Here is a 456293-nt window from a genome sequence, read left to right as displayed (position 1 = left end):
CTCCCAGGAGGGAGCAAAACGAGGCGTCCAAACCCCAGCGGTGCGGGCAGGGAGCTCCTCTGCTGCCTGCGCTGCAGCTCAGCCCCCGCCAAGGAGCAACACCGGCTCCTTCCCGAAGAAAAAGCACGGCCAGGAGCTCTGCCGTGTGTGTCTTGTGCACTAGGGAGAGAATTTCTTTGGCTGACACAACACTTAAGCGGGTGACAGAGCCATTCCCTGCTTTTTCACCAGTCTGTAAAGACCATGAATGCAGGAAAGCCTTTTATTTTTCCTCTGAAGAAATGAAAGATGTGCAGCTCAGGAATGCAATTGCTTGCTATTTTTTCCTATGGACGCTGGAGCCAGCAACATTTTGATTCTGGGCTCCCTAATGTCAGCAGCCACTGCGGCAGCGAGCAAGCTGCTCCGTGCCAGCCAAGCCCTCGGGGATCGGTGCGGGATCCTGAGCCAGAGCCCAGGACCGCTCACCCCTTCTCACCAGCTGCACGGCCGCTGCATCTCTGTGCAATATTTGGATGGGTGCAACACTTGCAAAACAAGATCCCAAGCCTTGGAGTTTGTATTTCACTCTAGTCGGTGGGGTGATGTTGGGTTTTCAGAGCTGGGAAGGGGAGCAGGAGGCAGCCCAACCAGCCGGTCCCTGCCACAGGGCGCTGGACCTGTTCTGCAGTGCCATGCCGACACGATGGCGCGGCCACCGGCTCCCGCCGAGAAAGGTCTGAGCCACCTCAAGCTTGGCCCGGTGCAGGAGCCTCCTTTTGAAACCCATTGACAACAACAAGCATCAACTGCTGCAGGAAAGGCCCGGCAGGGAACGAGCAGCCAGGACTTCACGCTTAGGAGCTGCAGAGCTCCCTGAACTCCTCACCAGCCTGGCAGAACCCAGCCTGCCACAACGCAGCCTGCCCCCCCCGCCCTTGCAAGCTGCCTGCTACGGCCCAGCCTGCGCCTGCAGCAAGCCCTCCCAGACCATGGCACGGCTGCTGGCGCGGCAGTCCCGGGGTCCACTGAGGAACTACACCCGCCCGCACCTCGAAAACGATCAGTGCCACCCCCCCCCAGATCCCTGCTCACTGCCTTTGCGTGACAGGCCGTAGGGAAAGCTTACCCATGGTGCCCATGCAGACCCTTCAGGGTGAGTTCCATCTTCTGGCAGGGGTTTCTCGACACCCGTGCCCAAAGCCTTTCTATTGAGCAGAAGGCTCCCAGGAGTACATTCTCTGTACAGAATCACCTGCAGAGATACAACCTATTTACAGGCTTTTCTGGTAACAGCTCGGTCAGAATTTGCTGATTCTTCACCTGATCTTGATCTCTGGTCAGGGCCTCCCTGGGCAGAGGGAGCGTTTCCATCTCTCCCACCTACCACAATCACCATTTGGCGCAGCAAAGCAGTGTCCGGAGTTCCCTGTCCCGCAACAGCCCTTGTTTTAAAAAAAAAAAAAAAAAAAAGGTTGAATTTTGATTTACAAACTCATTTCTATACACTAGTGCTCAGCGCCTCAGAGCAGAAATTGTCGTGACATTTTTATGCTGGTTTGAGGTCCTCCAGCTTGTTGACTGATTGAGTACCCAAGCCTTGAGAGCTCCTGAAGCTTGGAGGAACTTTGCTAAACAGCAGCTGCTATGGCTGAAATTCAAAGCAATGTGTCAGCAGTGCTTGGAGGAGGAGGAGGCAGAGGAGCAAGAGGAGGAGGAGGAGGAGGAGGAGGAGGAGGAGGAGGAGGAGGAGGAAGAGGAGGAGGAAGAGGAGGAGGGCATTTTCAGTTGCCCATCCAGAAGTTGCAGCAGGAAGACGGGCTGGCAGTTTGGTACGTGGGTGAGATCTGTCCTTCTGCATGTTGGCACCGTAGAGCTTTGTAACAAAGTCGCTTTACGACACAACGGCAGTCCCTGGGGACTCCGCTTGCGCGGGATGCGTGGCTCAGCTGTAGGCTTCAAGACACCCATCAGGACATTCCTGAGCGCCTGTCACAAGGGCCAACTCTGTAATCTCTATTACCGTGACTTCACTAGGGCTGACTGGATAAAAGAAGTGCAGAAGGGAGTAACCATGGGATTAGGGGCAGGGGAGGGACTTTCTTTGCTTTGACTTTCTTTTATCCTCTACTTTTTAATTTTTCTTAGCAACCTCTTAATCCATGGTTTGGTTGGCTTGCTCCTGTGTTCAGAGCAGGAACGTGCTTGTGCAAAGGCACTCAGAAAGAGCAGGGGAAGTTCTCCGAAGGTTTTCTGTGGAGCAAGCACTGCCCTGAAGGGAATTTCAGCCAAATTTCTTACCATTTACTGAAATTCATCTCACGATCACACCCTTAAGACCTCAAAGGTCATGGGCGACTCCATTGGTGCCGCAAAGCGGGGCTCCTCACCTAATGGGGGTGCTCCTACAGCCCGGCCTTGCCCCATGCACTGGGGTGCAGGGTATCCGCTCCACGTCAGCCAAGCGGGACTGATCGTGCCCAGCTTCGGAAGAGCCCTCCGAGATGCCTGCGTACTTCCTAAGGGGAACTGTATGGGCACAGCGAGAAAGCAGCATAACTCCTGCCGCTCTTTAAGGACCCTAATGAAAATGCTCTCCCTTTGAGATAGAGTCAGTCCTTACTTACGCAAAAAAATAATCCTCCTGTGGATTTCAGGAAAGTATCCGAAACCAAACGTTTGTGAGAGGCATCCTAGAAATGTTAATGAGCACATGTGTCTGCAATGGAAAGTTTAATTCCTTTCTGTCTCTTTGGCCACTGGTTTCTTTTGGCAGTTGTTGGCTCAAACTCTTGTCTTCCTCTGCTCGGTGAATGCTGGCCATGCCATACTCCCCTCCTGACCTTGCTTCAGGGAAATACTGTTTTCTTCTTGCATGCAGCTGCTTTTCTTACCCTAGTCTTCTCTCAGCGCTTCTCTGCTTCAGTCCTGCCTTTTCCTTCATACAGACCTGGGCTTTTTTTTTTAGTTTCCTGACCTTTTCGGGTTGGGCTAACCTCTGTCCTTGTCTTGCACCACGTCTGTGCTCCTGCCTCCATACATTTCTTCTCTTGGGTCTTACCCCGAAGCCCCTTGGCCAAGTTCAGCAGGTGGTCGGCAGTTCATCCAAGCCCCCGGATGGAATGGGGGGGCTAAGGCTAAGCCCTGCATTACCCCCCACAATGCAGGGCCGTGTGTCCCAGCACCTGGAGCTCCCCGATTTGAAATGGGCTCACCTAGGTCAGAAAATTAAAATGCAGGCCCCTAAAATTCGGTGCCTGATAGCACTGGGTTAGATAGATAGTCTCAATTGCTTGATCCTTATCTCCAGATACACGATCTTCTCTTTTCTGGCCTTACCTCCCTTCTACGCCAAATGCTCTTCCTAAACCTGCCCCTCATTGATGGCTTCCTCCACCGGTGTCCTCTTCAGCAGCGATGGCTCAGCACAGCTCTTCTCTCCATGCCTCTCCCCACCATGGCCAAACCTTTCCCAGACACTGCCACTCTCACTGGAAGCCCTTCCCTGTCGTGCTGCTTCCACCGGCTTCGTCCCCTCCTTCAGCCCCCTCCACAGGACACCCCCTGCCGTGAAGCCTCTCATCGTTAATCTACCAAAGCATGAAATCAAAGCAAGATCAACTTTGTGCCTTTAGGATCAGCCCATTAACTGGCCATAGACGTAAAACATTTTGCAATCATTTTAAAAATTATTATTAGTTGTGTTGTTGGATCCCTGGGGCAAAGACTGGTTTCTTTCTGCGGGTGGATCATACAGAAGACAACAGGGCTTTGGCATTTAAGAAATCTTGGCCATGAAGACCAGAAAGAGGTACAAGAGTGCTCCTGTACTGATTTTGACTGGTGTGACACAGTACAACCTGCTTAGGCCATCAGTCTATGGCTGACCTTCAATGCCGTGCAGTTTCCAGCATCAGGACGCACGCCAACACTGTATAGAAATGGGCTGATGCTGGTTTGCTGGGTGAGAAGGGGAGAGCCGCTGTTTCTAAGATGTTGACCTCAGTGAGGTACAGCACAAATGAGGCAAGATTTCAGAGGATTTTTGGACCAGCTTTAAAGTGATACCCCTCAAAAGAGAACAGGAAAACCCTGGGAAGGAAAGCCTGTTTATCTAAATCATGGCATGGTGAGAGCTTTTGGGAAGGCGGGCTGCCAAATGAAGCACTCCTGATACCAAAAAATAGCTCAGGTTAAGCTTTTAAATTTTATCCCCAAATGAAGTGATTCATTTCTACATTCAGAATGTAGAATCTGGTTACATTTTTTTTTTCCCTCCTCAAATCTCAGCCAGTTTTAAGCAAAAAGTTCTTCTATTAAAACAAACAAAAAATGCAGAATCAGGGTTGGCGCTTGCCCTGGGGACCGCGGCGCCCATCCCCGCTGGGATGACCTTCCCGGGCTTCCCCTCTCCCCCCGCCAGCGCCCAGCCCCGGCCCCCACACCAGCGGCTCGCCCCGCGCAGAAGCCGCAGCGGGATTCGTATCCCCAGGGTTGCAGGGAGGGGTCTGCGACCGCTCAGGCTGACGGCAAAAAGCGGTGGTGGAGAAAGCCAGAAGTTCCCCCAAACCCATCTCTCCTGCGATTCCGTTCGCGAGGTGACCAGTGAGAATTTGTTGTTGATCTCTGTGCATGTCCCTCCCTCCCTCTGTAATGATAATGCTGCATAAAGCAAATTTTCGTGTTGAAAACCACACACAAAAAGCTGCAAGGTCTTTTATCAAGCTTTTTTCCAGTTCTTACCTTGTTAGCATCAACCTGATAATGAATAAATTATACTGTTCTTATTGTGCATGAAATTATTCTTCTATCCCTACTAAATTTTTTTTTGTTGAGCTTCCCCACCAGCTTTTCAGCGCTATAGCCACCATTTGCCAAAATAATTTGTAAGATGTGTACTTTTGACCTTTTAAAAATCCTCCTCATCATGAGCACAAAACATCAAAACCCTTTCCGTTTTTATAAAACGATTCATAAAATTGCATGAGGAACTACTTGCTGTTCTGTCGTCCTCTTCCTTCTGCCGCCCGTAACTCACCCTCGCCCTCCCACAATTTTTCAGTTGCACTCTTTGCTCTGGAAAACTGGGGAAAAATGGGTCCTCTAACCTGCACCCGCCTCTTGGGATGAGCAACCTGAAGTCGGAGCCATTGGAGACAGCATTTGTACCTTGAACTTCTCAGCTGGGCCACCAAAGAAACAAGGACTCAGAATTTCACCCTCTGAAATCACATTTGGAAAATCAGAGCTAGGGCCAAAACCCTTCTCCGAGGCCGCTGCTGCTCAGCGGCCGGGAGCCGGCTCTGCCGTCAGGGTGTTTGTGGCAAGGCCCAATGGAAACAGGCAGATCACGTCTCCTAGGGGTTTCATCCGGTCGCCCACGGCTTCTGAATTGCTGCGGGGGTTCTGGCCCCACGTGTGACCAAGCAGTGAGCCGTGTTACCTCCACTGGCAGAAAAGCCCCAGCAGAGACCGAACACCTGGGTCAATAACGTAAGCGACTGATGAGCAGTATGCCGGTACCAAGACCTTGCAACAAAAGTGATAAGTGACAAATTGGAGGAGTTTTACAGTACTAATGCTTGTTATTGCTTCTCACAAAATGTTACCAAGCTTACAATAATCTTTACACTTTCAGCAAAAATGTGAACAGTATATTTGAATATATTAAAAAGAATTAAAAAAACATTTCACAAAAAACATTTGTTGCCATATGAAAGTCTTTCAGCAATAAATGCCCACACCAGTATTTAAACATTGTTAAAAGTATAATGATTTGTACTAATAAATTATGCAACAAGAGAGGTAAACAAAATAAAATTACAGTATAGCTCTCCGTGTTCCTCCACCGAGCGTCCACAGCTCTCGGAAGCTCCATTTTAGATGACTAATTAAGAAACCGATATTTTCAGAGCAACAAAAATAAAAGCTTTTATTTGTTCATTTGAATATAAAACAGGCGTTATCACAGATGTACAAAGCGTACTGGTGGTTTAACATACAAGAAGGTTGCTGTCCTTTGCACATAAAAATTTTTGTTTGAAACTGTGATTGGCTGAGTTACATGAATTTCTCTAACCAGTCACCACACTCTATGAAATAACGCTGCTAACATTCAACTGATAAAAGGGACAGTCTTCCCTTGGGTAAAGTGTCAAGCAGGATTAAATATATATAATAAACAAGCACCATGAGGAATCTGCTCCTGTTTGATTAGTTTTGTGTTTAAATGTTCATTGTGTACCCTCTTTTTTTGTGCATGTGCATCAAGTTGATTACATGGTTTTGTCTGACTCCAAAAGCACAAGGTCACAAGACAAACATTTTATACATTCTCATGAATGGTTTATCTACAGTACAATTTCTAATACAGAACAATCCTTCTTTATTGCTCAGTCTGATGGTGCTTAAATGTTTCCTTCCTTTTGCTTGCACAACAAAACCAGAAACTCAGTTTATCATTTCTCTTAACTCAGGATTTAACAACCACGGATGACAGGTTGCAGAAGAGAGCTGTTACTAACTGCGTTTCACAACTGCATTGCAGTTCTTTTATTCTCTACGAATGCAAAGTTGACTTCGTGAAGGTTAAAGTGATGCTTTGAACGACAGCGAGATTTGTTTTGCAGTACTGAGATCAGCGATAGCAGGACTTCACAAGTTAGTTCACACACTGCAATTATGTTTGTAATCAATCAACATCTTGTCTGAAACCTTACAACAACTTGCCATTAAGAACAGATTTTATTCTTTTTAGGGAGCAGAAAATGAATCTGACAAAATATAGGATTGGTCTGCAGAGCATGAACAGGGCTATTCACAGGACGGTGAAGGCGGAAAGGATGGCCTGAAAGAAAACGCGTCTGACGTGGCAAGATGCTCTGTACTGTACATGCAGACTACAACGTCCCTACCTTTTAAAAAGATTTTAAACACCCAGCATTGAGACTCCCTTATACGTGATATAAACATGATTACATTTGCCCTGCAACAACCTTCGTCATGCATATCCGGTAATGAGAGCCAGCACAGGAACGGCGTTTGGGACAATAAGAAAAGCATTCTTGGACTGCAGCTGGTAAATCCCACTCTGGATCACAAACAGGTCAATTCAGTTACACCACAGGAAGGAAGGGGAGGGTTTTAAAAAAAGGGGCAGGGGCTGCAAGGAAGACAACAGAACTGGGGAATCAAACCTCTCTTGTATCCAAAGGTAGTAAAATGAAGGCAGCTGTGATGCATGTTTTCCTACTCTTCTCCCACGATGGCCTCAGATCGGAGGCCGCGGGACTCCTCCGTTCTTTGAACAGGCAGATGGGTTCCTCTGATGTTTTAATGCGTTCAGGGACTAGTTAGCAGATGCACAATTCGTGCCGAATCGGTTGTAGTGACTGTACGCTCCGCTCTGTTAAGGAATAAATTAAAGACCATCGAAACAATCGTTTCCTGTAAATGTAAACTGGATGCATTGGCCACCGAGCTACGTGTCCTAGCTGAGAGGCAAACCGATAACTCTGTGCAAATAACCCCAAAACTTTTCCTTATAGCAATAAAAACACCAACTAAAACAATGAAAAAAATTGTGCAACAAAGTTCTGCAGCTAGACAACAGTGCTATTCCTCAACCTGCCTTTTCTACGTCTAACAAGTGTATGCACATGCCAGCACGAATATTTATTGTTGCCTCCATGGCAAAGAAAAGAAAATTATTGTAGTGCATTTTTAGTCTTAAATTCATTCACTGCCTTAAAGGCAGCAATAATTCCACTTGCTGGTATCTAGAGGATTCTTTTCGACAGGGATACTTAGCAATCCAGGATTGCTTTTTTTTCCAAAAATTTGTGAGTAACATTTGATTATCTACAGTGGGAGACACCATGCAAGTGACAAGTACTGCATTTTAAACTTTAAAATCTTTTGTCATTAGTGAATTTATATTTCATATATATATATTTGATGTGATACTATCCACTCAAGATAATACAACACTTTGTTTTTATATTAGCAAACATTTCAAGACTTTAATATTCTTGAATGTTTTTTCTCTTTTATACTTCTAAAGAGATCAAAATAAATTAAACGTTTTGTACATAATTACAGAAGAAGTAGTTAACTTATTTTATCTTTTTAGTTTAGTACAAAGATATTTGCAAGTTCATTGCCGAAATACACCTTATTTATAAATTTCTTCCATTCTAATGCTAACAGCAAAGGCTCTCTGGCCTTTGGGCTTTCAGCATCTCCGACAGAAAGCTGCAAGATTTCTAATTGAAAGGTGCTACTTTGGGTATTCTCCTCGTACCACTACATAGTTTCCTAAGATGTGGGATCTAAAATGGCTTACGTTAGTAACGGATCTGTATTCATCAGCTTTTATGACATATTAAAACAAATGACAAAAACAATTATTTGTATTAGTATGCAAATTGTTTTAAAAGAATCCATTTGGAGGGCAGAATAAAAAAAAAAATCTACTTCAGCTTACTTAATGTAAAATACAAGCCACATTTACTCAAAAAGCAGTATTGTCCAATAAGCAAAAAGAAAAAAGTTTAAAATGGGCTTTTCCAACACACTGAAGGGCCTCACCCCATAGTCCTTCTTTTCTAAAATTTAGTGGTAAAAGAAAACATTTCACATTTTATTTCCTGCCAATCGTGACTGCTTTGAAAAGTCATAATAGAAACAGTTCCATTCTGATGAGTGTCAGCATCTTATCTGCACACTTTTTTAGTGGACACCAAAAAATTTTATACATCTATAGTAAAGTCCATGGAAGCTTTAAGGTACAAGACTACATGTTGTAGGCCACATAGATGGGATCTAGCTGGTCTGCCAAAAATCCATCTCGTAGGTGCATACGTTGTTTCTCTCCACGGGAGTTGATAGGAATTACACCAATGTCCACAACCACCACCACCCCTACAATCAGATAGTGTTCCTCCAGGACCACGTTGGTGACCAAAGGAACCAGGTCCAAAGCTTCTTGCTCCGATCCATCCAGCTCAACTACAACGACTAATAAATTTGTCCAGGTAAACACCGCACTGGAACGAAACAAAAAATAATATTAGTGATGTTTTTTTTTTTTTTACCCATTTTATTTTTTACCCTTTTCATTCCACCTTGGTTACCTTTTGTTTCAACTCCTAGGGCTCCTTCTGTATGCTCACTGCAAAGCCTAAGTAGCAAGAGAGAACAAGTCTGCACGCAGGGGCAGAAGAACAGCCCCGCTAGCTCTCACTTTAATATTGCTGCAATACTAAGTATTGGGCTAAACTTTACAGAAACTCGAGTCTAATCCTTGCCATCATGTAAGGAGGTAGTAAGACAACGTGCGGCTCCTTCTGAAGCCAGAGAACTGTCACAGCACTGCTGTGTTCATGAAGGCATGCATGAGCAATGTGTGGGTGGAGGTATCTTCTCTGGGCTTTTTTGAAGAGCAGCCCAGAAGAGCAAAGGAGGTTAAAAGAAAAGGCACCAAAAGGAACAGCAGGAACATAGTCCGAGCTGAAAGATCTTTGGGATAAACTCGCCTAGTGAAGGGGTGCGGAGCCCTGGGGACGTTTGCATGGCATACTGCAGGCTGCACAGATGTCCCCGGGCGGCCGGGGAGGGGGATCTCACTTGCACGGTGTGAGGCTAACATGGCTACGTGCCTTCTGGACTGGGCTGGCTGCTGTCCAGGCAGGTCAGAGCTCAGCACAAAAGAGCTGCAATTCTTCTGGACCAATTGGTTTATACAGAAATAAGCAGTGTCTCCATCTGTTTTATTTCGGCTGTGTTTTATTTCTGTTGGGTTTAAGGGGACAGGAGTTTTTACATTCCTTATTAACAGGTGAGATGGTCAGGGGAACACCATTACCACCAGTATCTCCTCTTTACTAAAAGAACTTTGGAAGACTCCAAAATGTTGGTTAAGCCCTTGAGCCGAAGCAGGTAAATTTTGGTTTCTGCTATTGTACATCTTTTGTGGCTAAGGATAATGCATTTATCCTTCCAAACGGAGGCTGGGAGGGTATGAAAGTCTGGTGTATGCTTCCCTCCATCCTCCTCCCTACCTCTCAAATGTCTCCAAAGCCTCTGAAGTCTCCCAGGAGGTCAGCAGGACTGAGGCTCCACAAAGAGCAATCTCATTCTTCCTTGCAGGTGTTTAAGACACAGATGATGGTTATTTCATCCTCTAACTTATTCCATAGCATAAATAATAATATTCTACACATGTAACTCATACATCAAGCCCTGTACTTTACCCTCCTTTACCTTATAAAATCAGGGGATAATTTCTCAGAACTGTCTTGAGCATAACCATCTGAAAGTTAGAATATATTATGTATATAAGCCAACTTCAAAAAGAGCTACTTACCCTAAGGTCAACGCTTGATTGAGACAGAAGTGCCCTGTTTTAGTCTACTAAGACAATTCTGAAAATCCCTGTACTTTGGAAACATGTCTTACTTTGCCCAAAAGTTAGCTATGAAAATGTGCTCTATGTTGATGCTTAACAGAATGGATTTTAGGAGAAAAGTACTTACTATTAAAAAAAATAAATTCATTTTCAGATCCTGCCAAAGTACTATTTGATTGAATTCTTATGTGCTTATTGATCTGGAAAACTAATGGGCAGCCAAAGCAAGGCTGTGCAGGCTCCTTTTGACTTAGTACTGCTACGAAATTAATTTTAATTTGTAATTATGTTTTCACAGACATTCTAGTAAGTTTTGATTGATGCTGAATATTAATAAAGTGAAGTATCAGTCTGCACAGGTGACCATCTCCAGAGAGGCCCTAGAATTTTTATGGATTGCTGTACAACCGTCTCTCTTAGTATTATATATATTTTAACAAAAAAGCCTGAGGAGGTTTTATTAAAATATAAGTTAGCACTTGAAACCATGCCTTAAACCTACTGCTAGCTTGTTCCTTGGGAAAGCAATTAATGGCAAGATTCAGGAGCAGGTCCCCAAAACATGGCTTAAGAGAAGTTAGTTTGTCTGAGTTCAGAAGACTGATTTCCAAAACCTTCATGAAGTTTCTTTTAGGTCCTAGAGCCACTGGTACTCCTAAGAGGGCTTCAATTTAATTTAAAACTAATTTCATATGTCATGATTCTAACTCACTGGTGACCGCTGTAAGTAAAAGGAAATACTGCCCTTTATGTTCTCATCCATTGAGATGAAGATATATTGGCCAGCATGTATCACTTAGGAACACGCTAACTTTCTAGCCCTGATGAACCAAAAAAAAAGCCAAACAAAAACCTAGGGACCCAGGAAGGCTGCACTTTCTCAAGAAATTACAGAGCCACACCCAACAGATGCAACACTGAGCTGGGAACGGCCCCTCCTGCTGCTTCCATCCCACCAAACGCTTCAGGAAAAGCAAGGAAGCTGTTGAAACGCCTCCAGAGAAAGAGGCCCATAATGGTTTTCTTCTCCACATATCTTGTGTAGCTTTACCTATTTGTCACTATGCAGAAAGAGAAAACCACTTCTTAGCAAATTCCAGGCAGCTATGTTCTGTTCCTCTTTCAAGGCTTTGAAGTTTAAATGAGTCAACAATGTGCTTTAATTAAAACACATACACATACATTATTTCTCAAAATACTCTGCAGTATTAAAAACACTTTCAAAAATGCCTGGTGTAGTTATACATCACAGTAAAAACAGACTATGCCACTCTCTTGCTTGTTATGTATTGAGACATGGGAGGCCCAGAGTCAGAGGTTGTTGATTTTGTGCTAAAATTTCTTAAAAGACAAGAATAATTTTAAATGACCTTTTAGATCTGATCCTCAATGACAGAAGTTGCACAGCAGGATCACATGTCAATCAACAAGTCACCACTTTCCTCAATAGTGTCAAACGTTACAAAATGAGCACGTGTTTCTTGGAAGCTGAGGCTATTTTTACAATCTATCGACTGGACATACCCAGTACCTTTGGTTTGCAACAGGTATCGATGCAGTTAAATCCTTAATGGGTCACTGCAACCGAAACAACAGTGGCCTCCAACAAGAACAGAGGCTCATGCCTCCGTCCAAAGGCAGGCATATACAAAGTATATACAAAAAGAAAGATTTAACTGGCTATTGCATAGTCAAGGGGTGTTTCACAAAGACAAGAGGAGGATTGCTAAGAGAAACTGAAAGAGAACTTAAGTCAAGGACAGTCAGGACTAGGACTATGGATGAAAACTCCATGATGGTGGCTTGAGAGCGCTATTAGGCAGAGCACTGGTTAGGAAGATGCTGGGAACTGTGAGCAAACCAGATGATGTTGCTCTGATCTACTGTGTGTCCATTTTCTGCAGGGACCACGAGAGAAACATTGAACTCATCAGCGATCTCTCTTCTTTGAGGAAAAAACAACCCTGAAGACTTTCAATTTTGGCCTTTGGGCAAAGGGTAGGAATAGTACAGCGTGTTTTCTGGTATCTCACTCATGTGCCTTGGACATTATCACCCAACTACTGGGAAGAGTTAAAGCACTGAGAATTATTTGCATGTACTTCTGCCTTCTTGCAGAAATTCAGTGGCCTTTTCCTTCGGTCCTCCCAGCTTACCCTAACTGTTTTTCAGTTACCACTATCCCACTCAGGATTTCCATGATAATGGAAGGAAAAGGATCCTCGAAGGAAAAGGATCCTCAAAGGTCTTGAAAAAAGGAACATAATTTAAGCATTTTTGGCCACTGAAACCCCTGATGACCATTTCTGCAGTGTGATGTGGCTACTTCATTCACTGCCCATGAGCAGTGAACTTTCAGAACACACAAATCTCTGACGAACAAGTACTGCCGAACACATTGATTTATGTATCTGTGGCCATCCTATAATAGAGCTGTCCCTAAATAGCTTGATCTAAAAACTTCCCATCCGCTGCTGATACTGATCTGACACATTTTCAAGGAGAATTTCACAGCATCCTTAAAGTGTTCACGCTGGTCTGTGTGAGGACACAGAATCTGCCAGCCTGTGTAATGGCTAGCTGGCACAAGACCATACCAGCAGTGGCGATGCTCTAGGGAGGAGGCAATAAGGCAAAACCTCAGTTACAGTCAACCAAGCAATTAACTGCCTTAATTTTAACAGATATTTAAGAAAAAAGCAGGGTGTTTTGACTAAAGAAACCAGTCTGGTTGCTGTGCTTCATTATTAAGTTTACTGCTCCAGGCCACACCTTTGCAGCCAGGACCGAAAAGAAAAATGGAGAGTCACGTCTTATACTCACTAAATTGCTCTAGCTGTTGCGACAGGTTCGTTTTGGTTGAAAGGAGAAGAGCTGCGCTGAGGTTATATCAAAACAAAACAACTACCTGACTCAGTCTGCTGATGCAAGAATAATGAAAAGCAATTTATTCTCATGTCGGCCTCAAGAAATGATTACCTGCTGTGTGCATTTGATGATGCGATACATTGATTAAGACAACATCATTATTAACTCCTTGATGTACTGCTTCAATTTCCATTGTGACCTTGATTTGATCACTGCTTGATTTATTAACAGTGTGTTCACTAATAAAGTTTATTAGTGTGTCCATTTATTTGAAATGTTTGCTCGCTTACTCCTTCTAATAACAACACTCCTAAAGCTCGCACTCATACCAGTTTGCTTTTCCTGGTTAGAATATAAATCTCCAACTCCAAGACACAGCTACTGACCTACCTGAGAGCTGCTTGGCTTTCTCAAATTAAAAGTTTAATCTTTCACTTGTACTTAAAACCACACAGAAAAAAGAAACATATTGAATGATCTTAGCAGAAAACAGTCCTTCCTGATTAAAACTGTTTGTGGAAAGTTTCATCCTAAGGACATATTTACAGCTGGGTTATAAATCCTGTGACCATCCTGACAGGCCATTTCCTCGATCAATTGCAATATCCAAGCAAAATCCCCAGACATTATAGATATTTCAGCTTTATATAAGGGCCCCGGTGTTATATAATCCTTACCATTCTGTGATGCTCTTGTGTGCTCTAATTACAGAGGTTTCAATATCGATCGGATGGTATCTCATCCCTCGTAACTCCATGGCTTCATCTAATGCACCCACAACATAAAGTGCATCATGGCGTTCTGGTTGTAAGGAAAAAAATATAAATGATCCTGTTCTCCAGCACATTAAATTACAAAAATGTTCACATTAATAAATAAGTAAAATAAGTATAACACTTATACGTTATCCTCGAATTTCTGAAACCCTAAAGCGATTTCCGAACTAATGAGAATTTTCCACTACTGGAGTGCAATGCAGAGCAGAAAGCAGAAGAAAGGAAGGCAGGAACACTATTCCCATTTGAAGAAGAGAAAGGTAGAAGTCTTTATCCAAAGACAGCAGCATAAATTCCTGTTTTTCTCCCAGGCTGATGCAGAATAGACTCATTCTTTTCTAAGGCACTCTAAATAGACAATAAGCTCCTTGTTTTTCTCTCTTTCTTTTGAAAGAGAAAGGATGGATCTGACCCTAACAGTATGGATGATGTTCTTCCAGTAGCTTTGAGATGGTCAGTACTGATGCTTAAGGTGTATTAGAAAGGTGTTTATCAATAAACTAGAAATACGTGCTACGTGCCAGATAGCAAATTGCTCATTCAGACAAATGGCAAGCTCTGGAGCATAATGCTCTTATAGTACTAATTTTTACTGGCTAAAGAAACAAATGAGGCTGAAATGACACTTTTAAAACGACATTAGGCTGATAATAAATGACTGCATGTTATCCATAAAGAAATAATATTCCCTAACAGACTTAAAAGCAGATAACTGGCTCTTTTTACATTAATTTAGATAGTGGCACAGTGGTAGTGTAACGGCAATGTAGCCTCTACCAGTAATAAAGGGCAGAGAACTTTCTGCACTGGGAGCTAAAAGTGGGAAGAGAACGGAGACTTAGCAACTCTTTGCCACGAGAAGATTTAAGCTATTTGGCTGCTTAAGTTGCAATATCCTCAGAGAATCCTGAATTTTCTCAAGGCTGGGCTATCATTATGAAATGAAAAAAGCCTGCGCAACTGCAAGTAAATCTCTTCAGGAAGATGCTAACATAAGGACATGAGCAGCAGTTGTAATCCACAGTGATTACTAAAATGCTTTCAGATTTGATGAATTCACTCTTTGGCTGAAGAGTGGCTCTTCTAATTGCACTGACACCGGGGCCCTGAGATCACTCCTGGAGGTGCTCCCAGCATTGCTAGAAACCATACTTTGCCAACAGCCTTGACTGCCACCTCAGCCAGCCGCCGCTCATGGCACGTGCTCTGCAAAAATCACAGGAAAGTAACGTTTTCCCAAGCAGAGACTTTGTGTGCCTGGCAGTGCTGGTTTGCTTACATGTGTACACGAGATAAGGAATGTCATAAAAACAAGTAATGAAATCCTGTACCTTCCCGACAGAAATCTAAACACCCCGTAGCTTCTCCTGCAGGCTACTGCTTGTTTTACATTTCAGTAGCCATCCCTGCAGGTTTCAAAACAGGGAAATTTGAGGAATTTTGACAGCTTCTGTAAATAAGTTTGTAACAGAGGACTTATCAAAGAAGGTGGTCATCACAGGAGGGACAGGGCTCAGACTCATGACAAGGCTTTTTCTGTCTGCACGAATGCATTCCTGCAGATAGGACTGCAAGAGCAAATGATGGCATTTTAAGCTGCATTTCATATTTTTCAAGCTGAAGCACTTGGCACATTAACAGTGCCAACAAGCCACTGGTGGAGGGGATTTATAGCACCTGAGGTACAGCAAAGGAAAAGCGACTGCTTCAGCAGGGAAATCTCGCCCTCTGTTTCATTTTCTGATTATTTTAACTAAGGCTTTTTTGCCATTCTGCAGGTTTCACAGATTGAACACATCAAGTAATGCAGGCCAAGAGACACGGTGCCAGCCTCAAAATAATCCAAATTACATGCATAGGCCTAGATGATGAGAACCCTCTTACCTCCGTTTGCATCTGTGAGTTCTGTTCTTCTCAGGAACCCCAGATAGCCAGTTCGAGCCCAAATAGTCTGTGTGTCTCCAAAGCTGAGTCTTGAATTAAAATGATCTGATTGCAAAGATTCATCTCCATAGATGGTAAAATATCCACTGGCATTGTGAGTGCTGTGAACCCATATCTAAGTTAAAAGCAATTATACTGGTATTAATTAAAGTAGCTTTCCAGAATGAAGCATTATTGAAAATTCTTGATGTAAATATTTTTAGTCATAGCTAGATAATACTATAATGCCTTTTAACGCTGTTTCTGAACCTGTGACTGACGCAGTTTTAGGCACAGAGACCCCAATCTAACCTCGCTCAAGTCGGAGTGCAGATCTGAGCCGTGCCTGGGGCAGAGGGACGCTGGACTCATGGCTGCGGGGACACCTGCCTTGCAGCCCTCTGGCCCCAGGTTAGCCAAAGACCTCCACAGCCTCCCTGAACGGCTCCGCTAGCTCTGAGGTCTGCTTGGTTATGGCAATTTTCAGAAGAGCCTATACACCAGTGCTCTTTCCACAGTCCCCCGCTCACGGTTCAGTGTATTCACTCCAGCAGGGCATCCTCCGTGAACACCAGACAGACAGATTATTTTAAAGGGTGAGACCAGGGACCTTCACCTATGGAGAAGGATTCATTTCATCTAACTCAAGGCATCATGGAAATTTTTACGATTTCATAGTAATGAAATCTTAGAGATGAATCTCACAAATTAGATTGTAGTTTTAATTATGACTAAGCAAATTCTTCATTTTGTTAATTAGATCTTTAATTGCTCATTGAAAATAACTTTTTTTTTCTCTCTCTAGAAACATAAAATAAATTGGAAAAACATATAGCCTTGCTCATCTCAGCTAATGAGAGTACTTCAGTGCGTTGAAGCACAATGATTATAAAGAGAATAGCACTAGAAAACCATCTAGCTGAAATTAGACTAACCAATAAACTTATTTTTTCCTGTAAGTTTCCATCAGAATTAGTGAAGCACCAAGTAGAAAATACAGTTAGAAAAAGCAGATTTTTTTCAATTTTTTAACAAACTCGAGCTATTTTTAGTATTTATCAAGTATGTTACTAACAATTTCAATAATGATACAAATATCATGCTACACACTAAGATCTGTAGAATTCACAATTTTCTCGACTGGGCATTTGATAAGATGTATTAGAGGAAACCACTGGCAAACACGATGATAGCTTTTTATCTCTGCAATTTAGTTCAGAGCGTACAGAGGTTAAGTTTTCATGACTCACCTCACCAAGATGAGAATCTCCTAAGGGTCCCTTTGTTTCTGGATTAGCAATAATGATACGTACTCCTGGGAGGATCTATTGAAAGAAAACATGAGGCAGTAAGAAAGCAGATACCAGCTTATGCAATCATATGCTGACTCTTTGTCCCCAAAAAACTTTCATTAGAAACTAGAAGAAATCCTTGAAAAGTTAAAGTAGACTTATAACATAAAAAATTAAAATAGCCCATAGATGTAATAAATTCTGAGATAACTGGGAAATGCTACAAAACCTCTTCTCTTTGTGAAAGCTGTTCCATCATTAAAAACTCCTCAGAAATCAAATGTTCAACTACGATACAAAAATCCTACCAAATGGCCCAAGTCTCTCTGAGAGTATATACTTGAATAGAAAAAAAAAAACAAACCAAACACTGGCCACATGAAACTTTGGCCTGAAACAAAAAGAAAGCCAGAGGCACCATGCAATCTCCCCAGAATGAGGCCCTGCCAATGACTTCATGTAATGGACATTCAGCCACTACAGAGGTGGGCAGATGTTGAACCCTAAAATAGAAAAAGGAGCATCCTCTGTCCGTGTTTCCAAAGTTATGGTTAGGAAGCTTGACATGAGCATCCACAGCGTCAAGGGCAGTCAGTGAGCAGGGAGCGCCTCGGTGGCTCAGTGCCGCAGTGATGGCACCTCTCCTTTCTCCCAAAGGCAGAGCACGCTCAGCAGCAGGCCTCAGTCACCAGCGCACAGCCAGGGACAGAGCTGAGAGCAGCACCCCTATCTCTGTGTGCAGGTCCCGTGTCCTCACCCTGTCCCCACAGCGATGCCACCCACCAGGGACGGTCCCTCTGCAGGAATCAGTAGCCTATGAGTACAGCGTTGGTAACCTCAGACCAGTTCTCAGTGGAGGTGGGTCTACATCGATAAAACTGCCTTCACTAGTGGCACATCTGTTGGCTGTTCAAAGTGAGATGTGGAGGATGAAATACCTTCTTTTTGCATGAAAGAAGGAAATGCTTTTTGCATGAGAGGGAGGTACAGCTTCTGAGAGCGCAGTAATGCATCAGTTACTGCCATCGTGCTGTAAGCTCAACAGTAAAGAAAGGTCTTCAGTCTGCACGGCTGATAAAGCCTTCCTCAACACTACATTCACGTAAAAATGAACAGAAACGGAAATTTACTAAAAATATTTACCATAAAAGGTACATTTAAATCTTCTTTCAGTACTTACTTTTCCTGACTCCATGAGGGGCAAACTATGTGGAGATCCTCTTTCGACTAAACGAACTCTGTAAAATACATGTAAAAATAATATGCATAATACATGGTTGTGTTTATTCGCTTTTCATTAACATTTATTTCTAAAAGGAATGGTTAATGGTCACAGAGATTAATGTTATTTTTGGAACAGATGAAGCTTATATCCTGTAGAACAAATTGGGCCCAATACTTAATCTTAGTCAAGACTTATGGCTGGGAAAATAATGAAAAAAAGATGTGTGTGAACGTTTTCTTAAATATTAAATTCTTCAAATGTATTTAGTGCCTTTTATTTGTTTTTGATAAGACTTTGGTAAATGGAATTCCATGCACAAATTTATTCGCAACAAGAGGGATCTAAAATACTGATTTCCCCCAAGAACATCATAAATGCCAGGGCACAGACACAAAAGCATGTGAGCTTAGTGAGCAACCACATTCCAGGAGTAGCTAGCAGTTAAAATTGAAGTCACATTGACATAACTCAGAACCTGGCCTCAACTTCAAATCTGCATTTGCAATCTTTTAATTATTTTCAATGGACAGTGGTTGATAAACAATTTAATATATTAAAAAAAAAAAAATCATTTAATGAAAAATGTTATTACTGCTGAGGTCAGACCCCTTCTCCGAGTGTGGCTTTCTGGTCCTCTCTCTTCCTTTCTTAGATACCTTATTTTCCCAATAAAGAAACAGAAATGGCAGCTCTCCTTCAGTGGTGTGATGGTCTGGAAGGAAATTCCTCATTTAACCTTAGAAAAGTACTCAGCGGGTTAGAATGAAAGAGACTTTGAAGTTCTAAAATAGCTGATGATCTCAGCCAGTAGATGGTGAAGAAAATTTGGTAACATCTAGGCATTCCTGTATCCTAAGTGAGATAACTTAGAAGTTCTAACAGCCCATGAAAACCTTAAACTTCCACTCCTGAACATTTTTCACAATCCACTTAACCAAGCTAAATCTGGACTTCGATCAAAAGAGCTGTTCTTACCTCTTTCCTTCCCTCAGCCCTGTGATTAGAAAGAAAAAAAAAAACAACACAAGATGCCTAAAACCAACCCTGTAAAAGGTAAAGATGAAACATCAGAAGAGAGGAAGACATAGCTAGGAGTGGATGGGTGGAGAACTGGATCTAGTTAAACTGATCATAAAACTGCAGTCTTGTTAGGAGCAGTCACGACAGATCTTTTTCGGACTGTTTTGAGGTCTTTTTATAGACAGAGTGCAGTGCTCCGTTTGGGAAAGGAGGGATGAGACACAGAGAGACCTCAGCTAGAGGTCCCTTTGGAGAATAACAAAGCTTTGGCAAGTTCAGCCCCTAAACATAAAGGAGATGGAAAAAGATCATAATCTTTTTTTTTTTTTTTTTTTTTTTTACTATTCTTTTGCTCCAGAAGTCTTCTATAAAAGCTGGGACTGTCGAGGTCAAGGCAGGAATAGTCAACAGTATTTTATCTGCAGTTCTGGGAAGTCTCTCAACCATGATGGATGGGGCAGGGCTAAGCCCTGAGGCATTGCACATCAGTGTGAACAGTTCCTCGCACTAACAGAAGGAGATACAACCCAAATACCCAGCAATTTCCAAGTCATTTTGAGAGGAAAAGGATGAAAAGTGCCCTACAAGGGGCACTGCCTGGAGCAGGCTCGGTTAGGCAGCTGCAGCCTGACCTGCTCTCCTGCAAGGTGCACAACAGGAATCACCTTCCAACGTCTGTTCAGCTGCCACAAAACTCCCAGAACAGAGCCTGAAGCACTAATTACCACTTCTGTGTGCTACCTTTAATGCTATACTGCCCTTGTTTTACACTGTATTGCTCTCTTAAACCTCTGTTGTGCTACAGGTGTGCACACACGCGCCCGTGTTTTCTACAACATTTTCTGTTGAACCTCCCACCAGCTGAAGAGCAGTAGGGCCACCACTGGATTCACAGCAAATGCAGTGAAGCTACAACATCCATCTGTTCAACCAGGGACACAGAGACGGGGCAGCAGAAACCCCGGCCACAGAAGCTTCACTATAAGGTGTACAGGCAAGGCTAAATTAATGTTACTCTGGAAAGGGTATGTCTAGATAAGTCACACTTGCGTTGCTGTTCAAATGGCAAGCCAAATCATAGGTATTTAGGAGTATGCAGCAAAGGCTTTAAAAATAACTCTGTGCATATGGAAACAAAATGAAATATTGCAAAAAACAGTTGTTAACTATACCTATATTTCTGCCTTTTTATATATATCTTTGTTCTGTAAAATCCACGTTAGTGTAGAAATAGAAAATGCCTTTAACTGAGTTCTTCCAAACAACTGACATCTCCAACCTTTAGCCATGTATTGGCAGACAGGTAGCTGTTCTTAGAACTAGTCATCATCTCAACCACTTGCTATCTCCTTTAACAGACAAGAGTTATCTTATTTATTATTTACCAACATTTGTCAAATACAGAAAATCTTAAAAAGGCAGAAATACAGGCATAGTCAGGAAGTACTTTATTTGAATTTAAGATTGGTTTAAAAAAGATTTCGATCTGGATAACAGTAGCAAAACACCTCTGGGGCAGGAAAAGCGTATGTCAGAGCTGTCCAGCTGCCCCGAGGTACTGCTGGCCTCTGCTCCCTTCCCCTTACTAAGACATGCCTCAGTGAAGTGTTGCTGAACTCCAGGCCCAGCAGAAATCACATATAATAAAGCTATGCATTCAATAGTCAATGAAGTGACTACTGGATACGAATCAACATTCATAAATCTGACCATCTCTTTGCTTTCAGCATCTGTGCTTCCCACCTTGTTCTTATTAGCACTAGCATATTCTTCTAGTTCCCTTCTCCGCCTGTTTCCTTTAACCTTGTCTGATTTCTTAGCACATGACGATCCAGAAGGCGCAATTTCTCAGTTTCCAATTCTGTTAAACCTCTCCCACTCTGTGCTTTTCGCCTCGCGTCCCTACAGAGTTATCACGGCAGCGCACTAAACATAGAAACGGCATCTCCTGGAGGTTTTCTGCGAGGGCCCTGCTAGAGCTCAAAAACTTGGGACTCCTTTTTAAAAAGTTTCTGCTAAGCTCACAATCCATTTGGGAACATACTGTTAAACCTCTAACAACTCTGAAATAAGAAAAGATATTTTGCCACAAAGAGATTTCAAAAAAATAGAAGTAAAACATTAGATTCTGGTGTTACCGACTCCTATGTGCATACTTAATTTTAAGTGCGTAATAGTCTTATTAACTCTACTGGGACTAGTACTGTGAATAAATTATGGACATTAGGCAATAATTTTTAAAATGAGTCCTACTGTGCCTCAGCATAAAATAATTCAATTGTTCCCACTCTTCCCCAAGAGATTTCCGTTTTTCCACTGACAAACACAGACTGCAGACACGATTGAAAACTTTGCTTTCCCTCTCGAGTGAGCAGCATCGCTATCAAGGCTGGTCTGGCAGGCAAGGGAAAAAGGCAGAGCACAGGGCCCACCAGACCCTTGAAAAACGACGCCTCTGAATCACCCAGGTGATGCTGGCAAAGAAACCCACGGCTCCCTGCAGCCTTCTCAGGACAATGGTAGTAAACCTTCTCCAAATTCACAAATAATCATAACGTGCTCCCAGACAGCAGAGGTCTAGAAAAGGCAAGTCCTGTTTCTCTGCAGTGCTCCAGCCATTCTTTGTTGGGAGGGAAAACAATCTCTTACGAAGTGAGTACAGAGCCTTCCCGCTGCTTGCTGCTGCCTTCGCGTCCTGCTGGGAAGGGCAGAGGAGAACACGGCAGTAGAGCCAGCCTGGGCAAAGAGCCTGAAAATCAAGTGGATGGGAGAAAAATGCTGCCCTTGGGCGTGAAAGCTACTTTTGCACCTTCTGGTGGTTTGCAGCCAAGCTGAGAGGGAAAACATAAATGAGTGACCCAATCTAGGGCAGACACAGAGTTTCTCTCCCACCAAAATGTCTCCCTGGAGGGGAGAGGCAGAAGATGTTTAAGAATTGTTGCGCTGTTACAAAGCTATTAGCAATGATGATACACAACAAATATGTAATATTTACATAGTATAGTATAGGAGAGTATAATTTTTAGAATGTTTTTCACTGCATCCTAAGAATTAATCTTTTTTCTTAAAAAAAATCTCTAGCTGGAGCTGTACAGTTGAGAAAGCTGCCTATGTTTCAAAGTCTGGCTACTGGGATTTAATAAGGAATGCAGCTATAACACCAGTATGTGCTAAACTTCTTTTCTTGTTACAATTTAATACGTTGGACAGATTTCATCTCCTTTAAATCAAACACTTACTATAGAAAAGTAGGAGTGAAATCTGACTTTAGAATGAAAACTGGCAAGCAATAACTAACTGGGCACTGTAATCACTGTGCAACAAAGGGGGTATCGAAATACAGTAACAACGTGTTTCTGCCCAACTATCTTATATGAAACTGCAAATTTTGTTTATGCTCCTTTTTAGAACTGGTCTGTTCGGTGATTAAAACTCACCAAAATATATTCCACAGCTTGCTAGTATTTCACACTAATCAGAGAGTTTGTCAGCGGAGCTATTAACTATTGCTTTGGGAACCTGCAGGGGCTGGAGCGTGCAGAGTGGTACTAACCAATGTTACGATGCCAAACTGGGCAAACCTTCAAATCTGGCTGTGCTGTTGCTCTGAGGAAGACTTTGGGTTCTGTGATTCTAACAGAGATGGAAAGAAGCTGTGAGGTCATCCAAGTCTCGCTCCCTGCCAAAAAAAGACTGTTCCCTGCAGTGCACTTTTGAGTGCTTTGTGTACTCCTGTTACAGTATTCCGCATGATGGGGCTTCTTCCACTTCCCTCCAGAATTTATTTCTCAGCTGAATGTATTTCATAGTCAGGAAGCTTTTTAATCTGTGATGCTTGGCAGGAACTGTTCTTAGCTTCCTCTTGTTATTTCTAACTAGCTCTCCACGTCCAATTCAAAGGAGTTTTTCCCACTGTCCCCTTTCTTTTTAAATATAAGTCAGCTAAAGAATTTGCCTTTTACCCTAACACTTGGCCAAACCCCACATCTTGAACTTCTTTCTTCCCTTTAGAGCCATTCCTACAAGCTGAGCCACGGTAACTGCCCTCCTCCTCCTTGCCAGCATCTCCCGCTGTTAGCCAGGCTTGGGCACTGAAGCACTGCACCTTCCATCCTCTCAAGCTCTTGTTTCCCTGTCTACCCTACCAACCCTTTCCCCTGTCTTGAGCGATCTGTTCTCACACCATGTCACTTTGCCGTCATGCCAGCTTGGAAGTCCAGCTTTCTGGTTTCTTTAATAGTAGCTATTTTGCACACCAGTTTCTTTCAGTAGCTGTTTTGGGATGCTGCTACTCTTGAAAACTTCCAGCAAGAAAACCTAGAGGAAATCAGATGGGATGCAATGCATATACAACCTAATATATATCGAAAATACACTGTATATAAGTCCCCTCCTTGCCCATAGCCTTTCTGTGGCAGAAAGAAGCAGCTGATGGTCTCTCTGGTTTCATTACAGCCTATTTCTTAAGTTTTCCTGCTGATTGTCATCTTACATCAGATGTTGAGCTTGTGGGGAAAAAGTGGATATTTTCTTATCCTGCAAGAAACTGATGTTTTGAAAATTTTTGTGTATTACACTGGAACAAAAAGGGAAATATGGAAAGAAGCTGTAAATGGAATCTGAAAAAAAATGTTGCAGGTCAGAAAAAGAGGTTATTTATGTTTAGTGTTTCAGGGTTTTTGTTCTGTTTTGAAATGTAAGCTAATTAACTCTCCAAACTGAAAATGCTTTAATCACCGTCACGAGCAAAAGTTCAAAAGTTAAAGTAGGGTGTTTTGACCACGTTGAGAATCCTATCTTTCTCCTTAAGCTGAAAAAGGTCTGTCAAAACTGACTCTTCTGATTTCAACACAACAGTCTTTTCTGGTGAAAAAAAGACAACCAGCTAATTCATTAGAAATTTTAACCAAAATCTGATTGTAAGGCATTTAATGCCAGAGAGCACATATGCTTTCATGTAGCAATATCCACAGCACAGTGATTTCCCAGTTCCGCCTCAAATAGCTAGGAACTATTGCCATGAACCATTGCCATCATCAACACCTTTCAGCTATACATTGCTGTCTAATGTTGAGATGGTGCCTGGGTAAGACTGATGGTGGGAAAGGGCTGATGCAGCCTGTTCCGATTTTTTATAGTTAGGGGAAAGATGGGCACTGTAGGTAACAGTGGGATCCTGGACTGGGGTCAGGGCTCTTTGACACTCAAGACTTTCAGTGCATCTTCTCTTTACTCAAATATTTCTACATAAACTATTCCAGAATTTACAAGTCAATGAGCTTATTCTACCAAAAATGCAAATACAGATCAAAGAACATAAGCTCTGCCTTCCAAAATGACATACCCAGTTCAAATAGCCAGATCAGAAAAGCAGGAAAATGGCATACCTGAACAGTTAGGCTGAAGGGAAAATCTAGATAATGAAGACGAGTGTCCCTGCATCATCCTGGTCTCCTCAGAGCAGTTTTCCACCCATCACATGACAAATTCAGATAATGGATAAATACAACTGAGACTGAACAAGGGAGTTTTGGATTGAGGCAAACTTTAGCCAACAAAATGAATGACCATTAAATCTTCTGTATGTCTAGGACATATTTTAATCCTGTTAATTCGATAATCAACAAGTTCAGTTAAAGAATTAGCACTAAATCACTTCTTTTAATGTAAAGACTTTTCTTCAACATAAACCGAAATTACACTTAATGTCTCAAATTCCCTGAGGTCAAAAGCAAACAGCCTCCAATCCTTCAGATGGCTGAAAAAAGCAGCAGAAAAGGTTACACAAGGATTGAAGACAGTTCAGAAACTTGTAAAGGGATTGAAATGAGGCAGGAACTCTGGTTCAGGAAGCGAATATTCAAAGCTTCAGAGATTAAAAAAGTAATAGCAATTTGATCATATAAGACTATGGGAATACGTAAAAAAACTAAGCCATGTTTATGTCTGTTTTCAACCTTGGAATACTTTAAAATGTTCAGCTTTCATTCTATGTGAACTACATTAAGTTTGTTTAAATTAACTTTGCACATTGTGTAAAGCACAACGCACAACTATTTCAAATGAATGCAATGGGCAGGGACTCCGCAGAATTTGCTCTCCCTCTTGGCCCTACCTCACACCTACCCTGCCCCATCAGGCACAGCATCACCTTTCTCTGTGCCTCCGGTTCGTATTTGCAAAAACAGGCATAAAGCTGCTCTCAGCTGTTATCTTTTTATTTAGATTACAAACCTCCCAGGACACGGTGTTTATCACTGATTGTTTTTACAGCACTTTTCATAATCACAATTGTGATCTGATGATTCCGTTTAATGCCATATGCTTTTTCTATTTTGTAATGCTTTATCTTCCCAGTTCTAATTGAGAAAAAGAGACTCCACACATAGGGAAAACTTTCATTACAACAAACTTGGGATCTGAAAACTTCCTCATCTAATCCAATTAGCTTATTTGTTGTTAACAAACGATGGAAATAATTTCAGCTTCCCCAATGCAATATTAATATTCTACATTCACACAATGTAATCAAAGGCGGAATTTCTGAAATCAAGTCACTCTCTTTCACCTTCCCCCTTATCTTGCTACAACCTTCAAAATTCACACCACCAGCTGACTCACCCTGCATTTTTGGGGAAGAACTTGCAGAAAGTTCCCTCTCCTTAACAACCACCAGGGACATTTCCTGTGCATGGAAAACTTCAACACATGGAGCTATTTTTTCAGTTGCATTAAAACCGCAGATTACCGCTCTGAAGAAAAGGTTAGTGGTGCCATGAGCAGCAGGGCCTTGTACACCTGAAGGCACTGAAATGGGACTCTCATTTTCACAGGAGACTTATTGGGAACCCTGGCTGAGCTTCACAAGACTCTTCACATAAGTAAGCTCATCTTCTGCAAACAGACATTTCTAGTATATGCAATATTAAGAAGGATATGTGAGGCTTGAACGAACATATTAAGAGCTATTGAAGAGAGCCATTTAAAAGGATATTACATCTCTAACCAAGTTAGTGACAGATCCTTATATAAATATAGGATGCTTTTACTGTTCTTCAGAGCTCTCCTTCCCAATCCTAACCATTCAGTATTCCTACAGCCAGAGACTCCATGACAACAGGAGCCAAACGAGTGCCTGAGGCTAGCGAAGCTGGAGTGGGTCCCAAAGGTGCCGGAGCCCATTTCTCAGGGGTAACCGCCAGCACAGCACCCTCTGCTGAATTATTTGTCGCAAAAAACTGTGAGCGTGTGGGATAGCAAAGGCCCTGTCCTCCCCCAAAGGCTGGCAAGAGAAGAGGCGAAAGGAAAGAGGGATGGAAAGCACTTAGGAAGCTCCATCTCTTACAGCACACCACAGGCTGTGGCTAGGTCTGCAGAAGCTACAAAGGCTCACTCCAAATTTTACATGTATTCATTAAGTATTTTTCCTTCCAAAGCAGATGCCTCTATTGTGAAATGCACTCTAAGGTAGCAGTATGGGAAAGCAGCACTTTGTCCTCCACTACTGAAACAGTAAAGGTACTCTATGTTGATCACTCTTGGCATTTTTCAAGAATCACTGTTTAGTGCTCCATTAGTAGCATAGACCAAAATGAGGGGAAAAAAGCAAATTATGCTTCAGAATACACTACCGTAAAAATAAAACACATAATACATTTTATCTGTAAAGAAAATGGAAGAATGAAAATTCCATTTTTTTAAGACATTCCAGTAACTGTATGGTTAGACTCATGGCGAATTCTGGGAGAGAGAAAGAAAGAAGTATGGCTCGTAGGGGAAAAAAAGGAAGAAGTTTTAATAAATCTTCCTCAGAAATGTGGGCGGCCATCTTGCTTTATCAATTCCCAGCTTCTGTAAGGAGCATGATTGAAAGAGAAGGACCTGTAACACCAAAGCAGCTCAGTATACTCTGAAATGGGGAATTCCCTGGTTTTTTTTAACAGCATCAGAGATCCTTCAATCATCAAAAATGTTGGTGTATTTTAATAAGCTGCAATATTATTTGGAAATTCAAAACTGGTTTGTAAAAAGAAACAAAAATGGAACTGTTTTCCATCTGGTTCTTTTACTCACGTTTGAAGAATCACATGCAAATGGCACTTGCAAACAATTACACAAACATACAACCGCAGTGCACCTACTTTCCTGGAAAGCTATGGCTTTTTGTTTTCCCTTTGTCTTCATCTTACTTGGTACACATGACAGTATTCTCTTTCCCCTAAGCCCTCCAGGGAAATATAACTGGAATTTCTTGATTTGTAGTTAAAGTATGCTAAACCACATCCTCTTTCAAAAGCCACATTTAGCGCCAACTCTCATTGTCCTGTTCCACTAAAATCATAATGGTCTGATCCCTTGAAGATGACTTTATCAAGGAAGAAATAGATGTGTTTCAAGGGAGGAATACTTCAAGAGCTAGTAATCTTGCCTTAGAAAGTGCAGAAATTGCTTTGTAGGGCTCCCATCCCCCTAGGTTAGTCTCACAGCTCAGACTGATCGGGACAAGAGGGGGTGACTTCCCATCTGAAAGTTATTGGATGTTTGTCCCTTTCTCCTGCCCTGCAACAGAAGTTGCTTTATGCCTGGAAACATGAAGCATCTTTCAAAGCTCTTAAAATAAGTACACTTACAAATTTTGTTGTAACTCTGGATCCTCATATGTAAACAGTGCAATCCCTTAGACAATATTTGCTCTTCCGTTTCCCAGGTCATCAGCTTTATTCCTAATCACTGACTATCCAGCACACAAAGGTTGAACAAGCCTCTTGGTTAGTTCCCCGACGCAGGCAGGACCAGCAAGAGAGAACCTTTCCTCTACTATGGACAGACTGGGACTTCTCCTCTAAGTCAGAATTGGAAGCGTTGTTATGATGCTTATCAGCCCGAATTAACTTTTCTTTCTGGGAGACTTCTTTCCCATAGATCAGAAACAGTGCCAAGAGGATTTCTGAGACAGCAGTGTTTGCATGGCAGAAATAAACCACAACGCTGCTAAAAGGCCAAGGCTGTATCTTCTGGGCAAAAACATGAAGAACACGGAGGGTTTTGCCAGTACCATGACAGACAGCTTAAACTCACTAATGAGTTGCTAAAGCAACAGCCAATCTAAAAAAAAAAAAAGCATGGGTGATGTGCGAAACTTGGAATTGGGGCCACTCATATGAGAAGATCCTAGAAGCTTGGGATGACCGGAATGGCACTGCTGGAGGTAGTACTTGACAATTCAATTTGTAAATGAGCTTAAATGTGTATAAAGCACTGCTGGCTTTCTGAGGCCCATGACTTGTGAGGTCTATGTTTTGAACAGTTCACCAGGTATATAGCACTTCAAACCTCAAAATACTCTACACACTTTACCTACCAAATCTCACAGCAAGGGAAAAGGTGGCTGGGTGTAAAAGGGGGCAATAATAGATTTTAACTACTCCTTTGGACTCCACACAGAGCGAATAATTGAGGGCTGGAATTTTCTGTAACCTGTGACTGGGCTCTGTACGCTGTAACCCATTACAAGAGCTGGAAAAAGCACTGCTGTCCAGCGCATCAGGGAGCGCTCTTCAAAGTTTCTCTTTTGCTACCATTGGCAAATGGCTTTCAAGTATGATTAATCAATTAAAGTTTCAGAAAAGGTAACTATTTTACTGTCACTTGCCATTAGCGTGCCTCCTTCTGACATATCTCCCCTCCAGTCCCTTTTCCCTACTACGTGACTATAATGGTTATCCTCCATGCCGTGACTGTGCTACCGAGCACTGCTGCAGCTATAGCTTAGACAATAATTTAGCTAAGTAGTTCTTTTGTCTGGTAACCCTTTAATAAGGGTCTTTTTCAAGGTAGATGGAGTAGAAGTGTTTGAGAATTAGGAAAAAAACTCCCGTGGCTTTGTTGCTTGGTATTAACCAAAACAATGTATACACAACATGAAAGTTTCAGTAAAATATGGAGGAGAAGGATAAACAATTGACAGCCAGAATAAAAGGCTATTTTTCTTTTACTGCATGAAGTCTGAAATGCTGGAATATATTAAAATGAAGCCAAAGCCTTAACTGATTGCTTTTGACAGAGCCTGCATTTGAGACTGGGCTCAGCATATAAGCAATCTACAAAAATAAACCCTAAGTAACTGTTTTCACATATCTTTGAAACGCTACAAGTGTTCCCTTCTTTTCTTGGGGAATGAGATTCAGAATTTCCACCCTCTGAAATCCCCTTTGTCAAGGAGGCAATGCCTGAGCAAGTCTGACGGAAGTTCCGAGAACTCTGAATAACCCCGAAGTCCAAAACAAAAAATATGATTTAGCACAACATACGAATGACTTCCTAAGAAATCAAGTCTGCTAATGACAGAAGTATATACAAGGGTCACTTCTTTTTAAGAGATACACTAATTTGCATCACTCCAAGAAGATGTCAGTGACCACATAAGAAGAGAAGACACCTATTTGTACAGCTCCACAAACTGCTTGTACAGAGGGTAATCAGATTAAAATAATTATTCTAATGATGGAAAGGGAGTATTTCAATGAGAGACTATGGATACCTCAAGCCACACATTGAATGACAGCCAGACTAAAAACTTAATAACTTGAACCCAAATACATCTTGGTGCTTCTAGTCTATCTGGCAATATCCTACATCTGGATTTGGCTCCCTCTTTGGTGCCAGCTGCCTCACCATGTCTGTGACCAAGAAACTATCCAAGCAGCTCACCATTACATGTAGCTCAAAAAGAAATCTAGTAAACCACAGAAGGGTTTAATAAATGAAATCCTCCATTTTTCTAATCCTACTGAAAAAAATACAGACTTAACTAGATGAAATCAAATAATTTAAATGATCATTTAATGCACCTATTATTTCACCAAAGGGAATACTGGAATTTAAAGGCAGGATCAGAAGGATATGAGGGGTAAGGATGCCTGCATATATGAAACTAGAGATGGTATCAAATAAAGCTGAGAATAGTGTTTACTAAGACTGGCTGAAAGTCTTCATTCTTGCCTTGTTTGGTATAAAATGTGGATGTAGTTAAGTAATCAGCTTAAATACAATTTATAGTCAAAATAAGGGGAAACTGCCTATTACAAATACATGCAAAATGATACAAAAATCTTCATCAATACCTATGTGACTTGATTAGTGGCTCTCTCCCCCTAGAAGTCTAAGCCTCCACTCCATCAGAGCTCATAAGCCGTCACTACCTGCTACTGAACAAGAAGACTGGTGACATTTTTAATTGCTTTTGGAGGTAGACAGATCGCACTGAATTTGTTTCCTTTTACTTTTTTGTCCTTTTAAAATAAACTCTAATATCAAAGTAGATCTTTCCTTGCCCCACTTAGAGCAGGACAGTGATTTTCATCATCTTTTTTCTTTATGGATAAGGTTTTGCTATAGAAGAGAATATCAGGATGCAAGGGGATGTTTGTCTTTACAGGATTTGCAGCAAGTTTCAACTTTAGAAGAAGATCAATGGTCTCCCTCAGCCATCACCAGATGGATCCTTCAGCTCACTAATTAAAACTTCTGAGGGAATCCTCTATACAACATTTTAAATATGAAAGATACAGAAATGCAGAAAAAAAAATTCCCATGTGAAAAATTTGAGCAAAAATTCAAAGCAGTCAAAATATTTCAACATTTTCATGATATTTTATTTCTTATTCATACCAGGTTAGTTTCAAATTTAAGGTAACTTCAAAATTTAAACTAGCAGGTTAAAACAGTAACATTTTGAAAACAGTTTTGAATGATTCTTAAAAAAAAATGTTTTCGCATATTTGCAAATATATTGAAACATTTGAGAATCCAGCCTGACCTCCTGAAGAACACTTAAAACTATTTTTGCCCTGTCTATGTGAAAGGAAGATTTACTTTGGAATACACATGCGGTCTATTCTCAGTGTGATGAAGTGGCTTGTTTTGCCAATTAATAATTTTTCTACCAAGGACTAACCTGCTGTTAAGGTTGAGGACGCTGTGAAATTTTTATGCTAATATCAGAGATGTATTTTTTGTTGGATATTTTTAATTTTATAAACGCAGGTACATATTGTTGTAGAACATCCTGGATAAAAGGGATGCTCAGACTTTACATTTACATCTTTACTGCTACAAAAGCATGTAAGTGTTACAAAAGCCAACGTCTTTCAAGTATATGGTGTATATATCATCAAGTATGATGAGAAAAAGGTCTCTCTGTCTTTTTTATTTTCCAAGCACTTCTCAGCTTTTAGCATATTTAGGTATCTTGTGCTTAACCACCTGAAAAGCTTTCTGAGGAGAACATAACTGGTCTAAAATGATGATGGAGTGATCTGAAAACCACCAGTTTAGACAGTGGGACAAGAATATGAATGTATTTATTCTATTCCTTTTTCTTGCTGGGGGGGGGGGGGGGGGGGCGGGGCAGGATAAAGTTGTTTTCCCAGAAGCAGCGGCAGAGAAATGTAGCCAACAACCCAACGGGGTGCTCACGCCTGGAGTTTTGGTGCATTTGCCCTCCCGGCAGATGCATGCGGGCACACTTACACGACCCGCGTTGCACAGTGAGTCAGCAACTGGGACCAGCCATACTGTGCCAGCACAGCCTGCTGCAAAGCATTAATCCACCTATTTTGCCTTTTGGATGTGAATTAACCTCTCTAAACTGCATTGCACTGCAGTGCAGGGGCATATCAGCCACTTGGGGCTAACTCAGGGGTCTTCTCCTGTTTTTTTATTAAACAGCCCAGGTGGGATTGCCTGTCTTTGCTCACTCTTTTGTGGCCATCCTGAGGACACTCTGATTTTTAGAAAATCAGTGAGATGCCGAGTACAACAATACTGACGTATTGTCACCAAGAGCAAGCCAGAGCTGTATACTCTTGCTATTACGATGTTGCTCAGTTTCCCAACAGAGGTGTCTAATGCCATTTGAGACAGCACAGGGTGCTTGGGACATCACATTAGTGCTAGCAAATACAACATGAGCTCTATGGGAGACCCTGCTGGAGTAGCTGTAGCATCTAAACCTGCACTAGATGCTCACAGCTAGGCAATCAAGCCTTTTTCCAGTATCATAACTGATGCCAGCCGCTGACTGAGTGGTTGCATGCCTTGGCACAAGTTTGCTGAACCTCCAGGTGAGCCCAGTCCCAGCCATTTCCCTCAGCTGGCAACTATGGCCAGAGTTGCAGAGTCCCAGCAGCTAAACCAGTGGGCTGGCGGCTCAAAACCATACAGAGGCACACACAAAAAGGTGTTTGAGAACCTCCAACTTGACCTAAGAAGCAAACCATCCAAATCCAGTGAGAGCTGGGAGGAAATGTCTAGTTTGGTTGAACGACCACCCCATGATCTCTACCCACGTTGCACACAGCACAGGTATTTTGATCTAAACTCCTATCAAACAACGACATTTTCATAAGCTGTGAAGTATGCAAACACATAATTACCGGATGAGCTTGAAATAGTTGTATTCAAACTGATTATTAATTTTTATTTGCAGCAACTAGAAAGTGTTATCATGCCAAGAAAAAAAAAATGTTGTCTTTTTCAAATTCTAGAAAACATCTTCTAAAATATAAAATATGAAAAAAAATTTCTCACATTAAGTGTACATATTGTTAGGGGACTGGCTGACCTGCAAAGCCTCAGTGGGTTGTTACTATACAGTCTCACAGCTATGTACAGCAATCTTTCAGTTACTGTTAAGCAATAGTGACATTCAGTTCCACTAAAATGGTTAGAAAAAGCAAGTGTGAAGAGACTATGCCAAATAAAGTTGTTTTCTCCCCTAATTTATGACCCATGATTCTAATTCTAAATTCCACAGGACTGAGTAAATGAGGCACAGCTTTAATCCATCAAATTAAAATCTACATTACCACAATCTGAGAAGCCAACTCTTAAGATCATCTTTCATGTTCTGTAGAATTAGTCACTAAATATAAATTAATACACTGCAAAGTCTGATCTCAATAATGATGCCTACTTCTTAATGGCATGCTAAGGCAGGGAAATAGAATATCCATGGTTTACACAGTTTTTATGGACAGTAAATCTTATTTCCTCTATATAAATATACACAAATTTATTTTTATTGTTTATAATTTTTATTAACAACTGTGAATATTATGTTCTCTTTCTATATATATTTGTTTCTACATACTTCCCTTCCAATGAATATTCTATTAATTTCTTTCTCCTCTCAGAAAAAATAATTCCAAATAAGGAATTAACCTATGTTTGCTTTTTTCTTTCCCCTCTATAGCTACAACTTTATTTTCAGTGATTCATTAGCTCTTTCTCCTGCACTTGAATGATGCTTACATGCTATCTACATTGTGTTCAACTTAGCTTCAACCATTTCAGAGCTCTGAGATTAGAGCAAACACTAATCGTACATAAGTCTCAGTTCACTGTTTCCATTAAAAAATAAACATCTGATTTCCCAAATTATTCATATAAGCTTTCTTCCTCATCAATACACAAAGAAAGGTACCTCAAAGGTCAATTCATCCCATGCTGGTGCACGTCTGAGATAGCTGCGATACACTGGTGGTGTGCATGCCTTTCCAGTGACCGCAGAAGGAGCCTAGGAGACCGCTTTAGGCTGGAGGAGATCTGTCCTGGTCACAGTGTTTGCTCTGCTCTTAGGCAAAGAAATGCTCCACTTTTCATTTCTTTTTTACAACATAAAGCATTCAACTTCTCAAGTAAATCTCCTTTCGAAAGTGCAATGCAGAGAGGGTAAGCTCACATAACAATAACACCTTAAAAAAAAAAAGCCTTTTTTTTCACTGGGTTGGGTATGAGCATGGACTGTGCCTACACTACTGCAGTTGCTGGGCCAGGAAGACCAAGTTTTCTATGGCTTGGTCATGCAGACAGTAGTATCCCAAAGGATGGATCAGACATGATCATTATCGTTGGTAACATTGTGTGCAAAAGGAATAAAGAAATGGTGAGAGAGTCAAGTATCTTGCAGTTCCTTTCTTCCACCTGCCAAACTCCACGTGCTACAAGAAAATATCTGTATGTATGTCTGACTTAACTACCCAGAGGATAATTTGGGCCTGCAGTGCCCTGAGGTCTGCACTCTGCAAGCTGAGTCGTTCACTTTGATATAGCCAAAGTTGGTATTCACCTAAGGGGAACAAATTAGCTCTTAAGCTTTTAGGAAGGATGAAAGAAAAAGAACAAAAAAAAAAAAAAGAAAGAAAAAAAAGCCCTATTTGGATAATAATTTTTTAAGGTACCAGGGCTGGTGTATGCTGTCAATTAAATGTTCATCTTTTCCAGAGTTAACAGAAAACTTTTGGCTTTGTTAAAATTTTGTAAAGAGATTACCTGCTAGCCTTTTGACCAGAGTACTGGAAAACTGAAATATATGTGCATGGGTATTTTCTAAAGTTACACATAAAATCACAAGTTTCCCTCCAACCAGAAGATTTCAGACATCTCCTTAATACCACTAGCGGTAAATTTTAATTCTCGCTTTTTGTATATGTCTAACATTACAGACAGAACTAGAAAATGCCCACAGTTACAGAATGTGGTTGCTCACAATGGCTAAAGTCAATAATCCATTGCCTCGTAGTCCTGCAGCATGAAGAATTACAGCAAAATGCCCCCAAGGTCTCCCCGCTGGATAACAGTTGCCAACCCAGGAGAAACACCCCTGTGAAGCTAAGAGGCCCAAAGGGACTCCATTTCTTAGGGACCAGCTAGGCTGCACCACCTGAAACAAGTGTCATGAAACCCTGAATGCAATAAAAGCAGGGAATTTTGTTAGTCTTTGCAATGGCTATGTCAGATGCTTCAGTTTTATCAATGGTAAAATTAACTAACCAGCTAGTAAAAAAATCTATGTCTGCTCGCTGGTAGGAGCTAGCACAAATTATTTATGAGGATAACAAAGGTTTTCAGGGACCAGGAGGTGTGCTGAAGTAGATCTCCTTCTAGAAGCTCTGTTAATTGTGTGTAGAGAAAAAGAAAAAGGTGGTTCCGACCTGTCATGCCTCAGTGCCCTCATATCAACATACACTGTGGTGGGATCTGGTCCAGATGTTCCCTGTAAACAACAACATCAGCTAATCAGAACCTGAAGGCTGGGAGGAGAAAAGAGCTTTACCCCCCAAATAACCAAATGTTCATTTCACTGCTAATTATGCTAATCAAATGACAAGTTATATTTAAGCTATTCATCAAACAAAGCTCAGCTTTATAGAATCAGAAAGAGCACTGGGAAAACATACCTACCGTCAGGTACTTGTTACCTTGGGGTTCGGAAAAACATCAAGCGGCCATACTACTTAACCAAACACATGTCAACATAGGTTTTATTTGCTACGAAAGGCCAAGTAATCAGCACGTGGATACATACAAAAAATGTTAAACACGTTTTGCCATATAAAGGAACGCGGAAATTGCTGAGGAGACACAGTTTAATGGCAGAAGCACATGGTCAGGAATGTGAAGCATGGTTTACTGAGAGTCTTCCATACATGCAACAGAGAATATACTTGAAGCTAAAGATAGTAAAGGTAGCACGCATGACATGAACCAACGTGGATTGAAGGTCTGTAAGCAATTATTCTGTTTCTTTTCAGTCTTCCACTGCATAATTTAAATCCTTGCTTTATGTCACAATATTTAGTTACTTGAAAAGCAGTAGACTAATTTTAGTTTCCTTTCATACAGAGATGATACAGTCTTTTAGGCCCTTCCACCCACAGCTTTGCTGCAGTTTTGTAACCTGCTATGATCTTCCCTTATCTGAAACGTCAAACTCATCACCACCGAACATCACGTGAATTGTCAATGCTCTAGTCTAGGGCTCGTTTCTCTGCTGCATACCTCACGTCACTGCTAAGCAGGAAGATAAAAGAAAAGCACAACTTCATTTTGAGACACTGGAACTTTGGAATTTTTTTTTTTCCAGCAGATAAATTCACCTAACCCTGGCAATCTACAGATACAGGAACTCCTTTATCAGTTATTTAGATGTTTACTACTTAAAACAGCAGACAGCATCAACTCCCAATGATTTCTGTCCCTTTTTGGATACATTATAGAGTACAATTCTTCACGCTAGGAGTGTCTAGGGCTCAATTTTGCATTTCTGCAATGCTGGCTGGTAGTTCCACAAGTTGTGGAGCACTAAAAACTGCAATGGAGTTCCACAAATAGATAATTTTTGTATCTAGAGGGGGATAGAGTTATCACTACCAATTGATACTTACTGTACAGATACTCATAGTGACCCACCACCAGAGGAGAAAAAGAGTAATAGAGCTGCACATGCATGTTAGCCTCTTTAGCTTGTTATACACAATACAAGATACAATATCCTCTCTAGCTATTAACGACACGATTTTCAGTCTACTAGTAAACTCAGCAGTGTAACAGACTAGTGCTGAGTGGAGAACTTATTTGAAATATATGCAATGTTAAAAAAAAAACAAAACCAAGGAAAAATTGGTTATCTTTAATAATAAAACTAAACCTGAATTGATTTATAAAATAATGGAAACAGTCAAGTTTGAAAATCAAAGACAATCACTATGGTATTTGTTATTTTCAGTGTGAATGAAATAGTTACAACAGACAGCTAATATTTGATGAAACCTGCATCCAGATAAGCTATACTGGACTTGTTCATAATTTCATAGAAGGATCTGAAAATCCCCAAATCTCCAGACTCAATTTCTAGTCTGTCCCACTGTTGGAAGCTGATAGGTGGGTATTGAGGGAACATGAAAATCCCCTACCTGCTCGGCCAGCTTCCCCAGCCTGTGAGGCTATAGCAGCAGGAATAGCAGGGATGAGGGAGAGAAGGAAAGAAGGTAACACAAGACGAAAATAATAATAAAAAAATGGGAATGAAGGGTGGGAGGAAAAAAAAAAGAGGAGAATGCAAAAAGCAGGGAGTAAAATAAAAAGAAAAACAATGTCAAATACAGGAATCTTACAAATTAACCATTATACCATTAAAGGTTAAAAAAAGTAAAAAATGAGGTGTCAACATTTTAGTAGAGCAACAGAAGAGACAGCTGTAGACTGCTAACCTTGGACGAACAGACTTAAATGGTTTTAGGACACTACAGACAACGTTGTTAGTGGAAAACATGTGTCTAGAATACTGTGGGGTTTTTTTTTTTGGTGTTTTTTTTTTTTGGTGAAGAAGTCAGTAAACATTATGGCCCTGCTATTTTAATGTGCATCCATTGAGACAGGGGTTCCAGGTCTGCCATTTCACTACTAAAAGGAGTTTGTAAGCGATGTCCTCTGGAAATCAAAAGCAAGCTCTCTTTTTGGAAAAAAAAAAATTAGTATACAACGGAGAAAGATACTTACACCTTGTTTCATACAGATTAACCTGCTCCTAAAGTGAAATAAAATCAAGGCTTTGTGCACAGCCTAATTACTAGAAGACCATAACTAAATGGAGGAACTTCATAGTTCAACAATTCTTCTTTCTTAGTCTATTTGCCATGATAAACAGTGTAATATGTATAAAGAACGGTAAAATTAAAAGCCGATAAAAACCCATCAGTTCTCCACCACCATCGATAACACAGCAAAGAGACAAAACACAGTGGTGACTAGTCCTAAGCTGCCACTGTCACGTGGAGCATCTAACACCAGATGGCTGCAGTGGGACTCGCCCTACAGCTTGTGACAATAAACAGCTCTGAGCTGGCATCCCACATCCCCCTCATCGAACTTCTGAATTCCAGCAAAGTTAAAAGACTACAGGAAGCTGCCACAGAAGCATCTTAAAATAGGTTTATTTTGGATGCGGGGGAAGATGAAGCATTTAAAAAAATAGGATGGATCTGCTTATTACATTGCTGCCCCAAAATAGAAATATTACTAATAATCCAGGTTGAACACTGCAGTGTAACTGCAAGAAAGCAGGAGAACTGCTGAAATCCATCCGTTATATAATTCATTGCTTGTGACTATACTGCAGGTCCCGAGAGGACTTTGAGAGTACCAGAGCCTCATACGGCTTTTAACTAAGGAAGGGCTTGAGAAACAGCAGCTGAAGTCTCAGCATCGTCCTTTTGCGGCCAGCTGCAGCTGAGATACTCTGAAAGTGTTTCAAAAGAAGCAGAATCTTAGCCAAGACCAGAGTGACTGACTCAATTTATCTTATTTTGTGAGAGAGAGATAGAGAGCACCTGTAACGCTGGTCACCGGAAAAAAACAACATGACTTCTGTTTTATCTGTTACTTACTAAGGACAGGTTAGATAGTGTTCAAGGAAATAAAATGGGCCAAATGTCATTTTCTGTCTGAAAACGGGTATATCACAAGTCACATCCCTTGTACTAAAAATACATCTTCTGGCCATGCACAGGTTGCCACCAGTGAACCATCCCTGGTCTGTACAAACCTCTGCAACGTGCCAGGCTTTTATTCTCTGGGAAAACATTGCAGGTCAAAACTGCACAGAGAACCCAACAAGTCAGCAGCAGGGATGACCATGTGCCAGCACTCAGCCTGTACCTGAATTCCACTGAAGTCAAAGGCCAAGCTGCATGCTCTCCCCTGCTTCCCTCCCTAGAGTTAAAAACTAGGAACTAGGCAATTGAAAGTCCTAAGAATTTAAAAATAACTGTTGTTTTGGGTTTTGTTTTGCTGTCTAAGGATGTGGCCTCAATGTTTACTCCGAGTCTGCTTCTGCTCCAGCGATGCTCAGAAATGAAGTTTTGATGTACACTTAACAATCTCACGTACACAAGCACAGCAGCTGGAGCTGTGAAAAGAACTTCACGGCATGACTCATAGTAAAGGTGGGAAAACACAGAATCTGAGGGAACTCACCCAGAGCTGTACTACATTGCTAAGTGTGAATCATACCTCTGATAAATTGCACGGTCTCCTGTCACACTCTTCACAGAGCTATCCCTTAGTACTTTTGATATGGAAGATCCTCAAAAAGTGTGATCTATCACTAAGTAAAAAGAAACATTAGCTTTAAGCCCTAAATTTACTAACAAAGTTCCCTTTGCTACACGGTGAAGGAAGGATTCATTTCATATAACCAGCCAACGAAGAAGAAAGTGTGCAGTATAGGGTAGGAAGTACCTCCTGAGATAGGCTGAATGATGCTCTCCCTGGAAGTATTTCTTTGGCTCTGCTGACTATAGATGGATATTGAATAACTCACTTAACCTTGCCATCTAACTTAAAGGTGACGTAAAAGAAGCAAGATGAATTCTGCTCTCCTATCCTAGCTTGGGCAGATTTGTTAGTACATTTTCAGAGTCGACTAAGGAAAATGAACAACTTCTAGAAGTTTTTCCTCAACTGAAATTGAGTAGCAGGTTGAATAAAATGAAAATATTTATTTCAAGTGTTTAAATGGAAATTAGCTAAAATCCTAGAGAACCATCTGTGCTGTTGTAAGAAACAGGCTACTTTTTGTATCTATTTTTCTCTCTTTCTTGAGAATGCCAAGATGCTAGTTAATGAGAATTAAAATATGCTGGATGCAATCTTTTCATCTCAGAAATCCCTGGACTATTATCTGTGCCTATACAGCCATAAAAGGTCAGATATTAATGGTATTTAAGTGCCTAAAGGTGGAGAGAATTATTTATTTTCAAAAGCGTACCTCTAAAAATCTAGTCCAAAATGATTACATCAAAAGAAACATAGTAAATCTGCTCTAAATTTGAGAGGAAATGAATACAAATGACAATGCATTAGTCTGTCAGTGGCTTAATCCTGAAATTAAGATCCATTTGGTAGACTAAGGCTCTTCTGTACCAACAGGATTATCACAATGGTTTGCTTTTTAAAGTAATCTTTAATAAAAGTTCAAATTCTGCTATCAAGTTTTTATATACACACACACAGACACACATACACATGTACATTCACGCGCCCCCCCCCCCCCCCCCCTTCTTTTTGGAGGGGGCAACAACAGTAAAAGCTTTTTGGAAAAATCAGGATACCTTCCCCTTGAAACACTTGAGTCTTAAATTTGTCCAAAAAATTGGAAATGAAGTGAAGAAGGTATCAAAGATCATATCCAAGCTGCGTTAGGGGCAGCCCACAGAGAAGAAAGCCTGGATACGTTTTTTGCTGGTAAGGGTCAATAGCTGAATACTGAGATATGTTTAGAAAGGTGATTAGCAAATACATATTTTAGAAAGACTGTAGAGTAGGCTGGATCACAGTTATCCGTGTGGAAGATGCTGTTCCAGGAACCACACACTGATCTCATGGATGACACAACTTGGAAGAAAAAAAGCAAAGGCAGATGCTATTGACTCCAACATCTTTAGGAGTATTTTTATGCAGTGTGAAGAATCCAGAAATCATGACCCATTTCTGGAACATACTGGAGACAATGCTAATTTCAGGAACATTGTTGACCAAGGATTAAAATTCATTCTGTTCCTCAGCCCAAAAAACAGAACAGCCCACAAGCTATTCCAGAATATCACTAGCCATAAACTTTCAGACAGTTTGGAAAGAGCATTCAGTCTAATTCAGTATCCAGTCTTTGGCAGTGTCTACTACCAGATGCTTCAAAGGATGCAATCCTGTATCTTTATATTCTCTATCAAAATGACATGTTTTGTGGTGAAGCTTGTAAGTAACATCTTCAGTAATTTTTCAAGCCCCTTTAAAACTTGCCAAACTACCCTTGGCTTAAATGCTTCAAAACCCATTCCACTTGAAATGGTACATTACTAAATATAGCTTGTTCTGAAATGGCTTTTCTTCATTCCACACTAGACAGTGTATGGCTTTTAGTCTGTCCTATGGACTGAGATGCAACATCTTAGTAGAACTCAGTGAAGCCTGACACTAAGCTATATCATCAGCCAGGCTCCTAATCACCTCACTCAAGGCTCTCATTCTGTGCTGTTCTTAAAGTCATAGTCAGTATTAATAATATTCCTTTAGAGAGTTACCCGCTTTTACAGTTTGATTCAATAACTCTTTCAAGAATTTCTGTCAAGAACCATCTAAGAAGCAAACTTCAGCTAAGGAGTTAACACAATCAAAAGGCAAATATACATAGTCAAGCAAAAATCCAGCCTAACTCCATGCTGATTAGGACTTCCAGTTTTTCTGAGTGTGTTCAGCTTTCCTGCACGTTTATAGTGGGTTGACCCAGACAGCAGCTACGCACCGACCCAGCTGCTCGCTCGCTCCCCTCCCAGCGGGACAGGGGAGAGAACAGGAAAAACAAAAGTGAGAAAAGCAGTGGGTCGAGATTAAGACAGTTTAATAAGGAAGAAAAGAGGAAAAAAACCCAAGTGATGCAAAAGCAATCACTCACCACCTCCCACAAGCAGAACAATGCCCAGACAAGCCAGTCTCTGAGCAATGGCTACTTTGGAAGATCACTCCCTCCTTTTTTAATGCTGAGCATGACATTATATGGTATGGGATATCCCAGGTCAGCTGGGGTCAGCTGTCCCAGCCATGTCCCCTCCCAGCCTCCTGCTCTCCCCCAGCCTGCTCGCTGGGGGCAGTGGGGTGGTGGTGCGGTGGGCAGAGTGAGAAATGGGGAGAGCCTGGATGCTGTGCAGCACTGCTCAGCAATAGCTACACCACTGGTGTGCTATCAACATTGTTTCAGTCACAAATCCAAAACACAGCTCCCTACGAGCTGCTACAAAAAAAGTTAACTCCATCCCAGGCAGACCCAGTACAATATTACTTCCAACGAGGCATACTTGGGCATTGAACCTGACTTACTGCTGCTTAGTGTCATTCCCTGGTTTTATTATGTACTGAACAAATGACTTATCTCGTAAGTGAAACAGCCACCACAAACAGTCCAGAGATCACTGCAAGTCTTAAATGGAGATGTTCATTAGTGGCAAGCAAACTTTTGCAGCTAATCTGTCCTTGTTATCTACAGCATCCTTCAGGTCTGGTCGCTCCACGGACCAGAAGCCAGAGAAGTTCAGTTATTTTTCAGAAGTAGCTCCACTACAGCTGCAGGGGAGAGCTGACGGGCCCCATCCTGACCTGTCAGGAAAGTCAGCGCAGTCGGCCATGAAGGTGTGCCATCACTTGCCATCACCTTCCCCTCATCTGTAAAAGACATCCCATGGGCACTTCAAAATGGCTAAAGATACAGGAGCAAATTAGAAAACTATTGTTACCAAGTAACCAGCTCACCTCTTTCTCTGTTGTCCCTTTCTACGTGAGGGAAAGCTGCCAGTGTCCTTGCTGCCTGCTGTGCCCCTCCCAGCCAAGCGTTTAAGCTTGGCTGGGTTGCTGACTGGGAAAGCACACCAGCCTGCACCTGCTAACTGGCCTAAACTGGTACCGTTCAAATTGCGCTGCCTCGGTTGGGAGTGCCTAAAGATTTCTTAGATGTTTTCTGAGTTGTCCTCTCTGCCTTGTCATCACCCAGGACTCTAGATATGGAGAAAGAAATGAAGAGGCCTGTATTCTTGCAAAGAAACATTCAGTAGAAGAGATTTCAAAACATCAGTCAGTACTTTTTGTATCAAATCCATGACAGAAATATGGGGGAAGATGCTGCTTGAGTTCATAGACATTTCTAACCTACCAGATGTATTTTTCTCTCAAGACTATTTATTAGGTTTTATTAGGGTAAAACTGTTTTGAAGGACTCAAGCGCTGCTTTTGAGACTACAGGAGATTTTCTTAAACTTTTATTCCTGAAGAATATTTATGGCAGCAATTACAGAATGTCAAACTAAAGAAATCCACCTCTGGGACACAGAATGACTTTTAACCCTGCTCAGCTTTGCCTTGTCATATGTTTGATAATAATAATAATAATAATAATAATTAAAGTAACCCTGGGCTGAAGGGATACTCTGCTGGTAGTCAGAGAGAAAGCAAGCAGTACTGGAGATGTGGCATACCTCCTGTATTCATATTCTGGTGACATGCTGAACTACAAGGCCACTTTTAGCCAAGGCCTGATGAAAGCCAGGAGTCTTTAGTGACGCTGAAAAGGGCAAGAGGCTAATGCAGGCATAATACACAGACATACAGGTCTGTGCTGATCCCATCATCCGTATTTGTGACATTTTTTGGATAAAATAAAAAAATCTTTACATTGACAATCAGGAAAAGAATAGCAAATTCCTTATTTATAGTGTCACTGAGAAGATCTGTTACGGCTTCCACTCCTGAGGAATTACGCATGTTACAGTCATAAGAAATCCTTTAATGTAAATTGGAGGTAACTGCCAGATTTGAAATGTGGGATGCGCCATATAGCGTACAGGCAAGTTATACCGAGGAGACAGTGACTTTGAAGAGGTTAGAGACATGGTAGGTGACCAAATGGATATGGAACTTCCCAGCCAATGCAGCTGCCAATGCAGAAGATGATTCATGTATTATTTAAAAAGACTATTAAGTCAGAAATCATATTACATCTGAGTAGGACACCTGTGGCATTATTACAGGAATAATATGTGAAGTTCTGATACCAGATTTGGAAGGACAGAAAGAGACCAGGAGTCATAAAAATGAGACACAGATCAGGAAAGCATGTCTTAGGGTTCTTTATCTATTTATCAAAGACTAAGATGTGTATTAGAGTCATGACAGAAATATGATTCTTTAGTCTAGATTAGAAAAATGTAATAAAATAAAAAATGGCTGCATCTAATGCTAGATAAATTTAAACTAGAAATAAGGCAAAATTAATTAAAAATTGAACACCTTATAAAAAGTTAGCTTTCATCACTTGAAGTCCTGAAAGATAAAATAATATACTGTAGATCAGCCTGAAACTATTTGCTCGGTGTAGTTATTGAGTGAAAACCTAGAGGCTATTCAGAAATTCAGAACAGATAGCTACAGTGCTCCACCTGTCCTTAAAATCATGATTCAATAAAGAATCCTGGAGAATACAAGTTAAATCCTACATTATCCCTGGGTACTTTCTTCTGATTAGTGGATCAAAACAGAATGAAAGAGATGTAGCAAAATAATTTCCCATTGTAAGCAATAAACTGTGTGCAGAAAATATCTATCTAGTTAATTAAGTAATGGTTAGAATTATTTTATAAACTGAAGGAATCCATTTTGTAACGTACTAAAATAAGCACTAGGAAACCGGATTTTACATTACATGAGTAAATACTATTGTTGGAGTACATTCTGTCACTACCATGCGCTTTTCTGCATTACTGTATTCATGGGCAGAATAAATGCTATGAGTGCAACATGAGAGGGATGAATAGTTGACAAAGTAACAGAAATTTACTACCTGTATATACAGGAACATTAAGTACCACATGCATTTTCTTAATATGTCTACAACCAAGCAGTCAAAGGAAATACAATGAATGCTTCCTATTGAAAAACATTTTCTTAAAACAAGCTTAAGGAGTGAAAAATCTTACCTGTAAACATATCGCCAGGTTAACTCTACAGCCGAGTGATGTGCTGACAGCCCGTGGATGGAGACCAAGGTCTTTAAATAATTTTGAAAAGGACTGAGTAAGAGCTATCCGAGGTCGTTCTTCAGCCACTACTACACATGTCCGTACACGTGAAAGGTCCAGTCCCCTTGCCTAAAAAGAAGTTAAAATGTAACAAAGGCCACAAATGGGCAGATTTAATGAAAAACAGTTAGTAGTACTTAAGTGTATTATGAAGGTATTATGATTCAAGAGGAACAGTGGAATAAAGGCTAAGGTGCCCATATAATTTCCATCTTCCCTGGAGGCTGGATGGCCAGATGACAGTCTAATAGCTGTAGAAGAGCAGACATACTCGCTTGTCATCTCAACATTAGCACATAGGAAGAGATGGGTATGCTAGTTCTGAAGGGAGGGAATGCTATTTCCCAATATTAATTCAGAAAGCCAGTGAAAAATAGCAAAGAGGAAGCAGTGTCTGGCCTTGGAAAAACTGATTAGGAAATTATTAAGCGAGGATGGTAAGGGCTGGAGACATCATAAATATCAGTATCCCAAGATCTAATTAATTTCAGTAGCATAGTGGAAATTCTAGATGGAAATGTAACTGGCTACCTGGCTTTTAATTCTGGTGAAAAAAAGAAGAAGATACACACCTCCCCTCCTCCCCATACAATGAGGACAATCCAGTGAAAACAATATGGTACTTTTAGGTACGTGATTATTTAACTACAGGGGCCAAACCCAAACTATTACTGCATATAATCAGGGAATTCATAAAACATAATATACAATATAATACTCCTTGGGGCTCTTGGACGTTTACACCTCTGTTTTCCAACACTTGCCTATCAACACAGGCTGCAACATGGATCAGAAAGCTTAGGTAAATAAAAGCCTTTCCTTCATGTTTAAAAGCCTTGTGATCTGAAAGAGAATGGCTGATACTCATATATAGCCTCTGGCAAGGAATAACACGGGTTCTGTGGAAGCTGCCCTTGCCCTCTGATGATTTTCTCCTCGGAGCAGACATTTAGCGCAGCCGTTCAGGGCAGGGAAGGCTCTCAACCACCACTGTGCAGATGGCAGGTTGTGCAGGACGACAGAATTACTCACCTTCAGTGACTCTGTTTGCGAACCGAGTCCCTTAGTACAAAGCTCCATGACCGAATAGGAACAAAAAGTGTCTCTCACTTTGTACTGACTCACAGCAAGAAGCCACAGAGCGGGATTGGTCTCCAGTTCTGAGGGGGGAATCAAAATAGACTGGTGTCCTGAATAAACGCTGTAAAGACACAAGATTCGTTAATGCATGCTAAATGTCTGTGTCCACAGATGTTTACAAGCTATGGGGTACTAGAATATAAAGTTTATCACAGCGCTGGATGAACCATGTAATGTCTTACAGTGCTCTACAGGTCTTACAGTGCTCTACAGGTGCTCTACTGTTTAACCAGTGCTCTACAGGTTAAACATGAAGTTTAACTCTGTTATTTGCTATACCTTCAGAGTCTATGAGGAAGCATGAGGAATGCTGGCAGAACATGCTCCTGAAATACTAACTTACTCAAAATGCCTGTGGACTTTGCTATTAGAACTGTACCTAAGAGAGCAAAATAGCTTGGTTATTAATGGTGCTAATAAACAGTATTATAATATCAACAAAAATTATGTGTTGCTAACAAATAATTAAGATTGAGTAATTACCATTTTAAGACACCTTGATTAAAAGAGTACTTGATTGCTTAATATGGAAATAACCTCTCTCCTGCTGAGGCAAGCAAGAGGTTTGCAACCATTTTCAAGGGAGTAAATCTGGCCCCAATTTAACAATCCTTGTGGCTTTAAATTTCTTCTGTGAAAGTTTTATGAACTTTTAAAACCCAAATACACTACATCTCGTTTACTGGATACCCAGTGAGCATAAGTATTGAGAAAAGACACTTATCAGGGTCCCTGAAGGAAAAATTTATGTCAGAGCTAATTTCTCTGGTACCCAAGATTCTCCCCAAGGGAAAAAAATATTCCCAGTTTGATGTCTTTATTTCCCGTGGGTCCTGTGTTGTTCACTCATCTCAGACAGGCAGATTTACCATCAGTTTTACAGTCCCCCTCACATCTTAATTTGTGATTTGTAGAACGGTCATAGCATAAAACCCCCAATCACAGAAGTTCTGAGAAAGGACCATAAAGCCCCAGAGATTTATGATGCACATGAGAGAAATTCATTTGTGAATTGAAAACTTGAAATTCCAGCTTGGTAAAGTAAAGCTGACATTTTTGAATCCAAGCGCCCGAGGTAAGACACGAAATGGAGCTTTATTTTCAGGAATATGAGCATCTCTCTAACATTTGACATTAGGAAGAAGATACACACCTTTGCAGTTCTTGAAGATGGGCTGCTCACACAGCCTCCCTCCTTGGTGAGTGAGTGCCCCCACTCCGCCCAAACCCAGAGGAGAGTGCCTTCAAAAGCTGTGCAATTTAGAACCAGGTTTGTGTGACCTGGACGTCTTCACTTGGTATGACAAAGGCATAAAACGCATAGAAGTCCAGCCACAATAGCAGTTAATAATCCAAATAGTTTAAGTTTCTGCTGGAGTATGAGCCAGAGAATGTCATGGAATATATATGAACTACAGTTCAAATAATTTCATTTATCATACAGTAAATATTTTATCTTTGACTGCTTGTCCACATTTATGCCACTCTTGATGATTCATGACCAGTGACTTGCCAGGAAGCGATGTGTTCTTGGATACGGTTGACATAACGACTATAGCACAGGATGGTCAAATGAAGCATTATGCTTATATGTTGCTTTTATGGAATCAGAATAAAGTACGACTGAACCTTGACCATGTGCTTCATAAACAAGTGAAAAGAGATGTTGGCAAAGTTACCCAAACCTCAAAGGAGTATGCCCTGAGCTCAAGCGACAGATCAAACCCAGCAAGGGAGTAGTAACAGTTTTTACTATAAATATTACTTCATTCTTTCTTTTTCAGCCAATTCTATGAAGTTTTTCAGAGAAGACCAAAAGGTCTTAGTTCTTCACAAATTTAAGGTTAGGGCACCACAAACGATCAAGGTGTATGATATGTGTGGTAAATAAACAATTCTTACAAACGGGAAGCTGTAACCACTCGAGTAAGAACATGGGATGGGCTCCAAACTGTCCAAATACAGGATACAGAGACTCAGCATCAAACCCTTCCCTCCGTCCCTGAACTCCTCTAGTTGATGCAACCACTATCAGGAGAAAAAAAAAATCTGCACTATAATAAACAAGCTGCCAGGGGGTCAAACGTGGGAGAATTACTATTATTCAGAACCACATTAAATCCCTTAAGTGTCACTTATTCAACTGGGCAGACCATCCCAAAATAAAAACAAAATCAAAAGAACGAACTTTATCGCTGTACTGAAAAGTGCCCACAGAAACTCCACAGGAATAAGGGAGGAAAAAGCCGCATTGCTTTCAGTAGAAGAACAGAAAATTGATTCCAAGTGCACTTTACCAGGAAATGGTCCAAAATGGTGGCATTTGGGAATACAAATTTACACCAAACACAAATCTTTGCAAACTCAAACAAATCTCAGCAACACTAATGAGTGGGGCTGAACTGTCTCCCTCTCTTGATCAACTTATGCTGGACAGGTAAGAAAGATACTTGTGTTTGCTCTTAATCTCCCGCCAACAGCCATGCAGCAAAGCATGAAGATTTGGATGGAAAATAACCCCAGCTTCTCCAGATTGAGGGAAACAAACACTCTTATGATCAGACGTGGACTAAAACAATCACTCCGATTAGACAGAAACAAATGAAGATGTTGCTAGTACCTTTTCTGAGTTTTCGAATCCCTCAGAAATGCTGAGGAGCTCAGAATTAAACTGCAGAGCAGCAGGAAATATCTAACAGGAAGGAAACTTTCTGTGGTGCAGAACCTCAGACATGTGCTGCTCCTGTCGACAGTACATAAACCTACAGAAAGATGATACCGTGCCTGGAAACTTGATGACCAACACAGGCTTTGCCTACCGAGCTGTGGTTCAGTAACCCATGCATATCATCCGATTTGCTAGAGCAGTTGGTGGAGCTAGGAGAAGGACTGCAAAGACATATTTCTGGGGTGAATGTGCCACTTCCACAGCTGAAGTGGTTTATGCAGCACCTGGCCACCACGATGTCAGACATAACTTGGCTCATCTCCCTGAATCAATCTGAGAAACATTACGTAGGTTTTGTGAAAGACTCCAAGCAACAAAACGTTCCTCGTAGCCACATATCCTTACAAACTTGCAGCCTTTATACTTCCATGTTAACCCCTGAGAAGCTGTACGTCACCAATGTTTTGGTGGAGAGAAGCTGAGAAAAGAGAGACACCCCCTTGTACAGCTGGTTGAAGCATTTCTACAACTCTGGTGGTTTCAAATCACTGTGAGATGTTAGAAGGTGTTTGCTTAGTATGGATGCCGACAATCAAGCAGAGGACCACGTGCTTGAACAGACTGCAGTTGTGGAAGGCTGCAGAACACAGCCTAAAAGTGAACACAACTGCAGCTGGATAAAGCTAGATATGTTCCCAAACCTATAGGAAGTTGTGTCAATGCTGTCTCTATGTAATTCTAGGTATGGCAGAGATGTATGGTAGGTACATCTAGGTATGGTACATTCTAGACATGGCAGAGTTAATCCTGAAACTGAGGCACTGAACAAACAGTTCCATCTCACCTTCTTGAAACATTAGATAGTCATCAAGAGATGGTTACGCTGTCAGCTTTGCTATTCTCATACTGGAAGCAACACAATTGTGAAGAACACTGTGGTATCAGGGGGATCAGATGGGATATTAGGAAAAGTTGGGGGTTTAAATATAAATTGTGGAAGCTAAAATTACCATTCTGAAATAGCAACAATATATGGTATATTGGAGCAGGTGCAAGAATTTAGTTACATAAATACCGGGAAGGAACTGAAGCAAGATCGTTTCTTCCACTGCTGTAGAAATCTGTTGTCACAAAAGTAACTCCGTCTCCTGATACAAGTCTTATACCAGGAGCAGACACAGTGCAGAACTGCAGGGACTACCTGACAGACCTGGACATCTGTTTATCAGTCTCCACCATTTTTAGAAAATGCAAAAGGAGTGGGCAAGAAAGAAGACAAAAAAGGAGAGTGACTATAGAGCACCCCCCCATCATCTTGTGACAATGACTTTTGGGATGCAGACGCAGAGTGAAATGCAGGGGTAGCTGAGGTGGGAGACCACCTTTTAGAAATGCTGTCTCCTTTAGGGGAGCAATCTGGGGAAAAATAAAGTACTGACGTGGTGGACAAAGCCTTGGATCTTGGCAGTAAGTGAAAATCCTTGTCTGCCTGCACTGAGCAAGGGCTGCCCAAGGACAGGAATACTCCAGTTAAATGCACCAGGATGTATTTTGGTATGACGGCGCCATCTGATCACACCACCGGTTCCACTGCCTGGCAGGCTGTTTTGGCAGCAGACCGAGATGCCTGGAAGGACATCTTGGCAATTAACTGTTCCACTGAATCAGAGATTGACCCCATGTTGTACTGAGGCAGATTAACAGTAAAGTCTGAGGTTTTATTATAGTTCCAGAAATTTCAGCAGGGCAATAAATGCTGACAAATGGCAACTGCAATTTGGACTTGTATTCTGGCAGGCTACTGACCCGCCGTTGCCCTTACTTCTGGTGTCCTTCTCAGGTGATAGGAGCTGCTTTCCCACTTAACTGCAGGAGGCAGGTAGGTACTGCTGAGTCTTATGAGTATATGCAATTTTTTTCTGCATTTCTGCAGATGATATTTGGCGTTTGGTGATGAGGGACAGGTACGGGAATTGGGCATTTGGTAGGGCCTGAAATAATTGAGTTGCCACGCACATAATTCCAAGTCTGTGAAAAGAGTCTGCTTGCTGAGGGAACCTGAATTGGACGGAGCAAAAGCCTTCACAATCATCTAGACCACAGTCTGTAGCAAGGAAGGTACAGACCACAGAGGAGAGTGTTTAGGCATATGTCTGACCTAGGCTTCATAGGACTTGGGCCAAAATAAAATCTTCAGTTCTCCTGGAGACCCATTACATGCACAAAAAAGGGGCTTCTGGAAAACAAGTAAAGGAATTCAGACCACCTGCAGGGTCCAAAGATGCCCAGCTGGTAGACAGTGCACTAAGATCATGGCTGCACACGGTAAGCAGATAAGCAATCAGTACTGGCGAGGCAGAGATATCTCACAAAGAAGTTTAACTAATGTACAGCAAAAGGGATCATTGTGTAGGGCACGCAAATTTTCCCAGAAAGGAAAGGACCTCAACCATACACCTTGAGAGGCTTCTAGTGCTGAGAATAGGTGCAACTTAAACATCTTTACATCTTCCACATCAGAGTACTGGGAGCCAGTGAGAGTGGTGCCATAACCCAGCACCCTGCTTTAACCCAAGCTCTGGTGCTGGTACCCCAGTCAGATATCCCTAAGTCTTTGGTTAACATTGAAATCCCAGTATTTTGTTCCCGTACTGCCTGCACTGCCTGCTGGGACCGTGCTGTCTGCCCAGGATGAGAGCCAGAGGTGACTTGAACTTCTTGATACTACTGATTCCTCCAAAAGCTTCACCCTCCTCCTTTCAGAGGAGTGTTTCAGAAATCTCCGAGCCTCGCAAGGGAAGCTTTCTAACATGGCTCTGGGCTGCTACTGGGCACCTCTGAACTGATGTGTAACTTGTCACTGGGAAGTGTGTTGCTGGTGGCTCCTGAGCACACACACATGACCCAGCAGCACCAGCAGTGGAAATCATACTGGTCAGAACTTGGGTTGCTCAGTGCCATTCAAACACAAAGTCCCTTTATCTAAATACTTCAAAGCAGGCAAGCAAATTCTAAACATTTGGCCACTGTTTCCTTTTTGTATTGAAGAGAAAAGAGAGATGGCCATCTTGCCCTGCACACAGAAACCACAGCCTAAGGTTAATTAAATGATACAGATGGCAGTGTCATTTCTGTTGGCGTTGGCATTAGACATCAGACATCCTAAGGCAGGCAGAGGCTAAACATGTCCAGCTTAGTTGATTACAGTACAGTTTGTATTTGTAAGCCATTGCTCAGATGTGAGCACCACTCAGGTGGTGCCTCAGCATCACCTCTCCTGCCCCAGTTACTCCCCCATGTGAGGGCAGCTCTACAGAGCCGGTGGAGTCGGTCTGTCAACACATTGCAGAACTCGCATATCAAGGTAAGTCAGGGCTTTCAGCTGCTGTTGAACCTTCTAGACTTGAGACAGGTTTAACATACCTATTGGAATGTGGAAGAAATGCAAATTGCCTCTTCCACAAATTGCCACTGGCTAAAGACTTTGAGGGAAACATGCACACGGCAGTGTGTGGGCAGAGGCACCTTTATGTTCCTCCTGCCCCTGTTATGCACTTTGCAACACATAGAAAGATGGCTATGTTCATATCCTTCACTTCCCATGCCAGAATTATTCTTTTCTGATGTGGCATTTAGGGTTCTTTATGCAGTCTTGCCTTTAATTTGCTGTAAATGGGCTGGAGATTAGGTGAAATCATAGAATCGTTAAGGTTGGAAAAGACCCTTAAGATCATTGAGTCCAACCGTTAACCTACCACTGCCAAGTCCACCACTAAACCATGTCCTCGAGCGCCACGTCTACCTGTCTTTTAAATACCTCCAGGGATGGGGACTCAACCACTTCCCTGGGCAGCCTCTTCCAATGCCTGACTGCCCTTTCAGTGAAGAAGTTTTTCCTAATGTCTAACCTAAACTTCCCCTGGTGCAGCTTGAGGCCGTTTCCTCTCGTCCTATCGCTTGTTACTAGGGAGAAGAGACTGACCCCCACCTCGCTACAACCTCCTGTCAGGTAGTTGTAGAGAGCAATAAGGTCTCCCCTCAGCCTCCTCTTCTCCAGACTAAACAACCCCAGCTCCCTCAGCCGCTCCTCATAAGACTTGTGCTCCAGACCCTTCACCAGCTTCGTTGCCCTTCTTTGGACACGCTCCAGCACCTCAATGTCCTTCTTGTAGTGAGGGGCCCAAAACTGAACACAGTACTCGAGGTGCGGCCTCACCAGTGCTGAGTACAGGGGCACCATCACCTCCCTGGTCCTGCTGGCCACACTGTTCCTGATACAAGTCAGGATGCCATTGGCCCTCTTGGCCACCTGAGCACACTGCTGCCTCATATTCAGCTGGCCGTCGACCAGCACCCCCAGGTCCTTTTCTGCCAGGCAGCTCTCCAGCCACTCCTCCCCAGTGCTCATGCCTGCCAGGTATCTTCAAGTTAGCCTAAAAAATCTAATAATAGTTAATGAGTCCTAGCAGACTTAAGTTTTCCAAAATGCAGTTCTCGTGTTAATGCTGCAATTCCTTGGTTACTTCTTGCATAATTCCACATATTTGGTTAATAAGAAACCTTGCAGCCTCTTGCTGCAGAAGCTACCCAGCAGCACCATGGGGGACTTCAGCTTGTGGCTGTTGAACAGAGACAGCAGGAGCAGGACAGGAGAAAGCCACTTCTTTGCACCTTACCTGGAAAGCCTTCCCAGGACCATTTTACAGCATTCAAACTATTTATTTATTATTTATGTGGCCACTGTGGACCGGAAAATTCAGTTCCCCTGGTTCAGTCTGAGTCTTCCTGACTTGTACTATTACAATCTCAGTTTCTGAGAATATATATATAATTTATTTAAAATTATTAATGTACTTAATTTTAATTTCAGCAAGGACAATTCTATCTTCCAGTAGTAAAAGCAGAACTGCAATATGGGCTGGCTTAGCTGGGCTAAAATGGAAGGAAAATTCTTATTCTATTGCATCACTCAGCAACTATCAATTAAGTAAATCCTCACTAACGAACTGTAGAATGCTCTATTCTGCCCCAGAGTGAGCAGCATTAAGATAGGGACATCTTAATTTCAGGAAGCATTTATGAACAATAGGATTTAGTATTGATTGTTTTACATTGGAGGACACTTAATTTTTTTTTTCTTTCAAAGTCTGTAATACATTTTAAAATGTAATGCAATGCAAGTCAGAATACTAGGATTACCCTCTCAGAATGGATGAATGAGATTATTAAAGAGAAAAACGCAAAAATGATGTATTCTTTTATTGAGTCATTAGTAAGAACTTGTTAAAATTAGGAAGTCTGGGGTTTGTGAACTCACATGGGGCTGATGACTGCTGCCACACGCAGGACGTGCTGTTCAATGACAAAGGTTCCAAGGAAACCCTGCTGGAGCATGCAGCCAGTTTAGAGGGAACGTGGTAAATCCCATTTTTTTAATGTATTGCTCTGCTTTGCAAGGTTTCTTTTCTTTATTATTTTATACCCTTTAGGCCATAAAATAATAAATTTTTTAAAAATAAAAACTTTGCAAAACTATGCAATATATTCCGAACTTACCAAATGGCTGGCTCCATGCTCCAGCAGCTTTCCTAAGTAGCTTTGACCTCACAGAATGGGGCATTCTGGGGCACCGCAGTGGAGCAGGCCAGCACAACGTCTAAGCACCTACAATGGGGATAAAAGGTTAGTTTTTCTTTCATTCCTCAGTTAATGCCTCCTTTGGTCTAGTTAATGAAGGGATTAAAATGTACTTGTCATTTTAACTGCACCCAGCACAGCAGGTTGCTTTCTCTGCCTGCTGGGCTCCTAAAACGAAGAGTTCCTATTTGACTCTCAAAACCCCCTACCTGATCAAAAATTGAAGATCTAACTTCATTTCCATATGGCACTAGAAGTATTAATTTAGTTAATGGGAGTGACAGACAATCATAACTTTACAGTAGAATCCTCTGAGGTAGAAATCTGGGCTGTAAAATGTTGAGGAGGATTTGGGTATGCTAAACAACACAGAGTAAAATGCAAAATTGCAAAGTTTTAAGTTATGAAGAGTAAGAGTCTAATAACCTCCAGGATGTATTTTTTGCTATCACATCAAATAATACTCATTGCTAAAATAGTAATGAAATGGAAATTAAGTTTGTAAGTGGAATTAATGAAGCTGTATCTCATGTCAGCTTTCTCTAAATGACAGTCACAATTCAAGCAGCCTGCAATTTTTCTGGTTTTGTAGGAACAGGAGATCAGTGGTAAAGAAGAGATTGACATGATGGTTCATAAGATTAGTGTTGCTGGACTGATCTCAATTCCTTCAACTCCCTCGTTTCCTTTCTCTTTTTTGAAAATGGCATAAAATTTTCTATTCCTTCTATAAGCTACAGAGGGGCACAGACCTTGATTGCTTTCTCCCAAAGGCTTGCTGCTTTATTCACTTGCCAGTCATAAACAATCTTCTCCTCCTAAAAGGCTGAATACTATCAGTATTGGGAAGGAGCTAGGGGCAGCAAGTGCTTATTTGTTGCAAATATGGTTCTGGAAGAAACAAAAATTTCTGTATTCAGGAGAGTCATGTGCATCACAAATTACTTGGGTTTTGGACAGGTCAACATTTATCTGTATTTTACAGCTCTATCATGATGTCCCATAGAAGTTATTCTTGGATGCTCCATGTCCCAACCTCATTCCATAAAATAATATACTCCTTAGCTGAACTCTCCCATGCTGCTCTACAGTCCATCCCTGGTCTCACTGAATGCATCATGGCAGATTTGGATTAGCCCCCAGCAGAGCGAAGGCCTAACAGTGTTGACATCAGGGCATGCTGGAACACATAAGTCTATATAGGAAATACTCAACTGACTTAAAAAATCAACATTTTAAAAATTTAACTTAAACAGAGTGATTTAATTAAAATCTCAAAGTTTCTGAAAGGTTTTCTGAGTTTTCTTGCAGCCTCAATATTTTTATTTTTGTGTTGGGGAAATAAGATGTTGAAAAAAAAAGATCTTTCGAAACAAAGAAATCTCTAATCCCTATGTAAAATCTGAAATAATATTAGGGCAAGTATAGTTTAAATCAAGAAAGACTGATCAAGAATGAATAAGATAATATTGTAAATCTTCGGCCCATTTAATATTTAATAACAAATATTTTAAAAGGGCAACAAAACAGGCCAATAGCCCACTTTTAAATAAACAATACTTGCTGAAAACAAATTGTTGCAGTTGTTACCAAATAATGCTTCCTTCAGGTATTTAGTAAATTGGTAAAAAGTTTATCCAGAGTATTTTTATTGCCCCAGGTTATCTTCATTTTAGCAACTAAAAATAGCAGTACTGCCAACACCAAAGACCTTTCTATGGAGGGAGCAAAGATGTTGGACTACTGTGATTCTAAGATGTCTTCATGAAAATGTGCTCCATTAACACTCTCATAGCTCTTCCCCTTTGCCTCTGCATCAAACCAGCTAACTTAAAAAAAAAAAAAAAAGGAAAGAAAAAAATCGATGGAACTGCTTTCAGTGCTGAACTGTAACTTCCCTGGAGCACAGAGATTGACAAAATTGTTTAATTTCTAAACTTCTGATTAACAAAAAAAGCTGATTCTCATTTCACTAGATTTTTTTTTTTCTGATAGCTTTGCTACTGCCATAGAAGTATCCTTCTGCAAGAAAACACACTTTCATGTCTCTGCAAAAATCACATCCATAAGTCCCACAAATGAGGAAGTCCCCGATGTCCACTCGTGCTTTCATATTAGAGAATGAAAAAGAGGACACCAGGAAACCACTTCCTTAAGGTAATATTGGTAGAGCACTGCCTTCATGAAAGAAAACTAGCCAGACTCCGCAGAGACAGCAGTAAAGCAGCTGGAAGTCCATAAGCAGCCGTGTTGATGCTCTGCACTCCTAAGTCTAAATACCTATGGCCATGCCCAGCTCAAACAAAGCGTATTTTCCGAACAGCCCTCTCCATATAGCTTCCAGCAATTCCAATTGCCTATGTCAGTCCCAGAGGTACTGTCTGTTCTTACCATCCTTTTATCACTCACATCATCTGGTTTGTTGTGTTATGGTACAACGGAAACCGTATTTTAAAAGGTTGAGAAGAAACCTCACCTGCAGAGGCACCAGAGGACAAACCCAAGTCCACAGTAGGGGTCCAAGCAGATAGCGACTTCTCTGGAGGGATAAAGCTCACACTGCAGCTTAATAGAACGACAAAAGGCACTAGTGGCTGCATGAGACATCTGAAAGACAACAGCAAAGTAATTAAAATGATCAACTATGTCATTCGGAAGGCTCATTCCCAAACTGTGCCAAGTGCTCAAATCAGTTACAGGATAAAGAAAACAAATAAATATTGACTTTCTGCTCAGTGTAAACACACTTGTGATTTATATCTAAGGAAACATAATTTTCCTTCAAGAGGGCATCCAAATAACCGTGAAAGGGGAGGGGAGACAGAATGAATGATAAGCTTGAAGTGATTCAGGGAGAAAGCTGTGAGTGGTTTAAAGATGTGCTCCAAGCTGTATGCAAACCTAATGATAACAAGCTAAACTTTCTGGGAGAACAAAGGAATGAATGACTGCAGGATCTGAAAGTAATTTGAAGTATTTTGTTGATCATCGGTAACATATTTCTAAGTACATATTTAATAATATATTTAACAATATATTTAATGATAAATAAAAAATGCCAACGCACTTTTTAAATTGAAGAGGATTTTGCATGCAAAATGTTATTAAGGACCTAATCATTTGGCGATAAAGATCCCCAATAAACTTAGCAAAGGTTCTTCATGTCTGCATGTTATCTCCTATGCGAGAAATAGGCTCTTAAAAATCTTGGTAAGAAAGCTCTCAGAGAGAAAACAAGCAGAAAATAGAAACAAAAAACCTGATCAAAAGGAAATTCTCCTGATTTTTTTTTTTTCTAGTGTTAGGATGTTTCCCACACTCACCCATCCTGCCTTAGAAGTTCTAACTAGAGTGGGAACAGAATTACATCTTTTAATCTTTGTCCTGTCTGTTAATAACAAGAAAGATACTCGTGTTAGAAAGACAGCCTGGACAGGATTTAACTCATCTAACCTTTGATACCTGCCACATACTGAGCTAGTTGCCTTATATACTGTTAGAGGCAGTGGAGGGGAACAGGCACTTAGAAGGTAAAATTTATTTGATCTCAAGGTAAACAGAGGAATAAAGCTCCAGAAGTGACTTTTTCTCTGTTGCCAATGAGAGCCATAACTGAAGCTGGATATGTTCCAAGTGATGCACAAAGACCAGCTCAAAACAGGTGTCCACATGGCGATCATCTACAGTTTGCAGAGATTAATTCTACTCCAGCTGAATCAAGACAACTTTTTCACACAGGATTAAACTGAACTCTGTAGGGCCAGAACTGATGTTATTCTGTGAATTTTGACACCATACTGGGTGCAAGCTAGTGAAAAAGTTGAGAGTAAACATAAGTGGAATCTATTACTTCCAAAGTGATTACAAAGCATTTAGCAACTTTTCAGAAGCCACATAAATTGTTTAGCCATTTTTTTAATTTAGCATCACTGCATTATGAATATAAGCCTTGTGGCCTCTTATAATCCTTTTATAATTAATTAATCACTAGTGATGATCTAGTAGATCTGTTTACATAAACGTGTTCAGTCAGTGATCGGGACGCTTAGTGACCCAGATATCAGAAGCTAATCAGGAATTCCTTGAGATTTATCTGGATTTCCCTTTAGCCACATTAAGAAAAGGTTCTTTGACTTGCCCTGGCTTTGACTGTCCTTGAAGCTCTCCAAATACTGACTTTGCATAGTTAGTACTCATTTCTGCAAGCCTGATAAGGTGGAATTCAGACCTGCTTTAATATGGATGACTCCATCTGGAACAATCGTTTAAGGCTCCCTTTGGAAGAAATGAAGGCTTATGTGACATTCACCCCATTCAAAAACAGATGTTTCACTTAAGTCAGATAAATTACACCCTAAAAGTCCCTGCTTCTTTCTGTTGATTCTTGAGGAGCCCAATGACTAGTGCACGTCTGTAGGCTATCTGTAGCTATCGTAGCTATTTAAAGTTAGATGAAATGAATCTTCCAGGAGTGTCCAATATGTGACCTTCAGCAAGCTCAGCCATTTAACCATCAGTCAATCTTGGGCTGGTCACTTCACTGCTCTGTCCTTCAGATTCTCCATCTGAAAACTGGGAAAATAATGTTTTCTTTCTCATAAATTATGCTGACAGCTTCTGAAAACAGATGCATGATGCCAAAGAGTATGAGGGATTCAATACAGGCCATAAGTGTGATACATCAGCAAAATTGCTGAGGTAATCATAATCCTTAGATATGCAACAGATAGGAGTAAGGAAGTAACAGGTAAGAGTAAGAGAGTGATTTTACCTCTGCCTGCGTGTTGGTGAAACCAACACTGGAATAATATGTATGTTAGCAGCTAGAAAAGACAGCTTTGATAAATTGAGGCTAGAGGGTTGGAGAAAATGCCAGAACAGAGATTTAAAGAGCTCAGGATGTCTAAGTTTATCAAACAAATCCATCAATGAATTTTTTTTGCTGATTAGTATTGTACCAAGTGAATATACCAGAGACATCGGCAGTTCCCTTAATAGCATGAAGAAGAGAATATACTGAAAACCAATGGGCAGCAGTTGAGTTGCAATAAAGAGCAAACAGGGATGGGCACTGGAACAAGTAGAAAAGGGATGACCAGGTCTCATTTTCTTCATAAAAAGGAAAGAATAGATGCTTCAGTTGAAGAACACTTCAGGCAGACAAGCTACTGGGCTATCCGCAGGGGTATCGGAATTAAATTTTTAGTCTGAGAAGGAGGAGCAGGGCTAAACTTGCCACACACAGTACCGTAGTGAGTACAGAAGAACTAATTTCATGTTAATGGAATCAAATAATGACTGCAAGGGAGGAAGCAATTCAATCTATAACCAAAAATCAAGAGGAGTGACAAATCAGGAGCAACGTACCACCTGCCAGCCAGGCGTGATAGCAGGAATGCCAGCTTTAACAAGAAGTCCCTACCTTTACCCCTGCTAGCATGCCAGTTGTGGAGACACTGAAGTCAAGGTAAGCAAGCGTTTCAGGGTTAGAAGGTTTGTAGATCTGTGCAGGCCGCTTCTTTGGCAAATCGTCTAGTGAAAATACAGAAAGAAAACGTGTGTATCTTACTCCCATGACAGATAGACCTCTGAGTGCTTGACAAATACCACGACAAAAGACGACACAGAGGTCCCCTAGCCTTAGTACTCACCTGTATCTAGTACCGGAGGCCACGTTCTGACATCCACTGCTGCTGCCGCCTCTCGTGACCGTAACAATTTACATATTAATTGTGTAGTCATTAAGCAGGCAGAGCGGCTTACCTAGGAATTTAAGAAATAAATAATAACGCAATGGGGTACTGATTAATTCTCCCATGAAAATGAGCAAGACCATGATTTATTTTCTGCCAGAACAGGACACAGGTATATTAGTCTTATGTTTTCCAATTAGGAGGTGGAAAGATGCACAAAAAATGCAGCTCACAAAGCAGACAAAGTCATGTGAGTTTTACAAATTACATGAAAATTACACTTGGAGAAGAGTGTTGTAATGAAACTAAAGGCACCTTAATAGTGAGAACGTGACTTTTCCAACGCATTATATCAGTTATCAACCCAGAATGCCAGTACGGAAGACTGTACCCAAAACATTTCCTATGTGATGGTAATATATCTTGGTTTATTAACAATATTTTCACATAAACCAAAACTAGCCTGACATTTATATGAGTAATTTTACTATCTTAAGTCAATTTTATGTTAGCCATATATTCCTGATTCCTGTGCTAGTGATAAACCACTGGGAACTCTTCTGATACCAGCAGAATAGCTCTAGACCAAAAATTGTGCAGGTGGCACTAAGAAATGAAATGGTAAGTTTACTGCAAATACCATCTGCACTGAATTTTAGATGACATATGTTGAAGGTATTCTCCTTTCAGATTTGCTATTTTTAAAAACACATAAGTAGCACCTACAAGAATATTTCTTACTGATTATAAAAATTAATATATTTAAGGAAATATTCACACAAACATAAATATGAACACTGTTAATCACTGAAGACAGTACAGAAGAAAAACTGAAAAGGCTGAAAAACTGAAAATTCTTCTTTTCCTCAAACTTTGAGAATCTGTGCAAATATTGCTAAGAGCATTTTTTTCTTTAAGGAATCCGAGACATTTCATTGCACACTGAATTTCCAATGTTCAACCTAAGGAAATCAGTAACCATATGGACATTAAATTTTACCACTGAGCAAGAGATCAGCTTCTGTTGACAGTAATCTCATGGAGGTCAACTTTATAGAGCACATGAGGCAATCAGGAGCATACAAGCACTGATCCAAGCTCTACTTCTCTAACCCCATGATTTCCCTGTATGGCCAATCGAAATATTTCAAGCTAAAAGTGAAGACAAATGAAGCCACCGCAGCATCCCTCAATCCAGTCATGTCACTGCCATGGCAAGGCAAGGTAATTCTTACATAGCTAACTTTAATCTATGAAAATCTTGATTTGGGACATAGTAGAGCCATAAAAGAAAAGGAATTTCAAGAGTTGGTGGTTACTAGCCCTCTCAGGAATTATATTATCTGGAAGATCAGGAGGTTTATTAAAATACAGAATGTCCAGACCTAGCGAATAGCAAATCTGAGGTAAACATGTAGGGACAGTGGGAAGGAGAAAGAAGACATCTTAGCTATGTTAGCAACTGCTCGAGATGTGACTCAGTAATGTTTAGTTATATTTTACTACTACGAGCTCATCACCAAAACACAATTATGTAAGCCAAATTTTTCTCAGATGTCATTCTTACTGATTCAAGAGGTGCTCTGTAGACGACATACAGCATGTCAGAGCAGGCTTTGACCCCATCACACCGGGAAATTTATATGATTGCATTGGCAATGAAGGAACAGCCTCAATATTTTAATTTCTACAAGGTCATCCCTCTCCAAAATGAAAGAAAATCTTGTGTAAAACAGAGCTGAGAGGCTTTTAAGTCAAACTGGCATTAATACGGCTAATACATTTCAACATTTTATTTAAAGCTGCTCTATTGAAGGGAAAACGACTACAAGTCAACTTAGGCCTCTCCTAGTTTTCCATCATTAAACCAAACAGATCTAGTTTGGCTATTAAACATCAAAGGAAAAATAAAATAACACATTTTACATCACTTCTATAATTTTTACAACTGATGTTTAAAAACTGTAAGTGCCAAAATATTAAAGAATGAGAACCCTGAAGACAATAGGACAATTTCTCATACCTCTACTGATACTTTGTGGCATCTGATGCCATAAGGAAGCCACAAATTATAACTATCTCTAGTACTTACTACTTGAAAATATCAACATTAATTAGAAATGTTAAAATCACATTTGTTTCAACTTGTTTTTTCAGAGACTCAGAATTCCATTCAATAGATTAGAAACTGCCAGATGTAAAAGGCTATGTCTTTGCAATCATTTTATTTCCCTCAGTAACAAGCACAATGCAGTTATTTATATGCAACAAAGACTAAACATTATTAGATAAAGTCAAAATAGCAAAAGAAAGCATTGAATGAAAAAGTCTGAGTAACACTTCTATGGATGAAACAAAATACCGACCAACATCTTCACAACAGAACTTTGAAATTGCTTCAAACTGCAAAACAATTTTATGTACGGAGCTGAGCACAAATCACCATCAGGTCAAGCTAAGCCTTCCATTGGGATTTTTCTCAATAGTCAGTGTAGCGTTGCCAGGTGAGGAATCCTACCATTCTTGGCATATAGCTAAATAGAAGAATGCACTTCAAATATATTTCCTAAAAGGAGCAGCATAACTGTGGCAAAATGTGACAGTGGAAGTCAGAAGGTTGTTTGCTGTCAAGCAGCGTTGACCCTGCAACACACTGCAGTCCTGAGTCTTTGGAAGGAATACAACTCTTCAACCTACACCACCACTCACTTAAGGTACCGCTCCTAAAGACTACGCAAATCCACTGCCCATTTAATCTATTTGTGCACTTTCAGGTGCCTGCTCACCTCCACAATCATCTTCACTGTAGGTAACGTGGTAGCTATGTTCTGGGGATGTGGAGGTCGAACTGTTATTGGCACACAGCCTGCATACAGGCATCCGTAAAATGCGGCAATCAGGTCTATTCCTGCATGAAGAAAAACAAAAATCCTCCCCTGAAAACCAAATAATTTAATCACAGACACTTATGTCAGCATAAATATTACTTGGAACTCAACTCAGAAGGTTAAATGAGCGACTAAGCCCTTTAACAGACTTCTTTTTCAGCCCCTTGTCAGTATTTGTTCAGCTTCACTGATTCCTTTCAATTGTACTGTTCTTCTGAGCATGAAAAACCAAAGGCGACACACAAAGCTGCAGCCAGATATCATCATTTAGGTGAACTTCACTTTTATGATCAGGAAGTAACCTGTTAAAAAGACTGATTTCTACCGATTAATTATCTTCCTAAATTTACATTTATAGACAAATGAGTCTACAAGAAAAGGGATGCCCCAGCAAAAGGACGAAGTAGGACGATGTCTGTTCCTATCAGCCACAGAAGGAACTGGAGACTTCGTTAAATACTGTCTTTCTCATGCTATTTTTAACCTCAGATATGGAGCTTTGACTCACCTACTCGAAATTTTACAGTAAAAAAGGGAGTCATGATTTTGAAATCCTGCTTCTAACATAAAAATAGGTGTTGTTCTACATAAAAATTGACTGCAGGTGACAGATTGTGGACAGCACACTTCAGGCTATCTAAGGAGGCTGAACAGATGACAGCACAAAGATCCTGTGAATACTGCGGTTTGGCCATGATAAGATGACAATGGGGACCGTTTTATTTTTTCAGTGGAAAAGGATCTGGAGTACTGATAAGTTATTGTTCCTTCAATAAAATGCTTTATTCTTGGGAAATGAAATACAGAAAATAAAACCTGAAGTTTAAAATACTAGTCTTCTATTGTGGAAAAGGTTTTCTCATATTAACCGTTGAAAAATTACTCCTATAAAGATTTAACCAGTATCTTGCAGCCCTTACAAACCAAATATCACAATACAGGCCTTAAATCACACTGTTTATTTCACCAATGGACAAGAAGTTTTAAACATAAAAAAGCAGCACTAGATCAGAAATAATTTCAAGCAAATGTCAAACATGGTACCAGTTAACACAAGCTTAAAAGCCCTTATGCCAAAGGATGAAAACTCAAGCTACAGAGAGCTGTCTAGGTTAAAGAAGTATAGAGAAAATAGTGATTATAATTTGCTAATTCTTAATCATCTCCTATTTATTCATCATATTTCTGCTCTAAAAAAACATTAATTACTTCCTAGGTATTGCTGCTTTACCCTCATGAAACGCAGCACTTCCAAGAAGGAATTCAACAGGTGCATCTAAGAACACTCAGCAGATGGAATATTTTAGCAGAACTGTATGCTCATAAAATAGTGTATTTCCAGCAAATGAAAAGAAAAGCAGTAACTAAATTTGACTGCTTGTAAGAGACAGGTTTTATAAACAGAGGTTAATCTTAATCTGAACCCAAAGAAATAATATCTATGAGCATATGCAAAGAGAAATTCTTTTAAGCATGTTCAACTAAGTTCAAAGAAATGTGCATAAGGCATATATTTCGTGTTTTGCCAATTAACATGGTTTACAGTTGGTAAGACCCCCAGTGCAGCACAGTTCTAAAGGATCTTGATAAACATTTGGGACTACCAAGGTACTGAACATGGCAGTTCTTTACCTGGTGGGTAAACCAAAGCCACATGGTCTCCATCTTGTAAATGTCCCCTTTCCATCAACATGACAGCTATCTTCTCAGCTCGCTTATGTAGCTGGACACATGTTAGCGAGTTGGCTATTGTTCCCTGCACAGGAAGAAAGGTAAATGTCACAGAAGATAATGCAATGTGCTGAAACTCTATTTTCTGCTGCATGTTAGAAGTTACTGGATGAGGTGCAGCCACAATAAGTCATGCAATCAACTTAAATATGGAAACCTTCGGCCTTACGCCAAACTGTAGTTGGAAAGAAAAAAGACGTTTGTCAAGCAGCGGAACGTTTTCCATTCCCCTCTCTGTACCTTCTGCCCTCAATGGTGTTTTCTCTCTAGCCAAAGGAGTACAGTAGTACGCTAATATCCTGCCCATGTAACCTGTACTCCTTCCCTTGCTATACAGGCAGCATTCCTGCTACAGCCAGGAAAGTGCCTTTATGGTGTCTGCAGCAATCTGGAGAATCTGTGGAGAGCAACCCTGAAAATTGCACTTCGTTGTCTGCATGCTGGAAGGAAGCCAAATGGCACAGCAGAAAGATTTTAAAAGACAAGAGATGAAAGACAGAGGAGAAAACAATACTTTGTGATGGGGAAAAGAATTAGTCTGGAACAAAAGCTAAGCACATGCATATAAATGAAACAGAAAAGAAAAGCATTTGTTGAATTTTAGTAACTCTGGTCAGCATGAAAAAAAAGGGGAAGTGACAATGCACTACAGTTTGGCAATTCAAATAGTGCTATAGTGTTTTAAATTGGATGAGTGTTATGGTTCTCGCATTCCCTAAAAATATGTATGTGTGTATATATGCACACACACAAATACACTTTTAGAGAAATAAATACATCTGTATCACAAAATTCACTACCACAGTTGACACCTCAGAAGAGAAGTCTAAAAGTGAACATGCAGGACAGACTGACTGCCTAAGGCTGGTCTGGCAAGGTCTGGGCTGAGATAAAGGGACAGGGCAGTACGGGAAGGGCTGCATCTCTCTGCCTGTGTACCTGTTCTGCGGAAAAAGAGGACTTCAGTCTCCAGTACTGCTATGATATACCTGGCACCTATCACAAGCACTAAGTTCAATTAAAATCAGAGAAGCTGAAGAAATCGGGGAAAAAAAAAAGTAAGAAAATACATACACTTAAAAAGAACAATGTATCAAAAATGCAATGCAATGCAATAAAAAATATTGTATCTCTGTCCTTATTAAGAGAGAAAGCAATAGGGTCTTCTGTTTTAAATAAATATTCTTTACACTCTATTTTAACAAGGCAAAAAATAGTAAGTGTTTGGCTTGATTGCTCGTTTCTATCCACCATCACCACCCCACACACCACTGCAGTATTTATTGACCACAAGCTTCAGAGAGGAGAGTGCAGTTTGATAAAGGTCTAGCGTTGGAAGTAGTGGCATGTTACCAGGCATCACTTGGCATTTACAAACTTTCTAACAAACTATACACAAACTCAAACACTGCCAACAAAGAGGACAAACCTAACTGAAAATAAGAAGGGCAAAGTCAGGGCTTAGTATTCCTCTTCACAATCTTCAGCAACCACACTTACTGCAATGCACTTCAGGCAATTTTAATCAGTCTTCTGAACAATGCGGAGATCATTTCACTACGAAAGCTTCCTCTAAAGACATAAGCAACTATATGGATGCTGGACGAGAGATGGCTTCCATCTGTCCAGCCCTAAATATGGCCAAAGTGACCTGAGGTCTTGGTGTCCTTGTCACTGTAGACCTGCCAGTAGGAACGTGCTTAAACTCTTCATTCCTTCTTTCAAAAAATTGCCTGTTTGCATAGTCATGGGAAGAAGGACCTTTTATATCCCCATGTACATCAGAAGCACAGGCCCCACTGACACAGAAAGGGAATTGCTGCAAATCATGTGAATTTGTGCAAAACTTGTTTACATTTAAGACTTCTGGCACTTGCTGCACGTGAACCAGCGGAAAGATAGTGTTTATGTGAAGTGCAGGGAAGGAGAATCCTGCTGTTGGACAAGAATCACTGGCAAGCACCAGGCAACTATTCCCTTCGGGTCTTTTATACAAGGTGTCCTGCAGAGTAAAGGTGTTGCAATCCTTCATGACACACACTAAAAACAATGCACTGCTCTAATTTTAGAAATATTCCAAATTCTTAAAAAGCTTGGGTTACAGGAAAAAACTAATCTCAGTGGATTTCTATTAGTCATCCGCTGCAAGATGCCTGGATGTTTTAGAACAAAGTGTACAGACAATGTGCAAGGAAGACAAAAAGGGAAAAGTTACAAACCAGAACTAAAATTCAAGACGGGCATTATAACTTGCCCAGGCTAAAAGCCACCAAACCTGTCACTCCTTTCCATAAAACGTTAAATCTCTCCACAAAGCATTACATCTCTCAAACAAATTTCATATAAGATACTCCACAAAGAGAGTATTAAAGGAGCAGAGAAACTGAATTTCAAAATTCAACTATTTTTCACTTCTATGGAATGATAAATTATTTTGTTCATCTTTGTTTTCCACATTGTGTCCTTCCCTCCCACTGTTTGAACCCTTCTGCCAGCATGGGAAGTCTGGCTTTCTTTAAAGCTCAAAAGCAACAGCCTGTGTGGATATCACTGTCTCTTTCTCGCAGCATCATTGCTCCTAACTTACAGGACTGAACAATGCACAATTTTAATGGTGTAATATTGACTCTATAAACAGCATTGCCTCTCAAGTTTTCTACTTTGCCACAGACAACTACATTACTACTTCACTATTATCTGTCACGTTGCACATGTTCACAGAATATTAGCTATTAACCTGAATTTAAAAAAGGTCATTTAATGACTTACTGGTAGCCTCAAACTGAACTTTGGTACCAGAATGGTAATATGGGCTGGGGAAGCATATCCTGACCACAGTAAGTGGTCATTTCCAAGAGGTTCACAAACTACTGGAGGTTTAAGAACCCATCCAAGTTGCGTAGGGACCACATGGGCTGAGACAACACCAGCTACTCCAGGTGGCCCAGGGGAATAGCACTATTCCAGGTCCCTCCTCTCTTGGAGACCCTCACACACTATGCATGTTTCCCAGTTTTGACAGATGTGTCTAGATGCACTGCGGTGGGATGGTTTGGAATCAGACTTTCATTCTCTACAGTGGTCTTGGGATTTACTGGTTTGTCATCTACAGTCATCTAGGAAAAACTACACTCTTAGTAAAGCCAAATTCTATACCACGTGACATGCATTAATTCATTTTTGATAAGCAATGAAATGCTGTGCCAAGCTGGCACCTCATGTAAGCTATGCAGAGAGATTTATTAGTGATCCTCTACAGACCTGGTTGGATTCTAGACGTACCTCTCCTCCTCTTCACCTTCTTTCCCCATTCTCACACCTCCCCCAGATGGTCCACTCTCAAAACCAACAATCATTGTTTTATTTAGGGAAAATGCTTTGATTTTGCCAAGCTTGTGCTTTTCGAATTGGAAATCAGGATGGTGAGCAGTATTAAATACTACGCTTCAGTACAGGAATGATGAGTGTTGAAAGAGATTTGCAGTGTCAGCTCACCCACAACATATATGTGGTGGAAAAAGAAATGAGAAACGTGTAAGACGCGCTGTCTGATACAAAAGCAATCTATATTTTGACAACTGGCAATGATTATTCTCTTTTCCTCTCTGCCTCAGTGAACATTAAATATAGCAGCTGAGTATTAATGGGAAAAGAAACAGAAAGGTTGCGTTCTGCCACAGCATGAGCAGGTGCAGCTGAAATACCAGTGTGCCATTTTCCATACCGCAGCCTGTTGGAGTAACGGTCTGAGTTTCTTACCCTGCAGTTGAGTAGAGTGTAAAGCACATGGTCAGGAGTGGTCTGAGCTCTCCACTGTAACACTTCTGAGAGGAAGAGGAACTAAAATAAAGCAGAGTGATAGTCATGACACTAAATAACTTTTTGGGTTTAAAAACCAGATAACTATTTTTGCTAGTTTAGCTATGTCTTTCTTATTTATATGCTGCATTTTACATCAATACCCAGAAGCCCTAAGCATGAATTAATTTTCTTGTCACCACACATATTTATAGCAAGGTGCTTTTGCACGGTAGCAGCAGCCTCTCTGGAAGTGAAACCACTGCTGGGATTATGATATATTGCTACATATACTTTCAAAGCAATAAACTGGTTCTTACCGATCTCTCTGAATTTAAGCACAATTTTAATTCTTTAGCTTTTTCTTACTATGAATATATAAATATTTATACAGCTTAGAATGTATTAATTTAATTACTCACAAAAGCCCCCAAAAGAGCTGAATTTCAAGTTAATTTTACAGGATCAAAATCAGGACCATATACGCAAACAAAATTCCCTGGATTCCACTTGAACTAGTAAAAAAGATATAAGAGAGGGTGATTTCTGGTAGAAGCCCCATTAACACTTTCCACCATATTTGTTCTGTTGTCCCATGTACACTTATTAAAAAAAATCCATAGAGATTAAATGCAGTGATCCTCCCTCACGTCTACTTTATATTTATCTGTAAAGGGGGTTCTGAAATATTTTAGTGAGAATTAGAAAAAGCAATCAACAAATTCTCCAATAATACTACTACTACGTACTGCTAAGTGTCCTGATGCTAACTAGCTAAATATAAGCCATACTGGAAAAGTTTAGCTTACCTTTCTGGCTTGGTCATTATCTTCTATTTGCCCCAGATCTCTACCACTGGCCTGTGCAATTCTTTTTCCAGAGACCAAGTTCCCCACCATCACAGAGGCAGGGCCAATTTCTAGAATAAATAGAAATGTGCTAAGTGCAATAAAAATCCTTTGCTTGTGGATGAAAAATTATTTTTATGTCTTTTGCATTACATGATATTTTTCTCATTGCTATCCACAATACCAAACCTTCAGCGCAGCTGTGTTGATACAAACTTTGGCTGATGGACCAGAAGTAGCTGGAAGATATGTAGGCCTGGATTCATTCTCTCTAAACATATCTAACTGAGGAGCCCATTTAGCATGGGCTCTCTACAGCTAGAGACACATCCTGTCTGCCTTGATATAGGGAATCTTTGGAAAATTCAGCTCCTAATTTAGGCATGTCCATTCAGGTGCGTAAAACCAGATGAGATGTACCCAGGCTTCAGGGACAATGTTCCTACTTCTCTCTTCTGTTCCCTAGGCTAAGTTGCATCTCTATTAGCAGTTCTGTAATGCTATAGACGTGAAGTGACAAGGATTAGGAAGGCAGATGGTGCTTATGATAAAATACATGCAAGCCCTTTAGCACAAGGTAGAGACTGAAGAAAAATAATTTAACTTTGGAAGAAAGGAAGATGTCAAGGCTGATGCTTCTCCATGAGGTGGATTTCACTGATGTTTTGTTGCTGCCATTAGGGAAAAATACCTGTCTCACAGATACCATTTATGCTCACATTATCATTTGTTTTCTGCTTCTCCAACGTGGATTACTGATTAACTGAAACTTATACCAGGCTTTACTTCTAGTCTATGATGTCCAAGCTTCGTCTCAGCGATGGTAAGTGGTATAAGTGTCAAAATAGAAGATGTCTAAGTAATCAGATAATGTACAATAAATAACATCTACAGACCACCCTGCTTTAAAAAGATGAAAGCAATATATCCTCTGGGTATGTCACAACTACGCGAAACGGGAGAATGTGATGCTATCAGTTTGGTTTCTGTGCTCCTGGCATTGTTTTACCATAGTGATATATAATGTACGCATAACTTACCCGTAAGTTTCTCCATTGCACTGATCCTAATTCTGTGATTACTTTGCAACAAGGAAATACCAAAGTGAGCACTGCAGTTGAAGGCTTCATTGCTTTTGTTAAGTTAGTGGAAGTCACTGTTAGCCTCTGACAGTCCCAGTATCCACAAACTAAGATTATGGTTTTGATTTCTGAGACATATCTCCAAGGGTTTTAAATAAATAAACAATCTGACGGTTTTGGCAAATTTGCATTGAATTCATGATGGACAGTCCCCATATTCGAGATCCAGAGGGTAAAAACACTTCATATTCCAAGCTAGTTTTCAAAGTGGAAAGCAACCAACACTTAGTCTAACGTAGCTGAATTCAGGTCTTAAGCCTGAGGCTACAGATCCAGAAATCCTTGAAATTAATCTGAGTACTAAAATCTGCAATTGGATTCAAAGTAAAAAAAATCTGCTAAAAAGGTTCTCATTCATTGGGCATGAACAAGCAGTGACTGGACTACAGCAGCCTACAAGGGCTTTCTTGGTGATTTGAGTCAGTGCCTTGCTGTACCATTTCATCTAATATTCTTCAAAAAGTGTGGCAGAACTTCTGAAGAACCATCTCAATACTAGTTAGAGTTTTCCCTCAAATACACCTGCTGTAAGAATAATCCAGAACCTCCCTACTCAGGTGAAAAACTTTATCCTCATTCATGACCAGTTTTTAAGTATTTGCTCTTTTTCCAACACTTGTTTAGTGTCAACAGTCCTCTTCCTCTCTACTTCTACTTTACAAACTCAGCCTTCAAATAAGCCAAGATTTTATCTTTCTCTGTTTCGGTCTCAGTCCATCCTCTTTAAACAGAACTGACGAGGAATTTACAAAGAAGGTGTGGTCTCAGCAGTGCCTTGTAGAGTGATAAAAATGTCTTCATCTTTACTGAACTTAGGTTTTTGGAGCATTTTTCCTTGCAGTCTTTGTGAAGGTACTTCTAGCTTCTGCCAAAACCAACAATGTCCTTAACACACCTGGAATATTTAACAGGAACAGCTGACCGAGCTGATTCTCACCTGCATTAACAGCTACTTGATTTTGCTCCATACAGTACCATGAACACACAGCATTAAGTCACGGTCCCTTTGCCTTCACTCATCTTACCTGGTTGTTTTTGCCTTGGTTTAGGCAGGTTTGTTACACACGTGTGGGGACACATCAGCACATTACAAGGATGCAGTGATCCTTCCAAGAAGAGCTGTTTGGTTTCTGACAGGTGTATTCCTCCCAGCGGCGTCTTGGGAAGCGTGTTTGCTGGTACAAGTGCTAAGCAGTAGACTCCCACTTGATGAATACTGTCAATAGCCTAAAAAAAGCAGGAAGTCGATTTTAATGAAAGGCTAATTTTTCATCATTCTAATAAGCACATGTTGTTCTGAGTTACTGCATAAAACAACCCTAATAATTAACTGGCAATGGAAAGACACTTCAGCAATGTCAGTGATAAGGAGGTTCTTTTCAGCGGGAACAGGTGGATGGAAATGTAACACTCATGTTATTGCACTCATTCCAGAAGATTAAAAAGCAAAAAAGACCCCGGTGATGCATACATAGAAATCTATTAAGAAATTCTACCTAGGCATTCCTTAGATTTTAACTGGCACACTTCTCAGAATTAAAGTTCAAAGGATTCCTATCAACTTAACATCCAGTCCATCTTGCAGAGCAAAGAAAAATTTCAAAAGTTGAATGTATATCACCATGTACCTACTGATGTATGTAGCTTTTAATTTTTTAAATTTTTCTAAGATAATAACTGTTTCACTCCCTGATTACTGTGTAAAAGATCCACAGGTAGGAATGGGAATTGGTACAATGTAAGGGAAAACTACGAAACTATCCACTTGAAAAAATATCTGTTTAATGAAAACCTGAAAAATAAGCATCTTTGAATCTTACAATAACCTTGTTCATTGTCTGACAAGTGGAGTAAACTGCATCACCTCCAAAAAATCTATAATGTACAGTATCTATGTAATTCATTTAGTTAAACATGAATATCCATGCACTTAAGATTTTAATTCCATACACATTTTAACTGGTTATTTTCCTTACGTTGGTAACAAAAATTGCAGCAAGTGAGTCAGAAAAACAACTTCAGACATCCAAGCAGACTGAGAAACAACTTACAGACAGCATCTCTAATGAGTAGTTAAATGTTCAAAAATATAATTTACTTAACCTGCATTTGAATTTTTAACTGTGAGAAAAGTGAAGGCATACATCTGTTACCTTGAAGATACAATCTATATTCTGAGAATCATTTATAGTTATGTACTTAAGTGTAGACCAATAAATTACTGATTACTTCTACAGAGCCTCTAAGTAATGCTTTGCTTTTGGCTTCTGTTTGCTTCATTTTTTATTTGATTGCAAAATTTCATAAGAAAGAATAATAAAGCAGTTACTCATTTCACAAACATTGCAGTTTTAGTAGTGGTAGATCTCACGGTAGCATTGTAAGACCTCGCTGATGGTCTACATACACCTTAACTGAAAGATCAGCAATAGCAAGATATATATGACAGCCAACACACAACGTCTCATGTTTCTGGCAAAAACCATCATAGCCTCCTAATCATAATGTTATTTGTAGGTTCTGAAAAGCAGTGATAAATCATGGGATCCTCACCTGACATCAGCTTGAAGGAAAACTGTTACGGAGCAAGTAACCACCCTTATTCAAATGTATGACAGTGTGGCTCTGAGAGTTGGTGAATGAAAAGCAATACTCAGCTGGGGTGAGATGAGAACTGTTATATATAATGATTCCCCAGTGACTTCCGAACTGTATCCTTTGATAGCTACCTCTGCAGCACAAGGCTTGATAAAATGTCATGGATCATTCAAAACTGCCACCTTTCACACTTTGGAATTTGGCATTGAGGCAGGGCATGACTTTGTTTCACAAGCATGAGTCTTAATGAAGTGAGCCGTAAAATTTTGTGAGAGAGGAGTACCAGTCAATTTCAATACTGCTGTCTTTTATGCCTCTAGATGAGATGGCTTGGTTTTTGAATTTACTCTGTCCAGCCAGAAGTAAACACAGTATCTGCAATCTTTATCCCTCTGTTTCATTGAGAAAATGGACTAGAGATACCAGGACTTGCAGAGTCCAGATTGCTACATTGTTCAAGCTAAGAAAACATCCCATTCTGACAAAATTCTCCAGGCAGACACTCTCCAGTTCCGCAGTAGATCTCCCAGCTTTGCCTAGTCCTGTCAAGTCCTGCCAGTGCACTGGCACTGGTAAAACGAACATCCAGTCTGCCAGGTAGAGGAACCCCAACTCTGCCTGAAGAGTCAGATCAGTTTGCAGCAGTCTGGGGGATGAATGAGTACCTAGGATCCATCTGACTGAACTCCTGGGTGACCTGGGATCTTCACTCACACAGTCGCTAAAAAACCATACTCCTCCACTACTCCCAAGACACTCTCTACCCAGCCTGACCACTCCCCCCCAACCATGCCTCTGCTAAAACCCATAGACGCAGTCCAACATAGTCCCATACACAGAGCAGCTCTACCATCCTTCACCCCTCTGCTGAGCCAGAACAAGGTGCAACCCACTGGAAACAAGTCCAGCAAATCGACGGAGCTCAACTCTAGCGAAGAGATGCAGGGACACAGCAAGGCACAGCAGAAGCAGGCAGCGTAGGGCAGGGCTGGCCCAGGGCAGCACACGCAGGACGTCAGATGAGTCTCACAAATATCATCAGAAATGAGTAGGAATTTGGTAGTTTGTTATCGTGGACATCACTGAGAGTCATGACACAAGTGTGGTATTGCTATGTTGCTCATCACTAGCAGATGATTCAGATACAACTGGTTACCACTTCCTGACATCTGTTATTAAAAATCTGATCGGGAAGGAGGTATAATGCATCCTGCATGTTCCTGGCTTCTGTCCTCCATCTCCGCTCTCAGCTGAAGTGGAACCAGAAACTTCTTGTCACACAGTGATGCATGCCAGAGTTGCAGACTTCACACATGGGTGATAAAAGCAGCCACACATATGTGTACTTTGATATATGGCCTACCACCCCCAGACACTGCTGTGACTTGATCATACTCAGAAGAATAGGACTGACTTTTGGCAGGAGCAACTTGACACCAGACTCCCACAGTGTTCAGTACTGAATTCTACTGGCTATGATGGTGTAAGACATGATTTCTGTAAAAGTCACAAAAATGCACAGCTGACAAAACTGGAGAAGCATTAAGTCTAGAATTCCAACCTTTTTTTTAGGAGCTTGTTACTTGATAAAAATTACCAAAGCATGGGCAATCAGAAAGCCTCTCCTTCTAAAACAGGTTGCCCTACGTGTTACTAGGTGCTTCAAAAGCTTTCTGTGTGATGGACAAGCTAAAGGTTCTAGCTTTTCTTGGTAATAATTTAGATCTACTGTGAATATGAGATGCCTCTAGCTGTATGAAATGTAGTTATCTTCTAAATCAAGAGAGCAGACAAACCTGTCTTGAGATGGATGAAAGCTTATTTGTTCAGTCTCTTCAAGGATACGGTAGACAGATTCCCTTTCTTATTCAGTACAAAGCAATAATGAATAAAAACATCTTCTCTGAATTGTGTGGGATCTTTTTCTTTGGCTCTTGGGTAAAGCAAAAAAGATGTTTGCAATATTTTTATCTGAGAATTGTCCTTGAGGAAGGACAGAAAGGAAGGTAAGCAGGGGAAGTGGAACTAACAAGTGACCAGCTGTAGATAAAGCTGAGATGACTCCACAAGGTAGCAACAGACTGACTTCATTTGACTACATCTCCATTAAACCTATTGCTTTTGAGTGAGAATTAGCTTAACCATGGAGATGGAAGAGATGGAAGATGACTGCTATCTAAAGTATTTAATTTTTTGTGTGTGGACACTCAAGTTGAAAAAACTTTGAGTATGGTAATGATATTGTCTTAACTTGGACTGCTATATGTAAGGAGAAGGTCAGAATGTTTTAGTATTCAGTAGCTTCTGTCTTCCGGTCAAAGTGTCCACACCACCACTGAGGTGGGTTTTATCACAGCGGTATGTGCCTTGCATGATCCACCAGACAGCTGGAATGGGAATCCTTGCAATAGGTGTCCTTTATGCAGATAGCCTCACTGTAGATACCTAAATCTGAGCTGATCAATCACTCCCCTTCATTTCAGTGAAGAGAAATCGGCATTCTTAGGCTGTGTTTTGTTCAGTTTATTTTAGCTACCAACATGGTGCACTAGAAATACATTATTCTCTCCCACTGATTAAAAAAAAAATCTGGAGATCTAGCTCAGATACGTATATCTACTTTTGATTAGGTCAACTCCATACCAGTGTCAATAACTGTTTAGTAAGAGACTTTTGACAGTACGAGTATATAATACATTCATTCATTACTCTTTTGAAGTAATGAATGACTATATCCTTATGAACCATACACTACTCTCTCCTTGCTATTACTTACTCCAATTCATCCCTGTTTTCTTACAGCATTTTGATTAGGAAAAGGCTCACTCTTTGGATACGTGTGGCCTAAACAGGCACTGTCACTCAGAAGAATCTAATTTTGTGCTCATTAGGTGCAAGTGCAACTGAAGGTGGACTTACAATTATTCAAAGACAAATGTCAGTTACCTTGGGGGCCTGAAAGATCAATAAAAAGAATATAAAGCAGGAAAAAATAGCTTCCAAACGTACATAAAGAGCATTACCTGGAGAACTCTACTCATCCATTGAAAACTGTCTTCCTCTGTGGAATCTGGCCTTTGCTCAGCAACAATAACTATCCTTTCATCGTGCAGCACGCTCACTGAAAACACTGCTATTCTATAGAAGAGAAGAAGAGAAGAGTATTTAGTGCCAGGACAGATGGAAAAACCTGTCTTCTAAGTTAACTCTCCATAACTATGATTTTGTTATTTATTACCCAGACAACTGGTGCATCGATTAGTATTTTATTTATGGGGAAAAAGCAACAAGAGCAGTTTTGGGTAACTTCTGGAGGAGAAATAGGGGGGTTTCTTCTAGAATCATGTAAATATAGGCATCATGTCACAGCAGGGCTGGAGAAGTGAACCTTCTTGGGGTAAGAAAACCACTACATTTGGGTCACACCGAGGCTGCTGTTACACTGTTGTATAACAGCCAGCATAAGCACCTTCTTTGGCCCTATCTTAGAAGAAAATAATTGCAATGTCATTTTGTGAGAGGTCTGCCATGTGATCACATGTGAGTGCGTGTTACTGCATTGGGCTCTTCAGAAGTCTTAGATGTCTCCTGCTCAGTTTCAGCACCTTAGGAAGGTCACACAAGGAACCACTGTCGTATTCAAGAACTTCAGTGTTAGGCACATTGGAAATGCTGCACTTGGAGAACTAGGATTCTGTTGAGTCAACACCTTCAGAATTAACCAACTGTTCAACAGGAAATTTTAATAATCACAGTTTCAAACCGTAGTATCTGCCTCCACACTGTCTTAGGTTTCCCTCTGCTCTCTCCTGGTTCTAGCCATATAAATAGCAATGTAGGGAAACCACAAAGAAGTTTCATATCATTGCTACTTTACTGATACCAGCAGCTTTCAGAAAGCCCAGTGCAGATTAAGCACTGCCTTCTGAAAGCATTTTGGGTCACTTACACCTGTTCTAAGCAAAATAAGGATTTCTACATAATATAAGAAAAGAAAGGATCAAACCTTCCCCTGTAGACAAATTTCATTGGTTCCACAGCCAGTGCTGTTGCTACAATGTCATCAGCATTATGTCTTCTTCCACTGACAACCATCAAACCATCCATTTTGCCAATTACAAAGACAAGTCCACCTGGTCCTATAAAGCCTAGCAGTCCAGTCCTTATGAAAGGATATTCAGTGATAGGGCCACCAGAACTGGTCATAGGAAACACCTGTAAGAGAGAGAAACACAGTCTTCAATTCTGTACACAGATATCATGCTGTGAAATATTTCAGGCATGCTCTCTCAGATGGCTCTGCTGGAATGAAGTAAATAGGTCGCTGGTGATGCTCTTTACTCTTCACTGACCATGAAGGGAGTGTCAAGAAACTCCTAGACTAGTCTGCGTAATTTTCAGTGCCTGAGTTCCAGCAAGTTCAATCCCACTCTGTTTACCACACACATTTTCCCTAACCATGGCTCTGAAAATCATTTATGACCTTAAAAAATATATAAATCAACATAAACAGTATTGAACAACAAAAAAAAACCAAAACAGTGTGCAGCCTGCAGCTAACCTGAGATGCTATATATAGGTACCTGAGAGATTAAATTGTAAACATTACAGTAGAGGTTCTTTTCAATACCTCGTGCTCATTTCCAGCACAGTATAGAGAAATAAGCAGGCTAGAAGTGAAGCTATTTTAAGGTACTGTACATTAATGAGTCTTGCAGCTGACCACATTTTTATCTAAGGCCAATTAAGTCCTCTCAATACCAATGATAATGCCTTCTGTAGCATGTCTAAAAGTGAAAATACAGCCCTATACAGAGCCTCTCTAAATGTCTGAACATCAGACACATACATGACTTCCACAGGATAGATTTCTACCGCTTTTCCTATCCTAACTAGCACAGTGTTATCCTTCTGGCACATGAGCTACTTTGAGCTGCATTCTGACACAACCACACTTTCCTACCATTGCTTCTTTAACCTAAAACAGCCTAAAGGCAAGTTATGTAACACAATGGCAAGTGGAAGACCATGGCTATATGGTGTCCTTCAAGGCTCATGTAAAAAGAAAGGTCAAATTCTGCTGCCAGATGCCCATGGGTGACTCTTACTGAACAGATTTAATGCTTATAAATCCTCAGCCATAATTCATTTCAGGAATGCAAAACTCTCTGACTCTCTAATACCTGCAACATGAATTACACAGTAAAACAGAAAAGAGGCCCACTTGGAGAGGGCTCCTAAGAACATGCTTAACTTTAAAAATGAGTGGTCCTGCTCACTCAATGGCAATTTATTTGCTTACCATTAGGAGTAAGTCTAAATCAGTCTAAATATGCTGTTAAACTGCAGACCCAGTTATGAATTATGAATGATTTTATAATTACAGCAAGTACTACAAAATGAATGTAGAGTACCTTTCTACCCTGAAATACGTCAGATCCAGGATTACCATTCACACTGAGTATTGCCAATTGTACTTGTAGCACAGTAATTAGCTATGAACAAATTTCAGGTCACAATAGCATAGTAGGATTCCTGGCTTCAATAGCAGGATGGCCAGTCGTACCCACTAGTCTCCATTAATTATTTAATGTACAGTGTTTACAACATTCAGATCTGCATTTTGCAGGAGATATTAGTCACGTTTGGTCTATTAAAAATGGTAATATCAGAGCATTTTTTAAGGGAAATGTAAATGTATTTTTCTTTTTTCTCAAGTATTAAAAAAGGATCAGAACTTAATAAAGAGCTCAATGTTTTTCAGTATTTCTCTGATTTGTTCAGCCTTTCATACTGGCATCAGCAGAAGTTAATGATAACAAGTGAGCAGGTACAACAAAGCTATCAATACAGCTCTCTGCACTGGAGCTGAAACCTACTGGAAAACAGATTCCACAAAGCAAAAAGGCTTTCACCTAAGGCAATTCAAACAAAAGCAGGTGGGGACTAATTAGGAAAAGGTATCTTTGCTATTCAGATACCTCTTGAAGACTACATCTGTCAGGATTCTGTATAAATGCAAGCCTTTAATGCCGGCTGCGTTGTGGAAATGTTGGAAACTGCTTTTTAAAGATACCCAGCAGCCTTACCACTGTTGCAACAATCAAATTCTGCACGTAGCTAGCTTGTAGACTTGTACGGTATTGCCTTTGGAACTTTGTCTTTCTTCCTGCTTTCCGTCTCATAGTTTCAGCCCCTGGTATCTTCTTTCAAAATGAAAGTAAAAGCTCTTCAGTGCCAAAACTAAACCCACATAAAGATCTGCTATTGCACTTAATGAAATGGGCTTCAGTGCAGATTATCTGGCTAGGGTACCTAAGGTCCCAAGCCACAGGCGCTGATTATTACTGCTATTCTGATATTATTACTATCAATACTTTATGTGAAATATTATCCTGAAACAGAAAAAGTTAAAAAGGAAGGATTTTTATATAGCATTTTTTGGACAGCTTACCTCAAAAGTATTTTTGGTCATGCCCGAGAGTCCGTAATATGATGTACCCGTTGCAATAGCACATACACAAAGTTCTCCTATCTCATCTGTTTTACAGAGCTGAGGAATTCCATCTGGCTTCACCGAACACATTATAGCTAGAGGGAGAGCAAAGGACTTTAAAAAATATTATAAAATGAACTACAGAATAATATAAATGCTGTGAGAAACACATCATGGTGGAGTTGACATAAACAAATTATACGTAGACTCTAGTGTCTAACAATTGTTTTCTCAAACATTAAGGTGTTCAGCGTTACATTATCAAATGTTATTTATATTATAAACAATACTTACACAAAGAATGCAAAGATCTTTATGTAAACTTAGTCTTCACACTGGTAACAAAACCTAATTTGCCTTGTGCTCCAAAATTTCAGTTGATCTGTAATATTGCTGTGACGTGATTGTGTTCCCAATTCTGCATACTGAAGCCCAGATTTGCCGCAGTCAGTGCAAAATGAAATAACCTAATGGAGTACTTGATAATAATCATACTGCCAGGGAGGCAGGCAACCAGGAAAACCACCTCTCACAAAGTAGCAAGTAACACCGTATGAAAGATCAAGATACTCTAGGAGACTAGTATGGTTGTTTTACTAAGAATTTATCAGAGCTCAGACTCCCTCTCACTGGTCTTATGGGACTGCAGAGAGAGCAAGAGCTAAACGGGAGGGATTAGGAATCACTGGTCTGAGGAAGAAGCACTATTTTACGTGTGAGCCATGTGAATAAGAATCAAGTATGCTGCTTTAGCTGCAATCCCTGGAGTAGAAGTCCAACATGTGTAAATTTTGCAGTTGGAAAGAGGATATGATGAACAAGGGAGACCAAAAATGAATCAGCATGTCTTTTAAATACAAGTGTAAAGAATCTTTAATGACCTTTCTCTCACTCTGAGGATAAACAGGAGCATGTACTTCTATTAAAAGGATCAGAATGTAGAACGAAGTGCAAGATGGCATGTCTATAATAATACCCTATATGATAACTATTAGACAACAACCAATCTTATCTTCCTTTATTTTAAGTAGTCCAACTGAAATTTTATAAGATGCATCATTATGTTTTATTCCTTTGGTGCATAAGAGACATCCTCTTATGAAAAACTCCAGTATTATCCTTTTCTAGTCTCTGTAACATCTCATTTAAAATCTAGCTCTTATGAAAAATCTTATCTTCATATTTAGAAGCACTGACTTCAGTTTGAATTTATCAAATGAACTGTTCAGTCATACCTCCTCTTTCTAATAACTGGGTGATAGCACAAGATCTTTGGAAAAACATTCTGCAAGCCTTCAGATAGCAATTTTGTTGGTCCTTAGCACAGGTTATGAAAACTTCCACTATCTAGTCTCATCTGGGTCAGGCTTATGGATATTTATAGCCTCCAGACATCGGAATCCAACTTGCTTATTTTCTGTACGAGTATCTCACAGTTAAGGAATGGATGTTCTGATGTGATGACAGGTTGTTTAAAGCACGCCGCTAATGCGAGTAAAGACAGCCACAGAGGTAAACAGAGAGAAGAAATCTAGGGATTTCCAAACTATCAAGTTTTACAAGGTAATGCTTTTGGACTAAAACGCTTTCAAGTACACATCTTCTAATCCCAAAGCTTGCTGTCTAACAGCAAAGTACGCCCACCTATGACTTTTTAGAGCTAATTACTTAAACTGATGAATCATAATAAATTTCAAAGAAAGTTCCTTACCTCCTGGCATCACTAAACCAACATCCTGGACAGTCAGAACAGAAAGCTTTTCTTCAGAGTCCACTCGAATCACTCCATAAGTGAGACCATGCATGGACAGAACTCCTCTGCCTGGTGGCTGATTGCTGTCATCTGTTGGCCTGCAACCATGGGTTATAACATCAGTGCACCATCAGGCAGACAGAAGCATTTACTTATTTTTAATGGACTATTATTGCAAATATTTCTCTATTTGAGTTTAAAAGTTCACCTTCTTTTTTCCCCTATTAGACCTGACAGAATCCTGTTTTTCAGTCATTTCTGAGTAATTATTTCTGTCAGCTCTCCCACTCAGTAGCCACCCACATATATGGGGCTGCAGAGATGAAAGTAAGACCTAACATTTACCCAAAACAACTTGTATTTAATTTTCAGATAGATTTAGAGAGATTGTTTGATTACCCAAGTAAAGGCCTTTTGTCTTGTTTTAAAGATACCAAAAGGCAGTGCAAACGATGTGGAGGGAAACTGCACTCTAAATATTTGGAACTGATCAGTAAATAACTTGATAAACTCTCTGTATGTTACCTACTTTGGGGCAACCTAGGAAACCAAACTCACCTGCCAGACTAAAAGCCTAACTCTAGCACACTGCTATCAAAGCCAAGATGAGAATACAAGTATGCTGTGTTTAAATCACAGATATGACTTCCCACTCTCAGTACTTAAGCATTTAAAATTACTAAACAGAAGAAATTAGGTTGTCATAAATTCACTGCCAAGTATCTGTGGAAGCTGCAAGGACTTTACCATCTTTAGTTTAGTGCATATAATTGAATTCTTCCTATTCTAATTTACGCCATGAAAATTAAAACAAATTACACCTTAATCAGTCATGGTCAAAATGCTGTGGATGCAGCCTCTTTGTAACGCCTCAGTTTGCTCAGATTCACTGCCGACACGCTGTACAATTCCACAGCATCAGCACAAACTGTCTGTCAACTTGTTTCAATATAAAACCGCCTGCTGTATCAGTAGATACAATTATACATATGTAGAGCGTGGCTTGAGCAAACCAATGTTGATGTATGCAAGTTATTAAGTGAAGGGAATATGTCAGGGCTTTTCATGTCAGGCAAGATTCTTATACTGTCCTGCATTTTAAAATTCAAAACCAGAAGGTAACGTGATGCTGATTTGAGTGTGGATAATGCACCCATGTAGCGCAGCCAGACTCCAGCCATTTTCAAGATGGATAAACAGCCAATATTTAGATCAAGATTCTGCATTTTTCCTAAATAGTCCATCATAACACAACTATTTTTTAACAGCTAATGTCCTTTTATATGACATTTCTCCTCTACTATGCTTGAAATACTAGATGGGCCTTAGCCAATCATGCTCATGTAAGCCTTGCAGTGATCGGCACTATAAATTTCAATTAATAGGTTTTACGAGGCATATTTCTCAAGTGACATTGTCAACAAAGAAGGATGTGGGCACGCTTGAAAACGCATTAGAGCATAACAAATGGTGCTAGTAAACAAGCAGCTGTGATAAATAACATTCCCATCCTGCGAAAGGAACTTTCAGCAACATTATTGATCAACTGCCTCTCACCCTTGCTCCCCAAAACACACATTTTACTGCTCATGAGAAGAAAGGTCTCCCGCAGGCACACGCAGCTTCTCACAACCTCTAGTAGTAGAGGCCATCTAGACTCCCATCACATACATTTTCTTGCATTACTTAGCACATCCAAAGACTACTAAAAAGAAGAGCGGGCGCACGGTTGAAAGACGCTGGCTGTGAACAGGGCGGGGGTGGCAGGGAGGGAAGCTGGAGGCACGGGGCCTGCCAGGATCATGGCGGCGGACTTCTCAATAGAGCTACGCTTGTGTGGCCTGGTTGAGAGAACAGCTTTGCCTGGGTTAGCAAGAAGTGCCGTGCAATGGAAGCAGGCGTGCAGAAGGAAAGAGTCGGTGCTGAGGAACTGGGGTCCACAGAGCAGGCATTTCAGAGCTGCTATTTCAGAGTACTTTTGGTATCCTGGTAGTCTGAGGTGGATCCTTGAATGAGACACCAGACAACCACGCTCGAGTCTCCTCTTGCGGGCAACTAGCTGTCTGACACCGAATGGGAATGCAGAGGACCAGGACAGAGGGGTGAGGTGGGGAGCTAAGCACCTGACAGCGCCTATACATCCTCTTAGAAAGTATCTTGTCAGCAATAATCCTGCAATATATGGTATCTTATTTTGTTCTGTGCGTGATATCCACATGGGAACAACCCTAAAACAAGTATCTCGGCCAAGCAGAAGGACAGAAATCACTTGGAAAGAAGATGAAATATAAATAACCCCATTCCAATGTATTTATAATTTATTTTTAAGTTCACATTTTTAATTTTCTTTACACATTCAATATTTCTAATACTGAATTTGGAATTCTGTAAGATTGCTTGCTAGACAAAGACAAATCCTTTGATTAAAGTAGGAGCAACTAAACAAAGGTATAATTCCACCTACTTCATATACTCAATAAACGTAGCTTAAACCACCAGACAAACCTACCCCTTTAGTTTCCTTAACCATGAAAGAGGGACAATGTACATCTACTTCAAAGCTAATTTGTTCATACTGAGAATCTGTAGAGAATTTTGAGAACAGTTGCTACTACCATTTACAGATACAATCTATTTTACCACCTTTTTTTGCCAGTTGTTTAAATGGGAAAAGACGTATTCTTAAAGTTTTGCACTCCCTTAAGCAAGTGGGTGCAGACTAATATGCAATAAACTAAAAGGAAATACCATAAAGAATTATTTGCATGACACATTCCTTTAAATATGAGGCTTCATGATTCAGCTCTAAGGCTAAAGTACCTATTAATCTATTGCTGACTGCCTTTTCTAAACTATAAGGGTATTTCAACTGTGAACTGGTTTTGTTACTCTTCCTTGTAGGAAAATCAGTAAAAATACACCATAGATTTTGAAAGAGTCGGAGCATTACCAGGGAGTTCTCTGGATCTGTGCTCTGCAGGGAGTCATTTTAATGCATACTTCAGCTGTAACTCTTTGGAACTTGTATGATAATGACTTTACTGTCAGTGGAGATGGCTTGAATAAAATGAAAAATACTAAAGCTCCCAAGTTCAGCTGGTGTTATCCTACCATTAAACAGACTTCAAAAAAAAGAGGTACATGTTCAGTAACATTCACTGTAGTAAGAACTTCTCTGTAATTACACAGCGAGGCATTGAAGATAAAAATGCCTTTTTTTTTTTGAATTATCTGCTATTTTATGTGCTAATAATTTTTTTTTTATGTGAGCTCTCAACGCTAGTTAATTTGAAGATGAATCTCTAGTGCTTCAGATGGCTACAAGCATAGTTTAAGTCTAGAAAGGGCATGCCAGCCATCGCATGTTGAGATACAGTGAGTTCTCCCACTTCATCACCTGTGATCTGGGACAGGTTTTCCAGGGCTAGCACAGGAAATGAAAACCCTCTCCCGTTAATCAGTGCTCAGCACAAGCGACGTCTGCTGCCCATCCACCTCCTCTCTGCACTTACAAGCACGAGCTCATTCCAAGGGAGTGAAGGTCTGCACAGCCTATGGCAGGGAAACTCATCGCAAGGGAAAAACAATGTACTCCTTGGTATAAAGCTGAGAACAGGCCAGTGGAGCTGAATGAAGGGCTCTCTGAGATCCTGTAGTTCACAGAAAGGCAACTAACCTGGACAGGATAAGTCCCTGATGGATAGCTTTCAGATGTTTTAAGCTAATAATGAGGTGGCTGAAAGTTAACCACACTCTTGGCCTCATGTCTTTCTTCCTGTGATGTTTTGTTGGAAAACTAATTGAAAATCTAGTTAAATTTCACTTGGACAGTGTATTTTAAACTTTGTGGCAGGAAGTATTTTATTTTTATGCTATTACAGTGCTTTACACTTTTATGCTGCATGTTTTAACATGTGAAACAATTATAAATGGCTGCAGACATCTGAACTTAAAAACAAAGTGCCTACTGTTCAAGGTATAAGTTTTGGAAAACTCTGCCAAAACAGACAACAGTTATGCCATTTACTGTATGCTACAACACTCATCACAGCTGGCTGCTGCATACTGACATTCACGTACATAAGGCTTAACAGTTCTATTAGAATTTATCAATTTTATTTCTATACCCAAATCTCCCAGACTCAAAGGGCATTTCCAGACGATTACTGAGTCTATGAATGGTTAAAAAGTGCCAGTCAGCCAAAAACAACCTGCAGAATGTCGTAATTCTTTAAACAGACTACTTTAAAGCATGATTTTCCTCGATAGCAATTCCACTTAAATTCCCACATTTTAATTATTTTTATGCTTACGGTAGCATTTTTCCACTTCGTTTTACAGAATTAGCTTTTGCATTTCAGTCTGTTTCATTTAAAATTAGATAAAATTACAGAAATGAGAACTATATTATAAAGCTCTCTGAAGTTAAATTATTACTCTACAAATTCTTCTTGCATGTCTGCTTTGGACCTAAACAAAATGAAAACTAAAAATGTCATTCAGAACTTAAGTATGCAGATTCATACTTGAATAATTTTTTCATTTCTTTTCAAATTACCACATATATTCTACAGTGGGTCTATTTCCACTGGTGTAACACAGTACCTTCGAATAGCCACAGTGAGAGCTTCCGGTGAACTAGCACAGGGACAAATGACCTCCTGTCTTAGACCTTTACTTTGGAAGACATTGAGAAATGCATCACAGGAAGAAATAGACCCTGGGGTAAAGAAAAAAAAATGAGAGGAGAAAAATAATCTGATTTCTGAAGTGATACTATTCAAACTGCAAACTTACTATTGAATATACAGGCTTTTCAGGAAAAAAAAATTTAAAAAGGACCCGTGTCCACTGGGAAAGAAGTCATAGCTGCTACAGCTATATATATGTATATACAGTTGTGTATGCATACAGAGAATAAAGACTAATTTTCGAGCCTAAAGTCCTTTCACTATGCTTACGTGGAAAAGCTATTGCAGTTTTCTTTTTTAGGATGAGGCAAATTAACGATTTAATTCAGAAACTTGAAGCAAACTACTACAAACAAGCAGAACACCTATATGTTGGTACATTAAATAATATAGAGAAACAGTTCATGCGATTAATTGTCATGAACTGATCCAGATGTGGTTCTCTAGAGTAGTATAAGTATTCCTCTAAAATTCTCAGTTACTTCTGCATCTGAGCACCATCATTCAGAAGAAACTTTCTGATCCTTTCTATAGCTTAAGGTTATTTACTTCAGTCTTTATACATGACTGTCACGTTAAACAAAACTGGATTTACTGCAACTTACGTTATGTGGAATACCAAGTTTGCTTCAGGATTAGCTAAAGAAAAATATATTTTAAAAACATCCAAAATTAATTACTGTTTCCATAAGTATCATATAGTTTGCAGTAGAAAAAGCCTATACTTTGTAAATATTTTAGCTAAGATGACTGAAGATTGAAACTTTAAATGCAAGACAGAAAACACTTCCTGTTCTCTACTGGACTGCAGAAGCAAAGCTTACATGGGTTTGCACCATCAGCCACTATCAGCATACGCAGTGAGGAAAGGTTGATGTCTCTCTGATCCCGATGTGCCACCAATGCCCAGTGCATGTCTCTGGATTTTACACAGGCAACTTTTGCTGCAGTAAGAATGGGAAGATTACTAATACACCATATAAAAGCTGTACAGCTGTATTATCAATTTGTACTTTTGATTTTGACTATCAAGCATACTTTTGTATATTCTTGTTCCTTACCTTTGTATTGACAGACTTTTTGTATCCATGACAGTGGATTCACTTTCATTAAAGAGTATGGAATACTTATAACATGCATCATGTTCATGACACTCTGTAATCAAATAAGATAAATGAGTTTTATACAACAATCGTGGTAATTATTTATATTGTGTTATGGGCAGGGGCATCTATACAAATCACTCTATGCTTGTTTTATTGTCAATGCTGGCATTTATCTTTTCCTATCTGGCTATCTACATTAAGATGAAACAGACACCCATTTTCTAATGCTTTAATTAAGGATTAAGGATTTAGACTAATCAGATCATAATTTTGAAGCGGTACTGAAAAAAATGAAACAGATTTTCTTTCTGTTTATACTCTAAGTGATTCACTTTAAATAGAAAAAATAAAAAAACATTGGATGAACAATGTCTGCATGTTTGCTATGTAGGTTAATATTATCCCTAAGCCTGCTAAACTTCAGTATATATAAAGACTCTTTACTCAAAAGGACAAGTAACAGCAACATATCTGTCTAAAGAAATCCATCTCTGTGAAGACTGAAAAACTACTAATGGTAGCGGGGCACAAATTATTTAAAAGACAGTAGACAGAGAAACTGGAGTCACAGATTAAGCAGGGATCAATTTATTTTAACAGAAAATAAATGAAGTTGTTGCTAGTCATTCTCCAGGTGGGCTAATTCCAGTATTTTCAACAAGGTCATGAAAAGTTGCAGGAAGTTTAGAAAAAGCAGCTGAGTGAAACCAATGACATCCAAACCCGATCTCTCAGTCTGAGGCAGTCAATTGCTTTAGTGATTTCTCAGTGTTACTACTAAACAAACAGCCTGTAAATGAGCTGCTGCTTTACTTCTGTTACCGTTTGGAAACATCTTCTGAGAGCAACGCGTCTCCACTCATAGCAGCACAGGTTAAATACAGTATTTGTTTTGGAAAACCTAGGCTTAAGAAAGATTGAGTGTCCGAGTGGATTAGTCATCTAAACACTTGTAGAAGTGCAAAAGATAGTTCTCCTTTCAGTCTGGCACAAGCGTAGGTACAGGAAAAGCACTTACAGGCAAGTGATGAAAAACATAAAGTTCATACCAAGATTAATAGCAAAGGAAGGCATAGAAAAGCTCTATTAGATGGTTGCTTTCAACTTCAGTGATAAAGATGGTTTTTTAACATGAGATACTTATGGGCGTTAAGCCTAATAGATTGTTTCTGCTTCAGAAGTGTTATTACTGCCCTTTGATATTAAGAACAGTATAACACTGCATGGGAAAAGTATATCGGATCCCTGGGAATCATAGCATGTACATCCTGGGACCCCAAAACAGTGCCCTTCAAAGCTTCCTATCTGTTCTTAAAATGATCAGTGAATAGTAAGTATTTTGTCAGTCACTGATTGCAGCAGCACCTTTAGAAGCAATTCTTAAAAATATGTCAGTTGCCTCCCATGTCAATCGAGGAAGACATTCAAACAGCAAGTAGACAATTTATGCGATTTAAAGTATCAGAAATGCTTTAATGTTAGCAAAACCACTTGTTGGTGGAAGTTTTGATAGAGAAGCTAGTCAGTGACAATATAGCTATGCCATGGGATCATATCCTTACAGAGGCAGGTACTAATTTAAATTGTTTCTGCTATAAAGTCTGATCTCAAAATCACGCATCAGTAGGATCAGAATAACATGGTAAGAATGGGGCCAGAGTACTTGACATGATGCATAAAAATACATTTGCATCTTTACCATGCTCATTATGGGTAATGTGCACTAACAGAAGATAATGGGTTTAAGTCACTTATTTTCTGCTTTCAAAGCATAAAAATTTCTATTAGAAGAAACTGTAGGACATCCCAGTTTGTGACAGTAATAAGCATACTAAGTTAGTTTATTTTCAAATACTCACACAAAATAAAAAAACATACTTACTGTAAGAATCCCATGCCATAAACCAACATCCTTCTTGAAATCTAATACATTCACAATTGTTTCAGCTGTCCAACAAAAACAAAACAGAGTTTATTTTTTAGAACATGGCATTGACCCAAAGCAAACCCACTCAAAGGAAGGAAACCTCAGTATAACGTGACTGATGACCTCAAAGCTTAACTTTCATAGTAAGTCTCCACTGCAGGATTTCTACTGGCTAGGACATTATTTGTACCTCTCACAAAGATATTTTAAACGTGTACATATTTTCTAAAACCAATGAAAAAAAAAAATCAGGTTTTCAAATCTAGAAGCCTTTGACACAGATCTATGTAAAACATAAGACAGGAGCCTGATGAGAAACAAATTACAATTTACACTCGATTTTATGTATGAAGCAAGGGAAGCGTACTGCATACCTTCTGTGTATCCACATGCCTGGGTCAGAGCTTGGCAGTGCGTCAGCAGTGCAATCCTTGTCACAGTCACCCCAAGCACGCTTCCATCTTTACATGTTTTGTACTGAAAAGAAATAAGCAGGGAAAGTCAATGTGCAATAGTTGTCCTATTTCCATTATTTAATAGCTACGTTTAAAGTGTTTCCTATGTAGGTGAATGATGGACACATCTAATGACTCTAATTTAAGAGGGCAACAGTATCGAGGAGTTTGTGAGGCATTTTTTTGTTAAAAGACACTTTTTTCAGATAGGTTTTCTCTTCTTGAGTGAAGCTTCCCAGGTTTGATATCAGAAACACATCTGCTGTTTGAATACAGGCATTATGGAAAAATAATTCTAACAATTCTGATCACATTAATGACTAAAGAACTGGCCAGATTTAGCAGATAATAACCTAGTTCAGTCTGCTCAGTGTTCACATTAGATTTTATAGGCCAACCAATAAACCTGAGCTTCTTCCTTCTGTGTCTTATAAGGCATGGGATAAGAGCTGACCACAGCATCCTTGCTGGGTGCTGTTATAATAATCTATAAGTATACAGTCTGAAAGACACAGGCTATTTGATCAGAAGAATATGAAAGAGTCATGAGAAAGCAGCATAAAAAAGAGGTGGGAGATCATTGCTGATGATTGCAGTAATTTTTGCAACTTTATGCAAGAGTCTGAAAACTATCAGTGGCAATTAAAGCAAATCTTTCTCCATGATGATGATAATCAGCAAGATTGAAAATGAAGGTATCTCTCCTTCCCTATCCCAGTGTTCTGACTTCACAGATAGGAAATACCTTTGCTCCATTCACTTGAACTTACTCCCTTTGAATAATAATTTAAATTCAATACTAACATCACTGAATTTGAGGCATTTGAGTTTGTCTATGCAGAAGTGGGGAAAAAAGAATGGGGAAAAAAATAAAAGAGAAAAATTAAACTTAACAGCATTGCTAATTTTCCCTTCCTGAAGCTGATCTTTTGGGGGGAGTGTGACTCACAAAGCAGTAAGTCACAGGGAAGCATTTGAACAAGAAGTTCCTTCTCTTTCAAAGGGTCTGAAGGTAGTGATATGAGAACTGAAGCTTCACTGTGAAACTTGCCGTCTATCCATCTCAAGACTAGTGGGCAAGCCCACGCTGTGAACGAGACTGAGATTGGTTAAGGCAAATTTAATATAATATTGTGGCAGCCACAGAGATGACACAAAAACATTAACGTTAGAAACCCCCAAAATGCAATTTAACATTTCATTAACTTTCCTGAAATCAATATGCAGTATAATTTATTAGAAAATATTACTTATTAACAGGCTAAAACAGGATGTTCTTTGCTTCTGTGACTAGTGAATGAATAATGATGTTTACCTAATCCAGAAGTGCCATATGCAATGATTCGAGGAGAAGATGCATCTTCATTAACTCACCTCAATGTAAGCTGTGTCATTGTTTGCATCCTTGATGTGTGGGAACCAGTCACGAGGTGGCTTGGAGAGGTGTTTAGACTCTGTGACAAACCACAGCAGCTTTGGCCAGCCTGAGGTACAAAGAAAAGCCAGCTTTTGTCGCATTTCTGCCGGATAAGACAAGACAAAACTCTTCTCTGCCAGCATTTTTTTGTTTTCCCAAATGCCTGTGTCACCATTACCTAAACATTGCTTCTTTTAAACCTCAGAGTAGCATGGAAAAGAAGATTTTCCAGAACTGCTTTCTTAACACGGCTATCGTGACCTTCTCAGACAATCCCTGAAGAAATGGCTGGGCAGTTTAAACTGTTATTGACCCAAATAGTTTATTACCACTCTCCTGTCAGAGGTTACTGTCCCTACCACTTAGCTACAGGACTGAACCATACACATACTTCTCATCTACTACAGTCATAAAGTCTGTTGGTTTAATTTCGCTTGTGGCCACAGATGATCTCAGCAGCCGAGCTGAGCCAGCGGAGAAGCAGATGAGGAGCACTCGCACTGCTCGGCAGCCATGAGGTGGGAGCAGCGATCTCTACCAGCCAGCGACACACAGCCGGGGCAATCGCGTCCCAGCAGCCACGGCTGCTCCTGTGGCAAGTGTTTCATCACGGGCCTGATCCTCACCCACTACAACTGAACAAGTGCAACGACTGTTATTGTAGGAAATGGCCCATGATATCCATGATAAGCAAGGGTTAGCTTACCTTTAAACTGTGGTATCTCCCCTGTGGGGCTTTTAGGCAGTCCTTTATGGCATGCGTCGCTAGTCAAGGCCACAGTAACTCCACAGCTTCCAAGCAAAAAGCCTATTTGTTGACTTCCTGCATCCTAAGAGATGACAAAATAAAAGCAATATACAGAATTGATTAGAAGTGATTACAGGCTGAAAACGTTATCGTCCTTTGGCACATTACCTTGAGAGGAAAACAGTTTCTTTCCTTTAAGCAACTTAGCTGATTAGCAAAACTCATTTGTGCATTGACAAAGGAATCCCACAACCTAGATATCCTCTCATTTGTAACAACATAAATCATAAAGAGAACTGAAGCCATCAGATGGTGCCTGCTCTCACATCTCTACAGAAATGATGATGAGGGGCTGGGAGGAGCGGCTGATAACGCCAGAGGGTCGTGCTATCCAGAGGGACCCTGGAGAAATGGGCTGACAGGAATCTCACAAAGTTTGACAAAGGCAAATGCAAAGTCCTGCAGCTAGGGAGGAACAACCCCCTGCACCAGCACAGGCTGGGGGCTGACTGGCTGGAAAGCAGCTTTGTAGTAAAACACCTGGGGGTCCTGGTGGACAACAAGTTGAACGTGAGCCAGCAATGTGCCCTTGCACAAAGAAGGCAAACAGTAACCTGGGCCGTGTTAGGCAAAGTATTGCCGGTAGGCTGAGGGAGGTGATCCTTCCCCTCTACTCAGCACTGGTGAGGCACATCTCAAGCACTGGGTCCAGTTCTGGGCTTCCAAGTACAAGACATGGAACTACTGGACAGAGTCCAGCAAAGGGCCACTGTGATAATTAAGGGACTGGAGCATCTCTCCTATGAGGAAAGACTGAAAGAGCTGGGACTGCTCCGCCTCGAGAAGAGAAGGCTCGGGGAGAGATCTCATCAATGTCTACAAACATCTGAAGGGAGGGTGTAAAGAAGAGCGAGCCAGGCTCTTTTCAGTGGTGCCCAGTGACAGGACCAGAGGCATTGAGCAGAAACTGAAACAGGAGGTTCCCTCTGAACATCAGGAAACACTTTTCTACTGTGAGGGTGACTGGCACAGGTTGCCCAGAGAGGCTGTGGAGTCTCCATCCTTGGAGATATTCAAAAGCCACCTGGACATAGTCCTGGACAACCTCCTCTAGGTGTCCCTCCTTGAGCAGGGGAGCTGGACCAGACGACCTTCAGAGGTCTCTGCCAACCTCAACCATTCTGTGATTCTGTGATGATTCCAGGAAATAATACGGATTATAGATGCTTCCACCTGGAGAAAGCTTTCAACTCTTAAGATGTTATGATGGGCATACAGTGGTGACAGTATCACTATTTATGCTGATCTAACCTGATCTGTCAATAACCATTTCATTGAGTAGTTACAGACACATTTCAGGAGCACTACAAATAGTCAAGTGCCCATTAGAGAAAGCACATTACATTTTACTTTCATCAAGGGGATATAGGCAGTGAGGCTAAAAAGTCATGTAATGATTTTCAAGTCTAGGCCATAGCTGTTCTTTAAGAGATGCTGTGCTTCTACAGCATTATGTCTGCTTTACGTATAGTGTCTTGTCATGATTCTTTCATGAACTTTACATCTATCCACTAGGGTCTTCAACAGAGCAAAGCTCTAGATGTAAATGCACATAGAAGTATTAACCCTTTCTTCACAGAATGATTCTAAAGAAAATAGCCTATGGAGTCTTAAAAGATCAAGTTAAAATATCTTTCAAATCAACCATGAAGCACACTTAACCATGGGAGCAACCAGAAATACAGAACAGTTGCCTTAATCTATTGATTTATGCAAAGCAAAACTGTATGATGGAAAGAAAGCCCCAAGGCCTATCTGACTAATTTTTAATGCAATTTTTATGTAGTCAAATAAAGCCATCTAAAATGGGGAAGCAATGAGATCAGAGGAAAAACAAAAGCTTATTTGTTTTCCATACCACCTCAAAATATGTATATGGCACCAATTATCAGAACTTTGAACAAACAGTGTGAGACAATAAACTGATCTGTCAAAACTATGCTATGTAACTCCTACCACCCAGAATTACTGCATTTGCTTTTGCTTACTATAACCAGAATGCATATGAAACCAGGAAAAAATGATGAGGTACTTTTTCAGGAAAGCTTTTTAAAATTAAGCTTGTGCATCATCTTTTCCAATAAAAAAACAGACAAGGAGAGTACCCTTTGAACAACAGGTAATAATACTGGTGTATCCATGAACAACATTTTGGGGAGCACATTGTCGACCCCACCGTACCTGCACCAGTGGGGCTTCCAGGACAAAAAGGGCTTTGTCAAGCATTACTGTACTCACTGACTCTTGTGTTAGCTGGTCCATATCTACGTTGTCAAACCCCTGGGACAAGTGCTTAGCCAGATTGGATCCTGGTTCCACATTAGGATGAGACCTGGTGTCTCCACTCTTGGAGTGCACTCAACAGAACGAAATGTGGGTGCCTGACCAGTGCAGGAGAGATGGCTCTCCTTGGAGGGCCCTCAGAAGGAATGGCAGGAAGATGAGGGCTGGAGTGCTCCATGGAGAACATCACTCCTTTGGCAAGACACAGCCACTGAGACCTGCTACTCTACCATGTATAAAGGGAGGTCATCAGTTTCTTAAAATATCAGATCCATACTACCATTACCCAAAATTTCCCACTAAATTCAATCTAAAAAATGGTTACCAATGTATGTATATGTATGAATTTCTAACTACCAATTAAAACAAATTTTGCACATAATTTTCATAACTCAATGCAGCAACTGCATCACCCTCAATTTTAAATTAAAAATAAAATCTTGTTATAACTGTATGCCCTATAAAAGACTGCTAGTGAACTGTTTCACAACTGTAGCAAGAAAATGCTGATTCTCAAGCAATCAAACTCCATTTAATGCAGGACTTTATAAGCAGAAACTAACCTAATAAATTCCATTAAGAAATCTAACATACGTAAACCAGTAGAAAGTGTGGACCTTAGAGCATCAGCCTATCATGGCCCTGGGGGATGCATCAGTTACAAAATGATCTGTCAAGCTTTTCTCATAGCAAAACAAAACAGAAGGAAAAGGAAACTTGTATTAACAGTTGGAGTTTTTTAGATATCACAAGAAAGAATGACTATGCTTCCACTTAGTACCGTATCAACTGGTTTAGAGCATGTCCCCATAAATACTACTCATTCATTTGCAGTAGTTCACACACAAGCCGGGAGAATAATGACGAGATTTCTTAATACAATCTACTCACATGTCACAGTTTCTAATAGCACACTCTTTTACATCAGGACATCCCCATCTCAAATAGCATTAAAATCTTCACCCCAATCTTTTCTGTACTTTTAAGTCTTTCATTTGAAAGGACAACATGGCTAAACAATTATGTGATGCAACACTTACCACAGGAGATTGGAAGAATTTCACAATGCATGGACAATATCCAGTGTGTTTTACAGACTTTCAAATCCTATACCCTGCCCTTGGTGTCCACACTAAATCCTGCCTTGCAAGAAAAAAACAAATCAAGATGCTGAAGTAGAGGTACTGTGATAGACACTGTTCTCAATGGCCATGGGAGCTCCAGCTGAGGATCTTACAGTACGAACACAACAAAGCTTTCTGGCAGTCTGCTGGTCTGTGTCCATCATTCCCACTTTCAGTCTCAGTCTCACACCTCCTAACTAGTTACCACCACCTCCTGCCCTCTTCTGGTGGCTTCATCCTGACTTAAAAGCAAAAAGTACTGCAGAGAACAGAGACATGAAGAAGGGGTCGACATCCCTTGCCCCATGCAGGTGCCCCTGTGATACCTGCTGCCCCACAGAAGCAATTGTTTCTAACTACTCAAGTGGTGCTGAGCTACTGGACTGACAGCCAGGAGGTGGAAGATCTGAAACCATCTCAAGCCGAGAGCCTTATACATCCCACAGACACACCGCAACCTTACCTACACACTCAAGCACGTAAATATAATAGCCTTCGCTGTTCCTCACACCTCAGCATGACAGGCCCAGAGCAGTGAGGACCTTGGGTAAAACTTGTAAGTTTGAAAAATGAAATTTGAGTTGAAAACGCAGTCATTTGCATGAAGCAGTCAAAGCTTCCACGTGGGCCAGGAAAAAAAGACTACTGACTTTAAAGGCATTGACTATTTCAGATTTCAGAGACAAGTTATCAGCATCCCTTCTGAGTAACGTAAAATGAATGCTGAAAACTGCTTTGTAAGTAGAAAAAAAAAAAGAAACCAAATCATCTGCTGCCGAAAAAAAAAAGATCTTTCTCCCCCCTTAAATAAAATCACTCTCCTGCTTGTAAAGGGAATAGATTTTCAGGACACACTGTTTTGTCAGCAGTTTTATTTGCTATTTTGGTAGCTCATGCTAATCTGCTACCTTGGCAACCCCCCCACTTGCCACACTTTATTTTGCTGAATTTTGTGGGGGTAGAAAAAACCTCAGGGAGCCAGTGGAGACCAGGTGAAACAATTCAACCAACGCAGTCCCAACCGCAGATGGGGATAGACCTGCCAGCGATGCTCATCGTCAAATCCTCCACAATTCACAGTTTGAAATGACACGTAATGCAGGTGGAAGGCAAAAGACAGAGCTGAGGTATTGTAGCATGAGGTTTGAGACCAATTGCTGACTTTGGAACTATCATTTTACATTTCTTGAAGGCACAACACTTGCTGAGGTACAAAAAATGAGGTCTGCATAGCTTTAGACTGTGTCTGCACACACCTAGAGAGATCAATCTTTCAGATGAAGCGAGCCGGAAATCCTCTCTGCTGTAGGTAACCATTCAAGGTTCTCTAAAGACTTTTATTAAAGGTTCCCTAAAGGTTTTCGCTAGTACTTGGAGGCAAATCGTCTTCTTCCTGCTGCAGAGAGTGATAATTCATTGTCAGGATAAAAAAATCCCACGTGTGGTTGCATTTCAGCATGCTGTTAATGTCATTTCTGTAATGCTTTGTGAGAGTATCTGTGTGAAGGAAAACAATTATGATCCTTTCTCTGTGAGTGAGACTGCATGTCCTTATCTAATAAGGAAGGAAGGAAGAGACAGCCTGTGCAAAGGTTGGCCTGATGAAGGTTACTCCTGTCCACTTGCAAATCCCAGACTGCTTTCAAAATGAGAATTATGTGGGGAAGCATGGCAGACTGAAGTAATCTTGTTTTCTGTTACAATGCTTCTTTGAGCTCCATTTGCCCTAACAAAATTTTGCTGGTAAAGAACAAATAGGGCAACCATCAGATGTAAAGGCCAAGCATCACCAGTTCTGAAGCGAAAGTGAAAAGGCATCAAGGAAACCCTCTATTGTTAAAACACAAATATCAAAGACCTTAATAAAAATGGAACACAAAGCAGATGCAATTTTCATAACCAACTTTAAGATGAAGAAACCAGCTGTCTCCTCAGACAGAGCTTTGGTATCTGGCTGTAATTTGCACGTGAAATCTGCAACTATGAGCAGTCTTAATGTCCAAAAGTCTTAATGAAAGCAAGACAATGGTTATTTTTCACAGGGGACACTGCATGAAATGTGATATGCTCTCTAGGAAACTACCATTGCCTAAACTCAAAAACATGAAAAGAAAATGCAGACTTTAAAGGATCTGAGATTCACTGTGGCCAACTCAGCAAAGACCTCTGCTGAGTGCCTAGCTGCCAAAGTAGATGAAGAGGGAAGGATGGGCACAGGGCTTACAGGGATCCAGCGGTGTGCACCAGGGGCTCAGTGGGGCTGAGGGAACTTGTATTCTTTGGAGGGACTGGAAAACTATGTCACCAAAAAGAAAATACTAACATTTTATGCATATTTAAATCCAGCGGAGAAAGAGATGCATTGTCAAAAGACCTTCAAAAGTATGTAGAGCTCCAGTGTTTCTGGCACACTACAGCCCAACGATGAGTAAAGCTGAGAGGAAACAAAGCTCATTTTATCTCAGGCCCTGAAACACTAGGAAAGGCGTCAAGTTGTATTTCCATTGGAATACAATTCTGCCTTCAAATGGAAGACAAGACTGGGATAATTTCACTGTCTTTAAAGAGACATATCTCTCTGGCTACTGTTAAAGCTTTAATAACCTAACTTCTCAGGATTTAATAAAAAGAGCTCCTGAAAAACAGGTTTTACCCTGTATGAGGCATCCTTTAAAAAAAATGAAGTGTCCCTGAGTGGGTATCCCCAGATTTCCTATGACGATATACAGGCACATTCTCCCAGTCACCCTGCCAGAGCCAGCATCTGGAAGAGCACAGAAATGCGTGCTGGAAGCACACACAGCATTAAATCTAACAGGCTAGGAAACAGTGTTTTGACTGAGAAATACATTTTTACATGCTTTCATGTCATACCCTGCTACAAATGATAAAGAGGCCATAAAGATCTATGTGGGATCGCTTTGTTCGTATATTCACAGCATGTGATTGAGCATAACTACGAATGTGCTTGGAGGACAAATATGTTATTCTAAGATTAAAACTGATTAGCTCCCCTGACTGTATCAGAGCAGAATAATAATAATGTTCATGGCACCCATCAAATGGAAAAAAGCATTAACCTAACTAATCTAAAGGAAAAGAAATCAAAACCATATTTTAAAATCTTTTCATAAGGGAAATAATAAATCGCTATTTGAACTAGAACTTAACATGTTGAAAATCCTGTATCATTACTTTGATGGCATATTCTATGATATATAGTTTGCAATTCACATCATATCACACATACAACGAAACAATTTGTAATACTCCAGCTTCAGACAAGATTAACAAAAGTGGCAGCTCAGAAGGAAGAGACGTTGGTGGGAACATACTATTTGCTAATGTTTGGGAAACATAGAATATTTGGAAAGAGGGACACTATTCTGGAAGAACATAGCCTATAATCCAAGGGATGAGGATTAGTTATAAAAATTTTGGGGAGTGTTCACGATACAGGCATTTCAGTGGTATTAATGCAGGGAAAGAAGAAGAAATACAACACACAGCTTGTTCTGTCATTACAATGACCATGGAACCCCTGACTGCTGCTTCTAGAATAAAGAGTTAGTTTTGATGTACTTAAAAAAAAGCCTGGGATTTCAGTTTTTAATTTTAGATCTGATTTCCCAAGTCTAAAGAGCCAAAACCATGCTAACGTGAATGCCAATTTCCAGGTCTTTGCTGAACACAAGAGAGAATTTTGGATATAAACCTAAACTAGAGAATGCTGCGTGGTTGCTGGGTATTCAGGCATCCATCCCAGATGCCACGTCAGACAGGTCTCCTGAAGTCCTTGGGGGAAGTACAACTAATGCGAGGTGTTCTGTCAACACAAAGTTGGGATACAGAAGAAAAGAGCAAGGAGATGGACCCTCACCTAATAATGAACCAGAAAAAAACCCTGCCAAAATCTTAAAAAAAACCCAGTCATGCTACGAAGAAAAGGTAATGCACACAAAATCTATGGGCTGGTAACACAAAAGCCTTTACTTCCATATGGATATAGATGTCTGCAGAGTAACATGTAAGCCGAAAGGCTATCTGGCTGCAAACATTACTGTTCAATTTTAAACTGCCAGGCACAAAAAATTTGCATAGAGCTGTGAAAAACTCTTCTTTATGAAAATGCAGAACAGTATTAAAGCTGCTAATATTAATTTAATATTAAAAATGTGCTCATAATATAACTCCCTGAAATAGCTCATCCTGTATCAGCTTATTATTCTTTAAGTCTGTATTAGCCTATAATATAATTGTCAGTCTATTTGTTAGTTCGCATCTCTGTCTTCCAAAAAGCAAACCAAAAAATGTCCACTGCCAGAAAGTACTGAAGCATGTAGAAAAGAGAACAAATAATGGAAAAGCATAAAAGAACAGTCTAGGCCATTGTGTGATGACACGAATGACATCTTCCCACGGATGCCAGAAGCAATCTGCTGCCGTTTGACCAAGCAGAGGTATTCCTTCTGGGACGACCTAGAACACGATTTTCATCTCATTGTTTCCACCCCAGTTCCCATTGCATATAAACAAATGCAAAAATATTTGCAATAGTATATGCTGTGAGATTGCATAGTGTTATTCATAGATCATGTTGCTTTTCTAACTCTACCACTGACATCTCTCTTATTGTTTTATTAATCTGATATTTAAACATTATGGAATGATCTTGGCAACAGTTAACAGCCTAAGTCTGTAGATATTCCTTTATATTAATATATATATGCATGTGTAAGTGTGTATTTATATATCCATATATATTTTTTTAAAAAATTACTCAAGAGGTTCAGCCAAATTAGGGTAAGTTATTAATTTGACACGGAGTATTTACTTGGACAGCTGGATTTTATAGTTTACTGGATGGATGTGGTATCAGATGTTCCAAAATAAATCAAATTTACATCTATCCCTGTACTTTAAAATGTCATTAAACCTTGGGAAATAGTAAAAAGGGAAAGACATATTAGAATTTTATCCCTCAAATCCATGTTGCTTCTTTCCTTTGTAGAACGAAAGCAGACGTACTCATGTGAACACTCCCTATGATCTTAAAATGTACACAGTCTGCTCGCGTATTTTTGTTGATGCATTTAAAATCTATGTTTTATATTGAAATAATGCACCACGTTATGCAACTGCCTCAAACTATCTTACGGTACTGCACTCACATGTGAAAGCACGGTGATAGCTTGACGCAAACATGCTGTATTTCTACTAAAATCATTATCCTCATTCTGTAGTCATGTCCACCTCTCAGTGCTCTCAAATACAATATTTTACAAATAAAATAGCAAAACCTTATTCCCCAAAGCAGGTAGACTAGTTGAGGTCCCATCCTCTCTCCTTGCATGGCCTTTCTAGCTCACCTGCATCTTTCCTCTAGTCTTAGCCAATTAAGCTGGGGCACCTCCTGTCTCCTCTTTCCCTTGGTTCCCAGTGCCTCTCCTTCTGCTCAGCTACTCACGTCTGCTCAGCTGGATCATGGCCTTTTGTTGTCTGATCCACTCACGTTCCCCCATCTCTCTCTACTCCTTCACCAGTTCAGCACCTTCCTCCAGCCACCACCCCTTCTCTCCCTGCCAGCTTCTGGTTTCATCATGGCAAGGGCCCACTACAGATGTTGGCCAGGGCATGTGGGAACATAATGGAGAAATGACGAGATCAACTCGGCTCCTCAGAGATGAGGAAGGATCAAACGTGTTCAGCTGGGAAGGAATCTCCAGATATTTCTAGCTCTTAAATTGCTAAAAGCCTTTATGAGGGCTTAGAGACTTGTTTTCATGGGTTTTCATTTGAAAGGCAGGTTACTTGCCCATGAAACAAAGATTTGAGCTTCTGCTCCAGGGTGCTGTGACACCAGAGCATTTCAAAGAAAAGCCCTTGACAATTGAAAAATTGAAAATGTGAGCAAAGCAATAAATTTCCCCAGCCCTTTCCTTGGAAACACCTCATGGCTTCACTCAACATTTTCCAAAAGAATTCAGTTTAAAGAAGAAAGCTTGTAAGGATTAAAGGACACACTTTGTGTGGACAATTCCAGACCAAATAATTAAAGTAAGGCATTATTAGTGCTAGCTAATAAAGAAGGGATTATATAAGGGGATATTTGGGAGAACCTGACAACAGGCATTGTGGCCAGCCATGGTAAAACTGAGGGGATATGACCAAGTAACTTGCAATGAATAAATACATTTTGCTGTATTTACAGCCTTCAAGGCATACATGCTCAGAAAAAAATGCAAGTTCAGCAGCGTCAGTGTAAGCTTCCCAGCTGTGGCTCACCAACACCACTGAGCCCCCTCCCCTCGCTGCCCCCAGGCATCCTTTCTGGCTGGAACTGCTGTACCTGGCTACTAACACTTCCCTAGGATACATGGCTGAATCTCTGAACGAACACTGGATGTGAAAGGCTTTTGATTAGCAATGGTCAGTTTTCTCTATGGATGTATGTTCTGCGGCAAGAATTCCCAAACTTAATTAGTTCAAGTGCCACCCTTGGCGGAGATGACCGTGGTGACAGAAGCTTCGGGATACATATGCACATATAGATACAGGAGAAGGCATATCCATAACTGCTTTGAAGTAGCATACACAGCACTAGTGGCATTATAACATAGCTTGGGTTGCAGGGACAGGTGGAAAACCAGCAGTTGTTGCCAATGATTCTTTGTCAGTGGCCAACACCAGAATGCTTTGAGAGGCTACAAAGATAATCCATCTAGGACTGGCAGAGCTGTTCTCTCGGAAAATTTTTCTCTCATTTTCCAGACGGACCTGCATCTGCTGAAATTGCAAGCACATCTTCAGATTTTCCATCACAGAAAAGAAGGAACTATATATAACTCACCACACAGCACTATCTTTGTATCCTCAGATTCAGAGCTAGTTAACCTCAAAAATGTACTCAAAAGCTATGTTCAGTTGTGATTTGTTCTGACATAAGTTTTAAAATGCAGTATAGAGAAGAAATTCAGTTTCCTACCTTTCTTGTAAGTGGCACTTCAATAGGGACGGGGACAACTTCTGCAAGCAGGCAGCCATAAAATGCCACCATGAAAGCAGCCGGATCGTTGTTAGGAAATACAAGTGTTACCTGAAACAAAAAGACATATGTTAAAACTGTTTTATACCAGCTTTCAGATAATGATAATTGGAGTTTCCATGCTTCCTTTTGGAGACAGATGATTACCGAAACATTTCTATGATAACTATTTAAATACGTAATGAAAGACGAATGAAGAATCAGAAGGAATTTATTGTGATAGATATTCCTTTTGTGAACATTTTCCCTTATGATGCAGTTAAATATTTTCATGCTGCATTGTTTCCTACATTGACAATACCTTTCATCTGGTTCTCAATTTACTGATTGCTTTACAGATGTTAAATAACCATGTAAATGGAATTAACAGAATTTTACATTCTAATTTAATAATTTGCTTGTAGTTACTGAAAACAAGGTGGATCTGTGACCAATTCAGATCACGCAGACTTACTCTGCCATTATGTCAATCATGAACACATTATGTTTTGTCACCCTGTGTTTTGCCTCATTTTAGGATTGGACTGTTGTCCAAGTGCAGAAGTTTCTGTGTACTTGGAGAACACAAATAGCTGATACCTAGAGAAGCAAACGGCACATCCAGACCTGGGCATGTAGCATGCCAACCTAGGCCTGGATTTGTTATTAGGGCTAGGGCTAGGGAACTATTTTGATAAAAGAATGCCAGGAAAAGATAAAATGTCATAGCAAATCACCTGTATGCTCTGGGTGCCCTTCCTCCCCCAGTGTGACGAACTGTGCAGCTGACTTCTGCGGGCACTGCAGACAAAGTCTTAGATCCTCCAGGGGCAAAGGGGAAGGAGAGGCGAGAGCACACAGTCTCGCTGAGGATCCAGCAACTTCAAGAGTCCGCGACTCTCCTTGCAAGGGCAGGGAAGACTACTGCTCTCACTTACTGGTGAACGACCTCAGTCACTAGATCCTGTCTACATTTTTGTTCTGCTTCAGTCAGATGGACGTTTGCAGCTCATGTCTTAAAACAGCTGTAATGCAGCTGGTAACTATCTTGCACAGTCAAATGAAGTGGCATGCAAAAGGCATGGTGAATGACTTCGAACTTAATTCCTTTGGGCTTGCATATAGGATCAGAGTGTATTATTACAGCATCTTAAAATTTGCTGAAACTACTTAATAACTCTTGAGTTTTGACTGCTCTGACATCCATAGGAGCTCTGTGTTTCAGTCTCTTGAAAGAAAATCATCATGTTTTCATATATGCTCCAAGGTTCAGTTACTGGAGATAGTGTTTCCAGTGATTTCATATGGCTTCAAAGATAGTTGCCTCCCATAGATTAACTCGATTTCTTCAAACTAGAAGAAATCTAACCAGCCTTGTCCAAGTAGGTCCAAAATATCTCTGTTTTTAAGCTGAAGCCTGAAGCCTGTAACTTCAGAATTGTTTAGAGAAACTTCAGAGAAAATACATTGCTACTTTATCTGTACGCTTGCACATGAAACAATCCAACTGCTGGAGATGGCTGTGCAGAGCTTACCGTATGTCTTCTCCATGCACATACCATAAACAGCCTCAAGGGAAACGGAAAGGAAGGGATTTTGCTAGGTGCACTGAGGGGATGGTAGAGTTTGCTGAGCCCAGCAAACATCTGAAAGATGTTGAAAGATCCCAAAAGATACTTTGAGGACTGTTGGTTTTTGTGTTGGCCTTTGTTTACATACATGCAGTGAAGGTTTGGCTGGGAATCTTTGCAAAGGAGCTGACAGAGGTGAAAAAATCTCACTGAAGTCCAGTGGGAATGAGGCATTAACTTCCCCTCCAAAAAACATTAATCACTAACAGACCCGTACCAAATAAATAAATAACGTGTGTAAAACCAAAAAGGGATAAGGCTGAAGGAAAACAAAACATAGAGTCTATATTACCAGACAAGAATCTGGTTATCTAGTAGATATTACAGAGGGCAAGCTTAATTTCCAGGCAGCTGTCTGGGGTGACACAAGGTTAAATTTCTGAAGTGACTATAGAATGCAAATGCAGCTCGTTGTGTACTATAATAATACCAGAAACAGGGAATCAAATGCAGACACATTCACCTACTTTTTGGCTCAGACAAAGCACAAGAGTGATGTAATGGTAGTTATGAAAAATAGAGATTGTATTGATAGAAGATGCTTTTAAAGGGAAAAAGGCCTTTCTGAATTTTATATAATATTAACATAAGGAAACAATTACACTCTTATTTAGAAAAGACCAGAAATACATGTCTGTATTTCATTTAGTATTTAAAAACTACCTTTAACTGTTGTCACACAAAATACATTACTTAGAATAAAAAGCCATCTTCAAAGAGGTCAGAAAGCTTTTATGTTATTACAACAGGGGGATAACAGCCAGAATAACAGCCTAGAACATCAGATGTACACTAACACCTCATCTTCAACATGAAGTGGCTTCCAGTGATCATGTTTCTGTTACACAGGGATGCTAGGCAAGATGTTTTTACAATGCAAAGCATATGCTTTCAGCACTCGGCTATAAATGTTTGTTTCACTGTAATCTAGGTGGACTTATTTTAGAAAAGCTGCAATTTGTTTTTTGTGTGTCCTGCACTAGCTAAACTTCCAGCTTTCAGCCTGAATTATCCACAAATCCTTTCTTAATGTTAGGAGATGCCAGTGGCTGCTGCAGCGAACGAATACGAAGATGGGCAGTTAGCACACAACAGATAGGGAGAGATGCACGCTGCCCATATGTGAACTTTATTCCTTTTGGAGCTTTCTGGGTGGATTGTTTTGATGTGTACACTTGAACAACTTGTTTCTTCTGCTGTTGCTTAGAGACACGCTTGTATATCAAGCAAAAGAGATTCTTCAGATCCTACTCCTGGCTGAACGCTATTGTAGGAAGTAATTTAGATTAAGGATCTAGAGATCCTTTAGTTAAATTCTTTATGATTTATTTCAAAAAGAGACATAGGAGAGACTGTCAGGTTTCATTTTTTAAAATTTTTTTTCTTCTTTTTTTCTTTTGGGAAGCGTTATTGCATGCTCTCATTTTTGAAGCCCTAAGAAACGTGTAATGCAAACAGACATGTTTCTCACGTGTGGCACAAGAGGACCAAGTGAACCAACAGTTTGAGAACTGCTATCAGACCCTGGGGGAGGAAGACTTAATCCCACCCTCACAACTCTAAGCACTAAGGCAGGACTAAAATTTGCATTTCTGACAAATTCGTTCTGGAATGTCCATCCCACGGCTTAAAGCCAACCTGGTATGGGACCTGTGGAAATTTCTATACACGCTCTGGCAGAGAAAAGGGGTAGCAGGCTTGGCCAGCCTTGACAGAGGAAGCGGTAGGTTTGTAAGTACGTCAGTAGCAAAACCATAGGATGTTCTTGTTTTCATTTAAGAACTTCAAGGGTTACCTCTATAACCCTTGCTCTCTGTGGACTTTATCCACTCACCTAGATTCAGCCTCTAGCAGTAGCTGCATCAGAGTCAGGAACCAGGAAGGGAAATATTCTCCATGTTACCGCTCAGCGTAATTTATTTATTTAACTGGCTGCCAAAATGTGCTTACTTTGCTTGTCTTTGTCCTCCACAATGCTTCCCTTGCTTCTACCATCTCAACAACTACAAAGTCATTAGTAAGGAAGTTTTTTACCCACATGACACCTCCAGGCTCCAAAAGCAAGCTTTTGCTAAACAGACTGCTGTTCTATGTCCAAAAATCACTTTCCATGGGAATGTTTATTGTTGGTGTTGCCAGGACTTCAAGTTACCATTCAGTAAGTACCAGCTCAGCTTATTTATTATGCAATTCAAAACATCTGTCTGAATGATCAGTCTTTTTCTGAGCAAAAGGCAGATTTCACCCTCCCAACATTTTACTTCATTAATTTCCTCTGAGCACCACAAATACCTCATTCTCTCTTTGTCAACATGGGATCTGAATTATTACTAATTAAAAATCATTGAGATACTCACCCTGTCTCCAGGTCGTACCATTGGTTCTTGTTTTGTGCCTAATTTATGTAGTATATTGTAAGCAACCTTCATACTTCTGGTCCAAAGTTTGCCTATTAACACAAAATTTGTGAAATTAATTTTAAAGTTCTTCTTATGTTTTACAAGATTATTCAAAGGAAAGAATACCTAAGCAGTGAAAAAAAAATAGTAGGGGCATTATTAGTTTTCCAACTAAACATGACAACACTACCAGGACTAGTGCCAATATTCAAATACCCATCAGAAGCTTTCTTTGAACTTCTTTTTTTCAGGACAGCAGCATTTTTAAGAAGAAAATTAAAAGTAAGAATGGAACATCATCAAGTCCAGACAGATCACTCTAACACCCTTAGCTGCAGCAAGCTGGGCAAGCCGCGTTTCAGCCCAGGCTGACCTCCAAGGGAAAGACTCGGGTTTCATGATGGCACTTCTCCCACCCCAAGTCACCAAGGGGAAAAGGAAAGGAGTCCCAAGAAGCAGAGACAAGGAAAAAAAACCAACTAACAGAAAACACCCCGCAGCAAAAGGGGCACACTGAAGCAGCAGGGACCCTCTCATCCTTAGCACACCCGTATGCTGCATTTCACTTTTAATTCTGGGCCTTCTTCCATTTAACTTGGCTTTTTCTTCTCACCCCCTCCCATATCCTCCCTTCCCTCAGTTTCATTTCACTCGCCTCAGGTATCTTTCCATTTAACCACCTCTCTTCTCCCTTGCTTCACCTCTCCACCTCTGCACTTAGCTAATCCTCATCAAGACCTTACCCCAATATTCTGTAAAGAAAAAAGTCTCTCATCAAAAGACCTTGTTGGCCACGTTACATGCCTTTCATTAATCCTTCAAGTGACTGGCATCTTCCAGCTACGCAAGCTCTTTCAGATTGCCTTTGTTTAGAGACCTCGTTACTTCCATTTGAACAATACCGACCGTAACAGCCCTTGTTCCTGGCTGGCCCCTGGGTACTGTCTTTAAGCAGTATTCAGTCTGACAGTAACAAATCTTTAATTCATGCCCACCAATAACTTAAACGATAATAGGTTCTGACAACAGATTACCTATGGGGTTCAGCAGTTCAGGCTCCCAAACAGGCAGTATTGCTATTTATAACTAAGCCAAGCAGTTGTTAATAATAAGTTCCCCCACATCCTGGTTATAAAATGCAACACTATTGAATTATTTTTAAGTGCAAATCTGATGTAAATGTAACGTACGATGAGAAGGCCAGATTTTCTTTTTTTCCTCTTAAGGAAAATTGGAAGGATCACTGCTGCTTGTTACTAAGAAAGTACTAAATGCAATTACTTCTTATGAAAACGGTAATATTGTATCATCAAACTATGTTTTGCGAAGTTTTTAATTTATTTAAAATTACTCCAGTATTTGCATGCTGAACCGCCTCAATGCTCAGAAATAAACATGACTCAATTCTCTTCCACTAGAAACTCAGTGTGGATACAGGAGTGCATCTGCAGGGTTAACCCTCACAGCACTATGGCAGAACCACCTGCATTTGATGGAAAGAAAGTCTTTAAAAGCATCCCTGCTGCTACAGTCAACAATTAAACTTGACAAGCGAGTAGGATAAAAACAAGGATGCCTTAAGAAAGCAAATATTCTTTTTCTTAAAAGTTTCCAACACTGAAGTTTCAGTGACAACAAACTTAAAAGAGCAATTAGTAATGATACAGAAAACTGGAGAATGGAAATCAAAAGCCTAGCAGAAGTTCTGAATTGCAAGAAAGAACCATCTTTACACAAAACACTTGCAAGCCTGGAATGAACATTGCGTTTTTAATCTCTTTTCTGAGAGACATAAGGGGCTGCTGTGAAAAGTTCTGTCTGAGCTATGGAGATTAAATCTGTTACAAGTCTTACATTTGCATTTGTGGCATATTCACCCTATTTTTTCATCTATATCAAATGTGCCATCTTACAATATTTTCTTCAAAATCTAAGGGCTATTTATGTTAAGATGCCTTCTTTCAGAAGTACCTGGGTACTCAGTACAACCATCTCCACGTAAGTGCTCTGAGTAAATGCAGAAATTAAGTTTTCTCAAAGACTAAGAAAATTTAAAGGAGTACTTTCTAGTAAAGTTTTAAATAATTAATCCTTTAAATACATTTTTTCATGATGCTGTTTTATTGTCAAAATTCTGTGTCAGCTTCTGAAACATAGAGCATATAAGGCTGCCTCCCTAATTCCTCACCTTTCTGTTTAAATACACTTTGAACTACACAAAAAATGTCCATAACATTTCCTAACGGCCAGAAAAGACTTGAATTTTCTGTCACCACAGCCCTTTCCCGCTCTGTTCACTGGTGCGATACCAAACTACGTTAATTAGCCGAGCTAACTGCATGTGCGTATTGGGTATGAAACTGTGCAAAACTGGAACAAAGCAGCTTGTTTGCATTCAGCTGGGAAGGAGCTGGAGTGCACGGTCTCTCCTGCGGCCCTTAAAAGCTCCAGCACTTTGCTCTCACCCTTGCAGGCTCTGCCTGCCCCTGGCTGCTGCCGCCTCTGCTCCAGCGTGGGCAGCGGCAGACGGCGCAGGCCGAGCCCGCAGGGCACCCTCGCAAGCAGGCAAAGTCCATGCAGATCTTCAACTGGATCGTGTTCAACAGGAAGCCTGTAATTTTTCTTCCAGGGTATATAGCTACGTTCCAAAAAATAAATAAAAAACAGGGTTACAAAGGGAGCAGTAATCCAGAAGCTGGAGCCAGGAATGTGTGAATCATCAGGGCCCGATCCGTGGCTGCTGGATGGGGCACAAGCCCAGAGGTGGACAGAACCGTGTGTTTATTTTGCCACCTTCGCTGTTTGGCCCCTGCAACATCACTAAGAAATACAAAGGACTCCACAACCGCAGGCTAAAAGCCCTCAGTAACAGAGGACATTATAAAGAAGGAAATCTTTGAAGCACTTCCTTCCTTGGTTCTGCCTCGGTTGCAATTCAGTGTAATTCTTCCTTTGCAAACTTGAGAGATTAGACATGGCTGGGAAAAAGCCGATTGCTAGAACCTCTCCCACAACCCCAATGCTGCGACCTTGCCGCAACTTCCACGCAGTGCCGTGGCGAGGCGGCCAGCTGTGCTTCACCCACGGCTTTCGCTCTCCGGCAGGGCTTACGCCGCCGGGCTGGCCCTCCTGTGGGGTACGCAGGCTTCCTCGCGCGGGCTGCGGCCGACTTCTGGCTGTTTGGGGCCGCTGAGGATACGTCCCGTTGTCCTCAGCCAGAGTGCGATGAAGCACTGGTCCTCCTCAGATAAACACACTGCCGTTAATCTTGAAGTTCTTGCATTTGGCTCGAAGACAGGAGGGCAGATGTAGGAAACCCAAGCAACAGTTTTATTTAGTAGCGAGTGGACCAGCCCGTGTGCCAGCTCAGTGCCAGAGCTCCTTTTGCTGCAGCAGACAGCTGCCCTCCCTGCCATTTCTCCAGGTGAAGACCAGAGCCCATGAGCCCTTCTCTTCTTCACCTTCCCGCCCGCATCCCCGCTGCAGCGGGGTCCTTTTGAACGACACTCCCACCTGCCTCGCCAGCGACAGGATTTGTCCCTGCCAGGCTCTGATCTGCTCACCAGCCATACGTGAGCAGCTACTTTCTTGCATTTAAAAATGAAGAATTGCTAAGTCATCTGCAGACATAAGTCAGTAGCGAGAGATTTGAGTGTCCAGTGGTGTTTCAGGCATGAGGGTACTCTCCAGCAGGGGCCCGGGCCTCTGCAGACCCCGTGCCGTGCCTGCCAGTCACACACATACATCGTGGTAATGTGGGGCACTTGACGTTTAAGCACCTGAATTACCCCTCAGTTTTCAGGTCACAAAACTACTTCCCAAACAAAGCAAACTAGTAGGTGTCCACAGAAGAGTTTCCCAAGTTGATTTTGGAAAACGAAAACCCAACAACATCCAGTTAACACACACCTCACCGCTACTGCAAATTATAACCTTGTTCCTACCTCCCATCAAGCTGCTAATTGTGGTGCTGCTTTCCAAAATCTTGCATAACTCCACGAGATGGTAAGCAATTAAGCTTTCCTCTGCATCTATCATTGCCTAACTTATAATTGCTTACTGAAAGCACTGAAATAAATCTTCTTCTAAAGAGGATCGTATATTCCTTAGCCACTTCTGTCACTGCCCTAGCAGCGTGTTTACGCAGGGAGGCGAAGTCACCTTTAATGCTCTTCACACACTTGCAAACTAAGCTGAGTGTTCCCGCTGCCCAGCAAGTATCAGCAAGCACCGCTACGCCTCTGAAGCCGAGCCATACCCAGCAGACATGGAGTACGCAGATACTCTCAGCGGGACAGGATGGAAAACAGCATCTTGCTTTCTGGCAGCTGTGACAAACACTGTTAACACCTGTGTGGGGCAAGTCCCTTTTCTTTTGCTGCTGGAATTTTGATTTAGTTGAATTGTAGCAAATCTACACCAGCAACCACATATTTTACATTTCATTTGTATTCAGTCTTGTTCTTTTCTTAACAGCCTATTCAGAGGGCCGCATCTTTTACCAACTAAAATTTAGCAAGCCGGCGTGAGTTAATAGCCAGTCCCATCTGGTTAAGCAACACATTATGAGGGTAAAGGAAACCACCAGGTCTTAAAAACCACACAAAAAGGGATCAGTTAACAAAAATTAGATCCTTTCCACATGACGCTGAAGTAAATCCCCTTCCACTTCCTTCGTAAATCTGTAAAAGGACTATACGTTTGTGTCGAATGTAAAGAAGGTTATAAGAGAAAAGCTGTATCAGGGAGAAGACTCAGACAGAAAACAAACCACACTCCATGTCCTTATCGTCTTCAGGACGCTTTTCAGAACCACACAGCACTAGCTCAACAAAACCAAACCAGTGGTTGCTTACCAATCTCCGTGCACAGCAACTGTGAGACTGCCAAAGTTTAACTGCAAATAATTGTGTCAAATATTCATTTTCTCAATATCACAGTATGACAATTCTTATATTAAACAGAAACAAGAGTATTGATTAAACCTGGTGTAAATGGCAAACTTCCTAATGCTATGCAGGTAAAGGGGCACTTTTTCTGCTTTGCAAAACAACAGTTGCAGTTCTGCTGCTCCGCTAACCCTTTCTTCATAAGCTCTTTAGATCCATCCTGAGCAGCAAATGAAGTTGTTGTCTTTTGGGAGAAAAAATCCAAAGAAAAAGAACAAAGATGTTCTGTTGCAGAGAATAAAAGACTGCAAACATACTCAGAATAGAGGTAACCTTGCTATTACAGTGCTTGATACTCCAGTCTTAATCATAGATTGTAATACAGATTTTTTTAAAGTCATTTTCTGTCTTTTTATTAAAGAAAAAAAGGATTGAAGTATTAAACAATCATAAGATCGATATCTGTCTAGGGACTTGAACTATGACTATCCATACTTCTGCAAGCGCGGAGTTATTTCAGAGATCAGGACAGTCTGGTTATGTAGCTACTTGGTCAGAAGAGTCCCGACTCCCTCCCTCTCCTCCTGATTGATTGTGAAATTCCTGGCCTAGGAGATTCTGGCCGCAGGAGGACGCGGGGGGCTGGGTCGCACACCAGGTGCAGCACGGCTTGGGGTTGGCTGTTTTCGGTCTGTTGTGAAGTTTCAGCCATCTCAGGGTGTCTCCAGTATAAGCTACATCACCTCTGCTAAGGCAGCATGACTTTGGTCTCAAAGTGTTTACAGTTGCGTTTTTTTTTATGGACAATTTATTTGAAAACAACGCCATTTTTCAGACATTTCTTTCTCCACAGAATCCAAATGGATAAAGAAAAAATACTTCTCTATCCAGAGAGCCTTCTCTGCTCTTTTTTGCTAGGCTTGCTGTCTCCAACGGGCCTCCGACGTGCGAAACAATACATCGGAGCTACTGAGAATCGTTTTTAAAAAATCTGATTACAGAAAGTGTTAGATAAAGGAAATGAGATTCTTTGAATCAGATGTAGTTAACTGGTACTCGTTTTGTTGTTTTTAATAATGGTTACAATAAGAAAGCTCAAAACTTGCTCATTCCCAAATTACTTTCCACTTTTTACTTTTTCCCCAGCCTTTCTGATTCTTCTTAGAATAATCATTTTAAGTAAGAAAAGTAAGTGTGATAGCGTAAGTACTATATAGGATTTAATTGTCCTTTATTCACATTTCTCCTCTAAGAAATCACTAAGCACTTCATTATTAATACCAACAATACCAAAACCAGATGCCTGACTACTCTGATTAACTTTGTCTGAGCCAGAAATTGTCTTCCTTTTCCTCAAAGAACATATTAGGTTTCTAGTCAGAGTTCAGACTTACATAAAACCCGATAAAGACATCTTTCCTTCCCATATCTCAGACATTTCAATTTATGCATATTCAGTGATTTGATTTATAAAGGGATTGTGAATAACTTAACTTAGATGTTCTCCACTTAACCAAGTTCCCAGAGGAACAAAATATTTAAGAAATAAGTAATATTCATAGTTTTTCATTCACTAGAAAGAGTGTAAGAGTTTTGAGCACATTAAATAAAGATTACAGCTGGGGCACTGAGAACTTCAAGAACTGAGGCAATCCGCTTCAAAAACTTGGTTGAAAAAAAGATCAAGTCTACGAGTGCAGTTTTTCATTTCTTCTATCTACAGTAATCTGAGACACATGGAGAAAAAAAGTCCTGATGTGCTATGAAGACAAAAAGCTCAAAAAACATGCCAAAAAAGACACAGGAGATATAAGGCATTACAAATCAGATGAATTCCTGCAGAGAAATGGGAAGGCAGAGATGATTTTAAGCAACAGCTGAAAGAATAACTTCTTTAAAACTAGTTCCCCTTATGGCACAACAGCACATCATGATCTAGAGCACTCACCACTTAAATCCACACTAACTGTATCATATCCACATCAGCCACTGTTAGGTAGGGAAATTCATTCCAGTAAATCACATGAGGTCTTATTGCACCAATCTACGGCTGTCTGCCACAGCATAGCATAGCTTGGCCATCAGTCTGGATGTCCTGTCTCTGGACAGGACAGCAAAAGAGTTGTGAGGAAGGCTTTGGAGAAGGAGAATTTTGTGGACTCTCAGAGAGCCCCTTTTCAGCACGCAAGGCCACCGAGGGAAGTATGAAAGCATCCTGGAGACATGCAAGAGGCCAACACTGCGTTTTTCAGGGCCAGAGATAGCCTGCTGTAAGAATCAAGACTAAGGTGACAGATGGGATGAGACTTAACCATGTAGATGCAGCAGAAGGTCTGCATTTGAAAAGATTTGCTCCCAAAATAACCTGCGAGGTTTAGACACAGAACAGCTGTACAAAACTAAAGACATGTCTGGGTCATGTATGATGAGTTACAGCCTGAGTGGTGGGCACGATGGCAATATTGTCTGCAATGATCCACAAAGGAAGAGATAAACTTGCTTGGTGTTAAGGGAATAAGTACTCTTGCTCAGACGGGCTATGACCTAGCGGACAGCTACAGAGACGCTCCTGGAATCCTGTTTGGAAAGATGGAAAGAAGGCTGGAATAAGCAGGCAAACCTGCAATTCATCCATGCAGAGGCCAGAAATTGGAGAAGATGCTGTGTATGAAAAAAGTAGGGATCAAACGACATCATGTAGAAGCCTCCTCTTATCCGGAAAGCTGGAGGATGAATGAAGAGGATTTCCATGAAGACACAAGAGGGTGTGAGAAAAGGCTGATGCAGAAACAGTAAACAGAGGTAAAATATTCAGGAAGAGGTGCATAGTGACCATGTTGGTAACATGTTAAAGACTGAACCTCTAGAAACAGAATTATTCTTAAAACTCTTGGAATATTTGTCAAAATTGTGAACACATGAAAAATCCTGGTAATGGTGTTTCCTTAAATTGGCAAAGAACCTGAGTAAAACTGTGAGGTACAAACTCAGAGGCTACTTAAAGTCCTCAATGTTGATATTTTAAAGTTTTAGTCATCTGATCATAGCATGCACACAAGGAAATGAAGCGTCACGTTAATACCATGTGGTAGGACTGTGGGTTAAGCTCATCTTTCAAAAGTTTATTACCACCAGGGCCAGTCGAACTATGCACAGGGATAAAAATTAATGAATAAGAGTGTCTTTGCTGAGTTCAAGGCTTAATGTCTATTAATGTTCAACTTTAAAAAATGCCATGCCCACAGTTGCTAGAAAATACTACAGACACAAAAGGTAGAATAGCTACAGCAAAATCATTCATAAAGTCACCAGTAAAATGGCAGGTGGCTGTAATGTTAATGATTTTTCAAAAGTGAATGGACATTTCCCATGAAGAAGAATGTCAGCTTGAAATCTAGCTGGCAGAGAAGAATTCACTGAATCTTTTATGAAATGTTTTTGTTTGTAATTTCTTTTATCTATAAAAAGAAGGAAAAAAAAAAGAAAAAAATAATTGATTTTTTCTGACCTCAGGAAACTACTGAAAGGCAGCAGCAAAAACCATATCCTAGAGTGCTGTCAAATGAAATTAATGAAAACATGAATTTTAGTCCCATTTTTCTCAGGATTTGGACAATGTAGAATAGGTGTTTGGAAAGAGTTAGCTTAGGATAGAGAAGCAGGCTAGGTGGCTCTGCGAGCCATGTGGCTGAGTTCCTCAGGTTGATTTGCTCAGCCTCCAGCCCTTCAGGCAAAGCAGGACATATGCTCAGACTCTCTGGACAGAATCCCATATTCAGAAGAATGGTCTGATTCTCACTAACATCTTAATTTTCTTTCCTGTCCAATTTATTTAGGGCATTCAGTAGATGATATGAATTGCTCTTCTGCAAACATGTAATTGCAAACTTCAAAATTCTTCTCTAGTTCCAAGTAAATGTCCTTAAGGAAGAAAAACATTGATCAACGGTGAATCATATATTTACCCCCTAATTTAAGGAACTTCTTAACTCTAAGGTACCTGAAGGGAAAATATTTCATGCATGACCTTCAGTTGCAAAGGTTCTGTTATGCTTTAAAAGCCTTTAACTATATTTGCAATGCCAAAGTTGCAGCAGGCATGTTTTTGGCCAGGGACCATCACTCAGTCTGACTCCTGAATGGAAAGGAGCATTCAGCACTGAACAAAACAGACAGACCTCTATAACACAGCATGTAAAAACATTCTCTGCACAGAACTCTAGGTCCCTGAGAAGGCAGAAATAAAAAAAGCAAAATAATTTTTTATATCCGTATCAATAGCATACAGAAATGTTCCAACTTGCTTTCAAAGTTTGACCATTATTCATAATAATTCCTTTGAACATCTCCCAAATGTCCCCTGAACATCTCAAAATTAGAAGCTATATGGGAGCTACTTGTCAGAGATAGCGTTATGTTTATTTTTATTTGTCCTTTCTTGGTTGAAATAGATTGTCAGGCAGTACACATTGAATTATATCAACATACCAAAGATCACACTGAAATATATCCTGGCAAATCTGTCTCAAGGGGGTATATTTGCTAGCTGTACAGCTACGCATCAGGAGGAATAATTCAAATCACACTTACTACAATGTCAGCAAAACACGGTAAAAAAATCCTATTTTAACTTCTTCAGGAAGCTGTTGAATTTTTGTATACCAGATTCTGCTTTTGCAGAACAAAGCCCAGGCAATATCCAAAGGCAATGGATTTAGACGTTAATCTTCAGGAAAATCTGCCCTAGGATGTATCTCTATGTAAAAGGTGGTTTTAATTTATGATCTGTGATTCCACGAGTGTATCTATTCAGCTTTTTTCCTTTTTGTGAAATAAATCATACTATAACATCTCAGCAATCCATACTCAGACACCAACAGCTTCAGAATTGTCTTACCCTACTCAGAAATGGAAAAGATGCATCATTGGAGGGCGTTTTTCACTATATTTTTGCATCAGAGGGCTTTTTTCATTATATTCATGCATTTACTATACACATAGACGCTGTATAGAATATATAATAGCACAAGGAGTTTGAAGAGTGCTCACCGTAAGTGAGAATATACAGTGGTTTTCCATTGGTATCCATAGTGGTTAGGCAAGGAGCTTTCGGTGAGATGGTCCCCCATCGCTGCAAAGCTGCTTCCAGAGAAGGCGGCCAATTTGTAACCACACCTAATTGCTCCCCACGCATAGCCAACATCTGAGCTCCTTCTGGCTTTGGCTGGTTTGGATCTGGCTGTTGAACTTATGATTATGAAAAGATATACAGTTACCATGTAAATTCTATACCTTGTGTACACCTGTGTAACCAAGAGAATAAGTTACCTTTGCAAAATATCTTGGAAATAATAACATGTTAGAAGGTATTGAGAAGCAACAGAGAAATAGAACAGAATAATTATCTTTTAACTTTACCAGAGATGAAGCAACTGAAACATCTCAGGAACACACGTGCTTATCCTTACACTAGCTCTACAAGCAGGGAAAGAAACTGCTGAGGCAACATGCATATATTTATCTTTGAAATAATCAACCTTTCTTTATTCCTAAAGAGACATGGAGAATACTTTTTCCTAGCAAAAATGCAGTAATGAGATGAACCGCAGAACTACTGAAAAAATGTACTTTAACAAGTCATCAGTAACAGATTGATTTAAGTCATGTTCTGTTACAGTGCTTTCTTACAAACTACTATGAAGACTATGTAAATCTCCGCATCCTGGCAAATCTTCATTCTCAAAGCACTGGCTTCCTTAAAAAAAAATCCATTTATTGACTTTATCCTTTTTTCTATCTTACATTTAGTTCATTTTTTCGATGTTTCTGTTACCAAGAATGTGTAAAACATTTCACATGCTCCCTCGCTGACAGTTTTTCTCATATTGGTGTTCAAAAGCAATGGCTGTAACCCACACCTGAATGTAAAAAAAAAGCAAAGCTTCCCTCCACTCTCTTCTGTTGTTTCTTTGCAAGCAGAACCAGGAGCTGAGCAAACAAGAGACTTTTGACTCTACAGCACTACGTCCAAGCTCACTACAACCAGATTCCACTGAATACCGATGCTTTTTGGTACTTGCCAGTAAAAGGAGGGCTCACTTAGCTTTCGCGAAAGTCAATGTGCGAGACAAACATTTTACAGAGTTTTAATAAGAGATCCCCAAACCTTTTGAAAAACAGTCATTTTACCTTCTAACAATTCCTCAAAGTCATCTACAAAGAACTCTCGTAATGGTGGTCGTTTGGGCCGTTTTAGTGTATTGACCAGCTGCTGAATCTTTGCTGACACTCTGCTGCTCACTGGTACTCCTGCAGGACAGGGATCAATGGAGACATCAGTCGACCGCTACGCTGAACGCCACCAGATGTTAAGTGGGGTAAGAAAAAGTCTAGGACTGCAAGGCCACCACAACTACAGTTTCATGCCATACCGTGACTCAAGTATGCAACATTAAGACATTAAGATCATTTCAGCAAAAAGGAACAATGATGCCTAGTTTAAATACAAACAATACAACAATGTCAGAGTGAGCTTGCAAAATTGGAGGCGAAACAGCACATAGACTGAGGGAGAGAAGCACAGTGAAAAAACCCTTCCTACAGCAAATGTCAGTAACCTTAGAGAACTCTTCCAGGTGGCGTTGGCAATGGTCAGTGAGAAGACAGGCGTTGGCTCTCCCCACGATCACTGGTCATACCAACGTTGTCTGACTAGACTGCAGCTCAGCAAGGAGTGTGGCTCATAGGCTCTGCCCCATCATTTATTCTGGGTTGCTCTTTACACTGTAGTGGACATCTGTCTAGTATCCATCTTAAACATGGTTCACATCTTTGTATTACTTCAGCATGACCCTGTATTCTCTGAACAACCCTACAGCCAATCCCACCAGCCAGCGATCTCCAAAGGGAGCACGCTTGCCCATACAGCACTTTAAAAAACACAATTCTGAACAGGAGCGTGGGGCAAGGGGCACTTTTATAATATAATCCCATCAATCACCTCCCCCTTCCCTTTCCCTAGTCGAGTGCAAAGCCTCTGCAATGTTCATGTCATCTGTTCCTGAACTAATAGCTTCCTGTCACTGCATTGCAGGAATTTCACCTTCTTACCCTTCCATAAGTTTGGCTCCAAAACTTTTACCAAGTGTTTTTTAGAGCTGAAGCTGCTAAGTTTAGATGCGACACACTTGGTCAACAATTCCACACCTTGCTGAAATATTGTTTAGTACGTTTTAGAAAAGAGGAGCAGTAAATAAGAAAGGGTTTACAAATAACTGTTTTTCAAAAAAAAATATACTCAGAAAATAAAACTTCAAACATGTCACTTTTCAAGATGTAGCCATCCTAGCATGTCACTTTCTTTGCCATTTAAAAAACAGACTAGCTGTAACCAGGCAGCATGATAAAAGCAGATCTAAAGAGAGTCACTGCTTTCTTTTGCCAAACAATTTCTACAGGGAATCAGCTCTGCTGATTAAGAAGTATTTCTCTATGTCGGCTTCATTTATACCAGTTTATTTTAGGACTGTAAAGATGCTGCAATTTTGTACGTGTTTATAAGTGAAATGTGCTCAGGAGAAACAAAGAGCAGATGCATACAGGAGCCACTAAAAGGGTTACGATACTCAAAAAAACCCCAGTTTTGCTTTGTGACATACCATCACCAGTCTCCATAAGTTCAGCGTTTCCATACTTCGGTGCCACCCGTGCCGTTGATCCTTGCGGTCTTTCTACTTGTATTGAGTGTTCTGAGGTGTAAGTGGTAACATCTGGAGGGGCAGAATGATTTTCTGTGAAAAATAAGTTAAAAGGTTTAACCGTGTACCTCTAGTGTTGAAGGGCAGAAAAGCAAAGGGGAGAGGAAAGGATACCATTTGATTTTTTTTTCCCCAACATCTAAACAGGCGTCAAAGTTAATGCACAAAATGAACGTATACAACTATAATGTACAGCATGATTTTAATAAATAAAGTTTCTACTGATTAAAACAGGGGCTGTATATCTGTAATCATATAAGCAATAGACTAAAAAAAGATACAATTAGGTTGTAGGTTCTCCACTGACATTTAATTTTATACTAAGTTAAAGCTTGTGAACAGCCTCAAAAAGAAAAGACCCAGACAAATATACTTCTGATAGATTATTGCGTCAGTTTTTCTAAATAAAAAGAATACAGCATGTTGTCAATCACTTGCAAGTGCCAATGCATATCCCTTTTATAACATCTGTATTTTGAAAAGGCCAATTTTAGTTAAGAAAGGAATTTTTTCATATATTAGGAAAAAAATCAATCATAGCAGGGTTGGAATCCAGGGGAAAGAAATAAAAGGTAAAGAAACATGAACTTTGCATTCTGCATGGACACTTGCTTGTCTACTATTCTTAGACAGAGCTATTTCAATTCTTCCGCATAACAAAGACTTGTCTTCCAGAAGGCAAACACAATTTGGTCTGACTCATGCCAGCAACGCCAAACAGCTCCACAGAGCTAATCTTTCTCTTTCATAGCCTGGTAACTCAGCAGGCTACCACAGTTTGTTTTCCCATGTTTTCAAGCCTGCACCTGTATTACCTACGTATTTGTACTATTTTTATGGGTTGTCTCATAATTTTTTTCCAGGTTTTTATCAGCATTAGAGTAGATGGAGATAAATACCACGAGCAAATAACAACTTCTCTCTCGATTGACATAAATGATCCCCAGCAGCCTCTGAGATACAAAAGAAGGCATGTCTTCATTCTGCTGCCGCTGAAGTGAAGAGGAATGCACTCAATTTTACAATAGGGTAAGAGTCTTTAAAAATGCAAAAATTCTGTAAAAACTTCATCTTGTTCCAATACTATTTTCAAGTCATGCTTTTTATTACATCTGCCCTATAAGCATTATGGTGCCGTAACTCTACTGTAACACCAACTTCTACAGTAAATTTCACCTTACATGTAATTATAAAGCATCTTCATGAGTCTTGAACTTTGGATCATTGTAATTCTTGTGCATTCAATCCCAGATTCATGCACCATCAACACAGATAACTAATTTTTATGGCTACGCATACAGTACCAGGATGCTATATTAGATGCCTATTTTGCATACTTCTCATTTGAAGGTAGCATTTTAAGGACAATCATAATGAAAAATCAAGACATGATATTAATGTCTGTAGTTGTTATTTAATGTTTATATTCATGAACATCGTAAGGACTCAACCTTATCACTCAACCACAGTACCTGGTTGAGGAAAACATGAGATGGCTTTTATCGTGCAACTCAAAAACATCTTGCATCCTACACACGTCCAGTCGAGCCTTTTGAGTCTGATCACATCCATTGTTATAATGTTACTGAAACAAACACCTTATATTATGCTATAAGTGACCAGCTGAAGTGTAATAGCTCAGACAACGAAGCTTATGCTGGTAATTGTTTGAATAATGTCTTCATTTTAGATGTCTTGTCATTATCAACTATTTTAGACTCAGCACAATTTTTGGCCTTTCTTGCTAAGTGGCGAGAGCTTTTTATAGATCATGATTGAATTACCCAATAACTAAGTCAATTAAAAAATGCTGATGTTTATCTTTTTATCTTTTACTTATAATGCAGTTCTGCTATGCAAATAAAAGAGGAGATCATGACTAAGAAAATAATTGTACTTAGTCAGCTATTAGTAACATGAGAAAGTATTTTTAAAGTTAGCTGTAATTGTTTACATCTTTCCAGTGAAGTATTTCCATCTTTCAGACTTTACAAGGCAAACTGAATTGGAGTTAAAGTATCTCTTTTTCAGGTTTTAGCACTGAGATGAATTTTTTTTAATGCGTGGGAAAGAAGATACGTGATCCAAAGCACCGCAGAGCAGAGATGCTCTCCCTTCAGATCTATAAACTTGAAACCAAATACTTCTTTGTACCACATGGTGCCGAGTAGCATGAAATAACATGAGAAAGAAGCTTCTTGCTCTTTTGTAAAAGGGTTTCCTTTTGAACAAGCAGCACTGGCACTTGAAATTACCTAAAAGAAACTCTCTTCCCAAGGCGGCCACCACTGGCTGGCCAAAGAGTGAGGCTTTAGCACCCTGGCTGCCCATCTGCTAGTTACATTTCCATTAAGGAGAACCCTTATGTAGCAGAAGAGAAACATTAAGGTTTGTCTTGCCGTGTTCCTTTATAGTATCTGCTATAACAGATGTCTTACCATGGCAATATCTACAGCTGTAGGTTTCATCCATTAGATTTACAAATCCTCAGTCGGTTCCCTTCTCAGAGTCAGCCTTGGAGAAATGAAGTCATGCAGACAAAAATTTGGTCTGAATGACTTCTAAAGATAAAGATAATTGTTATGTTATGTGAAATGTACCCTTTTTTGTATAGAACAGTCAATCCAGGCTTAGACTGTGGACACAATCTGTATAGAGCTGTTTGGTCTTATGTCAGGTAACTTGAAGCACTGTTTGAGGTTCAGTTAAGAATAATGATCCTGACACATCTGTTGACTAAAAAGTAGAAACTGTGACAGCTGCATGACTTCAAAGCATTTCCTCCATCAAACATACATATTTGCGTCACCTCCTCTTCCCATCTCTTCCAGTATTCTTGCACTAGAAGATCACAGACAGAACAGCTGTTTCCAGTTAAGGCTCTCTTCATTTCTGCCACTGGAGTGATATAATTTACCCCATTTCATGAAAATCGTAAAGAACTAACAATGCAGAGCACATTCACATAGGGACAGAGTGTGTGCATTGACAGAGCCCCATGTTTGAGAAGAAGCGAAGAGGTGGAGGAATACTTTCCAGTGGACATTTGGAAGCACTCACAAGCACCGTGTATTTTTAAAGTCTCCGGGAACTCAAAAAGCATCCCTGCAATACTAAAAGAAAATGTAGCTTTATCTCCTGAACGAGCTGGCTGTTCTGGTTGTCAGGGAAGGGAAATCCAGAGTCAGAGCTGTGGCTTTTTCCATTAGCTGGGTTTCTGCCATATTGATGTCTGGGTGACAGAGAGCATTTTAAACTAGTCTCCTGTATTATAAGTTAATAATCACCCTCAGAACACATAAGAATTTTAAGGTTGTCAGAGAACTATCAGTCATGCCTTATCACACATGTTTTTATATTTACTTTATTAGAAATCTATGTAGCCTTTAATTTGGATAGAGGCCTTTGATTTTCAAACAGAAACATATTTGAAGCATATAAAAGAAACATTAAATGCGCCTACAGGATCAAAATTTTGTAGTGAGATGTTTAACTTTTTATATAAATTTACAATCATAGGTAAGCGCTGTGCGGTTTTCATTACATGAACTTTTCGAGCTTTGGGATGTGCTTTCTCTCCTTGATGTTTATATACGTACAGATCCAAAAAACATAATACAGTCAAATGAAAGCTTAAAGACCTTAGAAATATATACAGTACTGACCCAAAGATGGGTCAGAACATTAGACATTTTTTAGAGATTTCACTGGTTTGACCTCTAAGTTCAAGAACTACCCAACACAACCGTGATACCTATGCCAAACTAGAGATCCTCCCTGGAGCTTAGTACAGACACCTGATTGTCTTAAAACTGAGAATAAATATTTAAAAGATATCTGTCCTAAACTAGAACTTTGGCCATAATAGAGCAGCAGCAGCCAAATTAAATGAACGGTATAACATTAAAAGCATGTAATATCTTATGCAAATTATCTAAATGATCCACAAAGCTGAACTCTGATTATATTATAGCCAAAGCTTTTTATCAAATCCCTTCTGAGGACTGCATTACAGTACTTAAACTGGAAAAATCTCCCTTTGATTCTGTGATGCACTCTGGAGGTCAAATCCTAGTGGATATTAGAATGGAGGGCTTTTTTTGGTTATCATTAAAGGTCTTTCCTGTTGCCCCTTAAATTTGTATTTATCAAAATTGGCATCTTCAGAGTATGGCAGTATGTCCTTACATATTTACAGATGAGTACTCTCTTGCAGGCTGATCTGTCTCTGGAGAACAACTCCCTGGACCAAACAAACATCAAGCCATAGGAATATATGTTCTTTATGATCCAGAACAAATTGTCTCCAGTAGCTGAGGAGCTTCAGAGAACAGGATTATTCTTCTCTGCCACCTTCTCTCCTACCGAAGAGGATTATTCATCTACGATCACTGGCACGCTGCCTCTGAAAAAGCAAGGCTATCTGTGGGAATACTTCACATCTATTACCTCTTAGAATACATTTAAATGCAAAATCCACCTCTTCGGATTTTAAAAAAACAAAAGAGTCATTTAATTTTGAATTCTTACAGAAAGCAGCTCACCATGAAGAAATACTTCTTATAGTTATCATCTGTACAGCTTCTCTTACATTTCCAGTGATCTTAGCAATGACTGATGGTAACTTTGAGATCACAGTCTCAATCTGTTAGCAGGTATCACTTACATTTTGTATCCAAATGACCTTTACATTACTACATCACAACTACTGTCCAACTAGAAATGCAATTTAAGGTATCTTATTGTCAGAACGAATAAAAATATGTATACACTGAGGTAAGCTTAACTGCTTCCTTCAAAGGAGGGATCTTTCCAGTCAACAACAACAAGGCAAAATAAACCAAGAAGCAGTATGTTTCCTCTTCTGCAGAATACTGCCATCTTAAATTAGCTCTATAAATGCTGTATTATTTACCACAAACTCAGTGATTATAAAAGAAGACTTACTGTGCCAGATTTAAAATTACTGAAATGTCACATTATAAAGAAGCTATATTTAAAGACACATTAAGACTTGGTGTGTGAGTAATGCAACCTTTTAGAGTTTGGATAAATTTAATTCTCCATGCTATAATTTCCTCTAGCATTTCAAGATGAAGTCACAGAAAATAACCAAATGCAATGATTAATGTGTTCAGAAGTATATGTGTTTCTAAAACAAGGTTCTAAGCTATTCATTTAGCATGAATTTAAGAATACAATAGAAATTCTTCTCCTGACTGCAATTCAGCAATTCCAGACCACAGTGAGAGGATTAGTTATCTGAAAATACAGGTGTTGCATCAAGGTATACTAAGAGAAAAAAAAAGGGATATGGACTACTGTTCCAGCACATAAAATCAGAAACATTTAAGATGCTTTCATGTATCTCATTACATATACTTGAAAAGGAAGGATCAGTCACACAAAACAGCATTTCATATGTGTAGCAGAACAGTAGCAAGGTTGCTTTATCTGTTCCAGTATAGATTCCAACAGATTTTCAGTGAGACAACCCAAAATACACAGCCCCAGCAAGAATGCACCCAAGGCAGATTCCTCGTATGATAAACAGCAGTTACTGGAGAATGAAGGGAAAACAAGCCTTGCTTTCCACATGCCTAATCGAATAGCTGCCTCATTTTAATGAAGACTAATGTCAATGGCACAATATTCAGAAATAATTAATGTCTGTGAAGCTTAGTCCTAATGGAAAGAAAGCTTTGGCTTCCTAGGATCTTTCCAAAGGATATAAACAAGCTACTAATAATAATACCAACAGATCTCTTCTCCAAAGGTATATAACAGACTTTCCCAAGGACTATAATAGCTAGATATCCCAGCCCAAGTATTCTATATTCAATTAAGGGCAGAAAAAATATGTTTAAGAGGACCTACTGTTAACAGAATTATCAAAAATCACTCAAAACTATGTAATTAAAGTGGTGTGGCAGTAGGGGAAACTCATGCGCAAGCAATTCCTAATGCTGCATGCACGGAGTTTCCTTACTGATGGATCCTACAGAGATGTTTTTAGTGCTAAGCAATGGAACTTGGAACTAATGGAACAATGGAACTAAGCAACTGCACATTTTAAGATATTTGGGAGCCAACACCTAGACCCTGTTTGCCGCAACATAAATCTACCCCCAAATCTAAATTGCTGTTTTTTTTTATTTTCTCATGAAATAAGAACATAGGATTATCACTCCATATAATATATGTAAATAGCAAAAAGGAAAGAAGAAAAAGCACAGGAAAGACTTTTATAACACTTCATATAGCAGTATCAGCTGAATGTGAGAGACAAAACTCATGTTAAACTGGACATATTCGAAATGTCCGTATACTAACCTATATGCGTTTGAGCCATAACATCAGCTAGTCTGTGTGCAGCACCACTGCCTCCACTTTGTGTCGAGGAGGAGGAAGTGGTTGACGTGGTAGAGCCGTGGATCGCTTGACTGATCCAATGTTCCATGTTTATACTCCCCTGACTTGAGGTGGGAGTTCCCTGGGAGTCGCCCTGTACGGAGCCTTCATCTTCTGAACCAGAAGAAGTATCTAGTAATTAAAAACGGCCTGTTAACTTGCAGTGCTTTTGGGTTTTCTTAATAGAAATAAGAAATGTTCATATTACAAATCCATAACTGCCATTAAGAGAAACTCATGAAGGTAGGCAAACATAGTAACAAAAGGCTGTAATACTGAAAGCCCTGAAGCGAAGTCAATTGCTAACTGCACCCTGAGAGACCTTTCCTGCTCTAAGGCCATGGCTTGTGTATTATCGTACAAAAATAAGGGTAATAAAAGAGGCTTCCCTTATAATGTGGCTTGAGAATGTTCTGAAGATATCCAACCATTTATTAACAGTACAGAATACCCAAAATACTCTCCCAAGCTCACTCCACAAAGTCTGTGAAAAACTTCTCCAATTGTAGAAAGCCCACCCCTCAGTGAGAAATGGAATCCCAGCTGGATTCAGCAAGTATGAGAATGCATAAGATGTGGGGCATTTTCACAGTCTAGTAGGTAAAAGAGCAGATAAATTCAAAAAGGAATGGCATGACTCATTGTAAAGACAATGTTCCATTATAGCGTTGAATTAACTAAAAACTTGAAAGAAACTTTGAGTCACAGAAAATATGACAAGCTGGCCATAGTTAGGTCCTCATAAGACCAAAAGGACCAATGCAAGTTGAGGTACCACCAAAGGCAAAGCAATCATGCAAACTGCCCCAGTTGACTTTCCAACCATTCAGTTTACCTTTTCCTCTTCAAACATACGTCAATGTGTGCTTCATACCTCAGTGTGCTTCAAACAACATTTCCATTACTACCTATGCAGGCAGATTATTAGTTCATAGCAGCACAGAGAACCATTTTTAACATTCTCATAAAATACACAGAGATGCTCACCTGGAGGTGTGTAGGCATCCATTGATGTTTGGACCACCAATGAACGTCGTTTTGAGGGCATGGGGACTGCCATTTTCCTTTCTTTATGTTTAGCAAGGGCTGCCTGAACTGCTTCTGTGTGGACATCTGGAAGAAAGAGAGATTTCAAGCTAGCATTCAGACAGAAGCGGGCTGTTTGTGCATTCGGCGCACCTGCGCGCAGGTTCATCTATATGCCAGCTAGGCTGACAACGCGCATGGAATGATGAAAGGCCAGGAACGCATGGGATCTCAGAGGGACTGTGTGAGTTCTCTTCACTGTAGAAAAAGAAGCTATAGTGAAAAGTGCTGTACCAACAAACAAGTCCTTTGAGCTGTATGATATTCCCAGAATAGTGTTGCAGTATTTGAAGAGTAGGAACTCTGCTTCCCCAGAGCAAACCGCGGTTTCGCCAAGAGCTGTTACTTCAGCAACCATTACTGTTTTCAGTGAAAGTGTGGTGTATTAACATTGCCCGTTTTTTAAATGAATGAGGTTTCCAATTTACACAAAAGTCACATAGACTAAGTGAACAGGAACATGTGCTTGAAAGGTAAGAGGTATGTGAAATGTCACAACAGAAATGGCAGCAGGTCCCCCTTTCCCAAATCCTACTCCTGCCTCCTTCACTTGGCTTTATTTTCAGAAAAGTAAGTATTACGTAGGGTTGGCCTGAGGTGGAATGAAAAAAAAAGCACAAGGCCTTGTGCTTTTTCTGAGCACAGGCCTTGTGCTTCGCAGGCGTGTGCTACACACAGCTCACACCAGCCCGCTCTAAAGCACCCAACAGATCCCTTCTCCATGGGGACACCCCCAGTGAGGAGTTTCTCTACCCTTCATCTGTACATACAGCTGCCTGCCTCCCCAAGTCTGAAAAAGGCCATTTATCATGTCTAAAGGACACTAGCGACATGTTTTACTTTGATGAATTACTTTGTTTTGTGCAACTCTTTTACTTACTACCATAACTATACATTGAAATAAGTCTGCCTTTAGTTTACTACCTTGCACTGTTGGTCTGTGTATTTCTGTGCTTTTGGGACAAGATGAACATGAGGAGACTGTATGCAAAACACATGGCAGCCAACACAAGTCACTTATGGACAAGGAAGCTGCCACAGGCCGACCGTCTGGCACACCACTGGAAGCACCTTAGACATTGCCTTTTAACAAGTCGCCGTTAGTCAGCTGTAGAAAAGGCAGCAAGTTGTGCGCACTATTTAGCTGTTCCATTTGTGAAGTCAGAGCGTGGTGAAGCAGGGTTAATCCAGAGTGATCCCACTTCTGCTGCTGAATCTGTTTGAAGACCACCCTTATAGGCTGGTTTGGCAGTGCACAGCCTCTTTCCTACTCCTGTGTCGATGTGGTGGCAGCTCTGAACAGGCAATGTTCCCCAAGAAAAGCAACAGGGAAGAGAAGAGTATATATATTTTTATTTAAAGAGCTGTTGGATCAATCACATCAGTATAAGTAACTTCTTTTAAGTCACAGCTGGGAAGGATGACTAGAAGCATTAGATGATACACTCTGCTGATAAGCTGCTATGTCTCATTTTTAATAATAGTGTTCCCTATCTTCTGCCAGGGTTTAAGCACCTCTCAGTGGCAAGACTGCAGAGAAGAGTAAGTCTAAGAAAAAGAATGTTATCAGCTGCTTCTGTGAGTTATGTTTTGCTTTTGTTTTAAATCATGAAGAGGATGAGCACGTCAGCAAAAGCAAAACAAGAAAAGCAAACAGCAAAGCTAGAAAAGCATACTCAAAAGATAAAAGAACCGTGTGGCTGACGGACCAAAACGGAGGAAGATTGCAATGCTAACATCAAACCAGAAAACAATTTCTCTCCTGTCAAGTCCTTATTTTAAAGTAGAAAGTTTTCGGACTTTCTTATAATTAAAACCTGATGAAAAGTTTAAGTGAAAAGTATCAGGCTAAGAAAATAAACAATGTAAGTCTTCACCTAACAGCATGTCCCCAAGATAAATTCCTACCTGCTCTCTCCACACCAATGCCAATAACGTATACAAGACTGAACATGCTCACTAATAGTTTGCGTTTCTTATCCAACAAACAGGTAAAATTCTTGGTTTTCCTTCAAAGGATAGCAATTAGATATCAAGCAGTAAAAAAATGAGCTTTCCCTTTTTTAAAAAAACAAAACTCTACAGCAATTTTTGGAAGAGAATAAATTTTGCTGATCAAGACAGGAAGAATTATTTGTGTATTATTGTTTTTAGGTTTGTTTTTTTACTGTAAGTATTAGGAGGGAAATGAGGTGTAACTCAAATTCTTCAAAAGTTTTTTAAAGGAGGATAGCCAACAGAAAATCATTATTAAAATGCTTAGTGACAGCTGGACACTGAATCAGAACTTGCGAATTCTTTGATTTCTTTTTTGATGCTTTTTTGATATAAGAAAGTAAACTCATCAGCTTAATTAAAAAACACTCTGCAGGGTTTTGATTTTCAAATGAGTCCACGGGAGTCCAGGAATTGAATTGTTTTCTTAATAAAGCACATGCCTGATATGTTTATTTGTAATGGGTTACTGTGGAATAAACCAAATTAGAGATTACTAAAAAAAGAAAACCCCAAAACCCCACAGGAAAGCCAAAACAATGGAAAAGATAAGAAACTCTGAATAAACACGAGGGAAGCTGACTGGGGAGAAGGAACACGCACACCTGCTCCCAGCCCGGCCTGCAAGGGCAACTGTTCTGAAGGCATCACTCAGAGCAGGGGGGCTACTAAGAAAAACAAGACACATGCCTAGAAAAGGCTGAGGACAGACAGTCCAGATATGGTCCAGGGACTATCAGCAAGAGCTTACAGGCTTTTAGGGGAGAGGAAAAAAAGGCAGCAGGAACAGTCAAGCTTGGATGAAAAATCTTTTCACAGCATTCTCTGCCAGCAATAAAACTCTTGGCTGAACAAAGTGTGTCTAAGCATATAAAGAAAGGTTAAGGATTAGCTAAAGAATGAGTAACAGCCTACATAGTTTGTATGGTCTTATTTTTGAATGAAAGACTGTAGATGGGTTCTGAAGATGCTCTTCAACCTGTTTTGACAGTCTTTATACAGTATAGAGTTGGACTTGTTAACCTAATGAACAGCATTCAAGCCCTTCATACCTAGAGACGAAGTCCCAAAGTATTGAGAAATCAGAGAGGTGAGGGAAAGCCAGACTAATAATTAAGAATTACACTTGAGAACAACTCACAGGTTACAACATCTATCCTGTAACCACAGCACAACAGTAAGTAGGTTTGTTCTCACCAAATACCAGCTTCAGGTATGCACTTCCCATACACATGCTTTGCCTTTCTCTAGGTTTTTGCTTTGCTTTTCTGCTCTACAAGCCAACTTTGATGATGTATATCACAAGGAATGTTAATCAAAATACAACTAATAATGTCTTTTCATAATTTTATGAAGCATGAATTCAAACCTAAACTGAAACATACATTCCTCACCGAAGTGTGACCCTGGTGATTTGCTTCTCATCAATTCAACCAAGACTGTGGCAGCTCTTTGCCTTTATCTTGGTGAAAGATAGGCTATGGTGTCCATCGTATTGTATGTGACCCATTCTCTCCCACTGCTTGCCCACAATCTGTCCCTAGCAGCTACTGAAAAAATACAAGGAGACTTGTAATAGGAATTTCTACTATAGTAATTGGAAGCTCCTTGTTCACTAAAGGAAGGAAACGACATTTGTGATACACACTGGGACAAAGCACAATGAGGGTAAGAACACATATCCAGGTTCCCTCGGGACAGGATACTGCTTATCCCCCTGAATCCCATCAGCACAAAGCAGTTTGTATTCTCCACATACCACACAGAGCATCAGCAGAGAACATCGCATTAGAATTTCAAACTGACTCTGGCAGGGTGATGCCCCTTGTCTTGCAGGTCTGACAGAAGTGTCTGAACTGTCTTCTCTATCTACCCTAGCACGCTCAGGCTAACTGAATTCATCATATTGTGATCGAGCATCGCTTTAAAACATGGATTTCTTGTTAAATTTTCCTGAAAAAAATTGTTCCAAGTATGAAGATTTTGTGCAGAAACACTACACAGTTACGAGCTTTCATTAAAAAAAAAAAAATCAACAAAACCCCTACCTCTCTTTCCTCATAGTGTGGCATGCTACAAGTTCTCACCTACTATAAACTTCTGACAGAGTTTCAAACACAGATACACCTTGATGTAGGTGCACTCAAGCCTTCTGAAAAAGTCCCGGGTCTAAGTGGAAAGAAAATGCTTTTAGGCGAAATGTTCTTTCATGTAGAAGTCTGTGACATTCTAACTACACTGTTAGAGCTGATAAAACGACTCCAGGTCCTGACCCATCAAAGCACTCCTATAGGTAACAAAATCTTTATACTCTTCCCACCTGGCTTTTCCACAAGAAAGTCTCAATGGAAAATCTAGAGCACAGAGTAAAATATCATCACTACCTACAGTAGTAGGAACCAATGTACAGTTCCTTATCTGCTGTTGTCCTCCACTGTTTTAGGTTGGCCAACCATATGTTGAATCTAATTTGTGAGTCTGTACTCAAGAAATCGGTAGATGGGAAAGAGTAAAGTGACATGGTTGGGAAAGCTAATTGCTTAACTTGTGCTGTTGCAATCAACCCAGTGTTCAGTATTCAACCTGACACACATTTCTTATAGGCTGCCTGATAATACTTAGAAAACTTCAGACAAAACAGCTCTGTCCCCAGTCTTCTCTGTTGCATTCAAGCATTTTTATTTGTTTATTCTCTCCCTTTACTTTCTATCACAGGATAGAGAGGGCAAGCATACTTCTGGGAGCAAAGTCAGTAAGTGAAATACAAAGGAAGTGGAACTGTAAAAACAAGCACGTGGCAGGGAGAAAGTTTCCCTTCAAGGAGCTAACGATCTATTAAACAAGAGATGAGGCCTCAAAACAAAGGGCAGAGAAATTAAAACTGGCATAAAGAATAAGAGTCCATAAGCTCAGACTCCCAGAGCGATGGCCCATGGCTTTGGCCACTGTGCTCCATAATCAGAAATGCTCATCTATTGCAAATAGAGGTAAATTCCTCATTCCATCAGCAGGACGAATTGCCCAGCTTTCCCAGAAGGTGCTCTGCTTAGCACAGTCACTCTTTTCATCTGGTTTATCTCGTAACTTGGCACAATATTGTGCTCCTTGTTTAACTGAAAAGGCTTAGGAAAAAACCCAACCCACTAACATACATTACTACACAGCACCAGCTTGATATGGACACTGTGTTCTCCATGGTCTTTCCCAGCTTTATCCCTCAGTGTGATCTAATGGCTGCACGTTCAACACATCAGTGCATTTGATTGTCCATGGAAAAGGGAACAAGCCCACCTCTCTGCTTCTGTGGAACAAAGTGACAACCTACCTGCGCCGGCATGCTGCTCCGAGGGGATCCTCCGGGGCACAACAAACCAGCGGGAGACCGGAGAGCCGGTGGCTGGCACAGAGCCCAGCCGGAGGGACGAGCCTGTGCTCAGACTACTCATTTAAAATGCATGGCGATGGGGCAGGGAGCGACCTATTCTCAAGAGGGAGAACTGGGTGACAGAAGACCTGAGGGAGATAACTCTGTTAAGTGCTGATAGGTGGGCAGTGTGGATAGACGTGCATACACGTGTTCAAAGCTTAAATAATAATGCCCAGAAAAATAGAAGCAAACATTGTTAATTACAGATTGCTCATACTGTTGACCCCTTTTTCACCGTGTTCTTTAACCATTTATTCCCTACTTTTTTGATGACGTGGCATGTAATATCTTTTTTGTTTGGGGAGGCCATTTTTTCTTTAGTCAGAAGTTAGGTTGGCACATAGAAGAGAGCCTGGCCAGGATTTTTTTGTCTGGTTTGTATTGGCTCTGGGATAAGAAAAGTCTCTTCTGAACTTCTACTGAAGTCTTTTCTGTAGAACATGCCTTCTCTCCTCCTTGCAGAAACATATGCATACTTAGAACAAGTAGTGACTTTCCTCTGTGACAAGCTGTCCTCTCCTAGCTCTTTACTTTGGGGAAGGCAGTATGTACAATCCTTCTAGGCTCAGATGAGCTCCACAAGCAAATCAGCCTTCCTTTCCTGAAGCAAGGAAGAAATTGCTGTGTGACGAAGAAGGTCAGCCATCTCCTGGTCCGCATGCGGAGCCATGCTGCGGAATCTCGTGTTTCTTCACAGCTGCCAGAAGAGCACTCTTCTGAGTGGGCATCCTCGTTTGGCATGGAGCATAATCCCGACTCGCCCTTCCCCTGACACCCTATGAACAGGGACGTCCCATTCCCTACTTGGGCCAGATACAGTGTCCTTGAAAGCTGAACTGTAGCTGAGACATTTGAAATATGCTGCATACTTCCTAGTCCTCCCACAGACTTTTGCAGCTTTTAGCACGAGAATGAGTTTGCTCCTTTTTGTTCATCTCTTTTTTAAAAAACAAAAACCTATTCAACATATTACAGTTGCATTCTTCCTCGATATGGAGGGGTTGTTAAAATTTTTTTCCTGTATGAGTTTAACATGCCTCAGTGGCTTCCTTTATTCTGTATTAGCTGCATTCGCTCCATAGGCATGTCAAACATTCAGCATACTGTAAGCCAAGTGATACCTCCTCACGGATCAGGGATCTGGGTGTTAGTTCTGCATGGATCACGAAACAGGGCACTCCTCCCATGGTAAACATCAGCTACATCGAAATTTTCCACATTATAAAACCGTTCTTTGCACCCCTTGCATAAAATGCTTCAGCACACAAAAGAAAAACAGCGTCTTCTTTTGTACTTAAATCAGGTCTTGCAGTTGTGTGTCAAGTAGTTCTCTTGCATCTTAATTTATCACGCAGCCCTGTTTCTTTTTAAGATAAGAAATCAGACTTGCTGTAGATAGGAGTCGCGCATTGCTAGAATCAAAATAGCAGAGGTCTGTTTCTACCTATGTTTCAGAAAAAATATATTACTTCTGCTGTTTTTGCTCAAGTCATCAGTTTCCCAGTAATTATAAAGCCTTGATACCCAATCACCAGCTGTTTAAGAAACACAAATATGGAAAAACAAGCTGCTGCCTCATTTTTGCTGTACAGATGCAGAATTATCTAACAGAGTCCCTACCATCCTCTGCAGCCTGGTTTTCCAGTTCTGAAGTACTGGTATTTCCATCCCTCCCTTCAGGGGACTTATCCCTGGAAGAATCAAACTGCTGGGGGACATACCTAGATGTGATCTGAATTCATCCATTTCATCTGTTTGTTCCTTTTGCCTCGTGTAATTCCTCTCCCCTGAGCTATTTTTGTCTTTTTTTGATTTAGCCTTTGGAAACAATCTTTCTTCCTTTGCTTTAGTAGACAAGTCCTGGTAACATGACGATATGACTGGGAGCAAGACCGGCCCAAGGACTCCAAGAAGGTTTAGCATCCTTGCTTTTTACAGGATAGTCCACAAACACAACTGATTCACTAGCAGAATGGCAGATAATAGATCAAGAAGGTTGATGCTCTGCACTAATGAATTGAGAATGCCAAATGATTTTTAATAAGAGGTTATTAATGTACATATAATACATATTTATGTCTTATTTATATTGCAGTAGAGGATCAGCCCTGAAGTCAGACATTTAACAAATAAGTAAAACCACAAATAAGTCTCCGTCTCAGGGAAGCCAGCATCTGGGGTGGCATCAAGGAAAGCAGCTGGAAGAAGAGGCAGAGAGGCGGCTTGCAGGAGGCAACAGGGGCAAGGGCAGTTACTGCTGCATCGACACACAGTGCAACAGAAGAATCCTAACAGCTTCTGAGTTATTACAGGGAGGCAGCTGATACTGTGGGAAAACAGCACTATCAAACCAGCACTATCAAAGGTGAATTTTGGCTGAAAATTCTAGATAAGACAATGCTAAGTATAGCAATAGTATGCTAAGTAATTATACAGAGGAAAGGCTGGCAATTGCTGTCTTACAGGAAACTAGTAGTTGAAAGTCTCTTATGAGTTTAATCAGACCTTTGTTGTAGCTACCATGGAAACGAAGGATATACTGAGAATTCATTTCCTAATACGTGGCCTGTAAATACTCTGAGTAGAGATAATTTGGTAGCTACATCTATTGGAAATGCAATCAGGACGTATTAAATAGGGTGAGACACGGTAAATGTGGTATCATCAGAACAGATTATAGTTAGGCTTTGTCTTTTGATTGTCCTGGGCTGACAGCACTGACTTATTTTCAGGCAGATATGGGGCAAGTGATTTCATAAAAATTGCTGTGTTCATCCAACACAGATCAGTCCTTGGAAAATCATCTCACCCCTGGGAACGTGAAAGTAAGTGAGTCCATATAACAACGGATCTTTGCTAAGGGTGATGCTGTAATGAAGCCATCTCAGAATACTTCCACAATCGCTCTGGGTATTAAGATAGGAAAGCACATAGCCCGAACACTGTGACACCTAATTTCTCTCCAGCTGCAAGCAGGTGTGCTATTAATTCTGAAATATGGCATTCCCAACACAGTGAATACTCGACTGAATGCAAGAACATCTGCTCTAAGACGACACTCAATTATACAAGGGCTGTGGAGGTTACTAACAGAAATAAACTGTTGCTTACATTTCAAAAAACAATTCAAGTGTCTAAGTTTCAGTCTTTGGGATGTTTAAACTATATATACTGGGCCTCTGATTTTACTGGGAACTGGGGATACATGGATATGCAGGGGAAAGTTCTGCTGTCTTTTCATGAATTCAGGGCCAAATTTTGTTGACCTGCACAACTTTTGACAATGAAAAGTCAGCATTTAGAAGACATCTGCACTCCCATGAACGTGCCACTGAAAAAGGCCTGGCTCCTCTAGGATGCTGCATCCAACAAACTCCACGGGTGCAGGAAACTGCGCTCGGTGCGTGCCGCAAAGGGCTGTGCTGTGCCATCCTTCAGCCACTGCCGAGTCCCTCCCAGGCATCTTCTGGCCACCTCCCCGTGCACACGTGAAGAAGCTAGAAGCTTTGCATGTTCTCATGTGGTCAGGAAGCTTAACTCTAAGGAAGAAAAGCATGGCTGTCATCTCCCACTTTGGATGGCAGTGGTGATAATCCATAATTCTGGGTGGAAGGAAGGGAAAAGCTGAATATGCAGTTGGGAAAGCTGTATGGGCAGGCTGTGAAACACAGAGGTGATGTGATGGAAACAGAGGACCGAAACAGGAGACTGAACTCTTCGTGACTCCACTGCTAGTTTTGCTGAAAGGCACAGCTTTTGCTTTGCTTTGGATTCTTCAGCTATTATAATAAAGTTGATTTTTAAATGTTTTTCCCTAAACTCTGAGGTTTAAAACTATATTAACTCTACTCATACATGAAATAAAAAACCAACATGCAGGCCTCCCACTAATAATTTCCATCCCTCCATTTATTTATTATCTCATTTGTAATGCAATCTGGAAGTCAGCTTCACATAGTGACTTCATCTCAGGCCCCCTTATTGTGCGATCTGAAGTAAATCAACTTTGTATTTGTTTCTCTCTGGAGATCCTTGAGTAATTTTCCTCAAGAGTTCTGCAATTATCCTTACAAATTTTTCTGCTGGGTCAAAAGCAAGGATGTGGTCATATAAATTACATCTTTGCAGAAGTTTTTCTTCAACCTCTTTTTTGTCCTGATTGAGTTGTAGCTTGAAACTAAGTTTGTAAGTGAGCTAAATCAAATAGGAGATTAATTAATTTCTGAATACGTGTGTCTGCAGCCAGGTTAATTAATTCAGATTAATGTTTCCAAGTATCCCTCACTCACCTGAAGGGTTAATAAATTCTTTGTTTTATGATGAGCCACCTTAATATATATATGTAGTCTTGTCTTGATACATAGCACATTCATCATGTTTTTCTTTCTCCTTGTTCTCTAGAGTAACATTAGATTATAAGGGTTCATTAAAAATGATTCCTCAAATCTTCCTGTTCCATCCTTTCCTCTACCATGCACTACAACTCTCATATTCTCATTGCATAATTCTTTTTTGTCAGTTCTGGCAAGATTGCAGAAGGAAATCTTGAATGTCCTCTCAAAAATGCAGAATATAAGCTACCCATATATTTAAAAATCACTATGAGGTAAGCTGTAAACATGCAACATGTCAGCAACCTTTGCTACGGTTCGTACACACACTTACCTCATGGTAAATGAGAACAAATACATGGTAAGGCAGGTACCGAAGCTGCTACAGCAGAGTGGCTCAGCTACCTAGGGTCTGGTGCCAACGTCTCCTCGAGGATTTGGGTCTACAGGGAATGTTCTTTTATTGCTAACTCCCTTATTTCAAAAGCCTAGCCTGGGATGATTTGTTTTGAAGTTTAATGATTTCATGCTCAGTATGAGCTGTTCAGTCTTTTCCCTATTGAATCACAGTGTGGGAAAGGTGGATCAGGAATTTGAGCCAGGAGAGTCGTAGTTAGGATGTGTTTGTTTTGGCAGTATCTCCAAAAATCTCCTATATTAAGATGTCTTTTAAAAGAAGTGCTGAGTGCGCCTAGAAAACGAGCTGTTCTCTGCAGCGGTGGGATCTCTGGGGCAGGGGTTGGCAGCCCTCCAAGAATGGTGTACCAGACTGTTTTTTTCTTTCTCATCTTCCGAAGTTAAATGAATGTGAAAAAAATCAGCAAGAGTGAGTGGGAGACAGGAGGTACTCCCTCCTGAGAGCCCGGGTACCGCAGCCACCTTACCAGCAGTACCCTTCCTCCATGCTACCAGCTGAGAGATGCTGAGCCCACATATGGTATTTCTCAAAATACTCCATCCCTCGGCTCCCAGCTCTGTGCTCATGCACTGCTGTGCCTTTCAAAATCTGTCCACATAGTTCATGTAGCACATGTGCTCTCATCTGCTGGTCTTTCCTCTAGGACACCATGAACCCTTAGAGATAGAGGCAGTGCAATTTCACTTGTGCTGCTACTTCCCACATCATTTCTGACATCTGGAAAACCCAGTTTTTAGAGCTCACTGGTCTCGTTTTTCTTAAGCATAACACTTGCTCCAGGCAGTGCAGAACACTGGTCATCTCCAAGTCCTCTTAGAGACCTCACGACAAACAAGGGACTTAATAAACTTGGCCCAACCCACCTGTCATATCCTCATCTCATCAGTGGAGAATTCTACAGCAGAAATCATAGAGCCAAGAGCTGCTATCTCATTCCTAATACATGCATGTGCATTTGAACATATTACACCGCATTCCCTATCATTTAATGTTGATTTTTTTTTACATTTTAATTTTTATTGGTGCATACTTTTTGTATATTTATGTCATCCCTTTTTTTTTTTTTTTTAACTGACTGGTACGGAAACAGTAGAAGCCAGGTCCTGGCACATCAGAAGGTGCTCTGGTTTTCAGCATTGGTCTGGAGAAGTGAAGCTTTTTGTTCTGGCATAATCTAAAGGCCACAGGGGTGTCCCTTTGGAAAAACGAAGTTGGTAAGGGTCTGACGTTTCATTTTGCCATGTGTTGAACACCCAGCTGAAGGAGGATAATATACTTGTTCTCTGGAGAGGAGTTAAAACAGATGCTGAAGGTCTCTGAAGGAGAGTTGCTCTCTGAACCCTGCAGGCCATGACTGGCTGAGAAACGCAGATCTGGGGGAGATTTATCGTGATCAAGAAAACAATTTCTGATCACGAGGGTCTGCCCAGTTTACCCATGGGGTATTTCGTTCGGACCTGCCACAGCAGCAGAGGCTGCTGTATTGTGCTGCAGCCTTTATGTGGCAGTAGAGCCCAGCTCTGCTTCAGGACACCAGGACAGCCAGCCACAGCCAAGGGGCCGAACTCCAGGAGCAGTATCACTTCAGGGCTACACTGTGGAGTGGTTACAGATCACCATTTTAAGCATCAAACCAGTAAGACTGTTCTTCCAAAAGCAAGACACCCTATATATTGGTATTTTAAATAATGATGGCAGAAGGTTCAGGTCCTTCTATGAGGGATTTCAATGTCAGCAAGAGCAGAATGTAGCCAATGCTAACGAGGGAGCGAACAGGTCCCCAGTGACTGTATGAAAGACATGTAGGACCAACATCCTCTGCAAATCTCAGTATTCAACTGAGTTAGTTCATTTAGACAGCATGGTAAGACTGTGAAAGCTAAGGCACTCAGGTTACCTACTTGTTTACTCCACCACGTAATTCCTGTCTCCTTATCTCAACACATGATACCAAATCCATGGATTTGCAGCTTCCAAAAGTACCTGAGAAACCTACTTTCTAAACTGCACTACGGAAACAAAGCTGTATGTTCAACTGCAGCTACATCTACGTGACCATTATTAACTTCGTACTCAAGCCTGTGCCTGATTTTGCCGTCACATCAAGTCAGATGCTGACACCTATTCTGCATGCAGAGGAAGAAGTGAAGTGCAAGCCAGTTTTCCTTTGACTGGGTTTTCTTGCCTGAAAAGCCACTGGCCAGAAAAGCCTCTTGGCAACAGTTACTGATCCAGCCTACAGCAACATTTGGCTTCAGCATCATCTTGAGCCCCCAGATAAAGTTATAGTACAGGCACAGGCTAAGGAATGGCAGCTGCTAAGAGAAAAACATTGCCGTGATCTACATTTGGCAAACCTTTCCAAATCTTGTTTCTAAGTGAGTAAATACTAGGAGAATTTTTATATTCAGCAGTAAACAAACAAAAAAATGCTTTTGAATTAATATCAGCCAAATTAGCTGCCACATCTGTATGAAGTAAATAATATAGCTTAAGCCTGCACTGATTCAATTACTACACTTATAGCATTATCTATTTCTTTAGACATCCAAAAAACGATCAAAGAAGTTGACATTTTGAAACATGATTTCAGGATCCCTTCCTGTATAGAAAGAAGCAGGCAGAAAATTTTAAACCTTTTTGGTTTTAAAGAATTAGACTAAATTCCCAATGTAGGCTCAATTCTAAAATCAAATTATCTTAAAACACAAAATGTACCAGGAACGTTTAGGGAAAAAATACCTTCCATAAACTCAGAGTCAATTTTATTTAGAATATAAAAATCATAGAAACCAGGTTTTCAAAATTATAGTGCTGAAAAATTCTGTTACAACATTAATGAAATGATAATAATAAAAAAGACTGAAGTCAGAAAATAGGTAGGGATTTAAAATGTCACAGTCTGACATTTCCCATAATAAAAGAGCATAAGTTGAAGGTGATATTAGTGGCAGCAATGATTTTGAGTCTCCAAAGAGAGTTCATTAAACAATCTTCGCTGACATCTAAATTTATGTAAAAAGCAAAGGCATGGAAGGAGAGTTGGATGACTTTCAGATGTTAGACTTCCAATTAGGAAAACCTTACCAAAAAGAGACAGAAAAGGACTTTGATCAGAGTTGGAGTAGAGTATTTGTGTGGAGATGTTAATTGAAATAAATTGTGCAAAAAAAACTACGGAAGGGAAATGTTTTCCTAGAAGTGAATTACTTATTGGTTAAAGACTGTGAATTCATTTTGTTTTGGGCCTTTTCCAAGAAGATGTGCCAAATATGATAACAAGCACTGAAACTGGGTAACAGCTAGGATCTAATAATCACAATATGATCAGAGCAGAGATGCTGAAGTATTAAGCACAGCAAAACAAGAAGCGAAACAAAGGCGTCTACCTGAAGCAAATCTGAATCTGAAGACAAGGTAAGCAGAAAGGAATCTGACTTGCAAGTTTGTAACCTGCAGTAAGAGAGTACGAGTCATGGGACCAAGAAAGAAATAGACTTCTGATCTCACAGGGACAAGGCACAGAAGGGGAGAACATAATTCAGGGTAGGAACATTGCACTGCAACTTAGCAAAGCTCCTCTGAAACTAAATCTACAGAAGATGATCTGATAACTTTTCAAAATTGAAATGGACGTTCACATTTACCTTCATTGACATTTGCTACATACACTCTCCTTTTGAGTGAGTGAAGATGCAGTAGCTGTTCAAACCAATTTGTTGGGGAGCTCGGTGACTTGTTGAGGAGTCATGCTGTACAGCAATCAAGGTAGGAACTCAAAGCCCTGCCATAAGCCCCCAAAATACTGTCAAGCTTTCCAGTTTTAGCACCAAGGACATTTTCAGGGCAGCAAAAGAGATCCGAATTTACACCATAGTCCTGACACTCCTAAGATGACACTCTTGCACTAGTAACAAGCAACCCTTTGCACTCAATTCCTTACTTTTCCTCTCAGCAACACAGTTGTGTCTTTATTATATATATATATCTCTCATTACAACACTTCGCCCCATTCCTAAGGCAGGACCTTATGTACCACTTCACTGAACAAACGCCTTCCCTTTAAGGCAGCAGGCAACGACTGAAACCAAGAAGCAGCAACACCAACTCAGAGCACTCCTGGGGTATCAGGAGAGGCACACAGGGAAGATGTGCGTGATGTCTCCTTTCGCCCATCCCCAACCTGACTCAACACTTCAGTTTACAAATGGCAAGCATAGCTCAAGCAGACGACTTTCAACGCACAGTCACATATACATGTTTTTAACAGAACTGCTCTGGAGAATCACAGCTTGAAGGTTTTGAGGACCATGGGTTGCACACCCACAAACTAGACAACTTCAGGTATAGTATTTTTACCTGTTTAAAAACCCTGGGTAGAAATCAGACAATTTTTAGTGTAATGTGGGAGAAGCTTCTAGGAGCTTATATATCAAGGAATTATTATGCAGATTCCACAACCATTATTCAGCAAAAAACTGGCAACATCTACAGTGTGAACCCAAGGTTTCCGAGGGGAGAGGGGAGTGTTTCAAATTTATCAGAATGGTCTGCTCACACATGAACTTTCTCTGCCAACATTTATTGTTTCATTTCCCTTTAAATGGGACCAGCAAGCTCTTTGACTAATGGAATGAATCAGAGGTATGTTACAAAAGGTTTAATAAGGAGTTCTCTATAATTTTCCAGTTGTGTCAGCACAGTGCATCTGACTGTGTCCAGCAAGATGCATCTCTCAAACGCAATCCAGAACTTCCACGGTTGGCTCCTCTGTGCTCTCCACAACCATCAGTCCCTGGCTCCTGACTCTCAGCTCCCAAGTGTCTCTCTGCCACAACGGCTGATGGGTGCTGCTGTCTGTAACTCCCTTACTCTGCAGCTGCAAGAGAGGCAGCAGCAGACAAACCAGCCCGTGGCCTCTGGCTGTCATCTGAGAAGGGCGCTCGTACTGCAGCAGTGCCTGCAGCAGTTGAAACAACAACTGAGCACACCTACCCTTCATCCAGTTAAGGTGTAGTACATGCAGTTTACGCCTTCGAAGGTAAGAGTAAAGAAGTTTCAGAGCTCACTTTTTCTTCAGTTATAAAACAACCACTTCCTTCACTTTGTGTTGTATCTGGAGCAGCATCGTGAAGAGATTTGGATCCCATTCATTGGGAAATGAGATTTTACCCTTTTGTTCAGCTCCGAAATTAATTTTATCTTCCCTTTATCAGTGCTTCTATTTAGGGCATAATGATGTTCCCAACTTGCTATACTTCAAATTAAATATTTTTCTTATGGTATTCACCAAACTAGAATCGGTACGTTAAAACCCAGCTGTGCCACAGAACCACAGACCGGTGGAGGTCAGCAGGAACCTCTGGAGATCATCCAGCCCAACTCCCTGCTCAAAGCAGGGTCACCTACAGCAGACTGCTTGGAGCCATGTCCAGTGGGGTTTTGATTAGCTCCGAGGATGGAGACACCACAACCTCTCTGGGCAGCCTGTGCCAGTGCTTAACGACTCTTAGAGTAAAAAAGTTTTCCTTATGCTTAAATGGAATTTTTCATATTTCAGTTTGTGCCTACTGTCTCTTGTCCTGTCACTGAGCACCACTGAGAAAAGTCTGTCTCCATCTTCTTTACTTCCCCCATTAGGTACTTACACACATGGATAAGATCCCCCTTAGCCTTCTCTTCTCCAGGCTGCACAACCTCGGCTTTCACAGCCTCTCCTCACATATCAGAGGCTCTGTTCCTTAATCATCTTTGTGGTCTTTTGCTGGACTCACTCCAGTACATCCATCTCTCTCTTGTACTGGGGAGCCCAGCACTGGACCCAGCACTCCAGGTGTGCCGCACCAGTGCTGAGCAGAGGGGAAGGATCACCTCCCTTGACCTGCTGGCAGCACTCCTCCTAGTGCGGCCCAGGAGGCTGTTGGCTTTCTTTGCCATAAGAGCGCCTTGCTGGCTCATGTTTACCTTGTTGACCACGAGGACTTTGCTGCCAAGCTGCTTTCCAGCCAGTGGGCCCCCAGCCCGTCCAAGTGCGTGGGGTTATTCCTCCCCAGGGGCAGGACTTTGCACTTCCCTTTGTCAAACTTCACTAGATTCCTGTTTGCCCACTCTCCAGCCTCTGAATGTCCAGATCCCTCTGAATGGCAGTACACCTATCATCTGGTGTATCAACCACTCCTCCCAATTTGGTCTCTGCAAATGTGTGAAAGGTGCACTCTGTTGCACCAGCAAGGCCACTAATGAAGCTATTAAGCAGTACTGGAGCCAGTATTTACTCCTAGAGTACACCACTAGAGCCTGGTGTCCAGCTGGACTTTGTGCTGCTAATCCTAACCCTCTAAACTCAACACTTCAGCCAATTTTCAGTCTACCTCACTATCCATTTATCTAATCCATAGCTCACCAGTTTGTCAATGAGGATGTTACAAGAGACACTGTCAAAAGCCTTACTGAAGTCAAGGTATACAACATTCACTGCTCTTCTCTCAACCTCCAAGGCAGTCATCTCATTGTAGAAGGCTATTTGGTTGGTCAAGCATGGACTGACCAGCCTAATAAGGGGACTTCATAAATCCATGCTGACTACTCCCAATCACCTCCTTGTCCTTCATATATTTAGAAACAGTTTCCAGTATTATTTGCTCCACCATCTTCTCAGAGATCAAGGTGAGGCTTGTACATGTCCAGGTTGTTCAAATGTTCCCTGTTCTCATCCTCCTTCACGGAGGATAGGTTTTCATTGCTCAAGACTTTCCCACTGGTCTCAGGGGCCTTGGATTCCTGAAGGAAAGTCTCACCAGTAAAGACCAAGGCAAAGAAGACATTAAGTATCTTGGCCTTTTCCATACCCTTTGACACCCGGTCCCCTGCCCCATTCAGCAGTGGGCCACATTTTCCCTAGTCTTCCTTTTGCTGCTGATGTGCCTGTAGAAGCCCTCCTTGTTGCCCTTCACATTCATTGCCAGATGCAATTCCAGATGTACTTTGGCTTTGTAACTCCACCCCTGCATGCTTGGCTGGTGTCTCTGTATTCATACAATATTTCCCATGTATAGCTACTACATGAGTTTACAACAAAATTCTTCTTAAAAAACCAAAGAACAGAACCAGCATTTTCAAATTTTCATTCCAATTCTGTGGTCTTCAGTTCTACTTACCCGATCTATAGCGCTCATCCCGTGACCCTGAGGACCTGCGACGGTGGTATCGAGAGGAAGAGGACGGAGTGACAGGAGTTCGACGTTCTTGTGGTAATGCCTGGTCCACCCCTGCATTAATAAAAAAAAAAAAAACAAAAACCCAAGCTCATTCTGACTGAATTCCAGAAGTTAATAGAGAAGAGAAGTTCAGCTTACACTAGAAGTAGAAAATGAACATTCAGTGGCTAAACCATGTCATGTCAACTGGTTACACAGTACTTGCCTCTGGTAAGCTTTTCTGGTTTGGTTATTTTCCTGGTTCTCTCTAAGACAACCTTTTTCCAGGATCACAGACTACATAAAAAGGGCATACAGACAGCAAGCTTGGTGGTGTTTTTTTTTTTTTTCCAAAACAGGTGACCTTTCATAAACTAGTATTCAGGAAATATTTTAATGTGCTAATAAAAGGCAGACACCATTCCAATGGATCTTGAAGCTTTCCTGCAAATTTGTTGAAAAACAGTTCCTAAGAAGACTTAGCCAGTGGCTATTATCTAAAACCTCATGCGGCTGGAAGATATAGGCTGGTGACAACACAACACTAACCTATGGAAATGAGATACCCTGTGGGAAGGGAACTATATTAATATCTATAGGCATTTTCAGCTACCAAGGGCCAGAAAGTAAACAATAACTGCACCAAACCAGGCTGAAAATAGTAATCTGTTCCAGCAAAAAAATAAAAATAACTCAGCCTTATATACCTGCAGCATCTCAATATGCTGGGCCTAAACATCCAGTATTTAAGATTCAAACCTTGTATTCATCCCTCTCCCATAGCAAATTTGCTTTTTCAAAAAAATAGGTATTTTCTTGAAGGCTCCTTCAATGACAGTAGTGGTATAACAGCAGCATTGTATATAAACACTTCTAGAAACTAATGTTCCTTGACAACTTCCAGAGAAGACTGAAGTGAATTACTTACACAGGAAAATTCAAACAAACAATGGGAAAAGAAAGCAAACCTGCATCTGTTAATAGTGGCATAATATGCTGCCCTGCTCTCTTCCAGAGAAGAACCTGAGCAGACAGGCCCAGTAGGAGATGCGTTCAGCTCAGAGCTAACAAAGTACAGGGCGTTAGGCACTGTGATGAACAGGGGCAAAAACCCAGGAGTACCTAAAGAAATGGAATGAATTCTTTCCTATTATTTTTTGCCTTTAAAAAGTAGTTACACGCTATGTGTAACTGTAGGTACAGAAGTAAAACTGGCCTCTTGCACTTAGGGTTGACGGTAAGAAAGATCTGTTAAAATTACTTAATTAAATGATTAATAATTAAGTATTCAAATGGATGACTAATAAATTGCAATTGGATTCAGCAAAACAGTGCTTGGAAATATGTTCATATTTTTCGATTAAAACACAATGTAAAAATTCTCCACTACTGTTTCTGAACTATGCAATGACTGCTTATTGGAGAGGGATAAGAGTCTACTTTTGTGGAAACAAGAATTTTTATGTAGAATAGAGACCAACTGAAAATGATATGTTGAGGTCCCTCAGTCTCAATTACGTTTCAATGGACTCTTTAAAAAGCATCTTTTAAAAAAAGTTGGCATTGTACACTTATTTCTTTGTGAAAAAACTGAACTCAAAATACAGCTTCTCTCTTAAATCTTTGGAATATCAGCAATGTCAAGTCTGCTTTGATTCTGTGGAGAAGTGGCTGGTTGCCTAAAAAACATACTTGGAGTACAGTCTCATAGGCATATAAAAGACAGAGTGAATCCATAAATTTTCTTCTACTCAGATTGTGATTAGTAATTCGTACTCTTAAATCACATAAAATGTCTTCATTTAAATGCTCTTTCAGTGCTGTATAATCTCACTTGCCCTCAAGCCTTTATATTCTTTAAGGCAGGTGAACCGAACCTAACTTCTGAATCATTGAAATGATCAGAAGAAATATTTTCGCCTCATTTGTATATTTAGACTTTTTCTTTCTTTATCAGGTCACCCTGAGAACCAGCAGTATAAAGTTAACAATAAAATTAATTTTGATTGAAAATCTCCAAAAAATTATGTTTCAGTCTGTACAAGATGCTAACCACCATTACTCATCTCAGTCCCTATCCATATTGTCAGGAATGAGATACTTTCTGGAAATGACATATATTTACAAAAATCCTAAAAAAACACACCCAAAAAATGTGTGCCTAAAATTGCTCTGTGCCACAGAGGTTTTGTGAAGAAAGCAGTGCCGTAGCTTGCCATGGACAATAACTTCTGTAGGGCAATGGCACATGGAGAAGAACAAACAAAGATAATTTAGGTGTTGCTATTGAAGTACAATGTCATGGAAAAGGGCATTAAACATGTCCTTCCAACAACGAAGCCACAAGCAATAGGCTTTTGAGACACGGAGGGGAAATGAAATTGTGAGGAAAAGCACCAGTTACAAAAGGGTGCGCAGCTGCTGTAGGAAGGAGACCTTCCAGGTAGACCTGAAAGCTGTTGGACAAAATGCCTTCAAGCCCGTGGTTTCCTTCTGCTGGCCACTTGGCTATGAGACACCTCAGGTCTCTCAGTCTCTACTTCTGCAGCTGTGGGCAGCGCACAAAGCTCTTTTTCCAGGTGTAAAAAAGACAGTGCAGGTTTGGTAGCCTCAAGCCCTGACCCTGCCGTTGCAGAAGACAGCAGGACACCCAGCTGGGCAGGCAGCACTGCCGCCCCCAGCACTCGAGCTCGTCCCTCCTCCGGGTCACTGTGGAGAATACACTGCTACTTGTTCTTACTACAGATACAGAAACCACTCCTCTGATCTTAAAATTGAGACATTTTAAGTAGTTTACCTCCCTCCTACTTTGTACGTGTGTGTTTGTTCCATTAAGCAAATCTGTTCTGACACAATGGGTAATACGCAGTTTTTTCTTACAGTTAGGAAAGAGGCAGCCCCGACATCCTACACTGGTAGTCATTTAAGGCCACAGCAAACTAAATGAGAGTATCAAAATATCTTCTGCTTTTATGAGCTCTGGGGATCATTTCATGGCTTTACTTCCCACTTTCCCATAAACGTAAAAACAGTGAATAAACCTCTACCCAAGTACGGAGCAGGACGTGTGAATTTGGCTCACCGATAGCATGGATTTACATGCGGAAGTTAATTCTGCACTAAAATACAGAGGAGAAGCTCTCCATCAGCCATCTGTGCGGAGACCTCTCTCCGTACTAAGTTCCTTTAACGTGAGAAAACACAAGGCATCTCCCCGCTTTGGAGAGAGCGTGAGAAACCTGACGACGGCTCCTGACTGAAGGGGCTGGAGCAGGAGGTAGCTGGCACCGCCTGGACTCACCCCTTCTCTTCCCGTGCACCCGCTCCCTCGCACAGCACCAGCGATGGTGTGAGACAAAGTACACAATAGCGAGAACCTACACGCTGCCATTCCTGAGTGATGGGTAGGAGTAAAAGCCATACAGAATAACGAATACCATGAAATCAGTGAAGTGTTGCCATAAATAGCGAAGCGGTGTTAACAGCAGAATTGTTCACCTCCATGAAGGCTCTGGCAATACAGTGCAGTAACAAGCATCTTTTTTTTTTTTCCACTTCTACTTCTGAACATAACTAAACCCCCAAAATTGATAGCTTTCACAGCCAGCACACAGGGTCTGTGAGTTAAGTGCTAATGCTTGTTCAAGTGCAGCTTCGCCCAGATGCATTTGTGAATCGGTGGAAGTGGTGGCATAATGGGCTTTGAGAAGTCATACTTGGATCGATTCCTAAATTTCAGGAGGCGGCAGAGCAATGAATGGCTTTCATAAAAGAAAGGACAGTGTCACGCCAGCGCCCTGTGCGCAGACACAATCACAGTCACTGTCAAGCTGGCATCATTCTTAATAACGCCATAGTCCACCCCAGTCTTGCGGCTAAAGCAGGGCTTTAAAAGCCAAGCATAATTAGCACTAATGACCGTCTCGTTATAAGTCATGAAGAATTTTAGTAAAATATATATGCCTGGAACACAGTTATTTTATATAAAAGGCAGAGAAATCAGTGCTTTGTGTTCATCACATTACACATAAGCATTACTAGGTGCACTGGAGCAAACAGCCACGTTCTTAATACAAACGTTAGTGGGTTTATCTAATGCTGCTTATGTGGGATTCAGCTTGCAGATTAAGATACCTATATTTAGGTGCCTACCCATTATGAAAAACAGAGGCCAGGACTCAGGAGTCTAAACAGAGGTGTCCAATGTCTTTTCAGATGTTGTGGACGATGGTACCTGGCTTGACCAGGATGGCACGCAAGCCCTCTAAGCCCTGTTTTATACATGCTCGCTCTGTGCAGGTGTCTCTGATGCTGTAGGAAATCCTGAACAGTATTAGACACCCATCTTCAGGCAACTCCATGAGCCCCGTGAAGCCTCGAGAGCTACGCAGGTGGTCAGTGGAGGTATCTGCTTTGGAATAAGCTGAAAAGCTCTCTGGGTTTCATCAACTGAATTAACGGTGTCTCTTCACTTAAGAATGGGAGCTTAAATACCAAGTTCATAGGCAGACAACTTAATGCAGATATCTCAATCTACAAATCCTAATCTGCAAGCTGGATCCTGCCTTGACTGTATCTAGCTAAAAATGCAAGAGCCTCAGGAAGGCTATTTAAGCAATATCACTGCAAGCTGGATAGTTTTATTTTTAAGTGCATGGAAGGCACAAAACTGTCAGCTGGAAGCAGGCTTCACCTCTTTCCTTCGGGGTTTGTTTGTTTTTTTTTTTCCTTCACCTCTTTGTTCCTCCCTTATTTATTACTTCTTTTTGTAGCTAAATTGCAGTGCTATGTGCTGATAATGAGGCAATAGCTGCACTGCCCTCTCCAACAGAGGACAATTGTTTCCTTAATGACAGCTGACAAGTTGCTTTGATGTATCTCTTATTCCTATGTCTGTGTCAAATTTTTGAATCTAAAAATATTTAAAAGCCAAAATGTCTAATTGACAAGAAATAGAAGGCATTCTTAGACACAGGCTACATTTACTGTTCTAAAACTAACTTCCAGTGTGCGACCCCAGGAGAGAGAGCTGTAGGATAAACCCAGCACCTCCAGGGCTGTGGGAAGGAAGGCAAACAGTGTGTGCAGTGCAGTTTTAAGAAACAGTATTTACATTCAGTTCAAAGTATTTCCTGAGCTTCTAGCAATGGCTGGTGGCTCAGCTTTAAAAGCAAAGCCAGGTGATGAACACACCGTGTATTTTGTAAACAGGTTAAATGTCACACCACCCCCAGGGAACTTGTTACTTAGCCTGGCATTTCACTCTTCCCATCAAATGTACATCTAAGCAATGGATTCACTGGAGAAGCCAAAGGAGATTTAAAATGCGATGCTCCCAACCAAAGACATCCAGGAAAGTAGAGCCTCTTTCTGCTAGATAAATATGGAGAAAATGGAATTTCTGATTAGATATGTTTAATTAACAATCTTTCCTTCACAGGTGAGCTTTCACACTCATTCCTGCACTTGGTTCTGATTTCAATCAGTGCACATACTTCAAATTGATCTTCTTCTTTCCTTATTACAATCTCCATCTTGCCTTCCAGCATTTCCTTGCAAACTCTAGCTTTCAGTTCAAGCTTAGCATGGCTATCGTGGGCTTCTTTTTTCTCCCCATTACCTCAGAGATGGTGGACATCACATCACAGCTCCAATTCACATGTGATGTTTGATTTCCATTTCTCTTAGATAGCCCCCACAGCCTCAGTGTACCTCAGTGTATTCGAAGATTCTTTTAAGGGAGTATGTAGAAAAAGGCTACCCATCCACATCGCAAACACATTCACCAACGTGCTGGTCCACTTACACTGCCAGCAGTTTAACATCCATCCTTCACAAATTTGCTGCAGACAAATTCGGGCAGTATTGTGAATTCCAGCAGTTTCTGATTTTGACAGTGGCACCCAGCTCTTCACATGCCTCCACTGGCTCCAACTCCTCTGCTCCAGCACAGGCAAGCTTTGTTTCAAGGCCCTCAGAGGTATCTCCCCTTTCTACCCGGCATTGCTCGCCTCTGACTGAGCCATCTTTTGTCACCCGTTTGTCCCATTTTTAGACAAACATCTTCATGTTTCGTCCTATGCTCTTATGTTTCACAGATGGTCTTCATGAACATCGACAGGTATTTCATTGAAATTCTTCAAATTCTTTGAAAAACACCCTGACTCTGATGTGTACTAAAAATATCCTCCCCAAAAAACCAATCACGCTGAGTGCTGAAACCACTACCCGCATTACTAACTGATTTCATCATGGACTCATTTCTTCCCTGACACCCATTTTTTGGCCTTACTATTAGGGTGTAAAGTCTTTCAAGGAAGGTATTTTTTGCTCTGTGTTGGAACAAGTTTTAATATTATGAGGTCTTACTACAGGATAGGAAACAGAGGTGCCATTAAAAAATAAAGAATGCATAAAACGATAAAACGATAACTGGGCTCTCAGACAGCACGGCAAAAGCAAAGCAGTAACCATCACGCTTTAAGTGATGGCATCAAGGGGTGGTTCTCAGATGCTTTCAGAACCTTGCTTTTTAACCAAACTAGGCTCTGCAAGGCATCCACCAATTCAATCCAAAACTCTTTTTGAAAAACAAGACTTACTAAGCATTCATCTAGTGCCAGTTTCTCATCTGTGAAAGATCTGTCACGTTGTCTTCAGAAATGCGTCCATGAGTTATGCAATGCATATGCCTTTCAATGAGATCCACGTTCTCAACACACATACATGCTTTGAAATGCTCCATCATGGTTATCCCTTGACAAAATCTTTAAGAATTAGGAAGGCAGATGTGATAGGAATACTCATTATTAATAAAGTGAATACTTGAGGGGTTTTTTTCGATTCCAGAATCAAGCTTTGTTTAAACATTTCCTTGTAATCTTTGCAATCCAAATAATGTTGCAATCCAAATAACGTCTGTGGAAAAGAAAATGAAATTGTAATCGCCAAGTTTACTTTGAGTGCCCAAAGGGCTAGCAGCAGGAATAGTTGAAAGCAAATGTATGCACACATACACATAGAAAAGTATGCAAATGTATGCACACATTACAGAGAGAGAGATATATAAATATATGTCATGTTAATAACAGAGGCTACGGAAATTGGTTCCTGTAATTCAACAGAAAATTGTTCCTTCATAAGGTAAAGGGATCGTCTGTGCGAATGTATTATCTTCTCTGCACTGCGTAGCTTGATATCTCCCCGTGCTGGTGCTGTTGGGGCTCCAGCAGCGGGAGAGGCAGCGATCTGTCTCCAGGCCTGTGAAAGGAGCAGCAGGTGCCTTTTAAACACCGCATCTCACAGGTTTATTAGCCGTAATAAATAAAGCACTGGTGACTGGTCTACATGGTTACACTACAAATAGAGCTACACTGGTGGTACCAATGATGGGAAATTACAGAAAGTAATCTAGTGTAGACACAGCACTTGATTAAGAGAGAAGGAACCACCCATGTCTAAGCTGTCAGAAGCAAAGCTTAATTGATAACAACATCGTCTCTGTTCTGTGAATGAATGATCAAATTTCCTGGCACAAGACTGGAAGCAAACTGGGCAAAAACACAGCTTACGGGGGATGCAGGTAATTTAGTTATTTTTCTTCTAGGGAGGGTTTTTCTCTTAATAGTGTGCACGCAGCTGTCCACATGTTATCTTACCCAGAACTGACTGATCTAATCAAGATAATCTTCAGAAAGATATTCTGAAATAAATGCTTGTTTAAGTGGTTATTCTTTCAGCTCTTGGCTGTCAGGGCTCCTCTACAGAGGCAGTAAGAGAAAGGTCACAGCACAAGAGAGACTGGGATATACGTGCAGATATAAAGGTCCGGGTTCACTATCAGTTTTAGATGTCTGACATATGGGCATGCTACGAAAAGAAAAACTAGTCTGTGCACAGAACCTCTCCAGCTACAAACTGACATCCTGAGAAAGCGTTTTGAGGAAACAAAGCTGTACTTTTGTCTCCCTAAGTTAAAGCAGGTGGGGATTTAATGGGAAAGAAAAAGGGGGCTCGCCCTATCCCTTCTCCCATTAACACTGCCAAACACAGCATATCCATTCCGGATTTCTGGATGTTCGACAGCCTGGCTGGAACAGTCCAAATGTCCTTTGCATATGTGCAGTCTGTGCAGCATCTGGATGCATCAGATCTATTGTGCATGCACTGCGGAGTCAACTTGCAGATGTGCAGCAGATCCAGCACGTTCCCCCGTGTGTCAGACACTGTACGTTTGCTGTACAGCATATGTGACAATATACTCTCTGGGATTGTCCTGTCAAAAACGGGGAGCCTAACAGTGAACTCCCACATCACCTGGTACAGTATCGACCACATGGCTGCCCAACTTCCCCTTTCGGATTAGGATTACACCCATTCCTGAAAAGTAACAGCTCTCCCTTTCTAAAATGACAGTATCCCAATGAGCACAACAAACTCTTGCCTAGAAAGGTTGGACTAGATGATCCTTGAGGTCCCTTCCAAGCTGGTATCCTATGATTCTATGAAAAAGACCTCTGGTATATATCTATATATACATATATGTGTGTTTATATATGTATATAGCCAACCCTTCTACTGCCTACATTTAGCACTTACATGATTTTGTATCATTAATTCTGTTAAACCTGAAATTGCAATTTAAATTTAATCATTCTCATTTTGCAAAAATCTTGGGCCGAGGAAGTTAATCATGTCAGACTGAGGGAACCTGACTTAGAGCAGCCCCACGTAAGAGGACAAATACAACCACCACAGCTGGAATCCGATATGGATCTCCTCTATAGTATTATGGCAAATTGGTTTGAAAATGAGCAGGAAAGGGTATCTCAAAGGGATCATCTTTTTACAGGTATGTCTTGTGCTGACAGAACTGCAAATCCAATCTTCTCTCTAGCCATCTCCTACACCGTGTCTGGACTGCCTTGTGGGAGCGTGGACAAGCGCACAGGCAAAAGTGCGATGCCCTCCATGTGCCCACATGGTTAGCAAGAGAAAATCTGGTGTCTTGAGGGGCTGTGAATCCTCTGCAGCCTTGCTACAAAGCCAGGGAGTAGGAGCAGACTGCCTGTTACCAGCCGCAGGTCAGCCCCCGGAGGCAGGACAGGTATCTGCACAGCTATGCAGGCATGGCTGGGCCATGCCTTGCCTGTCCGCACTGCAGACAAGTAGCCCTGAAGAATGCTCTTCCTCTGGTCTGCTCTACCAGCCCGATGCCTGCTCCTAAAAGTCAGTCTGCTTCTGAATGGTTTGGATGAGAGCGGAGCTCAGGCAGAGATCTCTACTGGAAAATAGCACAGAATTAGGGGTGCTTAGATTTTTTACAGCTTCCTCCGGATTCTGGTGGGCTTGGACCTGTCCAGAGCTCTATAAAAAGGCAGTGCCAAAAAGGGAATTAGAAACACATGCCTTCCTGTGTTTCGCCAGCTTATTGTATGAAACCTCCTCCAAAGTATCCACGCTATGGAAGCTAGAGAGACGTTAACATGTTCAAATGTTACTAAGGAGTATTCCTTCTCCCTTCCCATCACTGCACTCTTAGGCAGATAAAAGTCAGGAACGGCCTTCCAGATGTTGTCCTTTGGTTGTCCTGCCTTGTCACTGGCAGCTCCTAGTCTATCATATCGATGTAGGTGTCTGCCAGAGGCTTCCAGATGAGGCACAGTTACAGACAGATATGGACTGGAAAAGATACATTCATTGTGCTCACCAAAACGAAAATAAAAGAGAGGCCGGTTTCCTGCCGTGCTGGCTGCTCTCTCTCTAGCGGCCGCTTCCCGGATGTCACAGACACCAATGTTGGCAGTGCGGAGCATTCTTCTGGCAGCTCCTTCACTGTGTTGCAGTCTACACCGTACCGCGGCAGCTCCATTCGCTGCTGTAACAAGTTGAAAAAAACTAATTAATTCACGTTTAGTTTTTTTACATTTGTTACAGCAACGAATGGAGCTGCTGCCCCCATGCAGTAGAGCACACACGCACACGCACGCACAGACACCACAGGACACTCACGGAGCCAACGCGGGTCAATGTTCCACTCTGCCAACATGGGCGTTAGTAATGTTAGCAAAGGTGCAGCGAGAGGACTGGATGTCCCAACAGAGGGGAACTGCCTTTGGATTGCCTTTAGTTTGTTGAACGCCGTCACAGAATGCAAATCCCTGCCCTTCCCCAATGTCTCCAATCCCAGCGGAAGAGCCATGTCCATTTCCATATTGTTTTAAAATATCTCTAAAACATCTATTCCCTTTTAACAGCAAGATCCAAGACTGCCAAAGCTTATAAATTCTTGCAGTTTCCCCATCAAAACAGATTACAAGCAAAAAAATGACTAATTTGGTCATGTGATTGTTCAGATATTAACAGAGGCTTACAAAAGGCAGCATATGTTTTGTTATCCTATTTCTTCCTGGAAAGGATTCATCTCCCCCTTCCTAGTGAGCAGGGACCTCAAGCCGTTCAGATGAGTAAAGTCTCAGAAGGAGAATATCAAATTGACCTGTTTCAAGTTTTGTCCAAAAGGTAACACAACAAAACAAACAAAAAGTACAAACACAGCAAAGACCCAAGCACAAATAAGATCCGTTTCTGGAGGAAAATACTTCAAAACAGTAGAAGCAGTGTCTTCCACTATAATAAAATAATTCATTTAGCCATCAGCTAAACGATTGAGCTTGATCTACGTACAAGAAAACAGTGGACAATATCTCAGTACTTTTCCCCTTCATCCTATTATAATCTTCCTTCACTCATCCACATCCCACATTCCCAGTGCAGGATCTTCCGGGAAGTGGTAGAGCAGAAAGCATTCCCTCCATTTCTTCCCATCTTTAAAACAGTGCTAAATCAGCTACATCCTCAATCATGACCTCTTCGCATTATTGAACGGACCCCACTATAGGACTGGCTTACAGAGATCCCTCTGCTTCTCCTTACACCAGAAAACTTTAATATCACAACAGAGACCTTGAAAGATAAACCTCGGAGGGTCCTCCACCTTCTCTCTTTCATCATTACGTGCATGATGAATCTCCAGCAGTTTCAGCCACGGATACAGCTTGACCAGAAGACTATGAGCTTTCTGGAGAAAGAGCTGTATTTTCTTGTGTGAAGAAAAAAAAGGCACAACTAACTGTATAACCAAATACTGGTACCAACCGCACTGCTGTGTTGAGGATTACTGTGAGGCAACAGTCTCTCCATAACTCAGTAAAACTAAGTAAGTCTCATGAGAACATACTGTGAAGACTACTGTATGTCTGATAGTCTGGTCAGACCAATAAATACCCAGAAATTTAATAACTGCACCTCTGGTATTGTAATTCTGTTGATTTCATTTGTTTCGTTCTCTAATGGCTCCCAATGGTTAGGAAATGTCACAGACACCCTCAAATCAGGCTGTATCACTTGAGAAAATGGAAGTGTCTGTAACACTGATCTCTTTTGTGGAGCTCCCACCAGCAGAGCAGACCAAGTGAAATCCAAACGCACAAAAATACCATTCTGCTATGGAGCTAGCTAACATATATATACACATCTTAAGAAGAGAGAACAAGGCAGTGCCTCCACACATGAGCAGTTTAAATAGAAAACCATCAACTCCACCATAAAGGCAGGATTTTGTAAAAGAAGGAGGAAACTAGTTCCCAGGCCGGCAACAAAAACAGGGCTCAGAGGACAGCCAAGCCCAAGTGGAGCCTCCGTAAGGTGAGTGAGATGCCACGAGTGTGTGGGGTACGCTCCTCTGAGGCCAACACAAAATGGAGGCCTACACCAATACCTACAACTACATATTCAACTTCACGATCCAGTGCCTCAGAAGAGTGAAAGAACTCTGAAGAGTTCTTACAGAGAGAGAGAGGAAATAATTTCAATGAACCAATACATTATTAAATTTAGTTTGAAGATATTTTTACACCTTTTGGGCAGGTACGTGCAACCCATCCCTCCACACTGAGACCAGGTATCTATAAAGGATTGGTTGCCCATGCATTATAGGACAAGCTGAACTCTAGGGATGTTGCTGGTCTCTCTAGGGTCTTCAAAAGGGAGATCTGGACAGAAAACCCAGGAATGGAGTAAGGTACAAACTCCAAGGTTCTCTTCCACTCTTGTGTATGCCTCTGTTCAGAAAGCTTTACATGGCTGAGGTCTCAATGAGTTAGGACATCACGTTTTCCTCTGTATTTTTGCATTACTGCTAACAAACAATGCCCCTCTAACGAGCCTAGGCTGATTTTATTTTCCAGACATGACTGCCAAACCCACAGCAACGTATGTAAAAAATGTACACACACATCAAAGCGGACATATATATAAAAATATACATAAAATGGATGGAATAAGCTTTTTCTGCATAATAGCTTTGTTTCTGCCACATATACTTCTTCAGAGATGCAGATTTTTACTGTGGCAACTATCAGTACACTTGACATCTTCATCTATCGCAAGCACAGATACACGTACCGGGAGGCTGTGGCAGGTAGGCCCCAATTAATTTTGATCTCTTCTTTTCATATCCCTTCTGTGTGATGTCACCTGCCAAGAAAAGAAAAGGAAAATCAATAAGACGTGGATAAAGTCAATGTCTAGCTGCTTAATGGCAGCACCATCAGCTTAGCCACCACTGCACTGTTTGTCTGTCTTGGCAATTATAATGAACAAATGAAAAGCACAGTATGATCATTCCACCCAGAAAAAACTCATTTACGCCAGAGCCATCCTGACAAGTAAATACCCAGCCTTGATGTATTCCAGCACCAGAGTCCAGAAGCACAGAGTTTTAAAACCATTTTGAGATGCTGTCACACAAGCTTTCAAAAGCTACAATGACCTTCATTAGGTTAATAAACAATGGATTATATGGAGTGCGTGGGCCTGTGGTGGCTGGCAAAACACATCACTGATTAGCATTTTCTATCATTAATGGGATTTTTCTAATCAAGCATGTAAGGCACAAAAGACTTGAAACTGCTGCTATATCATTTCTGCAATATAAATGTTTTAGCTGATTTCTAAGCAGTACTGAGAGGAACAAAACCAAACCAAATCTACCACAGATCCACTAGAAAATAGTAGCATAAAGACTCTTTGTCTGATTTTCCAACTAAATCTCAAAAAAAATTTTGGAGACAAATGTTTGAATTTCATAAATTCAATTCAAGACTCTTCACTGTGTCTGCAGTTTCCTCAGATAACTTTTTCTAATGTAAGGATAAAAAATATTTTTTCTGTGAAAGTTTCCTACAAGAAAGTTATTAGATAGATAATAGGTATGTAAAACAAAATATATACTTTTAGTCTTGTTAGAGTTCAGGAGAGGTTTGGCATTTAAGTCGTGATACAGTCCTAGCTCTGGAGCTCTAGATCTACCTTTAATGATTAAAATACTCATTCATGTATAATTAAAATATCCAGATTCTTCCTTCCAAATGTGTGATCACAGATGCATACATATATACGTATGTATTAAATTCAATACAAGCTACTTCGGATGCTAAAAAGAGTGATAGGTTTTACAATTATAATATTTTTGAAATAACACCATATTCCCCACCCTTCCAATAAGCATATCTGCTATTGTGAGACTCATCATGCAGTTAAAGTTGAGTTGCAACACTGGACTTGTATGCTTGTAAAAGGTTGATGGCTTAGGAGGGCAGAAACCACAGAAAGAAGTGGAGCTTTGGTGGTAATGTCCAGCTAGATACTGCAACGCGCATCTGTTCATGCTCTTCCATCCCTATGTTCAACCTTCACCTAAGCAGACCATTTGCCAAGAGAACTACATACTCATTTCAATCCCAGCTGCTCTGGTAAATGGATGCTAAATCATCACCAATGTATAGACAGAGCTTCCTGTGGGTTAGTCTGAAATCAGTAACTACATGAAAACACCTTTGGATGCTGTTCCTTGATGAAAGACCTTTTCTTGAGGATGGTTCCAATAAGCAGTAAGGAGGCAAAATTCTCCAAGCCTCTCTGCCAGTGTCCTCAGCCAACCTCTCGCCCCTGGTTAAAAAACTGTTCTTAAAATAACACCTATCCTCTTCGCTACCATATCTCAAACTGCTCTACAAAAGAAGTCAACTAAAATATCTGTGTTTTTAAATGAGGAAAGTGAGAGTGAAGCACTTCAAATGATAACCGTCCCATATTTACCCAGGGAAGAAGTGGCAGACTTGGCAAGAGGACCTAAGCCTTTAAAGTTCAAACCCACTGACTCTTCAAGCACATTTCTTCCGATTTTGAATACTTCTGGCATGTGTTCAAACTAGTGAAACAAGCTCCCTCTCCATTGTAATCACCAGCTTCTCACAAACCAGACAGTAACTCTAGATACCACTTCATTAAAATGTCTTAATGAAAAAATGTGCTTATTTCTCTTTGAAAATTATAAAATATGAACAATTTTTTCTTTTAAAGTTTTGCTAAACAAAATGCCATTAATTTACTGTGCTCATCAATACCAAATTCTTATGCATTCCAGACACATCTCGATTTGAATAAAAATTTGATTTTATTAGTCTACTATGGCTCTTAAAGGAGAACAGAGATCTCCTATGGAGAACCACCGCTCCACTGTGGTATGTGCGAGCTGGCAATGCCATTGTAAATATAAAACTATTAACAATAGGTGGTTAACTATTGGCTACTCTTCCACACGCATGGTAGTACATACACATGCAAATCCATACTGCAAGCTATACATTCTAGACATTGCTCATGGAACCTGTGCCCATTCTTGCAATACAAGTTTCTTCCACTAGTTGCTAAACCTATAGTGTCCTTAATGGGAAGAAATGCAGGGGACAAGCCATTTCTTTGATACCGAAGTGGGAAAGATAACGACCAAGTGTTATCTCCTGTCAATAACAAGTTTTCATTCAAATCAGCATCCAGACTCACTCTTTTGAAGTTCACCATGTTAAGGATTATTCTGAGAAGGAGCAATGATGACTGCTTCCCAAGCCCATTGTCTCCACCAAAAAATCACCAATAAAATGATTTTTTGAGACAATTTAGTATGAAAATATTTCAACTCCCAGCAGCAGACAGCAAAATCATTTAGAATTATCACTAATCTTTCCATAATCATGTCCATCATTGCCCTGGTAATGAAATCTAAAAAACATGTAAAAGCGAAATATAAAATCACCAAAAAATGTTCATTGTACCATCACTATTACCATTCTGAGGCGGAAGGAAGTCAACTGTATCATATAGTCTGGGGAAGTGCACGAAAGCGCTTTATTTATCAGGATTAATGGTGTTTGTTTGTATTAATTTGTATTTTTTCAGGTAGACTGGCTTCAGAATATGAACGATAGCTGAATTACCATTAAAATATTATTACAATATATGCAAAACTATGGCATTTCAAAGCTATGTTGAACTCATTGTATAAGCTCCTTATATATACTAAACACAGCTCACCAAAAGTTAAGTGAGCTTAAACTCTGCTCTCATCATCCATTACCATTCACTCATTTTTTTAAACACAGCATTAAGACCTTTGGTCTATGTCCTTCATTCCTTTGCAAATTAATGCAATAATTTTACAAGTATCCTATGAGGAACAAACCTCTTTTCAGTTATGTCCACCTAACTCATGCTCTTCCACAGTACAATATTGAATTTAGGTTTGGCTTTTGGAGAGTATCAACAGGATTACCTAAACTATACTTCCTTGCCATAAGAATACAGGATTTATGCTACATTTCCCTTTTTAATTAACCTTCCTCTCTCGAGAAGCCAGCAGACTCTCAGGACTTCGCTGCATGCATTCAAAGTCCAACTCAAAAGACAGGAGGGAGAAGGGTCTCTCCCACAATGTCTTTTGAGCAGACAGTACGTGTTAGTTTTTCTATTTCCTCCAAGAACAAACTCTTCAAAGCCCCTGGACATTTCGACCTCCTCGTTGCATCTCTCTCTAGCTTTCTTCTCATGACACCTTTGCCTACTTTTGTGTGGCATTTCCAAGCCACGTTGCAATGCTGCACAGCACAGCTCGGGGAGGTAAGCCGGTATAAGCAGGGGACAAGGCCGGCAGCGGATTATAGGAAAAAGGCCAGGCCGTGGATGGAGGGATGATGAAAAGACTCCAGCACTAAGGACACGCAGGAGCAGAGGGAGCACATGGCTGCAGGGAGCTTTGGGGACGGGTCTCCCTGGGACAAGACACCACCACATAACACCAGGCAGCTGAAAGGTGGCACCTCTGTTTAGCAGCTCCCTGCAGCCCTGTGCTCTGTCTGCCTGTCTCCTTCCTTGGCTCTTGCCCCATCCCCTAGCCCTGGCTCTGCTCTGGAGCACTCTGCCCTGCTTCGCTGCTTCTCAGCTTCATCCCACAGCTGGTCCCCAGGCCCTTCTCCTCCTCCTCCTCCTCACTCCCTTCCTCCCAGGCTGCATTCACTTCACTGCACTCAAGGTTTTCAGCCTCCTACTTGCATCAGCATTCTCCAGGTTTTTTTCCTCTGGACATGTTGCTCTTTTTCTCCTCATCTCCACTGGTGATTTGACAGGTTTCCACCATCGGAGGGCCACAGATGTATACCCTGGAGGGGTGTCAGCAGGGGAGAGCAAAGCACGAGCCTGAGCGATCTGAACTCACCAAGAGTGAGCAAATTTTACCCTGATTTTTTCCCCATCCATATTTAAAATCGACTGTCAAGGACTGCTGAACAACAGGCATGCAGTACACTGATCCTCTTGCCACAAAACAAGTTCATTTCTTATTTCTGCTCTTCCAGAGTCTCTTCAGGCACAAGAGGGAAAACGCCACTTTTTCAATGAAAGGGAGAGGACAAACGAAAGACCATCCAACCCTCCAAGGAGGCAGGTTGCCCGGTTGAGTGAGTACAGGACCAGGGCTCTGGCACTCCGTAATCCTATTCCCATCTCTTTATTTGTGATTTGTGCCCCTGTTCCTGCAACTTCCCGAGTTGCAGATGTCAATGCTCTCCTACATCGGCGCTCACAGACAACAAGTATTTTGTAGCTATATTTAGCAAAGCCCCGCTGTAGTGTAAGTTCATTCGACTCTGCTCACCACAACTGCTGCTGTTTGCATTATATCCTCCGTTTTCTTCGAAAATTTACTCTATTTTTCTCTTCCCTTCAACAGTGTTGGATTTCTGCCTCTTTACAAAGACGATGAGGCAAAGCCGGGGGAGGCGGGTCAGAGCAAGGCACGCACAGCACACACGCTCATCGCCAGGGAGGAAGGACCGCCAGGTAACAGACAGCCTCTTGGGACACCCCACGTTGTACAAGACATTTTGAGGAAGAAGAAATTCCTGTAAATGTTGAAATCATTCCTGTTATCCTATCCCCTCTCCTGGCCCTTCCATGAGTCAGCTCCATCCATTTATATGTCACGTCCTAGACTGATTACAGAATTACACCTTAAAATGAAAATAATAAAAAGTCACATTTTAGGTAATCAGCAAAATATTGACTTTTTAGCATTTTGTTAGTGGGAGGGTTATTAAATGTCAAAATACTTCCACATGAAAAATCTGTCCATTACCACCCTTCTTTAAAGCACTTAAACTTCAAAAGCTGAGAGTGGTTAGAAACGCTGGTACCATAGACAAGTAAGGTGCTGTGCTACTTTCATGGAAGTAAACTGCTAAAGTCAATACAGTATAAAAGTTTCCTTTTCAATTGAAATATATATTAGCTGATCTATTATCACTTCCTGAACACAAACATGTCCAGTCCTGATGGACGGCTACCATGATATACAACGTAAATTTATTCAAGCAAAAGATAATTGCATTATATGGGGGGGAAACTAAACCAAACCCAACACAAGATAAATTTCACCAAATATTTCCTTTTTCCTGGAAGATGGCAGTACTTCTTACTGCTCTCAGTCTTTTAGGACACAGCACAGGTGAAAAGCTAATGATAAAACTAGGGACTACAATCACCTTGTTCAGTGCGGTGAAAACTCAGTTCCATTTTCAGTGATCTCGAAGCCTGACTGATGCTGCTGGTTTTCACTACACATGCATGTTTCGAAATGAAATTTCAGACCGGGACTTTGAATTAGTTTAAGGCACTTATGGAAAAATCTGCCACGGGAAATAATGCAATCAATAACTCCTCTCAAACACAGACTAACAGAGAGCTCACCGGTGAGTGCCTTTCCTTTGCCCATGATTTTCTGCCCTCTAAAGATTCAATTTTCTGTACGACTTGTTTATTGCTGATGACTCAAATTCAGTGTCAGCATCTTGGCAAGAGGGATTTGAATGAAACAAAGCTCCTCATAAAGAGAACTGTGACTCATTTACTTCTCCCACTCATGATGCAGACAGTCTCCCTGTCTGGTCTCCCAAAAATACGCCAAGAGACAAAGGATTTCATTTTGGATAGTGCAAGTACAGAGACATCAAAACTGCACAAATATATCTCATGTGAACACAAAAATATATCAGGAGCCGTTTTCTTTTCCAATGTCTTTTAAAAAAGATGTTTAACCTCATCAGCAGCTTAGAAAACTACTCAGAGCTATGACGAAGAAACAAATGGTAAACTATGGCACTGGGCAGAAAAATTTTTAATGGGATCCCACACTTCTACTGCAAACAGTATCATAAATTACAGTACAGCTCAAGTGCCTTTAAGGGGAGTATGCTGTAGCTTAAAGGTTTCAATGATAATTTTACCCACATATAGCTGAATTCTTTTTTTTCCCCAAGGATACATTTTGTTCCTGTATTTTGCAAGCAAAGCAGAAAATGGCTGACTTTCAATGACAGACAAGCAAGAGGGCTCCACGTGTACTTTACAGCTTATAATGTTTTCTGAAGTGGCTTCTAATTCGGGAAAAAATATTTAAACAGATCATGCTATTAACAGATAAGATAAACTATATTAGCACTGTTAAAGTAACAGATACAAGGTCTTTTGAATTTTAAAAGTATTCCTGTTCAAAACAAATACTTTCTTCCCATTCTTTGCTAGACAAATATCTGTTGTATAATCTGCTAAGTTCTTAGTTTTAATTCAAATTCTACATTTTAAAACAAGTAAGTGAGTAGTAAATCATTTTACATAGAAGATATTTTTGAGTATCTCCACCTCGAATCCCAGAAGACCCCTTCACGACTTTCCCCACTTACTTTCTGGTCCCAAAGTCTTCAGCACATTTTTCCAATACCCAAAATCCTCCTGGGCTTCAAAAGAAAGAAGAAAGAAAAAAAACAGAAAACCCTCCCCCCAAAAAGAACCCCCAAACACCTAATTTAAGCCAATGAAAACAATCCTGGGGATTTTCTGACTCAGACTTTCTCCCGTTGGGCCGAGCTGAGGACCAGCGGCGGCTGCCAGCGGCGTGGCGGCAGGCCAGGGGCCGGGCGTGCTGCTGGAGACCCCGCGCCTTTGAAGCCGGAGAACTGTGTGGTCCTCGGGCATCCCGGAGCTCCCCCAGAATGCAGTATTTGCGCGGCACTACTTTTATGGCCTGGATTATTGTAAAGTAAACAGAGGCTGGTTGAACAGTGAAGGTTTCCATTCTCAGTGTCAAGAGTTTATTTCATTATTTAAAGCTTTAACGAACACTTTATATAATGAAAGCAATCCTTGCCATTTTTGGAATTTTATGGCTGTTAGGACCCTTCATAATGTTGTTTTCCTTCCTTTATTGCTTTATAAGGCTTATAGGGCACCCTTGAAGTGTATATCCTTTTTGCAGCTGCTGGAAGCTCATTTTTCATCTCTCCACTCGCTTTCCTGTTGCCTATGAGGCATTTGCCTGTTCTAGTTATTCTCCCTGTCTCCAACACAAACTGTGCAGAGTCAGATCTTGCTCAAGATAAAAATAAAATACAATTCTGAAAAGTATGCCTAAGGAAACATTCCTGATAAATGTTATTTAATAGACAGGCTTTATATTTCAAGTTAGAAATGTTCCCTAAAGAAAGATAATTACAGCAGTAATTCCACTTATCATTATTTAGAATTTACAGTTCAGAGCAAATAAGACATTTCCACAAATGCTGCGCTGCACTGGGTACTCCACAAATTTGTGTCCTGATTTTCCCAGCCCTTGAAAATGTTTTGGAGAAAAAAAAATGGGAGGAGAAGGAATCCTGACGGAGTAGGTACAGTACAGTAGATGTATAAAACCAAATCGAAAATACATCATCCGAACCAGTCTGTAAGCATATCTCCTCCTCTGGGCAGAAGAATATACCCAGGCTTTCCAAAAGGAAAAACGTGCAATACCTAAGTAAAATGATAAAATTGATTAATAGGGAAATTTCTTATTTTGCCGCTTCTCTAGGAAGCAGCCTATGAAAAAACTCTCTTGCTTGTGACCTTGTATTTTTAACTACTTATTTTTTCACTGCTTTGAGTATTACTAATTTTAACCAAAAAAGTCCAAATGGGTTAATCTTCTTGGAAGAGAATGCAAATCTTCTAAAAAGCTACAGATTTCTAAATCCGTCATCCATAATTTTGCTTCCAGTCTTTTGATGCACCACAGTATGACTGCAGAGCTCTTCCCAAATTTCAATTTAGAACAGAAATCTGGAACTGCTATTTTCATATGCTGGAAAAAAAATAAAAGAACAGCTTTTTACTTGATACATTGCAACTTCTTCCCTTTTGACTTGGGTTCACCATAAAGCTTTTGTGTTTGAGATTAGTTATGCTAGTCAATAATAGAAGTGTTTCAGCACTATCTAAAATCATTTTATTTTACCTTAATGTGGGTTAAAGACATTACGTTGATTGAAAAAATAGGTATTTAGAGCAGTTGTACTATAGTATTAGAATGCCAAAATGTCCAAATCTCTTCCCACAGTTTTTGTAAAAATAGAACCTCTTCTGAGCAAAAAAACCCTTCATGCAAATGCAAATTTCCACATACTTTGTCAGCTGGATGCAAACGCAGAAAAGCCCAGATTTCTTAACTACCACCAGGGAAACTGAAGCAGGAATACTCCTGTTCAAACAATCAGAAGACCGCTAATGGTTGTGGAAGAATATTGAGGAATTGTAAGTAGTCGTGAACAGGGACTTGAATTACCGTAATGACTATGCTGAGTGACCATAATGTCTTTAAAAATGCATCACTTGGGAGATCATCGCTCTCAATAATCTGGTCTACCATTTTAGTACACCATGTTTTGTTACATGACACATATGATTTTGAAGAATTAAAAAAAAGTAAATCATTTATGAAGGGAACATAAGTGTCTTCCATGACAATATTCACATTTTTCTTTTGAATGATAGTACTTAATTTACTAAGTCCAGTTAATAAGTTACTTCCTACTACTCTTAATTCAACCCCCTCCATCACAAACTCCAGCGTTCAAGAATCATAAACACCTATTGCCCATAAATGCCTGATATACCCATCATCTGCTTTCGTATTTCCACCAGTTGAGATGCAACCCTACCACAAGCTGAGTGCTCAAGCATAGTTAATGTGAACCATGTTATGTGGTTCTCGAGGAAGCCTTCAGACATCTGCAAGTTCTGATAAGCAATTCTCCCAACAACCTAACCCACACCCCTGTTACCTCCATCCAGGCACCAGTAACTCTCGTTCTTTTTTTAAGCTTCCAAACAAGAGTAAAATAACTTTAGTTTCTTTAAAAGAAAATATAAATATACAAACATATTCATTTTAAAAGCATACAAAAGGGAATGACCTCCTCAGACACCCAGTCCAACATCCTGCTATGCAAGAACAGCAGATCAAAGTGAACACCCTTCCTCTGATTGATGAGCGCTCCAGCAACAACATTAAACAGTTGCTTACATCTTCTCTGTCTCAGCAGATTTCTAACTGTTCTGTGCAAAATAAAATTACTTTATTTAGAGTTCCCTTCTTAGAATGTCCTCTGAGAGATGGTTATCTATGGATTTACTTAAGAGGTGAGATGTTGTTTCAGATCTCCTGTGGAGGAGAAAGGGAATTTAGTTTGACATGCTCTAACACGTGCATTAAATGAAGGCATCTTCTCCAGTTGTATTTTGTGAGACTGGCTGGAGATGGTCCACAGCATAGAGTAAGCCACCTAAATTTCCCAAAACCACACCTCTTTCTGCGGTATTTCTTCTTGGCTTTCAATTACGTTCTTGCTAAGATGGCTGTGATGGACCCAAATGTTATTTTACCTGGAAATATAGGTTTCACTAAGCGGAAGAGCAGTTACAACTTAGATGCAGCAAGAGTTAGCATTCAGGTGCACCTTATGGATCTAATCAACATTCTCTCACCCATATCCCACAGTCCAAAAAACCCAAAACAGGTATAAAATGGTGTTACTCTTCTATCTCTCACACAGTGGAAAAGTAATTCTGATATTATTGCTAGAAACAGAAAACACCACACTCAGAAATTTCTGAACTGTAACACCATAGTACATACATATTGATGCTGTCGTTCCAAGGAAACTTGTTCATAATTTTGTGCCTTGGAACGTCACTTTAGCACAACATTAGACACCAGCTCCGAAGCAGATCACCTAAGTACTGCTTCTGTCCCGCAGCGGGTCGGTGGCGAACTGCTGACCGCGGAGACAGAACATGGAGGCTGCACGCGGAATAAGAGGAGCAACCTGAAAGTGATGCCTTCACTGAAGCAGCATTGTGGAGGGAAGGACTATACTTTTATTCATAAACCTCACTGCTCACTTTCATTTGAAGAAAAACTGACCTCCCATTTTACTAAACTTATCCTTCAGGAGATCTTAAAAGGTGTCAGACAGGTACATGGCAACTTCTGGGTCACTGAGTCCAGTCCTCCGTATTGCAGGAGAGCATGGCAAACACCTTCAGAAAATAATGTAGTTCCATCTGGAACCAAATTCAGCTGGACTCCTATTTTTATTCCAAGCTGTTACAGCATTCTCTTTACCTTTTTTGCAACTTTTCCACTGATCTGCATCTTTTCAACTTGAAACAATTGTTTTCCATTTAACCCTGTACCACAGGCTTTCCTGGCCTCCAGACAGACAAACTTCATTTGTCTAAAAAAGTGAGCTACCTTAACAAAGCAAGAGATCAGGCCAGTCTTGTACAGCCTATCTTATCAAAGATAACTCAGATCGTATTTTATCAAGTTTTCCATTTACCTTCCTGTCTTTCATTAAATTTCTTTCAAAATGCACCTGAAGTATCCCATTCCATTAAAATCAGACATGTGGCTCAGATCACCTCTTCTTCCCATTCCTAAACTTCATTACTAGTCACTACTCGTAAATCTCGTAATGCCACTTATTGAGAATTACAAATTCTTGCCACTGGACTTTCCCCCACCAGTGTTTTTGCTTTTAGCATTCTAGTGCTGATATTATCTAGTTGCCTACTTCAGCAAATTAAACTTTTTTCTTCTGTTGTTATTAATATATAATAACGACTATCCAAACTGTTTCTGAAAAGATAAAGGCTTCCCAAACTGCACAGTTCCTGGAAGTATTTGTTTTCCTACTGACCTGAGATAACTAAATATTCACTGCAATTAATTTGCAATTCAAGGAAAACCCAGTTCTGATTTTTAACCAAATCTGGGCCTCAAAACTAAGGAAGATGTATGCAGAACAAATTGATCTATCTCCCATTATAAATATTAGAAAATGCCTGTCCTGGTAATACAGAGTAAATGAAATCTGTCTCTGGTCTCAAGAAATCAAAAAAATTAATCCTTATTTCACAGCTTGCAAATGCAATTTAGGCTGATATTTTAAAATACATTTTGTTGACAGCTTATTTGATCCAACAGCCAGATACAATAAAACAAACAGCTATTTAAAGGCATCTGCAATACACAAACCGCAATACATGTTAATAAGGTGCAAGATCACTTCATCTTTTCTATGTAAAAAACTACATTTCAAGACTGTCACTAGCATAATTTTTGCATGAACCAAAGTACTGAAATTCCACTCTTAAAAGAAACAACTTAAAATGTATTCATGCCATTTCCCCATTTTGTTCCAGAAGGACCTCAAAAAGCAAGATGAATTAACATCATCTGGTTACTCAACTCGATTCCAAGCGTGTTACTCAAAGAACAGAAAAGCCCAAAAGCAGCTCTCTGTTCTCCCGTTATGTGGGCAAAGTATTTATGAAGCACTGAAAATATGCATCCTTTGACTCAAGGACTTCTATTACCCAAAGGCTGACTCAGATCCTAACTCTCTTAAGCCTGCAAAACAACTCGAAAGGAAAAATAGTTGCATACCTTCAATTACCTCAAGACACAATCGATGTCCCTCTTCTCCACAGCTTTCACAATATTTGAGAATTCTATTTTTTCCCTGCTGTAGCACCTCTGAAGGCTCCTAAAGGTCTGTGACATTATTATAGACCTAATGTGACAGCTCATACTGATGTTAGCACACAGCAGCTGTTCTCATAGGAGGCATTACCCTCCAGTGCCTGTGAAATATGGCTCTTGGAAATCTGCATGCTCCCGCGAGGTCCGAGCCACACACTTCTATGCAGCTGGAAAACCAGATCTCCGTACTCTCATCCTTCTTATTTTTCTCCATTTCCAGCTTACAACTACTCTTGATAAAGATACAGAAATTTGCTGTGGCAAGCAGATGTGTCTTTTCGTCCTCAGTTCATGATTTATTTCATATGTTAATAAGGTTATTCTGTGATTTCTGTAGCTTTTTCCCTCAGATTTCAAAAATGAAAAAATATTTCAAACACGAAAGAAGCCACTGCTTTCACATCTCTGTTATGTTCTTTCATGCAACATAGAGTTCTTTAAGAAAAAAAAGCTGGAATTAAATCATAGCTATACTTAATAAAATAAAAGCAAGCAAACTTTTACTGAGTGGTCTTCATTTTCATCTCTACTAGAAGCCAAAACTAGCAATGCCTTTCTAACACACAGGCGTTAGCAAAGGTCATTTCCCAAGATGATAAAGTTCAACACTTGAGTTTGGCTTTCACGGAAAGGGCTGGTGGTTTGGAAGCAGAAGTTTTTGAGAAAGCCCATGAATGCATGTTTGTATTGATATGTCAAAACAGATATTGTTCTGCTCTTGTTCTTCAATTGTCACGAGCTGACAGGTAGCTAATTACTATCGCAAATGCTTCTTAATTCACTGGTTTGCAGGAACTCCCGTTGTGGCTTACTTCGTTTTGTGAATCAGTAGGCAAATTGGCAAACATGCCAGCCTGAGGACTGAAGGAACACCAATAACATACCTTACAAAAGCCATCAGTCCATTTGTTTTTATGATCACAATACAGCTATACTTTAGAAGTGCCAATAAAGATTACTTAACATGCAGAAAAGCAACAAGAGACCTCATTTAATACTCTGTTATTAAGTCCTAGCTGGGAAATCGGACTAGCAGAGCCTGGGAAGGTAGCCATTTTAAAGAAATTAAGAACGTAAGAATTAACGTAGGATTTACAACCTCTTGTAAATATACAGAAAACACTTTCAGCATAATTCAGATAGCACGTACACGTAGATTGTTTTGGACAGAAATGCACGTGACCAACATGCACACAGCAGCTATCAGCCTTCCAACTTGTACACTGAAATCCAAGATCCTCAGTCCTGCAGTTGTGTCTTCAAGCACCTGTTTGGCCACCAAATACTGCTGATCCGAGTGTCCAGACTGGGCGGGCAACTGTCCACTTAAACCTGACAAAGCCATGGCTGAAGTATCAGCTGAAGCTGCACCTTTGCTTGCTGTCCTGTGCCAGCAGACCCATACGTCCAAACAGACCTCCTCTGACTGTAAGTCCACATCAGCAAAGGAATACAGACACTCAGATCAGCTGGTGGCCCAGGTAATGCTTAAGAAATAACCTGATAATCCTGAAATACTAGGCACAAGCATCGCTTTTATTTCCTTCTGCTTATTTCTTATCCAGACTTGGTATTTTACTCATTCCTCCCTTCTTCTTTCCAGTGGGCTCTGATGCAGTCAGGCTGTGTCAGAATCACATTTTCAGTGATCTTCATTCTTTTCTCGCCTCTGCTTCAGGTCATGGGTGGCCGTGTCCGGGTGGCCACGCACCACCTGAGCCCTGGCTGGCCACACTCAGAACTGATGACCCTAGAGCTGCATTGCAAAGGTCTTTAATCACTCCTTTGCTGTTTAATGCTCACAAGGCTTATCATCCTTTTTTAATTTACCTTTATTAATCATCTGCAATCTCAGCTATTGCTCATCCTAACATCCTCATGGATCAGCTGCTGTCCAGGAAAGGCTTTCCAGAGCCGAGGCCAACATCAGACCTCGCAACTGCTCCCTTCTGCACACAATCTGGGAAGTTTCACTGTCTGGCCCCCAAAGGAATGCCTCGCGGTTTTTATCTGATGTCACCACTGCTGTATGATTTCTTATCATGGTAGTACTGCAAAGCCCATTTCCCCATCTGAATGTTTCCATTTTCACTACGATCTTCATTTTTATAATTCAAACATGGACAGCACAACTAGAATCAGATGCTTTCATTAACTAAAAGGTGATTCCCACCCTACTTATATGATTAAAATAGTGAGAGGCATCTGAAAACCTGTATGTGTAAGATGGGAAGATACAGCATCTTTGTGTATTCCAGAAAACAAATAATGGCTTTTGCCACATCTCTAATAACGTCATGCTTTGGACGTCTGAAGAGGTAGTTACTAATTTTTACTGCTGGAAGAGTGTAAGAAATGCAGGGATGATCACACTGGATCCCGTCCAGTGTCAGAAACAGAGGAATGGTCACACTGGATCCCTTCCAATGCTCTTTCATATCCTTCAGCCCTTACGGTTGTTGCTACTTAGAGGACAGAGTAAGGTAAAAAGGTTGAAGTGGAAAATATAAATAATCTATCCTCCTTCTCCTCGCCGTGTCACTTGATCAAAAGCTATTAGAGACTCACCGAAACCTCAGAGCACGACATCGCAAAAACCTTCTGGCATTCACTGCTACAGCTCAGAGGATCTTTTGCTGCCCAAATAAACCTGGAATCCCGTTTTGAATCTTGCTCAAGTCTTGGCTGAAGTCTTGGCCTCAATAACTTTCTATGAAGAATTAATTCCACAATGTAATTACACTTGGTGTGAATTTGCCAACTTTTAAGTTAATTAAATATCCCCCTACCCTCTGCCATAAAAAATTTATGACATACCTTCTCTGCAGCATTCATTATTTGACACACTTTTGTCAGTTCCTCCTCATTTGGCTCCTTGCAAGGTAATTAATTCCAGATTTTCAACACACTTTAGATACAGATTTTTTCCACACCATTCATCATTCTCATCCCGCTATCACAGCGACAGGCCGGTTCCCTCGCGGGTAAGGCGAGGCGCTGGGTAGCGCAGGGAGAAGCACTCAGCATGATGCTCCAGCCTGTGGCTTCCCAGTGCTCCCAGTCTGCAGCTCCCAGCCACCAGCCCTGCACAGCGCTGCCCACTCACCCCAACTACTGACACCCATGTTCACGTCTCTCTACTGACATGACTGCTTCCATCTAAAAAACCCTAAATACGAACCTTTATCCCACAGTGAGTTTTACACAACATATTATCAGCTCCCAAAAGCAGAGATAAGTAACATTTAACTGAGAAAACTTGATGACCTGAGTTTACAGTAAGGTTAAGCACTCAGGCAGTCCAAGGCCAGAGGTTTAAAAGAAAAACAAAGATTATTCATCCTGACACATAGATCTCACACAGAACATGTCTGGAGTACTGCATACATCAGAATACAAACAAAACTTCTTTAAAATGTATAATATTATATGTATTCTTTAAATCTATATTACATACACTTCTATATTAATAAAAGCTTCCCTTATGATGCTTGCGATTTTAGTACCGTTAATCATTATATCGTCATTAGGACTGAGTTATTCTGTTGGTCGGTTGTTTTTTTCTGCTTTACATTCCCCTTCTGTTTGCCTTGGCTACCTCGTTCAGACTTTGAAGGGCTCTCATGTAAAAACCACGTTTTCTTTAGGACAGCACAACCTTTTTGGTTCTTTTCAAACATTATGCTACCCTAAGACACTCTCTGGATTGAAGCAGAGTGGTTTGAACATCCACTTCAGTCTAAGCCTATCATCTCGTTTGAAAATATTAAAACCAGAAGAATGAGAGAGTTGAAGAGATTGCGAAGAGAAAGACGTATTTTTGCTTCCTCAAGTTAGAAAGAAGACTTTAGCTAATAAAAGAAAGAATCCCTTTTTCTCTTGTTCTTGTTAGGATTCTGTTCCAAATCTTTCAACAGCAAAAATAACATTACATGCACCACACTCTTACTAACGCCTTCCCTACAACTTCTCTTCAAGAAGTGGTTAATGTAGTGGCTAATGTACAAATATTTCTAAATATCTTAGTATTCTGTGATTTTAAATCTGGTAAGCATATACAGTTTCCGTTTCTTTATTTCTCTGAAATGCAATACATATATATATATATATATAAAAAATGTATATAATACAGGGGACTGAAACTAGAGAGGCCCGAGAGCTGAAACTAGAGAGAGCAATGTAGCAGTCCAAAACAGACCAACAGCACATCTTCTCCCCAGTGAGTATCAGTTTATTTCTTATTTAAGAAGCTGGAAGAAACAGCTTCCATTTAAATCTAAAAAGCAATGCAGCCAAGCCTCTACACCCAAAATATGTGCTGGTTTCTTTAGACATGGCTACTCCTATACAAGAGTTCTGCACAAATCCAGGATTACTTTAAAAAGTCAAATGCAAATGTTATATCAATGAGCACCAATGTGAAACTAGTACCCATCTCAATAAACTGCAGGAATAAATTCCTGAAGGCCTTCATTTTTCAACTTGCATGTGCACTGGTATTTAAATATTTGTCTTATGTAAAGGTTTCTGAGCCTCCTTTTGCACAAAATTATGCTACAACATAAAATCACTAACTAACTCTTTGGACTCGTAAATGCTGAAAGGGCTCAAAATACGAGAGGATACTAAAGCTGCAACTAGGGTCATGTATACTGCAGGCATGTCCAGGTAAGACTGGCTGATGCCTTGAAAAATTTGGGTGAATTTGGCTCTGTAGGTACCTTTACCTACCAGTGGGCCACTGCTGGTAATAGCGGACTAGGGGAAGGAGCATGAACAACAAGGAAGTCCAAATTAAAAAAAAATATATACTGACTACTATGTTTTTATTGGGTTAAGTTCCTGCCTGCCAAAAGAGCTGTAAAGCTAACAGCTCCTAGGAACAAACATTGTAATGTCTTTCTGTTAAATTATATCAATTTACAAAACTGAGACTCTGACTTCTTCAGACGGAGAAACCACCATGTTTCAGCGCTGACCTATTCTGCAGTTTCAGGTGCGCTGTCAGAGCCGTGTTGGGTCACACAGAGCGCGGGAGAGCACTTTACTCTGCAGCTTCTGCGTACCGCTGTAATATAAAGAATGCGGAATAACAAACAGCACATTTGTACCTCCACTATGAAAAAACACTTGCCCTGAATTTTATAAACCAGGCTGTGTATACACTTTTACTCTTTAACCTCTGCAAGCTGTATGTCAAATAGCCCCTTAAAAATCACACGTTTTTGCAAAGTCAGGCACTGCATAATGGCTTACTTCAGAAGTTACACTCTGCATACATATGTATGAAGAAATTACAGAAAAAAACAGCTCAGCTTATTTGTCTTTTGGTCACCTAATCAAAAAGGTGATTGAATTCATTTTTACCATATCAATGAAGTCACTGGAGAGCAATCACTTTTTTTTTTCCATGTGACAGATGAATGACCTTCACCATGGACTCAAAAGTAATGAAAGACAAGCCCATGTTTCTCCCAGGTACACCAAGGCCATGGTTCACTTCTGCTTGTGTATGTAGGGAATACTAGACGTATTGCAGTAACACTCGCTCTCTTTCCACTCTCAGAGTATATAAAAGGGTGAGACAAGAAGGATGCCGGCTATGCATGATCAGGAGACAGAACAAGGTATCCTTCATTTCCCAAGGGAAGTCACTGCCCTGATAAGGCCAAAGTATTTAATGCTACAAGTGAAGATTACAGGGTGGGACACAGACCTTAGTTAAAATACATCAAAACCCCAACATGCATCCCTGAAATTCAACTCCGTAACTTGTTTGACCACAAGACTACTACCATAGGTCTGTCCCAAGCCTCACTACCACCTTCTCTCCTCCAAAACTTAGTGTTTGATACCTTCCTTGTTGTTTTATGAATTATTCTTCCCCGTAAGAGTCAATTCAATGTACTTTCTTCAGGACTATACCAGAGTGCATCCACAACTTTCCAGAGTCCTCTCTTCTTGACCTTATCTCTTTGTTGTACAGAAAATGGCACTTCTTGCTTTTATCTCAGAATTTGCCAGGTCCCTGCTGGAGCCTCCCCTGGGTCGCAGTGATGTTATCACTCGGGATTACACAGGAGCTGAACTTCCACATCCAAACCTGCAGGCAGGCACTGCTTTAAACCGCGAGGTTCCACACGAAGCCGAACCTCGGTGACCTGTCTGCCTTGTGACCCTTTCTCCCCTTCATCTGTCCTCCTGAAGCAGGAACCCTGGCAGTCTCCCTCCTCATGCAGCAACCGCAGGGCATGGCTAACCTGGATCTTCAGAGATGGATTCACTACGTATTGCTCCCACGCAGCGTGCTTGCACAGTTTCCAGCAAATCTGCTAACTGTGGTAAATCCTAGAAGGATCCTTACCTGGGTACCCCACCAACACAGGACTAATACAATCTGGTAAAACTTGGGCTGCAGCCTCCTGCAAAGCTATGGGCTGCGTTGGCTATCTGATAAGAGTGGGAAGTAATATAATAATGGAATATAAATACATACATTCCATTATATATTTATTAGATATTAAAAATAAGGAGATAAATAAATAACAAATTAACGCATTAAACATAATAAACTGAAATAAGTAAATTAGTAATGGAAATTCCTGTTACAGTTGTCAGACATTGAGGAATCCTAAAATACAGAGCCATAGTGAACTTAAAAATAGAGCAAAACTACTTTATGTTCTAGGACAGCAAGGAAAGGGGGAACAGGGGGAACCTAGATGTAACCTAGATGTAACCTAGATGTAACCTTGGGACTCAAATGGCATTTAAACCACCTACAGCTCCTCCTTTTAACCTCAACCTGTTCTCTTTCAGCTACAAGCAGATAACCTCCAGTCTGCTCCCGCTTTACTCCAGGCACTGCTGAGCCGGCCGATCTGAAAGACATTAAAAGCAGCTCTGCTGCTGCTCCCTTCTTAAATTTAAAAGCAAGACACAGGATGAATTCTTTGGTTCTGGCTGAGAAAAATGAGCTGCATGAGTAGAGAGTTCAGGAGAGCGATGGAGATGGATTGCAGATCTGTAAACCTCAGCAAACAACACTTTTCCTCTTTTGTTCATGAAAATTCAAAAGGTTGCAAAGCTTCAAGAACAATGTTACATTGGACAACATGGAGGTTGGCTGTGTTCTCGTTTATACAAACCTAATTTAGTATTACATTTCATCTTTCAGCTACAGCCTCTGTTTCTTGCAAGCAGTAATCCCAGTACGGACTTTAAAAAAAGCCCCTGAAAGCTCAGCTTTCTGTGTACTGCTGTGTAGTTACTTGCATCTGTAATTTGCTCTCACGGAAATAAATGCTAATGTCCTAGAAAAATGTGACTTAGTTTTGTGATGTGAATGAGTTTTCCTACGTATATCTCTCTATACAATTTATATGTTCTTCTTCCTAAAAAATAGAAACTACTACTGCATTCTAGTTCCAGTTCCAGAGTGAATACTGAGATTTATACTCCAAATTTTACCATGGCGTGACACAAAGCAATCCCTCTAACTTCCCCTCCCAATTTTACTAACAACAGAAGTCTTTTGACCACGTTACACTCAGCATTTAAGATGGATGCAAAAAGATGGATGCACTTACTAAATGTTAAATAAAAAGTAAATGGAACTCTAGATAGTGAAAAGACATTTCCGCATACTTCACAAACCCACATAAGAAACCCTTGGTCATAGGTGCAGGAGGCTTTGACATGTTACTCATCACAATTTTATCTCATAAGAAGAAAAACAAGGAAGATGATTTATCCCCAAACTCCTACTTCTTTGGCACCCAACCATAGGCAAACCGATGGCAAATCACCATTTTACATAAATCTTCCTTTAGTTGCTCCAGAGAAAGAACAGGGAAATTCGGGGGGGGGGGGGGGGGGGGGGGAATCATTCTTTAAAGGAGGGAACTACACTACAAATAATTTTATAGAAGCAACAGTATGCCTTCCTAAAGCAACTAATACAGAAAATATTTCACCTTTTTTCATTTGCACGCATACATAGGTCCTGTTAAGTGGCACAGGGATGGAGTTTTGATTAAATTCTTTCTCAAAGCACATACCACCCACATATTGCAAAAGCCATGGAAATTATCAGCTCAACACATCCATCTACCCATCTATCATTTCGATGAGGTGCCTGATATGCAGTAGCCCTTGTCTCCTTCAGTTTGAGGCCAGAGTGCAGGATCATTTTCATTGCTCTTCTGTATATGACAGTGGCAATATCCCATTTCTAATGTTTTCACCTAAAGTAGTGAGTGATTATCAACAACATCATAGCACCATTATCTTCTTGTTATACTTATTTTAGTACATGAGGAAATAAAATAAGTGTGACTTGCCAAAAGTCATGTAGGCAGTCCATGGCAGTGAAGAGAACTGAAGGTAGATCTCCAGGTAGTGCGTTACCCATTCTATTAAATTACCCTTTAAAAAAAGTAGAAGATTCCTAAGAACATGATCTCCTTTCTAATGATTACATGGATCCTGCATTCCCTCTTTCTTGCTTTCATAGGTCACCAGGCTATGCAAACAGCTTGTTCCATATAAGCAAAAAAGACAGCTTAGAAAACGTGTGTTAAGTTTGGCTGGACTGAGATTGTACATCTTTTTCAAGTATAGAGGCTGACAATTGTTTGGGCCTCACTGATTTTCTTTCTGACCTACATGGTCTTTTTGATTAATATCTGACAATGCTCTTCTGCAGTCCTGGCAAGGTTGGTTGCATATCATTACAAGCTCACCCATGCTTTTGTTGGGGAAAAGCTATAGGGTGAAGAGCAAATCCATTCATGATAGAGATTCACATCTTTGAAGAAAGGAAGAAAGGACCTGTCCCAAGAGGTTGCATTCAAACCTCTCCTCCATAGAGAATGACGTTAAATACTGAGCTGTGGTAAACACCATAGTCTGGCAAAACAACATTAAAACAACATGAAAAATTACCTCTACTCATCTCTTTTATATAATAATGTACCCACTGCAGTTCAAGAAGAGTGAATTGTTGGAATTAAGCCTATGAAATATAATTAGAAGTAACCAGAAGCTAATACCAAACAGATACTAGGAATTATTAGGAGAGAATGGGGAACCTCATACCTACGACATCATATAAATTCGTGGTGATCCCCATCCTGCGGTGCACTTAGGGGCAGTCACCTCACCTCTGAGAGGACATATCAAGGGGATAATAACAGTGAGGATGAACAGACCTGTGGAAACATTTCTGTAAACTGAAAGTCTATGAAGACAAGTTTCCTCCAGGAAATATGACAGATTTCTTTAAAATCACGAACAGCAGACACTTGGCGATACAACGGTTTCCCATTTAGCAAAATAGGAAATATAGGTACCCCAAGGAAAGTATCAAGAAGCAGATTTAAAAGAAATTTTTAAAAAATAAGTGCTTTTCTACATAGCACGTAACTCCCATATGGAACTGATTGCTCCAGCATGTTGTAAAGGACAACAGTAAGATTAGTTACAAAAAGGAATACTCACATCTATAGAAAAAGGAGGTCCAGACATATGTTGGACTGGACATAAAATGACTTATGCCTCTCATTTTCAGAAACTAGGAGGCTCTATGAGGGGCAGAATCACATTATACCTGAAATATGCTATATTTTACCCCTAATCATCCATAACTGGTGGGTGATGGAGCAGAGACAGGCTACTGATGAGATGAACGATTTCAGCAATGCAGTACAGCTGTTGCAGTGGAGTTGTCAGATCTCCCGGCTCCTCTCCTCTACTGAACCTGCTTTCAGCCATGGCACAGTGCAGAAGCTGCTGTTCGCACTGGCTTGTCTTCTCCTTAAAATGGATAAATATCAACTGTCATCGACCAGGGAGTCTCATCAAGAAGCCTGCAGCCCCCAGCAGATACCAGTTTAGAAGAACCACTGTAGTGGATCTCGGGGACTGTTTGGAGCGCACGAGAAGGCTGTCACCTGGGGCCTCCTCCATCATCTCTCCTCATCAGTGTGTGTGAGGTCAATGGCGAAAAGAAATGAGTGACGTGGCTACGTGGACAGCAATGTCAAACTGCCAGGACTCAGTTTAAGAAGGAGCAGGAACAAAGAGCAGTCTGTTTTCTCCACGTTGTCTCCACAAAGGAATAATTTCTCCCCTTCCCTTGGAGATGACGTAATTCAAGCTTTCAGTCTCCCAAAAAGTGGGGAGTTGGAGGGACATGTGGATATTCATGTCATTCTGGGCGCAAACGTTTCATTAAGCAAGAAGACAAATCATATGAATTAGGCACAGCAATTCCTGCTACATTTGTATGATTTGTCTTGATGCATGCAAAGCAGTAGCATGGGTACTTTTGGCAAATGAAGGAGAATATAAATTAAAGTATATATTAATCACACATTGTACGTGCAATCTAAACTAGCAGGTATGTTCATTTTATATATGAACATATTCCTGAAGCTGTAGGATACTAATTTAAAAGACAAGCAATTCAAAGCTTCCTTGGTTGACACTGCAGGTAATGAGATTTTTTTCCCCTGGCATCTTGTGTTTCATCTTACCTCATAACTAAATAATTTAGTGTATTTTTAAATATATATATAAGCATTCTAAACAGTAAGCTGTGTATGACCTACTTATTTTGAGTTTCCAATTTAAAAATAGATATTCCAGGAAAAAAATATTTCCTACGCAACTGTCAACAGAAGGAAGTTGATTTAATCCATGAAACAAAGACTTGTGAAGGTGAGACACATGCACCAGTAATCATGAGAAATCTTTTGAACTGCAGTACTAATTCTGAGAAATGAGTTTTCAATTAAAAAACAACATTTCCCGTGTGACTCTCATCAGTCGCTAAAGCACATGACAGCTTCAGCCAATATCAGTGTGGTGGCTGTGACAGGTCACCCCCCCAAAGGATGTTGAATGTGCAACTCGTATATAATTGGCTTGATTGTAGGTATTTGCATATATATAAAACACAGGCTGATGTGAAGACGTCATCAGCATGAAACGGAGGTGGTTGCACTCTCCATGCATGACCAAAGCTGTGAGGACACTCAAAAACTTCAACGCAATAAGCGTTTTTAACACTTTCACAACCTCTGCTGAGTGCACGAATAGGCTGATGGGACAGTAATGGAAGCTGGATCATCTGTGGGTTTTATTACTGCTACATATTTACTCTGTCCATGCCTTTCTTCCCTCCCAGTAAAAAAAAAATAAAAAAATAAATCAGCTGAGTCAATTATAAAGGATTTCAAGGCTGTTGGAAAACGGTCCAAGTGCTTAAATTACAAGAGGCTTCTAAAAGGCCCTTTGAAGTCTGCAGAGGAAGTCTCTGGAGCCTCCACGGCAGCGCCTCTGAAAGCATGCCTGCGGACAGGGAGCGCGACCGCTCTGTGGGAAAATCACCCAAGGAACTGGTCAGAAGGTTGGAAGAAAAAGAAGGAGAAAAAAAAGTGGTTAAATACAGTGGGTAGCCAGTCTGGAAGCCCCTCTCCCTCACTGCTGAGTGACAAGACAGGTCAGGATAAATCCCCTGCCACCTCTGAAATGCTCAGGCACAGGATCACCGGTAAAGGAAGCCCCACGTCTGACACACGCATCCCATGAGCAAACCTCCTCGCTCTTTCCAAAAACAAGAGAGGCCTGGGAATGCCTTTTTCTGCTGTAAAATCTCTGCTTAAAACAAAAAACCTAGCAAACCAATACGAATTTATACTGTTTTTTGAGCAGGCAACATTGAGGAAGGTATAATCATCTTAAGCAGGCGTATGGAGCCCTGCAACGTGTGCAGAAGGGGCTTCTTGGGTACCACTGATTTAGAATAAAGCTCCCACAAGGAAAGGAAATCCTTCCCTTGTTGCTTTATGCAGTCCACTGACATGGCTTTTTAATTTTCTGGAGATCCACAAGTCTTCACACCCACATGCAAACGTACTCTATTCCTGCATGTGAAGCACAAGTTCAAGTATCTTTGCACCTGGCTGCTGTGCCAGTGCCCACATAACCATCATGAGAGTTGTTGGGCGCAGAACTATTCGAAAAAGGGAAATAGTTGAATATAACTTGACTGCATTGCATGGTATAGTTTGGAGTGAGCATGTTTAGGAAGCATAGATGTGTGCTCAGAGTTATCTGAGACTGGAAATACTAGAACTAAAAGGAGTTAGAAATGAAGTGGAGCTGATTTCACTGGTATTAGAGCACTTAAAAAAAAAATTACATCTCCTTCCTGTATGTAGGATAGATGCTGTTGGATCAGGATTTTTCCGCATTACAGAACTTAAAAATGGTGTACCTCACAAACTTAAAATCCATGGGATTTGGAATATTTCTAGAATATATAGATTCGTTTGATATAGTTTGCCAACCCCTTTTACATTTTACTTGAAAACATAAAATACAAGCCACAGCGGAGTGGGCAACTGAAGTAAAATGAAAACTACAACTACTGCCAAGTTCAAGAGAGTTTGATTTTGAAAAATAAAGAGAGAAACCTAAAAGCCCAGTCCTGGGTTTTCTTGTTAAGAAAGTGAGTGATTTTCCAGGCTGCACTGGATTTAAGATTTTAACAAAAATACGCCAGACAGCAATAACAAGGTTACAGTCAGGAACATTAAAGTTTTTAAGCAAGCAAAAGAAAGCTATAAACCATTACCAAAATATTTGTCTAGAAGGTTTAAAATGGAGAGCATGCATTTATCAGACACTGAAGCATGATTTCCAGCCTACATTTCAGAAACAAAATGGTAAAGCATTTCCAAAATGTCTCATGACTAGCTCTACCAAGGAACAAAAGGTGAAACCATGCAAAGGGATATCCTATCTCTCTGCATCTCTAGATCAAAAAAAATGGGGAGTTATTACAGAAAGAGATTTGGATAAGTAAGCAATTAAAATAAATGTTTTAGATAAACTTTTTTTGAGTCAATGGTTTCAGAAATGTGAAGTTAAATGACACTTCAGAAATTGTTTGACCTCCCTCATTTCTGTGGAAGACTAAAATAGAAGCTTACGGTTTCAGAGTTGTCTCAGAAACATTATTTTGCCTACACAATTTTTGCCTTTTTATTGCAATGCAATAAAAATAACCCCTTATCTAATATAGAAAAAAGGTGCAGAAGTATTTCAGATAGTCACTAACCCTTCTTACAAGTGGTTCACTGCAATAAAATGTTAAAATAGGAAGGCATGATGCAATTTTACATGGTGAAGAACTGCCCACCTGCCAGCACCTTCTGCAGGCAGAGAGGACCATGGAGTCAACATGAAGCCCAGGAATTCTGCAGGGAGAAAACTCAACTAGTACCCACTGGAATTAAAAAATAAGTTCGTGTGGTGTCCATGTGTTTCCACATCTAAAGCTCTAAAATTGCTTCAATGATTGTTCAAAACTGCAATTTCACATTCCCCCTTCAAGCGCTGCGCCGGGAGCAGGTGTGGGTACCCCTCCCCACAGTGACAACCGGGGTCTTGCAAAAGCCCACGCCAGAGCCTGACACAAAGGCTTTCAGGGGAGCCAGGAAAATATCGATGTGTGCTCTTGCTGTATGCTTGTGCATGCACATGTGGTTATTGTGCTGGGAATTTAAATCAAATAAGAAGTTTAGTGCATTCTGCCTGTGAAGCCTCCAGCAAATTCAGCAGTGGCTGCAGAACAGCAGTCTCCAACGGCGTTTGCAGCGCTGCGCGTACAGGGCCGGGGCACGAGCTGCGGCACGGGGCCGCTGCGGGTGCCAGCTGGCAGGCTCTGGCGCGGTGGCAGGGACGGGTGGGATGACAGCACGCAACAGGGCTCGCTTCCACCAGGCATCGGGGACGAGGCACTCGGTTTTGCTCCTTCAGCACTATGCAGCACCCTCACCTGCCTCGTGCCTTCTTCAGGGTACCGAACACATAGGCAAAAATCCTTCCTTACTGAGCTTCAATGCAGCCCTCCTGTTCCAGCCCTTCGAACCGGGGCAAGAAGACCAGCAACACAGAGAGGTACACAAATAATCCTGCCGTTGGGCCAGGGAGGACCAAAGGAGCCCAAGCACCAAACGCTATGGGGCAGGAGATGGCCAGCCGGCTCCAGCAGGACAGTCCCTGCTCCTGCTGCCGTCTGCCACGCAGGCAGCACCAGAAAAGAGCAGGCAAGAATTTACAGTTGTTATCATGGAAATTTCCCACAGTAGCTTTTACCACAGGGTAACAATAGGGTCCCATGAGAAATTAAAGCTTATTTCAGCTGGGTGATTTGCCAGCTTGGAACACAATGGACCTCTTTAGCAAAGGCGAGGTGTAATTTGCAGCTTTCTGCAACCGGGAAGGATGGTCCTTTCTCCAGAGCCTGTGTTTAACTGAGGGCATGATAACTGGGGGATACAACAGCCCCAGCAGGAATGCACAGCTCCCTCCATCACACACAGGGGACAACCTTGAACCACAGGCCAGAGAAACAATAGCTTCTGCTTGGGAACAATGCTGCCTTGATCGCCCCAAAACTGATGGCTCCCTGTGACCCAGCGCAGGTTTCTCCCTCTGTCACACGAGACAGAGCCCCAGTGTGCCCGTTGTTGGCACGACCTTTCCCAAACAGAAGCCCAGTCAACTTGCGGAGTCTCTGGGTCAGCTGCCTTTGCTGAGGGCACGGGGAAAACAAGGAAAATGCCAGCTCGCAGCCCCGCTGTGAGTGCCTGATGTCACCGGTGGGATCTGGCCAGTGCCGGACCCTCCCCGCTGCAGCTCTTGGGGAGTTGCACTGTGGAATAAAAGCGCGTGGAGGAGTCGCGTGCTGAAGCAAACTAGGACCGGAGCTGCTCCCTGCAGTATTGTTTAGAGCCCAGGTGAGGAGAAGAGTAGGAAGAACCCTCAACATCTTCCCTTCCAAAAATGGGATCGATACTGATCGATACTGATGAACTCAAAATTGAAGCGAGGCTAACCAAAGGTCTGCCGTCCTTTTCTGACAAACCTGAACCTGATTTATTCGATCTGGGCTATGTCCAGTTTCTGTACTGAAATCATACAAAAGCTGCAAATTTGGGAGAATTTAAATTTGCGTTCATTCAATTCCAGAGCGAAACAGAGTAGATGAGCATATATGCAGTGGAAATGATTCATTTCCAAACATCCCTGCAAAGGCCACCCCTCCAGCTGGCTCTGCTCAGAAGCCCTCGGGAACATGACAGAAGTCCCAATACACGACACAGCCTGCATCGCTCACAGTCTCCCTAAAACAGTACTTCCAACTCACGTCCAATGAAAGGTCCTTTCAGTACAGCTCTTCTCCACCAAACAAACCGACAGAAAACAAATTAACTTGCAGGAAACAAAGTTAGAGAGAATACAAACCTGGGTGTTTGTCAAAGTCGCGTGGCAGTGCCAGCAGTGCCACCAAACAGTGACCTTGACATCCATTACGTGCTCGCATCTGCAGTTTAACATGCATGACTTCCACAGAGGTCAATTATTCAAAAGCAAAACGTACAGTGCCTCTTTTCTTCAGTTATTGTTTGGCTTTATAGCATTTACATATAGCCCACTATCAATCCCATCCCCAAAAGAATTTGTTCTCTATTAGCAAGAAGAAGATGCATGCAAGAGAACCACAGTCTTTGGTCCTGTCTTCAACCTGGGTCACCTATCTTTGCAATTTTAAAACTTCATATGTGTAAGCCTGATGACTGAACTAAATACTATTTTAGAAGTCACAGATCAAGATTTCTGCTTTAGATTTTACATCCCAGTGCTTTGATTTATTTACTGGGCATTGCAATGAATTCTTTATAACAGTTAATTGCCATGTTGCTACTTATTCTTTTTGTGCGTGGTACTTGAACTGTTTTAATGACTTCAATGTAATATATATTCGAATAGCCAGTGATAAGCCAAGCACCTGTAAGACTCGTGCCAAACCAAACAACTTCTGGCCTTGAGCCAAAAATCTACTTGGTCTCCATAATTTACTGCAACGTTCATTTTAAGTTCAGTGTTCTTCCACCAACTGACAGTTGGGTTGTTTAGGTTTTTTTTTAATTTGTTCCTTCAGGTGCAGAGGAGGTTTCATCAAATTCAACCATGGCTGAAAAGACACGGAATTAACGTCTCTTGAACTTCCAAGTGCTAAAAGGTGAAATAACATTTATGCTTTGTGTATCCGCCTGATTTTTCACATTAGCATATCTGTGGGTTTTATCAATTTTTCTATTGTGCTCATTTTGCAAACATTCTATGCTTGCTTAATAGTTTGTAAACAGAGGTAATTAGTTGACAACAAACATGATTGCAGTTAAGCATGCAGGAAATTATTTTCAAGATCGGGACCCAAATCAGTTAAGCTTAGTTCAGGTCATTGCTAATAAAATTTTAAAGCCCCACTATTTTTATGGATGCCTTTGAAATAAACTCTCTTACTTCTCTTTGATCTTCTTTGTTCCCTTCACCCTACTGCTTTCCTGGTGACACTCAAAAGCAGAAGTCTGCATTTTTTTAGGTAGCAACAGTGTAAAATTTATCCACAGCTTTCTATGCTGAAAAATAAAATTATTAAAATGGTGGCTCAGAACTTATTGCCCTCCCTTCCCCATATTGCAATAAAAAGTTTTTCCTTAGAGTAACAATATAAAAGCAATACAGCTCTTTATTTCATCGAGTTGGCAGCTGCATATACGTCTTTAGACTCGTTAAGAAAGAAGATTCGTGGGAAAGTGGTAGCAATGTATTTCTTCACTCTATATGACAATACTTCTTTACAGCAGGACAATGCTGTTGTATCTGTATATATATCACTTCTCTCAAATTTCTACCCTCTTTTCAGACCACTTTTTTGTGTGCATGTTTATTATGTTGGGTGTTGCATAGCATTGCTCAATTTATGTCTGCCTTGGTCTGTACATATGGCAAGCAAGTATATTATTGAAAATTATATTTACAGTAACATGAATATTGAATTTATTCTCCCCTCTACCGAGCACAGCTTGTGAAATCTAATGTTTCTTTTCCCACTAACCACTAAGACATTTGTGCTCCAAATCTTCTGTCCATTTAAAAATAAATGAATGATAAGAAATTACAATGTAGTTATTATATTAAGTCTTCCTGTTTTATTAGAAAGGAAAAAAACATAGGCATACCAGGGCTGGAGAACAACACGGACAATCATGTACAGTATCCCACAGCCTGAAGTATCTATACTACCAGAGATGTTTAATGAGAAGAGTCTACAAAATACTTACTCCACTCCTCCTCTGTCCACTACCACGTCTTCTCTTACACCTCACATGGTTCAAACATAAAGAAACCATTCTTAATACTTTTTTTTTAGAGGAAATGTCCTCTTAGGAAGGAAGCCAGGTGACCACGGGGGTCAAGGGACTCTTCAGACCCATTTCCCTGTGGTGTTCTAGCACCCGCGCCCCTTTTTGCCCTGTACTTTCTGCAACAGCACTGGCAGAGGATGGCAGCTGTTTTCCATCACGGAACAGACAAGGCGTACACAACAGTAGAAAATCGATGAAAACACAGTCTTTAAGCTATTAAAAAGTAGATGTTATTACTAAAGGCATCAGGGTGAATGTGAAAAAAAAAAAAAAAGGAGAGTATGCGTAATTAAAAGGCTGCCCCTCATTCATGAGGTTTGAAAGCAAGAAAAAGCACCTTCCTCAAGGCTAGGAAGCATGTTTTATGGAACAGATGCATTATTTGTGTAAAGAAGCACCACGTGCTCCTCGCTGAGAGCTGGTAGCGACAACTAGGTGTAGATCCAGAGGCTCCGACAACTCTCCACAGCCAAAGCAACACTTGCCAGCTGAGGGTTTCTGCTTTGGCCTATACACAGGTTGTACGGATAGAGTCTTCTGGCCCGTTTTCCCCCCAAGAGTCACTCCCACTTCAAAATATGTACAAAGCTTGGTTCAAAATTCTTTGCATATTTGCAAAAATACAGGCTTATTATGCATTAAAGGTTGCTTCCATCATCCAATTTCTAAACAAATTTGAAAATAAAAATAAATGTTCACGTAGCTGCACATTTGACAGGTGCACCGATATTTAAAATTGTAGCCTCTCATGTTTTTAAGGAGCTTTCAAAGCAGCAAACTTCCTCAGGAAACTAAATATAGTATAGGCGTCAGTGAAGAAACCTTTACGTTTACCCTTGTGCTTCAAAGTCAGACCGAGCAGTGCTCCAGAGCCAGCCACTTTTGTTTCGGTCCAATTCAGCAAGACGCTGATGTTACTCGATCTAGTGTAAAGTGTACAGCTGGTCAGAGAGTGTTCTGCCAGCCGGTAAAAACAAAACCAAAACCCTTTATTTTCAGTTGAAAACAGAAAGCCTAAGAAATGTTTATCTGGCAAAAAAAAAAAAAAAAAACAAACAACCTTTTTTTTTTTTTTTTTATTCAGCTTGACATTTCGGCAGGGGAGCGTTCTGCCCTATGCACGGGCACGAGGCTGCCGCGCTCCCCTGTGCAGAGGCAAGCCGAGCTGGTCCCTGGTCATTACAACGCTGCTCCGTGGAAGCAACCCTGGTGCAGATGGAAAATCACAGGCATGCTCTCCGGTAGTACACAGTATGCCGTGACAGCCTTGGAGTGCCACAGCAAACTCCCAAGCGGAGATCTCCACGTTTAAAACCCGAAGAAAGCCATCAGGAAACCTTCCCTCCTAATCATAGAATCATTAAGGTTGGAAAAGACCCTTATGATCATCGAGTCCAACCATTAACCCAGCACTGCCAAGTCCACCACTAAACCATGTCCTCAAGCACCACGTCTACCCTTCTTTTAAATACCTCCAGGGATGGAGACTCAACCACTTCCCTGGGCAGCCTGTTCCAATGCTTGACCGCCCTTTCAGTGAAGAAGTTTTTCCTAATATCCAACCTAAACGTCCCCTGGCGCAGCTTGAGGCCGTTTCCTCTCGTCCTATCGCTGGTTACTAGGGAGAAGAGATCGACCCCCACCTCGCTACAACCTCCTTTCAGGTAGTTGTAGAGAGCAATAAGGTCTCCCCTCAGCCTCCTCTTCTCCAGGCTAAACAACCCCAGCTCCCTCAGCCGCTCCCCATAAGACTTGTGCTCCAGACCCTTCACCAACTTTGTTGCCCTTCTCTGGACACGCTCCAGCACCTAAGCCATGATGGGAAGGGAAGCCCGCAAAGGAGTTCAGCTGGAGGTTTGCTTTTTCTCCCTCACCCTTTGGCTGGTGTGAATAAACTCCAAGAGGGGGGAGACCCTCCGCAAGGGGAACGTCCACCTGGCCACCAGACTTCTCCTCCCAGGCAATGGAGGGAGGCTCTGGGAGTGGGGCCGGACCCTGCTGCGGCGGGGAGGAGAAGGCAGAGCCGATGGGAGGCATCACCCCTGCTGCTCAGGCACACCACCCCAGCCTTTCCACCACCAGCCTCTATTTAAAGCTTAACACTCAAATTTAAACGCGTTTTCCTCCCCCAGCATACATCATTTTGAAAAGCACAAACCCATTTGCAAGTTTTTTCTACGTTTTTCTTTTCATTGTCACCATTTAAGGGGACGGAGGGGAGTGGGAGCACCTGTGTGTGGGAGGAGAGGAGGAGCGAACGCTTTGCCCTTTCCAAGCGCTCCCTGATTTTGTCTACCCCACACTGGGATGTCAAAGCCGGTGATATATATGTAGCAGGACAGGTTTCTCCAGGGCTCTGCCCTGCACACAGCGTTCAGCAGTTTGTGAGAGGAAATCAATAAGAACTCTCCCTCGGCGCTCCGCTCCCCTGTATTCCCGCATTTCCCTCTATAGTGTATGCACTTATGCAAAAAGCGCAGTCCTTTGTACGATTAGTCCCCCCACGAAAGCCATTACCGTATCCGAACAGTGGAAGGTGACATCGATAACTAAAGCTACAGAAATAGCTTTCATAGCTCGGCAAAAGAAATACAGGCAAACGAAATATTCCAGCTCAGCCCCATTTCATCATTCCTGATGCTCTTCTGATCATAAAACACTGGATCCATTGCTATATTTTCACGCTGCTAGATTACCAGACATGCGTGTCTGAAACACAAAATACCCTTTCCAGTGGCATAAGCCCAGTAGTCATCAGACAGGTCTCCCTGTCACACTGTAGCCTTTAGATAGCGGACTCTGAAATGCCAACACCCATCCCTCTTATTCTTTCCATCGCTGTTTCCCATAGGGTGGCTTTATCTGCTGGGACAGCTCGGTATTTTTCCCAAAGAAGCAGCTAATATTGTTTACTCTGTCATTTATCTTTGTCCTTTTGAAAACAATTTTTTTCCATTATGCATTTTCTATTGATATTATTCTCTATTGTAGCCATCATATGGTCAATAACAGTATTTTTCTTAGTCTTTTTTGTAATTCTATCTCATTTAGGTTTTCCACATTCATTTAACTCTTTCCTATTTTTCAGTAAGTTCTGGCATCGGTATCTCTACATACTCCTTGTAACACAACTGGTGCCAAATGACACAATTCCAAGCAAAACTTGTAAGATATACTCCTGTTAATTTTTTCTTTGTCTATATGTAATTAGAAAGCAAGAAGAATTAGGAGCCACCGTGGCTGGGATGACCTGATGAGACAAGTGCCGGCTGGCCACAGGGCAGTCACAGAGGCAGACATGGGACAAGCAGCCGGCATATCCCAGTATTTTTTTATGTTGGACATTCAAATAAGACCCTTCTTTCCAGTGAGTTTCTTTCTTGAAGCGCTAAACTAATTGAGAGGAATGGAACAAAGCATGAAGAGGAGATAGCCTGGGCTCCAGCCCCACTGCGGATGGGATAGCCTGGAAAGCGATGGATGAAACCCAGGAAAAATCCCCCGCCTTGGGCCAGCGGCCCTGCAGCCCCCGTGGGGAGAGAGGCTGCTCACAAAGCCTGTGGTTCGGCAGGGCAGGCTGGCTGTACAGCCTCTTCAATGGATCGACTCTATATTCTCTGAAGGGAGGATGCATATGCTCGCAGAGGGAAGAGAAACCGTGCCCCAGAAGCAGCCAGGCCCTGGCCAGCGCTGTATTTTATCTGCTGGATTTCTTTAGTTCAACCCAACCTTCTTCTTGAAGGTCTGTGCATTTAAAGGCAGCCGTCTGCTGATCTGCAACAATTACAATTCAATTATTTGTGAAGTCTGATAAAAAAACCTAGTAATATGTAAGCTTCTCTTATGTGCACAAAAAAAAGCCAGTAAAAAGAGTAACCGGGCAATATCTAATGACCCCAAGAGGACGAGGAAAAAGAAGTTATCAGTTGGCCGGTGAAAGCATTAAGCAGTGAAAACAAATTATAAACTTACTTCAGTATTGTGGACACACAGACAAAAGCCAGATGTTGGTACAATAAACACCACAATCACTGGAATTAAGAGCAGAAACATTCAGATTTCAATCGAAATACCAACGTTTCACTTCACCATGCAGATGTTTAACCTTCCAGGCTTTACCCTGCTGTCATTTTGTCTTTGAAAGGACAGAAATGCTAAAGCAGAAAGCTTTTCTGCCTCACCAGCTTCAAAACATACTTGTTCAACGGTCCCGTTATGCAAAACTTTGGAAAACTCATTTCCCTGCCAGCAGATCGCTGGTAGCCGGCTGACGGGATTTAACCTCTCCGCTGCCAGATACGTGACCAGAGCACTTGCAGGCAGAACTGGTGCGTCAAGGGACTGCCTCCGGCCACCGCTGCGCGGGCCCTCCCTCACAACACCTCCGACTGCAGCACAGCGGCAGGCATCGATGCATTGTGACTTACCCCGGGTTTATTCCAGAAGAACAAAACTTAAAACGTGGCTCAAACTCTTTATAGATCGGTTATCAAAATCATTCACAGTCCATCATGAAAAGAAATCGCATATTTTACTTTTAAAACTGTGAATCGAGGTATTTTGCGCATGTCCAAAGACTTCACTCCCACTGGGGGTTTCACTTCTGAGAGCTCGGTACGGGGCAGCAGCCGCCCCCAGCCCTGCCTGCTCGCTGCCGGACTCCCGGCAGAGCAAGCCACCAGGCACCTAGAAAATGTAACTAATAATTTTAATTCAACCCAAACGTTGCTTTGCCCCATCTCTCCCTTGAATAGTATGTCCTAATGTGCCACTTTGTTCTTCTCTCTCCCACGTTATTTATTCCATAAAGAAGTCTGCTCTGGGAGACACAGAAACCCAAAGCAAGTCAAGCAACTGCATTTCTCAGGTGGAAGGCATGCTAGGTGCATCAGAGGTGCAATTCTAACAAGCCTTGGTCATTTTTCAGGCTACGTTTTTTTAGTCAAGATATATTAGTCAGCTTCACTGGAAAATTAAAAGAAATTAATTTGGGTTCAGGTGAGAGGGCTGTTGACTTGTTTTCTTCACACAGATTTCATTTAATGGTTTCGGCATTTGTAGTCAGAGAGTAAAATTGGGTTTTATATGCTTAGGGCCTCAAATTATGATGCATTGTCTGGACAGCAGAAAGATTTGAAGGAGATGCTGTCACCTATCACTGCTTATTTAACGCAATATGGCAGCAGGGACCAAAGAGAAGGCATTTGCCCACCGGTACTAAATGGAAGAGTTTGAACTTTAAAGTTTGCTGAGATAATCCCCTCTGCGCAAGCTCCCGGTGGCAATCCACTGCGGGCACTGACGTCTTTGGTGTCTCACCGAAACAGAAATACCTGTGTTGGAAATGAAAAGCAGCCAACAGGGAAGAAGAAAAAGATGTAGTGCTTACGAAACTATTAAAGGCATTTAAATAGCCATGCAAGCAGCCCTTTCAGTTCTATACAATATCAAAAATTAGGTGACACGGTACCATAAAAATTAAAATCTCATCAAAAGAAACACCTTAGGAAAGAAGCGAGTAGATAGATTAACTGGTAGTGAACTAAGCAAGTTAGATGTTTTCTGAAACTCTGGAAGGCAAAGGTTGCCTGTAAACACAAAAGCAACACAATCACCAGTAAGCGGCAATGCCACCTTATTTGCCAGTTCATAGTTACGTGGACCACAAACACATTAAAGAATGAGTATAAAAGCCTGGTGAGATGTGTATTCAAAGGGAGAAAGGCAGAGCTCCGTTGCTGGAAGGAGGGGCAGGAGGCACTTCAGGCTGTGGGACCGCAGCCACCGGAGCTCCTGGAGGCTTCGCACCCACGGCCTCTCCGACACCTACGTCTGGGATTTTACAGATTTCAATTTTCAAGTAACTCTAAATTTCCCCTCTGCTGCACTTCAGAAACGAAGGTGTGGAGTTGTTGTAATTTGGTCCTGAGATCGGATTCATGATACTTAATTTTAGCCGTATATATGCTTGACATTTGTTCTGCAGTAATGACTGATGCTTCCTCTAGAATCAGCAGTAAGAGACAGGCACTTTCAGCTGGTGATTCACTGGATCCTAAAATAGGTTCATAAAACAGGAATCTCCAGGGATGATTCAATCCACATCCACTGACTAGGACTGAACTTAGCAGCTAAAGTTAAATGAAATAAATCCCATTCGAACTCACCAATTGCAGCACAAGAATATCTGCCAACCAGAGAATAAGAGATGAAGCCAAGGAAAGGAGATATAGTGAAAAAGCTTCATTTTGGGGCATGTTTCATCGGCTAATACTTGGGATTTTTTGAGTCATGCAGCTACACTCCACGTAGAACAACCATCTGATTTCTTTCTGTTCTGATAAACTGCCTACACATCCAGTTTTCCTTCTCAAAAAGCAACCAATTCCTAAAGAAGATGTCATATTGCTTACTACTTTTTCTTCCCAGATCTAGGTTGATCTGGCAAGTGTGTGCTGTCCTCCTAACCTTGGAAGAAACTGTACAGATTCCCCCTTCCTTGGGAAACCTTAAAAAAAAACCCAACGTGAACTCAGCCTAATGCCTCCCAATGCACAAATGTGAAGATGTCTGTTTAAGTCCGCTAGTCAAACTTCTCATAAATTACAGTGGCAGAACAAATGCATTTTAAAGAAATTACAAAAATATTAAAATGTATTACTAAAAGTAGACTATATTCGACTACAGCTACCCACCTCAACAATGACTGTCTTCATTTTATGTACCAGGGTAGAACATTTCATTAAGAAGGTTTATTACATACAATTAGCATTCATTTCCTCTTGGAAAGCTAACTCTTTAATCACACAATATGTAAAAGGCCATAGGAAAGATAAGAAAATAAGTAATACAATCAGATCACTCATAACACAACATCTATTTTAAATTTCTAGGGATATAGAATTAGAAACAAAGTCATAAAACTTTTACGAATACATAACTTACTTCTATGGAACTAAAATGAAAATATTGAAGAGTGTAACCAACTATTTAATTTCAGGGGACTTCTTCTCTACAGATGTCCATGCAAAAGTCAGGCCTACATGCAAAGCAACACAAACCTCTACATTTCTCTTCCTTTACGTAACTTTAGGTGAGACAGGATTTTTTTTTGTGCATTTTTTTCTTCTTTTTTTTTTTAAAAAAAAAACCAGCTTTGCATATAACAAACTGTATTTTCTGAAATATAAAAAGGCTGAAGGATTAACAGATTAAGCAAAATAAAAGGAAGCATTAAGTATCATCAAAAGAGAAGAAACAGTCAACAAAATCGTAAAGTGAGAGATTGTTCCACCCGATACTGGCAATGGTGAACATCCACCATCAATAAATGAACTCCTGGGACCTACTAACACTGCACTGATGGAAAATTAATGGGCCTTGCACAGACCTCTTGGCTGCAAAGGCTGAGCATCACAGCAAAGGATCTTCCTTCCACAAACAAGACACATGATACAAACTCAAAGATCTCATTGTATAATCTCTGGCAGACAAGACCTTCACGGATTTTTTCTTTTAATATGCATAAAATGTTTTACAGAATACACTGTAGGCATGTTTCTTCAAAATGCCACGAAACAAACCATTTGAAAAGGTGCTGAAAATTCACCATCTCCAAAAAGAAAGCCAGATATACATAAGAAAAGAAAAACAACCTCTGACAAAAAGATTACAAGGCAGTAAAATATGTATATAAACCGAAGCCAGTACATGCTTCTGAGGCAAAGCTGCACCCAGTGGTAGGGAAGCATCCATCCTCCCGAGCCCCCTGGGAGCACCCCCAGCCAGAGCCGCCTGGCCTGGGGACCTCGCTAACTGTCCCCAGCAGCGTTCTTCAAATGCAATGAGATGTGGCCAGATGGCTTGAACGCATGTCTAGGACCCAACAACTCTGCTGGAACCAGAAAAATAACCTCTTCTGAGTAGTACGCAGCAATCTCAACTATCCAGAGAGAAATGGTGCTGCTGAGTACAAAAAAAGCACTTCCCACCCGTTATTACCCTGTAATACCATGTATTTTTTCTACACTTTGGAAAGTACTCCCTATTCAGGGAAGTCACATGGCAGCTGTTATTAAAATTTGACCGCTGTGATATTAAGATAATAGTTTTTGACACAGCCATACTAAATGTCATTCCTCATTCTTCCATGTCACTACCAGTAAATCAATACCAGAAACTAATTTATTGCTGGCAGAAAAGTCCTCCTGTCTTTTGACTGACATAAATTAATGAGCTAAATAACATCAAATTATCTGAAGTCAACTGCTATTTGCATTAGTCCTACAGAGGTCACAAAGCAGACAGTATGCATACCGGCAAAGTCCCATACCAACAGCAAAGTTTAGTTTACATGTAAAATATAAAACAGGCTATTTTTATTACCAGGAGTTTTACATTCCTCCTCTGCTTCAACAGGCTGATCGTGCTCTGGCTTCACCAGGGCTACGCTGACACCACTGCAGTCAACAGTGTGACGTGTCAGATACGAATCGCATTGGAAAAAAAGCATAAAATGCATAGCTAAGGGCTGAGCCTTGGGAAAAAAAAATCGTAACGTTGCAAAGGATTGGCAGTATTCTGCTGAATTAGAGCTGCAGCTCGCACTTGCAGTTTGGCTGTCCATAAATAGCAGAGCAGCCGCACCGGGCAGCCACCAGAGGCTTTCTCAGACAGCAACCGTACACCGTCCAGCCTGCAAAAATTAAAACCCTTCTGCCATCTCCAACTCGCCAGAGCTCCTTCTCCTCTCCTGCAGCTTTGCTGACCACCCCCAAAGACTGTCCAGCCCCCCAGCGCCGTCTATGGCTGAGGATGCTTATGCTATGTCAAGTACAATCCTTCAAAGAGGGATAATAAACACCATACCCCCCCCCCGCCCCAGCCCCGAGCCTTAAATATCCGTTTTTGTATAAAAATAGAGAAGATGTTTTGTAGCAGGTGACTGGCTGATTTGTTTGGAGGAGTGTATGACAACCTTGAAGCTACGAAAGGAGCCTTCACGCCCACGGCCTGTCCCTAATTAAGGGAGAAATAAGTCCTCCTGTCACGTAGGCCCCAGCCACACAAAGAACTCCCGTATGACGTAGAAGACAGCACACTTAGATGAAAGGGAAATTCAAAAGGCAGCACAGCCCGGTTTTCTTCCCGGCACCATCAAAAAGGAAGGAAGAAAAATGTCAAAGAGCAGCGGCAGGCAGAGGCCGAGCTCACCAGAAGCATACCTGCTTCACAGAAGACTTGTGGGTCCAAACAACTTCTTGGTTCCTTGCAAGTATTTTGGCCTGGTACAAGCTGTTAACGTCATACCACAAAACATCCCCCAACTTTAATTTTTTCTACGTAAGTTAGAAACAACTGTTGACAGAAAATCCAACAAATATTCTTTTTTTTTTTTTTAAATACTAAACCTCAAACTGCAGGATTTTAGCATATTAATACACATTCAGACAGAAGTGTTGCAAACAGAACGAAACCACTCCTGATTGAATGTTAGCGTACAAGCAATTCTGCCTAAAATAAAAGAAGCTACCATCTTGATTTAGCAAGCACTTGTCTCTGCTTTATTAAATTATGGAGATGTCTACGCAGAAACACTTTTGCACCCTGAAGAACAGCTTGTTATATCTAACTACACCAGCTGACCGAACCTCGATGTCCTTGGCAATTACATAGCCTTTGTTAAAATATATCATAATCACAGTCACGTATTTTGGCAAAACACCCCAGACGTCAATGCAGAGAGGAGATTTGTATACTTTCACAGATTAATCCATTTTCTGTAGCTGCTCACTTCGCTGACGCTTTATTTCCATGCATTTGCCGTGCAGCACTTTGCCGTCACCCTTGCAAGAGCTCACTCTGCCCAGTAACTCCATTTGCCCCTGCCTGTGCAAACAGTTTTCCAGTCTCCTTCGCAAGCCATGGGTTGCATGCCACGGCTTGGGTTTTGCTTTAAATAATTCAGTTCTCAGTTGTTTCCTTAAAGGAGAACTGGGAAGTAAAGGGGTTTTTCTCCACTTGAAGCTCAAGGAAACCCGTGTGTATAAACCCAGAGGCTCATCACATGGGTTGCGTCTGCAGCAAAATGGGTGGAGGATACTACGTACTGCATGTAAACCTATAAAAATTATGCAGTCCTTTAGAAGCCTAACGTGAGCCGGGGAAAAAGTACAAAAGAGAAGAGAAAATGAAGAGTGATTTTGTGCCAGGAAAGGCAGAAGCCGGAGAGAGGGGTCCCAGAAATGACAGCCAGCACCACGCAATGACAGAAAGGAAGCTGAGGGTGAAGGTGGCAGCTGCTGGGGTACTGCCTGGGGCGAACAAGAAGAAGGATTAAAAAATAATTCTCTCTGGTAAGTTAAAACTGGGAGGAATGGAAGGCCCCAAGAAAGAAAGCATCAGCTCTCTCACCCCTGATGCAGGTCCCATGGACCATCGTCTCTAAAGCCCTTCCCAGACAACTCTCTGCCCAGCAGTAATGTTTTTTCTTTGGAGCAAATGAAAAACTGAACCTGAAGCACTGCTGCCTGCAAGCTCTTGAATGTAGCAAACACGACTGATACTGGCCGTGTTTTTTTCACGATCAAAAAACATCCTATAGATATATAACAGGGTATCCAAGTGTAAGCAAAACTTGAAAAAGGTCTAGCTAATTTTAGCTCAAAAGAGACAACTTCAACCCCAAAGCAATCATGTGCTCCTCTACAGCCTTTCCTCTCCCAGTACTCACATTTTTTTCCAGTTCCCTCTGCACAAAAGTAGCCTTAATCCCCCACGCTTCCTGAATGCCCCATTAAATACAAGTTATTCTACAACCTTTACACATCACGTAGTTTAAAATGTCATTAAACTCAAGAGCGAGCTTTCCCTACCGTCGGTTTCTCAGACTTATGGTTTGCAGTAGCAATGTTGAGTAGGTAGCACTGAGCAGGGCTGTGTATTAATAAATTTGTTCAGCAAATGTTCAGTTTAAGATCCAAGTACCAGATGCATCATTCATTACTCCAAATGAAATTACTCACAGAACTTAAAAATATGTGCAAGACTTCTGCAACAAACAGCAGAATATAGCCCGTCATTTGCTCTTCATGCTAAATTAATAATCTACACAATTAAATGCTTGCAATTAACAGGCGTTTATTATTTTTGCAGTGTATTTCTGTAATTGCTAATGTAGTACAAAAATCCTGAAAACTGTCTGGGGGTTCATTTGAGGGATTTATTAAAACAAGCCTTACAACAAGTATCACCAAAATGGAACAATGTCTACAGGAGAAAAACTACAGACATTTAATTACTGAGCAAGGTTTTAATCAAACCTCTCCATTTTCCTTCACGATAACAAAAGAGATGTTTCGGCACTGGGCCAGGAAAATAACTGTAAATTTACATGTTCCTCGCTTCCGAAGAAAAAAGGTTAAAAATTCATTTTTAGCTCAATGTAGTAATTATTTAAAATCTCTGACACGAACTCTTGAAATGTTAAATGTATTTGAAATTTAAATGTGAAACAAGAGGAAAAAATGGGATAACATTGAAAAAAGACCATTTCTCTTCCCCACAGGCTCTTTACGGATTACTATTTTTCATAACATCAGGTGAACAGATTCCCAAAATATAGTCAAAATGTGGTATGTTTTTCAGATCCCCATGATCGGCTCTCCCTGGGTCACCGATCCTGCAGCCATCTCAGCCCCGCGCAGAAAGCCTTGGCACAAATTTTGCACACCACTGACTTCCAGTCAAGGAGTTTTCAAATTTTCATAAAACTTTTTGCATTTCTTCTGTTGCGGTGCAATTTAACTCATTGGCTAAGTTAAAGAAAACTTTCCGATAGTGGGAACGGTCTAAACGCTATTGCCTCATTTTAAAATACATTAAAATCTATGACCATATAAGTTATCTGTTGACCGTTTAAGTACATTTAGTCATACATACATATTCAGCCACATCTGGCCTACAATATTGTATTCTTCCATCTGTAGGCTCTGTTTGAAAACTGTATGAACTAAGCCAACTGCAAACCTCTTTTCTGCAGGTATTGTCAGCAGTTCAGAATTCCCCCATCCCACAGATAGAGATGATGGTTGTAACTGGTATGAAGCACAGAAATGAAGTACAAAAGCTTCCCAAAAAACAATTTGCTTACAAATTTTGCAATGCCGTTCCATGCTTTCTACAATATACAGACTTAGAAGTATCATTCCGTTCTTCTGTTCTTGAATCACTAAGGTAACATCATTAGTCTTTATTTTATTTATTTATTTATTTATTCATGCATTCATTTATTTTAGGAGCAAAGTGAGCCTTTTTCTAAGTAGAGTAACAAGGAAGAAAATTTTAAGAAAAATGAAGGGAAAAATTTGCCTAGCATCATAATAACTTGAGTTCACACATTTTTTGACAATCACTGTGTACATATTTATCAGGAAGATTTTAAATAATTCAAACAAAAATGATGTCACTCCAAATATAACGCGTATCAAGAATGCAATGCTTGGCCAATGGCTTTGAGAATAAAGCTCTAAGCTGTAACCTGAGTTCTGAAAGAAAAGAAAATCAGCGAAAGTAGTATTACTGCAACTATTACACCTCCATCTCCCAGAAACCTCCAGCAGTTACACCTTGTGTGTTCAAGTGAGTTATCTCCACTCTCATGACTAATTTGCAAAAGCGACTGAGGCTCCCTTGGGTGGGAAAGACTCATTCCCACAGACAATTTTTCCTCCGTTACTGCGCATTAACGGGTTTTGTACATTTAAATGTAGAAAAAAGTATAATCTTTAGGAAAGGCAATAGATGGGAGTAAATCTCTAAACCGGACATCAGTAGTAAACTGATCGAGTAGATCATCTCAGCGAGCATTGACTGGCAACGCAGCACTCTGCGGAGCCTAACGCCGTGGGCAGCGCATGTTCCCCCATCCCAGGGGATACCCATCTTTCTTCAGAGTAGCTTTCCACTTCCAGTCTTAACTGTCCTCTTCCTTCCTTTGCAGAAACGCCATCATTTGGCTGTTCCCATGACCTGCTTACTCAGTAGTGCATCTCTTCCTTCTGGAAGCAACTTAACACTATCTAGTGATAAAAAGCTAAAAGCAGACAAAGAATGCTTGATACGGACTGCAGGTGAAAAGACGTTTGGAAATAAGACAGATTTTATGAGTATTCTAATGTATCTGCAGCAAAATGGTGTATGCCTACATTCAGCTAACAGGAAACTGGCTGCAGTTTACTTTAAAATAACAATACTGGAAAAATAATATGAGATGAAGAAGCAGAAGGCCAAGTGAAAAGAGTTAAATCTGTGGTGCTTTAAAAAAGCATACATGAACTGCAAGACAGCCATCCTGACAGAGGCCGTAATGCTCCGGGACAGTATTCCCGCTCCACCACTGGCACCAACAGAGAAAGATGCTTAAGCTCATGCTTAACTTCAAGCCCTCAGCTGACCCCAGTAGCTACAGTTTATCAGTTTGACAGCCTGCCATTCCAACTCAGCTGACAACAGCCAAGTACAAGCACAATATTCACATGCTTAAAATTAGTCCTGCTCAAGTGCTTCGAGGTATTGGTTCCATATGCAATCTCATCATTTAATTAAACCACCATGTTGCTCAGGTCATAGGTATTTATGAGCACCAAAGAAGGTCTAAACGACTGTCACAACTTATTCGTCTGTTCCTAAAAATATAGCAGGAAGACGGTTTAAATTGCCAAAATGTTATGAACAATTTCGATGCATTTACCAGTTCTCACTATGTCAGATAGTTGCTGTCAACTGAGTCTGAGCGTATCAGCCAGCCAAACGGATAGCAGATATCAAGGCACCACAGAAAATGTTCTTGCGTGCTGCTATGGATGGTATGTATTGCGCGGCACTGTTACACCTCACGTGGTTAGATAGGACCAGGCAGTACATTTAGAAGTGTTAAAAGTTAATACATTTGTCAAATATCACGTGGTGGTCTCTTTGGCCGGCTTAGCTCTTGTAAAGCCATCTTGCCTAAAAAGTGGCTTGGTTTAAAGTTCTGCTTTTTACCTTGGCACGGTCTAAATTCCTACAAGTTAGCGTTCACGCCTGTGTAAATTTATTCCTGCAAGTTCAGAAGACGCAGATGCCTGTTGGAGGGGGAGATTAAAAGTATAGTCTAAATCAGAGCTCATGATTGCTGCTAGCAGTGGATCAGGAATGAAACGCCATCAGTCACAAAACCTGCATGCTTTGAGTTTAACCTCCTGTAGGACCCGGCCCTTTCCTTCCTGAAGGGGCAACAAACCAAAAATCGCGGCTTCTTCATTTCCCTGATTAAAATGTATTTCATCAAAACACACTGAATCTGAAAAACAGGATATCAAGGTGCTAGCAGCAGTTCATTGCACTGGAACAGGGGTGAAATTGCATCAGAGCACACTGGTGAGCTGGCTGTGTTAGAGCTGCGCACAACCTGGTGGTGCGTACCTATATTCAGGTCATTTTATGTGCTTTCTAAACCCCATAAAAGATTTTTTTTCTGTTTTTCTAACTTAGAACATATTAATAAAAGTTTATAATAGGATTTTGCAGCTCAGGAGAACGTAGAAGAGTCAAGTGTGTGCTCACTTTGTAAGAAACTGGTTTTGGTTTTGTTGTATTTTATGTATTTTAATTTCATAAATTTTACTAGAAAAAAGTTTTTTTCCAATGAAAAATCCTATTTAAGTGAAAAATTGTATTTAGAATTGTTTATTACAATTGCATTTTGCTATAATACTATCACACACTACACCAATAAAATATAATCACATCTTGTCCGAGCTCTACTTTAACTTACGTTTCTAAAGCAATCCTTGTGTGGGCACTTCTTTTACAACTTGCTTTTTGCCTGGAATAAATATGAAAACCGCTTAAGAGCTCAGATTTGCAAACACCTAGCGCACTTCTATGGAGATCTTTTGAAGATGAAGGCGGGCTGGCCGAGTCTGCTGCCCTGAGCTGGCCAGACGTCAGGCAACTCTACCTGCAGATGGGGTAGCCATGTTAACGCCGTGCGTCGCAGAACTCCTCCAGCTGCCCGGCAGGCAGGGTGTACGGTCAGCGGAGTCTGATCCTGCACCGCCAACATACCCCCTGAAGCAGTTCTCAACTAAAAACTAATAGTTATTGCTCTGGAAATGCATTCTTTAGCTTATACTTCCTACTCGAAAATGAAACCCAAATTTCTTCTCTTCCACTGCTAAGCAAAGTTTTAGCAAAAAAAAAACCCCAACAATGGAACCATATGGGGAGCAGAAAAACTGACCACAAACATTTTTTCTTAATTCAGGATCACCTAAATGATCAATGGGACATAAATTATTTGTGAGGCTAGCTATTTCTGTAAACACTACTGAATGTTAATCAAAGGCATAGCAAAAAGCCCATGAAAAACAGTACAAAATAATTTCCCCTAACCTACTTCAGTCACTGACTTCCTAGCTGTTTCTTCTAGTGGAAATAAAAATATGTCTATGTGCGTCATTTTGCAACTCATGTTGATGATTTAAACTAATCATACTTTACACATTCAAGGTAACTCCAAAGTGTCATGATATTTTCTGTATATGCTGCAACACTCAGGCAAAGTGTGGTGTATTAAAAATGGTATGTATGCTTTCCTTTATTACATCTTTACTTCATTTTGGTTTAACATTACTTTATATATTTTTCTATTATAGGATGCTGTTCATGGATATATCCACAGCTCCACAATCTTGCAACACAAACTCCAGGGAGAAGCTTTCAAAATGCGAAGCAAACAGTCAGCCACTCCGCTAGCGTTTACAAAATAATACTGATTTTATGGAAAACAATCAAAATAGGTGAAGAAACCACTGTTCCGCATACAACAGATTTGACACGGCAGAACTAAACATTCCTTCACCTTCCTCGGGCAAGTCCTTTGCCTGCCCAGAATCTCAGCGTCAGAGGCACTTGGGAAGAGGAATGGAAACCTCGGTTCATACGAACTGTATGACTTCCCCTCCGCAGGGCACACGATGCCTCGTCCAGGGCTCTCGATGTTAAGTAAGGACTGTGACCAGCATCTCTGCTGCGGCAGAGGGAAATGACGCATCGAGTATTAAAACTGTTCCCCTCACGAGCCTATTTTTGCTAAAACAACTTTAAAAATAACTGGACACTTATAATTTGAATGAAATGCAAGCCAATGACCCTGGAAAAAATACACAGGCCCATAATTTGATACAGCAAAATATGTGCTCTCTTTCTGTAGAAGTGTTCAATACACTATTGCTAAAAATATGAATTTTGCCGTTTATCTACTTCAGACACATTAAGATTATCTTAAGATAATATTTTTCTTTTTTTTTTTTTAATGATCAATAAGAGCTAAAATATAATTTTGATTCGTTCACTTGTAGCTGAAGAGGAAAGCACATTTGGTTTTCATTAGATTATTGGCCTTTGTCAAAACTTGCTAAACCAATTCTGAATCCTCTCCTGTTTCAGAACGCCTTGAGGCCCTCTGTAATTAGGGTACTGCTGGCGTCCTGAGGGGCAAAAGGAAAATTGCTGGTTTAGAGCACCCATAGCCAAGGTCCCTTTTGGTGGCAGTGTGCAGAAAATCCATCATCTTACTTGCTATCCACGTTTCAAGGAAATAATACTTTCATAAATGTCTGAAAGAGTCCAAACTTTAATTAGCTTAGAAAAGAAAAAAAGTTAGTTCTATTGTGCTGTAAACTGGGATTTCCAACTGCAGAGGGACCTGGACATCCAATATGTGTCCCGAAGTGCTATGGTATCTGTCCGCGTTGCTCCAATAAACAATATATTACAATTCTGGCTGTTGCCATCTGGCAAAACTGTTTGAGTCTAAATTTCATAAATCACCATCACTCTTAATTATTTGGGGCATATTCTGTAAGCATACAACTTACCAGAGCTAATAATATGATTTACTGTATCTAAATTAGATTCATTTCGCTGAGAAATCTTGGAAGTCACTGCACAGTTCAGGTCTTTAACACAAGTCAGTATGCATGTCATAACTTAGATTAGCTGATAAACATGTTTTCTGTACTAACTGCTTACGGTTGTTTTCCCTTCAGCTTCTTTTAAAGTTTCACAGGAACAGAAAAGTTGGAGCTAAGCTTCATCCCTTACCACTCAAGAGCACACTCGCTAGCACACAATGCAACCCAGTGCTGCATCCACATATTCTATGTCTATATTTACATTTGTATTTATATATTTACATTTACACTATATTTAATAAAAATTTAATACCAACATTAAACAATAAACACCACGTGTACACATGGACTACACACACACAACTATGTCTGCTGTTCTTCTCAGATCCTAGAAGAACAGCAACTTCCAAAGTGTCAAGTTAAAAGAATATTATTTAGTGATACAAATCAAAACCTGATGAATAGTTTTACAGATGGTTTTGGAGTCATCGCCTGGTCAAGCAAATACACCCTTCTCTGCCCAATTCTTGCCTTGGTGCAACTTGGCTTCTCGTGATGTCTGCACACTTTTAAGTGTGCACGGTCGCCTAAGTATCGTTTTCAATTTCAATAAAAGCATGTATATAAGGATTAGAGTGTTATGAACACTGCAGTGCAGATCTAAATAACTCAGTCTGCCAAACTAGTGTTACTATGGAAACAAAACTAATGTACTGTGACCACAGCTCCGACTGCATTACTTAAGACCATCTGGTTAAAACAAATATTTCTGTGGCACAGTATTTGTTCTTAATTGTGTACTGATCATTTTTCTTTTTTTTTTAACATACACAAATATATTACATTTTATATATGGGGTTTTTTTGTATTATTGTACTCTGTTCTCACAATGCTGTTATTTGATTTTAGTTCTATTTAACATGCTTATGAATAAACCCATGTCTCTAAGTTAATCAAGGCTGGATGAAGGTAAATGGCCTGACGTTCCCCCTTCTTTTGCACCGTGCTTTAGACGAGGTATCTTTTCATACTCCTGCATCACAGTACCACTGAAGAAACGCTTTACACCATTCATCCCCCACTGGGAACGCAACCACGTTGAAAAGCGAAGCCTAGCAGTGAGCGGCACAGCTCCCATCCACCGAGTTCCAGCTTCTTGATTGCACTGCAGGTGAACGGCACCTTTCAAGTCCATCGGCAGCTCCTCCGGCAGCTCCTTGCTAGCAAGAGGCAGAGCGCTTCCAAACTGCTTTGCTGCTCCGAAGCATTTTTCAGACTAATAACTCATTCCCCGCCTCTAGCCTGGAGAAGTTTAATATTCTGAACCGGCATGTGTCACCACAGATACTGTTCTGACAAGAAATAAAATGCAGCTAAATGCAGATTGATCAGGTTGTCAGAAATACCAACACAGAAAGGTGAGGACCACCTTTCCTATTTGTTTCTAAAACTGGAAATCTATTTTATTCCATGGAAAACAGTAAATTAACCAACAGTTGAACTAGTTAACAAGTAGACCCATTTCTTATTTCAGTGCTTCTACAGAACTGCAATACTCCGTTCCTACTTAACAGGGACAGGGAATATATATGTATTATATATATAATACATATATTTAATATATATTGCCCTTTCTAGTTCAGATCTATTAAAATAATTAGGTGTCCACCAAAAAATGAAAAAGCCCCACAATGCAAGTTTGCCTAATTTGTGCAAGCTCCACAGAGTAACCACGTTTCGCAAAGACAGGCTTCCAGGCTGCAGCCTTGACCTGCACTATCAGTTTGAGGACAGATGACTTGGGAAAAATTGAACACAGTTGGGTTTTCCCATGATGAAAGGAGCTAAATGTTGTCCATTATGACAACTAAATATGATTTTCTGCCTGCCACAGTCCCTGGCCATAGAGGTAACATTCATTCTTTTGGGCTCAGCTTGAGGGTTTCTTAAAAATACGATTTTGAGAAGCAAATTTATTGCACCACGGATTATATCCACGCTGCCGGAGGTGTGAAAAGTGCACGGGTTAACACCGGCGAGGTGACCTGCATCTTCTTTGGGCCGCTTTGCTGCATAGAGCCTGTGAGACCTGCAGCCAGGAGGGGAGGGGGCTCTGCCCCGGGACGGCCGGGAGCCACCGCTCCCCTTCTGTCGGCAGGAGCTGGTGCTCCATCAGCGCAGCTGGAGAGCACTTCGGGCAAGGGCTGTGGTAAGCGCACAGCAGCTTTAAGGAATTGTGGATGATATTTTAAAGAAAACTCAGAGCAATTAATCTACTGCTATGTTTGTTTGCATGTCTACCTACACAGACATACTCTCATGGTATGTGGGAACTTGTAAGGTCTCAAATTACATGAGGTGTTGTATACTGATCTTGAAAACCATAGCAGAAAGTTAAGAATTTAGCTAGGGCCTCCACCATTTCATGAAATATATATCTAAGGAAAATATTAATGTGCTAAACTATGTGCTTCCGAATGCCACCACTGGAAATGGAAGAAAAGCAGCTCCCAGTACAAGAGCTCCTCCAGATCCCCCAGGGCAATGCTTTTTGGAACAACCTTTCCTCAATCCTGCCGCTATTTCACTTTTATTTCTAATTGAGAAGATGACTGGGAGATTATTCTTTTAAAGATCACGAATGTTAAGGCAGCATAATCGTGTCAGTTCATGATTACAACCGAGTATCAGATTGCCAACCACGTATCACTCAAGCATGTCTCATCATTAAGAAATCGGTAATTGCAGCAGGACAAGATTGGAGGAATCAGCCAATGTCTCTAGCAAAAAAAATCTATGTCGCCATTTATCAGATGGATATAGGAAAGTGAACATCAAATTCTGGCTAGAGGCACCAAGAAAACAGGCCGGGAGCTACATGCAATATAATTAAGAGGTGATTACAGAAGACCTTTACCTACAGCACGGCACGCAAAGCGCCACACCTCCCCGCGCCACACGCAGATCATCCTTCTGCCAGGAGCTCCTCATTTGGCTGCGAGGAAGGTATTCTCACAGGGGACGTTTCCAAAGGGATCTGCTAGCGAGGCGGGAGCCGCCAGCCTCCCTTCTGCAGCCAACAGCTACGCAAGCGCGCGACCAGCGTCGCTGGCTGCGGGCAGGGAGCTGGCTCTGCACCGTGGGGCAGCAAGTGCCACCCGTGGACCTGCCCCGGCCTCTACTCCGTTCCTCTTGGGTGAGCTTCAAAGAAGATATTAAAGTAAACTTGCTCCTCCACCTCTGATAATTAATGATGGAGTTGCTGCCATCTGATGGCTTAGCGAAGAGACAGGAAATAGGAGAGAGGAGCAATTCTGACTGCAAGACAGTGTTAAAAGCTGAATTGTGTTTGGCTGACAGAACAAAAAAAGTAAAAGAAGTCCTGTGATACAGATGATCTGAGGGTAGATAACTAAGAGAGCCTTACTTCACAGGATGGGGAAAACGTCCAGCAGTTTTTATTGTCTTTCCAAGGCCACATAAATACTCAGAATACTTAACAAAAGAAATCCTGTTATACTTAACTATGCTTCCATTAACGACCAACATAGTTTATGCAAGATAATGGTGATTTAATTACATGCCACCTCTTAGTATGAGCTTCACAAAATTAAACTATGATCAGCATCTTTTCCACTACTCGCCCAGTCCCAGTTCCTAGCAGAAACCTGCTCACGAGCTCTGTCTAAAGGAAGGAAGTAGGGAAGAGCTGGTGTCTGGGCTCTGAACTGGTTGAAAAATCAGCTGGGGGGGGGTGGGGGGGTGGTGTCCTTTGGGATACAGCATCTGGATGTCGAACATGGCAGAGGAAGAAAGGTAGGGGGGGAAAAACCAAATGCAGCAGGTCTCCACGTCTTCCCCCTCCCCACCCAGGGGAGAGCCGCAACGCAACAGAGTTGCCTTGAAACTAAATTTATCAGATCAAATTTCTCTGGACTTAGAATATCCTACAGATCCCTCAAGCCCATTAAAGGTATTTCTGCTTTTAGCATATTGGAACATGAATGTGACCGTATTTATGGTCCGCTTTGGCATGCATCCCAGTACTGCATGTGATGACAAAATCAGATCAGCTCTGATTTCTCCTTCGGACACTCTGCTTTGATGTGATGAGCATCCATATGAGAAGTCCCATATTTCATTCCACCCAATGTTTCAGGTGGCCTCCCCAGTCGTGAGGATGATGAAAATAAGAAATCCTGTGGGCAGAGCGCGAGGCGAGCACCAAGCCCGCCTGGCCTGCCCGGGTCTCCAGTCTCTGCCATGCAGGGCAGCCGCAGGGCAAGCTGGACCCACGCCGCCCGCTCCCCGGCCCTCCAGCCACGGCTGCAGCCGGCCTCGCCGGCAGGGACCTTCAACTTCCCTGGAGACAACACAGACAACCCTTCCCAGCCTTCGGCCGTCTGCTCTACCACCTCCGACCCTTGCACCTTCCGCCTCCCTTTCCCTCGCTCTGGCTCTAAATCTCACTCCAAATTCCTTGTATTTAAGGGAAAATATTTCAGAAAAGCACCATGATTGCAACCTATCTTCAGAGTCCACACCTTCATATCCCATGGAGGTGTGAGCATACGCACACATGTGGATGACCACACTGCAACGACTTTTGCATCGTTGCCCTCTCTTTTCCTCTTCTCTCTGCTGCTTCTCATTACCTAAATTTAGACTGCAGGCCCTTCAGTCCAGATAGCATGTCTTGTCATGTCTAGGAGACAAACTTATTTCTGTCCCGCCTTCCACGTTCACGGACCTTTCTTCCTCTTTGCATACTCTCCATGTACATGTCACTGCCAACAGCTTGATTAACACTGTTTCTGGCCACATTTTCTTTGGTGAGGGATAAGGACAAACAACACAGTGAAAGTAAAGGAGTATCTGCACTAAAAAAGTACTTTATAAGATTAACGTCACTGGATTTGTACTTCAAGGGTTTCAGATACTACCATATTACAGTTGCTTCCTTTGCAAAATAAAATGTATTTTCACCCGACAGCCAGAACCTAGGCCTCCGCCTGGACTCAAACTCAACTTGTTTCTCTCTATCGTATGTCAAGAATAGTTCTACCTGCACAGAACATCCCTCCGGTTGCACTTGGACGTATACACAGCACTAAGGGTTTTTAATAGGATTACTATGGTGTTCCTGGGGTTAAAAGAGAATAGAGTCACACATGAATAGCTGAGGACTGAAGTCTATGTGCAGATAAATAGAAAAAAAATTCAGAATTCGTAAGTAGCAATTCTATGGAGTAAAACTTCTTAATAAACAAAAGACATGGGGTTTAGAAATTACATACACATATACGAATTTTTAGCTCCCCTATTTTCACTTTTTAGGTATATGCAAATATCTGCAGATTCCTAACTTTGAAAATCAGTCACAATCTCACAGACCAGTATATGGAAATTTTCCTTATTTTAATAATAAAATGGAAACACAGAATTTCTAGTAACTTCTAATATCTGTAAGTAAATATAGTAAGTACAGTAAATGCCTGTTTAAGCAAAAAAATCTGGATATCCTAACTCAGAAGTCTACCCGTGGACCACCCATTATTTAATAACATGCCTTTGGCACACACTGTTGATTCTTGTTAAAAATACTTTCTTTAAGAGAGAAAAGGATTAACAAAAAGTTAAATCTTCAGTGCTTGACACGTGAAGATCACCAAGGAAACCGTAATTATTTGACTCAAAGAGAACAGTGCTTAGATTTAAGGATGAAGCATGCACAGGATTCTTCAGGAGCTTTGTTTTGTTTGCGTTGAAATGCAGCATGTCCAAACCCATCTCTCCGACTTCTAAAATGTATTTATTAAATACTTAACATACTTGTGCACTTCAATACATACAAAGATGACCCAAATGTGTAGGTACTAATGAAGACTATTTATGACAGTCTTCCCAAACACAGCTTCTTTCTCCCTAAATCATGTGTTTGGGGCACCGCTTGTGTACTCCTACTGGGAAACTCCACCTCAGCAGCCTGGACCACAGCTCCAGCTCCATCTGAGGGAAAAGCAGCCACATTGGTCTAATTTACAGCCTGGTCTATATTTGTCTATATCCCACTGCATTCAAATATGTTGTCTTTAAAAATACACTTTTTTTTGCTAATTTTTTCCTTTTCTTTCAAATAAAACACTTTCCAAATGGATTGTGAATCTAAAAGCTCTTCATGCCTACCCAACCTTAATTTTCCTGTAAATTCTTTGCTGTTAGGTTGACAATCTAAATGCATTTTTTAAAGAAATTTCACTACTTCAATGTTTGATGCTTAAATTTTACACACCGCACTTTTATATAAAAAAAAAGAAAAAATATCAGATGTCTCTCCTTGAACCTTTCAGTTAAATCCCGAAGCGACACACCCAGGGAGTTACCTTCTTGAAGCATGAAACACAATTTGGGTAATTACAGGCATGTCCAAGTGTCCAGAGGTATCTATTTCTGACTGTTAACATTCCAGAGAGCTTTTGCTCTATTATAAACTTGAGCTCTGCCACATAGTTACCAAGTTACCATAGTAAGCAAGAACTATTTGATATCATAAACTGCAACAGCATTTTAATTTTGCTAGAATTGACCGAAATGGCTCCAGCAAGTCCTGATCTGCAGTCTGATTCAACCAAAGTGTTCATGTTATCCTAAATTAGGTCTTGAGTAGACTACTAACAAGAAATGCAGATACCTGCCCTTGGACTATCTCCATGGTTCAAATACCTAAACGGCGAACAGCTGCAACCCTTTCACCCATACATTAACAGAATAATCTGTATTTAAAAACACACACCCTGATCCTAACAGGAGGAGTACAACCTGATGGCAGAAGTAATGTAAGGAATAATGGAAAGAAAGTGGAGAAGGGGAGTCAAAGTGACCAGAAAAAATAAAATGTAAGCAGATAAAGGTAAATATGGGCAATACTTTTTAAACAGACTGAAAGAAAACACTCACATTACTTGTTTTTTCCTCCACTCTCCTTGGCCAAAATTTCTTGCTCGGTACTTGTAATTCACATACATTGCACAAAATATTCGTATGATCATCATTCTAGCATATAGCGTTAAATGTGTCCACGTGGGTGTTGGTCTCAAAGCTTTGCCCCGCCCCGGTGCTGAGCAATCACACCTACTTTTAGACACAATCCTGCCCATTCATTTCAGCAAAAGAGATTAGCGGTGAGCCTCAGCCCTGGGAACAGCTGCTAAAGGGAAGGAGCGATGGCAACAGGAGCCCGGTCCCTGTCACCAACAGGATGGACACATAAACTCAAAGATGTCATGTTAGCGACAAATCAGATCTACTGATTAATGACTGCCAAAATAATCTCCATTTGCTAGATGACACGTAAATTAGTATTCACCCCAGAAAGAGAGAGATCAAACTGGGGTGAGTGTGTCCACATACCTGAGCTGCAGAGTTGGGGCCTCTGATGAAGACTGACTCTCAACCAGACAGTATGGTGACCACGGTGGTACATGCCATATTTGGAGCACCCATCATCAAGCATGTAACATGACTACAAAAGGAATTATTTCTGTAAAGTTATCTTTCTCATGAACTCGAACTACGACTTTTTCATACTGGTTGGATTAGGTTTTTGGGGTGGGAGGAGAACAGCAGAGGATTAAGAGTCCCTTATTTGAGACACAGATCTTTTCTTTAAGTCAGATGGCCAAACTGGAGAGACAGGGACTAGAAAAGTGGGCATAGCAGGTGGAAAATTGCCTGTATCCTTGACTCAAAGGATGGTGACCAGGGGTACAAAGTCCAACTAGTGGCCAGTTTCTAGCGGTGTCTCTGAGGGACTGACATCGGGGCCAATACTGTTGAATGTCTTCATGAATAACCTGAACAGCGGGACAGAGTACGCACGCCCTCAGCAAGTTAGTGGATGGCACCAAGCTGGCTGTCAGTATGCTGGAGGGCAGGGCTGTTATTCAGCAGGACCTCAAGAGGCTGGAGGAATGGTCTGATAGGAGCCTCCTGCAGTGCAGTAATGACAAGTATGAAGTCCTGCATCCCATATGGAATAACCCTATGGAAATATATGAAGTGGGGACCGACTGGCAAGCAAGCAGCTTTGCCAAAAAAAAACCTGAGGGTTTTGGTGAACTAAAGTGGGAAACACGAGTCAGCTGTATGCCCTTGTGGCAAAGAAGGATGACTGCACACGGGCTGTATTAGCAAGTGTAGCCAGCAGGCTTACGGAAATTATTATTTCCCTCTATCTGGCATTTCTGACAATTTTTCTAGAATATTGCGCCCAGTCTCAAACAAGACTGTAAGAGGAGTGCCACAGAAAGCCAGACTGAGTCTGATGTTTTAATCTGATCAGCTTCACTGCATCAATTAATGATATTCCAGCCTACAGACCTGCATCAGGAAGAAGGTGGCTCTGTGGAACACTCAGAAAACAGCAAGTTTGGTACTGATTCCTCAAGATAGTACTAAGAAAAATCTTTTACAGAATTTGGAATTTTTGTTTTGATTTCTGCAACACTTCTATTTACTTCTTCCAGCTGTTTGTATCCAAAAGTATTCTATTCAAATGTTTGCACAGAGCAAAAGTTGAGCTGATGGCTATGGCTTCTCCAATCATGGACCATAAGGTGTTGCAGAACAATCATCTGATCAAGAAAATAGAAATAACATGTTATTTATGCAATCAACCATATAGCCAGTCTCTCAGAATTGTAAAGATTAACCATCCTATGCAACAGGTGTAATGAATTATTCCTGAGTTATTCCCAGGATTTAAACTGTGTACGAAACCATGTGAAAAACAATTACAAGTGGCAGGCAGGAAGGGAAAACAATGAAAATATTTTCTTCCTATACTATTTCTGAACACTAAAATGGCCTGAGTTCTATTAATTAGATGTTCACAGTAATTCCTTCATGCAAATTGATTCATAACACTGTTGCCAAATCTTTCAGCCACAAACAGGTCATTCACATAACAGCACAGCTCTGTTTATCTTGGCCACCCCGCCAGCATCAGAAGCACAGGCAGTATAGCCAAAGCTGAATGAGGGTTTCCACATTTTTTATTGAGAAACTCAATTTTTAAAATTTCCCTAACATCAGTAATAAGAAAGCAATTACTTTATTTTATGTGCTGCAATACTGCTACTGTCAGCATTAAAAAATAATCTTGGCTTCATCCTCCAAATGATGAGATTGATATACAACATGCTCAAGTTCCTCCTCCTGTACTTCTTAACTTCTAGCGTATGCCAAAGTCCTATTTTCAAAATTTTCTCCACACCTTGAGGGTTATTGATTTACTTAAAAGGACAGAGGGGGGGGGGGTGAGATTCTCACGTAACCACCGGCGCACAGGGAAGTAAACCAAAAAGGAAAAGGCACAGGGTCCCACCCCACCTGCTGAAGTCACCGGTGATTTGCCGCAAGGATTGCACTGCAAGGAAGATCAGGAAGGTTGCCAACGTGGCAGTTAAATACAGAAGCAGCCTTCATCAAGGAAGATCCTCCATTACCTATCGAGTGCTCACATGTATACTCAATCCTTCTGTTACACACTGATCTACAGTAACTGTTCAATGGCAGTGAGCATCAGTACCTAAAACTCAAGAAGAGGAAATAATTAATTTGCTGTGGCTCACTGAGAATTTTGCCAAAACATCAGTTAATACTCTGTTACAGTCACTGCTGCGTAAAAAAAAAAGCGGTCTTCAGTAATGACAAAAAAGCAAAACCGTCTTCCATAAAAAACACAAATAACATACTCTAAAAATTACTTTTTCTGCTCTAGTTTAAAAACGTGATTAAAACTGTATTTCTGTTTGAGTGAATGCACGTACATTAGTACAGGATTTGTTGCATTGAATTCCTGAGCTCAGCAACACTTGAATACATTGCACGGCGTGGCAGAAACCAGAACGCAGGCGGAACAAGAAAACTCGCATTTCTCATAGGGCAGAGCATGTTCTCAGGCAGTTCATTCACACATTGGTGGTCTACACCCCAGCTTACCTTCCACAGCATGTGCCCAAACCTTACATGTAATAAATAAAACTGGATTAAATGAAGACCGTTCCTAGTGCATCCTGAAATGGATGGCAAAGCTTTCCTTGAGAATGGACGGGATTAAGCCTTCTTCTCACAACTGATCCATAAAAGGCTGGTACAAAATTATCAAAGCTAGTTCAAAACCCTTTCCTTGCATGAACATCCTGTACAACCTTAAGAAATCACATCACCTCTCCTTTGGATTTTGCTCTCTGGCTGTGAATAATGGCGTTTTTCCATTACCTATTACCTGAGCTCCATTACAACAGTAATTACATTATCATTTGCAAGACGCTCACATGCTACAGAGCCGTGGGCCAGAAAAGCATTACATCTGGGGAGATAGCTGAAATATTTACAAAGGAAGACGCCCCCTCTTACCCCAAGAAATAAACAGCGGTCGTCACAGACAGACTGAGGCCTCATTTCAATTTCTGTTCGTATGCCACTGTTTTAACAGTAATGAAGAGATGCTGTGTGAGGCAAATGAGTTTGATATTTATTTGCTCCTATTTAGAAAAAAAAAAAGAGTCGCACAAATTGGTGACTGGTATTGGGAAAATGCATTGAAACAACTCCTGGTAAACATCAGGAGACTCTGCCCATCTGGCCCCAGCTACTCCAGTGCATTCAATGCTGCCGGGAATCCAAATCCGTAATTACAGCTACCCGGTGCACGGAATACCCACACTCCTTTGCCTTCTATTTTCTGTAGTCACAAGCTAAAGCTTGTCCTGCAGCTGGCCGCTTCCTCCAGAGCCCACAAAGCCCCAGCCATGCGCTGCGTACACGACGGGGCACCCAGAGCCTTCGGGGACCAGCGCCGAGATGCCCCGCTTTGGCTCCTGCCTCCTTGCCAGTGCCCGGCCAGTCCTCACATCCCTCCCACAGCCTCCCCCATGCCCTGCGAAAGCTCTGGGGACAGCACAGGGCTGGCTCCTCACAGAGACCACGTTCCTGAAAATCCAGTGCCGTGCAAGAAGACGGCCTGTTATTTCAAGTGATCAAATCATTCGTTATTATGGGGCAGCCCAATGCCAACAGTGTACTGCAGCCACAGTGACCTTGTGCCGGCTGAGAATATAGCAAATAGGGAGCATGAAAGCATTTTGACCAGACATCTGAGATGCAGCAATGATGGAACGCAACTCTTTCACTTAGATTAATTGCCAGCAGCGTTAATGAAATGCAAGTATATAACTTATGGCACAAAACACTAGAAGTATTGACCTGACAAAGGGAGATATTTACTCAGTCATAAAGGGCTAGAAATAAAACTAGGTTTTGTAACATACAGTAGCTAGCGCAGAAGCACGGCTCCTTCGGGATACTTCAACTTGAAGAGCAATAATTTGAGTTACCTAGCAGGTAACTGCAGACAGCGCAACAGCCTCTCCTCCTCTTCTGTGACTCCTGGCTCGGCAGCTGGCCCCTTTGCTTTTCTGGTAGAGCTGCCAAAACATTTGGAGGAATCCCCTTCCCAAATACAAAGCTCACGGCTCTGACCTAATCTCACCTGGAAATCTGCTCTGACTACAGTCAGTAGACTATCTGCTAAATACCATAAGTACAGAAGGCAAATTTTCCCTGTCTGAGTTTATCAGTGCAAATAGCCATTTTTTTAAGATGCGTTCATTGCTGGAACCTATGCAACTACAGCAAGGGTCACGGAAGCACGGTGATAGCTAGACATAATCTTAGACACAGATGATCAATAAGTGTGCCTGGTACTCCTCAACCCTACCTCCCCTTCCTGAAAATGGGTACATGACATGGAGAAGCCAGGAACACATGCACTACAAGTGCTATCGCTAATAGCTCTGACAAATGCTTCTGCCTGGGAAGAACAGCAATGGATGCTGCAGTATCTCAAGCACACAAAAGTGCTTTCTGTTGGTCAGATTCTATAGGAAAAATACATTTTACCAGGGAAGTTATTTCAAAAGAATGCAGCAACTTGTGGATTAGGAAAAAGAAAATCCCTGCAAAAGTAAATTTTCCACTTTTGTCAGTAGAAAAACCTGGCTGTTGCATTTCATTGCAACACTGTCTGTGGAGTGTCTGGCATTATATTCTGAAATTCTATTATTAGTCTTTCATTGCCGCAGACGTCTCAGCTGGTATCAAGGCCCTACTCTGCGGGATGTATAAATGTAAAGAGACATCAAGTTGGGTTAGGGAAAGAAAAAAGTAGAAGTTTTGAATAGGAGAAAAACATTGGTGACAGGACAGAAACTACAGGGACTACTGCAGAATTGCCTTGGTTCATCAGTATTTTCATCTTTACATACTTCATTGGCATATAACTATATGTGATGTGTGTTACAATGTGATATTTTGTAATTCTAAGATTAGAGAATTCCTGGTTTCAGCATCCCATCACATAAAATAACGATGCCCTAAAATAAAAATCTATTCCTGATGTTTGTAAGCATGGCCGTAAGTGTATGTTTATTTCCTTCGCTTCAAGCTTTGCAGAACAATTGCTGCAATTTTCTCAGTGAAGTAGAAAACAAAGAATTAGTATCAAACGTTGGGAGATCAATTTTCACAGACCCCATTGCTTGATAATTTAAATGCTAAGTACTGCAGCCAATTAGTCTAGACTGAAGTATCTGAGGGGGGCAAAATTTAGGTTAACAAATACTGAATAATATTATCCGAATAATATGGAGCAGACTTCCTGCAAAGATAGATTTTGAATCTGCCCATTATACAAAACAGGTGCAAAGAGTGCGTGGGAGAGGTGAATTCATCCCTCCCCTCAATGGCAGTATAAAATAAAATTAGGATATAAAATTTGGGGGTGTCTCATGGGGCAGTTTTTAATTATATACTTAGCAGCATCTTTGCATATAATCATTACCTCAGCCTCCTCATTTGCATGTATATATTCTTTTGTGCCATGATCAAAGAACAAAGGTTAAATCCTTCTGAAACTCTATTCAAGCAATGAAAATTGAAAACAGCTATTTTGAGGCTTTGGACTTTTTTGTGTTTTTCAACTGTCTGTATAATCTGCTTAAAATTCTGGTTACTTATTAAATCAAGTATTTGTAGTGTGACACTTAAGACAATTGCAGAACATAGGTGAACTAGCGGAGTTTTAAGGAGGATCCTTCCAATGGGACCTCCCATGGAAGAGGGAGAAACACAACGAGGTCTCCCGCGGGGACCCTGGCTGGCTGCCAGAGGACTCCTACCAGATCTTCACTCCTCCCATTCTACTCCCGCACCCAGTTTTGGTTTGCAAGGAAGGGTTTGGTATGGAAAAACCAAGGCCGCTGTCTCGTCCTCAGCTGCCATGCTCATGGCACACAAACGGAGTCCCCTCTCTGTCCTGACAGCAGTGGGCAAACATCCAGCCTCGGCGCCTGGGGTAGGCGAGAACCGACGGAGGGGCAGAGCCATCCTCGTGTCAGTGAGGACTGATGGGACTGTGTCTGCTAGGGCGATGGGGCTGCTTTTCATCACTGCCTTCCTGCTCCAGAGAATGTCCGGTTTGCGAGTTTTTCTTCTTCCTCTGTTGCTACTAGCTGACCTGAACGTACATCAAGCTGCGTGTTACGGCCATTCAGTATTCCTGGCTACCTCTGTGGAAGTCCTCCATGCCCACTTAGCATTCCTGTTTTGTGTTTGGGCTTAGGGTTAATGGTGAAAATAACCTACGTACTGCAAACTTCCTCCTTTTTTCTAAATAGAACCTGGCAGGACCTGACCAAGGATTTAAAACTCTAGAATAAGACATGGGGAGATAAATTACTGAGTAAATGAAGCCCTACAAAGTACATGGTATGGGAACAACTCAGCAATTCCTCATATTAACAAAACCCGGACAGATGTATTTCTGTAACGCATCCAGCTGATCCTTGTGACACATCACCGAAGACAAGAGAATATTGAGATACAGGGTGCCGACACACAAGTAACACATTCCCAGAGGAAGTATTCCAGGATTCATCTAGACACCAGATCCCTAAATTCACCTGCCATCCCAACCTCCCAAACTGACTCAAATGCCAACTGCTGGAGAAAACCTCTTCCTTCTTCTAAACACAGGTTCCTGAAGGAATAGCCACTGAAGGCTGCGGAAGATTTTGTTTCTGGCCTAGTAACCACTTTTCAGTAAAGAAAATTGTTATCAGTTTAAACTGAGCTCCTTTGCAGCCCTGTAGAAATTTTCTGTCACTGAAAAGATATCAGGTCAGCTCTTCCCTCCAACCTGCTGATGATCTGACATCATGGAATGAAAATACTCCCTTTCTGTCCCAGACACACAATCTTTAATATCAGTTATGAACACCTAGACAAACCCTAGTAGTCTTCAAAGAAACAAAATGAGACTTAATTAGTGCATGCTCACTTTTAAACCTATTAAAAATTACTGTAAGCAAGCTGTAGCGGCTGCCCTTACTTTGTGACAGCAGAGGCCCGGGTTGCAGCTTCTGGAGCTCAGTACTGTCTGGTTCATAAACACAGGCAGAAGGTACAAGGGGGATTTTTTTTAACTTTAATGTTTTGCAACCCTTCTCCAAAGCTACTGTAAAGCCCTGTGTTCCGTAATAGTGGCTGTTAGCAGTATGCAAATTACACCAAATACTTCACCGTACTGTAAATGTTTTCAAAATCTTTAAGTTTTACCTCTCTTTATTACTACTTGGTATCACTACTGTTCAAAGTAACACCTGGTAATGACAGAGAAATTACAACGCTAATAAAATCTTCTTTCAGGGAGGTTTTGCCAGTGGTCCATTTTAGAAACTGCTCCTTCTCCTTCCCTCAGCTTGTAATTTTCATGCCCTGCTAGCTATAAAACAAAGATATGCTTAATTCAATCTTTCCACTCACCAGAATTGAAAACCTCAAAAGAAAGAAGTTTTATCTTGAAAGGATACTGTTCACCCTGACAAAAAACTGCATTAGCAAAAGTACTGCTATATAAGCCACAGTTACGTAGTTTTCTGAAGCACATACTCACTTAACAATGATCAATGATATATGGTAGAGATGGGAAAAAAACTGAGTTTGAGCCAGATCAGGAGTTAAAATAATGAAGATTTAACATTAGGAGTATTTGACCATTTTTGTGATTTTTATATATGATTTAAGACACTGTCTTTTCAAATAGATAAATTTGCTAACCATTGCTTATACAGTTTTATAGAAATATTCCATAAGAAAGGTTTGTTCTTCTACAAACACACAGTGTTTTTATGATCACAAGTTTAGATTATAGCAGATCTAGAGCTCTCAGCACCCCAACTAGGACTGTAGTCATGCAAACATGTTTTTCAACTGGAGAAGACACAGAAGCAACCCAACAGCACAGCGTGTTTGCAACAGGCCCTGGCAAAAGCAAGGCCACCAGCATGGTCTCGGCGTGAATAAAGCAAACCACGCTTTGGGCTACATCAGGAGGAGCATGGCCAGCAGACCACGGGACGATCCCCACTGACTCATCCCACTTGGGCCACACTGTGACCATTTTCAGGCCTCTCCCAGTTCAACAGGCATGAGGAAGAGGGGAAGAGGGTCCAGTAGATAACTGGGACCTGAGGCACATCATCAGCAAATGGAGGGAGCTGGCCCTGTTTGGAGAGGGGAAGATGAAGCTGGGGTAGTGGCCTGCAACTATTCCAAAGGACCTTATCATGCACATACATATGGAGAGATGCACAGAAATTATACTAGCCCTTTGTAAATTAGAGGAGCAAAACAAAGTCATAAACTCGTCAGTAGGCCACAAGGGCTACGACAAGGAATCCTTGCTTCATAAAATCGTTGTATTAATAAGGCTAATTCCATCCTGAGCACAGGAACAGTGTGCCAGCAGGGCACTCCAGCACTGGAAAGCTGCAGCAACTATTTCTGTTGCACCACAGCCCATTACGAAGAGGATGGCAGAGTTCAGCCTTTCTCAACAGATCCGTGGCTTAGGTTTGCCACAAGATGTATCTAAAATTTCAGTTACCAAAGGGCTATTGGGATTTTCACTGATAGCTAATTGTTTCCCATTATGCACACATAAAAAGCTGCATAATGGGTGAATTGACTGGAAAATAGTGTAACGCAAGAAAAAAATGTTTTTGACTAGTAATAGGCTCTAGAGAGCTCTTCACTGGACATATGTTTTATCCTTTTACGCTGGAAGTCCTCTGGATAAATTGATTCAGTTCAGGTTTAGCCTACATCAGATTTGCTGGGGACAAAGTGAGGATGATTCAGGGGTGACACTCTGAGATACACTGTTCAGCTTCAGCCTCTTCTGCTGTCTTCCTTTGAAAGAGTTGGACAGTAGGAACGAGCAGCAGAGGAGGACGCCCAGCAGGATGCAGAACACCAGGTGAGGCTCTCTGTCTACGATGCTCAACATTAACAGCTTCTTGGAAAGAAAGAAGAATTTGAACAACATCCTATTGCTGTCATGCTCTGCCAAGGTACTATTTTGGATGGGGATGTTGGAGCATTTCTTTTTACTCCACCAACTCTGTCCTTTCAAGAAATGTTTCCACCATATGGCAGAAGTAGTCGCTTACAAAATCACAGAAAAAGTCATCTGGATATTCAGTCAACTGCTGTTTCCAGAAATGATGGCATCCTCAGTCATACAGGAAAAAGGCAGTAAAAGTAGGGCTTCACCTGCAAGTCCAAAGGCCCTCTGGCATCCTGGCCTCTTCAAAAGAGTAGCTGAAACTAGGTTAAAATCTTCAATTACAACATGGCAATTCACTGAATATACGGACTATGAGGTTAAAAAACACCCAGTTGCTGTATTTGCTCCTTTCCATCTAAATACCAAAGGTCTGATTTTTATAATTATGGTCTGCACACACAGACACCACCCTCCACCTGAAGGAGGGCTGCAGAGCAGCTCAGTGACATCTGAAAACCAAACTACTTATCAAAGGAACACCATATAAAACAATAATAAAAAAAATTACCTGAAGGGCAGCATGCCATGCTGCTCTACACTACTGGAGTACTACTCTCACCGTAAATCCTTTTCCCCTCTTTGTTCCCCTTAACAACTACCAGTATGTTTTTCCCCCGATGACTGCAAAGGCAGGCAGGCGTGTGTCTCCTGCCTTCCAACACCATTTCAGTGGTTCAGGCTGCCTGTGCAGCCCCTGCATTTCACCGCATCGCTCCTGCTTCCTTCAGCGCTTGCCTCCTATGTTCCCAGGAAAAGAAGCTCAGCTACAGTGCACTGCAGCACACAAATTTGATACAACTAACAAATTTATTTTATGTGGAATAACAAAACATAGACACATAGGAAAAAATGGAGAGAATAAAGCCAAAGGAGCTGACATTGTAGGAAGGCAGAAGTTTACAAAATATACTTTCATTTAAGTACAATTCAAATCCCTTCATAAAGCATATAAACAAACAAAAAAAATTCAAAGTGATACAATGCAGTGTAATTCAAGCCTCATGTTGCAGACACTAAAAGATCAGCGACGAAGCAGATGCCTTATGTGGCTGTTTCACTACCCTGTGCATAGAAAGCGACTTAGAAAAATATGCTCAAAATTTGCACTTTTTCTTCTTCACAATGGCAGAATTTTATTCTGATGATCCTTCATCATTTCAGAAAAAAGCAAGTGCCAAAAAATGCATAGTAAGAGGAAACTAATTAGAGCTTGTACCTATGTAGAAAACAGAATTAGATCTCTTAAATAATTAAAGGTATCTCTAAAAGGCAGTTTTGCTTATCATTATCCAAAAATCAGATTATATTGCAGCTGAGATTAATATTTTAGTATCTGAATGGAAACGAATGTCTATTAAAACTGTGTGATGGCCTAAGGCTTTATAAATAACCACGTCCCCTCTTTGCCAGTTGCAGCGATGACTACGGATTCAGCATGCTAAGTTATTCCATCACAAGTCACACACTCGCGGGAGCACTGCAAAGTGAAGATCAAGGTTAAATAGTTAGCAGGGATTTCGAAGCGGGAAGATGGCCGTGTGACTTTGCAGCTCTGACAGGCTTTAACTGAGGAAAATGTAGTATATAAGGAATCAGGTGTTACTGATGTTCTTCACGGGAGAATTTTTTTAATTAGATACAAAGCATTTCACGTGTTAAGAGGCCAACCAGAAAAGTCAAGAGTTCACATCAAAAGGTGTGCTGTTTCTATAGGCCCTCACATTAAATGTTAGAGAACAGATACTTTACCCCCAAATTCCTTGCTCACGCTCATCTGATCTGGAAATCTTTCCTGCACTGAAACCCTAACGCAGGCAACTTTTAAAAAGACTCAATACGAGTATTTTCATTAGAAGGTGTGCAGCTGCTCTGCAGTATTTCCCTAAAAAATAGCACCGTTCTCATGAATGGTTTCCCGATGTGAGCTGATTAATATTTCAGCTAACGGTACTGTCCCAAACTTCGCCTGGCATTTCCTCCCTCGAACAGCTACACTGAAAATGCATTTTCATAATCCAGGCACGAAGGTGACTTCTGCCGAGTGGAGGAAGGGAGACTGGAGCCTGACGGGGTGCCGGCTCCCCTTGGCTCGATTCAGGGGCCAGAAAAGCCACTCAGCTAGACCGTGTCTTACAGAGAGCTGAAGGAGAGAGGCCAGGACACTTCATACTGGGATTTTTCCCAGGTTTAACTCTGTATATTCATCCGCAGCTTCCCATGAATCAAGGTAAAGTCGAGACTGCCTGGCGTGGCTGCAAACCTGGTAGCAGGTACAGGCTTGAGTTCTGTCCGAGCCTTTTCTCCAGGCAGATTCCATCTGTCCTTCCCACCCCCCATCTCCTACCTTATCCGAACAGTCCCAATATTTGCTTTGAGCAGGCTCCGTACTGCCTCCCAGAAAGGTACCTCTTTAGAGGTTTAAAAACTTGGCAAAAATTGGGATATACTTTCACAGGAAAAGCGGGGGGGGGAGAGTAAAACCCTGTTATGGGTTACTGGTATGTCAAAAAAGCATGGTTTTAATGGGCAAGACGACATTCTTCCTTGCTCTTTATTTCAGAACTAGCTTGAACAGCTTTGGAAGCAGTTTTTGCACTGGCAGCTGTTACCAGTGGAAATTTTGGGGTAGCCAAAATTAAAGGAAGCTCTGCTACAGCTTCCAATGGTATTTCCATTAGTTTTATTACCCCTATCTCTACCTAACACAACGCCCTTAAAAATCATTAAAAACACTAAAATGCCTCTAATTTCCTTCTCTGAGTAAGGAAGCACACAACATTAACCAAAAAGAATTTCTTTAACCAAAATGACACTTTGGACATCTCATTATAATTTGACAACCACTTCGTCTGCCTTCTAATCAACACCCTCTACGTTTCTAACTACACATAACACAAGGCAGCTGGGGATGACCCATGTTTACATTTTCTAAGCCTAATTTGCTCTGTTTTCTGAACTGTTAGAAATGAGAGCTGCTAAGGACCTAAAAAAAAAGTTATTATTTGTTTCTAAATGGTTATCAGAGGAAGACAAGCCTCAGAGCACTCCAACCTCAATAACTACTGCCAGAGTTGTTTCCGCCCATTAGCGGTTGTCAACAGATTGGTTTTACTTAACTGGCAGCCTCACTCAGCTTCACCGAACAGCATTTCCCTGGAAAACAAACAACGTTTGCAAACCTTCACGTGAAGAAAATTAACACGATGGCTGCAGTAACATGCATCTCAAAAATGAAATGTAATCTGCTCACAGAACTTCAGGATATATTTTTGGTCTTCTACTTTTTTAGTAATTCCTGTCGTCCAGCCATGTATTCGAACTGGTAAGAACAATACAATCAACATCCTGAGACAGCAGAATTTTGCATGAAATACATAAATAAAATTAAAATGTTGAAAAATAACTTTTTTTTTTTCCTAAGTATAGCTCCAACTTTTTCTCTAAGTAGATCAAGAGTACTTTGACACAGCAGATCATAATAAGGCACAGAGGAAAACAGCTTTTCAAAAAGAAAAGGAAATCAGACTATCCCAAACATCTCCCTTACCTGCTGGACTATTTATTTCACAACCAGAGCAGAGAAAATGGTTAGGTTGTCAGACCACCAAGCTACTACACTTGTGATTTTGCTCATTTCTCTTGCTGTGACAGAAAGCTACTGGAAAACCTATGGTGATTTATTTCCAAAATTGAAACTTAATTGAAATGGAATTGAAATTAAAGGAGGAGAAAGATGAAGTGAGCTATGGCAGAGGTATCCCTGCCCTTTACGCATACTGCGTCCTGGGATGCCTTGCAAGCAGAATTCTGCCCAGGCTTCGCACAGCAATGTGAATGCTCGGCACCGGGCTGGAGACTGAAGCTCTCCTTAGGTACCTGGGGGAGGGCAGGCAGCCTCTCCCTCTCCTTTTCCCTCTCCTTCTCCTTTTCCCTCTCCCTCTCCTTTTCCCTCTCCTTCTCCTTTTCCCTCTCCCTCTCCTTTTCCCTCTCCTTCTCCTTTTCCCTCTCCTTCTCCTTTTCCCTCTCCCTCTCCTTCTCCCTCTCCCTCTCCCTGGTGATGCCTGGCAGTCAGAGAGGAGACAGAGGCACCCATCATGGCACAGCTCTGCACAGGTTTCTCTCAGTAGCCTGAGAAATTGCTGTTTTCCCCTTAGATTTAGAATATATTTTTTTTTTACTTCTGTTATAATCAGTGTTTTTAGCCTCATGAACAAAGCCTGGGGTGAAGAAAAGGGAAGGGTTTGGTGGAGGAGGATGCTTTTGGGGTAATGGGGTTTGATAGCTGGACCAACGAGTGTCTGCTATTAGTATATGCTCTCACGTGTATTAAAGGGGGAATACAACCAAGCCAGTAACACAGCAACTAGTGGCTACGGGGAGCAGTGTCCCCAAGCAGATGGAGATGCCTGTCCTGCTCCATGCAGCGCCTGGGTCTGGGCTCAGAAGCTTGCTCAGAAGCAAAAGAGGCTTAGTTCCCTCCTCGTGCTTCACGTACGCCATTTCTTTACAGAAACAGTGTCTGCAGATGAATGTTGGTTGCCAAAAATGCGATAAATTTAAACAGACAGGCTCTCATAATTACCAGAGAAATATGTATACAAAGGAGGGAAGTGAACTATGCTCCATGAAAAGAAAAAAAAAAAAAAACAAACCCAAACACCACATACAAAAACAAGACAAAGGAAGCTGTTGTTGAAATGAGAATTGCCAGTTCCCAAAGCATTTGATTTTCTGTTTCCCCTTAGGCTTTAGGAGTGTAACTGAATACCATTTGCTGTAAAAATAAAATAATTCTGTATTTCTTCTGTCATTCTGGGACAGAGAAAAATAAAAAATCAGCCTCTCCTCCAACCCTCCTCCCCGCCCCAAGCAGCACACATGAATCTAAAGACAAGGTAATTGCCTATCTGAAAATACCTGAACTCGGGAAAAGTATTGCACAACTACTAAAGGCATGGAGTTGTCCTACTGCACAGCATCTACGCACCAATAGTACAAATTAATAACCAAAAACCTGTTACACCCCGCTGCTTCAGAATCAAAATACAGGACTTTTTGTTGCAGGCATAGCGCAGCAGAGCAGTAGGTCAGCCTGAAAGGCCACATTCAAACTCCAGCTATCATGAAGGAGCTATCTTTAAACGAACAACACTGAAAGATTCAACTGGAATATTTTTATCATGTTTCTTAACCCTCCCTCTTTTGAGGGTTTTGCACTTTGCAGCCGGCGGTGCCTCCCTGCCCTGCCCCAACGTCCCGCGGCAAACCGCCGTCCCAAACACGAAGGCAGCAGCATCCCGTTTCCACGTGGCCGGACCAGCTCTCCCATCATCTTGACAACACTTGCTATATCCCATGCTTATCGTTTGCCATTATCTCTCCACTGAAAGCTGATTTCAGAAAAATTACTTTTTCACCTCTTGGTTCCTTCCACTGTAAATCATTAACAAGAACTTGTTTATTTTCTGACCTCATCCAACTTTACTTTTTTTTTTTTTAAACAATTCCTTCTTTTTTTTTAAATTACACCTTGAAGCAACTCTGAATCTAACAGGTACCATTTAGCACCTCTGTGAACAGCAGAAAATTATATTGCTATTTCTCTCCAGCGAAGTTTTCTATTTTATTTCAGGTTCATTGTTAGGATTTTCAAGAGAATCCCACTCTACTCAATAGATACGCGTACAGGTTTTACAGGCATTTTTGTTTCAAATAATGTACCTAACACACCACTTCAAAATGATGCTGGTATGCCAAAAATGCAGTACTACTGGAACTTTGAAACTATTTCATAATGCATTCATGAAAGAAACTGGATCACAAAAAATGTTATTGCTATTACCTGTGAAAATCATTACTGTGAGGCCTAACGACTGCATTAAAGCAGCATCACACGCTAACGGAAAACCTTTCAAATACATTGGCTGCTAATAACAAGTCAGCCTGTGCCAGCACGTACCACATATTAACCACAATGATTTCCTTTTCTTGACAGAAATCTCTCCACAGAAATTTGCTCTACACTAATGCCTAAAACTTGATTTGTAATGGTACAGATGAGACATAAACAAAATGAGTTTATCTGCTCAGAAAAAAACATTTCAAGGCCAACCCAATGGTTTCAAGATGCATTAGAAAAGAGCTAATTCTGCAAATGCAATGCCTTTTATTCTTCTGAGTTTCAGAGGAATGCTTTGCTGACATTTCTAACTTGCACGCTTGTTTTTCAGCTCGCTTCAAAAATGGCTAATCAATCACAAAAATCACCCTGTTCAGAATCTGTGATCTTGCGATGCCCAACAGACAGGCGGGTTTGCATGCTCCCGAGCAAAACATTTGCACATTAATTTGCAAGGTCTACAAAATTTGGAAATCTTCTGACTGACACATATTGCACAAGAACAGAAATTCTCTTTACACGGATTACATCATATATTGCTCAGGCTCTTTGCCCCAAAATGGCAAATTTCATGAATTGGTAAGAATTATTTTTAACCTTCACACTTGTAGACTGAACACAGTAAGTGCAGTTTTCTCGGAGCATAAATTGGTTAATAGCACGAAATACGATGTTTTGGTACGTTCACACAAGAGCATCAAAGGTTGATTTCACTTTTTAATATTGGAAGGATATGTTTATTACGTTGCTTTGTTAAAATATTTTGGCACGTATCTGGCAGAAATTTGAGATGAAATACATAACATTGATGTAATGACATTTTCTGTGAAACATAAAATAATCTGGCACACTCTTCTCTCCATCATACAAGAAGAAATTCAACTACAATATCTCTACTAGATATATAATACTCTCTGAATTAAACATAAGTATTTGAAATCTTCTTCCTTTTCTAGTTAAAAAAAAAAAAAAAAAAAACAGAACTAAACCAAGAAATCCAGTTTACATTGACAGCTTTATAAAGTTGTTTGGATATATTACCAATTTCTCTTCCTAGATCCACAGTCACATATTATAAATCTTTAGGAAACACAGCAAAGAAGTAGTAAAAAAAGTGCACAACTGCAGAACGCAAAGAAAGTATCCTCCGAGGCAGGGAACTGAACATCCAGAGCTTGTCTGGTTCTGATGGTTTTCAGCTCCACAGAGCTTCTTTGATTTAGCCTTTGGAAGCTGCTGTGGGAGGTATTATCTATTTGACGGAGATTTCTTTCTCCAGATTGTAGCCAAAAAAAGATGACAAGAGGGAAAAAAAGATGACGAGAGGGAAAAAAAGAAAAAAGTAAATCTCATGTAAACAGCCTCAGAAGATGAGATTTACAAAAGAAGAAACCTGCCAGCCACAAAGTAAATGACACTGTATTTATTCTGAAACAGAATTAAAATGAATAGCGTCATTAACTGCATCTGCTAAGAAGTTAGCCAGCTTCTGTATAGAATGAATTTCTGCTAAGGAAGACTCCTCCTTGCCTGCGTCTCGGCCATGGAGTTTGTGTGATAGAAACACATGCTGACTGTGGTCTCTTGTTTCAGACAACTGAAGAAGACAGAATTCAAAGAGAGAAACGTGCTAAAATGGGTTCACCACAAGAAAAGGATTATACAACCTTAGATATAATTTATACACTCAATGAAGAGGGATAAAAAGAGGAATGAAGGCATGCAACAAATGACTCATACATATATACGAGAAAAAGCTCACCACTTCAAAACCCAATAATAAACAATTTACTCCCATTATATTATATTGCCGGGACTGCCAAGCAAGTCCATAGATATTAATAAAATTATGTAATTGTTTAGACTGGAATGAAACACGGCAATAACTAAAATACTTTGCAGATGGGATCCAAGACTATTAAGTCTGCTCTTGATTCTAAGTTTGCTCTTAGACACTCTGACCATGTGTCTAAAAGCAAACAGAACAGGCTTTTTATTTAACTTATTCTTAAAAACTGATACTATAAAGCCCAAGTAAAGCAAAAGGAATACAAATCTACTCCCAAGTTGCTGGGCAGAGAGGGAGGGTTGAGCTTGTTTCTGTCTTTTTCAGTTACTCAGGAATCACATAAACAGCCCTTAATGTTTTTTCGTTTTCAGAGCAGTACAGGACAACTTCACTGTAGGAGAAACATGGAGGCATCTTCGTCTAAACAACGAAACTGCAACAGGCTGTGTCCTGTACCTACCCTATGGCTGTGGGATAATAAAGTAAAACCAAATAAAAGTAACAGCATCTTTGACAGAAAAGGAGGAATTATTTTAAAATTAACATTTGAAATTTCAGTTGAAAAAATATGGTCAGACAGAAGGATAAAGTGCATTTCTTCCCGGACTACAGAGAACCAAACAAACTCCTGAACATGTGCTTCAGAGGCAGCAGAACAGTAACCGTGTGTCCCAGCCGATGAATGACCCACGCAGACTTATCCCTGGTGTTACTTAGCAATAGCTTATTCAGTCTCCTCTTTGAATAAAGAAAGCTAGTCAGCAATCAAGGGGTTAAATCCCTCTTCTCATCTTCCTCCTCTCCTCAGCTTCCCACACAAGACCGAACCTATTTCATAAATGAGAGCTGTCCTCCTACGTAAGGTTTATATTAATGGAATCACTCTTCGAGGATCGCAGGCTCCATCTATCCCGGCACATTAAGCAGTGCCAGGGAATGTTCCCGGGAGAAGGAACCTGATCATCTACACTCTCACGGAGGGAGATGGTCCCCGGCAGCGCCTGGCCCCAAACCAAGCGGCGCTCTCCCAAGCCAATCTCTGGCCCAGCTCCGGAGGGAGCTCTGCCCACCCATCAGCTGGGATGAGACCAACCCGTTCTGGAGTGTAAGAGATTCAGCGGTGCTCGCTGGGGCTCCTCCGTGCCAGCTGGCCCCACTGCCAGAGCAGCCGCAGCGTTTTCGTGCACCAACAAATCCCAACAGCAGACCACCAGCATCACGCAGGGTGTGCCAGCCTTGGATCGCCAACTGGCTTACATTTAGGTGTCTGTAACAGTCTAATGTACCACTGCTGGAGAGCAGAACCAGCTCCAACAGTACGTGGTCCCCACAAGTTAGCTTCTCCCCTGACTACGGACACAAATCACTGTCAGTGTTTCCAGCAGAGACGACGCACTGTAACATCGGCAAGTGATCTCCTGTGATCCAGGGAAAAATACCTGTAATCAACTTGGTAGCTTTAAAAACCCCATAAGTTTAACTCTGGGAAATGTATTCTATTTCTAGTTAGCACACAAGTCTGAGTGATATAAAAGTACACCATTATTTAAAGGGGACTTTATGAACGCAGAACACAGGCTGTAAGTACGGCTGCCTTCTACAGCTGCACCGAGCAGCGGGACCCTGAGTTTCAGCAAAGGCATTCAAAAATGCCTAGATTATAACTCTTTAAAATGACAAATGAAGTTCATTTCTATGCCTTTCTGCACGCCACAATACTTTGCTGTACGTAGGAAAGCTCAGACATGCCTTTAAATGTGCTACTGGATTTGATTCTATTGTTTCAATAAAATACAAACGTTAAGGGAGCAAGACAAGCAACCGGAGGGCGTTACTCTCCTCACCAGCCAATGCTGCATGTCCTGGAGCTTGCAGGACTCAAACCTGTATCACTCCTAGGTCTCTCATCCATCTCCCGTGGTCAGATGTCTACAAAAGCTAACTCGGGAGAAGCTTCCAGTAGGTCCAGGTTTAACACTAATTTCTGGCATCGTTTTCCTTAGCAGCTGGAGTGAAGGACAGAGGGGCAAGCCACAGACACAGGGACCTCAGATACAGTAGGTGAAGGCGTAAAATCCACATTCAGCCTGTGTTTCCCTCCCTTTGGACTGGACTAGCTGAGCACTGGTGGTACCACAGACAGTCAGGAAAAGACCGGCATTTCAGCTGACGGGCTCGAATATTGCAAGTGGTGTAACTGTGCAGACTCAGGCCGCAGGACAAGCACCAAGGTATTCTGGTTTTTGACAGATGAGATGCAAAAGTTGAAGGTATTACTGCCAAGTCTTCCCATCGTTTCCCAAAGCCTTCATTTAGCCCTTCTGCTGGAGGTGGCAAAACCAACGGGGCGTGCGCCCCAGCCGAGGTACCAGTATCTCAAACTCTCCCCGCGTCCTTCACCAGAGCTCGGCTGCCAACAGCCTTTCTTAGCTCCGCAGAGCATCCGACACTGGCTTCCCTCCTCCGGGGCTGCAGTGCTGGCGGTGCCTGATCTAGCGGGTTTCAAGGAGAGCTGGGTATCTCCTACAGAAACCCACCCTCTGTAATTAGAGTCAGTGATGAAGATGCAGCTCTCAAGACAGAGAGGGCAATTAATTACCAGAATCTACTTTGCTGGCTTTAAGTATCACACCAAACATATTAACACCTTTTCTTTGACACTACGCAGTGTAAAAGGCAGCACTATATTATGTATGTTTGGATCAGAACGCTCAATCAATACAAGTAGAAGACAAGAACATTAAGTAAAAGCAAAGATAATTTGAAAAATATGATCTAAAAATCAAACTCAGAGTGAAATGGAGTTTTTATCTTCCAGATGACTGGTATAACACGAACTGACTTGTAACTCATCTGACAAGATGGATTACAGCTGGCCCCTTATCTCTTGGCCTGCTTAGCAACATGAAAGGAAAAGAAAAACAATGCATTAATTGATGGTGGAGAACGTTTTTCTTCCTAATGGTTTCCAGCCAGAATTTTTGAGCTTGAGCCATTTCCCAAATAATGGCTAGCATTTGTGTACACATTTCTTTCTTTCATGTGACAAGGAAATGTAATTTTTCTTTGAAAACATACTCATTAAGGAAGCAAACCCCTTCCCCCCCACAGAAGCCTTTGCACCCCATTCATAAGTGTGACACAGTATAATCACTTTAAAAGTCTGGAGGAACCGCAGATCCTTTGAAAACTCCCACAGCAGAGGCGCAGCCTTGTGCCTACTCTCCGATGCCCTCTATTAGATCAGGTCTACACAGTATTTTAAGGTTATTTGCAATGCAATAACCATCAGAGATCTCAATCAGGTTGAGAGTTATTCTAGGAAATACAAAAAAAAAATCAAAGAAACTAATGATTATCACAAATAATTGAAAGAAGCAGGCATCATTAATACAGTCATAATATTACACAGGTCGATTATGTGCTCAGAAGTCACTTGGAAGTATTTATTTTCTCTGATAGAAGCTTTTCAGCTCAGTGTCACAGAGCTCTTTCAAGAAAAGGAAATGCACTAAGGGAGCTGCAAATGATTGTGCGTTACTTCTGACCAGCCTCAGCGCTCGGGGAGATGGGAGTTGCAGGGATGACGGTGGATGAAATTCAGTATGGGGGATGAGAAGCCATGCACGCTGGCTGAGGCACCTGAAATTCTCCTGTCTACTAACATGCAGATCCTCAGAAGACAAACTCAACCGCACAAAGGCTCAGTGAAAGTCTCTAGCCACTGCATGCTATGCCTATTAGAAACAGAAAGCAAATACCTAGAGAAAAGATAAAATCAAGATAGCGTGTCCTGTAAGTTTGTGCCACGCTGTCTGTGATGTCTTGGGTTAAACAAATGTGTCTGCTTGAGCCTCATTTTTCTTGCCCTCCATTGAGATACGGCTCAGACCACAGAGGTCCAGCAGAGAGTACGACATCTGTCCGACACAGGGGCCTGAGCTGTTGCCAGAACAGAGACAATTTAGCACAAGACCAGAAGAAATTATGATTTTTTTTCTGTTACAGCAGAAACTGCTCGGTCTACCTGCTTGGGCTGCACCCCAGGAGAGGCTTAGTTAAAACAAAAGACAACTGCAATGGAGTTCCTTGCCTGAGACTGAAGCTGGAGTTCGGTTTTACAAGGAAACAGACACATTATGAATGTGCACGCATACACAGTTAATTTAAACCCAGCCTGAAAATGGGGAGCTGAAAGATGCTCCATCATGGAAGCACTCCCAGCAGTGCTGCCGTGACAAGCACTCCCTACCTGACCGGGCAGGCCGGGATGTTGAACGCCCGTCCCTTAAAGCAAAGACAAGCCCGATGCTATACATCAAGTCCTATTATTTTATTTGTAACCCCAGTACTGAGATGCGTACTAGCTATGTGTGGCAAGGTACACTTTCCTACTCTCTCACTGAGGTATCAAGGGAAAGCCTTCAGTGATCATCGATAATTATCACATAAGGCTGGAGGCCTCCCATGAGAAGGAGCCAAGCAGCCACCAACTCTTCCATCATGTAGGATCAAAAACTGGGGATCCAAGAAAATCCAGTCCTCTTCTGCAGTGCATCCCAGAAGACACTATAAGTTGGGAAAGCCTCAGAGAATGCAGTATTTTCCAGGTATCTAAGAAACACACTTATTCCTGTCAGCAACTCTCTGAAATATTTAAAGGTTCATTTTCGAGAGTAATAAATATATTTCATAACCATCCCAAAGGAGTGTTTCCTCTTCACTGAAGCTACTGTACTTGGCAAAGAAGCGGTGTGACATTTTTTCCCCAAAGGCTTTGGAGTGATAAATGATAGCTAAAATGAAATTTTCTTTTAGACTTAGCAGAGCAGGCTTTAGGAAGCAAGCTTTGGATTAAAAAGTCCAAAATTTAAAAATCCTGAAATGTAAATGTTCACTTATTTGAGACAGAGCCATGGCTGACTCACAGAGAATAAACCATTTTAAAGCAAAGTCCCAGACAACTCTTTGGTATGAAAGAACTGAGGGATCAGAGACATCCTCTTACTGCCTTTCACAGAATAAACTTCCCTCTGAAGATGCACCATAAACTAAACAAAGATAATCTTATTAAAATATTAAGATATTTCATTGATATTGAGTTGTATTCAGATACTGAAAGAACCGAGTTCAAATATCACTCAGTCCACTCTAGAAACATGCTTGTTCTTGAATGAGCTCACTTGACGTACATGTAGAAAGAGTAACACTAAAATTATCGGTCTGAGGGGTTTGCCATTTTGAGAATCTAGAAATGACAAGTTAACCCCAAAAATCTTAAGTTTAGGACACAAAATTATGAAGGTTTAAAAAAAAAAAAAATCCAGTCGGATTATTTCTCTTGTGGTTTTGAACTGTTACCTATACACTTGAGTCATGTTCTCAAAAGTTTTAATGCAAAAATAACTTTGTTTTGGTTTTAATGGAAACAAATGCAATCTCACAATTTACCAGGCTGGCTAGGTGTTGAGAAAAATGTTCCAAAACTTCACATTTAACTCTTCTTGACAGCTTGGTGTGGAATTTAAGTATATTCAAAAACTGCATTGACCCGTGACAACCTTATTGAAATGGCACTACTTATGTCTCCCAGGTTCCTGTGAAAAAAGCCTGACCTACATGAGCCGCATTACGGTCACTCGGACTAAACTTAGTTCTGGATCTGGCGTCTCACATTTTCTTAGAGAGTGAAGCCCTGGCTGCAAACTGAGGATGCCGGTCAGTCATTCCAAAGGGTGGCAGCAGCTTGCGACAGCACCCAGCGTCAGCGAATTTGTGAGATTGACCTCCAGGTCCGAAGCTGAGGATCAGGACTATAGAGCAATATGGGAATTCATCTTTTCAGTACCCTCTAAGTGAAATAACAGGATACACAATGGTTGATTACACTGGAAAAATGTACTTCTAAAAACATTTTAGCAAAGGTTTGACTTCCTTAATATATAGTAATTTTTAAGCCTACACAACAAATTTACGAGAGGCAAAATCTTCAGCTTTGACTACTGTAGTCACCAATATCCTGAGCTGCAACTGGAGAATCAAACAATTGGCAAAAGAACGTTACTCTTTTTAAAAAAACCCACATCAGCTAAACAGAGCTTCATCCTTACACACAGAGTAACAAGTACTAATACATTTTTTTTGTTCCCACTAGAGTAATATTAGAATAAAAAGTCAGTGCCCCTAATATCCTTTTGGATTCATTTCACGGGTATCCCTTCCACTCCCACTCTCCTAGCAGAACTCAGCAACTATGAAAATAACCGAAGTCAAATGTTTTCTATTTTCTAACCTGGAAACATCTGCCACCCTGAAAGACATTTTCACAGGTGATTGAATGACGCAGGGGAGCGGTTAATCAGATACAGAGCATTTCACCACTTGGTCACTGGTTCCAATCCAGACCCAAATTGATAGTGCATGGTTTTTTTTTTTTTAAAAAAAGAAAAATAAAAACCACCAAAAAAGCCCAAAGTTTCCAGCAGCTGTTCAGTAGTATTTATTATACTCCCCGGTAACAACCAACTATTTGTACAATCTCCCTGTACAAAATGCGGCATTAAAATAAAACCTCAGCCAAATTACTAACATTTCAGTCCAGAGATTATTCACATGCCTAAAGTCTCCCTTCTTGGAGAATTAAGACCAAGACATGTGTTTCTTCCCAAATGGCCATGCTTTTATACCAGAAGCTGCTGAACTTCAGCAACATTCAGACTGTGGCTCTGGGCTGCATCCTTCTATCAGTTATAATCTGTACTTTCACGTGATATACATCATGAGGGTCTAATGCACACAACCAACAACAGACTACGTTCATCTACAGTCAGACTTACGTGTTGAGTCCTACGGACTCTGTTCAGTGCAAAGTCCTCATAAAACTTAACGCCAAACGTAAGGCTGCTGCTGACCTGGCTCTCCGGAGGCTCCGCTCGGCTGCCGGCTGACCCAGTCCCTGGCTCCCCTCCCCGTGCCTGCCTTCACCAGTGCACTAGTGATAATTGTTCCCAGTTTTTCCATACAACACCCAACTATGAATGAATGTTCCTAAGTGCTGGGTCATCTTATACAAAGCACAGAATGGGAAACACACTTTAGTCACCACTTGGTATTCCTGAGAGTGGTGACGAGCACATGAACACACCCAGCTAAGTAGGAGCAGAGCCCATAAATTTCTGTCAGTGCTGTGCTTATAAGAAAGGGCAGGAGACGTCTTATTTCGGGGCAGGGTTCCCATTACCCTCAGAAGCAGACAGAGGTACCACGTACAGAAAACACTTGATACTTGACATTGAATTACTGCAGTAGCTGGATGGCATATGCAAGTCAAGCGACTTCAGAAATTGTGCCTGAGCACTGCGATCCCACAGAACCACCGTGCACCGTGTCTGGGGACACGGCCGGAGGCAGCATTCACATGCACAACCCCAGCACTGCTTGGAAGCTGGTTTTTCGTTTGTTTGTTTGTTTGTTTGTTGTTCCAGGAGCTCAGAATGACTAACTCGGCAGTCCCTGTTTGCAGTCAGTCTTATAACAGCTCTTAGATGCGTGAACTGCCCATTTAGGTCAATTTTTTTCTACCTGGGATTTCAAGGTAACATTTACATGCCCTAAATATGAATTCCTTAGTATACTTTAAGCACAATTAGGTAATCAAGCACAGCCATAGTAATATACTTCAGCCAAGCAGCCATTAACTACTGGGAGCAGCAGCATTAGCAGTTGGGAGTTTATTTTTGGGAACAATGCGAAAACCTTTCTCCTGATCCATAACCAATCCCATTGGAGAGCAGACACAAAACCAGAGAGAAATTAATATTAAATGAGAAATGACAATGAGACAAAAAAGGAGACGTGACATAAAGAAGCAAAAATTTTAACCAGAAGATAAATCTACTGAATGTCAGAGAGAAGAAAGCAAGAAAGAGGGAAGCAGAAAGATTATCCATAATTCTTTAAACGGCACTGGAGACATTTTGAATAGTTACATTTTAATGAAGTAAGAAATAATTGGACGAAATTATATGACCTGTGTGATACAAGTGAGCAGACTAGAGGATCTAAGGTTGCTTTCCAGCTTTAAAATCTAAAAACCTATGAACAGAAAAGGAAAGAAGCTGGAATGGTAGCAACGGAGAGCGAGCTATGCAAAAATTGTTATTTCAGGCAGAGAAAACATATTGCCAAAAATAGTAAGAAAACATGTCTGACATATGCATATACATGCTCTGTTCTCCACTACCCACATCAGTACTTATGGATTTAATGTATAATTTGGCAGGAAAAAATCCAACACAAAAGGATACACTGGGTCCCAAGGGAATGGTTTCACAAGTGCCAACAAACTTACACCATGTGAAACAGGGAAATCCTCAGCCATGGTGGGTCTTCGGCCCTGTCCAGATAGTGACAGCAAGGGCACAGCCCAATCCAGTTCCTTGGACTTTCGGCGGTATCTTCCTCAGCAGCCTCAGCCTCGCTCCGCAGCGCACGGTGTGCAAGAGCCGGCCACCGCCAAGGCAAGGGCTGGCCCAAGACCAAGTTGTTCCAGCTATTCACAGCTGCTGGATACTCCCTTGGGATCCAGGGACAGCTGGCACAGGTTGGGCAGCCAGCATTTCTCAATAAACAAAGAAAAATGTAACGGGGAAAATAAAGATCAAGATTTCTAACAAAATCACAGCCAGCTTCACCGTAACAGCAGCAACCAGCTTCGTTGTGTTACGTAAACCAGAGAGGAGCACCGGACACTTCTCTGGAGAGTTTGGACATGAAAACTGCTACACGAGTATGAACTGTCACTGCTGGTACCCTTCAACTCGGTATTTTTATCACACATTATGAGGAAATTTATCTTTGACGTTAAAAAGAAATACTGCATGCAAAGCAACGCTTACAAAGCTATTTTGCTGCTGGCTTCTGTGACAACTACAGCAGATGTATTCATATAACAAAGACTCAGGCTTTTTGGAAAGCATGCTCCTACACCTGTAAGAGATGCTCCTGTAGGGCTAAGACTGAAGAAGACCCAACACCAGAACTGTACACCAAGGGCAGCCCAAGTAAATCACCACGGTGCAACTACAGTGATGTGAAAACCCAGCTGCTTTCACCAAAGAGCTCTGATATTCCCTCTGAGTAACCCACCTCACTACGAAATCTCTAGCACCAAGTCTTCCTCCATGAAGCTCCTGCTGATTTCCTACACCACCTACCACAATACAAGTCTCCAGCTGCAAGGTTTGCCATAGCCTGTCCTACACAAAGTAGCAAACGTAATACTTCAGAAATCGCCCAAAATACACAATAAAATCATCACAGCATTTTATTAAATCAAACCTTTACGATTATAATTGTGCAGCTCACTGTATAGCAATTAAAAGCAAGTACCACAGAAGCCATTGCCTATGCTGTGCCTACATAGACCAATATATGCAAAAGCCTGCAACTCATGAAGGTACAGTCACAGGAACAAAGAAAACGGAACAGAACCAGGAACCAAACTCCCACGTGTTTGCATTTTTCAGCTAATCTTGCCAATAATAGCTCAATTGTTTCCTTACAGAGAACTGCAGGGAGAGTTAATTATCAAAGTAAAACTTAATGCTTTTAAGGCTGGGGGCGGAGGGGGGGGGGGAACCTTCCTTAATTTCCTAGCCTTCAGCACAAGGACTGTACTTAGAAACAGAGATCTCAAATTAAACCTTTGGTGTCATTGGAGATTTGAAAGCTATCGCTCTCCTTTTTTCTTTTTCCCAGGTCACCCACCATCACCACAACACACCAGCTCCCAAGAAAAGCAAGCAGTGATTTCTGAATCGCTGACGTAACTTGTCTTACAGTAAGAGGGGGTCATGAAAATCAAGAAAAAAGCCTTGACTCTCCAATGCCAGTATTGAAATGAAAGTGCCATTCATGGACAACTGGCCTTCTATCTTGGTCTCCATTCCTGCTACAAGGCAAGAGCCTACTAACTCCCACACTCGCTAACAAGACTTGTAAGCCGTCTTACATTCAGGTTATTTATTTGAGTAGTCTGGATAGTGGACCAAAGATGTGGCAACTGTAACTTCAGTGCGATGGCCAAAGCTACAAGACACTCAGTATGGTGAGCTGGTACAGTTAGTCTCACAACAGTAAGAGCCAAATCACATCAGACTTCAGACAGCTCTGAAAACAAATGAGAAAATATGGAGGGGTTTTTTCCCCTTTGGTTCTAGATTTAAAACCATTCAGCCACAAAACCTGCAGAGCTGGGAAACGAACTTAAAATTATACACTTGCAAATTCAAGAATGTAGATGGGGTTCTGATGCTTAGCTGTATTTAATTTCTGCCCACTAGCTCTGATGTGATATGGCATACTGAATAAAAAAAAAAAAGGCAGAAGATTTCTACTTTCTTTCTATTGAAAAAGAAAGAAATCTTTCCCATGTTCTCGAGCATGCCATCTATGGAAATGCACAAGTAAACAGCAAAATAATTATAACAGTAGTAGTCTTAAAATGATTCATTTATTTATGATGAATAAAACATGATGGAGAGCTGTCATAAAAAAACAGAGAGATCTAATCTCGTAAGACACACAAGTGCATTCCCTGTTATGTCAGTAAGAATAAACAGCCCTGTGCAAAACCCAATGAATTTACTGGGGCTTAAGTGCCCGTCATAGAAGAAAAAAATTACTTATGATTGCTTCTTTCACAGACAAAATGAAGGAGAGGAAAGGAGGAGAAGAATGAGTAATGGCAGAAAACATGAGGAATATTCACAAATGTAAATTCAAATTCAGAATTATACTCTTTATTTTTCCATACGTTTTCATGGATAAATGAAAAAAAATGAATATTTCTGACCCCACAGGAAAACTGCATAGAGCATGGTCTTTCTGCCGAAAAAACCTGATTCTGAAAGAGATCTCTATTAATCTGCTTTCAGCAAACGGGAAATTTAATGGACATAAGGGGTCGCTTGCATCCTAGAATTTGTGGTATTTTATCCATTCTTAGCTTGTTCTGTTACTTGTTTTCTCAGTGGTTCAGTATGAAAAGAAGCAATCACACACACAAAAATACAGAATGGGCAACAACTGGTTTTCTGCAGGACACGTATTACTAATTTCATGCAACTGCACAACAGCTAATCACCACATTTTAGAAATACAAACAGGTATTTAGCCTGCAAAGTACCCGAATAATCCTTCCATGTTCAGCTTTGCAAGACCTCACGTGAAACCTGGCAATCAGCTCTGGGCACTGTACGTTAACTCAGCACCTACTAAGACAGTCTGGAGTTACTCAACAAGGAACAGCAGAGGTCCAGAAAGCTTCATCTGTGCCCTATTTAGCGTCCAGGTAAAGTCCGTATAAATCAACCAAAAGATACATACGCAGCTGATGCCAGCTGAGACAGAGGACCGGACTGGACCACCTCTCTAGGTCAATCCAAACCCTATTTCCTAAGAACATGAACAGTCTAGTCCCTTTCTGCAATCCCAGGTGAACTGGTTTTGATCTAAGGGCTTTAAACCTCAAAAAAACCACTTTTTCTATTACTACTATAAATTCAATGGCCATTGCACTATACCTGCCTATAGATCTCAGCAATACAGCTGTACACCAAGCAGTTGCTAAAGCCCAACTTCTCAAAATGAGCAATTACCACATTGCATATGAGATAAAATACAGAACTACAAAGACAAATAGCGATGGCTCCAGTAACATTTTATATCCATGTAAGGAGTGAGATGATTCCTGACATCTGAAAATCTTTCGACAAGCAGTTCCACCTAAGAAAACAGAAGAAGGAACTACTTTAATATATTCTGGGGAGAAAAAGAACTATTTCTTAAATTCATAGTTAGCAAAGTCCTACTTTATTTGTGAAGGTTTGCTCCTAGCCACAGGAAAACCAGTCTCGTGGTCTTAACAGTGTGCTGATGTTCAGAAAACCAGCTATGAGAAAACCACCCTTTCTTAATAGACATGCTCTGCATGTGAACATCCATATTAGCTCTGGTTGCTTTAGGGATTAAAATTACTTTTCTACTCATTTGCAGCTCTTTGCAATGCAAAATCCAACACAAACTGAAAGCAGGAACTAGACTGTTTCTGGCTCATACATCATTAGACCTGTTAGTTAAACTCCAGTCGCAGAGCTGCTATTCCGTGTTGGAATGCGTGAGCCATGAAAAACACGGCCTGACATTCAATTTATAGGGTTGGCACTTTGGCATCTGGAGACAGGGAAAATTGTTCCTAGATGATGCATATTTCAGCTAGAAGTCATTAAATGGCCTTGAATAAGGAATGCCATTTTCAAAGAACCAGTATTCAGATTTTTGTCACATATTAGGCATTCCTTTAACCTACAAAATTTCCCCTCAAGTGTTTTGGTTTTTTTTACAGTCGTACATTCAATTTCTAGAAAAGAGCAACCAAGAAAGCATGTTGGCCAAAATGCTCTATTTTGACAATAAACCAGTAACTGTTAAAATAAGAAACTGAATGCACAGCTCTCTAGACACTGGTCTGCAGCATACAGTTCCGTGAGTCTAAAGTAATCTGTTATATGAAAGAAATACTTTATCAGATAATTAAACTTCTTATTCTGCACTAGTAAAAAGAGACTCGGTAAGAAATCAAATCTGGACTGACGTCTGCAGGGACTTTTTCAAATAAATAGTTGCTGTAGAAAATTTACGTGCTTATTACAGTTACAAAGACTTGTGATTTCCTCAAGGACTTGAAATGTTAAATTATTCCCCCCACTGGTTCTAGTTTCCATTATTTTTGACTGCTCCAAGAGAATAAACAGGTGACTTTGCTCATTGCTCCAGCCGTGTGACACCATTAGACTGACCAAAATTAATAAATAACAAAAGATGTAACGAGGAAGAAAGAACACAGGAACTGGCTTTAATTGGGATCACTACGTTCGGCAGAACTGAAGGAAGGCTATAATAGAAGAAACGGCTCGAGAGGAAAGTACAAAGGAGTCAGGATCTGGCAGGCAAATGTGATACACATGTGGTGAGGCAGCCTGTCATCCATCTTCCTAGATGGAGATCTCTTTGTTGTTCTGCTGGGGACGTTTGTAGATGTCCAGCTTGCAAGGCGTGCAAGACAGAACTGGTGCGCATCTAACAAAAATAGTTAGGTTTGTAAAACCCAAAGAGGTGGCGGGACCAGCCCTGAAAAGAGGGATGCTCTCGGTTGTCAGGGTAACGTGATCACCCCAGACAACACAGACGTCACAGGAATCTGCAGCACACGCTGGGTACCCAGGAATACGAGTCCTCCTGCTTCCCCCCTGGTAATTAAGGCACAGAGGGATGCAGGTAACTGTTGCTAAGGTGTGGCTCAGGGTTTTACTTAGCAGTCCAAGAAAACCAAGAACACGGCTGACGCTTAGAAAACAGTCTTACTGGTGTTACCCATGCAACTTTCCAACATAAATAAAATGAATCAATGGATAGCAGAAAAACAAAGTAGAAAGGTAAGGAGCGATCCTTTTGTTAAATGTAGAGGTGTCCAGCAAATGTGGTCAGATCTAATGACACACAGAATACTACTATGATTTTCTTTTTCTTTAGAGGAACACTGATGTAGCTCTTTGCTTTCATTGGATCAGAAGCCCGTTGTGTACATTCTCCTAAGAAGTTAATGCACAGTTTTCCAAGTTTCCAAGACATTCAAAGACAGCAGCCTGACCTCTGGATGAGTACATTGCCTTCTCCATCAAACCAACAGACTTCAAATCACAGCTCAGCTGCAAATATACAAAGATTCAAAAGATGTGCAATTGAATAAATGACCAGATGAACAAGTTTTGCTTGTGTGCCTTGCTAATGATCGATCCCATTAGCAAACAAACTCAAGTCATATGGCTGACTAAAACAAAAATGTGCACTTTTTGAGGAATTTTTACTAATGAAAGTAATTACACATTCTTAACAGTCACTGATCCCACAGCATTACCAATACGCGTTTACAGATTGCTCTTCTATTGCAGTCTGCTCACTTGGTGTTTTGGACAGGTATTTCCCTGAAACCATTTTCAGAAACCTATCCAGCTGAAAAGAATTCCCATGGAGTAGAAAGTGTTAAAAATTCCAGACTTTGAATATTACAGTTGATGAGAACAGCCTTGTGGTTTTTTAATCTTACTCTATGTTACTGCTGTTGGTTTTTTTCCTTCCTAAAAAAAACTGTATTTAAACCACTTTGTTTAAATCACTCTAGAGGTTAGACCAGCTCTTAAGCATTATGCGGTGATTAAAACATTCAGTCACCAAATGGGATACACATTAGTGCTTGTGCAGAAGAAAGAAATAATATGATTTTTAAAAAAATCAGGTAAAACTAAGTTTATTTGTTCATTGTTCTGGTATTAGAAGACAATTTATACTCAGCAAGGATTAAGGGACATGGAGATTTAAAAAACGTAAGTGGAGGAAAGCCTAAGGAAAAAAAGGTGGAAAACATTACTCTTAATTCAGAGTAGCAAACTGTACAATCAATGTAGGTTAAAATCTATTCTTTTACTCCCAACCATGGCTGGGACCTATTTGCAGGCAATTTTGCAATGCAGCCTTTCCCCAGCCGGTGAAAGATTTTGGTTCTTCATTCCCAAAGCCCAAGAAACCTAAGTGCACTCATCTTTCCCTCTTTCCTCCCTTGGTACATAATAATCTGGCTGGTTTATATTTAGGTTGATAGGTCATGTATGACAAAGTCTTTCCACCATAATTTCACAGTCAATACTAAAACGCCAGCAAACTTTCTCTGTTTTACTTGAAACTGAGTTGGTGTTGCTAGCATAAATATTTACTTTATATCCATAAACACACATACACCTTCTCCACACACACCCTTGTGACCATTATGTAGATACATAGCTCATATTACCCATCTACAAATAAAGGGATTTTTCAACTTATAACTTGAAATGTCTATTAGCAGATGTAGGAAACCAACGACATGAAACATCAGCTGGCACTGAAGCTACGTAGAAAACAGCCATACCCTCAGCTAATATCTTGCTTTGCATAATTTACAGATTATTTACAATCTCAGGTTTGCTTCATCAATATGGGAACAGCATATTTAGGCACGTTTCCCACATTTAAGCAGCAAACGCCTCTTGTTCTCCCGGTGCCGTGCACATCCCTCCCTGCCTCAGCTCAGCCGCCCCTCTCCCCCCAGCCGCACGCCCCCGAGCTGCTCGGGACGAAACCCCCGGGGTTTCATTAGCGCTGCCGCCCAATGAAGCGCAGAAGGCTCGCGATAGCCACAAAACATCAACGGAGTTAACATATGAGTCAGATAACAGATGTAAGGTACAAAGAACATTCAGTTTGTGTTTTATATCAACCATCACATGCATTTAAGACAAATAATACAGAAATAGTTTTAATATATCTTTTGCATACTTCATGTTAAAAAGCTTTTAAAATCTCTTGCAATTACTGCTCACCCTGTGATCAAAAATACAAACAGAACTCAGGCAAGGCCAAGCGTCATTTTAAATTAAGTTTAAAATCTACATCAAATACCTCTCTGGTGCTGTTTAGGTGATAACAGATTATGATCTTTTTTAAAAAGTCATATTGTTTTCAATTCCACTTGACTAACATCAGACAAGAAAAGCAGCTCAACACCTTTCTTCAAGGAGCTCTGCCATCACCCGGCACAAGGCAGGTGGGGATTACAGGCAATGTGAACCAGAGTTCAAGATGCCCCTACAATAACACGAAAGCAGAGATGGATCTCAAAAGCTCTCTGGATTTCTGGCTGCCCTTACAACTTCCTATCTCAAGTAAAAGTAGACCTTTGTCTCCATGCTTGGCTACACAAAATGAAATTACCTCAAAATTTTAGGAATTAGAAAATTAAGACGTTACAGTTTGTATTAAGTTCTTCACAGGCAAAAAAAAAAAAAAAAAAAAAAAAAAAAAAAGGTGAGAGTCCAAATCTCATCAAGTTAATTCCTTAACTGTGACTTTTGGTGAGCTTCCCTGAAGCTGTTTCTTTTTCCTTTCTTTTCTGTCGCAGAACAGCATTTGAGGAAGCTGAAGTTTATCTGTAGGATGCGCCAGTGTATACACATAGGCAATTAGCTCAGAAAACTTTATAGGTGATCTCAATATTCATTTGTGAGCAAGGTCAGGTATGACTGTCATCTCTTCCTGAATTCTTGGATACTTACTGGATTCCCGAATAAGAATGCACAGGCTATAACAGAAATTTACTGAAGTCAAAGAACTGGAAATTAGACATATTTGAAGGAATCAGATGGTTATGAAGCTTATACACAGAGTCAGTGATATAATGATTTTTGTGACTCAACGTAAAATTCCCAGGCTTCAGTTGAAGGACTTATCCTAAATAGCCTATTGCAGAAGGACATGTATTCATAATCCAGAAGAAAAAAGTAAGTTCGGTAAGCTTGCACAGACATAACTCAGGCCAGGATTAGGCTAAATATATCTAATATTGGTTTAAAAAATATCTACCACCAAATCTTCATTTGCATCCGTCTTCACTTCTGAGAAAGTGCTGTAGAAATCATTCCTGAAATCACCATCTCTGGACAAAATCCCACTGATTTCCACTAATTGGTTCACATGAATCCAGATTCCTCTACGCACTCTAAGTAACTGGCCTCAATTGCCGAATTTATTATGCTTTCCATAAAAAAAATTACCCCGGCGCAAGTGGCAGCAGTGACCCTTCATATTTTTGTTACCAGCTGCAGAAGGGTACTAGCTGGAGAGCTGGGCGGAAAGCAGCGTCCGGCCACTGCGCTGCCTTGGGGTTGTGATTTTATTCCACAGCCAACCCCTCCTCCTTCTGCCCACCAGGTCTGTCTTTCTTGCTCCGCTATGGGCTTCGCACCTTCCTGGTTTTGCCAATTCCTGACTACTCAAGGCTTCTCCTTTTCCTACTAAAACCTCAAGAGCTAAAAGTTAATTATCAACCATTTATCTCCGTGACGTTACGGGTATATTATGTATGCATTCAAGTATGTCTGTAGGACATTCCAGGATCAAGGATGATCTCTGCCTCCCCCTTTCAAACACAGAAATAATCAATGCAAATACTTTAGTAGTAACGCCATAGCCATTCATCATTCCTGATCTTAAAACTAAGATCTCTGCTTTGAAGTGGCGATAGGTTAAATGACAGTACCGGCCCCCTCAGTAATTATGTCCCTTTTATAGCACGTTTTCTGGTATACAACAGCTGGTTTTATTATTATTAATGCTGCACATTGGCTACAAAAAAATCTGACCTGAATGGGATAAAACCAAACCAGCTGTTTCATCTCCTTTCATCTATCCACATCTCAAAGGGGGCTTTGTGCACCATCGGTTTCCACCGAAGAGCTGAAAAATCACATGTCACAACAGGGGCCCGATGTATGTGGGTCATCTAATAACCGGCAATCCAGACCCCGCCGACGGAAATCTCTGCCCAGCCGTCCTCCCCCGCTTAATCTCACCAGGCTGAACTGGCGCGGCGGAAAACAACGAGCACTCGCTCCACTTAATTTCTACAGTGAATAAATAAAGAAAGGAGACGGCCAGCGTGTTCAGTTGTAGAACCCGCCCTCAATGTCCAGATAAGCAGTAGGATTGGGGCGGGGGGAAGGGTTTTAGTCCCCCAAATTAGAAAAGCAAAACCCAGACGCTAACTTAGATCCATTACATTGCTTCTGCACACAATACAGAAATCACTCTCCTTTTCCACTGCAGAAAATGACTTCTCCCAGCCGTCTCCCTCGCAGCCTCCGTAGTTACCCTGGTTCTGCACACCATACTTCCGTCACCAAAGGAGATACATCAGCGCTGCCCACCACCTCAAGATGACAAAAGCTCAAAACCAGAACATTTTAATTACAGATCTCTCTTAATTTCACTTGCAAAGAATAATTAGAGAGCAAAAGAAGCCCACACAAAAACATCCCACAGCCACTCTGTGGAGTTCACCGAGGTTCACCCATAGCTCCCATTTAATGATCCCCGACGTGATTACTGGTAAAGCCTGGAACCAGAACAATTCCATTTTACAGAAAGACATTAAGGACAAACTTGATTCACTAAGACACTGCAATGGTTAATTAGTGCAGCTTTGACTGGAGATGACATTGCTAGTACCAGAAGATTACACATGTGAAGTACATTTCAAGATATTATTTAGCCACGGCTCCAACACGGCTGACTTTTCAGGCTTCTTCTCAAACACCAGTAATTACATTTTAACGAAAAGCCATTCAATACATCACTTTTTGCAGCCTGAAAAAAATTAATCATTCAAATAGACGTTTATTTCCAACAGCAATAACTATTAAAATAGGGTGCAAAGAACAGACATGAGCAGTATTACACATGCTGCTGTGTTTCCTATATTTTACGTTGTCGCTATAACAATTAACAATATGGTACCTCATACATTCTTTAGTGAGGTAAGGCATCAGTCAACTTTGCAATGGAGCACAGCTGTTAACTGACAAATTCAGTGCATCAGTAGTTGCACGCTGCCTGGAGGGCAGTCCTGACTTTGAACAGCCAGGGCTACGCTGAGAACTCGACAGCCCACCGGAGCGTGGGGCTGCCCAGGGCAAATCCAAGGGCAAATCCAGGCGTTGGGCAAGCCCAGAGCACAGTGTCACCAGGTGGCCCTCCGCTCCCGCACCAGCTCCAGTGGGACCGGCAAGATTTTGGTGGCCTTTCACCAGCGGGAGCCTCTGGAGCACGTGAGTGCAACAGAGCCCAGCAGAAATGGGGCGTCTTTCACCCAGAAGCACCCTGGCACAGGGACAGTATCCCCCGAAACTAGGCAGGAGTGAAGAGCCTGGAGGGAAACGATGGGATACTGAAGTGCAAACACCCAGAAGAAGGCGAGGAATTAGCCTCAAGAGAAAATGTCGAATCGAAATCCTCTCTCCTCTTCAGCCCAGGACACGCAACACCAGGGAACTGCACCAACTCTGCGGCGCAGCATTTCCCCTTCCACGGAAAAGTGCCTAGTGAAAAATATTCCTGTAAAACTTTTATTATGGCAAAGACCATGCAGCTCCAAGCCTCAACGCCAGGGCTGCTCCGAGTTTTGTTTGGATCGGAGGGCAGGATTTTCCTCCTGCCTCTCTACACCGCAGCGTGACAGTACAAAAGCTTTCCTCAGAGTAACAACGGGATGCACTTGCCTGTAAATGAAGAAAATTGCATTCACACCATTATACCCATGAGAGAGCCACATGTCTTTGTTAATTAGCATTATTTACATAAAATGCGATTTCGGCAGCAAGTCGGCTTTGTACAACTGGCCTTAAACTAACAGGCCTGCCGCAGGGCAATGCAGAACTTCACACCGCTCGAGATCTCCTCATTTCAGGGCTGAAACTATCAGAAGGCCTGCTCGCACTTCGGGTGACGTGGCATCAAAAGTGTCCTTAATGGGACCAAGCTGGAGCACAACAGTACTCAAACTTCTAATTAAAATATTTACTGTACCAGTTATTGTGCAATTTTATCAGTTGCAGCACTTCTATGCAGTCTGTCATCTCAAGTTTAGTGTTAATGGTTCAAATAATAATTACAAAAATGGTTTAAATAATAATTACCAAAAATAACTTATTTGGAGAAATGACCTAATAAACATTATGAACAACTTCTTTGAGATACTTCTGATACACTGCAAAGATTAATCCCCAAGTAGGGGAAAAACAAAGCAAAGCAAACCACTTGCACAGCCCCGCTGGAGTAATTCCTCTGCACTAATCGTTCTTTGCAGAATCAAGGATTTAGTGTTACAACTCATGATGTTCTATTAAAGCCTTGGAGACAGCAGAAACTCTTTAAAATACATGTTATTATAAAAATGTCAATACTGTAACTAAAAAGGACAAATAAAAAACTAGTTGTAACAGATTTTAATTTAATCTGAACTAGCCATAAATTTGCAACTGACTCGTTTTTAGCATTATGTAGACAATGAAGGTGCACAACAAACTGCAATCGTATCAGAATTCAGAATTAGAAACAAAACATTTAAAAGTATCATGAAGAGCTGCTAAAGTTTTGATGATGGGTATAAAGATAACAGTAAACAATTTCCAACTTGGCAGAACAGCTCAACACAATCTGTTATGGAGATTAAACACTTGGAAGCGTATCTGCACATACCTGTATTGCCACATAACAAAAACACAGACAGATGTAAAAATTTGTAACATCCGATGTTTCCATTAGCTACTTTTATCTTACAAATATGTGTGCTGTGTAATATATGAAAGCATCAAGGATAAAATACACGGTCCCTCTTCTGGGGGCAGTACCATTCACTCAAAAGTTAAGATTTTCATAGCTCTAATGGAGTCTTAAAAGGGTATATAATCCAACCAGCTTACATGCACGCACATTTCCCTCTCTAACCGTCTCAAATCCAAGCTACAGCCATAGGAAATGAGGATTAAAGATCAAGGCAGGCTCCAGCCTCTGCTGCCAACAGGTGGGCAGAGGCAACGCGTGAACCCTGGACTCCAGCTCCAAAGGTGGCCTCTGACAACGCGCAGCTGCCAGTTTCTTCTGCAACCCGCTACGCAAATGTAATGAGTCTTGGAATGCCTGCAAGGTCAGACTTGGCTACTGCTGGCCATCCACACCGGAGCTGTGCACCCCGCTGCAACGTGGAGGAGCCAGGTCCCCCCCCCGGTGCAACCCCCTGCCCCACAGCGCGCACCAAGGCGGAGGTGAGTCAACCTTGGCAAGCACCTACTTCCCTCCATTGACCATAAATAGAGCCAGAACGACCGGTTCAGGCAGAGTCACCTCAAAGTTGGACATCTGAGTGAAGGTGGATGAATCCTACTCGGCACCTCTGAGTCACGGTTCCTCCCCGGTTTTTCACCCGAGGCTGCACAACCATGTAACACCCACAGGCAGGACTTAAAATTACATCCTGGCCCAGAGCGATCTGTAAAATGGGGGACACAAAATTTGACAGTTTTATCATAAATAGCCCTTAGGCCTTCTAAAAAGAAGCCATGCGAGGAAAACAATTACTGCCGGATAACCGTATGTTTTAATGGGAGTGCAGATCTCCACTGAAAATTAACTTTAAAATTATATTGTAGGGATATGTTTATTGCTCCTCAGCGATAAAAATAAAACTATCATTTAATTTGACTGCCAGGGCTGAAACCTCCATCAAGGCACCAGAGCTGCCATCTCCCTGGTTTACCCAGCACCGTCAGCCCCATTGCTAACGCCGCATTAGCTTTGCAATCCTAAGAGAAGTAAAAGTCATGCTAAAAATTGCTTTGGTGACAAAAATAAGTAGCTGATACTTGAAGCTGCAGAGAGAAAGCATTTCTGTTGTAACAATTTTATGCTGTCATTTTAACAGACTATAAATAGATTTTAAAATATTTACTGAAGGCCAAATTCTGCAAAGCTGAAGTTACCCAGCGGCGTTATGCAAGAAAGGACTGCAGAACAGAGCACTAAATGGGGCTGATAATACAGCTCTAGAAATAATATCTTCCATTCACATGCATTCCACTTTTTTTTCTCAGTTTCTTAAACTGATGAATTTGCACTGATATTTTTCTCTTCAAACGGTACCCAGAAATCTCTAGTATCTGATGATGATGAGTTGGAATGAAAACTGGCAATTGCGGCCCCTTTATGCCCGTCTTCCCTCCCTCGCCTAAAAAAGGTTTTGCTATAAACTCAACCAAAAATTATAGAAGGGCAGATTTAACTGAAATATTCTTCAAAGATGATGAATTAAAATCTCTCTGAAATACTTACATCATTGTCATTTAATTTCATCGAAAAGAGTTACAGTACTTGAAGTATTTTGGTAAGTATAATGGATGAGTGATCTGCCGACACGGAACGGAGACAAGCTGGGTCAGGCGTTTCTGCCAGCTGCCCGTCCTCCTGCCTGCCTGCCTGGGGTCCCGCGCTCCCAGCTCCCCAGGCTGCTAAAAGAAACTCTTGAATTTATCCTGCGTATTCAGGCACAGTAACGTCAGTGGCACGGACAACAAAACAGCAGGTTGCTCTTGTATGCCACATTTTACTCTTAAATGAAGACAGCCCTTGCTTTTAGGCCTACAACCAAGCATACTGCAATTTCTTTACTATAGTAATAATAATAGCAGAATATATCCAAAGCCAGCAGAAAGAAAGTTATCAATAGTAACTCCATGGTACAATTCATTTTTCTCAGAGCACAAGGAAGTTTTTCCCCACCCACACAGTTTCCCACCAGCACAGAAGACGTGTTCAATGGCACAGGTGGAAACAGTCTCCAAAGCCAGGTGAAAACAGAAACAAGACCCCTCACCATTAACTTTCCCCTTTATTTCTTCTACCTCCATACAGTAAGGGACCAGGGCAAGCAGCCAGGCAAGGGCTCACAGCAGAAAAACCTGCCCAAACCACAGGACCCCAGATGCTGTTCCTGGGAGCTCTGTAGGGACCCGCAGGATTTGCTGGCCACGTCCACCTCCCCCTGCAAAGCCATAGATGTTACCAGCAGAGGAGAGGGGATGCTCCGGTCCTCAACTGTAAGAGTAGTTCTAATTATCTCTCAAAAAAATCTCATTTATCTCCAAAAAATCTCATTTAAACCTCAACGGTGTTGTTAAACCACCATGATTTGCTTGCCTACCAGACAGAACTTCCAGGCTGCTCTCCGTGACCTACCCTAAATGGTGATGAGTGTGCCCAAACCCTTCTGGTTTTTGCCTTCAGGTGGAACAGCATTTGACTCAGAGGGATCAAACACCCATCCTTCGCTCAGCACTGGCAACAGTAAGTGAAATGCTTAAGTGCAAATGCCCGTCTTGAGACAATCCAGTTTTGGGGTTTTGCCTCAAACAGATGAACATCTAGCCTTTGGTATGGTGTTTCAACTAGTGGTATATCAAGGTCAGATGATGCCAGGGAATATAATAAAAACCAGAAAGTATTTCTAAATCACCGTTTCACACAACAGCCTATTGAAAGAGGATATAAAGTCTGACTCACTGTAATCTTCATACATTTAATGGATTTTTCCACACTCCAGTTGGGCTCCATACCAACAGGAAGAAGGTTATTTTCCTCAGTGAAGATCATTAACAATTCATATGCAGCAGTTTCTACCATATGTGGCTCGTCAGCTGACTGCCTTGATCTGTTAACCAGTCTGGTGGTGGGGTTCTTTTAGCTTAAACGAGGAGCACATTATTTTATACTTTTAATAGTATTACAGAGAATGATACTGAAGTCAGTTGCTGTGAAAGAAATGTTGCTTTTATTCAGAAACATGGTTGTTTAATCATCCTCTACCTAAACGTGTTGCTCACTTTTTTCCCTTTTTCCTGTATGCTTGCGGGGGAAGAAATAGATGTGGGAGGACATTTGCAAGACATATAAAAAGCTTCAGAAGTTTCCAATTGGTACCATGCACTGATAAAACCTTGTTTCAATTGGCTAGAAAACAAGATGAGAGAAAAGGGGGAAAGTCCGTAGTAAAGAACAGTTTTCTCACCTCCTTCCCATCACTGCTTAGTTCGCTGAGAAAGAGGTGAAAAAGTCTCTTTCCATCTACATAGAAAAGGCTCTGTTTTAATCAAATACTTTAGAAAATTTACAGATTTCAAAGCATTTTTCTACAAATCCCAGCACTATCTCTACTGCATTTCCTCCCTGCAATGAATCATCATTTTTTAAGCATGCAATTTTTGGTTAAATATGAGCAATTAGAGGAAACACAGCAAAAGAGGAAATCATGATTCCATGTCAGCCTTATGCAAAGTTACCGTTACTGAAATCAATGAAATTATTATTGTGTGGAATGAGAAAAAAATGTGTGATACATTCCTCCAAGCTATTTACATTTTGTGCTCAATCTTAGACGAAGATACTTTCACCGGTACACAAGACTGGTCAACAGTCCAGCAAAATTGTAAATTACTGATGGTACCCCTGCTCCCGCAGTCAAATACATGCTAAAGTATAAAGTGCTGTATTCTGGAACTTTTGTTGATACAGTACTGACTTCATCTTTTCCCTAATACATATAAATTATAGTCATTTATTCAATGAAATTATATTTTAAATGTGTATATCAAATCTGTTCATCTCAGAGTCCCAGAGCAGTCTATATGTATCACACAAGCAAAATTTACTTTGCCAAGGAAATAAAAACCTCTGCAAAAGAAAGCACCAAGAGCAACCAATGCATCCATGCAATCAGATGGTTTGGCCCAGAACAGATCTGTTTTCAGAAAACAGTGACAGATCAAATATGACCTTCAGTTATTATGTCTACTCTCCAGCTTTCTAATCCTATTGTATGAAACCTGTATCTACTTCAGAAAGAAGGTAATCTGAATTATTCCAAACCCAGTATTTAATGGTTTCTACACTGATAGGAAAACACACAAGTTCCTAAGCTGTATAAAGATACTGCCAGAAAATAAGCAAAGGAATTTTGGCCATTTTTCTATAACATTCAAACAGCCAGAAATACAAATTTTACAAACACAGCAAAGAACCATAAAGAACCATTCCAGCTGTGTTTGTTTTGAGAAGAAACTTGTTTTAAAATAATACTTAATCATGCACTCACAACCAGAAGGACAGGGGGAAGGTCTAGCACAGGCGACTCCAGGGTTCTGCTCCTCACCTCCCATGCAGTTTGGAGCAAACGATTAACCTCCACAGCATGCTCAACACCTCTCGCTTTCCATTTGCCTATGGGGATTTGAAATTCAGCTACAAAGCTGAGACGTGACAGCATTTTTAGTTTAATGCTGCTCTAGAGAAGTGAAACCTGAGTTTAAGATTTTAATATTTTATTAAGATTCTTCTTACCCTGTTCAAGGGATTGGTCCAGAGATTAGTATGAAATATTTTTTCTGCCTTAGATACCAATAGAAATTTGAGTATACTAATTATTTACATGTGGTGTTGTTCGAACGCTTCATTGGCATAGACAGCCCAGCTACCTACCTGCATCTTTCAGGTGTTGTTCTTAGATGGCACTAACAACGAGCTTGCTGTATTACCAAATATCTATCTTCAAAATAAAAAAATAAATCCTGACAATCCTGGGAAGTTGAATATATCATTATGATATCAAGACTTAAGGAATTTGTTTTATGGCCCAGTAATAACACGGCATATTGTTAGCAAGATGCAATCAGCTTAGTGGTCACAGGAAGAGAGGGGAAATCAAGTAAGATTCTTTCCCTGAAAGGAAAAGATGACTTGACAAAGACAGTAATCAAGGGTTATTTTGTAAATGGATTGGCTGATGCTTTCAAAGGCATCAAAAAGGCTTAAGTTATTTAAGATAAAAGATTCTAGTAAATAAAAATGATACTGTTTCATTTATAAATCCTTTTCTTCTCAATGTCATTTGTAATTAAAGTGGATATTATAATATACACATAACATATAAAAAAATCTCTTCTGGCCTTATTTGTGGAAAATTTAAAACCTGTTCCTCTTTCTAACGAAACAAATGAAAGTAATATTTCTATTCCAGTAAAATAGTACTGATCTGTAAAAACGGTAGGACTTTTTTTTCCTTTTTCTCTTAGCACTGAGATTTATTTCCGGTTTGACTGCATATTCAAGAAACACTGAAGAAATTATTTCAGTGGGACTGAAGGAAGGAAATTAGCCAAGAACCGGGGGCCAGCTTCTACAAAGGTTTCATGGATTTGAGATTTCCTTTCTGATGGATTGATGCTGATACACTTTGAACCCGTTTAGAATTACATGTTCTTTTATCCCTACACAGCCGAGTAGCTTCAGCTATAGTAGCCATCGGCTTCCGAGCTGGAATGAGTAGCAGAGAAAGGCAGAAGACTACCTTGATCATGCAAACAAAAGCATGTTTAAATAAGATATGATCAGTACTGTAAAAAGGGAAAAATGTGAGCTAGAGGAGGCAATGTTTTTACAGGTAGCCGACCTCCAGAAGGGAAATACCATCCTGAGGTCTCATATTAGACAATGCATCTGATAACAAAACGATGCTTAAGAGCTGTCCTAAAATTACAAAGCCTCCAAACCTTTATGCGATATTGTTGAAGTATTTGCAAGATCTGATTCACTGATTCCAAGTGCAACCCCCTTCTGCTTCAGCTCACCAGCTGAAAACACATCCCCATGACAACCCGGGAGCCGCGGAGGAGGGCTCAACACCCAACCTGCTGCGAAGCAGTGCTGAAGCCCTCCTCCAAAGCAGGAATGTGCCAACACACGAGCGCGTGTTTTCTCTCCCTCCTATGGGGCCCATACATGTGTGTCACCCTGGATTAGAAAATTAAACTCAGAATGGCATTAGGTGCACGCCAACAACCTTAACAGTTAACTTTTTAAGTTCAACAGTGACAAAACCATTTCTGCAATCTAGTATGTTGCTCATGTGTGTGCAGGCTGGTGGAAACGTTATTTCACAGCCCAAATGTCTGTCTCCTGCTTGAGCAGAATCAATGACCGACCCAAACTTGCAGTATGAATCCATTACATCTTAGACAAGGGAAGCTGGTTTTCCTCCTCGACGATATGCAGAAGTCTGCTAATGGTAAGGCTTGAGTTGAACAAAACATTAGTTCTACAGCTGCATTTGTCTAGATCAACACTGCAGACAGATTATATTAATTTCACCACTAAAAGCAAAATAATTAGCTACATTTATCACAAACGACATCAAGCACTGTGTATCTCAGCAGTGGTGCTGCTGGTTCAATTATCCTGCCCCTGTCTGTTACATAAGCTCCACTTGGCAGCTCCAGGTGATACAGGGACAACTCAAATTCACGCCACTTTTGAAGTCTACGTTATAGCACAGAGAGAGAGAAAAACATGTTGGGAAAAATCAGGAGAACGGCCTGCTGTATTACTTTGCAGTAGTTTCACTTCAGTCATTTCATAAACTTAGTCTCATCAGCCACTTCGGGCAAGGAATAAATGGGTTTGGCAGTCAGAGTTACCTCAGCATTGAAACGATCCCTGGTTAAAATAAAATACGATTGTAACAAGCTCAAGGTAGTTGGTACTTGTGTGCACCATTTCATCCTCACCAAACACAATAATTATCTCGCATGGTGAAATCCCAGCTGAAAAGAAACCAAGAGCAATACCTCATTACCTTGAGGCCATGGTGACCTTTAATTCTCCTAAAAAGACTCCACAAATCCTGTTAAAACAGAGTCCGTTTATTACAAAATTATGATGAGCACATACGACTTGCCACATTTTTTTTCCTGACTATTGTTTCCAGAAATTGGTTCTGGAAAACAAATCCTACCAACGTAGTCTTCAGGGGCTGGCAGGCTCACAGTTCAGCTCTTCCCAGAGAGCATAAAATCACAATCAACAGTGTTCAGCTGGCATTTAGTGTCAGCTATGCAGAGACAAAGCTGTTGTTCGAGTATTGCATAGCTATTGCTGCTTAGCTCTTAAAAATTTGTGTTTAGAACTAAAATACAAGATTGAAATCTGATATTTTTTCATCATCTGTCCTGGCAATTTGTTCTGGTTTGTGTGCATCATACTTTCTACTATTTCTTAATTTGGTAGTCTGTTGCTGAATAAGTTCACAGTATTCATTAATTCATACCAATTATACAGTGTAATCAATGGCAACAATAGTTCTCACTGGGAAATCAGGATCCACCTCTTCAGCATCTTCCATATCCCTTCTCCCTTCCCTCTCCATATTCATATTCATCACCTATCGCGTGAGCCACACAAGGAACGAGGGCACTCAGTGGGCCAAAGCCACTTGCAAGAACAGGCTGCCAAAGCTGGTTACTGCAATTTAGAGTGACATTGCTATACACGTGCTCTTCAGAGGCCTGATAGGACACACCAGCTTAAAAGCTGCAGGCACCTCAAAGCACCTCCCAGGAACCGGCACGCAGACCCACAGCATCCCTGCCATCTTCGGGGAGCTGCCCCAGCTCCCAGCCGTGGCTGGGACCTGATACCCACGCTCAGGGAGAGCCCACGCGCTACCTGCGCCCAGCTGCCTGCAAATCCCATCTGTCTCTTTGATGAGCGATTGCACATTCTTTCTAGGAAAGATTTTAGGACAACTGCCAAAACAGACTTCTTTCATTGTTTCTGCCTCACGCTGTCACCACAGGGACACATGGGATGGCTGGAGATGGGGACCTACCACAGAGCAAATACGCGTACCTGGGACTTCCCACTGGACATACAACCAGCGCTGTTTGACAGGGCAGTACAAGCTGGCAAAAACAGGCCGAGAAGCCACCCAGGGAGCCAGTACTGCTCTACACAACAGCGCGGAGTCGGTGCCACCATCTCACATCACGTATTCATGTCGCCCCATCAAGTGCCGTAGCCTGCATGGGCTGTTTTGAATGCTGCACCAAGTGCATTCTGGGGTGAAAGTCTAATTTTTCAAGGCAGATTAGACACACAAGGACTCACATTAATTACAGGTTCTGGGCACTAATCCACAAAGACAGGTGCAGAAACCACAAGTTTACTGCTGCTTCGAGAGTTCTGCGACGGCAAGCCAGAATCACTACATCCTCCCATCCCAGGGATACAAGCCCCTCTGTGTCTAAACAAGAAGAGCGAAGCAGCACAAAAAAGCAAACATTCACATATGAGTACTGTTCGGAACTTAACTCTGAGAGGAAGGCTGCTGGCCCTGTTACAAACCCCTCTTCTGGCCTTCTTCAGACTTTGTATTTACTGCATGTATTCATTTTATCACAGAAATAAGAGGTGAGCTTTACCATTGAAATGAGCAGTCTAAAACACACAGGATTTTTTTAGGGAAAGTTTCTATTAGCTCCCTTTAAAGAGTCAGAACGGGCTAAAATGGCATTCCTGCTAGCGAGTTGCACTGGTGTGCTGCAAGAAAAGTACCTTCCAATACCAACAACAAAAAATTTCTTCATGAGAGGCTGCTCACCTTTAGACTCTACCAGATAAAGCTTGGAGGACTTGTCTGAAAAGCTTACTGGGTTCTGCGTTCCCATCACCTGCCCCTGCACTGGGGTGAATGGGAAAAATCTGAGAAGACTTTCTGCAGGCTTTCCTGCTTTTACTGAGACCGAGAGACCCAATTATATGGCCCTTCTTCTGGTTGAGTAAACACAACTCCCTCTGAGGCCAAAAAATCTAATTTGGATCATTAGGCAGAGGCATTGCTACTGAAGAAAATAAGATGTTTCTCTCCTCCAGCAGCTGAGCTCAATGCCATGTTCCCAGCCTTTGCCAGCTCAGAAAACACCACCAGTTTCAGGTCTCCAGCTGACTGCCAAGCCGGACACACAACACAGTCTCTATTCTGAAGACAAGGCATGCGTGAAGATCCCATGCACGGCCTTCATCCCTTCCCGCTGCTGAAACACATCCAAGATGGAGGACAAGAGGTATCTCCAAGGAAAGGTAGCCAAGGCTGAATAGTGCCTATGTTTACACTGTGCCAAAGCAACAAATGCCAAACCTGCCAATGTATCTCCATATTAAATCTCCCTACTCCTCCATCGTAACACGTTCATGAATCCTACACATGTACATCCTAGAATCCTATCTTATAAACCCAATGGGATCTAAGTCTTCCTCACCAAAACTTTAGGGGTGCTATTAACCAATTACTACTCACTTGAATGAATTCCCACAGGCATCTGAAGGGACAAAAAGAGTTACCAGTGGGAGAACATATTTCACAATCACCGAATCCCTTTTCTCTCCCTCCTGACCCACAGGCAAGACCTTGGAAGTATTTTCAAAACAAACCAATATCACCACAGAACCTAAAATGAATGATTTTGACCACTAAAAGCTGCAGATTGGCACATTATAACTTCCTATACACCCTTCTCTCAACCAGCCCCTTAATATGTTTTCAATTATGTAAATAATTTACATAATTATTTTAAATTCAGTATGGTTTTTTCAACTGGTCAAAATTAGCATTAACTTGAGAAATTCTGCTGTCACGATCATTTAATTTCTGTACTCTCTGTTAAGGCAACTCCCTAAGCCTCTCCGGTTTCAATAGCTTAGTTTGATTCACCTAGGGCAAATCTAGGGCAAATTTTAGTGTAATCTGGAACCTAAAAGGCATTCTGAACCCAGTAATTTTACTAGTATTTCAACAGCATGGTTGGAAAGTGCAAACATACAAGACAAATACAAACTCAAGTCCAAAACGTCTGAACTGTGTACAACAGCTACAATCCAGGCACAAGCAATCCACTGTGCTGCAGCATCTCTCATTCCAAACCTTTCTTTGCAGGGAATTATGTAATGTTTCTTCATCCAAAACATATTCGTCTACTCCTTTTCCACCTAACCATGCCCAGCCCACTGGGACTATAGAGTTTACACAAACCTCGCAAGTGCTCATAAAGTACCAATTATAATCTGGTCTTTTTTTATTTCCCCTGTTTTCCCATCTCCTTTTTTAGGAGATGGGCCAGAAGCTCTTCAAAAGGATCTAGTTACTTTACAACAGTCCCTTTCAAGTCAGGAAGAGATAGAGATGGCCTTCGGTGATTTCTTGTGTTCAAGGGATGCCAGCTCAGAGAACAATTGTGAATGGCTGAAAGACTGACTTAAAAACATCTTGATAAACAAATAAACCACTAACCCTTAAATGACTTTGTTTGCCAGTAAGTAAATGCATTTAGCTTTCCAAAGCTGAAATGCTAAAGATGCAAATGTTCATTAAAATCTAAAGGCACTATAATCAATACAAGACACAATATTAGTTAAATTAGCATATTCTAGAGCTCAAAAGGACAAATGGATCTAAGAATCTGCATTTTTGTTTAAATTGCGTAGCATGCAAAATTCAGCTGCTTACAAGCCAAACACTATGTGCCTCATCAATACAAAATTGTCCCAATGAAGTCAATAAAAATATTTTTGTAATAAAATAAAAATAATTCAGCTCTATGTTAACAGATAACTTCTCTCCACCCAGGGAAAAACACTTTTTTCTTTAAATATCACATCAAAATGTAAATTAAGCAGTGGGCTGGTGCCTGCCATGTAGTTTAAATGGAGAAAACCGAGGCAGATTTCATTTTGAATGCCAAGAAGCCAGGATGCCTTTTGTAGATTTGAGAAAATACAATACCAAAGTACCAGTATGACTTACCCAGTGAGTAACTGGTACTTCAAGACACTGTAGGCAGTGCAGATGCTACAGCAGTGTTCAGGAACATCCTTACAAGCACCTATCCAAAACAGTACCTTTTCTTTCAATGGCAGCAGCAGCATCAAGGTCTTACATGTTCTCCGGGTCTCCTCTTATTGCCCCAAGAGGGCGCGGAAGGTGAAATGCCTGCGACCCTCCCTCAGCTCCCCACCACACACTGCGGTGGCAGTGGGGGTCTCCGAAAAGCAGCGACAGATGCCAGCTCTCAGGATGAACACACAGGACCTGTGGGCAGTACAGCTTCTGCAGGGCAAGTAGCCATCTTTTTGCCTTCCAGCCCCCCATCAGCATGCATCACCCTGGCAGTGACAGGCCAACAGTACCCTTTAGGATGACAGAGATAAAGAGTTTCTGCTGTATTTATAGAATATTGATTACAGGGTTGCTTTCCCAAATTGGTGATTGAAATCAGCAGCTAAGAGGAGGGCAGCATGCTGGACAGTGGGCCCTCATTATACAAATTTGTGATCCAGTGCCAATCCTGAAGCAGACAGAGAATATTGTCTGCACCGTGCTGAAAACAACCTTGATGTCCAGTGGGAGAGCTGTTAATTTGGTGAGTGGCACTCTGTTATTCCTTTCAGTATCTTCTGTGCTGAAATCTCTTGATATAGTATGTCTGACTACAGCTGAACGCACTGATGGTACCCACAGTGTGGTCCACGTGGCAGAATGAAGTAGTACCTTGGGTATGTCCAGCAATTCCTTTATTGCCAAGGGACAAGTGTGCCCTCAGAAAGCGGAGGGGCAGGCCACTTAACTTGCACACAGCAATGAACTCTAGCCATATCTCACACCTTGTCCCTGTATAGGGATGTTTAACTCAGTACCTAAAGTTTCATGTATTTCTGGGCAACACACAAAACAGTTCCAGAGCAGGCCTTATGAGTTTCCCTCCAACCAGCATGCAAATATGTAAATACCTTGTACGAAACTTCTGTTCCTACAACAATAAAATACAACCCCACAAGCTGTAAGGGCTGTGAAATGAACTTTAATCACGCTAGAGCCAAGACTGCCCTCTTAATACCATACGTGGTCAAAGGCCTTTGGATGTTGGACTGGAATGGACATCAGACTGAAGCCCCCCTGGGTTGAGAGGAAGGGCTCCCCAGATACCCCTGCGGCGGGCAAAGCGGCGGTGGCCGGCGGAGCAGTCCCTGTCCACGGCATTGGCGCTGCCAACCCCGCCGGCCTGCCGGGAGCACCCCGACCTGGCGCACCTTGGGTGGCATCCGGGATGAATGCGCCTTTCGAGCTGCACGCTGACCAAAACAGCTCCCAGCAAGTTTGGAACTGGGAATATGCTGGTTCTTTCTTCTTCTTTTCTGGACATGTTAGGAACCCAGGAATAAAAGAATATACCCAGCAATGATCCCAGATGCAGGCCAGCCATGAACAAATACTCTGGGTTTTGTTATTTTCCCTTCTAGTAAGCAAGTCCTGTAAGAGAATCAGCTATGATGCATCCCTGTGCTGCATCTATCCACAGACTATCAGTCTGAAGTTGGATAGCTGTAAAATCTGTAAAGCAGCTTTTGGAACTGAAAGGTCCCTGAAGTCTGAAGTAAAAGGACTTATTCTGACTGTAACAAACAAATCTTACTCCAACTCTAACAAAGGAACCCATTCTTTCTTGCATAAAAAGCCATATATTTAAAAAAGAAATCCTTCTCTACTTTGGTGGTTATATATACAGTTATATATACCTCACCTTGAGCACTGTGTGCAGTTTTGGGCGTCACAGTACAAAAAGGGTACAAAGCTACGAGAGAGTGTCCAGAGGAGAGCCACAAAGGCAGTGAAGGGATTAGAGGTGAAACCGTACGAGGAGCGGCTGAAGTCCCTTGGCCTGTTCAGCCTGGAGAAGAGGAGACTGAGGGGAGACCTCATCGTGGTCTACAGCTTCCTCACGAGGGAAGGAGGAGGGGCAGGCGCTGATCTCTTCTCCCTGGTGACCAATGACAGAACCCAAGGGAACGGCAGGAAGATATCCCAGGGGAGGTGTAGGTTGGACATTAGGAAAAGGTTCTTCACCCAGAGGGTGGTGGAGCACTGGAACAGGCTGCCCTGAGAGGCAGTCACGGCGCCAAGCCTGACAACATTCAAGAAGCATTTGGACAACACCCTCAGACATAGGGTGTGATTTTTGGGGTTGTCCTATGCAGGGACAGGAGTTGGACTTGATGATCCTTGTGGGTCCCTTCCAACTCAGGACATTCTATGATTCTGTGATTCTATGAGTACTTAAAATAACTCGTAACTAAAATCCACTTATCAAGTTACTTGGATTTCTACAACACATAAAAGTTCTAGTCAGAATTCGTGTCCCATTTTTCCATTGTCTGGCAATAGAAAGAGTCACTGAGTCAATCCATCTGGGGCCTGATCAGAAACCTTATTAAAATCAATAGTGAGATTCTCTGGTTAGGATGTCTCAGTTTTGTCAAATGAATCCATCTCATTAATCTGTTTTCCACTTCTAGACAATGGATAGAGACAGGCACTCCTGGGCTACAATTCACTTGGCCCTCAGATGTCTAAAAAATGATGAATTGTGTCCAAGAAAAAAACTATACTTCTCCCTTGATTACATAAGGATCCTAGTACGATTTGATCAGAGGTAGACACCTAAACTCCTATCTATCATTACACAAGATGATTCACAGCTTCAGTAGCTTTGACAGACTCTACTCCAACACCTCTGTGCAGCCCTTAGCCAAAATAAACCAATATTCTCCATTCAATTGCCAGGACCCACCATGGCTGACCATCCTGCTGCTTGGCACAGTAACAACTAAATGTACTCTTTCAGTTCTACTGCTAAGTTGGGGCAGAGCTATCACAACCAGGTAGGAACCACAGCCCTTTGTCCTATGGGAAGTCTCTTTTGTGTTCTATATTAAAAAAAAACATTTCAAAATGTTATACAGAAGAAAAATGCCAAGACAGAAACATATTGTTTCAAATGTAATTTTTTCAAATTAAATTCTACATAGAATCCAAGTTCTAATGTCTTGGAGTGAAAATTTCTGGCCAAGTAGCAGGAATGCATGAAAATCCCAGCTCGTGACAAACCACACTGTGGTCTCCTCCTTCGTGTGATCTGGGTGATCCTACAGCATAGCAGCACACAGGCAGGCTGCCTTTCACAAGACAGGCAAGCAGGTTACCGCCAAAGTTAAAGCAGCTTGCCTACATTTTGCTCAGAGACTCATCAGAACCTACGCAACGAGGTCTCCTGGTTACATTTGGGTTTTTTCTACATTTCCTAAAAAGTCTCTCTTCTTTGGTTGGTTGGTAAGAGTCCTATAGCTAAGTACTCTCATCTCATTCTGAAATAAAGGTGTGCCACTGGCCCTGAGCAAAACCATGCAGGATTAAACGCGGCACACAGCACTAGTACAGCAGGCAGGAATCCACATAATCAAGAGACAGGAGACACGGAGCCAGTGAAATAAATACAGGATACAGTGATGAACCCTAATCAAGTCCGGCATGATGCTGATTAATGGGACCAACCTGGGGATAGCAGAATCCTAAACACTGGGTTCGTTTCATCAGCAGGATTAATATACGTATTTCGCTTTTCTTATCAATTCATTACACGGTGTTACCGTGAGCTTTTAGTGACTTTCAAGTCTAAATGCAAAATGATTACATAATTGATGCAGTTTGCTTTCACACAGATAGCTTCATATAGAAGCGCTAGCTATTCTTATCAGGCAGTGCTTCTGGACATATCTATATGGAGAATATTCGCTCCAGAAGCTTACACAATTATGCTTCTGCAATGTCACAACAGCCAACAGGGTAGTCAGCATACGGCATATTTCCGCATACTTCTAAGAAACAGGTGAAAGGATGCACACAGCTTAGAAAAACTAAACAGTTCAACAAAAACCATAGGCATAATTCTCCCTTTCATTCTTTCTAAATTAATACTTGAAAGATGCCGAGCATCTGCATTTCTTGTCAACAGCAGTGGAGCTAGAGTGCTCTCAAAAGACATTTATCACCTGGTGGAATAAGGAGTATATTCTTTGCGTGATGACCTGAAGAGGCCTTATCCTCCAAGATGCCAAGTGCTTCCTGGGGTTTGAAAGTGACTCTTGTGTAGCCATGAGATCTGTCAACACTGCGATACACACGCCTTCCCTTCCCCGCTTCCCCTCTTGCAATGTCTGCTCACCGGCACTTTCTCTGAAGCTGGACTGTAAAGTCCTTTGGGTAAAAATTGTTTCTTTTGATACATTTGTGTAACAAACTGGAGTAACTGGGCCTGATGCTGACTGTATTAAACCGAAATAAATATCAGCACTGCAGATTTATATGGCTCCTTCAGGAGAGATTAATTAGAACAATTCATATTATGACAGGGCTCTAAATGTCTTCTTCTGTCTCACCTCAAATGTCACCAAGGTGGCTCAAACTAGATATATCATTTTATTTTCTACCCTACCTGTTCATACCTGGGGGAGATAATAATGCATCTCATGTACCAGCTTTCATTTCTCATGTCTATTTATATTGTAAACTCCTATGACAGCTATTGCCTCTTAGTCTTACTTTCCACAACACAACAGTGGCTTGAACTACACGCTACTAAATTAATTAAGAAAGAATCTACACCATTTATTACCTCCAGACCAGAAGAATGGCCAAGATGGCTCCGCAAGACTAGACGTCTATGGCAGTATACTCCATTAGAGGAAACGGCCTAGATAAAACCATAAAAGATGTACCAGAAAGACTGGAGGGGGGAAGGAAAGAGGATGCCAACGCAGTAACCAGTCAACCTGAAAGTCCCCTGAAGGTTAACTATTGACACTGGTGATAACAAATACCACTCTGCTCCAAAAGCCCTGACAGAGGTCCTAGGAAGCCAACACATTTTTTTACGTTAAATTCTCAGATTGCACATAAAACTTCAGGAAATTGGAAGATTTCTTCTGTTGGCTAGGAACATCATCACCATGCATCGGGATTTGATAGCATTAAAACAACGGGTCTTGCACTGGCTTGAATACATTATAAAAGTTAACAGCTCCACTTAAATAATGAAGTGTCGTAATACCCCTGGCGAAACACTAATCTATGCGGTGAAAGCCAGGCAAGAAGGAAAATGTGTCTTACCACATAGTAAATAGATTTTAAGTGTTTAGTAAACCTTTATAAACAACAGGATTTGAATGTAACAAAGAATCGGCACTGAGGAATGGGAGGCTGAGGAAGCGCGTCCCACCTGGGAGCCTGAGGGCTCACCCTGTGCAAGGACACGGGATGCACGACGTTTCGCCCTCATCCTCAGGGGAGACAGGACTAATGGCTGGGATGCAAACAGCGCATGAGGAACCGAACCTCCTCTGCTCTTGGAGGCCCTCGGCCTGATGTAAAGAGGAGTGGATGGAGCTGAGGCCACCCTCGCCTGAGTGGGTGTAAAGTCCTGAAACCACCTGCCATGGGTAGGGTAGGGTAGGGTAGGGTAGGGTAGGGTAGGCTAGGCTAGGCTAGGCTAGGCTAGGCTAGGCTAGGCTAGGCAAGGAAAGGCAAGGCAAAGCAAGGCAAAGCAAGCAAGCTTGTTGGGTGGTCGAAGAGAAGGGAGAAGAGGCTGGGTCACGTGCATCAAGGCCTACTGCTCAGCCACCTTTAAATTTAAGAGACATCAGTTTTCATGACGAGGACGCAGTCAAACAAGCTAGCTAAAACATAAGGGCCCCTTGCAACTATGGACGTAGTACAGATGGTAAAAATGGCACAGTTAACTATACGCAAATGTAAAATCAGGGATTTAATTGCCCCAATAATCAAAGAGGTAAAAATTACTCTTTAGAAAACATATTTCAGGTTCTGTTACAGACAGACAGGTATTATCTGCGAAAATCTGTAATGTCTCAGTTACTAATGCCACAGAGACCAGACTAGCTTCTCAGCTGTAAAGTCTGGCCCAAGAGAGTACCCTCGGTGCCAACATGCAAATTGACTGTCCCATCGCTAATGCTATATAAATGCTAACTGGCAAGTTAACAGTAAAGAGAATTTGAACTATATACATTAATACACTGGCACAGTATGCATTGTTACCCCGCCACACACTGGCATCTGCATATTAGGTTTTTGAGATACTTCTCTTTGCATCGTTGGCAGGTCTGAACAAATACATTGGGACATAAGCTGTCACCTGTCTTACAGGAAAATGAGGTTATTTGCACTCCTCAAATACAGTTCTTATTAAAATAGGTTTTAATAAAAACATAGGTAATGACAGTTCCTGGGTTTATTTAAATAAAATACAACTATAAGCAAGCTGTATATTGGAGAAGGTAAACGATTCTCTGAAGAACTTTTACCACCATTTATGGTATTAAGTGTTTCTTCATCTCACAACTACAACATCCACGAGAAAAGAGAAAGACATATCTAGGTCCTAGGATAAAGCATCTCTGATCTCATGGTATATTTTCTGACTTGTTCTTCATTTGAATGCTTTCTGATTGCCTTTAGCTAAAAACTTCTTTGCCCAGCTATGGAAACTCAACCTAAAACTGCATGTGAATTTGTGAGCCGTGCTGCCTCATCTGCTTCCTTCAGACATTACTCAGGGAAAGCAGCAGCAACCCCAGCCACGTTTCCATTCGGTTTGACTCAATTGCTGTAATACAAATTTTCATGCCTCTGCTTGAGGAGCTCTGACCATTCTGGCCTTTCTTAATTACTACCTATTTTCCAGGTCACTAATTGGGTTTTGCAAAACGCAGTTCTTAGAAAAAGTATTGCCAAGATCAATCACTTCACAGATCTCCTGCTTCTTTCATATTTGAGCTTTACTGAATCAAGGTTTTCCAAGCTTTCTTTTGAAACCGTTTCCCTGAGAATGCATCCAAAATGTTATTACTAAATTTTGAATTCTTTCTAGAGTTTAACATAATACAATAAGTCAATTCTCTTTCTTTAAGTAGCGTGAAACCAAAGGAGGACAAGCATACTTCCTGATGCATACAGTCCAAAACATTTAATTTATGCCCAGAATAAAGTAAAAGATGGGAGATTAAAGTATACACACTTATAAACTAAATATATACATAACCAGAAACTTCATTAATATTTACAAAGGACTCCGAATAATTATTAAATGCCCCGTTCTAAAAATGTAGCATTTAATCTGATGTGTGCAACGGTTATAGTTTGTGTCATAAATTGTTGCAATCAACTTAATTAAATAGACAGTATTACTTGATCAAGATGGTTTACGTTCATTCTAAAATTAAATATACTGCAGCTGTTAGTGCACTGGTTACATTTTTGAGAGACCATACCCCCTTTTAAGCATAAAACAGTAAATGCAGGAGGGCATTTTCCGTTGTCTTCCAGCCCTGCAAACTCTGATGCCCACATTTAACTTAAGCACAGGCAGTCTCATTTCAGCCAGTGGGAATACTCACATGTTTAAATTCAAGCAGGCTCACAGCTTAGCTGTTCCCGTGTAATAGAACATAAATCAGATCACACTAAAAAATTCCTGTTAAATTTTTTACTTCTGCCAAAATTGGCTATCATCATTGCAGCCTGCAGGCCACAGCCTTGAACCTAACCCGCGCCAGACACATTCGCTTTTAGGGCCAAGATTTGTTTCAGATGCACAAAATGATTCCAGTGTGTCGCAGGAAAAAAAAGGCAATGTTTGCCTTCTGAATATTATTATTTAAACCCTATGGTGAACATGTTCTTAAGGCTGATTACATGGACCCACTCTGTTAACAAAGTCAGGAGTGACTAGCCAAGAAATTTAAGAAGCGTTTAAAAACTGGCGTAGAAAAGATGGAGCGTAACAAACCACCCCATTTGGGAACACCCTGGCACTTCTGACTGAAGGGACACCTCGGTCTCCAGCACTGCTGCCACAGCATTTATTAACAGCAGATACACAATGCGCGTAAGGAAGGACTTGCTCAAACCCTGATCCTCTGCCACGCAATATGCAAAAAAAAAAAAAAAAAAAAAAAAAATAGTGACCTGCTAAGGAGCCCCTAAAAGCCCCCCGTTCTGGAGAACCACCTGTCCTGAGGAAAGCAGAACAGGAACACTCCCCAGAGAGCACTGAGTGAGCTGGAGGTAGAAACTGAAATCAGGGGAAATACATTTTTCTTTCAATTCTGGACCACCAGGGAAGTGCCCCTGTGAACACATCTGGGCATCCCATTCTCGAGGTAACTTGTATGAAACAAAAATGCTAGACGCATTTGACTCAAACTTATCTTTTACTTTCTTACCACAAACTGTTCTTGTTTTGGTTTTAAATAAAATAACTCTTCAGTGCATAGTTACACAGTAATACTTAACACCCAGATAAGATTTTGAGTTGGAATATATTATCACTCAATAAGAACTACACTAATCACTGTAATTAAGACTCTATTTAAACAATTATTTTGGTATTAAAACTATTTTCCACAGCCTTAGTTTCAATGCTGTTAATCCACTGAGAAGTTCTCTGTGAAGAACAAAAGTTTTGTTGAGAAACTTCTTAATCGCACAGTAAATATCTTAGTTCTAATGCTGATGTTTAAATTCTTAACAAGAAAATCCATTTCATTTACTCTGGATAAGAAGGAGACTTTTGACACCATTACGTCTCACCGCACCAATTATTCTGCTTTGCAAACCACAGAGAATCCAATTCTCATTATAGCCAGCTACACTTGCATAATCCCAAGTAAACGTGTGGTCCTGTACATACATAAATAAGGAAAGAATGGCCGCACTTGGGCATTTCTCCATAGAAAAGACTGCATGGCTCTGCTTCGGCCACAGCGATGCACCATACACAAGACAGTGCCGAAAACACAAGGCCAAGTTTGCCCATCAGTCTGCCGCAGTATTAACGTGCCTGAGGAGCAATATGCGAGGTCCATTTAAAATCATCACCATTTATCTTTCCTTGTTTTCCTGTCATTAATCTAAATTTTAAAAGACAACCTAATTTCAAAAGTGTAACTAATACCAAAAACGAGGCGGCGATCAGGAAGCATTCTGCTACCTGAGTTATTGACTCTTTCTTTCCAACCCAGTCTCATTCTTTCAACGTACAAAACACATTAAAAGAGTGTATTCCTTAAATACTGATGGGTTCTGCCTGTAGTTATGGTCTTATTAAAAGATTACTGCAATAAGCTTTTCCACATTGAATTTTACCTTCACTGAATGAAAATGAATTAGTCACATACTAAACAGCATCCAAAATTCAGAGCTTTTCTCTACTGCTTTTTAGACCCTGTTAATTCTTCTGGTTAACTCCTTTTCTTTTGCAGTGCACACCAAATGCTTTTAGGCAATTTTAGCAACATTATCTTCAGTAAATTTTTCCATTTCCAATGAGCGATAACAAGTAATATTCAAAAGACTATATTGTTTACGCCTCCATAAATTATGACCTTAAAATGCAAGAACTATTCAGTTGTATTACGTTTGGTTGTAGCTTCTGATTTCTGTCTCATGACATCTATTATAGGATTAAAAAGTAAGAAGGCAGCAGTATTTTTAATACAGCATACATGCCACTATTTACACCCCCAACCTATTGAAAAGGTCTTTATTAAGGGTGAAATGCCATTCAGAAAGAATTGGAACACAATTTTCTAGTGGGAACACAATATGTACAATGATAATGAAAAACAGAAAGAACATTTGTTTTATTACAGCTCCTATTAACATTCAGGTGTAGTTGCAACCTACTTCATTGTGTGTTGTCAGTAAACTAACCCCTGAGGGGTCCTGTTGAAGTCAGGCTTACACAGAGTAAAGCAGAGGGCTCAAAGAACTTTAGACATTAAGCCAAAGTGAGCTTGACAGACACCCAGCACTTCATCAAAATCCAGGATGGAAAAAGAGGAGACATTCCTCCTATGGGAATGCTACACAGGATTTGCTTGCACGTACAGACTACATTCCTAACACTTAGGAAAAAATAAACAATTAAACTATGGCAACCCAGCGCTAGTTTAAAATGAGAAGTTAGTTCAATGTAAAAACTAGTTAGCAGTATCTTTCGTTATAGCGACAGAAGAGGAGGAACAGAACAGAACAGTTCAGTTGGAAGGGACCTACAAGGATCATCTAGTCCAACCACAATATGCCAGTTTTTCCAGCAGACCTGAAAACTGAAGGTGTTTGGTAGATGATGTGTCAGTCATTAAACCTTGCACACCACAAAAGAGACAGCATGGCTTTCCTATAATGAAAATCCATTTTCATCATGATGAGTAATTTTAGGCTTCAGCAACTTGCATCCCCACTTTCAACATATTGAGTAACATGTCCAATTTTACTTTCAAAAAGCAGCACAATATGATGAACCTCCACAGACAAGTTATTTGAAACAGAAATCTTTAGCTGCATTAGGACCATCACCACTTCAGTAAAGGAATGATCCTTGCAGGGAGAAACACGGCAGGGGCTGGAATTCTTACACTGCACAGGAGCCCGAAACAGCAACCTCCAGGCTTCGGACTGCTCTGTTGTACTGACAATATTCAGCTGATAAAAGTTTTAACACCTCTAATGAAAGGTATTAATAAGGGTAGGAAGAGAAAGAGATAAAACTTGGAGAAAATGGTACCGTTCAGGTGTTACTGAGTAGGAAAGCGATCACATGTATGACACATGAAGCCAGGGTGCGGGGGGCGCATTAAAACTGTTACTCCCAGATTCAGATGTTTACAACGCTACCAAAACCCAAACCTGTAAATCCCAAAATAGAAAGAGCCGCGGATCTGCCGAGTTTTGCTTTGCCAACGCGGGGAATGACATCAGCGTGACTCACAGCGCACAACCTGAAGAGGCAGCAAGACAGCTCCGAAAGGCAGAGAGGAGTGGGAGAGAGCAGCCATTCAGTAATCCTCCAGCTCCACATCACAGAAATCATGTACACATTTCTGTTCCTGTGCCTTCATTTTCAAATGAAGAGGACATGCTATATTTAGTTCAGATCTTTCTTGTGACACATTTTGAAGTCTTGGTGACAAGCTGTATGGAAAAGCAGTGCAATTAGAAGTTAAAACTCTAAATGTAAAGGGTCTGTGAAAATACACAAGCCTGCAATTGCATGTTATGGATAAATAAATGTGTTTTAGAAAACCCAGTTGGCTCATGTTAACATTGTGAACTGATCCCATACAGAATTAATCTTGCCGCTTAATCCCATGCTTCAAAACAATCTTGAAAACACAACAGTTCATTTTCTAGATACCTTATTCCCGTGCTATATGGAAGTGGTAACCAAGGTTATCTCACAAAAAAGGCTCTCCTGCTTGTTCATGCATTGACAAGATCAAACTCTTCTTACACTATTTTTACGCTAATAACAATCGTGTAATTCCATCTCTGGCAACCACCTTACGAAGCATGCTTTCCCTTTTAGTATCCTGTTGTGCCATTTGGACTCTCTGGCATCAATACAAAAACCCTACAATTAATTATACCAGAAAAAGTTGCAGCATAAATATTGGTTATTCTTTAGGAGACAGCAGCAGCAGTGTTAAATAAAAAAAATAAGGTCCGGTGACCACCGGGAAAACATACCTATGACAATGTACACATCACTAGAAGTGTGTACATTGCAACAGCTGAGCCATATGAAATCCACCACCAAGTCAAATCTTTCAACATAGGAGAATGCTATTTTAAACATCCATCTGTATCACAGCTGTAAATAACTTCACATGTAGTCCTCATTAAAAAACTGGCTAGCTGAATGAAATTACAAAGCATAATTGAATTTGAAAAGAATCAGAGACAGTTCAAATACTGTTTATTTCTTTCTCCTACCGTTCTACAGTAAGGTAAATGCAAGTACTACACAAACCAATAGACTCAGTTAATCCTGACAAAATCATATTTGGGGGGCTGGGGGTGGGAGGATGATAAGAGGCAGGAAAACGAGAGTTATGTTTCCTCTCCCAAACTTTCATCAGTTTTTCCATCCCCAAGTCAAAAACAAGAACTAGGACAGTTATATTTGTTTATGATCAGATAACCATAAACTAAGACTCTTTTGGTATAACAGAGCTATTCCATCAAATGATGAAGTTTCTTTGTTTTGTCAAGATCGTGGATAGATTTTCAACTTTTTCAAACCCCTACCGCCAAAATATCCTTCTCCAAATAAGCCTGGGTATTTTTTAATACGAAATAAAATAATCTGCTTCAAAACAGGTTGCAGTAGGACCCAAACAAATTCCTTTCCTGCTGTCATTGCTGCCGAACTCCACCTGGTATCTGGTTATTAAAGCATGTTCTGAGTGTGACACTTAGAAGATCTCATCAGTTTTCATACAGCAGTTTTCTTCTTAAATCTGTAAAACCCCTGTAAAAAGTACAGTAATAAAATGACTGTTAAAAGCGTGGGGAGAGGAATGCATATTCTCTGCTGAAATAGATCCCAGCGGAGAGAAAGCAAGTGTAAAATTTTCAACTCCCCTTTTCAGATGAATCTGCTCTTAAATGCCATTTCCTAATTTCTGTTCTCATTTTATTCAGTCATTCTGGAATCAGAACAGAAATAGCTAAGAGTACATATCCTGATTTTTTAACCTTTGAGATATTTTCTAACTGCATTAATTTCTCACTCCACCTCTTCACATCTCAAAGTCACTGCAGAAAGCTGAAGAGAGAAACAATACACAGAAAAACAGGAACATTTTCATCTTCTATTGTTCAAATGAAGCTTGGGTACCTCCGATACACATACTGAGATTCTCAAAAGGCATAGCTCTCCTGGCTACCGGCTGATTTTTCCGTGTTCCTAGATACTGTTGCCAACTGAGCTACTTCATTTGAATGCTGAAGATGAGTTAAAGGCAAAACCCAAATGAACACAACAGAGGGATACGAAGTCCACTCAGAGACTGGAGCTGCCCAGCTGTCTGAGCATCACTTTCCTTAAGAACCACTTACAGGACTTTACAGGAATTTCACCTAATCGTTTACAGGAACAAATGAACTGCCATACTGGACGAAGCCAAAGGTCCATCTGATTGAGAATATTTTCTCCAGCAGTTTCATATTTTATCTAACTTTTGGAATTATTATTCCCTCTCTTGGAAACACAGAAAACTCATGAGGACTCACAGAAATTATCACTCAGCAGGTTTTTTTTTAAAAAAAAATCAAACTAAAACAAAAGAAGGTCTTTCGCCACACAAACAAAATCATTAAATTGTGTAACTCTATGCTGCAGAGGCCAAAAGTATAAATGGTTTTATGGAAAAAATTCAGGGGAAATAAGTTCACTGCTCACTATTGAACAAGACGACCAAGCTAACAGCGTAGCTCGGAAAGTCTCTGGCTGGCCAACTGCAGGAGGCTCAGGGGATTCACCAGGGAAAGGGCTGCCCTGTCTTTACCCCTTCCTAATGCTATCTGTTACTGGCCGGGAACCTGCTGGCCTCGTCCAATCCAATATAGCTGTTCGTACGACTGAAAACAGCAACAAGGAGTCTGCATCTCAAAGGACTGAAATCCGATTTCATTTTATACAGTCCTGGGCCACGATTTTTTCCCCCAAGTTCTTAATAGATAACGTTAGCCTGTGCGGTAATGTGTGGGCAACCAAAGGGGTTAGAAAGGCCTATTTGGTCTTTCACAACGCTCTTCATTCAATCCATTTGTTTAAGTACAAAACCCCATAATGGATATATATTGAAAAATATTTCTATGGGTGGAGTGTCTTCCTAATTTGGGGCAGTGAAAGACAATTCACATCCTGAAACACAGGGAAGAATTTTCCCTACACCTACTTCCCTTGACTTTATCAAACTTGCATGGACATCCCTCAAAGTATTTTAGGGGTGTCCATACAAAAAGGCTGGATCAGCCTAAGCTGCCAACTGACACCAATACCCTTGCAACTGTTTTGCTTGGACAGTATCTAAGTGAATGCTACATTCACATGTACCAGCGCCTAGTACCCTCCACATCAGCTCTTCTTACCAATTCACAGAATCACAAAGTAGTCGTGGTCAGCAGGGACCTCTGGAGATCATCTAGTCCAAACCCCCACCCAAAGCAGGGCCACCTAGAGCAGGTTGCTCAGAGCCACGACCAGTTGGGTTTTGAATACCTCCAAGGATGGAGACGCCTCAGCCTTGTTTATCGTGTTTTAGCAGCACTTCCTGCATTTCAGTTTGTGCCTCTTGTCCTACCATGGGATATCCCGAGAAGAGCATGGCTCCAGCTTCTTTACCACCCCCCCCCCATCAGTTATTTATACATACCGGTAAGATCCCCCTGAGCCCCAGCTCTCTTAGCCCCGCCTTACATGACAGATGCTCCAAATTACTTGATCATCTTCATGGTCCTTCATGCACGCCCATGTGCTTTTTGCACTGGGGAGCCCAGCGCTGGAGCCAGCACCCCCCACTCCCTCGACCTGCTCGTGATGCTCCCCCTAAGGCAGCCCAGGGCGCCGTGGGCACGCTCTTCCTAATACAGCCCCACCTCCCCCGTCTCACGGAGAGAAGCCAAAATTCAGAAAACCTAATGGAATGTAAAAATACAGCTTCACTGCCTGATCCTGGGCCAAAAAAACAGTGGTCTTAGGTGTCTGCCTCGGATGTCTTACCAGTTTGTACGGCCATCTCATTCACCAGCAAGTACTACTGAAGCTGACCAGCTGCAAAGCAGCGCGGTTGCAAAGGAGGAAGGGAGCAGCAAACTCCTTCTAAGGCTGAAAGTGTACAGCAGATCTCATAAGATATTTAAAACTCCAGGCAATACATTAAAGTAAAAAACCAAACACCAGCAACAACTTTTAACATCCCCAGAAGACACACTATTCAGCACAGAAAGACAGAATTACTGCTATATGATACTTTACTCCTCCCATAAACTATTTATAATGTAGTCCTACAATACCACACAATATAAAAATACACGGGCCTTTTCACAAAAGCAATTAAATAAATAAAATATAAACCAACTCAGTACCCTCCAGACACTCACAAGAGGAGACCCAGATTCTCCATCGCGGTCCTTTACCAAAGCACGCTCACTCAACCACAAGCACAGCACCCTTTGAGCTTACAGAGACCCGCTCTGGGAGCTCGGACACATAGCCAAGTCCCGTCTGTGTCCCGGTGCTTCCCTGCACCTTTTTTTGCTTTAATTCTAATAATGAATGGCAATTGGTAGTGAAATATCGGTGTTGTCAAACAGATCTATAACTCTTTCTTGAGGCTGGACTGGGAAAGATGTTTTCCAGCTGTTTCAGTGCAGATAGTTTTTTAAAACCAAGCTCCCTTACCAGCCAACTCAGTCAGCAGTCAAACACACCCTTTCTGTACCAAAGAGCAGCCCTGAATCTCAGAGATACAAGAGGTGGCTGAAAGAAGGCAGGTGGCCAAAAAGCTATTCCAAACCCTGAACTCCAACCATCCTCATCACCAACTTCAGCCGAGTATCTGTATTTTTCCAGTAGTGTAAGACTATCTGAAAACTCAAAAACAGGATTTATTAAGACTACTTAATGATACCTCTTAATTTGTGGGCAGAAATACTTTAGCAATAGATAGTAGGTATGAACAAAAAATGGATAGTTGAAAGAAAAAAGCAAAAGTAAAACTGGGCACTCAGACACAAAATGCCTGACAAAAAGAGGAATATTCCAGAAATAAGAAAAGTTTGGTAATACAATTATTTTTAAAATTTCATTTACCTCCAGAAAAAACAATAAAACGATGACCCTCATGAGAGTGGCAAGTTTACTCTTCAGTTTTAAAACACAGGGAGCTAAGAAGTTGGCCCAGAAACACAGGACATAACTCAACTTGGAGGAAAAACTCTAAAATATAAAATTTTTAATTTGTGCTCCCTCTCCCAAACTATGCACCATAAAAACATGAATTCATTCTGAAAATAGAAAATTGAATACAGAAAAAAGATGGCACAAAAACTGAAGAGGAAGATTTCTGTAAATTAGCACGCTGACAAGCCTATGTAGCTAAGATGCAGTAAAATGACGGTGTGGTGGAGGCTCCAGTGCCCTCCCCTGTACCACTAGACAGCCTCCACTTTAAATTGTCATGTGGTGCCAAAAATTGTCATAACTTCTGAGCAATGAGTTACGCTAGCATAAGCTTTTTATTCAGAAATAATCTTCCATGGGAAACTTCCAATCTATAAAATTCTTTTTATTTTTTGTTTGCAGATATTGACTTATAAACTGAATGAACTAAATAAGAAAGGTACTTTTTGCCACAAACCCAAACTTCTGCATCCCATTCAAGGCAGCTCTCCGGGGCATTCCCAGTTCTCCATCCTCTCCGGCAAGCAGGACAGGTCTAGGTCTGTGCCTGTGCAGGAGGGAGGGGGTGCTTGCCTTTTCTGCTCCCCGGCCATCAGAATAGCTCCCACATGCAAAGAGCTTGTCAATCAGTGATTGATTATAAAAAAAAAGAAGTGAAATGTCATATTCCTGCAAGGACTTGCGGACAAGAGAGCTTACCTAGAACACTGGCATAGGCATAGCTCCTGGAGTGTTAAGCCAACAAGGTCACAGAAAGTACAAAGCCCTTTGCCTACAGCCAGAGTTTCCACAGCCTCATGCTTCCCCTTGGCATTTCCAGGCATGACCCCATGGGTCACGCTTAGGTGAGAGGGACACAGAAGCAGATTTATACTCAGATAACCTTGATCCTCTCCTTCAGAGTAAATGAAGACTCTGTATCATGCAATGAAGTGCCAGATTTGGATGGCACACAGCAAGAACACTAGCCAAATACTTTTATTCCCTTACAAAGAATTTTAAGGCAGTATTTTTAATAACCACAAATTTTCAAATAGTCCTCCAGCCGTCCGCAACTGGAATGTGAACGGAAGGTATGGAAGCAGCTGAGGTAACACGAGTTGCCGAGTAATCTGACTTGGACAGGATTCAAGGCACCTAAAATTGGTCTCACTGATTTTACATTCTTGGCAGGAGAAACTTGATTAAGAAAACCATTTTCACTAGCTACCGCTTTTAATAAATAGCCTACTACTTGTAGCCTACAGAAATTGGTACAGTGACTAAGAGTGGGTGAAGCAGAAGAGAGCAGATGACTTGCTAGGAAGTTATTATTAGACATCTGATGTCAGAGTAATGACGGATACCTCCGTGCAAATACTGCTCCCAAACGCCATGAGGTTCTTCTGAAAGTTCATCTCTCAGTCACTCCAGGGAGGGACAAGAGCAGATGCAGGCATCAGCAGACCACCCTGCTGTCCCCTGGGGAATAATAATCCACTCTTCCCATTTTAAAACAATATTCAAATAATAGATAGCATCGTGTCCCTCTGTGGTACCTACAGAACCACGGAGGTAGGACGGTCTGCCCACAAACGCTGGGATCGTCCCCTCCGACATGGCCACAGGTGATCCAAACCACTGTTGCAGGGTAGCCTGGATACATCCTCCTCTTTGCAAAAACGGGACTGGATGCATCTTCTCACATTTGGCACCATCTGCTGACATTTGCCAAATTAGGAAAAAAAAAAGCCTGACTTGAGAGAGGTAAGAATTTCTGTTCTAGGAGGAAGAGCTTGATCTTCTCAGACACTTGAAAAGCTTACTGAAAATCCAAGAGCAGCAGGATGGACAGTTTGTTAGACAATCATTATGTTGATAGAGACCATCTGAATTTCAAGAACAGCACACAAAAAACCCAAACTCAGGTAGTCTATTAGAAATGAGAAACCCTCTGAAAATGGAACCCAGACAGATCACGACACATGCATTTTTCTTTTGCACAGAGCACAGATCAAGTAAATCTTGGCAATCATTACCTCTGTACTGAATCTTTACTTTTCTAGGGGAAAAATATGATATGTTCAGAGAACTGAAAGCAATAATGCCCCTGGCTTTAGTCAGTTAGGTGCCCGCCTCCCGAGCAGCACGCTGGCCTGTGCGCCTCAGCCGCCCACCAGCAGAGCCTGCGGTGCCCACGTCCCCCAGAGCCGCTCAGCTGCGTGACCGCCAACAGCCTCCCTCTGCCTATCGCTCCTCCAGCTTCTCCCCTCTCCCCCCCTCAACTTATGAACAGCGTCCGTCTGTCAGCACGTACTCCATTAAGCAGTCAGTTTGGTATCTCGTCTTCCACACACAATCACGCGTTTGTCTTCAGCTGGAGACACGGGGTGAAGTCAAAGTCAGGAGACTGATCTCCACGGTCAAGTAATCAAGATAATTTTAGCTCATAAACTGATGTTCAGCTCTAGTCCGGCTGACTTAAGACATTTTTAAGCTTTTGCACAGCCGGAAGGCCGGGGAAAGTCAGTGTCCTCATTTCCGCACTGGAAAGTCACTCCCAGACCAAGCAGCTGGGACTGGCTGCAGCAACACAGGGATGGCAGCAGCCCGCGAGCAAGCCCCACCACCAGCATACCCTCGACTTCAGGTGGATTTTTAATTGTCCCTTGACACTTTAAGCAGAGTCAGGTCCCTGGCTTACTTTTACAAGTTACCCAATGCTTCAATACCTTAAATTCTACTAATCTGCTGGAGTCATTTTTGGCAAGTAGCAGAAACAGTGAATCACCCTACGTTATCCCAGAGAGACTTCATAAATAAATCCTCCTATCCGAGGAGAACTTGCTGAAGGCTTTTTATATGAAGGAAACTATTTTGGTCCTGTAAATAAGTAACAATGATTCAGTCCAATAAATGAGCTTTTTGCTTTTTCATGCCGATCTTTACTAGAGAATGATAGGACTGGTATTCTGCTGTACACCTCCAGATTTCATTCATTCCCCTCCAGCAACCTACCAAAGGAGAGAGAAAAACTGATATAAACTCTTTTCTTCCACAGGTTTTCAACCCAGTCCTATGTACCCCTCATTTTTATTTTAAAAGCCTCCCAAAGCAGAGGTGACTCAGCAGTCATTACCTCAGACTTCAACATAAAATTAGAGACGTTATAACAATTATGTCAATTAAATTAGCCAGACATCTTTAGCGATTCTGATTATAACCAGATATTAAATTTCAGACTAATTTGAATTGCAATCATAGCCCATATTTACATCTTAGATGAATGCCAGATAGAAATGTCAATTAATTTGTATATATTGTTTGAAAGACCAATTATGCTCGTCAGGCACAGTGCTAGACAGTATCCGTACAAGTGGTAAACAATCTGATTTCTTTTCGAAGGACGAGTTTGCCAATTTCTCTCTTTCTGATGCATTTTGAGATTTTTTTGTTTATTATTTTGAAGGTGGATAAAGGAAAATATACCTTCTTCGATAAAAGGCCTTTGTTTTCTTAAGAATGTTAAAGAAGCTCTCAAATCCAGTAAGCCTATAATGTGCATTGCTGACGGCACATTAACTCTAATAATTAGTCTTTGTTAGCAAAGTAAGCTGTACGAATTTTGCCGAAGTATAAAAGTCATTAAACAACGAGCATCTGTCATACAGCGGCGCAATACATCATGTGCAAAATCTCCAGTCCATTCAGCCAACGGTAAAGATCCTCTCCCTCTGTCTATGATAGGATTTCTGAGTAATGAATGGGGCTTTCTCTTCACAATAATCCTTTCCTAATTTAGTGTCAGGATTTTATTATGTAATTCTTCTATTCTGGAACCGAAACAATTTCAAGTCTCTCGTAGCAAAAATAAAACATTAATAACTCTGTCTCATTGACGTGCGAGTTTTGTAAACATTGAATTGCCTTTTTTTCCAAAAGACAATACCAACAAACACTTTCTCCTTGCCATCTAATGTCCTTATGTACTTACAGCGGTAAAGAGTATCCGTAAAATTGCAGCTGACAGACGAATACCACGTTGGAAGATCTCACGCTCGCTCAGAGCTCGTGGAGAACTACACAGTCTGTCAAGCCATTTAGCGGCAAATTGGATCTCTTATTGTTCTGAACGGGATTGAAAGGGGACCTGTATTGTTGTACAGAATTAGGAGCGACAACGCACATTACTCAGTTTGAAAAGGAAGAGAAAGAAATAACTCGACCCGAAACAAAAAAGAGGGGTTACAGTTTCTCACCTAAAAACCTTCTATGCACAGAGAGGGATTTTTTCCTTATAAACACGTCTTTTCATACATACAGGTAGATTTTCTTTACACATACACGGGTAAGGACAAAATCACGTCTGTGATATTTTTGTAAGAAATTCATTGTTGAAGAATAATTGGGTGCAAATATTCTCTCTCTGGTCGGAACCCACTGGCATAAAAACTCACTCCTGTAAAGCCAGAACATGTCCCTGACCTCTCTGGTGCACACAGCGCCTCGGTCACTGGTCAGGAAAATCAAGGATTTACACACAGGGTCACAGTTCTGCACCAAATGGGAGGGCGGGGGACAACGAACCTTCCACGTACACACCCCAAACCACCACCATCAGCGACACCACAGGAGTTTTCAAAGTTTCCACACATGAAATAACCGTAAGTAAAACAAAAAAACCACCCTAAAATATCACGAGTTCTAAATTTGCCAACTTCACTCCTATTTTCGTCCCTAGCGTTATGCAGATGACCACCCCTCAGAGCGCAACGTCACCTCGCGGGGCAGAAGCCCTTCCTAACTGGCAAGGCCGGTGACCAGAGCTAAGCAATGCCTTGCATACAGACTTCACTGTGCAAACCTATTTTTTGTGTGTTTTTTTACGTAAGTTCAATTGCATAGCTTAATGTGCATAGCTACACATGAACATAGTTTTGGATATTGAAAATACTGTTCTGTAACATGCAGTTTTAAAGGGAGAGAAATCTATTTTGACAGGAGGACTCGAGAGCGGTATTTTTAGAATTCACGTACACTACAGCATCTCAGCCAAAAAAGGAAAACAGCAAAATATTTCTAAGCTGAAATATCAGTGTATTTGTACTCCATATTCCTGAGTCATTAAAATCTCAAATTGCTCAACTTCAATCTTCCACACAGTTAAACAATGCTTTTTTTGCTTTATGCATTTTCTTATCTGCAATAAAAATGCTTCATTCCGTGTTCTTCCTGTATGAGCCCTAAATAACTTTTTCATTAAAAGCAATTTTCTGCTATTACAATTTACACTGCAGAATCTTTCTGCTCAGCCCTTTTTTTCTTTTTTCTAAATAGATCTGGAATATCAGATCAGACCAGTCAGCTGTTTGGTTCCATACCCTATCCCTGACAACGGGGACTTACAAACGCTGTAGCGAAGGTTCAGGAAACCACTATGCAATAATCTGCCCTTGTGGAAATTTCTCCATGCTACTCATTCACTTACAACTAGTCTTAGCCCCCAGGCATGAGAGTTTATATCCATAATCTCCACCACTTATTTTACTTGCTATAATTGAAGCCTCTTTTTGCTGACTTCACCTGAGTGTTATTTCCACTGTGCTCAGTATGTATGTTTTCTTGGAATAACTTCCCAGAACTCACAATGTAATTTCAGTGCAGTTTTTGTTGCTTTTTTGTTGAGGCTATACACACCTCGGTGATCCCTGTGTGATGCTCCCGCTGATCACAACTGACACCTCTATGAGCGTGCTCTCAGGACTTGGATGCTCAGACAGATCTAAGGGATGCCATCGAACGAAGGTCTAGCAGGATCCAAGTCTGCGTGCAAGCAGATGGCACATTTGCCACCAGGCTTAACCAACGGCTGAACTATGTACTGCTAATGAGGTCTTGTCACAGATGAACTGCAAACCGCCCAGCAGGCCGTGGCTGGATTAGCTGACCTACCCACATTTCTTAGATGCACAGAACACAACTGCGGCTTATAACATTTCAAACACAATAGTAAGAAATTCAATGACTCCCAGCTCTTGGCCCTTCCCAAAATCATTTTAAACGCTCAACTGTCCAACCATGTATAAAATGGCCTTGAGGCTGCAAAACAATTGATGACATGTAAGTCATATGAGTGAACAATATTGAACGCGATCCTTTCATGGCATGGGGTTTTGTGAATAAGATACACTGCTCTTCAATTTGCGTGGAAAGAACGCCTCTAGTTTGGAAATGTCCAAAACACATTTTCTAACTTGTACCCAGTGCAAGCAGTACATTAAAAAAAGATTTTCACACACAAACTGGGAAAGTCAGATACGCTGGAGCTTCTTTGCATTAAACAAAACAAGGTAAGAACAAAAATACCTAGAGAGTGTGACTCTGCTTTGCTTACTTGTGAACCGAGCCTTTAAAAGCAAGCGAACACAAATTAGGATAACACCAAAAATCATAATTTCTTTACAAACTATTAAAATTGTCAACCCATGATCCATGCTGTGGCATTGGATATGAAAGACAAAATGAAAAACCTCTATGTAAGGGAAGAATTCAGTGTTTAAGTAAATTTCACCTCAGCACTGAAGGCATGCAAATGAAAGTAATTAACCAGAACTCATTAACAAGGTTCACTCTAATTTATAGTTTTGCTTTCCATTTTTCTATGAATCTGTTGAAGATAAAGATCAAAAAAGGTCAAACTGAAAGATTCCAGCCTTTTATCCACAATCTGTTTTTCCGTAAAATGAAAATGGGACGAAAGTGCTCTAGTTGATGACGGCCATTACAAGACGGCGCAAGACTCCACTGACTCAGTCTAAAGCCATATTCTAATCCCAGTTCCTCCCCAAATACAGTATAATCTGTCACCAGTTCATTTTGCAACATAAAATAGAGTATGATTCCTCCTCAATAAAATGCCTGAATGTCTTGAATTCAGCTTTCACTTTTTCTATTAGGGCCAGTAACTAATGTAACTGGGGAAAAAAACCTCTCAAATGCTTTGAAATTTAACCGTTTTATTCGGGCTTTGATGACAAAGCTCTTGAGGACATGATGTGCTGGGTTACGTTTGGCTTAATAAAGTTATAAATCAAGTGTAAATGGATTATAAAAATTTCACTGTAATTCTCAACCACTTTAACAGATTGTTTTTACAAAATTGCTTCAACAGATACTACTTCCCCAGACAAAGGCCAGGACTAAGAACAACACGTTGGGCATGGCACGGGAAAGCGACCAGCACGCTACACTAGATGTGAAGTACTCCACAACAGACCAAGCGACTTCTTCTCGCTATGGCACTCGAAGAATTCAGGACAAAGAGGCAACATCTCCGCAGTCTCTGCGCTACTGTTTATCCTTTCTCACCTCATTACTGCTTTCCAACTAAATACATTCAAAGTTTTGCAAGTCTACATCTAACTAACTTTGCTGTTTCCAAAGGCGATGTCTCACTATGGCACCTGCTACACAAAGCGAGGATGCAGCTGCTGCTTGGCAGAGCCTGGGACGGACACTAGAATATCTGCATCAGCCATGCTTTCACATTTCAGTTTTCCTGCCACTCTACTTTACCTTTCCTGCTAAAAAAAAAGGCCAAAACCAACATCACAAGCTCAGAGCCTTTTAATCAGGGAAGAAATAAAAGCCTAGGTCGTTCACTTGATTGAACTTAATATGATTCTCCCTTTACAATCTTGATGGTGATGTCTGGAATGAAATTTTTTCTTAATTTGGTTCAAATCCACAGAAAGCCTGAAGCAGATCTCTAGAAATCATCCAAGACTGGTTCTGGAAGCCACTATCTTCCATTAGGAATCCATGTTGAAAAGGGACTTTGCTGGTCAATTCTTGCTCTTTGCATTACTTGATTCTATCCATTACTTCTGCAGCACAGAAGGGCACAAAAAATTATCAGAGAGAAATGTTGCAGTCTTTTTAATTCAATGGTAATGTCAATGATCATCAAGCAAGGAGAGATTTTGCACACAGCAATCTGTGTTTTCAAGTTCAAATGTTCCAGTTCTTATTTGGAATGATTACAGGCTTGTTCCTTATGCAATTATTTGCTCTGTTAGGCCCAAATTTTCGATGGCTTTCTCAGCCATTACAGTCAGCACTTCATGTGAAATAAATGGCAACGTTGCCTAAGTAAGGGACACAAAAAACCCCTCTTAAAGCAGGCAGCATCGGCACACATCATACACTCAATACCCGTTCAATGTTTTCAGTGATCCAGAAAGAGCCAGTGTGAATCTCTGGACTCAATCTTCTCCTTTCAAGCGAGGAAGTGCTACCATGACATTTTGTATCTTTCAACCTTTGCTAAAGGCTTGCCATCCCCTTGACCTCTGGCCACTCTTTCCTTACCTCTGGCCAGTTCAGTCACGCACCAGTTACTTCCAGTACAGTGGGCTTGGTTTATATTTTTCCTTTCTCCAGAACGTGGGCATCTAACTTTCTGCCCCACAGCTGAACCTTTTCATGCTTCCCTGATACACTCCACTATTCACTGCATTTTTAACACTTGTTTTTCAGCGAGTCTCTGCCGTGTGACCACGAAGCTCATCCAGTGGTCCCTACCTCGTGCTCCCCATGCGGACAAGCGATGTAGCTCCAGGATCTCAACCTCGCTCCGTCATCAGACATCACACATCAGCATGTCAGACACAGCCAGCCAGCCTGTGCTGAGAGAGAATTGCCATGAACCCAAAAGTGCCTCTCCTAGGAGAGCTTTACATGGAAAGAGACCTCGCCCTTTAGCCGTACCACTGAGTCATGGTCCTTTTCACCGTGACCTGTCCCGGCATGAAACGGCATAGCCTCGTCACCTGGGGTCTCTCGCATCAGCCTGCTGGATTCTGAGCATCCAGCTCTCGGGTTTGGAGTGACTTGTGGGAGGAAGCATCCCTCGCTCCCTTCTCCCTTCCTTTTTGGATCTCTGTTCAAAAACATGAAAGGCCAGAGCCAGACATGTTCTTGAGAAGCCCTGAATTCAATCCATGGGTTGTAAAAGAAAGGCTTTATACCATTATGTAGGGAAACAAAAGAAGAAAACACTTGAAAGTATTCCTTCGCTTTCCTTGGACAGAGAAAAGTAACTCACTTTGTCCCCAGGCTCCATTCAATTCTGTCAGATAGGCACTTTCTGAAAACACAGCCACCCCATACCACACATGAACTACTGACAGAATAGGCTGTATTTAAGAAAGGAAAAACAAAGAAAAAACTTATTCTTGTTTTTTAGTGGGTTTTGAAATCACAGTCAGGCATTGTAGCTTGCAGACTCAGGTTTAAACCTGGATAGCCAAACAGAAGTACAGCCCTAAAATTGGAGAGGCACTTGTGCAGCTGGCCACTGGATGAATGTGAAGAAAGGAAAACACACGAACCCAAAGTCTGCTTCTCTGAAAAAAAATCCTGTATTATTTCTTTGCAAACTAACCACCAATTGGGTTCTGGCTAGCACGTTAAGCAGCACGCCCTGCATCTGCCAGCTCCAGCCAAATTAACACAGAGCCCCATGACAGTGACTAAGAGCAAGCATGGAAACTGGCCCGAATACAGAAGTGCTCACAGTTTTTAAAGAAAGGGATAATGGGTAATTTGTAGGAGTTAGTTGTCAAATTATATATTTAATTTTTTTTTAATGCAAGCTAATAATAGGCTTAAGCCTGTAACTTGCACTTGAAATAATGATTAAAGTAGCAAGCTTCAGCAGTTTTTGTCTGCAGGACTCTCTCAGCTGAACTTCTCCTAGAGTCACAGCAAATCCTAAGAGATATCTTAGGAGTGGATAATATGAATCACCGCCTTTTTAAAGCAAGAAGGATAATGCAGATTGGCAACAATTTTTTTTTTTTTTTTTAAAGAGCTAAAGCCTGTCACGATATGAAATCACTGCTGACCCACAGGAAGTCACCGGCACAGCCACTGATTAAAAGAATCTCATAAAACACATCCAGTGATGTTACATCCTTAACTCTAAATGATTTTTCGCCATTTTAGATGATAAACTGTACTACAGTTTAAATTCCCTTAACTTGCACAAATAATTTTTGAATGTGTCTGAAAACATAAAGATCTACTTAATCTTTTTAGTGATCAATACCACTATTTTACACAGAAGACAATGCGGTAGATTTATTGAAGAAGTTAATACAGAGCTATTTGTTAGTCTAAAACAGTGACTTCCCTGGATCCATCTAAAAAGGAAATTAATATTAACGGGTGATATGGCAAGCTGAGGTCTGGTCAGGTAGTAAAAATTAACACCCTTAAAGAAAACAATGAATAAGTAATTTTCACTTTCATAAAACCTTGATTGATAAAGCACGGTCTGAACATCTAAACTATGTGGTGAAAGAGGCAAAAATTCAATCCTGAACCTAATTTGAGCCTTGTCCACACATCAAATTTGCATCATGGCAACAGGATTGGTTTAGAAAGAGCAATCAACAGTGAATACGCTGAAATGATTTCAAGAGATCTTTATAGCAGATTACCTTACACTGTACTACTCTTCCAGCAATTCAGTGGCCACGCAAGAGCTTTTCTGCCCGTTTTAAAGATACCAGGGTTTAACATCGTTTATAACCAAGGCTCATGTTCTGTCGGAGCTGTACAGAAGCAGAGTGCTGCGTACTGGGGCTCCCCAGTAACCTCCATCTGTCTTTCACCCGCTTCCAGTGCAGTGGGCAGTCACAGGGACTAGCTGATTTCTTCAACGGTTTTTCCATAAACACAGTATTCGAAGCACACAAGAAAAGGAAACTTAAGAGAAACAACCACAGTGGATAACAAAAGTTTTCTCTAAAAGGAATCCTCTTCCAGAGGCAACAACCAGGCTTTGCACAAATGCTATCATCAGATTAAGCTTTGGTTACTTTGCATAAACAAATCTATTCATCACAAAAAATCAAAATCATGATACTTAGCATTAGAAACAAAGTGTGAATCTTAGTGTGGAACTAAGTCATTATCTCTTTCAAAACACTTTTTCCATTCAGTGAAATACCCGCTGCCATTATAAATTGCTGAAGAGGAAAAAGGAGTCAGAAACAAAGGCACACAATTTTTACAGTTTTTTGTTTTGTTGCTGTTAAGTACAAGCATTTTCAGCCTGCAACCAAAAGAATAATTTATATCAGAGGAAAAGAAAATAGTAAGAACATATTAGGCATCTGTTCTTTAAAGACATTCCGCAACTTTGATATTTAATTCTTATATATCATAAACACATTTTAGACCATTGCAACAATATTGCTACTTAAGTGATTTATTTTAACTAAATTAAAAGGTTATAAGGCTTGGATAATTATGCAAAATGAAAAAATATACAAATCCCATCATGAATCTTTAAGATGACGTCTTATTCTGACGTATTGTGGACTAAGAAATGAACCTTGCTGTTTACATCTCACAAACAGGTATGAGTGTTAGGAGAGTGTGCCAAAAAGAAGTTCATGATTATAGCAGTAAGGAACCACTAACATTCGTTAGATTCTCCTTTATTCACATCAGAAAGGAAAAATGAGCACAAACTAACTTTATCCTTCAAGCATAGAGGTTATTTCAAGGACATTAAACACGAGAGAAGTGCACATTTTCATCGGAAACTTGCTCAGTAAAATGCATTCAGTCTATCATACGTGGAATCAAACTTATGACTGCTTGACACCATTATGAATCAAGTAGCTGGCTTATTCCCGACTGCAACATTTTTCATCTCTGTCTGAAAAACAAAAGCAAGCAAACCAGGTAGGTAACTCAAACCCTTGATATAAATGGGTATTTGTCTTTACTTAGTCACGAGCCCACTTTTGTTTATCTTGTTAGGCATATCGTTTGTCCCACATGGGGACAGTCCCAAATGTCCAAAACACGGCTAGTCTAGCCACACTGATTGCAGTGGGATTTCTTCCAATTTGCTAAAAGCATGGGGCTCAGAGACTGCAGGGTCAGAGAGAAGCAGCACAAGACTCGGAGAACGGCAACCTTGCTTCAGCCTTACACCTCAGGAACTCTGCCCGTCCGCTTGCCACAGTGGATGCTCAGTCTAAGGGCATCCATAAGAAATCCCAGTCTCCAAGTCTGGAACCGCAGGAAGCCAAATGGTTACAACTGGCCTATGAAGGAAGACTGCCTTATGCAGGAGACGACGCGGGATGTGTAAGCGTTGGAAGTCTCACCACCTTGTCGCTTGGCTACAAAAGCCACGGCCACGGGCAGCAATGGGCCCTCAGCAAGGATCGCGGCAGTTTGAAACAAGCAGCCCTCCAAGCTGCAGGGACTGTGTTCGTTAGAACATACCTACAGCTGTCATCGTTAACACAATTTCACACTGTCTCTAATCACATTTTAATTTTAAAGTAACACATTTCCAATGGTGCATTTCTATTCCTTCCCATTTTACATGGGATTTGCATTTCTTAGAAGCAACTGGCTTCTCTGGGCTCACACACTCCATTTGAGTCATACATTAAAACCTGCTCTGCTGTTAAACAGCCGTTCCCTTTTAATAAGATCCAACAAGAACCAGAAATGCAAACGCACCAAAATAAAAAGGGTAGGTTTGCATCTAATTTGATGCAGACATAAAATAACAGGCAAATATAAATGCGTCAAAAAGGAGCACTGAAAGCCACATTTCTTCCAAGTCCTAGCTCTTATTTTGCTGCACTTGATTGCCTAGAAACTACGATGAAATGAAGCTCTATGAATACAATACCTAGAAAAATGACTGCAGCACAGAACAGGTAATTTGCATTCTATATTTAGCATGTGTGCATATGTTAGTGCTGACATGAAGAGCTATTAGAAATGCCTAAGAGCGTCTCAACCTGACCTTTTGCAAGTAAGTTTTTCACGGTAAACACAAGATGAAATATTTAATACTTGAAGTTTATATTTTGGAGGGGCTTACATCTCAGACTGCTCATCACAGCTTATCACAAGTGCACTACAGGTTTTATCTTAGCCAGTGGATGGAAATACCTTGAAGATACCAGCCTTAGAGAAATGCATAAATAACTATTTGTTTGTATTTAAGGAACAAATGGAGATGTATTCCTGGACTGGTATATTAAAGATACAAGATTAGAACTTGTCTCTCCTACCTCTGGAGTTGGGAACACAAGACGACTCGCTAAGGGACAGATAAATCAATATCACTTTTAGGAGGAAAGCACCAAGCTTACACTGGTAAGGAAGAAGCTAAAAAATAAATGTAATTAAGTCTACAGAGTGTCTTTTTCTCCTAGCACGCACCTAAGATGGAGAGGTACTAGATTTCCACCAACTTGGCAAGATGCTTGCTTTCCATGGCAGGAGGGAGGAGCCCTGCCACATTTCTTCTCCTTGCCACATCTCAGATGACGTGGGAAGGACAGCCTGCGACTCCAACCCAGTGCTGGGCTTCCCAAGAACTTGCACTGAAGCCATGGAGGTGAGGAGGCAGTATCTTAGCAGTAGTATAGTTTGTTGTCCCCTGAGACAAGTGCTCTTCCCTTGAGAAACTTATAGTTGGGGTGAAACTGCCTCACCTCAAAATAGCATGGCCTTTTAACACAGGAAAAAATCCCATGTTATATTAATAACCACCTTAAAACTGGTTCTGAAAGAGCAGCGGATGAGCTTTCTCAGCTGAGAGCAACACCAAGACGTGAGCCTACATAATTATCAATGTACTGATTCTTTCAACTGTGTTTCAGGCATTTCAGGAGAAAGCAGAGAAGCGGCACAGCACGGCGTGGAGGGCAGAATCCAGCAGAGCAAGCTGCCGACGCTGCAGCCTGGTCCCCTGCCATGCCTTGGAGGGCACGAATCAAAGCAGCGTCGCCCCAGCACAAGGCAGAGGGAGCCCCCAGCCGCAGGAAGCCTCCCCGCGGAGGCAGAGCACGGCTAACCGTGCTGGGGAAGCGCTACGGACGCCCCACCGACAGGGAAGATTTCCAAAGGGGCCTAATGTTTTACGAGCTCAATCACCACAGCAAACCAACGAGGCCTGCCTTTCCAAGCCATTCATAAAATTAAACCTAATGTGGTGTCAAGTACATAAAGAAAACAAACAAGAGAGGAAAAATAAAAACTCAAAACATTTTCCCCCGATCTCTTGAGCTAAATAATCCAAGATACTGCACAGAAGAGCCATTCTGTAAGCTGAATTCAGGCAGACATTGCTTAGATTTAGGACGATGCTATTCTTTCAGTAGACCCTTCAACAAAAATCTTCTGATGTCTTTTTCTCGTTAGGTAACCAATTTGCATTGCTATTAGCTAGCATCACAGTTCAGAAAGCTTTGCTTTACATTTCAAATTCATACCTCCTGCCAAAATGTATTTGAAGTGTAGGTGTAAGGAGACAAAAATATAGCCTTTTTATTTTTGAAAAGAAAGAAAAGATGAAACAGGGAAAATATGACTTAAACTGTGGAACACAATTAATCAGGTTCATAAAAAAGGTGAAAAAACACAATATAACCAATTCTCCACAGAAATCAATCTTACTTCATAAAAAAATCACTGCCAGATTTGCTATTCCCCTTTGCCCCAAGGAGCTTCCAATCCTTTACCAGTCCGGTTTGAGTGTCCCATTGGCACTGCAAGAAGCGCCTCTTCCGAGCGCACACAGGTACGTGCCTGAGCCACAGCAGTCCTGCCTTCCAACAGCGGAGATGACCACGCTGCTGTCAGGGTGTTTCTGCCACAAAGTGGTGATCTGGGATTCCTCTTGTGCTCCCAAGCAGAAAGCATAGCTGCTGTCAATTTAAAGGCTGCTTCTGGACTAGCGCCGACAGCTTTCTAAGGGCAGTAAGTAGAAATACTTAAACGTTTGTGACTGGTGTCTGATTTAGAGTAACTGAAACTGTCTTCCTGCACCCACAGAAGAGGCAAAGCAACAACTGAATCACCTTGGTTCCACCCAATCCAACCACTTCGATTATATGATTCAGAAACCGTGCTTTTTCAGGCTTTTGATTTCTGCTAACTGGAAAGGTTTATGGCAGTAACACACATCATGATACAGATCCTAACAACTTGACAAAGAAATACGCGGTTGACATTGCCCAGATCTTACTTCAATCGCTTCGCCTTCACTTAGAACATCTGGATGTGAATATATGAGCATCTATGAACTACGGACAAGCATCTTCCCACTCTGACAGGAAAAGCTTCAATTTAAAATTTCCATGAGGAGTTTCTTACTGCACCGTGATCCTGAACAAACATCTCAGAGAATTCCGCTACTAACTTCAGAAAGTATCATAAATACTTTACCAATGAACTAGTTACCAAATCTTCACCACCACAGTATCTGAGAAGAGTAGTCATTAGTGGCATTTCTACTGGCAATATTATACTGAGCTAGCGAATGGAAAAAAATACGACAAACAAAACAAGCCCTGCTCCTGAAGGAAGCCTACGGCTCAGGCAAGAATTAAGAACATGTTTATGAAGACCCTCTATCCACGTACCTTTCCAGGAACGTAATCTTTTTATGAAATACGTGATTCCTGTTTATGCTCTACATTCAATGAGGATGCCATCTTCAGAAAGAAATGGTAGCTTCAGTAAGGTACAGCAAGAGAAATCCAAGAGCTCTTTCTGCCTGTCTGTTTTGATCTGCTTAGAGTTCCTAAGATGCATGGCGTTTTGTCATTCTGAAGTTATTTTTAAGTAGAAGCCATGTACATTTTCCATAGAAAAAAAATCAAGACAAAAAAATTCTATCATGTACTTAATAACTAATTAAGGTAACAAACTGAAGGAATTTTCACACCTCATTGGGCTAAGGACCTTTTACAGAATAATCCCTGGAATTTTTATTTGGAACCATTCCAGAATTGTATTATCCCTTTAGAAAGCTGTAACTGGGAATCTGCATGCAATCAGTAATGGCTTCAACGCCTGTTGGTAAATAACAGACTTACAGTTTTTCCTAACTGCTACACCTCGTGCTATAAGGAAACCCCCTGTCCATTGCTGACTGATTTGGGTAGAGTCATTGAACATCCATCCTTTGGTAGCATTTGTACCAACAAATGTGGTACGTAACAGCGTATACAACAGTTCCTCACTGATGTTAGGGGAAAAAAAAAGATTACAGACCCAAGTTATTATTACAGTCTCCTATTTATAGGAAAGGAAAGGGAACTATTTCAGAGTTGCAGCCTGGTGGAACAGCCATATCACCCTTAGTATTAGCTACACACACAGATTTGGCTTGGAGTATTTCCATTTCCTCCAGTGACACTCAGACTGCCAGAGACTGAACCCACGTTAGCGCAGTTGGTGTTGCTAGGAATTTACCAGGACCATGCCAGTTCTGAAGAGTACTATCCAAACGGCATTAAGACTTGACATATTTCTCCTGGTTTAATATTTACTCTTAGGTGAGAACAGATTGAATTTTCAAATGAAACATTAGTACAGACAGCACCATTGAGCTGCAGAAACTGAAATTCTATATACATACTAACAGAACTATATGTATCTGGAAAAAGACTGCATGTTCTACCTTCTCCTCCTGTTCTGCATAAAAAATAAAATATCTGCGGAATTCCAAAACTTTGTCGTTAACTTATTTTAAGACAAGTGAATTCACGGTCTAATCTGATGTTTCAAGTAAGATATTTTTGGAGGCAGAAAACTAGAATTGCATAGTAAGCTAATTCATCACTATGAAGAAGATCATAAAAGGAGGCGAACTGCTCTGCAAGCCTGTTCTCTGCCCTCTTTGTTGCAGCAGCCCTACCCTGGCTGTACAGCACACTCCACAGTGTTTTACTCCCGTATGCACTAGGGTAGATTGGGAGTTCATCAAGCCACAGACCAGAACTCCAAAACTATCACGGCAGTGCAGACCTGCAGTGCCAACTGCGGGGAGTGGAGGAAAGTGAATGCAAAAGGTATAGAGGATCACCACCTGCTACTTCCATTGAACGCCTTCAGAGAGCAAGGCCAAACACCTTGTGGAAGTAAGAGCTGCAGACGACTCAAGAAGGGAAGTAGGATGTGGATCCAGCAGGAGTGAGGCACCTTTGTATCCCCATGACTGCAGAAACCACCTCTACAGAGGAGCTGGAATTTCAGATACACCGTTTTGTTTACCCAATAAGAAACACTATTTATTATTTACTCGATAAAGAACACTATCTGTGGGGTAAGATAAAACCCAAGTAATCAGTATAGAGGATTTCTGCATTTCTTCTTAGCTCACATGGAAAGGCAGCTTTGTCTCATGCACGACCCGGCTGCGTGTGAAGGTGGGCAGCTCTGGTTCTGCAGGCAGCTACAGGGGTCACACACCCACACGTACGGGCTGCCATGCCCGCAGACCTCCAGAGGTTTCTCTCTTGATTTGTTCATAAGGCTGTGTCCACCAGTGAAGCAAAGACACCAGCATTTCCCTACAACAGAGAGCACTACGAGGGCACACGCGGGTAACAGTGCTACGGGCCAGGTAAACAAAGGGCTTAATTCTTAACTGGACAAAACAATATTTTGCAGGAGATACTCTACAGGTTACCAGATTTTTGTTATGTTGAAACTCAAGTATCTGTTATACTCTTTGTAATGACACACTAGAGCCATTTGTTTGCTTGACTGCACAAACAGCAAAGCCGTTAACTAAATTAAGAAGTTGTAAAACAGTACAAAAAGGAAGGGGAAGAGTATGAGAAGAGAGTAGTTTTACCATCCCTGAATTACAAATGCATCCTGTGGTTTTTTACCATAAACAAAAATTAAATTCAGCCTAGAGTCTACCCTTTATTTACTGATTGATTTGGTTTATTCACAAAAGGTACTGTGCTTAAACAAACCTAGTAGGCTTTTGCAGTCATCAGAGATACCCAAACTAGCTATATGGTGGTAGCTTCAAGGCACTAGTCTCTGTAACTTAACTTCCATATAAATTTTGCTTAAGGAGTTAAGTTTCATTAATAATCCACAGTAACACCACACACAAGCCCAAGGCCACAAAGATGAGGCAATCAGGAATTGCAACGTATTTCCTAAACACAAGGCAGAGGATTCTTACGGCAAGCTTAAAATTAACTAAAATAGTGCCAGTCTCACTCATCTTATTTGTAAAGAACAGCCCCTTAAGAAAAGAAATCACATTATGTCCTTTGCTCTTTTGTGAAAGCATCAAGGTGGGAAAATGGAGAGCTCAAACCTGAAGTAGGCTTCACCAGTAATAATAATTTCAAGCATTAAAATGCAACTCCCAGACCTTTCATTCTGTCAGATAATAAGTCAATATTATCAGTTATCTCTGTAGTAAATGCTAAAGAGTAAACTAGTAACTCAGGTTCAGTCTGAAAATAAGAAAAGGAATCATAGAGAAAGCAGTAATTTCTCCTTACAGTACAGAGAGACATCAAAGCTGAGATTTGTGAAGAGTTAGGAGGAAAATTAAGCTTCGTGATAAAGATAAGATAATCCCATGCATTCAATGAGCAACTGACCCATTTCCTATCCAAGATCCTCCTATACCGAGATCCTCCTCTCTTGCTGAGGGACAAGTCACGCCATTACTGCAAGCACCTGGCAATGCTGCTGAGGGCCAGAGCAGTACCCTCAGCCCCATTCTGCACACAGGGAACGCAGTGTCAGACCTGTCTGCAACAGAAACACACCGTGAGGTTTTCTACAGCCCAGGCTAACTTACTGTGCACGGAAAATCCCTCCTTGTTAAGGAGACCCGTTACAACAATACGTGAAGTTTCTTGCACCGTGTTATCTGAGGGTTAAGATCTGTAGGTAATACAGGTCACTTCAGTTTGCAATTCAATCCCTTTGCCAGAACAGATTTATTTCCTAGCTAACACCAATTACCCCAGTTAAACAGAATTAATCCATTGGGGGGGGGTGCAGAATAAGAAGAAAACAAAATACCCTCAAGCGTTTTCTTCTGGGATGAAGTCTTACAAGGCAGAAACGTAGGATGCACCAGAGCATGACAGCATCAGAGGGAAGGAGGCCAAAACATTAGCCATGGCATACTGACTTAGAAAGACAAGTTATGATAATTGCTTTTATACAGACACTTTGGCATAATACTATTTGAGATTAATGAATAGAGATAAGATCTGACAGTATCAGTTCCAACTGTTGCCCTGCCATGGCTCAAACACACATTTAGAAAAAGCTGCCTCCAAACGTAGCAAGGGGGAAAAGGACCCTGCGGTCCTAAACCTGCCAGAAACTAGATGCAGATGGAAAATTGATCTTCTGTCCTTCATCCGTTTGACTGAAGGCAGAAATTGACTTCCTGCAAGGTATTAATTAAACTTACTGAGCAAAAATTAATCCTTTGTGTGTGGCTATCACATTATCTTTCATTATTCACAAGACTGAAATCATACTGTTCTAACTCACTTCACCTTCATTTCCTCAGCCCTGGAAGAGGGAGTACTAAGTGCTACCCACATCAGGCCAAGCCATTAACAGTGGTATCAATTATTGCTACTGTTCTCGCTTCTGGGTTAATTTCTCTCAGACCTAAGGTCCAGCTTTCTTAAAAGCAGCCATTCATTAAAGAAATTCAGACAAAGCAAAAGGGACTTCATTCACAAGGTAAACACAAATGAAACACAGAGCAGCATTTGGACCACGTCGTCTGTAGTGAATGAAATAACAGAAGGAGCTTCAAAAATAGCAGTGCAATAGACAACCACTAAGGACTCATCCTGGCAGCAGTTGTTGACCGTGTTGGAAAATGCCAAGCGCAGCTTGCTACCTCTTCCTCTGCTTGCAGAGGGAAGGGTGTGTGGCCGAGCACTGGTACCAAACCTGGGTCGCAGGGGAAGGCTGGGACCGGAGCTGCTGCTCCGAAAGCCCTACCCCAGGCAAGAGGTCTTCACAGCCCATGACATCTGCACGCTGAAGTAGGATGCGAAAGTCACTGTCAAAGACTCGAAGAGATGTCTAGGAAAAAATGGCCAAATTTTCCAGAGATGAAAATCAAAACCAGTCCATCCTACACGACCTATGAAAATGTTGTCCGGTCCCATGAAAAACACTAGTTTAAAACTACAACAGCCACAGGAACATGGACGTTATAGGAACCACTCTATACAGCCTGACTGTTGGAAAAGCTGGTTGTTACCATCCCACCTCTCAAGAAGATAATTACACTCATTACTACCAGCCACCGAAAATGACTCACTGGCTTGGGCATAAGAAAGACAATATGGTATTACAGTTTCAGCATAAAGCATCCTCTCCCTGGTCATCTCCAAGTGACCAAAGACTCTACAAGCTCAGCTCTGCTCTGTATTTCATGAGGAACAAAATATCTCAGAGCAAATTTTCACACATTCCCCATTTGTCCATACACAGCTCCACACATGCACCCTACAAATGATGGCATGCCAATCATTGGTGCTTGCAAACACATTTCTTTTCTGCTGGCACACACAGGCTACATGCAGCTATCTTTTCGGTGCATTGGTGAGCATATAGACAATTTAACACTGTAAAAATATATCCCTCACATTAGAAAATAGACTGCAACAAAGCAAGAATTGAATTGGCCGATTATCTCAATATGGGGTTTTAATTACCTCTAACTCATGGTGGTCTGTGCATTCACATCTTCAGATGAGACCTTAAATATCCATACCCTGTGTGCCTGCCGTGGACAAAGAAGGTAGCTCAGGGCTTTTTGGAAAAAAAAAAGATTCCTGCCTTGTTGTCCTTGGCTGCTACAGTCCTCTGAGGTGGCTGCAATTCAGCAAAGCAATAGGCTTGCAGCCTGGGAATTAAGATGGAAATTGTTCTATGAATGCAAATATTGTTCTAGGTCTTTTCTTAAACATTAGCAAAAAAATCACAGAATCTTACCAAAAACCACCTGTCTATTCACCTGCCCTTAAAAATGAAACGAGGTTCTAATTGAGGACCAGTAAGTCACCAAGAAAAAAGAAAACCTGACAAGAATAGCCAAAAAGACCTAATTTAAGATTAAATAGATCAAATGACTAAGTTATCATTTAAAACAAAGTTATCCAAAAAGGAATGGAAAGGAAGATAGAATTTAAAATGGATTTGGGAGGAATCAAGAGAAAAGCGGAGAAAATGGAAGACAAGGTATAAGACCCTAGCCACAGGAACTGATTAGAGTTTATTATTGACTGAAATCCCAGTTTGTTTTAACAAAAATGCATAATTACAGTCTGAATGTGTCTGGCTCTGTGCAGGGCATCCAGAGAGGATTAATCTTCTGCACCCACCTCCTTTTACACAGTAGCCACAACCTGGCCCTTCAAGTCTGACTACAGCAAAACGCCAATCAATTTTTATGGGAAGTGGCAGCTTCAAAATTACATTTCATGGCATCTTCCTACTTCAAATACAACAAACAGTCCTTTAGTTATGCCATGCTTATAAGAAAACCAATTCTGAAGCACCAGGTTTAAATACTAAACATCAGACATATTACACCGTTGTTTGTAAGCACGTGAATTAAGTGTTTTAAGTTACTGGTAAGGCAGTGCTGCGGCTTACAGCCAAAGCACAGTATGGAACCTGACAGCGTATCTGAAATCCTGTAATTTTAACCAAGTTGTCACTTCATCCTACAGCTAATCAGCTTCCTCAAATGTATATGCCTTCACTTGTTCTTACAAGAACCCTCGCCAAGCCACGAGCCTGAGGATGAGGACAGGTGCAAAGTAAGCCCATTACTTAAGAAAGGAAAATGCGCTTTTAATCACCAGCTTGCCGCCTTAGCTGCAGAAATACGTAGGCCTGTAATTTTGATCTTTGCCTGAAGATATGCTTGGCACTAGGGCAGTCTTAGTAGCGACACCGGACTGGTTTAGGCCGCAGGGGGGCAGGAGGTTGACAACTGCGGAGGTTTGCAAGCGGGGAGGGCAGGACGGGGCTCCAGCCCCCGCCAGCAGCCCCCACAGAGAGCTCTGCCAGGGCGGGAGAGGCACCCCGTCCTTACAGGAGACTGCAGCTATGAAAAAGTTTAAACCACCTGAAGACCTGCCCAATAAAATCAGCTCCAACTCAGTGGAAATAAATCTTAAATTCGGTACTAAAAGCCAACTCTATTTACTTCTTGCTGGGAGAAGGATTTCTGCGCTATTTCATTTGAACTTGTTAGTCACACATCAAGAAATAACACTGGAGAAGGTAAAAAAAAATAAATGGATACAAACAACAATGAACAGTTCTAAATAAATCAGGGTGGTTTCATAAAATGCTAGCAGCCAGCAAGAGAATTCAGAGGGTAAAAGCAGCAGGTGAAGGCATGGGCTCCAGGCTCAGCTTTACCGAAACCAAAAAGTTTGTTTAGACACAAACTGGCAAATACAGTGACCTCTCTGATCTGCCCTTACATGCTTATCGTGTTTTGACTAAAAGGTTGTTTTCAAACGATGAGCAAGTTCCCAGCACAACCTCATTAAACCCCTTCCTCACTGTTTTCAGAAAAAAAATGCACAACTGATACATCCTATAAATTCTGTTTCTTTGTAGTAAATACATTACAGAAATAGTTTCTTCATATTAAATATTGGCAGGGCAGTTCCAATAGAATCAGTAGCCAAACACTCTACTTAACATCTGCCATTTTAATAACTATCTCTACTTCTACTGAACAGGCTATTCAATTTAACAGACAGTTGTAAAATTCTAATAAATCTGGTGACTGGCATCCTTCTCTATCTGTTTTATCTCATTTTAGGTTTCTTGTTTACTATAATTTTGCAGAAATGGTAGCTTTAGTTTTCCAAAAAAACCAAAAGAGTGTTTGAACTTGAAAAAAATAAGATATACACCCTACAGTTTGAAGACAAGATAACCAGCACCTCCATTCACAACTGTAACTGACTGTTCCTACCCTGCAGGACACTTCCAGAGCTAACCACCCACCCTCCCCTCTTTTTTAAACACGGCTGCAGCTGGTCTCCAAGAGGTTCTAAATTAAGGCAGGAATGCAATACAAAGTGCATGTGCATGAATTCAGATCTCTCCACACCCACTGAAACGCATCTCCAGAGAAACAAAAGGACAGCACAGCAAGGGATGGAGAAATCAGCACTGATCTTGATACTAATCTTACAAAGCAACTGCTAAATGTGTTTCAGGAGTTAATTAGTCTACCTTGACAACTCTCAATCATCTTTCCAGAAACCTGGAATACTAAATAATACATACGCTAAATTACAGCTTGTGTTCTGTCATAGAGCAACAAGGTATCACAAAAATTCAAGAGAATACAGAGCTGGAGATTGCAAATGATATTGATAAACATATTTGTAAATAACATGAAATAAAATAAAGATAAATAAAAATAAGATAAAATAAAATAGTCTTTTAAAAGACTGTGGTCTCAAAGAGAAGGAAAGTGGAACAATGTTCAGAAATAGACAATATTTACCTTAGAATATCTTTGCATGTTGGAAGTTAAAGATCAGATCAATGCATGCATACTCCATTGAAGGCCAAACCCAGCAACCAACATCCAGTTTCTCTACTACTTGTGTGCTCTGTTTTTTATTTCTCAATTCCAGGAGTAAAACAAAGCCTCCTCAAAGTGAAGTGAAAAGGCTTTGCACCTCCTGTGGATACTTTCACGTATACAATAGACGTCTCTGTGTTTCTCACACTTCCATTCCAGCCAGATGCAGAACATAGACAAGTACATCGTCTTAATGTGATGGAAGATGGAGCAAAGTATTTTACTAGCCACTTACCAACTGACCATGTATATTAACCTCACAGTTGGAGCCTATGATCCCATTTACCTCCCCCGGATGCTACTCTCCCTTTTCACTTCTGTCTTGCATTCATCGAAGGCTCCCATTTCTCTTCCCTTCTTCCTCCTCTTGCTGTTAACGTGTCCCCAATTTCACTAGTAGCTTGTGTTTCTGCACTCATGGTTAGCCATGGTTCAAGAAGGACTTTGTACCTCCACCACTCCTGTGGCTCACCCTGTGCCCTTTACTGCGTTGACACTCCCGTCACAGAGCCATGCCGTAAGTGGATCAAGAGCTGATCCAGCTACAAAACACTTTTGCGAAGTTTTCAAGCCAGATCGGTTCCCTGGCACAGAGAGGCAGGGATGCACAGCAGTGCGTGCTTGGGAGAAGGGAACAGCGGGGATCACTGCAGAAATCAAGCCTACCATCGAACGGCAGCCTTAAGCCGCTCTGTCCCTACTCCCGCCCTCCCAGTGTTCTTGCCCCGACCACCACCCCCCACCTGGCAGCACCAGGAGCTCTCACCAGGAGTTCCTCATCCTCCATGGCCTAAACATGTTTCGCTCAGCACTTTCCCAGCAGTGACATGTGCAGGGCACCCCAGCTCAAATCTCTGCTCCAGGAACTTCTATGAGAATGTTGTGGCTCAAATACCGTATTTTAAAGCTTTTTAACTCATACATTTTGTTCATTAATGAGACGGAACTGAAAATATACTTAGATGCAATCTGGACAGGCATACTCTCATGTTATTCACACTAGCATATATCATATATATATATCATATATATATAAAAATCATCATTTATTTCTGGGCCTATGTAAACTGATGAAGGATGAGAAGAATGGGGTCATTTTTTTTAAAATTCCTATTAAAAAATGAACTAGTGAAAAATTTCCAACTTACTAAGCCATTATGTAGTCTGACTCAATAATTTTGAGCTATATTGATTTAATGATATTACTTGGAGCTAAAACTAACTGGTATGTTATTATGTATTTACAGAAAATAAAGGAACTAGAAATCTAGTACTACAGGTTAATCAAACTGTCAACAAACCTTCTTTGCTGCATAGCATAATCCACACAGCAATCTCAGAATACATTATAGAGCATTTTATAAACCAAATACACTTAGCAGGTTTTATTTTATAAATAAAACACCGTCACCTCTAAGGCAGTACAGTACTACTTTTGAGGACAAGAGAGAAGAAAAAAGTCTCAATACTAACATCAGAGTTGGAATTTTGACTTGGGATGCTGCTGCACATATTCGAATGTGAGCAGAGTTCGGAGAGATTCCAGATGTTAGCAGCAAAGCCCAGAGCCCCTTTTGTGAGATGGGATGACCAGGACCTCAGCTAAAACTTCACTGGTTACACCCACATCCTAAATGCAAAGCTGCTACCAATCACTGCTGTGCCACAACATACAAGCACCACGGCCAGTCAGCCCTGCGTGGATATTTAAAAAGCTCATTTTATTTACTTTTTCCTGATGAAGTTAAATAGAAAAACTCAAATTCCATTCAAAACAGAGGGAGCAGGAACTCCACCGGGTTAAACCTGACCTCAGTCACACCACTGCCCTAACACTTACACTGGCCCAACATGTCTTACACCAGAATTTACAGCTGAAGAGTAAGAAAGCAAGAAATCGAGAGATTCTGGTGTCAAAAGGCGTCAAAAAAGCCTCGGCCTGTCTGAGGCATTTCAAAGATGTACAAATCTTTGCAACAACTTTTATTTATTCACTCGCATAACTTTGCATCAGGAATAGTGTGGCCAGCAGGACCAGGGAGGTGATGGTGCCCCTGTACTCAGCACTGGTGAGGCCACACCTCGAGTACTGTGTTCAGTTTTGGGCCCCTCACTACAAGAAGGACATCGAGGTGCTGGAGCGTGTCCAGAGGAGGGCAACGAAGCTGGTGAAGGGTCTGGAGCACAAGTCTTATGAGGAGCGGCTGAGGGAGCTCGGGTTGTTTAGTCTGGAGAAGAGGAGGCTGAGGGGAGACCTTATTGCTCTCTACAACTACCTGACAGGAGGTTGTAGCGAGGTGGGGGTCGGTCTCTTCTCCCTAGTAACCACCGATAGGACGAGAGGAAACGGCCTTAAGCTGCGCCAGGGGACGTTTAGGTTAGACATTAGGAAAAACTTCTTCACTGAAAGGGTCGTCAAGCATTGGAACAGGCTGCCCAGGGAAGTGGTTGAGTCTCCATCCCTGGAGGTATTTAAAAGGCAGGTAGACGTGGTGCTTACAGACATGGTTTAGTGGTGGACTTGGCAGTGCTGGGTTAACAGTTGGACTTGACGACCTTAAAGGTCTTTTCCAACCTTAACGATTCAATGATTCTATGATTCTATAACTTCAACTGAAATGGGGTCTGACCCCAGCAAGGCCTCTTCCAGAGGGGCGAAGCTGATAGTCTCTAAATAGGTGGTTTTCAAGTATCTTGCTGCAGTCCCTGGAGGCTGCTTTTATAACCTCTCCAGTCTCGTTCACACTGCTCGATGACAAAACTGCGATGCTAAGCATTGCATGGGCCATGAATCATAGTGTGGTAGCAGTTATTCTTACAGAAAATGCATGACATACTGATTCAACATGCTGAACGGAGTAGATCCCTGTCCTATAAGGTAACTTAAATTATTAGTTTAAATTAAACTTTACCCTCAAGGCAGTGGGCTTGCATTCAAATTTCAGATAATAACATAGGCCCTGGTTCAAGTGCCATTGAAATCAGTGGAAAGATTCAGAAACACTTCCAAAGGCTTTGGATTAAGCTCATGAACGCAGGGTCCCATTTGAGCCTACTCATCGTGCGCCGGCAGCCTGGGGGGAAGAAAAGCAGAAAGAAGGGGCTACAAAGGACTCCAATTACATAGCATGGCTTCAGGTCCCAGCAACGAGTCATCCAGGCTATACAGCACCGAGTATTTGACCTCTTTTTTGTCTGTTGAAGAAGTATGTATTTCTGCAATCGTTACTTGGAATGACTAAGAACAGAAGGGGTACTGCCATCTAATTTCATGCACTTCAGCACACAATACCAAACACTTAGACAAATTCATACCTCCCACCGTACAACTCTAATTCCACTTTCAAAGTTCACCTCCACAGAAGCTGTGCAAATCTTATGTCTCCCAAAAGTCAGTGATGCCTGGCAACATCAGATCATGGGAAACCTTGTCCCAAACTCACTACAACATATATGAAAATTCTGCCGATACTCTACATAAATTGGAATTAAATTTACTCTATGGGATGAATTGCAATGTCTTAAGATTCAATATACGTAACATTGTCGCACTCTCACTTTAAAGAAGTCTAAACATCAAAGTGGAAGGTAGCATCCTAGCTACATATTTTGTTGTTAAAATTATCTAATCCTCCTACAATAGTATCACCCAGAGACCTCAACTGACACGCTGCGTTCTGTACCTTCTGCAGCAAAAGGAAGGCAGAACAGAAAATAACAAAACATGAAAATGTGTTGCTAGGATAAGACATCATGGAAACCAAATGCATTGCACTTAATAAATAGTGTGACATTCTCTATGTGCTCTACCACACAGAAATACTTAAATTTTTTCCAAAGTTTAATCTTTTCCCTTTGGTGGATTTAGATTCAATTTCCTTTCTTTTTTTTATAGCTTACCCAAGTTTAAATTTGAAATGTGTTAACCAAATATTGTCTTAGATTTTAATCTATACTACTCAATAAGGATGATGAGATAGTATGGATCCAATTTGGGCAGATTTTCTTTGCTAGAGTCTTGCGGAACTATATCCCTAAATGTCATGCGAATTACTGCTTTGTATCAGATGCATCTCTCTTCCCTCATCCCGTAAGTTTCCAAGGCCCCAAGGACACTCTGAAGGAGAACAAATGGAAATGAAAATTTAGTTGCTGTGCAGAACCTCAGGGGGCTCTTCTATTGACGTCTCTTGAGCGCAGTGAGCTAAGGTGGTATCCCAAATACGTAATTCAAAGGAAAAGTTTTCAAGAGAGATAATTTTTCAGCAATGCATTTCAGGCACAGCCTATGGTTTTCTCCCTTCTGTAAAAAAATCCATTAAAGGTTCAAAAAAACTTCTAGTCTTTCAAAACACTAAATTCCCTCTGCAGACTTGAAATTACAATATCATGGGTTTCTAAACAGTAAGCCACTGTTTGCTGGCTACATCAACAGAATATAAAAAAGGCAAACTGCCACTCTGTAAGAGTATATCCCACTATGAAGCCACACATGCAAGTATACAGTATTTTCAGGATGCTTGCCCATTTTCATAGAAACCCACAAAATGAAGTTATATGACCTCAGAATACCTGAGCACAGTCTCCAGAATGTCATGCTGTCACTTCCCAGCTAGGGTGCTATGTTTTGAACATTAACTATATACATTTCGTCACTGCAAAACTGAAAAAAAAACCAAACCACTGTCACAGCATTTTCCCACAGTGTGATCACTACAGTAATTTCTTGTCACAATAATACTAATACTACTACTACTACTACTACTAATAACAACAACAACAACAACAACAATAATAATAGTAATACAGGTGGTTGTGCTTGTTAGAATTTGGGTGGCAGACACTTCACCTGCTGCTATCTGATGAAGTACCAAAGGTGTCATTATGATGTAATCTAAAGCCTTCCTCTAAGAATTCAGGATTTGATTAGGAAAAAGAAGTTGGGCTATGTTAAAAACCATGTCTCTAAATGGTTCCTTCATATTAACGCATACGATTTCCATGCCTTTCAAACCAGGCTTTTTACTTTGCCAGAATACCAGGTAAAACTGTCCTTGTACAGAATGCGTATGTTTTGAAAAACAAACTGATCTTGTAGACAGAACAAGATATTACTTCAAAGAAGTATACCAGAAGAATCAACAGATTTGTGCGTGACTTTGGAAACAGGATAAGGTCTCACAGTCACAGACTTGCAGGTTGCAGAATTAAATGTACTAGGAGAGCAGCAAGCAGGGCTGAAAAGGATTTCATGGTAAGTCCTTCATTAGTCCTGGCAGTATCTTAGAATTGGTCTGAACATTTAGCAAGTTTCTTCAACATATTAGTATGTATTTATATGGCTTAAATATATCCAAGAGTGGCATTTTCACGAGCTCCTCTAATTAAGCTCATTTTGGGAAGCATTCAAAACAGGAGTGGAAACAAATGAGCTGAAGTTAGAGCACACCATAAGAGAACTACAGTCTACCTCAGAATGCATAAACTCCATTGAAGTTTGAGAGATTTTCCTTTGGAATAATTTTCAGCTATTATCACCTTTTTAAATTGAAAGATGACTGCAAGTCTGACTATTTGGTATCAGCATTTCAGCATTTCTGCAGCATCCAAGAGCGAGAAAGGGCATTCTTTGATCTGGTTAATATGGAAACAAGGGCAGAGAGAGTGCTTTCTTTAAAGAAAAATAGCTGTATCAATAAAAACTATTTGTGAAAGAGTTGAACAATTTTCTCAACAAAATTATATTTAAGGTCTTTAGGCTGAAAAGGGAGAAACCCCCCTAGTTTAACAGATACTGCAGAATCCTCCCTCTGATGAGCGACTGCTTACAGACATGGAAGTAGTTTGCCCACGCTTTCAATCTACTGCCCTCGCACAGAGTACTGCTAGATCTCCTGGGGGAGGTCTCCGACCACCACCAAATGAAAGCAGAATAGCTCATGTGAAAGATATGCAAGCATCTAACTGCAGTGTGGAAGGTCGGTGAGGGAAAAAAGGTACAAAGGACCCTTACTGGCACAAGTTGGGAAGAAGAAACCCTTCAGGATAAAGCTCGGCAGTAAGTGCGAAGCAGCCTTGGCTTTCTTACGAAATGATGCCCAGGGAGATTGCTAAGCAGTTCTTTCATTCTTCACAGCTGCAGCCTGGGTCTGTTGCTAGTAAGAGCCTTCCCAAGACCTAACCCACGGTGCTCCTGTGCAGGCTGCCAGATGAAAATAAGAGGAATGTGGGAAGAGGAGGGATGTTAGCTCGCTACCCGCGCTAGCTGAATCCTGTGAGAAGGGTTACGACGGAAGGAGCCAGGCGGGTTGTGCATTGCAAACGCATGATTCCCTTAAGAGAGCCTCGGAGCTGCGATGCTGCATCGGCAGAGAAACTGGCAACCAGTGAGCACGTCCAGGGCAGCAGGGTCAGTAAGGAAATCGGTCTGTGATTTTGGTTTCTGTTACCCACCGCAGCACCCCGCTGCTCTCTGCCCGCTTGCTCTGGAGCCTTCCAGAGCAGGGTTGTGGACTTGCACAACCCTTGCACAATGGTACCCCGATGGTAGCTGCCCCCCACACCTTACTGTAGCAATGATGAATCAGTCTTTGTCAAGTTCAATGATGGCAATGAAGCAAGGAGAAGAGAGCGAGAATGCTCTGATGTTAGAATTAGTTAATTTGTTAAGTAGCAATATCAGGGCCCTTGTTACTAGCAGGGATCTAGAGTGTTTCTTAAACAGCTTTTCTTTGTTTAAAGCTTTGTTTCCTGGATCTGAGAAACTAACAAATAAAAAAAAGGCCATAAATAACTGTTCAAGACATTAACTCTTTTCTCCCCTGCTGTTTTTAAAAGCAGTGCAAGCTATAAACTACCCTATAAATGTATCTTGAGCTTCCTGTGACAACTTCAGTGTCAAGTAAAGCCTTGCACAATTCAACAGGATTAACTTCCCATTCCCATTCTGACTATGGATACAGTTTTAATCTCAAGTACAGCCTACTTTACAAGTTTGCTCTTTTATTAGAGCTCTGCTCCTACTATCTTAATATGACTCATTTTATATTGTTTATATTTCCATTGTACAATATTGTGTTGTATTGTTCACATACTTTCATGGTACACAGCACGTGAAATATTGCTCTATGCAACACAGCATTTGCATTTGCTTTTGCAATTACAGACAGAAAATACTATCAGGCTACAGCACTATACTGAAGGAGCGTACTTCGCTGCATAGTGTAACAGATACAAGTTTATGGCATGTTAATACAGTTTTACCTTTCATTTTACTTATGTTTCCTTTCTCTCTAACAAAAGATTCTGCACTCATAATTAATTGACCATATGTATTTATGCAGCACATATGCACGTTATACCCACCACCACTTCAAAGATCACTGCTAAAAACCCACAGTATTAAAAAAAGTAGTCACGCTTAACATAAAAAAAGAAGAGCTACATACTACTTAACAAACAGTAAGATCATAAACCTCCATCTGGCCAAAAAGCATGTCATAACAAAAAGTAACAGCTGGAACTTCTACTGTGGAGTTCTACTTCACCTTTTTTCCCATATATATGTTTAGCACTTTCCAAAATCATCTTAGCACAAATTTTTAACACGAATAACATCATCAGCTGTATCAAACACACATTGCTCAACTACTTTTATTGCACATTTCAAGTGCTTTTATTGTACCTTCCAGTATCATTTTATTCACATCAGTCAATCTGCCTGCTAATAGGCACTTACTAGGAGTCGTTACGCTACTTATCAGTGAAGGCACAAGTTACCCACTGATACAGTTCCAGTCCTCCCTCACAGAAAAGGCCACACCAGCAACCAGGCAGCCAATCCACGGACAGGCAGATTTTTATAGATCTAGTAATTTTAAGTAAAGAAAAAACAGAAAAGCAGATTTGCAAGCCTTGGTCTTCAACCACAGTAGCAGACATTTACTGTAACCGATGTTTAGAGACTGAGATCTACAAACTGCTTGTAATGATAATTCCTTACGTCTCCCCTGCAGTCCAAACCCTGGAGTACAAATATAGAACGAGCAAGCAGAGAGAGACATACCAATGGTGTTAATGTATTCGTCTTCAAAAACAAATGCAATATAATTCTGTCCATGTGATAAGACAGCAGGAAAAACATCTCTGGAATAATAATGCATTCAGTGATATTCTCACATTGATTTGCTTCTGTGATTTTGACTATTTTTTCTCGTTGATTAAAAAATTGATAGTAAAACAAGCAACGACTTGCTCTTGAGTGTCCGAGTGTCAAAAAATTTTGGCATTTTGTTAAATGAACATTCACTTCTCTAGACTACTCAGTTGAGATTTTGTAATACACCTATTCTAGCTTGAGAAAATGCTTTTGCATTTGAACCACACTTCTGCTGTATACATGATGGTGCATACGGTACCCTGCATGGCTCCCAGGCAGCTAGCGAGAAACGTCTGTGCGAGCTGCAGTAAACCTGACATGGTTCGCTTCCATCAGTCGAGTTACTGATCTCTTCTCCCTGGGATCCAGTGTTAGGACACGTGGGAATGGTTCAAAGCTGCATCAGGGGAGGTTTAGACTGGACATTAGGAAGCATTTCTTTAGCAAGACGGTGGTCAAACACTGGAAGAGGCTTCCTAGAGAGGTGGTCGATGCCCCAAGCCTGTCAGTGTTTAAAAGGCATTTGGACAATGCCCTTAATAACACGCTTTAACTTGGTCAGCCCTGAAGTGGTCAGGCAGTTGGAATATATGATCGTTCTAGGTCCCTTCCAACTGAAATAGTCTAGTCTAGTCTAGTCTAGTCTAATTCCTATCTACCATTACCCAACAAACCACTGGGATTAAACCCTGGCTCCACAGGAATGGATGGAAGCTTTGCCTTGACTTTGTCTGGGCTAAGATTCACTCAGAAGTTTCAGCTGGGGAAAAATGTGGTCTATAAACCTTGTCTGGAAGGGAGACAGGACATTTACATAATTCCATCCTATTAGCGACTGAGCCTTGCACTCACCAAAAGCAAGGATGCTCCCAACAAGAATAAAGAAAGAAAAATAGTTCAGTCTCCATTTCACAAATCTTGAAAGCTTCACGTTGAGCTATCACCCAAAGAATGAGAAAACAGCATCCACACCATCTCCACAAGTATCCAGAGGTAATACCTAGGACTATGACAAGTGTACCTCTAACTTTGTTTCACACTGGACAAAACTAGCATCTTCTTAAGCTTCCTGTTGATATAAGCGATTTACAATATTGGACACAATCACCTTTAAGTCTCCATTTCTCAAGTCATCAGACCATAATATTTTTGCAATAAGACTGAACACAGACATTGATATTCAATCTACTTAGAAGTAGTTTGCATAAGAAGCACGTCACTGCTATAATGTATGCAGCAATAAGTTACCATTTTCCTACAATATTACTTTGTTAGTGTCCAACACACCTGGATTAAAAATATAAATACGATATAGTTTAAAAATACAATTAAGATTTCCCCATACTTCTCTATTCTTCTAGCAAAATCCACAAATGTGAGCTAGATATAAAGTCTGAAGGTCAAACACATTTTTTACAAAACATTTTAAGCCAACAGAGTCACAGAAGGCATATAAAATCAATAAGACATATAAAGCTGATTGCAACCTTATAAAAAGCCTCAAATCTTCAGCCTGGGTGACACAAATATAGCATTTCACGCTGTAAGCAATTTCCCAGCAATGTAGGCCAGTTTACCTTTGCACTATGAGGGGATTTTTGCATCTCTAGACTACAAGCAACTGCAGTGGTTATTCAGGCTGCAGACAACTCCATAAGGCACCATGCCAGATCAAGAGTAACGGCTCGTTGCTGCTAATGAGCAATGTCAAACACGGGTCCCTCCACACTTTGTGCAGGAAACTGCCTGGCTTTGTTTTGAGGATGGGATGAAATTATTTGTAGCATTGTCACATAAAGCATTTTTGAAGCCAGTTAAAACATGCACTCAAAAAAAAATTAAAAAAAAAAAAAATAGTCAGCAACAGAATATATGCCCAGGAAAAATAAGAGTGTACTTGAAATATTCTCTGAGAAACATAGTAAGAGTCAGAATTTTCCAGTAATGGCTTCTCAGTATTTCTTGGTATTTCTCTCCTAGGTAAAAGCAGTTTTACCTAACAATAAAATGAAAATGAAAGATTTGTCTTTGGGGGAAAAGGATACAGGGAACAATAACTTAACAGAAGACTATTTTTTGTAATATCTGATCTAAATATTCAATCTCAAACCCTTGTTCTCCCAGTTGACCATTTCTGAAGACCTTTCCAATACTCCACGTAAGAAGGCGTTCCATCTTCTCTATACCTAACTGCCCTCTGTGGATGGCCAAGGTGTGCTTCTACAGCAGCAGGCTTTCACAAGGAGAGAGTCAAGTGAAACCCAGGCCAAATGGCCTAGAGTTAACGTCAAGACATCCTCATGCCTTCAGCAACCTCTCTCCATGCTCAGAGGTGCAGTCATGCATCCAGGGTATCATTCTTCTGACTGGTCTCAGGCAGGTGACTACAAAGCCATTAGGGACCTTTCATATTCACTGTCCACAATGTCCAAATCACATGAAGTTTCTAGGTTGCTTTTTTGAGATGAAACTGATAAAACGGACATGTGTGCTGTTAAAAATTTTAACAACATGACTTCTTTTGATAAACAGGCAGATTCACGCTTTCTACAAGTCAATCCTCTTTGACTAATAAAGATTTAAAGGAAGCTCCAATGAATGCCAGCTAATCCCAAATCTTTAAGGATCATTCCTTTAAAACTTGCAGTTAAAACATGAGCGGATGCAGCAGGTATGGAAATTCTCACATCAGTGCTCGGGGTGCAGGCAGAATGCTCTTCCAAAGAATTCAAGAATATCTTTGATAGTTTCTGCATCAAAACACCACCAGTTAGAACACAGACATTTAATCTTGTGGCTGTCAGCGGAGCTAGGAAATAGCTAAATTTACTTTGTGGATAAGCAGTAATCTATACAGGAAGGCAAAATAGTAACATAGAAGGTAGAAGGTATAACACCATTAAGATTTGGAAGATGTACTGGAATAGGAAGGAGACGATATGAAATCTGGTCACACCAGATCTTTATATAGTAACCCAATAGAAGATAATGTTGCCCAGAACAAGTGCAGAAAACATGAATGTTGATAAGAATTTTTTTCCATCTGTATTTCTGCCCTGATACTGTATGGCACTGTTCTCTGCAACACAATGCACTATTTCATACACAAAAAGAAACACTGTCCACTGAAAATTAACATGTGGTAGGAACATTCCTCTGCAAGACGTAAGTGATTTAACAATGAGATTTGGGATTATGTCATCTGACCATACTGTTTCTATGGACTTTTAAGGCAAATTAATTTACTTGCATTTCCAGCATCACAGACAGGCCTACAATTTTTATTCCAGCTTGTTATGCACACGTGGATGTGCTAAGAAATAATGAGAAACACTAAACAAATACCAAGGTACACACTGTTGTTAAAGGTGCCACTGCTTCAAAGATATTTTGTAATGTTGCATCATTTTTGTACACCTAGAATAAATTTTTGCCAGTTCATGCAAAGAGATGTGGAACAAGGATATTCACAGGTGTGGCATGATACCACCAAAATGCATGAGAGGCAACCCCACCCATCTAGGGCTGGGAACATTAAAATTCAGGGATACACTTATGGACGGCTTAGTTTGTCACTCAACCAAAACCAAAAAACACATGAATTCTTGGCAGAACGCGGTTAATTATTAACTTTATTTATCATTTTACAAAGCAAGCTGTAACAATTCATAAAAACAAATATTCAGAATATCCAAAACCACACATTAATAATAATAAAACCCCAAAACTGCAGATCACAGAATTAGACTCCATTAGGCACATTGTTGCAGTAAGTGGCACCCATTTAGAAGATGAAGGAGAGCCAAAACCACAGTCTTCTATGTAGAGATCCAACATGAGCAAATGGAGCCAGATTAATACAGCAAATTCATATAAATCCAGGATAAGAATGGAAACCATGCATGTTTTTCCATTGTTTTTTTTTTCTTTTGCTAAGACAAACAGAGAAGATTTATGAATCTAAACACAAACAAGTCAATAACAATACTGAACAATTCTGTGCTGTTATTCATGCTCCTCAAAACACCCTGGTCCCCAACAAACACTGCCCTACAGCGAAAGGAGTCCAACCTGTGTTTGGTGTGACAGAAATGTTTTGATTAAGAAAAAGCATTCATATACAGGACAACTTTTAAACACGTTTAAATACTGCCCTTACTAGGGGTGAATGTAAGCTTATAATGGAGCATTTTCTTTAATCGTGTCACAGTCAACGGACAGAAGAAAGGGTGTGTGGTAATACTCATCATAGTAATACCCTCTCTCGCAGGAGATCTCCCAACTATCTTGGCTTCTAAAGCTGTCTTTGCTGCTTCATTTTTTGGTCTTACTGAAAATACAGCAAAACCAAAAATGCTAGCCCCAGAGTAGTTTCAGATATTACAAATTCTCTTTGCTGGAGTCCAGTTGTTCTCAAGCAAAGTGACAGTCAACCTCACTTCTTTCAATTTAAGATGGGACGCAAACTAAGACAAAAGAATGTACCAGTGTTATGAAGCAAGAGAAATATTTTAAATATCCACAAATGTCAATATTATTACTTCTTAGATTAAAAGACTATAATAAATTATTTCTCAAATCTGAAATTACTGCACCTTTCTATGACAGTCATTACTGTCATTTACTGATAATTCTGGTTATGAATTTAATGGTTATTTAATTTGAAACAGTTGTAAGTAAGACTTTACACCTTCTTGATGGCAAACCTACATTGTTAGTCACGTAGTGGAGTCAATCCTTTCCCTCTGAGCATAACCGCACCCTCTTAGAGATAAGTATACAAGCAGTCTGATATCCAGGTGAGGAACCTGGACAGAAGTCTCATAAAATAAATTAAAAAAAACAAAAAAACCCTAAAAAAACCCAACAACCAAAAAACCACCACATAATAGAAATGCCTATATATTTGAAAGAATGTTTGTGCATCTCTATCAGTGAGGTACTTCAATAGCCTAGGGTGGAAGTATTATGCCTCAGTATCAAGACTGTCCCTATCTAGAAGTGCACTTTAATAACTTCCTAAATTACATTTTTGTGCTCCGCTCACTTCCCTACTTGAGAAAAGTCTAAAACAACAGGGGCTTAGACTTCAAAACACTGGGACACTATGGCAGAACTTCTGCTGCCACTCTCTGAAATCAGCACGACAACGAGATGGGTGTAAAAACCAGCAAGAAGAAATGCAGCAGAAGAGTCTTTTCTTCAGATACACTGCATTTATTTGTTTTCAAAATTAAGCCCAAGGATCTGTAGTTACAATTGCTACTTTTTTTCCCTGACTCCAAGCACGTATTCAGTTGTGTATTGTCTCATTATTTCATACTATAATAATCCCCAGTTTGCTTTCTATTTTGCAAACAACATCGCACAGCTGAATTGTCTTAGGCTTTTTGTGACTTTTTTTTTTAACATGACAATTTCAAACTACCCACAAGCATTTGGCTGGCTTTTAATATTTACTATAAGCTATCCTTGTTTTAATAATATACTCTAAATCCTAATCAAATTGAAAAATACAATAACATGCAAGAATATGGACTGAAAGGGCCTATCTATTTTCAGAGATGTGACAAGGGGGGAAAATGGGAAATACAAATCAAGAAGAGGAGACAGCATTTTTTAATCAATACTTTTCCATACCTCACCCTTCCCTCCCCATATTCCCAAGCCTTTGGAAATACTCACACTAAATACCAGCATAAAATTGCAGTTTCCAAAAAAAGTATGCACTGAAGTCGCAAACAGCCTGATTCAGCTTGCTTTTGGTTCTACAGTTTATAATGCTTAAAATTGACATGATTTGGTTAAAAAGGGTCATCTGCTTACTGTTCTAAGAAAGACATTCTGGGTTAAAACTGAAAAGTTTTAACACTATGATGCAATCGAAAGCAACAGTTCTGAAACTGCACGGTGGATCCAGTGAGGACATCAGCTCATGGAAAAAAATGGAAAGAGAAAAAAAAAAGATTTTACCAAAATACAGGATGTCAAAACTTCGAAAAAGTATTTACTAGCATCTCTGATTAAAAGCAAATGCTTCCAATTTGGAAACTTTTTCTGTCAGTTCCATTTTCTTCCTCCTGCTTCTCAGTAACGACCTCTCCTCGTAAGGAAGCCAAGCGGCCACCTTCATGCCAAGTCACCAGCTGCCACCTGAGGAGCGCTGAACTGGCACCACGCAGCACTCAGCAGAGACTGCAGTAACCCTCTGTGTGATGTTCCCTCCTCTTCTTCCAACAAAAGGTGTGAATGCCAACACCAGAAACCTCCACATCTCAAGGCAAGGTTATTTTCTCAGTGTCTTATCCTTCCGTTAAATAGATAATTTCTAGGAAATGTGAATGCTCTACTTACTCCTTGGGAAACAAGCAAGGCAAATGCGATGGCAAAAGCCCCGCATGGGGTTGCTGTGGGACAGTATTCAGGCTGGCTTGCATTCTTCCACTGACTTTCTTTTCTTTGGGAAGAGCTTCAGTGTTGAGGCTGTTGTCATGTTATCTTCTTAAAAACAAAGGTTTTCATTCGTGGCTGAGATACCCAGGAAATACAGCTGGGCCAGGGCACGGGGTCAAGCACTGCCCCACGCTTCTGTTTGGTAGTTAGTGCTCTCACTGACACAGTTTTGGCCCGTGACAGCCAGCACTGTCCCAGATAATGCCCAGACACAGCTCAGGGAATAGCACGTATCACAGACTGTTCGCAGTAGGCAGCTTGGATACGACCGTATGCTGCGAAAAGGTTTAGGCACCGACATGGGAGCCACGCTGGGCCACTCAGTCACAGGGCCAGAGAACCGGCCCTGGCCCTGAGTGTTCTCAGTGCTCGTACTGACAGATGAGGGCTTAGGGTTTCGGGTGCTACTTTTACAATTCACACCAAAAAAAAAAAATATTCTATGTAGGAAAGACAACAGATTGATGGAACTCTTATTTTACGTATCAAATCTTAACTATGAGAAACTGTGGAGAAAATGGTTTAAGGAATTCTTACTCAGGTATATATTGCACTTACGAAGCTCATGCAAACCTAAGCTCTGGAACAGAAACCAAATGCTGTTTGGGTAAACTGTTGCCTAATTTTTGGATACTAATCTTTCACAGCTGAATGATCTGGACATCTCATTTAAAAATAGACAACAGAGCACTGAGATTCTACCTAAATTGGCTGCCTCCAGAGGTCTGGACTATCCTTCATCATCCTCTTCAGTATGCTCCAAACTCAGATGAGTTTTTTTTATTAACAGAAGAAAATCTAAAAGCTACAAGAACACTAAATGTTTTTGAGCCATGAAAAAAGCTTGTGATAAACTACCATGATTAACTCTGAAAAATCAACCGTATTGTTTTCAGTATTATACCCAGCATGAAAAATAACTCCCAAAATTATATTTAAACTAGAGATGGCCTTTAAAATCCCGGAAGAACAGACTGGGAGAGTCAAATAAGCCTCTTGGAACACCAACCTAAACATTTCCAATCCTGCTGCATCTTTTTTGGTAAAGTTAATTGCAGAGACATGCTCTCATTCTTGCTGGGATTCAACTGTCACCATTTCCCTCTGAATGCAGCCACGAAAGCCACGGCAAACGTGGCAGAAGTGAACGTGTGCCACCAGGTCCTTCAATTCACAGTGCGGTATCTTAACCATGGTATTAGTGAATGTACAGAACTGAGCAGCGGCGCAGCTGGGTACCAGAACACATCCTCAGCTGCCTCAGCTTCACTCACACGTGAAGGGACGGTGCAGACCGCCGGGGGCAATGCTACCCTGAGGACTCCCACCTCAACAACAGAACATGTCTGAAGGTAAACTAAGCCTTGGTGCTGAAGAACAGATGCTTGTTGCTTCACTGCTAAAATGTTCCAACATTGTATTTTTTCCTGGCGCCCGCTGGACACTATTACTGCTTTTCCTTCATTGTCTGAGACAGATACAAAAAAGGGCAAGAGGGAATAAGAACCATGCGTTTCCAAGACTGCAGTTCCTGCCTATTAAAAGAACATTTTAAAAAAGTTACAGCGACATCCAGAATACTATTTATCCAGCTTTAAAAGTAGAAGCATTTAGTCCCGGAAAAGAAAAAATTAAGAGGACCTTCAGGCTTATTCCTTCTTTAGGACTTATCTTGCAGTGTACAGTACTACAGTATTATAATCAAATATTGTTTAGATGATTAAAAAATATGAATAAAATTATTCCAGATGTGAAGGTCTTTGAGGCTGAAGAACCCAATACCACGTCAATACTGGAAAGATCATGGGGCTTAAAAATAGTTGCAGAAGCAGGTTGTGTGTTCACTTCAGTACTACTGGAACTAAAAATTCTGGATACAATGTAGTCTCCCCAAATGGCTGAGATGCCTCATATAGTCTTGGTCTTCCTCGTATTGAATCCCTTGTATCACCAGTTGAAGTCTTTTAGGATTTTCCAGGTATCTTTTTTCTTTTTTTTTTACGTGCCCTTGTGGATGCTTTCTTCTTCTAGCTCTAGTTCTGTAATCCATCCCTAGACAGCAGAATCCTTAACCATGCAAGCCCTAAGTATATGCCCACTTTTAACCATGTGTTTCAGTTCTAATTGGTTTCAGTATGACTTAAGCCCAGAATAAAACCAGTATGCCCCATGCAACTATGTTTGTACCTACACACTTCCATAAGCAAATAATATAATCCATAGTTGCATGACTTCACAACACTATCCCGATACAAATTTCGTCTATGTGAATGTCACACTGCAACTTCTAGTCCAGTCAGTTTTTCACAGGACCGTTCACAATGAAATGCCCCACAGCCTTTTATAATAGACTGTAAAGAAAGGTGTAAATACTTGCTTTTGTCTTTAAGTGGTAGCACAGTGCTCCCACAGTAGCAATTCCGTTTCTTAAAGTATAATGGAGTCCAACTTCAATATAGTAGGTTATATCAACCTCAGGTTTGTCAATAATACAAAACTTCAAGTCCAAAGCTAATACTTTTTTAAGAAGCCATATACAGTATTAGTTTCCTAAACGTAAGAGCCTTTTCTAAGACCTGAGGATGAATCACCGCTGGAAAACTTCAAGCTGGAAACAAAGTACAGTTTTTTGCCCAGCACAGGAAAGGATGGTCATCTAACAAAGACTGTAGTTCATCCACAGGATATTAGACCTGAGGTAGGAATTACTGGGAGAACCTGTGTGTCGTGTGTGTGTCTGTGTGCGTGTGTGATCAGCAGACATATGAATTTCTGAAATATCACAGAAAAAAGAATAAAAATCACTGCTCATGTCTTGAGCTACCGATACGTCATTATTTATATGCTGAAGCACTTATTGACATGGTGGTTGGAGACACAACTTCAAGGGCACGTGTTCATCTAGAGACATTTCGGGAGAACTGGTCCTGGACATCGGCAAATTGAGCTGCTGTCGGTGGAGCCACTATTTCAGATGGTGAAACCACTGCAGCCTGGCTGCCTGCTCTGCCTGTGCTAAGGCTCTGAGAAGCAAACACGGCTTCTGTCACTGACGGGGAGGTTTGAGCACGTACATTCAGCCACCACCGCAAGGACAGAGGACGGGCTCTTGTTCAGAAGCAGTATTCACCTCTCCTATGGTTCAATTCTGCCTGATGCTGCTGAGAAGTCTTTGAGCCAGCTTTGGATTTCAAAGCTTTTTTGCTTCCATCCAAAGACTTTCTGTATGTCTGCATCCCCGTCTGCCAAATTGATCTTCCCTCTCTCATTATTTTCCCAACCAATTATATGGGTCTGAATTTGCTCCAGTTTTAAATTTGGTTCAGTGCGAGCCAGAGCATTTTGTAACAAAATGCCCCTACAGAGATCACCAGATACTGCAATTCTAAAGGGGCAATGTGTTAAAATAAACCTCAAGATATATACAATAGAGTTTTACTTTATTCACTGTGTATTTTGAGGTACCAAGGGTTATTACAGTTAATTGTTCCAAGCCAAAAGACATCGTTGTAAGCAACAGCAGTGTGTAATTCAGTTCATGTGATTGAGCAGAAACATACACATCACAAAACTAACTGGAATAAAGATATTTGTTAAGTCCATTTCACAACAAAGCATTGGTGACTCATTAGAAAGGGTGTGAGTCAGTATAAAAGCCAAAACACTACTGAGAAGTGATAAATAAAATAGGATTAAAATTATCTTCTTGTACCAGACAGTTGAGACTGAGCATCGAGAAACCCCACGTACCCTGCTGTGATTTAGAAGGCCTCCTAGTGACAGTGATCTATCCCTTGTCCTTCTTGCCCTCAGCTGTTATTTAAGGAATTGGGAGCGTGGTGGGGAAGGGGCTTGCGCATCTGAGCCACAAAGCTGAGGAAAAATCCGTGACTCAGAACAGGGGTAACTTGTGCATGCCTATCCCTACGGGAGCTGCTGCTTCCCATAACATTCCCTTAAGTGGGAAGATTTGTTCATTTGAGAAGTCAGCATGTGAGGTTCCTTCCCCATCTTCTCTGCATGTATATTTCTTTACATCTTTAAATATGCCTACACACACACACACTGCATGTAAAAATAATGACGTCTGTGTATGGATTTTTGCAATTTAAAAAGCTACTTCCTTAAATATAATTGAAAAAAAATCATTGCCTCAAGAGATGTTTCCACAGCTAAATTCTTACATTCTCTAATGTGTCACATTTAGCCTTTAATGGAATATGCAGTCCTTGTCCAAATACATTTTTATGCCTAAATGTTAATTATTCCATCTCAGTGAAAGAGTAACTTCTCAGCCTCCTCACCCTGAAGCAGCAGGTACAACCAAGAACTTTGTACTAGGCTTTGTAGACCATTCCTTTTACTGCACAATCAATCAATCAAAAAGTTTCTTTCGTTATTCAGATCTTATGAAACACAGTAACAGAGGACTAAACCATCATAAATGTGAGATATTGCAAGAGGATCAAGCTCCTTGCAGCCACTACGTTTTCATACAGCTTAATGAAGCAAAACAAACTCAGTGGGAAAACAGTGTTCCTTCAGACCGAGTTCAGTAGACCACAGGTACACTGAGGAAGACACCATGATGGATGGTAAAAGGAAGATGAAAATAAAAATGCAAAACAAGTCATAATCATATTCCATGATCCTGAACAGAATCTTTTATTTCATGTCTTGATCACAGTAATACACTATAAAACTGATACAATTTATGCCTTTGCCATACAGTGTCAAAGGAAAGACATACCTATCACTTGGCCTCTCCCACTCTTTTTGACATTTTGAAAATCCAGAAAAAGATAAGGAAAAAAAATCTTTTCACCCATCCCTCAACTGCCTCCTTTTCCCATAAAAGAATGGCTTCAATACAGTCTTTGGAAAAATACCCAGTTGGATCTAGATTTTCCATATGCCTGAGTTGCAAACTCGGCCCTGGAAAACAGGACATAGGCATTTTTGTCTTTGGCTGGTGATGACAACAATTGGCCTATGAACCACTTTTGTTAAGGCAATGCTAGAAAAAAAAAGAATGGCTCCAGCCTTGCTCTTTCCTCCTTGCTTCTTCCCTCTTCCTGCCTTGCAGCACAAGGAACAGAGAAACAGACTCAAAACGTTTTCCAGAAAACAAGTGCCTAGATCTCCTTGTCCTCAGGAGGAAAGGCAATGGCTGCAACCCCCCATTTCCTCACTGTCACTCAGAAGCACCAGGTGTATTGAACGCAAGGACTTGCCTTGGGCTTTTAAGGTACGGCTGCAGACAGGAGGCCCCTCTCCATGGCACGTGGCTTCTGACAACCCACTGCAAGCGTATCGAGCATATCCTTCACCAAAACATTTACTATATTGTATTCTTCTGCTGACATGCACTATCTCATGGAAATAAAAGTAGCTTTTCTCCTTGTTGCCTGGTTAGTCTGATTTTTAAAGCAGATTCTCAAATATCGCAAGACTTCACACTTTCCTCTCCTGCCCATCTGAGAACTGGGGTTACCACTGTACCCTGCAGCGCCAGATTTTGACTGACTTGCATCAGACTGATTTCAGGTCTTGGAACCCAATACTGCCATCCTGACACCTGCGTATCACTGTCTTTACCCTGAAGGCAACCAAAGACACTTCTTCAGATAGAACGTGGGTGATACAATTCTGTTTCTGAGGCTGTGGTACAGAAGCAAGACAGGTTGGAGGACCTCCGACCTCATACTATGGAAATGAAGAATGTCATCACCCGTAATCTTTTAAATCTACAAATTCAAAAAAGCACAGAGAAAGCACACAAAATGAGAACAAGATATGGTAGTTCTGTTTTTCTTCATCTAACGTCCTGACAATGTTAAATACATAGTGGAGCATCATTTAAAAAAATAATGCTTTTAAGATCCCTAACCTTTCACACAGTAATCCAGAAGAAACTGTTGATCCCTTGATTAATACTGACTCTCTTTTTTAAGCAAGCAATGACAATGCCAAAGATTTGGGTTTTCCATGCAGGAGACAGATATGCTCCCTCCATGTGTGACAATTTGGTTTAAGTTAAACTGGCAGTATCAATGAGACTTAAGCACATGCTTAAAATGCTTTGCTGAACTGGGACCATACTCTACATAACTTTCTCTTGCAAAAGCTATGTCCAGCTGCTCACTGAATAGTCAGGGGACAACGTGGATATGGAAGTTCTTCCATATTTAAAAGCTGCGTTCATACCCAAAAAAATACAGGCCAGCTCTTTGGACTTCCCTTTTTATAGAGAGGAAGAGAAAGCCTGGTAGCTAGGAAAGAATTAACAGTGTGAGGCCAAACATTCAACTGAGGACCACAGCCACCAAACAGCTTTCATAAGAAGATCTTACTGTGGGTAACGTGCCAAGGTATCTGGTGACTGCTTTCTAGCTCAGTCAGAAGGATTCATTATTGCATTGCTGACATGAAACTTCTAAAAAATACGTGATATTTAAGTGCATGATTACAGCTGCATGCAACTCTCAAAACAGGTTTCAATAAAAATAATAAAATATCTCATCAACGTTCAAGATATTTTCATATCTAAAATTAATGTTAATAAGCAATCGAACAAACTGATTTTCAAAGCCATTCAGTTCTGCTCATTTCCCTGTTCCTGACAGAACCAAAGGAACTACTTTTCCACAGATATAAACAGGCATACACTTCTATCATACAGGAAAAAAACCTAGGAATTGTTTAATTGACAGTCATATACCTGAGTGATGATCATAATGACAGCATTAAAATCATCACAAGCAACCTTACCCATGCTTGAATTCTAGATCATTTACGTAAGATGTAAATTTACTGCCATTATCAAGTTTTGCATACAAAAAACAGTAACATTATTTTAAGTAAATGGTTTCAAAATCAAGTATCTGTTTAATGCATTGTGCTTCACCTCCCATGTTGCATATTTTTGCTGACTATCATGAACGTGCATGTGACATAATTACAAGTGAAATTTAAAAACTTGGTGTTACGAAAGATCTCAGCTGGGGAGCCACTGATAGCAGCTATGAACATATTGCAGGAGAGGCTGAGCATGTCATTCCAAGAACCAAATACAGTGTGAAATCCAGGAGAAATGTATTGGGAAGCACAAAATTACGTGTCAGTGAAAGGGTGGTAATTTAAGGGTGTATCACAGAATGGCTGAGGCTGGAAGGAGCCTCTAGAGGCCATCTGGTCCAACCCCCCTGCTCAAGCAGGGCCACCTAGAACAGGTTGCCCAGAACCATGTCCAGACAGCTTTTGAGTATCACCAGGTATATAGAGTCCACAACCTCCCTGGGCAACCTGTGCCATGCCTCACAGAAAAAAAATTTTTCCTTATATTCAGACAGTGTAGTTATATAAAATATTTTATTCAGTAGCAAAACTGGCTTAAGATGTTTCCATACACACATCTCTTCCCAATGCATCCATCTTTTCCTCCATCCATGCTGTTCAGATCCCGGTTCTCAGTAGGCAGCAGTTATTTATGAAGCTGTACTATGTAGCCAATTGCTGACTTGATCCAACTTTAGAAAGCTACAAAAAGAAAATTTCCTCTGGGGAAAAACAAGAAAAGAAAAGAAAAAAAAAACCCACAAGATTTTCTTCCTCTTCTTGTTTCTTTTGGTTTTGTTTTTTTGTGTGTAAACCCAGGCATCACTGGAATCATGACCCACCTGCAAAGAGAAGCATGGCAGCAGGGACATTGGATAGGACTTTCAAAAGCCAGCTTCATCCCACATCGTGTAGCACCCTCAGTACTGGTTGGCGCAAGCTGGGCTCCCCAGGGAGCTGTACTTCGTGGGTACTCAAATTAACACCAAAGTCTAAACTGAGCATAACACTTGCACTGAGCAGAGAAGAGGTGCAGGACACAGCAATCATACAACCCCCCAACTCTTCCCCTGAATAGAGGCCATGCCTGAATATACGTGCAAGTACCATGACTCGGCCTCAATTGGCACTGAACCCAACAGAGCTGGGAAGTTAACATAAGCCAAGAAGGCGGCACTTTATTTGTTTCTTCTTTTACAAGTATGAAAGCAGACATACTTCAGTATTTTGGGGATGTTTTATAGCCATACTGCATGCTGCACATTGTGCTAAATGACAGCGCTGGGGAGGGGCAGGGTGGGAGCAGGAATCTTTATATAGAACTGGGAGCAGTAATTCAGCCACTGACAGTCACAGGAACACAGCCCTGCCAAACACAAACAGTATCCTTCTCCAGTATTAGGCTATTAGGCAGATAAGGCTCCACTTCGGATTTGAAAGACTTAAAACTGACAAACAATCTTGTTTTTCTTCACCCTGCTAACCGTGGCATGGGGCAGGATGAATCTCAGCACTTTCCACTGCTTATATAACAGGTGTACTCATAAATATGCAAAGATGATTTGAAGATAGAGTTTCTAATCCATGCTTTATGCCTGAACAATTTAAATGGCTTTCATCATGTAGGCAGCATTGCCGGCTCTTTGCAAGTAGTTCCTTCATTATTTTAGGCTCTATAAGCTGTATTTTTGTTTAGTGTGGGTTTCATGTGAATTAAAAAAAAAAACAACAACACACTGAATGGGGGTAGTATTAAGAGAAATGCATTTTTAGATGGAAAATAGATGTCATGACTTATCTCCAGATCAGATTTCAAGAAATTTAAGATGCGCATTTCTCCATAAATGCCTCACACTGCATGGAGAACATCCTAAGCTAGCTCTAAGCAGACATGATAAAGAACCAAAAAAGCGAACATCAAGCATGATTAGCAGAACGCATATACCTCAGCTAGTGTCTCTACAGTCTTTGAGTTTCAGTAGTTAACAAGTTAGTTACTCCAAGACAAGAATTTGTTTTAAATCAACTTAAGAATAAGATTTCAATTTTCAGCACGTTGGTCCTCACATGTCTCACGAGCACTCTTTCACACGTGGGGAAAAAAAAAAACAAACTATTGCAAAAGGAGGCATCACATGAACTATCTACACTGTGATCCGGCACGCAAACCTGCTGTTTAAGATGACTGGTGGAAAGACAGATGGCCAAGGAACGGAAACACATGGGGCAGGATGGCGGACTGACCCTGGCCTGCCATACCAGGGCCAGATGCCTTCGGAGAGAAGCCCCGATGGTCGGAGTTTACAATGAAACAATAGGAAAAACAACAGAGAGAGAGGTGAGGAGAAGGAAAAAATGAAAGCGAAAGGAACATACGCTGGTTTTCTCTTTCTCTGTCACATAGGAAGAGGTGATACCGACCCCGTGTTACCTTTCACAAAGGACCAGAAATGCTACAGAGCTTTTGCGATCGCTAGCTGCTTCCAGCAAAGTGGTAGTAACTTCACTAAATATGGACTGGTTTCCCACTCCTGAATGGGGTCCGTATCTTTCCACTGGGACTAGTACATCTTGGCCTGCTGTTCTGTAAATGTAAAGGCTCTGTCTGAAATGCAAAATGTTCTCTTAGTGCCAGAAATGACTAGACACAAAGAGAAGAGAAGAAAAAGTATCTGTTTCTTTCTACCACACACCCTGGCATAGAGCCTTAAATATCTCAGATTGTTTCTGACTATTCACAGACATAGCTTCAAGTGGAAGTACACCCAGTAGTGCAGCCCTGATGCCAACATAGTTTTTGCCATTTATTTTTAGGTGAACTGGACTTCATTGGAGTGAAAAAATAAATACAAGAATATATTCTGGCAAAACTTATACTCCCTCCTTATTTAAGCCCCGGGAAATGAAGCTTCAGCTTTTACATTGAGAGTACTCCCATACTTGTGTTTTGGGGAGACTGTTGTCATTTTGTTGTAATTCCCACTGTACACTCCTAGGAGCCCAGCTCTGGGAGGTGTGACTGCTTTATTGTCCTTGCGGGGCTCTGGGGTGGAATGCAGAAACCGATGAGGGGGCTGACCCAGTCCATGACAACAGTCATACAATATTTTCAAAAGAAGCCTGGAGGAAAACAGATGCCACAGTATTTCAAAAGGATATGGTTACTTAGACGCTTTATTCTCTCTCTCTTAACCCTAACATATCCATGTCAGCAATTTTTGATGAAAAAGCATACATAACATGTTTTATTATTATTTAAGTATGACATTTCGGTAGCATCTATCAGCTACCATTTTTAAACTATTACTTTTCACAAGATCCGCACTAGTAAAGCAACCTTCTATCTAGAGAGAAGTCAGGGGAGACTTCTTTGGGTGTCCGAGTTAGAGCAGATTTACAACAGAAGTAAAAAGACCGTGTAAAATTCGGATCACGAAGCTGCTCATGTTAAAACAGCCAACTCTGAAGAAGAGATGGCTTCTTTCTTCCCAATTTCTAACATAGTCCTAGATACTCAATTTGCTTCAGTCCTAAAAAAGTAGAGAGGAACAAGTTGGCACGTAAGGCCTGGAGTTACTTCTAGTACCTCCTGAAGCAGAATGGCTCATAAAGGAAGTTAAATCTGAAACTACATTTATTATTTACCAGAAGTAACCAATTACAGTCACGAACAGCCAGAGTGCATCTGAAGCAACATACATATGCAATTTGACATTTTGAATGATGTGTAACAGACCTAACACTGCAGGTGATATTTTCCAATCAAAATACACAGAAAAGCATTCTGCAGGTCAGCCAAAGCCAGACCACCACCTAGGAATGACAAACAGCATTATACAACACGAGGACTTCAGATTGAAATTCCTTAAGCTTCAGAGATGCCGTGGTCTTTGCATGATCTTTGGGACAGAAAAGAGCCCAGCCTATTTCTTGAACAGTACAAAGAGCTGGTGCATGAACCAGCCTAGATTCCTCCCAGAAGGACACAGAAACTGGCACTGACAAGAAAGAGCCCAAGCTTCCTATACTTGTTGTTCCAAAAGTATACCATATGGGGGGAAAACTGTTACAGACTAGGTTACCAGAAGTTACCAAATCTCTCTAAAAGACCCAGCACTCAAAGGTGAAATTTAACATCACTGTGCTTACTTCTGGCTCAAGGCATTCCCCACAGCTTCTTCACTTCTTCCACTTTTTCCAGTCACCTCGCTCGGCCGCACAGCATCCTTTGTGGAACAAAAAACAGACAGGAGGCTGACCTTCAAAGCTGAAGAAGTATCGGACTTGCCAGGAGCCCCAGTCTTCCTCAGAAGTACCGTCAGCAGACAATACCAGCCAAGGCACCATTGTGCTTAAGAAGAAAAACAGCGTCTGGGCTAAGCAAAAAGAAATATCTTACTTCTCCCACTGCAGACAAAGGAGTATGTTCTCTCTACGTTCCACCGTGCTCCAGAAGTGGTTTCCTCTGGAGGTCAAAGATACCAGCTTTGTGAAACTCCTAATAAACAGAACAGTTTTCACAGACCTTCCGACGGCAGCCCAAAGGCACAGAGAGACTTTTACTGCTCCTATACCCTTCACCTCTCCCCACAACGTGAAGGGCAAATCCAAGTTACCGCGACTGGCCAGCGAGGCAAAAGCAAAGACATCAGAGCAAAAAGCAGCCATCCTGATGACACCTTCCCATGAGAAGTAGGAAGGGGCTTCTCACTAGCTGCAACTCAGTATGCTGAAAAAGCAGGGATTCAAGGTGCATTAAAATCACATATGGAATTACAAATAATAATAAAAAATTCAAGAAACACTAGAGGGGAAGGAAAGAAACAATATTCACAGATCTGTAACTAAAAATATACACCACGATATATACCTACTGTATGAAAGCTGAAAGGAAATATATAACAAAGCAGGAAAATGATCCATTACCTGCCTTACTGCAACTCATTTCGTTGTTGAGTGCAGACCTCACCTCCCTGAAGTATCAGGGAATAGGATGCAGGAAGGATTAATCTTCAGAGGAAGCGAGTGCTTTCTTATTCTTTATCCAAACGATTAAAAAGGACAATACCTTTATGTAAAAGCCAATGATGAAGCTACATATAATAAATTTTAAAGGAGCTTTTAAAAATGTTATTGTTCTGCCACTTCATGCTTATACAGAAGTCCCCTGAGCTACAGGTAAATATATGAGTAGTCAGTATTTAAGCAAGTATTATCAGAGCAGCTGCATTTGATATCCTCTCAAACTGTAATGTATGCACATCCTTACAGTGTTCAATATTGATTTAAAGCAAATTACTACTGCAAGTAAATGTCAAGTCATCACTAGTAAACTACTGAAAACATACTAAACCTGAAATTCCCAACTGCTGCAGTGCTTTTTGAAGTTACCAGGAAAATATATATGATAATGCTGGACTAAAACATCTATAAAATGCCACTACAAAAGTACTTATCACATTTAAACTGGTATATTTCTGGTCAAGGGTGGATTCAGCGGTTTACGTATCTATCTACATACACAAACTTCTTACATGATTTCTTAGAAAGGAGCCTTCTATCAAGTCTACTAGCAGGTAGATTTTTTTAGAAAGTTGTTGAGTCTTCTTGTCTATGCAAGTGTTTCAGTGTTTACCTAGTCTTATCAGTATTTTCTGTCTTATCTCCAATCTTTGTCTAATTTCCATTCCTAGGGATTGGATGTTCTTGTGTTTTTGACTGCTAACATTGCACAAACTTTGCACTATGAGAAAGTATTCTTCCTTCCCCAACACAAGGTTTGTCAAATAATCAAAATAAACTCCAACACTCTCCTGGTTAAAAATGTTTATTAGGACTGCTTTAATCCCCAATGTCCCAAGTCTCTACCCTTGGTCACTCTTCAAGATCCCTTCTGAACTGTTTTTTTCAAATTCTCCCTAGTCTATGGTATGGATGCTCGTATGACTAAAGTAAGAGTTTGTAAGAGACACAGATAAGGCCTTGTGACTGGAATGTGTCAAATGCTTTAGCAGCATAAAATTCATAAACATAAAATGCAAGACTTTTTTTTTCATCATCTTAAAAAAAAGCATTAAATTTAATTCCTGCTAGTCTGATTGTTGTTGCTCAACACAACAAACCAACTTTCTCCATTACAACACGGAGCTGATTAAAAGTAGAGCGAATCAAAAGCATTGCCAACCTGTTATTTTCTCTCTTAGAAGTAAAATCACTCTACAGTCCAACAGTATTTTTTCATTTTTTCCTAATAAAAGTTAACTCCTCACTTCACAACACTTAGAAAAACTTACACCATCTTCTAAACAATGTATTCTTTTTTTTTTTTAGCCTAAAAATACGGCAAATGAAACCGGGCTCTTCCAGCAAATTCAGCAGAGGGGTTTGCCATTGTCATCATTCAGGAAAGAATAGGGACGTTTCCAAATTTTGCTGTTTCACTAGATAACTGTTGTTTGTCCATCCTCAGGCATCTGTCAAAGTAGTCTAGCATTTGAAACACAATTTCCATTTTAAGAGTATTTACCAAAGTTGAACTGTTCGCATGTCACCACAATACCATCATTTTATTTGTTCAGGCATTCATCAAAAATATCCCGTTATTTGAATACCACTTCTTTCAACAAGGATAAGAGAGGCATGGCACGCAAAAGTCTAGCTTTTGCTCATTCTCCTTGCAATTATAACAATGAGAAATATGAGTTAATATAACTAAGGTATCCCCTAAAAAAAAGAAAAAAAAGGTGACATTTCAGTATGTGCTATGACCTTGAGGCATGTGGCTGTGTGAAACTGTAGTTATAGAGTATATGGATTTTGGATGGAAACTTTCTGTACAATTTCAGAACTGTTTCGTAATGAGATACTAGAATCCCAAAGACCAATTTGGTCTATTTTCTCATTAAATGGTAATAGACACAATAGCCCTGTAATCATCCCGCTAATACTCTGTAACGCTATCTGGAGGGGCCACACAGAAGGGACAGTCCAGGCCTACTTTCTGTGAAGAGATTGTTGCTAGGGCCTCTTTATTTTGCCAGGCTGTTTATGGACACATGGACATCCACACACTAGGAAAAAAGAGTGTCAGCACACTTCATCTGGGTCTCTAAGCCAACCAAAAGTCTCTAAACTTTTGCTAGTCTAGGCAGACTTTCAATCACCAGCCTACCAGTGAAACAGCAGGCTCCATTACTTGCACTTCAGTATTTGTCACAGAGTTTGTTAAGAAACATTTTCCTGGCTTCTGAACAGCTCCTACCAGACCAGACTTACAAGATCTTTTTTTGATATTTTAATCTTACATACAGATCAAGCCAAGATTCCAATGAAAAAACTGCAGATGCCATGGTTAGTGTGGAGGTATGATTTCTGGATCCAGAGAGCAATAGGACCAAACACAGGTCCTAATACCCATTTTTATTTCCATAAAAAGCAGACAACAGTTGAAGAATCCCTTCTTCCCTCAACTGCCACCATGCTGTAGACCCAGCTGTACACATAAAAGCAAACACCACCTCAAGCATCCTAAAATATGCCCTATTAATGGTCCAGTTCAGTCTTCGGAAATCAAACAGCCCCTTCTAAAGTCATAGGAAATACCTCCTTCCCTTCCACGTTATCAAGATACTTTATAAGAATTCTTCCTTTCTCTAGTCATTCAACCATTTAACACAATACTCTTAAAAAGAGGTCATTGAGACCAGACATCATATACTTTTCAATGTTAACATCTGCTGTAAAATAACGTGACAATTATCCACACCCTGGCACTTAGTGCTGCTCTGAGCACTGCAGGTTATGTGTCAAATAGACTATGCCCAGCAAACTGCCAAGAACCAGCACCTGACTGTTCTCAGAAGAGGGACTACAAGAAGGATGATGGCATGCCTCCATCCGTCCCCCAAGAGCCGTGCACAGGCTGCTCTGCTGGGACTCCACAAGGCGTTAGGGCAGAAGCCTCCTCTTCTGCAGCCAGAGGCTCCAGCCGAAGCCGCGGCCATGGTCTCCCCAGCACCTGTCTCAAGCTGAATTGCTTTCAGTATTCCCATTCCTATATTTGCTTTTTTACTGCAAAAGATCATGATGTCCCCAATATGTTTTAAAGTTATACTTAATCCTAGCGATAAATAATCCTGGCTAGCAATTAGAAGCCCTAGCTAAGATTACTGAAAAAAAACTTGATTGATTGCCTGAAACGAGCAGTTCCCCGATGCATTCCACCAAGTGGAGTTAAATGAAACCAGTTCCAGTTTTTTAGTGTATGTTTACCCTAGTAATGCAAGGAAAGACCAGAAATAACCCTGCAGAGAGCAATCACGTTTTGGAAATGCCCCCCACACCACCACACTCAAGGAGAGAATCGGAGCCCGTTGTTAAGGATCAGGAAAGGCTCTGAACAAGCCAGGAAAAAGACTGCTGCATCCACATCCCGTGGCTGGGGCTACTGACTGCAAGGAGGTTCTCAAGAAGAAAGGGGAAAAAAGGAGGCGGGGGAGAAGAGCAGGCAGAATGGGATCATCAGGAGTTTGGAAAAATGAAGCTCACCCACCGGGAAGGTAGGGGAATATACATGCATAATTTTACATGGATTAAGAGTTTGTGTCAAATCTATGATGTGCTGTGGTGAATTTTTATACTGCAGTGAGTCATCTTGTCTGACAGTTGCCGGGGAATTAAAGCAGTTATTTTTAAAAAATTATATGTCCTGCTTGACGCGTTATACAAATAGCCTCTTAAAAAATTAAAATGCAGTCAATGCATTTTTAAGTATAGAAGAGCTATGGCACATTTAGGATTCTCTGTACCACACCACAAACATCCATTCAGAGCTATGAAAACCTAAAGGAGTCTATTGATGTCCCTTCAGAGAAACATTGATCTTTCTGCTGCTTCCAATCCAAATTCTGCATCAAAAATTAGTTTATTATATCTGCCTTTTACACAGCACAAAAATATTTTTCCCTGAGAAAAATTAAACACAAAGGAAAGAGGGGTGCTAAATCTGAATTCCTTCAATACCAAAGGATATTTAGTTTGCTAGAATAAAGACTATTTGACTCAAAATGACAGCATTCCCCTTATAATGGAGTAACAAAGGCAGGTCAGTACCCTTCTAGAGAAAAGCAGCACGTTGACGCTCACAACGATAGATGTACATCGCGCTGTCGGTTTGGCAAGGGGAAGCAGCCCTGGCTTCTGCTCCCTGCACTGAGCAGCCGAATCAGGCAGACGTACCGTGAAGCCGTGACGGGCAGCTCCGTACAACGCGTGTTCTTGTTATAAATACATTGCTTACTGCCTGTTTTGCCTATAAAACTGACGCCCCATTGGCAATTTTCACACGTCCTTGGGAAAAGTTTTTCGAGTATGTCTGTTGTGTAATACAGTGAAGATCATATGAATGATCTATTAAGTGTAACCCTTGGGCATCAACGCTGCTCAACATCAGCTGGCAATAAAGGTATATTTACAGCATGCCTTCGGGACAGCTGTGCTGGGAACATCCTGGAGATTTGCATAGTCTATTTTACAAGGCATTACAAGGCACTTCAGCTGAATGAGCAGCAGAGAATCCTTTCGACACACCACCACCCATTAAAAGCCCTTAAGTCCAAGTATCACAGTAAAGTGAAGTAGGTAGGTACGAAAAAAAAAAAAAGAAAAATACTTCAAATTCCAGTGCCTTAAAATGTAAATGGTTATTAACTCGAGTGAATTTAACCTGGTTTTAAAATAATCGAGTTACTGTCCCTCTCCAACTTGAGCACCACCCAAGAAACAAAACAGCTGATGAGAGAAGCTTCATCTTGCAAAGATGAAATCTGTTGCCAGCGCTCTTGATTTTATTGTAATTCCCATGGTATTTGGTATATTTTCTTAAAGCCTTAGATCTTGTACGTAACTTAGGTGAAAATTTCAGCTTTATATATTTTGAGTAAATTAGTCCTCTCTTTGCCAGAAAAAGAACTGAAAACATGAGCCAACTGCACCCTGATGGCTCAAAAAACAAGAAGCAAATGTGAGTATTGAATTTCTTAGTTCATTTCTCACCTAAACTCAGAAAGTATTAACACTTTGTCATTGCACAGGTGATACCCACTTGCTAAGCAGAGCACTGTCTCTCAAGGAGCGAATTAAAAGGATGACTTTGTGTCCCAAATCACAGAGGTGTGGTAGTTATTGAAATTTTCACACTTCGAAACCTCTCCATGGGTGAAGAGTCAGGTGGCAAATGTTACGGAGAAATAATAACTAGAGGAGCTAACTACAGTTCTCTGGCCCCAACCAAGTGACTACAGGCAGACAACAAAAGACAGAACATACCTAATAAAATAATAAACCTGGCCAGACAATGACCCAATCACCCCAAACAATATTACCAAAAATAATCGAGCCAGTCAATGCAACGAAAGCTGAGGACCAAATCAATCAGCTGAGTGAGTGTCCAGTGCCTTTGGGAATAAGTAACCGGTCATTAAAGATCTGCTGACACTTTTTTGAAAGTGCTCTGGAGAAAAGTTCAGCCTTTCAAAAAAAAAAAAACAAACAAAAAACAAAACCTGCTATGCCTCAAATGTTTAAAATGAAACAGGACTGGAAGTATAGTATGGAATATAGGGAGAATAGTTTCTGAACAGGATGGTTTTCACATTTTCCATGTGGCGTCTGTGGTTCTTTAAGTGTTTCTGCTATGTTATCTGACACTTGGATAAAATACTGGAGGAACTAGAGAGCATCTTTTCCCAATTAATTTTGGTTCAAGAAGTAATTGGAAGGGCAATATTAACATGTACACCCTTAAATTGAGGGGAAAATGAGAAAAGTATTTGGGGGGCTTTTTTCTTTAAATTTTTAAGTGCTTTTAAGAATGGAGGGGTTGTAGAATTACATTTTTTTAAATAAGACAGCTCGTTTCAGGACTCCTGGTTTTATTAAATCAGGTCTTCAGTTAACAACCCCCAAGCTATTCTAAAAAACAAGATGATTCATCTATTTCCACCCAGTACAACTTTATACATCACTAGAAAACTAAAGCCTCGTAAAATTCTAAGCAGCCCTAAAGAACAACTACTGCAGAGTGACATGTTGATTGCATCAGCCTAGAAGGGCGACAGTTTTCAGCAATGCAAGCTTTAGTACACTCAGTGGAAACTACTACAGAGTGTCAAAGAACACGTATGTTAACATGCCAGCATCAGACACATTCACTCAAACACAGCAGAACAAATATCTTCAGAATATCTGGTGGGATAAGGATGATTCCACAACTTCTAATACTCATAAAATTTAAACCCCTGCCGCGCCCCTACGTTCTGAGAAACACAGAAGCATTTTCCCCCTCCCTAAAGGAAGCGAAAACACCGTCAAGAAGCATGCCATTGATGCCTTAAGCTGAACATAACATTACATGCCAACCCATCAACGCAAAAGTCATTCTCAGCACTCATCGGCGTGCCAGGCCACCTCCGCCACGCTCTCCCTGCGCGGGGCAGGCCACCAGCTGAGGACACTGGGAAGCCTTTCAGGCTCTGACTGATCTTCACCTTCTAAACCATAATAATGAAACGAACGAAATCTAAAATGGTTACCCTAATTTGCATCCATAGTACCTTTCAAATAGCTATGTTCAAAACAAAAAAGCCCATTCAGACCACAACAAAGGGGAGGTAGAAGGCATGTGGCTTGCCCACAATAACCAAGAGGTTAGGATTGCCACTGAGACTGATCTTAGCAGAACACCAAGTAAACACCTTCCCGATGAACTGCTCCTCCCTCTCAACCAACAAGCAGCGCCCAGCTGCCGACACGCTCGCACAAAAAAAGGCACTTTGCCCTATCATCTAAAAGGTGGGTGCTACCTGTCCGGCAGCCGCTTCCAGAGGCCCTCCTGCCAGCATCCCTGCCGCCAGTGAGGCTATGCCTAGCGCGCAGCTGAACAAGGAGCTCAGATTTTGCCTACAAGGGGGGAAAAAATACCATGGCCAAATTTAAATGTACGATGACTACCAGTGAAGACTGTAATTACAACATCTGCACAGTGCCGGCTGTGCTAGTGACACAGTAACTAGCGGTCTGGTCACACGGACACCAGCTATTTTATCTTAGGTTTCGAGGCGCGTTGCGTGGGTAGGACACACTAACACACAAGACGCTTCCAAGAGCCAGAAGGCGACAGCTTTAGCTCACAGCCAAGAAACAATCTTGCAATAATCCTGCCGGTGCCCCTCTCTCTTCTCCACAAAGCAGCGGCTTGCTTTCAGAAGCTGTTCCTAAGGCTGCACTGTCCGTAACAGGGTTTGCCACCAGAGAACTGGGTTGCTTGGGTACAAGTGGCAGCAATTCACAACCCACAGCGTCCAGCGGCACCAGAACTGAAAAACTCACGCTCACGAACAATACCGCAACCGTTTCAGGCATCCAGCATTTGAAAAACATTTTCCTAGCAAGTCTGACTCAGGAAAGCAGTTTAAAAAGGGGCACAAATTACAGCAGGCAGCCAGCTCCCAAAGGTATCAATGAGACCCAAACACATGTTGAGGCATGAAGGCGCCTATTGCCCTCAACAGCTTCCTGCTTCACGAAGGCAGCAGAGACACCCTAACACGTCACGAGCACAACACATGTTAAAACCTCAGCCTTGTGAATATTCGTGTACGTGCGTAAGCGTATCACAGCGAATGTACTCTGCTGAAGCCAGTGGGCTGGCTCGTAATGGCCACGTTAAGCACATATGTAAGGCGCTGCACATTCAGGGTGTAGAGAAGCACAAAGTTGCCTTGAAAACCATTTAACTCAGAGTTTGCCTGGCCGGAGTACAACCAGTCTTCTGCAGCACCATCAAACTGTACCAGTCACTGATCCCACTATATGTGGGGATTAGTTTTGGGAACAGACCAGGAGCGGCAACACGGATGCCTAAAGCAAGAGCTTTAAGCAATGAATTATTTCATTTTCTCAGGCACTGAGCAGTGTCACGTACTCGACTAAGAGCACATCCAGAGCAGCTTCGGAGAAGACACTGAACCCGGGACACCGACCCTTTCTCCACCTGCCTCCCAATTCCAACCGATCTTCATTTAGGCTGCCAGTGTCAGAAAACACGAGCCATGCCGTTTACCGGGTGTAACATCAGTGGCACAGAAGGAAAGATGATTGTTAGTGGGCTAAATTCATTCCAGCTTTAGCTGCAGGGAAGTTACAGCAGTGCAGATACAGATGTCCAATTGCAAACCACGTCCCACTTCCTCAGAGCTGTCTTGGATTATGCTTACAGCTACAGAAACTGCACCGTAAAACTGTATTACAACTTTAGCACACGGAATTAGCATATTTCTTATTGAAGGTCTATGCCAGCTTGATTTTGGTCTTCTGCAAGCATTTACTAACAGCTGGTTTAATTAGTATCTTGTTGGTGTGTAGACAATGATGCGATACACACCAAGAAGCATTTTCTGCATAAAGCGAGAACGTTACGTATACCGTGATATAAACAGTCCTTCCTCCCACCCTTACTACCACAGATAAGGGCCAATCGACAGGCAGTGCATCACGGAAAGGCAATATTGTATTTAACTCCTCTTATTTCAGGTTTTCAGGGCACCCTCGGGGAGGGGGAGGCACAGAAATGAGAGCCACAAGCAATCCCAGTAGCTCATTCTCCTCTTCACCCTCAAAGCGTTAAAAGGAAAATACAATGTCAACATCAGCTCCTCCCTGCTGATGAAACTGGCTCGAGCGCATTTTACTTTCTGGCTTGGAGCCCTTACAAACCGTTACAAAAAGACAGAAAGACAAACAGACGGCTCAATATATCGACCACTTCCAATAACTAATTTGGGACACGCTGGGTCGTTTGCCCCTTCCGTTAAGTGCTGTAGCCTCTCGGTGGCGAATAAACCCTGATATTTGGGGGGGTTTATTAAAAAAAAGGGGGGGGGGGGCAGCTAACAGCAGATTTGCATTTCAGTAAAGAGCCAACCCTAGCATCATATATAAATACTCCGCACTCTCTTCCTCTGGGAGGAACAGATTACATCTGATACACTACAGTCGCCTCCAAGACCGATGGCACTCTGGGCGCTCCGTTCCCCCCCAGCGAGGGGCCCTGACCGGCACCGATCGCTGCCTGCCCCCCGTTCCTGAACCGGAGCTGACAGGCGGGAAGCGGGGAGCTGGAGGCAGGCGGAGGCGGGGAGGGCGGGCTGGGGCTGGGGCTGGGGCTGCGGGCGAGCCCTCCCGAGCCGGCAACCGGCGGAGCGTCACAATCAACCACGCCAAGGAGACCGCCACAAGCCTTCAATCGCACGTATTGGGAAAAATTAATAATAAAAAAAAAAAATCGTTTCCTCTAAGCGACCTAACTAGGGTTGTCCAAATCGACCCTACCCCGGGGTATTTGTTGCAACCGAGACACACGCTGCCTGGACGCCGTGGCGAGTCCCTCGGCGCGGCCCACGGGGGGATTTTCGCAGGCAGGTACACGGCAGGCTTCCGGGAAGCTGCATTTTCTTGGCAGGGCAGGCTCCCCTCCGAGCCAGCCCTACGGATTTTTCACCTCCCGCACCGCAGAGTGCCAGGCTGGGGCGGCCAGCCCCGCCGCCGGAGCCCCTCGCCCGCCCCCGCCAGCGCCGCGGCGGAGCGGGAACGCACAGGTAGAACAAAACGGCCGCGCCGGTACCGGCCGCCAGCCCGCCGGCGGGGGCACGGGCCGTCAGGGGAGCCCGCGGCGCCGGGGCCCGCAGCGCGGCACCCGCGGGCAGCAGGGCCGCAGGGCGGAGGGTGTGTGAGGGGGGAGCGCGCCGGGGGCCGCCGCTCCGCTGCCGCGCGTCCGCGCCGACCGCCGCCCGCCCCGACCGCCGCCCGCCGCCCGCCGCCCGCGCCAGGGCCGGGCCCGCCCCGCCGCCCCTTTACCTTCGGAGAGCTCCAGCTCCAGCTCGGCCAGCCGGGCCCTCACCTCCAGGGGCAGGGACACGCTCTCCAGGCTGCGGTCCGCCATGCTCGCGCGGCGGGGACGGGCTCTCCCCTCCTCTGGCTGCCCCGCTCTCCCCCTTTGTCCGCGGCGGCACGGGGAGAGGGAAGGCGGCGGGGCCGCGGCGGGTGGCTGGGTCCTCCCCGCGGTCTCAGCCGGGCATGCGGGGGTAGGCGGGCGGGCGGGCGGTCCGCGCGGGGGGACGGGGCGCGGAGGGAGGGAATGCGGAGGTTTTCTCCTCTCCTCCCCTCTCCTCCTCCTCCTCCTTCGCCGCCTCCTTCAGCGGGGCCCCGCCATGGCCGCTCCCGCCGCCGCCGCCCGCCCGCGATCGCTCCGCATCGGCTCCCCGCCGCGCCCGGCCCGGCCCACCCCCCACCCCCCGCCGCCCGGCACCGCGACCGCGGCGGCGGCTCCCGCCCCGCCTCGCCTCGCCTCGCCCCGCCGCGCCCCGGCCCCGGCCCCGGCCCGCTCCTCCCCGCCCGGCTGGGGCTGGCGGCGGCGCCTGGCGCTGCGGTGCCGCTGCCGCGACTGCCGCTGGCCGGGCACGGCGCCGCTGTCACAGCCACGTGACCGCGCCGCCCCGCGCCCCCGCCGCCGGCCCCCAGGGGGCGCCACAGCCCCGGCGCCGCTCCGCGGCCGCGCAGCGCGGCCCTGCCCGCCCCCGGCCCCGGCCCCTGCCCCCGCCCCCGCCGGGCCCCGGCCCTCCCGCCCCGCGGTGGTGCCCCCCGGCGGCGGCCCGGCGGGCGCCTCCGCCCTCCCCCGCGGGCCGGCTCCGAGCGACCTCGCTCCGGCGCTTTGCACATGCACCGCGGCGCCAGGGCGAGGCTGGTAGAGCGCTTCGTCGTTTGTTCGCCCTCCAGCACGCCCTGCAAGTGGGCCTTCGCGCCCGAGGACGGGGGCGGGAGCGTGTGCTGGAGGCAGGCAGCAGTTCAACACCAGGACGAGCCGCGCCCCGACACCCCTTTTCCTTCCCCACCTGCTGAGCACCTTCCAGCGTGCCCCTGTGTTCGCCCACGTTCTCTGCATTCAGCCAACAGTGGAGTGGGCAGCGTTGGGCTCCGTGCTCTTAAGGGTCTTTTCCAACCTAAATGATGAGATTCGACTCTTAGCCTTTCAGTACTTAAAGGGGGCTTATAAGAAAGATGGGGACAGACATTTTAGCAGGGCCAATAGCGATAGGACAAGGGGTAATGGTTTAAAACTAAAAGAGGGTAGATTCAGACTGGATAAAAGGAAGACATTTTTTACGATGAGGGTGGTGAAACACTGGAACGGGTTGCCCAGAGAGGTGGTAGATGCCCCATCCTTGGAAACGTTCAAGGCCAGGCTGGATGGGGCTCTGAGCAACCTGCTCTGGTTGTAGATGTCCCTGCCCATTGCAGGGGGGATGGACTAGGTGGCCTTTAAAGGTCCCTTCCACCCCAAAGCATTCGATGATGATTCTATGATTCTATCTATCTTCTATGCTATGCTGTGCTATGCTATGCTATGCTATGCTATGCTATTCTATTCTATTCTATTCTATTCTATTCTATTCTATTCTATTCTATTCCAAACAAGCCGTGGCAATTCTGGTCTGTGTATCACTAAACCCGTGGTGCACGTTTCCATGAAAGAGTAGCATAATGTTGATATCATAAAAAAAGCGTTGACACGGTGGTGTGTCCATGCTCAGCACCGGCGTGCACCAGCTGACACTGAGCCCATATCTGGAGAACATGGTAAAAAGGACTGACCCACCAGTACTCTTAGTTACACTGCCCCAACATAAGAGGGAACTGTTTTGAAAACATTTGATAAAACTCCCTTTCAGATCAACCAATATGTTCCACAAGGAACATCTTCCTTTCTGTCTTTTTCTCCCTGTACGTATTGTCTTCCTTTTTTTGTTTGGGCTGGGTTGGGTTTTGGTGGGGGGTTTTTGTAAGTCTCTCACAAGAAGGAAGGAGCAAGATACCACAGCACCTATCATTTGAAAAATCCTTGGGAGTCCCAATGGTAGAACAGGTCTCAGCGGGACACAACGTTAGCAGAAAGAAAAAGGCGTAATCATCCCCAGGCCAACTTTGCCTTACTGGCTTACCGTTTCAGTCAGTGGAAGAAAAGCAAGGATGTAGGAGTTTCTTCAAAAGATAAAGCTTAGGCTGCAACTGTACTAAACAATGTAATTTTTTAATACGTTGTGGAACAAAAACAAATTACATCATATTACCAGCTGTGCTGAACCGGCGTCAACACTGGAGCGATTCCTGCAGCGTGTGTAGGGCCAGTGGTTTCTCCTGTTTTCGCTGGTTACCAGCCCCAGACGCGGGAGAGCTGTTTACACCCAGATCGTGGCCGATGCCAGCATCACTTCAGCCAGCCCAGTGGTAGAACTGGTTGGGATACTTCAGCGAGGTTGCCTGCCATAAATAAGGCTTGAACACACAAAGTCCCTTAGTTTTATGGTGCTGTTATTTGTTTTATTGTCATATATGTTGAATTCTAGTAGCCACTCCTGGGTTCCTCTTTAATGCACTGCAAGATGAAAGCCATCTGGTTAGCCTCTCTTTAGCAGGGCCATAACTTTTAGCAGCATGGCGACTTGCATGCCATTTAGGGCTATACAAATGCCTCTCCCCCAGCGCTGTGCTACACAGGGGTAAGATTTTTACCTTTTGTTGAGGACTGCATGTTTCAAATACAGACATTCAAAAAATTATCCAGGTCTTTCTTGTTCGTTACGTCAAAACCTAAACAATGAAAAGCAATTAAATCCAAATGTGCTCCAGGGTTCCTACCTGAGTGTTTGAGTTTTGTTTGTTAGTTGTGTTATGTGGGATGAAATAGGCTGAAAGTATCAGCCTTCTGCAGGAGCGGCTTTTTCAAGTATGATGGAGGCAGCCAAGAGGGAGGCAAGGGGAGGCTTTGCGGTGATCCAGGTTCCTTCGCTAATGCCTATCTCCGAGTTGCACCTTTAATTATCCAGTCCTGATAGGAGCTGATTATTTTACTCGTTATCTGATCATTACAGCATCTGTACCGGTGGTGTCCACCCCATTTTCCAAATTTTTCCTTTTGTGAAGTTACATAAAGGGACCCAAAGAGAAATATTTGAACATTCACATCATTGCACCTGGAATGTTCTTGGCGCTTCCACGACAAGCCCCGTGTTTCAGGCACTGGGTGCTTTTAAAGGAAGAGCAATCACTTGGGGTTGGAACTCATCCGACAGAAATGGAAATGGCTGAATTCAGCAAACTCTCTGCCAGGACTATGTGCTGGGTGGTGGCTCCTGTGGAGGGAGTCTGGGGGGCTGCGGGGGCCCCCCGGGTAGGCAGGGCCATCCCACCCCCTGGGGCTGGGCGCAGACAGGGGCAAGCGCTCTGGGAACCTTGACCTGGGGCTCCATCGCCAAGCCCCAGCATGGGGATGCGCACAGGGCCGTGGCAGCCTCCCTTGGAAGGCCCATTCTTTCCCTTAGGGCAGATCTCAAGAGGAGAGATTTCTTACTTATACAAAGTATCAGGGCCCAGGCTCCAGGAATGAAATCTCAAGCATATAAATTTGCATGATCATTTTGATGAAAAGCTGAAATTCCCATGAAAAAGAAGCAAGTCAGGAGATTTGACCTAGCTGGTCTTAATTCATGGATCCTTTCAGATTTATAGATAAGAGGCTGCGTCCTTATCATCCCCTGGAATGAGGGGTAGAAATGGTCCTGACTCCAAGAAAAGCAGGATGTTATTTGTATTTTGAATGTAGTGATTAACTAGCATGGTCAGGATTTGTAGAATGCTTTTCTATCAAGACATGCTTTTCAACCGGCATGGTGATAGCTGCATGGCATACGGTTTCATCTGCTTTCAAGAGAAGAAACGAGTTGGTGATGCCTCTGCAACAGCGGCCCTGGTCAACACAGCTTACGAGTGACTTTGTACACAAATGCTTTCGTTAAAATGATTTGGATTATTTACATGCAATGACCTGTTTGAACATGTGTATCTTCATGGAAGAAAGAAAGAAAGTGTATTTTTACTTAACAATACTTATTTTAGTGGTCAAATCCTACTGGAGACCATGCTCCCTACAGATGACCTTATGGTGTCAGTAGCAGAGTGAAACCTCTGAAGGACCACATAGAAATGACCTTGACTAGATAAAAATTGTCTTTCCTAGCTCTCTCACAGCAAAAGATGTATCCAGTTTTGCAGAGATTTAGCCTGAAGCCAGGTCTATACTAGAAAACATTCCCAGCATCATAACTTCAGGAAGGGTGCAAGGCACTAAGGACATTTAGAAAAAAGAAAAAACTCTTGTGTAGACACTGTTACCTTGACCTAAAGCACCTAAAATTATGTGTGTGTGTTCTGGCCACCATTCACAGAAAACCAACAAAAATAATCCGCTGCCTGGAGGGACTGAGTTATAAAGAGAGATTACAAGAGTGCTTGCTGAGCTTGCTAAGCAACACCAAGGGATGGGCCAGATAGCTGCCCGTGATTGTTTGGAAGGTGGAAGCACCGAGGAAGTTGAAGGGGGGAAAAAAGTAGGGAGAAGATGATACAACTTTGAATAATCGGATGGAAATAAGAAAGGGAGCCAAAACACGTATTAGGGAAAGCTTCCAGGGGATGAGCAGCATTAGACTGCAGAAGAGGCTCTCAAAGGAGATGGTGGAATCCCCATAATTTGAAACACTAAAACCAGAATAGACAAAGCAATCATGAATATGCTGTAGGAAATAATCCTACTGTGGGATGGGATGAACATGCTTGTCTGGCATTGCTTATGCGAAAATGTACTGCTTTTTTTTTTTCCTGTTGAACTCAATTTATTTTTTCCCCTTCACCTCTCCACTTCCACTCCCTCTATTTACATCTGTCTGCTTGTGTCTCATATGCAGGTCGTGAAATGTATTATTCTTTTATAGTATCTACCACAAATGTGGCTGGATGGCTACCTGCTGCCATACCGCAAATAGCAAAAAATAATTTATTAGATGCATTAATCAAGTTACCTCCGAATGGCATGCAAATGGTTCTATAATTATTTCCAAGTTGGGTTCTAATTTCTTTTAACACTTAAAAATTAAAGCCAATCTCATCTTCCAGTTCCTCTCCTGGGGAAGGGAAGGGAGGGGAAAGGGGAAAGGGGAAAGGGGAAAGGGGAGGAAAAGGGGAAGAGGAAGGGGAAGGGGAAGGGGAAGGGGGAGGGGAAGGGGAAGGGGAAGGATGAGGCGCTCAGCACTTCTCACATATGATTTTCATTCTCTGTTCGGCTACCCAGGCAAATACCAAGGCCCATTTCTCCAAGCTGTTTAGACACCTTAGATCCCTTTAATTACCATGGGTATGTGACAGATGTAAATCGCTGCATATCTTGGCATCTGTTTCTCTGCTTTAATGCCTTAAAATAATGTAGATATCCCTCTCTTAATTCACTACAGTTTATGAAAGTGAAGCCGAGGGAAGTCAAATGAAGACTGTAGACAGACTGACCTACCTCGGTGTACAGAAAAGTGTGTGAGCAAATCCTGGACAGCTGAGAGGAACTATGACCTTCAGTCATTCCCTTCCTTAACATCGTTGCAGCTGAGCTCTGGTCGTGGGGGAACTGAGAAGTTCCTTTTCCGCCTGTCCCTGCGCCAGAGCTTACTGGCCTCATAGCACAGCTGGCAGCAGGGAGCATAAATTCATGCCTGAGCTCCTTCTGCACATAGTTTGGCATATTAGTTCACATGCTGATGAAACTGGATTTGAGCTAAGATGCATAAAAGGGAGCTTTCTTGGCTAGAAGTGAGGTACCACACAGGAAAAGGAAAGAAAAGGAAACCTTGGGAAATATAATTTCCCTGAATATATTAGACACTTCTCTCTCCACTTTGCATTTCCATTGTTCTTAGAGGACCAATTTGATTATTATGAATTTAAAAGTATTTTTTTACAATGGTATTTTGTGCATTTTAATAATTTTCATACATCCTTCTTTTTATTAAAAGCAAAAATCTAATAAAAAGCCTTTATTGGCACAGTTTAAATGAACTTTAGTTTGAAAGTTAGTCTCACATAAGAAGTGTTTATTAGGCTCCTGCAGTCTGGCAAAGCCTGTTTACACAGAAAAAATTATCCTCTCCACTGCTGCATTTGAGGTAGGAATTGATAGCACATTTCACAAGCTCAGAGAAATTGAGGGACCCAGCATCTGAAGATAGGAAATGTCCCAATATTCTCCTACAAGATCCCAACACGTGCACACGCACAGTCGGTCTCTCACTGCACCTTGCATCTTACAGGAATAATGGTTGTCCGCCCTTTCATCGAGGTTTGAAACTTCAGTGATGCTTACAGTTTTCTGAGAAGTCAGCAGTTTTTCTTCAATGAAATTTCTTAAACTAGATTTAGTGAATTTTTCAATCTACTGAAATTAAAATGTGAAACTGAGTATTTGAGAGCAACTTTCCTGGAGTAAATTCTTTTCCATTTTTCTGTTTTCCTGTAATGTTTTTTTTAAATAAAACATACAAGTATGGAAAAAGAACTAAAAATTTTTAATAGCTTGCCCTCCAGTTAATGCATTATATCATATTTTTAGCCACAAAAGATCAGATTGTTGCTTTAAGATGTTGTCATACAAAACTGTTGACACACTGTAAAAGCAATATAAGTAATATTCTGTCAATATGCCTCCCTGTGATCCCCACCTTCACCTTTCCTAAAGAACATTAAAATTGCAAAAGGTCAATGCTCAATTAATGTACAAAAATAACTTTTAAGACCTGGAAAACATCTTAAGATTCTTTCTACTACAACATGGATAAACTCCTCATTGGGCATGCCTTAATATTTTCATGGATTCACAGCATACAACATAAAATGTCCTTTACAAATGTGAAATTCTTTGGGAAATGAGGAAAAATTACTACAATTTTTTATTACAAACAAGAGGATATTTTAACTATTGAACATTTTGCCCAATTTGCACTATCTGGGATAGGTTAAATCCATTTCAGCTCGATTGTTGTCACCCAAAGTTAGGATTAAGGTCACCATCTACAATAATGATGAACTGTAAAAATTCAAAACATTCCACTTTTGAATGTTTTTGATGTTTTGAGATAGTCCTAAGAGTTTAATGCTTTCTTAAAGATAATCAAGGAGATGATATGTTACTCTTTGTTAGTGCAGAGTAACATATATATATCCAAAACATTTGAATAATTCTGTGATTTGAAGTATCAGTTATCACAGAAAAAATACACTCTTCTCCATCTTATTTGAATTATTTTCCCAGCTGACATGGGAGGTGGTTTACTATTGGTAAGACTTGCAGCATTTATGCCACCAAGGTGTAGAATTTGAATTATCAATGTCTCTTGGAAGCAACAGTAGTTCCCTGCTGCCGCATCCAAATGACCCATCTGAACAATAGTGGAAATATTCTGGAACATTTTCCCAATGTCTGTGGCACCACCTTTACATTTTCATTTTTTTTCTTACTTGGCAACCAAAAAAAAATGCTTGAATTTTGTTCTGAGAAGCTGTGTTATAATTATCATAGAATCATCGAATGCTTTGGAATGGAAGGGACCTTTAAAGGTCACCTAGCCCAACCCCCCTGCAGTGAGCAGGGACATCTTCAACGAGATCAGGTTGCTCAGAGCCCCTTGAACATTTCCAAGGATGGGGCATCTACCACCTCTCTGGGCAACCCGTTCCAGTGTTACACCACCCTCATCATGAAAATTTTTTTCCTTGTGTTGAGTCTAAAACTGAACATCTGAACAAACTGAACTGTCTTTACAGTCTGCTCCAATTGCACACTATCTTACATCAGACGTCTACCATTAGCAATTTTGCACAAATAATGGCAGTAAACATATGACAATTACTGGTCACTATTTAACTGCATGAAGTCATTTCTTCTGTCCTTCTGGAAGCTAGAAAGCCCTTTCTTTTCTGAGGCAGTAACTTGACCTTTGAGAAAAATATTGCTGTCACCGTCACTTGCAGCGTCACAATCCATGTAAGAATGTAACTCTGCTAAATCGAAATAAATAATACTTAGACTCGGTCTTCAGTCTTTATCATGGTCTAGTCTGTGCACCTTGGCACTGGCTCAACAGATCCAGATCCTTGTTCCAAAAAGCAAGTACACGTTTTGGTCAGCCTTCGAGAAACGTAGTGCGGACTCAAGGATGCTCTCTGGGAAGTCAACGCTCACGATATTCCCCTTAGTTGTCCCGATACCCTTGCCTCATTCTGGCCAGGCTCTTCACGTCTGAGCTGTCTCCATAGGGAAGCTCATAGTTTTTTTGAGAAATTTGTCTGATTTTATCTTGTCCTGAAACTCCCACCCTTATTTTTGTCTCAGAAGGAGCCTTTTCTTCCTTCCACTGTTACCGTGAGGCTCTGAAGGATGTCTTCTAGCATTTCTCTCTATTCAAGTTTGCAGCACCAGCTTCTGTATGAGCTGAAGTCCTTTAGGGCTTTCCGAGTCCAGGAGAAAATTTGCAGAAAACTGTACTAAAGCTTCTCTGTAGAAATGCTTTCCTGAAAGAGCTGGCTTGCTACTGCCTTTTAAAACTTTGCCCTACAAAAACTATTCTTACTGACCCTTTGCAGAAAAATCCTGCCAGGGCTTAAGTGGCAAGTGTTTGCTGTTTACATAGCCATTAACGAAACAGCCCAGAAGTTTTCTTCTTTTCATGCCATTTCCTTACTTGGTTTATGAGTGCAAAACCAGGGGTGGCATACGACCATGGTCTTGCAGGAGTTGACTCCAACATGAAGCCACATCCCCAATTTTTATTTCAGGTGCGTGATTTAGCAGTACCTCAAGGCAGCACAGAAGAGGACCTTTGTGTCATTTTTTTTTGCTAATTGATTAGACGGAGGTTGAATTCAGTGCTGGAAAGAAGATTAACCAGCAGTTCTTTTGATTTCTGTGTGCTTTCTGCAAATGCTTAAGTCATTAATTTAGTCTTCACCTCGTTTACGCAGCAGATTAATGAATTAAAGTGTACCCTTCAAATGAGAAACCAGTGCTTGGTGTCCCTGACATGTGGACAAACGCACCCTACGGTGGGTGCCACTGTGAGCAGTCACATCTGGCAGCGGCGGGGTACCAAACAGCTGGGCAGCACCGGTCAGAGCTGCAGACAGAGGATGGCTCATCACCGCGTTACTGCTTTTCATTGTGCGTGGATGGTTTTTTTTCCTTTCTAAGTTAAAAGGTTAATGTTTGACTATTTATTCTTCTGAGCCTCCTTAAAGGCATGAGATCAGTGGACCATTTTAATAACAGTAGACAGTGCTTCCTGCCCCCTCTTCTCTCTGGCCCTGGGAGCTATTCTTACCAGAAAAGGCTGAAACTCCACAAACACAACATCACTGGCCTACAACCCCATGTCAGCGGCTCAGATTAATCATCCCTATACTGTTTAACTTCCAGTGACAAGCTTTTACATTTGTGTTTTAAATAGTCTGGGAAATTCAGGTCAGGATTGACAGCTAGGAACTTCAGCTTCCAAGTTTAAAATTACTTTCTTCTTCATCTTCTTAATGCTTTTAAGTACAGGCACCCATCTAAGTTCTGTGGGCTTCCAGGGACATTGGAGCTGACACTGAAATCACTTAATTTCTCTGGGTCATCATCATCCAGAGAACGGGGTAACATCTAGGCACATAGAAACAGGATAATATTTACTTACCTCATCAGGTGTTGTGAGGACCAGTTATTTAATAGTACTTGTGCATTTCTGTAGGAAATGCCATAAATGCCACAGATGCCATGTTTATCTAATGACAAACATCTTCAGCAATACAAGAAAGCAGTTCTTTAGGAAGCATTTCTTTAGTGAGAGGGTGGTCAAACACTGGAACAGGCCTCCTAGAGAGGTATCGATGCCCCAGGCCTGTCAGTGTTTAAAAGGCATTTGGACAATGCCCTTAATACCATGCTTTACGTTTTGGTCAGCCCTGAAGTGGTCAGGCAGTTGGACTAGATGATCATTGTAGGTCCCTTCCAACTGAAATATTCTATTCTATTTTATTCTATTTGATTCAGTTTGACTCTATTTTTGAAAACTAAGACAATTCTATGCATTAAATGCCTGCAGTATTTTCTTCTGTTTTCAAGAAGAATGTCCTTGAGATTTTACAAAAATGCCCTTTCAACATAATTAAGAGGGAAAGCATTTCAATTTCTGGGATTTAAACCTTGGCTTTTGGAGAAAGCAGGAGAGCTTAGTATTCTCCAAGCAGGGCAACACACAAGAACCAGTAATCTTTCAGTCACATGCTTTGATCTTGCTTCATTCTTTTTTCTTGCTCTGTTTTTACTGTTTCTTGGTCTGATTTTTAAGTGATCTATTTACTGACCTTTAAAAAACTCTCCTGCATCACTTCAGGAGGACTCTTGCCTTGACTTGCAACGTTATCAGATGTACGTAGTGCCAAACCACTGAGAGTAACTGCGTACACGACCACAGGTTTGTCTCGGTGATAACAAGAAGGGAAATAACTAGATGGGCTGAAATTCAAACCTTTGGGTATTTTTGGTGCAAGTCGGTATATGAACACCTTTATTTTGATGTGAGGTCTCCAGGTCACACAGGAGTAACTTACAGGCTGCTTCTAAGCAGTTTTAGTCAAAACCTATCTAACACTTTTATTTCAAATTAAACTGGGGTTGTATCAGTTAGCTTGCATCAGTTTGGAACAAATCAAAACTAAGGTGAAGTAAAAGTACTCTTAATCCAAAATACAAGTGGTTACACCAGTTTAATTGGTGTGACTGTCTTTAATAGAGAAGGCTTAGTGTCATGCACTCTTGAAATGATTTATTCAGATGAAATTCTGCCCAGGGGAAGGATTCAAGTAATTTCTTCATTTTCCCCAACTTCTTTGCACAGTTTGCTAAATGTCCCGATGCTTTGTCACTTTTTTTGTTATTGGTAAGAAAAATTTCTTCCCATTGGAGTTAAATTGTGTCCTCGGGTTTCTTAGAAGTAATTCCTCTGAAAAAAAAAACAGTTTGTATTGCAGGAAAGCATTTGATTCACAGTTTTTCCAAGGTTTCACCTCTCTCCGAGTGGTGCTGTTGATTCAGCACAAGTGAGGTAACTCCAGATTTTTTATAATGCTTTCTGGGAGTCCATCTGAAAAAAATCCTGACGGGACAATTTCACACGTATAAGGGAAGAGGATGTTCCCGCCTCTTCAGCCGCAGTAGTCAGTCGATATTTTGCTTGAGTGCATTTGCAGGATGAAAATACAGATTACATGAATTTGATATATTCTTTCGTGTAATGTTTTCATTTAGCAAAGACTGTGTTTTCTGAACGCACAAGAGACAACTCACAGGCAGTTTTGTTTCTCACAGATCCCCGACTTCATTTTTCAGTCAGTACTTTAGCCAGATGTCTTCATCTTCACTGCCACTCATAATGCCCACTTCCCACAGCCCCCTTGTGCCCTGGGGCCCTGCCGCTGGGTTGGGGACCTTGTGGTCCTCCTGACTTTGCTTCTGAAGAGCCCCTGCTCTTTGACACGAAGCCTTGGGCAGGGCGCACCTCCAGCCCCAGGGGCTTTTTTGCACCTTCTACATAGCGTGAATGAGGGATCAGCCTGGGCTGTGAGGTCTGAATAGTCTAGGACCTTCAAGTGGCCAGCAGGAGATAGCCCTGAGCCCTCAGGCGGCCGGTCCCTCGGGACTGATGCTGAAGGAGCTGCTGGTGGGTGAGGAGGGCTGCACCGGGAGAGCTGCCGGCTCTCGGTCTCGGACCAAGCAAGGGCTGTCAAATGCTCCTGCTCCTAGGAACTGCCATCTACTCACCTTCCCAGATAATATTAATGGCAAGATCTGGTGGCATCTGTTCACCCTTTCCTAGTGGCAGCCGAGTCGCTCACCACCAGCCCCACTATTGGAACCGCCATTTTCCCAGGCACGTAAAAGGATGAACGAAACTTTTGTCCCTTCAGGCTCATTTCTGTTACAGAGAGGGGAGTAGAAACGCTTGTCTGTGTTGTCTTGTTTTTAATTACCACACGACAAGAGTGCTTTTTATGTAGCTTGAAAGCATAAAATAGATGTTGCAAAACAAATCACTGTTACTGTATGTAATGGATACTCTTCAGTGAAATAGCCTTTTTTTGTACATTACAGTATATCCATTCATAGACAATTTTAATTTTTTTTTTATCGGAAACTACTTCAAAAACAGTGCAATTTAGGGAAAGAGGTAGTTTCTGGAGCACAATTACGATGGATAAATTTGTGGAAAGGCATACATCAGAAAAAATTATCTGTGCAATGCAGATATGACTGATTATTGTAGGGATATCACATGAAGGGTAAATTACCACTGTGAACGAAGTGGCATTTAAAAACTCTTGAATTACTCTGCTATCAATTCTGTGATCAGCTCAGAATTCATATGCTTTTAGGATCATGTCTTGTTATGTGGCTGTATCGTGGAAATGACATATAGACAGTTTTGCCTCTCCTTCAAAAATCTAGATTATTATTGTTATTAGGAGTGAAATTCTATAATGTTTTTTCTAATACAGACTTAAATGATACTAATGCAACAAGGTACTTGGTTCGCTAGCATGTCAATAAACCATTCAAATAATCCATACATAATTCTAACTGTAATTGGTAGTATATTAAGGGCCTGAGTTTTTCTTAGGGAGACAGAGTAAATACCTACTGTTTTCAACTGGAGTTAAATATATTGTGGGATGATGAACTAGATGACTACTGGGATTTTTGCTTGGCTTGGATTTATATCCTTTTTGTTTCAATATAAGATAAAAAATGTACAATGTTTTTTCCTCTGGTTGTTTTTATATGGTAAATTTATATCAGAATTGTTACGTTTGGCTTTCCTTGCTGGAGGGCTTGAGAGAGAGACACCTTTTCACTGCCTTCCTACCCTAGTAAAGGAGTGGGAGTTTCAAGCCCAGTTCCTCCTCAGTGCCCAGTCCCCATCACGGGGCACTTCTTCGCCTTAGCACCCCTGGGCTTGACCCACAGCCCTTCTCTCTGGGACAGACCATCATTTGGGTCTCCTTCCTCTGCCCACTATCCATTTCCATGAAGTCTGGAGGACTCCAGTGTCTTTCCCTCCACTGCCAAATTCAGCAGAAAGGGATAAAGGCAAGAAGGCAGGTTTCTTAAGAAAATTAAACAGAAACAAAAAGAAGCTTAAGGTTTTTTTTCTCTTTGTGGGTCAGTTGCAATCAAAAAGCTAAAAGACGATATCCAATGCCAAAAAAGGTTGACACATGAGTAAAAGCTATTGGTTTGTGGAAAAATCATCATCTCATCAGTTTAAAATGTTTCCAAACTGTAACCATTAAATAGGCTTTCTAAATACACTGAATATTCAAAGACATATTGTAGAAAAATCGTGCTGTAAAAGGCTACAGTGAAGAATATTTGGTACTGCTCTTGCATCAGATATATATATACATTCATCAAGACTTACATACATCGAGTAGGAATTCCTTCAGAGAGAAAGGCCAAATATAGTTCTTAATTCAGAACTGTCTTTAAGATATGTAACGAGATGGTTTCCGTCTTTAATGAGTGTAATGAAATTGGACCCAGTGCAGTTCATGTTGGGAGATAGCACAGGAGGGGCAGGGTCGGGAAATGGAGATAATGGTTAAAAAGAGACTATGGAATAGAGCTCATCACAAACCCTAATACAGAGTTCAGTATGTAGATTACCTTGATACTTGGCCATGTCTCTTACAAAAAGTGGATGTAGACTATTATTTAGTATGACTTTTTTCATACAAAAGTCAAGCCATGCTCAGTAATGTACAAAAGGTCAGGGAGGAAGCCCTGAAGCCTGAGCGCTCTTCAACAGCTGGGGTTGCTGGTACTCCAGGGTACTTCCAAATCCACAGGAGCATCCAGCTAGCAAGTTACACATCTCTCTTTGAAGAACAAAAATCAATGTATCCTCCAGTGAAAAGGTAACGACAGCTCGTGAGATATCCAGTGCTGCATTTGTAAGCTAGCAACAGTAGTATCAGTTAGGTGCCCTAACTGTGATTATCCTTTCAGATAAGGTTTATATGGCATCAGTTTAGCTCTTGTCTCTACTGTTTATATGCCCTAATCACTTCATGTAAAGGGTGACTGGTTCAGTGCAGACAGAGGTAGAACTGCTTTCAGAAGGTTGTCTGTTATCCCTGATACAAAGATGCTGACTCAACATCTTAAGTAATTAGTACAAGGAAAAAACCTTGAATACATTTAACATCAATAGATTCAAGCAGACCGTTTTCCAGGAGTGCTGAGCTTTCCTGGATCCCATTAAATTCACAGCAAGATGCTGTATTCAGCACCACTAGAGATCAAAGCAATCTTCAAAAACCTTTGGAGATCCATGTCTCAAACACACAACAGAGCTACCAGCAAAGGGGCTGGCAGCCCTTCAGTGAATGCTGCCGGGCACTCCTTTTTTCCCAGAACTGGAGGTTGAGAGTGCTGGTAGCAGCCTATTTTCACTGAGTCTAAAACAGAAAAATGGGAAGTGTCCACCTTGCAGAGAAGCAAGGTGGGTGTCCATTCCTACCTTCCATGGACTGTGACTCCTGGCTGGACTGAACATCAGCTGGGCCACTGTCTTGGAGCACACACACTCACTCCTGCCAGCTTGCAAATCAGTTCTGCACAGGGTTTTACTTCCCATTTGCCACAGGTGAAGGGCATGTACATGGTTAGCTGCAGTGGCTCAGGTGGTCTGTGGTGACTCATTAAACAGGGGAAACTCAGTTGTGTGCCTTAAGCTATATCCTCTCCCATTCTGGTAGATATGTCTTCTGCTGTCTTTATGAAATCTGGATTCTAATTTATGTTCTTGATGCACAGAAATAACATCAACTTCTGAACACATTTTGATATGTGCCTAACAGGGTATAGCTTAGTGAACATGCGAAACAATTTTCCAGTTCACTTTCAGCAAGCAAGCTATATTTGCATCAGTGCCATCTTGCATTAATCCTACCCACACAGCAGGAGGTTTCTGAGTATTATCAGTAATAGTGTACATAATTGACATGCAAAGCCCAGTGAAATCAGCACTGTGTTTCCTGGGCAGTGGGCATCTCAACAACTATTATACTCCATCAGATTTCTTTCAAGCACTTCAAGCAATTAGTTCTGAGGACACTGGAACTGCATGCAGATAACATGCATCTTTCCTTCTTATTTCTGGTTACATGGATTATTTTTTATATGGGATTCTTGAAGATTACAAGTGATCAGCAAATTTTCCAGAGTGCTATATCTCTATTAGACACATTCTGGGAGGTATATGAGGACAGCAAACCCTTGGTTTCCCTTGTCATCCTCAATAGAGTCAATAATTATGGAAAGCAGGCACTGGAAGACTATAACCTTTGCAATTATAGTTTCAAGCTAGTACAGGTGGAGAAAATAAATATTAAGCCAGAAAAAGGGGGGGAAAAAACCAACTGTGGAAAACCTGTGGAAGCAAGCTTGTGAATTTGTTTCATCATAAGGTTGGGGAAGATATTGCAATGGAACTGTTTCTTGACTTGAGCTTAGCTTCCAGCACTCACTTTCCCAAGATCAAGTCTTGGTACTTCTATCTGCCCCTAGACCAATATGAAACATTGGGAAAGAGGTCCTGAGTGCACACTCCCAGAGATCAAACCACACAACTTGTGTTTTAAGCCTAATCTAGAATTCATACCTAGGGATGGAAGATTTATTGAAGTGCTTTTGAATTCAGGCTAAGGTGTCTTTATGGACTTGGCCATAATGGAGTTTGAGTTGCACCTCCACCAGCACACTCCAGCGGATGGCATGCATTACACATCAGTTATACTTAAACTGTTCACTCGTGAAGCGGGCCTGCATGGGTCACAAGTCTAAGTACTCACTTCAGTTCTTGAATCCAAGCTGTGTGTTGTCTGACTGAAAGATCTGGAAGTGCTCTCTCTGGTGGTGACTTGGTGCTCCAAGCGGTGCAGTGCATGAGAGAGCTCCCGACAGTGATGTTACCGCAGCCTGACAAAAGCTCTTGGTAGTGGTCAGGTCTGCGTGAGATGGGGCACCAACCATGCTTGGCTCCTTTTTCTTCTATTGGAGCTTTGCCTTAGTGAGAGGGCCAGCGCTCTTCTCCTGGGCCAAGCTAATAGCAAAAGCAGGCTGCTATCCTCTATCTGCGTCACTGAGAGATCCCCAGCAAGAGATATGACCATTATATATAAATATAGCCAATCTATAGTATGGCCCATTTTAGTTCCTTTTTCTCCTCTGCCTTTCCTCCCCTCTCTTTTCAAGGACACTCTTCTGTAGCCGTTCTGTCTCTATCTCTGTTGCTTTTCACTTCTCTGTCTCTGGCCACATTTCAGTTACCTCTTCTGGAAAGGGACTCACCGCTGTGTACTATCAGCAGTGGAAAATTTCAAGGTGATATTTTAGAAGGGAGTAACTAAACTGAATATACAACCCATTAATATCAATTATGGGTGTCAGATCAATAACAATAGCAGTGATGTTGTTTAGAAGCTTGAATTAATACCATTATGCTGCCCACTCAGCTATGAGCATTTTCAGAGATAATATGCTATTTGCATTTTATTATAATGTATATTTTCTGAAAATTCCCATCATGGTGGAGACATCAGGGAAACTAATATTGATGGCATAAGGCAACCATTCGGATAGGTGATACACAGCGCTGAGCTGACAGGAGCACCCTGCGGTCGCACTGCTGGGACAAGGAATGTCCTCGGGATGGACCTCTCTGCCAGCTCCCTGTCCCCCCTGCCAGGCTCGCCAGGTCCCTTTGTGCCCAGCCTCCTCCTTGCCCTGCCCGGTTCCTGGTTTTCCTTACTGGTTTCTGTTGTGAAGCACCAGGGCAGGGAAAAGGAATATGATAAGAACATTTGGACTTTAAAAAAATATATATTACAAAAACAATTACTTAAGAAACAGTAACTAAGGCTTCTTGTTTCCCTTTTTCCTTCCAGACTGTGTGTGGGCTGTGATGCCTGGGGACCTCAGCCTCACCAGTTCTCTCTTGGCAGTCGAAAGGGTTGCCACTCCATCAGCCTGGTGCCCATAGGCGTATTTTAAATAGCCTCAACAGTCTGGGTAATTCTCATCAGTTTCTTATTCTCAGACGTGCCAGAATTAAGAAAAGAAAGACTCTCAGGAGGCTTTTCCCAACAAAACTAGGAAAATATTATTGCCACTTATGCAATATACTGGTAAGTCTGCATTGGAAATAGCCTGTACCATTCTAGCAGGATCAGGGAAGTGAGGCCAGCTTCGAGGAGACTCACAGAGCTTTGCTTGTTTAGTCTGGCAAATGAAGGCTGAGAGGGTATGATTACTGTTAAATACCTTGTGGGGTTAACATCAAGAAAGGAGAAAAGCTATTTACACTGAAGAGTGATACTGGCACACGATCAAATGGGTATAAACTGCTTGTGAATATATTTGGCCTTGGTTTTAGAAGAAAGTACCTGCTACCTTGGAGCAGTGAAGCCTTTAATCAGAATAGTGGGGGCCAAAAAATAGTGTTAGATTAAAAAAAAAAAGAGAACTATGTATTTACAGGGAGAGTTGTATGTAGCAGTACTGCCGTGGCAAGGGAGTCAGTTCAGTGACCCAGAAGGATTGCTCAGTCCTATTTCCACGTTCCTCACAGTCTTTGTCAGAAAAATGAATTGATAACAACATTGACACTAAAATCACCCTTCAGAGACAATCTTCAGAGTCTTCAGCCTACTGAGATGAAAGGTGGGAGATGGGGAGGGAGTTCATCTTTCATAGCACTATCGATTTACTAGCTCAGCTCGTAGCAGAGAATAGCACCAGTTTGCACTCAGTTCACACTTGAAAGTTTTTTTCTCTTCAAACACAGAGACTAGAAATTATTTTGTTTCAAAATCAAAGCTCAGGTTCTGCAGATGTTCAAGAATCTTTGATGGGAGTATGGGAGGGACTCCTGACTCATCAGTGATTGAACTAAAGTGTATTTGAGTAGGATATCATTCTTTCATTATAAAGGATAATAGAAGAAGCAGGAACACCAACAGCAGCTTTTCTCCTTCATTTCATAGTACTCAGAAAGCAATGATGTGTCCCATTCAGATCTTGGATTTGTCAAGTAGCAGTATCAGCTTTGCATAAAGTCTTTTCTTCTGAACCACTCTTGATGAGAATTGGATGTATAATTTTAGAGAGCCAGTCTAAGAGATTATTGTGTATCACTCTTCATACAATTTCTAGTTAGGAAATTGAGAAGAATGTTTTCCTGACAGCCCAATTTTTCCTTTCCTCCTCCTATTTTTTTCCTAAACTGTTTCATGCTTTAAGAATCAATTTAGGATAATAGACTCTTTTCCTTTTTATTTTCTCTTTTCATGCTACTTTAAGGGAGTCTGTCATCCAGTATTAAAAGGAAAATATTCTAGCAAAATTTGTGACTGCAATTCCTTGATAATTTTATTCAGTCTGCAGAAATGTTGAAGCCTTTCATGGGATCTTCCCCATCAATTTATTCTTTTTAATATAGCATCCCATGAGTCAGGCCTTTACGTAACCCTATTTACCAATGGCTGCAGAGTCATTTATACATGAGGAGTGTAGTAAGTGCTCTCATTTGTCATCAAAATATTGAATTCCACATGTGGCTAGTGTAGCAGACTACATGGTTGAACTAAATACACCCTTTGCAGTTGTGTCATCCTGTGCTAGTTATTTTTTTTCCTATTTCTACATAGAAGACTGGAAGAAATAATTTTTGTTGTGTTGCAATTCAAGGCAGATGATTATGAATTAGCTCATAGCAGAAAGGCTGATTTTTCGTTGAAGGAAACAAGCATTGTTTGTCTCATCAGCTCATTTTTTAGAGACATTAATTATTAGACTTTGTCAGTCATATTCATAAAAGGACATCTGAATCTTCCCTCATACAGTTGCAAATGATGAGTTAGAAACACCAGCTTTCCTCCAGTTCACTCTCATCTGGACGAGCATTGGTAACTGTGCTGGCTAATTAGATGTAACTGGCAATCCATGGAAGTTACAGCAAAACCAAGAGTTCATATTGAGACAAATCTTGAGCAGCCTTGTTTGCTGCTGCTTCGCACATCAATCAAAAGCTGTCAGTCCTGCAAAGGGACATAAGACTCTTTACATAGGTGAAATGCTTATGAAAGTGCTGAATCTGTGGAAGGCAGCCCCTGCCTAACCTGCAGTAATCCTGTGCCCTTTGCCGGAGCTACTCCACAGTCATATGTGAGGGATGTGAATCTGTCCCATTGAAAACTTAGACATGGATGCATAAGAAATAAACCTTCAACTGTGTCTTACTACTTTTTATTGCGAAAAGCATTTCTATGTCCATTCCTCAAAAGTAATCGCCTAAACTTTGCACCTTTAGCTTTCCAGTTGCATACTCACTAAAGCAAGATACTTGATGGCCATCCTACCTTCTGAGCCTGCATCAGAGCCCAGCAGAAAAACTCTCCCATGTTGCTCTGTAGTGACACTGCATCGGTTCATAGGAAAGTGTATGTCTGCATTGCAATCGATAAAACATCAGCCACGAGCCCTCTTTCCTCTCTGCAGGCAGCTGTCATGGGAATTTCTCTCTCATTTCTCTAATGCTGCCCAGTGACCATCTACTCTTGCCTGTAACAGGGAAAGATGCTGGGGAAACGAACCTTAGGGACTTATATTCTGCTGGAGCACTACTCGCAGGCCCACATATATAAAGTTTCATGCAGAGCAACAGATGTATATGAAAGATGGCTTATTTAAATTATAAACCAGAAAATTAAACAAGCCATGGTCTAAATAAATTCTGGCAAGGTTTATGTTTGGGTCTACAGCTGGCTCCCAGCATCAAGGTATGGCAAAGACAGTAGTAATACTTTCAGAAAAGACAAGGCATGATGCAAAGTCTACATGGGAAGAAGGAGGTAAAGCCAGCAAACATGGACAGTTGGTAAGGAGCACACAGAATTTGATTTGAGGTTATGCAGGGAGAAGATTAGAAAGGCGAAGGCCCAGCTGGAACTTAAACTGGCCACCACCGTTAAAGATAACAAAAGATGTTTTTACAAATATATCAGCGACAAAAGGAGGGCCAGGGAGAATCTCCCTCCTTTGTTGGATGCGGAGGAAAACATTGCCACGAGGGATGAGGAGAAGGCTGAGGTACTTAATGCCTTCTTTGCCTCAGTCTTTAATAGTCAGACTGGTCATCCTCGGCGTTCTCAGGCCCCTGAGCTGGGAGATGGAGACAGGAAGCAGAATGAAGCCCCGGTTGTTGAAGAGGTGGCAGTCACCGACCTGCTCCTCCACCTGGTTGTTCACAAGTCCATGGGGCCAGATGGGATCCACCCAAGGATACTGAGGGAGCTGAAAGGAGACCTTATTGCTCTCTACAACTACCTGAAAGGAGGTTGTAGCGAGGTGGGGGGTCGGTCTCTTCTCCCTAGTAACAAGTGATAGGATGAGAGGAGGCAGCCTCAAGCTGCGCCAGGGGAAGTTTAGCTTGGATATTAGGAAAAACTTCTTCACCGAAAGGGTAGTCAGGCACTGGAACAGGCTGCCCAGGGAAGTGGTTGAGTCTCCATCCCTGGAGGTATTTAAAAGAGGGGTAGACGTGGTGCTTGAGTACATGGTATAGTGGTGGACTTGGCAGTGATAGGTTAATGGTTGGACTCAATGATCTTAAGGGTCTTTTCCAACCTTAACCATTCTATGATTCTATGATTCTAGTCTAAATCTACCCTCTTTTAGTTTAAAATCATTATCCCTTGTCCTATCTCAACAGGCCCTGCTAAACACTCTGTGCTCATCTTTCTTATAAGCCCCCTTTAAGTACTGAAAGGCCACAATAAGGTCTCTCCACAGCCTTCTCTTCTCCAGGCTGAACAACCCCAGTTCTTTCAGCCTTTCCTCATAGCAGAGGTGCTCCATCCCTCTGATCATTTTTGTGGCCCTCCTCTGGACCTGCTCCAACAGGTCCATGTCTTTACTGTGCAGAGGACCCCAGAGCTGGACGCAGTACTGCAGGTGGGGTCTCACCAGAGCAGAGCAGAGGGACAGAATCACCTCCCTCAACCTGCTGGCCATGCTTCTTTTGATGCTGCCCAGGATACGTTTGGCCTTCTGGGCTGCGAGTGCACATTGCAGGCTCATGTCCAGCTTTTCATCCACCCATACCCCCAGGTCCTTCTCAGCAGGGCTGCTCTCAGTCCCTTCATCCCCTAGCCTGTATTGATACCGGGGGTTGCCCCAAACTGTATGGTATCAGACCTTTCTGTCTTATCAGACCTTCAGAGAGGCCCTGCAGAGACATCTAGACAAATTAGAGAGCTGGGCAATCACCAACGGTATGAAGTTTAACAAGGGCAAGTGCCACATTTTGCACCCAGGACATGGCAACCCTGGATGTACCTACAGACTGGGGAACGAGAGGCTGGAGAGCAGCCCCATGGAGAGGGATCTAGAGGTTCTGGTCGACGGCAAGTTGAACATGAGCCAACAGTGTGCCCAGGCAGCCAAGAGGGTCAACTGTGTCCTGGGGTGCATCAAGCACTGCATTGCTAGCCGGTCAAGGGAGGTGGTTGTCCCGCTCTACTCTGCACTGGTGCGGCCTCACCTTGAGTACTGTGTGCAGTTTTGGGCGTCACAGTACAAAAAGGATAAAAAACTATGACAGAGTGTCTAAAGGAGAGCCACAAAGATGGTGAAGGGTTTAGAGGATGAGGAGCAGCTGAAGTCCCTTGGCCTGTTCAGCCTGGAGAAGAAGAGGCTGAGGGGAGACCTCATCGTGGTCTACAGCTTCCTCACGAGGGAAGGAGGAGGGGCAGGCGCTGATCTCTTCTCCCTGGTGACCAATGACAGAACCCAAGGGAACGGCAGGAAGATATCCCAGGGGAGGTGTAGGTTGGACATTAGGAAAAGGTTCTTCACCCAGAGGGTGGTGGAGCACTGGAACAGGCTTCCCTGGGAGGTAGTCACGGTGCCAAACCTGACAACATTCAAGAAGCATTTGGACAACACCCTCAGACCTATGGTGTGATTTTTGGGGTTGTCCTATGCAGGGACAGGAGTTGGACTCGATGATCCTTGTGGGTCCCTTCCAACTCAGGACATTCTATGATTCTATCTCCATGCACATTCACTGGATCAAAGAACTGAGAATATATGCGAAATTAGTGGGACATTTCCACAGTAAGAAAAAGGAATTTAATCTGTGACTTACATCCTGGGTGAATGCTCCATACATTGCATTACTGGTTGTAATGAGAACTGCCTCCTCTTTGGGAAAATAAAAGCATATGTAGGAATCTTCTTCTTACAGTGTTTAGTCCTCACTTTTTCCTGGAGGGGACTCAAGACTAGAAGGCACAATAACCTGAGGAAGGTGCAAAAAAATTTAAATTACACCTTTATCTCACCTTAGTGTTGGTACCTCCTGTTCTATGTGCCCAGGTGTTACCCAGGTCCTACCTGCAGGTAGGAAACATCTTCAGTCTGTTAGTTGTCTAGAAGCCAGGCACCACCACACTCAGTATGTTCACGCCTCCTTATTTAGATACAGACCTCAGATACTATTGTGGTGAGCATAGTAGGAAGGCTAAATTCCTATCCAATAATCTTTTTCTTTAGAGCAGGGTATAAACAGTTTGTAGTACCTAACACATAGGACCGTTCTTGCAATACAGATCATGAATCATGAAATAGCTGCACACTGTATGAGCACCCTTCTCAACAAGTCATCAGGACAAATCTGTCAGCTGGTTAAGCTGATAGGAATATCCCATGATATCTGATGGGCCGTAGAACAAATGATGTGCAAGTCCTGCACAAGGTCTATGCAGACAAAGCCCTTGCCACACAGATCACAGGTGCAGGTTTGGTTCCCTCCTGGAGGGAATAAGGTCTTTAATGGACTTTGCAACACTCATGACAAGCAATTATGTCCAGGTCCATGACATTAAATGCACAGACATGGCAGCACAGATCTTGGAGGCTGTCACCAATTGACACTAAATAAATTGTCCAGGACCCTGGCTTGGTACAGCAGTTGCTTTCTTTGGAAATAGCATGGTCTTTTTTCTCTGCAGACTGGATTGGAACAGCAATGCAATTACTTCCTGTTATGAGGATTAATTGACCCATTCTGTTACTTCGAGCCAGTGAAAGTTAAAAGGGGACATAAAATCTAAGCCTTAGTCAGTTATTTAGAGCCTAACCAAGGACTCTTTGTTTTTATCGCATCTCATTCACTGTATCACCCTGCTGCCAAAATGTAACTGTACTTAAAATGACAACATGAATAGGTGTTGTGTATGCAAACTGTATTAAAATAAGGTTGTTCAAGTTGCTCAAACATAGAAAAGAGAGGGAGTGTCAAACTTCTTAAGAGTTTAAGGCTGAAGTCTGCCCACTTTCCAGCTCAGTTGCTAGAGCAAATTTATTTAGCATCTCTCACTAATAAATCTGAATGGGACATGCATGCTGGTACAATGTATAAATGTCATGGCTAGCGAAATGTGCTGTGGAAAGAAGTACCATCTTTTTAATGACTGAAACAATCCTTGAAAGAAATTTTAGTTTCGTTTCTTGTGCACTTACAATCAAAACAAGAAGCTCAGAGCTACAAGCCATACTCCTCTTGCAAATTACCTGAGGTCGTAAACTAAGATCAATATTAAATACAGAATGTTACTGACTTGTTCCTCAACACTATGGATCCATAGCCATCATCTGTACTCCAAATAAATAGATTTATTTAGTCATCGCTTCACTGTGTGTAATCTCAGCCTTAGTCACAGCTATTGGTTGCCTGGCTATGGGGGAGGGATGGTTTACAGACCACTGGAAGTGAATAGACAGGTCTACTTGGGTTACTGAATTCAGCTGAGTTTCCTGCTCTTATGGCTAACATATCACATCTTTGACACTAATCCAGCACCATTTTAAATATTGAGATTTTTTTTTTTTTTTACTCTAAGATGATGCTTCTTAGCTTCTTAAATCTCCAGAATCATCTTGAATGAGTTAGAGCAATAGCATTCATTATAAGTAATGTCTCTTCAGACGGTCATAAACCCACCATGTTCCTAATAAAATACCTGCCAAGTTAGGACCATTTCCCAAAGATGCAGTTACTTCTGTGTAAGTAAGAGCAACTTCCAAAAAATGAAGAGGAGATGGGACTGATGCAGCTGGAATTAAAAAAAAAAAAACATATATATGGGAGACAAAAACGCATGTGAATATTAGATGCTGGAAGAATAATTCCCATAGAAAAATCTAATTTAAATCAAGGACAGAGTAACATTTGCAGAAATGGTAAGAAACATTACACTGGGAATTAGTCTTTCCTGGAATACATAGGTTACTTTGATCTTCCATAGAATTATGAGACTGCAAGTTAGCCATAATTGCTTTGCCCCCTGTTTTTAACCTTATAGTTATTCTAAGCTTCCTCAGACTTTGAGAAAGTCCTAAGGAAAGATGATGTACTTTCTTCAAATTAGAGTCAAGCAGCATAAATTGTGCTCTGCATGGCACTCAGAAGTGGTAAGTGGTTACGGTTAAATCTATGCTGTAGCTGACGTGAAGGACAAATTTGGCCCAACAACATACTACATTCCCTTTTTCCTTATGTGTGTGCTGGCAAGATTGCATGAGAGCTTTGTACCTTGGTGCTGAGCTCCTTGCCTGTGTTTCTACATGCCTTCAGCCTGTCTCAGGAAGAATCACCTGTAGACATGACTTTCTGGAAGTCTTGGGAGAATAAGGAATGGGTAAAACCAAAATTAGAGCTAGATCTGCCTCCTAATTGCATGACTGAGAGGTCATACTCTTTAATTCATTCAGTGGGCACAGAAGCACACCCATAACATAAGGAAGCTTATTCATATAAATAAATGCTCCTGTTTGTGAGTAAGGCTTTCAGAATCTTGTCTGGCATTTTAATGTATAATGAATTAGTGACTTAGCAATGAAACAATGGGAAGAGTGAAGCCGCCTGCATCACAGAGTTGAGGTGGATATACCATGGCATGCCCAGCAATCACTCCTATGAGCCAGTCATAAATACAGACGGTAAGGTGAGGAGCCCTTTAAAAGCCAGGGAGAAAATAAAACAGTAAACATGCCTGGGATAAAGTGCAGTGAGAACCAGATTTTGTCAGCCGTGGTAAGAAGAAACCCCTCCAGTGGTGTGTGCCCAGGAGATCACAGGGAGCGGATGTGATGCTGCACTTTCTTGGAAGCAGTCGGGGTCTGATGAAGTTGGGTCTAATTTAGATAACATGGAAATGTCACCACATCCAGCCCTTGAGGCAGGCCCAGGAGACAGACAACAAGACTGAGCTGTGCTTCAGCAGCCATTTCACACATGCAAACCACAGAGGGCCCTGCCATGAGGGTTATGAAAATAAAAATAGCAGGTTGTGCCCACGGGGCAGCTTGGCCAGGAGAAGGCAGTGGTCCTCCCTGCACCTTGAGGCGCCCCTCCAACCTCCAACCTCCAACCCAAGCACTGTATTATAAATCCCAAGATGACTTAGCCCAAGAGTTGGATTTGGCCCCTGGACGAGGGCAGAGATGCCCCTGGGTTGATATTGGAGCTGGAGCATCACCAGCCACCTGGGTGAGCATTAGTGCAGGTGATGGGTTCCCAGCCTGGGGCTACACTGGTGCCCTGCTGCAGTCAGTGCGGGACACTGTTGCAAAAGCAGAAAGCACTGTCTGGGCTCAGTGTTGGGTAGGAATTAATTTTGCCTGTGTCACAGGCTGCACTACATCCTTGCAGAGACTGTAGCCCAACCCAGACACTCTGATGCTGGGGAAAGAAAGCTGATGAAGAAACAGTCCAGAACGATGTGTCAAAGCCTCTTTTTAACAAACATGATTCCTTTTCAGCTTGTGGCTTTGCTTAGTCTGTCAGGCTGTTTGTAATACTTTAGCATCTGTTTCATTGAAAACTAGTTTTTTTTAATATCACAGCTTTATCTTTTTTCTATTTTTACAGTGCACAGTGTCTCTCCATGCTGCAGTCCTGTAGCTAGGCTTTCCCAGCCAAGATAATTAACTGCTCGTTAATTATGTTATGAACTGGCTGGAATTTGTCATTAATTTCCACACATTCCCAGGAGTTTATGACCAAACTGTCCGACTTCCATTTGGTCATGAAAAGGTAGCAACATAAAACACACAAGGAAGTTCAGCAGTGCCTTTGCTACTGCTTTAGAATGGAGACATCTGGACATACATCTGCAGTGTCAAACGGAGGTAGCTGGAACCTACATCTTCCTCATGTCCAAGTCGGCTGACCCATCGCTCGGGTCCGTACAGCCATCCATCCCAATGGGAGCCACGTTGGGGTGACTGAGTCAAGCTTCTTGTTCTGGGTGTGAGCATACGGCTGATCCTCACCATACGCATGAGCCCCTGGCTCCCCCTGGGATGAGCTGCACTGTAAATGCTTGAATTAGGTCGTTATCCACTTCGAGGCTCTGTGTCTGGTCCCACCGCATGTTGCATCAGCTGTCCAACCCCTTGCCTGTTGCAGAGAAAAAGCCATGATCAGCACCTCACCAGAAGGGAGACACAGCAACTCTAGGAGTAAATAAAAGAGCTGGTCCTCTTGTGCTGGCAAGCGTCCCAGTCGCTTCAGTGAGCTTGTACTGGGCTCCAGGAAAACACCCGTGCCACAGCAGAGACCTTCATGGCATGAAACGGTTGCCCAGCTTTCCTCACTTCTCATTTACCCAACAATACTGAGCAGGGCCTCCAGCTTTCTGCAGAGTTACTCATCTGTGCATATAAAGGAAATACAGCTGCATCCTCAGGGCAGGCAAAGGAAGACTGGGAAAGACTAGGAAAGATGGATTTTTTTCTGCAAAAGGGGTCACAAAGCAGTTAATAGTTTCCAAGGTAGTTGTGTGGGGTGGGAGCTGCAAAGTGATCTCAAGGCATCGAGCAGCATTTCCCTTCCATTTCTGACTGTCATAAATCCCGTGCAGTAAATAAAGGCTTTAGTGTGTACCAGGTATCCCGATGGCAGAACTGAGGCATGCAGAAAATAAAAACACTGTTTAAGCGATGCTTTCCGAGCATCGGGACGGTTTCATTCAGAGTTCAGGCTAAGGGGAGGATGATCTTGTACCTAAAGTATTCTGAGAGATTCAGTCAAGCCCTGGCTCTTTCACAGGGAGCTGCGGGGATGTGTTTGTAATCTGGTGGGAAGCAGAGCTGAAGGCCATATATGTAGATAAAGAAGAGAGAAGATTTTTTTTGATTTATCCCTGCTGGCTCAGGCATACATCTTAACCCTTCTAGCGTTAGCCCTTGTGAGCACAGCATAGTATCTCTGCCCAAGCATCAGGAACCTCTGTGTCTGCCGTCAGCTGTGCTTCCCTGCTGTTTGTACAAAGCACAAAGCTAACGGCAGAACAAATCTGTGCAAACAAACAGAGGCTGTGTAACTGCATCCCTGGATGGAACAAAATCCCCAAAGCTCACAGCTATTTCTTAGAGAAAGCTGGAACGAAGTACAGGGCTGTGGTCCTGGAGGAGGTTGGGTTTAATGGCCGGGAGGTTTCTGTTGCTTGAGAGGGTCCCCTCGGTGCTGCCCTGCCCTGGCTCCAGCTGCGTGCACGAGGGGTCTCATCACTGAAGGGTGCCCACGTACGTGGTGCCTATAGGGGCAGGGTTAGCCAGGGTCTGCCGTACACGAAGAGGTCAGGGCTTGGTACTCGGCAGAAGAAGGGAAAGAGAAGAAGCTCCTTAACTGCAGAGAAATGCAGTTCTGCTCCTTCTGCGAGCTGGGAACACAGAGTGGGGTAAGAGTGATGGGAGCAATATGCCTCATGTCCCCTCCAATACTTTCGTTGGCCCTCCTACCCTGTCCTCCCCTGGAGGCTGCAGGTGCTGTGCTGGCCACGGGGCTCCTGGATGGGGCGTTTTGCAAATGAGCAGGAGAAGGACCAAAGAGGGATGTAGCCGCAACAACATTTCTGCTGAAGCTGCTGAGACCCCACCACTGAGCGTCCTCCTGCGTGAGGCCAAGGCTTCACACTCAGTGGTCAGAGCAGCTTCACAGCAGCTCCTGGCCCCAGAAAGGTCTCAGTGAGGACACCCAGCACAACACAAAAGCCTTTATCTACTGAGCAGGATTTTTGAGACAACCAGACCTCACAACAGCTTTCCAGACACGCTTGTTTCATTGGTCATGTCCATCCATGCCAGCCAGAGGAGCCAGTGGGGTCCTGGTATGGGCTGCAAGTAGCTGAATTGCAGCACCTTGTTCTTCACCATGTCCAGCTTATGCCTGCCAGGCTCTCCTTCTCTGTGTGCACATGTGCAAAGATGGAAACCTAATGGGCAATTACTTTTCCTGGAAAATGGTGCTGAGCATCACTTACCAGAAGCGCAGAAAGCCTTCCACATCACACAGGGCCCCCACAATCACAAGGGCGGTGTGGAGGAAAGGCTGGCCTGCAGGAAAGGCTTGTCCCAGCACCATCATTTTCTTAAGTCATCTTTCAGTAAAGAAAACGATTGCAAGCAAAATCCTGGATGGGCAATAAACTGGAGAATAGAAAATATAGAAAGGAGGTACCTATATTACTCTAGTCATTACACATGAATTAGGACATGGGCTTTTTTTCTTTTAAAGTACAGGAGAAAGTGAAAGTGACAGTCCAACACTCTATAAAAATACAGGCATTATAGATAAAAGTTGTTTATAAAAATCATCTTAATTTAAACAACAGTTGCACAGAAGTATTCCACCATGGGTCAGCTTCCTGTGATCAAAAACTCTGCTGGGAAACTAGGTTCAATTCCCTCTCCACTGCCATTGTTTTTTGTGTGATGCTGAACAGGTTCCTTAATTGCTCCATGTCTCAGTTTCCCATTCGTAAACAATTGTTCTTCCTTTCCTGCAGTTTTTTTTTTTTTTGCTTTGTCTTATAAATTATATTCAAGAAAAGCTATGCATACTGCAAAGTTGGGAAATGAATGCTGCATTAAAATTGTCTTGATTCTGCCTCTTGAACTTCCATTTTGGACTCTCCCTGAGGCACAAGTGATTCGACAATTAAATTCTGTAACATAATGTAGATAGGGGACAGAATTAAGGTTGCACACTAATCACCCCTTTCCTTTATCTCCAATGCTTGGCTTTGAAGCCTAAATAGAATTCTTTTTTAATGTATTGCTAAACGTCACTTTCTATGTAATTTTAAATAAAGAGGTAAAAACTCAATTAATTTACGTCTAACTGTTATGTCTTTTTGTATGCATTCATTATACAGTATTAGTAGAAAGGACATGCTGACTACTTGGCATTGCTACCACCTCTGCCAATGTCTGTCTACACCCAGTGGTGCTTGTACAAAGCTGCCATGTAGGGTGCTGCTGACGGGCTGAGGGGTGGCCCACCAGGAGACAGGAGGAGAGGGGAGGATTGAAGAACTCCAGTCTCTCTTTCTTGCCATTTCCACAACATCTGATCAAGTCAGAACTAGTCATCAGACCTGTAAGGGCCTCACGTGGCAGCTAAGGCCACTCCAACCCACCCTTGCTCTGCTAACTTGGAGGCCCTGGCAATGCCCTCGCTGAAGGAGTGTGTCCTATCGGTGGGGCTGGAGCTGGTGCTCCCAGCCCTTGCATAGACACAGACGTGCTTTGGGACACAAGAACAGGCATAATCAATGGGTTTGAAAATCCACAACTAACTTTTTCTAGGGGAAAAGTGAAAGGACAGAAGAGAAATTGCCGTTTTCAAAGTTCATAACTCAGCAAACTCTAGATGAATTTTTATGGAAAAAGAAAATGCATTTCAATAGCTCCAGGGATTCCTTCTGCAACATTTCAAAGGCCATCTGCAAGCACCAGCAATGCAGAACCTCTCAGCAACAGAAAGTATTAAATGATCAAAATAGATGCGTTAGTATTGACAGCAGTGGTAACAACGCAGTCCTGCACCAGTCCGTTTGGATGTTGCTGTAATCAGTCCCTAGGTTAGCGTGAGATTGCTGAGGTTCCTTGTGCTTTGTGCACGTGGGTGTCACTGGGTGTCACTGGGTGCTGGGGTGTGTGTCCCCTCTGCATCAGCCTGCTCTGCTGTGGAAACCGAATGCGGTGGGGTGTGTCGGTCTGATGCTCTTCCCGAGGGAGTGCTGGCAGCTCTTGCTGCAGGGGGAAAGAAAATATTCATTGACTCTGCAAAATGTGGGTCAGTGTGGCATTATGGGTGAGTTTTGTGATTTGTTTCCATTTGGTACTAAACAATAGTATAAGAAAGCCCTTGTACAGCTAATGCCTACCCTGCCTGTGGTGTTGAGATTGCTTGGCAACAGGCAGAAATGTCATATTGGTATCAAAAAGTAAGATGATCTAGAAGACTGAAAATCTGCTGGTAACATCATCTGGTAACAAGAGCATCACAGCCTGCCTGTCCTGCCCAGGAGATTGTAGGAGTCACACGGTGACCAAACTCCTGGCCAATGGACCAAACCTGGTCCTCTCACCAAGAAAGCCAGCAGTCTGAGTGGGAACTGATAAGGAGGGTGCAGCTGGCATGGCTCCTGTTTAGTCACAATTAAAATGGAAGCAGTAACTATTTCTAAAGAGCTGGTTAGAGAGAGGAAAACAAGTAAAGAAATAAACAGACTGAGCAGGATGGGCCATTTAGCCTTATTCAGATCTCAGGTTCAGGAAAGTGTTTTCCATATTACACTAGTCAATTCGAACAGATCCAAGCACCACGGTCATTTTTCTAGGTGCCAAGCCTCCTTATTCTTTTGTTCAGATGTTTTCTGAAGATATTTGGAATTAAGTCATTCCAAGATCATTTTATTCCCTGATGTAGCTTCTACGATGACCATTTAATGTAAAAACATGCCCTTCTGTGTTTCACCCAGTTAGTAAAATCCACATCTGAGTTTATGAACCCTCAGAGGGAGGGAGGGCAAAGTGGTGGCTCATGGCTCTGACCTCAAACATTCACAGACCTCATCATGTAAGAAATGAAGGAGGAGAAAAAAGAGGGGAATCAAACCTCTTAATTTGGGAACCCATATATCCAGAGTTATTTGCCAGCTATTTAATTTCAGTAGCACTTCTGAGCCCTGTCTCAGCTTGGTGGCCAATTAGAGAATTCATCGCCTTTATTGCTGATACCGTGCTTGCCTCCTTCGGAGCAGGACTTTCTGCTGGGGATGAAAGTAGCTGCAATATTTTGGCTCTGCACTGACCAGGCTGTGCACAAGGCCAGGCCAGCAGCAGCACGAAGCCCCAAGCCATGTGGGTGGAGGGAGGTTGCAGAGCAGGTCCCTGTAGTCCCTGGCCGTGGCAGAGCTGTGCATCGTGGCGGAGCAGTGCATTGTGGCAGAGCTCTGCATTATGGCAGAGCTGTGCAAACCACTCCAGGGTTAACCATGTGCCTGCTCAGTTCAAGGTGAGACTGTGCTTCCCTTGATTCACGTGCAACACCAATGGCTCCGAACTTCCACCAAGAAAGACTTAAAAAGCTGCAGAAAAAGCCAGAAGGTGAGTGGGAGCATGCTTTCCTCCCTGCTCCCTGACTGAAGAGACTGTGGAGCTGTTGTAAAAAGAAATGGTTGGCGAAACTTTGTATTTTGCCGGTGACTTCAATAGGCCCTAGATCCACTCTGTTGATTTCTTCCTCCTGAAAGGTAAGCACAAGCTCCTATCAGTGGGTAAACATACTGCACCCAGGAATTTGTTGACCATGGTCATAGCAAGGGATGTAGTAAACTCGGATTATTTGCAAATTGCAGCAGTGAAACTAATCTGACCTTTCAGCAGCTCTTTTAAGTGATATTATTATTAGCCCTTGTTCAGAGGATGGCAGGCAGGCAGCCAGTAAAGCACTTAGAGTTTACCATCATCCATCTGCTCCTCTATAGATTTGAAGACTGTAGAAATTTTCCTTTTTAGGGCTTACTTGGAATATGATTAGTGGGCCACTTGCCACATTGCTATACAAGTGTGTCTGTGTGCTTTAGGCAGAGGTATGTGACAGGTATTTTATCAATGAGGGACTCCTGATTGAACAGTATTTCCATTCATTCCTCTGCTTGTTTATTTGTGTAGCAAAACTACCTCTGGTGTTCTCAAAACACATATCAGGATAATAAACATTTTGCACTGCAGTAAGAGGGTTATACAAGCATATACACATAACCTTCCAGCTCTCAAGGAAATTAAGGTTAAAATTAAAAGGCCTTATTTTTAAATACTTGAATGATGTGGGTTTCTCTTAATTTTTGTAGTTATAATTGCAAGAATAGCTAGTAGAGCAGTGTCTGGGATCCTAGGTAGATGGTAGTCAGGGATTAGTATCATGGCACTGTGGGGTGCTGAGACACGAGAAAAATTTAGCCCCTGTCCCCAGATCCACGCAGTCTAAGTAGTCATTTTAGGCTGCTTTTCCTGTGATTTTTCAGCATGTAGCCTCGCCAGCACTGGCCTGGCAGAGCTCCTTGCAGAGCTGACGTTAATGGGGCTGGGAGCACTGAGGGCAGGTTCGGCCCTTCTGGTGAGGTACTGGCAGCTGAGAAAGGTGATTTACAATGGACCTCGGTTTACGGGGAGGGTTCGTATAAAGTCAGTTCTTCCTTGAATTCCTTCAGGGTTCCACATTCACTATTTCATAAATATGGACAAGATCAAAGGTGCAATTATGTTAAATTATGTTAATTTACAAGAGCCTTCTGTTTCGGGCCATCTTGCGATCTCGCAGCTTTTAGGCTAGGCTCCCGCAAACCCCTGCAAAGCTCCTGCACTTTACCTACGCTGCTCCGCTGCTCCCGGCTCCCGAAAGGTGCATTTCCAGAAGCTGTTGTTTTTCATTTGCTCTCTGATGAGCTTGGGAAGGGCTTGGAGCAGAGTGTCTCCTGGTAAGCCTACAGTATTCCTAGCAACATCTCTGAAATGGTCTGTGTGACAGAAAGGTGGAGCTTCTCATTCCAAGAGGGAATTTGAACCGTGGGGAGATGAGCAGTATAAATATACCTCGTATTCACTGTGCAGCCTAGTTCACCCACATTATGCTCTGATGACTGTAGCACCATACATGCTTCTTGGTTTCTAAATGCAACTGCTCGTGGTGGGGCAGAGAGTTCAATTAAGCGGTAGTTCCTGCGCCAAACAGATACAATTTCCTAACCCGGACTAGGGCATGGCAGCACTTATCCAGCACATCCCCTATCAAAGAGACTGGGCAGATGATTTCCAAGAGAACCAAATCTTTAGGCTGTAGGTAAGCCAGTTCTACCATGAAATGCATAGATGGATGGAGGGGCAAAATGATGACTCCTTAAAATTTTTGTCTTGGGGACGGGGACAATTCTTGGAGAGCAGTTAGTACTTGTGAGAAGAGAAGGGCAGCTGACAAGGTCAGAATTTGGATGTGGGACAGGTCACATGCGAGGTGACTGCTCCCACCAGCCTTGCGTAGGGTCACACCAACTGGGCACGTGGCGCCTTGAAGCCTTTCCCGTGCACCTCAGCACGCGCCTCCGCTCCCGCGGCACTCTTTCTGCCTGGTTCTCCCAGCCTGTGACCTTCCCCAGACACATTTTGAGTGAGTGTCTGCTGACTTAACGCACCACCAAACCTTTGAAGACCCGTTTTGTGTGTCTTTCACAGGCAAAGTGTGTCGCATAATATTTCCTTGCGACTTTTGGTGAGATTGGAGTTGGCATGGGCCGCGGGTTTCAAACAAGCGGGGGATGAAGCACTATGATCTGCGGGCAGCTCTACTGACTTGTTTGTGTTGCTTTGGTACATGTATGGACTAGTGTGTGAGGAACACAGAAACTGGAAAAAAAAAAAATGAAAGACTATGGCTTTGAAGGCATTGAAGCATGTGTTCAACTCCCATGGACTTCAATGGGCTGTAAGGACATGCTGAATAGGGCTTCTGACTGGGGTAAATACACATGGATTAAACGTGGACAGAGAAATAATAAGCTCTTTCAGGTTCAAAAAATACATCTTGTGGCTCATTAAAAATGGTTTTCCACAAGGCTCCTCTGAACATCTGCAGTCAATGCTGTCTCTTTCTCCCACACAATCTCAATACCGTCTGTCCGAATCCTTTCCTTGAATATAAATGTGGTTTTATCTGGGAGAAGGTCCACTTCACCACGGAGGGCCCCTCTCAGTAGGGCTTCACATCCCTCCTTGGCGGCAACCTCCCTCCCCAGAGAATGGACCCTCCTCTGGCTTCCAGGATGAACAGCCTCACACCTCTTGGCAGGCCCTAAAAATTGGGCACCCATCACTGGTTCCCACAATCCAGACACCATTGTCGCACGTACACTGGAAATTTATGAGTATTTAAAAGTAGCAGTCATTTTTTTTCTTTGTATCTTTTGTGTCTGGAGAAGACATAAGGAAAGTGGATAAAAGCTTTCAGAAACACCGATGGCGATAGATTCCCCGCTTGAAATACCTTGACAGTGGCGTGTCTTTTGTTTTCTGGTTTTCAGGGTTTTTTTCAAAGTACTGAGCACCCCCAGTTTTCAAATCAGGTTTCTCTGAAGACTTCTCAAATTGGCTGTCCAGACATACCAATCATTTTTCTGAGCATTTAGGATGTGAAATTCAGGCAGCCTGTTCCTTCTCTATATAAAACTGAAAGAACATGAGGAATGGGGGGAAAAAAGAAACTATTTTGCATAGAAAAATGGCAGTTGCAAGCTATGCTTAAGAAAAATGCAGAATATAAAAAGAAATAAAGAACTTATTCACAAAGAAAATTACTTTCACTGTACCTGCTAAGACATCCGAATTGCTGTATAGGCAATTAACAAAAAGACAAGTTTATTACAACAGGTGTAATTCTGGTTTTAATACTATATAGATTTGCCATTAATAAAGAAGAGTGACCAAAGGTCTGAAGATGTTAACTCTAAAAATATTTGGGGTTCAGACTATTTTGACAAAGCATTATTTTCAGGCTTTTTTATTTTCAAGAGGGCTTTGGGTGAACCATGTCAGATATAGGAAGGGAGCACTGAACATGTAAAGACTTTCTTTACTAAATTATTTAGTGCTCATGAAAGGTGCCAGATGGAGAGCCTTGGGGACTCAAGTCTTTTTATCTGCAAAACTGCCATAGAATAAAAAGTGACAAATTTGCCAAGCTCCTTTTACAGGCAGCTCCTGCGACTGCCTGATCCCTGAGCTGGAGCTCTTGCCCCCGAGGGGGACAGGTTTGCTTTGCCACCCTGCCCGTGCAGCCCTGGGTGTTCCTGCTGCAACGCGTGATGAGGGCGATGCGTGGTGTGAGAGACGAGGCAGAGACCCAGCTCTCCTCCGGCAGAAGGGCTGATGCGTGCTCGTCCTTCGCATGTTCTGCTGGCAGGTTGCTGATAAACGTGACGGTGGATCAGCCTTGGGTTTGAACTGGTTCAACAAGGTGAAATGTCCAGTGATCAGTAAAAAAAGAGACCGCCTGTTGCCAGGGGTGGGGCTGGATGATTTAATGGATTATTTATTATCTGTCTCCCAGCTTTAATGATCCTGTAAGTAATGAGCCATCCAGTCTTCTGAAACACTTCGGATTTGTAAAGCCCAGTCCGTGTATGTGCTTTGCAGCTAAATAAGCTGATGAATCTCTGTCCATATGGTCAAAGTCAAACATATAACAAAAAATGATACAATAAACAAGAGAAGGGCTAAGGAAATCCATGGCTACCATATGCCAAGGCACAAACAGGTAAAAATTTTCTTTATGCATTTTTTTTTTCACACAGGGCCAAGACAGAAGGCAAACCTGTTCAATTTGAGGTGATTTTGTTAGCATAAGTGCAGCAAAAGTATTATCTTTAGTCTAGGGACTAAGGACAACACATCACCGCTGCTTAATTCAGTGATGCAAATGGCAATCTGAAATCTCAAAAGTGAACTGATTCCACCTAAAACACAGGTTGCTCTCTTCAAGCCAGAGTGGGATCGCGCCGCTTATTAAACAACTGACTGTACAAAGAGGAAAAAAGAAGGACAAAAAGTCAAACTGCTGACACAGCTCTCATCATAGCCTAGTAGTGCATGAAAGGAATAAGAGATAAGGAGCCTCCAGCCCACAAAAGGTGTGTCCATGACTGATATATGGGATTATGCTCCAGGGGCTCAAGAGGAATGTTTCCTTCTCCAGCAGAAGAAACCTGATGGCAGAAACAAGTTTCAGGTCCTGAGAAAGTCCTTGTAAGAAACCACATCAGCTGTCCAGCAAGGTCTGACCGTAGGCCTGTCAGATGGAGATAAAAGCATTGCCAGTTGCCTCAGAGCCCACGAAAGAGGAGGAGGGTTGCGTGTGCCAGCAGGCTCCATGCCAGACTACAAGCAATAAAAGGAGATTCTTCAGCCCCTGGAGAGGGAATGTGTGTAAGGATATTGCTCTGATGCAGTCCAGACCTTGTCTGTGCTCTTCCAGGAGGAGTCTCAGGACACCTGCAAAGGCAAGTATTCTTGCTGGACTGTAACTCCAGTCCCCTCCTCTGGAGACTGGCTAGCGTACTTGGGGCTGGCTTTTAGCACTGAACCAGTGCCAGAGCACGGACGAATGTGACCAGCTCTGTTCTCAAGGACGAGGTGAGGGAGAGGCAAGAGCTTGGCCATCCTGCCTCCGAGCATGGGGAGAGACAGCTGTAAGGAAGTAAGCACCAAGAGAGGAGGGGGAGCCATCTTCCAGGTGTTCACGTACCTGATCTTGTGGAAACACCAGCCAGCTCCAAGCACGCAAGTCCCAGAGGGGTCTTTTCTCACAGCAGCTCTGAATCTGTGGTCCCAAAGAGACCCAGGCAGCTGGATACATGATTTCGTGGATCTGAGCCATGATGTCCTACAGAATCAAATTACACACTGAGGCCTGAGAATTTAAAAAAAAAAAAAGTCTCCCTGGCTGACTTGGTAGCTTTCCACTCCAGTCTGCTGCTGTCTTGTACTGGGGAGCCCCAGACTGGACATCAATGCAGTTTCATAAGTCCTGCATGGAGGACTTGTGACAACCACCTCCCTCGACCTGCTGGCTGCACTTTCTGTAATGCAACTTAAACACAACCCCCTAATATCAGCCTGTCCCTGTTTCCACCTTCTTTGCAGTCCCTTACTGCTTTGGAGTTCGGTCAGGAGTTCCTGTCCAATCTAGAAGCTTTTTCTTTTGTATAGATCATGTAGTGCAGGGGGTGCCAGGACTGGTACTACTTCATTCTAGGGCAGGTGAGAAATAAAGGCCATTTTCGTTTACAGAAGAATTACATTAATAGCTACATCAAATACTGAGTTTTTTGAGGAGTGGCTGGAGTCAGAAATACCTGGCACCCACCAGGGATGAAGCTGTGTCAGTCTGCACATGGGTCTCACAGATTCCTATCTGCTGTGTGACATCTTGTCTTGACCAAAACTTGGTCAGCAGAAACTCTGTACAAAGAAGAAAAAGCGAAAATCCAGCAGAACCGGGATGATGAAGAGGGGTTGCTATGAAGAGTGCCGCAGAAGCTCAGAGGCCATTTCAGGAGTCTGGGAAGCGTTTCTCATGGGAAGCTGGAAGGTGTGAGAGCAAAAGCACCTCTCGTGTAGAAACAACCCAGTTACAGTGCTGAGAGTCCAGCAGCGCAGGCAAGCAATCATGTATCACAGCGAGAGGCATGCTGCCAGAGCACAACTTCAACAGAATATCAACATCTTCAGCACAAAAATTCCTGGCAAATACAAAGGAACGGGGTAAGCAATCTCCTATCATAGAAACATCTAGGATTTGAATTAACCTACCTAGGCTTTAAATTTCATTGCTTCACATGGGGCTAGTGTGTCTCAGGTTAATTGTGTGGCCCTCTGGTAATTGGCCCAAATATAGCACAAGGAGATTTTCATGCTAAGCCAACATCAATACTGTGCATCAAAGGCTGCCCTGAATTCTCCCCCTCGGTTGCTCAGTCATCTTTGATCTAAAAAATGAAAAGAGTAAGGGATTTTGTTGTTATTTTTATTCCTTCTCCCCCACCCCAAGATTGAGGTTACTGAAAATGCAAACAGAGAAAAGGTGGCAAAACATTAAAAAAAAATTGTAAAGAGAAGCAGGGATGATGGAGTGAAGTAAACACAAAGAAACAGGCTTAGAAAAGAAAACAGAGTTGCTCATGGGAGAAAGAGAGATACTGTAGACACAGGATATGACAGTGAATGGGGTGGTGAAAAAAAGCCCAGGCGTGGTATTATGAATGAGGAAAAGGGATCTGTAGGGTACGAGAATCAGGTCCTGTCTTCTTAAGCCATCCAAGTGCCAGCCATCTGACCTCTCTGTGGTCTCCTTCAGGAGGCACCAGGAAGCCACTAAGATCTGCAGCATATGTGCAAAAAGGCCTTGTACATTTGAGCCTCATTGGAAATAATAATTATTTGGGAAACAGCTGTTCCTATATGACCCTCATACTTCTCATATAAAAAGCAAAGGGGGCCCATGCCACCCCCCATTGCTGGCTGCAGAGAAGGAAGGGGCTGCTCCCTCCACACTGAGCTTGAGGGAGTAAACCAAGCCTCTCATGGGCAAAAGAAGGAAATGAGAAGAGCCAGAGAGAGGAACGTGTAGAGGGAGATGGGAAGCAGAAAGGAGAGGACACGTGGAATTCAGGGAATTCGGGGATTTGGGGATTCAAAGTCTTTGTTCTAAGATTGCACTGGGGACTCAATTCTCCCAGCAGTCCCGCGTGCTTCCTCTTGGCAGCTCCACAAAAAGAACAACTTGCTTTAAGCAACACTGAGATGGAGTAGAGTTGAGCCCCAGGGTTATGAAAGTTTGGCTCCAGGAAAGGTTGTTCACAAGCTTCCCATTCAGACTTGAGCTTCAGGCCCATTAATTACAGAAGGACAGATCCCCAACGTGGAAATCTGGATGAACTCACAAAACGCACGAGGATACTCAGACCTTAATCCTCCAGTCTGGCCTCTCTCCCAATTTACAGCCCCAGGAAATCTGTTTCCAAGAAAGCGTCTTCCTGCTTATCCTGTGCTGTTATCATTTCTCCTCCTAGCAGTCTTGCATTCACCTCCACGGAGCGTGGTTTTGGGGAACAAAGCCCAGCAAAGTGTTTCAGACAACAAAAAAAAAATCAGGCGAGAGGGATTCATGACCTTGCAGAATGAAATGTTTGCTCTTGTTTGATGCCAAGCTGATTTCTTAAAGGGGGTAAAAATTAGCTCCTGATGAAATACTGTGTTTCAGCTTAGCTCCAAATGCATGTAGTTCACCGACCCTTTGTTTTTCAGCTTGGCCACTAAACTGGAAAATTTGCTATTTTGCACAGCTCTGATTGATTGTGAATCATTTGTGTTCTTGGCTATAAAAAATGATTTTTAAAATATGCAAAAAAGAACAAAGAGAAATAAAAAATCAGGAACATGCAACAAGAACCAAGAAAAGACAGAAAAAGGAGATGTAAAAATGTCACCAGAAATTTTTGCTGTATTCACATAAAACCTCACCAAAAATTCTTTCTGTTCAGTAACTAAATAAAAGACTGATCAGAAATACAACATTTCAAAAAGTTGCTGATGTGAATCACAATCAAAAGAAACTCCATGATTTTTATTAAAAATTAAAGTTATAAAGCAAAAGGACAGAATTTTGTTAGGTGTGAAAATGTGCTTGTCTGGGCATCTGATGTGCGAGAGCATCAGGCAGCATCACCGAGGTAAACAGATGAAATATGAAGTCCCCTTCTACATCCCTGCCAGAAAAGCAGTGGCTATGTTTGACATGCTAAAAATGTGCCTACCGGTATGTTGACTTTTAATTGGAATCGTTAGAAAAAATGACCTTAGCAAACACAGCTTTACCTCCCCACCTTTTGTTGCTGTATTTTTTCCAGTCTCATCGCTGTGCTCCTGCATTGCAGGCTGATACCTGAGCCTTGCCTTTGTTGTGCGTTAGGGCTCTCACCAGCGTGCCATCTGGAGCAGCACGCTCGTACAGAAACCACTATCAATTCCCCTGCAAAGCCAGATAATGGGATTCACTTTCTCTTCTTCCCGTTACAGTCTTCTAAGGGCCAAATCCACCCTCCACTTACAATCCAGAATGTCCATCCACCCAGTGATGCTATGCTGCATTTACACTAATGCAACTGAAGGGTAATTTTGGCCCTAAGTTATTTGTATACTCGGATAGTAACTTAATGTAGGCCATTTTCTGAGCTTGGTTCCTCTCTGCCACATATATCAATTTACTGAAAGCAAGAGCATCCTTCTTAGCTTCCCGTATCGCAGGTACACATTCAGGGCATGGGCAGGGAGAGAGTTTTCATTTTGCCAATTATGGCTGTGGTGGCAGTAGGATGAGATTGACTTGCACTTACATCCATTACTGTGTTGCAAGTTTTGTTCAGTGCAGAATATTTTATATGATGGGTTCCTTCTGTATCATTTGACAATCAGTCCTTCATAATTTGAAGTTCCCTTTCCTCGTTGAACTGCTCTCCTCCCAGTGGAGCTGGTTTGCATGTTGATTTGGAATAGAATGAAAACTCACTGTACTACAAAAGCCTGTTGCAGACATTTTTGGCAATGTATGACCAACGTCCTCTTTATTCCCAGCCCGTTATTTCCTTCAGCATCTGCTCAGCTGATTAGTTTTAATGAGCAGTAGCTCCACCGGTGCATAAGGGAATTCACAGCTCAGTAGGTAGGGGAAAAGAAAACGAGCAGTGGAAAGTGGCTGCGTGCAGGTGGCTGTCTCCAGAACGTGTACCTTTATATGCACATCAGACGTGCGACAGGAGGAAACATCCTGCTGGTGCACTGCAGCCACTGAGAAACTCTCCTGTACTGAGTAGTGGTTCCCCTTGGAAGAAGGTCTTTGAGATCCAAACCCACAGATACTACAGATACACAGGAAAAATGAAGTTATGTCTTGGAACTGTCGTGTCTCCAGGTACCTGTAGTCCATGACTGGTTATTTCCGTAAAAATGCCATGTCGTGCTATGCATGATCAGAGGAGGAAGTCTCCACACTTGGATTTTGAATTTTGCAATTTCCTGCTGCCTTGAGTGTTTGTCCTGTGTTTCTGCCTGGGACCAGGTTCCCCCCTCCTGCCCTGCGCCTGCACACGCAGAAGGCCAGCTCCGCGCTGAGCCGGGAGTGCAACCAACAGACACCAAGCAGCAGCGGTGGGAGAGCCAGGCCTGCAAACGCTGTTTGCAGGCAAAGCTGCCTCCTTCAGCCCCAGGGTTTGCTCCAATTTCCGTGCCTGGGAACATGCAAAAACCTTCACGGCATTGGGTCCCCGGTTATTAACGGGGCTCAGAAGCTGGAGAGCACCTTTCCGTAGGTCTGCTTGCTGCCTGCATATCTGAGGCACAGAAATGTCAAGGTAAAACAAGTCAAAACAGAAGCAAAGCTGTCTCACTCCTGGCCTGGTGTCTCTCATTCCCTGCAACAGTCTTCCTCTCTCCATCGCTGCAGAAATCATTTCAGCAGGACACTGAAGATGTCAAAGACTCCTGAAAAAATTGTAATGGAAACAGTAATAGTCAGGTGGGAATTGTTTATTTTCTGTAACCGGACAGTACCAATAATACAAGCCTGGCTAACAGAACCAGGTCAGCGAAAACTCATGAAAGTGATGTCTTTTTATTTTTCTCTTTTGGCTTTTCAAACTGGGATGAGAGTTACTCAGCAATCCCCACTTTCATCTCCCCACAGAGGAAGCTCTGCATTTCCATCACATGGGGACTGTGTGGTTTGGGGTAAGCAACCCCGAAATGGGTGCAGCAGGGGCTGTGGCTGATGAACACACCAGACACAAGCCACCCCGCTGGGTATCGCAGCCCTCAGCAGCAGTGTCCTGGTTTCGCCTAGGATAGAGTTAATTTTCTTCCTAATAGCTGGTATAGTGCTGTGTTTTGGGTTTAGGATGAGAACAATGTTGATAAGACACTGATGTTTTAGCTGTTGCTAAGTAGTGCTTATACTGGTCAAGGACTTTTCAGCTTCCCATGCTTTGCCAGTGAGAAGCTGGGAGAGGGCACAGCCAGGACAGTTGACCCAGACTGGCCAAAGGGCTATTCCATACCGTATGGCATCATGCCCAGTATAGAAACTGGAGGGAGTTGGCTGGGGGGCAGGAATCACTGCTTGGGGATGGGCTAGGCATCGGTCAGTGGGTGGTGAGCAATTGCATTGTGCATCACTTGGTTTGTATATTCATTTATCATTGTTATTGTTATTGTTATTGCTATTGCTATTATTATTTTCTCTTCCTCTGCTGTCCTATTAAACTGTCTTTATCTCAACCCACGGGTTTTACTTTTTTTCCCCCGATTCTCTCCCCCGTCCCACTGGGGCTGGGGGAGGAGGGTGAGCGAGCGGCTGTGTGGTGCTCAGTTGCCGACTGGGGTTAGACCACGAGAAGCAGCATGGTCCCTCTCCTGCACAGGGATGCTGTGTGCTGCAAATATCCAGAGCACAAATCTGAGGGACTGTGCTTGCATGGGCGGCTGCAGCGTGGTGCTGCAGGAGAGGCAGGGCAGTGGTGCTGAGCACCAGCGTCACCTTCCCATATCTCCCCCGTGTAGGGGTAACTGCCATCGGACCCTAGGGTCCCCTTCCCCACCCATGAGCCCCATACCTCCCTCAGCTTTGGTTGTCTCCTCCTGAAGAAGAGGAAAGCAGCTGGCTGTGCTGCTGCATTGTGCAAGAGACTGGGGCTGCCTGGGTGAGCCCGGCCGCATCCTGCCAGGCAGCAGGCAGTCCTGGATTTGATGTCCTCCCCTGCATCCATCCCATGTGCTGCGGGAAAGAAACCCTTCCCGCTTTCCCTTCCTGTGTGCATCTCTCCTCTCCAGACTGGTGAGAGCAGTATCAGGTCATATTTGTAAGGTACAGTTGATAAAATAAAAGTGTATTTATTGTCCTGACCTGACTGAAAAGCCATCCAATGCAGTCATTGTCAAGGCTGTTGGAGGAGTAGGTCAACCACTGGGATACTTCTCACCATAGGTTTACTGCTGCCTGAAAAAAGGCGGGGAGAAAAGATCCACGGTAGGTATGGTCAGACCGCACTGCGCACAGCCCATATGGAGTCTATCTTTAGCCTTTAAAAAAAAAAGAAACAGTGATGGTTGCTCAGAGATACAGATTTTCCTCCTCTTGCCATCTTGCACAGAAGGAGCCCCCAACATAATGATGCTGAGCTGCATCGTGTAGAGGAGCCCATTTGGCCCACCAGCACCCAGCTGCTCCACTGACAGCCATGCCGGTCTCTGAAACACATGAAGGTGATAGACACCTGGAAAGGTTTCTTAGCATGTCCTCAGGCCTATACGACCGAGCTGTCAGCTGCGGTGGGGCCAGGCTGGGTTGGGCTGCCGAGAGCTACGTCTCCTCTCTGGGGAGTACCACCACCGGGACTGCCGGCATGGCAGGGATTGCAGCTGATCCCTAACTCTCACCAGTCCATTAAAGTTCAGCACTTTTTTGACTTGAATATTTTCAGCAGAGGCTTTAACAGGCGGGGTTTGGGAGCAGAATGGGCAGGTGGAGCAGTGGCACGTACAGGTCTGTGGAGGTGACCCTCTGCCACAATGGTGCGAGAGAGGTGGTGGGACAGGCTGGGGGGCCTCCCGTGCCCTGGGGTAGCTGCAGCCAGGCCAACAGTCACTCTGTGCCCCCAGCTGCCATTGTGAATGACACTGGAGGTGTTGTTCTCACTTCCAAAAAACTGGTCAGAACAACAGAGCTGTGGTATCACACCCCACATGAGGGAAACTCGCAGAAATCCCCTTTACTCTCCTTTATGACTTTCCCCAGCAAACATGCAGTAGTTACCCAGCTTGCATTTCTCTAGCTGTCTTGAGTGCACTGTCGCACTATGAACCACAATGATGGCTTTTATATGCTAGAGATGCCGCAGCTGGGTTAGACGGAGCCCTAGGCTAACACGCGGGGCTGGAGGAAGCCCTGGTTAGCCAGGGCTATGCTCATCCTTTGGCATGGTTTCTGTGAGACACTTACTGCACCACAAAACGATTTGGGGAGCTACCAGTTCCATAGGCAATACAAATCAAAGCAGCCTGTGCCATCCTCCTTCATGTTTCCACCTTATTAGGAGTCCCCTGAGCTGAAGATGAAGGAGTAAAGCGAATAAAGTCTGTCCTAAAGAGCTTCCAGCTGAAGGAAAAAGATAGGACAGAAATGTGCAAATGTTCTATTAACCACAATATTTCATAGAGAAGTTTATGACCAGTGAAGCACTGGTTTATTCTGACCAACAGTAAGAGGAGCTGCTGACTCTCAGACTCTAAAAATTTTAGGAAGGATATGTGTCTGTCCCATAGAGTGATCGCACGAGACAGTCACGCTGTTAGCTGTTTCCCTGTAGTGATTTTGAGTTATTTGGTATTTTTTATGCTATGTATAAATACTGTCAGAGGTAAAATTGATGTTTCTTGTCCACAGGACCCATATGTCTAACACATTTGCTAAGGAACAGAGCCAACATAGAGTGCTCAGTGGTTGTTTAAGGCCAACAGGACTGAACATGAACACCTTCTGCCTGAAATTGGTTATTTCCACTGGAGGAGGAAGTCTTGTTCCCTCTGAGCGAGGATCATTTCCTATGCCTGTCCCACATCTCTTTGTTTATGTTCACATATTCCTGATATCTTCCAAGTATTATCCTGGGTAAAACACTCAATGACTTACTCAGCCTCCTGAATGTTTGCTGACGTTACACAGAAATCCCAGCCTGGATGCCCCTTGCACACATTATGCTTTGGATTACTCTCTATTCACAGTTTATGACAATTTCTTTTCATGTTATTGGAGAAATAATCCTAATTCCCATCAAGGTATGCGTTATTTGCTGAACAACCCTTACAAATCCATTTCAGCCAATGGATTACTTGTTCACCTGAAAATCTGTGTATAAGCGTCGATCATTTGTCAACCACTTTCAGAAAAACGATAGTCTTTGAGTTAAGCAAAGTCTAATTCAACAATCAGGCCTCACTGCAGAAGTGTCGGCTGTTCAAACACAAAGAAGCATTCAGGTACAACGCACACCTCGTCCTTGATCCTGTCCTTCCGTTCATCTTCCCTAGGGCCAGGAGAAGGAGCTGGACACTGCAGTGGCTCCCGAGGGCCAGCAGCATGGGCCCTGCCAGTCCAGGAATGAAGAACTATGCATTAGACCATGAATAAAACCCGAGCTGCTAAATTAGCTTTGGGACGCAAATATCAGCATACTGACATTGCAAGGTAATTCAGGAAAAGACCGCTGTTGCGGTGGGTCTGTACAGAGCTTTAGCACAGCTGGGACCTAGGACATCACTCTTTCCCAGGTGCTGCTGCCGTGCGTGGTGAGAGAAAGGAGTGCTGGATTCGGTCCCGCTTCTCTCAGCATTCGGTGCTCCTGCGGTAGGATGTGGTCAGGAGTTTTGACAGTCGTTCTCTCCACTCAGGAAATGCTGATCAGTTGAAATGAAAATTTGGTTGAAAAAATAGTGCTTTTCTTGAAAAACTGTGCAGAAGAGGTCAAAACGAGTGGACAATAAACCCAATGTCAGCTCTTCCACAAATTAAGTGTCCTGACCGGTGGACTATTACTAGCTCTTTTGGTGTCCTTTTTGCTGTCACCATATGAAAGATTCCTTTTCCTCTGTGGAAAACAAAATAAAATTCATAACCTCAAAAAGTGTGGCAGACTGTGAAAACCCTGTTCAGCGCAGTTTCATTTGAATTTAAGAAGTTTAGTTTCTCTCCACTACCCACAACTCTCAGATCATTTCATCCTAGTAAGTGATACACTGAAGAGATGAGCTGAATGAAAAATAAAAAGGAAGAATATTTTTAGTCTTATTTGTCAATTAAATAACTACTTATACCATGCGTGTTAATTACAGACATTGCAAAAATCAGCAGAAAAATAAAATGAATTAGTGCAACAGGGGCGTAAAACCAGTGAGTTGCTATCTGCTGCCATCTGCCCCTCGCACTTCAGCCATCAGATAGTGGCAGCTGGACACGTAGGAGCTGGGTCAGTTGGTTTCTGCTTCTCCTCATTCCAGAGCAGAACCGGCGTTAAACCCGCCGTGGCTTTCCCATGGTGACCCCTCCTTATCTACAGACGGCAGCAAACACCCCGGCGGCCGCGGGGCCTGCTGACCAGGGCACGCGGTGCTCAGCCTCCGGGCTCACATGCTCTTTTCTCCTCCCGACAAAGGCGGTCTGGGAACCGGGGCATCACGGCGGGGTTTAATCCTCTGGGCCACAGCCCTGGTGGCTCCCAGACAGCGTTTCTCTGGCAGAGAGAAGAAACATGTGATGAGGCATCCGGCTGTGTGCACCATGAAAATGCCCCATCTTCATTCATTTTAATGAGAAACCCCTCGAGCCTGTGAAGAGCTGGTATTTCCTGGCTCATAACCTGGCTCCATCACCACCTCCGGGCAAATCACACCCTGTACGTCCCGCTTACCTCCCCCCTACCCTGCTGTGGAGCTGCGAAACACCCTCTCGCAGGCGCTGGGCTGGGGGAACAAGGCTTGCAAAGTAAGGGGATGCTAAGGGTGGGCAGACAGCCTTGCCACAAAGGAGAAAGCAAGTTCTCCATCACAAAAAGTCATTTCCCAACTTGCAGAAACCACAAATGCCCACTTTACATCCAGAGCAAAGGGGGGTGCCGCTTCGGCACGGTGCCTGCTGAGGAATACGTAGAGTTGCTTCGCATTGTGTTACCTCTGAAATGCAACATTGAACTATTAAACTTTAATAGCACTAAAGAGGCTGGGGCATGAAACCCTTGATGCGCATTCGTAATGGGCAAAGGGAGAAGCTTTTCAAGCCAGATTTATTTCTGCACCCTCGGAGAGCTGCTGAGAAGAGGCAGGTCTGGGTTGCAAAGCTCCACCGTCCGTCCGTCTGCCCTCTAGTGCCAGATAGAAAAATTAAATGTAAAGAAAGGAGACTGCAATTTTCTTCTTGCAATGCACTAGATAAATTGAAGAGGAGGGAGAAAACATTATTTGTAGCTGCATGCTTTGATTCCGGTTAAAGTAAAACATGCCAGAAAAAGTAATGTCATGGGGGCCACTGTCAGGCAGGGTTTATGGTGCCGTTTGGGAGGCGGCCATGCCGCTGCAAAAGGCATGCTGGGGACAGGACACGGTGGTATTGCTCCTGCTGTTGAACTGGACCCAAGCCTGCCAAAAGCGATGGAGGCTCCCAAGCAAGGCAGGTGCTCACTGCTTCGTGCCATGGGTCGGGACAGGTGTAGCTCTGTAACTGCCCGAAGATGTGTCTGTTCCAGTCTCGCTGCTTCCTTTAGATTAAAACCCTGACAAAGCTCTGTGCCAAAATATTTACACTAGGGAAGTGCCTGCTGTTTAACACTTTGAACTTCATTTAATTCACACTTGTTCTTAATCTCTGCCTCTGAACACCACCTCATCGGGCTGAGTCAGACCTGTTACCCTGACTGCTCTCTTCCAAAAACGTGGTGGGAAAGGTGGCTGCGCGGGGGAGCGCTCACAGTGCCAGCATTTGCTTTTGTGTGCTTCCGTACTTGACATCTTTTTGCTCACCAAAGGTGTAAAGGAAAAGCCACACTGCTATAATTTCAGCAGCTTCTGTAAAATGGGAGCTGTCACCTGCATATTCAGCTGCCAAAGTAGATGAGGGCTCCAGGACATCCCAAGTACAAACATCGACAGGAGAAGACGCGAAAGGGAGATAAAGGACTGGCTCAGTCTGAACAACAGGGTTGACCGATGCAGCCCAAGGATGATGCTAAGGACCTGGTAAGCCAGTGCGTGGGCCTGGAAATCAATTGCCCCAAGGTGACTGATACCAAGCAAGCCTAATGAGGACTAACGTGGCTGAGCAGGCTTGGCCACCAAATGGACAAGGGGCCCGTGGGAGGACAGGCAGCACTCCCGGAGCCACGGAGCAGCGTCGCACAAGCTTCAACTCCCATCAGGCTGCAGTTTTGAACCTCTAACGTCCTTCTGATGCTCAAGGGAACACACTGGATCGGGGTTCCTGACCAACCGCTCGTCCCTCTGAAAAGGCGCTGCCCTGGGACACGTGAACTCTTCCTCCTTGCATTTGTTCCATACCCAACTGTTTTTCTCCTGCCTTCCTCTCCTGCTGCTTTGCCTTCCACCTGGGCCAGCAAGGTGAGACCCTGACCCATCCTGTCCAGCCCAGGGGCCTGGCCGCCACCGATGGCTCCCGTGGAGCTGCCACAGGCACCAACAACATCCCAAAAATGCTGTGTGTCCCCCATCCTCTCCCTTTTCCTCCTCTGTGCACATCTTGCAGTCACAGAGGAAGCAATTAGGAGGAGTGACCAGAACCAAGTCTTCCCTCTTGTCTTTGTTGCTTGACAAAACAAGAGCTTTAGGCCACATCCTCCCTTTGAAAAACCAAGTTGTGATGACATACGTTTTGCCTAACTACTCAATTTCAATTTCAAAATGCTTATTCTTGTTTTTGATCTATTTCTCTTGTGTACCCTAAGCAGCATGTTTTGAAACTTTGGTGTGAATTTTCCAGCGTGTTACCCTCTCGACTCCAAGCCCTGCAAGGTGATGAGCTGTTCAGTGCCACACGATGAGACATTCAGGTTTAAATTTCTGCTTCTCTCAGTCTGTTTATTTGTTCAGTTGGTTGCTCACATCCTCCTACAAACAGGACTCCTGCCCGCACAGGGCACAGGCAGTGCAAGGTGCTGGGGAAGCTCTCCAGGGAAGTCACTGCCATTTTGGGGTGCCTGTGGCCCTGCCAAAACCAGGATCCATGGGGGTCTGCAACTGCATGATGCAGGAGAGGAGAGGGCACAGCAGTGCAGCTTCAGCTAAGATGCAAGGAGTTGGCTATGGCGTTGCTACTGGAGAAAAGATAACAGGACAAACCCCCCAGTTTAGTCATGGGTCTGCTGAGGTCCTTTCTCCAACATCGAAACTGGGGTTTCAGGAGGATGCTCATTTTCTGTCTTTTTTCTTCTGCTCTCTACTGTTCTCAGGGACTTACACACTGTGAAAAGAAACTATGAAATATGGTATATTGGGTTTGCATGGCAAAGTTTTTGTAGCAGGGGGGCTGCAGCGGTGGCTTCTGTGAGAAGATGCTAGAAGCTTCCCCTATGTCCAACAGAGCCAACACCAGCCAGCTCCAAGATGGACCTACTGCTGGCCAAGGCCAAGCCCATCAGCGATGGTGGCAGCACCTCTGGGATAACATATTTAAGAAGGGGAAAAAAAAAAACCCTGCACAATTGCAGCCGGAGAGAAGAGTGAGAATATGTGAGAGGAACAACTCTGCAGACACCAAGGTCAGTGAAGAAGGAGGGGGAGGAGGTGCTCCAGGCGCAGGAGCAGAGATTCCCCTGCAGCCCCTGGGGAAGACCATGGTGAGGCAGGCTGTCCCCCTGCAGCCCATGGAGGACCCCACACCGGAGCAGGTGGATGCCCGAAGGAGGCCGTGATCCTGTGGGAAGGCTGCGCTGGAGCAGGCTCCTGGCAGGACCTGTGGACCCGTGGAAAGAGGAGCCCACGCTGGGGCAGGTTTGCTGGCAGGGCTTGTGACCCTGTGGGGGACCCATGCTGGAGCAGTCTGTTCCTGAAGGACTGCACCCCGTGGAAGGGGCCCATGCTGGAGCAGTTTGTGAAGAACTGCAGCCTGTGGGAAGGACTCGCGCTGGAGCAGTTCGTGGAGGACTGTCTGCTGTGGGAGGGACCCCACGCTGGAGCAGGGGCAGAGTGTGAGGCGTCCTCCCCTGGAGGAGGAAGGAGCGGCAGAACTGACCGCAGCCCCCATTCCCTGTCCCTGTGTGCCACTCAGCGGGGAGGAGGTAATATCAGGAGTGAAGTTAAACCTGGGAAGAAGGAAGGGGTGGGGGAAGGTGTTTTAAGATTTTGTTTTTATTTTCTCATTATCCTCCTCTGATTTGATTGGTAATAAATTAAACTAATTTCCCCAAGTTGAGTCTGTTTTGCCCATGATGGTAATTGGTGAGTGATCTCTCCCTGTCCTTTCATTACATTTTCTCTCCCCTGTCCAGCTGAGGAGGGGAGTGATAGAGCGGCTTTGGTGGGCACCTGGCATCCAGCCGGGGTCAACCCACCACATATGAGAACTGCTTATGGCAGCTGCTTCTGCAGGCTGGTACAGGAGGACGTTTCAGGGATGTTAGTGATGCCTTCAAATACTGCCCCCCCCAAGCTGTGCTGTAAGCACAGTACATGCTCATTGCTCCTTTTTCCAGCTAGTTGCGGGAAGCCTCAGCCTTCTCTTACAGTATCAGGTTGTGGAAATAATCACTATTCCACAGCAAAATGCCAAGACCTGTATTCACCTGAAACACGGCACAGGCAAGGTACGGGGGGGGGCGGGGTTCTGAAGATTGTGAAACATGGGGGAAAAAATGGAAGAGGACAGAGAAAAAGCATCTTGTACAAGCAAGCTTGGATGGAAAAGCTGAGGAAGAGCACTTCTGAGGTTCATCTTTGCCCGCCAGAGGTTGGAGCTTACCTTCACTTCAGTTACTCTTGTGAAGTAGGAAAGCATTACATGCTCTTTGTGAATAAACAGGGTGGCGTCATCAGAAATGAGCTTTCCGACATAATTTTCTCCTTTTTATGGAAACAGTTCTCAGGATGGTTGGACAACTCTCAGGTCACATAAAGAGTAATACACGTACACGTGCGTGTGTGCTCCTTGCACTCGCACCCACACAAGAACATTTCAGATGTAGTTCGGGCGATGTGCCGCTGCCTTCGCCAGGAACGGCAACGGTCACAGCAGCACGCTGGACGATGCTGAGGGTTAAGTCAGCGCCCTGTTCCCTGCCCCATGAGATGGAGTCCCAGCTCCAATGGTGCTGTACCAGGTCCATAGGCACGACAGCCTGCCCACACTGACCGGCAGTGCCGGTTCCCATCCATCATTAACCCGCCTGGCCAAACGAGTACCACAGCAGCCAAGGGAAGTTTCTGAACTGAGACTGATGTCTTTCTCCTCAGCAAGTTGGTATACTCCAATGCCATCTCAGCAAGTTGGTATATTTCAATGCCATCTCAGCCTGAAATGATGTTAAAATCTCTGACCTGCTACCAGTTAAAGCCTTTTTTATTTTATTTAAAACACCAAGCCTCTTCTAGTTATCTTCTTAGGGACAAACTCTGAGATAGGGCAGCTCAGGGAGAGCAGTGCTGGAAGTCATAAGCTTTGCCTTCATGTCACATGAGCTCCTTTCTCCCTCACCTACCACTCAATCTCCCTCAGTCCAAAGATAATGTGCCAGTCTATTGCACTTTAGTGAAGGTGAGGCATCCATCTCACTTGACATTGCTCAATAAGGGGAGGACCCAGGGCCTTCACAGGGAAAAAGACAACACCAGAAACAGCTTGCTGAAAACTCTGCATGGCTGTGCCAGCAGGTCAGATGGCCAGCAGGAGCTGGGGGAGGATAAGGGATCAGGACCACACAACCACACATGCGCTGGGAACATCAAGGACCTCTTGAGATCATCCAGTCCAACCCCCCGCTCAAGCAGGGTCAGCAGGAGCAGGTTGCTTAGGGCTGCGTCTGATCAGGTTTGAATATCTCCAAGGACACAGCCTCCACAACTTCTCTGGGCAATCTGCTCCAGTGCTTGACCATCCTCACCATAAAAAAGCTTTTTCTTATGTTTCAGTGTAATTTCCCGTGTTTCAATTTGTGTCCATTGCCTCTTGTCCGTTCTCTTGATACCCTGAGGAGATCCTGGCTCTGTCTTCTCTGCTCCCTCAGTGGGTATTATACACACAGATAAGATCCCCCTTCAGTTTCTCTTCTCCAGGCTGAACAGTCCCAGCTCAGGACTGGAAAAAGGATGCAGCAGGAACCATGTAGGTGACGAATAAAGAGACAGCAACAACTCCATGGGCAGGGTGAGGAGGGTCTCAGCAGCAGCAGGTCCCACTGAGCGGCTGCTAGTCTCACTGATGGCATGAACACCATAGCCCAAATGCAGCCTCTTCCCAGCTCAGCCCAGTCTGCCCCAGTGGTTGCCCATAGGCACTGGGGCTGGAGCACTCTGGGTGGCTGAGGCACTGGGCCCATTGCTGAAATGCAAGGAAAGCAAGGGAGAAAGGGAGACGATGCTGTGTGTGCTTTTCTTACAGTGATGGTGCATATGTTTTTCTTATAGCAATGTTGTCCTTCTGGGTTTTATTTTCTGTTTTGTTCTCTTTCACACCTCATGTTTGTGTTTGCAGAGAGCATCCTACAGTTGCTATGTGTAAATAAGAAGTCACCTGTTGAAGTGTTGCCTCTCCAAATAAGCCTTCCTGTCCCAGGCTGAACGCGCCAGATGCCCCCAAGCCCCATGTCGTGCCCTCTGCTGCTGCACCCCACGGGGAGGGGTTTATGTGTGCTGACAGTTAGAGCTGCACAGCGGGGACCGCGCTGCCACAGCCCCTGTTTGCACATACTGAGAGCATTGAGTGGCGAGTACAGCAGGGACCGGACCTGGCCCATGGAGGTAGCCACCTTCCACCACCTCTGGCACTGTCCTTGGTCAGGCCCTGCCTAGGACCTCCTCCTACCTGAGCTGGCTCAGCTGCGTGCCTGCCCCAGCTCCGCAGCAAAGGTGCTCCCTTCATGCAGCACAGTTTTGCTGACCTGTGCCAGATGCGTTGAATTAAACCCACTCTACCATTCATTGCCACTGGTGCCGATTTGGGATGAGGCCGAATCTCTGCTTCCCACCTTGGCACCCGGCGGATTTGCTTGCTGTGGGTGCCCTAATCCCTGAAATTTCAGCAGCGGGGCCTGATGACGGCTCCACGGCTCCTCTATGTCCCCTACTGTGCAAAAACATCCAACTCCCTGTAGCCTGGTCCCCGGTGACTCAGATGCTTCAGAGGCAGCGCAGTGCATCAGCTGCCGCAGAGCAGCACTGACAGACAGGCTGGGGAGAGGAACAGCCGAGAAGAGCCGAGGCACAGCCAGAGGCTCCCGACGTGAGAAGGCATTTATTTTTAGAGTGCCGTAGCACTGAGGCTATGGCATGAGCCGCTTCCCTCTCGTCACTCTGACGCCATCACCCGCCGCCCACGCGCCCGCTAAGTGGGTTATCGCAGCCCATCAGGCTCCCAGGGAGAGGGGAAGAAAGCAAAAAGGTCACTTCTCTCCTCGTTCCAATAAACAGCAGAATACATTCAGCGCTGTGGTATTTATTAATGGACTTTGGTTTAAAGTGCTGAAGGTGTCTTGCGCAAGACATCATCTCTCCTGCTGCTCAGAGCTCCAGGACCAGCTACAAGTCACCGTCCTCCCAAATCCATGACAAATCCCAGAGCTACAGCACTTAGAGAGGGCTTTCCTCTGTCTCAGCTGATAAACCACTTTCTGTATCCTTGATTGTTCTCCGACCTCTCAGTATCCTTTCCTCTCTGCTAGACATCGCTAAAATCACTGTGATCCTAGCTACCATCCCTCTTCTCAGCTGCTTTCTCTGTCATTTTAATTTTCCCACCTGACATATCAAAATTCACACTTGTCTGAGATATTTGTGTGTCCTTTGTGCCACAGTATTTAAAGGAACTCTCAACTGATGTTTTTATCCTCATCTAACATAGGGAAACAGTGCAAACTCCCCATCTCCCATGCCAGCGGGAGATGAGCAACGTGCCCAGCCCAGCAGAGACCATCCCAGCCCTTCACACCTCAGCGTCACGCTTTTCCCTTCTTTCCTATTTTTCTTTCAGTTAGAGTCAATTCACTGATTCACAGACCTCGCTCCTCCCCAGTCACCATCCTGCGCGTCCTTCCAGCACAGAGCTCCTCGCCGGGAAGTTTCAGCGCATTCTGTTGCAATTCTCTTGCACATTTTCCTTCCTCCAACTTGCTTTTTAAAATTTCTGGCACCAACAAGGCGCTTGCTGAAGTAGCACATCTCTGCTCTTCATCTGCCTAACCATCTGCTTGAGAGAGCGCGGGGCAGGGGGTGTTTCTGCAGAGATTTGTAGACTGAAGGCCAGAAGGAACCAGCATGATCTAGATCAGCTGCATAATCAATGTTGTAGACAACCAGGCAGCAGTTCCCACAGCAAGTCCTTCATCACTCAGTGCACTCTCCCTAAGCACGGAAGACTCAGCCTTCCTACCTTTTTTTTTTTTAATGGCATTAATTAAAGTATTTTTTGTGCTATGAAAATATATAACTTTACAGGGAGAAGACAGCTAAGGTTTGGAAATCTTAATGATCAGATTTGGGAAGACTGTAAAGTCTCAGGAGGGGAGCAATTATTCAGGTACATGTACACACAGACCTAGCATTTTAAGCTTGCATAGTTTAATTAAAAAATAATTCTATCCCATAAAACATGTTGAAATTCCTAAATGTTTTGTTCCAACAAATGATGATACCTATCTCCTCAGGGAGAGCCACAAGGCCAGGAGCTGGTGCCATGCTGAAGCTAATCCCTTGCACAAACCCAAGGCGGTGTAACAGGAACCTCCTATTCCCACCAGCCCAAACACTGTTGGGAGAAGCCCTAATGATACCCACTGGAGCAGGAACGAATGCCACCTTGCCATCCAGCCCGTGGCTCACAAGCCCTTCAGGCCCCATGACTAAGGTTACCCCAAAGAGCTCTCTGCAGCTGCTGATGCTGGGTAGCTGCACGCCCACAAGCACAGATCCAGCTTTGCTCCCAGCCACCAAAAAGCTGTCATTTCAGCTCACGTAACCTGGAAAGATGATCACCATTCCTTAGCCTCAGGTGACTGAAGAACCTAAAAAACCTTAACCTAGATGGAAGTCTGCTATGCTCTATTCCCAGCCGAGGGATATTTGCCCAATCCTGGCTCTACTAGGTGTCCTACATGTCTCCATTTTAATCCTGCCTTCCAGTAACGCTGCCAGACATGGGGAAGACCAAAGCCTCCTCACCCCACAGCCATAGCTAGTAGACTCCTATTTGGCCCTGGCAATAAGCTAGCTCTTACTAGCTCAAGTCACATCTCCCAGCAAGGCTTCTCAAAAGCCTAATTATAGCCCAGATCACCAAAAATAACATTAGCCTGGAGAGGTCTGGAAATTCCCTCCTTGGTGTCAGAATATATCCAAAGCAGAAGCCCAGCAGCACGGGTCTAATCTCCACTCAGAGCCTGCGGTGGGGCTGAGGGGGTGATGTAATCAGCCAGTTGTCTCCCTAAATAAAGGGCAAGAGAAGCTAAGGCAAACTCATTAAAAACGTGCATGAAAGTATTAATTTTCTTTGTACTCATAAAAACAGTCTTTTAGTCAAAGAATTGGTGTTTTCTTCTTAAAATGTCACTAAAGCTTCCCCAGTACAGGCTAAGTCTCTCTAACAAAAGAGAGTGTGATACATGGTGTTCGTTTAGATATCTACGCTTGAGAACATACTGCAGGAATCTCTGTGAAGTGCTTCATAAAATGACTTTTTGTATCACTAGCAACAAACGGCTTCGGCATCTCTCTGGGTAGCAGCTGACACCTTGCGGATAGTTCACTTGGGCCTCCCACGGAGAAGAACATCGAGAAGCGACACGTAGTGCTCTCCACTGGAGGCCGGTGGGAGAAGGCTGGTATGCCAGGCTGCTACGCAATTTATGTCCAAGAATATTTGTCCAAATACACAATCTCTTAAATACTGTAAAACATAAAAAGGATCCTACAAATATTGATCTGCAGATTTCTTGCTTAGTAAAAAACACATTGCCCATGGTCAAAGAGCATTGACACTGATAATTTAGTATTTAATGCCACGTTTTAGTAATTTTAAGAATCAATATACTCTAAATAGGATGGCAATGTTAGCTCTGGCAAATCCCTTTTTTTAAGGATGACCTTAACTAAAAGTAGAGTAGTTGAGAGACACTTAGTTGATTTAGCAACATTGGTGGCTATTTCTTTTGAAAGACACTCTCCTAAAAGAATACTGCTTTCTCTCCAAGGCCTCCGGGCTTAGACTCACGGTTACCACCAGGGAAGAGGCAATGTGCAGTAATTGACCCCCTGTGTGCTCTTTGTCAAATACAAGCTTATTTGAGTTAGCGCAGCCCTCTTTCGCACAGTCCTAGGCCAGTGCTGAGAGCAAGAAAGAGCAGATGCATCCTTTGAACACAGCAGCTGAGCCACATCCAAATGACTAAGTTCAGATAAATTGAGTCATCAGATGCCCACTTAAGACAAATTAGTTTAGAATGGCTACGCTGCATTTGTCAATGGTTTAATGCACTAGAAGTGTATTTATAACACAGGGCTAATTTCCTAGTCCTTGAAGAAGAACACTTTGAGAAAGCAACTGCTCCATCTAGCAAAGTATTCTCAGATGCAGTGAAAAAGGCATTCAGAGCATTAGTTTACTATGATACATCTTTGGCCAAAAGTCACTCTTAAGGCTGAAGAGATATGGTCTTCGGGTTTTATAATACATCCAGCTGAAATAAGTGCCAAAACCCTGAAGATGTCATAAATCATGTTGTACAAGTTCTCTGCTGCTTCTCTTTGACCAGCTAAATAGCAGCTAAAATGCAAACCAGCACTACTACTACTACAGTATTTTCCATAAACTGGATTTTAAAATTTCAACAGGGAATGATCCTCTTACTTCAATGTCAGCAAAGCATCTCACTTGAGCCAGCTCTGGCTGGGAGAGACATTGAACAAAATCATAGAATCATAACAGCATTAAAGTTGGAAAAGACCTCTGAGATCATCGAGTGCAACTGTTAACCTAACTGCCAGGTCTGCCTCTAAACCATGTCCCTAAGCACCACACCCACACGTTTTGCACCCATTTTGTGCTGAGGGCAGGGCCAGCAGGGAGGGGCTGGCAGGGCAGCAGGTCAGCATGATCAGCCAGCCTGTGCAGCCTCCCTCCGCCGCTGGCCATGGCTCTCCGCTACTGCTGGCGCACAGGGGTGCATGGTGAATTGAAACTCTCCTCACAGCAAGAGGAGCAAAACGCCTCCTTCTTCAGGACTGCAGTTTTCTTCAGCTTTTCCCTGTTTGTCCTTTCCTTGCCCCTGCTCATGCCTGGTTCGGACTCCTTCACTGTGTCCCAGAGGAGCAGGGAGAAGGGCCAGGGTGGCTGGCTGAAGGGGGATAGGGGAGGAGGCTGGGAGCAGGGTAAGGACAGGACAACACTGAACTAAATTGCTTGGGAAGGTAGTTTCCATCACAGAAACAAAGTAAACATAACAAATAATCTGCCTGGCATGGAGGGAACAAAAGCAAGGCAAGAGACTCATATCTTGAAGGCCCTTCTAGAGTTTTTTTCCCCTATTACACCAAGATGGCAATCCGTACTTTCAAAAATTTACTGTCTCATAATAGGAGCCACTGGGTACAAGAAGAAAAAAAAAAAAACCAAAAACAAAACCCCAAGTACTTATTAACTCTGAGAAGTGGTGATCAGGGTTATAAGCGGCCACCACGCCTCACTAGACTTTGTCAAGTATTACAGCACCTCTTAAAAAGAGGTGGACTTAAATGTTCTAAATCTCCAGTTATGCAAAGGCAAAGGACATGTGGGACTATTCTCCTTTGTGTAGAGAAGTGCTAGAAGGTAGACTGCAGCTAGAGTATTGGGTCCGGTTTTGAGCTCCCAATAAAATAAAAACATCAGCAAAATGGAGACAGTTCAAACTGACGCCAGTTCAGAGGGGATCACCAGAGGGGTGGTGAGGCTGGGGCACTCGCCCTGGGCAGAGAGGCTGAGGGAGCTGGGCCTGGTCAGCCTGGAGATGGGATGGCTTTGGGGAAACCCACCTGCAGCCCTCTGTATGGGGAGCCATTAGGAAAACAGAGCTGGGCTCTGTACAGCTGGGCAGGGGGAGGATGAGAGGGAACAGGTACAAGATTTAATGAGGAGGACAAGGACATTGAAGGAGGAGGACATTCTCCATGAGGACAGTCAAACATTGGAGCAGATTGCCCAGAGAGGCTGTGTAATCTCCACCCTTGGAGGTATTCGAGACCCAACTGGATAATGGCCTGAGAAACCTGCTCTGATCCTGCTTTGAGCAAGATGTTGGACCGAAGACATCATGAGATCCCTTCAGACCAGAGTTACTCTACAATTCTGTAGTTTTACTGTATCTGCATCTAGGAAAAGATTTAATAGCAAATCCGAAGACATGCTATGAGTTGCAGCCACTTCCAAACAAAGACTATCAATTAACTGTCACTCAGACCACTGAAAATGTGCCATGTATCTTTATATTAAAACTACATATATATATAAGAACTAATATATAAGAACTGTATCACTTAGCCATATTCATGTATGGAATTGAGTTCACAGATCAAGACATCCAGATATAGGTGTCTATACATGAGTATCTGCATGTCCTCATATTTCAGTGGAGCCTGAAGAGCTACTCCAGATGCAGGATCAAAATTCAGCTGACCAAGATGCAGATGAACAGCTCCCCAGGCTCCATTGCCTATTGATTCAATCTCCACAGACTAAGCAGACAATTAAATTTATGTACATCTGCAAGCTGAGTCCCAACCACTGCCTAGTAGTTTATAACTTAATTTCTGCATATTATATACACATTCCTTGCTCTTTTATGCTGTATTAGCAGACAACAGCCTAAGACAATCTCCAATTTAGCTGCTTACGAGGCAATTCTAGTGTCATTTGCTTGCGAGTTTTTACAATGCTAAGCTCAGTGACTTGGCAGCTGTGGGTAAAGAATGGGAAGACATTGTAAGAAGCAGAGGAGACCAACAAAACTTTCTATACATCTCAATGGAGAATTGTCTTGTAGTCATGGTGCTCGTGTCTCCACAGAGCATGAGAAGACCCTACAGTCACCTGGCTAGGCCTGCCATTCTCTTCCTGGTGCAAAGCATGTCGTTTCCCCTGCACTCTGCTTTGTTTCTGTTTACCAGACAGTACCTTTTATTTATTTTTAAACCACCAGTTCTTACAGAACTGGAATCAAGCCAGAAAACATTTAGACGTCCCTGGAAATGCTGCCAAACACCCAAAGGTGGTTGTGGAGCACACCATTCGTGCACACCAATCCTGCTGCCAGGATTGCCCATGGCCTGAGGGCCCACAGACAAACGTGTCCTGTCTCAGGACATGCTTGGAGAACTTGGAAGGCACAGGGAGATCCCCTCTGCATGCAAGCATCACATCACACAAGCAAGACTCTCCAACTGCTTGGTATTTATTTGGTAATGACAGCGGCAGGTCCCACATGCTGCCATAAAACACCAGCATCTTCTATCAGTCCTTGGCCTTACCTATCCAGGGCATTCTTTTATGTTACCTTTGTTCCTAAACGGACAATGATGGTAACTGCTGTAAAGTGGTCAGTAGTCAGAATTTGGACTAGTTATGCAAGTAACTCAGCTTCCATTTCGACAGGCAAGTGGAACAGTTGGATGGAATTTGAGGAAATATTATTGGGAAATATTACAATTTTCCATAGAAATACAAGTTCTTATTCAGATTTGGTCATTCAATTTAGATGTTTTAAAACAAGCTATCTAATAATATGTTCTTTAGAAGATTTCACCTTTATCATACAATTGTTGATGGCTTTGAAACACAGTTAATAAAGTGCATAAAATATGAACTGTTCTTTCACAACATGGCAGAAAAAAAACCCACATTGAAAACTATCTGCTGATAAGCCAGAGCAAAGGAGCCAAACTTCGTCTCCAAAGGGCTCTGCATGAAGAAATAACAGTGGCTCTCACCGGGGATTAGATTACTCAATCAACAGTATGATCTGAATTTTTCTGTCAATAACTAAGCCAAAACAATATTACCACCCTTCCCAGCTAGCAGCTGGGTCAGAAAATCCCAGACCGGTTGAGGCTAACAGGGACCGCTGGAGGTCATCCAGTCCAAACCCCTGCTCAAAGCAGGAGCAGGCAGAGCAGAGGGATCAGGGCTGTGGCTGGTGAGAATTTCAGTATCTCCATGGACGGAGACATTACAACCTCTCTGGGCAACCTGCACCAGTGTTCAGTCACCCTTAGAGCAAAAAAAGGGGTTTCTTCTGCCTGAACAAAATTCCCCGTTTCAGTCTGTGCCTACTGTCTCTTGTCCTGTCACCGAGCAGAGTCTGTCTCCATCGCCTTTACTCCCCCCATCAGGTATTTGTACACATGGATGAGACCTCCCTGAGCTGCCTCTTATCCAGGCTGAACAGTCCCAGCTCTCACAGCCTCTCCTTGAATGGCAGGTGCTCCAAATTCCTTAATCATCTTCACAGCCCTTCACTGGACTCAATCCAGTAGGTCCATGATGTTTTTTGGACTGGGGAGCCCAACACTGGACCCAGCACCTCAGGTGTGGCCTCACCAGTGCTGATCAGAGGGGAAGGGTCACCTCCCTCAGCCTGCTGGCAACACTCTTCCTAGTGCTGCCCAGGATGCCGTTGGCCTTCTTTACAGCAAGGGCACATTGCTGGCTCATGTCCAGCTTGTTGCCCACCTGGACCGCCCAGGTCCTTTTCTGCAAAGCTGCTTTCCAGCTGGTCACCCCTCGGGTGCATGGGGTTATTCCTCACCAGGTTCAGGACTTTGCACGTCCCTTTGTTAACTTCATGAGACTTCTGTTGGCCCATTTCTCCAGCCTGTCAAGATCACCAAGTCTACAACACTCAGGTCAACAAAACAAATATTTGATATATCATGGCCAGCAATACCATAGATAAACATCTGCAACTCACCCTCTTACGGTTAAAGAGCAACCCTCAACAGAAACTACAGCTTCAAGTTACAGGAAAAAGGGTTAGTACATCTGGTTTCAGACAATTCTACATCATTTGATGTAGAAACATCAACATTTGGCTTTTCACACCAAAACCATGCTAATGTCTGCTGCGCCCTGGGATATCAGAGCCACTGACACAGCAGCACCTGCCACAGCTGAATGGTGAAGCACGCGGTGTGCTGTTTGTGTGACTTGCTCAGTCCAGGTCCGCTGTACCTCCCTACCTTCCCATTCCGGAACCACTTGTGGTACCTATATCCCCTTTTCTGTGTCAGAACTAAAAACGAGTTGCAAAGGGCATCTCTAGTTTTTTTTATTTTCAGGCTCAATGTACATTAAACCTGGCACCCAACTTCCATGTTTCCAACCCAGCACGGCTACCTTCAGATTTTCTAGGCTAGGATGAAAGCGTGCATCAGCACGCCGGGTGGCAGCCGGCATGGCTGAGCTTAGGTCTCCATGGGAAGAGCTCATTCAAACAAAAAGTAAAATACAAAGGTTTATCTGAAACAGGATTTGCTACCAAGGAAGCATTTATTGCCAGTCCAAGCAACCAAATCCCCTGAGAAAATCACTCTAGCAAATGGGTCACTTCACTGTCTACTGTCTGAATCAACACGTCTCTCCAGCGCTTATTTGCCTTAGCTTCAAGGCAGGCATCTTCCCTCAGTACCACCATGAGTCATACTAGAGAAGATGGAGCTAGCATTTGCCAGTATGTAGGAAGGACACAGATTCCAGCAAACATAGAAATGAAAAACTTAGTATCAGACAAATACCATAAACCCGGCAACAGCTATAAATGTTCAAAGATAGAGCATACTTTTTTGAATTTATTGTACACATTATAGTTTGGGAACCTAGAGCCTAGGAATTGGTGCATATCAAGATAATCCTCCTTTGCGTACCAAATTTGCTTTAACAAGTGGGACAAAAAAATAAAACTCCAAACTGAAATGTATCAAAATGCTGAGCCTATTGCATTTCTGAAAATAGGAGCAGGGATGAACAGCTGCCAGCTTCCACAAGCGATGCAGCTCTCAAGAATGAGACCAGTGAATCACTAGGAAGAGGGAGAATATACCAGGAGAGGGAAAATGACTAAAAATCTTACACATCCTATTTCTAAAGGGAAACAAGATAGAAATCACATTCCTCCTTGCAGAGGAGTAAGAGACTGCGTAGGCAGGGCTAGCCACAGATACCATGGATCCCTGAGGAGTGTCGTGTAGGAAAGAGACCTTCTCCCCCAGAGAGCCTGCGTAACTGCCCGTCTCCAAACCTCTGTTCCCACCAGGCAGCCGTCCTGCCGCCCTCCCGGCCACACCGCGCAGGGCTGGCTGGTGGGAGCCGCGAGCCCCTGCCGCACGCAGAGCCGGCTCTGCTGCGCGGCGACGTCCCAAGCCCAGTAAATTGAAGGCAGAAGCAAAAAGCAAGAGCAACAAAGGTTTCTCACGTGTGCTACAGCCTATGAACTGCAGTTCCTGGAAAAGGCTCTTGGCCTTGGAGATAAGGCAGTCGGATAGGTTAGACCTGCTGAACCTCATGCACTTGTTCTGCCTGGGCCGACATCTCGCACTGCATAGAGAGCGTACATACGACTTCGGCTCCAGCTTTGGAAAGCATTGGAGACATTTTATTAGGTAACAGTAATTCCATCCATGTGGATTTCATAGAGCTTTCCAGCCTCGGTATGTTTTACAATGCTAAATTCAGCCATTTATCCCTCCTTCCTCAGAGCATCCTTAGCCATGGTAGATTCACTACTCTGCAGACAACCGTCTGCCTACAGTAAATGGGATGTAAAGCTATCAGACTGCAGGATGGTTTGCACACCGTACGTGCGTAACACAAGCACCCAAAGCAATTTGCTCTTCAAACTGAGGAGAATTTAAGAGGGATTAGGGGGCGATTTTCTCTCAGACTTCCTTCCCCCAGCACATACACATCTCGCCCTCCATTTTGCAAAACAGTGAACGGCTCCCAAACCAGTTGTGACAGGACGATGCACAAAGACTTCTGATAGTCTATCAACATGAGACAGATTTAAGATTTAGCACATTTACAGCTCATACGTAAGACTAACCAAGAAGGCTAAAGCAAAAACCAGACCCTTCTTCTCTCCATTGTGAACATGAAGCTCAAAAATGACCAAGCTAGCTTATGGGTTGAGCCACGTTCACCTGAGCTAGGATAACACAACACACATAAGCACAAGCTAGGCTGTGCTTAAGCCAAGACCTTTTACCTTCCATTCATCATGAGCTAATTGTACAAATACTCAGTTTGCTTCAGCTCACGTAAGACACTGTCCCTGCCAGGGCCATCACCACACCAGCCTCCTCTGGGCGCCAACGGTGTATTCCTGCCCCTTCCTCCATTCTGCTGATATGACAACAGCTTTCAACCTATTAAAAACAAACAAACAAAACAAAACAAAAACCTTTCTTGGTTACTTCTCAGACAGGCCAGCGTGCTGATGTGAGGGAGCCGACAGAAGGGAAGGTCATGGCACAGCTCAGGTAGGCCAGCCTCTTCACAGCATTTTTGTGCTTATGTGGCCTAACAGTTCAGTAAGAATATTCCATGCACCACTTCTATAGGAGCAAATTTCTATTTGATCAACTTAAGTTGAACATTGAACTATATGAATATAAGATGTATATCCATGCTGAGAGTAGATGTCGCAGTAACTGAGCTACTGTAACCGGGTGGCACCAGGCCTCTATACCGCTACACAGCTTATTCTCTCAAATGCAGATATGAAGTGGGTAACATTACTTCCACCTACAAACCAGCAAAACTTGAAATTCAATCACTTCCCCAACTTAAGCAGGTGCACTCATAAAAGCCCAGCCATGATCATCAACAGAATAGGAGGTTCTAACTTCCAGAGGTTTGTGAAGTAAAAGCATGTTAGAAAACTTAAAACTTCATAAAATCTTTTTTTCTAAAGAAGCCCTGGGGTGAAAATGCAGTGAGTCAGTTTCTGTGACAGTAAGTAATCTCTGGATACTGAATTGCACGTAATCTTCCGTATTCAGTCGTTCTCCCCACGCCCGAGAGGAAACGAAACAATTTGCTCAGCACGAACATTGGTGCAGCCACCAAACATCACCTCCTATTGGGAAAAACTAGCACAAAGGGGACGCTGCCCGATTTTGTTGCGTGAAGAAATAAATCCCTGATTTCTGCCAAAGCTGGGGTGGTCCTGAAGAGCCACACTAGGATCAAGGCAATATTGCCGACAAATTTCCATGCATTTTTACACGTTAAGTAATAGAAAACTGAGTTCCAAGGGCAGAATAGGATGCTCCATGCTGAAGTGAAAATTGGTTGTCTTCAACCACTTGTAGTCCACGTCGCCACCAAAGCCTAATGTTTAACTGATACACCAAGCTTTTCCAACATGGAGACCTGCAGTGCCCAGTGTACACTGGCATGCCTGCGTTGCCCTATGCTGTTGAGCAGACAGTGGGGGGAAATAAAGCAGCAAGCAGCCTAACCTGTCCAGAAGCTTACAGAACATCCAGCCTGAAGAATAATACTGCAATACTTCCCAAGATGCTTATAAAACACAGTAATTGTTAATATTTCCATGCTTACATCTGTTGATAAACTTGACTAGATATAGCTGAATGAGACACAAACCAAAAAAAGAAAGGAAAAGGGTTTCAAGTATTTCCAAAATAGCTCTTTTACTTAGAGGGAAGGTATTGCAGCTCTTCTTTCCTAGAGGCATTACCAAAATAACCTCTAAAACCATCCAAAGCCAAAAATAATGCCAGGACATCTCCGGATTCAAGAGCCATGCAATCAGAGCACTACCCCAAACTTTAAAAATCCATGTTTAAGACCAAGTCAAGACCTTATCTAATAATTTAACGAAACCACTAATGAAGGTGAGAACCTCTAGTAAACAAAACATCACATCAGCTTTTTTTGTTTGTTTTAAAAAAGTTAACCAGTCATAGTTACCTAATAGACACAGACATTGCTGCTTTCAGTTATATTATAGGTGTTCTGGCTGCTGCTACACAGCCTTAGGTGATGGTTACGACAGCTGTGCTGAACAGTAAAGATTTTCTTTTTCCCAAAATTAGAAATATACCATTTCCAAAAATGGGAGCAAAAGACAAAAGGTAATGAAAAATAGTGCTGAAGAAAGGTTTAATTAAAAAAATCAGGAATTCAACAGTGCCTAAATCTTTATTTTTCATAACCTACATATTTTTTTTTTCAAATTAGACAGTTTTACATTTTATGACACAAAAGGAAACTTAAATTACTGATAGTTTACATGTAAGCTTGATTCCAGTCTTAATGGAAGAAGAACAAAAACAAAAACCCTCAAGAAGGCTCCCATATTACACTTCTATTTCATGAATTGGCAGCTGTTAGGTCTCCTTAGAAATCTTCGATTGTCTGCTGCTATTAGTGTAATAGGTTACAAAGCACATACAAATCCCTAACCGTAGCTAGCTGGAGGAGATACAGAGATAGGTATGCACCATTACAGTCAGCTGTTGCTCGTGATACACTGCACCACGCTCAGACACGGGCCTCTCCATGCCAGCTCCTGAAGTCTTTGAAGGATAATGCAGCAACATAAAAAAATTGCCACTGTTCACCGATTTTTAAGTGGCAAATGACAGTGTTACAGTGGGGGACTGATCCGAAACAACATTAAATTTTAGAAGCAACCTTTGTTTTTTTTAAATTCCTGGAAGAAGAGTCTCAGATCCCATTTTGACTTGTTTTCAAAATGAAAAGCATTACCACACCATCCTACAAGGTAAAATGCCAATTTTAATTACTGTATCCCTGAACCTCTAACTCAGCTACTGCTTTTGGGAGGTTTTTCATTTTAAAAGCCTCATTTTAATCTCTCTATGTATCGTAGCAACAGTCTGCATGCAACTTCACAACTCTACTCCGAAAACTCCATTTTGTCACTGAGTGGAAAAAAAAACCCTCAAAGTAAAATGCAGTAAGGATAAGTTGTATATTACACAGCTATTTGGCATGTCACTTTTTTTTTCTTTTTTTAAAAAAGCTATAAAACCACATCAGAAGAAGGTTTAAACTTTCAATGCAACAGACTGTTGCTGGGTAAGCAGTAATTACAGTGTATCGACCTAACACAAATGGCAGCAGAATACATTAGAACAGCACAACACATCCCGCTGGTCTCGATATATCACCTTAGGTACCAGGTGAGTATTATGACTAGCTGTACACAGCCGCTGTAAGGAACCACTTGTGATTGTTTGCAGCTGGTAAGCCTTTCACTTGCAGCAGACAAACAAAAGGAATCATACAGCTGGCCTAAACCATACACAACTCTAGCTACCGTTTTCACTGCCACTGGGGAAAGGAGAAGCATGTTAAAAATCCAATGACAGAACTGGTTGAGCAGTTTCGGTGATGTTCTGAGAGTCCTATCTCCTCCCACAGCATTCACAAAGTGCGCTTTTTAAACAAGAAAAGTCAACAGATTCCAGCGTGCCCTATTTTGACCAATTCTGCAGCATACAACAGGCTGTATTTAAAAGGTCAACTAGTTACCAATTGGTGCTTGTAATAGGAAATTTATCAGGAGTCGACTTCTATGGTTACTTTACAGTTCTATGAATAACACACTAAGGAAAGCACTGATACTCTTGAAAGCAGACAAGTAAGCTTCAGTGTATACTTCTGTAGCAGTCAAGTTTCTTTCCAATTAAATTTGATTTTATTAATGACTTATAATTACAGTTTGACTGCTGAAATTCACTATTTACATTGCAGAACACTTTTGAATTGGTTAAATCGCTTGTTTTTAGAGGGACTTCAGAAAACATTTGAGGGCTTTCAAATAAGACTTTCGTTCCATTTCCCTTTTGCAGTGAAGAGGCAGAGTCAGTTCAGCACACCAGAATAAAATAAGAAAAAGAAAAAACAACAAATTAAAGTAATATTCAAACCACAACATTTAGTTTATCTACATCCAGCTCAACAGCAACATTTATAATATCAATAATTTTTATCAGATTTTTTCTTTAGGGTACCTTTTTATATGTTCTGATTATTTACAACTGTACAAGCAAAGCACACACTTCCAAGTGCACATATTTAATACAGTATTGACTATTTGCATTTACAGGTTTTTCAACAATCTGAAAAAGATCAACTGTTTAAGATCTTTAAGGTATATTACAAAAACTGCTGCTAGTTCCTGTACTACAGTATGTTTACCCAGTAAGACCAGTGACAATAGATACATACTGTAACTGAGTAATTCTGTATTCCACTCATGCTAACCCTCCACAGGGTCAGACCTCATTAACTCTAAGCTGTCTTGTACAAAAGTTAAGGCAAAGTCATTTTCAAGTTTAAATAAAATTCAAGTCTTTAAATATTGGATGGAAATAATTCTTTAAAAAAATCAGTTGTTTAAATAAACATTTTTGTGGAATAAACTGTACTGTCATAGTCAGCAGGAATGAGTTTTGTCTGAACTTCCTGCAGTTTAAACACTTAAAGAAAAAATTTAGGCATTTTAAAACAAAAATAATTTATATTCAACTTTATTAGAAACTTGCTAATTTAGTGCATCCTTGTCCTTCAGAAAGCGCATCACTTCTAAAGTAAATAAGTGTGAGAAACCTCATCCCAGAGGTAAATATCAGGGATCTCTTCCTCCACCACACAAAACAAACACCATTATCTCACGTCTTGAAAAATTTAAATCCGTATGCCAATGCTTGTAGTTACAGGAAGACGTCAACACAAGGCTGACTAAGATATGAACTCTTTCAAAGAGCACTTGGGGCAGAGTTTAAAAAAAAGTCTACACAGAGCACAGGGGTAACCAGAACATACAGCGCTGACTCAGTTAACTCCCTTACAAGCACAGGGAAGCTAAGGTTATCACAAGAAGGCTACGGGCTTTCTCCTGATAACATCCACTAACAGGCTTCACCACCATAGAAGCTCACAGACTTAATTCTTTCTATTCACAATGTGCTTTGTATTTGCAAATTATAACATCAGTTTTATTCTGGAGTGAGAAGATGGTTACTTGCTTGCAGTAAGTCAAAAAAAGGAAATATTTTAGAAAGACTGCTATGGTGCTCCGTAGGATTCATTTTGTGTGTGCAAAACATCAAAAAAAGATTAAATTTTTAAAAACACTAGAAACAACTACTCATTTAACCTAAAAGTGCAAGTTCATTTGCTGACACAGTACAGCAGCCCAATAAAAAAAAAATCTTCAAGGTCACATACTAATTCGTAAAATATATCTACTTCCTTGCACTCTACACACTAGCTGCCGTTATCAGTCTTTTGGACACTTTAGATATGTACTTGCAGACCAGTTTATTAAAAATATTGCAGCAGCACATTTCTGCTTAACAGTTTAGAAAAAACTCACTATACAGAGCTTGCACTCACACAGCCACAGAGAGGCTTAATAAAAAGTTGATTTTTTTTTAAAGACAGATATTTTACATCTTGAAAAAAAATAATCACACTAAGCTTCACCTCCAATTAAGCACCAACCTAAATGTAAGGTTTAGAACAACTACCCAGAAATATTCAGAAAAATAGAATGTTTGTTCAAGAGGGGAAAAAGTATTTCACAGAAAAATAACTTGCCGGCATTGTTATATGCCTAGTATCACTGCAAGCTCCTAACCAGCAACTCATTCTCAGGTATCTCAGTGGGAACATGGGTTTAATTTGTGGGAAGCAGACCTCTTTTCAAATCCCTCCCAGGTGTTAGTTTCACTGAGGAGATTTTGGAGGGGTATTCTGTTCTTTATTTAAGCGTTTGCCAATGGCTGGAGGGGACGATCTGCGTCCTGACTGTCTCCTCTGGTCTTTGGGTTGTCCAGGATGTGACTTTGCAGGAGGAGGTTCTCTGTTTTTCTCTATTGTTTCTGTGGGCTTTCTTTCTTCTTTCCCACATGCTACAGTGTTTGGCTTCTGTTCTTTCTGGGGTTGCAATGTAGGAGGATCCTTAGTTGTCCTCTGGCAAATTTCTGCATAACTAGGTTTTCGCAGTTCCTGTGAAATCGAAAGCAAACAGGACAGCAGAGTTAAACAAGGTGTCCTGAGAAAAAATAATTTGCTTTTATGAACAAAAAAGGTAAAGTCTTTGTCCCAAAAGACTGCTGCACTAAAATATGCAAATGAGGGCTTGAGTATGAAGTTTACAGAAGCTGTACAGACAATAAGGTTCAAGACAAGGTAAAATGCAAAGCAGCGTGCCAGAAAAATGGGATACTGTGATAGAGCAAAATACTTCTGATCCAAGCGAACTCAAACAGCTGAAAGACGTACTCTGGTTTAAATATCAATATGTGTATTAATACTTCTACCTCAAGGATACTACCAAAAGGAGAATTCAGATAAAGAGCTATCATTCGCCAAGTTATCTTCAACACTTTTGCACTGTTAATTGCATAATTGTATCATGAAAGTAATCACGAGGCCACCAACACGCCAATTTAAGGATGCTGTGCAAATTTAAGGATGCTGGGCTTACATGATTAAGCAACACAGGGTAGCAATGGAAGCAATATTCTGTTAAATGCATCAAACTGGATCATTAAGAGAAAGTGAAGTAATAAGGTCACTTACTATGGCAGCCCCGTTGACTTGTACCGATTTACATGCAGTACTGAGTGTGGAAGAAGAAAGCCTTTCTGCACTCTGTGTCTCTCTCTGCTGTTTATCCACAACCTTGGACTCCCTGTAAGCATCCAGCAGGAAGCAAAGCTCATGAAAAGTGAAACTTCAGGATAAATGAATGATCTAATAGTGGGTCTAAAACTTTGAGTATGACTAAGAAATTACAGCTATAATTTGCCTAGTACATTATGACTAGAATTGCATTTAAAAATGCTATCAAATATTAAAAAAAGATATTCCCGTGGAACTTGACACTACCTGTAATTTGTGACATTCTTATAGCATTTGGTTATTCAGTTATCTTACTCCTCCTACTGAAACACCTCAGTTTGACCTGCAGGTTCCAAATAAAAAGTCTTACTGAAAACTTTCTTTATTGTATGGACAATGGTACTGCCCACAAGATCGTGGGTTTACGCTCTATGCTTCAAAACTATTTAAATACAAGACAGTAAGGTATTCATTAAACTTTTAAATACTTGCAGAGACTAAAACACAACACTAAACTTTTGTCTGCTGGGTAACTATTATGATATTGTTCAGAAAATAAGCATTATTGCCTTTACTACAAGTACAATATAAAACAAAATATTATTTCTTTCACTGATTAAGATTTTAATAGCTATTCAGTGTTCCACCTAGCCTTCTGATAAGAGAAAATGCAAACGTGATGCAGAGCTGAATAATTATAGCCATGTAACTAAGTGCTTACTCAGAAGACTGGGATGGCGAAGGAGACCTTTCAAACGTCCTGGGCAATGCAGAAGAAACTGGCAACAACGGCTCTCGAGGAATTCCCGATGGAATAGTGTTTGTACTTGCATCCACATTAATGTTCTGAAGGGGGAAAAAAGGCACAGAAGGGCAATCATAATATCCAATTAATATGGTTTGCCTGAAAATTAACATAATCAGGAAACAGTTTACAACTTGATTTATAAGGGTAAATTAACTATAGGAAGATAAAGAAGGATCCAATATATGTATTGTAACAAACAAGTTTTTTTCCTTTACAATTATTTAGAAACACAAATAAATCACACACTGTGGCTCTTTCCCAAAAAGCTGGAAGCTTAGTTCCCTTTGGGACATATCTGGATGACAAAATCACTTCTTTCAACCCATGAATTTTGCACCTGCTGGTGACAAAATAGGCTTTGTGCCTGTTCACATAACCATAGTTAGCCTATTAAGACAAAAAGTTCTTAGTGCATAACTCTAGGAGATGTCTTCTTCAAAGCTCTAACTCTGCATCATCCCAATAGCTGTGCTAAAACCCCCTTACCTTAAAAAAAAAAAGTAGTTCTCGCAAACTAGGATATGACCATCATTTAAAAGTCCCTTTCTTATGCTATAGCATGATTTGCTACCAAGCAAAAGAGGATTTTTCCATAGCCCTCAAAAGATTCTGCTAGTGTCAAGTGATACTGTGCTTCCAGATAAAGGCCAAATAGGTACAAGATGCACGCATGAATTTAAACTGTCACAAAATAAGAAGAGAAATAAGACTTTCTATATTGAAAAATATTTCTGACATTTATGACCATTTTGTTTGTTTTAAAAAGTGCTGTGTTCTTCGTATTGCTTCTGACCCATCTGACTCTAGAATCAGAACAGATTCTGGTAAGCAGAAGGGAGAGCAATGGGAGAACACAAGCACAGAAAGAACAACGTAGCCACCCCTTTTCCCTAGCCCAGCCGCCATTCAAAGGTCATAAAACATGAGACTCCTGTGGTCACCGTTAGAAAGGAAAATGGTATTTGATGACACTGTGTTAAGTCAGGCAGCATAGATTACTGCAGTAGATCTAAGCCTAATTTTACTCAAAGTAAAAGTAAAACCATAAAAGGTGGATGTTTAGAAATAAAAGAATGGTTTCTACAGTTTTACTCACTATAATAGTGTGTGCAAAGGCTTGAAATTGCACATTGCTGAGCATTCTGGCCCAAATTCATCAAAACTTGTAGGTACATGGTTAAGTGTGAATAGCTTGAAGCCAAGCAGACAAGCAAGTGCTGTTCCTAGGCCAAAACACTCAGCCCCTGATCTGACAGCACTGCAGTTTCCTAGCTGGAAAATGTGGGATCATTAACACCTGCCATTCCCTGGAGCTACATCTAGAAGAGCACCACAAAGTGAAGAGCATAAAGATATGATGCCTGGATAACAACTGTTGGAAATTATACAACCTAAGTTCACTCAGCCTCTGCACACTGGACTTGCCCATCAATAAAACAAGAGTAGCACTGTGTAACTCTACTTCAGCACTTCAGAACTCTACATCAGGTGACATGAAAAAATGCTGAGATCAAGGTGAAAAGCAGCCTGTATACATTGGCAAGATTCTAATGTTAACTCAAACACCTTTGTAATAGAACACAATTGCTCTTTGGAGCCAGTTGCTGTTAACTTATTCCTTATTACTGCCAACAAGGAAAGGCAGCGCAATCCCTTTCTTCCACACAATGGTACAGACTAACTCATGCAAGCCAGAAAAAGAAACTGGACAATCAAAGGAAGCTTTTTAATGTGACAGTGCATTGCACTATCATAAAACCTCAGTGCCTGAGTGATATTAAGACTGCCTCTACAGGGCAGAAGTGTAAGTTCTTTACAGTAAGTACAGTGCAAAGCAACTACTAGATTTGTAATGGGAGGAGCAATGGGTTTTCAGCTGCAGTAGCAATAGCAAGTGCTGGAATTATATTTAAAACCTGAAATACGATACTCAAAAAATAATTCACTTCGGAAATAATAGAGGTAAAATACTTTAAAAATAGATCTTGGCCAAGAACAGACTACAATCTGGAGTACTGGCTGACATTAAGTTAAATACTGCTCTTATCATGGCACTGTCCTGCACATTACCCCTAAACGCAACCCGGGAATGCAGTTGTCCCTATTACCACTTGCAGGGGACAGAACAGATGGCTTGTCTGCACAATCACTGCTTCGGGTGCAGGCTGCCCTGCCGCTTCCTCTTTCCTTTACCAACAAATGGTTTACGGTTGGACTTGATGATCTCAGAGGTCTTTTCCAACCTCAATGATTCTATGATTAAATACCCTCCCTATCCACCCCTGATACGTGGGCACCAAAGAAATCACTTCTGCAATAGACTGGTTGTAGAGATGAGACACAAGAGAGATTTTTGGTGTTTCGTCAGGTTGCTTTGCACTGCTATATCCAGAGGTTAACTTCTTCAGTTGTGGACAGCTAGAAAAACACAAGTTAAATTAGAGCTAGCAAGAAAAGCCAATACAGACTTCCATAACCTAGGCTGTTCCACAGCGCACAGGGTTATGAGTCTTGATGGAGGAGAACATACTGTCACTCACAGATGGCATGGTAGAGACAGTTCTAAGAATGAAATCTATGAACAGCTACTGAACATTAATTGCATCTCTGCATCGAAAAAGCAGTGGTTGCCAAGTCATTCTGGTATATTTTTAATCTTTCCAAGCAATATGACAAGACAATTCTGGGATTCAGCTGGTTTTGGTAACAGTTCTTGTTCCAGCTATGATGCCTAGCGTACTGAGATTATGGAGGCAGCTTCTTTATATTTCAGTGCTTAAAAGTTTGTCTCCGTCACTTTAAAGTGTTGTATATACAACTCAGAAGTCTGACTTTCAAACAGGAGGAAAATTTATCACTGATTTTTCACCTGAGTCTATCAGAAAGCCTGAGGCAATTATGAACAGCAAAGAGCGTATTTTCTAATCTCTGCTATTAACATCTACTTATACTGGTGCTCATATTCCACACTATTTCAAAGAGAATACCCAACAAATTCTAAGATATAAGTGAAGAAGTCAGCGGCACATCATTTGACAGCTGTTTTTTAAAGGCATTTCTTATGACCCATGTAAAACCACAAGTTTTTTCTACGTATAAGCCACCAAATCTGAAAACAAGAGGTATGCAATTCTTTGTTTTCCCAACAAAAATGAACACTGGCTACTCACTCGTTCTTTTGACGTTCCTATTACCACACTGGACAGTCTGTTTTCAAAAAGGTCTTCGGTCTTTAAATTGCCAGCAGCCCCGGGTAATGGAGGAAAGCTAGATAAACCCAATTCAAAGCTAGGAGATGGAGGTTTTGGGGGTGGTGGAGACTGTGTTTGGCCTCTCTGGAATAGAAATAACATGTTGAGGTTACTGCACTGGATGACAGAAGAGACATGGGACTCTCAACTGTATTTTGGATTTAATTTATATCTGTGAAGCCCTGAAAAGGCCTCCCAGATCCCACCTCCCAAGAAAACCACAGGGTACTAAGGAATAGATGCTTTCATTTTTCTACTGTTGCCCTTAAAATATTTAACTATTATTTAAATGGGATGGCATAAGCATCCTTAAAAATTTCATATGCATAAGCTTTAGTCATACTAGTATAGTGAGAAAAGTCTTCTTGCTGACCCTTCCTTCAGGATGGACACTTTGACTGACATAGAAAACAGACTGGTTTAGGTATCACAGTATAGTGAAAATATAAAGCCCATCTATGTGCAGTTGATAACATTCTAAATGAAAGACAGGAGTCAACAAGAATCTTATATCATGTTCAGATATATTGAGAAATGGTAAGACAGCATGCCTTGCATGTAGTGTAGATAACGGCAATTTTCATCTAATTAATATGAATTTATATGGTCACTTCGTAAAAATGCAAAGATAAATGGCAAAGCTATTTCTGAAACAGGGAGAATTTTTCTAACTAAATCTAAGAAGAAAAACAATGTCCCAGGCAAGAAAACATCAATGGGCTAAACGCAACTATTGTGCACTACAGTCAGCAGTTCAGGAGTTAAGAGTACCACAGTTAAAAATCACTTGTGAGGACTGCTTGTAAGGATTTGTAAAGCTAAATTCTATTTACACTGAAAAAATAAAATTCCTTTTGTAATATGCTGTAACTGAAGTTACCCATTAACTTCATCTACATCACGTGAACAAAGAAGTAACTGGTTCATGACTGTGCTCAGGCCTGTGCTAAGACGATCTCTGCTGCAGAACACCAAATGCAAAGTAATCTTTGAGACGATTCCCATTTTGAAAAGGAAAATTTTTCTGGGTATATAGCCAAGATGGTCTGAATGAGAGAACAATGCTTCTGGATAGAAAGGTGTTGCATTACTTACTGTTTTTTCCCCTTCCTTCTCATGAAGAGCAACAGATACAAAACTACCCTTGAGGTCTTTTCACAAACCACAGTTTATGTCAAAAGAAGTGTGTGTCAGGAGGGAAGTAGGGAAAGAATAAATACAGAGGTGAGAACAACTGCAACTCCTAGAACTGCTACTGACCCAGCATTACTCCCCAGAACACAGTTTAACAGTGTTACACCAATGGAGGCTGCAAACCTCCAAAAACAGAAGTCCGATGACCTGTCAAAGGGTCACAGAGAGCAACGACACTTAGCCAGCTCAAACTGCAAGAGGAACATTGGTTTGGTTTTGTTTTGTTTGGGTTTTTTTCGGGTTTTTTGTGGTTTTTTTTTTTTTTAGAACAGTTCTTCAAATCACAGCACATAGTTTTCTTAAAGAGGACTGAAGTCCTGCAATATAGATTATGCTATTATATTTGTTACAAACATTTTAAGTTATACAGATGAGTCCTAAAAAATCCAACATACTAAGAGACAAGTAACATTAACATCTTAAATTAGTGAGACCAGGGAGGACTTCAATGGATTTTAAGCTGCCAACTGCAGAAAATTTCTCAAGTCAACTTGTCATAAGTTGAGTAATTGGCTTCTGTCTATAGCCTCAGATACAATCTGATCAAAAAGGTTCGTGCTGTTTCTCATGCAAGCATGCATACTCTCTGTAATTTTTCCTTTAAAAAAATAAAAATCAAAATAAGGCATCACTCCATTCAAATACAACTGGTTGTAGTGATGTCCTATGTACACTATCTGATCACTACAGCATCACACAAGAAATTAATCCGGGATCCTAATTATTTCCACAGCCTAAAGGGGTGAAATTTTAATCTTTCACTTCAGAGTACGCTCCTTCCCAGTGTACACAGTTGTGGGTGTGCAGCAGCTCTTGCCTCTGTTGAAGTTGCATCACTGGACAGCACAGACTGAAGATTCATGGGCCAGAAGAGACTAGAAGGAACCTGGCTGCACAGGCTGCAATTAAAGCCTGGTGCTGAGAGAAGGGAACCGTGGGTCTCCAAAGAAGTCACGTCTATCAGTTTTACATTCAAAGTTAAAATAACCTTTAAAGTCAGCTGAGTCAGAAGAGCCTCTCTGCTGAGTAAGAGTGTCCAAAGTCATCATTTCACTCCAGCCAGTCACTTATACGCCTAACCTGTACCACTTCCTTGTTCTTTCAAAGACAGAAAAAGATGTTGATAGGAAAACATCAATCTAAAAATTCAAGCAGCTTTGAAAGGGCAAAAGAAAGAAGTATTGAGAATCCTGCATGTAATCTGATCTCACTGAGCTTTGAGAAGTTTGAAAAGAACTAAAAGCAACCAAAGGGAAGGAACCACTTGTCATTCTATGCTTTCCAAACCTTGATGCTCCTTTAGCCAAGTCCCCTAAGACTCCCCAACAGCAGGAGCCACAAATACACAAATGCAACAATTCCAGACCTTTAAAAAAGTTTTATGGCTCACGCAGTTACTTTGCAATTGTAACATGAATAAGGAAATAATGTGGTTCAACTTCATGAGCATGCCATATATGGCAAAAATGAACTGCAGAGAAGTGCCTGGTTTTATCAAATCAAATCTTAAGTCCTACACAAAAACTACATTTTTTTTCTTCTACACAATGTCTAGTCCAGCCTTTTCAAGTATCAAGTCTATTTAGGTATTCACCCTGAATTTCAAAGCTGTAATGTTTCAATAGTGTTAGTACACCCTTACCAAGTGGTACTTGGAAAGGCATTTAAGAAACAGAACTGACCGCTTAATAAGTAACATTCTAGCTATACGTTATGACACATGGATCTATAAAATGTTTTTCAACGGCTACATGAACGATCATCAAGTATCAAGTGCTTTGAACTTCAGCTTAGCTATTTAGCTCTCCCTGAACTTGAAACACTGGCATGCTGACAAAGTAATACTAAAATGGAAATTTTTTTCTACTATAAAAGAGTAATTTTAACTTTTTCCTGGCTTCTGCATTAATGGACAATCTTCTCTGATAACCAAATGCAGTAAACTCCTGTGACTAATGAGCTGCTGTCTTCAGTCAACTGTGACATACAATTGCTTGTGCAAGAACTTATCTCACCTGCTACTCCACATAATATCCATACTATTGCCTTGTTACCCTACTTTTATTATAGATGAATACAATCATGAACACTCACTGTAAACTTGTCCTCCCTTTTCTTTCGGTAGCCATATGAGTTTTTCCTAAGGGAAAGAAAGCAGTTATCAGAACCTTGCCTATAAATGAATGGAAGGCAGTTGGTGAAAACAGGAGAAATGAATTCAAATTGCTATTTCATCCATCTTCATTCTAGACAAGTTATTAAAAAAATGTTTTCGGGAAAAACTTCTAGCAAGCTCTCATTAAAATACAGGTACGGGTCTTATACAAGTCAGCATAAGAATACACTGGTTACAAATAATTCCTGCATTAAAAGCATCTCGGCGCCAATCACATACAAGGCTTAGACAAAACCTTTCAATATCCAAAGTAAAAGGTTTTAGTCTTTCTTTTTTTTTTTTGATACCTATGTAACTTTTGAAATATGGCTAACTAATTTTTTCAATCCAGGTAAAGCACCTCCAAAACATTTTCAGTGCTTCTCCCCCAGCCCTGCTTTCAGGTAAAGCCCCTCCAAGCAGCAGTTTAAAATTTGCAATGCATTCTAACTTTGTTTCAATATACTTTCTAAGTTTTCTGTTTGACTTTTAATATTCTAAATGTATTCAATACCAAAACATCAGAATATAAACCTAAATACTAACTATTCCTGTACATTTTTATCATCTATAGTTTAAGCAACCTTGTTTCCTATGTCCTTAATCATACTTTCATCCACTAGTTATAACACAATTTGGCAAATTAGATTTAGAAAAGTATTACAATCCTTGCACAAAATTCCCACTTAAGTTTGCAATGATACAATACAAGTCTAATATAGGATCATCTGCAAAAGACTCAAGTTATCTTCCAGTTCAGTAGGTCACTCAAAATGTAATTTACTTGGACTCACAAACACAGCCATCATTAAACAAAGCTGCACAGTACTTTTATAAAGCACTTATTAGAACTGTACTGTATTTAAAAAATTCTAAGATAAGCCTGCTAAATTCTCACATTAATATTGGTGCCACCAATTTTCAGCTCCCCAGGTGGGGTTTCTGTCTGTGGTTTTTTTTTTGTTTGTTTGTTTTTAAATGGCATAACAATAGTTTTATTCATTGCATGTAATCCTTTTTCCTTTCTCTATACCAATCCATCACCTCTGTTGTTGTAAATGTTTAATTTGGGCAAAATTCTGATCTTTCAACTGAAAAAATTAACAATGAGCACTGCTAGTATAGGTTCAGGTGCACAATCTACCCTGCTGAACAATGGGATGGGCAGAACTGCTTCATTAAAGTCAAACAAATTATATGCAAAAAACTTTCTTAGATGAAGAAAGGATAGAGGATTAGATCTTATGGCTGTAAATTGTTCATCAGTTGCCATTAATGATTTTCATTTGGTAGGAAAGTATGCAAGTCCACTTTGCGTTTGTTCTATATTTAGCACTTTTTCTGAAGTACTTTCAAAGATTTTAGTTTTGAGGAGTCTCAGTTTAAAATAGTAATGAGAACAGTACTAATACCATACCTCTTTACCAAAAGAAGTAGTTTAGAAGCAGCAATACCACGTTGTTCATAGGACAACTCCAGAGTACACTCACCTTCCTCTACCTAATCCAGGAGACGAGTCAACGCTGGTCTGTTCCATCCGTCCAGTTCCTACTTCCCTCTTGGTGTAACTCGTAGTAGCATTCTGCATCCGTGTCCTGTTTTGTCCCGGCTGCCGCGTCTGTGGACTCCTGACGCCATTGATTAAACGATCAGCAGAAAAGTTGAATATTGTAGGACTGTCTAGAAGCCCAGGTCCCCTTTCTGCACTGGGTATTGTATGTCGTATATGAGACTTGCTAGGATTCCTACAAATTCAAAAGTCATTTCAACATACGTACTATGAGAGATCTTCTGAGGCCTAAGTCTACACGCAGAATTCAGAAGAAGCAAGATCTTTAGTCCTTTTTTGCATTTTTCATTTATAAGAATGATATTCATTTTAGCAAGTCGTGAATTATCAAAATTAACCTTTTCACTGTATTTTCAACTATGGCTTTACTAAAAACTACTTGAAACTGAAAATACTATGTGAATAATCCTGCTGATCACATGCCATCATTCTGAATACACTAAATCATGAAACAGACAAGTTCTCAGCTTTCAGACAGTCCGTTTACATTTAGAAACAGTCCATCCACTAACAACAGCAGCACCATCTGCCCTTCGGCTTCCCTTAACCTTGCACCAAGTTCAATTTCACAAGTATTTTCAAGTTAGCTGATGTTACTAAAATAAGCAGATTAAAACCCCACATGCCAGGTAATAAAATTGTATATTGTTAAAAGATGGTTGAACTTGCCTGTTCCTGGGAGGATATTGTCTGAGTGTAGTCAATGGAGAAGCAGCAGGCTTGAAGGTTGGGGATGTGAACCCATTGATAAATCCAGTATTTGGAAATGGTGTTACCTAAAGAATATATTGCATGCTCATAATTATAAACAAACTGAGTACTACTTTTTGTTAACTCTGTATTTTATGTCATTCTATGCAGGGCAGTACTTAAAAAACAGTATTTTGTAAGTTTCTTACAAGGCACTGGACAAATGTTCTATCACTGTTTGTGCCAATCTTTTGAGAAGAGAGCCACTACACATATTCAGGTTCTGATAATTTGTTAAGAGGATTGAAAAACATCGAGCTAAAATTCTTGGCTGTAAGTTAAGTAATGCTCCTTCTATTTCACACCATACTATGCATGACTTCAGAGTACAGAGATACTTCTTCATCAGAGAGTCTCTAACCTACATCGCATGTAATTGTTTTTCTTATAAATTATATGTGAATCCCTCCCCAAAAAGAAAAAAAATCTTTAGTTCCTCATTCTACTTATCTTCCATATGACACCTAAATAAAGCCTAGAGAATAAGTGGATGTTACGTGGACCTCTGATTCTTTTCACATCTTATCACCTTATTCTACATGTGAATTACTGTCTTGTTGCCCAAAGCCGCAATATTAGCAAAAAAATTTTTGGGGTGGATGCATATCAATGTCTTGTATTAACAAGATATCAAAATTTGAAGCATGTTCATAGTAATTCCTCCAACCTCACTAGCACACTTCTTTTTTTTAAATGTATGAATGAGTTTAATTTAGGAAATGTTATTATTAGCAACAGCAAATACTTGCTTGTCTTCTCCCCCCAAAATAATTAAAATGCAGAACAGTATGACTTCTAGGTAGCACTCATTCTACACTTAATTAAATGATGAGAAACATCTGGGATTAAGACTGTTTCCTATAAAGCTATCTTTAAGCTCATCTAACCTTTCTTGCAAAAGTTAAAGCAAATCACTAATCAATGAAAAATAAAATTTAACACCAAAGCTGTCATGCCAAACTACTCTTAGCCTAACCTAGCACACATGACAGCAAATGTTACCTCAGACTCCAAAAACAGGCCATTAGGAGTTTAATAAAGCTCTTGTAGGAACAAATTTTCATCAAAATACTGCTTTGAAGTGCTTTCTGCTTTAATAGTTACAACCTGAACACTGTAAAATTCAATCAAAGCTAGTAAGCAACTACTGAACCTGAATAACGAGAAAACATTTAACATAAAGGAAAACCAGTTTAACTCATTGCTTAAAGCACTAGAAATATTCCCCCCTCTTCTTTCTTTATAAGGATGGGTGATCTTTTTAGAGTGAAAAAAATGTCATTTTCCAATAATATCAAAAGCATCAATTTGCTTTCTCCACAGAAGTCATCTGGCTCATCAAAAGTACACTTTTTCCCCCCACAAGCAGGACAAACTAGATCCTTCCTCAAATACTATTAAGTACTTGATGAAGAAGTAGGTAGTTTTAGAATTTTGAGGAGGTATTGCCATATTCTAGTTTGAGAACTAAAACTGTATGCCCACAGTACTGGGGGTACTTAATCTCAAATTAGAGATGAGACAAAGCACTGTTAGTGTTTATGCTGAAGCAGAAGAAGAGAGAAACTTCTGCTATACTTGCACACAAGTCTCAACGTACAAAATGCAACCCTGTCTCATGAAAATTATTCCTGTGTCATTGTTCCTCATGGTCCCTGTTCTCCTCACAAGTAATTTCTATTCAAATATAGCTCTTCCTAGAAAAGATTCAAGAAACATCGTATTACATTAACGTACACAAAATGCAGCTAACTAATCACAATATCCTGGAAAACAGCAGGAGGCAAAGCTCTGCCAGTTAATTTTCTGTTTTTACTAAGAAAGGTATGAGATCTTTAATGCTGGCAAACGTGTAATGTCTTCCCCCAAAGGCCAGGACTAGTAAGCTTTCTGGAATACAAAAAGTTCCAGGGTGACATAAGGCAGATACACACTATGCTGTGCTTGAACCTGTGGCCAATTAATCTACATCAGCTACACCAGTGCCATCCAAATACTTCACCGTCCTACAGCAAGACTGGGCAATAGTCAGTTTATCTAGAGGAAGAATCACATTCATTGCTGCTTAATAAGGTGGCTTTCTCCTGCAATAACATTGTTCACTACACTACCTTGTCTCCTCCGCATTCTTCATCCCCCTTAAAAAGCCTTCCCCTGCAAGGCCTCTGGCTACCTTCCCTGTGTGTGAAGTGTTTAGCACACCAACTTTTTAATTAGCTCGCTGTTCAGTACACAGGAAGTTCGCTCAAGTTTGTTCAAGGACACTTTAATCCTCTGCCAAAAAACCTCTTAAAAGCTTCTAATTTTGAGTATTGCTACCCTAGTTTCTTTTAGCCGCGAGCAGAGAGGCATTTTTACAGAGCGGAGAAAAAGGTTCCACATAAGACAACCTTAGTCTCCCGGTCATTACAGAAAACTATATTCACATTCGTTTTTGTAGGATAACAAAGGCAGACTAAAAGGGGCCAAGGTAATTCTGATGGGACTGTCACAACGGAGGAGCAGATGGAAGCAGCATTGCAGGATGCAGCACATGTCCCATTAGAGTACATAAGGACTTATTGCTACCACCCTACCTCTAAGGCTTACCCACAGACCCTTTAAAAAAATTTTAAAGCAATCTAAAAGTGAATTTTTTTTTTATTAGCAAAAATATTTTCCTTTTTTATTGCCAAAAAAGATGTTACTTTTGCACAGAAAATATTTTGTGTTAAGAACATGCCAAATAGGGCAATTCAGCATGTTAACCTAGAACTTATTTTCTTGCTGGAAGATCAAGATGCTAAGTTATCCTTATTTATCTGATTCCATTAAGTTTATTCAGTACATATCAGAATTGCTTTTTCTGGTATTCATGTACATATTCTGAAGATAATTTCTAAAAAGGCTTTTAACCATTACTAAAAGAAGTCTTTACTAAAGATTTCTTTTGTTAATGGTTAATTAATAACCTTTAGTAAAGAACAGCCTCAAAAACTAAAAGGTTAAGAAGAGAATCACACCGCAGTCTGAGACTAAATGCAATTTTCAAATAATTAATCATGTATACCATAGGAAAAATTTTGAAGAACTGTTTTTAGAGAAGAATCAGTATCTTAAACTCCCCTCTTCAGGATACATATGCTTCCTACACCTCAAGACTTCATAAGAAAATAATACCAACTTTGAAAAGAATGCAACTGTTTCATAATCAAGAGACTTACCAACGAAGGGTCAAGGTAGCTGTGTGTGGCTGACCAGGTCTGTGGGCCAATTAAGCTGTACAATGGAAACTGCTGATGGGGACTGTATACTGGAGGTAAGTAAAAGGATGTTGTGTAACGCTGCTGCGTGTAGAGGTTCATATCCAGAGGTCTATATCCATTCTTTGGCAAAAATGTGTTTATAGCTATTGCCTTTGCTTTTATTCTTGCCTGCAAAGGAGATTAGATTATTTATTACAGCAGCCTTTCAAATTAAATCAGGATGGATCAAACTAGCAGGTCTCAAACTTTTACTGGACACTTGTCAGTCACTGCTTTCTTTTTCAGGGAAGGCAGGAACAGCTGAATGCTTCCCTGCTGGCCTGATGCTGGGATGGATATATCGCTGCCAGAAAGAGGAAAAAGGAGAAATCAAATGGCATGTGCTACATTTCAAAACCCATCTCCAGGTCAAATGGCTGCTGAGATTGGACCACTTACATTTATATTGGAAAACACTGAGCCCCACAAAACCCAGAACATATACACACATGCCCCCCCCAAACCATAAAGCTCTATTTACCTTAATTGGTTTTCCTTGGAAAGTTTTCACTTCTTCTCTAAGGTATCTGTAAGCCTTTAAAAAGTAATTACAAAATTTGTCAAATATAATTTAAACAAAAGAACTTAGGTTTTGACAGGCTAAGCCTAACAATAATTCTTGAAGTGTCTGCTAATGTTAGACTACAGAAAACCCTCATATGTAATGCGCATTCGGCAAGATTTAAGTTATCATTGCAGAAATGCTTCAGTAGCATTAAAACAAGATTTTAATTCTTACGATTGAAGCATTTCAGTGTGTCATCCAAAATATCAGTGTTCTTAGTACAAAAAATTATAGCTTTGGCCAGGAAGCCAGGATATGTGAAAAAGTTTAAACATAACCCTGTAAGAGTTTTATAGTACTGATAACTGGATATTAGCTAAGAGGAAGCATTACTGCATTAGAGGTTTGGGTATTTTTCTTTTTAAATTGTTACACATTTGTAATACAGTTTACAACCCATCAATCCACCTTCATCCCACCCTTGTTTACTGTTATATTCTAAAATGCATCAAAAAATAGTGTTACCTGCTGTGCGTCGGCTTCTGACTCAAACGTGATGAACCAATTGTCATTATAGGCAAACTCACAGTTGATAAACTTAGGTAAATTATCTCCTTTGAAAAGTGCTTCCACCTCCTAAGGAAAGTGGTTTTGATAAGAAGGGAGAGAAAAGGGTGGGAGAAAAAAAAAAATGGATGGACAGAAGAAAACATCAATTTAAAGTGCAGAACTCTGGAACTCCAGGTAAGAAAGATAAAAAGCACTTTCAGGCTTACTAAACAGAACTGAGAAGTTCAGAGCACCTGCAGTAGTGTTAGCTCTCTCTAGTCTCCCCACTAGCTAAAAGGAATTCAAACAAGCACCACCTAAGGCGATACTGCAAGTAGAAGTTGCCTGCTCCCTTTCAATCCGCACAGATAAGCTATTCAGGCCATAGAAAGACACTTAAATTTGGCATCAAGTGCAGAAAAATGTCTATTTCTCCCCTGTCCCCAAAACCATGGAGCCACACCAAAGCCTGTGCATACTGCGTGGGATAGAATGCCCTTTCAGCAGAAACCTGGAGATACACTTTAACTCAAGTGTCTACAGATTAATATATTTCAAACAGGGTTTATCTTACCTTAAAAACAATCAGCTAGTTTCTACAGAAAAAAACACACCTTGGACTTGATATTTGTTTTAACCCAATTGCATATTATTTATTTTCATCACAGAGTTGAGGTGAGCAGCATCAAAAAGCAATGCAACTTAGGAGGCCTTTTGGAACTTTGCTGCTTAAATAAAGCCTGACCATGCTACACCAGAAAGTGTATCCTATTGAATCTGTCAGGTTAAGTATAGATTTTCCAGTCTGGCAAATTTAAACACATAATGTATAAAACACTTCACTTCGGACCACCTCTTTTGAAAATAAAGACTCCTCAGAACTTTGTTGTTGTTAAGCGTTTAAGAGCGACCACCCAGTGCTAATATATCCAACCTGACAAACTGAAAACAGCAAAAAAATCTGTAATATTAAAAGCTAGGCAGTCTTTAAAAGGTTACGTTTCGTTTAGAAAGCTAAAAGCACCTGACATTTTTAATCTATGTGTTTAGCATATTTATCTTGTCCCTTCAATTCCCTTTAGTATTTTGTTTCACGCTCCTGTTTACTAAGGCCACTTCTTTATTATAACTTCTAATCTGCAGTACTTTTTATTTTTGTACAAAGACTATCAAGAAGAGCAACTCTTTAAGAATCTTTATTCTTCCTTGTAAAATTAAACAGAGGGGAAATTAAAATATCTCCCCATCATCAAGAATCTGTGCCTTCTCCTCCTTTTTAAAATTTCAAGATGGTTTACTCTATGGCCCAAACATTTTTTTCTTGTCTTTCCACTAGTCATAGTCCCAGCTACACTGGAGTTGCATTGAATGTCTTTCAAAGAATCAAGTTCTCCACTCTCACACTCATTCCACAAGCCAGCAGAGATCCTTAGTGACTTGTTGACACCTCTACCCTCAGCATTACACAAGTTTGCAAAGCTTTAAGTACTTCATCCTAACAAGCTTCAAGGTGCAGCAGTGGCATTTTCCATTCTAAGACTTACCTTCCCTCATCTTCACCTGCTATTTATCCAAGGAGCCGAGTGCTAAGTGCATATGGATAAACCAGAAACCAAGAAAATTACAGTATCTCTACCAAACACAGTATTGTCAGTTTTTTCAGCTCTCTGCAGAGCTACAGGTTTTACCACAGTCTTCCTATGAGCAACATGCTTCTATCACATGTATTTATTATCCAAACACACGCAATAAACTAAGGTGTAAAAACATTGTTAGAAACTAACTAACAATGTAGTAAGAAATGCGATATGCTTATTCAAATCTGCAAGAAATCTAACTTCCAAATCCTAAGGGAAAAGCGTTCTTTACTGAACAATTAAACACTTACTTCAATGGGGGTAGATTCAGGTACTTCACGTAAAATCACAATACAGCGATTCTGATTTGGCCTAACTTTTTCTCCCTTCTCATCCACTTGAACTAAAGGCAACGCTAAGAGAGAAAAGACAAAAACCTATTTTAGCTGTCAGCAATCATAATAGCTTTGCATACCGAAAGATGCTGTGGACACAGTTTTACAAGGCAAAGCTTTTTGTGTCAAGTTGAAAATATTTTTGATCATTAAGAAACTAGCAAATAGGACTGAGGATACTTTCAGACACACGAAACTGAGTAGACATGTTCCTTAAAATCGCCACTCTTCCTACTCTTCCAGCCTAGAAAATCCCAATTCATTAGCTTTTTCTTCTAAGGCACACATTGAGTCATGGTCTTTTTTGATTCTTACTTTAGTGGTAATGTCCAGTAGCCTCTTCTGAGAATCTAAACTTACATTATTCTCATTTACACAGATCATTACTCAATATCTCAAATGTGATGTGGCTTTGATAAAAGTGCAGTCTTACAATTGTGATGGTCTAAACTGGAAGCTGCTTGCTCTATTTATTGCTTTACAGAAAAAGGAAGGCATTTTATTGCAATACATTTAAAAAAAAAAAAAGGAAGAGAGATTGAAAATCCAGATTAATAGTCCTACGGCAATAACCAAAATGCTTTCTAGCATTGAGGGGTTTTTACTTACATCTCAGCACTTCAACAATCAAATCCATATCAGTACTGAGTTTCTTGACATGATCAAGGTTTGCTACTGTCATTATTGGCACATACTGATCACTGTCCATCTGTGATATAAGGTACATGTCACTGGCAAGATTTTCTCTGTTGGGAGAGAAAAACAATGGGGATATGTCACGGATGTAACTTTTGCCAATAAACTTGAGACAAAAACTCATCACGTAGTAGAAGGCAGACTCCTACACTAAATGTTGTTTTCGGCATTTTCACCAACTCCCCACTCCATTCACTTCCTATATTTCACTTCCTAGAAAACACGAAAATGTCTTTTTTTTTTCCCCCTTCATGCAACAGTATTGGCATCTTCTTGTTCAGGCAGCACATCACCCCCACAAACTTGTAATATTGTCAGAAGTTTATTACTTCAAATGACCACTGACTGCAACTGGTTATGCAGGAGCATACAGATTAGGAATTGTTCTAGGTTATTAAGACATGTGTTTAGGGTGTTTTTATCTAGACACAAGCACTGAGAATAATTAAGTACAAGTAAACTGCTTTGATGATCTTGCATCAGTCTATACTGGAACGTGTACGATTCAGAGCCCTTTATTTTTTTTTCTTTTTAAATTGATCCTTAACTTGAAATATAAAGGGATCTACAGATGCACACACAAAAATCCTAGTTTGTATCAACGCAAATTTTAAAATTATTAGCTTAAACAAAGCTTACCAAATGGCTTAAGCTACTCAGTTTTAATTTGCAAAAATCCAGTAACAGTCAAAAATTCACCTGATCTGTAATTGCTTGTAACTACTCTCACTTCAAAACAATGTATTTGCTAGTTTATGTTTTAGGCCCAGAAGTTTCAGGTAAGCTTTAAGAAGTACATCAATATGATATTTTGGAATTTGTGTGTTACTTCCCCTAAACTCTCATCCCTTCCATTCAGTTTTAAGTGACAGCTGTGAAATATATTAACATACATCCTAAGTTAGGTAGTGGATCTCATTAGTTATCCTCCACTTTGCTACATTTTGGTATATACATACCTAGATAAGCAGAATTCCAGTGTTTTTTTCAGTAATTCTCGTAAATCTTCCTGACCTTCTGGCTGCAACTGTTCGTTTCCACCTAATAATTAAAATACTTAAGTTTAAATTTAGTTCTGCTGTATTACACAATAGATATTTTAATCAAGCCATCATATCTATTACTGACTGTATAGCTAGTAACAAATTTTCCAATTCAATAAGTGTTCATTGTGTTTTAGTTCACCACCCACCAAAATTGCACAGGAACACTTTATTTAAGAGAAAAAAGAAAATCCTATCTGACTTCACTTGTTAACCTCTGTTCTCCAAATACAGAAAAACTTGAAGCCGTTTTAGAAGTACAGCCACAAACACATCTCAAAGTAAATATGGAACTGATTTAGCTCATATATCTGTCTTCCCGTCTTAGGAAACGAACTAATTTCTAGCTGACTAAACCCTGACTAATGCAGCTGAATAATACAGCAAGCGAGCAATGTAATGGAGGCACTTTGTACTTCTGGCCTCACTCTAAATTCCCAACACACTAATTCAGAAAAGAGAGTTTCAGAATGTAGTTATGAAATATCAGCAGATATCCAAACAATTAACAACAGATGTGTGATCAATTAAACTCTTGGTTAAGTAGTAGTGAATTTTTTTTATACCTGGAATTTCCAAAATTATCACATGGAAAACACTAATTTCATGTTCATTTTAGTTTAGACCCAATATACTACAGTCAGTTGAGGGTAAACTAATTGTGTCAGTGGGAGAACTGTTTAAAGATCACAAGTTTAGTGTGGCTTTTAGAGATTTACAAAACATTTAGTAATGTGTTACATGAATGTAAATTAGTTTTTTTAAAAAGTATTTCACACCAGCTATTACCCTCTATACCCTTCCCTTCTTCAGTAACTTTCATCCTTTTCTTCAGCTCTCCTTAACCTTTCTTCTTCCTAAAGCAACTTCTAATTTCCTCCCACCGTTTTGTCCTTCACGTGTTCTATTCTGATGTAGATAATGCCAACCTGAGAAATACACATATCATGTACTAACCACTATTTCCCTTCCCCATCTCCTCTTTCTTCCTTGCCCAAAACCTAGCAGAGACCAAAATTTTATGCATTTTTTAAAAATAATAATTAAAAAATAAAAATCAGATTTCAGAGTTGGGACCACCTATGCTACTATTCATCAAGTGGAATAGATCTGACCTGCTGTTCAGCTGCTTTGCAACACTACTTGACTCCTGTTAAAAGTTAACAATTTTGGGCATGTAAAGGACATGCTGACATGTTCTAACACTAACCTGAGGAACACTGTTCCCTTCTAGGGTGCTAGGCACCATTAATGTCATTTTCTATTTGCCAGTTAGTTATTATTTAATATTCCCCAATACTACCCCCTTAAGTAGAAGGGTCAAAGAGAACTTTCAGTTTTTGACACAAGCAAGGATGACGCCACAACTGTGTCTGATTTCAGTTGTCTCGATTTCCAACTATTATGGATGCTATACTGGTCATTTTAAATACATGTTATAAAATCAGCTAAGCACAATGAACAAGGAGCAGACCTCTCAGGAATCTCAAGAAACACCCAGCACGTACTCTTTCCCATCCCTCATCTCAGTTCAAGTAGTAATCCTACATGCATCTTGCAGACCTTCTGTCCCTTTCAGTGAAATATAAGCATGGCTGAATCTCTACGCTAGTTTACAGAAGTTTCTTAAAACACGCCATCTGGTATAGACTACAGCTACTAACAGTCGCACTGAAAAAAATCACGAGAGTTCATTAAAAAAGAATGCAAAGAAGTTAGACTAAATTGTTGTTTATTTTGGCATTTTAAGTACAAGACTTATCTTTCAACACATCGACATTACTACTTGAGACACAAATGGTATGTGAATTTCACCTCGGTACCTGACCCAACTACAAATATGCAGCTTACACAAGTAGATATCTAAATGTAAACATCTACACTAGGGATTTGCATTAAGAAAAACATTTCAGAAAATAATACTCAGTTATATCCAGAACTTATGATCACTTCTGTGCAGTATCTCATAAGGCCTATACTCAAACAGGAGACTGGTTTCCAAATATGTCTAAGCCTGAAGTGGTGTAGGTTTTTCTGTTTGTTTTTTGTTTATGTTTTGTTTTTGTTTTAATGGATGCTCACTGTTCAATTCAAAATATCTTTTATTTTTTTAAACCAAGTCCAAGCAAATATCAGCTTTCTCTTACCTGTCTGGGTGGTTTCATGCATAGACTCATACTCAGAATGATCGAGAGCCAAAGGGTTCATATCTGTCTGGTCTGACACCGAAACAGCTGGTGACGGCTCCTGCAGCTCTGTCAGCACTGCATTCTGATGCTTTTTGTCGCCATCACCATTGGCATCCAGGCCTGCAGCAGAGATGACAAACACACTCAAAAAGCATTCCTTCTAATCACAGTAAGAGTTAAAACTAAACCTGAAGTAAAGTTGCTTACAAATTTGCATTCATTTTTTTAACAGAAAATTAAAATTGAGAAACCTCTGCACTGAATTTTACCTTTTGCTTGAGCAACAGCTAGAAATTCTTACTCGTACCTTCTTTACAAGAATCTGGAGGTTGGTCAGGTATTTCTTCCCACGTTTTGCTCACGCTACCATCAGCGGCACCACTTGCTTCCAAGTGTAACATATGATTTCCCCACACCTTTGCATTAGGATTTAACTCAGAAACCTTGGTTGACTCCTACAAAAAGAAATTTCTTTGATTATGCACTTTGTGGATGCACAGCACATAACTGTGTATATATATGTACAGAGTCAGATACACAACTCTAGATTGTATTGTCAAGTTTTTTTTCACATCTGAATATATTAACTGACTTGCCATCCCATAATCATTTCAGGTACAAAAACAACTGAATTGTGCAGCACAGAATTCATTTCCCTGATTAAGAATCACCAGAAAAGGCTAGGCAAGCAGAGCAAACTACAACAAACATTTCATTCTTCGCCTTTGACAGACGAACTCAACCTGTACTTGCCCTAGACTTCAGGCAGTTCTCTAATATACGTGTTAACTCGATGTTGATTATATTGTTATTGTATCTGTTCCTGCGAAATCACATTAAGAAATGAGAAAATACAAAAACACAGGGGGTTTTTTTTGGACTTATATAAAAAGGTAATAGTTTTAAGGAAGCATTATGGAAAATTGAAGGCATTGAGTTGTGCATGGCAACTACTGTCATTACTTCAAGAGAAAAAACACAGCATTAACAAAAAAATTAGGGTAGTTTTCCCCTAGGCAGGACAAAAAGAATGAATTACCAGATCTAGTTAAATCATCTTAGACCAATCTCCTTTAACCTGCATTGGAAATGGATACACTTAATGATCATATATGGTTATTTATAACCATTGTATAAATGGTTATGTTTGTGCTTTGGAGAGATTGCTCTCTGCAGTGCCAACATCTACAATACTTCTTTGACAGTAACACGAGACAGTTTTGTCTTGTTTTGCTAATGTTTGAGCAAAACATATTAAGTTATTCCATACCCAGAATATCTTTGGTGTGTTTTAATATGATGATGATACTGGGAAAGAGTATTGCTCATGATAACACATACTAAAAAAGCTTATTAAAATTTGTTTTGTGAATTTAAGGATGCTAGGAACATTACAGAGTTTAAGACAGGCACTTCAAAACCCTGTGAAGCTTTAGTTACTCTGAAACATATGCACTACAATAATGACTGTCTGAGTGCACAGAAAACACATCCAGAAGGTAAAAAGATCTAAGGAATCTCAACTTAGACACATCTACTGAATGACAGAGAAAAGACTTACAAAAAGTGGAAGTGGTCGACATAACTACTTGAATAGTAAAGATTCAAAGAGGACAGCAAGTTCCATTAGTTTCCATTTTTAATACAAAAAGTTCCCCCAGGAGATGGCAAACGAAGCCTCTAGTAGAATCCACTGCCCACACTGCAACTGCTGGGCAAGGTCGGAGCAGCTGCTGTAACGCGGTCGGTGCAGAGAACAATACTTCGCGCTGGCTCTGCTCAGCGGGAAGGAAGAGGAGCAGCAGCTGCCGCAGGCGGCTTTGTTTCTTTCTTACCCCAGCTAGCCAAGATCCAGTCTAGCTCACCCCCACGCTTCTCCTGCAGCCACTCCTTTCTACAGCACTTCAGAAGATCATCTCCAGAAGCAAGCAAAAGGTTTCCTAATTGCTACCAAGCAAGAACTTTAAGATTTCAGGAAATCCACAAACATTTCTTCCTCTATGAAGGTAAAGAGCACTATTGACAGTCTGTAGAAAGTTTCCCTTCCACATACTGAAATGTTCATCTCAAGTTCATCTAAAATTAAGAATCTGAAATCAAGATACTTTGCACAATGTTTAAACTTTCACACAAGGCAAACATAACCAAAAGAAAAAAAAACATATCAATATTCAGTAACATTTTGAACTAGTACATTCTCTATAGCACTTGGTTTTGAAAAAGAAAGAGAGTGGTCAGCTTCAGGACTAAATAACATGATATATTTAACTATCTAATGAAATCACAGTTTGATTTGGCTTATTTCAATTCCTAGCTTCAGCTTTAACATCAAATCACTTCTGCAAAATACTTACAAATTCGTCTTTATCTTGCCATCCCCAAGTACCAACATTTTCTGGTGCTAGCAGCTGATACGGGTATCTTTCCACTGCATATGAAGCACCTGTTAAATCTTCAGGTTCGTTCTGGAGGTTTTCACTAACTATGCATAGTCTGTCATTCTTCACGGTATTGTTAGAAATTGTATTATTCCATAAAAAGCCCATCAGATATTCACCGTTACCAGCAGTAACAGTGTCAGAAAATAGCGGATTTGTCCAATCAGCACTGCCAGTCTGAAGACTGATGAAATGTGACCATATTTCAACTTGGGGATTTTGTCTGTCCAGTTCGTAGGAGTGCTCTTGGTCACTTGATACATCTTCCATCAGGTCTAATACACACTGTTCACTGCCTCGCTGAAATCCTGCGGCACCAGGAGGGGCACTGTGTATTTCATAGGAAGGAGTAGCAGCGTATTTGTCTACCTGCTTTGGGTCAACAAAAACTCCAAGCTCTTTGTTTAAGAAAATCTTGTGATCTGACTGCATCTGTTCCCAACTTGTGGTCAAGTCATTCATTTGTGTATTTAATATGTAACTGGTGTTTTGCAGTTCAGTAGTTTCGGCTTCTAACTGCTTTAAATTCCCCATGGTGAAAGCTTCTAGACTCCCAGGTGATGTACTAAAACCAGTGAGGTTCTCCTCCTTTGAGTGGATGCTGACACACTGTTTTACTTCACCATCCTGAAGACTACATTCATTTACATCACACACACTTTTTTCATGCGTTTCTGATCCTACTTCAGTAAAAGACCCAACAGAAACTTGGGTGTTCCTGACCTCTGGTTCTGGACTGGCACAGTGACATAACTCAGGCTCTTCCACTGGTTTATCATGCACATGAGAATATGAATTTTGACACGCTGAAGGTAAACAATTATGGCCTTTATGTAAGAGATTACTGGCATCTTCCAGATTTTTAGTGTCATCTACCAATTTTACGCTCTTGTACATACAATCGTCCAAAGCTACAGGTACAGTGGAGTTCGAGTAAGTATTCTGAGCGTGAGTCAAGCCTTTATTGCAATTTAAGATGTTTTTATCAGGATCAACAGCGTTAGCATCCAAATTCTGTTTTATATTTTCTGCCTTGTTATCAATTGTCTCATTTAGGTGAACTTCAAGTTTTGCCTGTTTTACAGATTCTGCTACATCCCCAGGTATTTTGGCTGAGTCAGTCCCCACATTCCATTGATTTTCCACTGCCTGGAAGGAACATACAACCTGTCGCTCATCTCGTCTACAGTTCATGTCCATTTTATTCATATCCTCATGTTCCACAGACACAGAAGAAACACCGTTTTTGTTATCTGAATTTGAATATTTGCACACTTTACCTTTATTCCCTGGTGACTCCCGTGAAATCTGAGATTCTAGGCTGCTTTTCTTTAGGAACATTTCATCTGCGCTTGCATTACGTAGTTCATGAGATGTCAAAGTGCCATCACTTACCCATAATCGAGTTCCGCTCAAGCTACCACCTTCCTCAACCATGTCGCCTTTTAGCTCAGTGATACTCACACAGACATCTTCCTCCATGCAACTATGGTTTGCAACTTCAGTTGATGTCTTGTTTTCAGCGTAACCCTTAATTTGAGTTTGAAAATCAGAACTTTCTTCCAAGTTTTCATGCATTTCAGTCATATTCAAAGCTTCACAGCTATGCAAAACCATACCTGTGCATTTCTCTTTGTCTTTCAAGAGTTCTTCCGAAACACTGTGATGTTCACTAGAGCCAGGTGCAAACATTTGGCTATCACCATACGCTCTTTGAAATGTTCTCTTTTCCACACTTGAGTTTACTTCACTTTCTGGCTTTAGGAAGTAGCCTTCTTCAGCAAGTTTTTCTACATGTTGACTCACCAAAAAAGAATCATTGTCCATTTCATGTAACTCTAATAATAATTTAAAGTTACTCTTCATGTTCTCTGCCCCCTGTTCAGTATTGATTTCCCTTACAACACTTGAAGGATCCCTACTTAAACCAAACGGTACAACCTCAGAACCATGACTTCCCTCAATTTTTCCTGAATTACATACTCCAGTGTTTAACAATACACTGGAAACACAATCATTGTGTTTCATGTTTTCTGAATTACGGCTGTATCGGTCCTCTTCAGCAGCATCTGCAAATTTTACAGAATCACAACCTCCATGGAGTGATTCACTCCAACTGTCAGCATTACCTATGGTATATACCTCCCCTTTTCGATTCTCAGGCATGACTTCATTGCACACTTTTGCTCTTAAGCCATCTGTTACCGTATTGTCAGTATTTAACCTATGCACCTGACACGTGTTAGCCAGTAAGTTATCATAAGATGACTGGATGTCTATGCTACCATATTCCTTTGTTTCCTTTTTCTGCCTGTTTGACATATCTGCTTTTTTATACTCAAACAGTTCTTTCTGTGAATTAAACTTAGCTTCCACTTGTGCCGATTGCTGCATTGGAAATTCCTCCCCAGTGTCTAGAGGTCGTGCCATGCTGCACATTCCTTCATCAGTAACAGCTGAGTTATCTACGTCTGCTGCAGTCTCTTCATGCACAGTAGCTGGCACCTCTTCATCCCCTTTCAGATCTTCAGCATCTACAACACAAATACTGTAAAACTCCCTATCTTTTGTATTTTGTCTGTTGTCTACATCAAGATAGGAAAATGTTGGAAACATCTCTCTATGTGAACTTGAAACTTTTTGGAGGCTGTCACTCTTGCCGTCTTCAATGTTTACTGTTGTTCCATTCTGCCTTGAATGGTCACATGTAACTGCATAATCCTCCAGAAAATTTCTATTTAAGGAAATTTCACCCTGTAAGCCTTTGCCTGGGATGTCTGGTACATGTGAAGTAGAAATACGATCAAACAAGCAATGCTCTTCTGCAGCTACATTTTCATTATTAACATTACTATTAATATTTTCTGTATTGTTCATGTGCTGACCATTACTACTAGATTTTTTAGGTGCTCTTTTTTTAATAACCCTATCTTTTTCTTCACTTTTCTGCAGATTTCTGTATGTACCAGAGACCTTCAGGAGGTGACTAAAAGAATTAAAGAAGCTAAAGGGTCTGTCATACGTTATCCTAGAGCTCTCACGGGGAGTATGCTCCACGCTTTTGTATGACGGGTATTTTGCTTTTCTATCCCAGAACCCAGATTTAGAATTTGACGCTGTGCAATCATCGCTATGAACACGTTCAATGCTGACTATTGCAGCTGCCCCATTAACTGTCCTTCCCACTGTATGCAGATCCTGGCTTTCCACAGTTCCTAAAATTGAAAATAAAGTTTTACTTATCCTTGACTCTGGTGCTTCCTCTTCCACAGATTTTTGTAACAAGCTGGTTTTCTCCTCATTCGTGCTGTTACTCAATTCTTTACTGAAGCAGCAGCCCATGTTTAGTAAGTAGTGTCAGAGGAGTCTTCTCATTGCAAATCACCTTCTAACACTAAACTAACTTTCTACTGCTACTGGGGAGACAAGCCAACACCCAGCTGCCAAAAATAGCACACTTTAAAACCATGCAGGGGTTCATATGTCATTGCCACTCAAAGTCCAAATCCCAGTTGCTGAGCAATGTTTTAGGATTTCATCATATGCACAGTAATATTCAAGCCAAATAATTCTCCTAATGAGATTACAGTCTGTTTACAAGTATTACCAAGTCTTATGAACTTCCATTGTTTAATTTCCTGAAGAGTTTCCTTCATCCAAACCATTAAAATATTTAAATGGCATCTTTCACAATGTCCATGTGTGCCAAAAACCTGCTTGCCTTCATATTTAATATAACTCCCGCGTTCTATAGAAGGATAAATGCAGTCTGGCTTCACATGTTTAAATCTGATTTGGAGATTAAACTAGTGGAGGCTATTAGATCAAATATATTTTGGACCAATTTCTCCTTCTCCTCCCTTCCCCCAGAGCTGAACCTACACCAAGATTACTTCTTTAGGAAAAACAGGCTAAAGATAGATAAGACCTCATGTATTCCATTGAACAGTCATTGTACGTTATCAGAAGCTAATTTTGTTCCAAGCATGTTTTTTTTTTTTTTCATTCGTTATCTGCATGAAAAAAAAGAATACATAATCCCTCAGTGACTTACAGCACTGGAAGGGGCCTCACGATCATCTAGCCATCTCATGGTACTATGGCAGGATTAATTATACTTAACCTCCAAAAAATTTGTGTGTATTCTTTTACCTTTTAAATCCATCCCGGTTTTGTAGTTTCACTAAATGCTACTTCTTCCAAAAGTCTGTCCCCAGCGTAGGTTTGCTTTTTTGTATGTAAACAGACTTCTTTCTGACTTTATGACAGAAAGAACATCTTTCTACACATGTATTTACATATTGGAAGACTTCTACTACTGAAGTTCTGTTTCTTCAAAATAAAGTACCCGGCTATCTTTTCTGCCCTAAACAGTTGTTCTTTTTCACCTTTACATAAACTTGTATCACTCAGACGTCCCCTCAAATCCATCGCTATTATTTCAAACTTGGACCCCATCCTTCAGAGAGCTTGCAGACTGTACCACTACGGCACCGCTCCGTTAAAAGATACTGAAAACACAGATGAAAGTAAGAGAAGACAGACCCGTGCACTCTATTTTAAATGTTCTTTCAGCTGTACATTGAACTGAGTGCTACTTTTCAATTGGTTGTGCACCTTATGCCAAGTTTAATCAATGTACTTGAGCTAGAGTTTTAAGGCGACTTGACTTCATTGTATTCATATAGCAGTGTATAAGGGTACTAAGGCTAAATAAAGCAGTTGCCTTTCAACTAACTAGTAAGAGATCTATTTTAACTTCTACTGTAAACTATACTTGTAGGGTAAAGGCTGCTTACCACACAGGGATCCATGCTCTAATATTCTACTATCATTACTTTTTTTTTTGGCATGATTGTCATTCAGACTTATTTTACAGCTGCTTTCATGGCTAGTCTCATAGCCTACATAAGGCTAAAGACACGATTCAGTCTTATCTATGTTGTCTATATGCTGTCACCGCCACACCACAAGATTTCTGCTTCATTTCCAAAATTCCAAGGAAAAAAAAACCCAAGCCATCTTTACCAGAGAAGCCCACAGTCACTTTTTCCTTTGAATCTCCTGCGCTTACTTTACAGAAAATCTTAGGAACAACATAGAAATAAATTAAGCATCAGTTCCTCTTTTACTCATTCATATCTAGTTGGTAAACTAAGTTCACATCTGTTTAGAGTAATGAACCAAAACAGATGCAAGCCTATTTTGTTTCCTGTTGTCACCTGAAGGCTGAGGAAAAAATGATGCTACACTGAACCACAGTAAGCAGAACCAGGCTGGATTAAAATCAGGTAGAAGAGAATATAAAAAAACCCACAGCCTCTTGCTATCCCAAACTGTTCACAATCTTATGATATTAACTTGCAAGTACAAGGTAGCACTGAGCAAGTGCAGAAGCACTCTAGAAATTAAAATATTTCACTTTAGTCTGCACTGCAGTCGCTATGAAGCACTCCTGCTGTAATAGTAGTAGAGTTCACATTTAGCAGCATAAAACAGACTAGAGGTGAATCTCTTCCTTACACAGCATGAAATGCTTCTATTCCCTGAAGCTTTTGCAAGGTATTAGAATATTTATTTTCAGTCATTTCTTATCCTACTTCTCTCTATAAATAGTCTGTGTAACACAAAAAACTACAAAGCTGTAATATAGCTGCCAATGTAGCTTTTTCTCCCCAGACAAATGTTCTGCTCATAGGACAAATAAATCACAAAAAAATAACGTGCTTTAGATTCTTAAACACAGGTTACCATATATTTAAATGCCATATAAATTTAAATGCCATAGGCAGACTCAGATTTGTATACATGAAAGAAGCATATTGGCTAACTTTCAGGGGAAACCTCCTATTCACCGCTAATCCTCTGACCATAAAAAAGATTGCTGGATTGGCTAGAGAACACATCCCCTCCTCAGCAAGTCTGCTTTGAAACTGCAAAGTAAGAAAAGAGGAAGACTACCCTGCCCCCCCCCCCCCCAGCTCATCCAATATGTGAAGCCTCAAAGTGCGTGCAGATATATTGTTCTTAAGGATAGGAAGTCTGATGCATCATTGCTGCCATCTGCTGCATTTTTTTTAACTCTCCCGTGGGACAAAGTTATTCAACATGCTTGGATCCAGACTTAAAAGTATGCCAAGTCACTCCTCTCTTTAGCATTCCCTGGAACCAAGTACAGGGAAAGGGGGAGGGAGTTACTTAGAATAGTTTTTTTGAAGAAATGCCATGAGCAAACAATTCAACCGTTTTTAATGTCAGGATAAAGTCATAATAATACTTGCAAAGTTTACAACTACTCAGAAAACACCCTCATCAGGTAAACAAATAGCAAGATTTTTCCCCTCTGTGATTTAGCTGTTAGTAACAACGTGCTTTCTAGAGAGGAACTAAGTGCCTTCGAGAGACGGACCAGGGCAAAGTCCACTTTTCCAGTGCCTTAACAAGCACTTCTGCTATCAACTAATGGGGAGAAAAAGGGTGAAGCAGTTCAGGCAAGTAGAAACTACTTCCAGTTTTCCCAAACCCTTCTCCTTATGTGCAAAGGCACATTTTGTACTTGTTCCTTTGGTTTTATCTAAGAGTTCCAGGGATAATTTCTATTTTTAAGCACCTATAGTGAACATTGATTAAGTCACATTTCTCAAAACTGTTTACTGTGTGATCACCATTAAACAAACAAACAAAAAAACCCCAAACCAACAGCAACGTGAATTTAAGCAGAAAATGCCACACTGTTATGCTACATTACCTGAGGTTGGTTGTTTAACTTCAAAGACTCCATAAGTCTTAAAAGCCTTCTGGCTAAGCTAAACACCACCACCTGACATGAAAAACACTTGAACAGAATTTGTGCTCTGCCACTTCAGAGCCCAGTTTGGCTGGGGCAGTAGGTTTTGTTTATTTTGGTTTTTTCCTTTATATATATATATATACAGACACACACACTTTTGCTTTGGTATATTTCTCAGCTACTCAAAGCCTAAGTTTTCCCTCTACATGAAACAAAACTGCTCTAAAGAAGCACTTTCATAACTTGAACGTATTTTTTTTTAATAAGTATTTTAGTCTTATGTCCTGCACACACCTACACAGAAGGCAAAAAGTCAACATGCTTATTAACAGGAATATACCTACCCATCTACTTTCATTTCTACATGTACCTATTCCTTGTCAAGGAATAAGGGTTTATCCCATATATAATCTTATAGACTTAAGTTTTAAAATACAGTCTGGCTTTAAAGTTACAATAGCACACGTTAAAACAGTCCTTACAACCTTCTGACACGTAACTTTATTTATCCTTTTTCTATAATGAAGTCATGCAATCATAACTAGGCCTGAAGAAACCGTGATTATCCTGCACTCCCAGGCCATACCTGATGTCATGCCCACTGCCAGCTAAGGGCAAAGAGAAGAGCAGCGTCACAACAGACATCACAACATCAGTACCACAGGCTTTTGGAAACAGCTGGACAGATTGCTTAACTTTCCCTCCAATATATCAAGGTTAAAGGGACTGTTAAGAGTTTAAATACACATTTCACACATTAAAGCAATTAAACATTAGCCTTAGAAGTCATCTACAGGTGCAGAACTATTCAGCGCTTTTCTTATGGTCTAAATCTATAATAATGTGACAGAAAGAGCAAACACTGAGCAGTATTGATCCTTCATGATGCTGATACCGTACATGTTCAGTTTAAGGTCTAATCCTCCCATCTCTCGTTTAAAACTATTCATGATCTCTCAAATTATTAAATATCACCTACCTGTTATACAAACTGCTACTTAATTCTTAATTGGCACTTACTGTATGTAATACTGTGTATTGTGCCAAATGATCTGAGGATTATATGCTATACTGAATTTTCACTAAACTGTTACACAGGGTCCTATATTAAACTAGTAAATCTCATTTCCTCAGTCCCTTTTTATTCTATGAGGCTTATTCTTCAATGGGTTTTTTGAACAACATAACCTAGCAGCTCTAAACCCGAGACATCCTTCCACACTACCTCCTACAAAAAATATTTTAGGAAGTACAATTAAGTCCCACCTTAAGTTGTCTGACTTGCTAGCTATTTTTCTTATGCTTAGAACCAACAATGTGATTGAACTTGTATTTACAATACCTATAAGCATTGACAAAAAACAGAACACCACGTCAGTCTGAATTCCCATTAACAGAAGCCCATGGCAGCATCTGATAATTATTCAACTAGAGAAAGAGCGATGCTCATATCGCCATCAGACAGCAAGTTTAAATAGCCCCATGGTAATATCCTCCACTGGAACATACCAACATTTGCAGAACCTGTTGCCACTTGATGACAAGAATCCCTTCTAAAGTTAGTTCCAAATTTCCAGATCAGGTCTTCGATTCAGCCAACCAAGGAAAGAAAATTCTTTCGTCCTTGGAAAGTGCTCTGAGAGGCCACAGATTCAAATGTGGGCATGGCAGGGGAAGAGTTTAGGATCCATGAGCAAGAAAAAAGACTGTGCCTTTAGCACTAAAGGTTAGGTAAGTCCTGCCTGGCAGAGACAGGCCATATAAATTACCTCCACCATGGGATTTGGGTCTTGGCCTCTTCCCTCAGAGAGTAACCTTGAATTTCTAGCAGTAACGTGTTACTGATCAAAAAGGAAACAGAGAAGCGATTCAAAAGGGAACAAAATGTTTCTTAAACACTGAATTCCTGGGTCCAGTTCCAATGGCTTTCTCAGAAATAGTAATTGTCAATCAGGATACAAAAAAATCCAATGATAGATGTCACCTAAAGTGACAAAGCCTGCCTCTAGGTTAAAAAAAAGCCAGAAATATCAGCATATTTAACTCCCAAATTTATCAAAGCTAAGAATTTGCTAGTATCCTCTAAATTATCTACCTCCAACTCGTAAGTGTAAGCTACTATTAGCTCACACTTACACAAAAAATGATGAGGATCCTCAGGTTGCCAACTTTCTTCAATTAACTGGCAAGCCAAACTACTGAAATTCTGCTGTTAAATATTACTATAATCAGCCAAATTCAAGAGGAGCTGTTCATGGAACTATACTAGGCTTGCAATCAATCTACATCAGGCATTAAATAGCATACAGTTTTGTAGCTACTATAGTTTTATCACTACTGACTACCTGTTCAACATTACTAACAGTAGAACATGTGTTAAGTTTCATTCCTGCCAAAAAAACCCAGACTGACTGAAGTCATTATTAGGAAAATTTATTTATTGTTAATATTTAAAGATATAACAAAAAATACTGTATATAATCACTTCACAATTAAGATTAGCATTCAGGGAGTTATCCTTCCAGGATCTACAGAGTATCAGTATTGACACAGTGTATCAAAATTTCCAGTAGAAATTCTACAACTTTCCTCCTGAATTGCCACAAAAGCCCTCTGACTAGCTACCACCAGATCCTCACAGTACAGCACAGCCAAAATAGCTAGGGAATGTAATTAGGCAAATTTCCTTTAAGTCTATGAAAAAAAGACTTCTCAAAATCTCACTAGATACCGTGGCAGTATGGCCCCACATCAAATACACACTGAAGCAGGGATCACCACAGACATGAATCTATACCTTTATGCAGTCTGTCCCTCTGATCTCAAAATAATTAAGACACACAAGCAACAGCAGGTGGTTTTCAGTTAACCTGAAGCATGTACTTGCTAAATGCAATCAAGTCAGGACTTCAGAAGTTTTCCTTCTTCCTGTCACTTTTTTGGAAGGATCAAAATGTCTTAATGATTTTAGTTTGCTAACTTCTTCCTCCTGTACTCCGTGAAGTTTTTCCTCAAACTATAGCCTTGTTCCCAAAACTGGCAAGTGAAGTCCTGAAGCACCGGCAAAACATACTCATGCAAGCATGCCATTATGGAAGGGATCATCCTGAAAACATCATCTTTAACAGCATATATTGGCAATGGTTCTCATGCAACAAAATGACCTTCTGATGCTGTGCATATAAAAGTATGATACTGGTATAACTTAAAAAAGGTTAATCAGCTACAGGTCTCAGCTTTTTGGAATAAAATATTCAGCAAAGGAAAAGCTTTAATCTCAAAATAATTAGTTATTGGAAATGCACCATTATAGCACTATGGATACATTCCAAGATATCCAAACTGACATTAGTCTCCTCTACTAAGGAAAAACAGCAGACAGATTTTCTGCATTCGAAACAAATGATTACTCTCTTTCTCCAAGTAAGTATGAAAGAACAGAAATTAAGATTTAGATCTAAGTTTACATGAAGCTTTATAAAAATTTTAGTATGCCAAATTAAAAGAACTAGCATCAATGTGACAACTAATCAAACCACCTTTAATACTAATGCACCTGTTGAAAGTGCACTGACAGTTCCAAGCTTTTGAAGCAAATCTGCAAGAGTCTCCTACTCAAGCTTGCACACTGGTTTCTTGGAATTAACACCTTGAGTATAGGGGAAAACTAAAAAAATCACAAAAGCTCAACTTTCAAAAGTATGGCACAAAAGTGGGTTCAACTCTTTCCTCTACTGTCAAATAGAGAAAATTCACATCTCAGAAAGGTAAAACAGAGCAGAAGAGAACCCAGAAAACCAATTTAAAAAAAAAAAAGGAAGGGGAGGGGCAAACAACAAACAAAAACCCCACCAGTTTGCTTAGCAAAGCAAAGTACAAGTTTACATTGTTTTTCAAAATGCTCCTTAGTGCCTGTTGCAAGGTAAGTTGAAGCAGCAAGCATTTGCTGCTTAGCATAGCACAGGCTAAGCGCCTAGCAGAACACACGCTGAAACCAAACCCTTCAAGATGTCCCAAGACAAAACATTCCTCCCAATATACAGTTAACATTCAAAGATGAAAATACAATGAGTAGAGCTTACACACAAAACAAGTATTCAGTCTTCTTTAAGACGTATGTAACATTTACTGCAACATATATACACACAGTACTATCTGCTGTATGATCTGCCAAAAGCATCCCATAAAGCAACCTACTGGATCCCGCGCAGTAGTACAGAAGCAACAACACGTGCCATTTGGCACAACTGACTGAGCAAAATTCCTGTTACAGAATAGAATTTCCTATTTTTATGGGTTTGTACATTTTTCAATTACAGATACTTGCCAAGTGCATTTCCTGCATTTATCTCACATGTTAATGTCTGAGCTAGAACCTAACTCAAGATGGGTAGTACAATTCCTGCATAGCCTAAAAAGCCATGTACCTTAAATGAGTGCAAACTGTTGTAATCTGGAGTTTATTTAAATCCCCTGTAGGGATGAAGAAAAGTTAAGTTGAAGCTCCCACTTGGTACGGAGAATTAGCCACCTTCAACAAGTGTGTTCCAGCATTTTATGTTGCAATGTTATCAGCAAACTGTCTTCTACAATGTTCCAATATACAATTTTGATTAAGACATAGAAAAAAAAAAAAACCTGTTTCATGCAACACTTATACCAGGGGAATATGTAATTATAATACTTACTAGATGAGAACCGTCTTTAACTTCTTGTACTTGCTGCACCTGCGGTTCAGCCACAACTTTAGTGTCCTGATCAGAAGTCATGAGCTGTCTGCTTTTTGGCTGCTCAGAGAGAACTTTACTGGTCACCTTTGTAAGCTGCGGAAATAGGAAGACAAAAGATTCTGTAAGTGGTTGTTGAAATTCCTGAGAACTCACAGCCATTCCAGACGTGCCGTGCCGATTCAGACCAAAGGTCCAAAGAACTTCCACACAACACGGTCGGGATTACGCATTCAGAGAAAACGTTATGGCAGAAGGCGAGGATAAAGCGATCTTGCAGATACGCTCAGCTCCCAGTCGCTGGCTGCCTCAGGAGTGCAGATGAACACTTGCTATAGCACCGGGCAGGGAAATTCCACTGGGAAAATTTCACTCGATTCTCACCTTAATTATTCAGATTGGTTTTCAAATCAGGACTTCTTCATACCACCTGGCAGACTTACTTAACTTATTAAGAAGCATTTAGTCACAAACCAACCTTTGTCTTCTACAACTACTCTGACAGTCATTTAATCTTTGCAAATTTTACGCAGCATGTTAGAACAGTTCCGCTAGATTAGTAACACTCAACAAGTTGCTCTGCTCCATCATCCTAAAATGTTATTTTATTTGATGAGACAAGTAGAAAACTGAGTAGAGTTGAAAGTCTGATGACTTCACTTTGAAATTTGATGCTATTATTTAACACTGTTATTTAAAAAAAGTCTTTAAAAAACAGGAAAGCTCATTTAAAGCATGAAGTCTCAGAAAATAAATACTGGGGTGTAAAATCAGGGTAATTTTTAAATTTTTCTTTTCTAAAAGGAGTATGAGCAAGTTGTAATATGCTTTTTGAGTCACTTATTCACACGGAAATTCCAGTACTGCATCTGTAACAACGTGTGAGAGAAATTTATTGCCTTCAAGTTGGTGACACCAAACTTCAGGGTGAGATCCTCTATGATCTCCTTAAAAAAAAAAGTCATGATTCGCAGCACATGGAAGGTAACAGTATGATTCCGTTCTTTAGCAGCATAAGCTCCTTTTAGGGTACCTTGACTTCAAAAGACTGGAGTTAAAAAGTGTTTCTTTCAGTCTATGGCATTATGGCCTTCCATGGAATCGCCTCTACACTATATTTTGAAATGGACAAAAGCAAAAGCCTTTCATACAACTGATTGAATCCATTCCAAAATTTTCAAATAAAATTATGACATTCACCTGTGAACTGATTCAAGTGTCTGTATTAGGGTATTATGCAGAAGATCAGATATTTTGCACACACAGTTGAAGAAACAAATATACTGACATCCCCAACAGGATGAAACATTCAGCTTAGATTCAGCTTAGTTGCTTGTCACTTCATGCTATTGATGTAAAGTCAGCATGAAAAACGTGTTTTTGAAAGAAACACATGCACTATGTCACTGTTATATTCTCGGAAGTTTTATTTCCTAACACCCTGCCTCTCATCTTGGAATAGAAACTATTTAAGTAAAGGAGAAATGACAGAAAAAAAAAAATCACACAAAAAAAGAAATAAAGTTATACTGCCCCTCACATACAGTGTTACACACACATGAACGTACGGAGTCTACATGGCAGAAAGTCTGGAATTCATTCAGGATATTATGTTTTATAAAATAATCAGAAATCATGCTTGGGATGAAAGCAATTTCTCAAAAGCAAGCATTAGATAGCTAAACTCTGCGTTGCTCAAACCCACGCATGGGAAGCTGTATGCACATTAACACTGCAGAAGGTTTCTAAGCTTCTTTGAGAATATTCTGTTAATATTCTTTAAAGAAATTGGTTTTAGCCTTTTAAAATTTTGCATTAATATTTTTCTAAGAGCACAACACTTATTACACACTTCGTGTTCGTTGTATATAATCTCCATTGCTGTTCATGCTAACCTTGAGCATGCACATTAGTCCAGATTCACAAGCTCAAGTCTACTTTATAGAAAGACAAATGTGTTTCAGTCAGCAATGATGTTATCTACTCAGCATTTTGATCCCCAAATCAATGCCAAGGTACTTCCTTGCATCCCTCTGTGTCACCTGCTTATCTCACACATTCCCATTCCCATTCCGTTCTAGGATCAGCCCGTCCCCAGTCATGCTGCAATCTCTTCCATCCTCTGGAATGTAGTCTTAGCACCAGTACTTTGTAAATCTATGGATTGTGGAAGGAAAACAGCTAAGATCATGTGAGTCTAACAAACAAGAGTAAAGTTTCACTACACATATGCCCTTTAAAGCATTTGCTGACTGGCCATCAAGCACAAAATATTCAGCTAAATCATAAATTTCGGCTGAGGGTAGACAAGTTGTCAGCCAACTTGATAAATAACACGACTGTAATGTGCACATTGCAACTTCAAATTTCTTGGGCAAGCCACCAGCAATCAGAGCAGCACATCATTCTGCTGCTTTTCAGAAGTCCTTTAGATGAGATTACACAAGACATTTATCACAGGCTAGGTCTAGATTGAAGCTCTAGGTAACTTTGTTTGGATTACTCAGACTAATAATCATATTCTCATTAGCTACACAGATCTGTGGTGATACACACCACACTAAATCCACTCACCTTGTGAACAAATTATTTTTAATAACTACAATGCCAAACCCATATATTTAAGTTGCATTTTGATCATCAAGGATCAATATGGCTCCCAAAACAAATGCGATGCTATTATAATCTGTTTAAAGAGGATATTCAACCTGCCTTCTAAGTCCTGTGCTTTCAACAACAGTCCTTTCTGCAAATGGGTAAGACATACGGAAAGACCCCAAATGAAGGAGTTTCCTTTGCAATTTTCTTTGCTTAGTATGTCACGCTGCTACAAGTCCCCAGGACATCAAGCGGTCTGCTGCAAAATCCCATCTGTTATGATACAGTTCAAAACAACTTCATGTGCAGGGCTGTTCTGGAAAGTTAGTTAGTGCCATCAACTTTTCCACCCCGGAGTTGCCACTTACCAGTCTCTTAAAGCATAAAACTTATATGACTGCAGGCTTCCATGACTATCATGTCAAAGTATACAGTGTTTGTGGAAAAGGCAGCACTACTTCAGGCAGAAAAACAGTAAAAATCACAAAATGTTAAAGGCTCTTCACAGGACGTGTTTTAGCATGTTTTTCATTAGTATTGATACATATCTTCATACACAAGCTTATTTACAAGAACCACAATCAATCTCTGGTAGTACTAGGAACTACAGATCAGGATTGATACTTTGGAAGACAGTCTATCCTCTTTTGATGCTAGTTTAATAGTCAAATTAGCAAGCAAGTTACATGTGGCATTTTAATGCAGCAATAAAAATCATCATCCCACTGAAGAGTTAATGCCCATCACTTTAAAAGATACACTGAATTGCTGATTGGTAAACCGTATCTTTGCATAAATACAGGCTGCTGCAATAAGTAGGAGACATTCAAGAGAAAAATGCAAGTCGGCAGACCCGTTTGGGATAGAGATAGCAATACCTATGGTAGAACATCGACCTACCAAATGTGGACTGCAATTTTTTTTCATTCAAGTTATTAAAAAAACCAAACCCACAAGAAAAACCTTCAGAGGCACGCAATCTCTTAAATAAGCTTTTAAATAATATTTCTAGTCTACAGCAAACAGATTCATAAGAAAAGCCATGTCTTCCACAAATTATGTCTAGTCATATAGTCTACAGAATGGCCTGCATTTATGAATTGATTTAGAAGTACACAATTATAATTTTTTAATACTATAATTTCAATTCTGCAAATGCATATAGTAAATCTTTATTTTTCCTTCTGGCTTGCCATTCAGTCAGAGTAATTAGTCAAGTTCAGCTACTTCAGATACATTATGTCAAGAGCAACGTCACACTCGAGACATGCAAATACTTATTTCCAGAACTACCTAATCCACGAGAAACTGCATGGATTTTACTGAAGCTTATCAGAAGCAGTTCGAACTTGGTTTGTCCACAGGCAAGACACTTATCCCCCAGAAGTTTAAAATACAGGTAAAACCATGTTTCTTTATAAACCATACAACATTCAACTATGAAGTCCTTACTGTCCCCAGAACTGTAATACACTGCTCAGTCTGCTAAATTAGTAATTGCAACAGGAAGGGGAAGAGCGCCTTAATACAGTTGTTTTCTTATTAGAAAGAGGACGATGTGGGCAGTAACTCTCTACTCATACAGATCTGTCCCTGTGGGCAGCTGGTCAGCAGTGGTTAATCTGAAGAGTTACAAGAGTATTCTCAGGAGGGACCAAGACCCACCTGGACAAGTGACACAGGTAGCACATATTTCAGTCTACTGGTTTCCCTCTGCAACATCCACAACCACCTTCACAAATAAGAAGTCGTGGGTTTTGGTGGGTTTTTTTTTGTTTGGTTAGCGGTTTTTTTGGTTTTTGTTTTTTTAAAAGTTGACAACGTGGTTCTTCACTGGCAAATATTTTCAAATGCACCTTGTTATAAGAATTCCATCATTTCAGAAGATACTAGATACAAACCAGCAATGGTCCACAGGATGACTATACAGGTACGTGCACGCAACCACATGATCACTCTTGTCTGGGTGCCAAGCCAAGCAGAGCTGGGACCGCGCTCATCCAAAAGCCACACGCGTGTGTTACTGTGGTGCCAACATCAGGCTAACCTTTACGCTGCATTTTAGTTCAGGTTTAGGTATCTTATAATACTGGCAGAGTTAATGTTCAACTGTCTGAGGATATTTATATATACACTGCATCCACATACACCACAACCTCACAAACAGCTCATAAGAGACATCTACTCGATTGTTATATAGCCAACGAAAACCACTACTGCCCCCGACAGCCCCCCCAAACCTCCCTCGAGTGCAGCCCCCAATCCTCCCACCTCTGCTTTCACTAGAAAGCAAGTAGTAGTCTCTAATTTTTCTAATTCATATTCAAAGCGTGCTTTTATGCAGTCTGTTTTGCTGTCTAGAGTTACAAGAGTATGAGTACCAGCATGCGGTTCTCTCAATCAAACCAGTCAGATAGATCTGTTATTTAAAAACATGCAAAACCCCAAACAATGCTTTAGGGCTGAGATCTTGCCTGCCAACTTTCAGCCCAGAGTAATCAGCCCTTAAAGAGAGATTTACAAATGCAAGTGCTGACAACTAACTTTCACACTGCAAACAGCAACACCATAAAACAAAAAAGCTCACTAGAATAAAAGATCTTTTCATTGCTCTTCCAGCAAGCACAAACAAAAATAGATTTGAGTTCGGCTTTGTGCAGAACTCTTCCTAGCAAACATTTCAGAAACTTTAAACACAGATTAAGATAAACTTTTCACAAGGCTAACACAGAAATACACTTCCAGTAACATGAGAAAGCCTACAATGTTTTCAAAACAGAAGTGCACTGCTTGACTTAAGCCTCATAACAAACTTCCAGTTGCAGGCCAGAAACCCTCTTTCTACTGTCAGAGATAACGTATTTTCTCACCATCTTTCACGCCCTTACATATCCACGAGGATCACGACACAGCAGCAGAAGTAATCAGAGCTACCACTGACTTCAGCTTTGAAAAGAGCTTTAACACCTGCTGAATACATCACATAGTTGATATGAGAAACAACAGAAGCCTCTTCCAGAAGTACACTATTAATACACTAACTCCTGTTTAAACAAAGTTTACCTTTCTTTTTTTTTACTACTTTCACAATACCCAAGGCACACGTAATATGTCAAGTCATTCATGTTCTCAGTCCAGGTAAAGCTGCCAACTCAGATACAAGATAGTTAAGCTTATAGAGCATCATCAAGAAAAACTGACAAATCCTAATCCTGAAAGGCTGCAAGTTTCCCTCCGTCTTAGCGTTATGAGCAGTCATACAAACTGGAGCTTGCAATTTTAATCAGATGGCTGTTTTAGAAGACTTTCAAAGAAAGATTTCAGCTGTTAATGTACGAGTTGCACCATCATCCCACTGCATGGGGCACATATTACCATTCTGTAGGTGAATAACCCTACAAAGCTGTATCGTTCTGATACAGAAAGCCTGTGACAAAACTCAGGGGCTTCCATCTTTCCTTTCAAAGCAGGAAATCGTTCTTTTTACAAAGCAGATGTGACAAACAATCTATCATTCAAAGGATAGCATTATTTAAAAGAAAATATACTGTGAAGTGGTTACATTACCATAGTGGACAAAATAGCTGCGAACAAAAAAATCTAACCACCCCAAAAAGCACATTTGTCAGTGGCAATCTCTGCAATCATCATTGTGCCTGTGTCAGTTGTAAACTCTGTATTACACAACAGCAATTAAAAAGCTGACATGACAAATATTTAGTCACAGCATTTCTCTACAGAAGTTAAATATTGAATACACTAATATTTTAAAAATCATCACAAGGCTCTGAATTTGTTTAACTGCTAATTAGCTAAGTAGGTGGGGGGAAAAGTTGAAATTTTCACCTCTGGAGCTTAGTGTCACCCAGACATTTATCAAAGTCTACCAGATGAAGGCTTCAAAACGTACATGTGTCCAGCGTACATGCCAGCATGGCGGCTGGAAAGTTTGATTAAAAAAAAAAAAACAAACAAGAAAAGTACCGCCTGATTTGTTTCAGTTTTCCTTCCTGCCAAGAAAATTGCTTCTGCCTGGGCGCCCCCAGACAGCACCCAGAACGGCGCAACTTTTTGGTTCTTAAAGAGGAACACGGACATAAGCACGGGGAGTGAACCTGCAATTGGACACTTGACAAATGCAAGGCATTTTAAAATCCACATGGCAACGGGCTGTTAGGAAGAAATGCACTGTGTCAGAAGACCACCTAAACCTTAATGCTGTACTTTAACACTCTGCAATAGAAAACACCAGTTCAAATTGTTTAGAGCTGCTGCTGCATCTACTTCTGAAGTTTTTTTAAAAACAAGTCCATTCTTTATAAGGTTGATAGCCTCCAAAACTGTCCTGCAATTCTATTAATTATCTCTTCAAACATAGTCTCTCCTCGAAGAATGGCTGAGATTTCAAGAGAAACAGCAAGCCTTGCTATTTAAAGGGAACACTGCATTTCCTTATTTAAAGATCTATGAAGCACTTCTGCACTAGGCTTCACAAGCAATTTGCAACTCCATCATTTACTGAGCTTTCTAACTCGCACACAAACCCACGCGATGGAACCACACACCAGAACTGATTACTCCGCAAGTCTAGAAATTCAGATCGTTACAGTAATTAGTTGTCCAAGAGATACCAAGCAATAAGTTACTAAACAAAGGTGATAAATACCAAAGAAACCTGATAGTGGTAAATGATAAGTACTCTACACAGACTGTATACGGAGAAACTCTTTCAGTGAAGAGCAAGAAAAATGGGAAGGGCATGAAGTTACAACCTTATTCACTCACCTAATCTCAAACAACAGGGAGAAAGATCTTGACAGTACACAGAAGATAACAGGATGACCCCTACCAACAAATAATCCTGATTATCTTTTTTATGTCTAGCCTTTTATGCATTGTGTTTTAAATATATATGCTTAAAATAAAAGGAAATCTTTTCACTATATTGAAAGGTCTCACACGACTTCCACAGCCCTCTTGCACACCAGGAAGGTAAGTTTTACACACAGGTACTATCTGATGCACACTCAAACATCACTCAAGAAATGGACTAATAAGCTTGTGGATCACATCCTCCTCAGTTATGTAATGCACCAGGTGTTTAATAGTATATAATCTAAAAAAACTTAACCATTTAAGAATGCTAGGAGTGCCCACCAAGACAGGAATAACTCACTGGGAAGAAATTTTTGTGCCTGATAAGAGTATCATGTGCCTTGAAGAGTTTTCAGTTTGCTTATGGCTTGAACCCAGTTTTCAAATCTGAAGCAGCATTCTCCTGACTGCAGGCTGAAGCACATAACATTAAGAAACCCAACTCATTAATTAAGCAGGGTTGCTTCATGTAGCACATCCATCACAAAGCCACAAGCTTGTTTTCCTCACTGTAAGTGGACTAACAGCACACACCCTGCAGGTTACCCATAAAGACGCGTATTTAATTTCTATTTAACTATCATGTCAGATAAGATATTCTTCTATCAGACGATGATTTCAAAAAGTACCAAACTGGTAATTAAAATAAACCCTTCACTCTTCCATTTGTGCATTATCTCGAGCAACCCCTCAAATGGCAGAGTTAAAGTTGTTAGCAGCTCAGCCAAACCGTGATAATTCTGAAATCAAAGGTGGGATGCTACATTTATATAAAGCATCTATGATCATAATTCTCCATAACCCCATCCTCTCTTGAAAAGTTGTTTTATCTAATTGAACATAGAATCACAAATTCTACATTCATTGCCAGGGCCTACAAAAAAGCAAAAAACATCTCACACTGGAGGAAAAAGGTCTTTTATCTTTCTCAGGAAAGAGATCAGGAATTTGCCACTCAAGCACATTAGGCAAGTACCTCAAAGTATGACGTTTTTCCACTAAAATACTCTACCACTTGCCCTCAATTACATTCATGAGCATTTGACCTCCTCCCTACCTCCCAACCTTGGTGGGGTTTTTATTTTTCCAGGACAGAAAACATCACCAGCAAGAACAGAATTGGAACAAATCTGAACGATCCCCCTTTTCTACAAACAGTTAAATAGAGAACTACACAGTAGGTGCTTGCACACACACTTTACTTCTGGGACCACCAAAAGAGTAGTAGAGGAGAGAGGACCCAAGTTGAACAACTCATGCCATTAATCCTTCCTTTCTTCCTGTTCTTTAGGAAACCAGCAGCAGCAGAACACCCCAAACCAAGTACCACAGTTCTGAGTGAAACCTAACAGGTCAAGTCCACGTCACTGCTGCTGCTGCTATTACCCTTGCCCACAAAACATAACAGGTAGTTCCTACTACAACAGAAAGAAAAAAAAAAAAAAAGAAAAGAAGACAGTAACAGACCTGCAGGACTTTCACAAGAGAAATCCCAGCAGAATGCCTGTACTGAATTAAAGAGTGAAAGAACAGGTCAATGCAAACCACCGCTCTTTTGCATTGAAAAAAAAAACCCAGAAAACCAATTAAGTCTGAACACAGGGCAACAATGCTTCAAAGTACCTACAGAAGGACAAGCTTGGAGTTCCAGACCCCACACTGCACAGTATTTCACATCTGCCTCTGCTTCCAAGCTGCGTAACAGAGAACACATTTGTTAAATGAGCCTAACCATAGAGGAAGACTAATTTTTCATATCATCTTCTAAAAACAGCCAGCCTCAATAATGGCCAAGTATAAAAAAAGCGCCAAGTTTGTGTCTAACATGGGTTAACAGAACCTGTAGAATGTGATGGAAGCTCCCTCCTTCCACAAGATTTTTTAAAATTAATATATTTAAACTGATGAGCTTTTCATCAGAGCACAGGCATCACACGTTATACTAACCCACTGCTCACATTAACTTCTTGCAACGCTCCCATCCACCTGCAATTACCTGTTACTCTTGACTAAGCTACGAGGCAACAGTCTGTGCTTGCACAGTGTCCAGTGCAGTGGGATTCAGATCTGCAAAGACAAGTCACAGCTGAGGTAATGCAAATAAAAGTGTTGGTATTTTTACTAATATACATCTTTTTAACCGCTAAAATTATTTACCTACTACACAAATATTAACTCTAGACACTTTGGTGTGATCTTTGATAAGCTAACTGCATTTTTCTCTGAAAGTCAAAGCTTCTCAATAACTTCAGATATTTTTATGCCTACAAATTAGCTGGGAGACTATTCCAGGCTTTTAATGTAATACCAATATTTAATGTCAAATACTCTTCACTGATGTGGAAATTAATTTTTTCACTTAATGCAAACATTAGGAAAGCATCAGAAAAATCTGTTTCTGAATTTTAGCACTATCAAATGCAAAACCTCATGTAATTCATCAACTATCATCATCCACGTTTCTTGTCTGCACTGAGGTCACAAGTTAAAAATTGCACACCACCTCTACACACAATTGACTAGAAGTAGTAAACTGAATTGGAAAGAAAATTAAAGTTTGCCCTGCAGTGGACAGGGCAGGAGGTGATACCTATTGGTACTGATGACTATGGATTTCACAAAATATTGTTCATTTCTGCACTATTTGTAAATAGGCATTTTCAGAACACTAGATGGTAACTTAGTCTTAAACTTGGAGTTTACTCCAATTTACTTAAAATAAGGGAAACTTTTCAAAAACTTCCACATATCTTCAGCCTATATTATTCCTTCCCATAGCCAACCAAGACACCACATGAAGAGCATTACATGGCTATCAGTAAAAGCCACATGAAAGACTTCTCAGATCTTTTTTCCTATAAACTAGCGTTTTGACACACACCTTATTTCCAGCAGATGAGTTTCCTTTGGCAGTCCGGATACTAAGTCTGCCTCATTCTATCATATCTTCTCTGAACTCATGCACACATGAGGAATTATTATGCAAGGATAATATCTTGCACAATAATATATTTTCCTTGTTCCCCTTCCCTCCCCACATAGCTGGCTTGCTTTCACTTAACCAAGGTTTTTTGGGGGGTTTGCTTTTCTTCAAAGTATCTATTGAAGGGAAGTCAGAGAGATTAATCTTCCTATGCCACTGCTGAAGGAAGCAACAATTAAGTATGCTAACAGCTCACACAGAGCAGTAAAGTTTACAGAAGCTGTTGCACTTTCATCATGAGAGGCAGTTTTCATTCTAAGACTGAAACTGATTCCTGACTTGGAGTGAAGAGTAGAAAAGATACCGAACTTTGCTGGCTAACGGACTTGCCAGCATCTCAGTGTGTCCGTCCTGCAATAAGTGAAGCTGTCATTTTACAAATTATGTTTATTTCACAAAACAACTGCAAGCACTTCCTGATTCAAACCCTTAAAGCTAAGATGCAGCGATTGATGGTCCATTTGGCTTTTCCCAATTCTTCAAAGAAACACAAAGTCTTCAAAAGATACAACGCATGACAAAGTACCAGCGGCTTTAGCACTTGCTGAGAGGGAACAAGTTAAATGTTGTGCATGAAGAGTGTCAGTTTAGCAATGCTGGGAACAACGAACTTCCTTGTTTCAATTACTCAATGTTCCTCCTCCCAATTTACCAATACGATCTTTAAGTTGTCCACATACTTCACTACACTGCTAACCAGCGAGCGGCCAACGCACTCTCACGATGCTGCCTGTCACCCCAGGCAGCAGAGCTCGCCAAGGAAATAACTAACCCAGCTCTGCTGGGCAGGGCTTTATGGACAGCACCTTCTTCGGAAAAACTCAGAAGTTGGCAGAAGAGGATGCAGTATTTTATGATGAAAGGCAAGACTAAAAACATCACTTGAAGCTATAAGGTTAATATTTAGGGCAGTTCCAAGGGTGAGGTTAGAAGTCTGACGTTCTTTAACAGGTCTTAATAAGCTTATCTTGCAATATTGCTATTATTTGGATTCCATGTTTCAAGTCTGCAATCAGTGCTGTGCTTAAGCAAGAGGAGGTCAAAAACTGTATTAGGAACTTCTAGGACACTTAATATTTTTAGTGCTTTGAATTATTCTCTAAGACACATACATCGCTTCACAGCTGATTTGCTAAGTTCCAAGTTCTTTATCATCACATTCTTGGACCACACAATAAACACCTAATTCAGGGAAGCAGAAATCTTACACCAAGGATCTCAAATTCAAATGCATGCAGAACTAGAATTCTGGAAAAGATTTGATGCAGACTGATGGGATAGCTGTTACAGTGCTCCTAGAATATATCTTCAGTCAGAACAGGTCTGAGAAAAGTGAGAGAGAAAAGGGCCTACGCCCACATAAAGTCCAGGCGAGAGGCAGATACAGAACCAAATAAAATGTTGATAATTACAGTGATGAATGAAAAGGTACAATGAAGAGTTTTCTTCCAACACGAATGTATACAATAATCCTTGACAACACAAAGACTATTTTAATAAACAGTTGTTCTGCAAAACAAACAGCCTAGGATGAACTCCCCTCAGGCTTTGGGGTTTGGGTTTTTTTCGGATCACTTGAAAAGCATTCATTTACCTAAAATATGTTAGTTTAAGTTTTGAAACATGTTCAGGACCAAATCTAAAGTGAAATTAAACTACTTACAGAAGAAGCGTCATTTAACTTTGAGGTTTTGTAATAAGAAAAGGAAGCTACTGTTTTTGCCAATGATTATTTCATTAACCTCTTTGCCAAAAATAGAATTTAACCCAAATATCCAGTCATTTCACATTCCTTCCTCTCTTGAAAAAAGCCACCATCTTCCATTACAAGCTTCATTGAAATCAGAAGCAACTCTTGCTTACTTTTAAAACACTGTATGAAAGACTATCACCTACTGGGTGCACATTTGTTCACAGAGCACCCCACCTTTTTAGAGTATCACTGTAATCAAAACTACTGGTAATTCAGGTTTTGACTCACTGTCAAACCATGAACTGTTCCAAAATTTGAGCTTGGATTTAAGGACAATAATTCTTCGCTGCAAGTCAAAATAACTGGGCACAGACCCTCCTAAAAATTCCACTGATTCCTTGAATCCAGGCAGTTAAAATACACAACGTTAATTAAGAAACAGAAAATCATAATCATAACAAAATAGGTTATAAGCTAAACTGCAACATGTTCATTAAAAAAAGGTGTCCCCCCCCCCCCCTTTATAATACAAATCCCTTAGACATCTACTATAAGGAATTGGACAACAAATTTTAAACAGGAACAGGGACACAAACCCAAGTTCTTGGAGACATGCCAATGCAGGCAATGATATTTTGCCCAAATTGTTTGCCTTGCTGCTTTAAACAGCAACATGTTGACCATTTTCTGTCCCTATCTGCCAGGCAGCAGCAACATTGAATGGGAATGAAACTCTGAGATAAGATTGCAAATCCTGCACATATAGGTAGCTATTTCATAAGCTTTGGTCCTCAGCACTTAAAGTAACTGTGCCCCGGTGCATTCTTCACTTCTGCTCTATTTTTCTAATTCCTAGAACAAGAATTAGAAGCCAGTTGGATACATCAAAACGTCTGAGCATAAACCTTCAGCGCCAGGGTATGAAAAAGCAAGCTACTTTGGACATTGGCCTGTTGATTCATCGGTTCCTTGTTTGAACAACAGTCAGAGTCAGACTCTGTTGTGGGGCAACCTGTGACAGCATCGCAACCTGTAAAAATATGCTTATGGATACCAACACTGACCAAAACCAAAACCATAAAGCTGCCAACACTTCACTGTAAAGCTTCTCAAGCATTTCATTAAGTTTTTGACAGGTGAGATTTATCAAATGGTTAAATATTTTTTCCTCAACTAATTACTATCTAAATAATATTGTGTTTCTCAAGATTCCCTGTCAGATCGCTGGCATCCTATGATTATAAAATACTTGAAAATAGATTGCAGAATGTTAGGCCTCCTGAGAAATATGGAGAAACACTTTAATAGAATAACAGAAATCTACAATTTTTTGAAGTAAGTTTGTAACTCCATTACCAAGACAGATGGAAGTCAGACTTGTGGATACCATCAATAAAGTATTAATATTCATCATTGTTGCTTATTTCCAGAAGCTAGCAGGGAAGGGCCAGTATGAAGTTGAGGGAGAATTAATCTAGGCAAAGGGAAAATACTGTTCTAATACTTGTGCAAGAAAACACAGGAAATCTAAAAGCAGAGTTAAGCGATACAGTATTTAGACTTGCAAAAAGCCCAGCACAAGCTTTAGATAAAATAACTGTATGTTCTATCACTGCATTCAAAACTCAGTATATTCCTGAACAAGTCCCATGTGAACTACTGATAGCATCTGAAAGTGTAATTTCCAAAGTCTTTACATTGCCACTGCTTGCTATTTTCAATAGTGGAAGTGATATAGGCATTTTAGGAAGGAGTCCCTAACAGGTCAAGCAATTCTGGGTCTCATTCATCATAAGCTACCATGCCAGATAGATGCCTATAGATATCTATGTTTCTATCTACACGTGCAACAGTCCGGAGCTGAAAGTTGTATATAGCTACTACTACCTTAAACACACGTACACTGACCTCGAGATATCTATGAACTCTAGATGGCCATAAAGGCAATCCAGAATAAACCTTTACTGTAGGATATACTCTCAGGGACACCAGCTCCTTACATGCCAACAGCCTCACACGAACAACAACAGAGCTGCTGGAAGTGCAGAGGCGGCAATCCATTCAGCTTATGAACGAATGATTCTTTCTGTATTACATCATTCAACTACCCATTAAGGAGCTGGACTGACAGGATCCAGAATATGCGTAGCCCAGCCCTCCACGGTAAACGAGCGTTAGAAAAGATTAAGGCTCAAAGAAATTGGTGATTCATCAGGGCGTCAAAACAGCGTTTCCCCAATTCCCTGCAATGTTCTAGGCCAAGCAGCTAGCCGCGTATTAGTAACCCCTGTCAGACTTCCAATTTTGGAGTTAATTGCTGTTCCTGAAACACATAGCCAGACACAAAATACCTGCAGCAGCACACATCACAGAACGAACACTGCCATGGTATCCTAATCACACAATTATGCTCTATTACAGTCACGCCTAATTTAAGTACTCCAAAGCACCTTTGTTGTCTGCAGGTATTACTCCGTAGCGCCTGCTTCCTAACAGAAGGGGGGACACTCCCCTTTAGAAAGAGCATGTAACAGCAACGCGCACACAGAACACACAAATGTAAAAGACCAATGAAAAAACGGATTATAAATCCTTGGCTCCACCACATCACTAAAAACTTAAGAAATAACTATTAATTGGTTTGTAGCTGAATTTGTTTCTCTCTTGCACCACTTTGTGGAACTTGGCTAGATTAATTTAAACGAATGGGTGGTACAGAAATCAACTTCTAGTCTCCTGCTTCTAACAAGTTCCTCAAACTTACTGGTTTTAGATAAATTTTTACCATGAGCCAGTCAAAGCCAGCATATCCTTAAAGAGAAAGAAACAGACTGCTGGAACAGCAATGGGTCGTCTTCAATTATCCAGTATTTACAGCACCAAATTAATTTTTATTAACCAGGTGAAATATCACCGAGTTTTACATTCAGAGACAGTGCTCAGAGGTATTCTATTTGTGTTTGACTGTAATGATACCTTAGCTTGCCTTGAATTTCACACAGAGGAGTCAATAAATAGGAAAAGAAAACAGAACTTCCTCAAAGCACTAGCTTACAACTGTATTTACAACCTTTTCAACTGGTACCTTTGATAAAGCATATTACCGGTTCAGGAGGGAAGGGGGTGCACGTGTGTGTGTTTTCTCTTTTGAGGTATCACATAAAACGAGCATTATTTCAAAGTTTAAGTTTTACATCACTTTCCCCTCCCTAATTTAATGCCCGGCCTACGTGGTGAAATCCACCTGTCTAGATCTTGTTTTATATGGACTAAACCGATAGCATTAGATCCAGCATGCATATGCCTTGCTTTGGGAACAATATGGTTCAAATACCTTTCTGAGGCCTTTACTACAAATGTAGCTTTTACTCTTATCTTCTACACAGCTCTCCACATACTACTGCCTCTTACAAAACTGCAGGGGGAGGGGTTAATTTTCTTCCTTACAACGTCCTATTTTGTAACATCCTTCCTTTCCTACTCGTACCTGTGTGCCCATTCTGAATGCAAATACGAGAGACTGGCAATACTCACGTTAGTTTAATATCACTGATTACATACAGGAATAAATACAGTCAAAGACTATTTTCAGCAGTTATTCTAAGAGTTACACAAACTCTTTGTCTGAAAATGTCCTTTTGCTAGTAAATGCTTAAAGGAACAAAACACTATGTAAACCACATTTTTTACGTCGTCTTCTGTCATATAACAGTTCCTCACATGTGCATGTACACGTGCACATACACACACAAAAAAATCACATTCCCAAAGCTTGACGTTCTCCAGGCTTGAAACCATGCTTCTTTGCTTTCTTCATCTGGTCTCTTTTGCCTTTTTCTCTGTACCAGCGACAGCCTTCTTGACACTGCATTTGTTAGCTACCTCTACAGCCACCTTTGCACCTTCCTTCACAGAGCATCTCCAAGACAAGAATGCTCTTCTTCAAGAAGATCGATAAGGCTGTTACCCTTGACAAAACCTGCTCCTTCCAACACAGGCACAAGAAAAGATAAGTCAAGTGCTCTACATGCTTATTTGTGTACCTTACCTGTTAATTTACGAGAATGTGAATGTCTGATGAGGCACCATGGAATTAAACATTAATAGCGCTAAAGGGCCAAAAAGGCACCTAGTTTAAAAAAAATAAACTGATGAAACACATCTACACCTAATTACTTTGTTCTTTATAAATCCTTTCTTGCTACTTTTCAGCTGTCACTTTAGATTTGTCACGCACTATGGCCACAAACGTGCCTTTTCTGTGTCTAGCATGTGCATTTGTGAGGTAATGTAATAAATATTTAACAAAGAGTTTATATTACCATGCCAATTAAGCTCACAACTGATTTAAAGCCAAAGCCACTGCCAGATATGAGACTTAAGAGACACAGCAAGAGATCTCCACAGAACATGTAGCTTAGACAAACCTGACTGTATTTATTTTGCATTTCAGTAAAATAAACCAAGTAGTTACTTTCACTCTAATTAAGTAAAGCATCAGAGCCAGAAACTGCCTACATGGTTACTGCATGTCTCAAAAAGAAAGAAAGAAAAAAAAAAAAAACAACAAAATCCCAAAGCCTCCACAACTGCTTCCAGTTCCCGATATTCCATCTTGCTCTGTACTGAAGCAGACTTAAGTTCCAGCCACATATCTAAACTAAATATATGTACATATCAGTTATCCATACCTTTTTATGTGTATATTTGCATTAGAGCAAGCCATAAAAAGCACCAAGGCAGAACACACTTGTGCTGACACCTCTATTCCCTTAAGGCGTTTGTGTGTAAACACTTGAAAAACAGAAAGAATTACAAAGGAAACAATTCAATCTAACCCAGAACATCGTGTGCACTTAAGGACCTGATTATATACCATGAAAATATACAATCACTTATTTGGGAACATCCAAGAAGTCACATGTTTTCTATTAATTCATTTATGCAAACCTTTTATCTGAGTTTCAATAAGGATTTTTTTTCCCCCAAAACGTAAGACCGATTAAACATAAGAGTAATTTCGGCTTCTATATAAATGGTATACACATATAAATGGCAACACACCTAGAATAATAAAATTCCCTAAGGACATTACATATAAAATACGTACGGTTTTCTGTATGTGCTTTATCAGGCCTCACCCTAGTTTTCTCCTCCCTTTCACTTCCCGGAAAAAAAAATAATAATAAAAAAATAGAAAATACCAATGTTCTTCTGATAGCTAGAGTGATTAAGCTGATTAGCTTCATATCTCAAGAATGAACTTGAAGAAACGCTTACAAGTCAGCAGGAAACAAGTGAAAGTTCAACTGATAAAAACAGTTACCAGATCAGAATCAAAACGCTAGAGTTGTGAAATCCCAGCAAGTTTAAAAAAAGAACACAACATGCTTTGACCTTTGAAAATTTATCCAATTCCTAAAAAACAGATAAGTTTGGCATGAAACTTTAACCACATGAAAGATTAAAGCCTTTCAATAGCAATCTTGAGACAGGACTTAAAGATTCCTACTCCAATATTACTAAGGATTCAGACGGAGGCCAACAAAACTAGGCCAGAGACAAGACGCAGGATCGGAAGCCAGAATTCCCATGGTTTTACCCCAACCGTGACTCAAGTTTAAACAGTGGTTTTGAAAACAGCTCTCTCTCTGTGGCCACAGGCAAGTCTTAACCACTTTGCCTCAATTCCCTCACCTGCAGAATAAAAATAATTATACTTATCTGCCACACAGGAATCTTGTACAACATTGTTTGGCACGTGCACATCTGTTTAAACTGTGGACAAGGCTACGTGGTAATTTTGAGCATCTGCACAGACTGAAACCGAGAGTGAAAACAACCTGGCTGCCGCAGCCAGCGAAGGCCTAACGACAACAAATCTCAGGGGCCAAACACCATTTGTGCGACGGCTGCTTTTGCAACTGGTGCTTCGCACCCCGCCAGCACAGCTGCCCCACCGCCTCCTGCACAACCAACTCCCCAGTTCAGGACCCAGCTCTCCTGAGAGGCCAGCGCTGCCCTGCATCTGCCGGGAGCGCCCGCCCGGGGGCCGGTACCGCCCGCGCCCGCCGCCCTGCTCCCCGGGAGGGTCACGGCTCCCCCTCCGCCAAGGGCGGGCAGCCGGTGAGCGCGGTGAAGCCGGTACCCCCGGCGTGCCCTCGCCCCCCGCTCCCCTTCCCCGCCGTCTCCCAAGGCGCTCGCACCCGCTGCCCACGGAGATCCCCGGCAACGCCGACCGGCGCGGGGGGCAAAGCTCGCTCGGCCGCTGCCCGGCGACCATCCGGGGCCGGGACCCGAGCCCGGGCAGCAACCGCCGCTCGGCGAGGCCGCAGTGCGGGAGCGGCCCCGGCGGCCCAGCCCGGCGACTCGCCCTCCCCCCCGCCACCATCGCGGCCCCGAGCCGGGATCCCTCCTCCTCCCTCCTCTCTCTCCCCCGGGAACCGCCTCGGGTGGGAAGATGGCGGCTCCGGCCGCCTCCCCGGTGCGAGGGGGGTGGCGGAACGGCGGGTGCCTCCCGCCTGCAGCTCCGCCATTCCCCCTCGCACCGAGCGATGGGGGAGCGGCCCGGGAGCGGCCCAAGCGGCGGCCGCGGGCCCCCGCGGCCCCTCGCACTCACCTGTCACCAGCAGCCGCCGCCGCCCTCGGGCCGGGCCTCGACGGGGAGAAGGCGGGCGGGCACGGGGGGCGGGGGCAAGCTCTCCGCCGGCGCCGGGGCCTCTCGCTCCTGCCGGGCTTTCCGCTAGCGCCGGGGCCTCTCGCCGCGCCGCCGCCGCCGCCGGGGCCTCGCCGCCGCCGGATGCCAGGAGGAGGAGAGCGGAGAGCGGGGCGGGGGCCGGGAGGAGGAGCAGGCGGCGGCAGCACAGCGGGGAGGGGGGCGCGGAGGCGGAGGAGGCGGCGGCGGCGGCTCCGGGGCCCGAAACGTCTCCGAGCCGAGACTCAACCACCCGCTCGCATGAGAGACCCGCTTCCGGCTCCCGGCGGAAGTCCCTCCTCCGCCGGCGGAAGGGATTGGCCGGTGGCGCCGCGCGGAGCGGCGCGCTCGGCCGGCACTAGTGCCCGAGGATTGGCGGAGGGGGCCCCGCGCGCGGCGTGACGCGCGGCAGCACGTGACGCGCCTGGCGTCACCCGCTCTGAATGAGCGCGCGGAGGCGAGCCGGCGCCGCCCGCCCACCCGAGGCGTTTTGTCTCCTCGCACGCGCCGTAGCCCCGCCGCCGGGGCGGGGCCGGGGCGGGCGCCTCAGCCGGGGCCTTTCCCGGGGCCTTCCCCGGCGGCACCCCCGGGCCGCGCCGGTCGCTTCCCCGGTAACGGGGAAGTGGCGCCTCCCGGCCCGGTGCGCACCTTGTGGCCGGGGGGACCGCCCGGCCTCCCCGCGGAGCCCTGACAGCC

General features: G+C 41.5%; 2 protein-coding genes across 14 annotated transcripts; both read right to left on the bottom strand.

Moving 5' to 3' along the window:
• Nucleotides 1–5894: 5894 nt before the first annotated feature.
• On the bottom strand, nt 5895–333693 carry DIP2C (DIP2 acetate--CoA ligase C (putative)). 7 transcript variants are annotated; one of them, XM_087729737.1, is made up of 39 exons: nt 333286–333693; nt 156187–156258; nt 153431–153598; nt 143683–143793; nt 126256–126381; nt 125191–125400; nt 118759–118890; nt 117290–117409; nt 116150–116347; nt 106170–106261; nt 102143–102253; nt 91649–91772; nt 90900–91009; nt 89445–89547; nt 89026–89090; nt 87099–87192; nt 86862–86981; nt 85952–86066; nt 81305–81444; nt 79552–79688; nt 77104–77312; nt 76121–76235; nt 71525–71726; nt 69319–69428; nt 68471–68551; nt 64613–64736; nt 62879–63000; nt 60051–60162; nt 59822–59931; nt 56876–57006; nt 45987–46155; nt 44853–45023; nt 37248–37277; nt 35487–35548; nt 18427–18484; nt 17205–17279; nt 15916–16090; nt 13933–14056; nt 5895–9026 (listed from the first exon to the last, which is right to left on the bottom strand). In XM_087729737.1, exons 1-39 carry the CDS (start codon nt 333368–333370, stop codon nt 8774–8776), a joined length of 4866 nt encoding a protein of 1621 aa, XP_087585863.1. In that variant the 5' UTR covers nt 333371–333693; the 3' UTR covers nt 5895–8773. The 7 variants fall into 7 exon arrangements, with proteins under 7 accessions (XP_087585863.1, XP_087585883.1, XP_087585873.1 ...); XM_087729757.1 differs by having other exon boundaries at nt 118759–118869; XM_087729747.1 differs by lacking the exon at nt 333286–333693 and adding an exon at nt 268484–268565.
• A 64660-nt stretch (nt 333694–398353) lies between these two features.
• LARP4B (La ribonucleoprotein 4B) lies at nt 398354–455972 on the bottom strand. Of its 7 annotated transcripts, none has more exons than XM_087729727.1 (17): nt 455523–455972; nt 436716–436850; nt 423107–423254; nt 422758–422919; nt 420527–420608; nt 419481–419617; nt 418788–418891; nt 416876–416986; nt 416327–416380; nt 415765–415974; nt 412481–412587; nt 411732–411986; nt 410181–410226; nt 406812–406976; nt 403555–403679; nt 402792–402903; nt 398354–402215 (listed from the first exon to the last, which is right to left on the bottom strand). In XM_087729727.1, the coding sequence occupies exons 2-17, from the start codon at nt 436794–436796 to the stop codon at nt 401934–401936; spliced, it is 2181 nt and encodes a 726-aa protein (XP_087585853.1). In that variant the 5' UTR covers nt 436797–436850; nt 455523–455972; the 3' UTR covers nt 398354–401933. The 7 variants fall into 7 exon arrangements, with proteins under 7 accessions (XP_087585853.1, XP_087585844.1, XP_087585808.1 ...); XM_087729718.1 differs by lacking the exons at nt 436716–436850; nt 455523–455972 and adding exons at nt 425154–426767; nt 426857–426969; XM_087729682.1 differs by lacking the exons at nt 436716–436850; nt 455523–455972 and adding an exon at nt 425154–428780 and having other exon boundaries at nt 411732–411869.
• Nucleotides 455973–456293: the final 321 nt, after the last annotated feature.

Source organism: Nipponia nippon, unplaced genomic scaffold (genome assembly GCF_047370975.1).
Source record: "Nipponia nippon isolate SJK-2023a ecotype South Korea unplaced genomic scaffold, ASM4737097v1 scaffold_1, whole genome shotgun sequence".
NCBI classification, from domain to species: Eukaryota; Metazoa; Chordata; class Aves; order Pelecaniformes; family Threskiornithidae; genus Nipponia; species Nipponia nippon.
The sequence above is the reverse complement of the archived record's forward strand: the minus strand, read 5'-3'. Positions and strand labels throughout refer to the sequence as shown.

Coding starts and splice junctions, on each gene's coding strand:
- DIP2C (XM_087729737.1), bottom strand. CDS start 333,370: ATGGCGGACCGCAGCCTGGAGAGCGTGTCCCTGCCCCTGGAGGTGAGG. Junction 106,262..116,149: donor ACTGTATATTCTCACTTACG/GTGAGCACTCTT, acceptor TTGTGTTAATAG/GCAAACTTTGGACCAGAAGT. Junction 76,236..77,103: donor AAATTTGTCTACAGGGGAAG/GTTTGATCCTTT, acceptor TCTCTTCTATAG/AATAGCAGTGTTTTCAGTGA.
- LARP4B (XM_087729673.1), bottom strand. CDS start 428,579: ATGGGCTGCTGCTTCAGTAAAGAATTGAGTAACAGCACGAATGAGGAG. Junction 410,227..411,731: donor CCTGGATTAGGTAGAGGAAG/GTGAGTGTACTC, acceptor TCTTTCCCTTAG/GAAAAACTCATATGGCTACC. Junction 402,904..403,554: donor TCGCCATCCCAGTCTTCTGA/GTAAGCACTTAG, acceptor GGATGCTTACAG/GGAGTCCAAGGTTGTGGATA.